General features: G+C 39.0%; 7 protein-coding genes, 1 long non-coding RNA gene and 2 pseudogenes across 20 annotated transcripts; 3 read left to right on the top strand and 7 right to left on the bottom strand.

Moving 5' to 3' along the window:
- Positions 1-8437: 8437 nt before the first annotated feature.
- Positions 8438-14137, bottom strand: LOC101827625 (ankyrin repeat domain-containing protein 26-like). The gene is made up of 3 exons (XM_005063412.2): positions 13863-14137; positions 8828-8942; positions 8438-8665 (listed from the first exon to the last, which is right to left on the bottom strand). The coding sequence occupies exons 1-3, from the start codon at positions 14105-14107 to the stop codon at positions 8438-8440; spliced, it is 588 nt and encodes a 195-aa protein (XP_005063469.2). The 5' UTR covers positions 14108-14137.
- Positions 14138-19541: 5404 nt separating this feature from the next.
- LOC101834672 lies at positions 19542-19920 on the bottom strand (annotated as a pseudogene).
- Positions 19921-27204: 7284 nt separating this feature from the next.
- Positions 27205-181683, bottom strand: LOC101827880 (ATP-binding cassette sub-family A member 3-like). Its single transcript, XM_040733185.1, is given in 30 exon segments — positions 27205-27982; positions 28456-28529; positions 40285-40475; positions 40855-41025; positions 41403-41590; positions 44514-44708; positions 44927-45055; positions 46010-46197; positions 50100-50264; positions 50733-50952; positions 59407-59611; positions 59753-59999; positions 63223-63520; positions 64547-64718; positions 66062-66160; positions 80178-80328; positions 82012-82222; positions 82572-82727; positions 84180-84334; positions 96212-96329; positions 106266-106400; positions 108160-108341; positions 110833-111030; positions 137545-137662; positions 138371-138487; positions 140948-141207; positions 170456-170597; positions 176020-176147; positions 178682-178931; positions 181539-181683. Coding segments are annotated over 30 exon segments (5055 nt in total). The 5' UTR covers positions 181599-181683; the 3' UTR covers positions 27205-27850.
- Positions 114155-115157, top strand: LOC106021026 (annotated as a pseudogene).
- Positions 181684-193994: 12311 nt separating the features above from the next.
- On the bottom strand, positions 193995-279105 carry LOC101828135 (ATP-binding cassette sub-family A member 3). 8 transcript variants are annotated; one of them, XM_040755394.1, is made up of 31 exons: positions 278901-279098; positions 275710-275794; positions 275086-275350; positions 272881-273008; positions 268708-268858; positions 266057-266316; positions 261169-261285; positions 260538-260655; positions 250655-250828; positions 249883-250061; positions 244767-244901; positions 242898-243027; positions 237998-238152; positions 237210-237365; positions 236697-236907; positions 233228-233378; positions 232248-232346; positions 231832-231985; positions 230567-230738; positions 225375-225621; positions 225041-225245; positions 222718-222934; positions 219265-219438; positions 215369-215547; positions 211110-211235; positions 210725-210919; positions 201598-201785; positions 200432-200602; positions 199286-199467; positions 194609-194682; positions 193995-194243 (listed from the first exon to the last, which is right to left on the bottom strand). In XM_040755394.1, exons 2-31 carry the CDS (start codon positions 275767-275769, stop codon positions 194103-194105), a joined length of 4914 nt encoding a protein of 1637 aa, XP_040611328.1. In that variant the 5' UTR covers positions 275770-275794; positions 278901-279098; the 3' UTR covers positions 193995-194102. The 8 variants fall into 8 exon arrangements, with proteins under 8 accessions (XP_040611328.1, XP_040611330.1, XP_021084982.1 ...); XM_040755396.1 differs by having other exon boundaries at positions 225375-225474; positions 230567-230864; XM_021229323.2 differs by having other exon boundaries at positions 230567-230864; positions 278901-279097.
- A 1188-nt stretch (positions 279106-280293) lies between these two features.
- On the bottom strand, positions 280294-395859 carry LOC101828403 (ATP-binding cassette sub-family A member 3). 3 transcript variants are annotated; one of them, XM_040755408.1, is made up of 31 exons: positions 395710-395854; positions 387834-387954; positions 387237-387486; positions 383398-383525; positions 381113-381272; positions 376921-377180; positions 371373-371489; positions 370952-371069; positions 370495-370668; positions 367010-367191; positions 362930-363061; positions 352289-352418; positions 344933-345087; positions 344582-344737; positions 343771-343981; positions 342243-342393; positions 333917-334015; positions 332856-333012; positions 330786-331083; positions 321882-322134; positions 321547-321751; positions 317384-317606; positions 312302-312460; positions 303435-303613; positions 294356-294481; positions 293969-294163; positions 289225-289412; positions 288380-288550; positions 287848-288038; positions 280975-281048; positions 280294-280590 (listed from the first exon to the last, which is right to left on the bottom strand). In XM_040755408.1, the coding sequence occupies exons 2-31, from the start codon at positions 387891-387893 to the stop codon at positions 280444-280446; spliced, it is 5049 nt and encodes a 1682-aa protein (XP_040611342.1). In that variant the 5' UTR covers positions 387894-387954; positions 395710-395854; the 3' UTR covers positions 280294-280443. The 3 variants fall into 3 exon arrangements, 2 of the variants coding, with proteins under 2 accessions (XP_040611342.1, XP_040611345.1); XM_040755411.1 differs by lacking the exon at positions 395710-395854 and adding an exon at positions 391013-391607; XR_005880710.1 differs by lacking the exon at positions 287848-288038 and having other exon boundaries at positions 280579-280590; positions 395710-395859.
- Positions 395860-397630: 1771 nt separating this feature from the next.
- Positions 397631-411614, top strand: Crym (crystallin mu). Its single transcript, XM_005064479.4, has 8 exons — positions 397631-397882; positions 398407-398560; positions 400375-400437; positions 401977-402078; positions 403554-403737; positions 407663-407784; positions 408435-408519; positions 411291-411614. Exons 1-8 carry the CDS (start codon positions 397713-397715, stop codon positions 411353-411355), a joined length of 945 nt encoding a protein of 314 aa, XP_005064536.1. The 5' UTR covers positions 397631-397712; the 3' UTR covers positions 411356-411614.
- Positions 411615-414386: 2772 nt separating this feature from the next.
- Positions 414387-425492, bottom strand: Anks4b (ankyrin repeat and sterile alpha motif domain containing 4B). The gene is made up of 2 exons (XM_040755416.1): positions 425304-425492; positions 414387-416222 (listed from the first exon to the last, which is right to left on the bottom strand). Exons 1-2 carry the CDS (start codon positions 425465-425467, stop codon positions 415142-415144), a joined length of 1245 nt encoding a protein of 414 aa, XP_040611350.1. The 5' UTR covers positions 425468-425492; the 3' UTR covers positions 414387-415141.
- Positions 425493-430601: 5109 nt separating this feature from the next.
- LOC110341818 lies at positions 430602-435855 on the bottom strand. Of its 2 annotated transcripts, none has more exons than XR_002383824.1 (4): positions 435762-435855; positions 433782-433910; positions 431396-431483; positions 430602-430660 (listed from the first exon to the last, which is right to left on the bottom strand). It is a non-coding gene; the product is annotated as an uncharacterized LOC110341818 (long non-coding RNA). The 2 variants fall into 2 exon arrangements; XR_002383825.1 differs by having other exon boundaries at positions 430610-430695.
- Positions 435856-440591: 4736 nt separating this feature from the next.
- Positions 440592-452786, top strand: Zp2 (zona pellucida glycoprotein 2). Of its 3 annotated transcripts, NM_001281671.1 has the most exon segments (20): positions 440666-440715; positions 440801-440889; positions 441820-441903; positions 442453-442547; positions 444161-444298; positions 445025-445069; positions 445532-445696; positions 446784-446880; positions 446980-447164; positions 448047-448173; positions 449074-449261; positions 449339-449430; positions 449530-449654; positions 449793-449957; positions 449959-449982; positions 451103-451121; positions 451124-451238; positions 451318-451414; positions 451735-451812; positions 452609-452784. In NM_001281671.1, coding segments are annotated over 20 exon segments (2124 nt in total). In that variant the 3' UTR covers positions 452755-452784.
- The last annotated feature ends 7848 nt before the right edge of the window (positions 452787-460634 follow it).

A 460634-nucleotide genomic window follows, 5' to 3' on the forward strand; every position in this document is an offset into this window, starting at 1 on the left:
GCATATACCCAAAAGATGCACATTCATACAACAAGGAAATTGTTCCACTATGTTTATAGCAGCACTATTTGTAATAGCCAGAACCTGGAAGCAACCTAGATGCCCCTCAACTGAAGAGTGGATAGAGAAAATGTGGTATATTTACACAATGGAGTATTATTCAGCGGAAAAAACCAATGGAATCTTGAAATTTGCAGGCAAATGGATAGCACTAGAAGAAACCATCCTGAGTGAGGTAACCTAGTCACAAAAAAGATAAACTCACTCATATATGGATTTTAGACATGAATCAGGGGAGTGATAGCCTACAATCCTACTGCCAGAGAGTCTGGGAAACATGAAGGACCCTAAGAGAGATATGCATGGTACCCCAGAGAAGGTGGAATGAGGCAAGGTCTTCTGAGAAGATTGGGAACATGGGGGTAGGGGAGAGGGAGCCAGGAAAAAGATGGGGAGAAGAGGAGAGAGGAGGACATGGGGGAGCAGGAAGGTTGAGTTGGGGGAAGAATAGAGGAGAGCAGGACGAGAGATACCATAATGAAGGGAGTCCTTCTAGGTTTGAGGGGAGATCTGGCACTAGTGAGATTGCTAGAGATCTACAATGATGACACCAACTGTCAAACTAAGCAGTAGTGGAGAGACTACCTTAAATGCCCCTCCCTGATAATGATTTTGATGACTATCTTACATAGCATCCTAGAACCCCCGTCCGGTGACAGACTGAAGCAGAGGCAGACACCCACAGCTAAACACTGAACTGACCTCCTGGAACCCAGTGATAGAGAGGTAGGAGTGATGAGCAAAGGGGTGAGGACTGGGCTGGTGAAACCTAGAGAAACAGCTGACCTGAACAAGGGGGAGATCTTGGACCCCAGACTGATGGCTGAGAGGCCAGCATGGGACTGATCCAGACCCCCAGAATGTGGGTGTCAGTGAGGAGGCCTAGGAAATCTATGGGGCTTTGGGTAATAGATCAGTATTTATCCCTGGCACACAAATGGAGTTTGGGTGCCCATCCCACAGTGAGGGATGCTTTCTCAATATGGACACTTGGGGGAGGGCCTGAGACCTCCCTGGAATGAAACGACAGACTCTAGAGATCCACATGGAGGGCCCTACCTTTCCTGAGGAAAGTGGGCCTTGGGTGGGGGGCTGGGAGGGTTAGTGGGGGGGAAGCGGGCATGGATTGGAGGGAGAGGGAGCTGGGACTGACATGGGAAGCAAGCTTGTTTCTAATTTAAATATATAATAAAAAAGTGTTAAAAAAGAAGCATGATAACCTAGATGCCCCTCAACCGAAGATTGGATAGAGAAAATGTGGTAAATTTACACAATGGAGTACTATTCAGCAGAAAAAAAAACCAATGCAATCCTGAAATTTGTAGGCAAATGGACGGCACTAGAAGAAACCATCCTGAGTGAGGTAACCCAGTCACAAAAAGAGAAACATGGCATGTACTCTCTCATATATGGATTTTAGACATAGATCTGGGGAGTGCCAGCCTACAATCCCATGGCCAGAGAGTCTGGGAAACAGAACCTTCATTCAATGGCTGATGGAAGCAGAGGCAGACTCCCACAGCTAAACACTGAGCTGAACTCAAGAAATCCAGTGACAGAGAGGGAGAACTGATGAGCAAAGGGGTTAAGACTGGGCTGGTTTAACCCCCAGAAACAGCTGACCTGACAAGGGTTAGCTCTTGAATCCCAGACTGATAGCTGGGAATCCAGCATGGGACTGATCAAGACCCCCTGAATGTGGGTGTCAGTGAGGAGGCCTAGGAAATCTATTGGGTCTTGGGTAGTAGATCAGTATTTATCCCAGGTATACAAATGGACTTTGGGCACCCATCCAACAATGAGAGATTCACTCTTACCCTGGACTCTCGGGGGGAGGGTCTAGGCCCTGCCCTGGATGAAATGACAGACTATGGACACCCCCATGGAGGGCCTCACCCTCCCTGGGGAAATGAGGGGATATTGGAGGGGTTGGTGGGAGGGCGTGGGAGGAGGGGAGAGAAAGGAAGAGGGACCTGGAATTGACATGTGAAGCAACCTTGTTTCTAATTTAAATTTAAAAATAAAAAAGTAAAAAGTGAAATTAAAAAAGAAGCATGATCTCACACACACACACACACAAAAGTGGGGTACAGAACTAAATAGAGAATTCTTAATAGAGGAGTCTAAAATGGCTGAAAGACACTTGAGAAAGTGCTCAACATCTTTAGCCATCAGGGAAATGCAAATCCAAACAACTCTGAGATACCATCTCACTCATATCAGAATGGCTAAAATCAAAAACACTAATGACAGTTTATGCTGGAGAAGATGTGGAGAAAGGGGAACACTTCACTGCTGGTGAAAATGCCAACTTGGGCATCCACATTGGAGATCAGTATGGAAATTCCTCAGGAAAATGGAAATCATTCTACCACAAGATCCAGCAATTCAACTCTTAGGCATATACTCAAAAGATATACACTCATACAATAAGCACTTCTGCTTAACTATGTTCATAGTTGCATTATTTGTAATAGCCATAAACTGGAAGCAACCTAGATGCCCCTGTACTGAAGAGTGAATAGAGAAAATGTGGTTCATCTACACGATGGAGTACTACTCAGCAGAAAAAAAAAACCACTGAAATCTTGAAATTTGCAGACAAATGGATGGCACTAGGAGAAACCATCCTGAGTGAGGTAACCCAGTCACAAGAAGACAAACATGGTATGTACTCACTCATATGTGGATTTTAGGCATGGAGCAGGGTATTTCCAGCTTACAATATCACCGCCAATGAGTCTGGGAAGCATAAGAGATATGCATTGTAACCCAGTGAAGGGGAATGGGAAGAGATCTCCTAATTGGATTGGGAGCAGGGGGAAGGGGAAGGAGAGGGAGATGGGAGGAAGGGGGGGGAGAAGAGGAGGGGAGAAGAGGACCCAGGACCCAGGGGAAGGGGAAGCAGGAAGGTTGATTCAGGGTAAGAATAGAGGAGAGAATGATGAGAGATACCATAATAGAGGGAGCCATTATAGGTTGGAGGAGAGATCTGCTAGTGAGATTTTCAGAGACCAACTGGCATTAAGATTACCTTAAATGCCCTCCCCTGATAATGAGATTGATGACTACTTTATATGCCATCCTAGAACCCTCATCCAGTGGCTGACAACTGAACTGAACTCCTGGAACCCAGTTGCAAAGAGGGGTGATGAGCAAAGGAATCAAGACCTGGCTGGGCAACCCCAGAGCCAGCTGACCCCAGACTGATGGCCAGCATGGGATTGATCCAGACCCTTCCTCCCAACCTGGGTGTCAGAGAGGAGGCCTCTGCAATCTTTGGGAACTCTAGGATGAATAAAAGAAAAAAAATACTGAAACAACCTGGGACAATTAGATTTTTTCTTACAGAATTCAGAAATACTTCTCAGTAATAACCATAAATGAAAATACTTTCAATTAGACCATGAAGAGATGGTGACTACCAGATTGATTAAAACACAGATCTAACTGTTGTCTGCAACACACCAAGACTGAGCTGAAAGGATAGAAAACAATGTTCTGTGAAAATAGAATAAAATGCCAAACAAAAGTAAAATAGTTTTCATGGTCTAAATAATCATGGGAGATAAAGATCACCACATATTAATAAAAGGACTATTACACCAAGAAGATATGATAGTCAATGTATATGTACCAAATATTGGTATATCCAATTTTATAAACTACTATTTGACATAAAGAGACAGACAAGTGTGGCATTATACTATGGGCAACTTCAATACTTCATGATTATCAATAGGTTGTCTACAAGACAAAAGCCAGAAAAGCAACCTCAATGGTAACTTATATCATAGACCAAATGGAGTTAGACATTCACAAAATATTGTACCCATCTATCCAACAGCTATGAAGAACACATTCTCAGCATCTTATGAAACTTTCTTTGAAATAAATCTCACATTAGACCATAAAGCAAGTTTCACAAATACAAAAGAATTAAAATATTTATATGTCTTATCAGGTCACAATGGAATAAAATTAGAAGTCAAGAGAAATTAGAGGGACTGTATCAGCACACAGAGACTAACAACAGACTCTTGAAGGATCAGTGAGCCATAGGAGAAATCAGGAAGGAAAATTTAAAATCGCACATTTAAGCAAGTAAGTAGTTGATAATAAAATACTTTGTTTTAATTATACATATCACTTTTCACCAGCAATTATTTCATAATATTCATCTAGTAATTACAAAACAGTTGTTTCAAAAGTTAAAGAGAAAATCTGTTCTTATAATAAGTCCAGTTGCTGCAATGGAACTGCTAAGGAATTATGCAACATGGTAATTTACAAATTGTTTTCCTACTTATAAACATACACTCAGAATTTTAGTTTCCAGAATAATAAGGACCTTTCTTCTGACAATATTCTTTCAGGATGGGAACGTCTACAAGTAATGTGAATTCTAGACTACCAATAATAAAATAAAGAACAACATAAAGCATTTTATGCATTGACATTTTTAAAGCTGCTCTTATTCAAGTAGTCTCTTAGTTTTTAAATATGGGATAGTCACACCTGGAATAATTCTTACCTATGTTGGCTCTTTCGGACTTCTCATACCTCTTTTCTTTATATTCAAGAAGGATTTCCATGTTGCTTTGTAAACATGATAAGTAAAGTTAATATTGTTGTGAAAACCATTCACTAAGCATGTAAATTCTTCACGGTATTTACTGCCTCATAGAGCATCAACTGTTAAGTAGCCCAAGCCTTTATGGCTAAGTGTGTCCTTTTAGAAGGCTCTAGACTGGATCAGCAGGAACAAACTGGCAGTTATCTGTCTTCCTGGACTTCAGTGCAAGCTTTAACAGCAGTCCTGAAGCAAGAAAGAGACTTAACAGAAAGAAAGCTCCCCTTCTCCCTGCTCCTTCTGACCCTGGACTTGAGCAAATCACTAAGTTCCAGGGACATTTATGAAGGTGTTTGTGGAAGATGGATTCTGGTGGAAAAAATCACTTTAATGCCAAACTAGACATTTTTAGACTCAAATATATCATTAGAATAGATTTAATAGAATCAATTAAATCATAGACGTGGCACTATGTCTTCCCTGTGCTATAGGGGGAATATTTGGGATGAATAGTGCTGGGATTCCCAAGAATTAAGATCTTAAAAGACCCAGGATAGAGGCTTGTGGTAAAGCTCAATGGTAAAACTTGGGAAGCATGTAGGGAGATCCGGGTTCAACTCTCAGTACCACCAAAACCAAACAAAAAAACAAAACAAAAAAACAAAACAAAACAAAACAACAATGAAGGCCCAAAATTATGAATCCCTCACCCACTCCAGGGTGGCCTTTGCTTGGTACCTGTTAATGAATGTAGACTAAGTCCCTGGTATTCTAAATCTATCTGAACTGAGTAAGAAGCTTGCCCTGAGGTATAAGATGTGCTATTATAATTACTTTGAACCTCCACTTAATAGTAACTAGCATTTAATGTAAGTACTTACATATCATGTTTAAAATTAGCAGCATAATCCATTGCAGTCAACCCAAAGACATCTTTCAAAAAGAGGTCTACACCTTGCTGAAGAACAAATCTGACTAGGTTTGTTGAGTCGTGACTTACAGCATGCATGAGGGCTGTTCTGAAAAAGTGGAGAAATAACATCACCCTTAGTACTTTAACAAAATTAAGGACTAGTTTGCTATACTTGATCTACTTATTGTCTAAGTAGAATTGGCTATTGACACATAACAGCCAAGCATCTTGAGGTCTTGAGACTTTAAGTAGAAAAAAATATGGAGCTTCCCACCCCCCTGTGAAAATTTATCATAGATGCTACTTTGGTGGACAATAACTACTCCAAGGGCATGTGTCTGGAGCTGTAAAATTTAAATGAAGAACTCTCATCAGGTGTGATGGCACATGCCTGGGATCACATACAAAGCAAGACTCTGACTCTAAAACAAACTAAAGCAAACCACCAAATAAAGTGTTCTATTTCCTATTAATTCAATATTTATAACTGAGTACTTGTTACCACTGTACACCATCACTAATGTTTAAAAGATTATAATACCTTTTCTGGTTATCAATTGCATGTATATTAGCATTCTTCATTAATAAAAATTTTGCCATCTTCAGTTTGTTTTCACTGACAGCCAATAAAAATGGTGTGAAGCCACTCTGTAAAATGACAAAAGCCATTTAAAACTCACAAAAATCATATATTTGGCAACTGAGTTGAAAACTTTTAGAAAGGCTCTCTGGATACAATTATATGATGAGGACACAGATGAAGTGTAATCCTTATGCCTTCCCGTAACACGAAAAATAAAAGACCCAGCGACTGATATTGGGTTCAAACATCAAGCTGAAGGTCAGAAAAGCAAAGTAACCGGCCACTAGCTCTTACCGATACCTCAAGCTGAAAGGGCTGATCCTGCTGCCTCTCTTCAGTGTGGCTGGAGAATGAATGCCTGATACTGAGACCTTGCTCCTGTTTCATATACCTCTCTAGTGCTGGGATTAAAGGCATGAGCTCTGTTACTCTTTTAGACTGATTCAATCTCATGTATCCCTGGGTGGCCCTGAACTCAGAGAGATCTGTCTACCTCTTCATCTTGAGTTTTAGGATTAAATATGTGTACCACCACCTCCTAGTTTCTGGTTGCTGGGATTAAAAGTGTGTGCCTGACTTCTATGGCTTGTGTCTGACTTTGCTTTCTGAATCCTCAGGCAAGCTGTTTTAACAAATCCTAAATAGTATATCACCACACCTCCCATGCCCATGTACCATGGAAGCTCCAGTCCTCTTCCAAATGTCCATACTCACTGTCTCCAAGAGTATTTGTTCCTATTATGGTGTTTACCACAGCAGTTTGGAGTCATGTGACTGCTCTCATGTAAATCAACATCTTGTTTTATGTTATTGCCCTCAGATTCTAAACCGTAGTAGTAAAATGGTACATGTTTTACTGAGTTAGTGAGCTATGCCATCATCTCCAGTTCTAAATTTACCTTCTAAAGAATATTTACTAGAAATACTGTGTCTTACAGAAAAGATCTAATATTCCTCTAAGAACTACTATAAAAGTATATATTATACATCCAGTATTAAGAAAATACTTTTATCCTTGATCACTCCCTCTTGAAAAATAGTTATGAAATGAAATTGGCATTAGAGGAAATGTAGCCTTCTGGATACATTGTGGTGAGCTTTCTAATGATGTAAGAGTTTGCTCCAGGTTGCTAAGGAGTCTTGCTTGCTACTTTTCTTTTATGGTGTCATGATTCCAGATGCAAACATTACTAGGCACTCCTGCAAGGGATTCATACAAAATAGCTTTTGAATCAAAAGACTCTGGCTTCAAATGAACTTTGCTTATAAGTAGTTGGTTTGTGAGTGTAGCTATTAGAAAGCTCAGCACAAGGGGAGGTGGTTCAGTGAATAAAATTTCATGAGGAGCTGAGTCCAGATCCCCCCCAGTGCCCATGTAAAATCCAGATGTGGCTGCACATGTCTGTAATCACAGCAATGGCAAGTAGAGGCAGGAGGATCCAAGAGCTCACTAGTCAGTCAAAACAGGAGTAAAAGAATAAAGATATCTGGTGGGCAAACTATAGCCTTTACATATGCACAATGCATGCTTACATACTCAAAACTTAATACAAAATTTTACTCTCATAATAACAATTCTGAGATCATATTTCATAAATATTTTCACATCTTTATCCACTGTCTAAATTCTAAAACTCAGTCCCACTTCTAAGAGACTAATGTAAAATATTGATGATGTTCTTGTAACTTATTTACAAACTCTGGAACATTTATCAAACCAGTGTATAAAACAAGGGTTGTAAAGTGAAATGCTTGGAGAGGCAGAGCAAGTGACATAGATGTATATTGAGTTGGGTCATTGCAACCTGGAGCACATGTGTGCCTCTCATACAGGGTATGAGTCACACAGGTTCAGAGCTGTGTCCTCTGCATAGGTATAAAACAGTCAAACATGGCCTTCCCTGGTTTGGGGTTTTGGCTCAAAGGAGGAAAAAAACCCCAGAGAAAGTCACTAACTGGAAATTGCATTCAGTTTCCCTGGGTAAGAGTCAATTCAAAATGCAATCTGACTTCATTATGTAAACTCTGGCAAGATATTATAGGTTTGAGAAATTACAGCCTTTTCCCAGTGGCTCTTCCTGCCAGAAAAGCCTAACATGTCAGGTAAATACCAGTTTTTCACTCTGGTTTCCGACTTAATTCATCACTAAGTCATCAACATCGCTTCCTCAGCACCATCCTGAAATTGATCTTCATTCGTAATTAGGACTCCATGAATTTCTTTTCCAAACTGAGGTGTTCAGATAGAACATCACCTTGGTGAACAGTTGGAGAAAATTCCAAGACAAAAAGATAGAAGAAAACAAAATCATGTTGGTCTTTTGCTCAGTTGCCTTGTTCCTTTCTTATATATGACATCTACCTTATTAATCACTTCAATATTCACTTCATGTTCAAGCAGTTTTGCAGCCAGTGATGTATTCTTATAATAGACAGCATAGTGGAGAGCGCTGTTGCCCAGGGCATCCACAATATTTGGGTCAGCGCCATTCACCAGCAGAATGGTGGCACATTCTTCTTCCTGACATTGCACAGCCTGTTGAAATTGCACCAAGAAACAGACCATAAATTCAAAGAATTCAGGATAAACATCACACAGGGTTCACCATCTATTTACTTTAATCCGACATAGATTCCTTTTCATTCTAAGCATTTTAATCAAGGCTGACTTATGCTGAAATCCTTAGTTGTCACATACCTTCACTAGACCTGTGCACTTGTCACTGTCAATGGCATCAATCTCACACTGTCCCTCTAACAGGGCCATCACTACTTTTGGGTGACCATAAGCGCAGGCAATGTGTAGAGCAGTTCTGTGAAAATGGAATGTCTTTTTAGAAATGATACAGCATGACTGAAAAATACAATCCCTCTTGCAATTTTAAACATTAAACCATACACAATTCCTCGGTCTTCAAATCAAGTATTTATGGGGTGCTATCTTAGCATCCTGGCATACAGTGCCACGTGGACTGGGTGTGGTGGTAGCTTCTCGACCTACAAGTACCACATAGACTGGGTGTGGTGGTGAACGACTCCAGTTTAGCCCTGAAGAAGTGAAAGCAGGAGGATCAGAAGTTCAATCATCTTTGGCTACATAGCAAGTTTGAGGCCAGTTGGGCTACACAAGACCTCATCTTAAAGGAAAAAAGCTTAAAAATTTATTTCACAGAAGTTATAGTATTTATTGTTAATGATCCTTATACCAGTGAAAGTACAGTACAGTGTATCCGGATGGAAGGTGTGTGTGTGTGTGTGTGTGTGTGTGTGTGTGTGTGTGTGTGTGTGTGTGCTCCAAGTATTGTTAAGGTACTTTTTGCTAATTTGACACTAGCTAGAATTACCTGGAAGAGAAACCTTGATTAGGAAAATGTCCCCAGTAGACTGGCCTGTAGGCAAGTCTGTAGGGGCACTTTCTTAATTAATGATTGATGTGGGAGGACCCATCCCTCTGTGGGTGGTGCCACCTCTGGGCAGGGAGTCCTGGGCGATATAAGAAAGCAGGCTGCCATGGAAAGCACTATTCCTCCATGTCTTCTGCTTCAGTTCCTGCCTCCAGGTTCTTGCCTTGAGTTCCTGACCTGACTTCAACCAGTGATGGATTGTGACCTGGGAGTTATAATATAGAAAAAAACCCTTTCCTCTCCTCGTTGCTTTTGGTCATGGTGTTTATCACAGCAAGACGAAGCTTACTAGGACATGCATGTCAGGCAGGTGCTCTCCCACTGAGCTCTGCCCCCGTTCAGAGCGGATAATTTGAATGGAAGTATGTATGCTTTGTAATTAGTTCCACTAGAGTTTGAACTTGGATTTGCTTTAAGCTCTGTTATTTATTAGCTATGCCTTATCCTTTCTATTCCTTAATTTTTCTGTCAGCAAAATGGGCACTGAAGTTAGTATCTGTCTCCTCAGACCCCGGTATATTTTGATGAGAATCATATAAAGTGGTTTTAAAAGTTTCCAGCAAGCCGGGCTGTGGTGGTGCACGCCTTTAATCCCAGCACTCGGGGGAGGCAGAGGCAGGCGGATCTCTGTGAGTTCGAGGCTGGGCTGGACCGATAGCCTCCAAAACAATACAGAGAAACCCTGTCTCGTAAAAACCAAAAAAAAAAAAAGTTTCCAGCAAAAGTAACAGCTCAGTGTTTGTCAGGTGTTGTAATTATCACTACCGTGACAACTTAGAAGGACAGTGTTCCCAATAATTAGCAGAATCACAACCATCTCGCATGTTTTAAGGGTTGTCTCACTGTGTCTAAAATGTTCTTTTCTCATAGAGAACATCTCTGGAGTTGGAGTTCAAGTTATAACTCATGACATATTGTAGCTTTTGTTTGGTAGCATTTTGGCATTTTCTTAATACACAAAATAAATGTCATCATTGAACCCATAATGTCCCACACTAAATGAAAAATGGTATTTTTAATAGGTCCATGGAAGATATAGCCGTCTGCTTGACTATACCATGGGCAAAGAGTTCTGAATAACAATGAAAATTATTTTTCTTTGATTTTTAAAGAATCTGTAACCCAAGAAAACTCAAGGTTCATATGGGTAGGTCTAGCTCCTCTTTTGAATCTTAAGTTTAATAGATTGCATGAAAGTCAGATATTTCCATTGATTCAATGGAAATGGACAGTATTCAATACTGTCCTCAATTTTCAAATGGTCAATGAAAGAATGCTTTAATTTGAAGGGAGGAGGAAAGGCTAAACTGAGCCCTGTTACTTCCTTTTTTTTCCTTTTTAATTTTTTTTTTTTCATTTATTTACCAACCATAGTTTTCCCTCCCTCCTCTCTTCTCTCCTCTCCTCTTAACTTCCATCTACACCCTCCTCCTCTATTCAGAAAGGGTCAGGCCTCCCATGTGAGTCAACAAAGCATGTCACATCAAGTTGAGGCAGGACCAAGTTCCCCACCCTGCATCAAGGCTGGGTAAGGTGAACCAGCAAGAGGAGTAGGTTCCCAAAAGCCAGCTCAAGCACTGGGAATAGGACATGATCCCACTGCTAGGACTCCCACAAACAGGCCAAGCTACACAACTGTCACACACATGCAGAAAGCCTAGGTTGGTTCCATGTAGGTTCCCTAGCTGTTGGTCCAGAGTACATGAGTTCCCACGAGCTTGGGTCAGTTGTCTCTGATGGGGGTCGGTTCCCCATCATGATCTTGACTTCCACCCTTGCTCATAAATCCCTTTTCCCTCTCTTCAACTGGACTCCTGGAGTTTGGCCCGGTACTTGGCTGTGGATCTCTGCATATGCTTCCATTAGTTAGTGGATGAAGGATCTCTGATGATAATTAGGGTAGTCACCAATCTGATTACAGGAGAAGGCCAGTTCAGGCAACTACTCCTCTATTGCTAGGAGTCTTAGCTGGGGTCATCCTTGTGGATTCCTGGGAGTTTCCCTGGCACCAGATTTCTTCCTAACTCCCAAATGCCCCCATCAAGATATCTCTTTCACTACTCTCCCCATCTGACCCACTCCCAACTTGATCAACCTGATCCTTCACCTCTGACTCCCAGGTTACCTAGAAGATCTCATCTATTTCCCCTTCCCAGGGAAATCCATGCATCATTCTTTGGGCATGCCTTGTTACCTAGCTTCTCTGGCACCGTGGATTGTAGCCTGGTTATTCTTTGCTTTATATCTAATATCCACTTATGAGTAAGTACATAACCATATTTGTCTTTCTGGGTCTGGATTACCTCACTCAGGATGATTTCAACAAGATAAAACATCAGGCTACAGAATGGTAAAAGGTCTTCACCAACCACACATCTGACAGAGGGCTGATTTCCAAAATATATAAAGAATTCAAGAAACTAGAAATTAAAATACCAAATAATCCAATTTAAAAATGGGTATATTAAAAGAGAATTCTCAACGAAAGAATCCCAAATGCCTGAGAAACATTTAAAAGAACTTTTCAACATCCTTGGCTGTCAGAGAAGTGCAAATCAAAACAACTCTGAGATACCATCTCACACCTGTCAGAATGGCTAAGATCAAAAGCACTAATGACAGTCTATGTTGGAGAAGATGTGGAATAAGGGGAACACTCCTCTACTGTTGGTGGAAGTGCAAACTTGTACAGCTACTTTGGAAATCGATATGGTGGTTTCTCAGATAATTGGGAATCAATCTACCTCAAGACCCATTAATACTATTCTTGGGCATATACTTAAAGAATGCTCAATCATACCACAAGGACATTTGCTCAACTATGCTCATAGCATCACTATTTAAAATAGCCAGAACCTGGAAACAACCTACATGCCCCTCCACTGAAGAATGGATAAAGAAAATGTAATACATATATGCAATTGAGTATTACTCAGCATTAAAAAACAATGATATCATGAAATTTTCAGGCAAATGGGGGGAACTAGAAAAAAAAGCCATCCTGTTGCTTCCCTTTTACACCTTTCACTTTGCTAGCTTCAGCAAAGCTCAGGATAAAAGTGTCCTGAGAGATGGAATATATCTTCTGCCTATTTGGTATTTAGGATACTTTTAATGAGTGAATGTATGAAAGAATGGAATAAATATAGTTACAGAAGTCAGTATTTTAATGAAGTGAAATGATACTTCTGCAGTGGTGATAATCAATTTTGGTTGTCATCCTTTGTTTTCTTAGGGATGCAACTAAAGTGAAATTATCAACCTACAGTTGTTTGCAATATGCAATAAATCTATATATAAAACATTCATGCATGTACTCTCAATAAAGCCAACAAATATATTCTCCTGGCTTTGAAAGACATGAAGTGTTAGCAGAAATACCAGTTCAAGCATATGACACACAATTTCTAAACAGAAGTGAGCAGGGTTAGTATTCCCGTTCTTCCGAAGGTTTGTTGTAATAAGTGTTCACTACAACTTTAATTCATGTTCATTCTAGAAGTCAAGATAATTAGGAAAGAACAAGTGTGTGAGTAACTTTCTTCAAAACCAGCTGTACTCTAGTCCCTAGGATAAGACTGCAAAGGCCAAAATTCAGAATTAATATAGGTGTATCTTCTAGTTTATGAAATTAAGCTATGTGCAAACCATTAGAGAACTGATTGCTCTGAGAACTGGAACTATAACTAAGTAATGAAAACTAAATTTGTATGTACACTTTAAATGCATAAAAATAATTTTTATAACAACTTGTCGTTGCTTAGGCTGGTACAAGAGCAGATGTTTGTGTGTATGTGTGACCTTCCAAAATGACATTCTTCTCACTTTATACCCAAAGTACATCTTTCACAAGGACAAACCTCTAACAATTTCTATGCTATCGTCGAAGCTCCATCTTTCGCTATCCTGAGGTTTATTTGTAAAATGTGTTCTGTTGGTTATTTTTAAACACATGCCATTTTAAAAAATGGTAAGAAATAAATTGTATGTATTCTCCATTATTTCCTAATTTCAATATGGTAGAGTAAATAAGAATCCCTTATCCATATAGCATTGTAGACTTCCAAGCCTGTACTTTACTCAATTTAATTTATAAATCAAGGGCTTGGAGTAAAGTGCTTTTGCTAGCATGGCAAGGCCCTGGGTGCTATCTATGCATAAATATGAATAATTAAAAATTAAGTGTTTTCCTTGACTTGGAAACGTTCTCTATAAAATGAAGATATATTTTCCATTTGAGACACAAGTAGTAAACATTTTGTGTCTAGAGGCTTTCTTTCGCACAAGCCCCGCTTCCTCCACCGCCTCCCCTCTCCTGGGCCCTGATACCTCTTCTTCTTGTCTCTGTCATTCACACCACATTTCTCAATTAGGAGCTGCCGCACTCTGGCTGCATCCCCGACCCGGGCAGCCTTGTGGATCTTTCTCAGATCCTTGTCTCTCAGGTGGTACTTGGGTGAGAGAAGGATATTGGCACTCTCAAACCCAGTGCCCAGGGATTGTCGTTGCTGATTGCACAAGGATTTCAAGAGCTGCTGGCTTTTCTTGTAAGACAAGTTAGCCACTTTCGACATGTCAGAGGCTGCGGAACCCAGAGGCCCCTTCCATCTGTCTTCAACACGCGACCAGATGTCCAGTAATGTGATGAACCGCTTCCGGAGAAGCTAACAGCTACAATGCGTGCAGAGACCTTGGAATCTCTAACTCTGATTGGTTAAAGGTTAGCGGTTATGGTTGCATAGTAACTCTGTAACATTGCCTACTCTTTTGCTCAGGTGTCACAGCCAAACAGCCAGGGTGCTCAGTGAACATGCGCAGTTCAGGGCCTGCCAAAGCCCATATATATATATATATGTATATATATATATATATGTTATTTTTAAATTTAAATTTAAATTAGAAACAAGGTTGCTTCACATGTCAGTTTCAGGTCCCTCTCCGTTTCCCTCCCCTCCTCCCGTGCCCTCCCACCAACCCCCCCAATATCCACTCATTTCCCCGGGGAGGGTGAGGCCCTCCATGGGGGTGTCCATAGTCTGTCATTTCATCCAGGGCAGGGCCTAGACCCTCCCCCAAGAGTTCAGGGTGAGAGTGCATCTCTCATTGTTGGATGCAAAGTCCTACTTTTAAATCGTTAAGCAATTAAATTTGAATTACAAAACCAACTCTCCATATTATCACTGGAGAGACAGACTGAGACTTGAAAAATCAATGGGGTGACAACTGGGCTTATCCTTATCACCCAGAGGGCATCCTTCAGGAGACCCCTGCCCTCTACAGATGACCATGCCCTGAAAAATACTGTCATTAGCAGGGGATTGTAATACACTGCCTGGATGTCAGTAAATTAGAGATGTTGAGCTGTCTCTTGACTAAGGCTCATGGGCTTTTGGAAACACTGAGCCTGAAAATGCCCTCTGCGGGAAAACAGTCTATAAAGATGATCCATTTTTGTCATCCAGGCCCTCGTCGTTGGGGGCCACCTAGCACTGGTTGGACAGCGCTTAGGCCACAGCAGCACACTGACAGGAGCATTGATCAGACTCTGCACAGACAAGAGTGACAATAGGCAGGGCCTGGAGGGAACCACTTACACCATGTTGTGACCCCACCCAGCCCAGAGCAGGGCTCAGTGCCAGGTGGATGGAAGTCTTGGGAGACTGTCAGGGAGATGGAGCTGGCAGTTTGACTTGAGGTGTGCTCCATCCAGGCCTCAAAAACTTGGAATGAGAAGGACATTGGGAGTGTTCTGATTTGGACAATTTCTAATAAAACATCTTTCAACATTTGTGTTATATGAACATCAGATTTTTTTTCTCTGGGGTTAAAACTTGGGAACAGAATTACTGAAATTAAGTACATGTTTGTAGTTTAAAAATCTACTGAACTTTTCTCTAAGGAGGCTGTATTTTTTGCATGTTTACCAGCAAGGCTTTGGAATGCCAATTCCATGACCTCATCAACATTTGGATGGCTTTATTTTAGTTGTGTAGGGCAGCTCACTGAGGACTGCATGTGCAAATTCCCCAAGATCATTGATGCAGAGATGTTATGATTTGCTTCTGTATATTAGCTTCAGGAGTATGTCTATTCAAGTGTCTACCTAGTTTTATTTGAAAAATTGTGTTTTGACAATTGATACTATGTTTTAGAAACAAATATTTTGTTGGCTATGTGACTTTAAAGTAGTTCTTCTCAGTCTGCCCCTGGTATTTCTAAGTGCTTTTTTTCCTCCAATAGCATAATAATTAATTTAAATGAAGATTGCTGACTACCTTGTATGCCATGCTAGAACCTTCATCCAGTGACTGACAGAAGCAGAGGCAGACACCCACAGCTAAATACTGAACTGAACTCCTGGAACCCAGTTGCAGAGAGGAGGGAGGAGTGGTGAGCAAAGGGGTCGAGATGGGGCTGGTGAAACCCAGAGAAACAGCTGACCTGAACAAGGGGAAGCTCATGGACCCCAGACTGATGGATGAGAGTCCAGCATGGGACTGATCTAGACCCCTAAATTTGGGTGTCAGTGAGGAGGCCTCGGCATTCTTTGGGGCCTTGGGAACTATGTCAGCATTTATCCCTGGCATCCAAATGGACTTTGGGAGCCTATTCCACATGGAGGGATGCTCTCTCAGCCTGGATACATGGGGGAGGGCCTAGGCCCTGCCCTGGATGATATGACAGACTTTGGAGATCCCCCACGAAGGGCCTCATCCTCCCTGGAGAGTGGAGTGGGGACTGAGTGAGGGTTGGGGAGCTGGTAGGGGACAGGGGAGGAGGGAAGGGGGAGGGAGCTGGGCTTGACATGTAAAACAAGCTTGTTTCTAATTTAAATTAAAAGAAAATTGATAATCTAAAGGTTTATGGAATAATTCACACATGTGCTGTTTGAGTCATGTTCTTTATTCTTTTGCCTATTTTTCTATCCTTTAATTTTCTTTTAAGTTCTAATTCTTTCAATTCTCTCTGCTTCAATGTTCACCTAGCTTAAATACACTTTTTATAGTAGTCTTGAAGTAATAATAAAAAACAAATAACAAGAGTTACACCTCATTGGTTAAAAGCACATTCCTTTGTGTGAGTGATAAGGGCAGAGTCCCTTACCATGGCAACACAAAGTTTCAAGGTTTCTGGAGTAAGACTGTGACCAGAGGGCAGGGACCCAGTGCCCAGTAAGACAAACTTCGAGACATAGGTCTTTTACCAGCCAGACTTGGAAAGCAAAGAATTGGCATAATTTTTAAAGGCTGTTTTGTGTTAATAACTTTGGTTAAGCACCTGTGACTCTGACCTTGAGCATAACTGTAAAATTTTAAACTGATGATCCATTTACAAAAACCTTTAGTCTAGTGTAAATTTGCTCTGAGGTAAAAATGAGTTAATTGTGGGCAGTTTGTCTTAGACTGAGGAGAAATTGCTATTTTCTTGTGTTAGTCTGAGTAAAAGGAACAAAGCAGGCTTCTAAGTGTCTATGGTACAATAGATCTAGTTATGAAGCTATTCCATCATCCTCAGAATGAACCATGAACTACATAGATGGCCCTGCACACAAGGGAGCTTGTTTAAAGATGTTAGCAGCATACTGTTTGTTTTAAAATCTTTTTTATTTAAATTGGAAACAAACTTGCTTCGCATATCAATCCCAGCTGCTTCCCCTCTCCTCCCCTCCTCTCTCACCTCCAACAACCCCTCTAGCCCTGCCCCCAATCCCCACTTCACTACTCAGGGAGGGTGAGGCCTCTATGGGGGATTTCCAGAGTCTGTCATGTCATCTGGGCCAGGGCCTAGGCTGAAAGAGCATCACTCCATGTGGAATGGGTTCCCCAAGTCCATTTGGATGCCAGGGATAAATACTGATCTACTATCCAAGTCCCCACAGATTTCTGAGGCCTCCTCACTGACACCCACATTCAGGGGGTCTGGATCAGTCCCATGCTGGCCTCTTAGCTATCAGTCTGGGGTCCATAAGCTTCCCCTTGCCAGATCAGCTGTTTCTCTGGGTTTCACCAGCCCAGTCTTGTTCCCTGTGCTCATCACTCCTCCCTCTCTGCAACTAAATTCCAGGAGTTCAGTTCAGTGTTTAGCTGTGGGTGTCTGCCTCTGCTTCCATCAGTCACTGGATGAAGACTCTAGGATGTCATATAAGGTAGTCATCAAACTCATTGCCAGGGATGGGCACTATTGGTTAGATTGCCAGCTGGTGTCATCCTTGTAGATCTGGAGATCTCACTAGTGCCAGATCTCTCCTGAAACCTATAATGACTCTCTTTATTATAGTATCTCTCATCCTGCTCTCCTCTATTCCTTCCCCTACTCAACTGTCCTGCTCCCCCATGTCCTCCTCTCCCCCTCTTTTTCTCACCCTCTCTTTTTCCCAGCTTCCTCTCCCCCTCCCCCATGCTCCCAACCTGCTCAGGAGATCCTGTCCTGTTCCCCTTCTCTGGGGTACCATGCATATCTCTCTTAGGGTCCTCCCTGCTTCCCAGACTCTCTGGCAGTGGGATTGTAGGCTGGCACTTCCCTGCTTCATGTTTAAAATTCATATACAAGTGAGTACACACTATATTGGTCTTTTTGTGACTGGGTTACCTCACTCAGGATGGTTTCTTCTAGTGCCATTCATTTGCCTGCAAATTTCAAGATTCCGATTTTTTTCTGCTGAATAGTACTCCATTGTGTAAATGTACCACATTTTCTCTATCCACTTTTCAGTTGAGGGGCATCTAGGTTGCTTCCAGGTTCTGGCTATTACAAATAGTGCTGCTATAAACATTGTGGAACAGGCATCCTTGTTGTGTGAATGGGCATCTTTTGGGTATATGCCTAAGAGTGGAGTTGCTTGGTCTTGTGGTAGATGGATTCCCATTTTCCTGAGGAATCTCCATATTGATTTCCAAAGTGGCTGTACAAATTGGCACTCCCACCAGCAGTGGAGGAGTGTTCGCTTTTATCCACATCCTCTCCAGCATAAACTGTCATTGGTGTTTATTTTAGTCATTCGGACAGGAGTAATGGTATCTCAGAGTTGTTTTGAGTTGCATTTCCCTGATGGAAATTTCTTAAGTGTCTTTCAGCCATTTTAGATTCCTCTATTGAGAATTCTCTATTTAGTTCCATACTCCACTTTTTAATTAAATTACTTGGTGTTTTGGGGACTAGTTTCTTGAGTTCTTTGTAAATTTTAGAGATCAGCCCTCTGTCAGATGTGGGGTGGTGAATATCTTTTCCCATTCTGTGGGCTGCTGTTTTGTCTTGTTGACTATGTCCTTTGCCTTACAGAAGCTTCTCAGTTTCAGGGTGTCCCATTTATTAATTGCCAATCTCAGTGTCTGTGCTACTGGCGTGTTCAAGAAGCGGTCTCCTGTACCAATTCATTCAAGGGTACTTTCCCCTTTCTCTTCTAAGAGGTTCAGTGTAGTTGGATTTATGTTGTGGTCTTTGATCCATTTAGACTTTAGTTTTGTGCATATATTTGAATCTATCTGCTGTCTTCTACATGCCAGCATCCAGCTATGCCAGCACCATTTGTTGAAGATGGTTTCTTTTTTCCATTGTATAATTTTAGCTTCTTTGTCAAAGATCAGGTGTTCAAAGGTGTGTGGGTTAATTTCAGGGTTTTCAATTTGATTCCAGTGGTCTACCTGTCTATTTTTGTGCCAATACCAAGCTGTTTTCAGGACTATAGCTCTATAATAGGGCTTGAAGTCAGGGATGGTGATGCCTCTGGAAGTTCTTTTATTGTACAGGGTTGTTTTGGCTATCCTGGGTCTTTTGTTTTTCCATATAAAGTTGATTATTGTTCTTTCAAGGTCTGTGAAGAATTGTGCCATTGTTTATTTTTATTTTTTTCAAAAGCTACAAGTTTACTAACATAATCTAAAGATTAGAAAAGTTTCAAGCAAGTTATTCTGGGTCTCAAATGAGAAGTCACAATATTCAATATTAATTAAAAAGAAACAAGGTTAACCAGGACCACACATGGACATATTCAGAGTGAAATCCCCCAACTCATTTGGGTGGGTCTGTATTGATGACATACTTTTCCTTGGGAAGCTTCAGCTGCTCCTCCTTCTTCTTGGTGTCCATCTTCTGGAATGCCTGGTTAGCATTATAATACAAAACCACGAGGTATTTGTTACACACGTTGAATCCCGACAGATGGTCACATGCATTCTTAGCATCAAAGATGTCTTCATCGATCACATAGGCTGTTCCTCTGGTCTCGGGTGTATTTCCTACTCTGTTTTTGATCAATAGGTTCCTATTTCCCAAATATATCATACATTTCTTCTGCTGTGATTTTGTATGGCAAATTCCTTATATACAAAATCCCATTTACTTCAGGTGGGAGGCAAATATTCACCCTCTTGGCAGCATGCATCGCCATGTTGGCGGGCTGTGAGAGGTTACCGCGGGATTCCTCCAGAGTACCTCTAAAGGTCGGTTGCAGTGAGAGCCACACAGTGTCAGACACAGACCATCAACAGTCAGGTAGAGCCGGAAGCTGTTACAGCACCGCTAGAAAGACCACATCTCAAACTAAGACATGCTGACGTCCTCAAAAAGATGCTCAAGACCAAACTACCGGGGGAACGTCCTCAGATCGGTTTGTGCCATTATTTTGATTAAGATTGCATTGAATCTGTAGATTGCTTTTGGCAAGATTGCCATTTTTACTATGTTGATCCTACCTATCCAAGAGCATGGGAGATCTTTCCATTTTTTGGTATCTTCTTTAATTTCTTTCTTTAACACTCTAAGTTCTTGGGATACAGGAACTTAGTTGCTTGGTTAGTGTTACCCCAAGATATTTTATGTTGTTTGTGGCTATTGCAAAGGGTGATGTTTCTCTGATTTCTTTATCAGCCCTTTATAGTAGGGCTACTTATTTTTTTGAGGTAATCTTGTATCCTGCCACTTTGCTAAAAGTGTTTATCAATGGGAGGAGTTCCCTGGTAGAGTTTTTTTGGGTCACATATATAAACTATCATATCATCTGCAAATAGTGAAAATTTGATCTCTTCCTTTCCAATTTTTATCCCCTTGATCTCCTGTTGTTGTCTTATTGCTCTAGCTAGAACTTCAAGTACAATATTGAAGAGATATGGAGAGAGTGGACAGTGTTGTCTTGTTCCTGATTTTAGAGAAATTGCCTAAATGATGAGTTTCTCGTGATTTAGGTTGATGTTGGCTGTTGGTTTACTGTATATTGCTTTTATTATGTTCAGGTATGTTCCTGTTATCCCTGATCTCTCCATGACCTTTATCATGAAGGGGTGCTGGATTTTGTCAAAGGCTTTTTTAAAGGCATCTAGTGAGATGATCATGTGGTGATTCTTTTTAGTCTGTTTATATGGGGGATTACATTGGCGGATTTTTGTATGTTGAATCATCCCTGCATCCCTGTGATGAAGCCTACTTGATCGTGGTGGGCGATTTCTTTGATGTGTTCTTGGATTTGTTAGTACTTTATTGAGTATTTTTGCATCAATCTTCATGAGGGATATTTGTCTGTAGTTCCTTTATTTAGTTGTGCCTTTATGTGGTTTGGGTATCTAGGTAGCCTCGTAAAAAGAGTTTGGCAATGACCCTTCTGCTTCTATTGTGTGCAACAGTTCTGGCATTAGCTCTTCTTTGAATTTCTGGTAGAATTCTACAATGAAACCATCTGTTCCTGGACTTCTTTTTGGCTGGGAGACTTTTGATGACTGCTTCTATTTCATTAAGGGCTATAGCTCTATTTAAATTGCTTATCTATTCTTACTTTAATGTTGGTAAATGTTATCTATACAGGAAATTGTCCATTTCCTTTAATTTTTCAAATGTTGTGGAGTACAGGTTTTCAAAGTATGACCTGATGATTCTCTGGATTTCCTCACTGTCTGTTATGTCCCCTTTTAATTTCTGATTTTGTTAATTAGCATGTTCTCTCTCTGCCTTTTGGTCAGTTTGGATAAAGGTTTGTCTGTCTTATTTTCTCGATGAACCAACTCTTTGTTTCATTGACTCTTTGTATTGTTTTCTTTGTTTCTCCTTTATTGATTTCAGCCCTCAATTTGATTATTTCCTGGCATCTACTCTTCCTGGGTGACTTTGCTTCTTATTGTTCTGGAGCTTTCAATGGTGCTGTTAATTCTCTAGTGTGGCTATTCTCCAGTGTCTTCATGTGGGAATCTAGTTCTATGAACTTTCCTCTCAGCACTGCTTTCAAAGTGTCCCATAGGTTTGGGTATGCTATGTCTTCATTCTTGTTTAATTCTAGGAACTCTTTTATTTTTTATTTTTTGGTTTTACGAGACAGGGTTTCTCTGTATTGTTTTGGAGGCTGTCGGTCCAGCCCGGCCTCGAACTCACAGAGATCCGCCTGCCTCTGCCTCCCGAGTGCTGGGATTAAAAGCGTGCGCCACCACTGCCCGGCTAATTCTAGGAACTCTTTGACTTCATTTTTTTATTTCTTCCTTGACCCCAGAATGGTGCAATTGTGTATCATTCAATTTCCAATGATTTTTTAGGGTTTCTGCAATTTGTGTTGTTGAATTCTAACTTTAAACTGTGGTGACGGTATAGGATACAGGGAGTTATTACAATTTTTTTTAATCTGTGGAGGTTTGCTATGTTGCCAAGTATGTGGTTGATTTTAGAGAAGGTTCCATGTGGCGCTGAGAATGTATATTCTTTTGTGTTTGGATGGAATGTTCTATAGATGTCTGCGCATCCCAATTGCATTATAACTTCTGTTAGTTTCTGTCTGGTGGTCCTCTCTAGTGGTGAGAGTGGGGTGTTGAAGTCTCCCACTGTAAGTGTGTGATGTTTAATGTGTGATTTGGGTTTTAGTAATATTTCCTTCATGAATGTGGGTGCCTTTGTATTTGTTGCATAGATAGATGTTCAGAATTGTGACTTTATCTTGATGATGAATATGAAATAACCTTTTTATCTCTTTTGATTAATTTTAGTTTGAAGTCTAATTTGTTAGATATTAGGAAAGCTACACCAGCTTTCTTCTTACGCCCATTTGATTGGAAAATCTTTTCCTAACCCTTGACTCTGAGGTAAAGTCTGTCTTTGAAGGTGAGGTGTGTTTCTTGTATGCAACAGAGGATGCATTCTGTCTTCGTATCCATTTTGTTAGGTGAGTTAAAACCATTAATATTGAGGGATGTTAATGAATATGTATCTATGGTATGGGGCACACACTTCAATTTCCCAAACTGCAAAATAAAACATATTTATTTGCCAAATTTCATTTCTTTCAATATCTTATGGGTTACTTACGGTAGGTAATGGAGTTTGGCTATATAAGGAAAAAGTAGGATCTTTCCTTATTATTTCCTTGGCTTGTCAAGTAATGAAAAAAATCTTTCTTCAAATCTTTGCTATTAACATGGTGGTGTTTTAAAAAAGAAACTCTGAGGCTTTTAGCACATTTACTATTAATCTCATCAATTTCATTACCTTGGGCCAGAGATCCTGGTAGACCCATATGGGATCCAATATATGTTATATACAATGGATGGACTTAATTTTAAGTTTTATTGCAATAATGTCAGATAGGATACATGGAATTGTTCTAATTTTTATGATTTGTTTTGTATCCCAGAGACTTTTCCATGGATTACTGAGTAGAAAGTATTCTATTTGGTGTTTGGGTAGAATATTTTGTAGATATGTATTAAGTCCATTTATATATAATGTTATATATAATGTTTAATTCTGATGATTATGCTTTTGTCCAAGTAACCTGTCTATTGAAGAAGGTGGGATGCTGAAATCACCTACTATTAGGAGGTTTAAATTAACCTGCATCTTTTTTTTTTTCTGAGATGGGGTTTCTCTGTGTAGTCCTGACTGTCATGGAATTTAACCCGTGTTCTTAATTCCAGTTATGTGTTCCAGAGTTTGGTACATATGTGTTTAGGATTGTAACATCCTTTTTATTAACTGTTCCCTTGATTAAAATGGAAAGCCCTTCTTTATCTTTCTAATTAGTTTCACTTTGGAGTCTATTTTTGTCAGATATTAGAACTGCAATGCTTGCTTTCTTCTTGGTTCTATTTGGAGTTCCTTCTACCTTTTTATTTAAAGGCAGTATCTGTTTATAAAACTGAGTTTCTTGTGTACAACAGAAAGATAGTGTCTTAATCAGGTCATCAACTCTGTCTTTCAATGTGAGAACTAAGGACATGAATATTGAAAGATATGATTAAAAGGTATGTGTTGACAGCAGTTTTCTTTTTTTAACTTTTAAAGAAAATACTTTATTACATCATGAAAAAAGATATCCAACAACTAGATTCATACTTGCTTGAATCTAAAAAAAATGGAAAATTTATTCATTAGACTGTATGTGGGCATCCTGTTCCACATGGAGATAAAAAGACGCTAAGGCTTCTAAGTGTTGCACAGTCTGAAAAAAAAAACATAAGGGTTGGGGGGGAGTGGGAGAAGATCACATTATGAAAAATCTACCAAGAAACATTTTAAAAAAGAGAACCCTTTGTTTCTATAGTAGCTTTAGTTTATAGTTCTTGGAATGACTGTATTCCATTGAAGACATCTTTGTAACAAGCAGCTTCAAATGAGTAATCCCATGTGCAAATATTAATAGAAAAAATATAAAATAATGCATCTCTTGCCATCACCCTGACAATCAGGACCATATTTTGGAGAACTGTTTTGTCTGGAAAAAGGGTTAAGCTGTGAGTTTGGAATTCAAGTGACACTTGGGCTTCCTCCAGCCAGGATCTTCTGGCAGCCAGCTGGGGGCTCTCCCTGGCCCAACTTACTCCCCTCCCTACTCGACTCCTTTGTTTCCCGCTCCAGTCCGTGCATCTCAGTGCTGTCAGAGTCCAGTTAGTTTTCTTTTTGCTGTTTTTTCTTTTGTGCAGATAATTTTGTTGAGTACGATAGTCTAGTTTTTCAGTCAGGATCTTTTAAAACTTGGATTGTATTGCTCTAAGTTCTTCTGACTTCAAATTTGCCACTGAGAAATGGGTTTTCCTTTATATGTGACATTTTTTCCTCTTGTAGTGATCTTATCTGCTTCTTGTATATGTATTTTTGTTCCTTTGGGGGCATTTTACTTTTATGATAATGTCTCAAAGACCTAGTCTTTGCTGCTGATATGGAATTCTCCCTCATCTATGTATATATTTGCTCCTTTCATGGTGTCCCCTGGTCCCTGCATGCTGTTTTCCTGTGCTTAATTAAAAAATATATTCTTTGCTTGTGTAGTCTAATTCCTCTGTCTTTGAGTCCTGATATTCAATCTTCTACTTGAGCCATTCTACTTTTAAGGTTTTCTAATTGGGTTATTGACTTTTTCAATTTATGTTCATTTCAGCTTGAGGTCTCATCAATATTTCAATCTCCTCTTTGAATTCTGACTTCAAGTCTTGAACTTATGTAGTTTTGTTCAACAGTATATTTGTTGCTTCTTGGATATTACTCAGGTACTTATTGTTATTCTCTTGATGTTCAATGAAGTGTTGGCATGTTTATTTTTTATTTTTCTTTAATAAGTTTTCTTTTAATGTGTCCTGGGGTTCACCTAGGTAATCTGGGACTAGTGTGTTTGAATGGAGACATGCTGTTTTGGGCATTCATATTGTTTTTTGTATTTGTGACATGAATTGGGTATGTGGACTTTTTCCTTTGGATATGTGTCTGGTGTGAGATTCTGGCTTGCCTTAGATTGGGTCTGTGTAGGCCTGTGTGACTTTAACTAGGCTAGGAAAAGCTGGTGCATGAGCTTTTTGGGTCTAGGCCAGGCACAGCCAACCTTGGTCTGCAGCTATAGATCTGGAGATAGTGGAGAGAGCAGGGGGAGGGAGTCAACAGATAGAACAATGGGTCTTGAGGCCTGTGAGTGTAAAGATGGTAAAATGGCAGTGGAGAAGATGGGAAAGGAAAGAGACTTGCCAGTCAAAGGTAGCTCAAAAACAAAGTTGGTTTATGAATTAAAAGTCTGGGGCTATGAGCTGCTGCTGAAGGCCATGTCTGGGTGTGTGGTCCTGCTGTAGCTAGGGTCTGTGATGATGTCCATGGCCTGTGTTGCCACAGGAGGTCATAGAAACCATGAATGTTGAATTACAAAGGACATACTTAGCTGGCCCTGCCCCTGACTGTCCCTCAGATGGCTGACCTGACTGTCCCTTGGATGGCTGACCTGCCTCTCATTGGCTGCTGCAGTAGGAAAGCTGGTCCTATCGCCCATGGGAGAGCTGACCCTACACTTGGGGAGAAATGGCCCTACCCCACACCATGAGTGTGAGTGATCTAACGCCCATGGCATGGGCCTAGGAGAGTTGACTCCACACCTCTCCTGAGGTGGGCAGTCTCAGTGGCCCAGATTGACCAGCTCAGATATCACCCGGGCCTTTGATTGGCCCACCCTAATATCTTCCACATCTATGACCTGCTGGATGTGAAGAGATTGGTCTTGTGTAATGATAACTGCAGGATCTCCATGACGTGGGGCAGCATCAGGATTCTGAGAAGAGTTTCAGTGAGGTTCCAATGATAATGGTGTGCCAGGGGGCTTGAACCAGACCAATGACTCATTGTAATGAACAATTTGTGGGTGGGGCTGATTGGATAAAAGGGTATACTGTGTGTCATACCACAGCACCCAACGCCACTAGGATGAATGAGGAGGTGTTGCAAAAATGGAGGAGTGAGGTGGTTTTGTATGTGTGTGTATGTATGTGTGTCTTTTGCTTTGTTTTAATCTATTGCTTTGTGGGGGGCTTTCTGGGGGTGGGATGCTGAAGGTGAGGGGGGATATAGAGGAACTGGGAGGTAAGTGGAATTGGGATGCATGCTGTGAAATTACCAAAGAATCAATAAATAATTGTTTTAAAAAATGTCTGGGGCTAGATGCCTGCTAAATCGTGACTTTTTGTTGCAGACTATTTCTGGATGATTTTAGAGCAAATGGTCTAAATTCTCAGTATAATGCTAATATTTCATTCCAGATGGAAGGTCAGAAACTCAGAGTTCCTTTCCCATAACACAAGCATCATCTGGCTGTGTTTATTTATGAGAATTAAATATTGGAGAACAGACATAACTCATGATATTCTCTTGTTACTGCTTTAGTGACTCCTGACATTGATTCAGGATTCTCATACCTTCAGACTAAAAAGCTAACTTTAAAAAAGTTCTATTTGTGTATGTGCCTTTGTGAGTATATGAACATATGTATGTACTTTCTACTTATTTTTATGAGGTACCAGCCTCTCCCTGAACCTAAGGCTTACATTTTCTTGACAAGGCTGACAGTCTTCAAGCCCCATTGATCTTGTCTCTGCTCTCCATGTATGTAGGATTGCAGGCATGTATGAGATTCCCAACTGTTCTGTGGTTTATGGGACTGGAATTTTGTTTCCTTATGATTGTACAGTGGTCTTAACTACTGGGCTATCACCCTAGTCTTTAATTTTTATTATTATTGTTACTATTTTTAGTTGCACAACAGTGTTTATTGCAGTATTTTTCACATTTGCCAAGTAACCAAACCAATCAGGTGTCCAACAACAGAGACAATGAAAATGTGGTAAATGGTATGTTTTTCAATCACCAAGAAAAATGAAGTTATGTTATTTGCAAGGAAATGAACACAAATGGAGATAATCACATTAAGCAATTAAACCAGTCTCAGAGAAACAAATATCTTCTCCCATTTTGGGGTCCTATATTTTTATATAGTCACATAAAACCATGTATGTATATATAAAATGACAACAGAAGTGAAACTGTTTACAGGAACAAAGGGGAAACCAGGGGTGGGTAGGACAATCAAGGAGAAGGTTGAAATGAGGTATGCTCAAAATAAATTGTATGCTTGTATGAATATTAAAAATGAATTAAATTAAAACTTAAAAATAATAGTCTTAAAATAATAACTCACTTTCTACTGGTCAATGTCTTTTCATAACCATCCTATTCCATCCTCTGAATTCACAAAGGTAGAAAGTATCAATCCTGGCTAACAGACAGGAAAACTGAAATGGAGAGACAATAAAGACAGGCCTAATATAAAGAAACTGGTCAGCATTAGAGCTAAGAGTTTGGCTCAAGTCACAACTAAGATCTTAAATGATTTTCAGAGCTTTGTTTGGAAGGTAGAAGGAGAATAAGGTGCTAATTTTTAAGTTTAGAAGTAAGGTAAAATAAATCTTCACAGTTTAGATAACCTGTCATTTACTCAAACTTTCGAAGACTGCAAACCATCTTCCCCCGTGTCTTTATTTGTATACGTGTATGTAAAAGACTTCTATGTACTCAGTGGCAGACAGCAGTATGAGAAAAGAGGGTCACTGGTTGAGCTGCAATCTCCTTTTGTCTGTATTAGCCAAGGTCAGAAAGATTTGTTCTAGTGTTACTTGTTTGAAAGAATAGTCTTCCAGATTGAACAGCACTTTAGCTTTCTCCATAATTTCAAATACCTTAAACAAACAAACACAAGGCAAAGTTATCAATAATATCTCTAGGTAATCCTTTCCCTACTTTACCTTCCCCAACCAGGACACAAAGATAAAGGGATGATAGAAAGCAAAAGGGAAAGATGGTTAAAAAACATAAGAAACAGCTATTCTGTATCCCCCCCAACTCTGCTTACACATGCTTTTAGACAGAATCTCTACACTGTAGCCTAGGCTGGACTCAAATTGCCTCAGAGTACTGGCACTGTAGGTCTGCCCATCCACACATACCCAGTCATCCCCACTTTCTTGCTGAACATGACATAATAATATAATTTGGGGATCAGGTTTCAATCAATTATATTCAGGTGGCCTTGAAAAAGTAACTCAAAGTTTCTAATTCTCTGATAATTGGATTTTCATCCATACGCTTAAATCCCAATGTTTTCTATTTGTCCTCTATTAACACATTAGACTGGCATGAATTTTACAACCACCTTTCCCCAGCAGATTTCCTTGCTTGGAATATAGTAGCCAATAATGCCTTGAAATTCCTGGTTTTTGATGTTACCTAAGGAGAGAAAGATTTTTGAGAAGTTAGTAATAGAGATGATCATAGTGTTTCTTTTTAATAAAAATGCAGCATTGTTTTATAGTGTTGGCTAGCCTGGAACATGCTATATTGCCCAGGATGGCCTGGAACTTGCTATGTAGCACAGGCTGATCTTGAACTTATGGCAATCCAATTTTCTCTGCCTCTCAACACCTGTCTTTGGATCCTACTATTGGTTTTGAAGAACTATATAATTTATATTTCAACTGTCCACACAAATGGAAAGAGAATATGTGCAGTTAATACAAAGATGATATAATCTTAAGATTGTAATCATTATCATGGATGAACTTTATTATCTCAATAGATTTACTTCTCTGTGAAATACTGCCATATTACTTATTGTTTGAAAAATTGTGGGGGGCTAGCTAATTACATCTGGAAAAATTGGTAGCTCATATGATCAGTTGCAAAACCTGAGATTTATTTGAATCCTAGTGTTTGGTAACAATACTGTAGCCACTTCTAATTAGTAGGATGCATTCATGTTTATTATTATATACTTGGGAATCACCACCAGTGGAATTAACTGGGATTAAAATGTTTTAAAGAGAAGCTAAAATAAATGTCAATAAAATGGAAATTCTTTTGCAATGAATTCATACACAGAATTAAGAGTAGCTTTAAAGTTTTCAAGTTTTTTAGTGTGAAATATATTAAGCACACATAAATAGGGTATCAGAGGAGACTGTTATTACGAAGAATTTATGTTGTTTCTTTTTGGAAGCATGAACACAGGCTTTGAGAGTTCATAGCCTCACCCTCCTTCCATTTCTCCCTCCTTACTTTGTGTTTGCAGTTGATGATGTAATCTCTCAGTTTCCTGCTCTGGCTGTCTGCTGCCATGCTGTCCCATTCATTATGGATTTTAACTCTCTGAATCACAAGCCAAAATAAACTTTCTCCTAGAAGTTGTCTTAGTTCTAGTATTTTATCATGGCTAAAAGTAACTAACATATATAGTTTAGTGACTTACAATAAAGTTAAATGTAATCAACATTCAACACTCTAGATATTATCTGCATTGTGATCAGACTCATTTTCTCTTCCTTAAAGGCAACCACTTTCCCTGGTTTCTATAGTCAAGCATTTCTTAGCTGTTCTTTATTGTATTATTGCATAAGAGTGGCCTACTAAATATAATTGCTTTGTTTTGAATTCTCTGTGCTTTACATGATGGGACATACATACAACATACTCTTTTTATCTGTATCTTTTCACTTGAATACATTGTCCTCTGTAGCCATATATTATTAATTTTCATTGCTCCAAATACCTAATATATAGGTATTTCTCCTATTGTGGGCATCTAGAAGGGTATCTAGACTTGCAGACTGCTCCCACCACACAATAGACTTGTACCAATAGGTAACTGCAGAATAACAGAATATGATTGTTAGCAGTTCATAAAAGACAATGTATTCTTCATCTCAGTGTTTTCAGTGTCATTTTGTGAGGGAAGCTAGCTATCACCTTGTGATGACAAGATTTCCATGTAGCAGGAAACTATCAATAGTTATGTGGATGAGTCTCTTTCTTAGCAGGTCTGCCAGGCCCAACGAGACATCAAATGATTCAACACCATGAGAGACCCTGGACAAGAAACACTCAGCAAAGCCATGGAAATGATGAGATAATAGGTGGTCACTACCATTTTATACTATTAATTTTTTGGTAATTTGTTATATATATCAATGAATATATATTTCAGTTTGGAACAATTACATATAATTTTGATTTGAACATTTTCTACATTCTGGTATTTGTGTGAAATTAGTTTCTAAGAGTGTATTGCTGAGGCAGAAGTTTAGTACCTTCCACAATGCTAGATACTACAAAAATTTCAAGTATGTTCCATACTGTCAGCTATAGATATGTGTGCCCCATTTATTTATTCTGTGCTAATTCTTGTGGTGGTCAGTCATCCACATGTTAACTGTCTTGATGATGTCTATTTGCATGTCATTGCAAGTTTTAGCTTGTTTTTCCTAAATGACAATTGCTTATTACTTCATAAGTGTACTGACTGCTTTGGTTATTTCTTACAGTATAAACATCACACCCTCCAAACTCTTCAATTTCTAGACTGCTGACAATATCAAAATGACTATTGGCTATGTCTAGTCTGGCTATGGAGAGTGCCCAGTCTTGTTGCTGGCAGTGGTTTCAGTCTACTTGCTTATATTTTGAGCTTCTTGGAAGACACTGTCACTTAATTTTTGTTATAACATTGTCTGTGCGCTTTCAGTCTTTCTATTTATGTATTCTATTTTGTGTGTGCATGGGAAATCTAGAGATTCAATATTAAGCTACCATAAACAATTGCTATACTATAGTCATTTGTTTTTATTTTCAGTGAGCATAATTTTCACTTGTGAAGTTTTTACTTTCTGTTTTATAAACTGTATTTGTTCCTTTTTAATAAAAACTCTTTACCAAAGATCACATACACAATTTTTTTGGAGACAGCATCTCTCTCTATAAGCCTGAAACTCTCTATGCACACCAGGCTGGGATCACACCCACAGAAATCCACCAGCTTCTACATCCTGACTTCTGGGATTAAGGATGTGGGCTACTACACTCAGGCCACAAATAATATTTTTAAAGTCTTGTACATAATTTTAGTGAACCTAGGTAGACATTTCTACTCGATATTTTAGGAGTAAAAGATGGGATAATATTTTACAATTCATTTTATGAGAGGAGATGACCTCTATCCCCAAATTAAGAAAAACTAATAACACAAAAGTAAAATTAGACCAATACACTTCTGAGTACAGATGCACACACACTAATCAAATACTAGCAACTTGAGTCTATAAATGTTTAAAAGTAGGATACATTACATGTAAGTGAGATAAAAATCAGTCAATATAACTGTCCATAATAAGATGAGAAAATTTGTAATTATTTTGATATATGTAAGAAATAACCATAAATTTCAATGATTACAAATAATTAAGATTCCCCATGCACATGGGTGTCGGTGAGGAGGCCTCAGTAATCTATGGGGCCTCAGGTAGTAGATCAGTATTTATCCCTGGCATACGAATGGACTTGGGGAGCCTATTCCACACATGGGGGAGGGCCTAGACTCTGCCCTGGATGATATGACAGACTTTAGAGATCGCCCATGATGGCCTTACCCTCCCTGGGGAGTAAAGGAGGAATTTTTCTTCATATATTTAAATGTTCCATTGCCCATACTTTGATCCTTTTACCACAATGATGACAGTGACTACTCAAGTTGGGGACCTTTTGCTATAGTTTGAATGTTTGTCCCCTGAAACTCATGCTGAAGTTTAGTTGCCATTTTAATGGTATTAAGATGTGGGGCCTTTGGGAGGTCATTAGATGAGCTCATGAGGATGTGTCCCCTAGGATGACATCAGTGGCTTTATGAGAAGAAGGAAATAGATGAGAGTTATCAGTCAGATTTGGTCTGTCTCCCCATGTGACTACTTATGCCATGTTATGTCAGAGGAGGAAAGGCCAGAGTGGATGTAGGATCTTTAACTTTCCAGCATACAGAACTGTGAACAAAGCAAATTTCATTCCCTTATAAATTATTCAATGTCGGGTATCTATTTACAGCAATATAAAATGACTAAGATATTAATCATGCCAGAAGTATTAAAAGGCATGTCACATCTCTGTTTAGTCATCAGAATACAGTAGTGGAACCAGAAGAAACAGAATCCTGTGATAAATGACAGTGTTAGTGTGCCATGTGTACGGAGATGTACTAACTGAAGTTAGCATGTAAAACTGAGTACATCCACAACACAACTCCTGCTCTGAAGGCTCAAAGAACATTAAGGAAGAGAGAGAGGAAAAGACTATAAGAGTCAGAGGACCAGGACATCTGCTGTGACATTGTGTATGGCTGAATAATGACAATATGAGTAGAGATGCTAATGTAGAAGGGAGGAGTCTCAAGAGGTCTCACCTGTAGAAAAGAACTACAGGCAACTGATGATGGCTGAGAGAAGGAGGATTAGTCTTTCCCAGGGATGAGTCCCTGAATCGGTTATCCAATACGAAGTGGTCAGCCCTCAGTTCATATACACACAAGCCACAACAACAGACTAAGTAGACTGCATTTATATGTTTTCGTGTTTATACAGTAGCAACAATAGTAATAATACTAATAAAGGCCATCAATTAGAGAGGAAGTGAGGGGGCATGGGAGGGGTTGGAGGGATGAAAGGGAAGGGGGAAGTGAAAGTGGTAATTACATTTTAACTAAAAATATTAAAACCTCAAAAAAAATGAAGGATTCCCCTCTGATCCCCATTCCCAATGGATCAGGAGGCTCTTCTCCTTCAACCTTTCTCTTCTCAACACACCCTTTTTCCCAGCCTCCAGCACCAGCAGGCATTCCTTGGGAACATACCAGCTGAGCAGGCCAGGGAAATAGGTAATCTGACTGAGGACCTTTACCACTCCCTCTCTCCTCCAAATTCCCACTCCCCAAGTCTCATCCACAGCTGTGCAACAGAACATCTGCTGCAGCTTCCTCATCACCCTGACCACATCTTCAATGGATTTCACAGACCTTTCCCTCCTCACCTCCCTCTCCCCCTTGTTGTTTTATTCTAGCCCCTAATTCCGCCAGGCACTCTCTACTAACCCACAGGCCACTCCTGCCAGGAAGCAGGTGGGCTGACTACAGATCTTTCCTCCTTCTGTTCCTTCATATCTAATTCCCCAGTCTCAGCCCGAACTCTATAGTAAATCTTTTGGGGTGACCTCACTTCACTCTTTCCCAAGGAGACTACATAAGCAGATCTTGGTGGAACACTCGTCTTCCTCCTGTGAACCCTGTCAGACCACTAGCCTATCCCTAAGTGTCAGCTCCCAATACCTAGGAAAACTTTTTACTTGGAATCCCCAGTGGCCATACCTATCTGGTCTACAGAAAATTTCCTACCAGATAACACACAGCTACCACATTGTCCAAAAATTCAATGAGGAAATAGAAATCAAGGAACAAAACACCCACTCAACAAAGACAAAACCAGACAGATATCAGCACCCAGAATTATAATCTTCTCAATTACAGATGCCTAGTTGCCAGTGTAAAAACACAGAAAGTAACAGCCTGGATATTCCAATATAGCTGAAGTATAAGAAAAACACCTTAAAGAAGCCTGAATGAAGATGATAGAGATCCATAAAGAGGAAATTAATAACTTCCTTAAAGAAATTCAAGAAAACACAAACAGTAGAAGCAAATGAATAAAACTGCTCAAGATGTGAAAATACAAACAAAATCAATAAAGAAAAAACAAACAGGGAATTCTGGAAAAGAAATATTTAGGAATTTGAATAGGAACTATAGAGGCAATCTTCAACAGAATGCAAGAGAATCTCAGGCATTGAGGACATGATGGATAGATTTGTCAAGGAAAATGTTAAATTAAAATAATATTTCTGACACAAAAAATCCAGGAAATCTAAGACACTATGAAAAGACCTAATCTATGATTAATAGGACTAGAAGGAGGAATAAATCCAGATCAAAGGCACCAAAAATACTTTCAACAAAATCTAGAAGAAAATTGTCCTAACCCCAAAACAGACATGCCTATAAAGGTACAAGAAGCTTACAGAGCACAAAATTGATTGAACCAGAAAACAAAGTCCCCTCAGCACAAATAATCAAAACACTAAACATACAGAGCAAAGAAAGAATATTAAAAGCTGCAAGGGAAAAAAGAGCAAGTAACATATAAAGGCAGACTTTTAGAATTACATCAGACTTCTCAATGGAGATTCTAAAAGTCAGAAGTGCCTAGACTGATGTCCTGTAGATTTAAGAGACCACAGACGCCAGACCAGGCTATTATAATCAGCAAAACTTTCCATCATCATAGATGGAGAAAAATAAGACATTCTATGACAAAGCCAAATTTAAGCAATATATAATCTACAAATCTAGCCCTATAGAAGGTTCTAGAAGAAAAACTCCAACCTAAGGAGGTTAATTACAACCATAAAAATACAGGGAATAAATAATCTCAGACCAGCAAAATCAACAGAATGGAAACTTTCTTTTTTACCATCACCACCACCACCAAAATAATAGGAATAAGCAAACATTGGTCACTAATATCTCTGAATATCAATGGTCTCAATTTGCAAATAAAAAGACACAAAATAAACTTCAAACTAAAACTAATCACATGAGACAAGGAGGACACTACATACTCATCAAAAGAAAAATCCAATAGGATGACATTTCAATTTTTAACATCTATGCCTCAAATACAAGGGCATACATTGCTGATAGCCTTTATCATTTATTACAGGATATAACAATTGATATTCAAGTTGTCAACCCACAAGAATTAACTTCTGATAGAGAGAAATTCATTTTGCAAAGTTTACAAGATATATAGATTCCAGAATATCTGTTGCTTCTGCCTGTAATTTTACAAGTGTGTTAACTGCATTCTTCACAGCCTGTATATAATGTGTGTATGTATCTCATGAATAGTTTCCCAATCTACTGGGCATTTTTATCTGTGGATTGTCAAGAAAATGGCTCTTCCTTAGCTGTATTGTTTAACATTAATATTGTTGACCTATATAGAGTTTTGATGAATAAAATAAATACAAAGAGATGCTGTCCAAGTCAGGAGTTACAAGTTTTCATTAAGAGTTGTCTTAGAGCACAGCTTAAGAAAACAGCTGTAATTCCCCAGATGCCAAGATTACCACCTTACACTATCCAGTGATACAGAACTTTAAAGTAGCTTTTAGATCAGACCAGCTGCTTTACTAATTGGGCTTTAAGATAAACTATTCACAGAAAAACAAAATCTTATTTACAAGGACATGTAGCCAGCTATGTGATTTGTTGAGACAAGGTAAATAGTAACCTAATTGCAGTGCAAAGGACAGTAATTAACTCTGCACAGATTCGTAACCCCAGTTTTATGGCCTTGTTCAGACATCACAGGAAGATTCCAGACTGGCCAGGGCTAGTTAAACATATAAACTAACTTCACAGTACTGAGCAAAAGCTACAAACTTCCCTTTTTATGGTCAAGCGTAGTATGCAGGACAGAAAAATATACCTTAAGTTTTAAAATGCCTTTAATGTCACTGTGCCTGGGAGAGTGCTGAGTGGGCCCCTCTGTCATGACCCCTGCTCCTGCCCCTGCAGCTAGGACTGCTACATTCTCTAACAACACATTTGTAAACAGTCTCCAGTCCAAGAAAGCCTGATCTTTAAGACCACTAACCATAAAATGTTTAAGATGTTTTATACTCTCAAAAGTATAGAATACAACACACAATTTCCTTATTTCTCTTATTAGTTTAGTTTTAAAAGGCTATCTCTATAGATAATATAAGCAAAAAAGACTTCTTTTACAGATGTGGTTTGCAGCCTACTATTAGGGAGTTAACTGAAAGTGCTCTTTTCTTACTATCTTGATTTATTGAACTGTGAGTTGTTGGAATGACTCTGTTTCTATCATTTACTTAAGAAATGACATATAACTTTCAGATGAATGCCTGCAAGATTTTGTGGGTCTTTATAAGCTGTGTAGAACAAAGAAGCTGGCAGAAATTAAAAGAAATTAGCAGAATGGCAGAATAAGAGAAATTGGTAGAATTCAACATGACAGGTTTCATCAAGAGAGAATAAAGATTGCTACCATCAACAAAAAGCATATGCTTGACCCATTCATTCTTTCCTCTGAAATCCTTCAGGTAAAAAAGTCCTAAATTTGCTACTCTGTGGAGTTTTTTCACTGAGCCCTTCAAGTAGCCCAGAATCTGGCTCTTTTGGGCTACTGTAATCCATGTTTGTAAAAGAAACACTGCTACAGTGTTAATCACTTCAATCCCTCATTCTCACCAATAGACAGATCATCCAGAAAAAAAAATTAAAAAGAGAAATTTGGAAGCTAGAAGACTAACTGGACCTAACAGATGTTTAAAGAATATTTCACCCAAACATAAATGGATATACTTTCTCCTCTGCATCTCATGGAACTTTCTCCCAAACACAGAAAGCAAATTATAATAGATACAAGAAAACTGCAATAACTTCCTTCATCCTATCAGACCACCAAGGATTAAAGCTGGATATCAACAACAGCAGAAACAACAGGAAGCTTACAGACTCATGGAAACTGAACAACTCTTTACTGAATGAAACATGGAAATTAGTGAGATCTCATAGGAGCAACTTAGAAGCTCTAGAACATTAAGAAGAAATCACACCCCAAAGGAGTAGACGGTAAGAAACAATCAAACTCGGGGCTGAATTCAATAAAATAGAAATGAGAACAATACAAAGAATCAGTGAAACAAAGAGTTGGTTTTTTTGAGAAAATCAACAAGATAGATCCTTATTTAAACCACCTAAGAGATACAGAGAGAATACCCAAATTAAAAAAAAAATCGGAAATGAAAAGGGGGACATAACAACAGACACCAAGGAAATTCAAAGAATCTTATGGCTATACTTTAAAAACCTGTACTCCGAGATCCAGGTAAAGAAGGCCCCGCATCCCGGCATGCCTTCCAGTGACTGGGGACGGCCACAGAGCTTCCCATTCTGGCAGGAGCCAAGCACACCAGATCCCAGGTCTTCTCTTCCACCAACCAGACCAGGGGACCAGCAGGTCCAGTGGGACCAGGTAAAACAGGCCCTGCATCCGGGCCTGCATTCCAGTGCCTGAGGATTGCCTGGGAACTGCATAGAGCTTCTCACCCCAGCAGGAGCCAAGCACCCCAGATTCCAGGTCTTCTCTTCCAACAACGAGACCAGGAAACCAGCAGATCCAGGTAAAGAAGGCCCCACATCCCGGAATGCCTTCCAGTGACTGGGGATGGCCACAGAGCTTCCCATCCTGGTGGGAGCCAAACACGCCAGATCCCAAGTCTTCTCTTGCACCAAGGGGACCAGGTGGGAGGCTAAGCACCCCAGATTCCTGGTCTTCTTCTCCACCCACAGGACCAGAACTAGGACAAGGAATAGAAGAACTACCAGAGTATTGGACTTGTTAGCACCTACCGAAAGGGAACTCTGGTCCCCTAACCACCAGACCAGTAAGGGGCTCTTTCTGCACCCACTAAAAGAAGAGATGGGAAAGAGACAATACAAAAACACACTCAGCAACAGAAAAACAAATATGACACTGCCAGATTCTAGAGACTCCACACCAATAAGACTCCAACATTCCAATGCAAATGAAGCAGAAGAGAATGACCTTAAAAACAACTTCATGAAAATGATAGAGGCCCTAAAAGAGGGTATAGGAAAATCCCTCAAAGAAATGGACGAAAAAACAAACCAAAAAATGCAAGAAATGGAAGAAAAAGCAAACCAAAAATTTCATAAAATGCAACAAATGGACGAAAAGATAAACCAAAAATTGCAAGAAAGAATTCAAACAGTGCAAGGGTTGAAAACTGAAATAGAGACAATAAAAAACCCCACAATCTGAAGAAAGGCTGGAAATGGAAAAGCTGGGCAAACGGTCAGGTGCTACTGATACAAGCATTACCAACAGAATACAAGAGATGGAAGAGAGAATCTCAGATGTTGAAGATACACTAGAAGAAATGGATTCATCAACCAAAGAAAATCTTAAGTCCAACAGATCCCTAACACAAAACATCCAGGAAATATGGGACACTATGAAAAGACCAAATCTAAGAATAATAGGTATAGAAGAAGGTGAAGAAAACCACCTCAAAGGGGCAGAAAACATATTCAACAAAATCATAGAAGAAAACTTTCCTAACCTGAAGAAGGACATGCCTATGAAACTACAAGAAGCTTACCGAACACCAAATAGAGTGGACAAAAAAAAAAGTTCCCTCGCCACATAATAATCAAAACACCAAACGTACAGAATAAAGAACGAACATTAAAAGCAGCAAAGGAAAAAGGCCAAGTAACATATAAAGGCAAACCTATCAGAATTACACCCAACTTCTCCATGGAAACTCTGAAAGTCAGAAGGTCCTGGATAGATGTTCTACAAACACTAAGAGACCTAAGAGACCACAGATTCCAGCTCAGACTAATATTCCCCACAAAACTCTCAATCACTATAGATGGAGAACACAAGATATTCTATGACAAAACCAGATTTATGCAATATGTATCCACAAATCCAGCCCTATAGAAAGTTCTGGAAGGAAAACTCCGACCCAAGGAAGTTAACTACACTCAAAATAACATGGGTAATAGATAATCTAACTTAACCAGAAATTAGAAATAGAAATAGAAAAACTCACACACAAAATCACCACCATAGACAGATCCAAAGCAAACAAGAATCAACGATCAATGGTCGTTAATATCCCTGAATATCTATGGCCTTAACTCACCTGTAAAAAGACACAGGCTAACAGAATGGATACGAAGACAGAATCCATCCTTCTGCTGCATACAAGAAACACACCTCAATTTCAAAGACAGATGCTACCCCAAGATTAGGGGTTGGGAAAAGACTTTTCAATCAAATGGACATAAGAAGCAAGCGGCTGTAGCTATCCTAATATCTAACAAAATAGACTTCAAACTAAAATTAATCAAAACAGATGAAGAAGGTCATTTCATATTCATCATAGGAAAAGTTCATCAGGAAAAACTCTCAATTCTGAACATATATGCCCCAAATATAAAGGCACCCATGTTCATAAAAGAAACATTACTACAATTAAACCCCACATACTTATAGTGGGAGACTTCAACACCTCACTCTCACCACTAGATAGGTCCACCAGACAGAAACTTAACAAAGAAACAATGGAACTAACAGAAGTTATCACCCAATTGGGTTTAACAAACATCTATAGAACATTCCACCCAAACAAAAAAGAATATGCCTTCTTCTCAGCACCACATGGAACCTTCTCTAAAATTGACCACATACTTGGTAGTAAAGCAAGCCTCAACAGATACAAAAAATTGGAATAACCCCCTGTATCCTTTTGGACCACCATGGCTTAAAATTAGAATTCAATGTCAACACAAATTGCAGAAACCCCACAAACTCATGGATTGTAAGAGCCAGAGGGGAGTGAGGACATCAGGAGAAGGCCCTCTGAATCAACTGAGCAAGACTCATATGAACTCACAGAGACTAAGGTAGTATGTACTGGGCTGCATATATGTTATGGTTTCCAATTCAGTATTTTTATGGTGTTCTTGAGTGTGTTAAAGAGTGGTCTCTGATTCTTCTGCCTTCTCTTGGGATTCTTTTTCCTCTGTTGGTTTGCCTTGTCCAACTTGATGTGATGGTTTTTGTTTATTTGTATTTTCTTATGATTGTTATCTTTTAGAGGCCTGTTATTTTCTAATGAAAGATAGAAAGAGAGTGGATCCAGGTGGGAGGGAAGGTGGAGAAGAACTTGGAAGAATAGAGGGAGGGGAGACTGTAATCAGGATATATTGTATGAGAAAATAATCTATTTTCTATAAAAATGAAAAAGAAAAAAGAAAAAAATTAATTCTACATGTTAGTTCATTGATTCTTTTCAAGGAACTAGTGTAAACCTCTGCTAGTCAGAGAACACCTCTTAGCAAATATCAGGAATAAATTCATAGAAATCATTAAAATGAGCTTAGTATAAGGGTTCAATAAATATGAATATTTCAGTGGAAACTGTAATTGTAGCAGAACAGTGAACATGACTTAATATAGTAGTCATGAATACATCATACCTATGTTACCTGGGAAAGTTGTTTTAATAAATTGGTTGAACTCTGCAACTTTATCTCTGTCCTTAGCAATATTGATCTTCACTGTTAGAGTGTATACATGACCAAACCTCTTTCTGACATGCTGGGGGCTGCCTAGGCATGTAAAACTCCCTTTCACCATGATGGCCAGCCTAGTACACAGTGTCTCACATTCTTCCATTCTAGGAGGAGAAAGAAAATATGTCTGAGGAGACTCTTCCAGACAATAAATTCAAATAGCTAGGGTTGGAAGACTTAGAACTGGAAGCCTTGGCATTACAGATGGTCACCACTAAGATCATATTTGGGAAGAGGACATTTGGAAATTTAAAGCAGAACATACCTAAATCCTCATTAAATTACCCAATTCATGTTTTCTCTCAGTTCTTGATTCCATCAGTCAACTGAGCTCTCATTTAGCAAGTTCACATACAGTTGCTTCTCTGTAGCTCCTACCTATGCTTAGGTAAGTTTACTGATGCATAGTCCTGGCTGCAATTAATTCCATCCTACACACTGCAGCTCCTTCTAGTTTCTAACCAAACCTCCAATGACTCTTACCTGTGAGAAGTTATGATGACAGCTTTACCAGTCTTACAGACCCATGAAACTGTGTCCCACAGCAGATGCTGAGCTACTGGGTCCATGCCAGCAGATGGTTCATCCAGGAGGACAACTGAAGACTTTCCCATTAAGGCAATAGCAGTACTTAGCCTACGTTTGTTTCCGCCACTTCATAATGTGAAGAATAAAGAGTAATATATGTCATTAAGTCATAGGATTGTTTGTACATTCAGAATTCTGTACTATGACTCAAAAGTGATGATTCAAGTTTGTGTGTGTGTGTGTGTGTGTGTGTGTGTGTGTGTATCTCCACAGAGATATAGGGACTTTTTTTTAGTGCAAAGATTGTTTAAACATGCAAAAGGCTAACACCATCCAAGTGGGATATATTGTTTTCCTGATGTCTGAGCTTTGGCAGAGTGCTAGGTTATTTCACAGTCACTGCCTTCGTGTGCCAGAGAGGTAGAAATGGGCTTTGTAGACATTGATTCTAAACATCAGAAGCACAGGATATGTCACTTAATAGCAATGACACAGTGTCTCACCTGTATGTGTGGATGAGCTGGTCAGCAATGGGTTCCAGTTGCACTGAATATAGAAAGGCTTCCACATACTCGTTAATGTTTTGTTCTGGGACCCCCCACAGCCTAGAGTACATGCTCAGTAGTTCCCGACCTGTCATGTGGTTCAGCACAGATTCAGACTGAGGACAGTAACCAATTCTTGACCTAATCTGAATCAAAGACAGTAATAATGAGCGGCAGATACATGACAGCTATCCTCATCTCATAGGGATGAGGTACAAGATGTGAAGCTGTTTAACTCACACTACTAAGAAATCTGATACCTCAACAACGCCTAGTAAGAATGGTTTGTCCTGTTGCCTCCAGCATCTTTACGGATGGAATTCAATGAAGTAAAATAAGGCATTAATATTACTAGCTGGAAATTCTCTCTCTATATATATATATTACGCATATACACATATGCATATTACCACCATGTGCCTCAAAAAGGCCTTTGCTTGAGTGCTTAAGGGAGAGGGAGTGTTGTTAATATCCTAATTAAAGTATTCTGTTTACAGCAATGGTCAGGTAACTTTTGTCAGATCAGTTCTCTCTCAGACAGGAATTATAAGCTGCCTATCAATATATACACACAAAGTATAAAGGAGTATATATTTTATGTATTTAGCCAAGTTAATGCTAAAAGAATTAAGGCAACATATCACTTCATGACTAATGTAGAGTAAATTTTATACTGCAAATTTAGCCATTTCAAATGTCTGGTAAAATACTTAAAATTATTTGAAGGAAAATAACAGGATTAAAACTCTCCCAATGCATTATTAATAATATCCAGGATATAATCTAAAATTAATTGGCAAAAGATGTATGCAAAGTATGAATTGGCACTCAAATAACTGCAATACTGTAATAATCAATAAAATATGAAAGAAACTCTTACAACTATGATTAAATAAGGATAATGAAAATGTTTATAATTTAAATAAGAAGAAAATCATAGAAAACAAAACCACAATAAAGAAACAAATGGAAATTCCTGGGCTAAAACTTATGTTTGAGGTTTGGGGAGGTGGCATAGTTGTTAACATGATTTCCATTTGAACCTCAGGACTGAAGTTCAGATCCTTAGCCCTCACTTAAAACCTGGGCATGGCAGTAGGAGGCTCGGGTAGATAGATCTTGAAGGCTTGCTGGCAGGAAACTCAGCCAACTGGTGAGCCCCAGCTTCAGTGAGATACTCTGTCTCAACAATTAAGGTGGAGAAATGACTGAGGAAGATACCTGACCTTGACCTCTGGCCTTTACAAACACAAACATGTGCATGTATACACCCACACATGTGTATATTCTTATGAATATGTATACACAAGTAAAATAATTATGTCAGGAATAAAAACTGTATCAAGTAGCATTAACATGAGGTTGGATGTAATTTGAAGGCAAAACAATATAAACTAACCAGCATGTGTAATTGTACACACATTCAAATAGAAAATATGTAGGAAAATGAAGAGAGGCACAGCACCTCTGGGGTGCCAGATCAAAGGGATGACTATTTGTGAAAACAGAACCAGGAAGTGACCAGAAACAACAGGCAAATATGTTCTTTTTTTGTGTCTCTGAACTGAAGAACTGTAAGAGAAATAAGTAAGAAAAATGTTGACAGTTAAGAAATGTATAAAAGATACAAGTAGACTATATAGGAAAGGAAACTGGTATCTTTTAAATATTTCCTAAAGTTATAAAATTTCACTCATAAGAAGGGAAAAAAAGAACTGCTCAAATAGCATTTGAAAAAAATGGACCACACTAAAAAAATGGCAAAGACTAGTCAAAGAGTCTGCTGTGGAAAGTGCAAGGGGACAGTCACACATTGCCAGTGCGCATATTCATATTCAGAGAAAGCAGTTTGGTGAGGTGGAGAAGATGGTGTATGACACAGAACTATTTCTCCAGTAAAACGAAAACAGACCTTTGTAGTTGACTGTATATAAAGGATGTTTGTAGAATGGTAAAGGGATTACTCCTTTTGGTACTCAGGAAGGAATGAAGCAAAGTTAGGGGCAAGAACTCAGATTTGCTAGCTGTAAACCACTTACATTGTTTTCACTTGTTCCTTAAGTATCATCTTTGTTCAGTTTTTGTTGCAATACATTTTAAGACTCTGTCCTGTCTTGAGGTAAGCATACTCTAGTTGCTAAGTTACAGCTCTGTCTTCATTATCAACAGACACCCCAGGTGTAACTCCTCACTTTCTCTTGGTTGCACATGCAGCTTTCTTGAAACATTTTATCTCCACAACCTGGCTTGTCTATGTACCACACCACTGTACTAGGCTTCAGAGAACACCAATGGACACTTTATGGGTTGAAAATGTTCAGGAACACCAGTCAATTTCCTTCTTGAAAGTTTATTTCTCATCTGGCTTGAGAGAGAAAATTTCATCCAAATTTTCCCTCCAACTCTCCAATTTTAATGATTTCTTCTTCAGTTCCTTTATTTTACATTTGATAATCTACCAAATTAAGTCCATATTCTTTCTATTGTACACATTCCTTACAGACTGTCTCATCTACTTTCACAGTTTAGGTGTCATCTGTACTTTGATAAACCTCCACTTCATGCCACTTTCCTATTATGGGTTCACACTGTTCATTGTATGCTCCCATTTAGACATATCTATAGACACCTCAAGATTCAAATGTCCTTCAAACACACTCTCTCAAGATATTGACTATCTTGGTGACTAGCACCCTCATCCTCAGTTCAACACAGAAACCTGGGCACCATCTTCTTTTCTTTCTTTAAAAATTGCATGCCAACAGAGCTGAGTCCTTTCAATCCTTTCTGTTTCTTGCAAACAGTTTTTTTCTAACTAGTTGCAGTTCAAAATCTATGCCAGAGCGGGTTAGATGTAAGAGCTGTTCTTCTCCAGTTTATCTATTTGCAGACACTTATTTTTTATTTCACAGGAAAGGATATTTTCCTTCCTTCGAAGTCAGTACGGGCATTCCAAGGAAATGAGGACGTATGTATCAGGGTCCTTAGCTTCCCTCCCCTGTTCCTCAACAATTGGCCCATCTATCTCATCCAGCAAGACACTAAGTCAGTGGCTAAGAAGAGAAATACCTTTCTTGGATTTTTAATGACACTATTGCCATCAATCAGCGCAACTCCAGAAGTGATAGTCTCCTCTCCAGTCAGCATTTTGAAAGTAGTAGTTTTTCCAGCTCCATTCAATCCAAGCAACCCAAAGCACTCCGACTTCTTGACCACAAGGGAGATATTTCTCACAGCCTTGACAACAGGACACTTAAAATAAATCTGAGAAAGTTAAAAAAAACCTCACAATGTACTGAGACATTGGTCATGAACCACAGCTTAATTACCTCAGTCTCCTAAAGCTAACAAACTGACAATCTCACGAAAGTACTTTCTGTCCAGCCTTCTATAGAACTGCAGTGGACTAGTACTGCTATCGGTAAATTCCAGGCAGGGAATATGCTTAATCTCCAAGGCAGCTAGCCGGTGAGTGACATTACCTTTGTAACTTCATTAAGGACCAGTGGGGTATCCTGTGACTTGAGTGACAACAGTGTGAGGACTTTCCTTCTTTCTTGACTTACATCTTCATCCTCATCTTCTTTGGTTCCCTGGTTAGACACTACAGCCTTTATTTTCAAGACAAGGAGTAAACATGTGGGCACTCAACAGAGAACTGGGTTAAACCAACAGCTTTAAGAAATCTAACCTGGGGGTATAATCTCAAAGATATGAGGCAACACTTGGGGAGTTTCTAAGACCCTTTTCTACCTGCTTCTTGAACGCTGACATGCAAACATACCTCTAGATGGCTCCATGTTAGAAGAGTATGGCAATGAGGAGAGTCAAGACACAATTCTATGAAACCATTGTTATGAACATTTTGTAAGAGCCAGGGGCAGTAGATGACTACAAGGAAATAATGAATTTTGGGCACAGCAGGGCAGGTGCACATATGAACTCATGACAGTTTTGTGATAGCATGTACAAGGTCTGCACAAGTTCAGTCCAGAAAAAATACTAGCATGGAGTGGGGGACTGGAAGCAAAATCCCAACCATAGCTAAGGAGCTTTTGGTAACTGATAGCTTCAGGAGAAAAAGAATTAATTTTCTTTAAGGGTATGACCCCTGGTAGGTTGTGCACATTCTAACGGACTAAAATATTTAGGCAGCACAAATTGGAGCCAGTGGCCTTAAAAAACTAAAAAGAGGACACAAAGTTGGGTGTGCATGGAATGGGGACTGGATCTGGGAGGAGCTGGGGAAGAGGAGGGAATATCATTAAAACACAATGTATACAATTATCAAAGAATAAAAAACCTTATTTAGAGTGAATAGTATGGTCTTACTAGCATAAGGACAACTATTTCAGTTATAGCTAACCCAGGAAAAATGACTTATTTCCTAGAGGACTGAACCCAAGTTAAGATACTTATACCTCAAACAAGCCACAGATCTGTTTTAGTGTAATCAAATAACATTTTCTTTAAAAAGTAATGGAAATGAGCAAATATAAATTCCTATTTTTGGCTGAATGTTGCACTCTCTTTAAATTATATTTAAAGTCTAGTTAGTCACTTACTTGCCTGCCTTCTCTGATTTTATTGTAGAAATAAAAAATAATGTTATGAAAGACAAAGTTCTTCAGGTTCCAGGAAACAGTCTCCAGGAATAAAAGCAAGAGGAAAAAAACTAAACCCATGACAGCCAGTGTGATTAGAAACTTCCCAATCCCATGCTCTCCAAAGCCGTATACATTGTTCTGAGTATCTGAGGACACAAGAGAGACAATTGCCTTACTTTAAAAACACAGCATTCACAATGGTGCCCAATAGTAGAACATACGGGTGAAAATCAAACTTCTGTCTTTGTTTTTTTCAGACACTCATGTAGCTGAGGCTGAGCAGTTGAAAATGATCTGAAATCCTTGACCTTCTTTCTACTTCCCAAGTCCTATATTCATAGGTATGAACCTGCTCGACATGAATTTTAAGTTATATTTAAGAAGTATAGGATATAGCAAATAAGTAACTGTCTTATTGTTTTATTTGATCTTCTTTGATGTGGTTATTTATACTTGTTATAAAAGTTGATCTTTTATTTATTTTCCGTCTAGCTTTCCTGTTCTTCATTTGGCACTGAGGGTTGTTGACTCAGGGACTCAGACATATATCCAGTGCTCTATCACTAAGCTGCACCTGGCTCTTTCGCCCATGTCAGGTAGGAGACAATCTTACCATAGATTTGATGAACAGTTGACCTCATTCTCTGTGCAATTTTCTCACTTTTTTGACAGAGCCCTTTGAAGCTGAAAGTCTTCAATTGTTATGAGGTATGTTTTTTTCTTCTTTGGGCATTTTAGCATCACATTCACTAAACTTAATCTCATGCTGTAAATATTTTACCTATATATTGAGGTTGTATATTTAGATAACTTGTACATAGTGAATTAAATTTTGTGTGTGGCATATGGTGAGGACCCAAGTTCATGTTCTGGATATGGAATTTAGTTTTTCCAGCACAAGTTGCTGAAAAGACTCTTGATGTGCAATATTAGTTGAAGATGTGCTATATGTGTTTATGCCGTGGAACATTTGTTTAATGGTGTAAAGATGTGTTGCATTATTTTATGTTGCACTTGTTTAACTCTGTAAAGCTGTATTACTGTGCCTGCATAAAACACCTGACTGGTTTAATAAAAAAATCAATGGCCAATAGCTAGACAGGAGAGAGGATAGGTGGGGCAGGCAGGCAGAGAGAATAAATGACAGGAGAAATCTGGGAAGAGGAGGATTTCAGGGGCCAATCACACGGCTACACAACAAGCCACAGGGTAAGAAGTAAAGAGAGAAATACAGAAATAGAGATAGGTAAAAACCCAGGGACAACCTTCACCCTTCAGGAGAGAGAGAGAGAGAGAGAGAGAGAGAGAGAGAGAGAGAGAGAGAGAGAGAACGAGAGAACGAGAGAACAAGAGAACAAGAGAACAAGAGAACGAGAGAGGTGAGTGCCAGGGGCTCTTCTAGGCCACCTTTCCTTCTTCAAGTCCCCTAACCTGTGACCACCAGACCCTTCCAGCCACCAAATCCCCTAGAGGGACCTGGAGGCAGTACAAAGCAGTCAGCTTCATCAGCCACCATAGCTGTCTTGCCCCTCCACCCTCCAGGACATAGAGAGAGAGGGGGGAGGGAAAGACCCCGCCTGTACCCACTGGAAGAAGATAAGAACATATCCAACAGAAAGACTTATATGTCACCACCAGAGTTCAGGGATTCTACACCAGCAAGAACTGAACATCCCAACGCAGATGAAGCAGAAGAGAATTACCTTAAAAGCAACTTCATGAAAATGTCAGAGGCCCTCAAATAGGCTAGGAGAAAATCCTTTCCAAAGAAATGGAAGAAAAAACAAACCAAAAATTACAAGAAATCAACAAATCTCTTAAAGATAGTCAAGAAAAAACAATCAAACAGATGAAGGAAACAATTCAAACAGTTTAAGACCTGAAAATGGAAATAGAGACAAAAAAGAAAACACAAACTGAGGGAATGCTGGAAATAGAAAAGCTGGTTAAATGATTAGGAACTACAAATGCAAGCATAAACAACAGAATACAAGAGATGGAAGAGAGAATCTCAGGCGCTGAAGATAAACTAGAGGAAATAGACTCATCAACATAAGAAAATCTTAAATTCAACAAATCCCTACCACAAAATATCCATGAAATATGGGACACCGTGAAAAGACCAAACCTAAGAATAACAGGTAAAGAAGAAGGCAAAGAAGCCCAATTCAATGGTGCAGAAAACATATTCAAAAAATAATAGAAGAAAACTTTCCCAAGCTGAAGAAGCACATGCCTATGAAACTACAAGAAGCTTACCGAACATCAAATAGACTGGACCAAAAAAAGTTCCCTCGCCACATAATAATCAAAACACCAAACATACAGAATAAAGAACGAACATTAAAAGCAGCAAAGGAAAAAGGCCAAGTAACATATAAAGGCAAACCTATCAGAATTACACCCAACTTCTCCATGGAAACTCTGAAAGCCAGAAGGTCCTGGATAGATGTTCCACAAACACTAAGAGACCAGATTCCAGCCCAGACTACTATTCCCAGCAAAACTCTCAATCACTATAGCTGGAGAACATAAGATACTCCATGACAAAACCAGATTTATGCAATATGTATCCACAAATCCAGCCCTACAGAAAGTTCTGGAAGGAAAACTCCAACCCAAAAACGTAGGCAATAGATACCAAAAGCCAGAAATAGGGGAAAAACTCACACACAATGCCACCACCAAAACAAATCCAAAACAAACAAGAATCAACAATCAATTGTCATTAATAACCCTGAATATCAATAGTCTTAACTCACCTATAAAAAGACACAGGCTAACAGAATGGATACAAAGACAGAATTCATCCTATGTGGCGTAAAAGTAACACACCTCACCTTCAAAGACAGACATTATCTCAGAGTCAAGGGTTGGGAAAAGATTTTCCAAGCAAATGGCCCTAACAAGCAAGCTGGTGTAGTTATCCTAATATCTAACAAATTAGACTTCAAACTAAAATTAATCAAAATAGAGGAATAGGGTCATTTCATATTCATCACAAGAAAAATCCATCAAGATGAAGTCTCAATTCTCAACATCTATGCACCAAATACAAAGGGACCCACATTCATTAAAGAAACATTAATATAACTCAATTCACACATTAAACCCCACACACTTATAGTGGGAGACTTCAACACCCCACTCTCACTACTAGACAGGACTATCAGACAGAAACTTAACCAAAAAAGCAAAGGAACTAACAGAAGTTATGACCCAATTGGGTTTAACAGACATCTATAGAACATTCCACCCAAACACAAAAGAATATACCTTCTTCTCAGCACCACATGGAACCATCTCTAAAATTGACCACATACTCGGCAATAAAGCAAACCTCAACAGCTACAAAAAAGTTGGAATAACCCCATGTATCTTATCAGACCACCATGCATAAAGTTAGAATTCAACAGCAACACAAATTGCAGAAATCCTACAAACTCATGGATATTGAGAAATGCTCAACTGGTATCACTCTTGGCTAAGGGAAGAACAAAAGAAAGCAATCAAAGACTTTCTAGAATTTAATGAAAATGAAAGCACAACATACCAAACCTATGGGATATTCTGAAAGCAGAGCTAAGAGGAAAGTTCATAGTACTAAGTGTCCACATGAAGAAACTGGAGAATAGCTACACTAGAGAACTAATAGAACACTCTAGAACAAAAAGAAGCAAACTAACCCCAGAGGAGTAGACACCAGGAAACAATCAAATTGAGAGCTGAAATCAATAAAGTCGAAACAAAGAAAATAATAAAAAGAATCAATGAAACAAAGAGTTGGTTCTTTGAAAAGATCAACAAGATAGTCAAACCTTTATCCAAACTTACCAAACAGCAGAGTGTGAACATGATAATTAACAAAATCAGAAATGAAAAGGGGCATTTTACTGAATAGGTTTAATGTGCCTCCGATTTGCAACGCATCTCATTCTATACAACTGGAAGAAAACCAAGCTTTTCTTACTTAACATAACCTTAGTAGAAGTGTAGAAAGAGAAAGGAAGATAGTGCTTTTGTGGCTTGATGAGTCCATAATACTCACATGGCTCACTACAATCCATATATATGCTTTTGAATTCTCTAGCACACAGTGTCTTCACCTCATAGTCATCAAAATATTTGCTGATACTCATTGCAAAGTTGTAACTAGGCAGTATCATTAATGCTGATTTTACTATGTAGGTGATGAAATTAGGAAAGTCACTACCTGTAATTAAAAGATAATAGATTAGCTTCAGTTATTAGAAAAGTAGTGAACCTCCTCATAAAAACAAACTTCCCCCAAGTGATTAAACCATTCTTACACAGTTATGAAACTATCAGACAATCCTCAAGGAAGCACCATTGATTGATAAACATATCTACCTACATATCTTGTGGAAAAATAACAGAATTAGTCACACACTTGAAGAATAGATTTTGGTAACAGTGACTTCCTAGAATCTGTTTTCATTCCTTTTTATTCTTTGTTCTCATTTTCCTTTCTCTCTCTCTTCCTCCTCCCCTTTTCCTCCATCTCTAACTCCCACATACCCACTCAATAAATATTTGCTGATTTCCAAAATCATAGGTTTTCAGATTATTGGAAAGTGTTTATCAGTTATTAATTCTTTATTTCATCCCCAATTACTTATTATATTATCTTGAAAAAGGGAAAATAGTCTGGTGTTCTTACCATAAAATTGTACTATAGTGTAAATGACGATACTGAAAATAGTTGAAAAGTAGTTAAAGAGTGTGAGCTTGATGTAGGCAGTAGTGCTACTGTGAAACAGGAAGCTTCCAAGATACGTGAGAGGCACAACACACCAGCCATACAGCATAAAAATCAGCATCGTGTCCAGAAAGTTGTAACTCACAACAAACGCATCCACTTGGCAGAATCTGAATATGCCCTGGGACACAGAGTATAGAGGTAAAAGCAAGGTGAAGGATACTGTGCATAGCCACTGTTTCTAATAGGTCATATTACCAGCTACTAATTTTGGTCATTTTTTAAGCTATAGACTGTAAACCTCAGGTGAACTATCTCCTAACCAAGAATACTACAAAGAGCACAGTAACTGAGCTCCTCTTTCATTTTCCCACAGCCATGATCAAAGACAAAGTAATTATATTTGTATAAAGTCAAGCCAAATTTTCCTTGGGGAAAAAAGACCTAGAATATAAGCCACTTTTCTTTGGATTTCCTCTATGGCTGCTTTGTTCAGAGTGCTTTCTGGTGGTTGCTCTTTTTCAATTACTCTTAATTACAATTGAAAAGTGAACTGAAGAGCACACAGATTTAGAGTGATCTAGATTTGGAAAGTAAATACTAGTGCTACTAAGACATTTTTAAAAATCTGCATATTAGCTTGTAATTTCAATTTTTTTCAAATAACACAGTTGAACCTTCTGATCAATGGCATCATTATTTAGCAACATCACTAATTCATGGAAGGAAAGGCAAAACTGAGAATCTCCAATTATAATTCTGTGTAGTTCTAGGAAATATTTTCTATTCAAGCACTAGTATCTAAAGGAAGCAAATGAAGAGAATTCAGTGATCATAGGTGAAAGAATCTTATAGCCCTAACTATGGTTGCATCCTCCCCTAGCAACAAAGAGGACTGTAAAATCAGGAGGAAACTGTGGGAAACCTAGAGGCACCTTTGCTCTAAGACTAGCAAGTGTGAGAAAAGCCCCAATTAAAACTGGTTTCAAAGTTCACTTAAATTTTCCTGGATAAGAAGCAATATACTCTGTTGTTACACAGGATCTGAGTCAACATAGTAAAAATAGGAAACTAAAAATAATGTAAATTAAATGAAATTAGATTTTCTTGAAATATGCTGCTTTGAAAGTTTATATGAAAACAAAAAAACCCTTTCATGGTAAAGAGGACAGTCTGCAAAAGAAGATTAATAGAGGGAATGGGGGAATGACGATGCACAAAAATAATTAGATGTACTTTAAAACTGACACAATTAAGAGAAGCTGGTATAAGCATCACATTACAGTTGGAACACTGCTCAATTGTAGATGTCTTGCTTTTATGTTCAGTCCTTTGTGCCATCACAGAGTGGCCCACTAAATACACACCAATAGAACAGAATTATACAATACAAAATATACTTAAATGATATTGTTAGTTATTACAGCACAAAATCAGTATTCAAAACAGTGGGAAAAGATTCAATACTTAAAAGGAATGTTATAGCAATGAATTAGACATTTAGAAAAAACCAGATTCACTGCATCATTTCTTACCAAGGAATACTTTTTGAATGAGGGGGGAAATAGCCAATAACAATATTGGTAAAATAAGCTGTGTTGGAGGTATTAAAGCTTGAAGAAGATGTTGCTTTGACAGATTCTGTTGTCATCTTGCATAGAGGAGAGATTGTAGAGCTAGTTATCAGGCCTAAATTAGTGAAAACTCTAAAAATAGACAGGATGGTGATCTTCTCTTGCCCATGTTTATTGGGTGGTGAACAATGCACCAGAGACTGCCATTGAATGGTAGCCAGTCATCCCCAGCTTCAGGTGAGCTTGGGTCCCCAGCTTTAGGTGAGCTTGCATCCCCCTGGGACCACTCCCCTCACCCATAACCCATCCCCTCAATCTTCTGGGGGGTGCTTCTGGCATCCAGAGGACACGCCCACACAGGAAAGGCATCAGTCCTTCCAGACACCACCCTCCAGTGTCCCCAGCTCAGACCCCACCCTCAAGCATCCCTGGCTTCAGCTTCAGGAAAGAAGGAGACCAGAGGAGACAGAAAGACCCCACCTGCACCCACTGGAAGAAGAGATGGGAAGAAGACAGAACAAGAGCTCACTCAGCAATAGAGAGACCAACATGACTCCACCAGAATCTAGAGACCCAAAGGCAGCAAGACCTGAAAAGCACTACATAGATGAAGCAGAAGAAACAGATCTTAAAAATTATCTTATGAAGATGATAGAGACCCTCAAAGAGAAAACAAGGAAATCCCTTAAAGAAATAGAAGAAAAAACAAACAAAAGTTTACATGAAATGGAGAAAAAGACGAACCAAAATTCAAGAAATAGACAAATCTCTCAAAGAATCTAAAGAGGACCAAGAAAAAACAACCAAGCAAATGAAGGAAACAACTCAAACAGTTGAAGGACTGAAAGCTGAAATAGAAACAACCAAGAAAACACAGAATGAGGGGATGCTAGAAATAGAAAATCTGGGTAAATGATCAGGAACTACAGATGCAAGTATCACCAATAGAATACAAGAGATAGAAGAGAGAATCTCAGGTGTTGAAGACTCATTAGAGGATATACAGTCATCAACCAAAGAAAAACTCAAAACCAACAAATGCCTAACACAAAGTATCCAAGAAATATGGGACACCGTGAAGAAGCAAAACATGAGAATAATAGGTATAGAAGAAGGCGAAGAAATACAGCTCAAAGGTACAGAAAACATATTCAACAAAATCATAGAAGAAAACTTCCCTAACCTAAAGAAGGATATGCCTATGAAAATACAAGAATCTTACAGAACACCAAATAGGCTGGACCAGAAAAAGAAGTCACCTCACCATATAATAATCAAAACTTCAAACCTACAGAATAAAGAGACACTATTAAGAGCAGCTAAAGAAAAAGGCCAAGTAATAGACCTATCCGAATTACACCTGACTTCTCAATGGAAACTATGAAAGCCAGAAGATCCTGGACAGATGTCCTACAAATGCTAAGGGAACAAGGATGCCAGCCAAGACTACTATATCCAGCAAAGCTTTCAATTACCATAGATGGAGAAAACAAAATATTCCATGACAAAGTCAGATTTAAACAATACGTATCCATGAATCCAGCTCTACAGAAAGTGCTGGAAGGAAAACCTAGACCCAACGAAGATAACTACACTCACAAAGACATAGGTAATAGATAATCCCACTTTACCAAACACCAAAAGAAAAAAGGGAGGAGAACCTATACTCAATAACTCCAATACCAATAAATCAAGCACAAACAAGAATCATCAATCAATGGTCATTAATATCCATCAATGTCAATGGGCTCAACTTGCCTATAAAAAGAACAGACTAGCAGAATGTATATTAAGACAGAACCCATCCTTCTGCTGCATACAAGAAACACATCTCAATATCAAAGACAGACGTTACTTAAGAATAAAGGGTTGGAAAAAAGATTTTCCAGTCAAACTGACCCCAGAAACAAGCAGGTATAGCAATCCTAATATCTAACGAATTAGACTTCAAATTAAAATCAATCAAAAGAGATGAAGAAGGACATTTCATTTTCTTCAAAGGAAAAGTCCATCAAGATGAAGTCTCAATTTTGAACGTCTATGCCCCAAATAAAAAAGGCACCCTCATTCGTGAAAGAAACATTACTAAAGCTCAAATTGCACATAAAATCTTACATACTAATAGTAGGAGACTTCAACACTCTGCTCTCACCACTAGACGAGACCTCCAGACAGAAACTTAACAAAGAAACAAAAGAACTAATAGAAGTTGTGACCCAACTGGGTTTAACAGACATCTATAGAACATTTCACCCAAACACAAAGGGGTATACCTTCTTCTCAGCGCCACATGGAACCTTCTCTAAAATTGACTACATAATAGGAAACATAGCAAACCTCCACAGATACAAAAAAAATTGGAATAAACCCCTGTATCTTATCAGACCACCATGTGTTAAAATTAGAATTCAACAATAACACAAATCGCGGAAACCCTACAAACTCATGGAAATTGAACAATGCACAATTGCACCATCCCTGGGTAAAGGAAGAAATAAAAAAAGAAATTAAAGACTTCCTGGAATTCAATGAGAATGAAGACACAACATACCCAAACTTATGGGACACTCTGAAAGCAGTGCCGAGAGGAAAGTTCATAGCACTAAGTGGCCACATGAAGAAACTGGAGAACAGTCACACTAGAGAATTAATAGCACAACTGAAAGCTCTAGAACAAAAAGAAGCAAACTCACCCAGGAGGAGTAGACGCCAGGAAATAATCAAACTGAGGGCTGAAATCAATAAAGTAGAAGCTAGGAATCAATACAATACAAAGAATCAATGCAACGAAGCGTTGCTTCTTTGAGAAAATCAACAAGATGAACCTTTGTCCCAACTTACCAAACAGCAGAGAGTGAACATTCAAATTAACAAAATCAGAAATGAAAAGGGGGACATAACAACGGACTCTGAGGAAATTCAGAGAATAATCAGGTCATACTTTGAAAACCTGTACTTCACAAAATTCGAAATTAAAAGGAAATGGACAATTTTCGGGATAGATATCACTTGCCAAAATTAAATCAAGAACAGATAAGCAATTTAAACAGACCTATAATCCCTAGGGAAATACATGCAATTATCAAAATCTCCCAACCAAAAAAAAAAAAAAAAAAAGGCCAGGGCCAGATGGCCCTAGTGCAGAATTCTACCAGAAATTTAAATAACAGCTTATTGCAATTCTTCTCAAAGTATTCCACTAAATAGAAGCAGAAGGGTCTTTGCCAAACTCTTTCTATGAGGCTTCATTAACATTGATACCCAAGCCACATAAAAACATAACTAAGAGAACTTCAAACCAATATCCCTTATGAACATTGATACATAAATACTCAATAAAATACTGGAAAATCAGATCCAAGAGCAAATCAGAAAAATCATCCACCATGTTCAAGTAGGCTTCATCCCAGGAATGCAGGGATGGTTCAACATTAGAAAATCTATCAATGTATCCACCATATAAACAAACTGCGAAAGAAAAACCACATGATCATCTCACTAGATGCTGAAAAAGCCTTTGACAAAATCCAGTACACCTTCATGATAAAGGTCCTAGAAACATTAGGGATAACAGGAACATACCTGAGCATAATAAAAGCAATGTACAGTAAACCAATAGCTAACATCAAACCAAATGGAGAGAAACTCAAAGCAATTCCTCTAAAATCATGAACAAGACAAGGCTGTCCACTCTCTCCATATCTCTTCAATATTGTACTTCAAGTTCTAGCTAGAGCAATAACACAACAAAAGGAGATCAAGGGGATAGAAATAGGAAAGAAGTCAAGCTTTCATTATTTGCAGATGATATGATAGTTTACATAAGTGACCCGAAAAAACTCTTTGAGGGAACTCCTAGAGCTGATAAACACCTTCAGCAAAGTGGCAGGATACAAGGTAAACTCAAAAAAATCAGTGGCCCTATTATATACAGATGATAAAGTGGCTGATAAAGAATTCAGAGAAACATCACCCTATACAATCGCCATAAACTGCATCAAATATCTGGGGATAATGTTAACCAAAGAAGTGAAAGACCTGTATATCAAGAACTTTGAATCTCTAAAGAAAGAAATCAAAGAGGATACCAGAAAATGGAAAGATCTCCCATGCTCTTGGATTGGTAGGATCAACATAATAAAAATGGCAATCTTGCCAAAAGCAGTCTACAGATTCAATGCAATCCCCATCAAAATTCCATCACAATTCTTGACAGACCTTGAAAGAACAATAGTCAACTTTACATGGAAAAACAAAAGACCCAGGATAGCCAAAAACAACCCTATACAATAAAGGAACTCCAGGAGGCATCACCATACCTGACTTCAAGCTCTATTACAGAGTTATAGTTTTGAAAACAGCATGGTATTGGCACAAAAATAGACAGGTAGACCAATGCAATCAAATTGAAAACCCTGATTTTAACACACACACCTTTGAACACTTGATTTTTGAAAAAGAATCTAAAATTATACAATGGAAAAAAGAAAGCATATTCAACAAATGGTGCTGGCATAACTGCAGATAGATCCATGTCTATCACCTTGCACAAAACTTAAGTCCAAATGGATCAAAGACTCCAACATAATTCCAACCACACTGAAACTCTTAGAAGAGAAAGTGGGAGATACTCTTCAAAGAATTGGTACAGGAGACAGCTTCCTGAACATTAACACCAGTAGCACAGACACTGAGATGGACAATTAACAAATGGGACCTCCTGAAACTAAGTAGCTTCTGTAAGGCAAAGGACACAGTCAATAAGACAAAAAGGCAGTCCACAGAATGGGAAAAGATGTTCACTAACTCCACATCTGACAGAGGGCTAATCTCCAAAATTTACAAAGAACTCAAGGAGCAAGTCTCCAAAATACCAAAGGATCCAATTAAAAAGTGGGGTACAGTACTAAATAGAGAATTCTCAATAGGGGAGTCTAAAATGGCTGAGAGACACTTGAGAAAGTGCTCAGCTTCCTTAGCCATCTGGGAAATGGAAATCAAAACAACTCTGAGATACCATCTTACTCCTGTCAGAATGGCTAAAATAAAAAACACCGAAGACAATTTATGCTGGAGAGGATATGGAGAAAGAGGAGCACTCCTCCACTGCGGGTGGGAGTGCCAACTCGTACAGCCACTATGGAAATCAGTATGGAGATTCCTCAGGAAAATGGGAAACAATCTACCACAAGACCCAGCAATTCCACTCATAGGCATATATCCAAAAGATGCAAATTCATACAACAAGGACATCTGTTCCACTGTGTTCATAGCAGCATTATTTGTAATAGCCAGAACCTGGAATCAACCTAAATGCCCCTCAACCAAAGAGTGGATAGAGAAAATGTGGTACATTTACACAATGGAGTACTACTCAGCAGAAAAAAATACAATGGAATCTTGAGATTCACAGGCAAATGGATGGCACTAGAAGAAACCATCCTGAGTGAGGTAACCCAGTCACAAAAAGACAAACATGGTATGTACTCACTCATATATGGATTTTAGACATGGATCAGGACCGTGTCAGTCTGCAATTCCACTGACAGAGAGTCTGGGAAACAGGAAAGAACCTGATTGAGATATGCATGGTACCCAAGAGAAGAGGAATGAGAAACTTCATCCAGTGACTGAAGGAAGCAGAGACAAACACCCACAGTTAAACACTGAACTAAACTCATGTAACCCAGTGACAGAGAGAGAGGAGTGTTGAGCAAATTGGCAAAGAATGGGCTGGTGAAATCAGCAGAGACAGCGGATATGAACAAGGGGGAGTTCTTGGACCCCAGACTGACAGCTGGGAGGCCAGCATGGGACTTATCCAGACCCCCTGAGTGTGAGAGTCAGTGTGGAGGCATGGGCGACTTATGGGGGCCCTGGGCAGTGGATCAGTGTTTATCCTTGGCATACAAACGAACTTCCTGTGTCCATAACACAAAGAGGGATGCTCTCTCAGCCTGGACTCTTAGGGGAGTGCCTGGACCCTGCCCTGAGTGAAATGACATTCTCTGGATATCCGCTATGTGGAAGGAAGTGGGGATAGGCTGGGAGGCTGGGGTAGATGGTAGGGTGGGGGTTCAGGAGGAGGGGAGGGAGAGAGAACTGGGATTGACATGTGCAGCAAGCTATTTAAAATTAAAGTAATAAAAATAAAGAGATACAAAGAAAAAGAGGTTGACTTGGAAAAAAATAGTAGCCAGTCTTGCACATCAGAAAATAAAAGGAAGTGTTACTCAGTTCTCTCCACCTTGAGACATCTCTGTATAGTACACATTATTTGCTTCTCATACTACCACTATTCCTGAACTCTGGTCTTTTGTGAGCAGCTGTTACAGCTGGCAAGACCCCGAGGCATGCTCAGAATTAATTCTTTTACTTGTATTTTATTCCTCTAAACTATGTCGTTTTTATATCTTGTTTACCCAAAAGATGACTAGAAGATAATGGTTGCTATTGTTTACTGATGAGTAAAATAATTACATTAACAGATGGTGTAATTCTTACATATATACTCTCCAGTCCACTTTTTCAGTGTTTCAAAATGAGTACCATGTCTAAACTAGCTCTTCTTTGGAGATCAGCCATGCTGAACATGACAGTAAGTGTGGAAGATGAATATATTAATATAAGCTGACCTTAAATCTTGAGTCTGAACTATGTAGGTCAGTCCCAATTTTCCTGATGGCCAAGAAAGGATTGAGTGGGCATTGGCCTAGTTGTAATTAACTTGTCATTGAAAGTTAAAAGATTTTTAGAGAAGATTTTGACCAGGACATATTGGTAAGCAAATATATGGCCGCAAATTCAAGGGAGGTTTTTTTTTTGTTTTGTTTTTGTTTTTGTTTTTTTTAACAAAGAAAATAATGATTCTCCTCTGGGAAAGAATCTGAGGCAGTACATTTTTTTAAAAACGAGGGCCAACAGTAAATCCCTACCATGGTCAGTCTATATAGTTTCAAATTACTTGACTACTTTCATTTTAGGATACAATCATTTGAATACAAGTTAGTATGGACCATAGAAGGTAAATGACTTTTGATGCAAGTGCAGCTAGTACTCACCAGTAGAATGCAGGAGGGAATGAAGAAGAAGATGAGGTCACACAACAAGGCTGAGAGCCAGTAAGAGAGCACACACACACCACTCAGGAGCTGGATGTGCTGGGCCTGACTGATCCTTTCAGTCACTGTCTGGAGACTAAAGGTCCCGACCACCACAGAAATGCCAAAAGCCAAACACTGTACTATTTGTAATCCATTTATAGGTCTATAGACGATGAAATAAAATATGAAATAAATGATGAAATCTAGGTAGGAAATATTGACATTAGTTCTTTTTCAAATGTATGTGGCCAAACAGCAAAGGTATATTAAGACTCAATTTCAGGAAACGAAAAGTCATACATACACTGTGTTAGAACCATAATAAGGTTGAGGCTGAGGCTTATTGAAGGCAGTTATGGAAGCATTGGGTCCAGAAAGTGTCATAAAAAGAATGCTGTCTAATACTGCCAGGGATATTGCAGATGAATGATATGCCTCATTGTTGAAGAAAACAGTGAGTACTGTTTTGTTTTTCTCAATCTTAATAGAAAGTGCAATAATGCAGAAGCTACGACACTCTTTACTTTCCAATATGTAATCATTTATATCACCTACAATAAAACAGAAATTGTCAGTAAGCTAGCATGTAGTATATTACCTAGAACCTGTATTGGAAAGAAAGGATTAAAAAAAGTTGTGGGTTTTTATTTTTCTACTTAAAATTTTGTTCTTCAAATCCTAACAATGGATTTTTTCTTTAAGAATTTTATGGCACCACTAATCCTTAAAATAATCTCACTGTATAATTCATAACCTAAACCATATATTAAGAATATATATATTTTAAGACATGCTCTATGTACCCCTGGATGTCCTGGAACTCTCTATATAGGCTATGCTGGCCTAAAACTCACAGATATCCACCTGCTTCTCATTTCCAGGTACTGTGATTAAAGGTGTACACCACTATATCTGGTTTAAGAATATATTTTTAATTGTCTAGAATAACATGATTTGCTATTTTTAAAGGTTGGTTTGGCTACTCCATTTCATTTGTTTCTATGTAAATTTTAGCATTAGCCTGTAACTTTCTGTAAAGAATCCAATGGAATTTTCACAGGAATTGTCCAAACATGAACTGAACAAGGCCAACACCAATGGACAGGTCAAAGTGGATGAGGAAAAGCCCCCAAACCCTCAACCCCACATAAAGAACTATGGGCAATTGAGTAAATCTCAAATGGGAGAGGTGGTTCTCTCCAGGGAATAACACACTAATTGGTTGTCCAGTGCCAAATAATTGGCCATAAGAACATACATACAAGTAGCATTATACACACTGAGCAGATTATATTTAGGAATATAGTACATACATATACATATATGTATACAACAGCAATCTGAACTCATTGTCATTCCTCTCTTTTCTTGAGGTAAATAAATATTTGAAGCTGGAATGTTTTACTGACTCACTGTACAGAATACTATCAACTATCAGCATTGATGTCATATTTTCAGATAAGAGGCTGCTCTGTAAGTAACAAAAACTATATATTTTAAATAAATTGTCCAAACATACTGATGACTTCTATAGATCATCTTCTCAATTCTTAATTTTTCCTATATAAGGAGTGTGAGAATTTTCCCTTTACATCTCTACTTCTTTTTGCTTAATATTTCATTCTTCAATTTATCTAGTTCCTTTTACATTTTACTCCAGATGGCAAGAACAAAACAGAACATAATTTTAACACTCCATTTAGAAATCTCCTTGGCTAAGGCTATGTTGACCTCCCCATGGGAGGCCTCACCCTTTCTGAGGAGTAGATGGGGTAGGAGATGGGTTGGGAGGAGGTAGTGGGGGAATGGTAGGAAGGGAGGGAGGGGAACTGTGGTTGGTATGTAAAATGTATAAAAATTCTAAATAAAAAGAAATCTCCTTGGCTAAATATTTTTTATCACTTACATGTTCTATTTTCCATAAAGTAGCAGAATACAATTTAAAGTTAATTGCTTCTGTGCTTTTTTAAAAGAATTTATTTTAAATATTATGTCTTTTTTCATGCATGAATGTCTCTGCTCCTCTTCCATTTGTGGTTGACAACAGAGGCTCAAAGAAGGCATTAGATCCCCTGAACTGGAGTTACAGGTGGTTATGAGCCACCATGTGGGGTACTGGGAACCTAACCTGGGTCTCTGGAAGAGCAGTCAGTGCTATTAATCCCAGAGTCATCTCTCCATCTCCCATTTGCCTCTTTATAGCAAGGACCACTCTTCCTTTAGTTTTCAATAACATGACCCTCATTACCATTTGATATCTAACTAGAGCATCCTTAATGTTCATGTCTCAACCAATATTATTTTCATAATAATATATTCCTATGATGGTATTTTTCTTTAAAGCTTTCTTTTTTTCTGTATTCATGCACATCAGAATTATCTTTAGTATCTCCTAAAAGCTTCCAAAACTAGAATTCTTTCTAAGATACATCTTCAAACTCTGTAAGTCTCTTGTTACCTAGTTCTAAAGCCAATTTCATACTTTTGGGTATATATCATAACAATACTCACTTTCTGGTACTAAAATAATCTTTATTTTCTAAGTCTTCCATAAGAATTCCTACAGATTAGATAACTAAAGCAACAGAAGTTTATTTTTTCAGTTGGAAGGCTGGAAGTCAGAGGTCAGTGATGGCAGATTTGGTCTCTTTTGACACTTTTATCTTGCATCTTGGGTGGCAGTTTTGTCTCTGTCTTCACGTATGTCTTTTCTATATGCATGCTTACATATAGGCACAATTTAGCCTATAACTCCTTTCCTTTTTATGTTAAAAAGTGGATGCATATAGCAACAATTAGTATATACTTCTCTGCTATTCTTTTTTTTTAAACGTTTCTCCTCAGTTGTTTAGTAATCTATGTGGATAAACTCTTATATTCTGTATAGTGAACAGCCACTGATTTCTGTTGGACTTAATAATAAATAATTCTTGCATTTATTTTTATGCCTGGCTCCTACTTGTCAACCCTGTCTCTGCTCTTCTTTTTGATACCTTCAAGGGTATTAGTGGCTTTTGTTGAGTTCTATTGAGCCAGTGAGGGTGGGTAAAGGTGGTAACCCTAAGCTGTAGCACTAAAGATCTTATTCTTACAGAGGCCCCAAAATTTTCTTTAAATCGTCACACTCTAGTTTGTTCTGTGCTTTTGGTTAATGGTCAGTGCTCTAAAATACTTGACTTTAAAAAAACTGTTTGCTCAAAACATAGCAAAGATATTGAACAAGCTAGCTAAGCTCATTTTTAGCATTGATAAAGATAATACAGACACCACATCCAGTTACAGTTCTTACCAAGGGTACATGTTTGAACAAATCGAAATAATTACATCACCTTCAGAAATTAGTCATTAAGTCAATTAACTCCTCAGTCACTGATTTATAGGATGACTAATATAAAAAAGGGCAGTCTTCATACAGACTAACCAGCAACCTATCTCATGACAGCTCCAGAAGAATGTGTAGTCTTTCAATGAGAATAAAACATCTAATGCTAAATCACACAGAAGTACTATATTTTCATCTTTATCATCCCCACGAAGGGTGGTGCAGTAAGCAGAGACACATATAGCCCCAACAGACTCCTCCACCAACTACTAACTTTTGTGGACAGTTGTCTTGAAATATATCTTTGCCTCTGATTTAGCTGCCTCTATGATACTGGTGACTAGCAGGATGATAAAGAAATGGGTAGTTAAATACCATAGTTATATCCATTGCAAATGACAAGTAGGTCTTTATAAGGCCAGTAGTCCCTTCTTTTTGTAAGCAAGTCTTACCTTTTATTTTTCGTAAGCTTTGATTCTTTGACTTTAGAAAAATCTTAAGGTTCTTTGTGAGATTCAGAGCCAAATCAGAATTCCCTGAAATTGAGTAAGGAACAATGGTTCTACCATAGTGACTCAAATCCAGTTCCCTTTCAGGTATATCGTCATCATCTAAGTGCAGAGCTAATAAGAGATATGTAGTGACAACCAAAACTACTATTATCTGTAGCAACATTAATTTCCAGTTGCGCCAAATGAATAGTGCTCTTTTGATAAACATGGAACAAAATTGCTGGCGGTAAAGTGGAAACTATAAAGAAAAAGGAAAATAGTTTTTTGATAATTAGAGATTCAAATAAGATACACATGATGAAATCCATTCACCAGTTTTTAAAATCTATGATACAAAAATATGTGCATAAGATATAATACAAATGATTTTAGTTGACTCCAGTATTTGTGCACTATTTTTAAAGTATTAAGACCTGGCTTCTAACTATAGTACAACTCTTAAGATCATTTTCTTTTGTTAGGGGAAGGGCAGTTCTAGGATAAAACTTACACATGCTAGACAAGTACTCTATCACTGAGCTACCCCTTAAACCCAAGATTTTCTTTATTAATATGTTAAGAGCTTTTGATTAAAAATGGAAAATCAGGTCAGGTGTGGTGGTGCATGCCCTTAACCCCAGCACTTGTGAGGAAGAAGCATGTAGGCTTCTCTTAGTTTGAGGCCATCCTGGTTTATACAGTGAGTTTGAGGTCATCCGAGGTTACATAGTGAGATCCTGCCTCAAAACAATACAAACAAATCACCAGAAGTTGAAAATTATGTGTCTTTATCTAATATATAATTTTTTCTTTCATTTTGAACACTCCTTCTAGACTTATTTTATTTTGCCAGCAACACACACTGTAATCCAGATAGAAAATGCCCTCACTTTGATGAATACATATCTTCTGAAATGGTAGTTATAACTCGTAGTATTAGAAGAGAGGGAGAGTTTCTAGTGAGAGCTTTAGAAGATGGATCCCAAGAAATAATAACGTCGAGAGCAGCAGCTGGCATCTTTATCTAGAGTCCATTTCTCCTATATCAGGTCCCACAGACTAGCCCATTTCTCACTGTATAAACTGGAAGCATCTTTTAGGTTTAGACATTAAAAAATATGATATGCCAAAGGAAAAAAGCTATCAGTTTGACAGTTGGGGAGCAAGGAAGGAGTTGGTAGAAGGGAACTTGTTAGGGGCTAGAAAGAGGAAAGAAAAGTGGTGGGGGGATGATGTAATTATATTTTAAGTAAGTATAAAAATTAAAAGAACATAACATGCTTACCCCAGTGTTAAATTTAATGGTAGCAATTTCACTCAAATAGGGAAAATTTGGTCTGTTATAATTTCTGGGTATATTCACATTCTGCTGCTTATCTTGTCTCATTTTTCCATATGTAAAGTTATAGGGTTTGATAGCCTGAGTATTCCTTTGGGGAGCTGCCAGCTTATTGACCCTACACATATATAGAAACACAAAAAGAGCACAAAGTATCTCCTTTAATCATGGCCTCAAATTGCTTTCCTCAAGAATATGAAACCAGCCTATAAAACAATATATTGACACTGCCATTGGCTGCCTCCTAAAACTGGAAAAGTAAACCCTATAGGTAAAGGTAATACATAGTTTGGAAAATTAAGCTGGAACTGACCTGGAAAACTCCTCTGGAGGACTAGCTCTTATAGTAATAGAAAGAGTTATACAAGTTGCCAAGGGAGAAAAGAAATCAATATTCCTAACCAGTTGTAAAAGTCTACAAATCATAATGATCGGCATGACAAGAATTTCCAGGGGTATAACAGTGGTGCTTATATCTTGGGGGCAGCCAACAACTAATTGGACTTAAATCCTGTTCTATTGGAGGGAATTCATGCCTAGTTCTGAAAAACCTAGCCAACTACTTGAGGAGAATTTGTTACAGTCACTTTACTGAACAAGTATAATTCCCAACTACATTCTCTATATCTTTCCTTATAACCACAGATAAGTGTAGCTCTCACCTCTCATCAATGAAGTTTTTCCCAGCAGATACAAGACCATTACAGATATGTACAACTGGTTAAAATGTAGAGAACAAACTGACTGTGGAACGCCCAACCCCAGTTGATACATCTACAACACAATTGTTACACCTAAGGCTCAGGGAACAGCACAGAAGATGGAGCAGAAAAAGTGTAAGAGACAGAGGACCAGAATATCTGCTGTTATTCTATATATGATGCTTGTATCCATGAAACCAAACATATATGGCTGTCTAAACAAGTCCCCTGTAATGACTATACCAGTTGACATGCCTTTGTGGATGACGAAAATCCAACAAAGCCTCACTCTTAGATAGCAAGTTATATTCAATCAATGGCTGATAAGAGAGGGTGAATCAGTATTCTTCACTGACGAGACCCCTGATAGGTTATACACTCCTGAGTGGTATCTCTTACACATATAAACATGAGAAACACTAAATGGACTTATTTACATATACATATGTACACAGATATATATATGTAACAATTGAAGGTTGTGAATTTGAGAGGGGACATAGGAGGATTTGGAGGAGAGAGAATATAAACTGGAAATGATATAAATGTAGTACTCATGAAATTCTGGGAAAAAGACATGCATCAAGGCCCTTCCAACACCTTTATATCTCAGCTGAATATACATGGAAATATATTAGGTTAAACTAGTATATTTGAAAACTTAGTGCAACCTCATTTCAGCTGCAAAAGGGTGAAGTTTGTCCTTAATTAACAGAGGAGTTTGGGGCAGAATTTTTTTCTCCAGGTTATTGTAACTCACTTAAGGAAAACTTCTTCCATTGTAGTGATTGAAGCTCCAAAGTTGGCAATGCCCAGTGTTTTCTGATTTATTTCCAATTCAGTAAACAAAGTTTCAAATCTGTAAAGAAGGAAGAATAAAGAGCTGGTGTTGGGTCTAGTTATATATTTTTTGTTCATTTTACTTTTCAGGAAATGGAATAAAAATGCAAGGACTTCAATTTCCTTCATTTATTATTAAGTGCATTCTTTCCTATCATTTTCTTCCTTTTTAAAATTCTTATGAGTGGGGAAGAAACACAGTGGAAAAAGTACTTTCCTAACATGAATAAAGCTTTGAGTTCAATTTCCAGCATTGCAAACAAAAGAAAATGTATCCTTTCTTTACTTACTTAAATTTTCTTTTACAACACATTTTGATCATATTTTTTTCTTCCTCAACTTCTCCTAGATCCTCCCTACCTGCCCACACACTCAATTTCATGCTCTTTCTTAAGAGCATATTAAAAAAAACAAAACACCAAAGAAGGAACATGTCCACCCACACAAAAACTACCAAGTCAAGGCAAGCAAACAAACACTACACAAAAACATGGAGTCAGTCTTGTGTTGGCCAACTACTGCTGAGCTTGGGGTCTACTCTGAAGTGTAGTTGATACACACAATGTGACTTCATTGTTGAAAACTTATTTTTCTTCTCTCAGCAATTATCAACTGCAAATAGCTTCTTAGGAGTGAGATTTTTGTGCCAATTTTACGTGCAGGAATTTTGTTTGGCTTAAGCTTGGGCAGTGAAGGGCACAGGAGACAGTTAAAGATGGCACTGAGAGGAAGTTAGGAGGGCAAATTCTGAGATGCTTACAAAAAAGAATGATTGGTTGCCAAGATCAAACCAGATGACGTCACTGCATGAAAGGTTCACTAGGTAAAGCATAGGGTGCCTACATGCATGATAGGCTGACTGTTAAAACCACTGGCTGGCTGCCCCTCCCCCCCGTGGTATTTTTTTTTTTTTTGCTTTAAAAGATGCTTGCTATGGGACAATAAATGAGTTCCTGCTTTCCTAGATGCCCCACTGTGTCTGATTGTCTCCAGGATCCTGGGAGGTTGGGGAACCCGCAGGCAGGCAAGCAGTGCACTTAACCTTCCTCGGAATCAGCTCAGCCTTCTGTGATTTGGCTAAGACCCCAAAAGGTAGGACTTATGCATGCTGCTATATTCTGTGTGGGTTCTTATGTAAATCAGCTCTGTTGTATCTGGAAGACACTGTTCCTTGGAGTCACTCATCATGTCTTGTTCTTATAATCTTTCTGAAACTTCCTCTTCTGAATCCCTGAACCTTGCAGGTAAGGCTTTAGTGAAGACATCTCATTTAGGGCTGAGTGCTCCCAAGTCTCTCACTCTGCACTCTCAAATTTGTGGCTTTGGGTTATTTACCATCTATTACAAGCAGCTTTTTGATGAAGGCTGAGTGAGGGACTGATCAATTGGAAGCATTTTAATACTATGTTCATTTATCAGAATAACGGTACTAGGCTTCCCCTTAGGGCCCATGACCTATCTAGTCACATGTTTTTGGCTGCTTTAGCAGTGCCAGGTATCGGTTCTATCTCATGAAATGGGCCTTAAAGCCAATACAAATGTGGTTAGTTACTCGGTAATATTTGTGTGAGTATTGTATCAGTGGGTATATCTTACAGTCAGGTTTATGTTATACCTTGCAGGATTTATGTTCAATGACATAAGTAGTGTCTTCAACAATAGGGTTTTCCATCTGGTTTTGGACAGTCACAAATAGCATTAGCAAAAGCCTGCAGTGCTTGGGCGAAAGGGCTATGGGATCCCTTTAGTCAATGACTCATTAAGACATAACCTGTTTCTGGTAGTGCTGTTTTACTTGTAGCATAAACTGTCGAGCTGGAGTACTGTCTTCTCCATCATATGGTAACTCCATTTAATATCTATACATTTTAGGTTTTTATGGTAGATGGTTTCCATAGAGCTTTTCTTTTTATTTAAATTAAAAGCAACCTTATTTTATGTATCAATCGCAGTTCCCATTCCCTCCTGTCCTCCCATTCCCCCTACTATCTCCCCATCTGACCTGCCAGGGTGAGGCCTCTCATGGAGAATCATTAAAGTGTATCACATCATTTGGAGCAGGACAGAGGCCCTCTCCTTTTTTCTAGGCTGAGAGAGTATCCTTCCTTAGGGAATGGGCTCCAAAAGCCCATTCATGCACTAAGGATAAATACTGATTCCACTGTCAGTGGCCCTATAGACTGCCCAAGCCCCTCAACTGACACCCATGTTCAGGGGGCCTGGTTAGGTCCTATGCTTGTTCCCCAGCTGTCAAGTCTGGGTCCATGAGCTCCCACGTGCTCAGGTCAGCTATTTCTGTGGGTTCCCCTTGCATGGTCTTGATCCCTTTGCTTATTACTCCTCCCTCTCTACAGCTGGATTCTAGGAGTTTGGCTCAGTGCTTAGCTGTGAAATCTATGCTTTTGCTTCTATCAGCTACTGGATGAAGGCTCTATGATGGCATTTAAGGTAGTGATCAATCTCATTATAGGGAAAGGGCACTTAAGGTAACCTCTCCACAATTGCTTAGATTCTTAGTTGGGGTCATCCTTGTGGATTCCTGGGAAATTCCTTTGTGTCACGTTTCTCCTGAAGAAACAAACTTGTACCGCCATTTTGAAATCAGTATGGCAGTTTCTCAGGAAAATTGGAATCAGTTTACCTCAAGATCCAGCAATTCCAGCCGGGTGGTGGTGGTGCATGCCTTTAATCCCAGCACTCAGGAGGCAGAGGCAGGCAGATCTCTATGAGTTCGAGGCCGGGCTGGTCCGACAGCCTCCAAAACAATACAGAGAAACCCTGTCTTGTAAAAACCAAAAGAAAAGAGATCCAGCAATTCCACTATTATGTATATACCCAAAGGATGCACATTCATACAACAAGGACATATGTTCAACACTGTTTATAGCAGCATTATTTGTAACAGCCAGGACCTAGAAGCAACCTAGATGCCCCTCAACTGAAGAATGCATTCAGATAATGTGGTACATTTACACAATGGAGTACTACTCAGCAGGGGAAAAACAATGGAATATTGAAATTTTCAGGCAAATGGATAGAACTAGAAGGAACCATCCTAAGTGAAGTAACCCAGTTACAGAAAGACAAGCATGGTATGTACTCACTCATATATGGATTTTTAGACATAGAGCAAAGGATTATCAGCCTACAATCCACATCACCAGAGAAGATAGGAAACAAGGAGGACCCTAAGGGGGACTATATGGACATACATTGAAAGGGAAAGGGACAAGATCTCCTGAGTAAATTGGGAGCATGGGGAGAAGGGGAGGGAGGTAAGAGAAGGAGAAAATGGGAGTCGGGAGGAGGACATTAGGGATCAGGAAGGTGGTGTTGGGGGAAGAACAGAGAAGGAGAGCAAGGAAAGAGATTCCACAGAGATTTTCTAAAGACCTTTACTATTAGTTTCCATTCCCTATTCTCCTTTATTCTGTCCTCCTATTCCTTTCCCCACTTAATTCTATTCTGTTTTCTGCTTTATACTTTTACAATTCTATATTTTATTTCCACTTCCTTAAAAGATCCCTTCCTTTCCTCTGGTCCCTTACTAGCTACCTAGCCACTGTAGGTACATATTTTAAAAGCTAAAATCTACATAGAAGAGCAAACACAATTTTTTGGGGGGTGGTCTTGAGTTATGACCCTCAGGATGTTGTTTCTAGCTCCACCCATTTACATACAAATTTCATGATTTTAACAGTTGAATAATTCCACTGTGTAAATGTACCACACTTTCAGTATCCATTCATTAGTTGGACATCTAGTTTGTTTCCTATTTCTGGCTATTATGAATAGAGCAGGAATGAACATGGATGTAAGTATCTCTGCAGCAAGATGTAGAGTCCTTTGGGTATATGCCCAAAGTAGTACAGTTGGATCTTCTGGTAGATCTATTTTCAGATTTAGAGAATCCTCCACACTGATTTCCATAGTGACTGTAGCTATTTTCACCCTCCCCAGCAATGGATACGTATTCCCCTTTCCCCTCAATCTTACCAGCATATGCTGTCATTCGACTTATGGCCTTTCTGACTGTGGTAAGATGAATTCTCAAAGTTTTAATTTGCATTTCCCTATGGCTAAGACTTTTGGACATTTCTAAAGAATTTTTTAGTCATTTGTATTTCATATTTAGAGAGCTCTTTTCAGTTTTGTACTCCATTTTAAAAATTGAGTTGTTTTAATAATCAGGATTTTTCTTTGTATATACTAGTGTTTGGTAACTATGTTTTTTTGGCCTTTCTGTAGGCTTCCTCTGTGTTTGAATGATGGTGTCATTTGCTGTACAGAAGTCTTTTAGCTTCATGATGTTCCACTTATTAATTGATGTTCTTAATGCCTGAACTATAAGGGTCCTGATCAGAAAGTCCTTTCCTGTGTTGATGAAATAAAATGTATTCTGTATTTTGTCTTCTATCAGTTGTAGCTGTCATGTAGTTTCTGGGAATTGAACAAAGGTTCTCTGAAGAGCAGCCAGTGCTCTTTACCACTCAGACATCTCTCTAGTCCTATTTGCAAGTATTTTATTGAGAAATTTTGCATGTATGTTCATAAGGGAAATGTCTGTATTTTTTTTCTTTGTTGGGTCTTTACATCGTTTGGGTAACTATCAGACAACTGTGGCCTTGGAAAACAAATTGGGCAATTCTGTTTCTATTTTGTGGAATACTTTGAGAAATATTGACATTAACTCTTCTTTGAAAGTTAAGTAGGATTCTGCCCTAAAACCATCTGTCCCTGACTTTTTTTGTTGACTTTTGAAAAAATTCTTCTCTCATACAGTACATCCTGACCAGTTTCCCTTCCCTCTACTCTTCCCAGTCCCTGTACCTCCCACCTCCCCTCTCCCCTTCAGTCCCTCCCACCACCCCTTCAGAAAAGACTCCCACGGATATCAACTGAACATGACATAACAAGTTACATTAAGACTAGTACAAACCCTCATATCAGGGCTCAGGGAGGCAAATCAGTAGGAGGAAAAGGATCCCAAGAGCAGGTGAAAGAGCCAGAGACTTCCACTGTTAGGAGTCCCACAAAAACATGAAGCTAACAACCATAATATATTTTCAGAGAACCTAGTGCAGACCCATGCAGGCTCTGTGATTGCTGCTTCAGTTACTGTGAGCCCCTATGGGCCCTACTTAGCTAATTCTGTGTGTTGTGTTCTCCTGGTGTCCTCTGTTTCCTATAGTTCTTCCTTGGTTGAGAGACTTTTAATTACTGCTTCTGTTTAATTATGGAATATAGGTTTATTTAAATTGCTTATCTGATCTTGACTTAACTTTGGTAAATGGCATTATTGGGACAACTATTCATTTCTTTCACATTTTCCAATTTGGTGAAGCACAGGTTTTTAAAGTACATTTCTATAAGTCTCTGGATTTCCTCAGTGTATATTGTTTTGTCCCCCTTTTCACCTTGAATTTTGTCAATTCTTATATTCTCTCTCTGCCTTTTTGCTAATTTAGATAAGTTTTTGTCAATCTTATTGGTTTCTCAAAAAAAAAAAAACAACTCTCTGTTCCATTGACTCTTTGCACTTTTGTTTGTTTCTACTTTATTGATTTCTGCCCTGAGTTTGATTATTTCTACTCCTTTTGGGTATAATTTCTTCATTTGTTTCTAGAGCTTTCACATGTGTTATTAAGCTACTCACATAAGGTTTCTCCAAAGTTTTCATGCAGGCCCTTAGTGTTATGAACTTGCCTCAGACCTGCCTTGTGTCATGTAAATTTGGGTATTATGATGGTTAATTTTGTCACCTTTACACAAATAAAGCCATATGCGAGGAGGGAATCTTAATTAAAAGGCTCCCATAAGATCTACCTGTAGGTCATTTTCTTAATTACTGATTGATGTGAGAGGGCCCAGCCCATTGTGGGTGGTGCCATTCCTGGGCTAGTGGTCCTGGGTTCTATAAAAAATCAGGTTGAGCAAGCCATGTGGGGCAAGCCATGTGGGGCAAGCCATTGCCCAGCTCTCTTCCATGTGCTCTACATCAGCTCCTGCTTCCAAGTACCTGGCTTGTGAATTCCTGCCCTACATTGCTTTTGATGATGAACTGTCATATGGAACTCTGATCAAAATAAACCATTTTCCCCTCAAGTTGCTGTTGGTCATTGTGTTTCATCATAACAATACTAACACAGATATATTGTGTATTCATTTTCATTTGATTTTAGAAAGCTTTTAGTTTCTCTATAATTTCTGTCCTGATGCATTTCATTCAGTTGTGGGTTGTTCCAGTTTTTCTATAGTAAACATAAAACTTTGTATTACCACTAGAAATGCACAAGAGTTCCACATCTCTATATGCTTACAACAATTTGCTACTTTTATGTTTTGAGTTGCTTATGCATCTTCTGTAGAAACATCTATACAGATACTTTATTCAATTTTTGAATATGAAAATTTTTTCTTATAATGTGTTTTGATCACACTCTCCCCTTCTAGACCCTCCTCACACCACCAACCATCCAACGCCACGCTCTTTCTCTTAAAAAAAACTGAACAAAAAGAAACACACATATAACACTCCCCCAACCTACAAAAGTGGAAGCCATAATTTAAGAGCAAAAGATCAATAAGACAAACAAAAGAAAAAGGAAATAATGTAAATGAAGTAATATGGAACAAAAAAAATCTACAAAAATATCATTGAGTTTGGTTTGTGTTGGCTGTCTATTGCTGGTCATGGAGCCTACCTTCTGGTGTGGTAAATAGAGCCACTGAGACTGCATTGGAGAAAACTTTTTTTCCTTTGCAAGCAAGTGTAAATTGCAGATAGCTTTTTGGTTATGGGTTGTGGCCCATTTAGACACTTCTCTAAGCACTTGCACTCCATCTTGCTTGAAACTATGCAGGCCCTATGCACACTGCCAGTCTTTGGGCTCACATATGCATCAATCCTGTTGCATATGGAAGATGCTGTTTCCTTGGAGTCATTCATTCCCTTCTGGTTCTTAAGATTTATTTATTTTTTGTCTAGGGTCTCTTTGGACAGTGGTTTAGTAAGATGTAACGCATTCCTGGCACTGGAGGTCTTACTTGATGGTGGAGGAACACTGTTCTTCCCTATTATTTAATTACTCCATTTAGATTTTGTTCATATACATACACATATAACATATATACAAATAACCAAACACACACACACACACACACACAGACACACACACACACACACACACACACACACAAGCTTCTGCAATTTTAGGCTTCCCTTTAGGTCTTCAAATGGTCCATAACATTAGTTGTCCCTTCCTACAGTCCCTTAATTACCCCTATTTTCCATTCTCTTCCCTATTTAATCATCCTTCTCCATTACCCTCAATCTCTTTGTAACTATATATTCCATTTCCCTTTCCATGGTGGTTTGAAAAAAAATGGCCCCCAAAGCAAGCACTATTGGGAAGTGTGGCTTTGTGGAGTAATTGTGGGGGTCGGCTCTGAGGTCTCCTACGCTTAAGCTACTTCCAGTGGAGGCATACCACTTCCTGTTGCCTGCAAGATGTCACTCTCAGCTACTTCTCAGGCATCATGTCTGCTTGCATGCCACCATCTCCCACCATTATGATAATGAACTGACCCTCTGAACTGTAAGCCAGCCACCCAAATTGAATGCTTTACTTCATAAGAGGTGCTGTAGTCGTGGTGTCTTTCCACAGCGATAGAAACACTAACTAATATAGAAGTTGGTGCCAGGGACTGGGGTATTTCTCTGATAGGCCTGATCATGCTTTTGTTTGAAGGAATATGGATTTTTGGACTGTGACTTAGAAAAGAAGTTGAAAGCTTTAAGTGCTGCTTATTGGGCCACACTAGTAGGTACATGGAAGACAGGGTTGCTAAGAGTTATTTGAACTGTGAGGGGCTGGCTCAAGAGATTTCAGAGAAGAATTTTAGTTAAGCTGCTTAGAGATTGTTCTTGTGGTATTTTGGTGAAGAAAGTGGCTGCTTTTTGCCCTTGTTGAAAAAGTTAGCCTGAGGATAAAGTGAAGAATTTTGATTAATTCTGTTGGCAGAAGAAATCTCAAAACAGCTTAGTATAGATTCTGTTGTATGGTTATTAGTAACACCTTTTCTATCCATGATTCAAATGCCAGGACCATGTGGCCAGAGTTGCCAAGTTCTGTTTCTTACTGGGGCTGCAACATGGTCCCCTTGTTCAATTATATCCTCATTAGCTTTCTGTTTTTGATGGTTCCCTTAACTGCCTAAACTTGATTGTCCTGGAACTTGCTCTGTAGGCCAGGCTGATCTTGAACTCAAGAGATCTTCTTGCCTGTGTCTTCTGAGTGCTGGGATTAAAGGCATGTACCATCATGCCTGTGCTTAAGCTATACTTTCTTTTTCACAAATTGGAAGCTTAGCTGGGTGGGATCTTGCCCTGAGTTCACCACCCCATTTATTCCACTTAACATCAGGCTTTCTTTTAATCTGTTTATCTTCTTGAACAGAGGATTTAACTCAATTTCACTTCCTGGTGGTCTTTTTCTCCTTAACCTGCACATTTTGTATTTCTCCTTGCCTAGCTTGTTCCTTTTCATTGTAGATCTTCATAATAGTGAACACTAATAACTACATAACAAAGTCAATACTAGGCAGTTTTGAGGTTTCCCTGCCAACAAATTAATCCAAAGCTCTCCACTTTTGCCTAGGGCAGATTATTTGGACAAGGACACAAAGCAGCCACATTCTTCAACAAAATATCACATGACCAGTCTCTAGGTCACAAATTAAAATTCTTCTCCTCTGAAACTTCAAGCCACCCCTGGCAGTTCAAATCATCTTCAGCACCAGTATCTTCCATGTTTCTACTAGGATAGCACATGAAACCCATTTTAAAGCATTCCACTAATTCAAAGTCCCCAAATTGACATTCCTCCAAACAAAAGCATGGTCAGGACTATCACAAGAATACCCCAGTGCCTGGTACCATCTTCTGTCTTAGTTTGGGTTTCTACTGCTGTGAAGAAACAATGACCACAGCAACTCTTATAACATTTAATTGGGCTGGTTTACAGTTTCAGAGTTGTATTCTATTATCATCATGGCAGGAAGCATGGCAGTGTGCAGGTAGACATGGTGCTGTAGAAGTAGCTGAGAGTTCTACATCTTGATCCTAATTTGTACAATAGTGACATCAAGGCATCAACTAGAAAAAATTTTATCAGGAAGATGTACGGCTTACTTTCTACTGCTGTGACAGACACTATGACCAAAACAACTTAGAGGAGGAAAGGGTTTATTTCATTTTATAGATTACATTTCATCGCCCTGTGAAACTAAGGTAGGAACTAAAGGCAGGTGCTTGAAGCAGAAAACATGGAGAAATGCTGCTTACTGGCTCATTCTGGCTTGCTCCCAGGCTCAGGATTAGTCTATTTTATTACAGAGCTTAGGGCCACCTGCATAGGGTTAGTACCTCCCACAGAGTCAATCATCAATCAAGACAATCTCTCACAGATATAACCACATGGTAATCTGATCCAGGTATCACTGAGTCTAGGTTCTCTCTTCTCAGGGAACTCTAGGCTCTACCAAAGTGACAGGAAAAACTAACTAGTACAACTTAGTATATCCCTTAGCAAAGGTAACATCAAATTCCAAAGTTCTCCTTTTAATAGACCAAACTACCTCCAGATAATACCATTTGTTTTAGCTATAGGTTCTAATCTTGCTCAGTTCAGTATATCTCTTTTCTCTGTGGCAGGCAATTCTTTAAATGTGTTCAGGCCACATGTTGTTCTTTTGAATCTTCTCAATAGAAGCACTAGTTTTCACCTGTATTTAAGACCTCATGTATTTTTCTAAAGATGACTGTGCAAAAATACCATTCTGGTAATGTCACTAGTTGACTTGTTTATAAGGGAAATACTGATCTTCCAAAACATAGCTAAAATGTTCCCTTCTCTAGTTTTTCCAGAAAAGAAAACCTATACATAATTGGCAATTATAAAAAATTCTTTAAGTGAGCAGGGCATTGGTGGCACATGCCTTTAATCCCAGCATTCAGGAGTCAGAGGCAGGCAGCTCTCTTTGAGTTCGAGACCAGTCTGGTCTACAGAGCGAGTTCCAGAACAAGCTTCAAAGTAATACAGAGAAAACCCTGTTTCGAGAAGGCAAAAAAAAAAACCAAACAATTATTTAAGTTTTTGGTACATTTCATTCTTTGTTAATTTACTTTTCCTAATATAGGTTCTTGCTATGTTTGCTTCAAATTCCTGGGATCATGCAACCTTACTGCCTCAGCTTGAGACTACATATGCAGACCCAAGTTGTCTTGTCTTGTGGTAAGATTTAAATTTTTTTAAATTCAAACTTTGTTGTAAAGAACTTTCAACAAAACAATATATACCAAAATTAACCATACATAACGTTTATACATCTCAGTGAACTTCTATAGTTGAGGTCTTTCAAAGTTTTCCTTCTCTCTGGGAATTGAACACAGGGCCTTGTGCATGCTAAATAAGTGCTCTACATCACCAGCCTTCTAAGAAGGTTCCTTCAGTTTGAGTTTGACCAAAGTAGTCATTGACAAAGTGCTATTTGTAATATTATTATAACTTATTTTAATATACTACCTTTAGTATATGTAGTGATATTATTCCCCTTATTATAAATACAGGTGATTGGTTTCATTTCTATTTTCCTAATCATTGTAACTCAAACTTTGTTGACTATAAGTCTTCTCAGATATGTATCTTAGAACCTTCTGATTTTTGTTAACCATATTTTATGGATGGTAAAAAAGAAATATGAAATTATTTTTAAATCTCTTCCTCATTATTTGATCATGTAAATACACATACATATAAAGTACTGAGATCTGTGCTTAGCATAAAGCAGATGAACAATTAATCTTAGCTAGTAAGATCTTGGAGAGAACCAAGAAATCTTACATTTTACTGTTTACCTACTGCAGATCTATTCAATGACTTAAATGAGGTATAGTCATTTTATTCTAGTTGTTTCTTATTGTCTAATGTAGCTATTCTTATATATGAAAGCCAGCTCACATTTATGAGATGCTACCTTAATTACTTTTCTATTGCTGTGAAGAGACTCCATGACCAAGGCAACTTATAAATGAAATAATTTGTTAGGGGCTTGCTTACAATTTCAGAAGGTTAGTTCATGATTACTGATCATCATGGCTGGGAGCAGGCAGGCTGGCATGGTTTTGGAATAGTAGACGACAGCTTATGTTTTATCAGAGAGAGAGAGAGAGAGAGAGAGAGAGAGAGAGAGATAAAGACACATACACATAGAGAGAGAGACAGAAAGAACATGCTATGTGGGAATGGCATGGGCTCTGAAACCTCAAAGCCCACCCCCAGTGATGTACTTCCTCCAAATAGGTCACACCTCCTAAATCTTTCCAAACAATTTCACCATGATCATGGACTAAGTGTTTAAAATATGATCCTAGGGATGGGCATTCTCATTCAAACCACATTCTACTCCCTGACATTCATAGGCTTGTATTTACATAATAATGCAAAATGCATTTCAGCCCAACTTCAGAAGCACCCATAATCTTTCAAGAATAGGAACACAGGAACCAAAGCAAGACTGAAACCCAGGAGGGAAAACTCCAAATCCTGTAGCTCTATGTTTGATGTCAAAGACTTAGATGGCTATTTCCTCCCAGCTTTGCTGAGTGTGGCAACACACTTCTTTCTTGGGCTAGCTCCATTCCCTGTCTATAGCTCTCTTTGACAGATATCCCTTCTGTCCTAGTTAGGGTTTCTATTGCTGTGAAGAGACACCAAGATCATGGCAACTATTATAAAGGAAAACATTTAATGGAAGTGGATGGCTTACAGTTTCAGAAGAGGTTCAGTCCATTATCATCATGGTGGGGAACATGGCAGTGTGCAGGCAGACATGGTACTGGAGAAGTAGTTGAGAGTACACCTTGCATGCAACAGGAAAATGGACTCTGACATTGGATGGTGTCCTGGGCATAGGAAACCTCAAAGCACACCCCCACAGTGACACACTTCCTCCAACAAGACCACAGCTACTCCAACAAGGCCACCCTTTTCAATAGTGTCACTTCCTGTGGGATTATGGGAGCCAATTACATTCAAAATACCACACCATGGTTCTGGAATCTCTAACATACTGGGTTGTTCAATGCAATCCAGGAATCACTTTTACAGCTTCACAGAATGCCCTCTCTGGGCTCCATGCAGGGACTTTCCTGACACACACATGGCCTCAGTGGATTTCCTTAACCATGGTGGAAGATTCTACAATTTCTTTACTCCTGTATCCTTCATGACTCTAAAGCCAGAAGAACCACATGGCCAAGGCTCCAAAGTTCTGCTGCCTATTTGGGATAGAACTTGATCCTTCCTTTAGTTACATTTGAACAAGCTTTGATTTGTTGTTTCTTTTTAGTAACATAATTACTTTGGCCTTTTCACAACTGGCAGGATTAGGTACCACTCCATTCCATTTTTCCTCATCTCTCTCAATAGGAACCAAGGTTCCAACACAAAATTTTCTGGTAACATTTTCCTCCTCAAACTGCATATTTTGTATTTTTCTTTGCCTGGCTAGCTCTTTTACATTGCAGATCTGTACAAGGGTAATAACTAATAACCACACAACAGAGTCAATATTAGGGTAACCTGAAAACTCTTCTGCCAATGAAAATAGTTGCAAATATTTCAATTTAGTGTTAGCAGATTCCCAGGGCAAGGGCAGAATAAAGTTACATTCTTGCAAAAATATAAGAATGTTTCTAACTCAGTTGCAAATTTTGTTCCCCTTTGAAACTTTTTGAGCTGTGTCTCCTTAGTCCACACTCTTCTCAGCACTACTGTCTTCCAAGCTCCTACTAGATGGCTCATTATGCTCCACTTATAGTGCTAACTGCTTTTCTGATTCATAATACCAACAGTTTCCACATTCCTCAAAAAACAAAACAACCCCCTCAACTCCCCAAAACCCTCCAAAACCCATGCCAAGGCAATAGTTCATGCCTTGGTACCAACTTCTGTATTAGCTGCTTTTCTGTTGTTGTGAGGAGATAGCAGGGTCAAAGTAACTTTTAGAAGAAAGAGTTTACTGGGCGGGGGGGTTACTTATAGTTTTATGATGGAAGGGAGAATGGCAGCAGGTACATGAGCATGGTGCTGGAGCATTAGCTGAGAGCACACATTTGATCTAGAAGCAGGAAGCAGAGAGAGGGTGAGGGAGGGAGGGAGAGACAAAGAGGGAGGAAGGGAGGGAGGGAGGGAGGGAGAGAGAGAGAGAGAGGGGAGAGGGAGGGTGGGAGGGAGGGAAGGAGAAAGGGATGGAAAAAGTGAACACTGAGAGTGGTGTGTGCTTTTGAAATCTTAAAGCTCACTCCCAGGGACACCTCCTCCAACAAGGCCATACCTCCTAATCCTTTCCAAATAGTTCCACAAACTGGAGACTAAGTATTCAAATACACAAGCTTATGAGGGTCAGTATCAATCACAGATGGATATCTAGGTGGCAATAACTTTTGACAAGAACACAACCCTACTACAGTCCCTGAAGATGAACGTTCATTTCTCTTAGCTGGGATAGTAATCATAATAAAGTATCTTGGTGAATACTTCCAATAACTCATCTGGCTAGTAGTTGAGGTCAAACATATGTTACAGTTTCTCTAAGAGTTGCCATTCAATCTGCATTTTACTCTTTACCATCTTAATATTTCTCTGGGTTCCATTTCTATGCATCTGTTTGTACATTGGAAATGCAATGCCATTACTATCCATCACTAACATCAGACAACTATGGTCACTAGTTTGGAAAACTTGAAACAATGTATCAAACAAGCCTTGAGTGGACTTGAAATTATGAGGCAATCTTCTGTTTAATAACTTAAATATTGAGCTGTAAGCTTCCTAACTCTACCTGGCAAATAGTAGCTACAGAGAAACTTGATTTTCTACAAATGCATTACTCACTAAAGTTACTAAACCTTGGAAATGAAACATGTTTCTAGTAACCCTAAACCAATCATATAGAATTATTGAGGTACATACCTTGATACATACATTTTGGGTAGGATAAATGATAACTCACTTCCTAAATCATTTTCCAACACAGCACTTGGAACATGATGCTGAATCAATGCAAAGATGTTGTTAATATCATAATATGGTTCCTTCTCCATGACTATGCGATATCCAGCACCTGAAATAAACCATGTAGATGACCAGCTGAAGAAGTCTTCCTTTTTTTAACACCCTTAAGACTAACTGTTTCTCTTCATGATTCAGGTTATTTACTCCAATAAGGAATGAGACATGGCATGCCATAGACATTTAGTACTAAAAATGTGGCAGCTGATATAAAAGCTTTCAAATGGCACTCTAAGAGACTGAATAAATAACAGCAACCTCTAGGCTTTGAATATAGTCCTTAGTGAACCATAATGATTTACTGTGTATGACCAAACATAGTTGATATACAATGTGAGGCCCCCTGTTACTGGACTACTTACTTGAAATAGAAATATTAATAATAATTTATTCACAGTTAGTTGTATATTATGTATCAGAAACTCATCTAGGCCCCAAGAATATAGTAGTGGAGACTACAAATAAAAATGTATCTTCAGCAGGATATTCAACCTATAAGGTGATATAAACTTTGAGAAATAAAATTGGCATCTAAATTGACAACAGAAAATATCTTTAAACACATATCTGGGGTTGGGAAGCTGGAGGTATGGCCCAGCATCACTTGTTTCTCTTGCAGAGGACCCAGGTTTTGTTTTCAGCACCCACATGGTGGCTCACAACCACTCATAATGAGCTCCAGGGAATCCAATACCCTAACTTTTGTGGTACACACGTGAGGTGTACATACACACATGCAGGCAAATATACCTTTACAAATAAAATTAAATAATCTAATAAAGTATATGGGAATATGATCAAAATACAATATATGAAATTCTTAAAGGACTATGTTCTATAAAGTGGGTTATTGATTTGAATCTAATACATAAAGGACAGGGCATGGTAACCAGTACAGTGATCAGTAACTGAATTGAGTAAACTCAGAACCTGAATAAATGTATGTTAATTAACCTTTAATTATTTCTACTTACATTTCTATATTCTGATTTTAGAATATTTCTACTATGTCTTACATTTATAGTCTCTAATTTAAAATCCTGCTATAATTTTAACCCATAATAATTCACTGTTTAAGATATTAATCTTATTGCTTACCACAGATAGTATAATTATCAAAGAATTGCTGTATTCCACTTATATAATCTTATTTTGTGTGTAATAGTATTTTGCCAGCATGTATGTCTGTGCACCACAAGAATGCTTAGTTCCTGTGGAGTCTACAAGAGGGAAATGAATTCCTTGGGACTGATGATTATGAGCTGTCATGAACTGTCATATGGGTACTGAGAATTGAACCCAGGTGCTCTGCAAGAGCACCTCCTCCAGCCCTTACTTACATTGTTACTGGCAATACCAAATTTCAGATTTATGTCATTATGGTGAAGATTTCATTGTGGTTAGAGTAACAGCTATCTGGTTTCCTCCTCTCGTCAGTTAATGATGGATTAATCACTAGGTCATTCAATTAACTACATATCCACCTGGATGCAGGACTGCATCCAGAGACAAAGATTGTGGGTAAGTACAAAACGGGACAACAACTTTGTTTCAGACTGCAAAGGATCATGAACAAAGCACATAGGAAAACCTCAAAAAATTAAAAAAATTAAATTATAATACAGATCAAAATTGCAGAATAGAGGAAGGTAATTAAGTTTTGGGCACATAAACTTAATGTTAGAAGAATATCATTAAGGTATTATTATCCTAAGCATATCAAATGGAATGAGACCATATATTTGTTTCAGGAAGACTGAAGAGCCACAGCAGTGCAAGGTCCCCCTGACCATGATGGCAATACGGTCACCCAGGATGTCAGCTTCATCCATGTAGTGGGTGGTTAATAAAATGGTCCGATTGTGTTTATAATGCTGAAGAATATCCCAGGTGGCCCTTCTTGATATTGGGTCCAAGCCAGATGATGGTTCATCAAGAATCACTACCTAAAAGCCAGAAGAACAATTCTATGATCACTGATAATTAATACTAAGCTACTCATGGCTTATTTACTGTATGAATGGAGATCAATAGAGCTAAGGTACAGAATGACAACTAAAACAGATGTGAATCTAAGAAAACTGTAACAACCCCAAACATTATTTTATATCAGTTGTAATAAAAACACAAACAATTCCCTTCTGTCTACTCTGTCGTGTTTCCTTTCAGACTCATAACAACTCAGGTTTTTAGAGAGCTGAGTTTTCCATGCTGCTGGCAGAAACTCCTACAGAGTCCCTGCTTCTCCTCCCACTCTGTGCTTACATCATTCCTCTTTCTTTATCTTTTTAATACCTTGGAGCCCCCGGTAAGTGCTATAATGATGGAGAGCTTGCGCCTCACTCCTCCACTCATTGAGCCTGATAATGTATGGAAATTATCTTTCAGGTTAAAAATAGACAACATACGATCAATTTCCATATAGTTTATGTTCTGATGTATTCCTTTTACCTGGAAAAAGAAGCCAGGGTTTATATCATACATCCAGTTTTACTGTCACAAAGAATCAAGGATTATTAGATGTTATACAGATATGAAAGTGTATTGCAAATGTATCCCTAGAAACACTTCACATCAGCTTTATTTACATCCACTGAAAGTGTCTTCTTTCTTGTGTATCTTCTCTTACATTTAAGGGACAGATCCCAAAACAAAAATTTTCAGGGAATAGAGATGTAAGTTGGTGGCAGAATGTGTGAAAGGCCCTGGATTTAATCACCAGACTGTGTTTTCTTTTATATTTAGAATTTATAAAGATATATGTAGAAGACTTAAAGAAAAGCACATCTGTGATGAACATCAGATGCTATGGAAAGGTATGTACTTCTTTATAGCCCACTGATCATGCCAAGCAGAGAACTGTGAAAAGTAATGTTAGTAGCTGTCTTGGAGAACCCTAGAATCTGGGGTATCACTGAGCCAATGGTCATTTCCTGTGTACCCTTTAGCATGAACTCCAAGCAATCCAAACCTTGCAATTGAGTTCCCTGGTCCAGACTGAGAGTGAAGAGAAACTTTCCAGTTTGATTTGAATGGGAAAGGAAACCAGACAGCCAGAGAACCAAATGTTTTTCTCTTTCTCTGGTACACCAGTCATGGAATTCTAGTGAGGATAGGAGCAGGAATAAATAAGAAGGCGAGTCCACAAGAGCCAAACTCCAAGGAAGGGAAAAACCTTTCCACATCTCCCTAGCACTGTGGCTTCAGAGGGAAGGCTCACACCTTCCTCTTTGTCTGTCTGCAGGCTAGATGTAGCACAGTAAAGGAAGGTGATAATTTCTGACTGAATAAATGAGAAAAGCATCTGGGAAAGCAGGAAGTACAGAGAGATCAAAATCAGGGAAATGATGTTGTACATGGTGTAACAAAGTTGTGTGCTCACTGCAATATTTGAGAATCTAATCCTAACTGATGAGTTTGTACACACTGAAAACTGTGATCAGACCTCTTCACAGTATAAGATGGATCAACAGATACTACATACATAGGAGAGAATGAAACAATAGTAAAACAATCTGAGTACTGACATAATTGTAGTCATTTAAAAAAGGCTCTTGCTGAGCCAGGAGCTGGGAAGCCAGCCCCAGATCGTTGGTGAACTACATTGTCAGGAGACTTGTATCAAGTATTTCAGGACAATATGCTGAAGCCTGACTAGAAGAAGTCCACAATAAAGCAGGGGAGAAACTTTTGGTTAGAGTTAGATATGTTAAACTTGATTCTTGCATTGTTCAACGAATATCTGTAGCAATATCAGGCAATACAACAGGTATAATTTTAATGTATTTTCCACAATAGCTAAATAACTATAACTTAAAAAGTTAAAATGAACAAACATATCTGTATATCAAAGAAAAAAGTCAAATTTACTAAGTAATTTTATAAGATACACTTCTGACTCACCTTAGAGTAGAAAAAAATGTGTTCTGATAGTGTCAAGTCATCAAACAATAGGTCATGTTGAGGGCAGAAGCCCAAGTCTTTTCTAATTTCAATCATGTTATCTGAAATATTATATCCATTAATATACGCCTCTCCTCTGGTAGCAGGAAAACGACCTAGAATTATATAAAAGACATGGAATAGGCTAAGTTTTTGTGTGATATAAGCAATACTATTGCAAACTAATATCAGACTTGTTGAGTATTAAGAGAATTAGTATTGCTGCCTACAGAGAAATAAAGAAAAATACCAGAAATTGCATTAGTGTGACAGAATTAGTCCTTTTAAATTTTATTTCTTTCTATTTACATGCTAACTTTTTATAATGAGTATAGAGCTTATTGGTGTTTATTGTGAAAACATTAGAATTAGTTGCTATATATCATAGTAATCAGTTAGTTACTGCATTTGTATAATACTAGGTGTACATGTTACAGGTCTGAGGGGAAAGTTTTCACAATGCAAGTGTTAAAGCTTCACTGACAGGAAAAGTTTCCTGATGCAAGAGTTGCAGCTCTGAAATGAAAGGTATCTGGGGGTCTGGAGCAAAGGAATACCACAAAATCACCTGGCACAAATCTCACACAAGAGATTTATCGAGAATGATCAAAGAGGGTGGCTGCCTCTGTTCTGGGAAGGAGCAGCAAGGAACTGAGCAGAGGCAGGCTTTAGATAGGGTTTCTTTGGTGGTAGAGCTTTGCAGGGTGGCCTGGGATTATTGAGATTTTGTGGCCTGATCTTGGGGCAAGTTCAGAGATTGGTGGGATTTTGTGGCCCGATCTTGGGCTTTTTTTCTGTAGAGTGGAGCTTGGCTACCTCTGATGTGGGAGTTGGAAATGGCTGTTACAGCCATTAGAGTAGTCTGGGGGTGGGGGCTGGGGACTCACTAGCCTTGAGGGGCTGGGCCTTGTCATCAGAACAGTCTGGGGGTGAGGCCTTATCACTTGCACCATCATGAACTTATAGTAGGTACCGGGTAGACACTGTGAAAAACAAATTCTGGGGAAATATGACATTTATTCTCAATAAATTTAAATATTTTAAATATATAATGTTTATGTTCTGCTGTTGGTAATTAGTTCAGATTTTATGTTGAAATATTTGATGAGTGAATAACCAACTATAAAGCTGATAACCCCTCTGACTCACTTATCTTTTTAAAAATACATGTTCTCAAACATATTTTTTAAGTTAATTGAAAATGCACTCCAGATGGCTTAACAGTTAAGAGCACAAGAACCTGAGTTCAACTCCCAAGTACCATGTGGGTGGCCCACACTTGGCACATATGACATTTACTTAGAAGACACACACACCTACACATAAATAAAAGCAAATCTTTAAAGCACATGCCAACATAGCCAACTATATTCAAAGATGCCTAATATCGTGCCCAAATTCTGAACCCCAAAATTACCAAGAGGCCCATTTTGATGCAAAAGCAAAGAGTCTTTTATTGCTGTTGTTTAACAAGCTAACCCCAATCCCTCATAGAGGCCTTTGCCCTCCCTGGGGAGTGGAGGGGAGATGGAGTGGGGGTGAGGGGTTGGAAGGATTGGGGAGTGGGGGAGGAGGGGAGGGAGAAGGAACTGAAAGTGACATGTGTAAAAAGTTAAATAAAACATATGGAAAAAAACCTAAAAACAAGCTAACCCCATTATCTCGGGCCTTTCATCCATTCACTGCAGTGGATGGCTGGAAAAAGACCCCAAGAAATCACAAGGCAGGGATCTTATAGGGCAGCATAAGGGGAGTGTCTAGGGGTATACAACAGTCTCAGGACTGGTGCGCTTCCAGGCTTGGATGACATGCCCTGTGTTGATTGGCCAAGTGACTGTTATGGCCCATAGGCCCTCCCAAGGCGGTTGCTATGCTCTGCACATCACTGTTGTGCACTTGTCCATAAAGCACACCCAGAGCCATAAAGCACAGCCCCGCCAGTTAACTTCTGATTGGCCCCTTGCCACAAGAAGGGCATCTGACCTTCTAATGAGTAGGACAGGAGGGGAAAGGTCAGAAGAGCACATGTTAATTTGTCATGACTGCTAAAACAGGGGTGGAGGGTGGTACCTTCATATCCCCCTTCTTGAAGTACCAGTGACAGGACTCAATACTGAGTCCTGCCTGTTAGGGGCTCAAAGGGGTATTTACAGGCCCTGCCATTAGCTGACAGATTTTTCTGAGGGAGTGACATTTGCATCTGTAGTAGCATGGCAAAGAATATGCTGCCCCCTTTTTCCTGGTTGAGATACTAAATCAAAAGGAAATTCCCTTATATAGGGGATAATATGACAACAGATGCAAGTATAAAATTTTGGTTAAAAATGAAGTATTTAAAGTAGGGTAAGGCAGAAATTTTTTATGGTGAATTAGAAATTTATTCTTTCAGTTATTCAAATAATTTTTTCAGTGTATGACATCTAAACATCACATCACCAGAATGGCTTTTGAACAAATATTAATGTTAACACAATCAGAAGAACCTCCTAGGTTGAGGGTTAAATTAAATTGGAATTCTATTGGTCAGGCTTAATCTTTCATTATTTTTGGTTTGAAAAAGATGAAAATGAAATATCATAATCACCTCTTAGGCATTGGGATCATTAGACAGCAATGGTTTAAAGACATGTTAGCACATTTATGTGAATTCATCATTTTCTTTTTTTGTGTGTTCCAAATTTCTTTTTTAATTAAATATTTATATTATTTATATTAGAAACATGCTTGTTTCACATGTCAATCCCAGCTCCTCCCTTGCCCCACCAATAGCCCCCACCCAATCCCCACTCCATTCCCCAGGGAGGGTGAGGCCCTCCATGGGGGATTTCTAGAGTTTGTCATTTCATTCAGGGCAAGACCTAGGCCCTCCCCCAAGAGTCCAGGATGAGAGAACATCCCTCACTGTGGGATGGGCACCCAAAGTCCATTTGTATGACAGGGATAAATACTGATCTACTACTCAAGGACTCATAGATTGCCTGAGTCTCCTTACTGACACCCATATTCAGGGGGTCTGGATCAGTCCCATGCTGCCTCCCAGCCATCAGTCTAGGGTCCAAGAGTTTCCCTTCAGGTCAGCTATTTCTGTGGGTTTCACCAGCCCAGTCTTGATCCCTTTGCTCATCAGTCCTCCCTCTCTGTCACTGGGTTCCATAAGTTCAGTTCAGTGTTTAGCTGTGGGTGTCTGCCTCTGCTTTCATCAGTCACTGGATGAATGTTCTAGGATGGCCTATAAGGAAGTCATCAAACTCATTATCAGGGAGGGGCATTTAAAATAGTCTCTCCACTATTGCTTAGTTTGTCAGTTGGTGTCATTCTTGTAGATCTCTGGAAATCTCACTAGTGCCAGATCTCTCCTCAAAACTATAATGACTCCCTCTATTATGGTATCTCTCATCCTGCTCTCCTCTATTCTCTGCACCTACTGGAAGAAGGGATGCGAAAGGAACAATACAAAAACACACTCAGCAATAGAAAAATAAATACGACACTGCCAAAGTCTAGAGACTCTACACCAGCAAGACTCGAACATTCCAGTGCAAATGGAGCAGAAGAGAATGACATTAAAAACAATTTCATGAAAATGATAGAGGCCCTTAAAGAGGATATGGGAAAATCCTTTAAAGATATAGAGGACAAAACAAACCAAAAAATGCAAGAAATGGAAGAAAAAACAAGCCAAAAAATGCAAGAAATGGAGGAAAAGACAAAGCAAAAATTACAAGAAACAATTTAAACAGTGCAAAGGTTGAAAGCTGAAATAGAGACAATAAAAACAGTCTGAAGGAATGCTGGAAATAGAAAAGCTGGGCAAATGGTCAGGTACTACAGATTCAAGCATAACCAACAGAATATAAGAAATGGAAAAGAGAATCTCAGTTGTTGATGATACACTAGGAGAAATAGATTCATGGACCAAAGAAAATCTTAAGTCCAACAAATTCCTAACACAAAATGTCCAGGAAATATGAGACACCATGAAAAGACCAAAACAATAGGTATAGAAGAAGGTGAAGAAAACCACCTTAAAGGGGCAGAAAACATATTCAACAAAATCATGGAAGAAAACTTTCCCAACCTAAAGAAAGACATGCCAATGAAGGTACAAGAAGCTTACAGAACATCAAATAGAGTGGATCATACACAAAAAATTTTCCTCGCCACATAATAATCAAGACCCCAAAAATACATAATAAAGAAAGAATATTAAGAGCAGCTAAGGAAAATAGGTTAAGTAACATATATAAAGGCAATCCTATCAGAATTTCACCTGATTTCTCCATGGAAACTCTGAAAGCCAGAAGGTCCTGGATAGATATTCTACCAACACTAAGAGACCATGGACGCCCGCCCAGACTACTATACCCGGCAAAGCTCTCAATCACTATAGATGGAGAAAACAAGATATTACATGGCAAAACTAGATTCAAGCAATATGTATCCACTAACCCAGCCCTACAGAAAGTTCTAGAAGGAAAACTCCAACCCAAAGTAGTTAACTGAAACCAGAAAAACAGATGCAATAGATAATTCCACTTTACCAACAGCCAAAAGGAAAAAGGGGTGGTAATCCACATACAGTTCCAACAATAACAACCATTCCAAAACAAACAAGAATGAGCAATCAACTGTCATTAATATCTATCAATAGTAATGGTCTTAACTCACCCGTAAAAAGACACAGGCTAACAGAATGGATTCAAAGACAGAACCTATCCTTCTGCTGCATACAAGCAACACATCCCAGCCTCAAAGACAGACTCAGAGTTAAGAGTTGGCAAAAGATTTTCCAAACAAATGGACCCAAGAAACAAGCAAAGGTAGCAATCTTAATATCTAACAAATTAGACTTTAAACTAAAATCAATCAAAAGAGATGAAGGAGGTGATTTCATACTCATCACAGGAGAGATCCACCAAGATGAAGTCTCAGTTCTGAACATCTATGCCCCAAAAACAAAGGCATCCACATTCGTAAAAGAAACATTACTAAAACTCAAATCACAAATAAAAACTTACACATTTATAGTGGGGGACTTCAACACCCCACTCTCACCACTAGACAGGACTACCAAACAGAAACTTAACAAAGAAGCAAAGGAACTAATAGAAGTTATGACCCAAAACAGACATCTATAGGACATTCCATCCAAACACAAAAGAATATATCTTCTTCTCAGTGCCACATGGAACCTTCTTAATAATCGACCACATACTGGGCAACATAGCAAACCTCAACAAGTACAAAAAATTGAAATAACTCCATGTACCTTGTTAGACTACCATGCGTTAAAGTTAAAATTCAACAACAACACAAATTGCAGAAACCCTACAAATTCATGGAAATTGAATAATGCGCAATTACATCATTCCTGTGTCAAAGAAGAAATAAAAAGAAATTAAAGACTTCCTAGAATTTATTGAGAATGAAGACACAACATACCCAAACTTACAGGACACTTTGAAAACTAAGAGGAATGTTTATAGCACTAAGTGCCCAGATGAAGAAATTGGATAATAGTTACATGAGAATTAACAGCACAACTGAAAGCTCTAGAACACAAGGAAGGCAGAAATTTTTAACCAAAATTTTATACCTAAAATCTGCATATATAAGTAAAATATCAAGTATTATTGTAGTTTTAGTTTGCTATATTATAAGAAAGACAAATAAGAAAGAAATTGTTAATTTGTTATTGGGCACATATGTATAAATGTTAATTTGCTTTTATTTATTTTCATTCATTTTTAAATTTTTTCCCTTTTTTATTTTTTAATTTCATTTTTACATTCCAACCACAGTTCTCCCTCCCACCCCCATATAAGTGTAATTTGTGATGGTAACATAAAGAAAATTGGTTGTAGATACAAGGAGCAAATTTTTTTTTTAATTTTTATTTATTTATTTATTACATATACAGTGTTCTGCCTACATACCAGAAGAGGGCACCATATTGAATTGTAGATGGTTGTGAGCCACCATGTGGTTGCTGGGAATTGAACTCAGGACCTCTGGAAGAGCAGTCAGTGCTCTTAACCTCTGAGCCATCTCTCCAGCCCACAAGGAGCAAATTTTAAGCTAACTTTTATCTTCATAGAATTGGGCTGGAGAAACATGATTGACAGAGACTAACTTTTCATCACAAACAATAGAATATGCATGATTCTCTATCCTGTTTCTATGATGTTGGCTACTCTAGATATCCTCTCTTAAAGTAGAACCATTTTAGATTTTTCTTTTTGTAACTGGTTTATTTACCAGTACCAAATTTCATGCATGTTATAACATGAAACAGGATGTCCCTCTGGTTTAGGCCCAAGTATTTTTATTGAATGAATATGAATACACTACACTTTTCTTACCAATTTCCTACTGACAAAAGTCTAGAGTACTTCTGTACCTTGGGCAAATACTGATAGAAACTTGAGTTTGAAAGTATTTCTTAAGATTCCCTTCTTAATATTCCTGGACATGTATCCAGAAAAGGATCATATTGTAATTTTAGTTTTATTGATGTGTATTTAATAATGAATTGCATGCACATAGGCATGCATGTTGATGGTTTTAAAATATGCATATCAAAAGAGAGAGAGGAGAGTGAGAGGAGAGGAGAGAGAGAGAAAGAGAGAGAGAGGGAGAGAGAGAGAGAGAGAGAGAGAGAGAGAGAGAGAGAGAGAGAGAGAGAGAGAGAGAGAGAGAGAGAGAGAGGGAGAGAGAGCTTCCATGGCCAAGTGAGAGGGGCCTGGAAGCAGCGACTACCACAAACTATAGGACCACAGGAGCATCAGCTTCAGCCCCACCTGCACTTAGAGGAGCAATCACTGGAGCTGTAACACTGCCTGCACCTAGAGGTGTGACCCCTGGAGTTGTGGTACCACCTACACCAAGAGGAGAGACCATTTGAGCATTGGCTCCATCTACACCTGGAGGAGTGATCACCATAGGCTCAGCCCTGTCTACACTTGAAGGAGCATTCATTGGAGCCACAATCCCCAACTACACTAATTGGAAGAAGTGGGACCCCCTGAAGCATAGGCTCCACCTGTACTGACTGGAGGAAGGATGGGGAGACACCAAGATAGAGATACACTCAACAACACAAAGAGCAATACAGCATCACCAGAAATGAAGGAAAAGACAAACAAAAATATTGTAAGAGATCAACAAATGCCTTAAAGCAAACAAAGAAAAAGCAATCAAACAAGTGAAAGAAACAGTTCAAGACTTGAAAACTGAAATAGAGGCAACAAAGAAAACACAAAACGAGAACTCCAGAAATGGACAATCTGGGTAAATGATCAGGAACTACAGATATAAGCATCATCAATCACATACATGAGATGGAAGACAGAATCTCAGGTGTTGAAGATAGAATAGAGGAAAAAGTTCATTGGTAAAAGAAAATGTGAAATCCAATAAATTCTTAATACAAAATATCCAGGAAATCTGGGATACCATGAAAACACAGGCAAGATATAATCCCACTCTACAAAACACCAAAAGAAAAAGGGAGGAGAAACTACACAAAATAACAAAAATAGGCAGGTAGACCAATGGAACTGAATTGAAAACCCTAATTTTAATCCACACACCTATGAACACTTGATTTTTGACAAAGAAGCTAAAACTGTACAATGGAAAAAAGAAAGCATCTTCAACAAATGGTGCTGGCATAACTGGGTACTGGTATGCAGAAGACTGCAGATAGATCCATGTTTATCGCCTTGTACAAAACTTAAGTCCAAATGGATCAAAGATCTCAACATAAATCCAGCCACACTGAAACTTTTAGAAGAGAAAGTGGGAGATACTCTTCAACGAGTTGCTACAGGAGACCACTTCCTAAACATAACACCAGTGGCGCAAACACTGAGATCGACAATTAACAAATGGGACCTCCTGAAACTAAAAAGCTTCTGTAAGGCAAAGGACACAGTCAACAAGACAAGAAGGCAGTCCACAGAATGGGAAAAGATATTCACTAACCCCACATCTGACAGAGGGCTAATCTCCAAAATTTACAAAGAACTCAAGAAACAAGTCTCCAAAACACCAAAGGATCCAATTAAAAGGTGGGGTACAGAACTAAATAGAGAATTCTCAATAGAGGAGGCTAAAATGGCCAAGAGACACTTAAGAAAGTGCTCAACATCCTTAGCCATCAGGGAAATGGAAATCAAAACAACTCTGATATACCATCTTACTCCTGTCAGAATGGCTAAAATCAAAAACACTGAAGACAATTTATACTGGAGAGGACGTGGAGAGAGGGGAACTCTACTCCACTGCTGGTGGGAGTGCCAACTCGTACAGCCTCTTTGGAAATCAGTGTGGAGATTCCTCAGGAAAATGGGAATTAATCTACCGCAAGACCCAGCAATTGCACTCTTGGGCATATATCCAAATGAGGCAAATTCATACAACAAGGGCATCTGCTCCACTATGTTCATAGCAGCATTATTTGTAATAGCCAGAACCTGGAAGCAACCTAGATGCCCCTCAACTGAAGAGTGGGTGGAGAAAATGTGGTACATTTACACAATGGAGTATTACTTAGCAGAAAAAAACAATGGAATCTTAAAATTCGCAGGTAAATGGATGGCACTGGAGGAAGCCATCCTGAGTGAGGTAACCCAGTCACAAAAAGACAAACATGGTATGTACTCACTCATATATGGTTTCTAGAGAGTCTGGGAAACAGGAAAGAACCTAAAAGATATGCATATATGCATAGTACCCAAGAGAAGAGGATTGAGACAAGATCCTCTGAATGGATGGGGAACACGGTGAGGGGTAAGGGGGAGTGGGAGCTGGGAAGAAGAGAGGGGGAGAAGAGAAAGACAGAGTAGGTCATGGGGGACCAGGAAGTTTGAGTGGGTGGGGGTAGAATAGGGGGAAGAGGGAATCATAGGTTAGAAGACAGATCAGGCACCAGAGTGACCTCCAGTGATCTAAAGGGATAACACCAATTGGCAAGCTAAGTAATAGTGGAGAGACCACCTCGAATGCCCATTCCTGATAGTGAACTAGATGTCTATAACCATCTGGGAGCCTTCATCCAGTGGCTGATGGAAGCAGAGGCAAACACACAGTTAAACACTGAACTGAACCCAAGGAACCCAGTGGCAGAGAGAGAGGAGTGATGAGCAAATTGGCAAAGAATGGGCTGGCAAAACCAGCAGAGACAGCTGATCTGAACAGGGGAGAGCTCTTGGACCCCAGACTGACAGCAGGGAGGCTAACATGGGACTGATCTGGACCCCCCCAAATGTGAGTGTCAGTGAGAAGGCCTGGGCAACCTAAGGGGCCTTGAGCAGTGGATCAGTGTCTATCCCTGGAATACAAACAGTCATTGTGTGCCCATAGCACAAAGAGGGATGCTCTCTCAGCCTGGACTCTTAGGGGAATGCCTAGACCCTACCCGGAGTAAAATGACAGACTCTAGATATCCCCTATGTGGAAGGAATTGGCAATAGGGTGGGAGGCTGGGGGGGAAGGGGAGTGTGGGAGGAGGGGAGGGAGAGGGAACTGGGATTGACATGTAAAACAAGCTATTTAAAATTAAAATAAAAAATTATATAAAAAATAACTAAATATAAAAAAAAGAGTACATTGTGGCCTTTGTCTTTAAAGGCCATCTTCCTCTTTCAGTTGGGTGTCAGTTCCAATTCCAAACATGGGAACCAAGGATAGTTGCAATTTAAATAAACATTCAGTTAATTTCTATTTAAACTGAAAAAAAAAAAAGAAACACACCTCAACTACAAAGACAGACATTACCTCAGAGTAAAGTGTTAGGAAACGATTTTCCAATCAAATAGATCTAAGAAACAAACTGGTGTAGTTATCCTAATTTTTAACAAAATAGACTTCAAACTAAAATTAGTCAAAAGAGACAAAGAAGATCATTTCATATTCATCACAGGAAAACTCTGTCAAGACGAAGTCAAGAAACTAGACATAAAAAGACCAAATAATCCAATAAAAATGGGGTACAGATCTAAAAAGAGAACTCTCAACAGAGGAATCTCAAATAGGTAAAAATAAACTTAAGGAAATTCTCAACATCCTTAGTCATCAGAGAAGTGCAAATCAAAACAACTCTGAGATACCATCATACATCTGTCAGAATGGCCAAGTGATGGGGAAAATCCTTCTGTGTATATGTTAATAAATAAAGCACTGTTGGTCAATAGGGAAGCAAGATAGGTGGGACTAGGAGTTGAGGAGGATTCTGGGAAATGTAGTCAAGAGAGTTGCCATGTGATCTTGGCAGGAAAGAATGACAGCTTATGCTGGAGAGGATGTAGAGTAAAGGGAACACTCCTCCATTGCTGGTGGGAGTACAAACTTGTACAGCCACTTTCAAAATCAGTATGGTGGTTTCTCAGAAAACTGGAAATCAATCGACCTCAAGACCCAGCAATACCACTTTTGGGCATATACCTAAAGGACTCATACTCACACCACAAGGACATTTGTTCAACTATGTTTATATCAGCATTATACGTAATAGCCAGAACCTGGAATAAACCTAGATGCCTCTTAACAAAAGAATGGATAGGGAAAATTTATTTGTACATTTGTACATTGTACATTTATACAATGGAGTACTATACTACTCTGGTTAAAACAAAACAAAACAAAACCAATGACATCTTGAAATTTGCAGGCAAATGGACAGAACTAGAAAAAGCCATCCTGAGTGAGGTAACACAGACACAGAAAGACAAATATAACATGTACTCACTCATAAGTGGATAACAGACATAAATCAAAGGACAACCAGACTACAGGCCATAACCCCAGAGAACCTAGATTACAAAGAGGACCCTAAGAGAAACATACATGCATTTGCCTAGGAAGGGGAAATGAGAGAAGATCTCATGGGTAAATTGGGAGCATGGGGGGCAGGGGAGAAGGTGGAAGGAGAGAGGGGAGGAAGAAAGGGGAGTAGAGAAAAACATACAGCTTAATAAAAATGATTAAAGGAACAAAGCTAGTTATTAAAAACTGTACCTTAAAATAATTTAAAAATAAAATATGAATAGAGTATAATTTAGTATGTTAAACATGTCTTATCCATACCTTCAATATTTGCTCTTGGGGAGTAACACCTAACATGATATTGAACCTTTCAGCACAGTTTAGAGTGCTTTATACAATATTGTTGACTATAGGTAATATACTGTACAGAAAATCATTGTATAACACCAAGTGGAAGAGACACCAGTCCTTTGGTGAATTCAGAAAGACTCGGACATAAGTCTTGCTCTATTTTCTGTTTCCAATGGAGGAAAAGCACTAGTCTTGTGCATTTATTTTCAATACTTGTAGAGCAGAGTCAACTGTAGTAAGATGTCTATCTGTCTCTCCCTCCCTTCTGTCTCTGTCTGTGTCTCTGTCTCTTGCTTTTGGATGTCTTAGTTTCTGGGCTTTATTGTTCTGTTAGCGCTCAGCACAAGTGATATAGAAATAAGTCCTTCAGCTTGAACTTTAAGAGGTTTGGAATAAGTTTCCATTTTCTTTGGTTTTGTAATCTTTCTCATTATATCAGAAGAGTGAAAGCTATAGGAAAACACCTGCCCTTCATCTTGTGTTCCCTACTGTTCAGGTACCCAAGCCCTATCATTGTTTCAATATTTGGGCAGAGATGAAATATAATCCTGGCCCTTGGAAAGCAAGCTCAAGTCCTTGAGACAGGGCAGAAAACTTCTAATGAAAAAAAATCCTCTAGGTTATGAGCTAAACTGCCTTGAGGGAAGGGTTGATAGGAACACAGCATATTTTCACTTCCCCTGGACTGGTACAACCTTTATCATTCTTTTGTTTTTTCAATGCGGCATTTTTAAACTGAATTATCAATCTCTTGCAAATAGCATGGCTATTTTGTTATGTCGGGAAAGACCAGTGGCCAGGCCTCAAGAGTAAAACTCCTTGTTCTTCAGTCTTAGGAAGGTAACTTTGCCCTGAATGGGGATGAATACACGTACCTGTGAGAACCGACAAGATTGTGGACTTTCCTGCTCCATTGTGTCCTAGAAGAACAGTGACCTGCCCCTCATACACATTCAATGACAAGTTGTTTACTGCAGGTTTGTTTATAAATTCCTGTGGAACAAAAGAATAATCTGTTATCTGCCAGTTAAAGGGACAAAAAAAAATTCACATCCTCTACCTATGTCATCAAACTCATGCTATCAATAATGGATGGTGGTGTTGTCAAGTCCAAAAGAAACTCCAGTTCCCCAAACCTTAAAAGGCAGTCAGATATCCAGAAACATAGGAGGGTTTCTAGCAGTTAGACAAAAGCCAGCATTCATTGGTAACTTGGGAAACCAGTTCCCTTCTCCCAAAAGAAGTAATTTTTTCCTTATCATTGGCAGAAGGGACAAATAGCTATCTGTGGTGTCTATTAGCATACCAAAGAGCATGCTATCCTCTTAGCCCTTCTCATCTTCTCCCCTACCCTAAACTTCCAGTTCACAATCTTGTACCCCTAGCCATTCATTTTCCATATAACCCTGCTACTTTCTCTTGCTCTCATGCTTTACTCTGCTCTGTTTCTGCTTCTCATAAGGTCCAGTCTGCTGGCCACATTAAATGTTTTAGACTGTTCCAGATGCTTCTGGCTGTCCTCACTCTTACCTACACTAAAGCCTTCCCATTCATCATACCATGGAGAAGTTATGTCATCAGTTTATGTAGTCACTATCTTTCTCTAGGTTGGGTGTAACCTTGTATCTCTAAATATCCACCAGAAACGTATTTAAATATTTCATAGATTTCTCACAATTGGCATGTCTAAAAACCTGAACTATATTGATATTATTAATCTATACTTCAGTAAATTTAAAAATCAACATTATCCTCTGAAAATATATTCAACCGTTCCTTCTATCTCAGTGGCTATCCCCACCCCAATTCACTTCAATGTGAGAAACAAAGAAGGGAAACTTGAATATAAAACCATGTCTTTTTTTTAAAGTTTTTTATTATTTATTTTTAAATTTAAATTTAAATTAGAAACAAGGTTGCTTTACAAGTCAGTTCCAGGTCCCTCTCCGTCTCCCTCCCCTCCTCCCGTGCCCTCCCCCAACCCCCCAATATCCCCTTATTTCCCCAGGGAGGGTGAGGCCCTCCATGGGGGTGTCCATAGTCTGTCATTTCATCCAGGGCAGGGCCTAGACTTCAGGGTGAGAGTGCATCTCACATTGTTGGATGGGAGTCCAAAGTCCATTTGTATACCTGGGATAAATACTGATCTACTGCCCAAGGCTCAATATATAATCTAGGCCTCCTCACTGACACCCACATTCAGGGAGCCTTGATCAGTCCCATGCTGGATTCCCAGGCATAAATCACAAAGAAATCCCTGATTCACTGAAGCATTCACAAAACATGATGAGACAAAAGATAAAGGCAAATAAAAATAATTACAGATACGATCAATATTATAAACAAAAGAAAGGATCTAAAATGGTACATATGATGATGAAATAGCTTAAGAAAGCCAGGTTGTCCTGACCCCTGACCTCCTCCCCTTGAAAAAGTTTTTACCAAGATCAATAGTATCTTCATTCCCTGTTGAGAAAGAGTCCCAATAGAAAAAAAAGTTTGGTTACTTTGGAGGAATGGCCTTCTGCGATGTTTTATGATATCAAAGGTTACAAGCCTGCATAAGGTATGATGTGACTAAAGCTTTCTGATTTTAAAATCCCTATCCTCCTTTGTAGCATTGAGAATCTTCCCTAGGCAGGAGCCTGATCTTGGTCAGCTGACTAGAAGACTTACTGTACTCCTAATTGGCTTAATGAAGTGTAGTGATTTGTAATTTTCTTACATGGATTATTTCAGTGTTACATATGAAACACATGTTTTATCATGGAGCAAAGTAAAGGCATTCCAGAGACCATGATGTTTCCAATTCATACACAGTTTAAGGAATAATTAACTGTAGATTAAGCAAAATAGATATGAGCGAATCAAACTATTGCCAAGAAATTAAACTGCTTCTAAAGCAAGATAATGTTTAACAGAAACAAAAACATCCAACATCCTCCCATCTTTGAAGTACAGATTTTCTTGAATTAATAAAGCCAGAAAGAGATCCAGAGGAAAACTACCTTTAATAAAAATCACCAAATTCAGCGAGCCCAGCTTCAGGTGAGACTGAGTCTCCGGGGGGGGGGGGGATTCCCCGCCCAACACCCATCCCCTCGATCTTCTGGGCCGCTCCTGGCATCCAGAAGACCTGCCCACACAGGAAAGACATCAGCCCTTCCAGGCCCCAAACTCCAGCCAGCCCAGCTTCAGGAAAGACATCAGCCCTTCCAGGCCCCAAACTCCGGCAAGCCCAGTTTCAGCTTAAGCTTCAGTGTCAGCATCCCCACCTTCACCTTCAGGAAGGAAGGAGACCAGTGGAGACGGAAAGACCCCACCAGCAACCACTGGAAGAAGAGATGGGAAGAAGACAGAATAAGAGCTCCCTCAGCAATAGAAAGACCAACACCAGCAAGACCTGAAAAGCACTACATAGACAAAGCAGAGGAGACAGACCTTAAAAATTATTTCATGAAGATGATAGAGACCCTCAAAGAAGAACCGAGGAAATCCCTTAAAGAAATAGAAGAGAAAGCAAACAAAAAATCCATGGAGTGGGGGGAAAATTCAAGAAATAAACAAATCCCTCAAAGAATCTAAAGAGCACCAAGAAAAAAACAACCAAAAAAAATTGAAGGAAACAACTCAAACAGTTGAAGGATTGAAAGCTGAAATAGAAACGATAAAGAAAACACAGAACCAGGGGATGCTGGAAATAGAAAAGCTGGGTAAACGATCAGGAACTACAGATACAAGTATCACCAATAGATTTCAAGAGATAGAAGAGAGAATCTCAGGTGTTGAAGACTCATTAGAGGATATACAGTCGTCAACCAAAGAAAATCTCAAAACCAACAAATCCTGAACATAAATATCCAGGAAATATGGGACACCGTGAAGAAGCCAAAGCTGAGAATAATAGGTATAGAAGAAGGCAAAGAAATACAACTCAAAGGTACAGAAAACATATTCAACAAAATCATAGAAGAAAACTTCTCTAACCTAAAGAAAGATATGCCTATGAAAATACAAGAATCTTACAGAACACCAAATAGGCTGGACCAGAATAAGAAGTCACCTCGCCATATAATAATCAAAACATCAAACCTACAGAGTAAAGAGAAAATATTAAGAGCAGCTAAAGAAAAAGGCCAAGTAACATACAAAGGCAGATCTATCCGAATTACACCTGACTTCTCAATGGAAACCATGAAGGCCAGAAGATCCTGGATAGATGTCCTACAAATGCTAAGGGAACAAGGATGCCAGCCCAGACTACTATATCCAGCAAAGCTCTCAATTACCATAGATGGAGAAAACAAAATATTCCATGACAAAGCCAGATTTAAACAATACGTATCCATGAATCCAGCTCTACAGAAAGTGCTAGAAGGAAAACCTAGATCTAAGGAAGAAAACTACACTCACAAAGACACAGGCAATATATAATCCCACTTTACAAAACACCAAAAGAAAAAGGGAGGAGAAACTACACAAATAACCTCACTAACAATAAATCAAGCACAAACAAGAATCATCAATCAATGATCATTAATATCCCTTAATGTCAACGGCCTCAACTTGCCTATAAAAAGACACAGACTAGCAGAATGGATACGAAGACAGAACCCTTCCTTCTGCTGCATACAAGAAACACATCTCAACATCTAAGACAGACGTTATCTCAGAGTAAAGGGTTGGGAAAAGATCTTCCAATCAAATGGTCCCAAGAAACAAGTGGGTGTAGCAATCCTAATATCTAACAAACTAGATTTCAAATTAAAATCAATCAAAAGAGATGAAGAAGGACACTTCATATTCATCAAAGGAAAAGTACATCAAGATGAAGTCTCAATTTTAAACATTTATGCCGCAAATACAAAGGCACCTACATTCGTGAAAGAAACATTACTAAAGCTCAAAATGCACATAAAATATCACACACTAATAGTAGGAGACTTCAACACTCCGCTCTCACCGCTAGACAGGACCTCCAGACAGAAACTTAAAAGAAACAAAAGAACTAATAGAAGTTATGACCCAACTGGGTTTAACAGACATCTATAGAACATTTCACCCAAACAAAAAGGGATATACCTTCTTCTCAGCATCACATGGAATCTTCTCTAAAATTGAACACATAATAGGAAACATAGCAAATCTCCACAGATACAAAAAAATTGGAATAACCCCCTGTATCTTTGATAAGATACATAAGACCACCATGCATTAAAATTAGAATTCAACAATAACACAAATCGCAGAAACCCTACAAACTCATGGAAATTGAACAATGCACAATTGCACCATCCCTGGGTAAAGGAAGAAATAAAAAAAGAAATTAAAGACTTCCTGGAATTCAATGAGAATGAAGACACTACACAAACTTATGGGACACGTTGAAAGCAGTGCTGAGAGGAAAGTTTATAGCACTAAGTGCCCACATGAAGAAATTGGAGAACAGTCATACTAGAGAATTAATAGCACAGCTGAATGTTATAGAACAAAAAGAAGCAAACTCACCCAGGAGGAGCAGATGCCAGGAAATAATCAAATTGAGAGCAGAATCAATCAAGTTGAAACCAGGAAAACACTGAGAAGAATCAATGAAACAAAGAGTTGGTTCTTTGAGAAAATCAACAAAATAGACAAACCTCTGTCCAAACTAACCAAAAGACAGAGAGAGAGAGCATGCTAATTAACAAAATCAGAAATGAAAAAGGGGACATAACAACGGACTGTGAGGAAATCCAGAGAATCATCAGAGCATCCTTTGAAAATCTGTACTTCACAAAATTTGAAAATTTGAAGGAAATGGACAATTTCCTGGATAGATATTACTTGCCAAAACTAAATCAAGAGCAGATAAACAATCTAAACAGACTTATAACCCCTAATGAAATAGAAGCAGTCATCAATAGTCTTCCAAACAAAAAAAGCCCAGGCCCAGATGGCTTCAGTGCAGAATTCTACCAGAAATTCAAAGAAGAGCTAATTCCAATACTCCTCCAAGTATTCCACACAATAGAAGCAGGAGGCTCACTGCCAAACTCTTTTTACGAGGCTACAATTACCTTGATACCCAAACCACACAAAGACACAACTAAGAAAGAGAACTATAGACCAATTTCCCTCATGAACATCGATGCAAAAATACTCAATAAAATACTAGCAAACCGGATTCAAGAACACGTCAGAAAAATCATCCACCGTGATCAAGTAGGCTTCATCCCAGGAATGCAGGGATGGTTCAACATTAGAAAATCTATCAATGTAATCCACCATATAAACAAACTGCGAAAGAAAAACCGCATGATCATCATAGTAAATGCTGAAAAAGCCTTTGACAAAATCCAGCACCCCTTCATGATAAAGGTCCTAGAGAGATCAGGGATAACAGGATCATACCTGAATATAATAAAAGCAATATACAGTAAACCAATAGCTAACATCAAACTAAATGGAGATAAACTTAAAGCAATTCCTCTAAAATCAGGAACAAGACAAGGCTGTCCACTCTCTCCATATCTCTTCAATATTGTACTTGAAGTTCTAGCTACAGCAATAAGACAATAAAAGGAGATAAAGGGGATATAAATAGGAAAAGAATAAGTCAAACTATTTGCAGATGATATGATAGTTTACATAAGGGACCCAAAAAACTCTGCAAGGAAACTCCTAGAGCTGATAAACACCTTCAGCAATGTGGCAGGATACAAGGTAAACTCAAAAAAATCAGTGGTCCTATTAGATACAGATGATGAAGTGACTGAGAAAGAAATCAGAGAAATATCACCCTTTACAATAGCCATAAACAGCATCAAATATCTGGGGATAATGTTAACCAAGGAAGTGAAATACTTGTATATCAAGAACTTTGAATCTTTAAAGAAAGAAATCAAAGAGGATACCAGAAAATGGAAAGATCTCCCATGCTCTTGGATTGGTAGGATCAACATAATAAAAACGGTAATCTTGCCAAAAGCAGTCTACAGATTCAATGCAATCCCCATCAAAATTCCATCACAATTCTTCATGGATCTAGAAAGAACATTAATCAACTTTATATGGAAAAACAAAAGACCCAGGATAGCCGAAACAACCCTATACAATAAAGGAACTTCAGGAGGCATCACCATACCCGAATTCAAGCTCTATTATAGAGCTCTAGTCCTGAAAACAGCTTGGTGTTGGCACAAAAATAGGCAGGTAGACCAATGGAACCAAATTGAAACCCCTGATTTTAACCCACACACCTATGAACACTTGATTTTTGACAAAGAAGCTAAAACTATACAATGGAAAAAAAACATCTTCAACAAATGGTGCTGGCATAACTGGGTACTGGTATGCAGAAGACTTGCAGATAGATCCATGTTTATTGCCTTGTACAAAACTTAAGTCCAAATGGATCAAAGATCTCAACATAAATCCAGCCACACTGAAAGTTTTAGAAGAGAAAGTGGGAGACACTCTTCAATGAGTTGGTACAGGAGACCCCTTCCTAAACTTAACACCAGTGGCATAAACACTGAGATCAACAATTAACAAATGGGACCTCCTGAAACTAAAAAGCTTCTGTAAGGCAAAGGACACAGTCAACAAGATAAAAAGGCAGCCCACAGAATGGGAAAAGATATTCACTAACCCCACATCTGACAGAGGGCTAATCTCCAAAATTTACAAAGAACTCAAGAAGCAAGTCTCCAAAACACCAAAGGATCCAATTAAAAGGTGGGGTACAGAACTAAATAGAGAATTCTCAATAGAGGAGGCTAAAATGGCCAAGAGACACTTAAGAAAGTGCTCAACATCCTTAGCCATCAGGGAAATGGAAATCAAAACAACACTGAGATACCATCTTACTCCTGTCAGAATGGCTAAAATCAAAAACACCGAAGACAATTTATGCTGGAGAAGATGTTCAGAGAGGGGAACACTCCTCCACTGCTGGTGGGAGTGCCAACTCGTATAGCCACTTTGGAAAGCAGTATGGAGGTTCCTCAGCAATTCCACTCTTAGGCATATATCCAAATGAGGCAAATTCATACAACAAGGGCATCTGCTCCACTATGATCATAGCAGCATTATTTGTAATAGCCAGAACCTGGAAGCAACCTAGATGCCCCTCAACTGAAGAGTGGATAGAGAAAATGTGGTACATTTACACAATGGAGTATTACTCAGCAGAAAAAAAAACAATGGAATCTTGAAATTCACAGGTAAATGGATAGCACTGGAAGAAACCATCCTGAGTGAGGTAACCCAGTCACAAAAAGACAAACATGGTATGTACTCACTCATATATGGATTTTAGTCATGGATCAGGAGAGTGCCAGTCTTCACTTGTACTGATAGAGAGTCTGGGAAACAGGAAAGAACCTAAAAGATATACATATATGCATAGTACCCAAGAGAAGAGGATGGAGACAAGATCCTCTGAATGGATGGGGAACACAGCGAGGGGTAGGGGGGGGAGTGGTAGCTGGGAAGAAGAGAGGTGGAGAATAGGAAAAGAGAGTAGGTCATGGGGGAACAGGAAGTTTGAGTGGGTGGGAGTAGAATAGGGGGAAGAGGGAATCATAGGTTAGAAGACTGATCAGGCACAAGAGTGATCTCTGGTGATCTAAAGGGATGACACCAATTGGCAAGCTAAGCAATAATGGAGAGACCACCTCGAATGCCCATTCCTGATAATGAACTTGGTGTCTATAACCATCCGGGAGCCTTCATCCAGTGACTGATGGAAGTAGAGGCAAACACACACAATTAAGCACTGAACTGAACCCAATGATCCCAGGGACAGAGAGAGAGGAGTGATGAGCAAATTGGCAAAGAATGGTCTGGCAAAACCAGTAGAGACAGCTGATCTGAACAGGGGAGAGCTCTTGGACATCAGACCAACAGTGGGGAGGCCAGCATGGGACTGATCTGGACCCCCCCCCGAATGTGAGAAGTCTGGGCAACCTATGGGGCCTTGAGCAGTGGATCAGTGTCTATCCTTGGAATACAAACAGTCATTGTGTGCCCATAGCACAAAGAGGGATGCTCTCTCAACCTGGACTCTTAGGGGAGTGCCTGGACCCTACCCTGAGTGAGATGACAGACTCTAGATAACCCCTATGTGGAAGGAATTGGCAATAGGGTGGGAGGCTAGGGGGATGGGTAATGCAGGAGGAGGGGAGGGAGAGGGAACTGGGATTGACATGTAAAACAAGCTATTTAAAATCAAAATAAAAATAAAAAAATCACCAAATTGTACAAAACCAGTGATAAATTTATTATAAGGTCCAGAAAATAAATGAAAAGTATAAGAAGCAAAATAAGAACTGAAACAGAATACAACAATTACCAACAATCTCTGTACTTATGAGATGGAGGCAGAAAGAATTCAGTGCCAACCTAGCTATAGAACAATACCATGACTCAAAAATTAAAGCACAACAAAATAGACAGCCAAGGAAATAGCTCAGTGGTTATAGTGCTTCCTGCATAAGCAAAAGCAAATGAATCCTGAATTTGTGTAAATGGCTGGGGGAATGGTGGCCTGCCTGTAATTCTAGCCCGAGCAGGCAAAACAGTGGCTCCATGGAGCACAATGACTGAAAATTAGACATATTTGTGAGCCCTAGCTTGACTAAGAGCCATGCTTCAATGAATAATGTATCCATACACATGTGCACATGCACACACCATGCACAAACACATGTAAGAGAAAAACAGAGTTAAGATAAAAAGCCCTCTTAAATCACATAAAAATGTAGAAAAAGTACTTATAACTTATTTTTTACTTTTAAACGTATAACAAAAAAATTGGATATCAAAATTTATATCAAAGATGTTACTGTGCTATTATTATGAAATTTAGGTGTAAGGTTTACTATAGACTTGGATTATCAGATTAAGTAGCTCATTTTCTATTATTATTTTGTTATACATTTAAAAATTTATCTCCTTTCTGAGATTAAGAACAATCACTTCTATGTTTAGTGAAGCATAACTCACAATGCCCAAGACAAGTAAAAACCTGTCACAGCTGGAATATTAATTGGATGACAAAAGAAGGAAATCCTGCCATTTTAAACATATGAACAAACCCCAGAGAACATTATAATGGATATAAGCCAGATATAGAGGCAAAAACTATGATTTCATCTCTATGTAAAAATCTAAAAATGCCACATTAGGAAACAGTGGAACAATGGTCATCAATACTGAGGGAAATAAAGACACACTGACTAAAGGGCAACAACTTTCAGTTGTAAAATATATAAATCTTGGGGCCTGATTGCAACATGAAATGATAGTTAATAATATAGCACTGTTCATCTGAAATGTGATGAGAGCAAATTTAAAATTTTCTCATTAATATGAACTATCAAAACTATGGATGGGAATGGATGTTAAATGTCTGACTGCGGTAAACCGATATTACACATGCATACCAAACATACTGTATACCTAAAATACATGACATTTTTATGTGCTCATTAAATCTGGAAAAACAAATTTCAGTACAATAGCGCAGTGACATCTTTGATATAAAGTTTGATATCCAATGAAAACACTTTTAGAAAATGACAATGAAATAAAGATTGTTTCAGATTTAAGAAAAGTGGAAAGTTACATGCCAGGAGACTGCAAGTAGTTCTACCCCTCACCACATCTAAATGAAGCATTACATCAAGTTTCTTTATTAACATAGATTTTTATTAAATCACAGCATCACTTTTTGCTATGCCCATCAGAGAAGAATGAAAGTAATGTGTAACTGTGGCTTGAAGAACACATCTGTAAAGGTGTTTCTATATGGGAGGACAGCTGCACTAATGATGATGTGAATAAAGCAATTAAAATGTCTCTTTTCCCTCTATTAGTCATTTATAAAGAATCTCAATGGATAGTAAGTGGTTTTTGGTTCCTACAGGATATCTGACACAATACCTTGTGCAGACGTTTGATTTGGATACCTGCCACCAAGTTGGTAGGTTCAGCCTCAAAACTGTTATGTATTGTGGGTAAGCACTTTGTCTCTTCTGCAGTCTTTCTAATTTTTGGTTTGCCAAACCAGTATGAACGCTACAGAAAAAGATAACAAATCATTACCAAAACAAGAATTAAAAACTATTGTTTCAATCTGCTGTTTCTAAAGGTTTAAATCATGCCAAATAAGTATGTGCTATCCTGGTTTTATTGTTAATCTTTCATGGGGCACTTTTATGGGGTAAAGATTTGTACTATGCACTTAGTAAGAACAGCAAAAACTGTTTTTTGAAAGGGCAAGACAACATGAAGTTGGGTGGGTGGGTAGGGAGATGGGGAGAGTCTGTGAGGAGTTGGGGGAGGAGGAAAACATGGTCAAAACATATATAATAAAAAAAATTAAGTAGAAAAAAGAACTGAACTCTGAATAGACCTATAACAAAGTGAATTAGTGATTAGTAACATTCCTACAAAGACTAGAGTAGATAGTTTCATTAGGGAATTTTCTCAAACATTTAAACAAAAATTTACAGTTTTATTCAACTCTTCCAAAAACATAAGGAAATACCTCCTAACACCAAAACCAGACAAAGAAAACTATAGATCTTATAATATGGATGTGAAAAATCTTCAATATAATGCCAGCAAGCTGAATCTACTGGATATTAAAATGAAAAATAGTCCTATTCACAACAGACAAAAACAATATATATGTCCTCAAATTAGATATGTAATATTATGCAGCCATAAAACAGGCTGCAAATATCTGCTCATATTAACAATGCATAAACCTGAAAAACTACTTAAAGAAGCATCCACAAATAGTTATTAAGACTGCATTTTTATAATACATCATGCATATATAAGTTCATAGAAAAATCAAGCAAATTAGAGGTGCATGAAATATAAAAACTGGATATTAATTCATCTTAAATAATAGGTTTAGTTCTTGTAGATGAAAAATCATGTGTATTGTGACTGTACATTGTAAATATACCAAGTATTAGTAACTTCATTTAAAAATTCATAATTTTATTTCATATGTATTTCACTAAAAAAGCGAAGATTTCTAAGAACTAGGAAATAGGCTCTACTTACACTACAAGAAGAACAAAGTTATATTTTCAGGTATAACATTTTTTTCAGCCAAATACTCTATAATTTTAACCTCAAGTTTTTAAGCAAATACTTTTAGAGAGTAGTTTTCAAGATAGAAGGACAGAACCGAATTTTTTGGAAAGTGAACTTGAAGTCATGGCTCATTACCCTTGGCCATAGTGTCTTCTCTGTGACCACCCAGTCATTATAAGGAAATCTGAAGGAAAAGAAGCAGGCACTTTTCTGGTCATCCCTCTACAAAGGATCGAATGGTGAAACTAAGATACAGGAATTATTTAGTTCTCTCCTTGCTAGAATCTAAGAAAACACCACACGTTAATTTGATGTGAGTTCCCTTTGTTTCCCTACTCTCTAATCTAAGAAACTATACTGTCTGGCTAAAGAGATCATAGTGCTTACAGTTTTAAAAGTTCCAGTGTTTTATCCACACACGTTATACAACTATAAACAGAAGAGACTTAACAGTATATTAAGAAATGGATAATGTCTCAATACTGGTGATATATAGATTAGGTTGATCTGAATTTGACTTTTTAATTTGATTATACCATTTCTGAAATAGGTTTACAAGGACTATGGCCATTTGGAATTAACAGCAGTATTAAAACTCACCATAAAGGGAGGTAGGAGGATCTCAAAGAGCTTAAGGATGGGAAACCATAATCAGACTATATTGTATGAAAAAAGTCTATGTTCAGTAAAAGAAAAAGAGAAAGAGAAAGAAAAAATAACTTACCATAAGGAAAAAGTACCATGGTTGAGGCACGCCACACTGCCCAGGAAAGACAGCCTCTACATACCAGGTGACAAGGCTGTATAAGAAAGCATCAAACAAAAGCATTCCAAACATATAGCCAAAGATGAGGTTATCCTCAAGATTGGCTGGTGTCCAAAGGTTATGCCATTTAACACCAATCTCTGAAATGAAAAGGAGACATTGGGCATGGATGAAATCTTTGTGACTTGGTTATCTGCACTGCGGATTACCTATCTGTTGGTAACCCTTAGTAATTGTATTACTACAGAAAAACGATGTCAGTATTTTACTTTTTTCTTCAAAACAATTAGGAATGCTTAAAATGAAATTAGTAATTGAAACAAACAAACAAAAAGAACAGCAAGGGCAGAGTAGACTTAATAGTATCTAACTTGTTACTTTCCCCTCAATCTAATATTCCACAGAAATAAGAACAAGAATGACTAAATGTGTGAAATTTATTAAACAGCACTGAACATGGACTGCCTACTAATCATGAGATGAAAACAAGGAGTTAACATGGAGGGGAGGGTAAAAAGAAAGTCACAAAAGGAAGAAAAGAAATGCTTTTTCTTTCCTGTCTCCATAACTAAAAAGGAATTAGGTTTGGAAAGAACCGTGTTTCAAGAGGCAAGAGTTAAAAAGGACAACAGCTCATTAAGTTCATCTGTTCAACTCTGACCTTCTTTCCCCCTCAAAAACATCCATGAGTATTGTATCTCTTAAAAGAAGGGGAAATAATATGGAAAAAATTCTGTGGAGTCTAAAATGATTATCAAAATTTAGTCGATTTTGAGAGGTTAAGTAATAAATTAGAAATCACAGAGCCGGGCAGTGGTGGCGCACGCCTTTAATCCCAGCACTCGGGAGGCAGAGGCAGGCGGATCTCTGTGAGTTCGAGGCCGGGCTGGACCGATAGCCTCCTAAACAATACAGAGAAACCCTGTCTCGTAAAAAACAAAAAAACAAACAAACAAACAAACAAAAAAAAGAAATCACAGAAAAAAAATAGGAGTCTAAATATACCCTACAGGAAATTTCCTGCAAGCTGAGACGTTACTCCTGCCTCAAACAAAATACAGTTCCTGAAGGATAAAGTTTATAATAGAGAAAAGAGACAATAACTACTGTAAAATTGATAAACCTGATAAAAGCAAGTTATTAAGAAACTAAAAAAAGGTTAAGCTCTCCCATAATAAACTAATGGAAATATGACACCTAGATGAAATAATGTAGGTTGTTAATACTTCCTGCAAAATTATGGAAACATTTACAAATTAATAACATACACATCCTCGGATGTCTATTTATTGGAAATTTCATAGATGAGGAAATCAAGTATTCTTAATTTTCACATTAATTGGCAAATAGAACAAAAATTTCACTAAGTCCTGACAATAATTTTCATAGAACCTGATGGAATTGATCCAAAAATCCAGATGTAGAGTAACATGAACAACTAAAGAACAGCAAGATGTACAACACTAACACATTAAGAATTCATATGTAGCTGGTATGTGACTCCTGAATCAGGTGGATCTCTGTGAGTTTGACACTAACCTGATTAACATTGTAAATTCTAGGCCAGCCAGGGCTAAATAGTTGAGATTCTATCTCCACAAAACAAAATACCTCAAAACAACAATAACAAAAACAAAAAAACAAAACTAGTATCAAGTCATAAAATTCTTGTGGCATTGTAATAATAGACCCTAAAAATCAGTGTAATTGGAGCCATCTTTTGATAACTATTATAATAAATTTATTTTAAATAAATTTTATTTATAAACAAGATAAATTTTATCTATGAAATTTAAGCTATAAGCACTTTATGAGACAGTAACTTTATAGCTTAGACATTTAAAAAATACTCTATAGTTTTGCTGTGTCACACAGGATGGTTTCAAACTCTAGGGCTCAAGCTCCATCTTGGCCTCCTAAGTAATTAGGAGATAGGCATTTTCTTCTTGCCTACTATAGGTTAGCACTTTGGCAATTAGAATTTATTCTTCAGATTCATATGCACATTGACCACATACACATAAACCACTGTGGATAACAGCAGGAGCCATGAGCCACTAAACTTTATGGACAAGAAAGTGTTTGACTCAACTTACTATAATGAAATGCTAAACATTACAAAAAGAATAAAAGCACATCCTTGCATGTGGAAAAGTACATGAATTTTTTAGAGAATAAAAATAATAAAAGTTCTTAAATGATTTATTTGACAGTGTAAGTTTACAGGAATAAAAAGATGGGACAATTTGAATTTAGATTTTTCTTTAAAAATTTGTTCATTGGTAATTTCATACACAAATATATGCATTTAGGACATATCCATCCCTATTTTTCCCACTCTAACTCATTCATCCTGACTTATTCCCCATCCCTCTCTCAATTTCGTGTCTTGTTTTTCTCTTATAATCCTTGAATCCAATTAGTGCTGTCCATACGTGCATGTGTGTAGATCATTGACTGAAGAAAATTGACATTTTTTCCTCTGCCTCTTAACTGCCAATAGCTTTCCAGCTAGGTGTGGAAGCTTTAGATTTTTCATATTTTACACAACCACCTATATAATAAACAAATTTGGGAAAATATAATATTTTCTTATTTTCTCATCTCCTGTGTACCCAGTTTCCTAAGAACTGAATCAACAATACCAATACCCACCTTGTATTTCCAACTTGATTAAAACATTAATGCCTATTGCCAATGCAACATTTGCACTCAGACAGGCAGTCATCTTGGAAGTAAGGTCCAATAATCCATAGTGTTCAGAGATGAAGTTATAGGGAAAGAAACTGGCAAAAAACAGGAGGTTTCCAGCAGAAGCAGCTAAGTGAGCTTCAAATAAGAAATTACAATTAGATTTTTATACTATAAAATATACTATAAAGAGTACTAACAATGTTGACTATTAGATTGTTTCCAAAAAGTTACTGTGTTTCCAGTATCATCTATGAAGCAAGACAGAATAACTGAGCATGTAGATAACTATTAAATACTAGATGTTTTTAAGCCCACAAGCATGAGATTTTGTTATGTGAAATCTGCTCTTTTCTGAAGGAGGGAAATGAAGGGAGAGTACATCTGGGGGAGAGGAGAAGTAGAGGAAACTTGGAAGGAGTGGAGGAAGGGGAAACTATAGTCAGAATGTATTGTATGAGATAAAAATTACAAAAGAAAGAAATAAATTCTCATCAAAATATTAATAGGACATAAAATCAGTGTTAGTGAAAAAAGTTGATAAAATACCCATTAAAATGACAAGACACTACTTCCTAACATCACCGTCATTCAAACAAAGTAACTGCATACAAAATTGGAAAAGATTTTTACCAGCTACATATACAATAGAGGGCTAATACCCAAAAATGTATAAGGAACTAAGAAAAACTAGATAACAAGAAAGCAACCCAGTGGAAAAATGGGATACAGATCTAAATGCAATTCTCAAAGAAGGATCCTCAAATGGCTCAGAAACACTTCAAATAATGTTCAGCATTCTTAGCCATCCAGGAAATGCAAAACAAATTATTTTGAGATTACATCTTAAACCTGTCAAAATGACTAAGATCAATAATATAAGTGACGGCTTATGCTAGGGAGGATGTGAAGTAAGGGGAACACTCATCTATCGCTAGTGGAAGTGCAAACTTGTACAGCCACTATGGAAATCAGTATGGCGGTTCCTCAGAAAGCTGGGAATAGATCTACCTCAAGATTAGCTGCACCATGCTTAGGCATATACCCAAAGGGCACTTCATTCTATCACAAGGACACTTGCTCACGTTCATTGCTGCTCTATTCATAAATTGGAAATAATCTAGATGTCCCTCAGCAGAGGAATGGATAAAGAAAATGTGGTACATTTACACAATGGAGTATTTCTCTCAGCCATTAAAAAATGAAATTCACAGGTAAATGGAATGAATTAGAAAACATCATCTGGAGTGAGGAAACTCAGATGCAGAAAGTAAACAAATGATATGGATGTGCTTATATGTGGATGTCAGCTTTTATGCCATTGATAAGCAACTAAATCCACAGAACAACAGAAGTTAGGTATAGAGTAAGGGAGTAGGAATACAGATAGATCTCATCAAGAAAGGGAAATAGAATAGTTATGGATGGGGGGCTGTAATGGGAGGATCAACTTGAATGGGGGAACAAAGAGGAAGACGAAAGAGGGAATATGAGGAAAGACAGCTAAAAGGTTCATTTGAGGGGTGGTATAAAAGCTTAATTCAGTGGAAGCTTCCTAAAATGTATACATATATGAAGGGGATGTAAATGAAATCACCAAATAATGGGGATACAGAGCTCCAACTGGACATCTTTTGTCACCAAATGAAGTGTCTAGTACCAGGATTGGGTTACATTTAATTGAGTTGTTGCTTAAAGGGGTCCCACAAGAACCCTCGAATAACCCAGGCTGTTTCAAGATTATAGGTTGCTCTCTACAAACTGACATCAAGACCTCATGGCTGTAGACAATACCTACACAACTCACTGAATGGGAAAAGTTGAGCTGGTGCCTCCAAACAGTCTTCACCCCTACACGCTAGTATCTCTGGTACAGAAAAGTACTCTGCAGGCTACCAAAGGAGAAACATAAACACCAAGTCAGCTACAAACCCTTTGAACTAAAATGGTTTCCTGACTGCAAATATGCTAGTGCAGTGGTCGCACAAAGCTTGGGGGAGTAACCAGCCAATATCTGATTTGATTTAATGTTCACTCCATGATATATAAACAATACTTGACACTGGGTGACCTATTTTGACCAAGGGAATCAAAGGTAAAATAAGCTACTACTGTTCTAAACAAATATACCATTATGATGACTCCTAATGACATTCTGCTATACTCATAGACCAGTGCCCTGCTCTGTCATCATCGGATAAACTTCCTCCTGCAGCAGATGAGAACATGTGCAGAGACCAGCAGACAGACATTTTGCAAAGAATTAAGAGACCATTGAACACTCAGCCCTAAATGGGATAGCTCCATTAAATTCTTCCCCTCAGGGCTCAGGAAACCCTGTACAAGAGGATGGGGGGAAGAGCGTAAGAGTCAAGAGGGAATGGTGGACATCAAGAAAACAAGGCCCTCTAAATCAACATGATCAACACACACATAAACTCACACAGAGTGAGGCATCATGCAGAAGGCCTGCACAGGTCTGCACCAGATAGAGCTTTAGAGCTGAAAGAAGAAGCTGACACTATCCTCCACGCTTCATCCATAACATTCTTAACCCATAAACAATCTCCAATTGATTATCACTTATAAATGAAAATTTAGTTTCCTCCAAAGGAATCTTTGGGGAAACAAACCACTCCTAGGGCAGGTTGCACGCCCAGCAGTAGATAACCAACAGAAAACAACTGAACAACATATTTTGGGGTTACTTTTCTTCTAACATTGTGACAAGGCTTTTTCTTTTCTTTTTTAAAAAATTATCTTGTTATTTTATTTTTCGCATATTTTTTCTTCTGACTTTTACTATACTTGTCTTTCACATATATAATATACACATGCATATATACAATATACATATGCATATATGTTATAGCTTCCTATTGTTTTTATGGGCTTCCTGATTGTGCAAATGTTTGGCTCTGTTTCTTGTGCTATCTCCCAATTATTGCAGATACATACAGTCAGGCTTTGGGCACTTCATGTTCTTTAAGAAGTAACTGCACTATTTTGTTGTACCTAAAGACGCCTTAAGTGTCCTGCCATCTACCACCACATTGCTGACACACTGTGTTACTCTGAGAGCATCTTCTGACCGAATATGGGTTACATAAGCACTGGCACTCCGACCCTGTGAGCCTGCATATGATGCACTATTATTATTGATGACAACTCTATGTATTTTACCAAACTTCCCAAAATACTCTGGTCGTTTTAAAACTTCTGGGTCTACAAGGTGCTGTGACTGACCTACAACAAAGACTGCATGTATCTGCAATAATTGGGAGATGAGGCAGCCAGCTTCACAAAAGAGGAAATGCAGGCAGGTAAACACCAAGAGTATGAACAAGAGCTACTCCAAGAATTATATAAATTAAATCCCAATTTTCTTCAGCTATCTAAGGGTTCAGTTGGTAAGAATAAGAACAAAGTAACACCATTGCAGAGCCCATTGACAAGCCTCCAGATTCTCTCAGTATAGGGAATGGTAATAATGCCCAACATATATCTACCAGTGATACGCCTTCATCACCACCTGGTTTATCAGAGTCCAATCCTGTCATCCCCATCAGTTCATCCAATCACAGTGCACAGTGCAAGGTCTCCTTTTGATGGGGGCAGTAACAGAGTCATAGTCATTATTCTCAGACAATTTTTGACACCCCAACCCTATACCAAATGGGCTTCCTCCTTTTCCCAGCTCTCCGCAGACACCCAGTGATTGGCCTATAGCTCCAGAACCACAGAGCCTCTTCACATCAGAAATAATCCCAGTATCATCATCTACAAACTGGCAAGCAACATTTGGCTTTGGCTCTTCTAAACAGCCAGAGGATGACATGGGTTTTGATCCCTTTGATGTCACTTGAAAAGCCTTAGCAGGCCTGATTGAGAAGGAACTGTCTGTCCAAGATCAACCTTCCATTTCTCCACCATCTCTTCAGAACTCCTCTTCATACACTACAACAGCCAAAGGTTCAGGCTCTGGATTCCTGCATTCTGCTGTACCTACAAATGCCAACTCTCTTAATAGTACCTTCTCATTTTTGCTACAGAGGTTCCCTCAATTTCAGCAGCACCGAGCAGTTTATAATTTGTTGGTTTTCCAGGCTAGGCAGGCCGCTATCCTTGGATGGCCGTTCCATGAAATAGCATCATGGACTTGAACCACACAGCAAACCCCATCTCAAATAGTAATTTCTTGGACTTGAATCTCCCAGGACAGATAGTACAACACATGTTCGGGAGGGATCCCCATAGCAGGGTAAGAGGGGAAGTGAAGGTTTCAATCATACCACTGTCAGCTTCTTATTATTCATTACAACAAGGACAGCAGCCTACAAATCTCCACACTACTGTGGCCTGACAACAGAACTGAAAGGAAAGGATTAGACTCTGGGGTGCTTGCATGGGCAACTGGATTTTTGCATGATTCCTTTCTGATTTTGCACTCAATGTATATACCCAAAAGAGCCAATATAATTCCTCATGCCTACAACTAGCGTATACCTTATAGTTGCTAAAGTATTTCTTTATTAGGCCTTTAAAATAATTTATTAGCATAATAATTTTGGCTTTGTTTCTCATGAGTGATACTATTTTTAACTCATACAAATAAAGTTATATCACTAATTAAGATCCAAGAGAAGATTAGCTAGGTCTGTTCTTATTCCATCATTGGAAATATACAAAAGTAATGGTAGTTACTTGTGTTTTTGTTTGTGAAAAAATGATAATATTCTAATCTATCCCTGAAGGTTTTGAAACATTAAGATAATGCCTATTGCATTCTTTGAATCCTTAAAAAGAAAATATACATATAAAACAAAAACAAAAAAGAGCTATTTGTTTGGCTGGTTTGCTTCTCTGATCTTTCAGCTTGAACCCTAATATCTTTGGGTTTTTATTTTTCAAGTTACAGAAAGTTCAAAAAAGTAGTGAAGAACTTACTGGGTTAGAAACTAGCAAAAAGAAATATAGTTCTTTTTATGAGTACTTTTTTCTAGATACTAAACTTCTGTCAGATGAACACTGACAAACACTCCTCAACTCTGTACTCTCACTTTACTCAGCTGCTTTTTCTGTGCAAAGACTTTTAGTTGTATGAAGTCCTATTTGTCAATTCTTGTTATTTCCTGAGCTATTGGAATCCTCTTCAGGAAGTTACCACTCATGCCATTCTTTATCTTGACAAGCTCCTCTATGTTTCCCTCCCTTAAAAAAATCCCAAAATTATGCTGTTCTTCTCATATTTCAATGGTATTCCTATTACACATTTGTCCCTGGTCTTACATAGTCAATTCTTTTCCTTGTATTTTGTCTTTATTTTTTAAATTTGTATATTCTATTGCCCATCTCAATTATACCTCTTTTATCTACTTTATCTTAATTTTATTGGTTTCCTCCCCTGTTTTTGTGTTTTTCAAGTCTGCAAATTACATTTGATTCTTTCTCATAACTTACAGTTCTTTGCTGAACTTTTTCTATAGCTGTGTTCAGAGAACATGTAATTGTTTGACAGCACATTGAAATGGCTGCCCATTCCTTTCAGTAATCACATCTCCTTTAGCTCAGTGTAATGAAAGTTTTCACTATTGTCTTGGGTTTTCCAATTCTTGGTATGCCAAAGTATTGTGTGGTATTTTGATTGCATTCTGACAATAAAGTTTGTTTTGAATTAGAGGGTGGAGCTAGTCACTAGCTGACCAAAAGTAACCATAGATGTTTGGAGGACTAAGGAAGTAGTGAGGCAGGGCTTAGAGAGGATCTTGGCACTTTTGGAGGAAGTAACAGAACAGGTAGGCAGTCACTGGCAGCTTCTCTGCAGTTTCTCTGCTATTCTTATCCCGATATCTGACTCCTGATTTTTTATTGGTAAAGACTAATTAGATAAACGCTTCACCCGGCATCAAACTAGGGGCACACTGAACTGGGACAAGCGGCTATCTTTGCCACCCAAATTCTATAGGCCCCAAACTCCACAGGCACCTGGGTTCCAAACATCATCAGAGTTAGTTGCCTATGACCAGCCGGCTCTGCCTTCAGGCTTCTTTGGCATGGTCCCCTTTGTCTGTTTTTCTGATGGCTAGCTCATTGGCTCCTTCTCCCTGTGGATTGTGGGCTTTCCCTGAATCCCCCACCCTCAGGCTGCTGCCACTCGGTTAGCTGCCTTGATACCATCTTGGATTTCTATTGCTGTTGCAGCTGTAACACACTCTCAGCTCACAGTTATGCATCAGCTATCCTCAGCCAGGCTGTGCACCTTCTGCCCGATTCTGCTACACAACTACAGCCAGTCTGCCTCACACTTTACTGTATCATCAGGAGATTGGATGAGACAACTGGAAGTTATTAAAGTGGGAATTAGTTTTAAAAAGTTTTTTCCCCATGTTAAAAATGGGAAACAATATTATGATGGAGGGAGTTAGGGCTTTGTATAATTCCATAATGGACTGCTAGAAAATGGAACAATTAAATGAAGCCATAATTAATTTAGCTGGTATTTACATAATGCCAATTATAATAATTATCAGATTGGTAATTCACATTTTATCCTTTAAATAGTTGTTTGATATTGGCACCAAGTACAAAAAATTGTTAAGATACAATCCATAGAAAGACCTAATGAGCCAGGTGCATGCCTTTAAACCCAGCTCTCAGGAAGCAGAGGCAGGCAGATCTCCATGAGTTCGATGCCAGCCTGGTCTCCAGAGTGAGTTCCAGGACATCCTCCAAAGCTATGGGGAAACCCTGTCTTGTAAAGTTAAAAAAAGAAAACAAAGAAAGACCTAATGAAACTAAGAAAAATGTTCACACACAGAGGAGTTTATAGCAGAACTACTGTACTATTGCATTATGAAACTGAAGAGGCGCAGCCCAAGTTTATTAGAAAACCAACCTTAATTTATCCAATTACTATTTAAGACAGATGATAGGCACCCCTATGGATATTCAGAAGTTAACTGGGATACTATAGAAATTTTAGATATGAAGAGATTTAAGGAAGTAATAGTTTCATGTGGTATGCATTCACTTTTGTGAATCAGATGTTAAATTTATGGGCCACTCAGAGCAGAATTATTCCACAAGACTGGAAAAATTTAGTTACAGCAATATTGGAAGATAGCCCTCAGTTACAGTGGAGAACCTGGTAGAGAGACACAGCTAGGATGACTGAACAACAAGTTAGGGCTAGAGGTTTCCAATGATCAAATCTTTGGTGAAGACCATTATGCTGATGTGGAAAGACAGGATAAATTTTGATGATTATACTTTGATTCTATGCTGTAGAGTAACTTTGAATGTTTGGGACAAAATGGAAGAATCAGGAAAGAGGACTGAGCCATTTAATAAAATTATACAAGGCCCCAAAGAAGCTTTCAGTGATTTTTTTTAACAAGGACTTACTTCATCTGTAAATAGAATGATATCAGATTTCGAAGTTAGATGGACAGTAATTGAATCTTTGACTTTTAAAAATGCTAATTTAGAATGTAAAAGGGTGATCAGGCCTTGAAAGGCAAGATAGCACCCACAGATGAATGGATTAGAAATACAGTTGATATTGAATCTCATGCTTATGATGATACTTAGATAGGAGAAGTGACTTCTACAAATTTTAACAAAAATCAAAAGGTTAGATGTTTAATTGTGGTAAGCCAAGGTCATCTGAATAGGGATTGTAGGCAAGGTATTCCTACAAACAATTTTTTTCTAGAGAGAATACAAGCAGAAGGTCCCAGATTTCTGGAATATGCAGAAAGCGTGGCAAAGGCAAACACTGGACTAATAAATCAATGTGGAAAAGGCAAGGTAATGCTTTGCCATTGGGAAACACCATAGGGGCCTCTCATAGACCCCTTATCAAATTTAGTTCAGTCATTACCTGTCAGCATTGGGGAAACTCCTCCACAGAGCAATTACAAGACATAATGCCCGTTATGGAAAACCATACTGCTCTGGATGATAGAACAGATTTAGAAGATAAAACAAAAAATTTCAGAAGAAACCATAAAGCAATTATTTTGGCAAACTTTTAAAAATGATCAAAGACCAAAGTTAAAAATACAAATAAATGGCATTGTAATTGAGGGTTTGGTAGACAAAGGAACAAATGTAACAATAACTGCACCAGAATCTTGGCATTCAAATTGTCCTCTTCAGGAGGTAAATGTGCAGCTTTTAGAGATTGGAACTTTACCTCCAGCAAAACAAAGTGCAAGTTGGATTGAATGTATAAAGCTGGAAGGAGAGAGAGAAAAATTAAAGCCATATATGGCTAACATAGCAATGAACTTATGGGGATGTGAATTGCTATACTGATGGAATACTCAGTTAACATTACTCCAGTTTCAGTAACAGACCATAAACTAACATGTTTCTGAGAAAAATATTAAAAGAACAGTCACCAACCATTCAGGTTGTACAAAATCAGAGATGCTGATATTTCAAAAGCATCAATAGCCCAACCTTTAAAACAGTTAACTGACAAACCTGTTTGGGTAGAATAATGGCCTTTGACATCAGAAAATTATAGGCACTAGAAAAGCTGGAACAAGAGCAACTAATTGCTCAACATATAAAAGAATCAACCAGGCCTTGGAATTCTCCTATATCTGTCATTAAAAAGAAGTCTAGAAAACAGACAATGGCAATAGATCTAAGATCTAACATTAAGATGATTCAGCCAATGGGCCCTTTATAGCCTAGAGTTCCTTCTCTATTACCTAAAGTATGGTCTATTATAGTGATTGATTTAAAAGACTGACTTTTTAACTATACCTTTGCAAGAATAGGATAGAGAAAAATTTACCATCACAGTACCTACATATAATAACTCCCCACCTGTTAAAATATATCAATAGAAAGTCATTCCACAAGGAATAATAAACAGTCCTACATTGTATCAATATTATGTAAAATAGTTATTGGAAATAATTTGTAATTAGTTGCCTCAATCTATAATTTACCATATGAATGATATTGTTTTTTTTTTTGGTTTTTCGAGAACTTACAGGGATCTGCCTGCCTCTGCCTCCCGAGTGCTGGGATTAAAGGCATGCGCCACCAATGCCTGGCATGAATGATATTTTACTAGCTGATTCAGTTGCAGAAAACTGAGAGAAAATGTTTGCAGAAGTAAAGAAAATTTTTTGGAAAAATGCAAAGAGGATATTCTATTTGCCTAGGATATAAGATAGGTTTACAAAAAATTCAACCACAGAAAACACAAATCAGAGAGATCAATTACAAACTCTTTATTATTTTCAAAAGTTGCTGTGAGATATTAACTGGCTATAGTCCCCAATTGGATTGACAACTCAAGAACTAAGTAATATATTTCAAATATTACAAGGTTATAAGAACTTAAATAGTTCAAGAAAATTATCAGCTGAGGCTGAGAAAGAATTGGCTTTAGTGAAAAAGAATATACAAGATGTGCATGTGCGAGAGGAGGCTGGGAGTACAGGGAAGTAGCTGTCCCTCCAGCAGCATCAGGTAAACAGGCCAGCTTACCGGCCTGTGTTCCAGAGCCTGCAGATCACCTGGGAACTGCACAGAGCTCCCAATCCCGGCGGGAGCCAAGCACCCCAGACTCCAGGTCTTCTCTCCAACCAACGAGTCCAGGAAACCAGAGGGGGCTGGGAGTACAGGGAAGTAGCTGTCCCTCCAGCAGCATCAGGTAAACAGGCCGGCTTCCCGGCCTGTGTTCCAGAGCCTGCAGATCGCCTGGGAACTACACAGAACTCCCAATTCCGGCGGGAGCCAAGCAACCCAGACTCCAGATCTTCTCTCCCACCAACGAGACCAGGAAAATAGAGGAGCCAGGGAGACCAGGGGAGTAGCTGTTACGGATCAGGTACAACAGGACCCAGCATAGGGTCCAGGGGACCAGGTAGGAGGCTAAGCGCCCCAGATTCCTGTTCTTCTTCTCCACCCACGGACCACCATTTGGACAAGGTATAGAAGAACCAACAGATTATTGGACTTGCTAGCACCCATCAAAAGGGAACTCTGGTCCCCAGACCAGTAAGGGGCCCTTTCTGCACCCACTAGAAGAAGAGATGGGAAAGAGACAATACAAAAACACAGTCAGCCACAGAAAAACAAATATGACACCGCCAGATTCTAGAGACTCCACACCAGCAAGACCCCAACATTCCAATCCGAAGGAAGCAGAAGAGAACGACCTTAAAAGCACTTTCATGAAAATGATAGAGGCCCTAAAAGAGGATATTGGAAAATCCCTCAAAGAAATGGAAGAAAAAACAAACCAAAAAATGCAAGAAATGGAAGAAAAAACAAACCAAAAAATGCAAGAATTGGAAGAAAAAACAAACCAAAAAAGGCACGAAATGGAAGAAGAAATGAAGCAAAAAATGCAAGAAATGGAAGAAAAAACAAAGCAAAAAATGCAAGAATTGGAAGAAGAAACATACCAAAAAAGGCAGGAAATGGAAGAAGAAACAAAGCAAAAAATGGTAGAAAAAACAAAGCAAAAAATGAAAAAAATGGAAGAAGAAACAAACCAAAAAAGGCAGGAAATGGAAGAAGAAACAAAGCACAAAATCCAAGAAATGGAACATAAAGCAAACCAAAAAATGCAAGAAATGGAAGAAAGAACAAACCAAAAAGTTCATAAAAGGCAACAAACGGATGAACAGATAAACAGAAAATTGCAAGAAGCAATGCAAACGCGGCAAGGGTTGAAAACTGAAATAGAGACATTAAAAAAACACAATCTGAAGAAAGGCAGAAAATAGAAAAGCTGGACAAACAGTCAGGCACTACCAATACAAGCATTACCAACAGAATAGAAGAGATGGAAGAGAGAATCTCAAGTGTTGAAGATACACTAGGAGAAATGGATTTATCAACCAAAGAAAACCTTAAATCCAACAAATCCTTAACACAAAACATCCAGGAATTATGGGACACCATGAAAAGACCAAACCTAAGAATAATAGGTATAGAAGAAGGAGAAGAAATCCCCCTCAAAGGGGCAGAAGGCATATTCAACAAAATCATAGAAGAAAACTTTCCCAACCTTAAGAAAGACATGCCAATGAAGGTACAAGAAGCCTACAGAACACCAAATAGAGTGGACCACAAAAAAAAATCTCCTCGCCACATAATAATCAAGACCCCAAACATACAGAATAAAGAAAGAATATTAAGAGCAGCTAAGGAAAAAGGTCAAGTAACATATAAAGGCAGACCTATCAGAATTACACCTGATTTCTCCATGGAAACTCTGAAAGCCAGAAGGTCCTGGATAGATATTCTACCTACACTAAGAGACCATGGGTGCCAGCCCAGACTACTATACCCGGCAAAGCTCTCAATCACTATAGACGGAGAAAACAAGATATTCCATGACAAAACTAGATTCAAGCAATATGTGTCCACTAACCCAGCCCTACAGAAAATTTTGGAAGGAAAACTCCAACCCAAGGAAGCTAACTACAACCAGAAAAACATAAGCATTAGAGAATCCCTCTCTACCAACAGCCAAAAGAACAAAGGGGTGAAATTCCACCCATAATTCCACCAACAACAGCCATCGCAAATCGAAGAAGGATGAGCAATCAATGGTCATTAATATCCCTCAATATTAATGGCCTTAACTCACCCATAAAAAGACACAGACTAGCAGAATGGATTCGAAGACAGAACCCTTCCTTCTGCTGCATACAAGAAACACACCTCACCCTCAAAGACAGACATTACCTGAGAGTTAAAGGTTGGGAAAAAATTTTCAATCAAATGGACCCAAGAAACAAGCAGGGGTAGCAATCCTAATATCTAACAAACTAGACTTTAAAATAAAATCAATCAAAAGAGATGAAGGAGGTCATTACATACTCATCACAGGTGAAACCCACCAAGATGAAGTGTCTATCCTGAACATCTATGCCCCCAATACAAAGGCATCCACATTCGTTAAAGAAACATTATTAGAACTTAAATCTCATCTAAAGCCCCACACAGTTATAGTGGGAGATTTCAACACACCACTCTCACCACTAGACAGGAATACCAGACAGAAACTCAACAAAGAAGCAAAGGGTCTAATAGAAGTAATGACCCAACTGGGATTAACAGATATCTATAGAACATTTCATCCACATAAAAAAGAATATACCTTCTTCTCACCACCACATGGAACCTTCTCAAAAATCGACCACATACTTGGCAACATATCAAACCTCAGCAGCTACAAAAAATTGGAATAACTCCATGCATCTTATCAGACCACCATGCCTTAAAATTAGAATTCAACAACAACACAAATTGCAGAAAACCTACAAACTCATGGAAATTGAATAATGCTCAACTGCACCATCCCTGGGTCAAAGAGGAAATAAAAAAAGAAATTAAAGACTTCCTCGAATTCAATGAGAATGAAGACACAACATACCCAAACCTATGGGACACCTTGAAAGCAGTGCTATGGGGGAAGTTCATAGCACTAAGTGCTCACATGAAGAAACAGGAAAACAGTTATACCAGAGAATTAACATCACAGCTAAAAGCTCTAGAACACAAAGAAGCAAACTCCCCCAGGAGGAGTAGACGCCAGGAAATAATCAAATTGTGGGCTGAAATCAACAAAGTAGAAACCAGGAAAACAATACAAAGAATCAATGCAATGAAGAGTTGGTTCTTTGAGAAAATCAACAAGATAGACAAACCTTTGTCCAAACTTACCAAACAGCAGAGAGTGAACACGCAAATTAACAAAATCAGAAATGAAAAGGGGGACATAACAACAGACTCTGAGGAAATCCAGAGAATCATTAGGTCATACTTTGAAAACCTGTACTCCACAAAATTCGAAAATTTAAAGGAAATGGATGACTTCCTGGACAGCTATCATTTGCCAAAACTAAATCAAGAACAGATAAGCGATTTAAATAGACCTATAACCCCTATGGAAATAGAAGCTGTCATCAAAAGTCTCCCAACCAAAAAAAGTCCAGGTCCAGATGGCCTCAGTGCAGAATTCTACCACAAATTCAAAGAACAGCTTATACCAATTCTTCTCAAAGTGTTCCACACAATAGAAGCAGAAGGGTCTTTGCCAAACTCTTTCTATGAGGCTTCAATAACCTTGATCCCCAAGCCAAACAAAGATACAACCAAGAAAGAGAACTTCAGACCAATATCCCTCATGAACATTGATGCAAAAATACTCAATAAAATACTGGCAAATCGGATCCAAGAACACATCAAAACAATCATTCACCACGATCAAGTAGGTTTCATCCCAGGGATGCAGGGATGGTTCAACATACGAAAATCCATCAACGTAATCCACCATATAAACAAGCTGAAAAACAAAAATCACATGATCATCTCACTAGATGCTGAAAAAGCCTTTAACAAAATCCAACACCCCTTCATGATAAAGGTCTTGGAGAGATCTGGGATAACAGGGACATACTTAAACATAATAAAAGCCATATACAGTAAACCAACAGCCAACATCAAACTAAATGGACAGAAACTCAACGCAATTCCTCTAAAATCAGGAACAAAACAAGGCTGTCCACTCTCTCCATACCTTTTCAACATGGTACTTGAAGTTCTAGCTATTGCCATATGACAACAAAGGGGGATCAAGGGGATACAAATTGGGAAGGAAGAGGTCAAACTTTCACTGTTTGCAGACGATATGATAGTTTACATCAATGACCCAAAGAACTCTACCAGGGAACTCTTACAAGAGCTGATTAACACCTTCAGCAAAGTGGCAGGCTACAAGATCAACTCAAGAAAGTCAGTAGCCCTATTATATACAGATGATAAAAGGGCTGAAAGAGAAATCAGAGAAACATCACCCTTTACAATTGCCACAAACAACATAAAATACCTTGGGGTAACGCTAACCAAACAAGTGAAAGACCTGTATCGTAAGAACTTTGAATCTTTAAAGAAAGAAATTAAAGAAGCCCTCAGAAAATGGAAAGATCTCCCATGCTCTTGGATAGGTAGGATCAATGTAGTAAAAATGGCAATCCTGCCAAAAGCAATCTACAGATTCAATGCTATCCCCATTAAAATCCCAGCACAATTCTTCACAGACCTTGAAAGAACAATAATCAATTTTGTATGGAAAAACAAAAGACCCAGGATAGCCAAAACAACCCTGTTCAACAAGGCAACGTCTGGAGGCATCACCATCCCTGACCTCAAGCTCTATTATAGAGCTATAGTCCTGAAAACAGCTTGGTATTGGCACAAAAATAGACAGGTAGACCAATGGAATCGAATTGAAAATCCGGGTATTAACCCACACACGTATGAACATCTGATCTTTGACAAAGAAGCTAAAAATATACAATGGAATAAAGAAAGCATCTTCAACAAATGGTGCTGGCATAATTGGAGACTGGCATGTAGAAGAATGCGGATCGATCCATGTTTATCGCCATGCACAAAACTTAAGTCCAAATGGATCAAAGACCTCAACATAAATCCAGCCACACTGAACCTCATAGAAGAGAAAGTGGGTGGTACCCTTGAACGAATTGGTACAGGAGACAGCTTCCTGAACATAACACCAGTAGCACAGACAGTGAGATCAACAATTAATAAATGGGACCTCCTGAAACTGAGAAGCTTCTGTAAGTCAAAGGACACAGTCAGCAAGACAAAAAGGCAGCCCACAGAATGGGAAAAATATTCACTAATCCCACATCTGACAGAGGGTTGATCTCCAAAATTTACAAAGAACTCAAGAAGCAAGTCTCCAAAACAGCAAAGGACCCAATTAAAAAGTGGGCTGCAGAACTAAATAGAGAGTTTTCAATAGAGGAGTCTAAAATGGCTGAGAGGCACTTGAGAAAGTGCTCAACATCCTTAGCCATCCGGGAAATGCAAATCAAAACAACTCTGAGATACCATCTCACTCCTGTCAGAATGGCTAAAATCAAAAACACCAATGACAATTTATGCTGGAGAGGATGTGGTGAAAGGGGGACACTCCTCCATTGCTGGTGGGAGTGCCAACTGGTTCAGCCACTTTGGAAAGCAGTATGGAGATTCCTCAGAAAAATGGGAATAAACCTACCACAAGACCCAGCAACTCCACTCTTAGGCATATATACAAAAGATGCCCATTCATACAACAAAGATGTATGTTCCACCATGTTCATAGCAGCTTTATTTGTAATAGCCAGAACTTGGAAGCAACCTAGATGTCCCTCACCCGAAGAGTGGATAGAGAAAATGTGGTACATCTACACAATGGAGTACTATTCAGCAGAAAAAAATAATGGAATCCTGAGATTCGCAGGCAAATGGATGACACTAGAAGAAACCATCCTGAGTGAGGTAACCCAGTCACAAAAAGAGAAACATGGCATGTACTCTCTCATATATGGATTTTAGACATAGATCTGGGGAGTGTCAGCCTACAATCCTATGGCCAGAGAGTCTGGGAAACAGAAACTACATTTAGCGGCTGGTTAAGTACTGAGCTGAACTCAGGAAAGCCAGTATCAGAGAGGGAGGACTGATGATCAAAGGGATTAAGACTGGGCTGGTTTAATCCCCAGAAACAGCTGACCAGACAAAGGTTAACTCTTGAATCCCAGGCATCAGCCTGGGAATCCAGCATGGGACTGATCAAGACCCCCTGAATCTGGGTGTCAGTGAGGAGGCCTAGGTAATCTATTGAGCCTTGGGCAGCAGATCAGTACCCATACCAAGTATACACACGGACTTTGGACTCTCATAGAACAATGTGAGGTGCACTCTCACCCTGAACTCTTGGGGAAGGGTCTAGGCCCTGCCCTATATGAAATGACAGACTATGGACACCCCCATGGAGGGCCTCACCCTCCCTGGGGGAATGAGGGGATAACGGGGGGGGGGGCATGGGGAGAGGGCACGGGAGGAGGGGAGGGAAAAGGAGAGGGACCTGGAACTGACTTGTGAAGCAACCTTGTTTCTTATCTAAATTTAAAAAAAAGAATAAAAAAATCATAAAAAAAAGAAAAAAAAAGGTGTGCACGTGTATGGTTTGGATCCAGAGCTTGACTGTATTCTGGTTATTTACCTTCTACTCATTCTCCTACAGGAATTTTGATGCAGAAAGAAGATAATATCTTAGAATGGATTTTTTAACCATACAAATAGAATAAAACAAAATTAAAGACCTATGTTTTTGAATTGATTCTGAAAGGAAAATTAAGACTTAATCAGTTAGCAAAAATAGAACCAGCAGTAATTGTGGTACCTTTCACTAATGCTGAAATTGCCTCATTATAGATAGAAAATGTGCGTTGGCAAAGACCTTGCAGTAAGTTTTTGGGAGAGATTAACAACAAATATTCCAAAATCAAGAGACTTCAATTTATAAAGAAAACTAATTGTATTTTTCCTCACATCATATGGGGAACACCAATTTATGGAGACCCGACATTCTATATTGATGCAAAAATTGAGGGAAGGTCAATGAGAGGATGGGACAGACTTAGTAGACTTCCTAGAGGTGGCCTTAAACTCTCTATGGAGCAGATGGGAGGGGGTGTGGGGAGAGCAGGATGAGAGGAGGAAGGGGGAACTGGGATTGGAATGTAAAAAAGGAAATTAATAAAAAAATAATTGGCCCCACTCCTGACTCCCCCAACATCTGCCGTGATCCAAGTCAGGTGTATGCAGGCTCTGATTGTGCCCCAACTCCTGTCCATCACCCCCTACCTCGATCTTCATGGGTCTTCTCCTTGAATTGAGTGGACCTGCCGAGACAGGAAGGATGTGAGTCCTGCCACACCCCACTCTTGGCTCTCCCTTCATCCACTGAGCTCTGCTTGAGTGTGGAGAATACCAGGAGAAATCAGACCATCTGGATTTGCAGACACTGAAGTCTTGGCCCACATATGCCACCAGGAGACCAGTGGAGACAGAGAGACCCCACCTGCATCCACTTGAAGAAGGGATGGGAAGACGACAGTATAAGAAACACTCAGCAATAGAAAGACCAATATGACATCACCAGAATCTAGAGACTCTACACCAGCAAGACCTGAAAAGCCCAACGTAGATGAGGCAGAGGCGACAGACCTTAAAAATTATTTTATGAAGATGATAGAGACCCTCAAAGAAAAAAATGAGAAAATCCCTTAAAGAAATAGAAGAAAAAACAAAAAATACATGAAATGGAGGAAAAGACAAACAAAAAATTCAAGAAATAAACAAATCTCTTAAAGAATCGAAAGAGAGCCAAGAAAAAACAACCAAACAAGTGAAGGAAACAAACAGTTCAAGGATTGAAAGCTGAAATAGAAGCAATAAAGAAAACACAGAATGAGGGGATGCTGGAAAAAGAAGAGCTGGGTAAACAACCAGGAACTACAGATGTAAGTATAACCAATAGAATACAAGAGATGGAAGAGAGAATCTCAGGTATTTTAGAACCACTAGAGGATATATAGTCATCGACCAAATAAAATCTCAAGTCCAAAAAATCCCTACCACAAAATATCCAGGAAATATGGGACACTGTGAAGAGACCAAACCTGAGAATAATAGGTATAGAAGAAGGTGAAGAAATACAGCTCAAAGGTACAGAAAACATATTCAACAAAATAATAGAAGAAAACTTCCCCAACCTAAAGAAGGATATGCCTCTGAAAGTACAAGAAGCTAACAGAACACCAAATAAACTGGATCACAAAAAGACGTCCCCTTGCCACATGATAATAAAACACCAAACCAACAGAATAAAGAGAAAATATTAAGAGCAGCAAAAGAAAAAGGCTAAATAACAGATAAAGGCAGACCTATCTGTACTGCACCTGACTTCTCAATGGAAACTATGAAAGCCAGAATGTCCTGGATAGATGTTCTACAAACGATAAGGGAACATGCATGCCAGCCCAGACTACTGTACTCAGCAAAGCTTTCAATTACTATAGACAGAGAAAATAACATATTCCACGACAAAATCAGATTTTAACAATACATATCCACAAATCCATCCTACAGAAAGTACTGGAAGGAAAATCCAACCCAATAAAGATAACTACACTCACAAAAATATAGGCAATAGATAATCCCACTTTACTAAACACCAAAAGAAAAAAGCGGGGGGGGGACCCACATACAATAACACTACCACTAATAAATCCAAAAGAAACAAGAAAACAAGAAGAAACAATCAATAGTCATTAATATCCCTCATTGTCAATGGTCTCAACTTGTCTATAAAAAGACACAGGCTAACAGAATGGATACGAAGACAGAATTCATCCTTCTGCTGTATATACAAAACACATCTCAATGAAAGTCAGACGTTACCTCAGATTAAAGGGTTGGGAGAAGAATTTCCAATCTAATGGACCCAAGAAACAAGCTGGTGTAGCATCCTAATATTTAACAAATTAGACTTCAAACTAAATTCAACCAAAAGAGACGAAGAAGGGCATTTCATATTCATCACAGGAAAAAAGTCCATCAAGATGAAGTCTCAATTCTGAACATCTATGTCCCAAATTTGAAGGCATCCACATTCACAAAATAAACATTACTAAAGCTCCAATCACACATAAACCCTTACACACTTACAGTAGGAGACTTCAACACTCCGCTCTCACCACTTGACAGGACCATCAGACAGAAACTTAACAAAGAAACAAAAGAACTAACAGAAGTTGTAACTCAATTGGGATTAACAGACATCTATAGAGCATTCCATCCAAACACAAAAGAATATACCTTCTTTTCCGTGCCACATGGAACCTTCTGTAAAATCGACCACTTACTTGGCAACATAGTAAACTGCCACAGATACAAAAAAAATTGGAATAGCCCCCTGTATCAGATCACCATGCTTTAAAGTTAGATTTCAACAACAACACAAATCGTAGAAACCCTACAAACTCATGGAAATTGAACAACGTGCAATTGCAGTAACTTTTGTGGAATATTAGTAACAATTATCCCAAAACAGAGCGAATCAAATTCATAAAGAAAACAATTTGGATCCTTCTATGTATCGTAAGAAATTGCCAATCTCTGGAGTTCTTACATTCTACACTGATGCAAACAAGTCATGTAATGCAGGCTATAAATCAGGAAATTTAAGTAAAGTAGTTCAAAGCCCTTACAATTCTGTACAAAAGGCAGAGTTGAATGCCATTCTCAAGGTACTTATGGATTTTAAAGAGCCTTTCAATATAGTTACAGATTCTCAGTATGCAGAGAGAGTTGTCTTACACATTGAGACTGCAGAATTTGTTCCTGATGATATAGAATTAACCTCATTTTGTTTATACAATTACAGGAAACTATAAGAAATAGAATTCATCCTACATGTATAACACATATCCCATACAGGTCTGCCAGGTCCTCTAGCACAAGGCAATGATGGGATTGATCGCTTATTAATAGGAGGTGTGTTGGAAGCTTCCGAATTTCATAAGAAACACCATTTAATAGGAAAGTCTTAAAGATGGATTTTTCTATTACTTGGCAACAAGCCAAGGAAATATTAAGAAACTACCCCACCTGTTCATTCTATAATCAAACTCTATTACCAGTAGGCAATAATCCCAAGGGTATTTGCAGAAATTAAATTTGGCAAATGGATGTATTTCACTTTCCAGAATTTGGAAGTTTGAAATACATATACCATACCATACACACGTTTTCAGGCTTCCAATGGGCTACTGCTCTTAGCTCTGAAAAGGCTGATTCTATTATCACACACCTCTTAGAGGTGATGGCAGTTATGGGCATACCTGCACAAATAAAAAATCACAATGCTACAGCATATGTCTCCAGTAAATTGGAAGTTTTTCAAATATTATAACACAAAACATGTAACTTGTATATCTTATAATACTACAGGACAAGCAATGGTTGAGAGATCTAACCAAACCTTAAAAGAAATGCTTCATAAACATCCAGGGGGAACAAAGACCCCCAAACACAGATTACATATAATGCTTTACTAACATTGAACTTTCTCAACGCTAATGAGAAAGGACAAACAGCTGCAGAAAGACACTGGACTACAGAAAAAACTTCTGAACTAAATCAGACTGTATTTCAAGGACATTATGACCTCAGTTTGGAAACTAGGATACATGTTACGTTGGGAAAGGGGTTTTGCCTTTGTTTCCACAGGAGAAGAAAAGCTTTGGGTTCTATCAAAACTGATCAAGATTCGATCTGAATAGGAGAAACCTCTGGAAGATGAAAAATGACAGCTCATCCACAAAGTCATATTCTACTATACGTAAGGAGACCTCATAAAGGGAAAGAGAAGTTTTTTGCTTTTGCCTTCACAGGAAAACCCATCTCCAAGCAGCGAGAAAATAGTGAATGTATGGATACCTGAAGAAGAGAGGATGGCTACCCAAAGGAGCATCAAACAAACAAGAATCTATGGCCAATTCTCTGAACCTTGTACTTATGTATTTTTCTTTACTTCCTAATGCTCTTTTAGTCCCAATTCACTTAAACTGAAGCTGATTTTGGAGTTGATTTGGCTCTCCTCCACTAAATCCAAGCATGTTGTTAAAATAAAATTCAGATTTTCTGTATTATAACAAGGAGCCATTGATGTAAGACAGAAGAAAACAAAATCTAGGGACTGTCATCTGTTCATACTCGGTTCTTTCTCTGAAAGTCTGATTTCCTTTATACCTACTGTCTTCCTTAATGTTGCCTTTCCTGGTATGCATACATATGAAAATTTCTCTGTTAACATTAATGTTTGATTTTTCCACAGAGAACAAGGAATTTACCAACAGCAATCTTCAAAAACTTTGGAAAGAACATGGGGCCCCACATCATCAATTTGACCTGATGAGTACCATCCTGAAACCGGTTTGAGACTACATTGCTCTACACAACTCTAGACCAATGGACTGATGTGATGTACCTTCTACAATCTGGCAAGAGCCTCAGACAAGAGCTTCAATCACATTATAACTTCAGTCAAGAACTTTAATCAAGCATCTCCCGCCAACAGAGACTGAATGTGAATGAGACTTTCGTTACACTAACATTTTTTTCCTACAGGATCCCATGAGGTTGTTGTCATTCCATTTCAGCAGGAAGTAATTTTGAGAATAATGCGCCCCCCTTCCCTACTGTTGATATTGCAGGATAGGGTTAATTTTCAATTATTTAGGGTCGGAATTGGAAGGGGGTGTTCAGACTTGGGCATCTCTTTCATGTAAGTTTAGGGTTTAGATGGGATAGATATACTTAGGATAGGATATAAGTAGACTATAATTTGCTTATCATCTTCTTTGTATATATGCTATATATGTTTGAGTTTTGTATTAAGTCTAAATCTTTTATCTAGACTAAAAGGGGAATTGTAGGGGAGAGCTCATGTACCCAGGATACTGGCCACACCCATTTGGGGCTTGGACAGAAGGACGTGGGAAAGGCAAGAGATATATCAAAAAGAGAAAGTAAAATCTCTTTTGGATGCTGGCCATGCTTCAGAGAGCAGACCATTTCCCAGCTTCTCCTCCAAGTGATTTCTATATTTAATAAAGTATCCTAGACCCCCCTTTTCCCATTGCACTGTTTCCTCTTCATTAACCCACACACCTACAAACACCTGATTTTTGACAATGACGGTAAAGTTTTACAAAGGATAAAAGAAAGCATCTTCAACAAATGGTACTGGCATAAGTGGATGCAGACATAAAGAAAATTACAGATAGATCCATATCTATAATTATGCACAAAACTTAAATACAAATGGATCAAAGACCTTAACATAAATCCAGCCACATTGAACCTCTTAGAAGAGATAGTGGGAAGTACCCTTGAACATATTGGCACAGGTGAACACTTCCTGAACATAACACCAGTAGCATAGACATTGAGATTGACAATCAATAAATGGGACCTCCTGAAACTGAGAAGCTTCTGTAAGACAAAAGACAAAATGGCAGACCACAGAATGGGAAAAGATCTTCATCAACCCCACATCTGACAGAAGGCTGATTTCCAAAATATACAATGAACTCAAGAAGCTAGCCACCAAAACATCAAACAATCCAATTAAAAAGTGTGGTGCAGAACTAAATAGAGAATTCTCAATAGAGGAATCTAAAATGGCTGAAAGACACTTTAGAAAGTGCTTAACATCCTTAGCCATCAGGGAAATACAACTCAAAACAACTCTGAGATATCATTTTATACTGGTCAGAATGGATAAAATCAAAAACACAAATGACAGGTACCCACAGCCTAGCACTGAGTCATTCTCCCAGAATCCAGTTGTGGAGAGGGAGGAGAGATGAGCAAATGAACCAAGACAGAACTGGAGATACCCACAGAAACAGTTGACCTGACCTAATGAGAGCCTGCAGACACTAGTTGTAAAGTGGGGGAGCTGGCATTGGACCAAACCAGGCCCTCTGAATGTGGATGCCAACTAGGAGGCCAAGACAGTCTATGGAACCTCTAATAGTGGAGCCAGTGTTTATTCCTGGTTCACAAATGGACTTTGGGAGCCCATTCTCTAAGGAGGGATACTATTGCAGTCCAGATATGGAAAGGAGGGCCTGGGCCCTCCCCCAAATGATGTGATGGACTTTGATGATCCCCCCTGAAGGGTCTCACTGTCCCAGGGGAGTGGGTAGGGGTGGGTACAGGGGTCAGTGGGAAGCATGGGAGGATGGGAGAGCAAGGGAATGGGGGATATATATGTAAATAAGTTTCTCTAAAATAAAAAAATAATTAAATGATTAAATAACTACATAATAAAAATGATGGAATGTAGGTAATATATAAGGAAATTTAAATAAAATGGCTCAAAGCCTTTATGATTCTGTTTAAAAGTCAGAATTTTCTACTATTCTTATGGCATTATTAGATTTTCCACAACCAATTAATATAGTTTCCATGTGCAGAAAGAGTTATTTTATATTTGAAACTGCTGAGCTTATTCTAGATTATTCAGAATTAACCTTGTTATTTATTCAGTTACAATAAATAACCAGAAATAGAAATCATCCTCTGTATATAATACATATCAGATCCCATGCAGGTCTACCAGGCCCTCTAGCAAAAGGCAGCTACTGGTAGGAAATATGTAGAAACCTAAAATGTTCATAAGAAACACCATTTTAATAGCAAGGGGTTGAAAAAGGTTTTTTTTCATTACTTGGCAACAAGCCAAAGAAGTTATAAGGCAATGTCCTACTTGTTCTTTGCATAACCAAACTTCACTGTCTGCAGGAAGTAATCCAAGGGGTACTCAAAAAAATGAAACTTGGCGAATGGCTGTTTAATTTTGCAGAGTTTGGAAAATTAAAATATGTCACCATACCACATATACCTATTCAGGATTTCAATGGACAACTGCTTTGAATTCTGAGATGGCTGATTCTGTAATTACACATGTATTAAAAGTTATGGCCATCATGGGGAAACCTATACAAATTAAGACTGAAAATGTTCCAGCATATGTTTCCAGTAAAATGAAACAGTTGTTTTTTTCATATTACAACTTAAAGCATATTACAGGTATACCACACTATGCTACAGGGCAAGCAATTATAGAAAGATGTAATTGCACTCTAAAAGATATGCTTAATAAACAGAAACTGATAATAAAGACCTGCAGAGATAGATTGCATGATGCTTTATTAACTTTAAATTTTAAAATGCTAATGAGAAAGGAATGACAGCTGCAGAGAGACATTGGATAATAGAAAAATACTGCTGAATTAAATCAACCAAAACTTCTATACTTTGAAGATGTGTTGACTTCAGAATGGAAACCAGGATATGTGCTACATTTGGGAAGATGTTTTGCTTATGTTTCCATAGAATAAAGACTATGGATACCATCAAAATTGATAAAGATTAGATTCAAACCGAAGAGACATCTTGATTAGCACAGACAATAGTTCATTAGATAGCATGACTATTCAAACTAAACTAGCTTATAAGTCTAACAAATGCTTTTCAATTGATCAGATATAATTTGCCAAAAAACAGAACCTCCCCAACTCAGGGTTGGGTCAGGGTTTTGTTTTTGTCTTTCCAGGAGAATGAAGGCATCCAACTAAGGAATCTGAAGACCACTGCACAAATGTGGCATCTGAAGAAAAAAGGATGAATCATCCAGAGAAAATGTCCCAAGAAAAAGAGTAAATTGGCTTATTGGTATAGCACATTTCCAACAGGACAAAATTTCATGAGTCTTCCCAAATATTTGTTTCTATTGTTCTCTACAAACAATACGGCAAATGGTTTTTTTGTAGTCCCAGTTCAATTAACAATTAAAACTGATTTTGGGGTTGGAATGTGGCTATTTCCTTCTCTAAATCGAAGCATATTTGTTGAACGAAAATCTGAAATCTCTGACTTATGCCAGAAGTGCTACCTGATATAAGACAGAAGAAAAACCAAGATTAGGGGACTATTCTATTGCTACTAATCTTATAATTCTTTGGTTTTATTTTGACTCTTTAAAACTTTTCTTAAGGTATAAATATTATATCAAAATTACAAAATTTATATATGTATATATTAAACTTTCTGTCATGATATTAATGGTAATATACAGTACTAATTCTAGAAAAAGGCTTCTTGAAGCTTCCTGTACATGATTTTGGGCTCGAGTCTACATCAGGTAACTAGGAATTAAGTTTTTGTACTCTGGATGTATTTAACAAATTTTGGTCCTTTAGTCTCTTCGAGATATGCTGCATATGACATTTAAAATGCTTTTTGCATTGAACAAAAAGCAACTACTAGTCTTAAATATTTCACATTGGTACGGATTTTTGTATGTTGATAAAAATTTGAGGTTTTTTTGTTACACTGTATATGTTTCTATTCTTGTTTAAGATATTTTTATATTGATACAGATTCAAGGTTATTTTTGCTATAATGTACTGTGCATTATGCTTTTACTTGTTTAAGGTGTTGTACCCATGTAGCTCATTTTACAATGTAATGTAAATTTCTAGTCCCTGAAAGTTATTACTACAGATTATTTAGGATAATAAAGAAATGCAGGTTAGTCACCTATTACGGTCAAACTTTCAGTCATGTTAGGTATGTTTTCAAGATCAAACAGATATATTTTACATAGATAGTGATCATCAAACACTTAAGAGATCTATAGAATATGAACATTTAAGATGTTTTAATAATATAATATGTTTTATGACAAGGAGACATGTCAGCTTCTGGCAGAACCAGTCTACTCCAGAGAAGATGGAAGGAATCAAAGACACTCCATATGGAGTTTGCCTTCTTTGTGGCAAAAGATGACCCCTGGGCAATAAATTACCCTTGCCTCAACTTAGGACAGTGTGCTGTTCAGGTTGGACAAGCCAGACACAAAAGAAAGCAATTGTGGAACTTTGCCAAGACAAGGTGGGGAAGTCCTTCAAACTTCCTGGCTTACAGAAAGGTTTGTCAGTTTTTGTAAGCCTGTAGGCTGAAGATGGATGCCTCAATGTTGCAGAGAAACCTTGGGTGACTGTCTAGCCCGCCAGCTGTTTCTGTCATTTCTTAGTTTTGGAAGTTGTTTGCTCTGTACTTCCTGTTTACTCAGGTAATATTATATCCTTCTCAGGTCTGTTATAGAGTTGAAGACTAGATAGTTACAGTTTTCCTGGCTACCAAATTCAGAAAAGAAGCACCAAAAAGAGGTGTAAAGCAAATAAGGTTGAGAGACACAAAAAGATAATTTTGGGTTGGTGATACAAGTTAGAATAGAAAGTGAATTATGTACAACACTTTGGACATAAGGATAGATAGGATAGATAATGGAGTATTTTCTCCGAATTTGCCAAATGCAAATTGACTGGACATTAATGTAATTCTTATTTGTATACATTTGTATATAGTTATTGTACTTACTATGTCAGTTATTTTTATTGGCAATAGTTTATGTTTTGAATTAGAAGGCAGAGCTACACACTAGCTAGCCACTAGAGGTTTTGGAGCACCGAGGAAGTAGTAAGGCAGGGATCAGAGAAGATCTCAGTCCTTTTGGAGGAAGAAATGGAAGAGGTAGGAGGTCACTGGTGGCTTCTCTGCAGCTTCTCTGTTATTCGAGTTCTTACCCTGATACCTGACCTCTGATTTTTTATTAATAAAGAATAATTAGATAAATGCTTCAATGAATTTTTAAAAAATCATATCCTAAACATGTTGTATCAATACAGTGATATTCCATCAAGGCTATATTTTATAATTTTGGTATTCAGAAAATTAACACTTAAGATATTACTGATTTAGTGAGTTCAAGTCTGCCACTATTTTGATTCCTCCACCACTAAAATTATTATTTTTGTTTCTCTTAACTTCCTGATAGTTATTTAAATATATTTCTATAGAATGTCTAATTAGATCATTTTTGGTGTCATCTGAAGACACCTATAATTCTTACATGAGTTTTCACAAAGAACCAATTACTAGAGTCTTGCTATACGGCAAGTACTTGCTTTCAGTAGCAATTTTAATCAACTTCTACAGGAAATATTGTATAGTTCTAATGTCACCATTTTATATGTACCCTGGGGCACATTCATTTTTAATGTTCTCTCTAACTCCTGTCAAATTGTTTCATGTATAATTCACTTTGTATGTTAGAATGCAAGGCAGTGCCTCTAGTAGTTAGCTAAAGAGAACTGTAAATACACTTACTTTTATTGAAGAATGTGCTAACCATAAAGGCAAAACATATGGATGCGATGGCATAACATATAAGAAAGACAAAGATGAAACTACAGTCACTGTATCGCAAGATTGGCTCCTCTGCAATCTACAATAAAACAATCATATATCAAATAAGGTACATTACAACTAGTGTTCTGTAAACATGAGCAAAGAGACAAAAGTATGGTTCCTAGTGAAACAGATCACCCCACATTGCTGGTGAGACTTGAAAGACAGGCAGTTAAAGTCTGGTTGAGAGACTAAGCAGAATCTGAATTTTTTAGTGAAGTCAAAACAAAACAAAAAACAAAAACCAACCAATGAAACAAAAAAACAAACCATTTTATTCTACTTGGGAACAGAAAGTCCACAGCATTTTATCTCTCCTTTCATTGGGCTGTGTGGCAGACTCAACCCATTGAAACTCACCTGCTTGTTGCAGTAGTCATTTGCCATGTGCACGTATAGAACACTGGAAGTACAGCTAGGATGAGTGTAGAACTCAATTTTATATTTTAAAAGACATTGTAAAATTTAAATAAAACTACAACATTGCCAAAATTAGATTATGTTTTCCTAAAAAACTTAATGTCAGAATTAGGATTTACAGCAACATAAAATGCACTAGATTTTAAAAACAATAAAATTAATAATTAAACATATTTTTAAAACGGTTACATGGTAAAATAATATTTTGAAAATAGTTGAGTTTTGCCTGTTTCTTCTTATGTTTATACTTTAGTAGGTGGTTTTAACATCACATACTAATCATTATTAATTTTATCTGTCTTACAGCATGAAACTGGATACTTGCCTGGAAAAAGAGTAATGCACATATCAAAAGGATAATGATGGCATATAAAGGGAAGAATGTGAAGAAATAGCCAGCCCAGATGATCCAATTTCTAAGCCCAATTATGAGCTGGTATTCCTGTAGGACAGTCAACATAAACCAAGGTTTTTATGTCTGGCAATTCACAGTGCATTCACAGATTTTTTTGAATTTTTTACTACAAAGGTTATAAAAATGGTTAATATTATCTCTATTTTAAGAGTGAACAAAAAACCCAAGGCTTAGAAGTTATCAAAATTATGCAGTAAGATCAGCATTTCTCTTAAAACATATATATATATATTTTTTTTTTCTGAGTTTGGAGATTGTTATCAATTCTACATCTGAGACTTACAAAAAATTTTCAAATTATTTTTTAATCTATTTTACACATCCTTAGTGTCATTTATTTCTCTTACTCCCTTTTCTCTTGTAAGGAAAAAATGTGTGTATATGTGTGTGTGTGTGTGTGTGCGCGTGTTTTGAATAAAGTTATGCTACACGGAATGATGATGTTCCCAAGAGCTATAGACTGTCTAACAAAGTCCCCAAGAACACCAAGAATAGGCATGGGAAACATCCCATTGATCAGGTTCCCTCCTTCTACTGTGGGATCTGAAGACTGAACTCAAGTCATCAAACTTGTGCAGTAATAAACCATCTCAATGGCCTTCAAATTAAATCATCAAGCAGTAAGATAAATTGCCCCTATAAAAGCTTTACTTCCAGGATATTAAGAGAAAGGCATGCATGTATCTTTCCCCTCTACTGGTATTTCCTTTCAATATTTTTTCCGTACTTTTAGGTTTTAGCCACTTGACTACAATGAGACTGTGTGTGTATGTGTGTGTGTGTGTGTGTGTGTGTGTGTGTGTGTGTACACACAGGTGTGTGCACACTTATGTTTATGCAACATTTATCTTTGGGTTCTCTGAGCTTCTTGCATCTGCATTTTAATATATGTTATTAATTTTGGAAATTCTCCCAGTATTTTTAATTCCTTTTGTTTTATTTTCTCATTCTTAGGAATCCAATTATATGTGTTAATATCATTTGATATAGTTCTATATTTTTGGATGCTTTCTTCTGGAATTTTACATTTTTCTCTCTACATTTCAGTTTTTATAATCTCAAATATTGAGTTCATTTTTTCTAGTTTTTTCCTTATTTTACTTATCAATGGATATACTTGTTAAAGGCATTCCTAAGTACTGTTGGGATGTTTTCTTTTGAAAATTTCTCTTATGGAAATATATTATATAGGCTGCTTTCTTTCAAAGGCATACTGTACCTTCATTACCTCTGTATCTTTACCACACTGCAACAAATGCACATTTTAAGTATAAGTACATATGAACCCCACGATTCTAGTGAAACTCAGAAATTAAGATGCTATAAAGAATTCTGGGTTTGCAGAGATGATTCAGCAGGCAAAGGTGCCTGTTTCCATGCCTGACAAGCCCAACAACCTGAATGCGATCCTTAATTAGCACATGGTAGAGAGAACTGACTCTTGAAAGTTGTCTACAGACTTCTACACATGCCATTTCACATGTGAGTGGATACATACACTAAATAAAAATGTGAAAAATACCCATAAAACTTCAAAAATTTTGGATAATTCAACATATACAGTAGAATACTAAGCACAGTTAAAATACCTGTCTGATATTTCCATCTATGTATTTTTATATGAATTTCTTATATGAATACTGTATTATACCACTTTCATTCCCCTTTTTGTCCTACTCCAGCTCCTAATGTGTCCAACCCCCAAATTCCTGAAATTCATGACTACTTCTTCAATTATTACTGTCATGTAAGCACACATGCACGTATGTGCATACACACACACACACACACACACACACACACACACCCTACTAAATCCATTCTGTTGTTGCTCAGATGTAAACATGTCTAAGGCAGACCACATGGGACTGGATAACAAACAGGAGGCTTCTCCCTGGCAAGTAACTGATTGTTGCTATCTCAACAGCCATTTGATTGAATGTGACTCTTCCATCTAGGGGTGGGGCTTTATGAAATTTCCCCTATGTCCAACATTTGTGTCTTACCTAAGTCTACTACTGATGATCAATTTGTTTCTTTGCATTGCTTTACTGTTTGTTGATTTTTTTATTTGTACAGTAACCTTTTTTGTTGTTGTTGAAAACTTGAACATAGTAAAAGCAAATGGATATTGATATTAATGGACCAGAGCTGAGTTATATTTGAAATTCTAAGTATAAAATACTTCATCTAGTAATATTTCTTGTCCTCCTCCTTGACTTCCGGTTTTCTTCTATGTTGCTTTCCTGTTTTAAGTCTGTCTCTAAATCTTTTCTAGCTTGTGAGGTTGGTATCATCAAGACTCACTTTTCTGTATTTGGGTCTCTTGCTGCTCTGCTGGGATATAACAAATATCCAGAAATGCTGAATGCATACAAGGAGGTAGTAACTTTTCAAAAGATATCCACAGGCTGTGTGTGTGTGTGTGTACATATATACATATGCTCTTTTTTTTTACAGAAACTATCAGAAATTAAGTGATACTACCTTTAATCTTTTTTCTTTTTCAAACACAATGGATCGCATGATGGAAAGTACAATGGAAGAGAACATAAGTATGAACATCAAGGGGATGAAAGGACTGGAGATCCAAAGTAATTTATCCTGAGGATGAGCTGGGTATGGAAATCTCTGTATGAGAACGTTAATTTCATCAAATAGTTTTTTCCCAGCATTGCTTTCATGATACAACATAATGCTCATATCCAAGGCATGCTGTACTGCCAGGAATCCTTCCCTGATATATCCTGTTTGAGAAAAATCATGGTCAAAATAAAACAGACTAAGGAGCAACTCAGACATATGAAGAAGGAAATGCAAATAAACTTGAGCTTTCAACATACAGAACCAACCATAGATTTGACATAAAAGACATTTTTTTTGGCTGAATAGGATTTTTGTCTTCCAAAAATTAAAATATTAAGATTACTAAAACTTGCAAGTGGCAGTGCCCAGCAGCCAGCTAGCAAGTGAGAGACCTACCTCCAGGCTGCAGCACCACTGCTGCCAGCTCTAGTTAGATTCTATTCCCTCAAAGACCCACTCTGCCACCAAACTCCACCCATGTGATTGTCCTCTCAGTGGCCAGTCTTCCTCTGCAACTTCAGCAGTCTCCATAGACACAGGCATAACCCACTCCAATTGGAAGGAACAGATGACTAACTGACCTCCCAGCTGAACTGCCCCAACTTCCAGACCCTAAACCTGAGGGCATACCTCATTTCAACATCAGCAAGGCATCTGGGCCCTCCCCCCAAATCTGGGGGAACTCTATTGCACTAGTGCAGTCCCCAGCAGTTGGTGTAGGTGAGAAACCTGCCTCCAGGCTGCACCACCATCAATGCCATGCACTGGATTCTGTTCCGCCAAGAGTCACCCAACCCACCCACCAAATCATCTTCTCTATGGACAACCCTCCCTTGAAACCCCAGCAGACTACACAGACACAGGCACAACCCACATCAGCTTGAAGAACAGATTCCATAGGCACAGGTACAGCCCACACCAGTCAGAAGAACAGGATAGTAGGCTGTAACTAGACACCCAAACCCCCATAAACCTCACCTGATGTAACACTACTGGACCAGAAAACCTGACAATCGTCAGAACCCTTGGCTATTCTGGACAAAATAATTAAAGAACAGATAATAAAGGAACTAAGCACCCATCCAATAAAGACAATACAAGAATCAACACTCACAGCTAAAATCATCCAAAACTCAGATGTATAAATACCAGGGTAAGAATACGTTCAACTGGGTCGCTGGGTGGTGGCAGCACATGCCTTTAATCCCAGCACTTGGGAGGCAGAGGCAGGCAGATCTCTGAGTTCGAGGCCAGGCTGGACCAACAGCCTCCAAAACAATACAGAGAAACCCTGTCTCGTAAAACCAAAAAAAAAAAAAAAAAAAAAAAAAAAGAAAGAAAAAAAAAGAATACGTTCAACTGGGTAAAGAAAATGGGGTACATTTACAAAATGGAGTATTACTCAGCAGTAAAAATAAATAAATAAATAAATTACATCTTGAAATTTGCAGGCAAATGAATGAACTAGAAAAAACCATCCAGAGAAAATGGAAAGATCTTCCATGCTCATAGATTATCATGATTAACATAGTAAAAATGGCAAACTTACCAAAAGCAATCTACAGGTTCAATGTAATATTCATCAAAATCCCATCGCAATTCTTTACAGACCTCAAAAGAACAATACTCAATTTCATATGGAAAAATGAAAAAATAGACAAGGACAATGAAAGCAATCCTGTATGAAAAAGAAACTTCCAGAGTTATTACCATCCCTGACTTTAAGTTCTACTATAGAGCTATGGTAATAAAAATTGCATGACATTGGCATAAAAACAGAAAGGTGGATCAATGGAATCGAAATGAGGATCCTGACATAAATTCACACAACTACGAACACCAGATTTTTGACAAAGAAGCTAAATTATACAATGGAAAAAAGAAAGCATCTTCAACAGATGGTGCTGGCATATATAACTGGATATAGGCATGTATTAGAATGCAAATAGGTTCATATCTACTGCCCTGCACAAAACTCAAGTCCGAGTGAATCAAAGATCTCAACATAAATCCAGTTACACTGAACCTAATAGAAGAAAGTGGGAATTAGTTTTGAAGGAATTGGCACATGAGACAACTTACGGAATATACACCAGTAGCACAAACACTGAGATTGCCAATTAACAAATGGGACCTCCTAAAACTAAAATGCCTGGGTGAAGCAAAGGACATTGTCAATAAGATAAAGCAGCCTACAAATTTGGAAGAGATCTTCACCAGACAAACCCACATCTGACAGAGGGCTGATCTCCAAAATATATCAAGAACTCAAGAAACTACATTAAAATACCAAATAATTCTATTAAAAATGGGGTACAGATTTAAACAGAGAATTCTCAACAGAATAATCTCAAATGGCTGAGATAAACTTAAGAACTGTTCAATATCCTTAGCCATCAGGGAAATCCAAATCAAAACAACTGAGATACCATCTCATACCTGTCAGATTGGCTAAGGTAAAAACACTAATGACAGCTTAGGTTGGAGAGGATGTAGAGTAGGGGAACACTCCTCCACTTCTGGTAGGAGTACAAACTTGTACAGTCACTCTGGAAATTGATATGGTGGTTTCTCAGAAAATTGGGAATCAATATGCCTCCAGACTCAGCTATACCAATCTTGGGCATATAGCCAAAGAATGCTCAATCATATCATAAGGACATTTGCTCAACTATGTTCATAGTAGCATTATTTGTAATAGCCAGAACCTGAAAACAACCTAGATGCCCCTCAACCAAAGAATGGATAAAGAAAACGTGGTACATTTTCACAGTGGAGTTATTACTCAGTGATCAAAAACAATGGCATCATGAAATTTGCAGACAAATGGATAGAACTAGAAAAAAAATCATCCTGGGTGAGTTAACACAGACCCAGAAAGACAAACATGGTATGTACTCACTTATAAGTACATATCAGGTATAAAGTAAAGGATAGCCAGACTACAGTCTACAGCCCCAGAAAGGCTAAATAACAAGGAGGACCCAAATAGGGATGCACATATTTCCCTGGGAAAGGGAAATAGAGGACATTTTCTAGGTAAACTGGGGGTACAAGTGGGTGGGAACATGGAGGGATTGAGTTCAGTAGGTTGGGGGTGGGATAGAGGGGAGTAATGAAAGAGATGTATTGATAGGGGTGCCATTTTGGGGTTATGGAGAAGCTTGGTACCAGGGAAACTCCAAGGAATCCACAAGGATGACCCCAGATAGAAGAATATGCAGAGATCCACAGACAAGACTGGGCCAAGCTCCAGGAGTCCTCCTGAAATAAGGGAGGAGGGGTTGTATGAGCCAGGGGGAACAAGGTCATGATAGGAAAACCCACAGAAACAGATGACCTGAGCTCGTGGGAGCTCACAGACTTTGAACCAACAGCTAGGGAGCCTGCATGGGACTGACTTAGGTGACAGTTGTGTAGCTTCATCTGTTTGTCAGGACCTGTCCCTGTTGCTTGAGCTGGCTTTTGGAAACCTCTTCCCCATGCTGGATTGCCTTGTCCAGCCTTGATGCAGGGGGAGGGGCTTTGTCTGCCACAACTTGATGTGCCATGCTTTGTTGACTCCCATGGCTGGTCTACCCCTTTCTCAATGGAAATGGAGGAGAGGTCGATGGGGGAATAGATGGGAGGAGGCGGGAGGGAACAAGAAGAGAGGAGGGGGAAACTGTGGTTGGATGTAAAATAAATGAAAAAATTAATTAAAAAAGTAAAAAAAATACTGACAAGTTTGCTAAATATTCTACTTACAAAATTTCTACCTACAGAAAGAATGACAATGTAGTTAAATATTGACAAGATGGTGACGTGAAAATACAAACAAATAAAGAAATGATATCTCAGAACCAGGCAAAAAGTAAAGACTAAGACAAAGACTTATGATTGATAAAGTACAGCATAAATAAAATCAGTAACTGGGGACTAGGTTGACAGAGAAGCAGGAAAAATGCTTACCAACAAGCATAAAGACCAGACTTCAGATGCCCAGGACCCAAGAAAAATCCAGGTAGGCAGGGAAGCTTTTCTGTAATCCCAGCACGCAGGAGGTGGATATGGGTAGCCCTGGTAGCTAGACTAGTTGAAATGGCAACCAATGTGTTCATCAAGAGATCATATCTCAATATATAAGGAAAACACAAAACTTCAACCCTGGGCCTCTACAAGGACACATATGTGTACCCACCGGCATGTGAATATATATATATATATATATATATATATATATATGCAAGCACACTACATGTATAGATACACAAAAATAAGAAAGACAACTACCAATGACTCAGAGATGACATAGATCTTAGCAGAGAATTCACTACTGTCATTTTCCTAAACCAATATAATTTCTAATGGTATTCTAAATACTTAACCTTATAACCACAGATAAGTGTAGCTCTCATCCCTCATCAAAGCAGCTTCTTTCACAGAAGATGAAGACTATTTGAGAGGGAGTGCTGTAGGACACAGTAGGAGTTGGAGGTGGAAAAGGATATAAACACAGTACTTGTGTAAACTTCTCAAAAATTTAAATGAAAATTATCAGCAATGTTTAACATTTTACATAAAATTAATATATAAACACAAATAGGCTATAACATTAACAATTTGAAATGTGTATGTTTGGAAAGATTACTACAATGCAATTACACAAATACAGATAAGTACGTGGTAAATAAGCCTTAATGCGCCTGACAGCTGGCCTAGACTGATAGTAAGGGCAGTAGATATGTCCTGACAGCCAGCCTGGTTCTGCAAGAGGGCCTTGACAATAGCAGGAGAGTCTGACTAGAGATGACATGGACCTATGGACAGTGACCACATCACCTCAGCAGATGCCAGCTCAGTGAATCATCCCCCGCCCCCAGACTCCGGGCAGATGGGAGGTATATAAACAAGGCTTACCCCTGTCTGAAATAAAGTGAGCTTGTTGTTTCAACTTGTTCCTCGTGCCTGTGTCACTGGTGTCACATCTACATTCCCCCACCCATCAGGACCCTGCAACAGATAAGAACTGCAATGAATCCACAAACTAAATATTGTGGACATTAAAAAAAAACATTATTTCTTCCAAGTAACTGACATGGAAGACATCCCCATTTTTCTTTTGTTCTTAAAAAAAACTACATTGTAATGTTCATTATAGAGGTCTTTCGGGTCTTAGTTAAATTTATTCCTAGGGTTTTTTTTGTAATGACTGTGTGAAGTTATTTTCATGATTTGTTTCTCAGCAATATCATTTTTATGTATAAAATACTGATTTGTGTTCATTTCTCATCTTACAAAAAACAGTTCTAATAGTGTTGGTAGATTTTTTTTATTTTGTTTTTTTCTATCCTATCATCTGCAATCTGGGATAGTCTGACTTCTTCTTTTAGTATTTTCATGTCTCTATTTAGTTGCCTTACCTAACTGGTACTGAACAAGAACAGTAAAACCGGGCACTCTTGCCTTGGTCCTGATCTTAGAAGGAATGCTTTCAGCTTTTCTGTATTTAGTATGATGTTATGTATATGGGCTACCCTTTATTATGCTTGGAGTATTATCAGCTTGTACACAATTTGTTCAGGGCTTTATCATAAAGGAATGTTGTATTTTATCAAATGCCTCCTCTGCATCTATTGAAATAATTATGATTTTTACCTTTCTACTCCTACGGTGTAAAACACTCAAAAATTATATACAGGAATCATCCTTCCATCTCTGGATTAATCAAACTTGATTGTGATAAACAATCTTTGATAGGATGTTGGATTTGATTTGCTAGTACTTTTAATGGATTTATGATATGTGCATATACAACTGTATATAGCTATGTGTGCCCATGCGCAGAACATGGTAGGGATCCACCTCTATTGCTCTACACCTTAGTTTTTTGAGATAGAGCCTCTCAATGAATCTGGACATTGCCATTTCCACTAAGATCACTGACCAGTGAGACCCCAGGATCCATCTGTCTCTGCTCCTTTTTAAACATGAGTGCTGGGGTTTTGAACTCAGGCCTTAATGCCTTCATAGCATGCAGTCTTACCCATTGAGCAATCTCTCCAGCTTGGTTTGCTAGTGTTTTGTTAAGAACATTTGAACCTGTTTCCATCAAGAACACTTGGCTATAGTTTGTGTGTGGTTTGGTGAGTGTGTGTCTGTCCTTGACTATTTTGGTAACAAGGTAATTCTGACCTTGTACCATAAATTTACAAGGGGTCCCTCTATTTCAATTCTTTAGAATAGTTTTCACAGAATTGGCATCAGGTTTCTTTCTTCCACTCAGTTAGAATTTGCACTTTAATAAGATCCCAGGTAATTTGCACAAAAACTGAGAAAACATACTGAAAATCACCCTGAAAAACCCATGCAATATCAAAAGTTAAAACACAATTGCCTCAATAAGAGTGTCTGAAAAGGCCACAAGGAATCATACTATTAAATATTTATAAACAACAACAAAACACTCAAAACAAACAAAAGACAAAACCTACAATACAAGTAATTCTCATATAAATATACATATATAGTTTTAATTTTTCATACTGGGCTGATATGGTTCCTACAACAACCAAAGATACCTAACAAAACTACAATACCAGACATCAGAATCCCTCCTACGAGTTGTTGGTCAGGGCTGTGCAAGAGACTACAAACATACAGCCTACTGCTATCACCCTTAGTTGCACTTCCTAGGTAGAGAATAAGTCCTATTATGGAAGATAGCATGAACTTCAGAAACAGGACCCAGAAACTCCTGAGCTGGAACTGACCTTTATGTCTCCTCCAAGAAGACTTAGATTTCATGGTATCAGAAGGCACCACATGACTTTCCAAAGGAGGGAGAAAACCAACAGTCCTACCCAGCTGTGATATCTATGAAGCACATCATTGATCAGCAAGCACAATAACATTCAGAGTTCAATAGTAGCCTGTGTAAGTTGATAGTAATCAACAGCTCTTTAATTGAGCTTAACTGCTTAACAGGAGGAAGCCAAGCCTGGTTCTGGAAACATAGGTAACTACTTGTTGGTAGTGAAATCATGGTTATTGGAGGAGAATCTACAGCCACAACTTTGCTAAATAAGAAAAAAATTGCTAACAACAATCTATAGATATTTATCCTTATACCCACTGATAAGAGTAATCTTCACCTCTCATCAAGGAAATTTCTCTTGTAGATGGAGACCACTACAGAAAACCAATATTAATAAAAATACAGAGTTGTATAGCCTAGTCCAAGTGGATACACATTTGCAAAACACTCAGGGAGCACTGCAAAAGAGGGGGATGAAAAGATTTTAAAGCCAGAGGACCAGAAACTTTGCTGTGAAATTGTGTCTCCTATTAATGTCAGAAGGTGCCATAATGTCTCACCAACACGGTTTTCCAAATGTGAGCCAACCAAGGAAGGCACATGTGGACATGCCAAAAAGTAAGAGGATAAGCCCATGAAGCCTTAACCCTACACAAAAAACTATAGGCAACCAAAGGAAGTTGGTAGAGGGAGACATGGTCTTTCCCAGGGAGGAACAACAAATTGGTTGTACAGTGCCAATGAATAACCCTGAAAGCATACATACAAGTAACATTACATGGACTGAGAAGGTTATATTTAGGAATATATATTTATATTATATATTTACATATACATATATATTACATATTCTGTATACATAGTATATGCAGTAACAATAAAAGAGCCTATGATTTGAAGGAAGAATGGGGAGAGGTACATGATACTATTTAAAGGAAGGAAAGGGAACAGAGAACTTTGCAATTATATCAAATTCTCAAAAAAAGAAAAAAATCCACAATTTCTTTACCTTCCTTGACTACACCTTTTTATAGATTTATATAAATGTTTACTGATTTCTTGATAATTTCATATTTTGATCATATTCACCCTCAACTCCTTTCCTATTTTCTCCCAGATCCACCTCCATCTAGTCTACCTTCATATTATATAATATAAATAACTTAATAACTCAATGACACCAATTTGTGCTGTCTGTATAATTCCAGGTGTGTGGTCATTCAATGGAATGTGGTTAACCTACCATGAACCACATCCTTAAAGAAAATTGATTCTTCCTCCCCATAAGCCAACAATTGTCCATATCTTCTCACCTTCTCTAGGTGGGGGGTGCATGAGCTCTTTCCTACTCCATTCTAGAACATAGATTGCCTTGAACTTGGGCAGGTCTTGTGCAGGCAAAACCAAAGCTGTTGTGAGTTCATGAGTGCAGTGGTTTTGTCACCTCCAGAAAAGTGTTTCACTTGTTTTCAAGTTATACTACAGAGCCATAGTAAAAACATCATGACACTGGTACAAAACCAGAGACATTGATCAACGATATAGAATCGAGGACAAAGATACATCATACAAAATATTTTGGTCATAGTCACCCTCCCAGAGTTCCAGATCTACTTCCATGTCCCTACCCACTTAGCTCTGTGTTTTCTCTCATATTTTTCAAAAAAAAACCCATAAAGTTCAACTTGTGTTGCCCAAATATTCTTAGGTGTGGGGCCTGCCGTGGAGCACTGCCAGCCTACCAGAAGTCATCAAATGTTAGCTTAAAGGTGGTATCAATAAAACAAATGAGAGTACATGCTGGTGAGGCTGTGAAGAACACAATCCATTGATGGTGGTAATAGAAACTAATATAGCCACCATGGAAATTAATGTGACCATTTGTCATGCAGCTGAGCACCAACTGATTCAAAGATTCAGCAATACCGTTCTTTGGCATATACACAAAAGACTGTACATCCTACATCTCTACATCCTCAGAGAAACCAGCTCATCCGTGTTCACTGATGCTTTATTTATCATAGCCAGAAACTGAAAACAGTTTGAATGTCCATCAACTGATGAATGGATAATGAAATGTTGTACATTTATATAATGGATCATTACTAATAATAACTGTTAAGTTATTAAAGAAAGTTTAATTTATTGTTTAGATTTTAATAAAAACAAAATTATGAAATATGCAGGTAAATGGATAGAACTAGGATGTAAAAGACCCACACATGGTTAAGGCAGATGAGGTCTGGCAATGAGATGGTGAAGTAGACACAGTATCCCACCTCAATCAAGAAGCTTTTTTTTTGCAGTTTGAATCTGAGTGTATCCAAGAAGCTATTTTTAATTGATACTCATTGGAAACAAAAAATAAGTTTCTCTAGTGGAATGTCACTAAAAACAAAGAACAAAACAAAAAATTACATAAAATGCTGGTGAGAATGTTGAGAAAGGGGAATCCCATGATCTGTTAGTGAGAATGCAAATTGGTACAGTCACTGTGGAAACTAGACATCTGTCTGCCATATGACCTCACTTTGGGGCATAAACTCAAAAGACCATTTCTCCTAAAGAGACACATATTCTTTCATGTTCATAGCTGCTCTGTGCACAATAGCTAAGACATGACCACAGCTCAACTGTTTGTTGGTTAGCTTTATTTTTCTTTTAATTTGACACAAACTAGCATCAATCTGAGAAAAGGATCCTAAATTAAGAAAATGTCCTCAAACCCCCCAAGGAGGGCCTCACCCTCTCTGGGGAATTGGGAACTGGGTGGGAGGGCTGGGGGAGGGACAAGGGAAGAGGGGTGGGAGAAGGAGCTGGGATTGGAATGCATGCATGTTTGTAAGACGTAATTTATTTTAATAAAAATAAAAAAGAAAATGTCCTCATCAGATTGGCCTGTAGGCAAGCTTGTAGGACATTTCTTTTTAATTGATCATTGATGAGAAAAGGCCAGCCCATTGTGAGCAGTGCTGTCCCTGGACAATTGGTTCTGGGGTATGTAAGAAAGCAAACTGAGAAATTCAGGAGAAGCAAGCCCATAACCATGATTCCTCCACAGCTTCTGTTTCAGTTCTTGCCTCTAGGTTCCTGTCCTGAGTTCCTACTATGACTTCCCTTCATGACAGACTATAAATAGATGAAATAAGCCCTTTCCTCCACAAATTATTTGTGATCGTGCTGTTCCTAGAACTAGCAATAGGAACCAAAATAAAATAGAAATTGGTGAGACCTGGGAACAGTCTCCCCACAACCCCAAAACATCCTGCACCATATCTACCTCCATTGGTGCCATTGGCCCTACCAGGGAGGTGAGTGCCTAGGTCCTGGATTGAGGATCCTTCCCTTTAAATCCTAACCGGTGGATTTATCATGCTCCCCACTCCTACCCAATGAGGCCCCAGAGACCTGGAGGCAGCCTCCTCACACCCCAAACCATCCTGCACACCATCTGCCACCATTGGATCCTTGGCTCCTCCTACACTTGGTAGAGCTCCAGAGCTGTATCAGCATTCAGCATTCAGCAGAAGCAGGGACCTGCATCCACTTGTAGGAAGAGTGGCCATATAAGCCACAGGCCCCACCTATACCAACTGGAGGAAGATAGAACCCCTAAGTCACAGACCCCACCTGCATCCAATGGAGGAAGAGATGGGTGGATGACAATATAAGAACATAATCAATCACATAAGGAACAATACACCACCACCAGAGACTAGGGGTTCTATACTAGCAAGACTTGAACATCCCAACACAGATGAAGAAGAGAAAAACAACCTTAAAAAAACTTTGTGAAGATGATAGAGGCCCTTACAGAGGAAATGAGAAACTCCCTTAAAGAAATGGAGGAAAAGACAAACAAAAAAGGAAAGAAATTAACAAATTCTTAAAGAAAGCAAGGAAAGCCAAGAAAAATCAAACAAGTGAAGGAAACAGTTCAAACAGTACAAGAATTGTAATCTGAAATAGGGGCAATAAAAAAAACAAAAAATAGACAAGTAGACCAATGAATCGAATTAAACACTATGATATTAACCCATACATGTATGAATATCTGATTTTCGACAAAGAAGCTAAAAATATACAATGGAAAAAAAGAAATGGTGCTGGCATAACTGGATGCTGGCATGTGGAAGAATGCGGATAGATCCATGTCTATCACCATGCACAAAACTTAAGTCCAAATGGATCAAAGACCTCAACATAAATCCAGCCATACTGAACCTCTTAGAAGAGAAAGTAGGAGGCACCCTTGAGCGAATTGGTACAGGAGACAGCTTCCTGAACATAACACCAGTAGCACTGACACTGAGGTCAACAATTAATACATGGGACCTCCTGCAACTGAGAAGCTTCTGTAAGGCAAAGGACACAGTCAGCAAGACAAAAAGGCAACCCACAGACTGGGAAAAGATATTCACTGACCCCACATCTGACACAGGGCTGATCTCCAAAATTTACAAAGAACTCAAGAAGCAAGTCTCCAAAACACCAAAGGATCCAATTAAAAAATGGGTACAGAACTAAATAGAGAATTCTCAGTAGGAGAGACTAAATGGTTGAGAGACACTTGAGAAAGTGCTCAACATCCCTATCCATCAGGGAAATGCACATCAAAACAACTCTGAGATACCATCTCACTCCTGTCAGAATGACTAAAATAAAAAACTCCAATGACAGTTTATGCTGGAGAGGATGTGGAGAAAGGGGAACATTCCTACACTACTGATGGGAGTGCCGACTTGTACAGCCACTTTGGAAATCAGTATGGAGATTCCTCAGGAAAATGGGATTCAGTCTACCACAAGACCCAGCAATTCCACTCTTAGGCATATACCCAAAAGATGCACATTCATACAACAAGGATGTCTGTTCCACTATGTTCATAGCAGCATTATTTGTAATGGCCAGAACATGGAAGGAACCTAGAAGCCCCTCAATTGAAGAGTGGATAGAGAAAATGTGGTACATTTACACAATGGAATACTACTCAGCGAGGAAAAAAACAATGGAATCTTGAAATTCGCAGGCAAATGGATGGCACTAGAATAAACCATCCTGAGTGAGGTAACCCAGTCACAAAAAGAGAAACATGGTATGTACTCACTCATTTATGTATTTTAGACATGAATAAGGGGAATGCCAGCATACAGTCTCACTGCCAGTGAGTCTAGGAAACAGAACCTTCATCCAGTGACTGATGAAAGCATAGGCAGATACCCACAGACAAACACTGAACTGAACTCGTGGAATCCAGTGTCAGAAAGAGAGAACTGATAGACAAAGGAGTTAAGACTGGGCTAGTTTAAGCCACAGAAACACTTGACCTGAACAAGGGGGAGCTCTTAGACTCCAGATTGATGGCTATGTGGAAAGCATGGGACTGACCCATACCCTCTGAATGTGGGTGTCAGTGATGAGGCCTAGGTAATCTATGGGGCCTTGTGTAGTATTTATCCCTGGTGTACAAATAGACTTTGAGTGCCCATGCCACAATATGGGAGGCTCTCTCAGCTGGGACTCTTGGGGGGAGGGCCTAGGCCCTGCCCTGTATGAAATGACAGTTACTGAAGATCCACCATGGAGGGCCTCACCCTCCCTGGGGATCAGCATGGAGATTGGGTGGGAGACTATGGGACCTGGTGGGGAGGGCAGGAGAGGAGGGGAGAGAATGCTAGAAATGGAAAATCCGGGTAAATGATCAGAAACTACAGATGCAAGCATAACCAACGGAATATGAGAGATCAAAGAGACAATCTCAGGTGTTGAAGGTACAATAAAGGAAACAGATTCATCAACCAAAGGAAGTGTTAAATCCAACAAAGTCTTAATACAAAATATCCAGGAAATCTGGGACACCATGAGATGACCAAACCTAAGAATAGGTATAGAGGAAGTGAAGAAGTCCAGTTCAAAGATACAGAAAATATATTCAACAAAATCATGGAAGAAAACTTATTCAACCTAAAGAAGGACATGCCTATGAAACTACAAAAAGCTTAGAGAAGACCAAATAGAATGTACCAAAAAAAGTCCCATCAGCACATAATAATCAAAACGCCAAACATGGGTGGATATTCTAAGGACACTAAGAGACCACAGATGCCAGCCCAGACTACTATACACAACAAAGCTTTCAATAGCTATTGACGGAGAAAACAAGATATCCCATGACAAAAACAGGTTTAAACAACACATATCCACAAATTCAGCCCTATATCAAGTACTGGAAGAAAAACTCCAACCCAAGGAAGTTAACTATACCCACAAAAACATGTGCAACAGCTAATCCTACATTACCAAAACACAGAAAATGGGAAACACACACAATACTACTACCACCACCACCAAATGCAAAAATAACAGGAATTAATTATTACTGGTCATTAATATCTCTTAATATCAATTGTAAGACACAGGCTAACAGAATGGATATGAAGACAGAATCCATCCTTCTGCTGCATACAAGAAACACACCTCAACTAAAAAGACAGGTATGACCTCAGAGTATAGGGTTGGGAAAACATTTTCCAATCAAATGGACCTAAGAAACAAGCTGGTGTCACTATCCTAATATCTAACAAAGTAGACTTCAAATTACAGTTAATCAAAAGAGATGATGAAGGATATTTCATAGTCATCACAGGAAAAATCCATCAAGAAATAGTCTCAATTCTGAACATCAATCCCCAAATACAAGGGCATCTACATTTGTAAAGAAAAAATTACTAAAACTTAAATCATTTATAAAACCCCACACACTAATAATGGGAGACTTTCACACCCCACTCTCACCACTGGATAGGACTACCAGACAAAAACTTAACAGAGAAATAAAGGAACTAACAGAAATTATGACTCAATTGTGTTTAACAGATTTCTATAGAACACAAAATAATAGACCTTTTTCTCAGTGTGTCAAGGAACCTTCTACAAAATCGACCACATACTCAGCAACAAAGGGAGAAAGGAAGGGTGAGGAGAACATGAGAGATAGGGAAGATTAAATTGGGGGAAGGAGAGAGAGGGAGAACAAGGAAAGAGATACCTTGATAGAGGGAGTCATTACGGGGCTAATGAGAGACCTGGCACTAGGGTAATTTCCAAGAATCCACAAGGATAGAGAGGGTACCTTAACTGCCCTTCCCCTATAACCAGATTGATGACTACCTTAATTGCCATCATAGAGCCATCATCCAGTAACTTATGGAGGCAGATTCAGAGATCCACAGAAGCATTGGGCCAAACTCCTGTAGTCCAGATAGGGAATCTGCCTAAACTAGCTCCCCTGAGTACAGGTGTCAGTTGGGGGACTTGGGCAGCCTATGGGGCCCTGGCAGTGGAACCAGTATTTATCCTTAGGGCATGAACTGGCTTTTTGGATCTGATTCCCTAGGTAGGGATGCCTTGCTCAGCATAGACACAGGGGTGGGGGAGGGTCTCAGCCCTGACCCAAATGATGTGAAGACTTTAATGATGATTCCCCATGGGGGACATCACCCCTTCTGAGGACTGGATGGTGGGGGTGGACAGGGGGATGGTGAGAGGAGTGGGACAGGAGGGAAAGGTAACTGGGATTGGCATATAAAATAAGATTGTTTTAAAAAATTAATGCATTAAGAAAGACATTGCACCAGGTTTGTGGGATACTCAGACCTCAGTTGGCTATTCTGTGGGAGTTTGAAGTTAAGAATACTGAGTGCAATAGAGGTTGGGCTTATGAGATTTCAGAGGGAAGCAAAGACTTTACTGGGTATGTTTGTATAATACTTTATATTAAGAATGTATGTCACAGGCCACACCTACAGGAGGACTAGTTAGCCTGTCTTCAGACCTTCTATGCTCTCTCTGTTCCCATAGACCAGTGGTTTTCAACCTGTGGATCCAACCCCTTTGAGAGTCACATATCAGATATTCTGCATATCAGATATTTACACCATGATTCACCATAGCAACAAAATTATGGTTATGAAGTAACAACAAAACAATTTTATGGTTGAGAGTCACCACAACATGAGGAACTGTATTAAAGATCTGCAGTACTAGGAAGGTTGAACCACTACTCTAAACACCATCCCTCAATCTCCTCCTTAAAGCTGCAACAGATAACCAGCTGTGGCCTCCTTTTCCTGTTGCCCACATCTCCTGTGGATCCTATGGAACACCTCCTCTCGACCTTCCTCCCACAACTTTCTCACTGCGTCTCTACCTCAACTCTAGCAGGTATCCCGTAAGCACAACAGTCAAGGAGGCATGTAAAACAGGCAATACACAGCCATCACATTCTCTGAAAATACAGAGAAGAAACATAACTGAGGAACAAAGTATCCACTCAACAAAGACAAACCCAGAAATCACCACCTAGACCTACAACTCGCCCCAAATCCAGATGCCTAAATGCCAGCATAAGAACACAATGAATAATAGCCAGGACAACATGTCTGTACTAGAGCCCTGCAATGCTAACACAGTAGGCCCTGAATATTTCAACATAGCTGAAACATAAGAAAAATACCTCAAAACTAACTATATGAAGATGATAGAGGTTCTTAAAGGGAAATGAACAAATCCCTTTTAAAAATCTACGAGTTTCCTTCCGCTCACACTCTCTGGGATCTCCTGGCCTGGGAACTGCAGCCAGGATGACTTCCCCCCCCAGGATCAAGCAACCAGGAGCCTACTGAGAGAGCCAGTCTACTCCTTCCTCCACTCAGGGCAGAGGGCAGAGGGCAGAGGGCAGAAGGCAGAGGGCAGAGGGCAGAGGACAGAGGGCAGAGCTCCCACTCACAGGGAGAGCAAGTCCCTCTGACATGTCTGCATCCACCTTGAGACCCATCAGAGTATTGAATCTGATTGCACCCACCAGAAGAGAACCTTGGACCCATATCCACGAGGAAAGGAAGACCCCCACATGTACCCATGGAAGAAGGGATGGGAAGATGACAATATAAGAACACATTCAACAACTGAAAAACCAATATGACACCACAAGAGTCTAGGGACTTACACCAGCAAGATCTGATCATCAAAACATAGATGAAGCAGAAGAGAATGACTTTAAAAACAACTTCATGAATATGTCAGAGACTCTAAAAGAGGAAATCAGAAAATCCCTTAAAGAAATGGAAGAAAAGACAAACCAAAAATTGCAGGAAACAAATCAAACAATGTAAGGTTTAAAACCTGAAATACAGACAATAAAAAAAACAGTCTGAAGGAATGCTGGGATTAGAAAAGGTGAGTAAATGGTCAGGAACTACAGATGCAAGCATAACCAACAGGAGTTAGAAGAGATAGTCTCAGGCATTGAAGATACATTAGGAGAAATAGATTCATCAACCAAAGAAATCTTAAGTTTAACAAATCCCTAACCCAAAAAATCCAGGAAATATAGGACACTGTGAAAAGGCCAAATCTAAGAATAATAGGGATAGAAGACAGTGAAAAAAACACAACTCAAAGGTGCAGAAAACATATTCAACAAAACCATAAAAGAAAACTTTCCCAACATAAAGACATGCCAATGAAAGTACAAGAAGCCTACAGAGCATGAAATAGAGTGGACCACAAAAAGTCCCCTTGCTACATAATAATCAAAACACCAAACATACAGAATAAAGAAAGAATATTAAGAGCATCAAAGGGAAAAGCCAAGTAACATATAAAGGCAAACCTATCAGAATGACATCTGACTTCTCCATGGAAACTCTGAATGCCAGAAGGTCCTGAATATTCCATCAACACTAGGAGACCAGGGATGCCACCCAGACTATTATACCTAGCAAAGCTTTCAATCACTATAGATGGGCAAAACAAGGTATCCACAAAAAAAACAGATTTAAATAATACATATCTACTAATCTAGCCCTACAGAAAGTACTGGAAGGAAAACTTCAACCTAAGGAAGGTAACTATGCTCACAAAAATATAGGCAATACATAATCCAACTTTACCAAAAGCCAAAAGAAAAAGCAGGGTAAATCCACAAACAATAACACCACCACCAACAAATCAAAAACAAACAAGAATTAACACTCAATGGTCCTTAATCTCCCTCAATATTAACGTTCTTAATTTGCCTATAGAAAGATACAGGTTAACAGACTGGATATGAAAAGAGAATCCATCCTTTTGCTGCATACAAGAAACACACCTCAACTTCAAAGATAGATATTACCTCAGAGTAAAAGTTGGGATTTTCCAATCAAATGAACCCAAGAAACAAGCTGGTGTAGCTGTCCTAGTATCGAACAAATTTGACTTCAAATGAAAATCAAACAAAAGAGATGAAGAAGGTCATTTCATATTCATCACAGGAAAAATCCATCACGAAGAAGTCTCAATTATGAACATCTATGCCCAAAATACAAAGGCTCCCATGTTCGTCATAAAAGAAACATTACTAAAACTCAAATCACACATGAGACCTCTCAATTATAGTGGGAGACTTCAACACCCTACCCTCACCACAAGACAGGACCACCAGACAGAAACTTAACAAAGAAACAAAGGAACTCAAAGCAGTTATGACCCAATTCAGTTTGAGAGACATCTATAGAACACTCCATTCAAACACAAAATAATATACTTTCTTCTCTACATGGAACCTTCTCTAAAATCGAGCACATACTTGGCAACACAGCAAACCTCAACAGGTACTAAAAATAGGAATAACCCCCTGTATCTTCTCAGAATACCATGCTTTAAAGTTAGAATTCAACAACACAAACTGCAGAAACCCTACAAACTCATGGAAATTGAACAACATGCAATTGCACCATTCCTGGGTCAAGGAAGAAATAAAAAAGAAATCAAAGACTTCCTAGAATTCAACAAAAATGAAGACACAACATACACAAATTTGTGGAACACTTTGAAAGAAGTACTAAGAGGAAAGCTCATAGCACTAAGTGCTCACATGAAGAAACTGGAGAATAGTCACAGTACAGAATTAACATCACAACTGAAAGCTTTAGAACAAAAAGAAGCAAATTCACCAGGGAGGAGAAGAAACCAGGAAATAATCAAATTGGGGGCTGAAATCAATAATGTAGAAACTAGGAAAACAATACAAAGAATCAATGTAACAAAGAGTTGGCTCTTCGAGAAAATCAACAAGATAGACAAACCTTTATCCAAAATAACAAAAAGGCAGAGAGAGAGAGAACATGCAAATTAACAAAATCAGGAATGAAAAGAGGGACATAATAATGTGCACTGAGGAAATCCAGAGAATCTTCAGGCCATACTTTGAAAACCTGTACTCTACAAAATTGGAAAATTTAAAGGAAATGGTAAATTTTCTGGATAGATATCACTTACCAAAATTAAATCAAGAGCAGATAAGCAATCTAACAGACCTATAACCCCTAATGAAATAGAAGCAGTCATCAAAAGTCTCCCTACCAAAAAAAGCCCAGGCTCAGATGGCTTCAGCGTAGAATGCTACCAGAAATTTAAAGAAGAGCTAATTCCAGTACTCTTCAAAGTGTTCTACAATAGAAGCAGAAGGTTCATTGCCAAACTATTTTTATGAGGCTATAATTACCTTGGTCCCAAATCACACAAAGACACAACTAAGAAAGAGAAATACAGACCATGAACATTGATGCAAAAGTACTCAATAAAATACTAGCAAATCGATTCCAAGAACACATCTGAAAAACCATCCACAATGATTATGTAGGCTTCATCCCAGGGATGCAGGGATGGTTCAACATATGAAAATCTATCAATGTAAAACCACATGATAATCTCATTCGATTCTGAAAAAGCCTTTGACAAAATCCAACATCCCTTCATGATAAAGGTCCTGGAGAGATCATGAATAACAGGAACATACCTGAACACAATAAAAGCAATATACAGTAAACCAACAGCTAACATCAAACTAAATGGAGAGAAACTCAAGACAACTCCTCTAAGATCAGGAACAATTCAAGGCTATCCACTCTCTACATATTTCTTCAATATTGTACCTGAAGTTCTAGTTAGAGCAATAAGACAACAAAAGTAAATCAAGAGGATACAAATTGGAAAGGAAGAAGTCAAACTTTATCTATTTGCAGATGATATGATAGTTTACATAAGTGACCCAAAACCCCTCACGGGAACTCCTACAGCTGATAAACACCTTCAGCAAAGTGACAGGATACAAGATTAACTAAAAAAATCAGTAGTCCTATTATATACAGACAATAAATGGGCTGAGAAAGAAATCAGAGAAACATCACCCTTTACAATAGCCCCAAACAACATAAAATATCTGGGGATAATGCTACCAAACAAGTCAAAGACCTGAAAAGTTTGAGTCTTTAAAGAAAGAAATTAAAGAAGATACCAGAAAATGGAAAGATCTCCCATGCTCTCGGATAGGTAGGATCAACACAGTAAAAATGGCAATCTTTCCAAAAGCAATCTACAAATTCAATTCAATCCCCATCAAAATATCTTCCCAATCCTTGGCAGACGGTGAAAGAGCAATAATCAAGTTTATATGGAAAAACAAAAGACCCAGGATAGCCAAACAACCCTGTACAATAAAGGAACTTCAGGAGGCATCACCATCCCTGACTTCAAGCTCTATTATAGAGATATAGTCCTGAAAACAGCTTGGTATTGGAACAAATATAGACAGGTAGACCAATGGAATTGAATTGAACACTTTGATATTAACCCATACATGTATGAACATCTGATCTTCAACAAAGAAGCTAAAATATACAATGGAAAAAAGAAAGCATCTTCAACAAATGGTGCTGGCATAACCGGATGCTGGCATGTAGAAGAATGCAGATAGATCCATGTCTATTGCCATGCACAAAACTTAAGTCCAAATGGATCAAAGACCTCAACATAAATCCAGCCACACTGAACCTCTTAGAAGAGAAAGTGGGTGGTATCCTTGAGCGAATTGGTACAGGAGACAGCTTCCTGAACATAACACCAGTAGCACTGACACTGAGGTCAACAATTAATACATGGGACCTCCTGCAACTGAGAAGCTTCTGTAAGGCAAAGGACACAGTCAGCAAGACAAAAAGGCAACCCACAGACTGGGAAAAGATATTCACTGACCCCATAACTGACAAAGGGCTGATTTCCAAAATTTACAAAGAACTCAAGAAGCAAGTCTCCAAAACACCATAGGATCCAATTAAAAAGTGGTGAACGAACAAAATTGAGAATTCTCAATAGAGGAGTCTAAAATGGCTGAGAGACACTTAAGAAAATGCTCAACATCCTTAGCCATTAGGGGAATGCAAATCAAAACAACTCTGAGACACCATTTCACTCCTCTCAGAATGGCTAAAAAACAAAACAAAAAACTTAAATACCAATACAGTTCATGTAGGAGAGGATGCAGAGAGAGGAACTCTCACTGCTAGTGAGAGTGCCAACTTGTACAGCCGCTTTGTAAATCAGTATGGAGATTCCTCAGAAAAATGGGAATCAGTCTACCACAAAATCCAGCAATTCACTCTTAGGCATATACCCAAAAAATGTACATTCATGCAACAAGGACATCCGTTGCACTATGCTCACAGCAGCATTATTTGTAATATCCAGATCCTGGATGTAACCTAGATGCCCCTCAACCTAAGAGAAGATAGAGAAAATGTGGTACATTTACACAATGGAGTACTACTCTGCAGAAAAAAAACAATGGAATCTTGAAATTCGCAGGCAAATGGATGGCACTAGAAGAAACCATCCTGAGTGATGTAACCCAGCCACAAAAAAACAAACATGGTATGTACTCACTCATATATGGATTTTAGGCATGAAACAGGGGAGTGCTAGCCTAAAATCCCACTGTCAGAGAGTCTGGGAAACAGGGAGGACCCTAACAGATATATGCATGGTACCCCAGAGATGGGGAAAGGGATAGGATCTCCTAAGTGGATTGGGAGCATGGGGGGAGGGGAGAGGGAGCAGGGAGAAAGAGAGGGGAGAAGAGGAGGGGAGAGGATGTTATGGGGGAGCAGGAAGCTTGAGTTGGGGGAAGAATAGAAGAGAGCAGGTTGAGAGATGCCATAATAGAGGGAGCCATTACAGGTTTGTGGAGAGATTTGGCACTAGGGAGATTTCTAGAGTTCTACAAGGATGACACCAACAGGCAATCTAAGCAATAGTGGAGAGGCTACCTTAAATACCCTTCCCCGAAGAGATTAATGACTACTTTATATACCATCTAGAGCCTTCATCCAGAGGCTGATGGAACCAGAGGCAGACACCCACAGCTAAACACTGAACTGAACTCCTGGAAACCAGTTGCAGATAGGGAGGAGTGATGAGCAAATGGCTCAAGACTGGGTGGGTGAAACCCACAGAAACAGCTGACCTGAACAAGGGGGAGCTTATGGACCCCAGACTGATGGCTGAGAGGTCAGAATGTGACTGATCCAGACTCCCTGAAAGTGGGTGTCAGTGAGGAGGCCTCAGCATTCTTTGTGGCTTCAGGCATTAGATCAGTATTTATCCCTGGCATCCAAGTGGACTTTGGGAGCCCATTCCACATGGATGGATGCTCTCTGAGCCTGGACATATGGGGTAGGGCGTATGCCCTGCCCCAGATGGTATGAAAGACTTTGGAGATCCTCCATGAAGGGCCTCACCCTCCCTGGAGAGTGGAGTGGGCATTGGGTGGGAGGTTGAGATGATGTGTGGAGTGCAGGAGGGGAGGGAGAGGGAGCTGGGATTGACATGTGAAGCAAGCTTGTTTCTAATTTAAATAATAAAAAAGTGAAAGAAAAAACTAGGAAGGCAATAAGCAAATAATTGAAGGAAATGAACAATCCCTTACAGAAAGCCAGGAAAACACAAATTGAGCAAAATGAATATATACTTTAAAGAAAGCCAAAAATAAATATGCAGTTGAAGGAAATGAATGAAACTGTTCAAGACCTGGAAATAGAAATAGAAGCAATAAAAAAACATGACCTGAGGGAGTTTGGGAATGAAAAATTTAGGAATTTGAACAGGAACTACAGAGGCAGCCTTCACCAACTGAATGCAAAAGATAGAAGAAAGAATCTCAGGCATAGAATATGATAGAAGAAGTAGATACACTGGTCAGAGAAAATGTTAAATCTAAAAATTTCCAGACACAATATATCCAGGCAATCTGGGACACTATGAAAGGACCAAATCTAATTATATTATGAATAGAAGAAGGAGAAGAATCCCAGCTCAAAGGCCCAGAAAATATTCTCAACAGTCATAGACGAAAGTTTCCCTAGCTAAGGGAGATTCCTATAAAGGCATCTTGTACAGAACACTGATGTGGAATGTCCTCCTGTATATATGTTTCTCTTATTGGTTGATGAATAAAACAGTAGGTAGACAGGAAGCATATGTGGGGCTATGAGACAAGGAGAAGGCTAGTGAGAGGAAGGCGAGAGGAGCTGCCAAGCAGAAACCATGCAGAGGCAGGAGTATCATGCCAGGGCATTACCCGGTAAGTCAAGAGCACATGGGAATACTTAGATTAATAGAAATGGGTTAATAATTAAGAGAGAGTGATCCAGTAAGAAGTGCTAGTCATTGGCCAAACAGTTTAATAATTAATGTAGAGTGTGTGTGTTTATTTGGGGCAAATTGGCTGTGGGACCAGGTGGAACAGAAATCTCCATCTTCAGAACACCAAGTAGATTGGACCAGAAAACAAAGTCTCCTTAGCAAATAATAATCAAATCAGTAAACATAGAGAACAAAGAAAGAATATTAAAAGTTTCCAGGGAAAAAGTGACATATAAAGGTAGACCTATTATAATTACATCTGACTTCTCAATGGAGACTCTAAAAGTCGAAAAACCTGGACAGATGTTCTACTCTGGACTCAAAGAGACCACATATGCCCGCTCAGACTACTATATACAGCAAAACTTTCAACTACCATAGATGGAGAAAATAAGATATTCCGTGATAAAATCAAACTTCAACAATATCTATCTACAAATCCTGCCCTACAGAAGGTCCAAGAAAGAAAACTAGAGCTCAAGGAGGTTAATTATACCCGTGAAATTATAGGGAATAATCTAACAACAGCAAAACTAAAAGAAAGAAAACACACACACACTGTCTACCACCACCACCACCAACAACAACAACAAAATAAGAGGAATCAATAATCATTGGTCATTAATATCTCTTAATATCAATGGTCTCAATTCCCCAATAAAAAGACACAGACAAACAGGATGGATATAAAAACAGGATCCATATTTCTCTGTATCTGAGAAGCACACCTCAATATCAGGGTAAAAGGTTAGAAAAAGATATTCCATGCAAATTAACTTAGGAAGCAAGGTGGTGTAGCCATTTTAATATCTAACAAAATAGACTTTAAAACAAAACTAAACAAAAGAGATGAGAAAAGACACTACATACTCACCAAAGAAAAACTTCCACCAAGATGACATTTTAATTCTTAACATCTATGCCTCAAATACACAGGCACCCATTTTTGTAAAAGAAACACTACAACAGCTTAAATCACATATTGCCCCACACACACTGATAGTGAGAGATTCCAATACACGACTCTCATCAATGGACTGGTCATCCAGACAAAAATTAAACAGAGAAATGGTAGTAGCATACATTATAAATAAAATTAACCTAACAGATATTTATGGAACAATTTAAGGAAACGGAAACACAAAAGAATATACTTTCTTCTCAGTACCTCATGGTTATACTTGGACACAACTACAATAAAACTGAAATAACTCCTTGAGTCCTATCAGAACACCATGGATTTTAACAACCACAGAAACAACAGACTCACAGAAACTGAACAACTCCTTTATTGAAAGAAAAAAATGGGTCCAGACAGAAAAAATACTTTCTAAAATTCAATGAAAATCAATACACAGCATACCCAAACTTAACGAACAAAATGAAAGCTGTGCTAAGAGGCAAGTTCATAGCACTATGTGCCTACATTAAAAAAACGAAAACAAAAACTGAAGGACCTACACTAGCAGCTTAACATTACATCTGAAAGCTTTAGAAGAAAAAGAAGTGGGCATCCCCAATAGGAGTAGATGGTAAGAAATGATCAAACTCAGGGCTGAAATAAATAAAATAGAATCAAAGATAACAAAATAAAGAATTAATGAAACAATTATTTAAAATAAAACAAGATAGACAATCCCTTATACAAGTAACTCAAAGATGGGAAGAGAACATCCAAATTAACCAGTTCAGAAATGAAAAGGGAGGACATAACAACAGACATTGAAGAAATTCAGAGAATCTAAAGAACATACTTTAAAAACCTGTAATCTACCAAATTGGAAAACCTAAAAGAAATGGATAAATTTCTCAGTAGATAAAACTTACCAAATCAAGATCAGATAAGCAATTTAAATAGACTTACAATGCCTAGTGAAGTAGAAGCAGTCATTAAAAGTTTTCCACCCCCACCAAAAAAGCCAAGAGCCAGGTAGTTTTAATGTATAATTCTACCAGATTTTCAAAAAAGAGATAATACCAGTACTCCTCAAATTACTTCACAAAATAGAAACAGAAGGAGCACTGCCCAATTCATTATATGAGGCCACAGTTACCCTGATATTCAAACCACATGAAGTCTCACCAAAGAAAGAGAATTACAGACCAATTTTCCTTATGATCACAGATACAAAAATAGGAAATAAGACACTTGCAAAGTGAATCCAGGAACACATCAAAAAGATCATCTACCATGATCAAGTAGGCTTTATCCCAGAGATACAGGGATGATTCAATATACAAAAATCAATAAATGTAATCCACTATATAAACAAATTGAGAGAAAAAGACAAAATCATCTCATTATATGCAGAAAATGCTTTTGTGACAATCCAACATCCATCATGATAGAAGTCCTTAAGAAATTAGACATACAAAGAATATACATAAACATAATAAAGGCAATTTCCAACAAGCCTATAGCAAACATCAAATGAAATGGAAAGAAACTCAAAACAATTCCACTAAAATCAGGAACAAGACAAAGACTCTCTCCATGCCTATTCAACATAGTAATTCAAAACAAGCAAGTAAAAGAGTTGTATTTTGTGGGGTATTTTGATAGCAATGTGATACTCCACACTGTGAAGTTTATCTTGAATCAGGAGGGAGAGCCAGCAACTACCTGGCCAGAATTAGCTATAGAGAAGACAGGACTCTGGATAAAGATGACACACAGGGAGGAAAGGGCAGGGATTAGAGTTTGAGCTTCCCTCTGGTTCTGGGATGAGAGAAGAGATGCATCTCTGGCCAAAAAGCAAGGTCAGCTGGTTGCTTCTCATCTTCTCTGACCTAACAGGTTTTCACTCCCACATCTAACTTCAAGTCCTTGTTGGTAAACAGAACAATTGAGACTTAATTTAAACCTACATAACAAGGCCACAGAAGAGCTGGGGCCATGGGACTGGAAGCCCCGCTTGGCCATGGCCTGAGTGGCTGGCAGGGTGCTGACTGTGGGGCATTGGGGCCACAGACAATAATCAGTAGATTCATGTGCAGTTGCTCAGTCAACAAGAAAGCATTATTTGTATGAATAACACTTTGAGTCTTTGAAGAAAGAAACATCAGAAGCTGGGAAGACAGCCTATGCTCATTGTAGGGTAAAAGGGCCAGCCAAAACACACCCTCACGTGTTTTGGCCATGAAACCAGAGCCCAAGAAACATACTCTGCCCATGACTAACTCAGTACAAAAAACAACCAACCCTAAGCAGGAAAACCAACTAATTCCAGAGCATGAAATACAGCCAATTTCTGAATTTGTCAAAGCTCAGGGACTAAAATCCAACCAATTCCCACCCTGAAAATCACCTTAGAAAAACACCCCTAAGAAGCCATATATAAACCCTCTGCCTGTTCACTTTGCTGTTGCCTTTTACTACCATGGCAGAGGCAGCCACCCTCCTGAACTCTTCCCTCCCAGGAAATCTCTTGAATGAGGCTTGGGTGAGACCTTCTTTCCCCAGAGTGGAGTGGAGCAGACAAGTAACAACTTTTCCTTGCTGCAGCTGGAGCAGAGAAGAGAGGAGCAGAACTGTAACACTTTCCCTGGGGAAACCTTCCCCTGCCCAAGAGCAAAGCTGTTACTTGGGAGAAACATTTCCTTGGAGTAGGGCTGTAAGCTGTTACGTTTATGTATATAGTGACTTTGTGGTACTTCTTGGCTCCCAACTGCCAGGATTCCTTTTCATCCAAGCTGCAATACTTATACTAATGGGTCAGGATTAATATAATAAAAATGGCCATCCATTGCATCTACAAGGAAGATCCTAGATTACACTTCTAGCAACAGCAGATACACAGCTGGATCTGGCTATCTCCTGTGACCAGATTGGTGCCTAGTCCATTGTCATCAGAGAGGTGTCATCCAGCAACTGATGGAAACAGATACAGTTCAATTGTAGAATATTATTTTAAGATGTGCTACATTTGTTTATGCTGTAGAATATTGTTTTAATGATGAAAATATGTTGCATTCTTTTGTTGCATTTGTTTAACTCTATGAAGCTGTGTTACTTTGCTTGTCTAAAACACCTGATTGGTCTCATAAAGAGCTGAATGACCAATAGCTAGGCAGGAGAAAGGACAGGTAGGGCTGACAGGCAGAGAGAATAAATAGGAGAAATCTGGGGAGAAAAGATTGAGGTATGAAAGAAAGGAGCAGAGGAAGACTCCAGGGGCCAGCTGCTCAGCTACAAGGTAAGCCACGGAGTAAGAAGAAAGGTATACAGTAATAGAAAAGGTTAAAGCCCTGAGACATAAGGTAGACAGGATAATTTAAGTTAAGAAAAGTTGGTTAGAAACAAGCCAAGCTAAGGTCAGGCATTTATAAGTAAGAAAATGTTTCCATGTATGATTATTTGGGACCTGGATGGTAGGTCCTCCAAAAGAGTCAAAGAGGAAAGAGAAAAACAACCAACTACATAGACTCACAGTCAATCCTTAGGAGCTCAGGGAATCTTGCAGAGGAGGAGAAAGGATGATAGGAGCCAGAGAGGTCAAGGACATCATAAGAAAACTCACAGAATCAACTAAATTGGATCATAGGGGCTCACAGAGACTGAACCAACAACCAGAGATCCTGCATGGGAATGACCTAGGCACTCTGCATATGTTAGTTATGTAGCTTGGTCCTCTTCTGGGACTAACAGTGGGAAGTGGGGCTGTCTCTGACTCTTACTGTCTTTTGGGATCCTACTCCCCATCCTGGGTCACCTTACCCAGGCTTAAAACACAAGGGAGGGGGTTGTTTAGTCTTACTGCAACTTGATATGCCATGTTTAGTTGATACTCATGGGTGACCTGACCTTTCCAAAACAGAAACAGAGGAGGAGTGGGTTGGAGGGTGGGAAAAGGGAGAATGGGGGAGGGAATGGTAGGAGAGGAGGGAGGGGAAACTTTGCCTGTGATGTAAAATAAACAAATAAATTTATTTTTAAAAAATGGCCATCCTATTTACAACAATCTACATATTCAACACAATCCCCATCAAAATTCCCACACAATTTGTCACAGATCTCAAAAGGACAATTTGCAACTTCATGTGGAAACATAAAAACCCATGTAGCTAAAACAATTGTGAATAATAAAAGAACTGCTAGAGTTATCACCATTCCTGACTTCAAGTTGTACTACAGAGCTATAGTAACAAAAACAGCATTGTATTGGCACAAAAAATAGACATGTTGATCAATGGAGTTGAACTGAAGACAAAGACATAAATCCACACACATATGGAAACCTAATTTTTGATAAAGAAGCCAAAAACATAGCTTGGAAAAGAAAGACAGCATCTTCAACAAATGGTGCTGGTCAATTTGGATGGCTGTATGTAAAAGAATCCAAATAGATTAAAACTTATCACCTTGCACAAGACTCAACTTCAAGTAGATCAAAGATATCCCAGAGACCTAGGGTAAACCAAATACTTCTGTTCCAAAAGAAAAGAAAGAAAGAGAGAGGAAGAGGGGGAGGGAGGGAGAGAGGAAGAGAGGGAGGAAGAGAGAGAGAGAGAGAGAGAGAGAGAGAGAGAGAGAGAGAGAGAGAGAGAGAGAGAGAGAAGCATACTGATCCCTTATGACATTTTGCTATACTCACAGATCAGATTTCTGCTCAGCCATCATCAGAGAAGCTTACCCCTGCAGCAGATGGGAACAAATACAGAGACCCACAGCCATGCGTTATTCAGAGTAAGAGACTTTGAACACTCAACTCTAAATAGGATAGCATTATCAAATCATTCCCATCTGGCAGAGCTCAAGGAACTTCATGGAAGAAGAGGTGGAATTAGTTATGGGAGTCAGAGGGGATGGAGGACATCAAGAAAACAATACCCTCTAAATCAACATGATCAAAGCTTATATGAACTCACAGAGACCAAGGCAGCATGCATAGGGCCTATCATGGTCTGCAGCAGGTTCTCTGTGTATACATTATGTTATATTTTCCAGATTAATGTTTTTGTGGGATTCCTGAGTGTGTGAATGAGTGGGTCTCTGATTCATTTGCCTTCTCTTCAGGCTGTTTTCCTTTTGTTGGTTTGCCTTGTCCAACTTTGATGTGATGGGTTTCACTTTATCTTATTTTTTGTTACGTTTTGTTGTTATCTCTTAGAAGGCTATTCATTTCTAATGAGAGACAGAAACATTGTGGATCAGATGATAAGGGAGGTAGGGAGGAGTAGAGGGAGGGGAGACTGTAATCAGGATATATTATGTGAGAAAAGAAACTATTTTCAATAAAGGGAAAAATATAGCTACTCTTGTTCTACATATGTATTCAAAAGAAGTAAGTTGCCATAACAAGGAGATAGATGCATGCTCAGGTTTACTGTGGCAGTCTTCATAGAGCTGAGATACAGAGTCTGCCTAGATATTCATCAGTAGATGAACAGATGAAGAGAACAGAAATATTATTTAGCAATAAAGAAGTATTAAATTGAAATGATGAAGATAACAGGATCCTGTCCCAACTCTATGTCTGCTTAGTCACTTCTTAGGCTTCCATCCTCCACCAATAGCCTTCTCTGCTTTAGCAATGCTTCAGAGACAGTCCATGACCTTGAACATAATCCAAACATATTACACAGTATCTAGAAGTCACCATCAAGTCTTACAAAGAAAGATGTTACTAGGTTACTCTAAATCCCTCATTAATATACCTCCAAAACACACACCTTGAGCACTGACGTAACTATGGTTTTGTCTTTAAAAACACTGTACCCCAGCTTGGGCATCAACAGAGTTTTCAGAGGCAGGAGCCAGTTCTTGGTCTGACCATCAATGAAAAAGGACTCAAAATTTTTAATTGGCTTAATCAGCCAATTAAAGAAAATGGGAGCCATTTTCTTTCAAACCACCACACATATATAGCAAATACATTTGAATAAAATTAAAATAAAAATAATACTGGCATGAGAACTGGAAGTAGATACAATGATATATAAGTTTATCAAGAGTTAAGAGTAAAAAGTCATATTGTTACAATATAAATTCTAATTACCATGAAGAATAAACATTTCTCATTTGTTAAATAAATACAAGTATATGTATGCACTAGCATGTGACCATTTTGATAAAATAAGGATCTGCTTACCAGGACTTCCTCCATCAGGAAAATTTGGATTCCTGGGTTGTAGAGAAGGGTGGTTAGGAAAAAGAAATGTTGTTTTCCAGCCTGTCTTGTCTGGCCACAAGATGGTCCTCTGCACACCAACAAAACGCAAATAATATTTTATCTGAAAGTATGAAGAGAAATCATATATGCTGAAAGCCAAAAAGAAACTTAAAAGAAAATTTTAGCCATAAAGTTACACCTTAGTAGAAAAACATGTGACTTTAAGGATGAAATTAATTTGTTAAATTCTGAATGCCCAGCATTTACAATAAGCAGGGTAGAGAACGCATGCACACTAGATACATTTCAATTCTACTCAAAATACAGAAAACACATAAAAAGACAGGCATGAAAAGACTCTCAAGGGCATGCAATGAGATAATATAAAATTATATTATAGAAATATAAGCCACCTTTTTTAAAAGACTTATTTATTATGTATACAGTGTTCTGCTTGCATGTATGCCTGCAAGCCAGAGGAGAACACCAACTCTTATTACAGGTGGTTGTGAGCCACCATGTGTTTACTGGGAATTGAACTCAGGACCTTTGGAAGAGCAAGCACTGCTCTTAAGTGCTGAGTCATCTCTCCAGCCCCCAGTAAGCTACCTTTTTTTACTTATATTGGCATAATAAAAAGCTGAGCAATAAATGAAGAACTATAGACAAACAGGCACTTGAATCCAATCCTTGTAGGATGAACAGAAAATGGCACACCTAACAACTAAGGGCTCAGGAGAGGGAGGAATGGTTCACCCAACTGGGAAAGCATGTTAGACACTTTACATTGTTAGCTAACAGTGACTTCAAGTTATACTTAAATATTATGAATAAAACATTTCCTAGATAGACATTGGTGGCACACACCTTTAATCCCAGCACTTGGGAGGCAGAGGCAGACCAATCTCTGTGGTCTACAGAGCGAGCAATACAGAGAAAGCATGTCCAGAAAATCAAAACCAAAATCAACCAACCAAACAAACAAAAATGAAACATTTCCTTATATTAAAATCCCTGTTGAAAACCTACAGAATTGTCTGTTTTCCCTAAAAGCTGTTTGACTACTAGAAATATGCATAGGTTATTATAAAAGAACAACTATAAGCTGAATGAAAATTCACAGGAACAACACCATGTCCAAGTCCCAGAAGCAGAAATACATAGTATCAGTATGGAGCTTCTTGGATAAATAGTAAAAATTTGCAGATTTGGGGACAGAGTCACATCTGGATGGCCATGTAAGCCACTGGAATTTTCTAATTTTTTTCAAATGTATTATTATTACTGTGTGTGTGTATATGTATGTATGATCATGGCATGGCCTGTATGTGGAGATTAGAGGATATCTTCCAGGAGTTGGTTGTTTCCTTCTGCCACGGGTTCCAAGGATCAACCTCAGCTTATCAGACTTTCAAGGCAAGCACTTTTACCTATGGATCCATGACAAGTACCCACACTGCAGTCTTTTACTTGGGATAATGACAGGGTCTCATCTAAGATTGAACAGGTACACTGGGATAGTCACATGGATAAATAAAAGGTTTTGTCAGGAAAATAAAGAAATTGGTATCTATTAGTATTCATTTAGAAAACCATGAAAACAAGACTGTCAAGATGGCCCTGGGGGTAAAAGTACTTACTGTGTAAGCCTGAAGAACTATGTTTGATTCCCACAACCCACAGTGGAAGGAGAGAACTGAGTCTCCAAAGTTGTCCCCTGATCTCTACATGTTATGGTGGTGGCTGAGTGCCTATACTCACACACATTACACACAATAATATTAATAAATAAAATTTTAGAAAGAAAATTATCAAAATAAGCTTAGCACTAGAGAAAATTTATGGGAATTTTAGCATTGAGAATTTCAAAGATTTGAGAATGGTCTGTAGGTAGGGAGAATAAAACTTGAAGATACTGTCTTAGTTAGGGTTTTATTGCTGCTAAAACACCATGACCTCAGCAATTTTTATAAAGGAAAACACTTCATTGGGGGCTTGCTGTGGAATAATGCTCTTGTACTGTTATGCCCAGATTGCAGAACCCCCAAAATCCACCACCGAGGAAGCAACACACTGAATGTAAAAACAAAAGTTTCTTTTTATTTCAAACTGCAGCCCCAATTCTGCCCATTCAGGAACAAGCAGAATGCTCTTTTTTGGCTGAGGGGAGGTTTAGAGGGAAAGTTCAAAAGACTGGATGTCTTGAGATTACAAAGCTTTCATGGTTACATAGGATGAAACAATAACTGTATGTTTCAGGCAGGATGCAATTAAGCAGGATGCCTCAGAGGAAATAAGTTTGTTAATTATCTCCTGGGCCAGGGACGTTTACAACTTCGAATTGATAACTCTCTGATCTTCTTTAGGACAGAGAAATGTTGACACAGTTGGCATGTGTTATCTGTTCGCAGGCTAGTCATGTATTCAGTTCTTTGTTTAGTCTTATCTGTTGGGCTGAAAGGCATAAGAGTTTTTCTTTTTCTATTTGGGCTTTGGGAGTCTAAGTTATTAGATTTTTATTAATTTTTCCATTTCAGTAAATGTAAATATTTGTCTCTGGAGGAATGGATAATGACTCACAGGACTAGGTATTAGTCTTAAATAAAATTTATTTTGGGGAGAAGTCACAGAAGAAATAGATGGCCACCACACAGACCCGCAAGAGAGAGCCACCTATCTGCCCACACCCCAGACCTAAAACTCACCCCCCTCATGCACTCAACCTGTGACCAAACCCAAATGAGGGTGGTCAGAGGGAAGGGTGGATATCTCACTACAATTACCCTTTTAGTGTAAAGAAAAAGATTTAGGCTTGATACAAAACTATATAGCAAATATCAAGTAAGCTCTAGGAGAAGGAAAAATAAGAACAAACACAATTAAGACCTATTGCCAGTGAAGCAGCTTGAGCAAATGGTAAAAACTACATATCCAGTCCTAGAGTAAAGGCATAACAGAGATTACTATAGAGTTGTCCTAAACTGGAAAGTCTAAGTCTTATATCTAATATTTCTATTTAGGAAGAAAGAAAAATAATTGTGACAATCTAATCTTCAGCCTCATCAAAGACCTGAGGAGGAGGATAACAATACTAGGTAGGCAGGAAGTACAGGCGAGCAACTTCCAAAATGTGGAACAAAGACAGAGACAGCAGGCCACCTGGACAGTCACCCAAAGTCTTTGCAGAAGGGGACACAGAGCAGTTGCGTGCATGGAGGTGCAGTTTCTGTGGGTGCTCAGGGGCCTGGGGAACGAAGGCACTGTGTTTGCGGGGTGCACTGCTGCTGCTGAGCGTGCTGTAGGTGCTGGCACTGTCAGGGACCATGGCAGATGGTGCAGACCTTCAGGGCTCTCCAAGAGGAAAGGATTCTATGCCTCTGCTGACCTCCAGTACTAACATGACAGGGAATATCACTGTGGCTTCCAACCAGACCAATGAGGTTAATAGCAGCACCGTAACTTCAGGACTGCCGAGAAATGTTGAGAAATGTTACAACTGTCACTGTGAAACCTACAACTATTGCTAAAATGTCAACACCAGGGGTCTCACCACACATGACTTCTACTGCCTCAAAGTCTATAGCCAAAGCAAGTACTTCTCCAAACTCAAACCAGATGTCAGCATCCATGATGATCACAGGTCACAGTAGTTTAAAGACACCTATAATGATAACAGCAACTATTCATCCTAGCAAAAGTAAAGGATGTAAGTTTGACACCGGCTAGTTCAGTTGGTAGAGCATGAGACTCTTAATCTCAGGGTTGTGGATTCATGCCACATGTGGGGTGCCAGATGTGGACGAATGGATAATGATTCATTTGTCACTCAAATTGGTTTCATAAAACACTGATTGGCTGGTAGATAAACAAGAAGTATAGGTGGGGCAACCAAACTAAGGATGCTGGGATGAAAAAGGGCAGAGTCAGTAGAGTTACAATAACATGAAGAGAAGCAAGATGGGCATGCAGTACTGAGAAAAGGTACCAAGACATGTGGCAAAGCATAGATAAGAAATATGGTTTAATTTAAGTGTAAGAGTTAGCTAGTAGCAAGCATGAGCTATTGGTTGAGCATTTATAATTTATATTAAGTCTCCAAGACAGTTATTTGGGAAGCAGCAGCCAGTTATTTGGAAGCAGGCAGTTGAGACAGGAAAACACCACCCACAGGGACTGGCTTGCACTTCAGAGGTTTGCCTCATTGTCATCAAGGTGGGAAGCATGGTGGCTGGCACACAAGCAGACATGGTACTCGAGAATGAACTGAGAGTTCTACATCTGGATCTGCAGGAAGCAGGAAAAGAATGACACACTGTGTGTGACTTGAGCAACTAAGACCTCAAAGCCTGTCTCCAACAAAGCCATACCTAACTCCAACAAGGTCATACCTCTCAATAGTGCCACTCCCTAAGGGCCTATGGGGGCCATTTTCATTCAAACTACCACAGATACTTTGAGTCAATGTATACTGAGAAAATATATATGTGCCTAAATCCTCATTAACAGATACACAGCTTTATGTTACAGAGAGAAAGCTGACACAGATGAACAAAGCCTTGAAAATACAGGATAAACATTAAAATATATGGATCCTACTTCTGCCTTCTGAAAAGCACCTTAGGAAAAGTGGGTGTTGCTCCATTTCTAGAGTCTATAGATTGATTGCTTATTTCTCTAACCACCAGATGGGATGCCTATAAATTTTGCTAGAGATTCCAAATTCAAAGTACTGTTCTTTACTCTTTCTGTAAACACCATCAGCTTTTCTTCAGTCCCAATATCCCAAGGCTGAATTGATGCAGCTAAGTATTCAAGTTTTCTAGAGATTTATAAAAGGAATTATTTTCTGTCTTTGATTCAAAGAAAGGATTTGAGTTCATCTGTCTGCTAATAAAATGCCTCTGACTTAAAACACATCTTTTCCACTCTGTATGTACTATGACAAACACTGATTAATTAAGGGTTCCCCTTAGTCTACAGTACCCTCCTGTATGTTTTGTGTTGCTGTGACCATAGTATCTGACAGAAACAATTTTAAGGAATAAATATTTATTTTGACTTAGTTTCAGAGGCTTAAGAAAGGCATGGCAGAGCAGAGTAGTTCACACTGTAGCCAAGAAAGAAAAAAGGGGAAATGCCAGGACTCTGTTGGCTTTTTTCCTTTCCCCCTTTTATTTTGTCTATACAACCATGGGATACTGCTCTCCATATTTAGGATGGGTCTTCTTCCCTTAGTTGGCCATTTCTGAAAATACCATTATAGATTTCTTAGGCGATTCTAAATCTAGTCAATCTGATAGTGAAGAATTACAATCATGGTCCCTTATAATCAGTAATGTGTACAAAGGTATTATCACTCACAGATGGATTAATATTTTTGCTTTATTACATATTACTAGTTTGTTCTTAGGAATGATACTTTCTTCATTGACAAAATTGGGCTATAATAGTAAGTAATTCATCAAAAAATCCTAGACACTAAAAGTACTATTATTATGAGAATTCAACTTACTTGAAAACCCTTGTAAAGCAAAATTTCTTACCTGAAGTGGCAGAGGATCATTTTTGTTTTTGAAGCCACAATCAAAAACAATAGCAGCCAGCACTTTCTGAGATGTATAATCAAACAGAATATACTCCTCAAACGCAGCTTCTGAAGGAAAACCTCGAACTACAGGGAGACAAAATTGTCTGCTTAAATAAAAACATCAGATGCTCTTGTTTGAGAGATGAGATACTACTTTATACAGATAAAATCTATTAAAAATATTTTGAATCTTAATGGCCTTTTTCTTAAATGTTGACATGAGTAACTAATGGATATTTTGAGTACAAAATCTTACAGGTGTTTTATAAAATTTTGCTATGAAAAGATTATGTGATGTTAGAAGAACGAGTAGCACAATGTACATATAACAATTTATAGAGACAGAAAGCACTCTAGTGTTTTCCTAACAAGGTGGAGTTCAGAAACTATGCAGTTTCTTTGGAGGTGATAACAACTCTAATGATTGCTATAGTGCTTGTACCACTCCAAGTAAACTGAGAGCCACTAACTCAAAAACATCAAATAGATGTATGGTATGCTCAAAAACAGAAGCACAGAGGATACATGCTCTATGAACCCATGAAGAGATTCTAATGGAGTGATTTGGACATTTAAAATGTTTCTCTTTTGGCTTTTCCTGGTTCCCTCACATTCTAAGGCTTGTAATTTTAATAACTCTTGCCTTTACTTCTCCCTCAAGTCTCTTTCCAGTTGTCAGTCAAGGACTTCTTTTACTTCCTACATCTGAGAGTTAAGACATGTAAATCATTGATACACTTTTGGTGTCTTTTATATAGGCTCACTAGAGAAGTACCTCAACTGCCACACCCTTTGCCACAGTCAGCTTCAAGAAGCCAGATCAGTCATTTTCCTTATTCCCTAACGGTAGTTATGGCTACCTCTTCAGAAATGGTTTATGAGAACAAGTGACAGTAACTGGACAGGGCACTCATGGCAGGGACTACACAAAGTGTGGACAGGAATACTAGAAGGGAGTTCTAGTTTTGCACTTCCTCCTAAATGAGTACCCTTGCCTAAAAGTTTCTATGTGAGGGCAGTGTCTAGAACTCCAGTACAGATATTGATACCATCCGTGGAACTGGATTTCTAGATTCCCATAAAGATGGATTATAAATATTTACTAACTTTAGCCCATATCCTAAAGTATTTTAGGGTTACCTATTCAGAGGGGAGACTTATACAGAAACAAGGGAAAACTGGTTCCTTTGGATCAAGAGGATGAAAATCTTTGGCTTAAGTAGAGATCTAACATTTCTAGCTACCCAAAACATGAAAGAGTTAATCCAGTTAGGTAAATTTATGACCTGGACAAGGGATCCCACCCCCCCACCCCAAGAAGGCAGAATCTCCTTAAGCCATGCTTTAAAAAAAAGAGAGGGAGGACGGGAGGGAAAGAGGGAGGGAGAATTATTCTTTTAATGAGAAATGTACTTTTCCTTTCCAGACTTCTCACCCCATAGCACAGTCCCAGAGTCATTACAAGGTTCAGCTGGGTCTGTCAGGAAGGCATAGCCTTCTCTCTCTACTTCCTTCTTTTCCTCCCTCTCTCATTTTGTCTTTCTGATTCTAGCAGAGCTAAACATGATTTTTGCTGTCATAGTTGTTTGTACTTTGGATTGCTTATTCTTTCTCTAATGTTCCCCTTCCTACCATGTAGCTGCTATCCACCATATGGACAACCTCCATGTTGGTTTAACTCATATAACATGAGGTTTTTTTTTCCTCTTCTTCATTCTCCTCTTCTGGGAAGCTGCTGAAATTATAACTTCCCTGTCCTGTTCTTTTTCTTTAAAAAATGCAATATTTTTCTCTTTGAATAAACTTCATCTTTGCCTAACTTCCAAAAATATATTTGTGAGTTACAATATTGCTGGTGTAGTTTTTAATTTATATAGAATTGAAAGCTCCAGGGCTGAGGACATAGATTAGTAGAAAGCTTGCCTAGCATATATAAGACCCCTAGGTTCAATTTCCAGCACTGCAAACAAACCAACAAACTCCAAGCGGCCAAATCAATCTCCACAAAACTATAACCTAAAGAGAAAATGTTGAGGGACCTCTGTTTTTGAAATTACAGTAAGGCAGGAAAATACCAGTTTTAACTCAACCATAAGAGACAGAGTATGGCTTTTAAACTCAAGGGCAAGCACTTCTGCATTATATAACAGGAATCCAAATAACTCACAACTTCCTTATTGATCACGAATTTTGTATCATGACTAAGGAATCAACTAGCTCTAAGTCATAAAGATTTTCTCACATGTTCTCTCTTAAAGGTGTCATCATTTTACATTTAGGTCAATGACCCATTTTCAGTTAATTTTAGAGAAGATATGGATTTTCAGTATTTTACCCATTGGTGTTCAATTGTCCCAGTACTATCTGTGGAATAGGTTCTCTTTCACTACATTCTAGTGTGTCATTGTCAAAGTCACTCTGGGGTCTTAGTGCAATAGATCTACTTTTGGGTTCTCTGTTCTCTCATTGATTTGTCTGTCTCTCCAATTCCACACTAACCTATTTATCACAATCACACTGCAAGTCTTAAAGTAAGACATAGGCTCCTCTTCAACCTTAACTTTCAGCATTGTTTTTATAGATATAGCAGTCTTTTCTAGAAAACTTGAATGTCTAACCTTTTATAGTGGTGTTGAGATTCTTCTTTACATTTTCAATGATTTCAGATACCACATCAATATCAGGTGTGTAAATCAATTCCCATTCCTTGGCATCTTTGATGAAAGAAGGCATGGTAGCAATGGGTTGAGGTGTGAAATGATATGGTCCAACAACGTTTATACCAGTGAACGCACGGAATATCAACAGCATTATTACAAACAACAATGCTGCCATGATTTCTGTTACTGAACTAATCATCTGCCTCTTCTAAAAGAGGAAAAGAGTTATTGATTAGCTTAGCAGTACACATTCAATGCTAATGAGAGTTTTATTATATTTTTACTCCTGAACCACCATGGAATAGAGGGAAGATGTATGCTCAGGACCTGAACTTATGACCTGCCAGCCATTAAAAGCATGGTATATATTATATGCATTCAATTCTCACAATAATCTTATAGATGATATAAAAAACAGGTGCATCATCATTATAAATTGTATTGGCAAACAGTCATGTGCTATTTGTACATACCGAGAGTGAACTATGGGAATAAGGAACCCCTTCTTTATATTTGAGCATGCTCATCTCAAGTGTCCTCCCAGACTCCTTGTCCTGGTAAAGGTTGGCCCCCTGATGCTGTGACGAGGAGGAAATGGAATAGCACACAGCTAACAGCATTAAAAACCCCATGGCCTTGAGAACAGGTAAAAGTAACCATTTTCAGAAAAACTGAGGTTGTGTCAGGGACCTCCACCAGAATCCAGCCATAGCATTATCACGCCCTCCTCATAGAGAAGACATGACTGCAGGCCACACAGCAGAAATACCACCTCTTAAGATAGGAAACAAGTTCCAGGAAAACAGACTCATCGGCTTATCTGCCTAGTGTAAATTACCAAGACACTCAGGTGTAGGCTTGAACAAGAGAGGGTAGATTGTGAAAGATAAAGTTAGAACCTGCAGTTAGGTTACCAGAGGACACAGGATGACCTACCCCTCCCACTGACCTTTGCTCCACCAGGCTCATGGAAGCTACAGTTAACACCCCCATTCATTCCTCTCCTCACTTCCCCTATATAAATCCCTTTGGGATAAATAAAGGTTGTCAGCTTGATCAGAATCCTGTCTTGTCATCTGTTCCTTTTCTCTCTTGTCCCCTGTTTCTCTCCTAGGTGTCCCCAGTCCCATGCTGATTGTCCCACAGGTAGGGACAAGGTTGCTATTGCTTATCTCATTTTATAAATATACCTGTGATGGGAATGAGAAGCCAGAAGCTCATCCATGTAGGGGACGTTTTGCCTTGTACTCTCTGTCAGGCACCTCAGCATGGGTGTTTAAACAGTGCTTCCCCAGTTACTTCTGCTGGACTTTGTAAGGGCCAGATGTGATGTTTTGTTGTCTATCTGCTTCTTTATATTTGTTCTTTTACATAAACTCCTCACCCAAGGGAAAACTGCTCTATCTGGGATTCTAAGTCACATACTCTAGTATACTGTCTCAATGGGACTTCTCCAGTCAATTTCTACTGGATTTGTAAGCACACAATTTTGCTACCTATCTGATGCTTTACTTTTGTTCTTTTACTTTTGCTTGCTACATGCTTAATAAATGTAAGCATTTGAAACTATGGCTCTTATACATCATCATTCTCTGGAGAGAACAATCACTGAATCCATGATGTTTCTGTCACAAAATCTAAGTGATTGTTAACGTGTTTAGAAAATGAGGTCATGGGGCAATGGTAAAAGAATAAAGCTTAACAAACTTCTGGGCCCTTAACCTGTTACACAACAAAAGTAGTTTTTTTATGAAATACCAGATTATGCCACAAGGCTAGGTATTTGTAGCCTGGAAGGTCTTTGTGATCAGAGCTACAACAATTGCCGTAATTTTGCAGAGCCACTTGAATGACCACTAGTAAACTCTAAATCTCTCAAAATGAGTAATAAGGGGTCAGAATTCTTACCAAAGAAAACCTTAAGACACCTTGATTCACTTATTCTATGTTGATTTTAAAATAACTAATTTTAGACGATACCCAGTTGGATAGTATATCATTTGTTTTCTACCAGATAGTCTACAGATAACATCTGTGATACATGGATTATAATTAAGTTGCCTAGGTTATTTTTCAAGAACTTGAAGCCTACTTTGGTAAAACACTACTTTTTGACTCTGCAGATATTTGATGTAACTTGAAATAAATGAAAAGCTTTCTCATCTCTGCTTTATTATTCTGTTTCACACCTCTGCTACTTTAATCTTTGATCAGTCTATTCAGTACTGAACGTAGACTTGGAGATCACTTGAGAAATGTTATGTCCAAAACTATTAATTCAAAGTTAAATGAAGCTAGATTTGTCTAGTCTCTCTCTTCCCCAGTTCTGAGGACCAGAAGCATCAGACTATAAAAGGAAGGAAAACAGGGTACCTGAGTTCCAGGAAGTTTTCCATGTATCCCCCTAGGTAGTTTCTCTCTCCATCACTTTAATAAACATGCCTTTTCTGATCACCTTAAAAAGCAGTCTCCACACTAACCTAAAGGCAGGAACTACTGTCACCCCTGTGTTGCCTTCCCTTTTCTCTGCAGCAAAAGCCCTTAACAAAAACCTTATCTGGGGATTTTCTCCTACCCTTTGTATATTACTACCTCTAAGCACTAGGCCTGGGTTCTGAAATTCTCATATACTATCTCAACTACCTCTTCCCTTCTCCTCACTTTTTTCATGTCTACACTATTGATTTGTTGGCTTTTATACATTGGAAGATCTACCCACAGTTTTGAATTTTTCAAAAGTGCATGCACAGGTGTACACAGACTGAAATGTAACAAATAAACTCTTATGGACATTCCCATGGATGCCTTTACCTACCTTTAATGTAAAATTTTTCCAGAGAAGAACTGTTAATTGGTTGACTATCAACCAATTCATCCTCCTACAAAAAAGGTGTGCTCGACTCTAGGGATGAAAGGAATTATTTCTTTTTGTTTTCTTTCTTTCTTTTTTTACAATGGTAAGTTACCTAAAATGTGAGCAACAAACAATGGCATTATTTATTTTTACTACTTTTCTTTTTAATTAGCTTCAAAATTTATAAGATTATGTGTCTGAAATAAAGCAAATTGAATTGTTCCTAAATTTTTCTATTAGTATTCTTTTTTTGTTGTTTTGGTTTTTAGAGACAGGGTTTCTCAGTGTAACCTTGGCTGTCCTGGAACTCACTTTGTAGTCCAGGCTGACCTTGAATTCACAGAGATCTGCCTACCTCTGCCTCCCGAGTGCTGGGACTAAAGGCATGTGTCACCACTGCCTGGTTTCTATTAGTATTCTTAATATAAAACATTCTTAATATTTAATGAAGAAACTGGAAAGTAGAGAAATGTTAAGTAAGATGTGGTTCCATTTTTTCCAGGTAAAATGATATAATACTAACAGGATTTGATTTTTTTTTAAAAATCTGTTTTCAATATTTACAGAAACAAATAAAATAACTATTACATAAACAAATAAAAAAGCAAATTAATGTAAAGTGTCAATCAGTGTGTTTTCATATGCTCAGAATATAATACTCCATTCTAATACTGATGTGTAAACATATTTAAATGCCATCATATTATTTACTGTACATTTAGTATACATCATCATATTCTATGCTAGCTATAGAGTATGAAATCAGATACCATTTAAGCTCTGATGGTATTAATTTTAAGAACTATCAGTTTGAAAAATCACTGAATGGTGGACCTTGCAGCATGGTTATGTGAGAAGGTCAGCATTTATTTCTAACAGCAAAACAGATATTTAACTGCTGAAAATTAAAAACACAACCATTACTAGGTGTGGTGGCACACAGTTTTAATACTAGCACTCAAGAGTAAGGCCAGACCAGTCTACATCATCTGTTCTAGGCCAGTGAAGGCTTTAAATTAAGACCCTGTCTAAAAAATAATAATAAAAACACAACTATTAAAAAAGCCTTAATTTAACAATTGATTTAGAGATAGAGAAACATTTATCCAAGAAAATCTACTAAAAAATCATCTCTTACACATTCTTCCTCCTGGTCCTTCGTCATCTCCTCTATCTGACTCCAAGTTATCTCTCTTCTGGGAAAATCTGATTGAGATGAGGGACTCTACAAGACTCTCAAAATATTATGATTGCACCTCATGAGAGGAAGAGTACTAAAGATTCCAATTTAGGCTGAGTACCCAGTCCTTCTTTTCAGTACTTTGGCCCATATCTCCACTGACTATTACACACCATAAGAGCTCCTCTAAAGCCCAGATCTATGAATTTGAACATAAATACAAATATTTAGAAGGCAACTTGACAGTAGGACCATTTTGCAAGATAACAATAACAGGTTCTATGCTAGGACTTATAATCTCCTGAGTCATGGGCTTTTGTCCAGAGTTACAATCAGACATAAAATTCCATCCCATGGAGCAGGCCTCAAATCCAATGAGAAAGAGGTTATTAACCCCTAACAGTGTGCCACTACTACACCAGAAGGCACATTTTGCACAGCAGGTTGGTATTGTAGCTCACAGGGTTTAGAAGTGGGTAAGATCATAGACTTTTCTTCCCTGAAGTCTGCATAACAACGTCTAGTAATGTGAAAACTAGCTAGTAGGGAGGAAGTTCTGGTCAATTTGATATTAATTTTTGTGTGTTCTACATCCAAAGTGTGTGGTGTCTTTAGTAATAGGGTTTTACCATGTAGTCAGAGGAAGCAATCACAAGCAATGGTAACATCCTCCTGACAAAGGTCAGGGAACACTGAAAAAGGGAAGTGGAAAGACTTTAAGAGCCAGAGGCTGGGGAGGAGAGCTGTGAAACACTATCAACTAGACATGACATAGCTAGCCCACACATGAATTTACAGCAGCTGTAATTGCCTGCACAAGATCAAGCCAGCCAAAATTTTGGCAGATTGGGGAGGTGCTCTCATAACCTTCTCTTTGCAAAGGAGCTATTGACAGTTAATAGCTGCTGGGGGTGTGGAACAATCTTTGTATGCTGTAAATATGTATTGTTCTTATTGTTAATAAAACACTAATTGGCAGATGGCAGATTTTCAGAGGCAGAGAGAATGCTGGGAAGAAGAACAGAGTCAGAGGAGTCACCAGCCAGATGGGAAGGAAGCAGGACATGCAGGAGAAGTAAAAGCCATGAGCCTCAGGGCAGCACATAGATTAATAGAAATGGCTTAATTTAAGTTATAAGAGCTAGTTAGTAATAAGCCTAACTATTGGCATTTATAATTAATAATACGTCCTGAGAGGTTATTTGGGAAGTGGCTGATGAAAGAGTTAATCCATGCCCTGATGAAAAACTCCACCTACAGGGGTGGGGTAGAAACTCTTTCTTTTTTTGAGAATGTGGCCACTGGTAATTTATCATGCTTTGGTGGATGGCTTCATATACATAAACATATGAGCAGCACTAACTTGACTTAGTGGAATTATCCTGGAGCATATAGGAGATGGAGAGGGCAAATGGGAGGGGAAATGGGATATTTCATTGCATAAATGTATAAAATTCTCAAGAATAAAGAATAAAAAAATAAGTAAGAGGCTTGGAGATTCTCTTTTTATTCTGGTCCCATTCATAAATAGGAAGCCTCTCCCAGGATCTAAAGGCTGAAAATATCACACACACACACACACACACACACACACACACACACACACACACACACACACACACTACAGGAAATATATCAGCCCCAAAAGAAACTTTCAGCCTCCAACAATGTGAAGGCACTCAGCCTGTGCTATTTTGTTACAGTGGGCCTATAAATACAAGGATATGTATATTAGACTTCTTCTTATTAGTAAGAAATGACTTCTTATTAACAGTCTCAAATATATTCCAAGAGCTAAAGGAAACAATACAATTGCATTTCAACAAACTGAAGTATCAACAAGCATATACACATTAAACACTTAATCAAGGAAGGATCACTGGAAGATTTGAATAGGCAAAATAATCAGTAAGCTTGAAATTAGGTCAAATTAAACATCCAGTTTGAAAATCAAGAAAAAGTTGACAATAGAGTAAAAGAAAGGGAAAGAAAAACAATGAATGGCCCAACAGAAACATTAAAAGCACCTTTATAAGATTCTGGAAAATGGAGTACATTTATACCACCCATTAAGGCAGAAGAATATCAGAAAAACTGCATTAAAAAGGATAAGAAAATGGTTTGTTCTGACTGTCATCCCTTTATTAAGTGTCACTTTTAGTAGGTGTGGCCTTGTTGGAGTGGGTATGGCTTTGTTGGAGGAGTGTGCCATTAGGGGCAGGCTTTGCGGTCTCAAATGCTCCAGCCAGGCCTAGGGTGATGGATGGACACTCCCTGATGCCTGCAGATCCAGATGTAGAACTCTCAGTTACCTCTCCAGCACCATGTCTGCCTGTATGGTTTTATGCTTCCGACTATGACCAGGTTGGACTAAACATCTAAACTCTAAGTCAGCCCCAATTAAATGTTTTCCTTTATTAAAAATTGTCATTAGTTATGGTGTCTCTTTACAGCAATAAAACCCAAAGATAATTATATTATGGTCTCTATGTATTACCACTGTATGCTAAAATAAATTTTTTAAATGTGTTAAGTTTTGGGTGGTGGTGGCGCAGGCCTTTAATCTCAGCACTCAGGAGGCAGAGGCAGGCGGATCTCTGTGAGTTTAAGGCCGGGCTGGATGGACAGCCTCCAAAACAATACAGAGAAACCCTGTCTCATAAAACCAAATATATGTGTGTGTGTTAAGTTTTTCCCATTAGGTGATAAATAAAATGAGTGCATATACATAATGCCCACTATTTATTCATAAAAGTGTGATGGTTAATTACATTTAAGGTTTTAATTACTTATGTTGAGAGATTAAAAAAAAAACAAAAAATTCCTCTAACATGTAAGTCCCTAGCTTGTACAAGCAGTACCCTGTAACAAGATAAATAAATTACCCAGAGACAGATATTGGGGTTCAAGCTGAAGATCAGGGAAGCAAAGTAGCCAAGCTACCAGAGAGCTCTTATCTCTAACAGGGCTGGGGCATTCCTATTCTTAATGTGGCTGGAGAAGGGAACTCAACTATCTTCAGTGTGGAGATGTGAATGAATGCCTGATACTGACTCCTTGTTCCTGTCTTGCATAATCCCCTAATGCTAGGATTAAAGAAATGTGATCCCAGGTGCTGAGATCACTTTTGTGTAAGATGTTTCTCTTTAGGACTGGATCAATCTTGTGTCAATCTGGGTGGCCTTGGACTCACAGAGATCTCTCTACCTCTTCATCCTGAGTCCTAGGATTAAAGGTGTGTACCAGCACCTTCTACTTTCTGGTTGCTGGGATTAAAGGTATGTGTGCCTGGCTTCTATGGCTTGTGGCTTACTTTGCTTTCTGAATCCTCAGGCAGGCATTAATAAATATATTACTGCAGTACCCTAGCAGTCCACTTCCTTTTTTTCCCCAGACATTGAAGACTATTCTTTAAGTTGACTGATATGTAAAACTTGCTGTTCTTGAAAGATAATAGGTCATAAGGTTAACTATTTGATTTTTAAAGATTTATATATTTATTTATTTTATGTATATAAGTGCTCTATCTGCATGTATGCCTTTATGCCAGAAGAGGGCTTCTGATCCCACTATAGATGGCTGTGATCCACCATTTAGTTGCTGGGAATTGAACTCAGGATCTCTGAAATAACAGCCAGTATTCTTAACCCTGAGCCATTTCTCCAGCCCTATTTATGTTTTGTAAATCAAGCTTGCTTTTTTTTCTGCTAAAAAAATGACTAGAACAACTACAAGACAAGTTAAAACGAGCTCCTGCCTACATGAAGGCAGAATACATGTAATCTTGTGGATTTTGTCTTTATAAGCCCAGAGCTGACATGGCTAAGTGTTGCATCTTGGGAGCACTTTCAGGTGCAGCCTTGATATCAGTATCTAAATAAAAAGCCTCAAATTTGTTAAATTCAGAGACTGGGTAAATCTCTGAATGACCCCCAGACCCATAACAAAATGAATATAATCATGTCACCTGCAATAACATAGATTCAACTATGTTAGGGGAAATGCTAGGCACAGAGAGATAAGCACTGTGTGTGTTCTCATTTGTGAGATGTAAAAAAAAAAGTTTATTTTATGGACACGGAAGAGGTTGCCAGAGCGATGGGGGTAGGTTGGAGGATACTGATTAGTAGATATTGAGCTAGAGTCAGATAGAAGTATCGTTCTGGTGTGGTATTACACAACAGGATGACCAGAGATAACTATAATGCACTGGATTTCATAGAACTAGAGAAAAAGATTTGAAAATTTTCACCATAAAAAATAGCAATAACAATTACATTTATTAACTTGGCCTAATCATTAGGCAATATATGACATCAAAACATTATGCAATATTTAACGTGTATAATTTTTAAGTATTAATTTAAAAGAAATCTAGTAAGAAGTGTTTTTCATATGCAATTTTCTGAAACAAAATTGGTACCTGCTTAAGATAGTATCTAAGACACACAACAAAACTGACAGATGTTGAACAAAAGTTATCTTAAAAGTGCAAAAAAGGAAAAGGTGATTAGTGAGATCAGTTTTGGGTGGGTTCATTAAAAGCCAGCATCCAACCCAGAATGAGATTAAAATGTTGAGAATATAGGAACAAAAAGTATGTTATGTCATAAGACAGTTAAGTTTTCTGCCTCTTGTGCAAGATTTTGAGGATCAAATAGTGAGAAATTGTGGAGGAACCAGTAGCTTTTTTTTTCTAGCATAATATTTTTCTTTTCTTTTCTTTTTTTTCTTTCCTTTTCAAAAACTGGCCCAAACTAAGCCCTGTTAATTGACCCTGGTAACCTGCAGGAGTTAGCAGGGGTAAACTGCTCTTCCAAAATGTTTCAGTAAGCTACAGCCCAGCCCAGACCTCAGATGTACTTCAAATCTCACACAGTTTTCGCTGTCAGACAAGCAGTTTGGGAAGCTGACTGGAGAGGTCCCTGACACTCACCACTCAGGCCTTGCAACTGCCACCACAGGGACCTGCTTGTCCTCTGAGCTGCAGGTGTCTACCAGAGCCGCACTTCCTCTCAACACTCGGTCACGTGTCTACCGGGGCTACACTCCCTCTCAACACCCGGGTCAAGTGTCTACCAGAGCCGCACTTCCTTTTAACACCCAGTCACCTGTCTACCTGGAGTCATACTTCCTCTCAACACCCGGTCACGTGCTACCGGAAGCCGTGCTTCCGCTCAACATGGGGTTCAACGGCTCTGTGCAGCAGCACCTGGACAGGAGCCAAGACTGACCGGAAGTAAGGAGGAGGGGCGGAGCCTGAGGAACCGATCAGTGGCGGTGCTTGGAGTGAGGAAGGATCTAATACTTACTTTGTCATGCAGTAATGTCTCCACCGTCATTTCTGACTGTAGCAGTTTAAGGTCTTCAGTATTTCTTAATCTAGATAAAGATTTGTCAGTGTGTCTGTTTTCAAATAACTAAATTTTGTTTTCATTGATTTTTTTCTCTTTTGTCAATACTTTTTTTTTTTTTTGGTTTTGGTTTTTGTTTGCTTCCCCTATTTTTCTACTTCTTCTGTTCCTAGGCATACACTGTGTTTCTTGATTTGAAATGATTTTTTTCATTTTAGAAGTCTTCATTTATAACTACACGCTTTCAGCTCTGCTATTGTTTAAGGTTTGGTATGTTGTGATCTTCATTTTCTAAAGACATTTTGTAATTTTCCCCTTTTGACTCATTAGTAGTGTTTAACTTTCCACTGTTTCATCTGTTATTGATTTCTAGTTTTATTAAACATCTTAGATAAATAAGGCTGTAAGATCTCCATCTGTTTAAATTCAGGCTTCCTTTGTCGTGGTTTTTTTTTTTGTTTTGTTTTGTTTTGTTTTTGTTTTTGTTTTTTTGAGCTGGGAACCAAACCCAGGTGCTTTCTAAGCAAGTGCTCTACCATGGACCAAATCACCAATCACCCCTACTGTGGCTTATTTTAAAATCCAAGATTTAGTGGATTCTACAGAATGTTCTGTGTACACTTGAGAAGGATGTGTATTCTGTTATTTGTTGGAATGTTCATCATATGTTAAGTTCCTATTGGAGTGTTGTGCTGTTTATACCTTCTCTTTCTTCATGATGGCCACCATGTGTAGAGAGAAGCCTTCCTGCCAGCCTGGTTCCAGAGCCGCATCAGTCCCAAATGAACACACAGGAGGCTATATTAATTATGAAGCTGTTGGCCTTGCTTGTTTCTTACTGGCTAGCTCTGACTTAAGTATTTACTCCATAATTGTTAATCTAAGTATTTCTTTTACCAGAGAAAAGGGTCTGGACTTCTTACCCCTATGGCATCTACAGGATGACTCCCTGTGTTTCTCCTTCCCAGAGTCCTCTTCGACTCCTAGTCCCACCTATCTTGCTTCCCTATTGGCCAACAGTGCTTTATTCAACAACCAACAAGAAACAGATTTCAGAATGACATCTCTCATCATCTCCTCTTTTCTGTCTAAACAAAAAGAAAGGTCTTAACTTTAACATAGACAAATTATATATAACAGAACAGGTATCAAGCAAGAACACAGTTACAATATTTTGTCCATCAACATTTAGCAAGATTTAAAGAGAATATCATCTATCCCATCCTTGGGAGTCCAAAGTCCTATATGTAGCTTATCTTTTATCATAACTAAGGAAAACTATGATTATAACTATTTGCTTTCAACTCCATCAAAGACCACAGAAGGATAATATATAAACACTAGAATTGACAGAGACATCTCGTTTCCTGGACAGTTATCCGAAATTCCTTTGTAATGTTGGGGCATCCATCTTCAGCCCATAGGCCACAATGTATCTGGAAGACTTCTCAGCAAAGCAGGAAGTCTCAAACTGTTCATTTGCATTGGCAGTCTGTCATTCATTTTTCTGTGTCCTGCAGAAAGTCTCGTAGACTCTTCCATGAAGCAGGAACCCTGAAGAACTGTTTGAGTTCAACAGTCACTTTCCTATGGGTCCTGCATGTCCAGATTATACAGCAACAGTCAAGCAGTCCAGGCAAGAGCAGTTTCTTGCACAAATGGCTAATCTTGCCATGTTAAAAGCAAACTCCTTAACAAGTTTCTTTGATGTCCATCTTCCTCTCAGATGTAATTGATGTGCCAGGAGCAGATATTTCTCATTGTCAAGAAAAACCCTAAACCATTTTAAATGGCATTTTCTGACGGTCTTTGAAATGTTTGAAGACTATCTCAAATATATCTCTGTATATCTAGAAAACCTAACTAACCTAACTATAAGTTCTGACTATTATAAGTAACTATCTATAGTCTATATTCAATTATGCATTATGTTTTAAAAGATCAGTAAAAGCACAATACTTAATCAAGAGGAGAAATATACACATCATAAAATTGACCTTGAATTTGTATCAATAAATGAAAAACCATATTAATACAAAGTACTCATTTCCATACCATAGTCCCCTTTTTCCTTTAAAAAGAGATTGGTTGTGATCTTTAACCAATTATAAGCAACCCCATTCAAATGAAAACAAAGATTTATAAACAATATGGGGATTTGGACGTCGCTCATTCCAAACTGATTCCTGCTGGATGGGGGCACTGTTCATACTATGGGGATCATGACAAAACTCAGAAACCTGTATAAGTCCTTAGTTTCAGGGTCTGTAAAGCTCCATCATCTTAGCTGTCTCAATTGTTGGAACACCTGGCCCACTGCTTCTGGGGGTCTTGGTTCATCAATCTACAGAAGCCTGGAAGGAATCCTCAGCTTTCCATTTTCTGTGGAAACATAAACAAAAACTCTTTTCCCAAGTAACCGGTCCTTATATTTAAAGTTAGAAGTCAAAGCATTTTTGAAATATATAAGTTGGATTAATTCAGCAACATTTATAATCAAGTATACTTTAGCAGTTTTTCCTTCTTTAGCAATCAAAAAACTGAAAAACACAATAGCATACAGTATCCAGACTTTCTGTGTATTTTCCATCTTTACGTGGCTTATTTATTTATCTATTATTATTACTCTATTTCTTTTACTTTTATTTCTTTGTTTCTTTTTCTGAGACAGGGTTTCTCTGGAAATCTGCTTGCCTCTGCCTCTGCCTCTGCCTCTGCAGCAAATCCTACTGGCGTGTGCCACCACAGCCAGCTTCTCTACTTATTTACCACTTGTAGGCTAAACGGACGCTGTAACGATACGCGACACACAATTACTGACAGTAAAGCTAAGTATTTAATGTAGAAAATTACTCACAAGATACCAAACCCAGAGGAGCCAAACAGTTCTCAGCTAGCGGCCGGACCGGAAGCCGAACTCCAGGAAAAGAGAGCGAGACTTCCTGTGTGCTGTCTTTTATGCCTTCCCCCCGTAACGCCCCTAGCCATGCCCAAAAGTGGGCCTGGCTAGTGACGTAGTTCCGCCTACGTACATATACGTCTTTACGTCCAGCCGTATACGTCTTTAGTCCTGCCTAAAGTGGGTGTGGTTAGCGGTGTGGTAAACCGCCCTTTTATTACCTCATCTGTATGCGCCTCTAATAAGTCACATGTTTAATGGCGGCATCAGACTTCCTCCTACAACCACTATGCTGTTTCTTTTTCTCTCTCAATCTTACGTATATTTTTAAACACACTGTAAACCTTTAGAGGTTTTTCTTCATCCAAGTCTGACTTTACTGTAAATCTTTATGTTTTTCTGGCGATGTGTCTCATCTGTTAAAACCACGGCTGTTTAAACTGCAGTTTTTCCAAGATGGAGGATGTAAGCGTGATTCCAGCCTACTGCCTCAGTCTATGCTGAGATCCAGCAAAAGCTGCCGACTTGGAGGTATGATCATTGCCACTTCCAGCTGTACATACATAGCTTTCAATTGCTAGCAGAGCCTCTTAAAAGAACCTTGCTGGTTTTTTTTTTCTTTTTTTCCTGCTTATGCTGAGTCAGGAAAACTCCCTTAAGCAAGCCATGTGAGTCTCTGCTTGTTGCTAGCAAAACAGAGCCCACCTGAGAAAAATGCTGCTACCAAGAACCCATGCTTTTCTCTGTTCTTTTGTTTCTAAAATTCCATTAAAGCTTTTATCGTTTTACGTGGAAATTCAATCCCGCTCCTGACAATCACCCCTACTGTGGCTTATGTTAAGATCCAAGATTTAGTGGATTCTAGAGAATGTTCTGTATACACTTGAGATGGATGTGTATTCTGTTATTTGTTGGAATGTTCATCATATGTATAAATTCCTACTGGAGTGTTGTACTATTTATACCTTCTGTTTCCTCATGATGGCCACCATGAAGGGGTTCTTATTGCTCAATTTATACTTTGTGTATATGTGTTATTGTATATGTGTTGTGTATATGTGTTGTGTATATGTGTTGTTGTAAGGCTTTCCCCACTTGGTATACAGGACAGCACTGAATGTTGCGTTAGAAATTAATCATACCTTTCTGTTGACTTGCATTAAGCTACATATACCAAAGGAAAAGCTACAAAGAATGTTCGTCCTAGAGATTCATAAATTCAAATCCTCCTTTATATAAAAAGAACAAAAATAGTGTCTTCTATACATAATTAAAACTATTTAAAATTACATTTTATTTATTTGGGGTAGGAGCATATCACATGAATGTGGAGGTCAGACGACAACTAGCTGGAGTCAGTTCTCTTCTACCATGGAGGGTCCAGGGGATCAAACTCAGGTTGTTAAGCTTGACAGCTTGTGCCTTTACTCACTGAGCCATTTCATTAGCCCTGGGTATTGTTTTATAATTGAAAATTTCTTTTTTCCATTTTTTAAAATTTAAATTAGAAACAAGCTTGCTTCACATGTCAACATGTCAATCCCAGCTCCCTCTCCCTCCCTTCCCCCTCAGGTCCCCCAACCCCCTTCCCAATCCCCACTCTGATCCCCAGGGAGGGTGAATCCCCCCATGGGGGATCTCCAGAGTCTGTCATTTCATTCAGAGCAGGGCCTAGGCCCTCCCCCAAGAGTCCAGGCTGAGAGAGCATCTCTCATTGTTGGATGGGCACCCAAAGTCCATTTGTATGCCAGAGATAAATACTACCCAAGGCTCCATAGACTGCCTAGGCCTCCTCACTGACACCCACATTCAGGGAGTCTGGATCAGTTCCATGCTGTCCTCCCAGCCATCAGCCTGGGGTCCAATAGCTCCCCCTTGTTGAAGTCAGCTGTTTCCGTGGGTTAAAACAGCCCAGTCTTGACCCCTTTGCTTGTCAGTCCTCCCTTTCTGTCTGGATTCCAGGAGTTCAGTTCAGTGTTTAGCTGTGAGTGTCTGCCTCTGCTTCCATCAGTCACTGGATGAAGGTTCTTTTTCCCAGACTCTCTGGCAGTGGGCTTGTAGGCTAGCACTCCCCTGATTCATGTCTAAAATCCATATATGAGTGAGTACATGCCATGTTTCTCTTTTCGTGACTGGATTATCTCACTCAGGATGGTTTCTTCTAGTGCTGTAATTTGCCTGCAAATTTCAAGGTTTCCCACTGAATAGTACTCCATTGTGTAAATGTACATTTTCTCTCTCCACTCTTCAGTTGAGGGGCATCTAGGTAGCTTCCAGGTTCTGGCCATTACAAAACTGAAGAAACCACCCTAATGCACAGCAGCTTCATAGACTATCTTTCAGAACCATCCTACTTGTCTGCTCATGAATTGCAGAGAGATGATAAGATGTTAAAACCCCTCCTAGCAGATACCTACTTCCTAGACAAGAATCAGGAGAAAAATCTTTGTATCACTCAACTCCATGTATACTCTGTTCTCTTATTCTTTATTACAGTGGAAGCAAGAACAGAAAGAAAAGTTCATTGTTTTTTTTAAAGAACTATTTTTCTTCTGTCCATGACCTTCAATTTCTCTTTTTATCATGAAGTAACAGACCATTACTTGGAATTTTGGAAATACTATCAAAATTTGATATTAATTTAACATAGACTTATCAGTGAGTAAGTTGGTGTAGATGTGTGTGTGCATATTTTTGTGTGCATGTTTGTGGAAATTTTTATTTCTTCTATGTTTATGCTCTTCTTATACATAGTTGGATGCTAAAATGAATGCATTTCTACTTGGACAAATCTGATGGTGCCATCACTGCTAGATGTTTATGCTCAGGTACTTAGAATATTGAAGAATAGGTCCTTATAAAAATGAATTCAGGGCTTTCATTTTTCTAGGAGAGAAAAACAGCTCTTAATGCTTTTAGATTCCTACTTATTGGAAACAGTACATTCAGATATATCTTCAGTGAAGAGGACACACATTTTTTTCTTTCAGGGAAGTATTTATTGCACAAATAAATTTACATGAAGATATACAAGCACAGGATTCCAGCTGTAGTCCAAAAAATATATCAGTATTAATGGTTGTAACTGAATCTCAAGGCACCTCTGTCTCATAATCATTTCTTGTATTGTCCTGATTAGCAAAAGCCAGGAAGACTTGATCCAGGGTGATCTGACTGATGGAATAATCTTCTAAATTGAATTGTTCCTTTGCTTTCTCCAAAATGCCAAACATCTTAAACAACAACAAAAGCATACTGTTGCCATTGCAGTTCCCCTCTAGCTCCCAGAGTAGCCTCTCCTCCTCCCTTCCCTAGTCAAGTATATTAAGTTAGATAAAGAGACACACAGAAGGGCAAAATCAAAAAGCAAAAGAAACAGGTAATTGAGAAATGGAAGAGGCAGTTTTCTGTCCCCATTCTTTTGATGGACATGAACTAATAATGGAATTTAAGGGTAGTAATCAAAGATGTTTAATCTCTAGGCATTTGAAGAGGAACATAAACACTCCACAGCTTCCACAATATCAGGCACAATTCCACTGCCTGGATCCCACGTACCCCCATTGTTAGTGATCCCCTAACATGCATTGGTCATCACCTTTCCCCAGCTGTTGTCCTTGCTGGGAATGTAGTAATTGAGGATCCCTTGATTCTCTTGCTTCAAGTCACTACCTAAGACAGGAAGACAGGACAGGTAAGTAAACTTACAGATTTCCTTTAAAATTATAAAAATAGTGCTGTGTCTGCTTAATGTTATATATCATACAAAGGTGAAGAGTTGGGTTAACAAACTCTTTTTGGTATACATATATAGTAAATTGTAGAGAATTGACGGCAGTTGTTGAGTCTTGTAAGCTCAGTAGATTGTCAACTCATGTACACAGTATAAAAGTTGATCTTTAAAATACTAATGTATTTATTCCTGAACATAATGCTGAGAATAGTTAGAGATTTTCTGGTTGTGTGTGTGTATGAGGGCACAGTTTTGAGGGACGAGGAGGAAGGACAAGTATGATGGTTGTGATAAGAATGGCCCCCGTAGGTTCATGTATTTGAATGTCTGGTCCCTAGTGTTGGTGGAACTGTTTGGGAAGGATTAAGAAGTGTGGTCTTGTTGAAAGAGGTGTGTCACAAAGGTGGGCTTTAAAAGATCATACCATGCTCGGGCAATTCTCTCTCTCTCTCTCTCTCTCTCTCTCTCTCTCTCTCTCTCTCTCTCACTCTCACCTCGCTACCTCATGCTTGTAGATCAGGGTATAAAAGCTTTGGAACCATGTGTGCATACCTGCTGCCATGTTCCCTGCCATGGTGATCATGGACACTAATGCTTCAAAACTTTAAGCCCCTATTGAGCGCTTTCTTTAATAAGTTGTCTTGCTTATTGTGTTTTTTCATGGTAATAGAAAAGTAACTAAGGCAACAAGGTTGTCTCATTCTCATGATTATACCATGTCTTTCCTTCCATGCACAAGGAGAAATCATACACAGAAATCACCAGTCATGCTACTGTGATCTTGGCTTTATTACATATACAACTCTACAAACACAATTGGGATAAAGATGCATCCATAATTAACTTATGTAAATTAATAAATCATTACAACTTTAATTAAATGTTTCAATTTAAAATGTTTTAAAGAAAAATACATATTTGAAATGAGTAATTTTATTAATATTGATGTAAATGCATGTATTATTGTATGATCATGTAAAGCTCTTTTATTGTAGCATATTTCAAATAGAAAGCATAATAAATTTTAAAAAGCACTGATAAAACCACCCATGTAGGTCAAGTAATATTTACCCATTCATTGTCAGGTGCAATTTCCCAGCTTCTAAACCCCATAAAAATAAGCAATATCTCCATCAATACTGAAGGCATTTCCACCTTTTCAGTTCATTCACTTACTTATTTAAATTAATATAACAATTGATGCGATAATAAAATATATATGCATACAGAATGGCTACAGAAAGTTAAGAAAATAGTATCTTTTGGTGCTGGAGAAATGGTTTAATGGTTAGAAGTAGTTGGTTTTGCAGAGGACTCGGTTTTAAATCCCAGGACTGACATGACAGCTCACAATCATCCATAATTCCAGTTTCAGGGATTTGACACCCACTTCTGACCTCTGTGAGCATCAGGCACATGTCTAGTATACAGACATACATGCAAATAAAGCAGTTACACATATATACTTAAATAAATCTAAGAAGGTATCTCAAATACCTATATTTTTATGTTTATAACTGATTATTAAGAGTATATTAACTATAATCTTCACACTATATAATGTATCTACTTCTGTGGTGGTTTGAATAAGAATGTCCCCTCATAGGCTCATACATTTGAATATTTAGCCATCAGGGAGTGGCACTATTTGAAAAGGATTAGGAGGAGTGGCTCTGTTGGAGCAAGTATATCACTGGGAGTGGGCTCTGAGGTTTCAATAAGCCTACACCAGGCCCAGTGTCTCTCTCCCTCTCAGCCTATGGATCAGGATGTAGCTTTTAACTACTTCTCAAGCACCACGATTGCCTGAGACCATGCTCCCTGCCGTGATGATAATGGACTAAACCTCTGAAACTGTAAGCAAGCCCCAAATTAAAGGCTTCCTTTTCTAAGAGTTGCTTTGGTCACGGTGTCTCTTCACTGCAACAGAACAGTGACTGTGACATCTCTGTATGCTCTTTCTCCCCAACCTCACCCCGCCATAGCACCCAGTAACTACCAATAAACTCTACTTCCATGCCACTTCCTTAGATTCAACATCTAAGTGTTGATCACTTAGTGAGATCATACAGCACTTGTCTTTTTGTACATGACTTGTTTCATTGAACAGAATGTCATCTAGCTTCACTCATGTTTCCACAAATACAAGATTTCCTTATTTTTTCAGGATTAGTTTCCCTACCATGTATGTGCACGCTAGCTCCCCTATGTGTATCATATTTTCTTTGTCCACCATTTCTCAAAAGATCTTTAAATTGTTTTCTTTTTTGGCTACTGTGAATAATGCTTTGGTAAACAATGGGAGTGAATATATCACTTTGACATATTCTTTTTTACTTATTTTGGTTGTATAATTAGCAGTAGGTTGCTAGGTCATAGGCTAGTGATATTTTTAATTTTTTAAAGGAATGTTCATTGTTTTTTGATACTGGCTATACTAATTTACACCCCACCAACTTGTTACTGATTCCTAAAAAAGGAAAGCTTTTGACTTTTGTTTTAGTCACTGTTCTATTGCTGTAAAGAGACACCATTAGCCAGGCAACTCTTATAAAAGAAAGCATTTAATTGAGGATTTGCTCACAGTTCTAGCAGGTAGTAGAGTCTATGACCATCATGCTAAGTAAGAAGCAGACAGGTGTGGTGCTAGAGTGGTAGCTGAGAGCTTTACATCTCAATCTTCAGGCATTGGACAGAGAGAAAGCTCACTGAGAATGGTATCAATTTTTGAAACCTCAAAGCCCATTGCCAGTGACACACCTCTTCAACAATGCCTCACCTAATCCTTCAGCAACTGGGAACTAAGTATTCATTCTCATTCAAACTGCCACACAGCTTCAAACTATAGAGTTTCATGTCAGTTGTGGACTTGGGTCATACAGTATTGTAAGTGTTGAGGAGAGTTCCTATTGCATGTAATCTGTTGAATAAATCACAAAATGCTGAATTTTGACTAAATATTTTTCTGTTTCCATTAAGATGAGTGAATACATTTGTCATTCACCCTGATAATTTGGTATCTCATTTACAGATTTGCCTATGTTAAGTGACACTTCAGCCCATTTGGTGATGGTGAATGATCATTTTCCTGTGCTCTTGAATGAAGTTTGCTAGTGTTTTGCTAAGGATTTCTTTGCCATGCCCATTAGGGACATTGCCTCTAATTTTTTTGTATTGCCCATGACTAGTTTTGGTATCCAATTTGAAAGTATTTCCTTTCCTACAACTTGTTGGAAAGAATTTAAGAAGGCTCTGCTCTTTGTTCTTTGAATAGTAGTAAAATTAGAAGGACAGGCGCATCATCCACTGAGCCATCTCAGGTCAGAGACAGGATATCAGCCAGTCCAAGGTCAGGGAGCGATCCTGCCTCAAAGTGTAAGGTGAACAGTGATAGAGGCAGACTTTCAACCCCAACTTTTGCCTCTACGCATTCATGCAGAGGTGGTAGATACCTGCATACACATGTACTCACACATACATACATATATAGGAACACACACAACATGTTTGCTAAGGAACATTACAAGTTTTATTATGTGAAGATATTTCAATTCAGTGTTTTTCCAATATAATATTTTTATTATTTGAGAATTTCACATCATGCACCCCTATCACACTCCTCAGTCTTCCCAGGTTTGAACCCCCAATTTCGTGACCTCCCCCTGAAAAAAAATGAGAAAAAGGTTCAAGTTTTGTTGCTCATATACTCACTGGTATAGTATGGAGCATGGCCAATTCTTTACAGATACATACATCTGTATGTCTTGTGGGGAAATCATAGTCACTAAGGTCAATGCAAAAGTGATTATTTGGTTTTCCTCAAATCTGCTCTCCATGTCTGCTTTACCATTGATTGTTAAAATATATTTTCAAATTTATATTCCTACAGTACAACAAATAATATTTTCCATTGCCCAAAAGATGAAATTGCAACTCAACAGCCTGAGGCACACCAGAAACTCCTATAAGAGTGTGCTAAAAATTGTTATTATATCAGTCCTTTATGGTTAGGAAAGAAGCCAGTAAAGCGAAAATAGTTGCTATTGCTTGCACTGTACTCTGGGTAGAGAGTGTTTACTGAGTTTGTCACTCAAAAGCAGAAGGATTTTTGTAGGGAGAGACACAACTGCTACAGCTTGCTTGCATTTCAAAACCATATGCTGGCACTGATAGCCAAAAGCCAGAATAAGGCGCTTAATGCGAAGTGGGATATTTCTTAATGCTTCTCATGGAGAATGTGTGAGAACAAATGAGAATTATATTAAAATATGACTTTAGAGGTATAATTTATATGGATCGAACAAATTACGAAGAGGCCCTAGGATGCATTGTCAGAGTTTGGTGACAGCCTCTGTTGTCTGTGAAACTTCTTAGTGTAATCTGGCAGCAGAGGTTTGTAGTAACAAAGGAAGTATGGAGGATCACTGAATGAACATCAGTAACACATGGAAACTAGACTTAAAATATAACCCTTGTGGGTGGTGAGAACAAAGCATGGAATTTAACACATCTCTAACACCATTGGAATGAGGCTTAACTTACCTGGAAATGTCAGTGTGATGAAATTTTTAAAATCCTTTAATGTTTCCTCAGACTTGACCTTGACCTTCAGAATATAAATGTTGCCAAACTTGTTCTTGAGGTACTGAGGACTACCCAGGCATGTGAGCTTCCCTTTCACCATTATGGATAACCTTGTACAGAGAGCTTCACATTCTTCCATGCTTGCAAAACAAGGAAGCAGAACAACATGAAATTAGGACGTTCTTTGAAAGACACTGCACATTGTACAGTCAAACGTTTCCAGGATCTTGTTTTCGACCACAAGTTGTATTTTCCAGTCACCAGACTCATGATTAGGAAGTGTATTGTGGTGTTCAGAATTCAACCTTGGGTGTCATTCTTTAAGCACCATCTGACTTGTCTCTTACTGGGCCTTGGGATGAGGGTCACTGATTTAGGTTAGGCTGCCTAGTCAGCCCCAGAGATCTACCTGTTTCTATCCAGCCTTGGGATTACAACCTTGTACCACCACATCCACCTTTAAACATATTTTATAATTTATTTTTCTATGTATGGGTGTCTTGCCTGCATGCGTGTCTGTGATGTCTGTGTGTGTGTGTGTGTGTGTGTGTGTGTGTGTGTGTGTGCTTGTGTGTGTGTTTATCTGCATGTGTGTAGTGCCCATGAAGGTCAGAAGAGGGCATTGGATTCCCTGGAACTAGAGTTATAGTTGGTTATGAGCTGCCATGTAGGTGCTAGGAATTGAACCTGGGTCCTTTAGAAGAGCAGCTTAACTAATAAACCATCTCTCCAGGCCCCGCACACAGTTTTTTTAAAATATGGGCTCTAGGGATAAGCTCAGGTTCTCATACTTGAATAGCAAGTCCTTTACTAATTGAGCTATCTCCCCAAGTCCTGAGAAGTGTGTATTTTTAAAGGATCGATAACAAAACACCAATATACCTCTAACTCCCTGTTCTTTACCAGTTTTTCATTTTAAAAACACACTGAGGATTCTTGACTATTCAATTTATTGAAATTAACATGAATCTTAATTCCTAAAAATAAACTCATTATTCAGTCAAATATATTGTTAAATAGTCCTGACCCCCAAATAACTGGCCAGTATAGCATTGCTACCATAATTCTTGCCAAACCTTAACCAAGCCTTTCGAAGAGCCACACCTGTGGGATGTTATAATTACGGCCTTTCCACTTTCTCGAATCTTTATCACTGTGTCCCAGAGAAGGCGCCTAGCTCTTGGGTCCATGCCAGTTGATGGTTCATCCAGTAAGATGACTGAAGGCTTTCCCATTGTGGCAATAGCAGTGCTCAGTCTACGTTTGTTTCCTCCACTTCAGATCAAAAAAGGGGGTGGTGGAAGAAATGAAATTATATCTATCAGTTATTCCCAGGAAAGACTTAGCACAGACATTCTTAGTATGGAGTGTTCCAACAAACCCCAAATGTAGACATCCTCATTCAGATTCAATATGGCTTTAACAAAGCATCAGGTCCAAGTACATCTGTGCATGCACATATATAACATATTTTACAAATGTGGTTTTGGCTCCATGTGTTTACTTGCTGTTATTAGGATGCATAACCCCATCCCAGTTTGAAGGCCTCCATTTCTCTCAGTTGCAAGACAGAATCATAGCAACAGTAGGGATAAGAAAGCATACCTGATTCAGGTTTCAGAAACCATAGTTTAAATAGAATCAAGATATCAAGTTTCATTTCTGAAATGTGGAACTGTTACTAGCATCTGAAACCCAACAGAATAAGATGGCATCTAACTTAGTATTAACTGTCAACTTGGCACGGCCTTGAATCACCTGAAGAAGACTCACTCGAGTTATTAACTTTCCTTATGTCTGTGGTGCATTATGTTGATATTAACTGATTCAAATGGCTCATCTAGGTAGGTGGACCTGAGCTAGATAAGAAAGTTCACTAAGTGTGAACCTGTTAGCAAGCCAGTTATCGAGCATCGTCCTCCATACATTCTATCTGTACACCACTGGCTATGAGTGAATTCCCTGGTTGGAAGTAATGATGCACAGAACTGTAAGCAATCCTGCCCAGGTTTTGGCCCTGACTTCCTTTGATGTTGGACTGTGACTGTCCAAATGAACCCTTTTCTCCCCCAAGTTGCTTTTGTTAGAGTGTTTTTAACACAGCAAAGGAATGAAGATAGGACATATGGTAACATACTCAGGTAGCTGTGTGACAGAGAAGCTTAGGTGGAGCTTTGGGCACTTGTGTCAAACACCAGGAACAACGAGTGCTTAGTCATTATGAGCATCAGGGACAGCAGTAGTTAAGAAGTTAGGGAATAATGGCTCACCTGTAGGTGCTGATGAGAAAGTTGGCATGGGGCTCCAGACCCAAAGAGTTCAAGTGCATGTCCACATAGGGCTGAATCTGATGCTCAGAGACTCCCCATATTCTTGCATACATGATCATTATTTCCCGACCAGTCAGGTATTCCAGCAAGGCATCAAATTGAGGACAATAGCCGATTTTTGACCTCACCTATTACAATAATTGCTGCAAGTGAAACTCAAGCCATCTAGCACCTTGTGGAAATTCATAGGCAAGGCATGAGGCGTGCAGTTCTCCAGACCATGCTTCTAAGAGACCTATCAGAATTGTTCTTTTCTGAAGGGTTACAAAATTATAGCTGGTGAATCTATTGTAGTCTAATGGAATGAATGGTTCTTAAATTCAGTTCTAATTGTCACGGGGATAAAGAAGTCAGAAAACAAGTCCTAGGTCCCATTCAGTTTGTAGATATGTCTTCCTCTTAATCAGGGGCTCTGAGGAACATGGTCAGCATGAATCCTTTCTTTACTGTTCAACCTGCACAGCCCTGTACATGCCTGTCCCTTAGGGAGGCTGAACCCAAAACAAAGAAAGCCTTCATTTTGCAAATAGGAGCTCAAAAATTATGGTTGTATTAGAATGTAAAATATTTTCCAATAGGTGTACACAGCCTAAAAACTAGAGAAAAGACTATGACCTTAAATTAATAATTAGTTTATATTGATCCTAGATTATTCATGCTTGTAGAGTTGGTATGGTTCAAGTCCCTTCCTCTTTGGCTAAAATGCTCTTAAGGATAGCGTGTTTTCCACTCACACCTTAGTTTCTTTCTCTTGACCTCTCTTTAGGATCCATATCCTAAAGATATAATAAAAACACAATACAAGTAAAACTTGAAAATGACTAGCTATGCACAGAAAATAATTCACACATGATCAGAAAACACCTGTGAGGACCCTCAGCTTCTATCTCAGACTGATTTTAAGCTCAGAGATGGATAAAAACAACTAAACTCACAGGAAACAATAAACAACATCAGAGAGTGGGGAAGAATACGGTTGCTAGAGTTACCACATTGTCAGTCCAGTTTTTAGCAAAAATGTCAAACATACAACAAAATAGAAAATGCAGTTCATTCATGGGAGTGGGAATTGGAAACTGCCAACCTGAAAAATGTTATGATGGCAAATATGCTCAGCAAAGACTTGAAATAACCATCTTAGATGCTAAAATAACTAAGGGAGCTTGTGGAGAAAGTCTAGAAAATATCACACAACTGTTACTAGAGAGAGAGAAATCACAAAGGAAACATAATAGGCATGTACTGCTGTAAGGGCAGGTATGGGCACTACAAGGCATAGAAGTTCAAGGACAGACACCTCATTATTCAATGAGTGGAAAGAAACCATAAAAAGAATTTACAAACTATTTAGAGATAAGTGAAAATGAAAATACAACAAGTTTATGAGACTTAGTAAAATGAGAGTGTGGGGGTATTTATAATTATATTGTCTGGTTGAGCTCACAGCTGGAGTTGTCCCCAAAGAATGACTGCTGAGTTGCTAAAAGGGACTGGCCCAAGCCACTCATACACTAAATACAGAAGGCAGCATTGTCCTCTCTATAGATGGTAGGGAAAAAGATTAATGACCTTAAGTGAAGGAGTGTTCTGTGGAGTTTGTATGAAGCTTTGTAGAACTTGACTCAGGATTGGGCTAGTTTCTATGTCTAATCTTTCAAGTTTAAAAATACAACCTAAAAATCTTCTCAGTATATTAAAGGGCTCCTTAACAACTTGCAGGCCCTGGACTAATTTTCTCAAGAGGAAAGATTGCAACTGCATGGCTCTCATAGAAGTGCAGGGCCCTGTGATTTCTTGACCAGGGATAAAATATAAAAACCAAGGGGAACTGGAGGACAGATACATACTATAAACATACTACAAAACAAGAAAAGAGGCAACTCCTCATCCCCTGCTCAATACCCATCCCCTCAATCTTCTGGGGGACCGCTCCTGGCATCCAGAACACCCGTCCACACAGGAAAGGCATCAGCCCTTCCAGGCCCCCAACCTCCGGTGACACCAGCTTCAGCTTCAGGTTCAGTGTCAGCATCCCCAGCTTCAGCTTCAGGAAAGAAGGAGACCAGTAGAGACAGAAAGACCCCACCTGCACCCACTGGAAGAGGAGATGGGAAGAAGACAGAATAAGAGCTCACTCAGTAATAGAAAGACCAACATGACTCCACCAGAATCTAGAGAACCAATGCCAGCAAGACCTCAAAAGCACTACATAGATGAAGCAGAGGAGACAGACCTTAAAAATTATTTTATGAAGATGATAGAGACCCTCGAAGAGGAAACGAGGAAATCTCTTAAAGAAATAGAAGAAAAAAACAAACAAAAACATCCATAAAATGGGGGAAAATTTCAAGAAATAAACAAATCTCTCAAAGAATCTAAAGACTACCAAGAAAAAAACAACCAAGAAAATGAAGAAAACAACTCAAAGAGTTGAAGGATTGAAAGCTGAAATAGAAACAATAAAGAAAACACAGAACGAGGAGATGCTGGAAATAGAAAAGCAAGGTAAATGATCAGGAACTACAGATGCAAGTATCACCAAAAGAATACAAGAAATAGAAGAGAGAATCTCAAGTGTTGAAAACTCATTAGAGAATATACAGTCGTCAACCAAAGAATATCTCAAAACCAACAAATGCCTAACACAAAATATCCAGGAAATATGGGGCACCATGAAGAAGCCAAACCTGAGAATAATATGTATAGAAGAAGGCGAGTAAATATAGCTCAAAGGTACAGAAAACATATTCAACAAAATCATAGAAGAAAACTTCCCTAACCTCAAGAAGGATATGCCTATGAAAATACGTGAATCTTACAGAACACCAAATAGGCTGGACCAGAAAAATAAGTCACCCCGTCATATAATTATCAAAACATCAAACCTACAGAATAAAGAGAAAATATTAAGAGCAGCTAAAGAAAAAGGCCAAGTAACATATAAAGATAGATCTACCAGAATTACATGTGACTTCTCAATGGAAACTATGAAAGCCAGAAGATCCTGGATAGATGTCCTACAAACACTAAGGGACCAAGGATGCCAGCCCAGACTACTATATCCAGAAAAGCTTTCAATTACCATAGATGGAGAAAACAAAATATTCCTTGGTCCCTTAGCCAGATTTAAACAATACCTATCCATGAATCTAGCTCTACAGAATGTGCTGGAAGGAAAACCTAGATGCAACGAAGATAACTACACTCACAAAGACACAGGCAATATACAATCCTACTTTATGAAACACCAAAAGAAAAAGGGAGGAAAACCTACACACAATAACTCCACTACCAATAAATCAAGCACAAAAAATAATCATCAATCAATGGTCATTAATATCCCTCAATGTCAACGGTCTCAACTTGCCTATAAAAAGACACAGATTAGCAAAATGGATATGAAGACAGAACCCATCCTTCTGCTGCATACAAGAAACACATCTCAACATCAAAGATAGAAGTTAACTCAGAGTAAAGGGTTGGGAAAAGATTTTCCAATCAAACAGACCCAAGAAACAAGCGGGTGTAGCAATCCTAATATCTAACAAACTAGACTTCAAATTAAAATCAATCAAAAGAGATGAAGAAGTACATTTCATATTCATCAAAGGAAATGTCCATCAAGATGAAGTCTCAATTTTGAACATCTATGCCCCAAATACAAAGGCACCCACATTCGTGAAAGAAACATTACTAAAGCTCAAATCGCAAATAAAATCTCACACACTAGTAGTAGGAGAGTTCAACACTCGGCTCTCACCACTAGACAGGACCTCCAGACAGAAACTTAACAAAGAAACAAAAGAACTAATAGAAGTTTTGACCCAACTGGGTTTAACAGACATCTATAGAACATTCCACCCAAACACAAAGGGATATACCATCTTCTCAGCGCCACATGGAACCTTCTCTAAAATTTACCACATAATAGGAAACATAGCAAATCTCCACAGATACAAAAAAATTGGAATAACCCCCTGTATCTTATCAGACAACCATGCATTAAAATTAGAATTCAACAATAACACAAATCGCAGAAACCCTACAAACTCATGGAAATTGAACAATGCACAATTGCACCATCCCTGGGTAAAGGAAGAAATAAAAAAAGAAATTAAAGACTTCCTGGAATTCAATGAGAATGTAGACGCAACATACCCAAATTTATGGGACACTCTGAAAGCAGTGCTGTTTGGAAAGTTCATAGCACTAAGTGCCCACTTGAAGAAACTAGAGAACAGACAAAATAGACAAGCCTCTGTCCAAACTAACCAAAACGAGAGAGCATGCTAATTAACAAAATCAGAAATGAAACAAGGGACATAACAATGGACTCTGAGGAAATCCAGAGAACCATCAGGGCATACTTTGAAAATCTGTACTCCACAAAATTCCAAAATTTAAAGGAAATGGACAATTTCCTGGATAGATATCACTTGCCAAAACTAAATCAAGAGCAGATAAACAATCTAAACAGACCTATAACCACTAATGAAATAAAGCAGTCATCAAAAGTCTCCCAGACAAAAAAAGCCCAGGCCCAGATGGCTTCAGTGCAGAATTCTACCAGAAATTCAAAGAAGAGCTAATTCCAATACTCCTCCAAGTATTCCACACAATAGAAGCAGGAGGCTCACTGCCAAACTCTTTTTACGAGGCTACAATTACCTTGATACCCAAACCACACAAAGACACAACTAAGAAAGAGAACTATAGACCAATTTCCCTCATGAATATCGATGCAAAAATACTCAATAAAATAATAGCAAACCGGATTCAAGAACACATCAGAAAAATCATCCACCATGATCAAGTAGGCTTCATCCCAGGAATGCAGGGATGGTTCAACATTAGAAAAATCTATCAGTGTAATCCACCATATAAACAAACTGCGAAAGAAAATCCACATGATCATCTCACTAGATGCTGAAAAAGTCTTTGACAAAATCCAGCACCCCTTCATGATAAAGGTCCTATCAGGGATAACAGGAACATACCTGAATATAATAAAAGCAATATACAGTAAACCAACAGCTAACATCAAACTAAATGGAGATAAACTCAAAGCAATTCCTCTAAAATCAGGAACAAGACTAGGCTGTCCACTCTCTCCATATCTCTTCAATATTGTACTTGAAGTTCTAGCTAGAGCAATAAGACAACAAAAGGAGATAAAGGGGATGCAAATAGGAAAAGAAGTCAAGCTTTCACTATTTGCAGATGATATGATAGTTTACATAAGTGACCCAAAAAACTCCGCAAGGGAGCTCCTAGAGCTGATAAACACCTTCAGCAATGTGGCAGGATACAAGGTAAACTGAAAAAAATCAGTGGCCCTATTAGATACAGATGATGAAGTGACTGAGAAAGAAATCAGAGAAAGATCACCCTATACAATAGCCATAAACAGCATCAAGTATCTGGGGATAATGTTAACCAAGGAAGTGAAAGACCTGTATATCAAGAACTTTGAGTCTTTAAAGAAAGAAATCAAAGAAGATACCAGAAAATGGAAAGATCTCCCATGTTCTTGGATTGGTAGGGTCAACATAATAAAAATGGCAATCTTGCCAAAAGCAGTCTACAGATTCAATGCAATCCCTATCAAAATCCCGGCACAATTCTTCAAGGACCATGAAAGAACAATAATCAACTTTATATGGAAAAATAAAAGGCTCAGGATAGCCGAAACAACCCTATACGATAAAGGAACTTCAGCAGGAATTACCATACCTGACTTCAAACTCTATTATAGAGTTATAGTCCTGATAACAGCTTGGTATTGGCACAAAATAGACAGGTAGACCAATGGAACCAAATTGAAAACCATGGTTTTAACCCACACACCTATGAACACTTGATTTTTGACAAAGAAACTAAAACTATACAATGGAAAAAAGAAAGCATCTTCAACAAATGGTGCTGGCATAACTGGGTATTGGCATGCAGAAGACTGCAGATAGATCCATGTTTACTGCCTTGTACAAAACCTAAGTACAAATGGATCAAAGATCTCAACATAAATCCAGCCACACTGAAACTTTTAGAAGAGAAAGTCGGAGATATTCTTCAATGAATTGGTACAGGAGACCACTTCCTGAACATAACACCAGTGGCACAGACACTGAGATCAACAATTACTAAATGGGACCTCCTGAAACTGAAAAGCTTCTGTAAGGCAAAGGACACAGTCAACAAGAAAACGGCTGTCCACACAATGAGAAAAGATATTCACTAACCCCACGTCTGACACAGGGCTAATCTCCAAAATTTACAAAGAACTCAAGAAGCAAGTCTCCAAAACACCAAAGGATCCAATAAGAGGTGGGGTACAGAACTAAATAGAGAATTCTCAATAGAGGAGGCTAAAATGGCCAGGAGACACTTAAGAAAGTGCTCAACATCCTTAGCCATCAGGGAAATGCAAATCAAAACAACTTTGAGATATCATCTTACTCCTGTCAGAATGGCTAAAATAAAAAACACCGAAGACAATTTATGCTGGAGAGGATGTGAAGAGAGGGGAACACTCCTCCACTGCTGGTGGGAGTGCCGAGTCATACAGCCACTTTGGAAATCAGTATGGAGATTCCTCAGGAAAATGGGTATCAATCTACCACAAGACCCAGCAATTCCACTCTTAGGCATATATCCAAAAGATGCGAATTCATACAACAAGGGCATCTGCTCCACTATGTTCATAGCAGCATTAGTTGTAATAGCCAGAACCTGGAAGCAACCTAGATGCCCATCAACTGAAGAGTGGATAGAGAAAATGTGGTACATTTACACAATGGAGTACTATTCAGCAGAAAAAAACAATGGAATCTTGAAATTCACAGGTAAATGGATAGCACTGGAAGAAACCATCCTGAGTGAGGTAACCCAGTCACAAAAAGACAAACATGGTATGCACTCACTCATATTTTGATTTTACACATGGATCAGAATAGTGCCAGTCTGCACTTCCACTGACAGAGAGTCTGGGAAACAGGAATGAACCTGAAAGATATGCATGGTACCCAAGAGAAGAGGAATGAGGCAAGGTCCTCTGAACAGATGGGGAACATGGCGAGAGGTGGGGGGGGGGAGTGGGAGCTGGGAAGAAGAGAGGGGGAGTCGTGGAAGAGAGAGTAGGTCATGGGGGAACAGGAAGGTTGAGTGGGAGGGGTAGAATAGGGGGAAGAGGGAATCATAGGTTAGAAGACAGATCAGGCACCAGTGTGACCTCTAGTGATCTAAAGGGATAACACCAATTGGCAAGCTAAGCAATAGTGGAGAGACCACCTCGAATGCCCATTCCTGATAATGAGCTTGATGTCTATAACCATCTGGGAGCCTTCATCCAGTGACTGATGGAAGCAGAGGCAAACACCCACAGTTAAACACGGAACTGAACCCAAGGAACCCAGTGACAGAGAGAGAGAGGAGCGATGAGCAAATTGGCAAAGAATGGTCTGGCAAAACCAGTAGAGACAGCTGATCTGAACAGGGGAGCTCTTGGACCCCAGACCGACAGCTGGGAGGGCAGCATGGGACTGATCCAGATCCCCTGAGTGTGAGAGTCAGTGAGGAGGCCTGGGCAACCTATGGGGCCCTGGGCAGTGGATCCATGTTTTATTCCTGGCATACAAACGGACTTTATGTGTCCATAACACAAAGAGGGATCCTCTCTCAGTCTGGACTCTTAGGGGAGTGCCTAGACCCTGCCCTGAGTGAAATGACAGACTCTGGATATCCCCTATGTTGAAGGAAGTGGCAATAGGGCTGGAGGCTGGGGGGGGATGGTGGGGGTATGTGGGAGGAGGAGAGGGAACCGGGATTGACATGTAAAACAAGCTATTTAAAGTTAAAATAAAAAAATAAGAAAGCAAAAAAGAAAGAAAGAAAGAAACCTGACTAGTACATTTCATAGTAGTTGTATGGGTAAACAATGTCTCATAATCATACAACATTAACTTTAAAGACAATGGCAGCTGAAATGCCAGGCAAAAAGGAACATTCTTATATATAAAATACCTAAACACAGTCAAATTCATACAGTCAGAAAGTAGAACAGTGGTTCCCCAAGAGTGAATGAAGGGAGGGAGAGTTATTGTTTAATGGGTAGATTTTTCAGTTTGGGATAACAAAATACTTCTAGAGACAACCTGTGGTAAGGGGCACAGTGTCACTGAATTCAGAAATGCATTAGGTGGTAAATTTTACATTATCTATTGCCAGCAAGATAAGAAGTTATGCTAAAGAACATTTTAGAGACAAAACAAATTAAGTATTATCACCAATCACATAAAATGTGAGAGATTTTCCAATGGCAGGCTGAAAAGATGCCTGAGGCTTAGAAACCTTTCTTCAGACATTGTGATGCAGAACCAGTCACTGCAAAGATTGTGTGTCTGGTCTCCTTTGAAATATGACACTTTCTCTGACTAGGATATTGATTCTCAATTCAGGTTTGTTTCCTGATGACAAATCTCTAATCCCCTTTGCACCCTGACAGTCCCAGGTGGGCAGTTCACACTGTCCTTCTATCTCCTCAGGGACCTACCTGATTGATATGTGCTGTTGATTCCTGAAATTTGAAACTTTGTCATTTGCTTGAAGTTCTCACCTTCTTCCCAGAGTTACCCATCTTCAGCTTCTGCAGCCAGTGGCCAGCAGAGGGTACAAAGGTTGGTGATCTTGTTTTGATTTGCAATTAGTCTGAAAGGCCATCCTGCTTTAGAGTTCTCAGTGACATGGATCAAGGCCCTAGTTGCTGCTAAACTGTGTGTGGTTCATCTTCTGCTCATATTTGCTGCCTTATACCCTTCCAGCCCCGTGAGATGCATGTCTTCTACACTGAAATGAGAACTTGCCTTTCACTTCTACAGTTTCAAAAGAAACTCTTGTCTTAGGTTATGCTCTTATTAACTTTCTTCTCTTTAAAATTTTATTTTCCTCCCCAGAAACCACAGCATCAACATCTGTGCCTATCACCATTGCCATGTATTATCCCTAGCCGTCTGCCTACTGCCTGCATCCTAGAACCATTGCTCTGTTCACATCTTAGCCTGGAATAGCTTACCTTTAGGATGTTCTTGGTGATGCTAATGCCATCAATGAATACATCTCCAGTGGTAGGAGTCCTTTCTCCAGTCAAAATTTGGAAGGTAGTTGTTTTACCTGCTCCATTGAATCCAAGTAATCCAAAGCACTCCCTCTCTTGGACAGCAAGGGAGATATTTTTCACAGCCAGAATTAGTGGGTACTTAAAGTATATCTTAAAAAAATACACACACAAAACACAATTTAGTAAAGCATATTTGTAGGTTATATAAAGAAATATTGACAAAGTGGTCCCCTCACAGAAGAGTTTGCAAAGTCCCTGAAGAACCATGGTGAGCCTGATGCCCACAGCTTGCTCTTGATGGGGCTGAAGGCAGAATATGAGTGCCATGGAATGCCCTTACCTTTGTGAGCTCCTTAATAAGAACTGGGGAATTCAGAAACTTTTCAGACTGGCATAGAATTTTCCTTCTCTCATTTTCTACATCTTTATCTTGAGATTCCCCAGATAATTCCTTGGAAATTTTATCCTGTATTTTTCAAGACAACAATCATACATGTGGATATGTTTTAAAAGGCATTTGTCCTAAAAGTAGTGATTTTGTGAAATCTAAACTGAGGCATTGTATTGCATATATCTAAGTGGATGATTTGAGAAATTTCCAAGGGGCTTTCTGAGTATTATTTCAGTGGTCACATCCAATAGTAGCACCCAGTTCACCACAGAAATGAAGGTAGGGAGCAGAGAAGAGGGGAAAGCTATTCACAAGGTGGAAACTATGAATTCATGTCACTAAAGAATGATTAAACTTTAAAACATTTAAGGGCATGAATGGATGTCTGCATCTATTTCTGTTTCTTGTACATTTTCTTTGATGTTTTTCCTTCAGTTTGTTTTGTAATGTTCTGGTTTGTTTGTTTTTGTTATACTATGTTGTATTATAATTCTTTAGAAGCCTGTTTGTTTTCTAATGAGAGACAGAAAGGAGGTGGATCTGGATGGGAGGGGAAGTGGAAAGGAACTTGGAGTAGGGGAGCAGAAACTGTAATAAGGATATATCATGTAAGAAAAAAAATCAGACAAACATCACCCTTGGAAATAGCCACAAACAACATAAAATATCTTGGGGTAACTCCAACCAAACAAGTGAAAGACCGTTATGATAAGAACTTCAAGTCTTTAAAGAAAGAAATTAAAGAAGATATCAGGAAATGGAAAGATCTCCCATGCAGCTTGATTGGCTAGATCAACATAATAAAAACGACAATCTTTCCTAAAGCAATCTAAAGATTCAATGCAATTCCCATCAAAACCTCAGCACAATTCTTCACAGGCCTTGAAAGAACAATACTCAATTTTATATGGAAAAAGAAAAATCCAGGGTAGCCAAAACAACCCTGTGTAATAAAGGAACTTCTGGAGGCATCACCATCCCTGACTTCAAGCTCTTACTATACAGCTATAGAAAGAAAAACAGCTTGGTATTGGCACAAAACCAGACAGGTAGACCAATGGAATCAAATCAAAGATCTTGATATTAATTCACACACTTATGAACACCTGAGTTTTGACAAAGAAGCTAAAATTACAAAATGGTAAAAACAAAGCATCTTCAACAAATGGTGCTGGCATAAATGCATGTTGACATGTAGAAGAAAGCAAATAGAGGCATATCTATCACCATGCACAAAACTCAAGTCCAAATGGATCAAAGACCTCAACATAAATCCAGTCACACTGAACCTCTTAGAAGAAAAAGTAGGAAGTACCTTTGAATGCATTGGTGCAGGAGACGACTTCCTGAACATAATACCAGTAGCACAAACACAAGTTTGACAATTAATAAATGGAACCTCCTGAAACTGAGAAGCTTCTGTAAGGCAAAGGATAGAGTCAACAAGACAAAATGGCGCCTACAGAATGGGTTGATCTCTAAAATATACAAAGAACTCAAGAAACTAGACACAAAAACACCAAATAATCCAATTTAAAAATGAAGTATAGATCCAAATAGAAAATTCTCAACAGAGGAATCTCAAATGGCTGAAAGGCACTTAAGGAATTGCTCATCTCCTTAGTCATCAAGGAAATACAAATCAAAACCACTCTGAGATACCATCCTACACCTGTCAGAATAGTTAAGGTTAAAAGCACTAATGAAAGCCTATGCTGGACAGGATGTAGAATAAGAGGAACACTCCATTGCTTGTGGGAGTGCAATCTTGTACGGCCAATTAGGAAATAAGTATGGCAGCTTCTCAGAAAATTAGGTATCAACCTACCTCAAGATCCAGCAATACCACTCTTGGACATATACTCAAAAAATGCACATTCATACCACAAGGACATCTGTTTAACTATGTTCATAGCAGCATTATTTGTAATAGCGAGAACCTGGAAGTAACATAGATGCCCCTCAGCTGAAGAATGGACAGAGAAAATGTGGTACATTTACACAATGGAGTACTATTCAGCAGAAAAAAAAATGGAATCCTGAAATTTGCAGGCAAATGGATGACATTAGAAGAAACCATCCTGAGCGAGATAACCCAGTCACAAAAAGAGAAACATGGCATGTACTCTCATATATGGATTTTAGACATAGATCTGGGGAGTGCCAGCCTACAATCCCATGGCCAGAGAGTCTGGGAAACAGAACCTTCATTCAGTGGCTGATGGAAGAAGAGGCAGACTCCCATGGCTGAGCACTGAGCTGAACTCAAGAAATCCAGTGACAGAGAGGGAAGACTGATGACCAAAGGCATTAAGACTGGGCTGGTTTAACCCCCAGAAACAGCTGCCTGGGAATCCAGCATGGGACCGATCAAGACCCCCTGAATGGGGGTGTCAGTGAGGAGGCCTAGGTAATCTATTGAGCCTAGCATTTATCCCGGGTATACAAATAGACTTTGGACTCCCATCCAACAATGAGAGATGCACTCTTACCCTGGACTCTTGGGGGAGGGTCTAGTCCCTGCCCTGGATGAAATGACAGACTATGGACACCCCCATGGAGGGCCTACAGTCCACAACCCCAGTGAAGCTAGGAAACAACAAGGACCCTACCCTGAGAAGGGAAAATAGACAAGATCTCATGAGCAATTTGGGAGTGTATGGGGAGGAGGAAGGATGGTAGGAGAGAGGAAAGAAATACCTTGACAGAGGGAACCATTATGGAGTTAACAAGAAACCTGGCACTAGGAAAATTCCCAAGAATCCACAAGGATGACCCCAATGAAAAATCTAAACAATAGTGGAGAGGGAACCTAAGCTGCCTTTCCCCATAGTCAGATTGATAACTACCTTAAATGCCATGATAGAGCCATCATCCAGTAACTGATGGGGACAGATTCAGAGATCCACAGCTAAGCACTGGGCTGAACTCCTGGAGTCCAGATGAAGAGAGAGAGGAGTGATAATAGGAGCAAAGGGATCAAGACCATGTTGGAAAAACCTACAAAGACAGCTGACCCAAACAAGTGTGAGCTCATTGACTGTGGACCTTCACAAGACTGAACTAGGCCCCCTGAATGAAAATGACAGTTGGGGGTCTTGGGCAGTTTGTAGAATCCATTCCCTGTGGAGGGATGACTTGCTCAGCCTAGATACAGGGGGGGAGGGCCTGGGTCCTGCCCAAATGATGTGACAGACTTTTAGGATTCCCCATGAGAGACCTCACCCTCTTTGAGGTGTGGATGAGGGGATGGTGGGAGGAGTGGGAGGATAGGAGAGAGAGGGCACTGGGATTGGTATGTAAGTTTAAATTTAATATAAATAAAGCATATAAACTATTTTTAAAAGAACTAGATTGGAGTCAAATCTCATTGGGAAGTGACATTGTCTTCAGTTGAACCACCTGGCTTGCCTTTTAGATGAAACTTCTGCTTCACCACCAGGAAGCCATGTGTCTACAGAATGGCTTGACTCACTCTCTTTCATGGGTACCCATCTTTTCCTGGGTGTTCTTTAGCTGTCTTTTCATTACCTTCATGAATTTCTCAAATTGCCTCTTTTGGTCTTAGGAATACAGTCTACTCTTTTACTAACTTTTCCTTAGCCAGGGCATGTGGAAACAGTTCTGTCATCTTACCTAGAAGCCTGAGTTATTACTTTCCATTTTTGAGGCAATGTCTAAGTTACTTAGGCTGTCTTTGAACTCCCCTGTGGCTCAAGAGTGCCTTGGACTTGCGATCCTTATGTCTCAGGCTCCTGAGTAGCTAGAATTATAGACCTGTATCACCAGATGTGGTTTGATATCTGTATTGTTAAATGCTCATTTTTTATTAATGAGAGATTTAAGAGCCATGGCTTTAAACTTGCTTAAAAAAAGAAATCAGGAAATTAACAAAGGAGAAGTGAAAACTGAAAGTGAGTGGAACAAGGAAAATTATAAAAATAAATACAAAAAACTGAATGCAAGAGAAAGTGGTAATAGATAAAATTCATAGGAACAAAATCTAGCACTTCAAAATGATAATCAAAATGAATTTACTTTATTGTAGGTAATATCTTAGCATGGCTTTAAGGAAGGACATTCCTGTAGACACTGCCATTTTTCTCTGTTAACTGAGGTAGTAATATACAACAACACTTTCCTTGTCTAATGTCAATGCTACTAGAATTTTTATTTTTTCTTGACTTGTTCCATGCTTAAGTACTTACTGTCTTGTATTTCTTGCAGACACCAAAGTAAATGTGTTGATGAATAAGCATTCTTAATTTCCAAAAAGTGTTCTCCCAAAAGAAAATGAAGAGGAGGGAAACTAAGCCTGTGATGCCCATAGCAATTAAATACTTTCCAATCATATGCTCCTTTAAAGAATAAATATTCTGCTCAATATCTGAGGAAGGAGGGGAGAAAAATGGGAGTATCACACTTAATTTATTGTGCAACACTGACATGAACAACTAATAAAATACCAAGTAAGAAACAGGATAAGATGAGATATTAGGCTAAACTTGCACACAGTATTCGGAGCTTGAGAAGTGATTAGCCTGTTATGAAAATGCAGATTAAGAGAAAAACTTTGAAGACTGACCCTCATTAATGTATTGTACAGTAACATAGTAAGAATATAAATATTAACATAGATATTAATTGTCTAACAATAAGTCAAGACAGCTAGCCCAATAAGTCATATTTCTCCACTTTGCTGGCACTGAGATTCCAAGCCTGTGCCAGCAGCCCTGGCTTTCTTATGTGAGTTTTGGGAATCGAGCTCAGGCCTTCATGCTTATGTGGCACTTTGACAACTGAGCTATCTCCACAGCCTGATGGTTGAAATACATACTTACAAAAATAATTTCAAAGAGTTTTCTGTACCTTGCACTCATTCTTCCTTATTATTCACCAGGTGTGTTAGTATGATGAATGTTATCATGAGTGGACAGATATGAATACCTTATTAATACCAGATTCATTAACATTTCCTAGCTTTTAATACAATTTCCCTCTTCGCTTTCATATTCCAATCCCAGATACATTACCCTTAGTAGTCATCCCCTATATTTTCTTGTCTGTGATTATATAATCCTTTTCATGATTATAGTGGTGTTGTGGTCTTTGGAACCCTATGGAGGAAGGTGCCCTTTCCTCATATCAAAAATGAGGTGCGTATTATCAGTATGAATTAATTCTACTGCTATTGATGTGAGTACCTGTTTGATGTCATGTTGTTAGCTTTCTCTGCTGTAAACCCCTTCTTTCTCACACTTTTCCATACTGAGCATTGAAATATCAAATTTAGATCATTTCATTTGATTATAACCAATAAAAGTAAAAAAGTAATTTTCAGAGTTCCCATGTTTTCATAAAAATAGATTAATAATCCTTTTCTACACCTTGACCTATAATACAACTCTACTTTTAATCCAAATTGCTCCATTTTATGACTTTGAACTCCTTGCACTTTTTAATTAGCGTGTGCATGCATATCGTCATGTTATGTACATGTGTGTATGTACGTGTGTGTGCACATGCACATATAACATAGGATGAGTGTAGAGATCAGAAGACAACTATTTCTCTGTCTTTGGGTCCCAGGGACCAAACTCAGGTCACCAGGCTTGTGTGACAAGTACCTTTACCTACTGAGACACTGTGGGCCCTGAACTTTCCTTTTAAAGAGTAGTATTCCATAAACATTTGCAATGCATGTGTAAATACAATTGAATCTTGTGTTTTTGTTATTTTGAATTCATTAGCTACATTGATTTATTATAAAATCTAATAACTTATTAGGAAAACTATGATTTTTATAGAGACCATTATATTTAATATTCTTAGTAGTCTTTTCATTTCTCACACTTTAGAATTATGGTTTTAAAATACTTGATTCATTGCAAAGCTACATCCATACACATTTTAGGCATAACATCATAATGACATCTGTGAACCCACTCCCTTCAAGTGAAGTCCACACAAGCTTAGCTGCTCCCTCATTTTTCCACCCCCGGGGGGTGCCCATAAATTGCATACATTTTTATCGACACATAAGAGTGTCAATTATATGTCCTTAAGGTAACAACATATTAGTTTTAATATGAATGGTTAGAAATTGTACATTCTGTGTTGTCTTCTGGAAACTGTTCTCTCCTTGTGTTATAATTTGCACAATTCTTAAATGGGAAGTAAAATAGAAACAACATCAGAATGGCCACGGATCCCTTCGACTGGTATCAATATTGGTATCTTGCCAAATTTACCCCATCTCCATACTTTGATACCATAAGATAATTTGTAAATAAACTGCCTCTATGGAGTTTTTAAAAGAACATTTTATTGTATGTCTTATTTTTGTATTTTTTTTGCCTTCTATACCCTTTCAATGATATTGACTTCCTTTTTTTCTGGAAATGATTATTTCTCAGACCATCAACACAGCTGCCATTTTGTGGGATGACCACTTGGATGTGTGGAATATGGAAGCCATGTCTCTTTGTAGAGTGAAGAGCAGAGTTGTACCCACTGCTTTTGGACTGAGGCAGGGAGTATAGTGGATACTGTCTTCTTATCCCCTGTTAGGTGGAGGGAGGTGTGGAGTGTAGTGGATACTGTCTCATCATCTCCTGTTAGGTGGAGGGAGGCAGGGAGTGTAATGGATACCATCTTCTGATTCCCTGGCAGGCTTTGTGTTCCGCAGTGCCCTTAATTGAAGCTATTTGCACAACCTCAAGTCTCTAAGAGACAATTCTGCCTTTCAATTTTTCTTTTTTTTTCATGCAATACACCCTGACCAGTTTCTCCTTCCTTATTTTTCTTTCTAAGTATGCTTGCTAGTTTTATGTCAACTTGATACAATCTAGGATCACTGGAAAAGAGGGAGCCTTGTTGTGTTATATTTGAACACACTGTGAACCCCGTTTGTATTTGTGCTAATTAAATAAATAAAATAAACCTTCAGTCAGGAGATGGAGGCAGCAACTAGTTGACAGAAAGTAATTATAGAGAGTCAGAGGGAGTCTGGAAGATGGAGAGACACATAAGTAGTAGTAAAGAGGTATTTTGGGTGTGATGGTCTTTTTCAGTTCGGTGGAGCAGAAGGACTCTCTTTCTGAGATGCCACGAAGAGGTAAGGTCAGCTAGTTGCTCCTCAATCTCTCTGAGCTAGTTGTTTTCACTCCAGCTTCTGACTCCAGAGTCTTACTGATAAATAGACTGATAGAGATTTAGTAAAAAACTACATTTGATGTCAGTTACAGGGGTTAGATCTACTGGCATGTAAAAGTCATGCCAGGCCACTACCTGAGAAGCAGCCAGTAACTGCTGAGCCACAATTATTGGCTGAAACAGTAGTAAATTCAGGCGCTGCCGCTGTGCTGAGAAAAAACAATAGGGCCTTAACTGAGAAAATGTCTCCGTAGGATTTGGTATAGGGCATTAGTGATCCACGGAGAAGAGTCCAGCCCATGGTGGGTGATGCCCATCCCTGAGCTGGTGGTCCTGGGTTCTATAAGAAATCAAGTTGAGAAAGCCATGGGAAGCATGGCAGTAAGCAGCACTCTTTCATGGCCTCTGCACCAGCTCCTGCCTCCAGGTTCCTGTTCTGACTTATTTCAATGATGGACAACCATGTGGAAGTGTAAGCCTAATAAATCTTTTCCTTCCCAACTTGCTTTTAGTCATGGTGTTTCATCACAGCAAAAGTAACTGTAACTAGAACACCAAGAATGAGAATTTTCCCAATACATCAAACCATAAACCCTGTAAGTTCAGGCAATAAAAGCAGGAGAAACATGGATTTCCCCTAAGCTATACTGACATAATGCTAATCATGAAAGAGAATAAACATATTGACAATAAATAGCTTAATAACTCTTCTTACCATCTTAAGACAGTCTACCAACACATACTAAAATACACTAAATTAGAAAATAAACATGAAATGAATCAATAAAATTGAAAGCTTATTTTCTGAATAGACTGAGAAATTGCTAAACTATCTCAGGAATCATAAGAATGAAAAGTACTATTGAAATGGCTGACTGAATAAAGGCACTTGCCAACAAACCTGATGACCAGCGTTTAACCTCAGGGTCTACGTCCCCAATATACTTACTTTCTTTGCTACAATTCAGGTATTTGGGAACATTCTTCTGCTGTGTGCACTGTATTTTCCTCTGGTAAATAACAGTGTAGTCACCTATGCACTTCCCGAGGTTGTAAGTGGGAAAGAGCAGTAGTGTGTTGAGCAGGAAGGCTTTGGTGGTATTAGACAAGGTAACTGGCATTTCTAAAAGGGTGACAAGAACAGGTTATGTAAGAGAAAACAAATCACCTCTAGGATAAGAAGTCCCCTAGGAATTATCAAACCAACCTCAGGGAACTGAAACCCAGATGGTTATCTCTGAACAATGTCCATTACTTGCTAATAGGTTTTGGCTTCGTTTACAGCTTGAGTTTGTGGCGATAATTACAGAATTCTGAAAAGTCTTTTTGGTGAAATAGAGCTACCTGTGGATAGTATTTCCTCTGTGAAAAGAATTTTAACTAAGTACTTGATGCTTATAGTTCATTACCAATTTTCTACCTTTTCTGAAATCTGGTTTAGTAAATTGCATTTTTAGAAGTACAAGTTTTTATGTTTGTTGGTCCAATGTTGTCATGTCTAAGAGGACATTTTTTTCTTTCCTTCCTTCCTTCCATCCTTCCTTCCTTTCATCCTTCCTTCCTACCTTACTTCTTTTTGATAGAATGCTTCCAATGGTACAGCAACTGTGTAAATGCCTGTTTGCTGGTTCCTACTCTACTTGCCATTATATCTATTTCTCAAGTTGCGTGGTCTCTGCATAGCATGTACACTTTCTAGCCAGTTAATTTTTTACTTCTTTTTGTCTATAATTCTTCTTACTTTGAATGTTACTCCATTTGAGGTTGTATGGCCATTACAGTTTAGCTTTCATAACATTTAAATGTTATAGCTATATTGTTTTTTCAGATAGCCAATTGGCTGCAGGGCATGTTACTCTTCAGCTCCCTAAGTAGTTCCTACTTCCTGCTGCTCTTCCTTGGCTCATGTTTAAGTTCTTAGATGTGTGTTACTTCAGATGGTGATGGCATTTCCCTTTCTATATTAGGCTGGACAGTGCACCATCTGCTAGGCTTTTCAGATATCATGAAACAATGTGCTCATTAACTCACACCCAATGAATGGTTTGCTCGGTAGTAACTATTTGTCAACTTCTCCTCCATCTATCTTGTCTATGAATTCTAAGAAAGATATATAAAAACTTCTGTTATGATATTGTGTTTTTGCAACTCCTTGAAGTCATTCTAATAATTCTGAGTATTCATATTTCCTATCAAGTATATAAAATTTAGAACTCTTAGCACTTAATGCTAAAATGAATCTTGTACCATATTGTAATCCTCTGTATCTCCAATAATTTTAACATGAAAAATACATTTGATCACATCACTATCATAGCTCAAGTTTTAGTTTTCTATATGCATATCTTATCTTTAGTGACTACTGCATTTTGTGTATCTTAGTTTCTGAAACTATGTTTAATGTAAATAGCATGGATCTAGAACTTAGACTTGGAGAATCTATTACACAAACCTTATCTAATGATCCTGTGTTGTCACTTAGCTTCAGTACTGGTGTTCTGTGCTAATAATCACTGTCACATTACTTTCTGTTTACTTTTTGCCACTCCATTCTACCCCCTCCTGTCTCTTCCTCCTTCTGCACTGGACACATTATGCTTTGCAAGTTATACTTTAAAGTGTCTCTCTAGCATGGACACTGGAATTCACGCATGCCCCTTTCTAGTTCACTCTTGGGCTGTGTTTGTGGCTATGGTATTCTTTTAGCCTTGAGGCCCAGTGTATCAATTGCTTGAACCAGGTGAGGGAAACTTTCTACAACTAAAGATTTCTGCCTGTGAACAAGCCTGGATATTCCAAAAATTTCAAACACTTATTCTTTGTCTTCTAAATTTCTTTCTAAACTTTATTTGGCTCTATATTAGAACCTCTCTATCCTCCAATGATTTTACAATTTTATGGTTTTGTTGTTTCTATGTCATGTAATAGTATAAGTATATTTCTTTTGTGTTAATCTTTACTACTTCTTACTTTAACTATGGATGGTATTTGAAAACTTTAATCTGCAGAAGTTGTTTTGGCTTTATTTTAATTGACATGTAATAATTGTATTTATGGAATAATATATGACATTATAACAGATGTTCATACTGTGGAACAATCAAATAAGAATAGTTAATGGACCCATCACATCAAGTATTTTCATTTGTGATGAGATTATTTAAAATAATCTCTTAGAGATTTAAAAATACATATCATTATGAAGAATAATTACCTTGTTGTGCAATATAACCCTAGAATGGATTCCTCCTGCCTAACCATACTTGAGTTTATTTTCATTTAAAAGTTTTGTCTGTAAATATTTTCCAAATCTATTTGAGTGTTTTGTTATTTGTTTACACTCCTAAGACTCTGTTACAATGCACATTTTAATATATACACTATATGTTTAAGTTTGAAGTATATTCAGGTTTGGTTTGGATACTACAGTATCTTCTTTGGGGGCTATAGAGATGGCTCAGCAGTTAAGAGCACTGGCTAATCTTTCAGAGGACATGAGTTCCCAGCGCCCACACAGTGACTTACAACCACCTGTATCTCTGGTTCTAGGAAATGTGATGCCCTTTTCTGGTCTCCACAGACTTCACATTGTATGCACACAGACAAGCAGGCACACATACAGAAAAATAAAAACAAATAAAAATTTTAAAATCTTATTTATATGGGATTTAATTCAGATTATCAGGGAGTCAGGAAATTTGTATATGTTTTTACTACTCACCTGGGACCACAGCCAGCTGAAATTATTTAAAACAAACTACTAGTGTTGTTTTGCTTGTTTTTTCCCCACATAGTTACTATATTTTTAGAACAAAATATATGCAAGTACTGACAAATTCTTAAGGGAAATATTTATTTCTGTATCCATCTAAGTCAAATAATCTTGAGTTTTCTGAAATTGGGTCTAAAAGGGCCATGTAACTGCCAGCCATGTGAGATTTGACAAAAATGCCAAAAGTACACAGTGAAGAAAAAAAAACATGGCATGTTCAACAAATAGTGCTAAGAAAAATAGATATCCACTGTAGAAAAGAATGAAACTAGATCTGTATATCTCACCCTGCATCAAAATCAGTTCCAAAGGAGCAAAGATCTCCATGTAATAACCCAAGTTCTGAAATTACTACAGACTCACTGAATCTGAGCTGCAAGAAGTGGGGGAGAAGTCCCACTGAGGATCTGAAGCTCATGTTGGGTCTCAGCTTTTTAATACAGGCATTATGAGTGGAACATGAGCATAGAAACTCAAGAAAGATTGTTGAGATATAGCTAATACAGATGTGTCCCAAACCCTAGAATTTAACTGTCTACTAACTCCCATATCTTTAGGCCCATTACTGCTACTGATTTATTTATTGCTGTCTCTGGGGAAGGGGCCATTTTGTGAAGTGCTCACACTTACTAGCTACTAATAAGGTATCTATCAAGATACTGAAAATGCCAGACACATAATTGAACATGATAATTTTGACGTAGGCAGAGGTGCTTTTAGAAAATAAGAAGCTCATCAGGTATGTGAGGGGAATGGCAGACCATCCAAACAGTGTGAGGATCAGCATTGTCTCCAGAAAATGGTAGTCTGTGACATAAATATCAATTTTGCAGTATTTGAACACAACCTGAAACAGAGGGGACAGAGATAAAAGTGAGGCCAGGGTCTCTGTCTCTCTCCCAGCCCCACATACCACACTACAGAGGGAGGGGGGAGGGAAGAAGAGTGAAAGGAGGGAGGGAGGGAGGGAGGAAGAGAGAGAGACAGAGAGACAGAGAGACAGAGAGAGAGAGAGAGAGAGAGAAAAGAAAAGAAAAGAAAAGAAAAGAAAGAAAGAAAGAAAGAAAGAAAGAAAGAAAGAAAGAAAGAAAGAAAGAAAGAAAGAGCTGGAGAGTTGGCTCAGTAGTTAAGAGCACTGGCACTGACTGCTATTCCAGAGGACTTTGGTTCAATTCCCAGGACCCACATGGCAACTCACAACTGTCTATAACTGCAGTTCCAGGGAATTGGACACCCTCACACAGACATATATGCAGCAAGAACACCAATGCACATAAAATAAATACATATTTAAAAAAGAAAGGAAGAAAGAAAATACCAAGACTTTCATTTTCTGCCTCTTTGAAATAATAAAACACACAGATTATGAGCATGAACTCAGGTCAGGTACACCTTCCCCCTCACCAGTGGACATCCTAGCAAGCAGAATCATAACCATGGTCTTTTCTTATTTTGGTTTTCTCCCTAGAAGAGTTTCTCTAAAGATTCCTACACAGAACCAGGAGACTCTTATACTAATGACAGCTAGCTATCAACTTTTCCAGAAAATAGATCATTTGTTTAAATGTTTTCCTTATAGTTCATCAGTTGCCTCTTATTTATATCCCTTGCTTTTAACTTAGGTTTTTTTAAGTCTAGCCTACTTCCCATACTCATTCCAGTATTCACTTTTTAGTTACTTACAATTCATGTGGAAAACCATATAAGGAAGCATAAATTTTGAATCTTGCTTGACTGAATCTTCTCCCAAGTTTTAGAAACCACCATTCCACATGCTGATTCTCTGACTTTGGCTATTTTGTTTATTTCATAAAGTAGAAACACACAGTATTGGCTTTGGATGGTTGCTGTGTTTTGTATAAATATCCCCTACTTTCATCCATAGTAACAGCACATATGAGAAGCAGTTTTTTTCCTAAGGCTAACTGATGCAATGTTGCATGCAGATACCACATTCTCTTTCTCTATGCATCTGCTGGCAGTCATTAAGGTCTCCTCCACATTTTGACTGTTGTGATTAGTATATAGTGGAAGTAAGACGATGATGTATCTTTGAGATTCTGTTCCATCTCTCACATCTGGAACTGGAATGTTTAATTATAGGGTAGTGCCATTGGCTACCTTTGAGAAGCCTGCCATGTTGTTCCTGGCAACATCCATCTTTCTGATCCCCACCCACAGGTGTCAAGGTTTCCAATTTTTCCAAACCTACTTACTTTTTAGTAGTTTTTTGTAATAACTATCCTAGTATTTGAAAAAATATTTAAGATATTCTGATGGAGACTTAAAATTAGGAAAGGTGGCAATAATTCTGTTGAGACCATAGTTCAGTAGTATGAAGTATGAAACACAGTAAGAAACTTTCTACTTTGAATAGTTTTAGAATTCAGCAAAAGCTAAAAAGGAAACACTGGGAAATTAGTCCAAGAGATACACTTGTACTATGACAAATGAAGGTTACTTTGTTGTAATAAAGCATTTTGAAGTTATTTTCCTAGTCTACCTTAAGAATTTTGGATTATGCCGGGCGGTGGTGGCGCACACCTTTAATCCCAGCACTCGGGAGGCAGAGGCAGGCAGATCACTGTGAGTTCGAGGCCAGGCTGGACCAACAGCCTCCAAAACAATACAGAGAAACCCTGTCTCGAAAAACCAAAAAAAAAAAAAGAATTTTGGATTATTTATTTATTTAGACAGGGTCTCATGCACACCAACCTTGAACTAGGAATATAGCTGAGGATGACCTTGAACTCCTAACCTTTATGCCTTTACCTCCCAAGTGCTGAAATTCCAGATGTTCACCACCATTCCCAGTGCTGAAATGTGCTTTATACAATAATGAGCAAGATTTTTTATTGGAATAGCTATGTTTATGAGAACATCAGCTAGAAGATAGATTTTCCTTTTGGAACTAAAGGAAAATAAACTCTCATAAACATTGTCTGACACTCACCAATAGTAGGCAGCATGAAACAAAGAAGATGATTAAATCAAACAGGAGAGCAGAAAGCCAGTACACGAGGACAGAGACCCCACTCAGAAACTGAATGTGCTTTGCCTTGGTGGTTCTCTCAGTCACTGTCAGGAGGCAAAAGCCACTGACCAAAAGAGCCATGCCCAGCTGAATTTTTAAGGCAACCACCTTTCCTTCTGCACTCCTACAGAAGGAACCAAAAGATTCATCAAGGACGCTATTTCCATCAATGGCTAATATCACAGAAACATAATTGAATAGGGTGGGAAGAATGCATTTCAAGTGCAAATGTAAAAACATGAAACAAACATACCCTAGACTTTCTTTAGCCTGGGAGCGTGGCTGAGGTTTATTGGAGATGGTTATGGAAGCATCAGCACCAGAAAGTGACATGAAAAGAATGTTGTCTAAAACTGCCAGGGATAGAGATGGTGAATGGTAAGCTTCATTGTTGAATAGAACAGTTAGCTTTGTTCTATTTGCAACCACCTTGATGGAAAGTGCAATAATACATAAATGAATGCATTCTTTATTTCCTTCCAGGTATTTGAGTAGGTCACCTAGAGCGAAGACACAATACTGGTCAGTGGATCCAACATACAGATCACACTAACGAATGGCATCCAAGAACAAATAATTACATTTCTTACCACTTTAAATTTTGTGGAGATAATAATTTCAAAATTTTGCTATTACCCTTGGAACGCTTTTCCATCATTAAATTCCAGGATGCCTCATTGTATTTTCTATAACCTAAACTACAATTTGCTGAGAAAACACAGCCTGATGCACTCCTTCAACTCACCTACCTGTCTTTAACAGATTTGTAAGAATTACTCTCACATCACAGAGGTCTCAAAACTCTCCTCTGATAAAAAGGAAAAACTATATGAACATTTTTTAAAATCACCTTTTGCAAATATAGCAGTACTAGAAAGCAACAACATTTTTTGTCAAGACCTTGAAAAGAATAAAAACATTGAGGGGAGCCCAGCATTCTGCTCTATTCTGAGTGGTAGGGAAGCTCCATAAGTCTCTAGTATCCCAGTGTGGCCCAAGAACATCATGCCCTGCACAATAGTGAGGAGGAGACAGACTAAGCTGCCCAGCCTCAAATAAGACTCACACAGTCCTGCCATGGGTTGGATGATGTCTACCCATATGGGCTTCAGCTTGCAAATTATTTCACTGTATTTACTGATTGCAATTCTGATCTATTCTGGAAATACCCTAATGGGCACACTTGGAAATGTGTTTTACCAGCTATGGACGAATCCCTTAACCCAATCACCACGAGGTGTGTGTAGACTCATTTGTCTACACACATAATTGCACTTCATTATCCTTATTATTTTCAAACCACTTTCCTTCTCAATCCACATCTTAATTTTACATTTTACAGGACTAGAATTGCCTTAACATATATGAAATATAAGCATAACATATAAAGAATTAGGTACCCTGAGAAATGTAAATGTTGGAAAAGTAAAACTGCAGAGTACTCTGAAAAGAAGATGGATCTTCATAGATTATAATGCAATTATATGAGAAAGAGAAATGAAGATGCAAGTTGCATAACAAAAGCTTTACTTATAGCTGTGCTTACTGGGGAAACCTTAGGTGTCTTTCAATGAGTGAATGGTTAAATAAATTGCACCATGGCCATGTGAAAGAATAGTAGTTAGCAATTAAAGAAACAAATGTTGGATACACACAATTACCAGAAAATCACCCTAAGTGAAAATGTCCATTCCAAAATTTTACACACTGTTTGATTCCATTTTTTATCACTCTTGAATGATCAATCTACAGAAACAGAATAGAGACTAGTAGTTTTCAGGGATATGGGTGGGAATAAACAGGAAGTTAGTGTGGTAATAAGGGCAACAGGAAGGAAAGGAGAGGTATTTCAATAACCTGATTCCATTCTCATATTGTAGCTTTACTAGAGGTTACCATCAGTGCACAAGGCCTCTCAATATCTTGTAAACCTACATAAATCACAAAATAAAATATTAGCAAAATAATAAAGCTAAATGGTACTTATTCTGATTCTCTTCCACTTATAAAGACAGAATACAAATCTATTCAATCCACCTAAGATGTATCTTTTGAACACACCCTCTTTCCTCTAGCCCTATTATTCTTGCTCCCTTGCCTAGCCTGCTACTGTAACACCTCAGCTGTAGTCTCTCCCTTTCCCAGTGTTTTCCCCATACTGAGTATGCTGAGATTATGTTGCTCTGTATGCTTGTTATGTGAAGGGAACTGGGCTAGGATCTAGAGATTCAGAGGAGGTTCTGAACTCCTCATAATTTCTGTTGAGAGGCAGATGACTAATTCACAGTTGTAGTTTGGTGTGATGAAACCCGCAAATGAGACATGCTTCTAAATGGATGAAGGGAAGACAGTTTTGTTCAGTCTGGGAAGGCAGGGAGTGCTTCCTGAGTTACTGTGGTGCTTGAATACCTTTCAAGAGCTTACACTCACCCAATTTATGGTGAGTCTTAAAAAATTTACAGGGCTGCATAACTCCCAGAATTGACAGGAAATAAATCTCAATGCAGAACATGAATCACTTATTGGACTACCTATAAGTTATTGGGCAGCAAAGTCCCATACGTCTCCAAATCAGTACAGCCCTTGATCACCCATAATAAAATCACAATAAGTCCATATCATTGAAGATGCTACACATTTAGATACAGGACAGAGAAAAATCAATTCCCAAAATGGGCCAGGAAACCTCCTCCCTATTAGCTAGCCTCCATACTGCTGGAAGATGCTGTAGAGACTCCTAAGGAAAAGAAAGACATCAATAGTTTCATCCAGCACTGGACTGCATGCTACAAGATATAACCACTGCACAGTAGTGCCATGATTGCTTATGGAGTAATAATCACTTCAGGATTAAATTTGAGATCTGCTCCACAGGAGGGAATTTGATGCATAGTACTGAATTATTGGTCAAAAGTTCATGGAGTGGGAGGTAATAGGCCCTAGGAAAAAATTTGCTATTTTTCCTTTGCTAAAAAGTCATACTGTCAAGCTAATGTCTAAATATGTTTATACCAATAGACTTGAGGTCACACAACCTTGTCCAGAGAAGCTTCATTTTGTAGTGGGTACCCGTCAATGTAAAGATGTACAACTGATGATTGTACGGAGAATAAGAGCTTTCAGGCTCAGGCCTAATAAATATGGGACATCTGTATTAACCTTCTAGCCATGGCTCAGGGAACATTTCAGAAGAAGAGGCAGAAAGAATGCAAATGCCAGAGGATAGGGAGGAGAGCTGTGAAAGGCTGTCTTTTGGACATGATGCAGCCATTGAATCCATGAATTCACAGCAGCTGTGACTTCCTGCACAAGACCTTCACAAGATAAAGTCAGAATTCCAACATAGAGGGGCGGGGGAGATGATCTCTAGACCTCATCCTTTACTGAGGAGCTATTAGCAATTAATAGTTTCTAGGGGACAGAAATTACTTTTTGAATATCTGGCCACTGGTAGGCTTCCGATGATCCAGTGGCTGCTACCACCCATGCACATATGGGAAGCACTGATTGGTTTAATGGGCTATAAAGAAATATTGTTGTGAGATGGACATGTTGGGAGGATATGGGATGAATTTGAGTGGGAAAATGGGTGTTTTATATTTTGCTGTACATCTGTATGAAATTCTCAAGAGTTAAAAATGTTTAGTGTTGCTAAGGCATAGATCATTTCAGAAGTTAAAAAACAGATGCAAGATTACTTAGAAACCTCTTTCCCCACTGGAAAACAGTTTTCTATTGTCTATGGCAAAGAGAGAGCAAGTTCTAAAGGATTTAATGTCAATTCTTTACCATAAATAGCAATTTTTATAATGATATGAAGTTTAAAACAGAGAGACAATACAACAATTAATAAAAATACTTATTAAAGTTTCCATGACTAAGATAATTAGAAAAAAACTTAAAAATTGATGTGTCAAGTTTTTCCTTTTTTATTTAAATTAGAAATATGCATGCTTCAAATGTCAATTTGTGATCCTTCTTCCTCAGCCTTCAGAGAGATGGGATTAGAAGACTACATTAGGGACAGCACATCTATCATTGTGAAGAAAAAGAATAAGAACATTTTTTAAAATCAGCCAATTTATGATTTGTAAGTTGTTCCACTGGGATTATGTTTTAAAAGAACAGTTAACATCCTTAAGCATATTTTCATACTTCAGAACAAAACCTGAAGGAGAGAGAGGAACAAAACAAAATGGCTTTGCTTATCCCAAAAAAATATGTGTTCACCAAAGGAACAGTATCCATCAGGTAGTGAAGAAAATATTACCCATCTGGGAAGAAATTATTACATTTGAAAGAGAACATAATTTATATTCAGAGAGGTAGTGTATTATATTGAGTGGTTTATAGATGAAGGCAGATCAGGTTAAACCCACATCTGCATCTTCTGTCTGGGGCAAAATAGTTGACTTCTTTAAATGTCATTAAAGCTTATTTGTTAAAAAGTAGTAAAAATATCTACTGAATATGGTGATTTCTCAAATTAAATGAAAAGTATTCAGCAGAGAAAATATAAACTTTATTGCTATGTTTTTAGTAGCCTGTCCCCACAGTCTTCAGGTTTGTTTCCGATATTAAAAAGGTTTTCTGTTCCCCACCCCACCCCCACATAATAAGTTTCTCCATTGATACAGTAAGCCAGATCAAGCCAATTGAAAAAGTATAACAACAGGTATATTGAGCAAAGCAACTTCTGGGTCGGTTCTTTCACCTCCAGGAATAAGGTCAGAGAAGTTGTGCCCTGAACTAAAACAGGGAGATTTTATAGAGTGTAGGCAAGGGGTGATGATGTATCTGCCACAAGCTGGGTTTGTGCCCAAGTCTAGTCAAAAGCTGAGCACATAGGCAGGAACTTGGCAGCTGGAGACATCAGAGGAGGAAGTTGCAATAGTCACAAAGAATGCAGAACTGGGCTTTTGGCACCTTTCTTTTGTTTGGAGACTTGCTGAGTGGTCAGGGTTTGGAGAGAGAAAGAGAGGAATGGGGCTTTCCAGACTGGACAGGGATGAGCTGGAGGCTCCAATTAAACAGTTAGTTATTACTACAAAAGAACTGAAGTTCAGAACTGGAGGCCACAATTCCATGCTGTATTTCATTGTTCCCAAAAAGTAGGACTATGCCCAATTTCATAAAAAATTATATTTAGGCACTTTCTTCTATCAATCAATCAATCTATGTATCTATCTATCTATCATCTATCTATTGTGTGTGTTTAACTAGAGGGAAACAGTAAATGTTCACAAAGTGTAACTAATACCAACTAATTTTTGAGACCAGTAGCTTTAATAAAGACATTGCTATTGTTTAATTGTCTCTGTGGTATAATGAGTATCAGGAAAAGAATGGATCAAGTTAACATGTTACAGTTATGACCTTTCTTTGGAAGTGACCCAGGAAAATCATTGAAAAGACAACTTTCTGTTCTTTCTAAGTTAGCCTTACCTTGTACTTCCTTAAGTTTGTGGCCACCAGGCTTTAGCATATTCTCAAGGTGTAGTAAGAGACTTGTCGTCAAACTAGATTTTCCAGAAATAGAAAAAGGCACAATGGTTTGACCATATTCACTCAAATTCATTTGCCTTGTTTTCTCATCTTCATATCTAAGGTTATGAGACTTCAGGAGAAAGAGAGAAGAGATAACAAGTCCCAGTATCTGTACCAAAAGCACCCTCCAGTTTCGCCAATTATACATCAACCTCTTTATGAACATGGCATGGAACTGCTGATAGTAGAGGGAACACTAGGCAAAGAAGAGAGAAACAGAATTATTGCAACCTCTAGACCTTGATACAGCATTCACACTGAAATTCATTGACATTGGTGTTCTGAAATTTTGTGATGCTAAAGCTTTATGGCATAAATACGCACAATTTAAGCACACACAGCTTATGTAAGTAAGTTAGTTCTTGGAGGAGGCTCCAAACCTATGCTGTAGCATTCAATAATATGATTATCCATCTGTTAGTCTAAGGCAAGGGACAACAAACCACAACCTTTGTGTAAATAACTCTCTGTTAGAATGCAGCTCATCACATTGTTCCTATGCTCTTGTGGCTGCTTCTTGTGCAATGATAGTTGAGTGATGGTGACAGAGATCATGTGACCCTCAACATTTGTTATCGATTTACATTGATCTGACTAACTTCTGATATAGCATATTATGTGAAGTGCTTAAGTTTAATGTTGTATATAATACTTAAAATGTTAACAGAATGATTTTTCCTGACTCTTGATAACCACTATGACCAGGATGCAAGAGCAAGGAAAGAAATGTTTGGCAGTCCAAACAGGTTTCCCATGATGAGGACCTCACTTGTCTAGAAACAATCTCAGATACAGGAACTACTCCTATTGAAAGTCTTAGAACACACTACTAGTTGATAATTTGAAAAATCAGACTCTCTGGTATGCTTACACCAACTTGAAGTAGCAGTTGAGTTTCTGGGTTTTCAATTTGGAAAAAAAATTAAGAAAACAAAAGAATTTCAGAATAATGGCAGCGACAGTAAATAGCTGATAATGTGTTTTCTAGAGTCCATCCCTCTACATTTAAACACTCAGTAGGCTGGGGTCCCAACTGCTCCACACTGTATTGGTTCTTAGTGGCTAAGAACAGTATGTTCTTTTGGTTCATGAATTAAGAGAAAACAAAACTCTTAAATCCTAACTCTTGCTTTAGGCAGCTATTTCTTTGTAAAGATTCTTACCCCGGTGTTAAACACAATGGCCAGGTCTTCACCTTTAATGGGAAAGCCTCCTCTCATGCTGCTTGGGACATCCTTATTCTTATTCTCTTTGCTCCCCACTGAGGGTGACTGAGTATCTTGGTTATCTGATTTTGAATCTTCCATGTGACTGACCCTATATTAAAAAAAAAGTTTGTCATTTCAACCTTATCTGACTGTCCATTGCTTAAAGAATATGAGTTGCAACCCCTGAATCCAAAGGCCCCTCGGGTTAGTCATTGTATAATGGCAACCCACTAAGTAAGAGTGATGTTAGTTCCCAAGCACCAGCACACCTCCAAGCCTGACCATGCTTAAATTTCTAAGGCATGCAGTGTCGAAGTTTGCAATTGTCTTTCCCTCTGAGGCTTTCCCTTTTCCTATGGACGCTTGCTAACCTAAGGAAAACTTCTTCCATGGTAGTGATAGAGACACCAAAACTAGAAATGCCAAGGTTCTCTTGATTCTCTTCCAGAGAAGAAAAGAGAGCTTCAAACCTACAAGTAGGAGAAGACGACAGGCTGGGACTAAAGGAGGTGATTTTCATACTTACTTTTTTTATTTGAAAGTGATTTCCCCTCACTAACATGTCAATGCTGGTTATAATTTCATGCTTCTGTTCTGTTAATTCAGAAAGGCGAGACAAACAGAAAAAGCGAGACAACAACAAACTGCTGTAGTAAATTGCTTCCTTGATACTTTTCTCTTGGAGACATATCATTTTGATTTTCTAATAAAACTATTAAGATGCTCTATGAGGAGACAGTTGATGGCTGATAGAGAAAGGAGAGTCACTATTCTTTGGAGGCATGAACACTGCTGGATGACACACCAATTGCCTATTCCTGGTGAATTTTTGTCATCTTCACTCCAAGAGCCACCATTTAAACTGTCCTGGTTAATTTCATTATATTTTTGAGAGAATGTCTCACTTTATGATTAATGTTGGCTTCAAACTCATAATCTATTTCATGTCTCATTCTAGGATTGCAGGTATGTATCATTTCACTTAGTTTTTAAGGCTAATATTATTGGTATTGGTGGAGTTTGTATGTGTGGATATGAAACTGAATTTAGATCCTGTACATGCTAGCAAATCACTTTACCACTACCTTTTCATTATCTTAGTACTTTACTTCACTCCATGTACTAGTAGTCACATTGACTCTATGGACAACAAAACACCCAATATCACCAGTTAACCCCAGGAAACTATAATAAGCAAGTGGTGCCTGTCTCTTTTCAGTGCAAGTGGCAGCTGTGATAGAAGTTTTGTCTCTTTAAATAAACTTTATTTGCTAATCAGGAAGAAACGAGAAAAAAACAATTATTTCTGACTATTTAAAAATCTACTGATTGGCATTCTTTAGATCCACACCTGTGAGTATATTCTTGGGGTAGAATAAAAGATAATTCATTTCCAACATTAGTCTTCAAGGTGGCTGTTGATGCATAGTAATGGATCAGTTTTGAGATTTCATCAATGTCACAGTGAGGTTCCTTCACCATGACTATGTGGTACCCAACACCTGAGAAAATGCATTCAGAAGACCAAATTAAAAGGTTTTGTACTTACCATATCCTAATGAGGCCATACCTGGCTTTTTGTGGTTTGTGTAAACTAGAAGAAGATAGAGCATGTCACAAGTTATTTGACTACAACTCTAAGAAGCATGGCATTGTGTACTATAATAATAATTAATGATATAATTGTAAATAGGCCTATAATGGATTAATAATTATCTAGATTATAAAACCAGATAGAGCAGAGATAACATAGAATCTACCTGACTTAGAGAAATCAAGATTAATATTCATCAAGCGGATAATTCCTGGACACACATTTATATACCAGAAGCTATATAAATTGGATAAAATTAATTTCCTTCAAAGATCTTCACATCAGAGAGATCTTCTATTTTTATATTCTATCATCTCTTCCCTGCACCCTGTGTCTCCTCCTTTTTCTCCTCTCACTCATCCACCTTATTGTCTTCCTTCTTTATTGGTTTTCCTAAAGCTAGGTGTGGGATAGGGTATGGAGGGAAATCCCTCCATGGAACTCTAGGATTTATTCTCTTAGCAACGACATTCTAGTACCCTAGGCTTGGACAGTAGAACTAAGGGAAATGTCTCTGGGGTATCTGGGCCCATAACCTGACAAGAGTCCTTTGAGAAAGGAAGAGGGTAGCAGAGAAGGAGCAAAGAGAGAGTAGAAGAGAGCCAGTGAGCCCCAGGGTACTGAAGAAATTGACAGGGGTTGGGGAGTATGGAAATCAAAGAGGATATGCCAGTTAGAAGGCCTGTGGTTGGGTCACAGCCTAAAGGGAGAACCATCTTCCTATATGTAGGTCTCAAGCTCTCTTTAACAGTAACATTCTATTTCCCTCCTAAAACATTTGAAGACAGTGATGAGCAGAATACAAACAAAGCTGTACCACATTTCAGGATTGCCCAAATATACATTCTATTGACTTTATCATTCATAAATATAGCTTGACAGAAATAAAGGTATATGCTTCTTTGAGATAAATATTACATACTTTAGTTTCTACTCATGCATAAAAATTATAAGCCATGCCAATAAACAAGCAAGCATATATATTATATTAAATATAATATATATATTATTAAAGCTAGAAGCAGAGACTGGCCTAGATGTAGAAATTATAGGATAAAGACTAAAATACCATGATAAATATAATCGTCGGTCTACTAGAAATAGATAAACAAGGTGTTGAGTCAATCAGACATTTTGCAGGCTGATGAAAACTATAAAAGGAAGCCAATGGAAACAGTAGAAAGTACAAATAGAGAAGTCACTTAATGGTCTCAGCAGCAAAGTAGAAAGAAGAAAAGAAAGAATCAATATCCCTGAAAAAAGATCACTAAAAGTGATCCAAATGGGAATGCAAATAGTGAAGTGTAAGAAAATAGAGAATAGCACAAGTGGAAAATCTCAGTTAATCATAAAGTAGAAAATAATTAGAAAATTTAAGATGTCCTTGTAAAATTACATCTTGAAAATTTGATCAAAATTCTGTCAAGCAAGAATTACCTATCCAATGAAAACATTCATAATAAATGAGGATTAGTTTAGGTCATGACCCTGACAATGTAAGTACGTCCTAACAGAACTTCCACCATGAACATCTGAAAGAAATGGGAATTGAAAGCACAGCTTTGGTCTGCAGACAAGAGTTAGCCAAGGGGCATCCATGCCTGTGAGATGGAGGTGAGATGAGATGTTCAAGCATGCCACCTTGGCTTGGAGGTGCAGCAAAGGGAAATACCAACAGCCTCCAGTGCTACACCTGATGTGAGAAGTTGAAAGACTAAATCTACAGCTACAAGCTGTGACGACAATTTGAATGCAGAGCTCTGTAGCAAGATAACCTTGAAATGAGAGCTGGAGAGATGGCTTAGTGGACAAGGGCACTTTCTGTGCATGTGTGAGAACTAGCACCAACAAAAACATTAAGCATGGCACACTTGCCTATAACCCCAGAGTTGGAAGGTGAAGACAGGCAGATCCTGGAAGATAGTTATGTGATTCTGGTTCAATGAGAGACCTTGTCTCAGGGGAATAAGGCAGAGAACAATAGAGGAAGACACTCTAAAGTTTTCCTCTGGTCTCTACATATGAGCACATGAGCATGCGCACAGCACACACACAACATATATAACACATACACATACAAATAAAAATTAAAAGAAGTAACCACAGAAACCTCATAAGGGTGTCTCTGTTAGCCTTTGCTCAGTGACAGGCTATATAAACACCAAGAGGAACTCTATGTAGTTGGATTTACCTTTTTGTCCCTTTGTTACCTTACATAAAGACTGGAGCTTACATAGCTAAACCAAAGTGGAGAATCGGTGATGATCAGCCAGGAAATTTAATTAAGACCCCATGGGGCTCATGCTTCTGCAATAGAACTGAAATATATTTAATGAATGGTACCCCATACCCACATTAGCAAAAGTGAAAATCATACCTCAATGGTGCACAAAATATTCCAACTGGATGTTGGAATGGAGCACAAAACTCTTGACAGACATTTCCCCAACAAAAGTCTACACATCCAACAACATAGCACATAAAGTTTGGCAACCAGTCAAAAGGTTTTGGATATTCTAAGTAGCATGAAATAATGCCTAGTCAGGGGCAAAAACAACTGGAAGTGAACCAGAAACTAAGGCACTCCAGGTAAGTAAAATCTGAGAGTTCACCAGCATTAGGCATATCTAGAGAGAAATGTAACAGGTCTTCACGTTGAAATAAGAGAAGCTTGACATAAAACAGAAGTAGGGAATACCCTAACACAGCAAAATGCCCATTCTGTGATCTCGGGACCATCTCCAGAATAGAAGACAGAACTACAAATTAAGTGTAGATGTTAAAAGATAGACAAAATATCTTATCAGACAAAAACAGGATGAAGTAATAAATCAGTAACAGAAAAAGGCTGGAAACTTCAGAATTGTGAGGGAATTAAGCAGCATACACTAAAAGAGACAGTGAATTACACAAAAAATATCACCAGGGAGATTAGAAAGTAATCTATCCCCCTCTGATTTCATTTTCTATATTTCTGTATGTAGTCATAATTTCATTGATGGACAAATTCTTTAGATAATGCCAACACTGAACATTACAAAAATCACAGAAGTGGGAGATAATTTTGAAGAAAACAGAATCACCATCCAAAGGATTTACAGATGAATGTTAGCTGAACATAATATTGGAATCACTCAAATTTTGGCTATATATACAACATCAATGGGAATTAAGTTAAAAGATTATTAAGGCAACAACATTGTAAGAATAATCAAAGGGAATGAACCATATAGTCTTTTCAGGAAGACTGAAGAGCCACAGCACCGCAAGGTTCCTTGGACCATGATAGCAATGCGGTCACCCAGCACATCAGCTTCATCCATATAGTGGGTGGTCAGTAGGATGGTATGGCCCTGTTTATATGCTTGAAGGAGATCCCAGGTGGTCCTCCTTGAGGCTGGGTCCATGCCAGATGTTGGCTCATCAAGTATCACCACCTAGAAACAGAATAATTCAATGACTAAGTAAATATGCACTGGTCCCATGGGTGTCTACCAGTACTGGGCTTGCTCTTACTTTGATTTTTAAGCCAGATGTCCAACTGAGCAAAGATAGAAAGTTTATGTAAAACTAGGACTTCTGTACTAAAACCAAGCCCATGATCATTTTATACCAATGAGATTGACAATGCGAATTCCATGGGAGCTTCTTTCAAAGTGTTAAATCTATGTCAGCTTCCTGATTTGTATCACTTGGATTTCTAAACCTGCTGTAGAACAGAACTGGCTTGTCCCTTTACCTTGGAGCCCCCTAGCAGTGCTGTAATGATGGCAAGTTTGCGCTTCATGCCTCCACTCAGTGACTTTGAAAATGCATCCCGTTTCTCCAGTAGATTAAAAGCTGACAGCATGCTGTCAATTTCCTCAAGACACATCTTTTGAGGTATTCCTTTTACCTAAAAGAAGGAGGCATAGTTTGCATGGAACTTTCAATTTTAGTCTTAGAAGTTTCTTTTAAAAATTATTTTCTGTTTTTGAGAATTTCGTATGTATAGATAATATGTTTTGATCATATCAATCTTCCCCTCCTCTTCTGACTCTTCTCAGCACTCCCTGCCATGTCTCCCTCCCAACTGCACATTAGCTTTCATAAGCCACTGAGTCTAGTCATGCTGTCTGTCTGTGAATGCATGTGGGGCGGTTCACTGGAGAATGAATCACCTATCAGCTATCACTTTCCCTCAGCAGCAATCAACTGCCAAAGCTCCTCCTCTAGAGGTGGGGCTTTACTAGCCCCTCTGCAGTCTGTGCTGGAGTATTGACTGGCTCTATCTATGGGTTCACAAGTAGAGCTGTCCCAAAGGTAATGTTTCACTCCAGTCCTCCTGACCTCTGGATCTTATAGGTATCTCACAGTAGCTTCTTCCTTACATCAACTCTGGAGTGGTTTACCGGCCCCTTTCCAGTCCTTAAGCTTAGAGGAAAATTCATCTAAAATCATTTATTGAACTTTATAAGAATAAGAATATTAGTACTTGGTGATCTACCTGAACAGAATGAGGAGGAAAAAGAGATATCCTTGGCTCACCCTACAGTAGAAATAAAGGTGTTCTGACACTGTCAAGTGATCAAACAACAAGTTCTGCTGAGGACACAAGCCCAAGGATTTCCTGATTTGTGCCATATGCTGTGATATGTCATATCCATGAATATAGGCCTCTCCTCTGGTTGGGGGATAGAGACCTAGAATTAGACAGATAACAAAACAGAATAGCCTTTGTGACTAAAATACACATGGATTGCTCACTAATATGGATGACAAAGATATTTGTTTGCTGCTTTGGGGATCATATTAGAAATATTTTACAGTTTTTTTCTGTTTACTTGAATGTTGCGATTTTTTAACATTCACTGGAGATGGGAAAATCACTTGGAGTGATAAAGAGTTTTGAAAGTGTAACATGGGAACAATTTAGTACCACCATCAGCCACTTGTCAACAGTTACTATTCATAGTGCAATCTCCTCACTGCAATAGATTTGGGCACATAACTTTTAAACTGGAAAACCCACACTGTAAAGCTGTTAACCTTGAAGAACTTAAAAAAGTACAGTCACTTAAAGTAATTTCAAAATGGTTCAGACAGTTCTACAGTCTTAGGCAGTTGTAGTGAGAGGCTAATTTTAATAAGGAGAAATATTACTTTAAATGTGATAACTCAGATATTTCCTGAGAAAGGATCTTATTATGTTGCTCAGAGTGGTGTGTTGGCTTCAAGACATCCTCCTACCCCAGTCTCTCAAGTAATGGACTTGCTGGATTCCCTATTAATTAATTATTTTTTGAAACAGTCAGAGTGACAGCTTACATATCCCCTTCTGATACTATGAAATCTAGTCCTTTAGGAGGAGGCTCAAGGGTCACTTCCAGCTCATTACCTTCAAATCCTGTGTCCAAAGTATGTGCTATCTTCAACAACCCAGAAAGACAAATGTGAATATGTAACCTACAGTAACCATAGAAGCCAGGACACAAGGGGTCCGGTGTCTCGGGGAGGAGTCCCAGAATGTGGGAGGGCAGGATGCAAGCACTATGAAGGGGAGGCTGAGAAAAGTGGGGGAGGGATTTAACTGTAAGGGAAGAGAGAGGGCATTGAGAACAAAACATTAAGGATGTTTAGAAAAGACACAGGGAATCATATACATTTATATTTATCTAAAATCATGTATATATGTGTATATGTATCACTTTATTTTAAATAAAGTTATGCCACTTGGGATAATGATGCTCTTCCACAGGAGCCATAGACTACGTAATGAAAACCCCAGATCAGATATGAGAAACCTTCTCCAGCATTGTTGTCAGGGGTGTCTAAGAGACACCTGAAACAACACAGACCATTGTTATTTCTCCTGGATGCCTCCTGGATTTTGAAGTAAATAGTCTATATTTAATACAGTCATTCATATGCTTGGGTTTCCAGCTGCAACCTTCCTTTGATTTTGTGCCTGTGCTCTTTAGTCCTCTAGGCCCACTGGTGCTTTCTTTTGCATCGGATAAACAGTTCTTATCCTAATATTTTTGTTCCTTTCATTCTTTTCTCACTATTGCTCATTTGCTTGTTTGTTTGTTTGAGATAGGGTCTCATGTATCCCTGGATGCCTTGAATTTGGTATATAGTGAGGATGACTTTAAACTGCTTATCTGCCTGCCTCTACCTTGTTACAGGCATATACCCTCACTCATGACTGCCAACGGGTTGTGTTTATCTTTGTAGTTGTTTTGGAGCTATTTCAAATTTAATTCCAGACAGCTTAATGATTGTGATCTCTGCATATCTCTCCCTCCCTTCTTTCTGATACTATTGATTATACATGACATCTGTATAATCATGTGTTACCAGCTATGATGTAGTGGTACATTTTGCTTATTAAGGAAACAGTGAAAATACATTAGTAGAGATTGTTACATGTCCCTTCTTCTTTAACAATTTTTATTGTTTGAACAATAATGGCTCCTCTGGGATCATAGATTTGAATTCTTGGTCACCAAAGAGTGGCAACATTAGAAGTTGTGGCCTTATTGAAATAGGTGTAGCCTTGTTGGAGGAAGTATGTCACTGAAGGTGGACTTTAAGATTCAAATGCTCAAGCCATGCCCAGATGTAGAACTCTTGGCTCCTTCTCCAGTACCATGTCTGCCCATGAGCCATCATGCTTTCTGCTATGACAAATAATAGACTAAACCTTTGAATCTGTAAGGACAGCCACAACTAAATAATATCTGTTATGAGAGTTGCCATGGTCACGGTATGTCTTCATTTCAACAGAAACCTTAACTAAGACAGAAGTTGGTACCAGGGACTGGAGTATTGTTGTGATAGGTCTGGTCATGTTTTTGGTTGGAGGAATATGGACTTTGGGACTATGGTTAGGAAATCCGTGGAATGCTTTAAGTGGAGTTTAACAGACTATACTAGCAGGAACATGAAAGACAGTGGTGCTGAGGGTGGCTGGAACTATTGGTTCTTAGATCAAGAGGTTCTAGAAGAGAAAAATATTAGTATTTGTCCTATAGACTGGCCTTGTGAGGTTTTGGTAAAGAGGTCTCTTCAAGAAAGCCAGTAACAGAGAGGGAGGACTAATGACCAAAGGGATTAAGACTGGGCTGGTTTAACCCCCAGAAACAGCTGACCTGGCAAGGGTTAGCTCTTGAATCCCAGACTGATGCCTGGGAATCCAGCATGGGACTGATCAAGACCCCCTGAATGTGGGTGTCAGTGAGGAGGCCTAGGTAATCTGTTGAGCCTTGGGCAGTAGATCAGTATTTATCCAGGGTATACAATGGACTTTGGACTCCCATCCAACAATGAGAGATGCACTCTCACCCTGAACTCTAGGGAGAGGGTCTAGGCCCTTTCCTGGATGAAATGATAGACTATGGACACCCCCATGGAGGGCCTCACCCTCTCTGGGGAAATGAAGGGATATTGGGGGGGGGTTGGGGGAGACTCCGCACAGGAGGAGGTGAGGGAAATGGAGAGGGACCTGGAACTGACTTGTGAAGCAACCTTGTTTCTAATTTAAATTTAAAAATAAATAATAAAAATTAAAAAACAACAAAATAAATATAACAACATAAAAAAAGAATGTGGCTTCTTTCTGCCTTTGTCCAAAAAAAAATCTGCCTGAGACTAAATTGAATAGTTTTGGATAAATTTTGCTGCATTTCCTTAGATTTAGCCTGAGAAACTCTTAGTATTTCTGGGAATGAAGTCTTTTTGAAATAAATTCATCTGGGAAAGTCATTCTTTCATGTTCACTTCTGTTTCTTTTATCAGTTTAAATACGTTATCTCAATCACATCTGACCTGTGCTGTGTCTGATAAAAGTCACTTCTTAGTTTCACAGGGGCTCTGTGGCTCATGGTGAGTGACACTTTTGAGACATTCAACATCTTCACTGTCTTTGTGTTTCAGAATTTATTATAACATGCTGGGTATGAACTTCAATTTATCTTATTGATGATTTGTTGATTTCTTGAATCAGTCATTTGATATTATCAACAAATTTGGCAAATTTTCAACTTTAATTTTCTAAAATACTTTTCTCCTACTTTCTCCTTTTCTTCTCCATCTGACGCTGATAAAACACATACATTCAGTGGACATAAAAGTACCTATATTTCTCTGATGCTGTCAATTTTCATTTCTGTTACTCATATAGTATCTATCGATCTTTCTTCAAATTCACTGATTCTTTCTTCTTCCAGTTCACACTGTTAATTTCTAATAATGTACTTTTTACTTGGGTTCCTGTACTTCTCCTATAAGTCACACTTAGTTCCTCCTCAATTTTCTCTCTCCTCATCCTCCCCCTGTACTCCTTTTCTTGGTTCTCCTCCTCCTGCTCTTCCTCCTCCTCCCAGTTTCTCCTCTCCCTCCTCCTGCTCCTCCTCCTTTTTTTCTTTCTTAAGTCTTCTAGAAGATGGGTTGGTTAGTAAGGTGCTTGCATGCTTGGTGTACAAACGTGAAGCCGAGTTTGGAGTCCCAGTACTCACATAAAACCCAGGTACAGGGGTATAACCTATAAACCCAGCACAAAAAGGATGTGACGGGTAGAAGAGGAGTAGGGGCTGAGGTGGGACAAAGTCATCCCTGAGGCTCCCAGACTAGCTATAATAGCTGAAACAGTGGGTTCTGATTTCAGTGAGAACCCATCTCAAATATATCAGCAAAGGAAGAGAAGTGAATCAGGGCATTGATTTCTAGAAGCCATACACATGCACACACAGCTGTAGTAACTCTAAATACTGAGTATCCTCATCATCACCAGGTTGTTGTCTGTTTGCGTATTTAATATTGAACATTAAAGTTGAATATTGTTTTTATTTCAGTATTTGATAGATTCAAAAGGAAAATGTATATATAAAAAGATTTAGATTGTTTTTATATTTACCAATGGTTTTACCATATTTGGTACTCTTGAAACCTTCTTAAAAATCCATATTTCAGTTTAGAATAATTTTCTTCCTGCCTGAACATTTCACACTTCTTAGCTCTCTCTACTCCTTTGGGCAGCCTAGGATCTGATGTACCAGCACATAGGGAATTGTTTGATTAGCTGTTATTGGGCCTAGTGGTTAAGTTCCCAGCATTCTCATGGCTGTCCCATCTACTGTCTCCATCAGTGACTGCAGGAGTAGTGCTGAAGTCTCTAAATGCAAGTGTATCTGTTGCTTTTTCAAATCTTTCAATTTTGTTTTTGAGGATTTTTGGTGCTCTGTTCTTAGACACATACATACTAAGAAATGTACTGTATTCTTCATGATCTTTTAGTCATAATGTGATGACTTCCCCCCAGAACTAACTTTTAAGTTTTTAAATTATTTGAAAACAAAGTGGACTATTAAACCATAGCATGCAAGTTTCATTGCTTTATCCCCAATATCTGGGTAAGGACACCTACTCAACAGAGCCAAACACCAACCTGAGAGGATGGAAAGAGTAGTGGATTTTCCTGCCCCATTGTGTCCTAGAAGAACAGTGATCTGTCCCTCGTAAAAGTTCAAAGACAAATCCTCAATGGCTATCTTGGTGGTGTTACCCCCTTTGAATTCCTGTTGGGGGAAACCCATAAATGTTAACTATGTAGCCTTCATAAGCACTTTAGAAGAACAAGTACACACAGCAACTCTTTATATAGAAGAAATAAGACTGTGCATTAATCTTATTGGGAAATAGAGTATAATAAGGAGAAATAGCAAAGAGAGAAAATCTTTTTGAAGATACAAGGTGAGTTTTAGAATTTCACAGTAGGTGTACAATATTTCCATGAATAATCCTATTCATTCCTTTGTTGTTTTAATTACCACCAATCAGCAAACTAAACAAACAGACTCTGGATTGTCCTATACTCTCTCCAATGTCTGTGAGTTAATCCACTAATATCCATTTCTTCTAGTCATTGAATCTCAAAACTGATAAGCAAGTCTCTACAGTGCCAATTCCAAACTGTAGATGGTGATGGATGTATAGCCAGGCTAGAGGACAGCAAGCTGAGACATCATGCCTCCACTTCAAACAGCTACTGATAGATGTCCTGGAGAAATGCATCTAATCTGGGCTGACGTGGTCTTTTTCAACAGAGATAACAGTTGAGAAGGGCAGTCAGCATCCACAATGGCCAGGTTTCCTTGGGTAATCAGATGAATATCTTCTCCCCACTCTATTTTTAATTTGTTGTATCATTAACAGTTTTTATTTTTTCCAATGACACCAGCATAGGTTATAATAACCTTATTTGTTTAATTGCTAAGATGTTTTCACTTACACTAGAATGAAAGTCCTTGAGAGTATGGACTTTTTCTGAGGTTTTTACTGCTGAATCACCAGGAACAAGAATGAACGAATGAAAAAAAAGAATGAATGAATGAAGAAGATACAAGACATTTAGTTCTTTTAAATATTGTCATTATCATGGATATGCAAGTGTAGGAGAAGTATGAGGAAGGGTGAGGTGCTTTGTGTATGCATGAGAGGAAATTCTTAGGAGCAAAGGGTGGGGAAAGTAAAGTAAAGAAAACTGTAGAAGATTCAGGTAAATACATTTGGGAACACGGTCACAGCCTGTGTGCTCCTTGGTAAGTTGCCTCTAGCTTTAACTATATTACATGTTACTAACAGTCACATAAAAGTTTATTGAAATGTTTGTAGTTCTGGAGCAGACTTGGGAAAAAGCTGAATTTTGCACTTAGGTTGATAAAAACAAAACAGAGACTTCTTGTATTATAATGAAGCTGGGAAAGGTCTATAAGAAAATAAGTACTCTCAATCCTCCTGAGTGTGTTCAGACTGTAGAGTCAGGAACTCAGATCTCAAGCTTATGCAGACCCTTGAGAAGGAAGAAAAACCCAGATGGCATGAATCCCCTGAGCTGCATGCCTACAGAAACCCAGCAATACTGATAGATCCAAGTGTCACCTCCACCCTCCCCCAACACCCACCCAGGAAAAATGGATCACAATAGATGAAGGAAAATATTAGCAAATAGAAATTAATGTTTACCCACTTAAGTCACAAAACTCTATTAGTTTCACTTTAAAATAGCAGCATATATAGACTACATGGCACAGGTTATAGGGAATCTGATTGTCTTCTAGTAGAAGGATCAACTCTTAAGTACTGTACATATTCATTTTTATCTTTCTCTGGAGAAGTAAATGCAATGGCTATGACTTTTTAATTAACATAAATAAATAAAACCTATTGAATATTTTGGTATCTATCATATTGAATGTTTACAGTGAATACAAATTAAGTTCCAGCTTCATTAGGAAGGGAGGAAGGGAAAGAATACCTTGTGCAGGTGTTTGATCTGGATGCCTGCCATCAAATCAGCTGGTTCTGCTTCAAAATACTTGCTTCGAATTTTCTCATTAAATTGGGTGATTTGGGGATTTCTTTGAGGTGTTTCTCCAAACCAGTAAGAGCGCTAAAAGAGAATAGAACTGATATAACTGGTGGCATGAAAAAGGGAACACTAGGAAATACCTTAACTGAACAGCATTTGCACTTAGATGGGCTTCATACAGTTTTTGAGGTCAGATTTTAGAGCAAGCTAGCTATAGACTGCCTATGTCCTCCTCTGGGGTCTAGCCTTGAAAGTAACCCCTACAAGCAGATTCTCATTATTTTTCTTAACCCACCAGACTTATCCCAGATCCCACAGCAAGTGCCCAGTCCTAGTCTGGACATATACACCTCTACAGCATGAGACCTCAAGACCCCCCCCCACAGGGTCCCACATCCCATACCACTGCTTAGTCTAACACCTCCTGGGCTGTAACTTCTAAGCTTCTGCCCAGACCTAGCCTTGAAAACACTCCTGACCTCTTCATCCACACCTTTTCCTACACTCCACCATATTTAACCTGGTTCTCACAACCTATGCACCAACCTAGTCTGGCCTTCCATTGTCTCACTGTGAAGGATCTTAGGCTTGAGCCAGAGTCTTCCCCACCTAGCCACAAAACCACATGACTCTCTCACACCTTTCCACTGAGACCGATCTACCTGTACAGTATGCCTTGAAGCAGGAAACACAACATATACACCAGGACATTCCCCTCTGTCCACCTGAATTTAATTCTAATATATTCCCAACCTCTAATCCTAACCCATTCCAACATTCTCTCATCTTTCCCAGTCTGTTGTGTCCATAACAAACTCAGAACTGAAAGGAAAGCTTTTCAAGTAGAATGAGTCAAGAAGAAGAGAGAATATCAGATCTGAATGATAAAATAGAGGATCAAGACCAAATAAGCAAGGAACAAGAAAATTTAACAAAAAATATGAAAAGAAACACAGGGAATGTGGGATACCATGCAAAGGCCAAACCTTCAAATAATAGGAATATATGAAAGAGAATAATTTCAAGTCAATGACATAGACCAGCTACTTAACAAAATCATACAATAAAACTTTCCCAAACTAAGCAAAGACACATCCATCTGGATACAAGAAGCACACCAAACACCAAATAGATAAGAAAAGAAAATCTCCATGGCATATCATAGTTAAAACACTAAGTATAAGTATATATAACAAAGAACGCATATTGAAAGTTGTAAGAGAAAAATACTCCATTCACAGAAGAGCCCAGAGCAATCCATTCCAAGTCCTAAAAGACTGCAACAGTCAATGTAAAATAATATACTCTGCAAAGTTATCTGCCATTTTTGAAGAAAGAAAAAATTTCTACAACATAAGCAGTCTGAAAAAATTATATCCAACAAACCAAAATTAAGGAAGACACAGGAAGCAATCTTTTGGGCTTAAGAGAAAAATTAGCATAGCAGAGAGACTGTGGAAAGACATATGAAGCCAAAATTATTAAAACACAAAGGACCACTGAGAAGACAAATCAAAATTGAACAACACAGTGATCACAATTAATACTTGCATTTCAGTAATAGCTTTAAATATCACTGAACTCAAGTCCTCAATCAAAAGACACAAACTATCTGAATGGATCAAGAACAAAATACAACTGTCTGCTGCCTACCAGAAACATATCTTAGTATTAAATCTAGGCACCACATTAAAATAAAAGGATGGACAAAAGTAACCCAATGAAATAGGACCAAGAAGCAAGCAGGCACCACTATCCTAATATCTGAAAATATAAACTTTAAATTAGAACTCATTAGAAGATATTTTTAAAAGGATACTTCATTCTAATCAAGGGAACAGCTAACAAAGAAAACATTATTATTAGACATATTTGTACGAAACTCAGTGTGCCCAACTTTATTTAAAAAATCTATCATTGCGTTTAAAGACACATATTAACATCAATCAGTAAATACAAGGTGATTTTAACATAACACTTTCTCCAAGAAACAGGTCATCTGGACAAAAAAAACCAGAAAAAACAGAATTAATTGACATCATATATCAAATGGAATTAATAGACATCTTCAGTTATTCTATTAAAAACAAAATAATTCACATTCAACTCTGGAGCACATGGACACTTTTCAAAAATAGAGCACATTTTGGAACACAAAACAAATCTTTTCAAATTCAAAATGATTGAAATTACTTCCTTGTATACTACCTGACCACAATCCAATAAAACTTTAAATTGATGGCAAAGTGCTTTAGGAAATACACAAACTCAAGGACATTAAACAACTCATTACTAAATTATGAATGGGAGCTAAAGGGGGGAGGAAGAAATAGAAAACTTCCTTTAATTAAATTAAGATTAAGATCTACAGAATAAAGGACAGCAAATGCTAGAGGGAATGAAAGAGGAAAATGTGAACCATCATTCACTATTGATGCAATTGAAAACTACTGCGGCAACCATATAGAAATCAGTGTGGAGAATTCTTAAAACACTAAAAATAAATCTTCCATATGACCCAGCTATACCAGTCTTTGGCATATACCTAAAGAACTCAACATTCTACCTTCAAGACAAATGCTCAGTCCTGTTCATAGCTGTTCTATTCACAATAGGAAGGAAGTAGAAACAACATAAATGGCCTCCAACTGATTAATGGGTAATGAAAATGTGGTATACATACACCATAGAATATTATTCAGTTGTAATGAAAAATTAAATCATAATCTTTGCAGATAAATGGATGAGCTTAGAAAAGATCACATGGAGTATGGCAGCCCAGGCCCAAAAGCCCTATGTTCTCTCTTATCTGAGGCTCCTGGTTCCAAATCTTCAGATGTGAACACATAACATAGCCTGTAGTAACTACAGAAACCAGGAAAGTAAAACAGAACTGTTGTCAGCAAAAAGGGGCTTAGGGAGCAACTGAAAAGGGAATAGCATCGTACAAGTGATCTGATCAGGGAAATGGGAAAAGAGGGCCTTTGTAGGAAGGGTGAAGGAGGTAATTGCACAAGGGGGAGGAGCATAAAGGGGAATAGCAGAATACAAGTGATCTGACAGGGAAAATGGGAAAAGAAAAGGGAGGGAAGTAACTATAAATGAAGGAGGGAGTTGGGTTAAATAATAATAAGGATATCTGAAAGAACCATGAATATTATTTACCCAAAAAGAACAAAAACAAAATTCATAACATATATAACTCCATGTATAAATATACATGCATAGTTTTAGTGAACTTTTCTCATCTGGGCTGCTGGTTCTCTCTCCAAGAGTGAAAGAACACCTATAAAAATCCCAATACCAGACAGGAGAAGCCATCTTTTGAGTTGTTAGCCAGGGCTATCCAAAAGACTCCCAAAACATACAGCTTATTGCTATTACCCTTGGTTATCTCCCAGAGGTAGAAGGTAAAGTCTTATTGCTGAAGACACCATGCTTTTCAGAAACAGGGCCTAGAGTCTCCTTATTTGGAACTGACCCATCTGTCTTCTCCCTGAGGACCAGCTTTCATGATACCAAAAAGCACCATTCAAGCTTCCAAAGGAGTAAGGCAACCAACAGTCCCACTCAGGATATGAATGAAATCAATGACCAGCCTGGCATGATAACCCTAATTGTGTAGTAGTAGCACATATACCTTGGTGGTAAACAACAACTCTCTTGGTCTTATAACTGGCTCAAGAAGGAGACCTAGCTAACTACTCAATGTTAGTGAAGCCATAGTTATTGAAGGAGAATCTACAGCCACTACTTTACTAAGCCAGCATAATTACTAACAACAATCTATAAACATTTGTCCTTAAACACACAGATATGTGCAGTCTGCACCCCTCATTAAAGAAACTTCTCTTTGCAACAGATGGAGAACATAACAGAAAAGTACAACTAAACACAATACAGAGTTGTGGAGCTCAGTCTCAATGGATACATCTATAAAGCACTCCTGCAGCTAAGGCTCAGAGAACATCATGGAAGAGGGCCTGAAAAGATTCTAAGAGGATCAGAGGACTTGATGTGAATATATCTCCCAGTAATATCAGCAGCTATACACATAGAGTCACCAACATGACGGTTAAAATGTGAGCTGAACAATGAACATGCCAAACTGGAAGAGGAGCTCATGAGTCCTCAGCCCTATACAAGGACCTATAGGCAATCGAGGAAAGCTGGGCATGGGAGAGTTGGCCTTCCCCAGTGAAAAGCACACCAATTGGTTACTCAGTTTTAGGAGGTCGTCCCTGAAAATCTATATCCAGGTAGCATTACATGGATTGAACAGTCTATATTTAGGGATATATGTATATACATATACATATGCAATAAAAATTAGGTTTTTAAAAAGAGGTCATGAATTTGAAGACTAGGGAGGGGTTCATAGGAGAGTGTAGAGAGAGAGGAAAAGAACATGAAAAGTGTAATTAAATTATAATATTAAAAAGACCCTGCCCCCACCAAAGTAAATATTTGAGAGGGGTAAAGGGAAACTACTGCCAACTAACATCATAGAGAGACTGCTATATCATTATCACATCTTCTCTGAGCAACATATAGGCCAAAGATTCTCATACTATTTGCTGGAGCTCTGACTGTAAGAAATCTAGACAAAAGAAGGTGATGAGGATCTAGGCATGATTAAGCTTCTCTGTGTTAGTGTCCAGAGTCTTGGTGTTGCTACCTTCTTTAAGAATGCATAGCCTTTCTAAAATATACTCTTGTAAGTGTGTGGACTCATTACTCACAATTTGTACACTTGGTTAGTTTCCAGCTCTTACCCATGGATGATGTTTCTTCATGTATAATTATAGATATATGCAATAATAATTTAGGAATCAAAGACCTTACCTACATCATGTATGTATGTATGTATGTATGTGTGAGGGCTCAGGTTGTATTAGGAAAACAGTAGTAGCTTCTTATAGGAGGAACATAGATAAGAATGGTTTTCCCACCTAGTCTACTGACTAAGTAGTGGTATAAAACTGACTAGTGATCTTCTTTCAAGATGTTTTAGAATAAATTCACAAGGATTCACCTATGAATAACAGGCATCAATACTCACCATCATGAAAAAGTTCCATGGCTTGGGAACACCGTACTCTCCTGGAAAGACAGCTTCTATATACCAAGCCACAAGGGCATATAGGAAGGCATCAACTAAAAGCATTCCTAGCACAAAGGCAAACAGAAAGTTGTCCGTATCCACTGGTGAGAATATGTTACTCCATTTCATTCCAGTTTCTAAGACAAATTATCAAACATTCAGTTAGATGCCAGATGGACAATAGAAAGCAGCTCTTCAACTGTATCATAACTAAGTGGCTTGTTGTTGCTTTCTAGAGGTTTCTATGTGAGTCCACTACCATCTTACAGACTTAAAATTTAGGACTCCAAGAGCATATCTGACTAAGTAATCATGGAACTGTCACTATATCCAACCAGAGAAAAAACTGGAAATGAGTTGAAAAAAAGAACTATATAAAATTCAGGAAAGTAAAATACAATAAAACTAACCAGATCTATGGATTAGAATGATGGTTACTCTCCTCAACACTTTGCATACTAAAATCTCACTGGAATACATAATTTTGGAAAAACATAATCACTGCAGTGTAGGGAATGATACCTGCTCCAGCAAAAACAGGAAGGGACCCTTCTGGACGCCCAGTAAATTTTTGGAGATTGTGAAGTCACTCATACACTAATATGTTAATATAAAGTAGAAGATAATTTTGGAGGACAGTTTAGCAATCAAGCTTAAACTATGAATAACCAGTAAGATAGCAACTATGTATCTTCTAGAATACAGGAAAGTTCACAAGGTCACTACTCACTCTTTGCCTCTGCGTCAATTAGGAATTTAAATCCAAATGCCATCCCAACATTAAAGTTGAAGCACCAAATCAGTTTCTGCTTGAATGTCATGTGTTCATAGTTTGAATAGATTGTAATACATGGGAAGTAGGTGAGGAGGAAAAAGCAACTTCCCAAGCTCACAGCAAAGTTGACTGCAAATGTAAAGGGAGGTATGATCAATTTAAGCAATTTTGAAAAATACAACATCTAAATTGCTTACACTACATAGGCATTACAAGAAATAAAAATGTTTTTCCATGACAAAGCCAGATTTAAACAATACGTGTCCATGAATCCAGCTCTACAGAAAGAGCTATAAGGAAAACCTAGATCCAAGGAAGATAACTACACTCACAAAGACACAGGCAATATATAATATATATTATATAATATATAATCCCACTTTACATAACACCAAAAGAAAAAGGGAGGAGAAACTACACAAAATAACTTCACTACAAATAAATCAAGCACAAACAAGAATCATCAATCAATAGTCATTGATATCCCTCAATGTCAACGACCTCAATTTGCCTATAAAAAGACACAGACTAGCAAAATGGACATGAAGACAGAACCCATCCTTCTGCTGCATACAAGAAACACATCTCAACATCAAAGACAGATGGTATCTCAGGGTAAAGAGTTGGGAAAAGATTTTCCAATCAAACGGACCCAAGAAACAAGCGGGTGTAGCAATCCTAATATCTAACAAACTAGACTTCAAATTAAAATCAATCAAAAGAGATGAAGAAGGACATTTCATATTCATCAAAGGAAAAGTCTATCAAGATGTAGTCTCAATTTTAAACATCTACGCCCCAAATCAAAGGCACCTACATTTGTGAAAGAAACATCACTAAAGCTCAAATTGCACTAAAATCGCACACACTAATAATGGGAGACTTCAACACTCCGCTCTCACCGCTAGACAGGACCTCCAGACAGAAACTTAACAAAGAAACAAAGGGACTAATAGAAGTTATGACCCAACTGGGTTTAACAGACATCTATAGAACATTCCACCCAAACACAAAGGGATATACCATCTTCTCAGCGCCACATGGAACCTTCTCTAAAATTGACCACATAATAGGAAACATAGCAAATCTCCACAGATACAAAAAAATTGGAGTAACCCCCTGTATCCTCTCAGACCACCATGCATTATAACTAGCATTCAACAATAACACAATTCCCAGAAACCCCACAAACTCAATTGTACCATCCCTGGGTAAAGGAAAAAATAAAAAATGAAATTAAAGACTTCCTGGAATTTAATGAGAATGAAGACACAACATACGCAAACCTATGGGACACTTTGAAAGCAGTGCTAAGAGGAAAGTTCATAGCACTAAGTGCCCACATGAAGAAACTGGAAAACAGTCATACTAGAGAATTAATAGCACAGCTGAACTTTCTAGAACAAAAAGAAGCAAACTCACCCAGGAGGAGCAGACACCAGGAAATAATCAAATTGAGGGCTGAAATCAATCAAGTAGAAACCAGGAGAACATTGAGAAGAATCAATGAAACAAAGAGTTGGTTCTTTGAGGAAATAAACAAAATAGACAAATCTCTGTCCAAACTAATCAAAAGACAGAGAGAGAGCATGCTAATTAACAAAATAAGAAATGGAAAAGGGGACAAAACAACGGACTCTGAGGAAATCCAGAGAATCATCAGGGCATACTTTGAAAATCTGTACTCCACAAAATTCGAAAATTTAAAGGAAATGGACAATTTCCTGGAAGGTATCACTTGCCAAAACCTAAATCAAGAGCAGCTAAACAATCTAAACAGACCTATAACCATTAATGAAATAGAAGCAGTCATCAAAAGTCCCCCAAACAAAGAAAGCCCAGGCCCAGATGGCTTCAGTGCAGAATTCTACCAGAAATTCAAAGAAGAGTTAACTCCAATACTCCTCAAAGTATTCCACACAATAGAAGTAGGAGGCTCACTGCCAAACTCTTTTTTTTTTAATCAAATTGAGGGTTTATTTTTTTAACATGCATTCAAATACCTTTCTTTTTTTTCCAGTTTAAATTTAGATAAGAAATGAGGTTGCTTCACAAGTCAGTTCCAGGTCCCTCTCCCATTCCCTCCCCTCCTCCCGTGCCCTCCCCCCAACCCCCCCATTGTCCCCTCATTTCCCCAGGGAGGGTGAGGCCCTCCATGGGGGTGTCCATAGTCTGTCATTTCATATAGGGCAGGGCCTAGACCCTTCCCTAAGAGTTCAGAGTGCACCTCACATTGTTCTATGGGAGTCCAAAGTCCGTGTGTATACTTGGGATGGGTACTGATCTGCTGCCCAAGGCTCAATAGGTTCGCTAGGCCTCCTCACTGACACCCAAATTCAGGGGGTATTGATCAGTCCCATGCTGGATTCCCAGGCTGATGCCTGGGATTCAAGAGTTAACCTTTGTCTGGTCAGCTGTTTCTGGGGGTTAAACCAGCTCAGTCTTAATCCCTTTGATCATCAGTCCTCCCTCTCTGTTACTGGCTTTCTTGAGTTACTGGCTTTCTTGAGTTCAGCTCAGTAATTAACCAGCCGCTAAATGAAGTTTCTGTTTCCCAGACTCTCTGGCCATAGGATTGTAGGCTGGCACTCCCCAGATCTATGTCTAAAATCCATATATGAGAGAGTACATGCCATGTTTCTCTTTTTGTGACTGGGTTACCTCACTCAGGATGGTTTCTTCTAGTGTCATCCATTTGCCTGCGAATCTCATGATTCCGTTATTTTTTTCTGCTGAATAGTACTCCAATGGGTAGATGTACCACATTTTCTCTATCCACTCTTTGGGTGAGGGACATCTAGGTTGCTTCCAAGTTCTGGCTATTACAAATAAAGCTGCTATGAACATAGTGGAACAGACATCTTTGTTGTATGAATGGGCATCTTTGGATATATGCCTAAGAGTGGAGTTGCTGGGTCTTGTGGTAAGTTTATTCCCATTTTTCTGAGGAATCTCCATACTGATTTCCAAAGTGGCTGAACCAGTTGGCACTCCCACCAGCAATGGAGGAGTGTTCCCCTTTCACCACATCCTCTCCAGCATGAATTGTCATTGGTGTTTTTGATTTTAGCCATTCTGACAGGAGTGAGATGGTATCTCAAAGTTGTTTTGATTTGCATTTCCCGGATGGCTAAGGATGTTGAGCACTTTCTCAAGTGCCTCTCAGCCATTTTAGACTCCTCTATTGAAAACTCTCTATTTAGTTCTGCAGCCCACTTTTTAATTGGGTCCTTTGCTGTCTTGGAGACTTGCTTCTTGAGTTCTTTGTAAATTTTGGAGATCAACCCTCTGTCAGATGTGGGATTAGTGAATATTTTTTCCCATTCTGTGGGCTGCCTTTTTGTCTTGCTGACTGTGTCCTTTGCCTTACAGAAGCTTCTCAGTTTCAGTAGGTCCCATTTATTAATTGTTGATCTCACTGTCTGTGCTACTGGTGTTATGTTCAGGAAGCTGTCTCCTGTACCAATTCGTTCAAGGGTACCACCCACTTTCTCTTCTTTTTTTTTTTTTTAAATTGGAAAAGTCAGTTCTTTATATACATTTACATACATGCATGCATACATACATACATAAATACATACATAGAGTTTCCATATAGATTATGCTTATTCCATGTAAAAGGTCTTTAGATGGAGTCACAATTTTGTAAATCTTTTTTTTGTTTGTTTTTTATTTTTTTATTTTTTTTGTTTTCTTTTTTTTCTTTTTTTTTAATTTTAAATAGCTTGTTTTACATGTCAATCCCAGTTCCCTCTCCCTTCCCTCCTCCCGCACTCCCCTTCCACCCTCCCTCCCACCCTATTGCCAAATCCTTCCACATAGGGGATGTCTAGAGTCTATCATTTTACTCTTGGTAGGGTCAAGGCACTCCCCTAAGAGTCCAGGCTGAGAGAGCATCTCTCTTTGTGCTATAGGCACATGAAGACAGATTGTATACCAGGGATAGACACTGATCCACAGCTCAGAGCCCCATAGGTTGTCCAGGCCTTCTCACTGACACTCACATTTGGGGGTCCAGATCAGTCCCATTCTGGCCTCCCCCTGTCGGTCTGGGGTCCAAGAGCACTCCCTGTTCAGATCAGCTGTCTCTGCTGGTTTTGCCAGCCCATTCTTTGCCAATTTGCTCATCATTCCTCTCTCTCTGTCACTGGGTTCCTTGGGTTCAGTTCAGTGCTTAGTTGTGTGTTTCCCTCTGCTTCCATCAGTCCCAGGATGAAGGCTCCCGGATAGTTATAGACATCAAGTTCATTATCAGGAATGGGCATTCGAGGTGGTCCTTCCACTATTGCTTAGCTTGCCAATTGATGTTATACCTTTAGATCACTCGAGGTCACTCTGGTGCCTGATCTGTCTTCGATCCTATGATTCCCTCTTCCCCCTATTCTACCCCCACCCCCTCAACTTCCTGTTCCCCCATGACCAACTCCCTTCCTCTTTACCCCCTCTATTCTTCCCAGGTCCCACTACCCCCCCAGCCCTGTTCCCCATCCATTCAGAGGATCTTGTCTCCATCCTCTTCTCTTGGGTACTATGCATATATGCATATCTTTTAGGTTCTTTCCTGTTTCCCAGACTCTCTATCTGTGGAAGTGCAGACTGGCACTATCCTGATCCATATCTAAAATCCATATATGAGTGAGTACATACCATGTTTGTCTTTTTGCGACTGGGTTACCTCACTCATGATGGTTTCTTCCAGTGCTATCCATTTCCCTGCGAATTTCAAGATTCCATTGTTTTTTTTCTGCTGAGTAATACTCCATTGTGTAAATGTACCACATTTTCTCTATCCACTCTTCAGTTGAGGGGCATCTAGGTTGCTTCCAGGTTCTGGCTATTACAAACAATGCTGCTATGAACATAGTGGAGCAGATGCCCTTGTTGTATGAACCTGCCTCATTTGGATAAATGCCTAAGAGTGGAATTGCTGGGTCTAGTGGTAGATTAATTCCCATTTTCCTGAGGAATCTCCATACTGATTTCCAAAGAGGCTGTATGAGTTGGCATTCCCACCAGCAGTGGAGGAGTGTTCCTCTCTCTCCACATCCCCTCCAGCATAAATTGTCTTTGGTGTTTTTGATTCTAGCCATTCTGACAGGAGTAAGATGGTATCTCAGAGTTGTTTTGATTTGCATTTCCCTGATGGCTAAGGATGTTGAGCACTCTTTTTACGAGGCTACAATTACCTTGATACCCAAGCCACACAAAGACACAACTAAGAAAGAAAACTATAGACCAATTTCCCTCATGAACATCGATGCAAAAATACTCAATAAAATACTAGCAAACCGGATTCAAGAACACATCAGAAAAATCATCCACCATGATCAAGTAGGCTTCATCCCAGGAATGCAGACATGGTTCAACATTAGAAAATCTATCATTGTAATCCACCATATAAACAAACTGCGAAAGAAAAACCACATGATCATCTCACTAGATGCTGAAAAAGCCTTTGACAAAATCCAGCACCCCTTCATGATAAAGGTCCTAGAGAGATCAGGGATAACAGGAACATACCTGAATATAATAAAAGCAATATACAGTAAACCAACAGCTAACATCAAACTAAATGGAGATAAACTCAAAGCAATTCCTCTAAAATCAGGAAGAAGACAAGGTGTCCACTCTCTCCATATCTCTTCAATATTATACTTGAAGTCCTAGCTACAGCAATAAGACAACAAAAGGAGATAAAGGGGATACAAATAGGAAAAGAAGAAGTCAAGCTCTCACTATTTGCAGATGATGTGATAGTTTACATAAGTGACCCAAAAAACTCTGCAAGGGAACTCCTAGAGCTGATAAACACCTTCAGCAAAGTGGCAGGATACAAGGTAAACTCAAAAAAATCAGTGACCCTATTATATACAGATGATGAAGTGACTGAGAAAGGATCAGAGAAACATCACCCTTTACAATAGCCATAAACAGCATCAAATATCTGGGGATAATGTTAATCAAGGAAGTGAAAGACCTATATATCAAGAACTTTGAGTCTTTAAAGAAAGAAATCAATGAGGATACAAGAAAATAGAAAGATCTCCCATAATCTTGGATTGGTAGGATCAACATAATAAAAATGGCAATCTTGCCAAAAGCAGTCTATAGATTCAATGCAATCCCTATCAAAATTCTGGCACAATTCTTCACAGACCCGCAAAGAACATTAATCAACTTTATATGGAAAAACAAAAGGCCCAGGATAGCCAAAACATCCCTATACAATAAAGGAACTTCAGAAGGCATCACCATACCTGATTTCAAGCTCTATTATAGAGCTCTAGTCCTGAAAACAGCTTGGTGTTGGCACAAAAATAGGCAGGTAGCCCAATGGAACTGAATTGAAAACCCTGATTTTAACCCACACACCTATGAACACTTGATTTTTGACAAAGAAGCTAAAACTATACAATGGAAAAAAGAAAGCATCTTCAACAAATGGTGCTGGCATAACTGGGTACTGGTATGCAGAAGACTGCAGATAGATCCATGTTTATCGCCATGTACAAAAGAGGCCAGCATGGGACCGATCCAGACCCCCTGAATGTGAGAGTCAATGAGGAGGCCTGGGCTAACTATGGGGTCCTGAGCAGTGGATCAGTGTTTATCGCTCGAATACTAACAGACATCATGTGTCCTTAACACAAAGAGGGTTGCTCTCTCTGCCTGGACTCTTAGGGAAGTGCCTGGACCCTACCCTGAATGAAATGATAGACTCTAGATATCCCCTATGCGGAAGGAATTGGCAATAGGGTGGGAGGATGGGGGGGATGGTGAGGGGTGCGGGAGGAGGGGAGGGAGAGGGAACTGGGATTGACATGTAAAACAAGCATAACATAAAAAATAAAATAAAAAAGCATAAACCTCATCTAAACAAAACAAAAATACCACTTTAAATAGGATGGTAGAAGAAGCTTACACTGAGACATATTCTAAATAGAACTATTCAAGTTCCTAAGCCCAAGAACAGGCAAAATAAAGTGTCAAGGGCATCACTCCATAGTAGTCTATTTCCCTAGTGTACCTGAGGTCCTGGGTTACATAGTAGCATGAGAAAACAAAACAAAAGGCTATAAAATAGCAAGGGAGATAATTCTGTCAAGTATAAGACTACAGCATATTTCCCTCTTGGACTACAGAAGTCACAAATCATTAGAGTGACATTGTGAAAACAAGACAAAAACTTGTCAACCAAGAATTCTATATGAGGCAAAGCCATCCTTTATGAATCCAAGAGAGACTTCCTGGTTCTGAGACCACATATCAGGACATTGGAGTCCTTAATAATTTTATTATTATTATATCACTTACTAGTAACAAATCAAAAGCTGGGGAAAACATTCTCACTCTAGTATCTTTCTGAAAAGAGAGGGTATACTATTAATATTTTCTGGAGCTCAACAAAAGTCTTTTTAAAAAATGTTATGGAAGCCAAAGTCATAAATGCCTCATGATTATGGCATTAATTATAATTTACAAAAGAAAATAGTCAGAAGCTAAATAAAAGAAAAAATGAGATGGGGATCAAAGTGAAAGATACAAGGGAGAAAAACATGAGGAATATATTAAATAAATGGCTGAGCAAAGGGGTCAGGACCACACTGGGGAAACCCACAGAAAAAACGAATCTGAGCAAGTGGGAGCTCACAGACCCCAGTCTGCAGCTAGAGAACCAGCATAGGTTCAAACCAGGCTCCCTGAATGTGAGTGTCAGTTTGGAGGTCTGGGCAGTCTATGGGCCCTCTGCAGTGGAACCACTGTTTATCCCTAGCGCACAAATGGGCTTTGGGAGCCCATTCCCCCATGGAGGGATACTCTCTCAGCTCAAGCACACTGGGGAGGGCCTAGGCCCTGCCCCAAATAATGTGACAGACTTTGATGATCCCTCATGGAAGGCCTCACCCTCCCTTGGAGTGGATAGGGGGGTCAGTGGGGGAACATGGGAGGATGGGAGGGAGAGGGAACTGAGATTGATATATAAAATAAGATTGTTTCTAATTTAAATAAAAATTTATAAAAAATTAAAATAAATGGCTGAATGACAGATGCAAATCCTTCCTGATTACTCATTACTATACTTGTGCAAATGGATTAAATACAATGGCATGAGTTAAATTCTGGAAAGGCAAAGGTAGCAGAATGTATTGGAAATCAAAGATACAAATTAATCATGAGTCTAGAAAAAGTCATCCATACCAGAGAGAGTGAAGTAACTCTCAGAACTTTATGAAACAAAGAAGGATATTGTAAATAACTTTTTTTGAGATACAGTCTTCTTGTGTATCCCTGACTGCCTGGAACTCATTATGTAGACTAGGCTAGACTCCAACTTTTGGTACTCTTTCTGCTTCAACCTCTCAAATGCAGGCATTATAAGTGTGTGCTACCATACCTGTCCAATATGGCTAAATTTTCCAGAAGAGAAAACACTCCTAACTCATTAGTAAACACACACATAAGCATCATTAGTAACTGATGAAATGCAATTTTAATACTAGTTTCTCTTTTTCTGGTGCTGCAAACTAAATCTAGGGTATCACACATGCAGTGGGACTATAATTTCAAAACAATTCATTGGCATGTGAACCCTCAAAGGGTTAGGACAAATTTTTTATCTGACTTTGTTGTTAGAGACCATGCTAAGCACAAAGTATGTAACACAAAGAAAGAACATGTGAGTGAATGAATGGAGTGAATATCTATTGATTCTATGTTCTACTCTCATCTTTCAATACTTCAAAAATCCTTCAAAATCTATCTGCTACCTCTTAAGTCCACTTTCACTTGCAATATTGTGATCTATGACCATTTTGTGTGTGTGCTGTGATTTGCTAATTTTCATAGTTCTCAGCATGTCTTCTGGTGGCTAGTTTCACATGTCACCCTGAATGTATTGTGGGATATATGGATTGAACATTATTTCCGGGTGTGTCTGTGTACCCCTAGTCTAGGTCAGCATTTCAATTTGTGGACTTACCTTATATGAAAACCTTACTGACTTCCTTCATGGTCAAAACACTAGTCTTATCCTGCCTTGGGATTAACCTGACCCCACTGGCTCCTCTCATTAGGACACATACTGGAATTAATCACTCACTGGCTTTCTTGGATCCATTGGCCACAGATTTCAGATGGGGTCATTTTTTGGCCTCCATAACCAAACAAACCAATTCATCATAATACCCCTTTATCTTCCATTGTTTCTACTTCCTTAGAGAACTCTACAGTAAATTATGTACATATGATATCCCTACTCCAGAGACCAATGCCAGTTCTGTGTGGTCAGGAACCGCACTTCAAATACATAACAGACTAACAGCACACATTTAAGTGCAAGGAACCATTCTGCTGTTGTCTTGATTTTCTCAGCATCAGATATACTAGCAGACTCTGTTCTCTCCAGTTCAGAAGCTGTCAGAATCTCAACAATTCCTGATGGAAGGGCTAGGTGGATATAATAGGCAGTTCAGGGTTAGAAAGAACACCCAAATAGGATCATACTATCACATGAATGCTGTGCTTATCACCTCATTTTAAAAACAAAACAAAACAAAACAAAATCCCATATAGTCCAGGCTGGTTTCAAGCTTAACTATACTGTTGAGGATGTTTATAGACAGACTCCTGATCTCCCTACTTCTGTCTCACACGTACTAGCATTGCAGGTGTGAACTATCACTCTGCATTCACTCCATTTCATGTAATTACAAGGGTACAGGCCATCTCAGAGCGCAGAGGCTATGGGTGTGGTGGTAGATAACATTTAGAAGGCGCTTTCAAACACAGTGTTTGTCTTGTTGCTGGGGCTCTTTCCCAAGAGGAAACATGTACTTACCTCTATTAAACAGTGCGCTAATCATAAAACTGAAGAATATTGATGAGATGCCATAAAATGACAAAAAGATGAATACAAGGATTGGGTCATTATATTGGAAGATTGGTGCAGGTTCAATCTAGCAAAATAATTAGAAATCCAGTTTAGTCCTGTGTGATACGTTATCATGACAAATCATAAGAAAATAAATATCCTTAAATATTTTATTATTTCTTGCCAACACCAGTGACATACTCAGGAAGATGAAAAATGAACACTTATTTTGGACAGAGGCTCACAGAGACCAGACTAGCCTTACAGTGTATGTAGCTGATGATTACACACTTTGGCTTGCTGGGATTGCAGACATGCATTATTACTCTCTGCTTAGGCCGGGATTTATACATGTCAGGTAAGGATCTTTAAAAAAGCCTGTCTCCAGCATCAAACAACTCATTTCTCAACAGAAGGTCAACCCACCTAGACTTTAATTGAATTCTGCCAAGAGACCAAGCAGCCTCTGAGATTCTACAATGAAGTCCACACACGCTAAATTTTCCGTTCTCAGCACCAGAGATGTTAAGATAGTTCTATACTTCTGTTTCCCTCTTAAAGTTTAGCCACATCTTACTGGAGTGAAAAAGACACTTGCCTTGACAAATAAAACCACGCATATAAATACGATGTTAATAAAATACAAACAGAAGAACGTGAAGAAATAGGCAACCCAGAGCATCCAGTTGCTCAGTCCTATCATGAGCTGGTATTCCTGTGGGAGAATTGTCAAAAATTCAGTACCATAAACACACATACATTCAACCACACAGTACCTTAGAGTTCTCAAAATGTACTGACATATCATATAAAATTTCATATTTATGACCCAAGTTTCCAAGTCATAGAGGATATAACTTGGCCCAGGATCTCCTGTCATTTCATTAAAATTGTTCAGCTCATGAGTGAGTCCTGTAGTTTTTATAATTCCCTGATACTATTAAAGATACAGAGTGCATATAAACAAAATTACAAACCACTTAAATATATCTCTTATAATTATAGTTCTAGAAAAAGATATAAAATATTTAAATTCAATCATAAAAATTGAAAGTGTTAAAATTTAGATGAAAAGAGAACAACGTTCACAGCTTTAGCAATAATCCTTATGAACAATTTTCTTCAGATGTATTTGTTTATAGAAATATGAGGTATTTTGAGTGTTAACAAAAGAATATTCAAAGCATTTAACATAGAATATAATGTTAGTATAGTTTAAGAGAAGTCAGTTGAGAGGTCTGAAATATTTTCATTGAATTTTACTAATATGTCAATATTTAAGTTCTATGGTTATAGCCCCCCCATGCAAGGTTCTCAATGAATGTCTTTTGAATTAATGAATGTATGACTGTAAAGATCTATAAACATATGCACACTATCCAAATTTCTTTAGAGTTGTTGCAGGTTCATGTTATTACCTCTAAGAGACAAAAACAAGATAAAATGTGCCATTCAGTTTTCTAGAGTACAATACTGGAAACAGATTCACTCTGAAAAATTATTTGATTGTTTTTGTGTTAGTGTGCATGCACATGTCTGTGCATGCAGATATGCATGTGTCATGGTGCGTATGGAAGTCAGGAGACAGCGTTTTCAAGTTGGCTCTCTCCTGTCACCAGGTATAAAATTCAGGTCATGAGGCCTGTGTGTAAGTACCTCTACCTATGATCTATCTTACAGATCTTTACTTAGCAAATTTAGTAAGCACTTAAAGCGACAAAGTACATTTAGCAAAAGTAGTGCAAGACTTGTACGTGGACAATGCAAACCATGGTTGAATGAGACGACAGAAAGTCTGAATAAATGCAAAGATCCCCACTTCATCAACCAGAACAGTTACTATTGCTAATACAGTAAGATCCCTTAAATTAGTTTATGAACTGAACACAATCACTTTTCAAAAACCTTTGTACATAGTTACTTGAATCCTTAAGAACCTACATAAAATAGGAAAGGCAGCATGTCAGTAATTTTAGTACTCCTATGGCAAGATTAGGGGTGGCAAAGGCTCAGGAGCCAGCCTGGTGTACACAGCCATGAACAACAAAGACACTCTGTCTCAAGCAAGTTGGAAAGTGACAACCAATACCCAAAGCTGTCCTCTGACAAGTAAGCATGGTGTGGCATGTAGGCTCTTGCACTTGCACATAAACATATGGACATTCAAAACAGTCTTGAAGAAACCATAACATTACCCGGTTTCCATACACACTGAAGTGAGTGCACCTTACAGCTCATCTTAGATGTATACCATTAATCTCGATAAACTACACATTTGCTAACAGGTTTCACCTTTTATTTTTCTTTGATTTGTATGTTATTTATAAGTTTAATTGCCAAATAACAGAGTTTTTTATTTTAAAAATTTATTTTTCATTTTACCTACCAACCCCCCCCCCACCTCCCATCATTTCCAACCCTCAGCCACTCCTCAGAGATGGCAATGCCTTCATTTGGGAGTCAACAAAGTCTGGCATACCAAGTTGAGGCAGGACCAAGCCCCTCCTCTCTGTATCAAGGCTGAGCAACGCATCCCACCATAGAGAGTGGGTTAGTGACTCTCCTAATTGTCACCATAGAACCTATATCCAGTAACTGAATAGATAACAGGAATTCTAGTCTTCACTCTGCTGTTCTCAGAGAAAAACATGCTTTGTATTATTCAGGCCTTTTCTGTTCTCTGAGATGTGTTCTGTGACTGTTTCATATCCAGTTTTGGTTTAATGTTTAAATATTTGTGTTTTCCTATTTATGTGACTCTTATTAAATATGTAATTTAATTCTCTTGGGATACAGATCATATTCTGTTATTTCAGGCTTCTGGTATATCCACTGTACTTACAAACAAACAATGGGGTATTCCAGAACCATTGGATATAAACATCATTCAATATGTTTGTGAGTTTATTTGAGGTTCACCTCATATCTAACAATAGAATTGAACTGAAATGGAAAGACAAAATATATCCTATGAAACAGACACCAAAACAGAGTTGAAGTGACAGCAGTGATATCAAACAAAAAATAATTTTAAAGCAAAACTATTATAGAAATCATTTATATTATATTGTGTTTTGAAAAGGGGCTATATTATCATGAAGATACTACAGTAAAAGACGTGTATTAGTCAAAAGCAACAGTGACAAAATACATGAAGAAACACCCTAACAGAATTAAATGAGGCAATAGTGCTGTAGTTAGAGTTATGGCTAGAGACTTTAATGTTTTCAGTAACAGAACAACTGGACACAAAGAAGGTAAGTGAAAAATGGAGGATTACAAACAACACTATACCCAACTGAACTCAACTAACTGACCATGAAATCGAACAAAATAAATTCTCATCTCTTCTGTGGGAACCCACAGAATTTACTCCATCCCATTTTGACTTAAGGTCAGAGAGTTTTTACCTGCCCTTGCTCCTCCAAGGTGAAACAAATGTCTGGCCCTGCTCCAAATGATATGACAGACTTTGAAGATCCCCCATGGAAGGCCTCATCCTCCCTGGGGAGCAGAAAGGGGATGGGAGAGGGGGTCGGTGAGGGGCAGGGGAGGAGGGGAGGGAGAGCAACTGGGATTGACACGTAGAACAAGCTTGTTTCTAATTTAAACAAAAAATGAAAAAAAGGTATAAATGCAACAGGATACTAGGCTTAAGGTGCAGTCACTGCATGTCCTGCCCAAACAACAGAATACTTAACTCAGGATACAGTTACTTGATGCTTTGGGTATTGAAGAGGCAATTACCCTGTTTATTCCTTGTATCATTGGAAAGGAAGTCTTTTGCCTTCTCCCCCTTTTTTAATGGGGGCAAAAAAAAACATTGAACATAAAAACTTGGGTGAATTCAGTATTTACTGACTGCCCTTCTGACTCTATCTCTTGTTTCTTGTTGGCCTTTTTCCTCAATTTGAACTCCTCTTCTTTGGTATGAACCTAGATTAACTGGTGGGCCCAGACACACGTCCTGAATCATCTCCAGAATAAATGTTAGCCTATAATGAAAGTCTTAATATATTTTATTTTTTACTTCTCTTAGTTTTTAAATTTACTTTGCCCATTGTAATTTTAAATTTTACTCTTTTATTCTTTTGAGCCTGAAATTAAATGAAGTATCTTTTCTTATCACAAAGGGATGAAACTGGAAAACAATAACAGGAAAACTGAAAAAAAATCATTAACAGGTAGAAAATAAGAATGTATCCTTCAACAACCAGTGAAGAAATACCAAGGAAAAGTAGAGAACAAAAACACAGTATATCAAAGCTTATGGGATGCAGTGAAAACAGGGATGAGAGAGAACTTCACAGCTAGAGGCCTAAGTAAAAAAAGAAACAACTACTTCAAATAGCCTAACTGTACTCCATGAGCCTAGAAAACTAGACACAGGTACAGAAGGAGAAGTTAACCCAGATTAGAGAAGATACAAACAACAGAGAAAAGTCAACAACACCAAAATTAATCAAAATGACAGAAATTAGCCAGACTGACATGACAAAGTTGAGAAAATTCATTACTCAAAACCAGAAGGAGAATTGGAGCATTATTTCTAATTTTACAGAAATGAGTCACAAGATTATCACAACCTGCTGAATGGCAAACAAAAATTTTAATAGTGGAGAGAAAATAGGGAAATGTGTAAGAACGCAATACCTATCAAGATCAGATAACAGAAGAACAGAATAATTGTCCAGACTTACTGTTCTGATATGCGACAAGAGGGGGATCTTGGCGGATCCCATGGCAGGATGAACATGCCAGGCAGACAGAGAAGCTATCTTGGGAAAGGGAAGGGAGTAGGGAAAGAGAGACAGAGAGACCTACCTCCTCAGAGAAATGGCAGAAAGAGAGCAGGAGTGGGCAGAACTTGTCTCTTAAAGGGACCTTTGCGCCTGCATAGAGCCAGGGTACTGATTGCCATGTGCCAGTTCCCAAGGGTTGGGGTCAAGGTGTGCCTGGATGATAATACTTATAACTACTAAGGAGATCAAATCAGTATTCAAAAACTGCCTGGACCGGACACATTGAGTAGTTTGGGGATAGTTGATATTCAAATAATATCTGGAATGCTGCATAAAGTAGTCTTCCATACACTGAAACTAAGAGTCATACTAAAAATTTGAATGAAGACAAAATTATAGAGAATTGCCACAAATGCAAGTGTTGAATGGCTGTAAGTGAAACAGAACTATCAGTTCTGGACATGAATAGATAATTCAACCTTCCACAGAAATTCATTCCACACTTTGAAAATTTCCAATGTAAATGCTGTCTACAAGAAAAATAGTTAGCCAGGTATTGGTGGCACAAGACTTTAATCCCAGTATTTGGGAGGCAGAGGCAGGCAGGCAGATCTCTGTGAGTTTGAAGCCAATCTGGTCTACAGAGTAAGTTCCAGGACAGGCTCCAAAGAAATACAGAGAAACCCTGTCTCAAAAACCAAACTAAATAAGTGAATAAATAAATAAATAAAGAAAAATAGTTACCTTCAATTGGTTTTCCTTTTCCCATACAATGGACTGAACTAGGGTGAGATAATTCATAAAGAAGGTACATGCCATTATTAGAGGGATAAAAGTATTAGCAAATGTATAGAAGAAATCATGATGATATTCAGGGTATGGAAATCTCTGAATGAATAGGCTAATATCATTAAAGAGTGCTGTTGCAGCAGCACCGCCATGATGTAACATGATGGCCTTGTCTAAGGCATGTTGCACAGCCAGGAACCCTTCACTGATGTACCCTAAATGAGAAAATAAAGATTGCTAAGTAAAATGACTAACAAAATCTGAGCTAAACAAAGAAAAACAGTAATTCATATACTGCAATATATTATATTTGAATATTCTGTCAATGAAGGTGATCTCATAACTTTGTTATCAATGACAAAGTGATACAGCTACCTTAGCTGTGTGAAATCACTGTGATGTTCACATGATGAGATGGGAGATGTTTAGCAATGTCTTTCTGAGAGCTTATGCCCTTGTTAGGTGACACAAGACTGTATGTCATTGGGAAAAAGCCAAGCTAATTTTAATCAGGCTTTCTCCTTGGTCTACGGTCCTGAGAAACCCTCACAGTTTCTCCATACAAACACAGAATGAGTTCATATGCTGTGAATAAAGATGGTGTAGCTCTTTCTTTCTCAAGTGTTATGTCTGTTTTCTCTTTCTGGTATAAAGAAGAATTTAGAGTAATTTGCTGCACAGAATTGGTGAGAAAAAAATTGTATTTGCTTATTTCCTGACATTAGGAGGGGAACACACAATGTTGAATTAGTAAGCCACACATTCTCCACAGATGTGCTTTATTGGATAGAGAAGATATACTTTTATTGGTACCTTTGGGTTAGGGAGTTTGGGGTTAGTTTTAAAAAATATGATTTCATGTTGGAAAAATAAATATGATGGAAAATTACAAAGGCAGTACAGAGGGTTTTTGTATGTCATGGGTCCTCAAAGGAAGTCTGGATCACCCCATGCCATCCTGCATAAACAGAAGTCTGTGATGTTGAAATTTCATGAGAGGGAAGGAATAGATTTTTTAAAGCTCCATAAGGCTCTTAGCAGGGCAATAATGCAAAGACTGAGAAAAAGTGTCATCAACCCTGCATCATGCTTCCTTAGCCTCATATGCTATGCTATCACAGCACAGTTCTCAAAATTTAGAGCTTAACACAGGTGCAATACTATTTGTAATATGTAAACTCAATTTGCATTTCACTAGTCTTTCCTCAGTGTTTCTTTTCTGTTCCTGTTTCCTGCACAGAATACAGCACTGCATTTACTTATCAAGCTAATATGGTCTCCTCTAATCTATGGAAACTGCTTGTGATTCAAGCAAAATATCAAAAGTAGATATTTTCCCTCATATAAAATGTCTCCCTCTACTCCTACCAGTTACTTCTCATCTCCCCTCCTATCCAAATCTATACCCTTTCTGTCACTTATTACAAAACAAACAGGCTTTTAAGGAGTAATAATGAAAAATAATAAGATAAAACAAAAAGTAAGACATCAGAATAGAATAAAACAAATAAAAGGGAAAGAACCTAGGAGAAGGCACAAGAAACAGAGACCCACTCATTCACACATTCAGGAATCCAGTAAAAACACTAAACTAGAAGAGATATATCCTAATACATACATATATATGTAATTATGTATGTATAGATACATATATATAATGAAAATAAAAATTGAAAATAAAGTAAAATTTGAGAGAAAAGAAAAAGCCCTGACATGACATTATGAGGCAAAAAACCAAAATCACAACCCTCCAAAGATGCCATTGAGTTCATTTTCTGTTGGCCATCTACTGCTGGGCCTGCAGCCTACCCTTAAGAGTAGTTTGTTTTGCCCATGGACTCTTTTGGAGGAAACTAAATTTTCATTGGCAAGTGGTGATCAGTTTGGAGACTGCTTATGGGTTAGGGGTGCAGGCATGCAATACAGAGAAGTTTATTCTTTTGTGTTTGGGTAAAATATTCTGTAAATATCTGTTAGATCCATTGGGTTTATAATATCTGATAGCTTCAGCATTTCTCTGTTTAGTTTTTGTCTGGATGACATGTCTATTGGTGAGAGTGGGGTCTTGAAGTCTCCCACTATCAGTGTGTGAGGGTTAATATGTGATTTAAGCTATGGTAGTGTTTCATTTACAAACTTAGATGCCCTTGTGTTTGGGGGTTAAGATTAAAATACCATCTTGGTAAATTTTTCCCTTGATGAATATGAATATGTACTGTCTTTCCCTATATCTTCTGATTAGTTTTGATCTGGTTTATTTTATTAAGATATTAAAATAGCTATGCCAGTTTGCATCTATCTGTCTGTCTGTCTTATCTGCCTATCTATCTAATTATCTATCTACCTATCTATCTAAAACAATAATAATCAGACAAAAAGAAAATATCAATTTGAGAGCAGGGGCAATGGGATGGGTTGCAGAGAGGTTACCTGAAAGGGGCAGGAGGAAGAAAAGGGAAGGGGAAAAGTGATGTAATTCTGTTTTAATTTAAAATGTATTAAATTAATTAATTAAGCACTTGTCACCACAGGACTGAAAAAATATAAATTTGTCCATCTTACAACACAGTGGGATAGTAAGATAAGTAAGGTAAACATCTGCTCACCAGGACTGCCTCCATCTGCATCAAATTGGTTTCTGGGTCCCAGAAGATGCACAGGTGGGAAGAGCAAATTTGTGAACCAGCTGTGCCCTTGAAAATATGCCCCAGAATTAATGTTCTTTTTAACACTACTAAAACGCAGGTAGTATTTTACCTAGAAGCAATAAAAACAAATTATATATTTAAAGTAAAAAAGGGAGAAAAATATGGCAATCAGAAACAAAATGACTCTTAAAATGTATCAAGAATTCTGAGGGTAGATTGATGAGTATCTTCATAGATTCTAGATTTCAGAAAGTGACTGTGAACCTGTCATATAGCATATCACATGTAAGATATTTTGATGTGTCAACAACTGTTGGATTTTTGATGTAGGTTTGTAGTAAGCAAACACAGCGGGAACTCATGAATATAATGAATGTATTGTCCCTAGGAGGTCATCTGACATGCATACTGAAATGGAATATTCCAAAAGGGAGTATTAATTTATGTCCCATTATGTTGGCCAACTATTCTTAAAGACAAAACTCTTCCTTTCCTAAAAGTGGTTGAGGAGGACAGAGAAGGAAGGAGTTAAGATAGAAATGTGAAAGTTGCATAATTACTGTTAGTAAAGATCACCAATCTTCTGCCCTCTGCCTCTGCTTGAGGTGAGTGTGGGCTCTCCTGCCACCCCCCACCCACTAGCCACCAATTGGAACTTGTTGGGTCCACTCCACTGTTGTGGGCCTGACCCAGCAGGATGGAACACTTGGGGTGTGACCACACCTCAGCCACTCAAGGGTACAGAAAACATATTCAACAAAACCATAGAAGAAAACTTCCCCAACCTAAAGAAGGATATGCCTGTGAAAGTACAAGACGTGTACAGAACACCAAATAGACTGGATCACAAAGAGAAGTCCATTTGCCACACAATAATCAAAGCACCAAACTTACAGAATAAAGAAAAAAATATGAAGAGCAGCAAAGGAAAAAGGCCAAGTTAAATATAAAGGCAGATCTATCTGAATCACTCTGGACTTCTCAGTGGAAACTCTGAAAGCCAGAAGGTCCTGGATAGATGTTCTACACATGCTAGGGGAACATGGATGCCAGTCCAGACTACAATAATACCCATTGCTATAGATGGAGAAAACAAGATATTCCATGTCAAAACCAGATTTAAAGAATACAAATCCACAAATCCAGTCCTACAGAAAGTATTGAAAGGAAAACTCCAAACCAATGAAGATAACTACACTCACAAAAAAATCGGCAATAGATAATCCCACTTTACCAAACACCAAAAGAAAAAAAGGGTAGAAATCCACACACAATAACACCACCACCAAAAAACCAAAACAAACAAATATTAATAATCAATGGTCATTAATATCCCTCAATGTCAATGGTCTTAACTTGCCTATAAAAAGACGCAGGCTAACAAAATGAATGCAAAGACAGCATCCATCCTTCTGCTACATACAAGAACACATCTCAATGTCAAAGACAGACATTACCTCAGAGTAAAGGGTTGGGAAAAGATTTTCCAATCAAGTGGACCCAAGAAACAAGCTGGTGTATTAATCCTAATATCTAACAAATTAGACTTCAAACTAAAATCAATCAAAAGAGATGAAGAATGTCATTTCATATTCATCACAGGAAAAGTCCATCAAGATGAAGTCTCAATTCTGAACATCTATGCCCCAAATACAAAGGCAACCACATTCAGAGAAGAAACATTACTAAAGCTCAAATCACACATAAAACCCCACACACTTATAGTGGGAGATTTCAACACTCCACTTTCACCACTAGACAGAACCACCAGTCAGAAACTTAACAAGGAAACATAGGAATCCTGATATTAACCCCCACACCTATGAACACCTGATATTTGACAAAGAAACTAAAGTTATACAATGGAAAAAAGAAAGCCTCTTCAACAAATGGTGCTGGCATAACTGGATGTTGACATGTATAAGATTACAGATAGATCCATATCTATAGCCCTGCACAAAACTTAAGTCCAAATGGATCAAAGACCTCAACATAAATGAGCCTCACTGATCCTCTTAGAAGAGAAAATGGGAGGTACCCTTGAATGAGTTGTACAGGTAAACACTTCCTGAACATAACACCAATAGCACAGACATTGAGATCGACAATTAATAAATGGGACCTCCTGAAACTGAGAAGCTTCTGTAAGGCAAAGGACACAGTCAGCAAGACAAAACAACAGCTGACAGAATGGGAGAAGATCTTCACCAACCCCACACCTGACAGAGGGCTGATTTCCAAACTATACAATGAACTCAAGAAGCTAGCCACCAAAACACCAAACAATCCAATTTAAAAGTGGGGTGCAGAACTAAACAGAGAATTCTCAATAGAGGAATCTAAAATGCCTGAAAGATATATATATATACATATATATATATATATATATATATATATAATCATGTTAAGTTCAAATTTGGTGATAAAGATGTGTTTAGAATATTTATGGAAAGGTGGAAGAGGAAAGAAGTTGCATGGTTGGGAGACAGTATGGAGCCCAGCATACTCATAAAGGGCCAGAGTAAGACAAGCAGCTGGACAGGACAAGGGAGACTATGAACTGAAGGCAGAAGGGGGGATGTTTGAAACTGCAGTGAAAACATTTCTGTACACTGATAAGCTTACATCAGTTTTCAAGGAGCCAGGAACTTGAGCATAGGTGACATATGGAAGTACCAATGTGACAAAACAGAATAAAGAGAAACCAATAACCCTAGCTGAAGATGCCACTTTACCTCCCATTGACAGCTGTTTGTACCTTGAACACAGAGTTTTGTCTCCATACACATCTATATTCGATAGTTTATTTCCCTCAATACCAGGGACATTAAATTCAAAACACCGTCTTTGTCTCTCCTCTTGGGTGCAGTTATCAGAATCATCCCCAGTGTTTGTAGAAGTCCTGCTTCTGATTCACTGTGACCTAGTGAATTCATGTGCTGGTTTGAAAGAAAATGGCCCCTAAAGGGAGTGGTACTATTAGAATGTTTGGCTTTGTTGGAGGAAGTGTGTCATTGTGGAGGCGAGCTTTGAGGTCTCAGATATGTTCAAGATAACATCCAGTGTGACAGTTCACTTCCTGTTGCCTGAAAGATGTAGAATTTTCAGCTAATTCTTCAGTAGCATGTCTGCCTACATCTGGCAAGCTCCCTGCCATGATGATAATGGACTAACCCTCTAACACTGTAAGCCACCACCTCAATCAAATGTCTCCCTCTGCCATGATTATGGTGTCTTTTCATAGCAATAGAAACCCTAAGACACATGTGTTCTCAACTACAATTTAGTTCCTTGAGGAACAGGATCTGTCCTTGACCACATAATAAGTTCTCAAAACTTCTGTCTTGAAACCCCATTCGAATATTCACTTATTACTGGGCATCTACCTGTGACCTTTACCCAACGAAAGGAGGCATGCTTAGCATTTGTGAAGATACACCCACTTTATCATAGCAAGCATTTTAACTTAGGAAACATGTACTTACTTCAGCAGCATTAGCAGGGTGCATACAGCTGCCACATCAGACACAGCAGCCGAATACCCTTAACTATCTGTATTTCCCAAGACCCCATTTCATGGAGAAGGCCTGATAGGCAGCAAATACATTCTTTTCTTTTTGCAGAGTAATAGACAGTGGAATTAGTTAGGTTTGGACCCAAGTCCATTCAACGGTCAAGGGGTAAGTTATTTTCTTCATTATGAACTCTCTAGAAATCAGAAGTACAGGTATGAGGCTTCTCTTAAAAATATTTATTCTAGCCAGAAGGTGGTGGAGGTGCATACCTTTTAGTCCTAGCACTCAGGAGGCAGAGGCAGGCGGATCTCTGTGAATTCAAGATCTACGAGTTCCAGGAAAGGCTCCAAAGCTACACAGAGAAACCCTGTCTCAAAAAAAAACCAAAAAAACTATTCTAGTTTTAATTATGTATACTTGCGTATTTCTGTGTGGGAGTATACATGCACATGGGTGTGTCAAATCTGTTGGAGCTGGAGATACATATGGTTATGAGTTGCCCAATGTGAGTGTCAAGAACTGAAGTCAGGTCCTCTGGAAGAGCAATACACTATGTTCTCCCCTGAGCCATCTCTCCAGCCCCCAGCTATACGGCTTCTGTGGAAAACCTTCTCACCTTCTTTGGCAGGGGATCATTGCTGTTTGTGAAGCTGTGGTCAAACACAATAGCAGCCAGAACATGTTTAGAGTTGACAGTTGACCTAATGTAGTCTTCAAAATCAATTTCTGAAGAAAATCCTGTAACTGAAGAGAGAGGAAAAGTCTGGGAAAGCAGAGTGACTGACAGTGTTGCTTCCTACCTGTAAGATGGGAGGGAGTTGTGGACATTTGCTGGAGTAAGCCAAGTGACAAAAGGGCCCCGGTGTTATGAAGTTTCCAGTTTGAGGGGAAATTGGGGAAAAGGTGTTATATCATTGTTCCATGATATTTAATAGCTGAATTAAAAATATGCAAAAGTTGGGGAATGAATCCACCTCATGATTTTAATGTTTGAAGCGAGTATATTTCAATAATTGAGATTTTTTCAATCAACGAATTTAATTTTGAAATTCAACCTGACTGACATTAGAAAAGGTATAATTTATATTTTCCTAAGTCAAAATTTTAGTTATTTAATATACAGTACATTTGTACACAGTACATTGTATACCCCAAAGGATTTCCCTAGAATCAAAAGCATGATTGATGTAAACAGAATGTCAAAGACCTAACAGCTGCTGCAGTGGAAAATCAAGTTCTATGTAGGTTTACCCCTTAGACAGAAATGGCTTTTTTGGTATAATTTTTCCGTCTCAAATCCCTGATTCCCAGAGACATACAAGACAATCTCCACTGTCGTCACTATAGATGGTGCTGGCATTGTCACCAGAGGTGCTTTCTCCTGCTTCAGAGTTCCCACTCTCAAAACACTCTCTTCCACACTTGTCAACTGTGCTTCCAGGTGACACTGTTTCTGCATCTCACCAGAATTATCATGAAGCCAGTTCCTTCAACTACTCTGTTCCATTCACTTTTGTAAGCAAATTCATAAACAACAAAAACAGTCCATTCTAAGGAACACTCCATCATTTTAGCCTGTCTTTTTTATCCAATAAATATAGGAAACCTTTGTTGGGTTCACCCTTTGAAAAACCTGTCTTTAAGTGACTATGGTGGTTTAATATTCATTCATGCTTGCATAAAAATGAACCATTCCTGTGCTGATCAGAAAACAGAGATATAGCATGCTCTGAGGAAGAAGGAAGGTGGAGGTTACAGATTTAGGACCCTGATTCTGATGCTCCTGAGGTAGAGGATTTGGACTGTATGCTTATTTAAGGAGAGGACAATACTAGAGGGAAGTCCACAACATTTCTAATAGTATCTGCCGCTATAAGAAATGGGAGAAATTGGTCTGAGAGTGTGAAGGTGAGGAACTGGAAACTGAAAATAATTCTCCATAGCTTCTCTAAGTCAATGCACTGTGATCCGGATATGCTTTGAGTGTGTTCTCCCAAAGACCGATGAGCCTGTAGCTCAGTTGTCAGTGTCACAACTCAGAGGAGGTAGGAGCTTTAAGAGGTTGGTATGGGAAGGGGTTAAGTCATTGGAGGGATTTCTCTGGGGGAGGGGTTAGTGAAGTTTTTGCAGGACCCAGGTTAGCTCCTGTGTGGGAGATGTTTAGAAAAGAGCTGACCTGGGCCTGCTTTATGTAGTTGGTAGCCTTCTCTCTCTCCATGTGATCTCTCCATCAAATGTGCTTCCATCACAATGCCATCTACTACACTGTGATATAGCCAAGATGGTCCCCACCAGGTGGGGACTGAACAGGTAAGGTTTCCAATCCTGTTCTTTTCACCTCCAAAACTATGTGTTAAGTAAACTTCTTTTCTTTCTACACTACCTGCCTCAGGTTCTTTTTACACACAGATAAAATGGACTCAGATATAATCTTCTATGAATTGTGTAATCATGTTTTAAATAAATGATCACTAATTCAGAATAAAGACACATTTATCCTGTGTGTACCTGCTGCACACAGCAATACTCCTGATGCTATTCTTGCCCCAGAAACTTAGCACCACAGAATTGGATAATAACTTGGAAAACTATCAGTTGGTCATCTAATGCTAACATATGACTTTGTTTTAGGGGTGGTTGTAGAGAAAAAATTTATATGAACTAACTTCCAAGTTTAACCAATTTTATAAGAGTATACTTAGAAAGCTCATCTTTGGTTATGAGGATAGCCTGCAATGCTTCAAGTGGAAGATAATGGCCCAGTTAAAAAGATGTTTTTTGCTAAAATAACTAATGTGCTTTTATGAAGATCTTAACTAACCTTTCATATGGAAGTTTAGATCCTTTTTCACATTTTCCACAATATTCTCTACCATGATGCTGTTGGAAGGCACATAAGCCAATTCCCAAGGATGAGAAATGGTGGTGAAAACTTGGATGAAGGAAGGGACATCACTGGCTGGTTGATCAGGATACTGGAAAGATTTAACCTTCTTTATAGGAAGAAGACTGCGTGTCACCAAAAGCACAACACTGAGTATAAGGAGCAGGGCTATTTCAGTCACTAAAGCCCCAAACTTCCGCCTCTAAAAGGATTAAAGAAGAACAATGCTATGTTAGTTTTTCCAAGAGGTCATTGATTTAACAAATATGGCAATTTGTTTGTATTAAGTTAATAAGGTACTTTGTTCAGATTACACAGGTGACCAATAAGCAAGTCTTTACTGGGAGAGACAAAATTTCATAGACTGTCATTTTTCTCTCTCCTTTGTAACATTCTACTATTATCTCACTCTGTGTAGAGTCTATGTTTGGAATAGATAGCCCCAGTTCTGGAATCAAGAAAAGTAAAACTGTACAAATTAAAAGGCAGTGATTGTGATGTGAGAATTACTGTTGACCATCTCTGAAGTGCTGCAGCAATACTATACAGAGTTCAACTTACCTTTAAAGTAAGGTTCTTCCACAGAAGAATCAAAAGTTTTTTGGACTCCAGTGAAGCCATTCTTCTGAACTTAGTGGGAGTTCAACTTTGGAAGAAGTAAAGATGTTTTTAAAAAGAAAATCAAGATTACTGGAATCTTCAGATATGTGTGTTTCATTTGGGACACCCACTACAGGTCAGGGAATTTGGGGGGAGGGAAGGATTTTCAACACACAAGAGAGAGCTTGGTAGTATAAAGATTTAAAGGGGGGAATATTGGATTAGGAAGGGTTAAATATGAGTAGGGAGTGGGAGGGCAGGGTTGAGGAGGTAATATAGGAAGAGATAAATAACTTCAAAGACCTTTAAAAAAGTTGAATGGGAATATAACTACTACTCTAGTACACGAGAGACAGAGAGAGACAGAGAGAGAGAGTGAGAGAGAGAGAGAATATTTAAAGAGGATGCCAGAAAATGGAAAGATCTCCCATGCTCTTAGATTGGTAGGATCAACATAATAAAAATGGCAATCTTGCCAAAAGCAGTCTACAGATTCAATGCAATCCCTATCAAAATTCTAGCACAATTCTTCACAGACCTTGAAAGAACAATAATCAACTTTATATGGAAAAACAAAAGGCCCAGGATAGCCAAACAACCCTATACAATAAAGGAACTTCAGGAGGCATCACCATACCTGACTTCAAGCTCTATTATATACTATGGTCCTGAAAACAGCTTGGTATTGGCAAAAAAAATAGACAGGTAGACCAATGGAACCGAATTGAAAACCCTGACTTTAACCCACACACCTATGAACACTTGATATGTGACAAAGAAGCTACAATTATACAATGGAAAAAAGAAATCATCTTCAACAAATGGTGCTGGCATAACTGGGTATTGGCATGCAGAAGACTGCAGATAGATCCATGTCTATTGCCTTGCACAAAACTTAAGTCCAAATGGATCAAAGATCTCAACATAAATCCAACCACACTGAAACTCTTAGAAGAGAAAGTGGTAGATACTCTTCAACAAGTTGGTACAGGAGACTGCTTCCTGAACATAACACCAGTAGCACAGACACTGAGATCGACAATTAACAAATGGGACCTCCTGAAACTAAGAAGCTTCAGTAAGGCAAAGGACACAGTCAACAAGACAAAAAGGCAGCCCACAGAATGGGAAAAGATATTAGGGCTGATCTCCAAAATTTACAAAGAACTCAAGAAGCAAGTCTCCAAAACACCAAAGGATCCAATTAAAAGGTAGAGTACAGAACTAAATAGAGAATTCTCAATAGAGGAGACTAAAGTGGCCAAGAGACACTTAAGAAAGTGCTCAACATCCTTAGCCATCAAGGAAATGCAAATCAAAACAACTTTGAGATACCATCTTACTCCTGTCAGAATGGCTGAAATCAAAAACTCCAAGGACAGTTGATGCTGGAGAGGATGTGAAGAAAGGGGAACACTCCTTCACTGCTGGTGGGAGTGTCAACTCATATAGCCACTTTTGAAATCAGTATGGAGATTCCTCAGAATAATGGGAATCAGTCAACCACAAGACGCAGCAATTCCACTCTTAGGCATATACCCAAAAGATGTGCATTCATACAATAAGGACATCTGTTCAACTATGTTCATAGCAGTATTATTTGTAATAACCAGACCTTGGAAGCAACCTAGATACCCCTCAACTGAAGAGTGGAAATAGAAACACCACACCAAATTTACAAGACGCAGCAAAAATCACTCTACCAGGAAAGCTTAGAGGATTAAAATTTACACTCCAGACTCACAGACAAACAACCTGTCAACATACCAGGGAACTAGAATAACAAGAGTAAAACTGAGTACAAGGGTGAATCTCAGAGGCCATTGCATCGAAATCCTACACAATTCAACTGTCTCGTTATTCTCTGTGTTCCAGGTGAAGGAAAAGTGTGCGACTTATTTCCTTCTTTCAAGACAGGGTCTCACTGTGTGCAGATCTGGTTGATCTAACTCTAGGGGCACTGATGGAGCATCCTGCCCTTTGCCTTTAACCTCCTGTGGCCTTACACCCTGAGCTGTGGTTTTGGCATTATCCCCATTCCTTTTGTTTGTTTGTTTGTTTTTGTTTTGTTTTTCGAGACAGGGCTTCTCTGTATTGTTTTGGAGGCTGTCCTGGAACTTGCTCTGTAGACCAAGCTGGCCTCAAACTCATAGAGATCCCCCATTCCTTAAATAAGAAATTTCGGGGGCGGTGGGCAGAAAGAGAAACAGGGACTGAGAGACTGAGACAGAGAGAGACACAGAGAAAGGGAAATTGAGCTTCCCGGGTATCTGAGAGCAGTGTAAGGCATGAAGGACTCACCGCCAAGGCTCCGATTTAGCAACTTTAACCACTAGCACCTTATCCACTGAAAAGCACTAGAAACCCTAGTTGCTGAGAATCGCCCTGCACCCAGCGCCTTAGTCAACTGTCCTGCAGAACAGTGCTCTCCTTCCCAAAGTTATGGCCTGGACCCCTTGCAAACCAAGACACACCGGCAGACCCATAGTCACGTGCCAAATGCGGTGAACGGTCAAGGAGAGTCAGGTGCAGTGGAAGAGACTTAGACACGTGCTGGGGACGGGGGGGGGGCAGAGGATGGGCTGGGAGTAGCGGGAGCCAGGAAATAAGAATCATGGAGCATATGCCACGACCATATGTTTCTCCTGTTCCCCAAATGCATCAATACAGGGAGAAACAGTATATGAGGGGTGGTAGGGAGCAGCAAGCATACACAGCAGTTGGGTGAGGGGACAGTAGGTGAGCAAACAAGCCAAGCTTGGAACCCAGAGCTCAGAGTCAGAGCCCAGACCTCTGCTTGCTCCAAATCCTTCTCAGCATCACCTGCTACTAAGCCCAGCATGCATCATCCTTTGCTTCTTTTCCAGAACGTGGGGTTGTCTGTCCATAACCCCAGAAGCATAGGTTTTATCTCCCCCCCCCCCCCCGTCTCTCGGTCTCTCCCGTGCTTCCCAGTCCCGGATCAATTGCCACACTTCTCAGACCTTTCCATGTCCGAACCCACTTAACCCTGCCCCTATGTGCAGGAGCTGTCTCAGGGCTTAGACTCCCCACCCGTTCTTCTACGGTTCATCAACCAGCCTGTCAATCACTCAGCCGACTCCACCTCTATATCATAAGTCCTCCTGCTCTGCAGGTTCGTGAATGCTCACCCGCCTTGGCTGTACTCCATCCAGATGCCCTCTTCTAGTGTAGCTTCATGAGAGTCACAGGTTCTGAGTTCTGGCCAAGCACCGCACATTCTCTATCCCTGATGTGTGTGATAGGAATTTACTGTTGACCAGAGAGGGAACTAACGTGACGTTATGCGTTGTCAGACGAGGGCGCTGTAGGAACACCGCAGAAGCTTCTCTTTCCGGTTGTCTTCTGCTTGGCACTTTTCCGACTCTGGCCTGGCACCCGCCCTCAGCAGTGTGGACCATGCCTTCGTTCCTTCGTCCCCTTGCGCTCACAGTCCAGGATCATCAGAGCCAGCTGCAGCTGTCTGCTTCTCAGCGGGACCTGCCAACAACCCAGACCCAACAGCCGTTTCCACAGCTTAGGCAGTTCATGCACTGGGGAGTGTTGCTCCATGAAGAAGCTCTGCAATAGCTGCAGTCCAGAGCCCAGGACCTTTCCCACACTGGGGAGGGGACACCACTATACTATGCTTGTTCCTTGGATGTTTGCATTCATCGACGATATTCTGTCATGGTTAGTAACTCTTTAAACTTTCCCTGTACAAATCTCAGTGTGACTGGCACACCTGCTGCCTTGGTCAATCTTTTGAACGCCTGCCAATCTCAATGACGAAAATTAAGTAGCAAAATCTACCTTCCTTGATCCTGACCTGAGACGATTCGATGATGCATGGAAAGTAGACAGTGGAAGCCCCGACACGTGTTTTCTGTTAGGGAGAAAACCCAAAGAAAGCTGTGCTGTTGCTAAAGCAATAAAACAGGAATCGACTTCTCGATGTCATTTTGTTGCTAGGTTTGTTTTTTCAGTGAGAATCTCCTAATTACATCTTATGCCTATGCATGATTGGGCAAGTGTATCTTGCTACTTTTGCAAATCAGTGTGAGTCCTTGTTTTTAATTCGTTAGGTAAGAGGCAAAGAACATGGAAACTCCTGGCCTTCTTGATAGGATTATAAGTGAATGTGGCTCAAAACACTTTCTGTTCTTGGACTTTGCATGTTTTTGGTGAAAAGACTCTTGTTTTGACTTTGGGGAAATGCTATTTAACTAAACTTTTAATATTTGTCGTTAGCCTTGTGCTTACATAAATATGTGTGTGTCCTGGTTTGCCCCAGGTCCTTATCCTCCTCCTATGCACAACCAGACACAAAAGCACAATGCTATTGCATCGTGTTGTCCTATCTATACCGCCATCCTTTTTGAATATGTCTCTTCTCAGAATACTTGAGAAAAAGACCTTGTCTCCACCCTGGTAAGTGGTGCTTCCTCATATTTTTAGGCGAGAAAACAGTGATATTTCACCAACAATTTTAAATGTGTACATGCTGGATACACAAGTGACCATCTGAGTCTATAATGAAGGGTATACATTTTCTCCAACAGGGAAAACTTTATTATGTAAATATATTTAAACAATGTTATATATGTATATATACATACAAACACACACACATTTCCTCTCCAAACCCAAGTACACTTGAACAAAGACATCACAATCACTGGTTGTAACAGAGTCTCAAGGCACCTCTTTTGCTTTTGCATAACCAGTGTCTGTGTTGCCTGGGCTGGCAAAGGACAGGAAGACTTGCTCCAGGGTGATTTGACTGATGGCATAGTCTTCTAGATCGTATTGTTCTTTCGCTTTCTCCAGAATGCCAAACACCTTCAATAGCAACAGAAAACATGCAGTCACCATTGACAAGTTCCCTCCAGACCCCAGCCCAGAGAAGTCACTCCTTTCTCTCCCCAGTTTCCCCGGGGTCCACATTAGAGGACAAAAGGCTCAGAAGGGTGACAGGGGAAAGCTGGAGAAATAGGTAATTAGAAATCAAGAGCAAGCAGTTCCCTGTTCAAGTTTTCTTGATGGACAAAGACTAATCATGGGATTTAGAGGTAGAAATAAAAGGCAACTAAATTCTAAAGGTATTTGAAAAGTAACATAAATGTGTGACAATGTAGACATGATCCCACTGCCTGAACCCCCAGTACCCCATCATTAGTGCCCTCCTATCTTTAGTGCATACAAGGGTATGGTTTGGACCATCACCTTTCCCCAGCTGTTGTCCTTGCTGGGAATGTGGTAATTAAGGATCTCTTGATTCTCCTGCTTCAACTTGCTACCTAAGACAGGAAGACAGGACAGGTGAGTATCCTTCAAACTTCATTTAAAACTGTCAAAATAATGTTACATCTACATAATAATATATACAGTGGAGAGACTAATGAGTCTATACATAAGTAGATAGGACTGAGTATTCAAAAACATGAGCCTTATGGGGACACTCTCATCCAAGCCACCAGAGACAGTATAGCTAGTGTTTTCAGAAGATTTATTACTGAGGAAATCATATTATTATGTGGAGTACATGGCAGTTATTGAGAGTACGTTTTCCAACTCACATGTCTAATGTTAGATACTGATCTTCCTAAAATCACATTATGAGGCTTTACTGCTTAAACCAGTGCAGAGAATGTGGCCTGACCGTGCATCTTCTTATGGTGGCTTTGGAGGAGAGCAGGGAAGACACTACCTCAATATTCTTGTGATTATACAATCTCTCTGCCATGTGAAAAGGAATACCCATAGAGCATGCAGGCCACCAAAGTCTGTTAGTTTGCTTTACAACTATGTAAGAATTCACTAGCATAGTCAGAAGGAAAATAGTAGTATCCTTTATGAATTTTAAACACATACTTGTTTATGCCTGAGTTGTGTATTTGCAGATTAAATTGATTGGATTTAAAAATTGAAAGTAACTTGTATGCAGTTATAATGATGTGAGATTTTCTTTAATATTAGACCTAAAGGATGCATTGTTGCACAGATCTTTTTGTTATATACTGTTTCAAACATAGAACCTAATTGTTTGAAATCACCACAGAGGAAATCACCCAATCAGGTCAAATAATAATAAATCACATGACACCTTCCAGCCTCTGCCCCAATAAAGGGTCTCCAGTGCCTTCAATGTAATTGAATAAAAATTATCCATTACAATTATTTTCCTTTGCTTTTATCTTAATATTTTTATTTTGCCCATTTTTAGTCTCCTACTTGGTGGACAAGTCCTCTACCACTGATCTATATCTCCAGTCTAGCTGGGCGAGGTTTCTAGTCCTTCTATCATTGAACATTATTTCTAAGGTTTATTCATGTTGTCGCATATTGTCATAATCCATTATCTTTTCTGCACCACAGTAGCCTAGCATATTAACATCCCATACTTTATTTTCATTTGCCTACTGATAGTTGTTTCTTGAGTCAGAATGCAGTGAATGTCTTTTCTTTTAAACCTAGCTTTTAGCATAGGTGATTCAAACATTTACAGTCTGTTTCTAGATGTGTAATATCTGAGCCATTGATCTTTTCAGTATTTTTTTAATACTGAAGATACCGAGAACTACAAAGCATGCTACTCCCACCATTCACAATGATACTTTTGAACATATGTGTTCTGTGACTGGCAAACACTGAGCAAATGATTACTGTAGCATCTATGGAGACAAGTGCCTACAGTGGAAGATGACAAGAGGATTTGTTTACACAGGAAGATACTGCAAACTGGTTGAACAAAACCAAACACTTAAATAAAAAATTAATGAAATCCCAAATGCCAAGTATTGGGATAGCATGAGAGAATATGGGGCTATTGTTTTATATTGTTTGCATTATCCATTTACAATTATTTATCATATGTATTACTAAAGCATTTTCAACTATATGCTATTTGATCACACACCATTTATTTAGCCCAGTGGTTCTCAATCTTCCTAATGCTGAGACCTTTTAATAGAGTTCCTCATGTTGTAGTGACCCCAACCATAAAATTATTTTCATTGCTACTTTATATTCTGTAATTTTGCTATTGTTATGAGTCATAATATAAATATCTGATGTGAAAGATATCTGATATATGATCCTCAAAGGGGTGGAGACCCACAGGTTGAGAACCACTTAGCCTTTTGTTTTCTGTTTGAGTTGAGGGGGGCTCTCACTGTGTAGCCCAGGTTGGTTTTGAACAATCAATCCTCCTGCTTCAGCTTCCCCAGTGCTGGCATTCAATTACAGATGTGTACTACCTATAATCCCAGCCCAATATCCACTGTTAGTCCTTATGCAGATGCTTCTCCAACAACATTTTCAATTGATCTGAAAATTTTCACTTGCATATTCTTCAGAAAGAACTTAAGGGAACAATAATGTCTACATATTCTTATGTTAATGATTTTTTTGTGAGTCTCAATCTTTAAAATCATTTTAGGGTTATAATTTTTGTTTGCTATTTCCTTCCCTGAGTTTCTTAAATATATTACATGCTGTTATCATAAAATATCCTTGTCAAAGGCTGGGGAGATGGCTCAGTTGGTAAAGTGCTTACTACATGAGCTTGGGGACCTAGGCTTGAAACCCAGAACCCACATGAAAAAACCTGGGTATAGTGGTATTCACTTCTAATCCTTGTGCTGGATAAGTAGAGACAGATGGACCTGTGTGACTCACTGGCCAGCCAGCCAAGCCGACTTGGTGAGGTCTAGACCAGTAAAAGACTATGACACAACAACAACAACAACAAAATACCATACCTGGGAAGATGACTCAGTCAGCAAAGTGTGTGCTGCTTAAGCATGAGGACCTGAGTTCAGATTCCCAGCACCCACAAAAAAGCTGGGTGTGGTAGCATATGTTCTAACCCCAGGGCTACCAGGGCAGAGACAGGTTACTCCCAGAGCCAGTCCTGCCAAATTGGGGAGCTCTAGATTCAGTGAAAGACACTGCCTCAAAATATAGACAGCGACTGAGGAAGACAGCCACATTGACCTATGTCCACCACAATCATATGTACACATACACTTGCATGTATAAGTGCACACACCCACAGGAACAAAACACACACTATACACATACACATGTCTATGTAGTGAAGATAAATGGCTCTTGAGAAATGATATGTGAGGTTTTCTTCTAGCTTCCTCATGCATACACACATGAACACACAGACAAACACACACATACACGTGCTTGAGCTACTCATTCTGATTTTTCTTCTGATTGTCATTGACTTGACCTTTGGTCTACAGAGTGTACTCTGTACTCTACTCTGTCTGTGCTCCATTACTAAAGGGCAGTGGTTCCATTAGAATATGCTTTGGTGCTCAGGTTTTCCAGGTGCCTGCTTGACTTTTCAAGCTGGGCTTGTCTTCTTTGGCTTTAGGGAAATGACTGACAAGTTTCAGTATTGTTTCTTTTCTGTTGACTTCACCCGCCTTTGTTTTTTTTTTGTGGGCTCCTTCAAATTGTTTTTTTTTTAAATTTTATTTTCCAGTTTAAATTTAGATAAGAAACAAGGTTGCTTCACAAGTCAGTTCCAGGTCCCTCTCCCATTCCCTCCCTTCCTCCCGTGCCCTCCCCCCCCTGTTATCCCCTCATTTCTCCAGGGAGGGTGAGGCCCTCCATGGGGGTGTGCATAGTGTGTCATTTCATATAGGGCAGGGCCTAGACCCTTCCCCAAGAGTTCAGGGTGAGAGTGCACCTCACATTGTTGGATGGGAGTCCAAAGTCCGTGTGTATACTTGGGATGGGGACTGATCTGCTGCCCAAGGCTTTGTGACTGCCTCCCACTGGACTGCCATTGCCTTACTTTACTTTCTTACAATAGTGTATATACATTTGTTTGGTTGTTTCCTATTGTTCTCTTCTGCAATCTCCATTTCCTTTGAAAATTGCATTTTTTTGTTCTTTAGTTATATATTTATGAAATTTTGCCGAGAAAATCCTCTCTAATGTCATTGGCAGTCCTGTGGATCCTTCTAACCCTTAGTCAGTCAATTTCTCAGTTATTCTTTTATTACATATATCCCACTTGTGACTTGTTTGGCTCATGTTGTGTGACAATATTTTTCTGTTTTATAGCATTGTAAGTGCTTCCATCATGCTACGGTATCTGCTTTTCACTAGTAATGCTTTTCTGTGGAGATCACCACAATCTTTTCAATTCTTTATGCTTACGGGAGATGGATTGCCTTGTAGTTTTGGAATGTGAGAAATGGAGTAGGACAAAATAAGGTTTGAACTTTACATCTGAGAGTTTTCTAGGATCTATTAAATAATAGACACCAGCAAGATAGCTCTACATATGCTCTTCTGAGTCACCTTCCAGTCCAAGCCTGGCTAAGGGACACTTTCCTGCAGAGCTTGGAATCAGAAGATGATTCTGAGGACTGTACTTTTGCCCACTTTGAAGGTCCAGCCTTTATGTGGTCCTTTCAGTGTATGCTCCCCACAGACAGCCCAAGGCATCACCTCAGATCCTAGCAATGACACAGCCACTAGCTTCTAGGATTCGTATTTTCTTTTTTTTTTTTAATCAATTGAAGGTTTATTTTTTTTTCCCCTCTCTGTTTCCCTCCCTTCCATCCGTGCCCTCCCACCAGCCCTCCCATTATCCCCTCATTTCCCCAGGGAGGGTGAGGCCCTCCATGGGGGTGTCCATAGTCTGTCATTTCATCCAGGGCAGGGCCTAGACCCTCCCCCCAAGAGTTAAGGGTGAGAGTGCATCTCACATTGTTGGATGGGAGTCCAAAGTCCATGTGTATACTTGGGATGAATTCTGATCTGCTGCCCAAGGCCTCCTCACTGACACCCCCATTCAGGGGGTCTTGATCAATCCCATGCTGGATTCCCAGGCATCAGCCTGGGATTCAAGAGTTAACCGTTGTCAGGTCAGCTGTTTCTGGGGGTTAAACCAGCCCAGTCTTAATCCCTTTGGTCATCAGTCCTCCCTCTCTGTTACTGGCTTTCTTGAGTTCAGTTTAGTGCTTAGCCTTGGGAGTCTGCCTCCTCTTCCGGATTCATATTTTCTAACAGGTTACTTTCCCATTTTGTTTCTTTCATGTTTTTTCTTCCCTTTTATTAATCTTTTATCTTTGGGGTTAAGAAGGAATATTCTACTTTTATTTTGAGCCTATTGTTGCATTAAAACTTTTTGTTGTAATTTTACAAGATTTTAGTTTAATTTCACCTACAATGCTTTTCAGAGATAAAATCTATATTGAGGAAAAGAATCATCCTACTTGTGACATTTTTACAAAATGAATATATGGCCATTTAAATTTCCTCGAGATTATATAAAATTTATATGCTAAAACTATCTGCTTTCTTGTTTTAGAAATTCTTACTCCAACTGCCCTTTGGGTAATGTTTATTTCTTATTTTTTAAGGGTTAATATCTATGTGCACATTCAACATCAGTTTCCTTCTTTGCCATCATATAAAATAGCTATTTGCTCAAGAATAATATAGGGAAGGACTGGGAAATGACACCTTACACTTAAGACATTTTTCAAACCCACATTCCCATAAAATATGTGTGTCCACATCCTTAATGGGGGTCAATATTTTGTATTCCTCCTTCAGAACAGCAGACAGTAAATGAACTTTTTGGATCACAAAGCACCAAAGAAAATAAAACTGATAAAATGAGCACTAAAAATGTTTGCTAAATGAATACACGAGCAGATAGTTAGCTTTTTGGACATATGTGCCTGCATTTTCATACCACACCATCATTACCATGACCAATGCTTAGATGATGATCTCCCCACACATCTATTCTCCATGTCTATTTTACTATTCCTTTACTTAGTGATCCCAATCTCTCCCATGTTATTTCCTATTTCTTTAGACTATAAAATTCCAAAATCCTTAGCTTAACTCAAGAGGAATTTCTGTTACGTTTTATACAGCCCAGTAAGGTGGAAATGAAGACTAAAAAACCCATACATGTTAAAACACTTGCTAGGCTTGTATTCTAAGTTTGGGAGAGTGAGGTGAGAAACTCGAAGCAAGAACAGCATGTGCTGTTTGCGTACTGTACCATGGGGCCAGCAGACAGATTCTCGCTGAATTTAACATACAGAAACAGAATTAGTTTCCTTTATTTTTCTTATCAAAAGAATATTCCATTAGTCATAACATTTATGAAATAAATTTCTTGTCATCATTGAGTTATCAGATTTTTAAGACCAACCAACATCAGAGACAGAATTCTTGAGAGGAAAGAAACTATACTCACTTACATTTCAAAACCATATCCTGGCCAAGACAGCAAAAGAGCAGAGTTACAATTTCTAATACAAGACAAAAAAACTTACTATTTTTAATAGATTATGTTATGGCCTGAGTTCTTTTCACTTTCAAAATGCATAAATTGAAATCCCAAATCCCCAGGAGATTTTGGAGATAGGGTCTTTGCAGAAGTAACTGAGTTTAAATGAGGTTATAAGTGTGACATTGCTAGTCCATTGTGACTGATATCCTTTGAGAGATTAAACGAAAGAAAGAAAAAGGGAAACTAGACCCTAGAGCACCAGGGAAATGCAAAAACACAGAAAACCACCTATGAAAATAAAATGGGAAAGATGCTGTCTGCAGTGTAAGCCAGAGAGGGTTCAGAAGAAACAGGGCTGTTGGCAGCTTGATTTTGAACTTTTAACCTCCAAAGCTGTGAGAAAATAAATGGTATTTAAGCTACCCTTTCTGTGTTATTTTGCTATGGGAGTCAGTCATAGCAGACTAATAGGATTATATTTTTAATTGGAATATATTGATTTCAATAAACAAAACCCAAACCTTCAAACTTTAAATTCTGTGGCCAGATAGTAAATCATATACCAGCTCACATGGATAACTATCTGACTCACTCACATAAGAGACTGACAAACACTTATCACTTTTCTTGAACACTTTGCATAAACAGACAGAAATAGATACAGACACAAACATCCCCCCCAGCAAAGAACTCATTATTAGCTGTCAGACATACCAAAAGCTCATGGGAAACTACTGTTAGAGACACACAGCATATAGATGGTGAGACAACAGACATGACTTAACTGGCAAAGTTAACCTGACCCAACTTACCTGGGAAAACCTTGGTAATAAAGTTTTTAAAATCCATTATTACATCACCACTAGCGCCAGTTTTGAACTTGATATTCATGGTGTAAACATTGCCAAATTTGTTTTTGAGATGCTGAGGGCTACCCAGGCACATGAACTTTCCCTGCACCATGATGGCTAGCCTGGTACAGAGAGCCTCACACTCCTCCATACTAGAAAAACAAGATGCCAGAAGGACATAAGGCAAAATTATCTCTGATGTGAGGATATTCAAATACCCAACATTTTGTGATCCTCTTTGAAGAAATAATTTTCATTTGCATATTATCAGGGCCATAAGGAATGGAGGTATTTTAAAGTGGAAACAGTAGAGGACCGAATATTCAAATGGGATAGCTCGTGAATATCCTTCTCTTAAATATCCAAACGTTTCTTATGATTCTACCCATTAGAAGCTTGGATACTAAGGCAAATTTTCTATACACTACTCCTGGCCCCAGATATTTCTCTCTCATAGTCATAGAATTTTGCCCATACCACCTGTGAGCCACACCTGTGAGAAGTTATGATGATGACCTTGCCACTCTCTCGTGTCCTTGTCACTGTATTCCAAAGCATGCGCCGGGCTACTGGGTCCATGCCAGTAGACGGCTCATCTAGGAAGACAACTGATGACTTTCCCATTATGGCAATAGCAGTGCTCAGTTTACGTTTGTTTCCTCCACTTCAGAGTCAGGAAGGGAAATAAAAAGAGGAAGCTCATGTAGCTTTACATTACAGTAATTTAGTAGGTTGAACATCTAATTAACACTTATTTACAGGGAAAAAATGCCAAGATTTCAAAAGAGCTGAGTACCTGGAAACAGCTGCTAAAAAACATTAAAAAGTGTTGGTTACATGTGACTGTATTAGGACATGACACCAAACCCAACTGTATACATCAATTCACTTTCATCTGCAATACAGAATGATGGCTTTTTAAAATCCAATTTATTTTTAGCTATCCTACCAGTAAATTCAGATTTTTATTCTCACAGTTTCCTTGGGATTTCCTAACATATAAGCCACATGGCAACCAGCCAGAACAATACAGAGAACCTCATATTTGTCCTTTATGAGGAGACAAAGAACCACAACAAGACAGGAAGAGGGACACAAACTTTTCTAGTTCGCTGGCTAGAATTCAAATTGGACTAGGTTTGTGAGTTTATCTCTGCAAACAAAAGGTGTGCTGCTCCTAGGCTCTACTTCACTGCAGAACACTTGAGTACTTCAGTCTTTGCCTGTCTGCTACGGAGCTTGGTTAGACTGTTGGCAATTCATTCTAAACATGTCAGATACCAAACATGAAAGGGGTCAGAATACTGCTGCAATGGGAGCACCAGCATGTGAGCTCACCTCAAAGTGTAAATAAACTTCTCAGCTTGTGATTGTAGGTACAGTATTTCCAACAAGTTATCCACATAGGCTCCAATATTGTTCTCCGGAATCCCCCACACCCTGGCATACATGATCAATATCTCCCGTGTAGTCATGTGGTCCAGCAAGGCATCAAATTGTGGGCAATAGCCAATTTTTGACCTTACCTAAAATAAGAGAATATTGACAGAGATGAGACAACTGTCTCACTGGGCATCACACAGGGAATATGAATAATATAAAAAATCAAAGTTTTCTGGCATATGGCCCTGGAACAAATAGATGCACTTCTAGCAAAGAGTTTTATATCTTCCAATGATCATAGAATCACACAGCTAGGGTGACTGCATGCATTGAAACTCTAAGACATGAAGAACTTCATTCGCCTTCATGCATGTGCCCAGGATAACTTTTATAAGCTGACATTACAACTAGAGCAGTACAAAGAGCAGTACAAGTTTATTTGCCTGGAGGATACTGGTCTACCATCTCTCAACCTATAGTCTTTGTAAGCTTAATCAGTAATGTGAAGTCTACGCTCAACAAGTAAATAAATGTTTTTGATTAATAAACGTTTTTATTAATAAACCTTCATCTTTTCTGTCCTGAGGAACACCAGGCTATTAAGAGTGAAGTCTGCTATAGAAGTGAGAGGGTGACTGACAATATCTAGATTTAGTGATACCCTGACTTCTTAGGTGTGATGATAAACGGGTGAGCTGCAGGGAGGATATTTTAACCACACTCTGACACTCCTGAGACTGACAATAATGTTCACCTTTAACCAGAGGACAAAGTTAGATACTACCTGACCAGAATTAGCCATAGAGGTTTTGGAGGACCCAGGAGATATAGAGAGTAGTAAGGAGGGGCTTAGAAAGATGTGCAGGCCCCTTTGGATTGAGGAAAGAGAGACAGAGGAGGTCACTGTTCACTTATCAACTGCTTCTCTTATCTATCAGGTTTTTACCCCAATATATGACTCCTAAGTTTTATTTAATAATAGAACAATATAAATAACCACTTCAGTGGAGTCCTTAATTGTTCTCTTATGGGTAATATGGCTTTTTAAGCATTTTCTAAAATATAAATAAGTATAGTTAGAATACTTGCTTTTATTTTAGACACATTACTCATAAACTAACATACTACACACTACAGAAAATAAATTACCTAGAGACAAAACATTTACCCACTATGCAACTAAAGTCAATGGTAAAATGATTAAAGTTCAAATATTTATATTTTTGGAAGACTGATAGTTTTAGAATATCTTATTTTGAAACTATCAAACAAACTTCTCAGAGAACAATGCTAACTCTTGGGTGAATACAATTTTTAAAATATTTTAAGCATTGTGAGCTATAGTGAAAAGGCTACTTTCAAACACAGAAGAGTAATAAATAAGCTAAACAACTAAAAAATCAACTCAAAAGCTGTGGAAGGAATACATATTAATTTGTTTAAACTCAAGGCTTAAGTTTATGGATTAATTCTTTGAGGAAAAACATTGAATAATGCTATATACGTAAGACATGTTTTAATATCTCTTAAAACACTGGAAAATTATAACTACAATAAAACAAAATTAAAATTCAAAATAAGTGTATGTTTAGAAAATCATGTCTTTAGGAATAGATAAATGAAGCCCAGGTGTGTCATGGACTAACAAGGGCTAGCAACTGGTTGTAGTAGCGTATGCCAGTAGGATATGCTCAGGAGACAAAAGCAGGAGGATCAAGAAGGAAGACAGAAAATTAAGTAAGGTAATCAACAGGGTCATGAATCTGTGTAAAGAGCACATAATCTGTTTTCAGATCTAGGTTTATGACTAAATAAATAATGCAGTGTTGGGTGTGGAGGCACACCCTTGGGAGGCAGAGGCAGCCTCTGTGAGTTCAGGATCAGCATAATCTACATAGTGAACTGCAGGCCAACCAGGACTACACAGTGAAAACCTGTCTCAAAAAACCAAAACAATAGAAATCTTTTAAAATATAAAAGAACTGAAAAGGTATCGAGACTAATTAACAGGTCAAGATTTTTAAGAGATCAAGAATACTGAGAAATAATTGTAGTATCAAAACCATGTCCTCTCTGAAGGCATTTAAAGATCTGGAGAAAAAGCTAAGATATTTGAAAAATAAAGGCATGAAATAGGAGACTCTGCCTGTATCAATCAGAGATTCCAAAGAGTAGAAGAGTCTGCACTGTACATGTTTTTGACATTATTTGTAGGTGTTGACAAGGACTAGGTTAGGTTTAGTCACATCCTGGAAGAGTGAAATAGAAGAAAATCGACCCACTGCAGCCTCTGGGCACTGAGCCAACCTCACACATGGCCTTCATATTTGCCCTCACATTGTCTAACAACTCCGAGAAAAGCCTAAATTTAGTTTGATGTTCTGAAACTTAAAAAAATATTTGTCCTTATAGTAAACCAAATTTCCCTTTTGTTCAAGGTCTTAAATTACTCCTGAACATTATGTTTTAAAGACAATGTAACAGAAATTAAAAAATATTTGAGTATACAAATTAATAAGCAATTACAAATGGCATACAACAAAGTGGTGAACAATCAGAAAACAATAAATCTTATACTGAAATTAGCAATCCAGATGGCAGAACAGCTATGTTGATCACTTGAAAAAAACTAAGAGACTGCCATGAATGTTTCCCACCATTTTATTTTGAAAAATTCCAAACATAAAAGAGAACTTAAAATAACAGTACCATGACCACTCTTAAAACCTGCAATGAGGCCGGGCGTTGGTGGCGCATGCCTTTAATCCCAGCACTCGGGAGGCAGAGGCAGGCAGATCTCTGCAAGTTCGAGACCAGCCTGGACTACCAAGCGAGTTCCAGGACAGCCTCCAAAGCCACAGAGAAACCCTGTCTCAAAAAACCAAAAAAACAAAAACAAAAACAAAAACAAAAAAAACAAAAAAACCTGCAATGAGAGGAGCAAATAAACTTTTTTTCAGCAACAGGAAAGACTGGCTTACACAAGAACCAGACAGAACAGCTAAAAGTGTAAAGTGCCACAATTAAGATGACTATAGACAATGAGTTTAACACAGATTAACTACAGCTGATGATTACGAATTAGAAAACTCACTTTCAGTCGTAGCTATTATATACCTGCTTCAATGGGTATTGTATTCAGCACAATAACATACTTTAAGTATTCTGCAAGTTACTTTGTTCATATTAAGTTTTCAATAAATGTCAAGTACAACTGCATAATGATGAAGGGAAGTCATGAAATAACCCCAGCTGAGTTGTTTTGTAGTGAGTTATTTTGTAATTTGAGAGCTAAGTCATATATATAAGATAGGTATGTATTATTTCAGTGATTCTAGTAAAGGAGCATTCTTTGAAAAACAAAAAATCAATAAATCCTAAAATCAGGAACAAGGCAAGGGTCTCTATTCTCTCTAATTATGTTCAATATAATACTTGAAGCTGTAGCTTAATCAATTAGCATGCTTTAAGTAGATGCTTCTTGATTTTTCCTCTTCCCTTTAGGTGAGAATAATGGCTGGAGCTTGTTGGAGTTGAGCATTGCCTTTGTCCCGGTCTTTCAGGTTCTGCTTAAATAACTCCTCCTATGTGGAGACTTTTTAAAAACAGAACAGAAAGTTCTGCTTTTTGGTTCCTGTTTTCTTCCTCTTGCAAGCTGTCCAATGTATGTTTCTCTGTCAGTCACACTAAGAACCTGGTTGAGTCCAAGGAGATAAAATTCACAGAAGTACGGCTGTGCCAGCCAAATGACCAGCTCCCTGTTGAAATTCTGTGTATTTGCTTGCTGAAGAGTTTAAGATTTGTTCTGCCTGCACTTCCAGCAATTCATCATTAAAGGCTCAGTTCTTCCTACCCAATATTGGCTTCCCCAGAGTTTCTACTCTGAAGTTGTTTTGTCTGGGTCTGGGCATCTATGTGCTTGCATGCATATGGATGTGGGAATTCACAAGGAGGTCACAGGACAACTTCTACCTTTTTTGAGGCTGGGTCTCTTGATATTCACTGTGTACATTCAGGGATTGCTTACAAGTGTTCTACTGCATCTGGCTTTTATGCAGACACTAAGTATCCAGACTCAAGACTGTCAGGGCTTGCACAGCAAGCACGGAAATCACAGCCATCACCTTGATCCAGCCCTGGATTTTTGTGCCAGATAAAGTGGTGATTCACTGTTTTCATTTTCTCAGTGCTTTAATTTGGGGAGTTGGCTGGTTTCTAGTTCAGATTTTTTTTTGAGACAGGGTCACACTGTGTAAACCAGGCTGGTCTAGAATTCCAGTGATCCACACACCTCTGCCTCTTGAGTGCTGGCATTAGAAGTATGTGTCACCATGCATATCTGGTTCAGAGTTTTAATTGCTAGGGTTGGACTGGTACCATCCAGTTTCTTCTTAAACACTAGGCTGGAGAGTCCGAGTCTAATGGATGTCTGCACGCACATCAAATACATTGTGTGGTGTGCTAAGGAAACTGCTGAGAGGTTGCGTTTTACTTGGAGGACACTTACAACTTAGCTCTCAAGGTGACACTGCCTTTCTTACTCCCTTACGTTTTCTTCTTTTTCTAGAAATGTCATGTAGAATGCACAGAATCATCTCAACACCTGTCATAATTTCCACCTGGGGTCTCCTACCATTTGCCTCCCATCTGCACCCCTGAGTCATCATGCTTCTCTCCTTCAGACTTCATATTAGCATACCTTTAGGATATTTTTGGTGATGCTATAGCCTTCAATGTACACATCCCCAGATGTAGCAATCTGTTCTCCAGTCAGAATTTCAAAGGTAGTAGTTTTTCCAGCTCCATTTAGTCCAAGCAATCCAAAACACTCTTCCTTTTGAATGGAGACAGAGATATTTCTCACAGCCAGAGTGGGTGGTATATTAAAATATATCTTAAAAACAAAAAAAAAAACACAAAATACATGGAAACTCTGTATTTGGATGGGTCAAACACAGTTTCAAACCTTTACAGACCACAATACTTCAGAGAGTTTCCTAAGAACTCAACATGGAGAACAACCATAGATCCCCAAGATGCTCATCTTAGGGAATGGAGCCATATGCCGGCCATTGAAAGATATTACCTTTATAAGCTCTTTAATGAGCACACTAGAATTCAGTGACTGCCGAGGATTCTGCAGGATGGTCTCCCTTTCATTCTGTACATCTTCATCTTCAGATTCCCCAGATAGCTCTCTGGACACTCTAGCCTGTATTGTGAAGATGAGAATGGATTGAAGATACTGTTTGAGCATCTTCCTGAAGGTTAAACTGGAGGGTTATTTCAGAGTGTCAAAACAGAAGTCAAGAGACTTCCTGCATATGACCACAACTCTCTTGTAAAAATTTATTTCCCATTTCTACAGCTTAGAAACTGGGCTTCCTGTTATGAGCAAGCAGAGTGCTCTCAAAGTAAACATCACAAAAAATACAGCCACAGCAAATGACATTTATTATGGTTAAAAAGCTGTTTGCTAATAAGTATAGACGAATGTCAGACAAAGATTGTTTTCAGTGTTCTCTCTCTCCCTCCCCCTCTCACTTTCTTCCTCTACCGCCCTCCCTCCCTCCTAACCTCCCAATCTCTCCTCTATCTCCTTCTCTCTCCTGTGGTTGCAGATGGATCAAGATGTACACTCTCAGCTGTCCCTTTGTTCTGCCGTTGGAGACTCTTAACCCTCTGAAACTATAGGCCAAATTACATGCTTCCTTTTATTAAAAAAAATTAAGTCTTTCCCCAGAGAAAGGAGAAATAGGGGACTGTTGTGGGAACTCATTCAGCCAATAGTCCTTGAGGTACCAGCCCCTTTGGGGTGGGGTCTCAGGTGCTATGTGTGGACTGGGAGCAAGCTCTCTTGCTCTCTTGGGTGGTGGTCCTGGATCAACTTCCAGCACTCTGGGCATAAGATCTTGGTGTTTTTTTTACCTTGTTTTTGTTATTTGTGAATGATTCCCTAATAAATACCTGACTTTCCTTTATCCAGGCTTTTGTGGACTTTATTACAGTAATCCACTATGTTGGATGCCCAAGTGACCAGAACACTAACGGCCCAACAGGGGCAAAATTGCCCCACACAGGCAACTCAGAAAAAACTTCTGAGTTATATCAGCCGGTGTTCTTCAAGGATGTGTTGACCTCAAAATGGAAACCAGGATATGTGCTATGTTAGGGAAAGGATTTCACTTTTGTTTCCACAAGAGAAGAAAAGTTATGGATACCATCAAACGAAATACCCATCTTCAAGAAGTCAAAAGATCTTGGACATATAGACACATAAAGAAGAAAGTATAATTATCCAGGAAGAATCACCAAGCAAAGAAACATCTGACTTATGGTACCAATCTCCTCTGCAGGATAAAATCGCACTACCTAAACACCTATATATCCTCACTTCTCTATGTAGTGGCAGTCCCGACTCAAAAATCAAAGCTGACTTTGGAGTTGGACTGTGGCTCTTTCTTTCTCTAAATCCAAACATGTTGCCAAAAGAAAAATTCAGTTTCTGTCTCATATCAGAAGAGTCACCTGGTATGAGACAGAAGAAAAATAATTCTAGGGTCTCATGTTGTCAAAACTTTCTCCCCCAAAAGTCTACTTCTCCCCATACTTAATTTTATTTCTCTTGGTACCTTTCCTTAGATATATGTCTATCAAAATTTAAACTTTCTCTTTTGATATTAATGTTTAAGTTTTCCATAGTGAACAACACATTTTCCTAACAGCAATTTCTGAAATTTACAGAAAGAAGATGGGGCCCCACAGAATTGATTCCAAAGATCAGCTTTGTACCTAAACTGCTAAGACAATTCCAAATTGGCTAGCTAAGATGCACCACCTTTTTACAATACTCTGGTTAAAGCTTCAGATAAGAACTTCAGATGAGCCTTATCGCTACTCGGAGACCAGCTACAAATGTTACAGCTAGTCCTTTTGAGACTTAACCATTGTTTTAAGTTTCTTACATAATCCTATAGAGAAACCTTCACCTGTATGACAGCTGGAAGTGATTCTAAGAAAAACGATGGTCCCTCTCTCTACAGTTGGATTGGATGGTGTTTGGTTTTCTCAAGGTTATGGACAATTGTCACCTGTTAAGGGTTGGTTATAAGTTGTTAGGGTTGGGGTGGAATATGAAGTTTAGAATCAGGAATCTCTTTTGGAAAAAAGAATAGGGAGAGTGGATAGAATTGGATAATAGGTAGATTGGTATATCTAGTGTACTATTTCAGAAACTATTAGTTATATACAATTTACATTGACTTTACATTCTTGTATATTGATACATATGTATATGTGCTGCCGAAGCAAGCACTATTGATACATATGTAAAATTATTTTTGTAATCCTAAGGTAATTTGTTTATTGATACAAACTTTAAATTATATGTTTTGTGTATGTTCCTCTTTTTGTTTACATTGTTTTTGCTCACTAATGTAAAATTATTTGTGCCATATGGTATGTATGTTTCCACATATGCCTAAGTTATTTGTATATTGATGCAATTTTAGGATATTGCTATATATTGCACTATATATTTCTACCTCTGATCAGGGCATATATATATATGTGTGTATATATATGTATATATATATATGTCATTTGTTCTCATTGCTACACATCTGTTTAAAGCTTGTCTTATTTTATATGTGAAGCCTTAATCTTTAAACTATATAGGTATTAGGAATAAGAGGTTATAGTCACGCATGCTTTTATAACTAGTTATGTTAGTCAGGTTCTCTAGTTGCACAGAGAATGTGCCCCACATAGTTATGCTCTTCAAACTCTTGAAAGACCTATAGATATGACATTTAAATGGCTTAATAATTTTGAACTCCCTTGACATGAGACATAATTGCTCCTGGCAGCACTGAGCTATTCCTGAGAGTATGATGGGCACCAGAGACACTCCATTTGGAGTTTATTTTCTTCTTGGCAAAACTGGCCTATTGGGCAAAGAACTACCCTTGCTTTGACTGTTGACAATAGACCCGCTATATGAATCACAACCTACCTCTTAAAGGGGTTTCACAAAATATGTGTCCAATAGTGCTTTTCATTCCAGAAAACATATTGCTTTGATAATAACTATAGTCATCATTTCCTCAGCTTATGACATCATATATGTCAATTACACATTAGTTTCATCTACTTTTGAACTTTGTATGTGCTCTTTTGTATCTGGTCTCTTTTGTGTCATATCATGTATGAGCAAGTTATAGGCTGTCCCTTCTCACCATTGCATTCTATTGTAAGACAGACATTTTTGTTCATTATAGGGCCTACAGTAATGAGGCTTTTGTCCTCATGAACATTCTTTTACATATTTTATGCATTATATATATATATATATTTAGAGAACAAGTATATGCTTTTCTGTCATGTGTGTGTGGCTAAGTAAATATATACACCTACATTTTGATGTGTATATTGTAGTGACCCTCAGTTTCTCCTATGTATTTTTATCTTATAACTAAAACATAGTGTGGTGGTTTGAATAGGTATAGCCCCGTAGATTCATGTGTTTAAATGCTTGGCTCATAGGAAGTGACACTATTAGGAGGTGTAATGTTGTTGGAGGAAGTGTGTCAATGTGGAGGTGGGCCCTGAGGTATCATATATGTGCAAACCATGCCCAGTGTGTCAGTTTAGTTCCTGTTGCTGGATATCAAGATGTAGGACACTCAACTCCTTCCCCAGCACCATGACTGCCTACAAGATGCCATGATTCTCACCATGACAATAATGGACTAAACCTCTGAAACTGTAAGCCATCCCCAATTAAATGTTTTCCTTTATAAAAGTTGCCTTGACCATAATGTCTCTTCACAGCAATAGAAACCCCAAGACATATTAATATGCCTTCATATGTGTTTTCTGGATATGTGGATTTTGTATGTGGTCAGTGTCTAATCTTAATTATTTTTAAATTCAGCTTATCTGCCTTGCCTTGTCTTTACTGATTTGATTCAGAAATCACTGTGACCTGCCTTTTCACTCACTTCATGATTGATGTATTTTACTATCATGAAGGTGTTTTGTTGTTGTTTGGTTTGTAGTTATTACTGTTGTTATAAAACTTTTATTTCTACCGTTGGGCCTCTAAGAGTTATAAACCTATAACTCATTTGTAAGGAACAAAGACGAAAAAAAACTTCATTATTTTCATGTTTATCCAACAGTAGGGGTCTCATTTATTGAGAACATTCTTTCCCCACTGTACTCTGTGTCAAGTTTACACCACAGGTCATACTACTACAAATGTGTGTTCCTTTCTGTTTTTAGGCATCAAATTCCAGTTTTTCTCAGGCTATAGCATGCACTGGTCTTACATAGGTATTTTGTTTCTAAAAACACACTATGTGGGCTGGAGAGATGGCCCTGCTACTAAGAGTACCTGTTGCTGTAACAGAGGGCCCATGTTCAGTTCCCAGCACACACACATCAGATATCTCACAACTGCCTATAACTCTAGATACAGGGGATCCAACCCACTCTTCTGTCCTCCACAGGCACCTACACACATATGGTGGTACACATACACACACTCAGCTACACACATACACATAAATCTTTTATAAAAACAGAATGCTGGTTTCTACCAATAAAGCATCTAATTCACTAGGTTTGGGGTAAGAAGTAAGAATTTGCATTTCTAGGAAATCCCTAGCTGATGAAGATGGATACACATAGATGAGAATGGCTCCTTCATAGCACATTATTTTTTTCTTGATGTATTGTTTCAACTAGCTTCATTCTTGGAGGATTCATTCATTCATCGTGTGTTACTGAGTTTTGCTGGGGGTGGTGACATGTACCACTGCATGTGTAAAGTTCCTTCTCTTCTTCCATGTTGATCCCTAGGCACGTGGGGCAAGTACATTTATGTGCTGAGCCATCTTGTCAATCCCTTGTGGTTTATTTTAAAGAAATGGTCTGAGTGGTGTCCTCATTTTGCTCTGTCTCAAGATTTCTTTAGTCATTCATGGTCCTTTACTTTTCCCACACTTGCAAAATTTAGAGTCTTCTGATTAGCAAGTCTCCAGAACTTGAACGCATGCACTTGACTGGGATACAAACTGAGATTACATCAGCCACCTTATCATCATCAAGTTTCCTAGCATGAACCAAATGTTGCTACATTTATGTAACTCTCCTTTAGTTTTCTAAATTGTAACTTCCTGTGTAAGTTTTCCAAATTATTTGTTAGGTTTCATTCTACTTTTTTGTTTTTACTCCTGTGCTATTTAATTGGCACCCTTTTATGTTTTACTTTTTGTGGCTAGTGTCTCAATACATATCTGGCTCATTTATACTGACTTTTCCTTTAGCAATGTTAATGTTAATACTCGTTAGTAGATTTCTTTAAATCATATACAATACTGCCATCTATAATGAATTTTACACTTCTTTTCCCGTCTTAGCACACTGGCTGTGATCAGCAGCAAATAGCTGCATACAAAGGTGAAAGCAGATGTTTATATTATTTTGATGAGACGGAAATGTTCAAGAGTCTATCATGATATTTGCTGTGCCTTTTCATACATTTGTAACTACTCTTTTATCATATTAAAATGTTTCTATTTCTTTCTATTTCTAGTTTTCTGGACATTTTATAATTAATTTTACAAAATGAGTTTTCTGAATTTCTCAATGTTGTAATTTTTCTAATTTTATTAATGTTATGACTTTATTTTGGATTGTCACACTGTCTTTATGTTTCTGGAATATACCTGGACAGGTCATAAATTCAAGCTGCTAATACTTTTGTCTAAGAATTTTTGCCTCCATATCATTAATTATCATAAACCTTCCTGTTTTTATGATTCCTTTAAGGCTTTAGTCCCCATGTATGTTGATATGGCCTCATAAGAGAATAGATTAGAAATATAAGAAGGTAAGAATGGAGATCAGTGAAATGGAGTAAAGAGATCAGTGAAATGGGGTAAAACATTTAAAAATGAAGCCGGGCATTGGTGGCATACACATTTAATCCCAGTACTCAAGAGGCAGAGGCAGGTGGCTCTCTGTGAGTTCGAAACCAGCCTGGTCTACAGAGCGAGTTCCAGGACAGCCTCCAAAACAATACAGAGAAACCCTGTCTCGAAAAACCAAAAAAGAGAGAGAGAAAGAGGGAGGGAGGGATGGAGGGTGGGAGGCATGGAGGGGGGAAGGAGAGAGAGAGGAGAGAGAGAGAGAGAGAGAGAGACAGAGACAGAGACAGAGAGAGAGATAAAGGAAAGGAAAAAAGGTTTTCAAAAAAACCCAAATTTTGTGCATTGGAGATATTAACAAAACTAGTGCAGCTAATTAAGTAAAATAAAACAATAAAGAAGAGTAGGTAGGGGAGGAACTGCAAATTTCTAACAAACATCAAATACAAAAAGAATTTGAAAGCAAACAAATCTTTCTGTGATCATCCCTAAAGTCTCAAGATAGCCCAGTGTCCTTCTCCTGGCACTTGTGAGGATTTCCCCAACTTGATCTGTCATCATTGACAGGATACCTGCACCTGGGTCTTGCTCTGTAGAATCCCTCTGCAGCTCTTTGAATAATCACTGCTTCATTGCCTGAGCTGCCCCCACCCCTGATGTCTTGAATTTACTCCCTCAAGTATTATACAAGTTGCCAGAACTTAGTTTGGTTCCTACTAGATACAGTTTCAGCATTGTATACTTCCTTTTATCAAAAACCCTATTCCCACAACTGATATTTGTCTGATCTTTGATTTGGTTTCATCCTGGAGCACTTTCTTTGGAATATCTGTGGATTACTTCTTTTACCTCTCCTCCAAGATCTGGGATCTGCCTGTTCCTCATAGACGTCTAAGGAAATTGAGTCCTGTCCAGCATTCAGTGTTACAGTGAGCAACAGTAGGTACTTGAGGGATATGTTTGAAATGAATTACAACCCTGGAATTGAGCATCAGGTTTTTACTTCCAAGGAGTAAATATTTCTGCTCTTGGCCAGCTATTTACTGATTTGGTCTGATTCCCTAGTCCTGAGGTTATGCCCCACCATTAAGTTAATTCATCCTTCATTCTGTTGATGAATTTCTCAACTGAATAGGAAACTCTCATCTACTCTGAACACCAGGCTGCCTTTAGTGTTGTTCTCAAGGCTGAGTCTGTGCCCAAACTATAGAACACAGCCTAGAAACTCCTCCCTTCTATGCCTCACTTCATCTCAATATTTGTTTCTAAGAGCAGCAGCAGAATCACTGGGGAACATGTTACATATGCAAGTTTTCAAAGCATACTCTAAAATTTATCACATTGGAAACAGGAGGCATAGACCAGCAATTTATAGTTTAACAAGCCCTATGCATGGATGTTCCATGGATTGGCAACCTGGGAGTTTTTACGATAGCCAGAGCCAAATCAGGACAAATGGGCAGGCTGGGAAGGAAATGTGCACCTAACATACAAATTATTTAAAGGAAAAAATTCAATAATAAACTGTACATTAAAATTACATTAAAATCACGAAATTCACATTTTATGTAGACCTCTGATTCATGGAGATGTCAGTCAACGTAGATTGACTTCCTTTATTCACCGTTATGATTTGAGTATGAAATGTTTTCCACTGGTTTGGTCCCCAGTGTGTGGCATTATTGGGAACCAAAAAGTAGAACTAAGCTGAAGGTGCTTGAGGGTACCTTATCCTTGGCCCCTTTTGTTTCATTCTGTTTCTTCATCACGGGGTTAAAATCTCCTCAGCCATTCCCTCCTACTGCCATGATGTTTTGCTCAAGCACATGGTGCCAAGAAACCAAAGTGAATCTCTGAAGTCATGAGCAAACAAATCTTCCCTCAAGTTGTTCCATCAGGTGTTTTGGTCATAATGACGATAAAGCCAACAAATCCAGTAATGGAGTTAAACATGTGTATGTATGTGCTTTTCATTTTAAGAGATACCTGTAACTCATAACTGAACAATGTCAGAGTGAGAGATTTTGAAACACTCAGTCCTAAATCAGATGTCTTCATCAAAGCCCTCCCCTAAAGGCTCAGGGAGGAGGATGGTTTGAATAAGAATGGCTCCTGTGGTAGCTTGAATGTAATTGGCCCCCATAAGCTCATAGAGAGTGGCACTATAGTAGGTGTGGCCTTGATGGAGGAAATATATCACTGTGAAAGCAGACTTTGAGGTCTCGTATATGCTCAAGATACTGCCCAGTGTCTTAACACCACTTCATGTTGCCTGCATGATGTAGGACTCTCATGTACTTTTCCAGCACCATGTCTGCCTGCATGCCACCATGCATCCCATCGTGATGATAATGGACTAAACCTCTAAACTGTAAGCAGGTCACACCAATTAAATGTTTTCCTTTATAAAATTGCTGTCATCATGGTGTGTCTTCACAGCAATAGAACACTGAGACAGGGAGCTACGTAGAAGAAGAGGCAGAAAGACTGTAAGAGGCAGAAGGAATGGATGACACCAAGGAAACAAGACCTTCTAGACACAACAGGATGGACACACAGGAAACTATGGTAGTATGCAGAGGGCCTGCATAGCTTCAAGTGAGACAGCATTCAAGCACTGAGATGGGGAGGTGGACACGATCTCCCATCCATAACCAAGAAATTATCTCCAATTGACATCCTCTTGAAAAGGAAAAAATAATTTTCTTCAATGGAACTTCACTGGGCATATAAACCACACGTGAGGGCAGGCCCCATCCCCAGCAATAGATGACCAACACAAAATGGGCTCAAAGGTATTTTTTGTAGATGTTTTTTGTCTCTTAGAGCTCTGTTCAGGTATATTTTGTTTTATTGGCCATTTGCTTATGTAATATAGTTTCAGATTTTGTGGTTTTGTGTGTTGTGTGTCTGTTTGTATTTATTCTTTTTTTCTATTCTGGTTTGGATAGCCGGGTGGTGGTGGCGGCGGTGCATGCCTTTAATCCCAGTGCTCAGGAGGTAGAGGCAAGTGGATCTCTGTGAAGTTGAGACCAGTCTGGTCTACAAGAGCTAGTTCCAGGACAGCCTTCAAAGCCACAGAGAAACCCTGACTCAAAAAACCAAAAAAAAAAAAAGCAGAAATAAAGATAAGGTAGGGGATGGGGGGGGGGGGAGATTGAGAAAAGTTTTTTTCATACCATAAAATATATTTTTAAAATGAATATCTAAGGTCTGTATTCTGCTACTTACCTTACTAAATATCCTATAGATTCCAAAGAAAACATAGCGATATATGAATGTTTTTAAATTCCATGTGGTAAGCTCCAGAAGGAAAATGAAGAAGAGGTATATTGCTCCTGTGGCAGCCATTGCAGTCACATGCCTTCCAATTGCATTTTGATTCATACTGTATATAGGAAGATCATTTACTGGTGAGAAGAACAAGAACAACAGAAGAATGTTAACACACTGAGATGTCACCAAGGTGCTTGAGCAGGAGATCCCTGCTTTCACTCCCCCCTCACAAGTAGATCAACTGTCAGCTAGGAGCAGAAATGCTTTGCTGTAATCCACGAAACAGGAAAATAAGAATGAAATGTCTCTGTGCTCTGTGGGCCTGAATAAAAATCCATATTGATAGATTAAGAGAAATGCACTTCTATGGAGTGTATCTCAATTCCCTTTCCAAGAGATAGCATACCAGCACACAGAAGAAACACCCCAAGGCAAAAGAGAATGTGGAGAGCAGAACCCAGTTTCCTTATCATTCTAAGGCTCTTTTTAGGAAATCTGAATCTTCTTTCAATTATTGGGAACCCTATCAGGAAAACTGCTAGACCACACATAGAGGCAAATAAAAAGAGAGTAAGCAGGCAGAACAGAGTCCATAGAACCATGCTATTAAAGGAGAAATACACCTGCCAGTAGTAGTACATTACTAGCCAACACAGTTCTTCAGCTTGGCTGCTCTCTCCGCTACCAGAAGAGATGGACAGAGCTTACCTGGATTGGTTTCAAAGAGAGCTAGCTTTCAGGTAGATCATCATTCCATTTCCTTCCATGTGGCTTAAGCACCACTCCAGGAAGAATCTACTACAGTATGAGGAAGAGCATCCCTTGTCCACCCAGATAAGTGGCATTTTATGCTAATTATATTCTATATCAAGTATTCTTTCTAAATAAGGGACCAAACCAGGGGCTACACTTAAATTCAGAGCACAGCCAGTAACCAAAAGACACAAAGATCCTGAAGGGAAGGCTTACAAGCTGAGGAACATTACTGGCCGGCCCCACCAGAGTAGTGAAAGCATGCCACTCTAAAAGAGAACTAACTGGTTCTTTAGAAGGTACCTCAACATATGTACAAACAACAAAGAGTTTACAAATATCTGCACAAGGATCACAAGACCCCAAACTGACACTTCAATGCTGCACTCGAAGATGGGCTTTGGTATGGGAGTGGTGGTTCAGCAGGTTAGAACACTTTCTCCTCTTTGACAGGGCCCAGATTAGTCCTCTGAACCTGGAAACACACGGTCATTTGTAACTCCACAGATTTTAACAGCAAGCTTTATCAAACTAAAGAAAGAATAGAATCGGTGAACTCAGAGGCAGAACATTCAAAGCCTGCCAGTCAAAGGAACAGATTAAAAAACTTTTAAAAAGGAATGACTCTTTCGAGAATTTTTTTCTGGCTGATCATCAAGAGATCAAACCTACTTGCAATAAAATTTAAAGAAAGTGAGAAGGAAGAGAGGGGCTCAGAACCATAGCTAAAGAACTGGTGTGGAAAGTCCCATGTCCCAGAGAAGTAGTCAACAATCTAACCTCTGGAAGCATGGGATCACTAATCAAACCCAAAACAGGAGTTCACCAATATGCCTGATGATAAATTTTCAAATCTCAAAGACAGGAAAAAGTGCAAGCAACACGGTATGTACTCACTCATAAGTGGATATTAGCTGTGAAGGATAACTTAAGCTACAATCCACAGTCCCAGAGGAGCTGGGTCACAAGGAGCGCCCAAAGAGGGCCTCATGGATTTCCCTGAGAAGGGGAAATAGAAGAGATCTCCTGGGGTGGGGGATGGGAACAGGAGGGATTGGGTTGGACCAGTTGGCAGTATGGAGAGGGAGAGTAATGAAAGAGATATCTTGATGGGGAGGGATTTGAAGGGGAGGGGTCATGGAGAAACCTGGTGCCAGGGAAACTCCCAGGAATCCACAAGGATGACCCCAGCTGAGACTCTTAGTAATAGTGAAGAGGGTGCCTGAACTGCCCTTCTCCTATAATTAGATTGGTAACTAACCTAATTGTCATTAGAGAGTATTCATCCAGTAACTGATGGAGGTGGATGCAGAAATCCACAGTCAAGTACCAGGAGTCCTGTTGAAGAGAGTTAGGAGGGATTGTACAAGTCTTTGGGGGTCAAGGTCATGATGGGTTAACCCACTGAGACAGCTGAGCTAAGCTATTGGGAGCTCACAAACTCTGGACCAACAGTAAGGGAGCCTGCATGGGACTGATCTAGGCCCTTTGCATGTATATGACAGTTGTATAGCTTGAACTGTTGTGGGGCTCCTAGCAGTGGGATCAGGACCTGTCCTGGTGTATGAGCTGGCTTTTGGGAGCCTATTCCCCAAGCTGGGATGCCTTGCCCAGCCTTGATGCATTGGGAAGAACTTGGTCCTGCCTTGAATTAATGTGCCATTGCTTTGTTGACTCCGATGGGAGGCCTATCCCTTTCTGAATAGAGACAGAGGAGGAATGGATAGGGCAGGAGAGAGATTGGAAGTGTGTGGGGGATTGGAATGTGAGGAGAGGGGAGTGGGAACTGTGGTTGGTATGTAAAATAAATGAAAAATTTAATAAAAAAGTATAAGCAACAAGAAATAAATATATCACCAGGTTGGAGAGTTGGCTCAGTGGTAAAGAGCCCTGGCTGCTCTTGAGGAGGACCAGAACTTAGTCTTCTGTACCCACATGTGGCAGTCCACAAACACCTATTACTCCACATTCACGAGATATGATGGCATCTTCTGACCTCCAAAGGTACCTACATTCATGTGTACATACATGTACACACAATTAAACATAAAATATTACAAAATACACCACATATAAAAATCTTAACAGAAAAGCCAGCAGTCTTCTCACCAGATACAAGGCAATACAAGAGCACATGATACATTCAAAGTACTGGAGGGAAAACAAAACAACACAAACAACTAAAAAAGAAAAGAAAAGAATGAAAACCTGCCAAGTGATAATACTGTGCCAGGCAAACTCTCCTTTTCTGTAATCAACATCACTAATCATGAGAGATAAGCAAGCTGAAATGGTAACAGCATCACCTCATTCCTTATGCTCAACAAGAGTGAAGATAACAAAGGCTTATGAGAATGTGGAGCCAAAGGAAAGGTCACTATTGGTTGCATTCGAATCAGCATAGAGAATGAAAAATATATGAAGGTTCCTCAAAAAAATTATATGTAAAATTGCCATGACTTAGCAGCAACAGTACTGTGTTTATATACAAAGGAATCAATCAAAGAGACATCTGTATTTCTGTGTTTATTGCAACAGTACAAACAATGGTCAAGGAATGAAGACCAGGGAAAACATAGTTTCTATAATATGCAAGCAGGGTTACTACTTATCCATATAAAAGGATGAACTCTTGTCATTTGTGACAACCTGGATGAAACCAGCAAACATTAGATAATATGAAATAGGCACGCGCATGCACGCACACACACATGCTTAAAGATAACTCTTCTGTGGTCTGTATTGGTAAGCATTCTATGCACACACATGAAAAACATGCATTCTGCTGCTGCAGAAAACATGAACTTTGTGTAGCTGGTGACTAGAATTGCTCGATTGTATGGGTCTCTTCTGATCACCAGATGCCTTGTTCTATTTATTCTTTACAAAGAAGAACAGTAAACCTCTAGTCAGCACCGTGGACTTATTTTTCCATGTGCTGCTCTCAAATTTGACTTTAAATTTCCCAATTCTTACGAATTGATGAATGATGTGACTGACTTCTTTGCTGCACACCTACTATGCTTCCATTCACACTTGTTCTTAAATTGTTTGTTGTATTCTGGGACAAGGCATTGGAAACAAGGCTGATAATGTTACTTGCTGTATCTTTCTTCAGATTTTACACAGACTCCTACTGTAACATGGAAAAATAAAAACCCATAGATAAATATTGGGTTTAAGCTGATGATCACATAAGCAAAGTAAGTAGCCCGCCCCTAGCTCTATGGCTAGCTAGTAGGGCTGCTGTGATTAAAGGTGTGTATCACCATTGCCTGACCTCTATGGTTTGTGGATAACTTTGTTTTCTGTATCCTCTGGTGAACTTTATTAAATCATAAATAAAACATCACCACAATTCCCCTTTTTGTCTGATACAAAAAGAAGGCTACAACTAACATTAGAAAGGTAATATACAATAAGTATAAGTATATACAATATATGTAGGCAATAAATATATTAAAATGTCTAGTCTATTTGCATTTGACAAATTCAGAGAAAATACTCCATTATCTATTCTATCTTGGTGAATCCAAAGTCTTATATCTAGCTTATTTCCTATTATAATTTTCATTATCAAATTATCTTTTTATGTCTCTAAATCTTATATATTTTATATTTCTTTAGTGAGTTTCCTTTCTGAGTCTGGTAAACAAGGAAAATTATAACTATCTAGTCTTCAACTCCATCAGAGACTTGAGAAGAACATAATATTAACTGAGTAAACAGGAAGTGGAAGCAAGTGACTTCCAAAAATTGTGAGAAATGAAAGAAACAGCTAGCTGCCTGGACAATCACCCAAGGTTCCTTTGCAACATTGGGGCATCCACCATTGCCTGTAAACCTAGCATGTATGATAGAAATTTCTGTGAAGCAGGATACTCTGAAAAACTGTTCTCCTTTATTTTGGCAAGGTTTACATTCACTCTTTTGGTGTCCTGTTTGTCCATTTGGACAGCATACTGTCAGTGGTTGAGGCAAGGGCACTTTCTTACCCAGTGGCTAACTTCTGCAACAAAGAAAGTAAACTCAATGTGGAGTTTCTTTGATGTCCATCTTCTTCTCTGCAGTAAGTTGGTGCTTTCTGGAGCATTATGCTTCATTGTTATTAAAAAACTACTATTAAAACATCTTAAATGCCATATTCTTCAGATCCCTGAAGTATTTGAAAATGACCTGTCTTTCTAAAATATATGTTTGATCTTGATAACATGCTTAATATGACTACAAGTTCAATTGTAATAGGTAACTAGTTACTAACCTACATTTCCTTATTATCTTATAGAGTTGGTAATAATAACTTTTTTTTGGTTTTTACGAGACAGGGTTTCTCTGTATTGTTTTGGAGGCTGTCGGTCCAGCCCAGCCTCAAACTCACAGAGATCCACCTGCCTCTGCCTCCCGAGTGCTGGGATTAAAGGCGTGCGCCACCACTGCCTGGTGGTAATAATAACTTTTAAGGATTAGAAATTTACATTATACTGTTAAATAATACCTTGAACAATATTAAAATATATGTACAGAATGTTTTAACAAAATTAATCTCAAATTTGTATCAACATTTAATATTTGTATACAATATACAGAAGCACAAACCAATATAAAGTATTTAAAACTAGTAGTTGCTTTTTAAAAGTAGATTCAATAATCTACCTTTTTTTAAATTTTATTTTCCAGTTTAAATTTAGATAAGAAACAAGGTTGCTTCACAAGTCAGTTCCAGGTCCCTCTCCCATTCCCTCCCTCCCTCCCGAGCCCTCCTCCCCCCCCCCCGTTATCCCCTCATTTCCCCAGGGAGGGTGAGACCCTCCATGGGGGTGTGCATAGTCTGTCATTTCATATAGGGCAGGGCCTAGACCCTTCCCCAAGAGTTCGGGGTGAGAGTGCACCTCACATACCTTTTTATCTCACCATATCAATATCCTACTTTTTTCTTTTCAGAGTAGTTTCAATAATCAACCTATTTTATCCTGTCATATATGTATTGCTTTTTTTCAAAACAAAAACCTTGAATCTAAACCCCTCTGTTCAACTTTCTTCGTGACCATAACCAACGACATTTTGTAACCAATCCTCCTAAACAATGACAAATATCCATAACCCAATGAGTGACCAAAAAACCACCCACTCCACCTCCTGAGAATATGGGCATAGTGTTCATAAAGTTAATTCCTGCTGTCTGGGGATGACAGCGTCCTTAGGGGATCCTGAAAAGAAAAAAAAAATGTCAAGCTGTATAACTTTTTTTGTTGAGCCTCTACAAAATGGGACAGGGCATAGCTTATCTCAAGTCCTGGCTAGAGTTGTCTGTGGTTCTTGGGTCATCACAGCTGGCCTCATTTAAATTGTTCTGAGAAGTGTCTGTGAGGCTGGATTATCTCAGCTGATCACCTTGAAATTGTTCTGAGCAGTTTGTAGTCCAGAGATAATCTTTAGTTCAGCTTAATGGCATTATCATAGTCCTGGTGGAATTGTCATTGTGGGGGCCCCATCCTTCTTATGGAGACTTCAAAGGTTGCTGTTAGGTTTGGTCATGGTTCACTGTAGAAAACTGGTAGAGACTCAAACCCGAAATCATGTACCAGAAGGTAGATGAAACATTTTACTAGAGTTAGTTAGTACTCTATATGACCATTAATATCATGACAAAAACTTTAAAATACATATATCTTATAAATTTTTGATAATATTATAAAATCAAGGATTATGAGATTAGTGGCCATAAAATAGTCATTCATGTTTGTTTTTCTTCTGTTCCATATCAGGTAGTTCTTGGGTTTAGAGAAGGAGAGAGCCACCCTCCAACTCCAAAGCCAGCTTTAATCTTTAGCTGGATTACAAAAAGACCATTTGCATTATATGTCTGTAGAGAAAATCAGAAACAAACATTTGGGAAGATTTATGAAATTTTATCCTGTTGTAAATGTGATATACCAATAGGCCAATTTACTCTTTTTCTTGGGACAATTTTTCTGGATGATTTATCCTTTTTCTTCAAATGTCTTATTTGTTCAGTAGTCTCTGAATTCCTTACCTGGATACCTTAATTCTCCTAAAAAGATAAAAATAAAATCCTTCGCCAACCCTAATTTTTGGAGGTTCTCTTTAGGCAATTATATCTAATCAAATAAAAAGTATTTGTTAGTTTTATAGGTTAGTTTGGATTAAACAGCCTTCTAATTAGGAGGTATCTTTTCTAATTAGGAGGTATTGATGGTATCCACAGCTTATATTCACCTGTGGAAACCAAGACAAAAATCTCTTCCCAAACATAACACATGTCCTGGTTTCCATTTGGAGATCAACACATCTTTGAAGTATACCAGCTGAACTAATTCCATAGTTTTTTCAATTATCCAACATTTCTCCACAGCTGTTGTTCCTTCCTTATTAGCATTTAGAAAACTCAAAGCTAATAAATCACTATACAATCTATTTCTGAGGTTCTTTATTGTCCCTTTCGGTTTATTTAGCATATCCTTTAGAGTTTGATTTGATCTTTCTATAACTGCTTGCCCTGTATGATTGTGATGTATACCTATAATATGCTTTATATCATAATAAGCAAAATCTCTTTCATTTTACTAGAGACATATGCTGGAGCTTTACCTGTCTTTATTTGTGCAGGTATACCCATGATGACCATAACTTCTAGCAAATGTGTAATTACTGAATCGGTCTTTTCTAATATAAAAGCAACTGCCCATTGAAAACCTGAATAGGTATCAATGATATGGTGTACATATTTTACTTTTCCAAATTCCACAAAACAGAACACATCCATCTACTAAATTTCATTCTTTTGAGTACCCTTTGGGTTACTTTCTGCAGCTGGTGGAATCTGGTTGTATAACGAACAAGTAGGACATTTTCTTATAATATCCTTGGGTTGTTGTCAAGGGATAGAAAAATCTTTTTTCAAACCTTTGCTATTTTTAAATGAAATTCTGAGGCTGTTAGTACATTTCCTATCAATAGTTGATCAGTTTCATCATTACCTTGTGCTATATGCCCTGGCAGACCCATATGGGATCAGATGTGTTATATACATATATATATATATATATATATATATATATATATGATTCCTATTCCTGACTGTCTTGTAACTGAATAAAAAAGTCAACTCTGTATCATCTGGTATAAATTCAGTGGTTTTAATATGCAAAACAACTCTTTCTCCATATTGTGAATCATTAACTATGTTGAGAGATTCTTTATGATCCATTAGCAACATGAGAATAGCATATAATTCTGACTTCTGGGTTCTGGGATTAAATGTATGTGCCACCACCTCCTAGCCCTATGGCTAGCTAGTATGAATGACTTCTGGGATTAAAGGCATGTATCACCACTGTCTGACTTCTATGGTTTGTGGCTCAGGAAAGCTTTAATAAATCATAAATAACATATCACCACATCTCACTTTTCTTTTGCTTCCCCTCTGGCTCCATCCTTGGAACTTTCTTGGCATGACTGGAATTTGGGGTACAACTACTCATATTTACTGTAACATCTAGAGACTGACTCTTATTTCCCAGGTGCACCTGCCCTCCATTTTTCCATTTTCCCATTTCCTCAGCATTGTGAAATTGCTTTGTAGTATACAACAAGCATGTAGCCTCTTCAATGGATGTCTCTCAAGTTGGAATGCTTATCCTTACCTCTTCACTGAGAACTTGTACCCATTCACTCCTTCCACCCTTTAATTACTCATTCACAAACATTTGTGTGTCTGTCATATGCCCAGTGCCATGTTAGACATTGATTTAGCACCTTTCCTTCAAATACTAGTGTGCAGAGGAAGCAGCCTTGAAACAAATGTAAATTCACTGAAGAATGTAACTACATCCTCTCTTTGGAGACCTTTTTCACCAGAGGAAATGCACACACATTTTCAATCTTAGCTAAGGCTGTGTTTGTGACATAGCACAGGATATTCTCTCAAATAGAGGATGGCAATGCATAACTTCATTTGTTGCAGAAATGCACAGTGATACTTAAAGTTATTTACATGTAAAGTGATTGTTCTTGACTCTCATGAATCTTGGAGAACCTCAGATACTTACTGTTGTTGCATTCATTAAGCACAGAAACATATTTTGAAGAAGAACACATTTTCCTCAACTCTTGGATTTCATAGTATTTGTTGATGCTCATCCCAAGGTTATAAACGGGTAATATCAGCAATGAGTTAAGTATGAGGTTCTTAGTACTGGTCTTAATGTCTGTGATTTAAAAGATAACATTAGCATGTTTTATGTAAAGTGAACTCTTTAGAGAATATCTCAGGTTGACCAAATTAAAATGAGAAAATTACAAGGCATGGTACTATTTTCAAAGAATTCTAATTTCTTGCTATTATGGAGTCTACCCTTGATGTCCTAGAACACAATTTATTTCAATGATTACAGCTTGGGAAAATCCTTTAGGAAAAACTGATGTGTGTATAATCTGTCATCTGAGAGAACAGAAGAGCAATGGGCATTACTTCTTACACTTCCTTTCTTGAGTGATCCATGAAGAAGTTACATCAGGCATGGTGGTATGTACTTGTATTCCTAGAACTCAGGAGCTGATGCAGGAGGATCAAGAGTTTGAAAGCAGCTTGAGCTACACAGTGAGAGTTATAGGCCAACCTACACTATAACACTAGACCCTGTCTCAAAAATTACTTAACTAAAGAAAATTTTGTTTTAAGACTCAATGTTAAATAATGGATTAAAAGTGATTAATCAGTTGAAAGAATGTATCTTTAAGAGACAAATTTAAAACTGAGATTCTCTAAAGAGTAACAGAGTAAAACAACAAGTAAGTATGTGTACAAGGACATAGGAAACACACTGAAGGGTTAACACTCTAAATTCACACTTTTGGACTTAAAGAACAAGTTCAGATTGCTGGAAATAAAATTAAAGTGTTAATTTTGGGCAAAATGCATATTAATTATACAAAAGAATAGGTTTCACTATGGCATTTTATTCTGATGTGTTATTTTAACTATATAATATCTATATACCTAACTTTACATATTTATAAGAACAAAGGTGGCCAGAAGTTGAGAAGAATGAATGATAGAGGATGAGATAAGTTTTTATGTAATTCACAGTTTTTTTCCACTGTTTGATGTCATGACAAGCCTAATATAAAGAATGTTATAATTGCTGCTAGTACATATAGCCTCAAAGCCAAAAATACTTTGGGACATTGACTTCTCATTTTGAGAGATGTCAAAGTTTACAGGATAATGTTGAAGGGTAGTTATTTGGAATTTGTCACAGAGCATATAAATATCTTTTAAAGAGTAAAGTGTCTTATTGGGAGATAATGTGCTAGAAGGTGACAATAGGGAATAGGGCAAGACGAAAATGGACAAAAATGCAATGTGAAGGCATGTGTGTTAAAATTATTTACCCCCCAGCAAGCATGCCACTTTCTGAGGCCAAGTATTGACCAGTCAGAGCAGAATGCCAACAAATCACATCATGTACCAATCATAGCGGTATAGCCTTCTTATCAGATATTCAATACAAGATTCCCCACCCTGAACTTGCCAGGGTTCAGGGATCCACTAGAGGTCTTCCCATGATTCATATGGAGAATTTGTGCCACCCTTTGACATTCTATTGTAGATGTAAGTTTCATGTTTTAATGTCTAGTGATGGTGAACATCTTCTCATATAGCTGGCATTTATATATCTTTCATGAGAAATACCTAAAAACCTTTATACATTTTATTGGAAGATATCTGTCTTTTTCATTGTTGGTGGGTAAAAGATCATTGTATTTTTACAGACTAGATTATGATTAATCGTTGTCAAGTATGTACACTAGAGATATTTGCTCTATTTTTCCATATGTCATTTGATGCACAAAATGTTTCATTTTGGTGATGGTCAATTCACTTACTTTTTCTTTCATACCCTGTACTTTTGGTGTCACATCTAAGAATCCTCTGCCAAGTTCAGAGAGATATAATCCTGATTTCTTCCCTAGATTTATGTTTCATCTCTGAAATACAGTCCACTAGTTCACTTTTGTCAATGATGTAACACAAGATTCATTTCACTCTTCTGGATGTAGGCACTCACTTTTCTTGGCACAATTTATCAAAGACTCTTATTTCTTTGGATGATCTTGGAGTCTTGTTGCAAATCAAAAGATCCTATATGTGAGGGAATTTTTTATGTCTTGGTCTTTTTTATGCATTCACTATATTATCCATACACAATCTATACATTTGTTATTACATCAATACCATACCACTTTAAGCACTGTACATTCACAATAAATTTTGGTGACAGAGCTTGTGAGAGTTCCTCCTTTGTTCCACTGAAATTCCACAGGAGTCTGAAACATACTCATTTCTGTGGAAATCAATGCTGTCAGGATCTTTCTAGGGGCTGTGCTTAGTGTGTCTGTCAGTTTGGGCAGAATATTAGCATTGTTGATACATAGGAACTGTAAATTGCACACCTTTGTTTGCTCTGTTTCCAGTGATGCTGTGCAATCTTTAGTACAGAAGTCTTTTTATCTCCTTAGAATTTTCTGCAATATTTTCTTTAGAGCCTATGATAAATTAAATTACTTTAAGCTAATTTTAGATTGCTTATTGCAGATATAAAAAAATAAGCTGAAGCTTGTGTGTTAATCTTTTAACCTGGAATTTCACTGAACTTTCCTTAGCTACAGTCACTTTCCTATGAATTCCTTGTGATTTTTCTCTCCATATGTAATATGATTACATTAATTACCACATTTCATACATATATATATAATGTACTTTGGTCATGGACTCACTTCCCTTTCCCTACTCCCACTGATCCCTCACTCTTCCAAAATGTTTCCTAATCTACTTCCATAGTTAGTGTATTCTCTATGTGTTGTAAATTACATCATATGCATGAATATTTTTGAATGCTCTACTTTCCATGTTTGGGGATTTGTTCTTGTTCCTGCCCTTGGCCAATCTGTTTTCTATCTTAACTGTAATGTCATCTTCCAAACATTGAAGAGTCATTTCATCATCCAATCCTACTGAGACATACACAGTTTCTCACAACAGATGGATTGTGAGTAAAGTGAAGCAGAGAGACGGTTCTCTGAGAAATCCCTGGTCGGGGCAGAATGGACCAACACACAAACGTGTGAAGAAATCCTGCTCCATTTCATCTATAGTCAAAGACTGGGTTCCACGCTGGTAGCACGAACTCCTTCACAACTTTAAGACTGCCACCAAGCTGGCAAAGGAGTCAGGCAAAATATTTAAACATGCCATTAATCTTTCCTATTGTTTTTATAATACTTCTATATTGATCCAGTGGTCATTTATTTCCAATTATATTTGACACTTTCTAGAGTTCAGCCAGAGTAAGTTATGGTGGTTTCTGATGCATTTTTTTGATGATTTTGTGAGGAGAAGATGGTCGTTTGGTGTTCAATATGTAGCTATTTTTCTAATAAATAAACTTGCTAGCTAAATATCCTCAGTACTTTTTATTACCCCCACTTTATGGTAGAGTTTTCAAAGTAGAATAAGGTAAATACAATTTCTAACAAATTCTTCCATGAAATCATTTAGATAGTCGCGTGACTCTTTTTTCTCATTTTTAATTCTTTGAAAATTCTCTACAGTGTATTTTATCATATTCACACCCTCCCAGATTCTTCTCTCCTTTCTAAACCACACAACTTTGTTCTCTCTCTCTCTCTCTCTCTCTCTCTCTCTCTCACACACACACACACACACACACACACACACACACACACACACACACACACACACACACACACACACTTAACCAGTCAAGTAGTTTCTGCTGCCTATATACTCTTAGATATATGACCTTCATTAGAAGACAGTTAATTCATTAGGGGCCATACTCTTAAAGAAAGCTGACTCTTCCTCTCCTGGTACCCATCAACTGCCAATATATGGAATTTTATCTGGTTTAAGTTTGCCCGGCTCTTGTATATGCTGTCTCAACTGCCATCAAACTGCCCTGATGTGTCCAAACAGAAAACAGTTTTCTTGTAGTCATTCACGACCTCTGGTTCTTACAATCTTTTTGTCCACTCTTTGGGCATGATCCCTGAACCTTGAGAGAAGGGAATGTGATACAAATATGCTGTTTAGGATTGAGCATTATGAAGTCATTTTCTGAACCTTGATTGGTTCTTTTATTTCCATGTAAAACTTTTGAAAGTCTCTAAAGATTCATGAGAGATGATGTCCCTGCATCTTCTCAGAATTAATGTAAGAGGCTCTGTGCATCCAGATACTGATTTCGTGGTGACTGAAGAGCATTTTGTATTCTTTCTGCTTTGCCAATTATGCAAATAGTTCTTTTTCTAAAGCTATGGTTAGAAAACTTGTAAAAATGAAATGATAAGCAGCAGATATGATCCTCTTATTACAGAATAGATTGCATATAAAATCAGTCACTCTTAACTTCTTCAACACCTGATTCCAAAATTCCAGGCAGATTTATGTGACATGTAATATGTGGTTGTGTTTACTCCAGGGAGCTTATTTAAATCAATACAAATTATACATTAGTGGTAATTTGTTATAACAGAAATAGTAATACAGAGAATTGATTGCAATGTAATTAATTTGGGAATAAGACTGAAGAATAACCTCTACAAATTAGAGAACAATTTCTTTTGTCTGGCTTTAGTGGCACTCCTTGAAAAGTTACATCATAAATATTAATTAGTCTCAGATAACCAAATATCTAGTGGGAGGACAAGACTTGGTGTTCAGGGGGTTTGTTAGAAGCCTCTTTCTCCCGGTTTCTGCAACACACAATTCGAAATAACTTAAAACATTGTTTACACTGTGCTTTGGTGAAGGAGTGGCGAACAGTCATCAGTCTCAAATATTCCTGTTTGTGATCATCGCCACTACAGTCATTTGTCCTTGATTGTTGTGATCAAAGAAGGAAAGCTCAGAGAACAAGGTCTTTAAAAAGTGACTGGTTTATGATATTAGTGGCTCAATGTGTCCTTCATTTCACTCAATATAGTATTATAATATTAAAGGCCAGAAACCCAGAACAAGAGAATTTTGTAGTACTGCTTTTCCTCATAGTCATTTTTCTTTATTTATAAGAAGCCCCTGAAAAGAAGAAACTTTGTGAATCCCTTACCTGGTATGATATGTACCACTAAGTCCACAATTACACTAATAAACCCTAAACAGTGGTTGAAGACAAAAATCTTGACATAGGCACTGGTGCTATTGTTGTACCAGAAGCTTAGCAGGTAGATGAAGGGGATGACAGACCATCCAAACAGCATGAGGATGAACATCGTGTCCAGGAAATTGTATTTCTCCAACAATGTATGTACATCAGTGATTAGGAACACCAGCTGAGATGGACACCAAAACACAAAACAAATAATGGGTATTAGCTAATTTCTATGTTGCTGAGTTTCATGTTGCTGCAAGCTTGTAGGGAGTTTAGGTAGAAGCTCCTCATTTTTTTTGGTTCACAAAGTGGCAAGAAGCTTCTGGAAGTTAGGGCTGAGTTGATAATGTTAAAAAAAAAACTCGCTGATATTTTCTTATCCACAGCCAACTACTGGGCCTAGCTCCAGGAGTCTACCTGAAGAGAGGGAGAAGGGATTGTACAAACTAAAGGGGTCAAGATTATGATGGAGAAACCCATAGAGACAGCTTACCTGAGCTAGTGGGAGCTTACAGACTTTGAACCAACAACTAGTGAGCCTACATGGGACTGACCCAGGCTGTCTGCATGTGTATGATAGTTATGTAGCTTGGGTATGTTTATGGGGCCCTTAGTTGTGATATTTGGACCTATCCCTGCTGCATGAACTTGCTTTTGCGAACCTATTCCTCATGCTGTGATGCCTTCCCAAGCCTTTATGCAGGGTGGGGAGTTTGGCCCTGCCTCAACTTGATATGCCCATGCTTTGTTGGCACACATGGGAGGCCTGCCCCTTTCTGAATGGAAGCCTAGGAAGAGTGGATGAAAGGTTAGACAGGATTTTTTTCTTTAACTCCTAATATCTCTGTTTTTACAAATTAGTTCATTTCATAGAAACATTTCCTCTATTTCATTCTCTCTTTCTATTGGCTTCCTTTTGTTAGGGTGTAACAATAAAGGATCACAAATTTATGTTGTAATACTAAGGCATTACACCATAGTATGATAAATTAATATGTTTAATAATTTACCACTATGAATAATAATGCTAGTCTTATGTTGGTTATATTAATTATGTTAGGATAATTTTCCTTATCATTAGAAGGTTCTATAAATCAATGTTAAGCTTGCTTCAAAAATACATTTAGAATGATTTTCTTCAGTCTCTTAGAGATGTTGCTTATAATTGATAGATAACATTTGATCCCTGAGCATTAAATAGATTTTGTAAATAAAATAATTCAGCTTGGAGATTCCTTTTACAAAAGTTGTAGTCACAGATCCCACATGTGCTATTTGTTTCTTAATTCCTTATTGTCAGCTTTTTGGGGGGAAGGGAATTCTCAAATATCAGAGTGAGTAAGACTATTCATATTTCCTACTTTAAGGTTTGGGGTTTGCTAGCTTGTAAACATCTTAATTTCTATGAGTAGGGTAGATTATTTAATTAATTTTTCAATTACTTCCTAGTCAACTACAGTGTGAAAGAAATAATCTGATATTTCATTCCTTAAAAATGTTTTATGAAGTAGACATTATGAGGAGTTAGTGGGAAAATAGAGAATATGAGGAAAGTTCTTCAAGATACTTGCTGGGGAAGGAAAAATGGGCAGCTTTTGCCAAGACTGGGGATCACAGTGACTGTAATACATCTCTGTCAGCACAATTTCTCACTGGATGAGAGACATTACCTCATGTGTAATCAGCTATCAGAGGAATTGCTTAAGACTCTGAAAGACATTAAAATCGTGATGATTCTGTTGTAATTTGATTAATAATTATTGTATGACTCAGTAAACAATTAGAAGGAATACCAAAAGATCAAATGGTCAAAGTCTTGGAGAAAAGTGTAAAAATAGAAACATATACCTATCTCAAAGTGCTCCAGATATAAGGTTTCCCATAATAAACTTAAAACATATGCATTTGATATAGCTATTTAGTTAATAAGTATGCTTAAATAAAAAATGAAGAGTACAAGGTGGTTACTATAATGAATGACATTTTGCTATATATTTCAAAAATAGAAGAATGGACCAACACAAACAACTGAAAAAGGGATGAGGGCTGTGCTAACCACACCTATCTGATCATTGCATGCTGTATTCACTTTCCAGAATAACACTCTTCCCTAGAGCAGGCACGGCTATAATGTGTAAATGATAGATAATAGAAACAGAGAGCATCTGCTGATAGGCAAAGAATTTCACCAGATCACTTACCTCTCAAAAAAAACCCCAGAAATTTTATACTCAAAGAGTATACATGCAAAACTGAGCAAGTGAGGAGACACAGCATAAAACAAGGATCATAAAATGGAGGAGCCACCCATAGAAACCATGCAAAGAAATGTTCAATGACAGAGACAATGTAGTAGTGTGAGATATGTGGGTGGCCATGAGAGAAGAAACATTAGGTGTGTTCATGGAGCTAAGGAATGTGAAAATATAAGGCATCAAATTCAAGTGAATCCTGACTAAACATCCAGTGGCAATCTCTTAAGGAAAATGGACATGAGAAATTAAAATGCTTGATCACAGTATAGCAAAACACTGAAGGGGCTTGATTGGCATATTAAGGTTCTAAGGTCTGGGGACTATCAGGGATATGAAACAGCAATAACTCAAATGACAGAAGTTAATCACATATGCATATTCATCTACTAGATAGATATGAAAATAAGATTTAACAAATTCTGAGTAGGGAACAGAATAAAAATAAGAGGAACATAAAACACGACAAAATGATGATATACACCCAACTATATGAATACTTATTTACTCTAGTTATAAAGCTAAGTTTGTCAGCCTGGAAAACAAATTATGCCAAGATTATAGTACTTATGAGTGATATTTTAAATATGAGGACTAAAGTCTGATCAGTCACACATGTTCAGGTCTCGGCCCACAGGCTAGCCCTGGTCTTACATTCTTTGCACGAGTCTATTCTGATTCAGCCCACCTGTCCATTTCCATATCTAACCTCCAGACCTTGCTCTGGTTGCACATCCCATACTCAGATCCTCAGTCTGTTAAGTTCCCTGAACCCTCCCCTACTCACATCCTCTCTAGTATTCATACCTAGCCCAGGTTGCACATCTTAGATACTCAGTCTTATCAGTCCTGTCATTCTCAACCCTAAGGTTTGGTCATGCTTACATGTACCAGTCTAGTCTGGTGACTCCACAGGACCCAAGACTATTTGAATCATATCCCACATATGCCTACTCCATCCAGTCAAATAGTTCCTGAAACCTCACCTACCTATGCTTTACCTCAGGCCTTTCCTTGGCCACTCAGCCTGTATGTCAGATCAGCTTGAGGCATCTTAGAACCTCACATCAGACATACAAGTCCACATACTCAGGCATCATTGCAAAAACACAAATAATATGAAAGGCCAAGACATTACATCTCCCCCAAATCCACCAATACAACAGAAATGTTCTTCAGTGATAATTATCTAGCTGAATCCCAGGAAGATTAAAAGATTTAACAGAAGTTAAAAGACAATCATAAACTCCAAAGATTCCAGGAGTTTAAAGAAGACAAGACCTAAGAAACCACAAATATATGAGTAGATGAAATGATGAGTACAATTCAGGGTTTGGTAACAAGGAGGACCCTAAGAGGAACACATAGATTAGCATCTATGTGGTATCTATTCCATTAAATGTGGCCTTCACACACACATACACACACACACACACACACAATTTCAATGGTTCATGACATAATTTAAAAATTTCTAGAGAAAAAACCTTCAAAGGCTGAGTATATAACACAGAATTACAACACATTGGGGAAATGGGGAAAGCACTGGGAAGAGGAAAATATCTGTAGTGTTTGTTAGATTACAACTAGTCTGTTTTAACACATCCTTTTATACAGAAAACAGCTTCGAAGGTGGTTCATACTGATGGTCAAATATGTCAAGAGTTAGCTGTTTCCTTTAAAAAAATACAAGAGAAATATTTTCTTTTTACTTTGAGAAATATTCCACAATAGATTCTTTGACTTGATTGATTAGTCAAGCCATTTTATCCCTTCTGGAGAGATTTGTATTTTAGTAAATGCCAGACAAGTAGAAAATGTCTATGGTGTATGAGAGGCAGCCCTCAAGACAACACATGCAATACTTACCAGCAATAGAGCACAGGCAACAAAATGGATAGTCAGATCCCATAGCAGAGCAGAGAGCCAAAAATTAAAGGTGTAGACTCCACTCACAAACTGGATGTGCTTTGCTTTACTAACTCTCTCAGTCACTGTCATAAGGCAAAAGCCACTGGTAAACACACTCATCCCAAAGAGTAAGTTAAAGACTATCTCGAATCCTGGTATGTATCTACAAAAGAATAAAGAACACACATGGTATAATGACAATACTAAAGTACAATGGTACTTATTACAAACATAGTGAGACAGGAAGAAAAGGATCAATTTAAACTATCCCGGGTTAACAAAAATATACATACCTTTTATCAGATTTGTCCTGAATGACAGGTTGAGGCTGAGGCTTGTTGGAAACAGTAATGGTGGCATCAGGGCCAGAGAGAGACATAAAAATAATATTGTCTAAAACTGACAAGGATAATGATGATGAATGGTATGCCTCATTGTTGAACCAAAAGATAAATGTCTTCTTGTCTCTAGTAACATCAAGGGAAAATGCAATGATGCATGAATAAATGCATTCTTTATTTGTCTTCAAGTACTTCTGCACATCACCTGGAAGGAAGAGCAATAGTGGTCAGAAGGCCAGCTGCGATAAAAATCACTGATTACATGGTATTTCAGGAGTTGTTGGTTTATTTTGTTTTTTGTTTTGTGTGGGGGATGGGTTTTTTGTTTGGTTGTTTTTTGTTTGTTTGTTTGTTTGGTTGGTTGGTTAGTTTTGAGACAGGATTCCTCTGAATATCCCTGGATGTTCTACAAGTCTCTCTGCAGACCAGGCTGGCCTTGAACTCACAGAGATCTGCCTGGATTAAAGTGCTTGGATTACTGATCAAGATCCCCTGAATGTGAGTGTCAGTGAGGAGGCCTTGGGCAGTAGATCAGTATTCATCCCAAGTATACACACGGACTTTGGACTCCCATCCAACAATGTGAGGTGCACTCTCACCCTGAACTATTGGGGAAGGGTCTAGGCCCTGCCCTATATGAAATGACAGACTATGAACACCCCCATGGAGGGCCTCACCCTCCCTGGGGAAATGAGGGGATAATGGGGGGGGGGAGAGGGCACGGGAGGAGGGGAGGGAAAGTGAGAGGGACCTGGAACTGACTTGTGAAGCAACCTTGTTTCTTATCTAAATTTAAACTGAAAAATAAATAAAAAAAGTGCTTGGATTAAAGTTGTATGCCACCACACAAGGTGACCACCTTTTTTAAAGAGAAATGACCCAATAGTTTACTTATTGGGCACTTCACAGCAACCTCAATACACCTTAGCCACTCACCCCAAGAATCAACCACTCAGCCACACAAATTTTATACTTTTTAGCTTAATTTCACTAAAATAGTTAAAATATAAGTTACTGATATTAACATTCTCAAATTTCTTTCTCACTCTCAAAGCTTTCCATTTCTACATGAAAATGTTTGTAAGAACTGCAAAGTCTAACTTTTACAAATCACCTCATAGAAAATCAAACTCTTCCTCAGAGAATACGAAGACTAAATTAAAACATAAAATAAGTCTACATGAAGAAACAGAGAGTTACTTGGAATTGTGAATATTTAAGAAGAAAAAAATCAGAGATTTAACTTCAACAATCTGTATAATCCTTTCTGTCCCATCTTTGTAGAAAGATAAAGCATGCCAAATCAGTGTGGTAAGAATTACAGCAAACAGTTAAAAAGTCCCAAATTTGTAAGAACTTTCAGAGATTCTATGAATCCAAGAAGACACAAATTAAGAATTAGAAATATGCCCAAACAGGCACAAAATAAAAATCTAAACTCTAAACAGGTAAGCTCCTACAAGTAAGCTTCACATTTATATCAGACTTGTAAAACTATGACCTGAGGCTATTACCTATGGCCTCAAAACTAAAAATACTTTTTAGATTCTTAACTGATAGAATGAAAGAGGAGAAGAGTAGGAAGAGGAGGGAAACCATTAACTCAAATTATTCCATCAGATAGAAAAGGAAATAATGCTTGCAACTGTTTTTATGAATCCATTGCAACCTTGTCACAAAAAAACAAATAAAGACAAAACAAAAAGAAATAAATTATACACCAAGCTCTCTGATGAACATACATGTAAAAATTCTCAACAAAATACTGCCAGACTGGATTCAAGATTGCATCAAAAAGATCATTCACAATGATCAAGTTAGCTTGGGTCATACATAAATAATCACATTCATCACAGATAAACACAACTACAGAAGTCATGATTGTATCAATTGATTCAGAAAAGGCCTTTTGCAAAATCCAACGTGGACTCTAGGGCAGAATTCAAATCATATGACCATCTTAATAGATGCAGAAAAGACTTACTGACAAGATTCAACACCCCTTCACAATAAAAGTCCTGAAGAAACTAGGAAGTGATGGAACATCTCTAAACATAATGAAGGCTACATATAACAGTGTCTTAGTTAGGGTTTCTATTGCTGTGATAAAAACACCATGGCCAAAAGCAACTTGGGAAGGAAAGGATCTATTTCACTTTATAACTTTCAGGTCATACTCCTTTATTACGGGAAATCAAGGCGGGAACTCATGGCAGGGACCTGGAGAGCATGATGGAACTACTTAAAGTTTACTTCTCTTGATTTTCTCTGTTTACTTTCTTATAAAACTCAGGACCACCTGCCCAGAGGTGAGCTGGGCCCTCCTGCACCAATCATCAATCAAGAAAATTCTCCCCAGACTTGCCCACAGGCTAATTTTATAGGGATATTTTCTCAATTGATTACTCTAGCTTGTGTCAAGAAAAATCTAACCAGGACAAACAGATATATTGCCAACATTACATGAACAAAGTTCAAAGCATTTTTGCTAAAGTCAGAAACAAGACCAGCGTAACACGAATTAATAAAAGACACAGCAACTTATATTGGGGTTCAAACTTCTAGCTTTAGTTCACAAAAGCAAAGTATGGGGCCACTAGCTCTTACCTCAAACTCAGACTGAATGGGCTGATCCTGTCTCAGGAGCTCTCATCAAGCCTCAAGACTGTAATCTCTCCTCAGCATGGTTGGGGAATGAATGCCTCATACTAACTACTGAAGACCCTACTTCTGTCTTCTATACCCACCTAGTGCTGGGATTAAAGGCATGTGATCTGTTACTCTTTTGGACTGTTTCAATCTTGTGTATCCCTGGGTGGCCTTGAACTCAAAGAGATCTATCTATCTCTTAATCCTGAGTCCTAGGATTAAAGGTGTGCACCACCACCTCCTAGCTTCTGGCTGCTTGGATTAAAGGTGTGTATCATCTCTGCCTGATCTCTATAGCTTGAGGCTGACTTTGCTTTTCTGAATTCTTAGTCAAGTTCTAATAAATCATAAACAATATATCACCACAAATAGGATGTTAACATAATTCATTCTTGTTAAATATAGTCCTTGAAGTCTTAGCTAGAATAATAAGACAACAAATGAAAGTAATACAGACAGGAAAATAAGTCAGTGTCCCTATTTACAGATCACATGATTTTATACAAGATAATAATGACTTTGATAGAAAACTGTGAGAACTGATAAGTACTTAGCAAAGTAGAAAAATGCAAAGTTAACACCAAACAAAAAGAAACAAAACCAGTGGCCTTTCTAAATACCAGTTACAAGCACACCAAGAAAAGAGCCAGGTGAGATAGTCCCTTCACAACTGTCTACAAAATACCATGACATTAATTAATGAAATGAAAGACCTACACAAGAAAAACTAAAACTTGCTATTCCCTGCTGCTGTGACAAATACCCTGAGAAGTAATTTAAGGGGAAACGGGTTTATTCTGGCACACAGTACACCATAGAAAGGAAGTCAAAGTGGAAGCGCTGATGACATCATCACATCTGCAGTAGGGCAGGAGTGTGATAAACTCTAGTGCTAGGCTGCCTACCTCCTTTTTATGAAGACCAGGCCCAAGCCCAAGAAATGGTTCCATATACTTTTAGCATGGGTCTTTCTAACTCAACTAATTTAACACAAACCCTTGAATGCTTATGTACAGGGTAAATAATCTCTCCCAAGTGTGCCGGGGTCCTTGCCTCCCATGTTTAACTGAAAAACAACTCTAACAGTCACATTGTTCCTTGCTCACGTGTTGGAACAACCAACTTTGTGAAAATGGAGATCTTAACCAAAGCAATGTACAGGTTCACTGAAGTTCTCACCAAAATTCCAATGTCATTCGTCACAAAAACATATTAAAATCATTTGGAAGAACAAAAGACCTCAGATAGCTAATGAAATATTAAGCAAATTTAAAAAAAAAAAATAGTCTGGAGTTGTCACCATAGCTGATTTCAAGGTGCATTACAAAGGTATAGTAACAGAAATTAAAGCATGGTACTGTCACAAAATTGAACATGTAGATTAATGTAATATACGGTTTACAAGTAAAACAATGAAGTTATAGTCAGTCACCTGCTTTTCACAAAAATTCTCCAAATATTAAAGAGAAAAGAAAGCCTCTTTAACAAATGGTACTAGATAATTGGAAAATCTACACACAGGAGAAGGAAACAAATTTTTTTATTTTAATTTTAAATAGCTTGTTTCACATGTCAATCCCAGTTCCCTCTCCCTCCTCTCCTCCCGCACTCCCCACTATCCCCCCCCCCCAGCCTCCAACCATATCGCCACTTCTTTCCACATAGGGGATATCATTTTACTCAGGGCAGGGTCCAGGCACTCCCCTAAGAATCCAGGCTAAGAGAGAATCCCTCTTTGTGTTATGGACACAAGAAGTCCGTTTGTATGCCAGGGATAAACACTGATCCACTGCCCAGGGCCATGATAGGTTGCCCAGGCCTCCTCACTGACTCTCACATTCAGGGGGTCTGGAACAGTCCCATGCTGGCCTCCCAGCTGTCGGTCTGGGGTCCAAGAGCTCTCCCCTGTTCAGATCAGCTATCTCTGCTGGTTTTGCCAGCCCATTCTTTGCCAATTTGCTCATCGCTCTTCTCTCTCTGTCACTGGGTTCCATGGGTTCAGTTCAGTGTTTAACTGTGGGTATTTGCCTCTGCTTCCATCAGTCACTGGATGAAGGCTCCAAGATGGTTATAGACATCAAGTTCATTATCAGGAATGGGCATTCGAGGTGGTCTCTCTACTATTGCTTAGCTTACCAGTTGATGTCATCCCTTTAGATCACTAGAGGTCACACTGGTGCCTGAACTGTCTTCTAACCTATGATTTCCTCTTCCCTCTATTCTACCCCCCCCACTCAACCTTCCTGTTTTCCCATGACCTACTCTCTCTTCCTCTTCTCCCCCTCTCTTCTTCCCAGCTCCCACTCCCCCACACCCCTCACCGTGTACCCCATCTGTTCAGAAGATCTTGCCTCATTTCTCTTCTCTTGGATACCATGCATATCTCTCTTAGGTTCTTTCCTGTTTCCAAGACTCTCTTTCAGTGGAAATACAGACTGTCACTATCCTGATCCATGTCTAAAATCCATATATGAGTGAGTACATACCATGTTTGTCTTTTTGTGACTGGGTTACCTCACTCAGGATGGTTTCCTCTAATGCCATCCATTTACCTGCGAATTTCAAGATTCCATTGTTTTTTTTTTTCTGCTGAGTAATACTCCATTGTGTAAATGTACCACATTTTCTCTATCTACTCTTCAGTTGAGGGGCATCTAGGTTGCTTCCAGGTTCTGCCTATTACAAATAATGCTGCTATGAACGTAGTGGAACAGATGTCCTTGTTGTATGAATGTGCATCTTTTGGATATATGCCTAAGAGTGGAATTGCTGGGTCTTGTGGTAGATTGATACCCATTTTCCTGAGGAATCTCCATACTGATTTCCAAAGTGGCTGAACAAGTTGGCAATCCCACCAGTAGTGGAGGAGTGTTCCCCTCTCTCCACATCCTCTCCTGCATAAATTGTCTTTGGTGTTTTTTATTTTAGCCATTCTGACAGGAGTAAGATGGTATCTCAAAGTTGTTTTGATTTGCATTTCCCTGATGGCTAAGGATGTTGAGCACTTTCTTAAGTGTCTCTTGGCCATTTTAGCCTCCTCTATTGAGAATTCTCTATTTAGTTCAGTCCCCCACTTTTTAATTTGGTCCTTTGGTGTTTTGGAAAATAGCTTCTTGAGTTCTTTGTAAATTTTGGAGATCAGACCTCTGTCAGATGTGGTGTTAGTGAATATCTTTTCCCAATCTTTTAATTGGATCCTTTGGTGTTTTGGAGACTAGCTTCTTGAGTTCTTTTATATACAGATGATGAATGGCTGAGAAAGAAATCAGAGAAACATCACCCTTTACAGTAGCCATAAACAGCATCAAATATCTGGGGATAATGTTAACCAAGGAAGTGAAAGACCTGTATATCAAGAACTTTGAGTCTTTAAAGAAAGAAATCAAACAGGATACCAGAAAATGGAAAGATCTCCCATGCTCTTGGATTGGTAGGATCAACATAATAAAAATGGCAATCTTGCCTAAAGCAGTCTACAGATTCAATGCAATCCCTATCAAAATTCCGGTACAATTCTTCACAGACCTTAAAAGAACAACAATCAACTTTATATGGAAAAACAAAAGCCCAGGATAGCCAAACAACTCTATACAATAAAGAAACTTCAGGAGGCATCGCCATACCTGACTTCAAGCTCTATTATAGAGCTATAGTCCTGAAAACAGCTTGGTATTGGCATCAAAATAGACAGGTAGACCAATGGAACCGAATTGAAAACCCTGATTTTAACCCACACACCTATGAACACCTGATTTTTGACAAAGAAGCTAAAACTATACGATGGAAAAAAGAAAGCATCTTCAACAAATGGTGCTGGCATAACTGGGTATTGGTATGCAGAAGACTACAGATAGATCCCTGTCTATCGCCTTGTACAAAACTTAAGTCCAAATGGATTAAAGATCTCAACATAAATCCAACCACACCGAGACTCTTAGAAGAGAAAGTGGGAGATAGTCTTCAATGAGTTGGTACAGAAGACCACTTCCTGAACATAACACCAGTGGCACAGACACTGAGATCGACAATTAATAAATGGGACCTCCTGAAACTGAGAAGCTTCTGTAAGGCAAAGGACACAGTCAACAAGACAAAAAGGCAGACCACAGAATGGGAAAAGATATTCACTAACCCCACATCTGACAGAGGGCTGATCTCCAAAATTTACAAAGAACTCAAGAAACTAAATTCTTATTTTCACTCTGCATAAAAACTCACTCCAAATGATAAAAAAGTCTTAATATAAGACCAAGAATTGTGAAACTGCTAGAGGAAAGAGTAGGAAAAATACTTCAAGGTACATGCATAGGCAAAAAATAGGACTTCAGTTGCTCAGAAAATAAAGTCAATACTTGACAGGCTGAATATTAGAGAATTGGTAACCTTCCAAACTGCAATGGGGATGTTGACTGAGTGGAGACACTATCTACAGAACAGGAGAAAATCACTGCCATCTATTCACCTGGCAAATAACTAATATCTAGAGTATATAAAGAACTAAAAGCATCAAGAAAACAAACAACCCAGTATTGGCATACTCATTTATTACAGCTAACAAAGTGTGTGTGTGTGTGTGTGTGTGTGTGTGTGTTCTATTTATGGATTTCTGCATATAAGATCAAAAATAGTTTTACCTCTATAATCCCCAGCTGGGTGTCTTTTTTTATTTCTTGACTAAATTTTCTAAGCGTATGAGTAGAAGTAAGAAAATCTACTTGCTCTCTCTGTCAAGTTCCTAACCCAAGGAAAGTCTTCCAGTCTTTTCTCAAGAATGAAGTTCTACTTGATTCTGGAATATTATTTTGTTAAATGGTCCACTAAACTATTTGCTACTTCCTTGTTATGAACTTTGGCACTAGCACTCATCCAGGATATCAGCTCATACTTTGATTTCCTCATAATACCTTTTCCTATTTTGGGTATTGAAGGAATTCTGGCCTCATAGGATTGGTTTGGAACTATTCTTTTCAATTTTTTTCAGACTATTTTGAGGAGGTTGGAATTCAGCTTTTTTATTTTTAGTAGAGACTGATAAAGATATCTGGTCTTGGATTGATTTTTTAAGGCAGATTTTTTTTATTACTAGCTTAATGTTCTCATCAGTTACAGACCTACTAAGACTTCATATTTTTATATTTGAATCTTGGTAGCATGTGAATTACTGAAATTTTGTTTATTTCACTTAGTGTATCTTATTTGTTGTGTTATAAAGGTTACCAGAGACCCTCCTTATAATGTCCCCTCTTTAACATGTCATTGGGCTAGTGAGCCTTCTGTTTTCCTTCTCAACATATGTAAAAATGTCTTTGATAGTAGAGGCTTATTTTGTTCATCTAGTTACTTGAAATGTAAGATTAGGTTTATTGATACCATACCTTTTCTCAGTTAAATATTTTCTATTAGCATTTTTAATACATCTGACAAATTTTGATGTGCTATTATTTCATATTTGGATCTTTTATTTCTCTTACAAATTCTTTGTCTCAACAGTCCTTTAAGAGTATGTTATTTCTACTATGTGCTTGAATTTTATGACTTTCTTGCTGTTATTGATTTCCAGTTTTATTCCATCAATATCTGAAGACATATTTCATGTGGTTTTAATTTTTAAATTGTATTAAGACTTATTTTGGACAATATTATGTACAATATATACATATATATTGTGTACTTGACAAAGATATAAATTAAATCAATGTTTAATTTACATATTCAAGAACTTGGAACTTTTGAAGAGGAATAGCCCTCTCAGGTTTTATAGACAGTGTCTACACAGGGAAATAACTTCTGTAGTTAGAAGAACACAGGCTTCAAATCTTTGAAGACCCCCTTGCCCCGTTTCCTGAAATGTGACTGCTTCTAAATGTCCTAATTTCCCTAAAATTTTTTAGCTCCTCCTTATGGTAGATAACCCTTCCTATCTTAGAGTACCTCGATTAATAATAATAATACTAATAATACTAATACTACTAATAATAATAATAACCTTGAAGGTTGATTCTTGTCTATGACTGGCTGGCTTTGTGAAACTGATTACAAAATAAGAGAGGGGATGGAGGGAGATGAGATGGGAGAGGAGGAGAAGAAAGAGGAGGGATAGAGAGGAGAGAAATAAATAGTTAAACATTCCAGGTGAGACTATCCTTTCAATTTAGATAAGCAGGTCTTAATCTACTGACAGTCTTTATCTGTTTGCAATACACTTACCTTGCACTTCATGAAGTTTTTGGTTTTTAGCCTTTAACATGATCTCAAGATTTTTGGTGAAACTCTGGGTCAAATTAGGATCTCCAGAAATTGAGAAAGGCACAATGGTCTCACCGTACTGCTCCAAGTCCATCACCCTGGCAGGCATTTCGCGTGTTGGGAAGCTTATACCTTCTATCAGAAAATACATGAGACCCAGAAGTGCCAGCAACTGCAACAACAGCAGTTTCCAGTTGCGCCAAGAGTACATTACCCTTTTGATGAGCATGGCCCTGAACTGCTGGGTGTAAAGAGCACACTACAAGAGAGAGAAGGCAGCATTACAGTAGTCACAGATCTTGATGGAAGTCATTAGCATACACGTCTTCAGTTGTGTGGTGACAGATGTGCAGAAGGAAGAGTACAGCTGGTAGACCAGGTACTCTGTGTCCTCTGAAGGCATTACAACCTGATACCTAACTTGATTATTGTGAAAGTCCCCAGATGGGAGTCATTAGTGTGTTCATAGTGCCTGTTTGCAGAACACTATGCCCATTCTCTTACATTAAAGACCATTTTTCAACATTACATTCTGTATGAAGTTTCTATGGACAGTTTTTAATCTCTGGTTTACAGGATTGCAGAGCACTAGGAAACAGAAGGATTTTATTTAAGATTGTAGCGTACCCAGTATATTTTCATTTAACCTCTAAATTCAAAACAATCCCTGTGATTAATTTGAAAGTGTACATAAACATACATTTTGTATATTTATCAAACTTTGGGGGCAATCTGTAGCTGAGTATGGGTTTGTTTTTCAATTAGGTACTTTGCTTCAAATACATACTTCTTTTAAAAGGTATCTGAGAGTCAAAGAAGAACATATTAAGCTCATTGAAATTTTAAAATACAATTATTGTATGTTCCCCAGCACATAGACAGAGTTCCCCATCCTATAATACAGAGTCAGAAAATATCCCTAATTAATCAACATGTTCCAAATAAAAGAGTCACACTGGTGCTATCTTTGCCTAGAAATAAGTTAAAATGTGGAGGGAGAAACTTTCTCTCCCATTATTGTCCTGACAGGAAGAAGGCAACTTCTGCTTTTAGATTAGTTCTTACATATATTTCTAGATTGAGAAAACAAAGAGTATGTTAACCCAGGGATCAGGTGGAGTCTATCTGTGTCTGGGAGAAAGAGAAGCAGGGAGAGGAGAGGAGGTGGCACGCTGTGGCATCCATCTCATGTCAGATGCTGTACGATGCACACTTGTCTATATTCCACTCCTGAAACAGCCTCATCCACATTAACTCAGCTTGACCAAAGACAACCATCCAGTAAATGACAACAGGGAATTACATTTTAACTCAAGATTTTCATTGTATATGATACCCTATTTCACAAGCTCCCAAGTCCCATGGGTAAAACATAAGAATTGTTTCTAAGAAATACATTCATGGTCTAAGATTCTCCGCTGTACACACTTAAAAAATTTTTAAGGAAGATAAATCAGGACAACAATAAAACAGATGTTAGACAATGAGGCAACAGCCCCATGCTAACAGGGATTCTGTGCCTCAGCAACACCTAGGGTAAAATATTGTCTGTGTGTGAGAGTAGTGTTTGTCATCATTTGTACTAGCACTCTTCCCCAACTGAGAGGACTAACAGTTCTGAAAACTAAAGTAACCCTATGAGGAATAACAACTGTGAAAGGAAATCTTGGCTGGCAAGATGGCTTAGTGGATAAAGGTGCACGCTGCAAAACCTGCGGAGCTGAGTTCCATCCCCAGAACTCACATGAAGGAAGGAGAAAACTGACGCCACATGTACCTGTACACATGTGCACACACCCCCACACAATGAGTAAATAAATGTAATAAAACAATTAAAACAAACCCGCTTTTACCTTCACTATTTCCCAGCTGAGTTAGACAGTTAAGTGGATTTCTGTATAAATTTTTCCCTGTGTGGATGGGCTTGCTCTAAGAGCCCCACAACTCTTCTGAATTAAGCTAACAAAGTGAAATGTCATTTGTTATCCCTTACAAACATACCCGAATTATATTCTTAATGAAGGAGCTCACCCCAGTATTGAATGAAGAATTAAATTGTCCTCTTGGATAATCTGCTCTATCAAAATTCCTGGGCACATTCATATTCTGGTTATCTTCACGTGTGCTTTGGTTGGAAGCTGAATGGACAGTCTCAGTATTCAACTTCAAGTCTGGCGGATTACTGACCCTACAAACACACACACACACACACACACACACACACACACACACACACACACTTGTTAGTATATGCGTCTTTTTGTGTATGTATGTATGTATATATATATATATTAAGAAATAACTTTTAACAACAATAGTAGTTCCCTAGCTCCTGCCCTATGTAGAGACATTTTAATGAGTGTTATAAAGAATGATAATATTAATGATGGGAAACATGCTTTGGGTATAAGTGTGGAGAAACATTGCATCTCAATGGTTAAGCAATTTTCCTGTATTCTTGAGGCCTGAGGGTTTAATCCTCAGCATCCCAAAATTTCTGGTACTCTAGATTGAATGCAAGGCTTTGTGTATACCAGAAGAGAACTTGTCCACCAATCTACAGCCCCAGCCCAGAGTCACAAAATAAACTAAACATGAACAAAGTTCCAAACCAAGTATTCCTTGTTTCTAGGGTAAGAGTTACTAAATGTTCTATGTACTACAAAATTATAGTGATAATTGCAGCTCTATTTTTACAATATTTCTCATTCTATAGAATTCTAATATATTTGTTTTCTAATTTTTTAGACCAAATAAATGTATGGATTACTTTACAAAGCAAATGGGTGCATGGTTAATTTGTCCTCTTTAGTTCATGACTTCTATGTGAGAAGTGTGTGTGTGTGTGTGTGTGTGTGTGTGTGTGTACATGCATGTGCATTATAAAGGAGAAACGCCACACAGAATAACAGAAGCCACAGTATAAGAAGATATTAAGGGCTTCTGGGGCAAAACAGTGCTTTAGAAGCTGCCTCCATGTGACACGATGAACAAGAAGAGTTGGGAGACCAAAGACTACTCCAAAGACACGTGCTGGGAATCACAGAGAGCAGATGATGTCACCTGACATAGGGCAGGGCATAGGTACTCACTTGAAGAAAACCTCATCAATGTTAGTCATGGAGACACCAAAGCCAGTGATGCCCAGTTCTTTTTGTCTTTCTTCTAGGACTGTGAAAAGTTCTGCAAATCTAAAAGATAACAGAGACAGTATTTGTACAAACACACACATATAATATATATACATATATACATACATACATACATACACCCATATACACAGGTGTGTGAAAACACACACACATGTATGTATGTATGTATGTATGTTCTGGGCTGATTTCCCTCAGCTGTGTAAAGAGTGCAGTTAATGCATCACTGAAATGCTCCTGGTGTTTGTGGCTTTCATGTTCCTGACAAATCATGAATGTGCAACACCAGAAGGAAGTTACACCACCAAGTTGCTTAACTTTCTGTACATACTGACTTTCTGCTTTCCCTGCTAGTTAACATTTAATTCACTTACTACATGCCATGGCTTCTGTGAAACACTAAAGCAAATAGGACAAATACTTATAAATCAATAAGAAGTACAACACACCCAAAAGAGAAAATGGAAAAAAATCCTAGAACTTAGAAACTGGGTGGAAACTGCCCATCTCCAAACCAGGGGAGTCTTGAGCCATCTTGAGCACATGTGTGTGTTGGTGCAAGACTAGGTGCTCTGAAATGTCCTAGAACCTCATTCTTTAAAATCTACTTGCTTCAGGTTATCGCCATTCTTGAGAGCCTCCACTCTTCCTAAGGACTGGAGTGGCCATGAGACACAAAATCCATTATGGAAACCTCTGGCTGAAGTTACTTATAATTTGAATTGAAGTTGGATACAAACTCCTTTCTCTCAAGATCAGAGGCAAGAGCAAGGTTCACACATTATTCTAATGTGTTTTCCAAGATGGTGACAAGTGTGCACATGTACGTGCTAACAAATGCAAAGTGTAGCTTCAGGGTTGTCCTAGAAATCTAGCAGTTAGAACTGGTTCTTTCTGTGGATAGATATGAGGAATTTTTAAACCCTTTAATTCAATTTATTCATTCATTTAATGAAAAGCTTCTGTTATATTCTCTATGTGTGCGTTTATTATCAACATCATTCCAGTTTTTATATAATAAGTGATTTCAAAATAAAATACAATGCTAAGTAAGAAAGGATATATATATATGTGTGTATATATATATATTAGACAGCAAAGACAAAAATGGAAAAATCAGAAAAAAACACAAGAATTACAAGCATCATTTTTATTATCATTTTTTGGATTTTTCCCACAGAAATAGAAAAACTATTCAAAACTTCTCAGAGAAACATAAAGATTTTAAATACTGAAAAGAACCTGAGCAGAGGACTCAGTTGGACACATCAATCACATCACATAACCCCAAAATCTGAGAGATAACTACAGTAGTCACCAAGACAGACACTGAACAGTATGACAGAGCAGGAAGCATTGGAGCAAACAGTCAATGCTAACAATGCTCTACAAAGACATTGAGAAAGTCACTCTCAAGCAAGAAAATTAAACTGAACCTCACTCTATATGTAAAAAGAATCAGCATACATTTCCAATCAGGGCTACATAGACCTGGTTTCAAAAACCAAAAAATCATACCCTAATGGATGAAATTAAATGTGAAAACTGGAAAACAACCAGAAGAAAACAGAGTTGAGCCTCCATGATGTTGATCTGAAAAAATATTTTTTTCTTAAATAAAATTTAAAAAGCACAGCCAATGAGATTACTTATATAGTAATATGGGGGGGTACTTCAAGCTAAAAACTTTCTAAATGTTGATATAAAGAGACAGCTCACATTTGGGGGTAAATATTTGCAAACTACAGATTTTGTAGGGGCTAATATTTGAAGTAGAAGGAACTCAATACCAAGGAAACAAACAATCCAGTCAAAATGGAGAAACTCATAAATAGACATTTCTCAAAGGAAGATCTACAAGCTTTTAACATAACCAAAAAAAGAAAAAAGAAAACCCCAAGGAAATAAAAATTAAAAACACAGCAAATGTCAGACCTGTTAGAACAGCTATTAGAAGAGAGACAAAATTCTGGAGAAGTTAGGGAGTGAAGGTGACTTTCATTCATGTATCCTTGGAGGTGCTGTAATTAGCATGGAAATATTCCTATGGACATTCCCAGAAAACTAAACTTCTAGTTATACAGCTAAATGAATCAAGATCAACACCCCTTCCTTTGTTCATTACAGCATAACTCACAGTATCTGAGATACAGGAGCAACATGGTCTTAAAAAATGACATTACATTGTGTAAGTGCACAGTACAGCATTACTATATGGCCTTTAAAGATAAGGAAGGAAAAGAAGAGTCATTATATGTGTCAACGCACATATCTAGAAGACAATATCTTCAGTTAAAAAACAGTCACATAAAGGCAAATAGCACATGCTTTCGTGTATAAAGGGAATCTAAAACTCTGAACTCACAGAAATACAAAGCACAATGGAGGCATCAGAGTCTTGTGGGGTTGGGGACGGGGCACCCACTAGAAGAGGGGATGGGAAGGAGACAATACAAAAACACAGTCAGCAACAGAAAAACAAATATGACACCACCAGATTCTAGAGACTCCACACCAGCAGGCCTCCAACATTCCAATGCAAATGAAGCAGAAGAGAATGACATTAAAAACAGCTTCATGAAAATGATAGAGGCTCTCAAAGAGGATATGGGAAAATCCCTTAAAGAAATAGAAGAAAAAACAAACCAAAAAATGCAATAAATGGACAAAAAGACAAAGCAAAAATTGCAAGAAACAATTCAAACAATGCAAGGGTTGAAAGCTGAAATAGAAACAATAAAAAAACACAGTCTGAAGGAAGGCTGGAAATAGAAAAGCTGGGCAAACAGTCAGGTACTACAGTTGCAAGCATAAACAACAGAATACAAGAGATGGAAGACAGAATCTCAGGCATTGAAGATACATTAGGGGAAATAGATTGATCAACCAAAGAAAATCTTAAGTCCAACAAATCCCTAACACAAAATATCCAGGAAATACGGATATGAAAATACCAAACCTAAGAAGAATAGGTATAGAAGAAGGTAAATAAAACCACCTCAAAGGGGCAGAAAATATATTCAACAAAATCATAGAAAAAACTTTCCCAACCTAAAGAAAGACAGGCCAATGAAAGTACAAGAAGCTTACAGAACACCAAATAGAGTGGATCACAAAAATATCCCCTCACCACATAATAATCAAGACCCCAAACATACAAAATAAAGAAAGAATATTAAGAGCATCTAAGGAAAAAAGTCACGTAACATATGAAGACAAACCTATCAGAATCACACCTGACTTCTCCATGGAAACTCTGAAAGATAGAAGGTCCTGGATAGATACTCTACCAACACTAAGATACCAGGGATGCAAGCCCAGACTACTATACCCAGCAAAGCTTTCAATCATTATATATAGAGAAAACAAGATATTCCATGACAAAACTACATTCAAGCAATACATATTCACTAACACAGCCCTACAGAAAGTTCTGGAAGAAAACCTCCAAGGAAGTTAACTACAGCCAGAAAAACATAGGCAATAGATAATGCTACCTTACGAACAACCAAAAGAAAAAAGGGATGGAAATCTACATATAACTCCACCAACAACAGCCATTCCAAATCAAAGAAGAATGAGCAATCAATGGCCATTAATATCCCTCAACATTAATGGTCTTAACAATCCCATAAAAAGACACAGGCTAACAGAATGGATTCGAAGACACAACCCATCCTTCTGCTGCACACAAGAAAAACACCTCAGCCTCAAAGACAGATATAACCTCAGAGTTAAAGGTTGGGAAAAGATTTTCCAATCAAATAGACCCAAGAAACAAGTGGGGATAGCAATCCTAATATCTAACAAATTAGACTTTAAAATAAAATCAATCAAAGAGATGAAGGAGGTCATTTCATACTCATCACAGGAGAAATCCACCAAGATGAAATTTCAATTCTGAACATCTATGCCCCAAATACAAAGGCATCCATGTTTGTAAAAGAAACATTACTAAAACTCAAATCACATATAAAGCCCCACATACTTATAGTGGGAGACTTCAACACCCCACTCTCACTACTAGACAGAAATACAAGACAGAAACTTAACAAAGAAGCAAAGGAACTAATAGAAATTATGACCCAATTGGGATAAACAGACATCTATAGAACATCCCATACAAATAAAATAAAATATACCTCTCTTCAGCACCACATGGAAACTTCTCAAGAATCGACCACATAATTGGCAACATATCAAACCTCAACTGGTACAAAAAAATTGGAATAACTCCATGTGTCTTACCAGACCACCATGCGTTAAAATTAGAATTCAACAACAACACAAATTGCAGAAACCCTACAAACTCATGGAAATTGAGTAATGCACAATTGCACCATTCCTGGGTCAAAGAAGAAATAAAAAAATTAAAGACTTCCTAGAATTCAATGAGAATGATGACACACATACGCAAACTTATGGGACATTTTGAAACCAGTGCTATGATGGAAGTTCATAGCATTAAGTACCCACATGAAGAAACTGGAGAATAATTACACTAGAGAATTAACAGCACAACTGAAAGAACACAAAGAAGCAAAGGCACCTAGGAGGAGTAGACGCCAGGAAACAATCAAACTGAGGGCTGAAATCAATAAAGTAGAAACTAGGAAAACAATACAAAGTATCAATGTAAGGAAGAGTTGGTTCTTTGAGAAAATCAACAAAATAAACAAACCTTTATCCAAACTTATGCAACTGCAGAGTGTGAACATGAAAATTAACAAAATTAGAAATGAAAAGATGGACATAACAACGGACACTAAGGAAATCCAGAGAATCATCAGGTCATACTTTAAAAACCTGTACTCCACAAAACTGGAAAATCTAAAGGAAATGGACAACTTCTTGGATAGCTATCACTTGCCAAAATTAAATCAAGAACAGATAAACAATTTAAATAGACCTATAACCCCTATGGAAATAGAAGGAGTCATCAAAAGTCTCCTAAACAACAACAAAAAAACCCAGGTCCAAATGGCCTCAGTGCAGAATTCTATCAGAACTTCAAAGAACAGCTTATACCAATTCTTCTCAAAGCATTCCACGCAATAGAAGCAGAAGGGCCTTAGCCAAACTCTTTCTACGAGGTTTCAAAAACCTTGATGCCCAAGCCACACAAAGACACAACTAAGAAAGAGAATTTCAGACCAATATCCCTCATGAACATTGATGCAAAAATACTCAATAAAATACTGGCAAATAGGAGCCAAGAACACATTAGAAAACTCATCCACCATGATCAAGTAGGCTTAATCCCAGACATGCAGGGATGGTTCAACATATGAAAATCTGTCAGTGTAATCCACCATATAAACAAGCAGAAAAACAAAAATCACATGATCATCTCACTAGATGCTGAAAAAGCCTTTGACAAAGTCCAACACCCCTACATGATACAGGTCCTGGAGAGATCCGGGATAACAGTAACATACCTAAACATAGTAAAAGTTATATACAGCAAACCAACAGCCAACATCAAACTAAGTGGACAGAAACTCAACGCGATTCCTCTAAGATCAGGAACAAGACAAGGATGTGTACTCTTTCCATATCTCTTCAGTATTGTCCTTGAAGTTCTAGCTAGAGCAATAAGACAACAAAAGGATATCAAGGGGATACAAATTAGAAACTTTCACTATTTGCAGACGATATGACAGTTTACAAAAGTGATCAAAAAACTCTACCAGGGAACTCATACAGCTGATAAATACTTTCAGCAAAGTGGCAGGATACAAGATCAACTCAAGAAAAGCCTTACTATATACAGACGATAAAAGGGCTGAGAAAGAAATCAGATATAATAGCCACAAACAAAATAAAATACCTTAGGGTAACACTAACCAAACAAGTGAAAGACCTGAATCACAAGAACTTTGAGTCTTTAGAGAAAAAAATTAAAGAAGACACCAGAAAATTGGAAGATCTCCCATGCTCTTGGATAGGTTGGATCAATGTAGTAAAAATGGCAATCCTGCCAAAAGCAATCTACAGATTCAATGCAATCCCCATTAAAATACCAGCACAATTCTTCACAGACCTTGAAAGAACAATAATCAACTTTATATGGAAAAACAAAAGACCCAGGATAGCCAAAACAACCCTATTCAACAAAGCATCTGGAGGTATCACCATCCCTAATTTCAAGATCTATTATAGAGCTATAGTCCAGAAAACATCTTGGTATTGGCACAAAAATAGACAGGTAGACCAATGGAATTGATTGAAAACCCTGATATTAACCCATGCATGTATGAACATCTGATCTTAGTCAAAGATGCTAAAAATATACAATGGAAAAAAGAAAGCATCTTCAACAAATGGTGCTGGCATAACTGGATGCTGGCATGTAGAAGAATGTGGATAGATCCATGTCTATCACCATGCACAAAACTTAAGTCCAAATGGATCAAAGACCTCAACATAAATCCAGCCATACTGAACCTCTTAGAAGAGAAAGTGGGAGGTACCCTTGAATTAATTGGTACAGGAAACCGCTTCCTGAACATAACACTAGTAGCACAGACACTGAGGTCAACAATTAATAAATGGGACCTCCTGAAACTGAGAAGCTTCTGGAAGGCAAAGGACACAGTCAACAAGACAAAAAGGCAGACCACAGAATGGGAAAAGATATTCACTAACCCCACATCTTACAGAGGGCTGATCTCTAAAATTTACAAAGAACTCAAGAAGCAAGTCTCCAAAACACCAAAGGATCCAATTTAAAAGTGGGATACAGAACTAAATAGAGAATTCTCAATAGAGGAGTCTCAAATGGCTGAGAGTTACTTGAGAAAGTGCTCAACATCCTTAGCCATCCGGGAAATGCAAATCAAAACAACTCTGAGATACCATCTTACTCCTGTCAGAATGACTAAAATCAAAAATACCAATGACAGTTTATGCTGGAGAAAGGAGAACATTCCTCCACTGCTGGTGGGAGTGCCAACTCATACAGCCACTTTGGAAGTCAGTATGGAGATTGCTCAGGAAAATGGGTATCAATCTACCACAAGACCCAGCAATTCTACTCTTAGGCATATATCCAAAAGATGCACATTCATACAACAAGGACATCTGTTCCACTACGTTCATAGCAGCATTATTTGTAATAGCCAGAACCTGGAAACCTGGAAGCACCCTAGATGCCCCTCAACTGAAGAGTGGATAGAGGCAATGTGGTACATTTACACAATAGAGTACTATTCAGTGGGAAAAATAACAATGGAATCTTGAAATATGCAGGCAAATGGATGGCACTAGAGGAAACCATCGTGAGTGAGGTAACCCAGTCACAAAAAGACATACATTGTATGTTCTCACTCATATATGGATTTTCGACATGGATCAGGGGAGTGCCAGCCTACAATCCCACTGCCAGAGAGTCTGGGAAACAGAACCTTCAACGAATGACTGATGGAAGCAGAGGCAGACAACCACAGCTTAACACAGAGCTGAACTCAAGGAACCCAGAGACAGAGAGGGAAGACTGATGAGCATAGGGTTCAAGACTGGGCTTGTTTAACCCACAGAAACAGCTGACCTGAACAAGGGGGAGCTCTTGAATCACAAACTAATGGCTGGAATTACAGAATGGGAATGATCAAGACCCCCTGAATGTGTGTGTCAGTGAGGAGGCCTAGGCAGTCTATGGGGCCTTGAGTAGTAGATCATTATTTATCCATGGCATACAAATGGACTTTGGGTGCCCATCCCACAATGTGAGATGCACTCTCAGCCCAGACTCTTGAGGGAGGGTCTATGCCCTGACATGGATGAAATGACAGACTATGGATACCCCCCATGGAGGGCCTCACCTTCCCTGGGGAAAGGCATGGGAATTGGGGGAGGGGGTTGAGGGTTGTTGAGAGGGCATGGGAGGAGAGGAGGGAAAGGGAGTGGGACCTAGGATTGTCTTGTGAAGCAACCTTGTTTCTAATTTAAATTCAAAAATAAAAAAGAACAAAATACATCCATTTGTCTCTACTTATCAAGAAGAAAAGACTATATCAATATAGTGCCCTATCTCATCATTAATTAATCCCAGGTTTCAATGCTTGGACATGAAGTTCTTATGGATGCTACCTTTTGTGGAATCTATCCTTCTGTAAAATCAGTGAAATCTTATAAAGCAAGTGGTCTTACTACTATATCTCAAAAGGCAAGTAGCAAGAATCTATTTGCCAAGCCTGAGGAAGCCTGGAAAGGTCATGGTGGTTTCTTGTGACCCAGTGGCTACTGTGCAGCATTTCTGGGTCTTTACCTGTTGGTGTACTCCTTTGGCAGAATAAATGACAATTCAGCTGCAACATCCATCTCCAGCTCAGCAGTTGGTATATGACTCCTAATCAGCTGGGAGATTTTTTCAACATCACATTTAGGAGTCTTCACCATGACTAGGTGATATCCCACACCTGAAAATTTCCATTTAGAAGGTCAAATGAAACCACTGAATATTCTCTGCTAAAGCATGTTTAATCTCCACAATTCAGGTCTGTTAACTGCATAAGACAAGGTATTTCTTGTTCTATGATATGAAGACACACATGAACGCTGTATCATCAAACAGTTGCCAATGTTGGAAAGAACTTAGCACGCAGCACTGTTAATGTTTAGCTTATTCTGAGTGATCCTCCATTACAAAACTCTGATGCCCCCGGTGGAATACAAGGTGGAGCCAGAAGAAACCAACTTGACTCGGCAATCCAGGAAGTGCCAAACCCAGTTGGATCTTGATACTTTTATTTTTTTGAAATAGGGTCTCTCACTGAACCTAGGGGTCCCCAGCTTGACTAGACTGTCTGGCCAGAAAAGTGCTGGGATCCCCTTGACTCTGCCCTCCCATCACTGCAGTTACAGGTGCTTTTTACATCGCTACAGGCGCAGACCACCATGCCCTGCTTTTTACATTGTTGCTGGAGATCCTAACTCAGATCTTCGTTCTTCCACTAAACCATCTCCCCGGGCCCTCTATACTTTTGGAGACATTTCCCCTAAGTTGACAAAGCTTGATTGGAATTCATTCTGTAACCCAGGCATTCCTTCAACTCACAATCCTCCTGCCTCAGCCTCTTGAATTGCTGGAATTACAGGCCTGTATCACTAGACCTGGAAATAATTTAGTCTTACTAACCAAACAGACTGTATACTCACTAAAGTCAAGACTATTTTATCCTACTTTTCATTTACATCTTGCCCAATAAGTTTTGATTGACCAGCTGCCACATTTGAGGACTAGTTTTTAAAACCAAACTAGAAAGAATTTAACTTAATAGTGGGGATTTGATATCAATGTTTAAATGAGAAAACAATGTCAGATATCAGAGTGGTCATTGCCTTTTGTCCCTATAAACATCCACTGATCAATGCATTAGATCTGTGCCCCTATGACAAACTATCAGTTATTATGAACCATGTGTAAGAAATAAATACGATAATTACATTCATTGAATCAAAAAAAGAGCATCTTTCAAGTCAGAATATACTTATTGGATCAGAATAGAAAAAATGAATAGATAGGTTATGTCTAAATTATAACCAGAAATGAGGACCAAAAACCTTGGTATCTTATGCAATAGAATATAGAAAGGTCTGTACAGAGAAGACAAAAAAGAACGAAAGTGATGTTGAAATAATGTTTCTTGAGACAAGGTTTCACTATGTAGAGATTGCAACTCATCATTTCTACTTCCTCAGCCTACCAAGCACTACAGTTGTAATTACATGCCACCATGCCTAGCTAAAAAATATTATTATGGCACCAATATCCAAAGAATCATATATAGAAAGACCATATAGTTTCTTCAGGAAAAATGAAGAGCCACAGCACTTCAGGGTCCCTGAGACCATGATGGCAATGCGATCACCCAGCACATCAGCTTCATCCATGTGGTGTGTGGTCAGCAGGACTGTACGGTTCTTTTTATATTGCTGAAGGAGGTCCCAGGTGGTCCTCCTTGAGACTGGATCCATGCCAGATGTTGGCTCATCAAGTATCACCACCTAGAGATAAGAATAAGTAATCATGGCTCCATTTACTTCATGCTTGCTGCATGTGGGATAACCTACTGTACATGGGAGACATATTTAAGCAAAGATATGAACTCTAGCCCATCCTAGGACGAATAACTGCTAAATAATTAACTGTCGTAAATATGACCACATTATGTCAGCTACATTAATAAAATGAAGGCCCTCTCCTTACAGTTTTGGAGAGTTGGGTTTATGCCAGCTTTTGTGTTTGCATTTGGAGGAATAAAGACCCATTTTATATTTTATTTCTTACTATGTGTGCATATATGTGTGGATGTCAGAGGCTGATGTCCTATGTCTTCCTCAATCACTCTATGTCTTATCTTTTGGAGCAGGGTCTCAAGTTGAATCCAGGAGTCATCAATGAGCAGAACTGGTTGGAAAACAAGCTCTGGGGATCTGCCTGTCTCCATATCATCTTCGGGTTGAGACTATAGACACCTACAACCATATCTGGCACTTTTACCTGGGTGCTGGGGATCTGAATGCAGGTCTCCATATGACCTGCAGGTACTTTATCATGGAACCATCTTGACATCCCCACAAGAATCAGTTTTAACTGTCATTTACCTTAGTATCTCCTATAAGAGCTATAATGATTGAGAGTTTGCGCTTCATTCCTCCACTAAGATCCTTTGACAGTGTATCACTTTTATCTAGCAGGCCAAAAGAGGTGAGCATCCTGTGAATTTCTTTAGATCTTTTCTTCAAAGGTATTCCCTTTATCTAAAAAGAGGAACCAAAGTTTATGCAGTGTTTTTAACCATGTGGTTAGAAAATTCTTACATTAGGGATTTAACAGAGTTGTCTACATATGCTCGCCCTTCTTGGTGCCTCCAGCATGAACTTTTGATTAAAGTAAAGCTTCATGTCCTTGTTCACACTTGGAAGATATGAAGAGTGCAGAAAGGAAGTGCTCACCACATAGTAGAAATAAAGGTGTTCTAACACCGTCAGCATTGGGAACAACAGGTCATCCTGCGGACACAAGCCCAAGCTTTTTCTAACTTGAACCATGTCAGATGAGATGTCATATCCACTAATAAAGACCTTTCCTCTGGTAGGAAGATACAAACCTAGAATTAAGCAAAGACATGGCAGGGCTTAGCTGCAGCAAGGGTGCACAACAGCATGCTTCTCACTAGAGCCTAGCCTGCAACATCCATGGATCATACAAAATCAACGTCTGCCACCGAGATACCTGGTGTCGATGGTCATGATCTAGTGATGATGGAGAAAGAAATGATTTTTCCTTTTTGTTTAATTGTATTTCTTTATTGAAAATAGTTTGCTTTTGGAATTAAAATGTAATTTCGGTATTTCCTCCTTCCCTTTTCTCCCTCCAACCCTTCCCATTTACTTCCCTTTACTGTCAATTTTGTGATCTCTTCCCCCCAACTCCCTTTGGGAACCTGCATTTTTTAAATTTTAGAGACACTCCTGTGATCTCTTTTTTAATTGTTGGTAAGAAGGTATGTATGTCCTAAAGTATGAAACTACAGCCTTCTCAGTCCATATAATGTTTCATGTACATATAATGTACATATATGATTTCAGGTAATGTATAGCCAATTAGGAAGTTCTTCCTTAGGTGTAGGAGCTGTGTTGTAGATGTATCAGCTGAACAAGGCACTTACTTCTTTTCTGGATTTTGGTCAGTTGTAATTTTCTGGAATGGTCTCTATCTATTGAAGTTTCTTTGATAAGGAGAGGTCTACATGTATCTTTGCTTATAAAGATAAATATTTAGAACATAGTTAGGAATTGTGACGGTTTGGTAAAGCTGTGGTTGTAGATTCTCCTCCAAGATTCATGACCTCACTAGACCCAGGTATTTGAACAGGTTCCAGTACCAGACACAATTTCCCTCTTGTTGATCAGGTCTTAAGCCTAATTAGTGAACTGTTGGTTGCTGTGAAGACATACATACCATACTGCATCCTTTGTGTTATCTTGCCATGTTGGTTGTTGTTGTGCATAGGTATCACAGCTGGATAGGACTGTTGATTGCTTCCCCCTTTGAGAGGCTGCATGGCACTTTCTGTTACCAGGAAAGCTGGTTCTCAGGGAGAATGCTTTCAGAGGACATTCAGACAGATCCTCAGAACCCTGTGTCTGAAGTGTTTGGTGTCATCAGGAATAGAATTTTACCTTCAAATACTAGGATGAAAAATAAAGGCAACAGCAAAAGCCTATAATGTTTGTGAAGTCTCTTAGATTTGCCCAGCGAACAACTTGAAAAGGGGCTTCTCATGTTTGATATTGGGGTTTCTGTTACATAGTCTATGTCTCTTGTAGAGAACACTGTCAGCGCAGGTGGGAAATTTTCATTTAAACTATATATGTATAATACAGACTTGTATTATGTAATTTTAGGTAAATAGAAATAATATGATTCTTTGTGGGGTTGCTTGCAAACATCCTTATTGTTAATTTACACTCCCCCATCTCTCTTTCTGTATTGATCTCCTTCTCACCTCCATTTTCATTTCTCCCTTCAAATCATTTGTAGTCTCTGTTGCCACCTTCAGAGTCCCTTTTTGCTTGTATCTGCCATTACTCTAGGTTATTTACCCACACCTGAAGTTTTAGAGCTAGGAGCCACAGATGAGAGACAACATTCCACATTTGTCTTTCTGGGTCTCTGTTACCTAACTCGGTATAATCATTTCTAGTTCCATCCATTTACCTGCAAAGTTCATTTTAGTTTGTTTTGTTTGTATATTTTTACAGCTGAGTAGTATTCCATAGTGTATATGTGCCACATTTTCATTATCCATGCATCAGTTGAAGAATATTTAGGTTGTTTCCATTTACTAGCTATTGTGATTAGAGCAGCAATAAATGTGATTGAGAAAGTATCTTTGGAATAGGATATTGAGTCCTTGGGGCATATGCCAAGGAGTTAAACAATCGAGACAGATAGTACATTCATGTCTAGCTTTTTGAGAATTCTCCACGTTGATTTCCATGGTGACTGAAGCAATTTGCAATCCCACCAACAGTGAGTTCTTTATATATCCTGTATGTTAATCTTTCAGATGTTTAGCTGGAAAAGATTCTCTCCTACTCTATGGGCTTCCTTTTCACTTGATTTTCTTCCTCTTATGTAGAGAAGCATTTTAGTTTTATGATGTCCCACTTATCAATTTTTCCAAGGCAAATGGAGTCCTATTTAGAAAGACCTTGCCTAGAACTACATCATATAGGGTACTGTCTATATTTTCTTCTACCAGTCTCAGGTTTCACATTATGGTTGTTGCTCCATTCGGAGTTAGTTTTTGTGCTTGGTGATAGATATGAGTCTAATTACAGTCTTCTACATGTGGACATCCAGTTTTCTAAGCACCATTCACTGAAGGTGCTTTTCTTTGTCTAGCATATGTTTTGGCAATTTGTTTAACTATCTGATGTCTGTAACTACTTGTACTCATGTTTAGATCTTCAATTTTGTTCACTTTAGAATTTTTTCACATATGTTCACAAAAACACATGCTTGCTTTTGTGCCAGTACTATACTGTCTTTATTTCTATGGCACTGTAATGTATCTTCAAATGTAGAATGTAAATTGCTCCAGCATTGTTCTTTTTGATCAGGATTGTTTTTGTTATCCAGAATCTTTTGTAGTTCCATATAATCCTTAGGGTAGTTTTTCCATTTCTTTGAAGAACAAGATGGAAGTTTCAATTGGGATTACACTGAATCAGAGAATGGTTTTGGTATAATGGGCATCTTCACAATATTAATTCAATCATCCATGAGTCTATGATGTCTTTCCATTTCCTCATGTCTGTCTTTCTTCAGAGGTTTAAAGTTTTCAATGTAGATGTCCTTCACCTGCTTGGTTAGGTTTATTCATGTGTCCATGATCTTTTACTCTTTGTTGGGGCATAGTTGTATGTATTGATTCTGTATCCCACCATGTTATTAATATTGTTGATTGTTTTTCAGAATTTCTCTGGTAGAATTTGTCCATCTATTATGTATCATATCATCTGTAAACAGAGACAGTTTGATTCCTTTTTCCATTTGTATCTAATTGCTTCTCTTTCCTTATTTCTCCAGTAAGTGCTTTGAGCACAATATTGAAAAGAAGTTAAGATAATTGAAAGTCCTGCCTTGTTCCTGATTTCAGTGGGATTTTTAAAAAAGTTTTCTCTACTTGGGATGAAGTTGGCTGTAGTTATCTCATCTATAACTTTTATTGTGTTGAGTTGTGTTCCCCCAATTCCTACACTCCCTAAGACTTTTATCATGAAGATATGTTAGATTTTGTTGAAAGATTGTTCTGCATCTGTTGAATGAAATGTTTTATTCCTTTTGCTTTTTGAGAGAGGCCAACCACCCAGCTCCCAAATAAATCACTCATGGAGGCTTATTCTTAGTTATGAACTTCCAACCTTAGCTTGGCTTGTTTCTAGACAGCTTTTTATCTTAAATTATCTTATGTACATTTTGTCTCTGGGCTTTTCCCTTTTCTTATTTCTGTATATCTTATTTTCACTCTTACTCCATGGTTGGTGTGGTGGCTGGCAGGCAGAGAGGAAATAGAAGGAGAAATGAGGAAGAGGGAGCAGCAAGAGAACAAGAGAGGAGGCCAGCCACCATGCTAGCCACCCAGCTCCCAAATAAATCACACATGGAGGCTTATTCTTAGTTATGAACATAAATGCTGCCTTTCCTGGGACACTTGGGGTAGAGGCCAGTTGTACCTATGGGATGCAGAAAGCCACCAGGAAACTGTTGTCTATATAGGTGCTTTTTTAATGTATAATAACACACCAGAACCTCTTATTTCTATCTAATTAATTCAGTAACAATTAATCCAGTGTACCCATCCATCCCTTCCCATTTCTCTCCAGACTCATGTAGTGACAACTCTTCTCTCAACTTCTATAATATCAATTTTTATCATATATGTGACTTTAACTGTACAATACTTGTCTTGTCTTTCCGTGTTTCACTTGATTTTTCCATTCCTGTCCACATTGTCACAAATGACAGAATTGTCACATTCTTTTTATGGCTAAATAGTATTCCATTGTATATCACATTTCCTTTAGCTATTCATCAACTGATACACACCTAAGTTGCTTCTTTTCCTTGGCTATATCCATCAAGTCTCTCCTTCAAAGATATCACCATCTAATCAATTACAGAGTGGGTCTGATAATAATAGCCTTCCCTACAAGAAATTTGAAAAGGTTTCCTTTGGCATAAAATGAAAGGTCATGTGACAGTAATTCAAATCCACACACAAATGGCCACATATTAGTCAAGTTCATGGGACCTGAAATCAAACTGGTGATGGTCACTGACAAGAAAGATGGGACATTAACTATAAAGTGATGTCTGAGAGTTAGAGGTTTCTTTTGGGGCAACAGCTACACAACACTCTGAGTGTACTAAAATAACTTAACTGTACACTTGAATGGTTACTTATGACAAATTTACCTAAAAAATAATACTATTTAGCAAAATTAACAAATCATGAACCTTTCCCCAAAAATTTTAAATCTAATGATGGAAGCAAATGAATGAACAATGGTAACATGTGGTTGATAAGTCATGTGTACACCTTTGGAGACTCTGTAAGGGGCTGTTCTAGTTACTGGGACACATTATTTACCAAACACAGGTTAGAGTTTATAATTATTAATGAGGAGTAATGGAGGCCACTGTGGAGCTGGGCTTTCATAGATGAAGGGAAATTTGTGAAGACATGGACACAAAGTACCTCTTATGTCCACAGGCAACAAGTGTATTAGCTTCCAATGCCTAATGTAACAAATTATCACAAACTTGGTGGCTAAAAACAGAGGTATTTAGGACAGAAGCCTAAAATCAATGACACTGATTCAAACTAAAAGATCTGTAGGGAAGCATGACTCCAACAGAAGCTGAAGAGGAAAACTGGTCTGTTTTATTTTTCTCTTTGAGGGCCTGCCACCCAGCTCTCAAATAAATACATGGAGACTTATTCTTAGTTTAGGAATGTCTGGCCTTAGTTTGGCTTGTTTCTTGACAGCTTTTCTTAAATTACATCATCTACCTTTTGCCTCTGGGCTTTTTGCCTTTCTCTATTCTATATACCTTTCTTTACTTCATACCCCATGCTTGGCTGTATGACTGTTTGGCTATGTGGATGGCCTCTGGCATCCTCCTCTCCTTCTCGCAATCCTTCCTCTTCTCCTTCTTTTCTATTTAATATAACTGCCAGGCATCCCCACCTATTTCTCTCTCCTGCCTAGCTATTGGCTATTCAAATTTTTATTAGACCAATCAGGTGTTTTAAACAGGCAAAGTAACACAGCTTTACCGAGTTAAACAACATAAACATAAAAGAACGCAACATAAAACAATGCAACACATTTTTGCACTATTAAACAAATGTTCCACAGCATAAAAGAATGTAACACATCTTAAGCCAATACTCCACAACACTGGTCCCTTGGTTTAACCATACTGTAGTGTCAGGTGGCATTACCTGGCGTGTGGTAGTGCCAGCCCCTCTTCTGCCTCCACTGTTGCATCTCCTTGTCTCTTTTGTGCATCTTCTTTTGCTGTCTTTCCCTTACAAGGCACTAGTCACTGCATTGTGCTTAAGGCCATCTGACAATCTCTGCCTTATAAAGCAACAGTCACAGGTTCTGGGACAAGGACATGACTTTGTGGACAAGTGCCATGGGCATGTAATACATGGAGTGTGTTCCAAGACAGCAGATACAGGAACATTCAGTGAGTGGTAGGAGATACTATACTACTGTCAACCACAGCAGTGATTCCTTTACAGTCATGTGACTCCAGTTGAGAAAGAATTCCTTTAAGAGGTTTTAAACTGAGGTTCAGGGGAAATTCAACAACATTCGATGTGTACCACTCATTGTCTCAGAAGCCCTACCCACTGGCATGCCCTACAGATCTCAGCCCTGACCTGGAATCTCACCTGACACTGTCATGTTCTTTTTGTCATCCCTTCCCTCACTTGTTTTCTCTTCTCTGGCCACTTGACTGCCTCTATGCTCTTGCTCCCAGGCCCTGTATGTCCTTACAATACACATCACTCTGTTTTTTTTTAATCTTTTCCCAGACTTAGATATCATTCCCACTTACCTACCCCCCCCTAAGCAGAATCTTATTCAAGACTGTCAGGGTAGAGCTCCCCGTCACCTTGAGATCTCTCTGTTTCTCAAGCGACATTATAAAATTCCTGTCTATCTGCATTCCCATCCAATATACAATCCCTGGAGGTAAGGACTTTGGGCCTATCCATTCACTTTGGGTTTCTATCACAATACTTGCATGTTAAAAATCTATATTAATGAAATAAAGATATTAGATAATATGAAATGTATTGGTTGAAATTAATTAATAGTAGAATTCTTAGGCCGATGGGATGGTCAAATTGGTACAGGCACTTGTTGCCATACCTGACAGCCTAAGTCCAATCACTAGCCCCATGGGGAGGAGAAAGAACTTCTAGGGTTGTCCTCTGGTATCTCCATGTGTGCTATGGCACCAATGTGCCTCTCCCTAGACACACAAAATAAGTAAATAAGAATGGGGTATTTTTAAGTGGATTATTTGAGAAATTAGAGAATTTTCTGGGTATAGTTCCCCATCTTAAAAGGTAGTTGAGCTACACAGATATGTATGTATGTATGTATGTGTCAAAATTTAGCAAGTAATATTTAAGCATTTTATCAAAAGAAAATATCTAAATTACATAATGAAAAGAATGTTTAATGTCTAAAATTAACAGAAATATTTTAAATGGGTTGAGAGGTATGTAAAAAGTATAGTAAAATGTTAGAATGGTAGCATATAGGTTATATATATAGGGATATTTGATTTTTAAAGTTTTAATTTAGCTCTGTGTTTGAAATATTCTCAACAAATTAATATATATTCATAGTATGCATCCACACTGAAGAGTAATACTTATCAAGAAAATTATAATTGTTTCTTTGATGTGGAGAGAATAATAGAAAGTAAAGCAAAGTTGGGGGCAACCAGTAAAAAAATGAACATAAACTTTCAAAAGTGGGGACTTGGATAATCATTCAGAATGGCACACTCAAAAGGAAGGTAGGCTTGAAGCATCTGAGATATTGAAGCAAGGACTAATCCAATGATATAAAATGATTTGTGCTTTAAGAACTGAGTGAATTAACTAATTATATTACAATGATGTCATCTTCAGGAGTGTCAGCAGAAACCTCACACTTGACCCTTGGTCCACAGAGCTTGCCCCAAGTGTGACCCTGGATACACACCTGTGAGAATGGATAAAGTGGTGGTCTTTCCTGCCCCGTTATGTCCTAGAAGAACTGTTATCTGTCCCTCATACAAGTTCAAAGACAAGTCTTTTACAGCCATCAGGGTACTATTTTTTAAGGTGAATTTCTGTAAAAGGAAAAACAAGGACTAATTTGATTACTGTTACTATAAACAAGGGCTCAATAATTATTCAGAGTTAGAGAAAATGTCATTAATCTCAAGGAAAGAGGAAAAAAATCTAAGAGAGATTAAATTATGGAAACTAAGCAATGCTTCTAGACATTCTAGACTCTACTTGTTACACCCAAAAGGAATCCTCTTGCCTATGATCTTATCTGCATAAGCTACACAACTATCTACCTAGCTACACATTCTAAAATTTGGGACTGACAGACCTCAGACATCTCCCTCTACCTCATATAATAAAATCTCTTTAGTCACTAATCAGTGCTAATCAACTCATTTGTTTATTCAACAAGAAATTATTGTGCATTTGTGTAGCTGCATTGTAGAATATGTTCTGTTTGTAGCTATGAAGAAGCCATAAATGGCACCTTCTCCCATGACAGAAAAATTGTAGCAGGAGAACAGGAAAACACATATGCATATATACATATGAATGATTTATCATTTTATTAAATATTAACCAAATTATGCCTCAATGAACAAACAGAGAGCCTAAAACAACACCCCTGTAAATATAGGAAGAAAGGCAGGTTATTTTTTAAAGATTTATTTATTTATTTTGTATACAATGTTCTGCCTGCACACCAGAAGAGGGCACCAGATCTCATTCTAGATAGTTGTGAGCCACCATGTGGTTGCTGGGACTTGAACTCAGGAACTCTGAGCTATCTCTCCAGCCGGAAAGGCAGTTTTATCAGCTGAGCAACACGGGAAGCACACATAATGTAAACTATATATCTAACAATGGTCAGGAAGTTGCAAAAGGAATCACAAAGACTAGTTAGACTCACCTTTTCCACCTATGCCTGAAAGAAATGGTGCTTTGGATAAGATAGTAAATTACATGTCAACCATTTTTTACTACAGTGAATGGATAATGTGCTCTGAATTTAAATCTCTTTGGTTGCCGATATTTAAACCTTTTTTTCCTGAATTTGTGAACTGCCATTTTCCTTTCTTAAGTGGTATCTTAAACAAAATAAAAGCCCAAATATGGTTATAAGTTCAATTTGTAAATTCATTTTAATAGCTGTATTGGGAAGTTAATCACTCATTGTGTAGTAAGCCCACTTAAAGTGTATAATTCAGTGGGTTTGGGTTCATTCACAGTTTTCTTTTTTTATTTAGTTTTGAAACAATCCTGTTTCACATGTCAATCCTACCAGGCCCCCCAGCTTCCCCATCCAATCTCCACTCCGACCCCCAGGGAGGGTGAGGCCCTCCATGTTTTATCTCCAATAACTGTCATTTCATCCAGGGCAGGGTCTAGGCCCTCCCCCAAGAGTCCCAGCTGAGAGAGCCTCCCATATTGTGGCATGGCCACTCAAAGTCTATTTGTATGCCAGGGATAAATACTACACAAGGCCCCATAGATTACCTTGGCCTCCTCACTGACACCCACATAAAGGGGGTCTGAGTCAGTTCCATGCTTTCCACACAGCCATCGATCTGGAGTCCAAGAGCTCCCTCTTGTTCAGGTCAGCTGTTTCTGTGGGTTAAACCAGCCCACTCTTAACTCCTTTGCCCTTGAGTTCTCTCTTTCTGAATTCAGTTCAGTGTTTGTTTGTGGGTATCTGCCTCTGCTTCCATCAGTCGCTGGATGAAGGTTCTGTTTCCTAGACTCTCTGTCAGTGGGATTGTATGCTGGCACTCCCCTGATTCATGTCTAAAATCCATAAATGAGTGAGTACATACCATGTTTCTCTTTTTGTGACTGGGTTACCTCACTCAGTATGGTTTCTTCTAGTGCCTTCCATTTGCCTGCAAATCTCAATATTCCATTTTTTTCCCACTGAATAGTACTGCATTGTGTAAATGTACCACATTGTCTCTATCCACTCTTCAGTTGAGGGGCATCTAGGTTGATTACAGGTTCTGGCTTTAACAAATAATGCTGCTATGAATGTAGTGGAACAGACATCCTTATTGTATGAATGTGTATCTTTTGGATATATGCCTAAGAGTGGAATTGCTGGGTCTTGTGGTGGACTGATTCCCATTTTCCTGAGGAATCTCCATACTGATTCACAAAGTGCCTGTACAAGTCAGCACTCCCACCAGCAGTGTAGGAGTGTTCCCCTTTCTCCAGATCCTCTCTAGCATAAACTGTCATTGGAGTTTTTTATTTTAGCCATTCTGACAGGAGTAAGATGGTATCTCAGAGTTGTTTTGATTTGCATTTCCTGGATGGCTAGGGATGTGGAGCACTTTCTCATGTGCCTCTCAGTCATTTTAGTCTCCTCTATTGAGAATTCTCTATTTAGTTCTACGCCCCATTTTTTGATTGGATACTTTGGTGTTTTGGAGACTTACTTCTTGAATTCTTTCTAAATTTTGGAGATAAGCCCTCTGTCAGATGTGGGGTTAGTGAATGTCTTTTTCCATTCTGTGGTCTGCCTTTTTGTCTTGCTGACCGTGTCCTTTGCCTTACAGAAGCTTCTCAGTTTCAGGAGGTCCCATGTATTCATTGTTGATCTTAGTGTGTGTGCTACTGGAGTTATGTCCAGGAAGCGGTCTCCTGTACTAATTTGTCCAAGGGTGCCTCCCACTTTCTCTTCTAAGAGATTCAGTGTGGCTGGATTTATGTTGAGGTCTTTGATCCATTTGTGCGTGGCAATAGACATGGATCTATCTGCATTCTTCTACATGCCAGCATCCAGTTATGCCAATACCATTTGCTGAAGATTCTTTCTTTTTTCCATTGTATATTTTTAGCTTCTTTGTTGAAAATCATATGTTCATACATGTATGGGTGTAATGAGAAACCTTCCTGCCAGCCTGGTTCCAGAGCCCCATCAATCCCAGATAAACACACAGGAGGCTATATTAATTATGAAGCTGTTGGCCTTGCTTGTTTCTTACTGGCTAGCTCTGACTTAAGTATTTACCCCATAATTGTTAATCTAAGTATTTCTCTTACCGGAGCAAAGTTCCGGACATCTTATTTCTCTGGCCAGCTACATCGTGACTCCCTGTGTTTCTCCTACCCAGAGTCCTCCTGGACTCCTAGTCCTACCTATCTTGCTTCCCTATTGGTCAACAGTGCTTTATTGACATATACACAGGACTTCCCCCATCATGGCATCATGGGTTAATATCAGAGTGTTCAATTTGATTCCATTGGTCTACCTATCTATTTTTGTGCCAATACCAAGCTCTTTTCAGGACTTTAGCTCTATAATAGAGCTTGAAATCAAGTATGGAGATGTCTCCAGATGTTGCTTTGTTGAATAAGTTGTTTTGTCTATCCTGGGTCTTTTGTTTTTCCATATAAAGTTGATTATTGTTCTTTCAAGTCTGTGAAGAATTGTGCTGGGATTTTAATGGGGATTGTGTTAAATCTGTATATTGCTTTCAGTAAGATTGGCATTTTTACTATGTTGATCCTACCTATCCAAGAGCATGGGAGGTCTTTCTACCTTCTGGTGTCTTCTTTGATTTCTTTCTTTAAAGACTCAAAGTTCTTGCTATACAGGTCTTTCACTTGTTTGGTTAGTGTTACCCCCAAGGTATTTTATGTTGTTTGTGGCTATTGTAAAGGGTGATGTTTCTCTGATTTCTTTCTCAGCCCTTTTATCGTCTATATATAGTAGGGCTACTGATTTTCTTGAGTTGATCTTGTATCCTGCCACTATACTGAAAGTATTTATCAGGTGCAGGAGATCCCTGGTGGAGTTTTTGGGTCACTTTATATCATCTGCAAATAGTGTAAGTTAGATCTCTTCTTTTCCAATTTGTATTCTCTTGATCTCCTTTTGTTGTCTTAATGATCTAGCTAGAACTTCAAGTACAATATTGAAGAGGTATGGCGAGAGTGGACAGACTTGTCTTGTTCCTGATCTTAGAGGAATTAAGTTGAGTTTCTGTCCATTTAGTTTGATGTTGGCTGTTGGTTTGCTGTATGTAGTGTTTATTATGTTGAGATAAGTTCCTGTTATCCCAGATCTCTCTTGGACCTTTGTCATGAAGGGGTGTTGGACTTTGTCAAAGGCCTTTTCAGGATCTAGTGAGATGATCATGTGATTTTTGTTCTTCTGCTTGTTTATATGGTGGATTACATTAATAGATTTTCATATGTTGAACCAGCCCTGCATGTCTGGGAATAAGCCTACTTGATCATGGTGGATGAGTTTTCTAATGTGTTCTTGGCTCCTATTTTCCAGTATTTTATTGAGTATTTTTGCATCAATGTTCATGAGGGATATTGGTCTGAAGTTCTCTTTCTTAGTTGTGTCTTTGTGTGGCTTGGGTATCAAGGTTATTGATGCCTCATAGAAAGAGTTTGGCAAAGACCCTTCTGCTTCTATTGCATGGAATACTTTGAGAAGAATTAGTATAAGCTGCTCTTTGAATTTCTGGTAGAACTCTGCACTGAGACCATCTGGCCCTGGGCTTTTTTTAGTTGGGAGACCGTTGATGATTGCTTCTATTTCCTTAGAGGTTATAAGTTTATTTAAATTGCTTATCTGTTCTTGATTTAAATTTGGCAAGTGATATCTATGCAGGAAGTTGTTCACTTCCTTTAGATTTTCAAATTTTGTGGAATACAGGTTTTCAAAGTATGACCGGATGATTCTCTGGATTTCCTCAGTGTCCGTTGTTATGCCCATCTTTTCATTTCTTTTTTTTCATCTTTTCATTTCTAATTTTGTTAATTTGCATGTTCACACTCTGCAGTTTCATAAGTTTGGATAAAGTTTTGTCTATTTTGTTGATTTTCTCAAAGAACCAACTCTTTGTTTTTTTATGTGTTTAATATTTATTTATTTATTTGAATAGTTAATTTGTTACACAACGAGTTAGCTAGGATTGCTTATAAGATGATTGTTTACAGAAACATGGACATCTTCCTAGCAGCTATACCGCTTAATAGGATGACTCTTTCCCTTGTAGGCTGATTCATGATGATATATTTTTTTATATTTTATTTTCCAGTTTAAATTTAGATAAGAAACGAGGTTGCTTCACAAGTCAGTTCCAGGTCCCTCTCCCATTCCCTCCCCTCCTCCCGTGCCCTCCCCCCAATCCCCCCCCGGTATCCCCTCATTCCCCCAGGGACGGTGAGGCCCTCCATGGGGGTGTCCATAGTCTGTCATTTCATATAGGGCAGGGCCTAGACCCTTCCCCAAGAGTTCAGGGTGAGAGTGCACCTCACATTGTTCTATGGGAGTCCAAGTCCGTGTGTATACTTGGGATGGGTACTGATCTGCTGCCCAAGGCTCAATAGATTCCCTAGGCCTCCTCACTGACACCCAGATTCAGGGGGTCTTGATCAGTCCCATGCTGGATTCCCAGGCTGATGCCTGGGATTCAAGAGTTATCCTTTGTCTGGTCAGCTGTTTCTGGGGGTTAAACCAGCCCAGTCTTAATCCCTTTGATCATCAGTCCTCCCTCTCTGTTACTGGCTTTCTTGAGTTCAGCTCAGTACTTAACCGAGGGAGTCTGCCTCTTCTTCGATCAGCCACTAAATGAAGTTTCTGTTTCCCAGACTCTCTGGCCATAGGATTGTAGGCTGGCACTCCCCAGATCTATGTCTAAAATCCACATATGAGAGAGTACATGCCATGTTTCTCTTTTTGTGACTGGGTTACCTCACTCAGGATGGTTTCTTCTAGTGTCATCCATTTGCCTGCGAATCTCATGATTCTATTATTTTTTTCTGCTGAATAGTACTCCATTGTGTAGATGTACCACATTTTCTCTATCCACTCTTCGGGTGAGGGACATCTAGGTTGCTTCCAAGTTCTGGCTATTACAAATAAAGCTGCTATGAACATAGTGGAACAGACATCTTTGTTGTATGAATGGGCATCTTTTGGATATATGCCTAAGAGTGGAGTTGCTGGGTCTTTTGGTAGGTTTATTCCCATTTTTCTGAGGAATCTCCATACTGATTTCCAAAGTGGCTGAACCAGTTGGCACTCCCACCAGCAATGGAGGAGTGTCCCCCTTTCACCACATCCTCTCCAGCATAAATTGTCATTGGTGTTTTTGATTTTAGCCATTCTGACAGGAGTGAGATGAACCAACTCTTTGTTACATTGACTTTTTTGTATTGTTTTCCTAGTCTCTGCTTTATTGATTTCAGCCCTTAATTTGATTATTTCCTAGCGTCTACTCCTCCTGGATGAATTTGCTTCTTTGTGTTCTAGAGCTTTCAGTTGTGCTGTTAATTCTCTAGTGTAACTATCCTCCAGTTTCTTCATGTGGGCACTTGGTACTATGAACTTCCCTTGTAGCACTGCTTTCAAAGTGTCCCATAAGTTTTGGTATGTGGTGTTGTCATTCTCATAGAATTCTAGGAAGTCTTTAATTTCTTTTTTTATTTCTTCATTGACACAGGAATTGTGCAATTGTCCATTATTCAACTTCTATGATTTTGAAGTGTTTCTGCGATTTGTGTTGTTGTTGAATTCTAATTTTAACACATGGTGGTCTGGTAAGACACATGGAGTTATTCCAATTTTTTGTACCTGTTGAGATTTGATATGTTGCCAAGTATATGGTTGATTTTTGAGAAGGTTCCATGTGGTGCTGAGAAAAAGGTATGTTCTTTTTTATTTGGATGAAATATTCTATAGACATCTGTTTATCCAAATTGGGTCATAATTTCTATTAGCTTCTTTGCTTCTTTGTTAAGCTTCTGTCTTGTATTCCTGTCTAGTAGTGAGAGTGGGGTGTTGAAGTCTCCCACTATAAATGTGTGGAGCTTCATATGTGATTTGAGTTTTAGTAATGTTTCTTTTATGAATGTGGGTGCCTTTGTATTTGGGGCATAGATGTTCAAAATTGAAACTTCATCTTGGTGGATCTCTCCTGTGATGAGTATGAAGTGCCCTCCTTCATTTCTTTTGATTGATTTCATTTTGAAATCTAATTAAATATTAGGATTGCTTTGTCTTTTCTTCCATTTCTTGCATTTTGCATATTTTGGATTGCTTTTTCCTCCATTTTTTGCAATTCTTGTATTTTGTTTTTTCTTCCATGTCTTTAAGGGATTTTCTCATATCTTCTTTAGGGCCTCTATCATTTTTATGAAGTTGCTTTTAAGGTCTTTCTCATCTGCTTCCTCTGCAATGGACTTTTCAGGTCTTGGGGGTGTAGATTCTCTAGTTTCTGGCGGTGTCATCTTGGTTTTTCTGTTGGTGGGTGTATTTTTGTATTGTCTCCTTCCCATCATTTCTTCCTGTGGGTGCAGAAGGAGTCTCTTCCTCCCCTGGTGGGTATGTGACCCCTTTCCAGTGGGTGTGAGCAGGTCCAGTACCCAGGTGGCTTTCCTCTTGTGTGGATGGAGGCCATCCTAGTATCGGGACCTTAGCAAACTCTGGGTAGGCTGGACCCTCGCCTTGCCTCGCCTGTCCTGTGGGTGGAGACTGGGACTTGGAAGTTGGCAGTCTCTGGGCAGGCTGAATCCCATCGGGCTGGGATCCGGATCCGTTGTGGACAGTCCTCAGGTCTCCAGTGTTTCTGTTCATTCACAATTTTACAACTATCTACATGCCCCACAATTTCTCTTTCCATTCTCCATACTAACTTGAAAATACAGACTGCCTTGACTGCTCTGTGACACAGCTAATTGCACATTTTCTGCTACAGGCTTGAAGCTGCTCCAGACCTTCAGCAATAACAGACACTCACATAGTGCCATTTAAGTTTTTCACCAAACACTGAGAAGTGTACTCTTGCTAAACACCTAGACATTAGCACCTGCCCTGAACCAAGTTCCTTAAACCCCTATCTAAAAAACCACAGCCTGACTTCTTTGTTGTTGTTGAAGACACACTTAAGTAATTCATATTCTTTCTTTCCTTCTCCCTCCCTCCTTAGCCATCTCTCTCTGTCCCTTCCTCCCATTTATTGATATTTCAAGATGAAACGTCCCCATCATGTGTAGAAGATGCTCTCACAGCAGGAAATCTGTTCCTCTGGCTCTTATAATTTTCCCTCCCACTTATCCACAATGTTCCCTGGGCATCATGTATAAGGTGTAAGAGTTCACTGTAGTTATATCGATGGGGGTTGGTTACCATGTGGCTCATAGGTTTTATGTTGGGTAGGATTATTCATGCAAGCTGGGTAGGACTAATTATTGGTTTTTCTTTTTATACAGCATTCACAACAGTTTCTGATAGTATGAGAGCTAGTCCTGAGGAAAGAGGCTTCCAGATCCACTACAACTTAATTTCTCCAAGTTCTGTGTCCAAAATATGTGGTATCTTCAGCAAAAGGATCTTACTTTGAAGTTCTGGGAGGCAAACAAGGGCAATAAGAATTACATTCTCATTTTTAGTTTCCTAATTACTTATTTTTTACTTTTTCCCACTCTGGTGAGAAAAAAATTCTGATTTCAACTTATGGTGAGATGTGCATTATGACAGGCTTATGGTATCTTTTTAAAAGCACTCCACGTGTGCTTTCTTTCTGCATTTGTTGGATACAGTGTCCCTATCAGGTCAAATAAATAAATTATGGTCTTCAGTTGTTTATATACTTACTGACTAGTCTGTTTTTATGCTCATATTCTTAGTATTTTCATATTTTGTCCTTTTAAAGCTAATTTTAACATACTAATCATTATTTTTAAATCTGTGCCAACTAGTTCTAACGTCTATATCATGTTCCTAATGGAGCTCTACTATTGTACACATTTACTGTTAGTTAATGGTCACTATGTCATGCTTCTTCACATGGCTAACATGTTTTCAATTTTTCAACACATTCTGTTATGAGAACAACATGGCTATATGGTAGCTGTTACCTTCTATCACAGAGTAACCCCTTTACTTGATCAAATACACGGAAAAGAGGCATCACTTGCACCTAATCTGGGACTCAGCAAAGTAAAGATAGATTTTAGGTTTAGTCCCTTCACCTCCAGTTCATTTTTGCTCAGGCCTTGTCCTCTTGCTTTTTTATGTAATGTCTAGCAAGGCTAAATTTCTTCAGTCTGCTTTATTTCTGAGCTCCAAAATTGGCTTTGCTTTTAGAGTATCCTAAGTATAGATATTTCATGCTTCCTTTTAGAACCATAGGTCTAGTTTCTCAGCATCCCACACACAGCCATATAGATCACTAAATGACTGGCCATCTGTCTAGATCCTTCAGGCTTCCAATCTGTCATGATCACCTCCCTCCTCCACCAAAAGACTTCACATGCCTCTCATTACTCTAGTAGAGATCTCTTTTTGTGGTAGGGGTGCTCAGTCCATGGTTAGAATTAGCAAGTGGCTTCAAGGAAGAAAATATACAGAATTTGAAGATTTAGCTTAGGAGGCGTATTGCTCTTGGGTGTTTTAAATAATCTAGCCCTTATTGGTTTTACAGCAGTCAAGTTAATAGAAGAATTTGATCTGATGCATTTATCTCTGTATCCCTTGTACTAATCACCTTCTAAGAAAAAAGTGGATTCTCAGAAGCCAGTTGTTGAATTTCCTAAGTAAACGATCAGTGCTACAGAGAGAGGCCTTTGGGACCTCTGAGCCCTCATGCACTCTGTATGCAAGGTTGGGGAGAAATCTGGGGTTGGGATTAACTACTGTAACAGTGTCGGGGCAATTATGAATGAACCACTGTAACAATAAAGGAGCATGCCAGGGCAATTCTACAGGAAAATAAAGCTAAAGAGAGGAGAGACAATAGAAAAAGGGCACAACATACTTCCTTTGATATAGCACTGCAATAATAAGAAAACGGTTGGTGTTAGTAAATATCCAAAGAAAACCAATGAAAAGACTGTTTGACATCTGTGCTAATATGATCAAAGCAGAATGAAGAGGCAACTCTTTGGAAGGAAAGGAGCCACATGACCAGTCCTCCACTGGCCCTTAACCCAGGTAAATGGCAGAAACTATGAAAGGGATTCAATTCAATTGCCACAAATTATAAAATTAAATATTCAAAATAAATTGAAATAGCTCCTTGGGAGACAAGGAAATGTTAGCAGGTATAAGTTTCCTGAAAAAAATACCCTTCCAGATCCAGAAATGAATACAAATGAATACATATTTGTCAAATATTTTGGCAGAAAATAGTGCAAACAGCCTTATAAAAACAAATTGGGGCAAAATTTTCAAATATCTAATAAACGTTGCATCTTGACTCCACCACGGAGGACCACTGAGGATGACATCATTAGCTACATGAAGGTAGATCCTATTCTGAAGGAAGGAAAGAAATAACACATAGATGCTGTTTAGAGACAGACTTTCATTACATAACCCAAGTGAGTTAAACTCAAATTTCTCTGCTTCAGTCTCCCAAGGTCTGGGATAACAAATCTGTGTCACCATGCCCAGGCAACACCTGGACTTTTGATTCTCTTGAATACACTTAAATTTTATCTTACTAGAAGAATCTTAATTAGTGTATCTGTGGAGTTGGGACCATGGCAAACATTTAATCTCCATAATAGACTGAACATATCAAGAAACAAAAACCTGTTGAGTAAATACCTTGTACAAATGCTGAATCCGGATGCCAGCTGTTAAGCCAACAGGTTCAGGCTCAATAAAATTGCTTGGGGTTAAATCAGTGACTTGGCTCTCTTCCTTGCTTAAGACTGGCTCTCCAAACCAGTAGGTTTTCTAAAATAACAACAACCAGAATCATCATCATCATCATTGTATTGCTGGAAAGTTAAGTGTGTTCAAGATTTCAAAAACTCTCTGGCTCAGAAGAGACTTACAATATATGACTTTAAACTACAATGTGAAGCAATTTGTCTGTCTATAATATGAATGTCTAAAAGTACAATTACAGAATACACATTCTGCTTAAAACTTGGCTTTCCAAGAAGAAAGTCAATGAATTTGCCTCAGGCACAGTGAGAAGTACTGCCTCACTCCAAGCAGATCTTTCTGACAGGGTTAAGCTACACACTGTGAATATCCTAGAACTTTTCAGTGAGTTTGTATGAACAAAATCATTTTCATAAATGTTTAAACCGCTTTTTTAACCAAACAGGGTCCTTTGTAGTGATATATTGTTTATTATTTATTAAAGCTTGCCTGAGGATTCAGAAATCAAAGTCAGCCACAAGCCATAGAAGCCAGGCACACACCTTTAATCCCAGTAGTCAGAAGCTAGGGATACACAAGATTGAATCAGTCTAAAAGAATAACAGATGACACGTCTTTAATCCCATCACTAGAATGGTATAAAAGATATAAGCAGGGTCTTCAGTATTCAGTATGAAGCATTCATTCTCTAGACAGAATGAGGAAAGATTACAGTCTGATGTTTGGTGAGAGCTTGTGGAGACAGGATCAGCCCATTCAGCCCATTCAGTGCCAACTACTTGGATTTTCTAAACTTCAGCTTTAAGTTTGAACCCCAATATCAATCTCTGGGTCTTTTATAAATTCGTGTTACAGTTCTTTTTATTGATGTTAAATGAACAATCAAAGGCAAGTCGATGGTGTCTTAGTTCAGACAATAAACTGTGTAGTCCCTGTCTTCTTTATCATTTAAGTATTTACAGAAGAAAGCCTGCTCCACTTACATATATATTTGACAAACTTATTAAGTTTTGAACCTTCAAAAATATAGTATCATCCCTAACAGAGATGTAAAATGCATTTGGTAAAATTCAGAATATCTTCATAATAAAAACTTCAAAAAAAAAGACTCTAGGATCTCCTGGTCTGAGGACTGCAGGCAGGTCAACTCACCCACAGCAGACCAAGCAACTGCAAGCCTGCCGAGATTGCTGGGCCACTCCCACACCCACTCAGGGCAGAGGTGAGCTCAGGGCCCCCACCTTGGGCCTGACTTCCTTACTCTTGCTCACTTTGGGATCCCCTGGCCTGGGACTGCAGGCAAGTCAACTCACACCCAGAGGACCAAGTAACCATGAGTCTCCTAATCCAGCTACCACCCACGGGGAGAGGGAGTGCCTCAGACCCACCTGCAGGTCACCCTGAGACCCATCAGAGTATTGGACCTGCATGCACCAACCTTAAGAGAACCTTGGATCAACCAGGAAAGGAAGAGACCCCATCTGTACCCATTGGAAAAAGGAATGGGAAGACAACAATATAAGAACACATTCAACAACTAAAAACCCAATATGATGCCACCAGAGTCTAGGGACTACACCACCAAGACATGAACATCCCAACACAGATGAAGCAGAAAAGAACGATCTTAAAAACAATTTCATGAAGATGATAAAGACCCTAAGAGAGGAAATGAGAAAATCCTTTAAAGAAATGAAAGAAAAGACAAACCAAAAATTGCAAGAAACAATTCAAACAGTACAAGATTTGAAATTCAAAATACAGACAATTAAAACAGCACAGTCTGAAGGAATGTTGGAATTAGAAAAGGTGGGTAAACAATCAGGAACTACAGACATGAGCATAAACAACTGAATACAACAAATGGAAGAGAGAATCTCAAGCATTGGAGATACACTAGGAGAAATGGACTCATTGACCAAAGAAAATCTTAAGTCCAACAAATCCCTAACACAAAATATCCAGGAAATATGGGACACTGTGAAAAGGCCAAACTTAAGAATAATAGGTATAGAAGAAGGTGAAGAAATCCACCTCAGAGGGGCAGAAAACATATTCAACAAAATCATAGAAGAAAACTTTCCCTACTTAAAGAAAGACATGCCAATGAAAGTACAAGAAGCCCACAGAACACCAAATAGAGTGGATCACAAAAAAGTCCACTTGGCACATAATAATTAAAACACCAAACATATAGAATAAAGAAAATATTACAAGCAGCAAAGGAAAAAGGTCAAGTAACATATGAAGGCAAACCTATAAGAATCACATCTGACTTCTCCATGGGGTTTGCTGGTCATCTCCTTCCAGTTTCAATGAGAGACCCTGTCTCAGAGAAGTAAGGTGGGGAGTGATACAGAAAACACTGAGCATCCTCTACTGGACTATGTGCACGCACATAAGTATGCATTCCAACATATGTGTGTATGTATACACACACACACACACACACACACACACACACACACACACTGTATCTGACCACCAAAACAACATCTATGGTCTTTCCCTATATTGCTAAGCTGTGCTATCTAACCAAGGTAACACTGAAATAACAACATACACACATGAATGGAACAAAATAGAGAATATGAAATTGGGTTTTTACCAGACACCAAATATTAGAAACATACTGAATTTTAGAAGTCTCTTTAATAAATGTTGCTGAGAAAATTGGGTATCGAAGTACAGAAAAAGATCAGATGCCAATCTATCAGCATATATGAGAACTGAGCATCTAAAACTACTAGAAGAAAATTGGACAATGCTTTATGATATCAGGATAGGTGATGCTTTTTTATATTAAGATCCCCACAGCACAACAACACAAGCAAAATCACCCCGACAGAATCACATAAAGTCACGAATCATCTGCAAGTAGGTGTAATGATCAATGCACCAGAAGTTCCTCAGAAGAACAAAGATAGAAACAAGCAACCCCATGCATGGGCTTCTACCCAATAGCACTCTCTTGTTTACTGCAACACCATTCTCAGAAAGAAAGGCACGGATTTGATGTATGAATGGTTATAAAAAATGTGGTATACTCATACAAATGGAATGTGGCTTGATCACTAAAGAAAACTTATCTTGGCATGCCTACCTGGAGGGAATAATATTAAGCAAAATAACCCATACACAGGAAGATATATATATATATATATATCTTTGCATGTGTGGAAGCTAAAAACAGCTACTGATTTCTTAGAAATACGGAATATTATACAGTAACTATAGGCTAAGAAATGGAGGAAGTAAAGGGAAAAATAAATTTAGATAGAAGGAATATGACCTAAAGTGCCAAATTTTTAAGGAAATGCAAATGGTAATTAATTAACCTGATTTAATCAACTACTCATCATATGTGTATTAAAATTGTATACCAGTTTCCATAAATATGCAGTCATTATATCAGTAAAAAATTAAAAATAGACATGGGCATAATTTGTCCTCTCCCATCCAACGTCTACAGACATTACCATGTATTCATTCAGATGGGATTTCTTTGTGGAAAATTATTTCATTCCATAAGTAAATATGGCAAACAATGGTGTTACAGTGCAATAAGAATGAGGAATTGTGGTGGCTAATCTTCATTTTCCATTTAATTGCCTTGAGATTTGCCTAGGTACTCAATAAAACTCATTTCGGAGTATTGACTGTGGGCAGCAACACCCAGTAACCCAGGCACTGATGGAATAAGGGCGAAGAGGGCAGAATCCCACCAGGAAAGACATCCTGGCTCTATTTCCTGATATCTAGGAGATAGGATGCTTTGTTCTGTCACACCCTCACACAAACATGTTCTGCCTCTCCTCAACTCAAAGTGACATGGTTTTGGTATTGCGGACTGAAGCCTAAATGAACCTTTGTTCTTTTAACTTGTCCCTCTCAATTATTTGTCACTGGAACAGGAAGTCTGATATCACAGCCCCCATTCAGAGGCTGCTAGACTTAATCCTGTTTACTCTTTGCAAACTAGGGGTTCTAAATAACTTGTGCAGGCATACTCACCTGCAGGAAAAAGTTCCAGGGCTTAGGTACACCATACTTTCCTGGAAAGACAGCATCTACATACCAGGCCACAAGGCCATAGAGAAAAGCACTAAATAAAAACATTCCTATTATATGAGCCAAAGTTAAGTCATCATCGACACTTATTTTTGTAGCAAAGTTGTACCACTGAGCACCATGTCCTGAAACAAAATGGAAGACAGTTACTTCAGATATCCAACAATGGCTGAAGCAGAGGCATGTATGCTCACAGATAAACACAAGGAAAACCAGAAATGATAAATATGCAGTGTCAGCTCTTCAAAGGAACAGATATATAACCTGTTTTCCTCCCAGAAGGCTGGGAATGGATATGGTTAATAGTATGATCCTCTGTGTGCTATCCCTATGGCCAGGCCACATTGGCACCCTCAGACCATTATCTTAAGCCCGCTTATATCAATCAATCTATAGCACTGTCCTCCCCCAGACCCTTATCATGAGCATTGTTTACCTTGAGCCTGCTTTCTCAGTCAATCTACAGAACCTATCTTAGAATATGAAAGATATCACTTGTACTTTACAAAAGTTTTGATGTAGTCATGCCTTAAGCTTTTTTATGAACATGGAATTGAGTTAATTATCATCAGGAAATTTTATTCCAAATTTACTCTGCTTACATATGCCTAAAATAAACTAGCCAGGGTCAGAAGTTTGAACCAACACTGGCTACTGAGTCATGTTGAATCAGATTTCCATCTTGCCTCTTACATATAAACACTATGCTAGCCATGGTATTTTTAGAGATCCCTACCATACCAAACTGCTTTGAAATTAAATAAGAAACTTCACTTTTATTCTAGAGATACACACTGTCTATTTGTTATTTGATAATGGCGTTACTTTTAGGTCGCTCAGGGAAAAAAAGGAAATGAATAATAATGGCAGGAGACTTTTTAGCCATGCACAACTAAAATTTATAGCCATACAAAGTCATAGAATCATTAAAGCAAATATCTGTGTTGTAAGGGAGCAGTACCCAAGTTCTCTAAGGCAAATCTTCATGACAACAACCAAGAACACATATAAACTTATGCTTATCAGTAAAGAGAAATAAGGTTCAACTTCTGTTTTCCAGGCTAGCATGTAGGGGATTGGAAGTTATTACTGGGTAAAAGTAAAAGCTGCACTGATGAACACAAGAAAAATGAAAACAGGCGACAGTATACCCCTTAAAATGAATAACTAGTAACAGATTCCAAAGATATCAAAGTGTGATATGCCAGATAAAGAATTCAACAGAATGATTTTAAAAGAGACTAATAAAGATAAAAAGTTAAATGAATTAAGGAAGATAATTAAGTGTACAAATGAGAAATTTAGTAAAGACTCAGATTAGAAGCTGTGTAAATCAAGTGTAAAAGCCTCAACAGAGAGATCAGTTAGAAGAAAGAGTATCAAACCTTGAAATACTATGTTCTAGAAACATAAAAGAAGAAACAATGAAAACATAACACAAGATCTCTGAAAAATCATCAAATGATCAAATATCTGTCTAATCAACATTCCCAAGGGAGAAGGATTACAGGTTGAGAATACATAAGACCTAGTCAATGAAATAATACCCCCAAAACATCCAAATGTTGGTTAAATCATGAACATTAAGGTACAGGAAGCACTTGGAACAGCAAAAATAATTTACCTTACCCCAGAATAACCTCTCTGAAATGTTTTATGACTAAATATTTAAAAATCCAGAAGAAAGAATATTAATCCATGAGATAAGCACCAAGTAACACATAGATAAACTGATTAGAGTAGACATAGATTTCTTGGAGGAAATACTAGAAGACAGGAGGGAATGGCACAATGGAAATAGTAATAACTAGCAGCAATCCCACTCAGAGGTATGCATACAAAATGAAGTCAATGTGATACCTGCACACATATGTTTGTTGAGGAGCTGCTCACAATATACAAAATATGAAATAAGTTTAGATGTCTGTCATAAGACAAAGGAATAAAGAACACATGTATACATATACAGAATATTATTTAGAAATAAAGAATGAAAGTTTCATTTGCAGTAAATTGGGTGGGGCTAGAAATTGTCTTGTTAAGTAAAATAAGATAGACACAAATGTGAAAGTATTATATTTTGTGATATGTGAGAATAATTTTAAAAAGATGTTATTAGATAGTAAGAACTATGCAATAAAAAGAATTAAGATAGGATAGGAAATCAATGGCCATCAAATCATGATACATGAAAGTATTAGAAATATAATCTTACTGACCTATATAATTAATATATGTTATAAAATTAAAATAAAAACAAAAACAGAAAAGTTGAACAGATCTGCAAATAGATTATATGGTAGTCTGAATGAGAATGGCCCCAGGGGCTCATATGTTTCAATAGTTGGTCCTCATTTGGTGGAATTGACTGGAAAGAGTTAGGGGATGTGGCCTTGATAAAGGAGGTGTGTCACAGGGTGGGCTTTGAGGCTTCCAAGGTCTCCCATCATCCTCAGTGTGCTCTCTGCCTTCTGCTTGCAGTTTTAGGATGTGAGCTCTAAGCTGTTCCTACCCTAACGCCTTTGCTCTGCCATCACAGCCCCTACCCTCTGAAACGGTAAACCCAATTAAATTATTTCTTTAGTAAGTTGTCTTGGTCATGGTGTTTTATCACAGCAGTAGAAGCCTAACTAAAACAGGTTGTATCTGTAAAGAGCAACAACAATACAAAGAAACATCTAAGACTGTGTTTTCATTGTGTATCTTACCAAATATTTAAAGGATAATTAACACCACTCTTTCCCAGACTCTTACAAAAAAGAAAACAGATGAAGAATAAAATAATTCCTGTGTCAATATATATGGTCAGTATTATGCCAATATACCAAAATTAAACAAAGATACCACAAAAAGAATCACGGAAACTTCTCCAGTTATAAAATGCAATATTAAAACATAAAAGTTAATCATACTGACAATAACAAGGAATGAAAACACAATACTGCTTACCATCATTCTAAATAAAGCTAAACTCATGCATATTATCTTATACACTACAACCCTACTCAAATTTTTCTCAGCTGGATAAATTCATTCATGGAAAAGCTAAAATCATGTCAGTGGGGAAACAATGACATCTTTCAGGGTGACAGGCTTCAGTTGTCTGGGGTGACAAAATTATCCCTTAGGAAAGACATAGGTAAGACATGGGCATACATATGCATGCAAACATAAATACCTAATATATTCCTTGTAATATCACTTATATAATTTTTAGTTCTCATGTACATGTAAATATGTGTCCCCAGTATCTACATATAACACACACACACACACACACACACACACACACACAATGTTCTATGATAAAGCCCATATGTGGGAACACTCAACACCCTTTACCCATGCTCTTCCCCAACCCTGTATGTTCTGTCCTTTCCTTCTGGGTTGCAAATTAATGAAGGTGCTGTCACAAAGGGAAGATTCACCTTTCATTTCCATCTTGCATATTAAGTCGGTCCCGAAAGCTAGCGCTGTGTTTGTGATGAGACTGAGAGCCAGTTTCCCACCGAGACTTATCTGATTGTACATCGAAATTATGATTAGGTACGGGAAAAACGTGAGAAAGTGGAGGAAACCTGCAACAGAAGTGGCCAGAGAAGCTGGAAAGGAAGAAAGAAAAGACAATCAGTTGACACAAGCTGCAGCAGCTGGAAACAAAGCTCTCCAAAGGGGAGGTCTCTTTTGCACACCCCCATATTATTGGCATCTTGCACTGTGCATAGTGCACAGAAGGGGCCACAAATAGACTTTTACTTAAATGAATAGTATGATAAAGCTTTTCCCGAAAGTGATCCAGCGGTGTCTCAGACTGAGGGAGCTTCTACACAAGATTCCCTCTCAGTCAACTCACAGGGTGTTTCACAGAACCCGCCTTCCACTCACCTTTATCAAAGAATGTGCTGACCATGAAGCCAAATAACACTGAGGGGATGGCAAAACACAGGAAATAGAAGGCAATGAATAATGGGTCACTGTGTTGAAAGACTCTCTCATGTGTAATCTGGTGAAATAATTAGGAAGCTAGTTAATCACATGTTAAGTACGAGGAAAACAGGCATGGAAGTAAAGGAGAACACTGAACACTGGCCCCATTGAAGTGAGACATTGAAGTGATTGCCTGCCTACAGAAGGGCCACTCACCTAGGTCTCTTTTTCACCTTCTGATCAACTACGCCTTTTGAACTTCCACAGCGGAGCCAGTGCAAGACACATTTCCTCTTTGGAAAGCTAACACACTCTGCCCATTTCTTAACTTCTCACCCCTCCTAAAACTGCGGTATGCTGCATGCAAATGGATACTTGCCTTGAGAAATAAAATCCCACACAGCAAACAGATGATAATGAAATACATCAATAAGAAGGTGACAAAATATGAAACCCAGAGCATAGCATTACTGAGTCCCACCACAAGCTGGTATTCCTAAAGGAAAAATCAACATAAGCCAAGTGTCATGAAAAACATATTTCAAAATGCCTTTACACATCTTACCCTACACAGGTGAATATCACATCCCTATTTACAGACAAATAAACCATGCCTCATAATAGTCAAATGACCTAATTGAAGCTTTGTACCAAATGAGTGGTGTAATTTCTACTCAGAATTCTGGGTGTGGAATTTTTTTTCCTCCTAAGACTTAGCAAGTTCTGGTTCTAAGAAACGCCTTTAAAGACTAAGAATTAAAAAGATAAGATTAAGATGGGCATAATGGAACCTTTGATCCCAGCACTTCGGAGGCAGAGGCAGGTGTATCTGAGTTTGAGGCCAGCCAGGGCTACACAGAGAAGCCTGCCTTGAAAAATAGATAAACAAAGCTAAGATTACTCTTCTTTTCATATACCCTCTTCCAGGAAGTAATAAATCCAAAAGATAAATATATTTCAATTCCATTGTAGGTTTGAGCAGAGCTAGGCAAATTATGACCCATAAGTTGATTTACCATCTTACATTTTTTTTGAGCAGGAGGAAAACTTTTATTTTTATTTTTTGTAAGATATAATGTGATCAGATTGTGGGGAGCAAATCACTACAGAACTTTTGTGCATATAAATAATGCACTTAATTTACCTATTTACCTTACATTTATCATAACAGCTTGTGTCCTAACCATTACAGCCTGAGCAGGTGTATGGCAAAAGGAAACTATGTTACAGATGCAATTAGCCATCTTACATTTTTATGGGCACAAAGCCACATTTATTCATTTTAACAGTGTCTAGAGCTGCTTTCATCCTACAGTGTATCTCCACCAACATTTTCTGCATTTATAAGTTAGAAATCCAGAGGCCTAGAGAGATGGTCCAGTTGTTGAGAGCACTGACTGCTTGACTGAGTTAGGGTTTCTAGTGTTAGGATAAAACACCATAACCAAAAACAACTTAGGGAAGAAAAGGGTTTATTTTAGCTTAAAGTCTCAAGTTATACTTTGATCACTGAGGGAAATCAGAGAAAGAATTTGAGGAAAAAACTGAAACAGAGTTCATGAAGGAACACTGCTTACTGACTTGCTCAGTTTGCTTTCTTATACAACCCAGGACCATCTGCCCAGAGATGGCACCAATCACAATGGGCTGGGACCTCCACCATCATTTTTCCTGTGTCTTTATGCATATGCAAGTTTCTCAACTTTGATGTTGACAGTGCAGTTTCGCATTACAGGACACTATGTTGGGCACTGTAGGACATTCAACAGCATCCATGGCTTCTACCAACCAGGTGGAAGTAATATCTGTCTTTGTTGTGAAAATTCCCTCCAGACATTGCCAGGTTGACCAGTGGAACAAAACTGCCCCAAACTGAGAACAAAGCTTCAGAATAAATTCTACTGTCATTCCACCTACCAAAAAGCTATAAAGTAATAGCTGAGTGTGCTGACACATGTCTATAATCCCAGAATTTAGGGGCAGAATCAGGAGAATCATGAGTTTGAGGCCATCCTGAGCTGCAGAGAATGTTTAAGGCTAACCTGAGCTACATTTAATACTCTGTCTTTTAAAAAAATCAAAATTTGGGGCTATAACTCAATGGAAGAGTACTACCCTGGACTATGTAAGGCCCTAAGTTCCATCTCTAGCACTGAAAAAAAAGAGTAAGAAAAGATCTCAAAAGATTTCCAGGATACCTAAGAATGCCTCAAAATAAAATATAAACACAGGAATGAAAGATTATCAAGTTCCCAATAAAGTAAATAGCACAATATTCAAAGTTCAATTAAAAATTACCATGTGTCATAAAAATTCTTTTCTGGGTACATGTCTTTATGTAAGTGGGTTACACAACTTGTTTCAATCAATGGAATGAGGCAAGGGAGATGAACCATAATTACATTGTACCCCATAAAGGAGGCTGCTGCACTAAGTTTTTCTGTTGTTCTGGCCAACATCAAGTCCTGTGACTTTAAGGAGAGGAATTCTACCCACAGTCATAAGAGATAAGAAGTGAATTTCTCCCCTCTGTAGCCTCAAAAGGGAGGACAACTTGGTTGAAACCAAGACATGGAGAACACAAGATGATAAATGTGTGTCATTTGTTAAGTTGCAGTGATTTTCTATGGCAAAGGAGAAATGGACACATCATGAGAAAATAGGTAAATTAGAAACCAGGAGATAAAGACATTATGCTTTATTACAAGTCTAATAAAGTATAATGAATAAAGAACAACTTGTCATATAGGCACAATAACAGCAGCAGCATCAAACAAAGTGAAGAAGGAAGTGTCAAGGTGTCATTATCTAGTATAACGTAATTATTATCAGGTACAACATAATTATTATCCACAAGGGTTCATCACTGCTGTCACACCTGTTCCATCTGTTGAAACAAGCTATACAGATTACAACTCCACAGAATATGAATGACTATCAGATGCAAGAGAATTGCTATTGCTCAATTCTATTTAAGTTCCAAAAGTGAGCTAACACTAGCATAGGCTTTTACACTTTAAAATATCAATAGTCTTTGGGAATAGAGACAGATAATCATTTGAAAGTGACAGGAGCACAAACTGGATTTTATTAGCTGGTTTTGTTTTGTTTTAATGAAGGTATAAATTTGGGTGGGTATGAAAGAGTGTGTGGATCTGGAAGATGGGGGAAGGGTAATTATAACCAAAGTACAATGTATGAAAATCTCAAATAATATTTTTTAATTTTTATTTTAAGACAGAGTCTCACTATGTAGCCCTGACTGGCCTAGAATTCTCTATGTAGACCAGGATGGTCTCAAACTCACAGTGATCCACCTGTCTCTGTATCTCAAGTACTGAGATTAAAGGTATGTAGCACTCATGCCTAGCAGTAAAAATATTTTTAGTTAAATAAAACAAAATAAATAGAAATTTAACTAACTTAAATTGGGTAGTGTAAGTTTCTGGCTGTTTCAACTAATAGCTAAATATATTTGAAAAAGATTATTCATCAGTTAGGTTTTACAATGAGAAAAAAATTAAAGAACGATTCAAAGTGAGCCACTCTCACTGAGGGCAAAGGATTGATATGAAATAACATTAGGGAGATACAGGAATTGGCAAAACCAAAGAGAGTCTGCTGGCATAGCCAGATGGTAAAAAATTAACAAAAGCTTGAGCAACTAGGAGATGGCATTATCCCAAATGGAAAAGGCAGAGGAGCCAAGAGGGGATGGGAAAAAAAGGGTTTACATAATTCTCACGTGTAACACTCAAGGGACAAAGAAAATAGAAAATTAACCAAGGCTGGTGTGCTCAGTATGCCCTGTGCACTGATGTGCAGTGTCTCTAATAATGTTCATTGTAGAATATTATTGTCTTCATTTTAAAGATGAAACACAAGGAGAGTGAAACTTCCAACATTACAGCAGCAGGAAATGGTGAGAATATGCATTATGTGTTATGCCACACTGATAAGACTGGGGTTCCAAGTATGAATGATTTGGGGCATCATAATTTCACTCCCTTAGCCAGGGAAGACAGAATGATTCCCTATTGAAATTTGTCTTTATTAAGCCCAAGTGTCACTGTTATTCAGGAACCAATGGACTTACTCAACCTGGACATCATTTGACAAGCAACTCCAATGCCTTAACAACAACCTGATGAGTGGGAAAATCCTTGAAAGATAAATTTCAAAAATTTGAAGTCAGTCATTTCCACTGGTTTCTACTTCCTAAATAGAACTCCACGTATCACGCTCTGTCTGCACACACACACTAACTCAACTTAGCACAGTCTTCCCCGCCTTTTCCATGGACTACCTTAAACTTACCTTATCTTTAATCATACCTTAATGGACAAGACTTATCAACAGATAAATGACCCATAGACCAATCCATCTCACATGTCATTTCTGTGTATCCTGAGACCTAAGAATGGTTTTTCATTTTTAAGTTATTAAAAAGAAGCAGAAAAGAATGTGTAATGGTGATGATTACAAACCCTACAATACTTATTCTCTTTTGCTTTCGCTTCAAGTCAGCCAGTCCTCCACACTTCTCTCCACAGTTGCTCTTTCTACAAGAATAGTGATAAGTACACTAGTAGGCCTGTTTCAAACCCTTTTCCTTTGGTAGTGTGTACCTAGTGAACCATATTATTCTCCACTGCTCAGAACAAACAAAACCATCTCTCTGTACTTCAAGAATAATTTTCCCCTGGCTATTGTGAATGAAGCAGCAATGAACATGGATAAGTCAGTATCTCTGTAGTTGGATATAGAGTCCTTTGGGTGGTATAGCGAGCTCTTGAGGTAGATCCAATTTTTGAGGAACCTCCACACTGATTTCTGTAGTGGTGGCACCAGTTTGCATCTCCACCAGTAATGAATAAGTATTCTCTTTTCCCCACAACCATGGCAGAATTTGTTCTCATTAGTTTTTTTAATATTATCCATTCTAACTAGGGTAAGATGAATTCTCGAAGCAGTTCTAACTGAATTTCCCTGATAGTTCAGGATATTTAATATTTTAAAAAATACTGTTCAATCATCTGCATTTCATCTTTTGGGAATTCTGTTTAGTTCCTTCCTCGGTTTTTTTTAAATCAGGCTGTTTTATTGATTCTAATTTTTTGAGTTCTTTATATATTCTAGACACTAACCTTCTTTCTCTAATGTCCAGCTGGCAAATGCCCACTTGGATGATTAACATATCACACGCTAACTTACATTGTACCGAGACTTTGAACAATGTGTAAGCAGAGAGTCTGTCTCCTCTTTTTTAAACTACCAGTTATAGGATGAATGTAGGCCTTCTGGATACTTTAAAAATAATATATCATTTAACCACCCCAGTAACTACAAAAGCAGTTGTTATAGTCTTCAGTTTACATGAGGATGAATAGAGGATGATCACAGAATTAGTCAGTGATAAAGCCAAGCTTTAAACATAAGGCCATCAGAGTTCTTGGAACAAAGAAGTTAATTAGTAAATAATCACTAAACAAATTAATGGACAGATAAGTGTTTTAATAGCTTTTGACTTTGTAGTTGCAACTGTTGATAATAGTCTTGATTTCTTTCATACCAAAAATCATCTCAAAGAAGACCACAGGATGTAGCAATTAAAGAATATTTTAAGTTTTTTAATTTAAGACCTTGTCCAGTTATTTCATTGTTGTTCATTTCATTCCACAGACAATTTGGGGCCATTGATATTTGTTTTCTTTCCATAATATTACCTTTCATTTAGTCAAATCAATAATTTTTAAAAAATAAAAAACTGAAAATTGATCAATGGCATCATGAACAATCCAGACAGTCTATGTTTCATGCTATTTCCATGGGATATTCATTAGCAGTGACAAGTGAGCATAAATCACCGAGCCCTCTGCACATATCTGTCCTACTGGGCTACAATATTACAAAGAAAATGAAATTACCTTTAATCTCTTTTCCTTTTCCAACATAATGGTCCCAACAATGACAAGTGCCATTTGAGTAAATGTAAATAAAATTGTCCAAGAAAACATAGGCATGAAAGTCCACAAGAAGTTGTCGACAATGAAAGCAGGGTATGGGAATCTCTGTGCATAAATGGTGGCATTAGCAAACATGTCCTCTGCTGCTCTGCCACTATGATACACCATGATGGCCTTATCTAAGGAATGCTGCACGATAAGAAATCCTTCTCTGATGTATCCTAAACAAACAAGCAAACAAACAAACAAACAAAAAGACTGTCAAGTTCAGGATACTAACATATGATAAGAGAGATGACAATAGCAATTCAGACAATGCAAAACTTGTAACAAAACAATTTCACAAAGCAAAGGCAGCCACAAGTCATAGGGGTCAGACAAAGGTGATACACACCAACAGCCATACTAGCAGGTCATAGCCAGGCAGAGGTGGACACACATTTAATTCCAGAACTCATGAAAGGTATTTAAGACAGGAACAGGGTCTTAGAGCTGGCACTCATTCTCCAGTCACACTGAGGATAGGAAGGCATTCTGATATTGAGTCTCCAGTCATGTTGAGGAGAGGAGCAGTTTGGGATTGCAGTCTGAGGTTGGTTGAACTAGGATCACCATTTCAGTCTGAGGTAGAGGCAAAAACTAGTGATTGGCTGCTTTGCTTCTCTGCTCTTCAGCTTGAAGCTTGGAACCCATATCAGTCTATGGGTCTTTTATTTTTCATGTTACATGTGTCCTTCCAAAAATTCCTATGCTGACATCTAATACTTGATAGTTTTTAAGAAGTAAGGGCTGGCTGGGCGTTGATGGCGCACGCCTTTAATCCCAGCACTCGGGAGGCAGAGGCAGGGATCTCTGTGAGTTCGAGGCCAGCCTGATCTGCAGAGCAAGTTCCAGGACAGCCTCCAAAACAATACAAAGAAACCCTGTCTCGAAAAACCAGAAAAAAAAGAAGTAAGGGCTGTCATAAGTAACTGAGTCATAAGTATTCCACCCTCATGTGCATGGAATGCTCTTAAAAGGGAATTGAGTCGCCTAATCCTTTTTGCCCCTTGTTCCTCTACTATGTGATGAAACAACCAGTTTCCTCTCCAAGGGATGGAGCAAAAAGCTACCACTTGGAAGCACTCAGCGAGCCCTCATCAGAGATGTAGTCTGTTGGTGCTGGGAGCTTAGACTTCTCAGCTTCCAAGATTGTGAGAAACAACTTTCTATTATAAGCATCACAATATTTTGTTATGCTACCTTGGAACTAGCTAAGATAGTTCTACACACTGTGATATGACATAGGAAGGGAGAACTAAGCAAGAAGTAAATTCCATTTATAATAACATCAAAAAAGTAAAGTCAACACAAATAAACATCCAATGAGATGAAGAACTTACATATTCAGTACTAACAAACACTGGGAAGATAAACATAACGCATGTAACTGAAAGAATGGCTCCTATTTTAGTATTCATTTTGGAGAATGAATACTATTTAAAGGTCTTGCTTAAAGAGACCTACAAACTCAGTGGCACAACAAATAACCAAAACAAATTACAGAAAGAAGACCAAAGCTGGGATCTTTACATGCCTTGATTTTAAAACTTATTATAAAGATATTGTAACCAAAAAGTGTGTATCACAGACTACGTGTAGAGACAGATAGACAATAATGTGTCCATAGTTAAAAACACTGTAGTGCGTTCTTTAAAACATCATTAAAGTTAAACATCAAGCTTGACATTCACGTGTAAAATGCATGGAGCAAGACTGGATATGGTGATACACACCTTTAATCCCAGCATTTGGGAAGCTGAAGCAAGTGGATCTCTGTGAGTTCTAAGCTAGTTTGGTCTACACAGCAAGTTCTAGGCTTGCCAGAAACTAAAAACACAACAAAAACTTCATGTAGTCAATTCTGCTCTACTCCTCTGATGTACTACCATTCTCAGTCTCTCTAAATGGCAGCTACCATTTTGTTTGGATATGGTCTGCTGCCTCACAATCTTCATCTAATGAAAACTGGGGCCCCGGTGTGGTCATGCCAGGGTGGGAGCCATGTGGGAGATGATTGGGTCATGACTGACATCGGGACAGGTTAATGTTGATTTCATGGAATGGACAGGTCTTGTGGGTGTGAATTAATTCCTTTAAGTCTCAATTATAAAATGAGTAAGTCTAGCTCCTCACTGCTCCTTTGCCCCTTGGTCACACGCATGCCTCTTCAGCATTTAAACAGTCCCTTTATTTTTTTATTTTTTTTTTCAGTTTAAATTTAGATAATAAGGTTGCTTCACAAGTCAGTTCCAGGTCCCTTTCTGCTTCTCCACTATGTCGCTGCGCAGCTGGGAGAAGAGGAAACAGGAAGGAATGCTGTTGCCTTGCTGCTTAAACAACCAACAGTCTTGTGATCCAAGTAAATACCACCCAGGCTCAGGTAGTCATGGACACAAAACAGGTTAACAACAAAGTCCTAATAACTGGTATAATAGAACTTTGGTGCTGATAAGGAGCTCAGGCCCAAAGTGTTTAACATACACAATAGAATCTAAGCAAAAACAAACAAACAAAAAAGCAGGCCATCTGACTCCTACTTGTCCACTTAAAAAAGCAAATTCAAATTTCATAGCAATTAAAAATATTAACTTACTACACATGTCCATTTGCATTTACAATTTGTCTGTTTTTTATTTTCTTGTTTTAAAAGCTTTTATTTTTTAAGTGGAAAAAAGAAACTCTTTTCAAAAGTACCTTTTCAGTCTAGGGTGGTGGCACATACCTGTAATCCTAACACTTGGGAGGGTCAGGCAGGGAGATCATCCCAAATTTGAGGACATTCTATGCTTAAGGCCAGTCTGGGTTACATAGTCAGATACAACCCAAATAAGCTAATAATATTTATGATAAATGGTCCATCTAACTATTTTTATTAGACCATGTCTATATTTTGGTGAAACTGCTTTTAATCCACCAATATCATGCCATTTTCTATTATGTTCTTCTTCCCAAAGAATATATTTAGGATGCAGTATATTAATTTTAAAAGAGACTAGATTCATTTTAAACTTATACTTAGAAAATATTTTAAGTGATTTTGATAAAATCAAATACCACACAATCCTTCAACTCTAAAATGACAACTTCTTAAATTTTTGTAGCAATCTACACATATTTTCTATAGTTTTAATCTTATATACACAAATCAATATTTGCCAGAGTTTGTGACTTGTCAAGCTGATAACATTATTTTCAGGGACCGGGCAGGGGTGGATAGGGTGACAGAACCTCCTCCACCCTTCTCTGCCTCACTTATTTGAGAAAGGATCTGTCAGTCAATCTGCAATTCCTGACTTTGGCTAGGAAGGCTGACCAGCAAGCCTCAGTAGCATCCCTGTCTCCACATATTCAGCACTGGGGACATAGATACACCCATGCCACCTTTTCCATGGGTGATGGGATTGAACCACAACTTTACCCACTGAACCATCTCCTCAACTCAGGCTGATACATTCTGAAAAATGTTCTTGTTGAGATTGACTTTCACTCTTTAATTTTTTACTTATAATAGTAAAATCACACATAGTTTTTGTTTCCTGTTGAATAATATCCATCATTCTCAGGACCTGGTATTTAACACACAGCTCCTAATGCTATTACATTTTTCTTTCTTCAAGGTAATTTATAACATTAAAAATAATTTAAATTTATCATCATGATCTGATAAAAAAGCTATTCATCAACATAAATATATAAGACATATACATTTATGGAATATACATATATATTCCATACAGATATACACACATATGCATGTGCATATATAGACATGTATATAGACATATGTGTGTATATATATATATAGAGAGAGAGAGATGTCTACATATACATTTACACATACATATTGAGTCAAGAGAGGCAAAAGTTATCAACTAAAACTATATAGATGCACAGACACAAGAAAATTAATCAAGAAATAAAGAAAATAGTAACAGATTTTGGAAGTATCAAATTTTATATTTGTTAATAAAAAATAAAATTTAAATCACAATGACCCATAATGAATGAATAAATCAACTTGCTATGCAGAGGGAAAAAAAGGAAGACCGTGCCTAATGATTGCCATACACAGTAAAAATAATAATGTAAGTGTACTTAAGGATCTGCTAACCAGGGTCTCCCCCATTGTTTTCCATAAAGTTCCGGGGTCCTAGAGAAGGCACAGATGGGAAGAGAACCGATGTGTTCCAGTCCTTTATGTTCTGGTCCTTGGACGGCTCTAAGGGATTCTTAGTATCATAGAGATGACCAAAGCGCAAATTATATTTTACCTAGAATGAGAGTCAAAGACAAATATGTTAAACCAGTGAGCCTTGAAAAACAAAGATTAACAGTAAAAGGAAAGTTTTGTTTTCTAATTAAACATTTTTGTTTTGGGAACAAAAGAACGGCAGAATCATTATGACACAAACAACTAATATGTCACTTAAGCTATAACCACAGTCAACATGTAATGTGATCTAAATTCCATAGATCCTCTCTCTTTCATCTTTATGACATTTTGCTTTTGAGTTGCAAAGGTGTAAAAAGGTGTATAATAGTCATCAATATAACTGTACTTTTCTAATCCTACCTTTCTTCTGCCTATTGAATGAGCATAAAAAGTATCTGCTACAGAGCCTGGGAAGATGGCTCAGAGGTGAAGAAAACTTGTTGCTCTTGTACAAGACTCTAATTCCAGGGGTCTGATGCCTTCTTCTGACCTTTGAGGGCAACAGGTACACATGCTGTGCATATATACATGTGCAGGCAAAACATTCACACACATAAAAGGGATTAAATAAATATAAAATACTTTTTAGAACCTACTAGAGGATCTGGGGAGATGGTTCAGTCTGAAAAGTACTTGTTCACAAGCATGAGGACATGAGTTCATATCTCCAGAATCTATATAAAAGGCTAGATGTGGTGGCCTGTGCTTGTGATCACAGCACTGGGAATATTGAGACAAGAAGATCCCTACATCTTGCAACCTAGTCTAGCTGAATTAGCAAGTTTTGGGTTTAGTGAGAGACCCTGCCTCAAAATTTGAGGTACAGAGCAATTGAGGAAGACACCCAATGTCAGCATCTCACCTCCATATGCATGCACACATGCATGTACTTGCACACACATGAGCATGTACATATAAACAAACAGCTACATACTACACACACACACACACACACACATACCTACTAGAATGTCAGCAAGATTGTAGAACTGAAACAAAGTATGTGAACATACAAAAAAAAAGACCCAAATTATGTTGCCTCTAAGAGTCACCCAACTTTTAAGAACACAGAAATAAAAGTGAAGGGATGAGAAAAAAACACTGTAAACAAACATTTACCAGAAAAGAGCATACTTAGATTTAGATATACCCAAATCAAAAGTGATGCAAATCTGTGGCCCCTATAATTGAGAAGTGGAGGCAGGAGGATCAGAAGTTCAAGGCCATTTTCAGGTGTATAGTGAGGTCCTGCCTCAAAAATTGTAAAAAAGACATAGACATTGGATATGTATAAATGTATTGATGTGTCAAGAGAATAAAATAATTGTAAATATTTATACAGGCAATATCAGAGGAAATACACATGGGTGCACTCAAGGAAAGTCAAACTGTGATTGTGGGCTTCAATAACCCCACTTTCAACAAGGAACTGATCATTCAGTCAGAAAATTAGTAAGCAAACTGTAGACTTCAATAACACATTGAACTAGGATAGACATCCTATTGCAACAACTCATACTCCTCACGAGCAAGTGCATGTGAATATTCTGCAAGGCATTGGGCCAGGAGGCAAGTCTTAGTAAATCTAAAGATTAAAATCATACAGGGCACTGTTTCTGGTCGCTATAGCATGGAAACTAGAAATCAATAGGAGGAAACTTAAAGTTATACAATACATCCCTCAATAACAATAATCAGTGAAGAAATGAAAAGGGAGTATTGGGAGAGTACTGTACAAGACTGATGTCCTGTGTTAATTAACCAGATTCCATATAAAGGCAGATGTACCCACTAGTGATCCTATAGTGAGATGGAAGCAGATTCTCTTATAGGCCAGTTAGCCTGGTGTATAAGCATATTGGTGAACAAAAGACCCTGTCTCAAATAAGGTGGAAGGCAAGGAGCAGCATCAACAACGTCCTCTGATATCTACACTTGTGTACCAGTACTCACACACACATATATACACACAAGCATGCACACACAGAGAGACATACACATGCATACAGACACAGAGAGACCAACAGATACACATAGGCATGCTCATACAGACACAGAGAGACCAACAGACAGATACACATAGGCATGCTCACATGGTTATGCAAACACACACACACACACACACTTAAAAACTCTCAAAGAGAAAAACATAATGATCAGGTCTTTAGATAAAACTTTCTTACCTGAAGTGGCAAGCGTTCATTGTTGGTTTTGAACATGTGATCAAACACAATAGCAGCCAGCACATATGTAGACTTGTTTTTATATTTAATGTATTTCTCAAAAGATTCTTCAGAAGAGAAGCCTTGAACTATAGAGAAAAAAGTTCAGGTTGCCCACATAAACATGAAAGGTATAATGCTCATGAAACAACCCTGTCATAACAGTGAAAGCTGCAAACAGTGCCATTTAATCAATGACACTCAGACCATCTAATATATACATGGAGTGTGGAAAACAAATGAAAAATAAATATATAGAATAAAAATAAATTACCAATATATGATACATAAATGTATAAAGCAACACACACACACAAAGACTTTCTTTCATAAGATAGTGGAAAGACTGTATTCATGATTTTGGAGGAAATACATGTTTTTAAATAATAGTTCATTTAAAAAAAAGGGATGTGACTATAATTTGGTGGTAGAGCGCTTGCCTAACATGCAATGCAAGGTTCTAGGTTCAATCTCCAGTTCTCCACCTCCTCTCTCTTAACACACACACACACACACACACACACACACACATACACCACATGGCAGGGGGGCACCATTGACTGGAGATTGCATTGACAGAGCAACAAATATTTTAAAATTTCATGAAATAAAGCTTAATGACATTTAAAAATCACTATTCTTCAAGATAGCATTTGGTGAACAGACAGGTCACAGACCGAATCCAAAGTGGATACTTAATGGGTATAACCAACAAATACATCTGTAACAGCTGTAAGTGAAAAAGAATAAGTCAACTCAACAGAAAATGGAGAAAATGTGTCAACAGGGTTGCTATAGCAAACAAGAACCCAAATAGCCAATAATCACATGAAAGGTTAGTACAGCCAGAGTAGACTGGGGTTCTGCTCAGCTGTGGGGTGCTGGCCTAGCGAGAAAGTCCTGAGTATGGCCTTCAGAGGCAGCAACAACAAAACATTAACTAGAGGAAAGCGAATCAAGGCCAAGAGGATCCTCACCACATACTCCTCAAACAGCTAGAGTTTTGTAAAATTATATCAATATTTTATTCATCATCTTAAAATATTTGTTGCAATTTTGTTTTCTAAATAAATAAAGACATATGCCTTTTGCTTAAACTTTAAGTGCTTTCCTCTGTGACTGACTTTCATTAGAATCCAGTGAGCTGTCCCTCAGGTGTCCCCTGGTGACACACATGGTTACTGTGTTTACTGAGAAACTACCACTGTTTTTCAAAGTAGAGCCACATTTTCCTTCCCACTGGTGTGGCAAGGTCCCAGTTGCTCCATACACTAATCAACCTCACTATTATCTTTTTGTTCCAGTTATGAATGGCATCTCATTGTATCTTCCATTACATTCCCCTGATGATGAACAATGTTGAACATCCTCCCATGTGTTCCTTTGTCATTCAGATCTCATCTTCAGTCTTCAGCAAAATGTCTACTCAGACCTTCTGTTATTTTATAAATCGGACTTTTGTCTTTGTATGGTTAAGTTATTAAGAATGCTTTATAATACTGTTACAAGCCCACTTCATATAGATAGCCTGCAAATATTGTCTCAATCTTTAGGCTGTCTTTCATTTTCTTAGTACCTTCCTTTGAAAAATATTCCCAATTTGTTTAAAACAAAGTATTTTTATTGCATTTTCATGATTTTTCCTTTGATTTTTTTTGTCATATCTAAAGGTTCTTTTCCAAATCCAAGGCCATGAAAACAATTCTTTTTTCTTCTAAAGTCTTTATAGTTTTGGCTCTCTTTATTTAGATTATTGGCCCAATTTGAATTATTTTTACATAAGATTCAAGCAAATAAGTAATGAGTCAACAACATTCCATTGTATGTGGAACATTCTGTTTCCAAATAGCTCAAGACTATTCTCCATGGTTTTGTTTTGAAATAACATCAAAACATCAATTTATGCTGGGTGTTGGTACAGCATGCCTTTAATTCCCAGCACTGGGGAGGCAGAGGCAGGTGGATCTCCATGAGTTCAAGGCCAGCCTGGTCTATAAAGTGAGTTCCAGGACAGCCCCCAAAACAATACAGAGAAACCCTGTCTCAAAAAAACAAAACAGAACAAAACAACAAAAACCATCAATTTACTATGCCAGTATCTGTTTATTTCTAGAATCTCAATTCTATAACACTGATATACATAACTACTTTTGTACCAAAAGAGTGTGTGTGTTCAAAACTTCAATATTTCTCCATATTATTTTGGCTTATAATGAGTCACATTTTTACATGAATTTCAGAACTGGTTCATCAATTTCCACAAAGAAGCTCAAAACCCTGTGCAGGCAATATTCCTGTTACTAGGCATTCAGAAAAAAACCAAGCTTCATTCATTCACTTCTCTGGGAAGGCTCTAGACTTCCTAGCCCATGGGTGGAGACCCTGAAGGCAAGTTGCAGGGCTGCTTCAGATTCCATAGCAAAGAATGAGGTCAGCAGAACCCCACTAACACCTTTTACCTGTGTGTTCCTTTGTGCCAACAGGGCTGATCTCTGTCTACTGCAAAGGCAAACTATCTGAACCATAAAGCAATTTCAGAGTCTGGTGTAAATATAGGACAAGTGTACCTTCCTGGACCCATATATGAGACTGCTCTCAGCTGATAGCTGTGACAAGCCAAATGGACTTTTTCAGTCTACAGTCAAACCATCTCCTCACCATCGTGTTTGGGGGGAACTTCCATAGGAATCTCTCTATCTATGTCTGTGAGCTAGGTTCTTACCCTGTCCACAAAGGTGGCCTCTAATCACTGCTGAGAGCACCTAGAACTGAGTCTCGGGGACATTTTTGGCCTGTGGTCAGAGTTGGAGACTCTGGAGACACAGTGGTCACTCTTCACCCCAAATCCCCAGGACACAGTTCTGATAGTAAAATTATCAGATGAGGACATAACCAAGTCCGTGAGGATATGGGAAATTTCTAGTTCTAAAGTTAGAAACATAGCAGGTAAGTCTGCCATCTGGGCATTGTCCCTTCAAGGTGGCTTTTCCAGGTCTTGAACTCACGAGCCCCTAATTGGATGGCACTTTTATCCACAGGCGGCTGCAAAATTATTACTGTACTTAATATAAATAGAGGAGTTTTAGTCCACTGTCTTGTTATCACTACTCTGTATATATCATAGCTTTAAAAGTATATAGGAAAACAAATCCACATAATGACATAAGTCACATGACAAGATGGAGGCATGGATGTCAAGTTCCTAGTGTCGGAGAAGAAAAATTAATATGCAGAAATACATTTGGTAACGTTGTCTTTTCTGTCATGATTCTGCACTATTTTTCTTTTCAGTTGCATTCATATATCATTCTTAAATATTTTCATAAATTAGTGATGTGAACAAAATCTGTGCACCAAAAAAGTATCTGCTTTATCCTAATACTTGACACAAAATCATGTACTTTTAGCTCAGAACGCATAATCACAGGGCTAGTGGGATGACTCATTGGGTAAAGGCACTTGGTACCATGCCTGGTGACAGTATCTGTGAAAGGAGAGAACCAGTGCCTGCAAAATGTAGTCTGACCTTCACACCTGTCACACACACACATCATGCACACAAACACACGTGCATACACACACAAAAGTCTTTCATAGCACAATCATAAACAAACAATAGTTATAATTCTAGAACTAGAAATTAATTCAGTCATCTGGTTTCAAATATTATATTTCAATAGTGATTATGTCATGAAAACATTTGAACAAACTATTTGGGAGACTAATGAATGAATTATGAAGGTTACCGAATCATACTAAAACATTTCCAGAGAGGTACTTCAAATATTTTAATTTCTAACCTTTAAAGTTGAAATTTAAATCCTTTTTCACCATCTCAGTAATATTTCTTGCCGCATCACTCTTAGAAGGCACATAAGCCAATTCAAATTCAAACTTTTTATTAAGGAACTTGGGTAACGTCAGGGGAATAGGACTAAAAGTTGCACCATGAGAAAATGTCTTCTTTGTAATTTTGCGTACAGTTAAAGTCCATGCAAACAACAGAAATATCAAGAGGATCTCTACTACTAAGCCAACCACATTCCGCTTCTGCAAAAAATAAAACAGGAGGAGTGTGTTAGTGAATACATGAGCAAGTACATGTATGTGTGATGCTGTGTGTGGGCATGTACACACAACACAGACATACATTATTCTGCTTTGTTCTACAATGACAATGGCTCCCCCAACAGTCTTCCTCACACTTATATAGTTCATTCTATTCTACTCATTCTATTGATTCTTAGGGTGTTCTTCAGACTAAGCAGTGCTAGCTAGCTCCAGCTTTGGAACAAAAGCAAGAAAATGAACTATCATCAAATGTGATAAGGACGATGTCAGTTCCTCCTCTGGCTTCACACAGTTTCCATCTAGCTCCCACAGATACCTCCACTTACCTTCAAAAGGAAATTTTTCCAAAGGAGGATTGAAAATTGCTTCATGTGCAATGAATCCATTTTATGAGAAAGGGTGAGATTTCAATGCTTAAGAAACAAGATGTAACATAATCAAGGTCACCTGCCAAAATATTAAATGGCATCAAGAAAAAGGTTTATTGCTTTATTGTTCCACACCTCCACTTATCAATGGAAAGATAACTACACAAACAAACAAAACAAAAACAAACCTTGAAATGGGTACTTGTCTGCTCTTCTATACTTTATATCAATTCATTAAAACATTGAAGAATAGCAATATAAATGTGAGCAAACTATAGATCCATTTTCGCAAAGAAGATGTAAAATATAAGTGTAGAATATCACTATTTGGGAAGCTTCTGCATGCTTCACAAACACATACTTGTTTAGTATTTCTCATGCAATAATCTGTACCAAACATCTGGCCAGTTCACAACATGCCCCTTTCCTCATGGCCATAGACAGTATAACATAGTAACTATGAACCTAGATCTGAGTTAAGACCAGAAATCTTCAACATGCTGCATGCATATAATTCTGAGCAAAATAATTAACCCATGACTACTTATCATCTGTAAGTCAGAGAATGGTAGTACTTACCTTACAAGGACTTACCCTGTCCTTGAGGTTAACTGCTACTATGGGGACACTGAGGACTATTCATCACATTTTCAATTATGATAAAACATATAGCATAAAATTAACCAGAATGATGTTTTGTTTAGTACCTGGTTTAGGAGTATCAATCACATTGTCCTACAGCCAACACCACCATTAATAACATTTTCCTCTTTAAGAATCTAAGCTCTGACTTTTTAAACTATAGCTCACCATCTCCCCCATGCCCTGACAGTATATATATATACTCAGGATAATAAGTGTGACTGTGCAGCCCCACAAGGTTGGTTAGAATGGTTGCTCAGGAAGGAACTTTAGATACTTGTCAATGGATGGATCTTGAAGAATATTTTATACTAAATGAAATAACCTAATCACAAAGTGCCAATGGTAGAGAAGATACAAATACAAGAATCTGAGGAAAACTAAACAAAGATAAATGTAAAGAAATATACATATAGACACAATCAAACAGATAGGACACTAGACCTGAACAAGGATGACACTAACAGACATGCTGGCACAGAGAGGGAAAGTTCATTGTGCCTCAACCCTAGACAAAGAAAGCTCACAAGGGTGTGTGTGTGTGTGTGTGTGTGTGTGTGTGTGTGTGTGTGTGTGTGTGTGTGTGTGTGTGTAATTTAACAGAGAACAAATATTTCAGGGAGAGTGGAGCCGGGCATGGGAAGGGTTGGAGGAAGGACAGGGGGAATGATACAATTATATTTTGACTTCAAAAAATAATAATAAAGAGAAACTCTTAGGAACAACCAGAAGAAAAGCAGAAAAACATCTTTAAGGGAACAAAGATTGAGAAAGTAGCAAAACAGAAATCAGAAAGGCTAGAGAACATAACAAATGTGCGGGAATCTGTTTTTTGTTTGTCTTGCTATACAGCTCAGGCTAGCCCAGAACTTGTGATCCTCCTGTCTCTGATTCCCAAGTACTGGTGCTACATGGGTGTACCACCATATCTAGCTAACATTTCTAATTGCAAGGGGATGAAACTTTTAGTCATAAAATGGACATTCTCCAAAGAAATCCTTCAGACATTAAGGTCTGAAATAGACATTCACAGGTAAAGGAAAAACTAAGAGACTTCACAGCTAGTAGATTTGATCTGAAAGAATTAGTAAAGGAAACTCTTTGGAGAAAAAAGAAATAGTATCAGAATATAGGAACCATCAGAGATGAAAAAAATACCTGGAAGAGCAAGGATTTCTAGAGTACCCTGGCTAAGGAGACTAGCCATGTCTGTGAGCTCTGAGTTTGACTGGGAAACCCTGCCTCAAAGAATAAGGCAAAAGAGCAATTGAGGAAGATCCACATTAACTTTAGTTCTATACACACATGCAAATATAAACATGTGCCCACACAAAATTGAACACACCTACATAGACACATGCTACACATGCACACACACCACACAAACATATATGCAAGGAGAAAATGAAAAGGAAACTCTGCAAAAGTGACAGAACATTTTCTTGACTGATCAAGATAAGGAGATGACTCAACAATGAGTGTCAGGTCCAAAGGAAATTTTTGGCAGTTAGACGAAAGCCAGTGTTCCTCGGGGACTATGAAGCAGGTTCCCCTCTACCAAAAGGAGCCATATCCGTTAACACTGACTCAAAAGAAAAATCTGCCAATCTGCCTGTGGTGGTTATTAACATACCAAATGCATTCTGGCCTCTAGGCTCCCTTAGTATTCTCCATCTCATGGGCTTCCCTCCCAAAAGCTACCCATTCTCCTTATAACCCTGCTATTTTTGCTATCCTTGCTCTCTTTGTCTTCATCTCTCTGTTTCCCCTCTGTTCTGTGCTCTCCCTCTCCCTAGCTCTGTGCTCTGTTACTGCTTTTCTTATGCTCATGTCCAGTCTGCTATCCATGTTCAGTTTCCTTCTTTCTCTCTCTGCTCTGGAATCTACCAGATGCCTCTGGCTGCTCTCCCCCTCCTATCTACAATAAAATAAAACCTTCCTCTTAACCATACCATAGGGTAGTCATTTCATAAGCTCATACAATGAGAAGACATTACCAATATTTTAGAAATAAAAGCAATTGTAAGAAAATACTATGAAAAATTACAACCCAATAGATTTAATGACCTAGGCAAAATTAAATCCTAGAATTACAATAACATGCAAATTTCAAGAACAAGTGGAAGATGTGAACAGACCTTTTATAAAAGACCAAATGGACAATGTAAACAACTTTCCAGCACAAGAAAAGACAGGATCAGATAGAATCTGGAGTAGGAAGAATTTATGCTGATTCTTGTTTGGTTTTTCCAGTCAATAACAAAATTTCCAACTGAGTACCCTACAATAAAGTCCAACTCTGGAGCTAAGTATGCAGTACTAGCGTAGGCTAGCTCCCTAGGTTAAGACTCAGGCCCACACAAATGCCCCACTCCAGATGCAGCTGCACAATAGGACCTCTGCCTGGGTACCTCAAGTGTCAAGGCATCTACAGTCCTTCTTCTAGCTTCATATTTCACTAGAGCAGCTTAAGATTGATGAACTTGCACCCTTACAATTACAGTATAGCACAGATGAACAGCATGTGAAAGGGCATGCAGAGCAAGGTGATGGGGGCACAATGCTTCCATCATCTTTCCAGAGTGACTCCTTGCACAGCAACCTGTTCACCAGAGGCTCTCTTAGTTCTTGAGGTTTTGATCCGGATTCATCAGGCAATCATGATAGATGAAGTCAACAGTCCCTGGTGATTCAATCAAGCTCCAGCCTCCTTCTCTCTTAGAGATGACAGCCCCAACCCTCTGATCCTCACAGCCCTGCCCACCTCGGCAACCAGCTCCCATTATGAGATGACCTAGGGCCTGATGTCAGGAGTCTCCATGTTAGGACAAATTCATGGAAAAGTCAAAAGCAACTTGTAGCATGAATAATAAAACCCAGAGACAAATATTGTATTAAAGCTGAAGATGGGAGAAGCAAAGTGGCCAACCACTGGAGAGTTCTCACCTCTACCAATGTTCAGACCAAAAAAGTGATCCTGTCCTTAGACTGCATCTCCAAACTTCATGTGTCCACCAAACGTCAGACTACACTGAGCTCCTGTCTCCTCCCGCCTTATATTCCTCTCTAGGGCTGGGATTAAAGGCATAGGATCTCAAGTGCTGAGATCACTTTTGTATGAGTTCTGTTTCTCTTTTAGACTGGATCAATTTCGTGTAGCTCAGGATCGCCTTGAACTAACAGAGATCTGTCTGCCTCTGTCTCTTAGTTCTAGGAGTAAAGGTAGGCACCATCACTGTCTGGCCTCTATGGCTAACTAGTGTGGCTAGCTTTGCACTCTGATCTTCATGCAAGCTTTGTTAGATCATAAACAAAATATCACAAGAGCAACTAGTTATGAATGACAAAAGATACTCCTGTCATCAGGGGTTCAAAGTGCTTGGAGATCTCTGAGTCAGGAGCCAGGAGCAATGTATATAAACACAGATACAAACACACATGCCACCTCTAACTCCACCAAACAATGGGAGATGGCACACTCTCTAACTCATTCCATTACTTGTACCCCAAAACAAAGCAAAACATCACAAGCCAACTATAGACTAATATCACTTAAGAATATAAATGCAAAACCCTTAACAGTACTAGCTAGCTGAATCCAGAAAAATATTTAAGAATTCCTTTTTTATCAAGTGACAGTTGGATTTCTCTCAGGAGCATAGGGTAAAGCAATATAAGAAGGTCCATCAAAATAACATAATATATGGCCACGTTGAAGTAGAATAAGGTAGAAAAGACCAATTATTTGATTCTGATTTATTGATTTATTTAATGAAAGCACTGCTTATTACCAGGCATCACTTCACTTTGTTACCTAGACAAAAGAACCTGGACAGGGGCCAAAGCAATTGAAAAGTTCCAGCCCCAAAGTGAATGTTGCCCTTAGCAACTTGACCACAGACACTTTCACCTGTCAGCTGTAACATATACATTTGAAAAATAAAGGATAAATGCTGTCTGGGAGTAGGATTCTAAAGAGTTCCGCTTGCTTGCATGCTTGCCCCACCCCTTTGTGGGCTTAGAGTATAAAATAATGCAAACTGGACTCAGAGCTGAAGGCTTTCAGTTCTTGCTTCAGTCCATGGTTGAATACATCATCTCTCTTCTACTCTCATTGCTGATCATCTCAGCTGAAGCAGAAAAGGCAATGGATATGAACACTTGACAAATAAGGGACAGCAGTGTAGTTCCTCAGTGTGACAGACATATAACCAATAGTGAATGAACAATAACCTCTTCGGACTAGAAATAAGACAAGACTGTCTGCAGCACCCCTCCTACTCAACATAAGCAAGGAAGTGCTAACTAGAGTGATGGGACAGACCAAAATTAAGTTAAAGAAGAACAAGGGAAGAAAGGAAACAAAAGGGGGGAGAACAGGACACAGAAAACAAAAGAACAAAATCAAAGTCATTGAAATTGTAAAACAACAAACCTTCCCTCAGGAATGTTACAAACAGTATTCCACATGGAAAGTCCCCAATGAAACCACAAAGTCCTAGATCAAGCTAATAAGCTCAACCAAGTTGAAGGAAATAAGACCAACATACAAAAATCCTTGTTTCTATCCATTAGTAATGAACAATCTTTAAAAACCAATTCCATTCACATGAACACCAGGAAGTAAAATCTTAAGAATAAATTAAGCTAAGGAAGTATACTTGTACATAAAAATTATAAAACATGGCTTAAAAAAAGGAAAAGGGAAGGAAAGAGAAGAAATGTAAGGCCTAAGAAACAAAAGAATGTCCTATATTTGAAGACTGAAAGCCCACAACAGAAACCCCTCCCAAGTTGATCTTCAGCTCACAACTCAACTTCCTTGAACAGACTAGTCCTAAAGTTCATATGGAATTCTAAGGACTACTGACTAGACAAACCGTTTTGGGAAGAAATCAAGTTAAAAGTCCCACACTTCATGATATCAACATATCTGCCGAACATCAATCATCAGAACAGAACAGAACTGAGAAAAGCACGGACACAAAGGAGGGAAACACGCCATGCACCACGGCTGATGGACATCATGCTTGCTTACTCCCCAGGAAAAGAACACAATTTTTAACAAATGTGCTTAACTAATGGTCCCAGTGCAAAGGAATGAAATCGGGCTTAAATGTCATGCCATACACAAAATGGTCAGTGACATGATGTGGTGGCAAAAACAAGCACATAAATAAGCAGAAGTCTCAAATAAGCATCTAACAATGATGCACTCTGGGACCAAGAGTGGAAGGAAGCATCGCCAAATCATATGATGAGCACACAGAGTAACCCTTACAACAAAACACAACCCAACTAAATAATGGGCAACAAGTTCTAGACATTTCTACAAAGAAACCCTACAGATAGCCAATGACTGCATTAAAATATCCTCACATTATTACTCACAGAAAAATGAAAATCACAAGCTCAGTGGGCTACCAATTCACATGCCATACACTACACATTCTATATCCAAAAAATAGAAAATAATGTGTGCCAAGAAGTAGAAAACTGGAACTTTTACCCACTGGTGGGAACAGGGCAGCCCATACTAGAAAACAGATTGGCAGCTTGATTCTCAAAAATCTAAATGTCCAATTTCTACACAGCTCCCCAATTTTACCCCTAGAAAACAAACGTATGTCCATACACTGGACCCTCCACACAAATGTACAAGACCAATGAATGAGATGGCTTAGCAGGTGAGGTGGCTTGCTGTCAAGGTTGGTGATCTGAAACCCAAATAGTGGAAGGAGAGTATTTACTCCCACAAGTTGTCCTCTGACCTCTGCACATGCACACGCACACTAAGTAAATAAATGCAAAATAAAGCATGTATACAAATGTTCACAATGTCATCATAATCTCAAAGTCCATTTAACTAATGAACAAATACATAGTGTGGTAATTCTCCACAATGGAATCTCATTTGCCTATATAAGGTGAGGAATGATGTATGGCACCTGTTAAAACAGGCAGGAACCTTGAAAACAATATGCTAGGCAAAACATATCTGATCCATTCACATGAAATGTCCAGACTCAACTAATTCAGCAGAAAAAAAGAATGGCATTTATCAGGGGCAGCAGAAAATAGGCAATGAAGAGTGACTGCTTAATAAGTGCAGTATTTATTTTGGTAGTCATGAAATATTCTAGAATTAGTGAAGACATCACGAGTGTGGTAAAGGGCACTCAAAAGTATGGTTAAGCTTATGTTGTGTTACTGTAATATTTTAAATAAACAAAACCATGTAATTGATAAAAACATTTCTAATTGTAGATGATATACAGAAGTTAAGTGACTTGCCTCGAGTCAGGTTAAGACTAAAGTTGATCCTGGATCCCAAATCCTTCCCTCTAGCCTCTAAAGTGTGAAAATTGTCCATGTCAAAATGGAGTCATTCTAGGTGGATGGTGCATACTGTTAATCACAACTGTGTAGGCTGAGGTAAGAGGACTGCCATGAACTTGAGGGCAGCTTTAGTTACTACATATTCAGTACAAGGTCAGGCAGGTGCAACGGTCAACAAGACCCTGAAGAATAAGGAGGAGGAGGAGGAGGAGGAGGAGGAGGAGGAGGAGGAGGAGGAGGAGGAGGAGGAGGAGGAGGAGCAGTTGGAGTCATAAACAAACCAGCCAAACTGAGTCAGGGGGTTCAAAGGGGAAAAGGTGCTGCACACATTGCACACATGCCTATCGTAAAAACTTTTCCCAAGAAAACTTAGGGCTCTTTTCTTCTGTTTGATTTTTGAGACAGGCCTCACTATGTAGCCCTGTTTGTCCTCAAACTTGCTATTCTCCTGCCTCAGCCTTCAGAATGGGTGGATTACTTACGCACAGCACAGTTGCTCCACTCACTGCTTCTTGCTAGGGAAGTCACCAGGACATCTTGCCCGACAGTCTCCTCTATGAACTGCAGTCAGCACCTGCCACCAACCCCCATCAGCTCCAGGCTGTTTCAAAACCCAGCACAACCTACTTCTGCCTGTAGAAGTGTCCAGTCTCACTCTCCTCGGAGATGGATGTGCCTTGTGTCCAGAGCGGGCACAGCCCAGACTCTTAACTCTTTAGACAATCACTCCTGTCTTTTAGGCTGGCAACACACATACACGGTGAAATTCGTTCCTAAGTCCCTCTGGGTGTGTGTGGACAGGCCCAGGTTGGGGCGTCTAAAGGCAGCGGCAGAACTGGTCGGCGACACTCACCTCTCAGACCGCGCAACATCCACCTCCACGGCCACGAGGGGACGCGCGTCGCCCGGGCACCTCTTCTCATCTCAACGCTCTAAGCAACCGCCTGGCGGCGCGGACCGGAAGGAACGACGGGAGCACTCAATGGGAACCCGGGGGCGCGCTGGAAGGAGCCGCCTGAGTGTCGCCCACGCATGCGCCCTGGCGTCTTTTCCTCTCTGCTGAGTTCTGCTCGCGCGCTCACTCCTCCACAACCAGACCCCTAATAAAGCCAGGAAGACGGTTGAGGCGACTGCAGAACACAGAAGCCCAGATAAATGCTTTCATACAATATTTTCAATATTTTTGAAGTAAAAATAAATATTTAAGGGGCTGTCCTCGAGTCCAAAACAAAAGAGAAACTCCGTTGTTTTGACTTCTATTTAAGTTGGATATTTTGTCTTTGTTGTTTTACTTTTGGTTGATTTTTTTATTTTATTGTTTTATTTTAATAGTTCTGTTAAGTGTTGACTTATTTACTGAATGTGCCCAATAAATTTTGTTGAGTCAACATTGCTGCACCCTGGGGACCACTCTGTCCTGCTGATACTTTTAGCATGTTGGCAGCAATCTAGGGAGGATCAAGAGACCCACTTCTTCCTAGGTCTGTAGGCTGTCAGCAGAGCATTTCCCAAGGTAGAGACGAAGCATCAGGAGAGGTCAGGGGAGAGACACAGCAGCTTCCCCTACATTACTACACTCAACAATAGTATTATTTTAATAATAGTAAAGATGAAAGCTGGCTGTAGTGCTGCACACTTGCCTATCCTAGCTCTTGGGAAGTCCAGACAAGAGCATCAGGAGTCCAAAGCCGGTCTTGGCTACACAGGGATTTTGAAGCCAGTCTGGCCTAGGGGAGATGCTGTTCCAGAGCAAAGCAAAATAAACCAAGGAGCAGGAGAGATGGCTGCTCTTTCAGAGGATCTGGGTTCAGTTCATAGCACCCAGGTATGGTGGTGGCTTTCAGTGGCTTATAACCTCCTCTTCCAGATCTGTTGCTCTCTTTTGTCCTTGGAAACCTGCGCACACACACACACACACACACACACACACACACACACACACACACCCTAAAATACTAAGGCTAACAACAGCACCTCCATACCTCAGCCACTGGTAGTGTAGTCAAATGAGATAAGTTGTTGTTGCTGTTATTCTTTGGAACTCTTCCTGACCCCTGTCCCTTTTCTTAGAAATCCCCCCTCCCCTCCCCCTTTCTTAGAAATCCCCCCTCCCCTCCCGGAAGCACTTTCTCCACCTCTGGTCTAGGGTTAGGCATCACTACTCCATCAATGATGGAGAGTTAGCTGTCACTTCGTGGTTGAATTCCTTCCATTTCATCTATATTGTTCTTCAAATACAACATGAACTTGAAAAAAGCAAACCACATTTGGCTCTTTATGTACCTGAATTCTTTACCCTTGCCTGTAACAAGGTGAAGGTTGTTTTGTTTAACCTGTGCACTTAAAACAACGACCATTGTGTAGGGGTGGTTCTGGGGGAGACACTGGGAATAGAAGAAACTCCAGAAGGAGACGGAATTAAAAGCATGACATAACCCTCCAAGCCCTTTTTCACCCGAGCAAGCACTAAGTGCCCTGTCATCTCTCCTGTCTTTCTTACAATACCAGACCCAGTGGAGCTGGTGTGCAGGGACGAAGGTGGAACCCAAAGTCCTCTCCACAGCCACAGCGTGCCCAGGTATGTGGCAATGGCTAATTAATTACAGGAATGAGGACAGTAGATTCAAGAATGATCACTCCAGCCTGCCGCCTGGATTCCAATCTGAGGAGAAGCCTCCGTGAACATCAGGAGTTGGAGTGGGTGGCGGGGGGGGGGGCCGGGTCCTAGGGGCGGGGCGACGATGCTCCGCCCCGAGAAGCCCGCCCAACGCTGCTGCGCTCGCTGGCAGTGCACTCATTTAGAGCTGGGATCCGAGAAGGTGGAGTGACAGCCCGAGTTCGAAGGCAGGCAGCGAGATGAGGCGGGCGCCAGCGTTCCTGAGTGCGGCTGAGGTGCAGGAGCACCTCCGCAGCTCCAGCCTCCTGATCCCGCCTTTGGAGACCGCTCTGGCCAACTTCTCCAGAGGTCCAGATGGTGGAGTCATGCAACCGGTGCGCACCGTGGTGCCGGTGGCCAAGCACCGAGGGTGAGTGAAGAAGGGACCAGAAGGGGATGGGAGAAAGGGTTTCGAAAGAAAGACGAAGAGGAACACCCACCGAGGGAAGCGGTGGAAGAAGCGATGCGAGGTCTTGCTTGATCTCTGCTAATGACAGCTGCAGCTTAAGAGGTCGATTTACAGGTGCCGCCAGCTGTAATTCAACTCTCAGTCCTTAGTATGACAGGAGTACTGAAGTAGTCACTCTACTAGTTGAAAACTGAGACTCAGAGAGGTAAAGCGATCTACTGAAGCTTACACAGCTGAGAAATCAGCCGCAGGGCTTTGATGGCTTTCTGGTCTAGAGCCAGGCTGTGAGTCCTGTTCCAGAGAAGGGCAGAAGGGCAGAGGAATGAGGGCGCAGGGAGCAGCATGCCAGCAGAGCAGTGATGGAGAAAGATGAGTGGGACTTCATAGAACACTTAGCATTGACTGGAAGGAGTTGACTCTCTCTCTCTCTCTCTCTCTCTCTCTCTCTCTCTCTCTCTCTCTCTCTCTCTCTCTCTCTCTCTCAGCTTCCTGGGAGTCATGCCAGCCTACAGTGCAGCTGAGGATGCACTCACCACCAAATTAGTCACCTTCTATGAGGGCCACAGCAACACATCCGCCATCCCCTCCCACCAGGCTTCAGTGCTTCTCTTTGAACCCAGCAATGGCTCCCTGCTGGCGGTGAGCAACTTCTTTTCCTTTGGGGCAGATCTGGTAGAGCAAACCCATCCTCCAGTAGAGAGTGTCCTTTAGACCCAGAATTGAGCCTAGAAGCTAGTTCTCCATGAGAAGTAACATATGATCACAAGTGACCAGACATGAGACAGCAAAGGTGACCTGTGACAGCATGTTTCTAGGACCGATTTGAGCCCATAGTGGCTGCAAGCATGTGGCTTTGGAATAACAGTCCTGTTATTCATGCTCATGTTCTTGTCACACACTCAGATACACCAAATGCATGGCTTGAACCAAAGCTGAGCAAACATTTATTCATTGACACCCCACCACCACCACCATGGAGCAGAAGACTATGCCCTAGCCTGTGGCTGTCCTTCAGGCATCTGATTTTAGTATCTAGCAAGGTGTGAAAAGAGCAGTAGCTCGCATTTACTGAGTGATTTGTGTGGAGGGGGCAGGGAGAGAGAGGGGGACAGGGAGAGAGAGGGGGACAGGGAGAGAGAGATGCAGGACTCCAAGCACATTACCTGTATAATTAAAACCATCCAGGAAGTACGTAGTACTGTTCCCCCACTTTGGACACTAGGAGTAAGTTACACAGCAGTTGTGCGCAACTTACCCCCCTACTAAGCAAAGCTGGACTTCAAACCTCTTTGGTTTAAGTAAATGGTGTATCCAGTTCCAGACTATGTTCTGCTGTCTTGTCTGTCTGTCTGTCTGTCTGCCTGTCTGTTTTGCTATATGTCCCAGGCCAGCCTCACACGCATTGATCTTCCTGCCTCAGCCTGCTGAGTGCTGAGTGTGAACAGGGCGCTTCCCCTTTCATTTTTGTGGAGGTCCCTGAGGCTCAGGTTAGTGGACATCCTTGGCTTGAGGTCACACAACTGGTAAGTGAAGATCACTCCTAGATCATCCGACTAACACTCTTGCTGCTACTATTAGCTCTTGGAGGGCTGCAAGCAGACTTTCAGACCCCGGCCCTCTTGCTCTGACTGTCTGAGAGTCTGGATAGACTCCTACTAAGCATAAATGAGAATGTGTCTCTTCCTAGCCTGTGCTCACTGGCGGCAGAAGCATCTATGCTGCCTGTGTCAATGAAGTCCCACTTTTGGAACTTTTGCCTTCTCACTAGATGGCGGGCCTTTGGGGCTTTGCTGAATGTTCTATAGCTACAGGACTCAGCTTCTGGCCTGTACGTGAGAATAACAAATAATAACACTTGCCTTCTGAGAGTCAGCCGAGATGAGTGAAAGGGAAGCAGCTATTGTTAGCCAGGCAAAATGCTCAGTCCTCCTTGGGCATCAGAACCTCCTGGGAAGCCTTGGAAACCAAGGATAGCTTGATCCACCCCTTGTGCCAGGAATGGGTCCCAAGACCTTGACCACTGAGCTGCGTATCCCAAGCCAGACAGTCAGCCTGAGTCATTCTGAAGGTGGCCTCTGGGGACAGTGTCTCTCTTAAGTTCCTGGGGTGTGAAGTGACAATCATATCCCTGAAGTTTCACCTCAGTTTGGAGATCTGAGAATCCCAGGGCAAGAAAACAAAATGGGTGATGTTGTAATGTTTAGTGTACACAGTGGCTTCCCCGTGTGCCCATGTAGTCAGCGCTCTCGGTGCCCTCTGCATTGTTGGCATCATCTTTGCTTTCACTGGTGAAGGGTCCAGTGCATAGAGACGAGTCCTGGAAGCCCCAAAGCTCCTGAGGGGAGCATCAGATCCCAGTGCCACCCTGAGCCCTACAGAGTTGCCTTCAGAGCTGCCCTTCTGGGCTTCAGTCCTATGAGGGCGCCTTCCTCATTGTCTTTCCTTCCTCCAAGGTCATGGATGGTAATGTCATAACTGCAAAGAGAACAGCAGCTGTGTCTGCCATCGCCACCAAGGTAAGTCCAGTGGCTATGCTGTGCTAGCCAGATCAGATCTGGAGAGGAGAGAAATGTGGAGCATACTGTCTGCCTTTGTTCATAACTGGAACGCCATGTTCCAAACATGTTATTAAGTGAACACAGTCACTCACACAGTTGTTGGATGTGTGCCAGTTGGTTCCAAATAGTTCATATGCACAATTCCCTGTCTTCCTGTCTCAAAAACTAAAGTGGAAAGTGATTTGACTTTTTAAAAAATCAAATGGCTCTTTAATGTATTATATACTAATTATTAATAAATGTTACTACATGTTTAGCTATTTCATAGTTTTTATTAATTAGTAAATGATCTATTATGTTTAGAATTTTCTGAAAAAAATAATACCCTCTAAAACCCACATTGTATGTTAGAAAGGTGAGATGAAACAAAATTGAAAATATTGGTATGGAAGTGACTTTTTATTTTTTGAAATGAGGTCTCACTATGTTGCCCATGCTGGACTTGAATGCTTAGGCTCAGATGGTTCACTAGCCTCAGTCTCCCACATAGCCAGGTCTACAGGTACACATCACTATTTCTGACTAAAGAGATGAGATTTCAAATGATTCAGAAATGACCTCCCTGGCAGGGTGATGCTTGAGAGAGGACTGATATCAGTGAGTGGAGCCCTGGAGGACCTTGCCAAGCAGAAGGCCAAGCAAGTGTTACTGGTAATGTCCTCAGCAGCGTGGAGGCACCCCATGAGAAAGACAAGGGGGGTTGTAGAGGACATAGTTAAGGAAAAGTTTAGAATAGGGTATTAATCTGGAATGGCTATAATTCCAGCAGTTAGGAGTGAGGCAGGAGGATCACTGTGAGTTATAGGATAGCCTGTACTACATAATGAGACCATGTCTCAAAAGACAAAGTAGAGGAAGTCAAGGTTCTGTGGGAATGATTGGGATCTGGATTTTTTTTCGGTAATTTAAGAAAGGCAAGGGCTTGGGATGCTGGTTTTCCTATGCATAGCAGAAGTGTCATGGCCCAGGGGAGGGGAGGGTTGGCATGGCAGATCAGGTGTTTAGATTATTTAGACAGTGGATGGCTCCTAAAAAACAACACCTAAGGTTGACCTCTGTCCTCTATAGGTATGTGCACATGTACACATGTATACACACAGAGAGAGAGAGAGAGAGAGAGAGAGAGAGAGAGAGAGAGAGAGAGAGAGAGAGAGAGAGAGAGAGAGAGAGAGAGAGAGAGAGAGAGAGAGAGAGAGAGAGAGAGAGAGAGAGTCCTTGTCCAGACCAAATGAGATCATGAGAGTTGAGTACTGGCTACAGTAGGTACTCAATGAAGACTCCTTCCTTCTTTCCCCTTTCTTTCTTTTTGTTTTTTTGTTTTGTTTTTTGAGGCAGGGTTTCTCTGTGCTTCTTGCCCCTTTCTATGGAGGGCAAATGGAAATAAAGTGACGTCTCCATGGTGCCCACTAGCTCCTGAGGGTAGCTGAAGCCTTCTGGCCACCTGTTTTTGTGTTTTTGTTTTCACCCACTGACCTTTGCCACCCTGTTTCCTCTCAGTTTTTGAAACCCCCAGATAGTGACGTGCTGTGCATCCTTGGGGCTGGGGTCCAGGCGTATAGTCATTATGAGATCTTCACAGAACAGTTCTCCTTCAAGGAGGTGAGTAAAGGTGGGGTCTGAGGAGGGGGGAGATGGGACAGGGGCCTCTAGGTCCCACCCAACACAGGCAAGCAGTGGGGTGAGTCCAGTGTAGATCACCCTTACCTTTATGACTTGCCCATGGAGACAAGAACTGAGAGGCCTGACCACCTCTTTTCAGACTCATGGCTCACAGGGCACACACTTGGAAATGCCACCAGCCACCCAAATGATCCTGTGACAATCCTTGGGTATCAGCTGCACGTCCTCCCCTCCCTGTGCTTTTAAAGACTCTGGGAGGCCTTAAGAATTTAAGACTTTGGGTCCGGAATCAGGGTGAGACCTGGTGAGAGAGGACACAGCCTCCTACTTCTGTCAGCTGATTTTGCCACCTCCCCTCATTTCACTGGAAATGTTTAATGATATTTTTTCATTTTAATGTATGCCTGTGAGAGTAGTGGAAGCAATACAAGGTATGCATGGTTATGATAAAAATAATGCTGCTGTCTTGAGGAATATAGATGGTAAAGAAGAAGAAGAAAGAATGAAAAATAACAATTTACCTTTTTCAAAGGCGGGCAAATAGTTTCTGGGCTTCTGTCATCTCCTAGCAACTTTAACCTTGTTGACGGCACACAGTTGTGCGTCCTGTGTTTTCATCAATGATTTCAACATTACTGTTCCAGCTTATCTAAATTTTGTGTAATATTTGCACAGTTTTCTATCAGAAAAGATGACACAACTAGACAGCAACTTATTACTGGATATGTTGAGTCATTTGTCCTGACTGATCAGCTAGGATGTAAAGCCTATTTTTCTATCTCCCATATCTCCCGATGAGAGAGTCTTTGTGCCTTATTTCTAGGTGAAGGCTGGCGGCCTCTGACCATTGACTCTTGTGAGTAAACTCACTAGAACTCAGCTCTCCATGCTGCCAGCACCTTCCAGGATTCTGTGGCTTTCATGTTCGTCTTTTTATAAGCTACACCACTCACCTAAAAAATATTTGCTTTTCAATCCTTCCTTAGACTTCATTGACCAAGCTCATCCACAACAAAGCACTCTTCTCATGAATCTTGTAAATACTGAAACTCCAATATTGGACTTCTAACGTAGGCTAAGTTCCACACTGTCTATGCCCAGTTATATATCCATTTCACAGATGTGGAAACTGAGGCTGAATGAGGAAAATCATTGCAGAAATAATATAAAGTAAAGGAAGAGTTTGTGCCAAGCCTGCATGGTTTCAGACCCTTCTTTGTAATCGTTAAACCATCAAGCCTGTGTCCTGGCCTAAGACTGGAAAGTGTCCACTTTCTTTAAAAGATAGGACATTTTCATTTGTCTGAGCAAATATCCCTTAAGATTAATGCTGTGTCCTTGATCAAATGCCCATTCTTTAAAGACAAGGTTGTTACCATCTCGGAGAAGTGTGGATTGGTGTGGCATAAGCAGTGAAGAAATGTGCCGATGTCCCTTTTGTTACCCACTATTAGGTGAGAATATGGAACCGCACTAAGGAAAACGCAGAGAAGTTTGCAAGCACAGTGCAAGGAGATGTTCGGGTGTGTTCATCGGTGCAGGAGGCTGTGACGGGTGCTGATGTCATCATCACAGTCACCATGGCAACAGAGCCCATTTTATTTGGTGACTGGGTGAAGCCGGGGGCTCATATCAATGGTAAGTAGAGAGGCTTCATGCTCAAGTGCTGGATTCAGACTCTGTAAACGTGCTTTCTGCATCATACAGAATATCCAAATATTTTGGTTTTCCTTTGAGTCAGGGTCTCCCTATACATCTTGACTAGTTTTAGACTTGCTATCTTCCTGCCTTAGCCTCCTGAGTGCTTAGATTATAGGTGTCTATCCCCACTCCTGTCTGAACCTACTTTCTTAAGGGTATCAGAAATGTATGAGCCTGAAGTACAAGGCAGGAAGATGAAGAATTGGAGGCTAGCCAAGGCTACTTACAGAGAACCTGTTTCAAAAAACCAAAGGCAAGGGCTGGAAAAAGTGTGTCTCAAAATGAGAAAAGAAAATTACATGCAAAACTGGTGGATATTTTACTAATTAATGTCCTGTGATATAAAACATTGCCACAAAATGGTCAGCTACAACTTCATTCTTAAATGTGACAACATTCAAATCCTAATGGACAAACATATAGCATTTTGTTTTGGTTTGTCTGGATTGATTTTTTTTGAGACAAAGTCTCTCTATGTGGCCATTGAACTTGTAACCTTCTCTCCTGTGCTTCCCAAGACTTGCATGACAGGCCTGATCTACCACTCTGGCCTGAATAGTTTGTTCTTAATATATAAAACTATAAACAATTTCCAAAAATAATTATAGCACAAAAAGGATTTAACACGACTTGCTTTTAATGTGTGAACTAGGAAGTGGGGTGGGGAGGGTGTTCTAACTTGGGACCTCTGAAGATCTTCAAATAACCTTAGAGAGTATCACAAGAAATGGGCTACATAAAATGCTTGCCTATTGTAGATGCTGTTCTGAATTCTGTGCATGTGTGTACACACATGTGTGCACACTCATGCTTGTAGTGTATGCATGTGTGTGCGTTGATGTCAGATGTCTTCCACAGTTACTCTCCATTTTACTTTTGATACATTTCTTTCAGCATCCAACACTTGTTAATTAGCTAGAGAACTAACTCCAGGGATCACCTATTTCTGTCTACTGCCCACCCACCCACCCCACAGTGTCACAGATATGAATACCCATGACCACAGTATTCACTTGGGCTCCGGGTACATAATTCCACAGCAAGTGCTTTACGTATGATCTATGTCCCCAACCCTTTCAATTGTGATATATAAATATGATATATGTACATCTATATTATACATATATATAAGGTAGATGTGTTATATATATTCACTTAATCCTTACAGCAACCTTTTAAGACAAGAAACAGTAGCTATTATAACCCTTAGTTTATAGGTGGGAAACCAAGGCAGGGAGACATTAAGTAACTTTCAGGAGTCAGAGACTCTTGGGGGCAAAGTTGGGTTTGAACTGAGGAAGTCTGTCGTCAGAGCCCGGGCTCTGTGATCTTGAACAGTAGTACATAACAATAAGAAGTCTGGCTTGGATTGGCAGGCAGCCAGCCAGCCAGACAAGGAGGATAGTAGTGGTGCTCCACCATGTGATGACAAGAACATGGTGTCATCTCAGAAGCTGAGAGCTCTGCCCACATAGGCAGATGAGCAGGTAGAAGTCGAGTCAAGAGATGTGTTCATTCATAAATGTTTACTGACCATGCTCCATGTGGCAGCCATTGTTCTAGATGCTGGGTGATGCCGTAGTAAGCAGAGCATCTGAGGTCATGGCTCTGTTATGCTTGTGAGGAGCCTGTGCAGCAAACAGGACACTGTAAGAACCCGGCAGCGGAAGCCGAAGGGAAAGTTTGAGGTAGACCCTTTTGATCCACTTACCAGAAAAGCTGCCTGGGGAGGTGACTTGGGACTGTGACCCAAATAATAAGGAAGAGCAAGTCATGTCAAGGACTGAAGAGAGAATGCTCCAGGCAGACAGAAGATTACAATCAAGGGGGAGTGAACACAACAATTTGAGGACTAGGCCAATGTGAAATCAAGGTCTCAGTGTGCAGGGAACTGATGCCATAAAACAGGCCCAGGAAGAAGCCAAAAGGTAAAAGGTAGATCAAGGTGGGCATCTTGGAGTCAAAACTGTCTAGAAGGACTTTAGAAATCCAGAGGGACAGTTCTTGGTGAAATGTGTTCCCTGTGGCAGAATTGAAGTTGCAGCTGACTGACTTTGTTTTTGCGTTGTTTTTCAAACTTGATAACAACACAGTGAGAATCCACTCAAGGTAAGGCTGGTCCTCTGCTTAAAGTCTCTATGTTCGCTAGGCTAGAACCTCATCTAGTATCAAAGGTCCTCTTCCAGGCTCATGGGGTGGCAGGATTCAGCCCCGTATGCTATAGACAGAGGACCTGTTTCTGGGGGTTAGTCTCAATTCCTAAGGATCTCCCACTACCTCCAAAGCCAGCTACAGTGAGTCCTTTATGTTCATTCTCTCTCTCTCTCTCTCTCTCTCTCTCTCTCTCTCTCTCTCTCTCTCTCTCTCTCTCTCTCCTCTCTCTCTCACTGTCTGTACATATACATATATATATATATATATATATATTTCTAGAAGGGAATGGCTTGAGACTGAGTTAAAATACTTCTTTTTGTGTTCCCTTGACCTAGGAACAAAATTTCTTTATGTGATCACAGAGCCTCAAATATGCTTTATTAAAGTGTGTTTCAGTGATAACAGTAGAACACTAATGACAGATTTTAGTTGTTTATTAGCCCTGCTAAAGAGCAGGCAAGTTCTGATCTGTGTCAGACTGCTGACTTGCTGTTTGGTCCACTTGCATCTGTCTGAGTGGCCTCACCCAGCCCTTTGAGAATTCATCCTGCTGGAGGCAGTGGCTGTCTGTAAAAACCAGGGAAGGGGTGTAGCCCCAGAAACTGGAAGCTTTTCCCACCACCTTCTGATTCAAGCTTCATTAGTGAGTGTTTTTGTCCTCTAGAATCCCCCTCCAACAGCCTTACACGGCTCTCTGGAAATCAGAGCTCAGACAGGAAAGAGAACACACAAGGAAATGGACAGCACCGCAAGAAAGCATGTAAATGCTGCCTTGGATTTGGATAAAACTTTATAATATTTTCAAAGACTAGTCAGCTAACCTGGCACTGACTCCAACCATCAGACTGCTTTGTTTGGATCACATATAAATCAAGAAATAAGCCAGGCGGTGGTGGTGCACGCCTTTAATCCCAGCACTCCGGAGGCAGAGGCAGGTGGATCTCTGTGAGTTCGAGAACAAGCCTGGTCTACCAAGCGAGTTCCAGGACAGCCTCCAAAGCCACAGAGAAACCCTGTCTCCAAAAACCAAAAAAAAAAAAAAAAAAAAAAGAAAGAAATCAAGAAATAGCTTATGCAAATATATTTCCTGCTCCTCTTCATAAACAGTGGGAATGGAGGTTGGTCTGGTAACAGTGGATAAGTGCTCATCATACACAGTAACCATTACCTGAGAAGCAAGCTTTGTGTCCTAGTGAGAGACTCTGTCTCACAAAACAAAATGCACAGCCATCTTAAGAAACAACAATACCCTTAACCTCTGACCTTCAGATACACCTTCCCATATATAAGTACACATTTGCATGCACGAATGCATGGGAAAGCGTGCATGCACACATACACACACACACACACACACACACACAAATAATTTTTAAAAGAATAAGGAAAAATGTTAGCTGTTTTTTTTTTTTTTTGGTTTTATGAGACAGGGTTTCTCTGTTTTGGTGGCTGTCGGTCCAGCCTGGCCTCGAACTCACAGAGATCCGCCTGCCTCTGCCTCCCGAGTGCTGGGATTAAAGGCGTGCGCCACCAACGCCCGGCAGCTGTTCTTTTTAACAAGTATTCTGTCTTACTGATTGGGAAGAGATTGGTCTAGGAGATGAGAAGGCACTCTGGTTTAAATATCCTGACTGACCCCCGCTCAACTCTTTCTATTAATGTACTCTGGAATTTTCCTGGGCTCAGAGTCTGTTTTGCTATCTCGTAGCTGTTGGAGCCAGCAGGCCTGACTGGCGAGAACTGGACGATGATCTCATGAAGCAAGCGGTGCTGTATGTGGACTCCCGGGAGGCTGCTGTGAAGGAGTCAGGAGACGTTCTGTTGTCAGGGGTGAGCCTCCCATGGGCGGAAAAACCATTGGCTGCCCCTGGCCTGGTCCCCAGGGCTTCACTGCCTTCCCCCCTGGACCTTGGTCACCTCACCTTCTGGTGAGGAAGACATTCCTAAACATCTTGCAATCTTTCTAATCCCATCCTAGAAAAACATAGCCATATGGCTATGACATGTGTCTTCTTGTCCTTGTGCTTGGAGGGAGAGTTGATTTTTTTCTCCAATTTACTGTGCAATAAGGCAGAAGGATGGGAAGTCCGTTGCAGCCTGGAAACCTTTCTGAAATGACAGCACAATTAGACTATGTATCCCATGGCTTCCTATTCCTACTTACAATCTGGACATGGAAGCAAGAAGAGGCTGCCAAGGTGTATGGTCAGATAATAGCACACCAGTGTCTTCACAGATGGGGACATGGCAGACAGCCACCCAGACACAATGATCTTGATGTCCATGGAATCAAAAACACAGGTGCTGCCCCAAAAGGATATCAGAGGGCAGATGTCTCCTAACACCATCCAGCTCACAGATGGTCTTTTTCAAAATCACTTTCATTCTCTCCTTTTTAGGAATGTCCTATACTGGCTTCGGAAGCCAGCTCTGCATGGGATAGTAGCTTCAAGCCTAGTTAGCATGCTTTTGTTTCACAGGCTGAGATCTTTGCTGAGCTTGGAGAAGTGGTGTCAGGAGTGAAGCCTGCACACTCTGAGAAGACCACGGTGTTCAAGTCATTGGGTAAGACCCACAGATTGCTCCCTGAGCACAAATCCAACAGGAGCACAAGGCAGGTGAAAGGAGAAATTAATAGGTTACCAGGCTCTGTGGGTGAATTGTTGGGAAATCATTGCCTAGTCCATCATTCGGATCAATCATTTACATGTTTGGGTGGAGTAGTTATGCCTATGAACTCTGGAGTTGGGCAGTCCTGGACTAGATTCCTTCTACATCATGCACTGGATATGTGACCTTAGGCAAGTGACCTGTTTCAGAGTTATAGTTTATTCACCATCTGTTACCTTGAGTTCTTGTGACATCAGAGAGATATATAAGAAAAAACTTGCACACAGCCAGTGTTGTACTAAATCACTTAGGTTAGATATAAAGGAATTAGAAGTGTATATTCATCAGAGGAGTAGAATAGGGAGCAAAGCTGTTAATGGCTAAAGGGAAGTGACAGAGACACCTGACCTCAAGGAGATTGAGACAGGAAGTATACAGCCTGAGACCCTTCATTTCCCCTTCCCCGCCCTCCCACTTGGTGTCAATGATGGGCAATCATGAGGAGTTCCAAACTACATAGACAAGTGTGGGTGAAAACTCAACAAAGTATGAGCTCACAGTGGAAAGTCTGCCCCTTGGATTAACCCTCTCATTCTGCCATGTTTAAAGAAACAGATGCTTATGGGAACTGGAGTGATAATCAGCTATTACACTTAAGATTTTTTAAATCATAAATGGTTAGTAAGTGGATACTACCGGGGCCCCTCAAAAGTGTTTTCTGCCCCAACACCTTCCATACTTCTTCATACTGAGCAGCATAAACTTTAATGTTCACCTCAGTTTTAAGAGTACTCTGGATAGCTGGGCATGGTGGCACACATCTTTAATGTCAGCACTAGGGAGGCAGAGGCAGGCAGATTTCTGTGAGTTCAAGAATAGTCTAAACTGCATAGCAAGTTCCAGTACAGCCAGGATGATATGAAGAGACCCTGTCTCAACACACACACACAGAGAGAGAGAGAGAGAGACAGAGACAGACAGACAGAGAGAGACTATTGGGCAGTAGAGGAGTCACCACAATGAAACAGATTTGCTGGACATGACAGGACTATTGCACACATGAACTCACAGTGCTATGACCCTATGCACAAGTCATGCACAAGATCAAATCAACCAAGAGCATGGATGGGGAGTAAAACTCATTAAGTCTCACCCCTACCTTAGAAGCTATTGGCAACTTCTTGCAGACAGGGTTGAAGAGTCCATTTTCTTTAAGGTTGTGACCCTTGAGTGTCTGCCATGCACACACTAGTAGTTCTAAGGGTATTTAGTTTTCAAAAAATGCAGGAAGTTTGGAAGATAAAGTGCTGGAGAGAGGGGAAGGAATTGGAGACAAGGAAAAGGAGAGGGGATTTGGTCAAAACACATTGTATACAGGTATAATATTATCATATTATAAAAGGTTGTTCTGGCCACCCATAATCTATACCATCAGCTAGTATCCAGGCCTTGACAGGTTGCTAAGCTTTTTCTTTAATTCCTTTATCATTAGAAGACAAATGAAAGCAGTAAACTTTATCCACTACCTGGTCCAATGATATCCCACTGATCCAGTTGTGTCTGGAAGGTCAGCTACCCTCACTCATTAAAGAGACAAATACTGCAGGAATCTATTTTTTTTGTATTACCACCTTGGGTTATTGGTTTATTGACACACCCTGTCTTCTGATACATACTGAGCCTTTCTACAAATACTGTGCATATCTTAAAATTACAGGTTGAATATGCCTTTTTTGAAATTCTTGTGCCCACGAGTGTTTTATATTGTGGAGTGTGTTTGCAGATTTGACAGTGGACTAGCTGAGCCCTACCCTGACCCCCACTCTCCACCCAATATGAAAAATTAATCCCAAACTGAGAAATGTTTTGATTTCAACATTATCTTAAAGAGTTTTAGACTGTAGAACATTTCAGATCACAGATTTTTTGATTAGGTATATTCAGCCTTTCCAAAACAAATGGGAGATGCTATAGATACAGGCTTTGTAATGGTTCAGGGTCAGCAAAATGTAGCATGTGGGACCAACCCTGCCACCTACCTGTACATAAGAATGATCGAGAAATTGGGGGATATGAGGTGGCTTAGCTTAGAGAGGAGAATGCTTGTCACACAAGCAGGATGGGCTGAGTTGGCACCCACGGAGCCCATGTACAGTGCCAGGTGTGGCAGCATGTGGATGGGCCTGTAATGCTGGTATTGTAGAGGCTGAAACAGGAAGGACCCCCGCCCTCGGGGTTCACTGACTAGCTAGTCTGGGTGAATCAGTGAGCTCAGTGAGAGGCCCTGTCTCAGAACAAAACAAAAGACAACTAAGATGAAGAACAATTGAGTTGAGGAAGATAGCTAACATCAATTTATGTCCATCAACTGTGGTGATATCTTGTTTACACTCTACCAAACAAATGGGTACTTTCCCACTATAAGGGCAGAACTGAAACGTTGTAACAGAGACCATATGACTTACAGAGATTAAACTATTCACTGAGCCTCTACTGAAATGCTACTGACCTCTGAACTAGACCTAGGAGACAATAAAATGTGTTTCTTGCTTAGCATCATGTTTCTTTTCTTGGCCCGCCCTTTGTATACTGAGTTTGATTGCACCTCTGGGTAGCAGTTACTGTTATCCCTATGGGCGTCAGTAGTGTCCTCACACAGGGTATCAGAAGACAGCTAGGGCAAAGTTGTTCTGGAAAAATGTGAATCAAATTTCTGTCCATTACAGGGATGGCAGTGGAAGACCTGGTGGCAGCCAAGCTAGTGTATGATTCTTGGTCATCTGGCAAGTGAGAGGAAGGAGCTGTGCACTGAACTCAAAGGCTGTCTCATAATGCCCAGAGTAAATGAGGGAGCCTGGGCCCTGTGTGTCTATTTTAAATGTTTAATGTAGTGATTTTCATTTTAAGTGCTGACATCACTACTCATGTTTGTAGTTGGATATCTAAACCAGGTTAACTATTTCTTCTGTTACACAGGTGATATCATCATTACCTACCCTTGATCTCACTAGCTTTGTATGTCTCTGAAATAAAGCATTTCCAGTTCTTCAGTCTGTCTTTGATAACTTCCTATGGAAAGGAAATAAAGGGATCAACTGCTCACTCAGTACTTAGAGGAGGTGGAATAATATTTTCTCCGTTTTAATTGAGTAGAATTTACCATAAAACTTTGTGTGTGGGAACCAGACCCAGATACTCGCACAGTTAGTCAAACACACTTCTGCCAAGCTACATCTCTAACACAGCTTATGATTTTAAGGTATACAGTTCAATGGGTTTTAGTGAGGTTTGTACACCCAAGCCCAGAATGATCCCATCCCTTGAAGAAACCTGTGTCTCACAGTATCATTGCCTGTTTATTTCCAGTCTCTGGTTTCTACTACCACAGATTTGCCTCTTCAAGAAATGTCATTTACATCCAATCACATGTTGTGTAGCTTTGTGTGTCTATTTTAAATGTTTAAAGAAATACAGATAAGGAGGCTTCTTTGGTCATGAGCAGTAGAAACCACAAATTGCGGTTCACTTGAATCTAAGTGAATCCATGGTAAAAGCAATCCATTGGCTCTTTAACAAAGAGGCCACGAGGCCCCACAAAGAGAACATGTCTCTCATGACCAGTAGATCCACAAAAAGCATCAGGAGTCCCATATTTACTTTCACCCCTTCCCCCAATCTGACTGGTGACCTCTCCTTACTGTGTAAATTGGGGTAGGATATGAAGACAGTGTCTGGGGAAGTTTCTAGGGAACGAGAGGGCATCTACAATGATATATGACAGAAGCAGGCTCAGACCACAAAGCCTCTGAGTTCCTTCTAACTGCTTTTGTACACATTATTGAAGACAAGTACAATTTGGTTTATTCCACAGCAAAGCACAGTGTGTGTAAACAACTATCCCCTAATGTAACATATCCAATAACCCATGATTCCTGGGGAGCAATGTGGGAGTTCATCACCTTTGAGCATCTGTATCCTACATGGAGCCTCCTGAAGTAACTCAGATGTGAATGGGAAATCAGCTGAGCACAAATAACTTTTCTAATATTACACACACAGTTAATGGTAAATTCTACCACGTGGTAGTCTGGCTACAAAATTCCAGTAAAATTTAGCTATTGGTTTGGGATGGTTTCAACTGGAGATTGCCTTTTAAAAACTATCAGCATTTTTAAAAATGCAAGAGTTCAGAGATAGGAACTGTGTACATTGCTGGTGGGAAGGTAAACTATGGAAACCAGTGTGGTAGCACTCCAAAAACTGAAAATAGAGATATCATGTGACCCAGACCTGCACATCCATATTTATTGCTGCACTGTTCACAATAGCCAGGAAATGGGACCAGCAGAGATGTCCATCAACAGATGAATGGAAAAAGAAAATGTAGCACAGTACACAGCAGACTTTTATTCAACTGTAAAGAATGAAATTAATATATTTTCAGGAATCAAGGATTGTTAAGCAAAATAAGCCTCACTCAGAAAGACTAATATCCTATATATTCTTCTCATATGCACAATCTAGATGTGTGTGTGTGTGTGTGTGTGAGAGAGAGAGAGAGAGAGAGAGAGAGAGAGAGAGAGAGAGAGAGAGAGAGAGAGAGAGGAGAGGGAGAGGGAGAGGGAGAGGGAGAGAGAGAGATGAAGGCAGAAAGGGGTCTGTGAGAAGTTTAAAAAGATGGAGAATGAAGAGTGAGAAACAAGAGTAAACTTGAATATATGTGTATGTGTGTGTAGCTATTACACACACATATATTTACACATTACATAATGCATATAGATTATATAATGTGACTATTGTATAACTACTTCCTCTGAATTGAACCATTACCTTTAGAGAGAGGAAAGAAGCTCAACAGACTGCAGAAGCTGTAGAGAATTTACCAGGCTCTGGAAGCTTATGGAAATTAGAAGCCTCACAAGACCCCTCCCAAGGTTATGAAAGCAGCAAACAGCTGAGGGCAGAAAAGGTTCTCTTTGGTGGAGCTGCCTGCAACAAGGCAGGGAGCCCCCAGGATGCACCTTTGTGAATCATTGCTCATGGCTTTGAGTGGGCTTTTTGCTGATACAGTCATCTTTTAGTTGCCCATACTCCTGTTAAGTGACTCCAACAGCTCCATGATTTTGAGCTAGACTTGTGTAAAAAAATTTTTTTGGTCTATCACTGGTGCTCTATCCAGGGGGGAAATAGACATTTGTTCATAATTAAGAAAGAATGGTTTGTTTTAATTGATCACTTCAGACACTTTGTTCCATCCTTACTATGTCACAGTGCCTTGCATCTGTGGCATGGTGCTCCATTAGAAGCATGTGGCAGAGGAAACCTGTTCTCTTTGAGGTGACTGGAAAGCAAAGAAAGGGAGTGTTTGAAATCCCAGTACCCACTTGAAGGGCATGCCTCCATAACCTAACTTCCTTCCTTTTACTCAGCCCTGACTGGAGGACAATGTCTACTTCCTCCCAGTAGCTCCACAGGCAGATGACCAAGCCATTAGCATACGGGTCTTTGGGTTTTGTCTGAGATCTAGACTATAACACGCCCTACCCAGACAGCAGCACTGCCGATTCACACTAACAAAGTGTCGGCATGATTAGTAAGTATGTTTGTGTAAAATTTACTTTTGTCATCAATATGCCTAAAAACTATACCTTTTCTCTCCCTTTTTAAATCCCAGCAGGCACTTAACCCTTAGAAAGACTGTGAAATGGGACAGGCATTGTTTTCCCGAATCCTTCTTCCTCTCTTGCTCTCTCTCCTTCCCTATCCTCTTGTTTACACACCACACTTGGCAGGCTGCCATTAACAAAACACTGCAGGCAGAGTGCTCAAACAACAGACATTTATTTTTCACATCTCAGGAGACTGAAAGTCCAAACTATTGTTAAGTTTGATTTTCCCCAGAGGTGTGTGTGCAGGGGCAGGGTGGGGGTGGGGTGGGGGGCAGGTATAGCTCTCATTAACTGATTGACAGCTGCCTTCCTGCTCTTCCTGTATGAGTGCACCCTTGATGTACCTTCCTTTCCTTTTAAGTCACATGGAATTGTGGAATTAAGAGCCCACCCTTATAACCTCACATAACCTTAATAACCTCTTTAAAGGTGAGGGATCACTTAGGGGTTAGGGCTTCCACACATGAACTTTAGAAATTCATCCCACAGTAGGCACCCCACATTTTCCTTCTGCCATCCCCCGCTACTTGCTACACTGCCCTGATTCTTAGACAGGAACTTTATAAACCCAACCGTGTTGCTTGTAAGTATCTGTTAAAAGGTTAGTTCCATGTAAGTTGGGCCAGTGAGAGCCTTTGATTTCCACAGAATGCAGTCATGAAGAGAAATATCATTTTTTGGTTCCAGGGTCTTCTAATTTTTTGTTTTTTACTTATGGTTTACTCAATACAGATTACCTCCTAGAGTCTGGGCCTCTGTTTTGGGGGTCCTCTCTAAAACCCTAATGCCTATACCCAGAGTTCTGTCATTGGATAGAGAGATAAGGTACAGGGTGCATCCTGCGATGCTCCCAAGGGAACTCAGCATGACCACCACGCTCAGGTCACCCTGTTAACCAATGGCCTCCATCAGAGGTTGGTGTCCACCAGCTGCCCAGGCTGTTGAAGCACCTGCTTCCTTTTGTCTATGGCATTAAGGACTTTCTTTCTGGGGCCCAGCTGCATGTGGATATTCTGAAGGTCCTCATCAGAGCAAAGCAGCAGAGCTTCTAGATCGATCTGCTCTCTCGTGAAGATGGGAAGGAATTCCTCTAGGTGCTGAGACCGCAAGAACACTTCCAGGGGAGTGGCGTCAGCCACATCCTCCTCCCATTCTATTTCGTCTTCGTCCCAAGGAAGATCACTTGCAGTACCATTGTTTGCCTCTCCCTCTTCGTCTTCCTCTTCAGCGGCTGCTCCTTGTCTTTGGAATAACTCACTGGGCATTTTAAAGCCCAACTCTCTCTTGCTATCTGAGATGTCCTGAAGGTCCAGTACTCGGTTCCTCCTAAAAACAATACTCCCTAGCCCTGGACGGTTGAGAATAGACTCGTGCTGTATGTCACTGGCTTCCTCTGCCGAGAAATGGAGCTTCTCTCTGAAGTCCTCTGGGAATGAGTCTTCCTCCTCCTCTCTGAACACTTCCATTACATGCCTCTGCCCATTTCTGTCTTCCTTCCCCACCTGCTCTGCTGTGTCTTTGTTCTTCTTAAATTTTATCTTAAAGGTATCTTTAATGCCTTTAGATAGTGACCCAAATCCACCAGCAGAAGCTTTGGAAAGGGACGATGTGGAGAAGGTGCCATGGGAAGAAGAAAGAGTCCCAGAGTCTTCCTTGCTATGGGTGCGGGCCATTCTGTTTTGGTGCTTCTCCTGAAGTCGTTCACACTCTTTCACCTGCCTCCTGGCATTCCTCAGAGCCTGCTCCTTCAGTCGGGCAACCCTCTTGGGGTTTGTGGTGTTCTGTACGGTGGCAGCCTTATCCAGGAGAGCAACACATTCTTTCTGCTCCCTGCTGGCAGCAGCATCCAGTGGAGACTTTAAGTCATTATCTAGGGCAAAGATGTTGGCACCAAAGTTGACCAGGAATGAGATGCAATGGGTGTGGCCATTGGAGGCTGCATAATGTAGAGGAGTATTTCCCCAGATGTCACACTTATCAGGGTCCCCACTGAAGAAGAAAATATGAAAACACATGTTAAATTATGTTTTTCACTGAACATGGGGTCTACAAAGAAAACCAAAAACAACCAACAAAATGCATGTTTATCCTACCTTGAGGTTGACATATGATGGCTGCTAAGTTTAGCTATGTCAGAGCCAGATACCAGATGGCCAGAAATAGAGAGAGCCATTCCCATGCTATGCCTCCCTTTAAGGAGAAGAAGAAGAAGAAGAAGAAGAAGAAGAAGAAGAAGAAGAAGAAGAAGAAGAAGAAGAAGAAGAAGAAGTTGGGTCACATTGATGGGGGAAGTCTTTCTGTGTATGTATATGTTTGATTGGTATAATAATTGGTATAAATAAAGCAAGATAGGTGGGACTAGGAGTCTAGGAGGGATATGGGAAATGTAGTGAAGGGAGTCATCAAGATGTGATCCCTGGAGGAGAGAATGCAAGTCTGTTGTTCTTGGAAACATAAGTCCTTATAAAAATATATATATTGGTGATTGTGGATTAATGATTAAGTCAGAACTAGCCGATTAAAAACCATAGCAAATGGTCAATAGCTTCATAAGTAATATAGTGTCTTGTGTGTTATTTGGAGGCTGAAGCAGCAATGGGACCCAGGCAGGATTCCCACAACATCACATGACTCAGAGAAAGGAAATATAGTACCATGCCTAATTTTAATTGAGCTCAATTAGACGTTTCCCTGAAGCCAAGAATAATATCATCCAATGGTATACTTGTAAATGATTAACAATGGGCTCATTCATAGAATAAAAATAATCAGAGCCCTGATTGATAGCATGTATAAATCTACCCACCATGAAAATTTTCATGTTACCACATCACTGTATTGGATACAGAGATTGGAAGAGACAAGCAATAGTATGCTATTTTATTTCCACTGTAACAATTCCTGACATCTGTAACTTCAGAGTACACACACAAGAAAAATAGTGAACTAACTCTGAAGTGGTGAATTTCAAGCACTACATTTTAATAAAATTTGTTCAATTGTAAGTTTATATAATTTCAATAATTTCTGTGTTTAATTGGCTTCCAATTGTCCTGACAACTTAGCAGTATTCTGAGAGAACTTGGATACCTGATTCTAGCCAACATTTCAGCCCTCCCATGAGTCAAATATAGAAAACAAAACAAAAATTTTAAAAAAATCAAGCAGACAAAAGGGTTTCTGTTTCCCATGAGGCCTTGAGAGTCAAGTACAGATCTTACTGAAGAACAGGAGGGTGATGATTGAAAAAGCTCTCACCACAGCTGGTGGGAAGCTAAAACAGGAGCAGGAAAGATGTAGGCCCTTCCAAAGGATGTTCATGTACCATATGGATTCTATTTTGAGTAATTTTTTTGACCCAAACATGCAGGTGGTGACCCCAGCAGCAGCAACAGATCATCTATGGTGTTATTAAAATGCAGAGTCGAGCCCAACCCAGACTTACTGAATCAGAATCTAGAGCTTGACAAGATCTTCAGGTTATTCACAGGCTCTCTATATTAATGTGGCACAACCAGAATCCTATAATCTGATGACTCAGACTTGGGTATCCTCTCTGTAAACCCCTGGTTGCCTCAGTTTTGAACCAATCACCAATCCAGTAGTAAAGTAAAACTCTTGGAGGGCGCAATTGTTTTGAATAATGGTAACAGGAAGCACAATTTTATTTTCAGTTTTGCAGTGCTAAAGGTAGAACCCAGGGCCTCATATGGGCCTGCCACATGCCCTACCATGGAGCTAACAGGTAGCATCCCTTGGATCAGGTCTGTCTCATGTTTAACCATCTGTGTCATAATTATGAAAATAGCCTAGCTTGTCCACTTAGCCAGCCACAAGTCTTCTATCCTGAGAATAATAATAATGCCTCTGATAGAGTTTTTGTGTGAATTTAAACACATATATAACAGAACAGTACTTGGTAAACTATGCATATATACATTCCATATATATTATTATCATTTCTCTTTTATCCATACTCATATGTTTATCTTTCCTTATGGTAAATTTCTACCACTACAACACTCTTGTGGGATTTTATTTTTTAAATATTTTCAAAAATTAAATGTGTTTGTTTTCTGTGTGTCTATGTGTGGGCATGAGTGTCCTGTGCATATGGAGATCAGAGGGAAACTTACAGTAGTCAGCTCTCTCCTTTCACCATGTGGGACCCAGGGGTCAATCTCAGGTCATCAGGCTCACCTGCAAATGCCATTTGTTTGTTTGTTTTGGGGGCTGCATCTTACTCTGTCCCTCACACAGGCCTGAACTCACTATGCAGTCCAAGCTTGCCTCAAACTTGTGGTGATCCTCTTGCTGCAGCTTCCCAAGCACCAGAGTTACAAGTGTAAGCCACCATGCTGGCCTAGTTCTTACAGTTAAGTATTTATAGGGTTATTTTATTTATCAAGGAGTTATGCTTTATTGCCCATTTAATTTTCCCAAGAGGGAAAAGCCTGCATTTTTCTCCTTTTATCACCTGTGGCTTTAGCAGAAGTTTCAAAATCTGCCCAGAGAAGACACACAATTGATTTTCTCAGCAAAGGCCAAGATATGCTCAAGCTTCTAGAAACTGCAGTAGTAGGGCAGCTCTGGCTGTGCCCTGATGCAGAGAAACAGTGTTACCACATCCACTTTTCAAATGAAGACTGAAATCCAGAATTCCATGGAATTTATTTTAAATGTTGGCTCAATTTTAAAAGAAAAACACAGTGAAATCCAAGAAAAGCCCATTTGTAGATTAGATTCAGCCATAGGTTGGAGTCCTGTTTCACACAGAGAACAGCATGGGCACAGACAAGGATGGGTGATATCACATGGCATATTTGGGGAACCCAGAGTGTACATCAGTGTGACCAGACAGCATGGAGTTATGGGTAAAGTAATGGGAAAGGAAGGAAAGAAAATGAAATTGAATCTAAGGAAAGCAAATGTTAAATAATGCTGTTTGGTCGGGCAGCCTCTGTTAAGAGGGCCCTAGCCAGTTAGCCCAATTTAATTATTTTGGATCAAAGGAGACCCCCTTCCAGCCTTGGCACAGTCGAATCTTCAGGGAGCAAAGTTCCTCATCCCCAAACACGTGGTTTCATTTTTTATTTGCTTAACTGAACACCATATTCAAAGGACCCCTTAAGTATCCTAGACATCAAAGCAGGGCTGGAAGACAGCCAAGATGTGACTATGGCATAAACAAAAACACACTGATTAAATTTGCCTGAATTATCCTTGGATTGGATAAACTAAAGAAGGAAGTACTGGACAGTGTGAGCTGTAACCAGGTATTAAGAGTTTGGGTTAGACCCGTGTGCTTCAGGAAGAATGGAGTGAATTTTCTCATCTCCGTGGTTCTTCAGTGATGCTTTTAAGTTGAGAGAATGAATGTGAGGAAAGCCTGAGATGGGGCAGAGGTGGATCTTCTTTAGAGATAATTTCAAATGCAAAATTTCAAATTTACAAATGAAACTGTCAGGAAGAGCATCTAATTGATATAAGAGCTTTCTCATTGATATAAAAATTATTGTCAAGCTTCATGAAGTCTTTCTAAATCTAGTCTTACTCTCCCCAACCTCTATCTATTTGTAAGGAGGCTTCATATGTAACTAAGGCTGGCTTTCAACTCTGAATCCTCCTGCCTCATCTCCTGATTTCTGGGATTCCAGGCATGCACCACCATGCCTGACTCATATTTCTCTTTGTGTCTGTGTGGGGGGCAAAGGTTAGCATGATTGTCTTTCACAATTGCATTTCCATTTTTACTATTTTTGCAACAGGGTCTCTCACTGAAAGTAGAGCTCACCAATTAGCTAGACTGACTGGCTGGCAAGCCCCAGAAATGCTCCTGTCCTTGCCTCTCCAGCCCTGGGACTTCAGTGCATGTTGATAAACCCAATTTTCTGGTTCATAACTCTTAGTAGAGCCATACATATACTTGTCCAGCCATCTACAAACCAGCACCTTTATTTGATGGACTGAGTCTAATGCCAATAACCTATGGATTCTTTGGGATAGAGTCAACCCAGTGTTGATATTCTTTCCCCCAAAGAGGAACTCTGAGAAGCAATTTAAAATGGGACATAGTTTGCCCTCGATTTTTATTAAGCAATAATTTTGATCAAATAATATTTTTTAAAACAGCTTGTTATTGTTGCTAAGTGGGTAATTTGCTTAAATTACAACACTCCAAGCATCTGCTCCTCTCCAATTTCTTCCTTTGAAGTTGATTTTGAATATGTGTAAAGCTGTTCTCAGAAAACAGTATTTCCATCAAAAATGTTTTTCCTGCATAAGAAGGAATTATTTGGACTTATAATAGTGAAGGAAATGCCAATTAAAAATCATACATTGCCAGCGTTTGCCTGTCCAACAGAAAATGATTGAAAACTATGAGTTATTTGGTTTTAGTGGGATCACAGGAGATGACCATTCTGGGAAAAGCATTATCTGGCTCAGATTGCTTGGTGGGACATATATCAAAAGACTGATACCAGCTCACCCCCAAAATCCACTCTTCTACTTTGAAGAATTTACCCCAAGGAAATGTGAGGCCTTGGACAAAGCTGAATGAACAAGGTAGTTACTTTCAATTCTACTTATAACAGCCACAAGACAAAAGGTCAACCTTCTCCACTGGCAAAACAAAAATAGAGAAGGAATTAAGTGTTATGAATGGGCAAGTAAATGAATAAATTACAGAACCAATTTGCCTGCACTGGTGAATGAAAACAATATATGTAATGCCTATATATGCACAATGAAATATTACTTTGCCTTAAAGAAAAAAAATTCTGCACTTGGAAACATGGATGAGCCTGGAGAACATTATGTTCAGTGAAATAAGCTAGGCACAATTTCACTTAAATGTGGAATCTAAACTATATGGGACCTATAGAATTCTCTTGAGGAGACAGTGGTTGGGGGTAGGGAGATATGTATCATGATATAGGTCTAAAGATACAAAAATGTCCATAAAGAAGGAAAAGTTTAAGCAATTCAACTCTACAATGTGGTGATAACATTAAAACAACAATGATGTATATACTTGAACATTGTTAAGAGGATATACTTTAAATATCCTCACCAAAAATGATGTGTGCAAGTATCATATAATTAGCAGGATCCTGTCATTCCATAATGCAAAGATATTTAAAATACCACACTGTATATCATAAATACATATACGGTCTTGGAGACAGGGACTTGCTATAAAGTCCAGGCTGGTATCAGTCTCATAATCTTTATGACTCAGGGTGCTGGGAATATAGGTGTGCACTATCATTGTGCCTGGCTATGCAATTTTTACTTGATAATTTAAAAAAATTATAAAATCATACAATAGAATATTATGTAGTCATGAAAAGCAGTGGTATGCATATCAACCTTTAAGTGCAAATTGTTAAGATATATTGGTAATTTATCATTATGTGTGATGACTTATTAAAGTTTGCCTGAGGATTCAGAAAGCAAAGTCAGCCACAAGCTATAGAGGTCAGGCAGTGGTGGCACACACCTTTAATCCCAGGACTCAGGAGACAAAGGCAGATGGATCTCTCTGAGTTCAAAGCCACTCAGGCTTACACAAGATTGAATCAGTCTAAAAGAGTAATAGAAAAGCTCATGCCTTTAATCCTAGTACTCATGAGAGATATTTAAGTCAGGAACAGGGTCTTAGGATGAGGGATTCATTCTCCAGCCACACTGAGGAGAGGTTACAGTCTGAGGTTTGGTGGACTCAGGATTGCCTTTCAGTCTGAGGTAGAGTAAGAGCTAGTGACCAGCTGCTTTGCTTTTCCGATCTTCAGCTTGAAGCTTGAACCCCTATATTTGTCTCTGGGTCTTTTATTTATCATGTTACAACTACACTCTGGATGATTGCCTTTTTAGAGAAAACAATACACTTGTGCATATGGACAAAAGAAAACATTTAGAAGATCATATTTATCAGCTAATATTTTGGAATGAATGACATTAAAGTTAGAATTATATAGCAGTGGTTGACAGATTTATGTGTTTAACCTATATATCATATATCCATGTATTCAATAAGTATATATTAACATATTATATACATATTTTATATTTATTTATAAAGTATCAATTGTTAAAATATGAACTGTAAACATATGTATAATATTTATTACAAATAGTTGATACTATTAACTTTAAAAGCATCTTGAGCCGGGCGGTGGTGGCGCACGCCTTTAATCCCAGCACTCGGGAGGCAGAGGCAGGTGGATCTCTGTGAGTTCGAGGCCGGGCTGGACCGATAGCCTCCGAAACAATACAGAGAAACCCTGTCTCGTAAAAACCAAAAAAAAAAAAAAAAAAGCATCTTGAAGGCGGTGGAGGTGGGTCAGTGGGTAAACTGCTTGTTACACAAGCATAATGCCCTAGATTCAGATCCCCAGGATTCACATAAAGTCAGATGTAGAGGCATCTCTAATGCCAGCACTCCTCTGGCAAGATGGACTGCGGGACAGGAGCCCTTGGAGGCTCATGGGCAGCAAGTCTGTGAGTAACAAGAGACCCACTCTCAAACATGGTGGAATGTGAGGACTGACACAAGAATCTGCCCTCTGACCTCCACATGTGCACTGGGGCATGCTGACACATCACTCACCCTTTACACACACACACACACACACACACACACACACACACACACCACAGTCTTTGAAAATCAATTTTATAAATCAATGTTGAAGATCCCATTATAAAAGTGGGGCGAGGCTACAGATACACAGCTTACAAAGGTAGAAATACAATGGCTGCTCAGTGTTGGCCTTTTCATTCTCACTAGGAACCCCACCTTTGACCGTGTGAAAGAGTCCTTATCAAGGAAGGGAATTTGCTTTTTCAGTTTTTATTTGTTTGTGTACTCCTCCTTCTACTGTGTGAGGACTCCACCTTTCTCCCCTCCAGAGACTACAGCCATAAGGAGCCATCTTAGCATAGAACTTGGAAACAGAAACTGGGTCTCTCTAGGTACTGAACTTGGAAACAGAGACTGGGTCTCTCTAGGCACTGAACTTGGAAACAGAAACTGGGTCTCTCTAGGCACTGAACTTGCCAACTTGATATTGGACTTCTGTGCTGCTCTTAGAGATCTAAGTTCTATCCTCTAGAAATTACCTTCCCTGAGGTATTCTGTTATCATAGCACAAGTGGGCTAAGATGTATGCCAGGTTATTCAAAAACCTCAGTTCTGAGAATTCACACTAAAAAAAGTATGAACAAAGATTTATGTAAAAAAATAATCCTCACAACACTGTAAATTAGAAAAAAATATGTACCCAACAGGGGAGAACCTAAGAAGTAAACTTTCTAATTACCTTATAAATTAAATTAATGAAGTGGGTAAGATCATTGCTATAACAAAATAACTGAGGCATTGACTCAAGAGAAGAAAGATTTCACTTGTTTTCAGAAGATGTGGTTAGACTGTGGGCATGCTCTTTCTGACACGTCCCTCAACTCAGTGAGGTGTCCATGTCTACAATCTGTTTAATCCAAACATGGGTGTTGACCCTCTTTCCCTTTATTTGTCCACATCTAATCACCAGCTATTCTACACCCAAACTGTCACTCAAATCTCCCTATGTCCACCCATACTACTGTCACTAAGTTAGTTCAGTTCACCTTGAATGTCCTTAAACATTCTCTGTGACCATTTTACAACCACCAGAACAATATTTGTAAGCATAAATCTATCAGATGGCTTCCTTTGTAACTACAGGGTGTGGTTTTCTGGCCATTGGGATGGGATTCAAGACTCCTGTTGTCTGGTTTTATCACTTAGGCTTGTCCTGCCTAAGTCATATTCAGCCAAACTCAACATCTTCCATCCCTGAAATGCACAGTGCTGTCCTAGGGGAAAGATGCTTCCTTCGGTCCTTGATCATCTCCTTATCTTTTTAATAAAAGCTGGATTTTCCCCTCTCTGGAACAGGCTTTGTCATGGCTTTCCTTTCACATCTGATCGCCACAACAGAAACCAGGACGTTTTGTGGATCAGCATCTCTAGATAGCACCAAAATGCAGGAGAAGAAGAATCAGAGGAGGGGGAAGAGGAAAAAAAGAGGGGGAGGAGTAAGGGAGGACTATCACCTACCAGATGCTAACTATGCACTGTACTGAATGCATTCACTGGCTTCCTTACTCCTTCCCTTCCCTCTTCTTCCCCAACTCACTCCCTCAGATTTCTTGTTCCATCTCTCCCTTTGTTAAGTCACAGCTACCAATCCTGGCTAGCCCACTGATAATGAGTAGGACAAGCAGAATTAAAAAGTCAGCCAAGATTTGAATTAAAATTTAAGGAGTGATGTGTGAGTGTGTGTGTCTGCCTATCTGTTTGTCTCTGCCTGATCCCCACTGTGTGTGTGTCTGTCTGTTTCTCTTTTTCCTTCTCCCCTCCTCCATCTGTGTGTGTGTGTGTGTGTGTGTGTGTGTGTGTGTGTGTGTGTGTGTGTGTGTGTGTGCCGGCCTGTTTATCTCCCCGATTCCCCCTGTGTGTGTCTGTTTGTTTCTCTCTTTACTTCTCCCCCTCATCCATCTATGTGTGTGTCTGTATGTCTGTCTGTCTCTCTCCCTCCGACCTGTGTGTGTGTGTGTGTGTGTGTGTGTGTGTGTGTGTGTGTGTGTGTTGGCCAGAAAGAAAACTAATAAAGGTGGACTGGAGGTCCCTTTTATAACTTGTAAGGCTAGAAATTTCATTCAAACTGGGGGCTCATAAAAGGTAGTTTTTAATGACACGATTGAAAAGTAAAATTAAAGCCATGTCCTAACCAAGGAGGATGACTGAACTGAGAATGATGACCTCTTTTTAAAGGGTCAACCACTTAAATTCCATGGAAATGATTTCCAATTACAAACACAATACCCACCCAACGCTCTGACTGAGTGACTCCCAGGTGGCTGTTCTCACAAGGGAAAGAACCCATACCTAGCTTAGCCTTGTCACTCTCTGAAAGCCAACTACTTAGAGAGCCTAGAAAGTGGCAAAATGTCTACTCAGACTTCCCTGACTCTTGCGGCCACTGTGGAGCCCTCCAGGCTGCCCTGACAGAGATCACTCACCCTCTGCTGCATATTATTTCTAGGGCCTCGAGGTTGCCGTGGTAGGCTGCCAGGAGGGTGGGTGTCATGCCATCATCATCCGAGAGATTCAGATCACGCTTGGTGGCCTCCTTCAGAAGTTCCAGGTAGCTGTCACTCGCTGCTTGATGATAGCGGGTAGACATTTTTTTCTGCCTGCCAGTGTCTTTGTCTGGGAAGTTCTGGTGGTGTAGCCTTCCTACAGGGCTGGTTAATCAATGACAGGGAACATCACCCAGGTCAAAGCTCATTCCAGCCTCACTCCTTGGAATGCAGCCAGGAAGGCCTGCAGCCTTGGACTTGGACTTTTCATTTCAGAACCAGTCATGACAATGAACATGGAAGCCTGTCGTGTCCATGAGGAATGTGGTGAAGTACATGTAATCTTTACTGTGTCCATTAACAAGTGTCAGATGTGATACTGGTCACCAAGGCACAGAATGTAGAAAGAAATCTCAATAAACTCAGAACTGATTAAGTTCGCTAGTGTGGGAGGAGGAATGTTTCCATAGACATTTAGAGGTAGACTTTGTACAACTTTAAACTTAGCCATTTGAAGTATAAACAGAATGATTTCAGTAAATTTATTGCTGTGAAACCTTTACCATAGTGTGGAGAGAGACTGACGACAGACCAGAAAACAAACAGGTCGCCATCCAGGAACTGCCACAACACAAGCCTGGTCTAGAAAATGTCACAAAAAGGAAACAGCACTTTTGCAGAATGATGTAACTGAGTGAAGCCAATCTAAACCAAGTACAACCCTAACCACAGGCTGCACCAAGTAAACCCAGTGGCCAGCCCTGGGAATAATAAAAAAAAAATCAACCAATCTGGACTGCCCTAATTTGCATGATGGAGCTTGCCTGGGTCACCTTAACCGTAGACAGCTTCAACATAGCCCACTTCCATACACCACTATTGTATGTAGGTGATGTTTTTGTTGGTGCTGCTGTTGTCTGTTGGGTACTTGCAGAATATTTAATAAATTCACTTTTTCTAGTCTTGGCAGACTGGCCAATTGCCTCCTTACCACTCAATTTTATAACTATTTCTCCACATTGAAAGCATCCCTCCTGAGCCTAAAATCCTGGAACCATACCAACTCAGACTCTCACATTCTTAATCAACAATTAAATGTAAAAACAAAACCTTTCACCCTCCCTGAGGAGCAGAAAGGGGATAGGATAGGGGGCTGGTGGGGGGCAGGGAGGGAAAGGAGGGAGAGGGAACTGGGATTGACATGTGAAACAAGTTTGTTCCTAATTTAAATTTTAAAAAAACAGAGGAGGGGGGAAGAAAACCTTAAGAGCTATCTTTTGCATTTATTAGCAATGAATTCCTACTCCTAACTCTAAGACTATGGATCGAATTACTCTATATGAAGTAGCATTTGCGAGCATTTCATATCAATGAAATCCTGAACTATGTATTTTGGGGGCCTTTATTTAAAAGGAATATGTTTTTAAGTTCATTCTTTTTATTGCTGAGCAATAATATTCCACTATACTAGAATTTCAACTATCCTTTATCCATTTAACACTTGTACTTGTTGGACATTTAAGTTGCTTCCATTTGGTAATGATGAAAATTATCATATACATGTCTCTATGTAAGCATATATTTTTACATCTCTTGGGTTTATAGCAAGGCATGATATTTCTGGGCTTTATGGTAATTCTTATTTAGTTTTAAGGAATTATCAAACAGAATTTGTGAGAACAGTAGGATAACTATGGTTGACTGATGGATTGTATATTTCAGAATAGCTAGTGGAGAGGGTTCCACAGAGAAATGATAAATAGGTCATAGATATATGATTTGATCATTGTATACATGCAATGCACCATGTCAGTGTGTGTGTGTGTGTGTGTGTGTGTGTGTGTGTGTGTGTGTGTGTGTGTTGAGACAGGGATTTGGCCTAGCAGGTAAAGCATTTCCTTCACAAACACAAAGATCTGAGTTTCAGACCCCGGAACTCACATAAAGCACCTATTTGTAATCCCAGCTCCTACTCCCCCAGATGGTGATAGAAACAGGAGAATGCCTGGAAGCTACCCGCCAGCCTGGAGTATGCAGATGTGAACATAAGATTCTTCCTCAAGCAAGAAACAAAGACTGACATCTGAAGTTGTTCACTGACTCCACACATATGCCCTGACACTTGCATGCTCATGCTTACATGCAAAAACATACACACACACACACACACACACACACACACACACTCAAAATTGCCATTTTCTAAAGTGGCTGGACCATTTCACATTGTAGGATGGTATTACACATGAAGGTTCCAATTTCTTCACATCCTTGCCAGCTCTTACTATAGCCTGTTTTTTTTTTCTCATGACCATCTTGGTGGGTGTGAAGTGACATTATTATGGCTTTAATTTGCATTTTCCAACCAGCACCTTTCACGTGCCTTTTAAACATTCTTATAGCTAGTATTCAAATCTTTATCCCATGTTTTAATTCTTTTGTTCTATTGCCAATGGATTGTGAAAATCATTTATATGTTCTGTATATAAGTTCTCTGTTAACTATTTGGAACAGAATAAAAGGGGAAACAGATCAAAATGTATAAGATGGTATTTGGAGCAGAGTTTAGGAGAACATTTGTGGGTTTTATAACACCCAAATTGCAAATTTGTCTGTAATCAACCTAAATCTAAATGACTCAAATTCTTCAGTTACAAGACTCAACCATGTTTTATATTAATAGACGAAGCTAAGACATAAAATTGTCAAAAGAATGGAAGGAAAAATTATATCAAGTAAATACCAATTTAAAAAATGCTACAGATAAATTTGTATCAGACAAAAATAAAGCCAAAAAGTTTGTACAGATAATGAGAGGTAATACTAATGAGAGAAATTTAATTTAAAATAACATTTTGGAGCTTTTATACACATAATGTGATGTTTTGAATGAGATGTCCCTCACAACCTCACGAGTCTCAGGTATTGGAATAGTTTGGTTGCTCTCTGGGGAGGGTTAAAAGGTGTGGCCTTGTTGAAGACATTATGTACTGGGGTTTCAAAAGACTCATCCCATTTCAAATTAGATTCCTGTTTGTGGTTCAAGATGTGAACTCTCAACTGCTGCTCAGCCATCTGTCATCATAAATTCTATGCCCCCAGAACTGTAAGACCAAAATAAACTCTTTCTTTTTGTCTTGGTGATAGCATTTTATCACAAAAATAACAAAGACCAAGGACTTGGGTCAGCAGGGAGAGGCACTTGCTGCCAAGCCTGAAGACCTGAATTTGGTTCCTAAGATCTACAGAATGGAGAGAATCAACTCCTGCAAGTTGTCCTCTGATCTCCATACACACAGTATGGCACATACACAGCTAAATAAACAAATAAATAACACAGCCTCCAAATAGAAAGGGGGAACTAAGCAGAATTTAAAGAAAAAAACAATTATATTACCATAAAGAAATGTCTAATATACTCTAATATGGAAATCAATATTAGTGGTGATATAAAATATTTGAATGCAATTTCCAAGCTTTATCAAATAATTACACATAGAATCCTATATCCAATAAAATGCCTGGATTTTTACACACACACACACACACACTCACACACACAAAGATAAAAATTGATCAAACAAAAAGTTTATGAATACATGATCTCTGAAGACACAAGCAGCAACCTAGGCATATATATTCCCTTGTATATTTTTATAGCATTTTTATTTTAAAATGTATTATTTATCATTTCCTCATCTTTCACACACTGTATTTTCCCACATTGTCAAAAAAATAGTCTTCACTAAACTGATGTGAAGATGGTCTGGTTTTTAAATCAATAATTGTGCATTTTGTTTAACTCTTTTTGTTCAAAACTTTATTCCTCGAGAATGTGTTTATTTGCCTACTCTGCAAAAGTGCACAGCTTCCATCTACAAGTTCTTCACAGTAATAATTGCTTGAATAGTCACTATTCACTTGTTCTCTTCTCCCATTTCTTTGTGAACAGCAGCGGAAGATGCACAAGCTACCTGAAGGGTAGCACTATTCAGTTATAAGAAAAAAAGCTTTGTTTTAAGCACAGAAAGCAAGACTGGGGTGGGGAGACAGGGATACTAGATATTTTAGGGAAAAAAGGAAAAAGAAAAGGTCAGATTGTTTTTCAACTCAGTTTCATAGAGCCTATGTAACTTAGACACAGTTACATTCATTATAGAAAAAATATAACCGGAGGAAAATCTTCTCAAAAGGAATTATTTATGATACAATCTTAAGTGTCAATTTTCTAAGAGTTGGCTGTCACAAGATGATGCTGATGAAGAGGAAGAGGAAAATAAGAGGATGCAGGTGAGAATGGAGGCAGAGGATGAAGAAGACAGAGTGAGGGCTGGTGAAATGGTAAAGGTGCTTGCCACCAAGCCTGATGGTCTGGGTTCAATCCCCAGGACCCACATGGTGGAAGGAAAGAATGACTCCCTCAAGTTGTCCTCTGACCTCAACATAAATGCCACATTATGTGCATGCACACATACGCAATAAATAATTGCCATCAAAAGAAGAGGAGAATGAAGAGGAAGAGGAGGGAAGGGAGGAAGAGGGGAGAGGGAGGATGAAGAGTGAGAGGAGGAGGACAAAGTAATTATAAAGAAGAGAGGTGAAAAGGTGAGGAGAAGTAGGAGAGATGCTTGGCTTTAGACACCCTTACAACTTAAACTTAAACTCACCTGTGAATGGTAAAACATCTGAACTCATGGTTTTTTTTTTAAGATTTATTTATTTTTATGTGCATTGGTGTTTTGCCTGCATGTATGTCTGGGCAAGGGTGCTAGATTCCCTGGAACTGGAGTTACAGACAGTTGTGAGTCACTATATGGGTGCTGGGACCTGACCCTGGGTCCTCTGGAAGAGCAGCTGGTGCTCCTAACCACTGAACCATCTCTCTAGGCCCTGAACTCTTGTTTTAAATGATCAAGATCCTGGTACCCTCTGACATTTCCTTGGGAAAATGTCCTTATGAGGTTGGGTGGGGAAGAAAAAGAACCAGAAACACTTGCTGCTGCAGGCAAAGCTGCATCTCAATCCCTTTCCTCGAGATGAGGCTGAGAAGGAAGACTGATCTCAGCTAGAAGACCTGCTGCTCTAAGATCTGTGGTGAGGGAGCCAGCTCAGTCTCCATTTCCTTGGGAATGAAACTGCAGGCTTCACTAATAATCACACCACCAGACACAACTTCACAGTAGTAAAGACAATGAGAATGAACAATCCCTTACAAAATACAAAGTATGGCTTTACATACCATGAGCAGACCGAAAGAAGAGAACTATAGTCTAGTGATTGGTGTATTTTCTTATTCCCTGGAGGAAATAAAATAAACAGAAAATAGAAAGTTCTGTGGGGAAATTAAGTGGGCAGAAATTAGTTTAAAAACAACAACAAAAAAAACCCCCAAAAACCCAAAACCATAGACTTTGGTATCATGCAAACACCAGCTCTTAGTTGGCTTTGCAACAGTGAGCAACTGTGGATTCTGGGCACTTTCCACAATCCTGATCTTGGAACTGCAGCATCTTTCTCACCCCAACAGTGAACCTGGGCTCTGGGAAAGCTGAAGAAGAATATTTCCTATACACACAGTGGAGGATCAGATGTGAGTAGCAGTAACCTCAGCCACAGCCCCCTTTACTTTCCCATTGAAGCCACACCCTGTCACACTCCTTTATACTCTGTTGACAACCAGAATAGCTCACCTCAGGGAAGTGCCCTGCCTGCCAGTGTCTTGTGTCTCCTTAATACTCTAGAAAGGTGGCCTGTTATTTGAAAGACTTTCTACAAAGACACCATTTCATTTTACCAACAACCAGAAGAAAGAGGCTAATACACGCCCTGACAGACAACACCTGGAAAAGTTCTATGTTCAGCACCCTGTCCTCACCCCCCCCCAGAGCAACCATTGGCCACTGTCAACTGCCTTTGTGCTTATGCTTTAGCCGCTGCCTGACAGTGACAGTGCATTGTGATGATCGGGTATGCCATCTCCCATGGAGTCCAATCCTAGCCAAGAGGAGCCAGTACACAGATGGAGAACTTACCTAGCCTTCTGTCCATGAAACAGAGTCCCAGTGTCTTGTGCATGGGAGACAAACAAAGCAAAGACAAGTGGTATTTGGTACTTCCAATCTATTCATAAGATAAAGCAATGCAAGCAAATGTAAATCAAACATCTTTGTTATTTTGAAAGCCTATTCAATTGCTAATTGGGAAAGAAATTAAATGGGCTATGTGGCCCGGAAACACATATTTTCAGTAACAAGTTTGGCCTCTGTATCTAAGAGGATCTGGTTTCTAAAGCTGAGTTTATTCTTTGAGGCTATTCATGATTAATTACTATTCATGACTAATTACAGAATGGGCTTTGGTGGGAAGCACATTCTTGTGAAATAAAGAGGAAGGAAGATGGGAGGAGCACACAGCTTTTAACAAGATTATTCCACCTAATGAGGATCTTATGAATTTTAATGGAAATGAAAACAGTAACAAAAAAAGGTGATTAAAAGGGATAACAAATGCACTGTTGTACATGGAAAACCCACAGGAACTCACAAGGGCAAAAGAAGGCATCACCAGAAGCTTCGTACACAAACTTGGCTTCTGAGAAATCTTGGGGAAAAGACAGCCCATGCCTTGCCCAGATAATGGATGGTTTCCTCTGCAGGATAGTAATAAAACTGTTTGAACTATTTGGTGTGGGACTCCCTATTCAAAAGAGATTTCAACATCTTTGCCTGGTATCTAAACACATACATCCCATGCAGTGAAGGGCACTGGCGATGTTTTTCCTATAAACATTGCCTTCCAAAACACAGACATGAGCAATCAAGAGGAAACATTGTCTGCACTTTTGTTCTTTCTTCTCCAAATAAAAACATTGATGAAAATATTTAGGTGGGTAAGTTGCCTATTGAAATTATAATGTCCCAGAAGTATTGATTGGGCTTAATTTAGTCACATAAGTTTCAAGCTACTGAAGCCCCATTTTTCTGCCACAAAAAATAAAGACAGAATTGTTATTGTACCATCTGGTTTACATGAGGAATCTCTTGGCATTTCTTAACAGCACATTTTATAAATGCCAAATCCCAGATGGCATACATTGTAACAGTGGGGAGTTTTATAAAGGCTTCAAAAAACAAATTCTTTAAAATTTGAATACTGGCTAGTCTAAGCAAGGGCTATGAATTTAAATTCTAATGAATGAGCTGACTTTGTTAGCAGGGCATATCTCCCCTTTTCCCTCCACACTTTTCTCCTTCCTCATCTTGTCACTGGCCCTATGACCTGGAGATTTTGATCAACAGAATTCTTCCATGAGTGAGTCACCTGTATAAATAAGTGACCTGAGTCCCCACTCAAAACCCAAACTCTAAATAAACTGCAGGGACAATGGTTATTGAGAAAAACATATAATAACAGACAAATTAGTTCAAGATGGCAGAATTTACCACAGCAGAGGTATTCCTACACCCTTTAGCAGACCACCAAATAATATCCAAACCATTCAGTGCTCTCACAGCTGGTTGGGGAAGGCAGGCAAGCTTATGCTGAGCATTGTACTAAAATAAAGCCAGGCTGGAGCAGTGGTCAGGAATACAGACAAAAGTCAGAATCTGATAGTCACTAAGGACCCAGACTGAATTTTACCATGCATTTGAGTACATTCTCTGGGAGTCTCAGTTTCCTTCTCGGTGATGAGAAGAATTTTCCAGCTGTTGTTCACAAGTTTACTGCAAGTAATTACTGAATTAACGTTTTTAAATGATGAGCACTCTGTAGGGTGTGTAGTGAGTGCTCATTGGGTGTAAATTAGCAAAAGAAGTACTTCTCCCCCATTAAGTAAATCGCAACCCATAGCATTTGCTACAGCGTTTTCTTTCCTCTGCAGTTTTCCTCTCAATAACTAAATACTTCTTGAAATATAAATAAATAAGTATCTTACAGTTGTAGAATTATATTCTCATTTGGGATTTTGTGTTCATTTTGCTAGGGCTCATATAATAAAGCACCAGAGACTGGGGCTGTTTTAACAACAGAAAATAATTTTCTCACAATTTCGGAGGCTCAGATCAATGTCAACAGAGTTGGTTCCTTCTGAAACAGAGAGGGTGCTGTTTTGTGCCCTTCCTCTTGGTTCATATACTCCCCTTCTGTGTTCTATGTACATACCTGGGTCCAAATGCCCTTGTCTCCCAAGGCCACCAGTCATTGGATTCGGGGCTCTCTGTAGACTTTGGTTTAATGTAGTCACCCCTTTAAAAACTGTATCTCCAAACACAGTAGCATCCAAGATGTTGGAGACAATAACTCCATCATGAACTTCACAAGGGGAGGCACATTCAGCCCATCCTGGCTTTCTGTGAGCTACCTACCAACCTGGGGTTTTCATCTTAAGGAGCCTGCGGCCCATATTCTGTTTCCTACCTTGATCATTTAGGCGTCCGTGTCAGCACAAGACCCATGCATATGTTATAGGCCTTCAGAAAAATGTTTTGCTTCTTCCTACATTCACAAGTTCTTGTGGTTTCTGAGAAATGTTTACTCCTCTTCAACCTGTTGTGTGAGATGGTCGTGACTCAAATATGGCTACAAAACTTACCAGAGACCAGAAGAGAAAGGGATGGATCATAGAGCTGCTGAAAGGGTCTTCACAGAGCTCTGCTGTTACTTGAATGTAAGAGTAAATGTGTGTGTGTGTGTGTGTGTGTGTGTGTGTGTGTGTGTGTGTGTAAGACGTTTTAAAGAATCAGCTTCTTAAACCAAAGGAAGGAAAGTAAGAAGCATTGAGATGGAGAGACCATGTTTCTGAGTGTCTTCAGGCTCCACACCCGTGATATAGGCTTGCAAACAGTCATAGCATCACCAGCACAGAAACAGAGCTGTCCTGGGAGAAAACAGGTCATCAGGGATTTATTCTCAGGATTAGGTTTACACAATTGCAGCAGTTGCCACTAAAACTGTTTTTTCTTCTTCCAGTATTAGACCTGACTGAAGTCAGCCATTAGGAAGGGAAAATGAACATGAAGCAGTGAAAAGAGTGGAGAGCCCCAAACCTAAAACAACTAGAACCTGACAGACAATGGAGCCACACCTGGGTCTCACCTGCGATGCTGGCATTGGGCAAGTGCCTGCCTTTTGTAACCCAGCTTAAAGGCACCTTACTCAAAACTTAGCAAAGCTGAAAGGACCTGGAAGGGCTGCAGCTGCTAACTAGATGAGCTAGTGGCTAAGCCACAATCCACGGGGTCTCCATAGTGCTGGAAATCAAATGCCCTTGGTTGGTGGTAGAAATATGGCCTGTGGGTGTGTTTGGCTTGAAGGGTGCAGGATTTTAAAGCTATTATGCAAGCAAAACACTAATCCTTAAATTGAAGACATTTAATAGACTCTGGGTGTTCGGCTTTAAGATGAAAAGCTGAAGGTCATAGTGATGACCTTTGGGTCAGTGGAGCCTTAAGAACAAGCACCTGGGCCTCCCAGGCTCTTTCAGCCTCCACTGTCCTGGGCTGTCATCCCACTCTGATGGGGCAGTGAGACAGCCACCATTTCTCAGCACATGGAAGCTATTGCCTTACACCAAGCCAGCTTCGTATACAGATTCTAGCTGGCATCAGGTAGCACAGTCAGAAGCCTTTTTTAAAAGCTATTTTATTTAGGGGATGGAAAGATGGCTCAGTGTTTAAGAGCACTGTGTGCTCTCCTGGTGGGCCTGGATTTAATTCCCAGCACCCACATGGCAGCTACAACTGTAGGTATTTTGAGTCCCAGAGGATTTGACACCCTCCTCCAGCCCATGGAGCGCAGACACACATGCAGGCAAAACACCATCCACATAAAAATAAGTAAACGAAAATGTAAAGCATTTTAAAATTGCTTTGTTATTTGTTATTATTGTGCACATTTGAGTGCACGTTCAAGTTCAGAGAAAACCTTGCAGTAGTCAGTTCTCTCCTTTCACAGTTCTAAGGACTGAACTTGGGTAACTAGGCTTTCATGGCAAGCACTTTGGCCCATCTTCATCTTGCCACAACATAATTAGTTGCTTTTGTTTTTCTGGTGGTGATGAGATTTGAACCAAGGCCATGGTGGATGCCAAGACAGGTGCTCTGCCAGGGTGATACCTCCTAGGACAGAAGACTTTTGTGGCTATTGTTTTGTGTTGGGTGCTGGCAACAAGGAGGCTTGGGGATGGGAGGGTGCGGGGCACATGTTTGTGTTCATACAGAGGCCAGAGATCAACCTTGGGTGTCTTTTCTCAGGAGCCATCTACCTCGTTTTTTTGAGACAGGATCTCTCACTGAGACCTGGGACTCAATGATTAGGCTAGGCCAGCTCCTCACTGAGCCCCAGGATCCACCTGTCTCCTCCTCCCCAGGACTAGGGTTACAAGCATGCACTACATACCTGATTTTATACCTGGGCTCTGAAAATTGAACTTGGGTTCTTGCACTTTACCAACTGAGGCATCTCCGCAGCAGCCTCAGATGACTTTTGAATGTTACCCCTCAATAACTCTAACAGCAATCATGTCCCACCTGGTCGGCATTTCCCTAAGTGCCGGTCCACCAGCAAATAGTATGCATTCGAGTGAAAACTCCTGTAGTTACCATTGGCTGCGTTCCCACTCAACTCACAGGCATGCTTGTCCTCCATGGGACAAGATGATGCTGATATACACAAGACAGAGACTTGCATATCATACAACTGCATGTGAGTCACTATATAAGGAGCTGAGATTTTTATGTCTTTGGAAACATACAAAGGGATAAGCAGGAGATCCTTGAGCTAATACCTCACAGATGCCCAGGGAAAACTGTATTGCTAAGAAAACCTTCCCTCTATTGTTTTGTTAACCATCACTCCAACTACTAACAACAGTGTAGTCCAGGTAAATGACTTAGTTAACCTTTGTTTATAAATGAGGTTGGTTTTTTTTTTAATGTGAGGGGGTATTCAGGCGCACACATAGATGTATGCCAGGGTGTTTCAAGGAACAAGTGTGGTGGTGGGAGAACGATTTGCAGAATTCATTTTCCTCTATCATATCCAGGGATGGAACTCAGATCTTCAGGCTTGGCTGCAAGCACCTTTACACACCAAGTCATCTCATTGGCCCTATAATTGAGCTCTTATGAACAACTAAGCTTTCTCTGGCATCTACTTATAAAAACTACCCTCCAGTTAATTTCGAGAGTGAGCAACCTTTGTCCTGTCTGTTTCTGAATCCACATGGTCAGAAGGTTGATTAAACTTAGACTTCAAGGTCCCACGTGGACCCTGAATTAACATCCCATACTAGGCTGTTGGGGGAGCTGCCATAGGATGTGAGAGAACATTCTCACTGACGTTGGCTTATTTTCCAAGTTAAATTCATATTTGATATTTGAAAGCTATTTTAATCTGTATTAGCATAACTATATTTTTGATTTATCTTTTGCTGTTAAAATTTAATTAATGTCATCTTGTACTTTCAAAACTACATGAACTATAAGAAAAGCACAGAGTTTTAAAGCACCCCTCATGTGAAGAGAGAAAGGGAGAGAGGAAAATGGAGAAAGAGGTGGAGAAGAGAGAGAGAGACTGAAACTAAAAATGAATGAGAGGAAACCTAGCTTCTCCTGGAGCTCCTTCTGCTGCTGGCATGGGTAAATGACCATAGGCAAACCACCAGACCTCTTCAGACTCATTGCCTTTGCTTTGTGGTAGGCAGCTAGACTTGTTTGGAAGCCTCAAGTTTACAGACACTCTCTTGAGCATTAAACCATCGCACTGTTGATTAGATAGAAACCAGATTTTAAAGTGAGGACAGCGACAGTGGCAAATGAGTCCATCTGAAAAGAAAAAAAATGTGTGTGTGTGTGTGTGTGTGTGTGTGTGTGTGTGTGTGTGTGTGTGTGTGTGAGTCACCACTCTTCTGTGTGCCTCTTCCTATCTCCAGAGGGAAACAATTTACATATATTTAAAACCTGAAGAGGGCCAGGTGTGGTGGCCATACATCTGTGAACATCACTTGGAGGCTGAGAAAAGAGGATTTTAAGCCTGAGCTACACAGTGTCCTTCTGCCAGCCTGATGCATGCAGCAAGACCCTGTCTCAAGACAACAACAAAACAAACAAAAATGGCACCATCTCCAAAACCTAGAAAATGGAGAACACAAAATGAATCAGAGCTGACTGTAGTTGCAAATGCCCCATAAAGCCACAGGAGCTGCCTAAGCAAACTCCTGTGCTGTCACTGTCTCCTCCCTGGGTGACATTGCTTACTCTGGCAGATCCTTTCTAGACTTTTCGACAAGTATTTGCGTGCCCACAGAGACTCATAGAGGATGAAACAAGGGTCTCCTATTTCCCTTTCATAAAAGCAAACCAGAGAAACATGCCAAATATGTACCCCTGACACTCCATGTGGCACATCATCTTTCATGGTTCTGATAAACTCATAGAATCATTCTTGGTAGCTGAAGTGACTGTCCCCTTCCAGCTGTCTTCAGTTAATAATTTAGGGGTTGTAGAAAGTGTGACAGAAGCCGGGGTTTGGTGGCACATGCCTTTAATCCCAGCACTTGGGAGGCAGAGGCAGGCAGATCTCTGTGAGTTTGAGGCCAGCCTGGTCCACAGAGCGAGTTCTAGACAGCCTCCAAAATACAGAGAAACCTTGTCTCAAAAAAACAAAACCAAAAAAAAGTGTGACAGAAGAGTCAATACTTAAGAGTTAGAAACTATTGCCTATACAAACTATAACAAGGAAGGCTCAGGTGTGAGAAAAGTAGAACTAAAGACATCCTCACCTTCATAGGACCAACTTAAAACTCCCTCAGGAAAAATGCCTTGTGACTAAAGAGATACTCAGGGGCATTCAGAGAAAACTTCATGGGCGTGAATAACAATTTTTAAAAGCCTCATCTAAAGGAATGGAAAATACACACTTAAAAGAGACCTCCCTTCTTTGTGAACTATGAGGAATCGGTTTTGTAAAGACCAGATTTTCTGACCTACAGAAGCATCATCTTACAATGGTACAGCTCTCCCCTCACTCCCAGAGCTGGCCGCACTGAACACACGTCCTTCCTTGTGCACGGAGGCAAGGCTTTTCCAGAGCAAAAACCTGGACATTGGTTCCTGAGGCCCCCAGGACAGTCTGTTACAAGTGGGCACAGCATCTGTCTGGGCCAAGTGAGGCCGATGAATTTACTCCCGGTACACTCAGAAGCTTCACAGTAGGCCCTTTCTCTCCATCTCCTACAGCTCCCAGGTGCAGCCTTTTTCTAAGGCAAAACCCTCCCCGTCCGGAGAATAGCTGAGGTCTTGGGAAAGAAGGCAGCCTGGGTTGGTGGAAGAAACAGATTGACCCTTCACCTCCCTGATGGGCTTCTCCACAGAGCTGAGTCCCAGGCAGATTGCTTTCTTATGGTTATCTCATCACAGTATTAACTTTCGTGGGACATTTGTGGGAAAGATGCCACATTGGGGAAAACCTTCAGGCGGGTTGGGTTGCTATTCCTCTCAGGCTCCTGCTCTTAAACAAAACCCTTTCCCCATCTCTGCTAGTCTAACCTGATTGTTCACATTTTGCTTCACCTTACCTCCCCCACCAGGACACAATCTACTCAATTCATTCTCACACAGAGATTAACCACAGCAACCATTCATTTCCATGCTTACCTCCCTCCAGGTATTTTCCTGATTTTTCAAATTATAATAAGTACCTGTGGCATTTGTTGAGACACACCACCTGGCCTCCACCCACCAGGATCTGATTCAGTGATTATTGGGTGGGCCCCCAAGAGTGATGTTAATGAGAAGCCCATTTTTTTCTTATCAAAGGCACTGGGACAATGTGATTATAACCTACACTGACACGTCAGATAGACTAGTAGATATTACCCTTAAAGTCACACCAAGAAAGAAATGCATACACCAGTAATTTCAAATGCCACACTATGCTTGCCCAGAGTTTGCCCACTATATTCACCTGATAGGGAACATAAGGTGAACATATTTAAATGTCTTAAATAGCAGTGATAGATGCCAAAAAGACCCATCAACCAGGTCTCTGGAAACCTGAATTCTCCAATGACATTAAATTATCAAACCTTGGACAGGTTGTTTGGCCTGTAAATGCCTAAGTATTGCAAGATATTCCGTTCTTAGATTACTATACTCTTTGACCCATGAGATACACTTTTAGGAATTATACTAAGGGTTAGCCAGGAATTATACTAAGGGTTAGTCCATCATGTTAAACAGTATGGTAGCACACACCTATAATCACACCATATGGGAGGTGGGGGGCAGGAAAATTCTAAGCTAGCCTGGGCTACATAGCAAGGCACTGTCTCAAAAAAGTGCATTTATCATGTTGTTTAAAATGATGAAAACTGGAAACCACTTAACGTCTATCGATAAGGAAGTTAAATAAGTCTTTATCTAAATACTGACTTTATAACCCTTAAAAGTGAGTATACTGTGATATGGGAATGAGTGTATGTGACACAACCATATAAAAGAGTATATGTTATACATGGCTATACAACCCTAAAAAATGACTACGTGAGATACGAGAATGCTGTAAATGGTAACAGGAAGCTACAAAACAGTGTTTAAACTTTATCCCTATGTCTTGTTTTTGTTTAAATTACATATTATGGAGTTTGTGGCCCTTTGGAAAAGATCATAGATGCACTCCAATTATAAAGGATTTACTGATTATTCTTTTCAGTAAGCTTAAACTTTTGTAAATGGACATGAGTTCACATTCCTTTTTCTTTAAATCCATTTTTTAAAAGTACTTCATGAGCATCACCCGAGTGACCTCCAGCTTCCACAACAGTCAGGAAATGGGGTATTCTGGGAGCAAAGGTGGGGATGTAATGTCCTTATTTACTTAAATTTATTCTTTTTTTTTTAACTGTCTCTTTCTCCCATGCAACACCTATAGCAAAGCTTTAGTGGTATGAAAAAAAATGTCATTCTTTAATGAACCTAAACATCCTTCACTATACTGGAACTGTAAATATCTTGCTTAAAAGATCTGAATTCCCCCCAACCAAAATTCTGGGGTGGGTCACCAATTTACTCACATAGGGCCAATTTCACGGAACCCTGATTTTACTTTTGTCCAGCAGAAGCTGCTAGCAGAGCATGGAGGCAAGTGTAAGGGAGGGCAGGTGGCACTTTTCTCCCCAAATACCTCCTCAGCTGGGCTGAGAGATCCAGCTGCCCCCAATGGTGAGAGGGTGGGATCACATCCTATCTTGCTATAACAGTGAGAGCGCACACAGCCTCCGTGCTCTAGTGGTGGCTTCCAACATGGTTTGGAGGCAGAGGAGAGAGTCTGTAAGCCCTCCATGCTGCAGGAGGTGAGTCGTTCTGGGAATGAGGGTAGGGAATGCATTGACTTTGTTTAAGTTCACTTTTCCTTAACACTTCCCTTCTCTTATCTAGCACCTACAGGTCGATTTCTCTCTTATTTGCCCTTCTGACTTCAGTAAACTCATTAAGTCTTCCTCAGTTGAAGCACCCTTCCTTCCCAGGTATGTTTCTTGGGTGATAGAACCCTCCTAATGAAGAGAACAGGCTGCAAATGGAATAGTTCACCACGTTCTTCCAGCTTTCTTCCCTCTTTTTTTCTCCCCATCCTTCCTAGCAGGGACTTGCTGTGTAGCCTACTGTGACCTCAGTCCGGTGTCCCAATCCATCTGCCCAACCTCCTTAATGCTGATTTTTTTCTGGTGTGTGCCTAGCTTAATGACTTGTCACTCCCTCCCTTCTTACTTTAGATAAGCTATTAAGGAATTTCTCCTGCTTGTCTGTGGGCTTGCTATGTCAGCTAGATGCAAGAGTTCAAAACAGCTTCTATGCTACTTCCCAACCCCTTGCTGCTCTGCATTTTCTGGTGCCTAGCTCGGACCGTATGCTTCATAGTCTTCATCTATGCCCTAAGCTTACATCACCAGCATTGGACACAACCAGGACTCTCTCTGAAAAAGTTTGAGACTCTCCCCTGAGTCAGAGGCTTCAGAAAGGCAGGTGTTGGCCAGAGTTTGGTCTTGAAAAAAAAAAATAAAGCCCTGGGGCTTACCTAGGACTTTCTTCTTAAAGCTTTAATTTGGAAGACTGTAGAGCAAGCTTCTGCTCCTGGGACCTACTATGTCCACAGCCTGCAGTTACATGCCCACAGCAGGCAGCTTCCTGTCTAGATGTCTAGTCTTGGCTTGTTAACATTAAGTTGGGGTTCTCCTTGGAGCCCTGGGTATTGAATAGGAACATATTATAGCCCTGAAGTCTTGTGTTGCATTTGTATGTCTTAATCTTTGAGCTCCCTGAAGGTAAGAGTGTCCTCCCTTTCCTTAACGGGTAGTCATCCCTCCATGCTATTGAGGAAGATGGTGCTTCTACACTTACCTGTAGGAATAGTGTCTCCTGTAACTCAAGAGTCTTCCAATATTTCATCCGTTCTCCAGTCACTGTCTCTTGTGATGAAAATGAAGTGAGAGTTGCATTTCCAAGCAGTTTTGACATGGAAAAATGGCAACCTTCTGTGGTGGGTATGTAATATGTACTATTTAATCATCTTATAATTTTAATGATTTTCCTTAACTTTTTTGTGTGCATGTATGTCTGTGTGAGGGTGTCTTATCCCCTGGAACTGGAGTTACAGACATTGTGAGCTGCCACATGGGTGTTGGGAATTGAACCAGGGTCTTCTAGGAAGTGCAGCCCCTGCATTTAACCTCTGAGCATCTCTCCAGCCTCTGTACTATTTAAACTTAATTCCAATTTGTAGAAAGCAGGACAGCCTATTTGGGAAACATGAAAGTTCAGCATCTGTAACAACTAGCATCAGTCTCCCCTGGTGCTATGGGGGTCCTGATACCACCCAGAGGGAAACACCTGTCTTTTCTTGGTAGAATGACTTATATGGGATCCACTGGGAAACCTCTAGGTGTAAGTCACAGCACACAAAGTTGAAATCAATCACCAAACTGGGTCATCAGTGATAGAAGTGCCTTGAGATGAGGATGTGAAGTCCTGGCTCAGAACCTTCCGTTGGCTCTGACATTGGAATGCATTCTTTGGTCATCTGTCTTCTGTAGATACCTCTGGTGTTGAAATTTTGAACTGCACTTATACTCTGGACTCAGAAAAGCTCCTCATGAAATTTCCTTATGAAAACTGTACTACAAGAACAGTAAGTACTTTTGAGGAGTGATTTAGGGAGTAGGAATTTAATCATTTACTGATATTAAACTTGATGGCTAAGTCTACTTCGAAATAGAACAGTAGTCCCCAATCAGAATGACTTGTTCAATTGGGTTACTTACATACCCGATACTTCTGATCATGCCCAGAAACATTCTGAAGAGGGATAGACTCTACTACTGGCACCAATGTGGGTAGAAGTTAAGGATATTGTCATATAGTTTGTAGTGCCCAGGTGAGGTGAAAAGATCTGAAATATCAGTGTTGAAGAAGCCCAGTGCTTGAGCTAGTCTCAGGTTTGGCTTCAAGTAAGCTACCTAACCTTGCTAAGCCTCTATTTGCCTATTGGAAAATTGTAAAGGTGCTACCATCTCCACAAGGTATAAAGACAAATGATACTATAGAGGTGAAAGCAGGGCACATGACTTAGACAAAGCAAATGCTTGGGCATGGTGCTATTTTAATACAACCCCTGTGTGAGATGGAAGGCTATTTTTGGTGATAGCAGATAGAGAACTAGCTTAAGAACAGGTGTTAAAAAGCAAACAGTTGCTAAGCAATAAGGGTGTCTCTATTGCCATGCAACAGGATCACCCAATTAGGGTCATTAGGTGCAATAATAACTGCCACATGGCAGTTCTCATGCTTTCAGGGCAAAGAATCACCTAGGGGTTCTGATGTGTTGAAGGAGTCCAGTTAATGTGGGAGTAGGGTGAGTCCTGGGACCCGAATGCTTAACAAGTCACATCATCTGCCCTACAGTGCAAGTTTTGTGTTTATCCATAGACCCTGCTTTCTGAGCAGTCATCTAGTCCACTAAGACCTCTGTGATGGCTCAGGAAAGTAATCACATATCTTTTATGAAAATCTGTACTATTTAAACTTTCTTGTTCATTTATCCTTTGACGTTTCATACATGTATACAGTGTGTGTTTATCATATCCAGCCCTCACTCACTCCTTCCAATTTCTCCCAGGGCTCCGTATCACATATCCCTTCCAACTTGATGTCCTCCTATGAATACAGGCCTTCCCAACTTCAAGAAGTTTAGAATTGCATTCCCCTGGGTCCAGTGTCTGCTAATGGCAAACTGTGAATGCCAAATCTAGTCTCCTAGCCTTAATGTGATTTTTGAATTAAGAAGGTTTTTAAAGTTAAAATGACATAAATTCCAAGAGTTATACTATTCTAACATTTAACAAAAAGTTGATAGCAGTCATCTTGCCTTATAAAGTTGCTGAGGTCAGAGGTAACATGGCTCCACCCAGCACAAGAGTTTTTACTTAAGAGTAGGTATATTTTGAATAACCTGTATAGGTGTTTGGGACTAGACAATGATTCCCAACATATGACAATAGAACATAATAAAAATGTAACAGAAAAGCAGGCTCTATCCCTAATGTTTGAATTCTCTCTCAACCTGTGAGTCTTACAAGAATATCTCAAGGGCCAGCTATATAGTCTCCTGGCAAAGGAATAAATTACCTTCAGGAACTTGTATTACTTGAATATGTTCTACTCTAACGGTCAGACTAATAGTCTTCTAGAATTGCCTGTCCCACTAAGATGCAACTTCCTCATTTGTGCTATGTTTGTACACAGTTTGGTGGGTACCAGGTGACCATCAGGGTCCAGGACAATAGTACTGAAGAGGACGTGCATCATTTCTCCTGTCCACTTAAGAAAATGGAGATCCACGAGCGTTCAGAAGTCATAGTCTGCATGGAGGATTTTGTATCTGTAAGTGAAGTAGAATGACTGCCTCTCATACGGCTACAGCAGGGGAAATGGAATGATGTTGTGGACATAGCTGGGCTTAGTAGCTGGTTGGACCTCAGTTTCATTCCTATGATATTTGCTGTATGATGCATTTTCCCCACCATGCTAAGGCTTTGTTTCTAAGGCTAAAGTGGAAGAACAGTCATCTGATATGGCAGCTCTAAGGACTGAGTAGAAACAGTATTGAGCACAGTGTGACTAGCAATAGAAAAGGCTCAAATCTGCAATCACACTGATACTCATAGGATTGCCTGATACCACATTCAAGGCATTGTCTCCAAACTAAGAAAGCCAACCCCTTTGCGTTTGTGTTTATACTCAATAGGCTCATGTTGACAATGGATCACTAAGTAATATGTGTACTTTTGTCATGGCAGCAATGGCTTGATACTGTACTTGGTTCTGTGCATATAATAAAGGTTGTGTGTTTTAGGACCTGATATTTCAACTTGTAATTGGATTTAGTCTACCTTTTCTAATGCCTTTTGATACTGGAAACCCAAAGGGATAAAATCCAAAGGCAGGATTGGAAGACACATCTGGCCATGTACTACTCCTACTGCATGGCAGCAGCCAGGCTTCTTGAAAGAATGGCATGGACTAATTTTTATGTCACTCTGGGTGTTTTCTGCAAAATAGCAAGTGGCAGAGCTTCTGAAACTTTCTCCTAAATCTTTTTCTTTCCAGTTTTCCTTCCCCTACGTTTTCTCTAAGTTGGCTGATGATGATCAGGTAAGAATGTAGGTTTATTTTTAGTGAGTTTGTGTACATGAGAACACATGCATGTACATGCATGCATACGTGTACACTGTGTGTGTGGGGGTGACTACTGGACATAGGAGAGGGGTCATTTCCCTGTAACTGGAGTAAAAGTCAGTTGTGAATCATGTAATATGGATTCTGAGAACTGAATTGGGTCCTCTGGAAGAGCAGTAAGTATCCACTGAGTCACGGTAAGTATTTACTGAGTCATCTTTCCAACCCCAAAAATGCAATTCCTTATGAACCATATAATATTTAAATTCATGTTAAAGCTCATGGTCACTTTAATATGATAAAATATTAGTGTCAATCTTAAACAATGCTTAGTGTGTGTGTGCTCGTGCACACATGCAGTCATGAGTAGGTGTGCTGTTGGCATGCACATGTAGGTCACAGGACTACTTGGAATTATCTCCATGTTTTGACCTTTAGAAAAATGCTTCTGAGACGGGATGGATTGTTAATCTTGGCAATGGTACAAGAGTCCACAGACTGCCCCTGAAGGATGCCTTAAGACAAGGATTTAATTTTCTGATTGACACCCGGAAAATAACCCTCGAAGTCCCATTCAATGCTACTGGAGTCGGTCACTATGTGGTAAGTATGAAAACCCTTTTATATCACCACCAAGGAACTGGCCAATGTTTTTAAGCCTCAGCATGATCTCAATTATGTCTTCGAATGGGCTATATTGCCAATTACAGACATATATTTAGGTGGGCAGATTGGCATATATTTATAGGTCTAGTACATGGGATGCTGATGCAGGAGGTTTGTTAGTTTGTGGATAGCCTTGACTACATAGTGAGAACCTGTCACAATCTGTAAATTCTAATACCAGTTCGTTATTGGATGACAGGAATGCAATGGCCTTGGTACATGTTCTTCCACCTTTTTATAAACCTACATTCTAAGTGTATTGTAGAGAAGGGGGATTGTGAGCATTAAGAGTTAAGGTATTCTGTTTGGGTGACACTCTTTGCTTTGTCTTCCAGGCCATCTGTGAGATATTAAATTGACATGTTATAATGTTCTGTATAATGTTTAGGTCAATGATGGACCTATGACAGTCACATAAGACTGTAGTGGAGCTGAATTTGACTTTTTATAATAGTTGTAGTAACATAGTGCAATGCCTTGCTCATGTCTATAGTTGTGCTATGTGAACTCTTCTGCCCATTGGATAAAGGTTTCACACATATGATCACATGTTAGATGGATAATGGCAAAAGTAGGTTTTGTGTGACTATGTTCTACTGTGCAAGGACAAGTGTCTGATGCATTTCTTAGGATTTATCCCACTGATTAAATCATGCACAACTGTCCTGGTAAGTGCTCAAACATTGGCTATTTTAATAAAGACAGTTTTCATTTCACCTTGAATATAACAGGATTTCTGGGTTCTATAAGCACCTGACCAGCATTGTAAGATAGTCATCGAATATGGCTAGTTCTTACTGCTGTCTTCCTAGAAATGGGTCAACTATAGGTCATCCCCACAGATAGCAATAGTCTTCCAAGCATTATAGGAGACAAGATTAAGAGCAGAGCAACTTGGCAGCAATTGGATAAAATACCTACATCTCTTTTGTGCCAAAGTGATGCCCAGTGCTTGAACATATTGGCTCTTATTGGTTAGAGACTCAAACTAATATCTTTAAATTCCTGACCTCCCTCCCCCCAGCAAGGGAGAAGTCATCTCTATACTGTGCAACTGAAGCTCTTGTTCTCAATTCCTGAGCAGACGGTCACCTTCACCTCACAAGCTGTCTGTGCATCAGGTGAGGCCCAAGAAACCACAGCTGCAGCAGTGAGAAACCCTGTTCTTAGGACTTAACCAAAGACTGATAATAGGTATTCCGTCAATCATTTGCCTGCAGATCTTTCTGTGGCTTGCAATGCTACACACATGACTCTCACCATACCAGAATTTCCTGGGAAGCTAACGTCTGTGGACTTTGGAAAAAGCAGCATCCCCGAGATGCAATGGCATGCCAATGGGATCGACAAAGAAGCAACAAATGGCTTGAGACTGCATTTCAGAAAAACTCTCCTGAAAACAAAAGTATGTTGCTATTTCCTGAATGCTGCAAGAGCCATCTGAAGTACTCTGGGGGTGATATGATATGACTCATGACTTGCCCATAGAGCCTATTTGCTATAATGATGAATTTAAGTGGTGCCAGGCCTCCTCTGATCACTTTATATAAAATTTAAGGAAGGTTCTCTCTAATACCATCTCTTTAACTCCTGCCTATGGGTACTTTCCTACATATTTTTCTCAGTTCATTTGACAAGTACAAACTACCTATCAGACATCCAATGATGAACCCTTGCTATGCTCTGTTATATAATGGGGCAACTTGGTCTTTTTTGTTTGCTTGCTTGAACCTTTTGTTTAAACCTTTTGTTTAAGGGTCTATTATCCTGGGGCTAGTCTTTTTTTTTTGTTTTTGTTTTTACAAGACAGGGTTTCTCTGTATTGTTTTGGAGGCTGTTGGTCCAGCCAGGCCTCGAACTCACAGAGATCCACCTGCCTCTGCCTCCCGAGTGCTGGGATTAAAGGCGTGTGCCACCAACGCCCGGCCCTGGGGCTAGTCTTGATGGATGCAGTTGCTAGGGATAGATTGTGTGGGTGTGTAACAATGGCATTTTGTAATATCTGGGGTCCTTTGATCACTTGGGCTTGTTTAGGGACAGCACTACTTGACAGTTTGATTTGCCAGTTTAAGAGTTAGTGACTAATAGTACAAAGAGTGTGAAGTCCTGGGTACTTTAGGATGTGAGTTTAAAGCAATAAACTTCCTACCTAGAGAAGCAGCCTGACCTGAGGAAGTGATAGCTATTTTGTTATGGCTTAGAAGGAACCTCATCAGTCTGAAGTGTGTTCTGCAAGCGTCTGAATTCTTGCTTGGGGAGATGGCTAGTTGACATTCTCTCATTTCAGCCCTCTGAAAAATGTCCACCCTATCAGTTCTACTTCTCCTCACTCAAGCTGAACTTTAGCCTTCAGCCACACCTGGTGTCCTTGGTGATTGATCCTGAGTGCCATTGTGAGTCACCAGTCTCTATAGGTAAGATTTTTTAAATCAATTATGTTTTTGCTTTTCTTTTTGCTCTTCGTAATGCATGTGGGAAGATGTAACAGACCAAGATTTTGATTCATACTTGTGGGTCAAAGAGACTGAAGATAAGCCATGTCAGAAACGGCCATCTAAATTCTCTGATAGGGACCCAAGTGTGCTACCATTCTCAAACATTCATGCAGGGTGGTAGGTCATTGTGGAACTGTTGGATTTAACCTAGGTATACTAGGTTGGACTTGAGAATCACACCACCACCACCATCCAGGGACAAAGACTTCAAGCTTCTAGTCTAAAAGTGCTTCCTTAGACTCCTAGGAACCCTGAAAAGGAATCCTGAGTAGGTGCCTTCTTTAGCTAAGCCTCAATTTTTTTTTATTCCTCACCTTGACCAGGTCAGGCCAATAATAAAGCTCCCTTCTCAGTTCTCAAATTGCCTGGGATGTATGAATCCAGACTGAGTATCCCCTACCAAGAGTTCAGAACCCACAGTTTTGGGTCTCAGAGTTCTATTGGATTGTTTTTAATACTATATAACTTCCTATATGGGTGTCCCTGTTTTAAAAAAAATCTTGAAAGGGACACAATGAAGCCTGGTACCTAATAGCCAACCCAGATTGAATCCTTAAGACACTTGAATCATTTATCAGGATGTGGTCTCGTTACCTATGGATCCTTCTTCCCACATCTCCTGGTCTCCTGGTCTGTATGGTGATGACACTGGTCTGGTAACTTAACGTTTTTCTTGTAACTCAAGGTATTTTTTCAACGTTTGCTCAAAAAGAATTAAAGACAACTCAAGCTTGCTTTCTGGATTGCTCTAAGACTTAAAGGCTGGCAGGTCATATCACAGGGTAGGTTTATTTTCTCTAAACCTTTACTGCTGTCCAGTTGCAGATAAACTGTGTACACAGGATGGCTTTATGGACTTTGAGGTCTACAGCCACCAAACAAAACCTGCTCTGAACCTGGAGACCCTTGTCGTGGGAAACTCTTCCTGTCATCCTATCTTCAAGTCTCAGTCACAGGGCCTTCTACGGTTCCATATACCTCTGAATGGATGTGGAACAGGACAGAAAGTGAGTAACAGCCAATGGTAAGGAGTGAAGACTTACTTTTGAAGTAAATACTTTATTGACCCACTTTAACTTTTAAGTTTGAAGGTGATAAAGTCATCTACGAGAATGAAATACATGCTCTCTGGAAAAATCTACCACCAAGCATCATATTTAGGGATAGTGAATTCAGGTGTGATTTAATTTCTACTTGGTATTTTAAACTTTTGTTTAAATTACAGGGATTTTTGTTAACATAATTCTTCAAATGTCCCTACCCACAATTTTCCAGAATGACAGTGAGGTGTTATTACACCAGAGACAGTGTGCCACTAAATGCCGATATCAAAAGCCTTCTTTCTCCAGTGGCCTCTGTGAAGCCAGGTCCACTGATGTTGGTCCTGCAAATCTACCCAGGTGAGGTGTTACAACTTGAGCTCATAAATAAAACACTTAGTGCGTTTTCATGGAAAATCCCCCACCCAATGCTGTCAGCATAATGTATGTTGCAGCCAGCCTATACCTCAGTCCTGAAGAGGTTTTCATCAATTGCAGACAAATCCTACCAGCAACCTTATAGGAAGGATGAGTACCCTCTAGTGAGATACCTCCGCCAGCCAATCTACATGGAAGTGACTGTGTTGAACAGGAATGACCCCAGTATCAAGCTGGTCTTAGATGACTGCTGGGCAACATCTTCTAGCGACCCAGCCTCTGTCCCACAGTGGCACATTGTCGTGGATGGGTATGTATTCCTTGCACCACAGGGTTGTCCAAAAAAAAATCAAAACTTACTAGTGATTAAAACTACTCCTCCTGGAACCTAAAGGAGACATTGGTCATGAATTCCCTGAAGTAATCCTTGTCTGGTCTAATGGGGTGGCTCGTGCTGCTTTTCTATTACCCTGGACTCTTAAGGAATGGGCTTCTCCCCCCAAAAGTCTCCTCTATTACATCTTTATCACGAGAGAATTCTAGTGTCCACTTATTGGACACCTACCATATGGCAGGCTGTCAGGTATCCCATGGTATCACCTGAGGAACACTAGTGACCTTCCTGAGGGAAGCCAAGTCTTACTAAGAGTTGCTTTAGGTGAGCTACTTTACCAGTAAGTGATAGAGTTGTGATTAGAATTCCCACTCTAACCTAATGTGACAGTGCTTTTGGCTATAGGTATTTGTCCTCTTGGCTCTGCCTGAAGTATCCCCTCCAGGGTTCCTTACCTGCAAAGAGCTATACTTTGGCTCTTTTGGCTTTATGGGAATATATCACAAGGCTTCAAACCCCCATCTAGACTCCAGATGACTACTGCCTCAAAGGATGTATAACCCCATTCTGTCACACAGCCCATTTTTCTACCTTTGGAGATTTGCCCAAGTATTCTTTCTCTGTGGCTGGCCTTGACCCCCTTATCCCTCTATGTAATTCTTCATACCTTTGTTTCCTTCCTTAATGCCATCATTACCTGCTAGTGTGTAAAACAGAATGTCAACAATTCTCTACTTCTGTTGTAAATATTTACTATCTAGGACATAACAAAAACTCATTTTAATGGAATAGGTAAGCTGATATATTAAGTAACGCACACACTGACTATAGGAGAGTGGTCACGACTTAAATCTGAATTCACTTGGTAAACAAATGCATAATTGCATTATATAGCACAATATGGGTGTTATAGATAGGACTTCATGAATATTGACTGCTAGGTTCAGTCAGAAAGATGCAAGGAAAACAAAGGCACTGGTGGGATGAAGACATAGTTGTAGCATAGAGTTGTTACATTAGACTGACCTTGTCCAAATGTGCATGTGTGTGTGTGTGTTCCTGTGACTGATGCCCCCATCCTGGTGCCTTTTCCTAGCTGTGAATATGAACTGGACAACTACCGCACTACCTTCCATCCAGCTGGCTCCTCTGTGGTCCATCCTGCTCACTACCAGAGGTTTGATGTGAAGACCTTTGCCTTTGTGTCAGAGGCACAGGGGCTCTCTAGCCTGGTATGTGATCAAGAAGTCACCTGGGGCAGGTTGACAGTGAGCCCATTGGTTCCACCTGACTCTCTCCCTCCTCTTCCAGATCTACTTCCACTGCAGTGCCTTAATCTGCAACCCAGAGTCCCTTGACTCCCCTCTGTGCTCTGTGACTTGCCCTGCACCATTGAGGAGCAAACGAGGTAAAAATCCAATCCCTTTCTTGCTACTCAAAGCAAGTCTCAATTTTCTAGACTTGAGTACATTTTAGGATAATAACTTGCTCTCCACCTAGTCTCAAGAAACCCCTTCACCCAGGCTTTTACCAATGTGGTGAGCCCAAGGTGCACAGGTTCTCATTTAGTCCAGTGAATCCATCCTTCGGGAATCTATCCATGACAAGACAGATGGAATTCATGCCACAAGATACTCCAGGAATATCATCTAGGGATTCCATTGATGCTTCTGGTACACTACTCCCAAGGTCAAAAATATAGCCTTGACTATCTGTCTCCCACTACAGAGGCCATCCAAGAAGATACAATGACAGTTAGCCTCCCAGGACCCATTCTCTTGCTGTCAGACGACTCTTCACTTAAAGGTATAGATTTAAAGTCTGGGGTACTTTAATTTTTTTCCTGCCAAAAATTTAATATGCTTAATGATAAGAGCAAAACAAGTTCCTTTCTCACAGAGCCTTGAACTTCTTGTATGTTCTCCTGAAAATCTTGACACTAGCCAGATCATGACTGATACCTATTGATAGAATTGTTTTTATTTTAGTCTCTGATAGAACCATGTAGGATGCATAGGGCTCTTAGCCATGGTCTTGTTCATGACCCATTGTGTTAGTTCTCACAGTTCTACCCTGGTGCTGGATGTCATAATGGGTTCTTATGCCACACTAGATCTAAGAGGAGTGTGGCTTATCATACTAAGAAATTTGGTGTATATTGCTAGCAGATTGGTAGGTTAAAAGCATGAATATCTCCCTACCTTCTGCCAAAATGAAATCATAGATTTTTCTCCTATAATCATCCCATAGCCTCATCCAGAGGGCCTCAACTCCAGATGTAAAGTTAAGCTATCTTAAATCACTAGCTAATCTTCTGTGATACCACACATCCAGGGATAGCTACCCATCAAGACGTTATATTAAGTCAGTCTGAGAGGCTGAGGCAATCTCCAGGTATCAGTCCATCTGGCTTGAGATGGAGAGGGCAAATGGTAATAACAGGTGGGGAGAGGAGGTGTGTGGAGCAGGGGAGATTGAAGATGACAATAGAGAGGGTGAGGTTGTGTCCTCCTGCAAACTTGCAAGAGCAAGTGACTGAAGCTTAACATCTGTAGAAGGCCTCAGAACAGCCACATGATTTGAATACCTGCTTTCTTTGTAGATACTATGGTCCCCAACAGGCATGAGATTGCCAAGGATACTGCTTCTAAAACAGTAGCTGCCATGGCTGCATTAGTGGGTTCAGTGGTGATTGTTGGCTTCATCTGTTACCTGCATAAGGAAAGAACTATGAGGTTGGATCATTGATTGGACTTGCAAATAAAGAGGCTGTGGTAGAACTCTTGTCTTATGTGTTCATGTGTATATACACAGGTGAGGCCAGAGGACAATCTTGAGTCGGTCCTCTGGCACCACCTCTGGAAGGAGGAAGACAAGTGGTCTCATGGGGTTGGAACTTGCCAAGTAGGCTATAATGGTTATCCAGTGAGTGAGCCACAGGGATCTGCCTATCTCTGACTCCCTGGTACCAGTAACATGGTGTGTGCCACTGGGTCTGGCCTTTAAAAACAAAACAAACCATGTGAAGCTTGAACTCAGGTTCTCATGCTTGCAAGATATTATTTACCTGGCTGAGCCATCTCTCCATCTTTCCAGCCCTTTGCCTTATGTTTCAAGTCTAAAAGGAAACTTTGTAATAGTTTTAAGTCATTACTCTTAGAGATCGGAGATCTGTTCACAATCCCATGTAGGTATTTATCAACTTGGACAGGAATATGTAAATTTACAACTTGTTTCCTATCTGGGATTTTAGGACTCCCTTAGTCTATCCCTGACACATGTTATGTTCAACAGGGCTTAGCTGCAGGACACCTGAAGGTGTACACTTACATGAGTCCTGTGTTTCAGGCCCTCAAAGACACAGGATTGGGGTGAGGGGTAGGAAGCCGCTTATGTCTAACCTTGTCACAATAGTGAAATACCAAATATGAAATACTTACAGATGGAAGCTCAAGTTAAAGGCTGGATGATCCCATGGTGTAAGGATGATGGTGGGGAGTATATGCCAGCAAATGAGCACATCTGGTCCTGTGGCGTATGTTGATGGCAATTGTGCCAGCAAGTGACAACATCTGGAGCCAGAAAGACATACCGCATAGCCCCTTGAGGGGGTGCACCCTCCATGGACTAATGACCTCTTAAATGTCAACACCCCTCAGTGCCACCTATCTGGAGGCCAAAATTAATACCTGTATCTTTGGACATCCAATCAAAATGCGGCATCCTTAATCATTGACCAAAAACATTCTTTTCATGAAAGAAATTGTTCACAATGGGTTATTTCCTAATCCAACTCCCTCAAATAAGACTTCTGACATGTTGAAGTGATGGAGTCACATCTCTGTAGCCCCAGTTTAAAGATCAGCCTTCTTGAGAAGGAAAAGGAGTGCTGTGAGGTCTACCTTAAGTGCAATCACAATGTCCCTGGTGTCCAGGCTTTGTTGGGCCTGAACCTAGCTGACCATCTGTGTTCAGTTCCTGGGGTCACCCTGGTTTTCCCCAGACTGTTTGGAAGAAGTAATCCACATGACCAGTCTTTATCTAATGCTGATACCTTTTTACATATCTAATAAAAATTCATTTGTATTCTTTGACTACAAAACATGTTTTTATTAAAGACTTAATCTCCATATAGGGGTGAGGTTCAAATAGAAATACAATTATTTGGGGGTGTGGTTTACATTTCCTAATCAGTCCATTACTGAGGAAAGCCAGGACAAGAATTGAAGCAGAGACCATGGAGAAACACTGCTTACCAGGGCTTGCTTGATTGGCTTTTTTTTTTCAGTACCTAGGACCACCAGCCTTGCTGTCTGTAGAGGCTAGGCCTTCACATATAAGTCAAGAAAATGACCTTACAGACTTAGCAATAGACCAGTCTGACAGGAGCAACCTCTCTAGTGAGGTTCTCTCTTCCTCTCTTCCCAGATGACTCTAATCCTTGTGTCAAGTTGATGAAAAACAACAACAACAACAAAAAAAAAACAAAATAGCCAATACAGTGAAATACTTGTTTCTAGACAGGAAGTTCCTTTTTTTTTCAACTCTTTGACTATCGTTTATACTGTTAATTTTCAAAACCTAACCTAGAGGTCAAAGCACATATATCTTATAATACACAGGTCTCCAGCTTTATTCTGATTTTTAATTTTTTTATTTAAACTAAAAACAATTTTATATACCAATCCCAGTTCCCTCTCCCTTTCATCCTCCCATTATCCCCCATCCCCCCAATCATCCATGCCTAAGGGGAGTGAGGCCTCTCATGGGGGATCATCAAAGTCCATCACATCATTTGGAGCAGAACCTAGGCTGTTCTCTGTGTATCTAAGCTGAGAGAGTATCCCTTCATAGGGAATGGGCTCCCAAAGCCCATTCATGCACTAGCGATAAATACTGGTTCCACTGCCAGAGGCCCCATAGACTGCCCAAGGCCCCCAACTGACACCCACATTCAGGGAACCTGGTTCAGTTTTATTCTGGTTTTCCAGCTGTCAGTCTGGGGTCTGTAAGCTCCCACTTGCTCAGTTCAGTTGTTTCTGTGGGTTTCCCCAGCATTGTCTTGACCCCGTTGTTCATCTTTCCTCCCTCTCTACAGTTGGATTTCAGGAGTTGGACTCAGTGTATCTCTGCTTAACTGTGTATCTCTGCTTCTGTTTCCATCAGCTACTGGATGAAGGCTCTATGATGGTATTTAAGGTATAGTCATCAATCTCATAAGGGAAGGGCATTTAAGGTAGCCTCTCCACTATTGCTTAGATTTTTTTTTTGATTTTACGAGACAGGGTTTCTCTGTATTGTTTTGGAGGCTGTCGGTCCAACCTGGCCTCTAACTCACAGAGATCCGCTTGCCTCTGACTCCTGAGTGCTGGGATTAAAGGCGTGTGCCACCACCACCCAGCTTTGCTTAGATTCTTAATTGGGGTCATCCTTGTGGATTTCTGGAGATTTCCCTCGTACCAGGTTTCTCATTAAGCCCATAATGGCTCCCAGTAGCTCAGATACTGAAATCACCAATTAATAAATGGAACCTCCTGAAACTGTGATGCTCTGTAAGGCAAAGGACATAGTCAACAAAACAAAATGGTGGCCAACAGAATGGGAAAAGATCTTCACCACCCTATATCTGACAGAGAGCTGATCTCCAAAATATACAAAGAACTCAAGAAGCTAGTCATCAAAACACCAAATAATCCAATTGAAAAATGGAGTACAGATCTAAATAGAGAATTCTCAATAGAGGACTCTCAAATGGCCAAAAGGCACTTAAGAAATTGCTCAAAATCTTTAGCCATCAGGGAAAGAAATCTGTTGAGGACTAGGTCATTATAAATCTCTATTTCTTGCCTCAAGACACTTCTCAAAACTCAGGTGCTTTCCCACAAATGGCCCAGTGCCATAGAGATAACCTATCACTTAATGCTTCCTTAACACCTGCACTCCCCGGTGAGATCTCCTGCCCATTGCATATCAAACACTCCCCACTCCTGACAGACCCTGCTTCTCACTGCTCAGCATCTCTGGTCTAACAACCTCTGCCCCTGATAGCATTCCAGGTTGGCCTCTGAGCAGCAGAGTACGTTAGCTGGGAGCACAAGGGAGGCTCTGTTATGTCTAGTGGAAGGTGCTATGGAGTGTTAGGCTGGCTACTGCTTTAGTTATTACAGGGTACTTGTTTAGCTAGGGTTTCTGTTGCTGTGATAAAAACATGACCCGGAGAGAAGAGATTATTTCCACTTGGAGTTCCACATCATTCTCCATCCCTGAAGGAAGTCAGGATATGATACAGAGCCAATGGAGGACTGATGCTTATTCCTTTGTTCGTTGTGACTTGCTCAGCCCAATTTCTTACAGCTCCCAAGACCACCAGCTCGGGTGGCACTGTCCACAATGAGCTGGGCCCTGCCAATTTTCATCAAGAAAATTCAGGCCAGGTGGTAGCAGCACATGCAGTTAATCCCAGTACTTGGGGAGGCAGAGGCAGGCGTATCTCTGTGAGTTCGAGGCCAGGCTGGACTGACAGCCTCAAACAATACAGAGAAACCCTGATTTTAAAAAAAATGGGTGAAACAAAATTTGTAACAGTAAAAAGGTACTGGTATTAAGTAAAGAAAAAGAAAAAGACAAAGGTATATAGAATGGAAAATTTTGTTTACATTTAAGTTCTATTTTGTGAGTCATCTCTAAAAACTTTTGGCCAAAAGCTTGGCCTCTCTACTTTGCATCTACAGTTACAAGGAGTAGGTACAGCTGTACCCCATGACTGTAGCTCAAATGGAGGAATGATAAAGAACATACAGGACTTTTTAACCTTTTAGTTCAAGGATTGGCTGGAGTTGTTCTTTTACATAGATTTCAATTAAGGTAGCTTCATTGCAACAGACTAATCATGACCTAGGGAAAAAGGATGACTGAAAGATGCATGTATGTTCTGAATGTATGGTGTGGCCACACCGGTATGTATGAAATGTGATTGTGAATGCGTGAGTGTGAACTGCTTATATGATTAAAAGGATACTTAAATCCCTTCAAAAATAGTTAAGAAGCTACCTAGATTGCTTGAAATATAGACAAAAGGAACATCCAGCCAGTCTGTTAATGTTTTAACAGAAAAATTTAAGATACAAATAAGGCCTTGTCAGCTAGTGAGAGCTCTATAGGTTAGATTGGGAAAGACTGCTCACAGACTTCAAATAATTTTCAAAAGTTATTTGGACACAGTATAGTTTACAATCTTTGAGTGATTTTCAGAAGTTTTTGGGAAATATTTAATGGATATGTCCTTTTTAATGGGCATCTACAAATAATCTAAGTAGTAATCCCAATTTACCTAGATAGTTAACCAAGGAGGGTAGACAAATCCTTCTACTGTTATGGTTCAGCTTCAACAGTTCAAAAAGAAAATTTTTAGAAAATAAAAAGGGGGAATAATGTCCCCAGTCCCCACATGACTCATCAAATAATACACTCCTCATTTAAAAATTTTATAATGTGAATGCCAGTGAGCTTCAGACAGATTCTGGCATGATTGAACTTGAGCAACCATTGCTCAGGTCAAATGGAGACATCCATGCACTAAACAGTGGAGAAGACCCTAATTTGGGGTCGAGGGCATGTTTGTGTTTTCTTGTAGGAAAAGAATAAAAGCTTCGGCATGGAGCAGAGAAAAACTGGACCTGAGACCATGGGAGCCTACCTAAGCCAGTTTGAGTGAGATCTCCTAAATCAGTGTTCCTGACCCTTGCTGTCATCGAATCTAGAGCCCAAGAAAGAAAGAAAACAGTCGGTTTGAGATTTCCAGTTTCTCAACAGACCTGCTGCATCAACCTTCCGGACCCATGAGTTTTCATCGTGAAGCCAATAGAGAAAAAAGGACCCATTTAAAACATTTGGACATTGGTATGGACTGTGATGAGGGGCTAAAGCCTCTTTTCAGTAATTGAACAGGACATGGTCACTTGAAATATCAGACTTGGTGGTTCCTGTTTCTGGAATCGTGCCTAGGCCAGTGTATTTTTCTGGAGAAATGCAACTTGTCCTAATGTGACAAAAAGGAGACTTTGACTCAAGTCGCATAATCAGCTGACGTTAAATCAACAAACTGCATCACCACAGGAACAAATTGGTGCTCTGTGGATAGTGCAACAAGCCTATTGTTCATATTTTTCATAATGCTACATGTGTAACATCAATGATTGTACTTAATGTATCTGTGCAAGTGCACTTTCTAAATGCTTTCCTGAGCAGATCTTGGAACAATTGTAAACTTCATCAAATTGTAAATGTAAATCACATGCGGGTTACCCTTGTAACAGAATGTAAATCACGTGTGGGTTACCCTTGTAACAGACGAAGGCTGGTAGAATGTTATGGCCCAGATCTGGTGATGGGTACGGTGATGGAGAGGCGCTATGTCAATGGGGGTCCTGGAAATGGTGGCAGTGGCGGTAGGCATTCTGGCTTTATGCCGGGCTCAAACGTGCCTTGTTCCAGAGGCAAGAGATCCGTAACCAAGTATTGCTTAGCCTAGCCCATGGCAATCCCGATAGCCATGAAGGTTGGTTACAGATGATTTAAAGTTGGGGTGCTCTGATGACGGGCCACCTGTGGGGAAGACCCCTCCCGCCTAAGACAGGGGTTCAAGGTCCCCCAATGACGGGAAAGGGAGGGTGACCCTACTTGACCTAAGCCAGGAGTGCCTCATTTAAAAATAAAAAGGGGTGAATTGTGGGAACACCAGACCTTGAGCAGAGACCCACTTCCCCTTCTGCCTGGGAGTTGGCAGCTGTAAGACAATCTAAAGACATGTTTGCTAAAAACAATACAATGCCTGGGGGCATTAAGTTCCTGGAAAAGGCCTGCCTACAGAAACCACCCTGACCTCGACCTTGTCCAAAGACTAACCGCCCCTTCTGCCACGCCCAGATCAGTTTCTGGGGTCAGAGCAGAACCAGCCAGGGTAGAGGAGAGAGCAGAAGCTTCTCTGGGGGGAGCCTTTCTTGGGAAGTTTTCTTGAACCTTTTTGGAGCCTGCTTAAAGTTTTCTTTACATCGTTGAACGAGTCTCTGTGTTGTCAATCCCCGACACCCTCCGCACGTTCTCGGACACAGGCCGCGCAGCAGACGCGACACTTGAGTTCAAACTTTTCTGTGTGGAACTGTATATCTCTATGCTGCCACACATTTAAACCAGAAATAAAAATTGTATGTGCTGTGCCCTTTAAATGGCATTACAACATACACTGATTTAATAGCAGCCTGCACAGCAAATGCAAAAATAAGTTGGTTACTTAAATGGCTCCAGCACCTCATGTCCACATCTTCATCCTAAAAGCAAATCTGTATGTTTCAGCATTGGTGGCTTCCCGTGGAGACATGGACTTCAATAGATGTGATAGATGGTCTTGATTAGTTGATACAGGTGGGCCAATCACAGGGGTCCCAATAAAGCAGACACAGGAGACCTGAACTCCAAAGTGTGTGACACTGGTAGCCAAAATCTGAGCGGCACATGGTCACAAGTCAAGGAGCCAAGGCAGCCACTAAGAGAGGAACAGGTGAGGAAACACTAATAGAACCTCCCAAGGTGCACAGCTCTACTGGACTTCTGACCTCCAGACTTTCAACTACAGACCTGTTTTATGGTGCAAAGTTTGTGTTCCGTTGTTGAAGCAGCTAAGGGAAACCAACCCACCCTCTAATGACTCATTACCAGCAAGCTGGAAAACACAACACTGAAAATGCTCATGTTATCCATGAATTACCCAAGTTACTATAGTTCAGGATGTTGCAGTCGCCCTCATCTGCAAGTTGGTGCATGTGTGTGGGAATAGAGACCACCTGGACTTTCTAGACTTCTCTACAATACACCTCCCTTCTGAAGTGTGCGCCACAAGTGCCAGAGCAGAGCTTGGAGGGTAAAAAGTGGAACTTGCCTGGAGCAGCTGCCGGAATGAACACTTGTTGCCATGGTAGCCTGGAACAAGTACCACGAGCAATAGATTTAAGTCAGATTCTCAACCTCTGAAAGCACACATCCTACGGTATGTGGGGGAGGCAGCCTATTCAGAGAGGAACTGTGTGGGCAAGAAATTGAGCTCAAACCCCGAGAGGCTGCTCCCTCATCCACACTGGGTTTGTGACCTTCTGTAGTGGGTACTGATGGGTAGTAATTGTGACACAGGTGTCAGGAATAGGATAAAGGCTCTTGTGTGGTTCTGATGGTAAAGGGTGCAGGGGCTGGGAATGGGCTTTTATTATATTCAGTGGAAAGAGACCCCTAACTTAACTTTTCTTCCCTGACCTGTTCTGTGGCTAGTGTAGTTTACTTGGGCACATGGAGGCTGGATGTATATCCCACCAGCTGTGAGGCCTTGATCAGATTGAGAAATCTCTGCCTGTTTCCACACCCAGTCCATGTCAACCCCCTAAACTCATGGCAGGGAAGCAAGGATGAGGTCAATGAAATAATCAGTGCATTGATACAAAGCTGCATGGTCAACCCTGAAGCATCTAAACACACTAAAGCCAAGTGCCACACCAGAGGGCCTTAGATGTATATTTTACAAAGTGCACATGCTTACCCTCTAAATGAATCTTGAAAAAGTGGGTCTGAGTATGTCTGGGCCA

Source organism: Mesocricetus auratus, unplaced genomic scaffold (assembly GCF_017639785.1).
Source record: "Mesocricetus auratus isolate SY011 unplaced genomic scaffold, BCM_Maur_2.0 Super-Scaffold_4256, whole genome shotgun sequence".
Taxonomy (NCBI): Eukaryota; Metazoa; Chordata; class Mammalia; order Rodentia; family Cricetidae; genus Mesocricetus; species Mesocricetus auratus.

Bases quoted from the DNA above. Each gene is read 5' to 3' on its own strand.
- Anks4b (XM_040755416.1), bottom strand. From the start codon at position 425,467: ATGTCTACCCGCTATCATCAAGCAGCGAGTGACAGCTACCTGGAACTT. The intron at 416,223-425,303 runs GTGAGTGATCTC...TTTCTTCTTCAG, and splicing joins GAAATAATATGCAGCAGAGG to TGGGGACCCTGATAAGTGTG.
- Zp2 (XM_021227158.1), top strand. The intron at 445,070-445,531 runs GTAAGAATGTAG...TTTGACCTTTAG, and splicing joins AGTTGGCTGATGATGATCAG to AAAAATGCTTCTGAGACGGG. The intron at 449,983-451,102 runs GTATGTATTCCT...GCCTTTTCCTAG, and splicing joins TGGCACATTGTCGTGGATGG to CTGTGAATATGAACTGGACA.
- LOC101828135 (XM_021229323.2), bottom strand. From the start codon at position 275,769: ATGGCTTCACTGGAGTCCAAAAAACTTTTGATTCTTCTGTGGAAGAAC. The intron at 232,347-233,227 runs GTGTGGATCTAA...TCCTACTTGTAG, and splicing joins CCCCAAGAATATACTCACAG to GTTTGAAGCTCTCTTTTCTT. The intron at 231,986-232,247 runs GTTAGCAAGCGT...TTTTTAATATAG, and splicing joins ATGGAAGAAGTTTTCCTTAG to GGTCAGTCACATGGAAGATT.
- LOC101827625 (XM_005063412.2), bottom strand. From the start codon at position 14,107: ATGTCGAAAGTGGCTAACTTGTCTTACAAGAAAAGCCAGCAGCTCTTG. The intron at 8,943-13,862 runs GTATCAGGGCCC...CCATTTTCACAG, and splicing joins GACAGAGACAAGAAGAAGAG to AACTGCTCTACACATTGCCT. The intron at 8,666-8,827 runs GTATGTGACAAC...CAATTTCAACAG, and splicing joins AGTGCACAGGTCTAGTGAAG to GCTGTGCAATGTCAGGAAGA.
- LOC101828403 (XM_040755408.1), bottom strand. From the start codon at position 387,893: ATGGATTCATTGCACATGAAGCAATTTTCAATCCTCCTTTGGAAAAAT. The intron at 343,982-344,581 runs GTAAATGACAGT...TCTTATCTCTAG, and splicing joins CTCTTATAGGAGATACTAAG to GTGGTGATACTTGATGAGCC. The intron at 294,164-294,355 runs GTAATATCTTTC...TTTGTTTTTAAG, and splicing joins TCATTAAAGAGCTTATAAAG to ATATATTTTAATATACCACC.
- Crym (XM_005064479.4), top strand. From the start codon at position 397,713: ATGAGGCGGGCGCCAGCGTTCCTGAGTGCGGCTGAGGTGCAGGAGCAC. The intron at 400,438-401,976 runs GTAAGTCCAGTG...GTTTCCTCTCAG, and splicing joins TGTCTGCCATCGCCACCAAG to TTTTTGAAACCCCCAGATAG. The intron at 403,738-407,662 runs GTAAGTAGAGAG...GCTATCTCGTAG, and splicing joins GCCGGGGGCTCATATCAATG to CTGTTGGAGCCAGCAGGCCT.